At 50.0% G+C, this 443878-nt stretch overlaps 4 protein-coding genes and 1 long non-coding RNA gene across 18 annotated transcripts; 2 read left to right on the forward strand and 3 right to left on the reverse strand.

The window, feature by feature from the left end:
• Positions 1–7804: 7804 nt before the first annotated feature.
• DLGAP4 (DLG associated protein 4) lies at positions 7805–323986 on the forward strand. Of its 10 annotated transcripts, XM_025186419.2 has the most exons (14): positions 7805–7934; positions 167021–167105; positions 211101–212134; positions 227426–227643; positions 235660–235774; positions 241015–241065; positions 242586–242832; positions 310313–310381; positions 310768–311129; positions 315018–315109; positions 315533–315942; positions 318446–318537; positions 320773–320925; positions 322141–323986. In XM_025186419.2, exons 3-14 carry the CDS (start codon positions 211184–211186, stop codon positions 322357–322359), a joined length of 2979 nt encoding a protein of 992 aa, XP_025042204.2. In that variant the 5' UTR covers positions 7805–7934; positions 167021–167105; positions 211101–211183; the 3' UTR covers positions 322360–323986. The 10 variants fall into 10 exon arrangements, with proteins under 10 accessions (XP_025042204.2, XP_075757512.1, XP_075757513.1 ...); XM_075901397.1 differs by lacking the exons at positions 7805–7934; positions 167021–167105; positions 310313–310381 and having other exon boundaries at positions 211128–212134; XM_075901399.1 differs by lacking the exons at positions 7805–7934; positions 167021–167105; positions 211101–212134; ... (2 more) ...; positions 241015–241065; positions 242586–242832 and adding an exon at positions 262369–262599 and having other exon boundaries at positions 322141–323828.
• LOC112546364 (uncharacterized) lies at positions 33970–39233 on the reverse strand. Its single transcript, XR_003090049.2, has 3 exons — positions 38621–39233; positions 36201–36359; positions 33970–35543 (listed from the first exon to the last, which is right to left on the reverse strand). It is a non-coding gene; the product is annotated as an uncharacterized LOC112546364 (long non-coding RNA).
• A 19083-nt stretch (positions 323987–343069) lies between the features above and the next one.
• On the reverse strand, positions 343070–358696 carry TGIF2 (TGFB induced factor homeobox 2). 5 transcript variants are annotated; one of them, XM_014575288.3, is made up of 3 exons: positions 358564–358696; positions 355542–355780; positions 343070–346233 (listed from the first exon to the last, which is right to left on the reverse strand). In XM_014575288.3, exons 1-3 carry the CDS (start codon positions 358580–358582, stop codon positions 345637–345639), a joined length of 855 nt encoding a protein of 284 aa, XP_014430774.2. In that variant the 5' UTR covers positions 358583–358696; the 3' UTR covers positions 343070–345636. The 5 variants fall into 5 exon arrangements, with proteins under 5 accessions (XP_014430774.2, XP_006126736.2, XP_014430773.2 ...); XM_006126674.4 differs by lacking the exon at positions 358564–358696 and adding an exon at positions 357770–358006; XM_014575287.3 differs by lacking the exon at positions 358564–358696 and adding an exon at positions 357423–357570.
• A 26090-nt stretch (positions 358697–384786) lies between these two features.
• Positions 384787–408675, reverse strand: MYL9 (myosin light chain 9). The gene is made up of 4 exons (XM_006126676.4): positions 408530–408675; positions 392931–393137; positions 388194–388355; positions 384787–386878 (listed from the first exon to the last, which is right to left on the reverse strand). The coding sequence occupies exons 2-4, from the start codon at positions 393112–393114 to the stop codon at positions 386706–386708; spliced, it is 519 nt and encodes a 172-aa protein (XP_006126738.1). The 5' UTR covers positions 393115–393137; positions 408530–408675; the 3' UTR covers positions 384787–386705.
• Positions 408676–422446: 13771 nt separating this feature from the next.
• On the forward strand, positions 422447–431564 carry RAB5IF (RAB5 interacting factor). Its single transcript, XM_075901405.1, has 4 exons — positions 422447–422692; positions 425410–425513; positions 428894–429023; positions 430988–431564. The coding sequence occupies exons 1-4, from the start codon at positions 422558–422560 to the stop codon at positions 431027–431029; spliced, it is 411 nt and encodes a 136-aa protein (XP_075757520.1). The 5' UTR covers positions 422447–422557; the 3' UTR covers positions 431030–431564.
• The last annotated feature ends 12314 nt before the right edge of the window (positions 431565–443878 follow it).

Below are 443878 nucleotides of genomic sequence, written 5' to 3' on the forward strand. Positions count from 1 at the left end.
GCCCAGCAGCCAGGGGTTAAATTCTGCTCTGTCACACTGGCACAACCAGGAGTGTTTCCATTGACTTCAGTAGGGCTGCTCTGGATTGCTGCTAGTGGGGGTGAAAGCAGGATCTGGCCTGACCGGCCATACTGTTATTTGATCCTTTGATTGCCGCATTCCTCTCTGGCCCTGCCCGTGTTGCCGTCCTCCTCCTCATGTCCTGTCCTGCGGCGAGTGTCTGCTGCTGCTCGGCGCAGGGCTGCAGCAGGCACGCTCGGGCGCTGCAGCTGGCTGGGTGAGCAGCGAGCGGCCTGGGGGAAGGCACAATCACACCTGGGCTGCACTACAGCAAGGAGCAGCAGCTGCTCGGACAGCACACGCCGTCTCTTCTGCAGTAGGAGGCTGGCTGGCGGCTGAATCCCCGCATACCACCCCCTGGGTGGATCACACTGTACCGAGACGGGGGCCTGCTCCTGGCTGCCTTACAGGCCAAATGCCACTTGCCACCAATGGGAGATCTGCCTGAGTAAGGAGCGCAGGTTATAGAGTCCTGGCACAAGTGTTCCAGTGGGTGGGTCATGCAGCACTTGGAGGCTAGGATCCTGGCACAAGTGCTGTGGCGTGAAGCCGGACTCCTGGCACTAGTGATCCAACGTGCATCAGAGCTCAGAGAGTCCTGGGTCTGGGATGCCATAGAGCTGGATGCTAAACAGCAGCGCTGTCCTGCCCACATCCATGAGTCTGCAACTGCTGGCACCTAGTTACACCCATACCCAGGGAACCTTCCTAGTTCGCTTCTGGGGCGATAGAGGACCTTTGGGGAGCAGAGTGGGGGAGTTCAGGGGTGGAGCCAGTGCAGAGCCGCCCTCTGGAGGTGCCATTGGTGAGACCTGGGGAAGATGAGGCAGTGTCAGCGACGGCTGGGTCGTTTGGGGGCTTGTGGCAGACTTCTGCCCGGGCTGGGGGGTGGCGAGTGTGAGGCATGAGTGTCAGTTGGAAGCCTTGTGTGGAGCAGGCGTGTGAAGCAGAGATGGCTTCATAGGGTATGTCTACACTACCCCGCTAGTTCGAACTAGCGGGGTAATGTAGGCATACCGCACTTGCAAATGAAGCCCGGGATTTGAATTTCCCGGGCTTCATTTGCATAAGCGGGGAGCCGCCATTTTTAAAACCCCGCTGGTTCGAACCCCGTGCAGCGCGGCTACATGGGGCTCGAACTAGGTAGTTCGGACTAGGCTTCCTATTCCGAACTACCGGTACCCCTCGTTCCACTAGGAAGCCTAGTCCGAACTACCTAGTTCGAGCCCCGTGTAGCCGCGCTGCACGGGGTTCGAACCAGCGGGGTTTTAAAAATGGCGGCTCCCCGCTTATGCAAATGAAGCCCGGGAAATTCAAATCCCGGGCTTCATTTGCAAGTGCGGTATGCCTACATTACCCTCCTAGTTCGAACTAGCGGGGTAGTGTAGACATACCCATAGAGAGGTGGCTGGCTGCATTGTCTCATCGCGGGCTGGGGGTCCACGTGCCCATGGTGACGAGATGGGGTGAACTCTACAGAGCATCGATCTCCCCTGTGTGAGCTGGTCTCACAGGGGTTTGGAGTGGACGTCTGTTTCCTGAAGCAGAGGACAAAAAGCTAGGAGGGAAGGGGATCATGTGGGACTGGGTTTGGTGTGAGACTGGACTGAGCCTTGGTCTAAGGGTAGGTCAGTGCTTGTTTCAGCCAACCTCTCCCTCCAATCCTCAACGTTGTGGGGCCTGTCCTGAGACACAAAGTTTACAGTGGGCCATGCAGAACACTGTGGGTTAGTGGTTTAAAGAGGACCCTGAGACTTAGGATCCTGGGTTTTATTTCCCAGATCTCCTACTGGTTCACTGAGAGACCCTAGGTAAATCATGGTGCCTAACTGTGCCTCAGTTTCCCCAGCTATAAAATGGAGATGGCACTTCCCTACCCTACAGGGGCAGTTGTCAGACTTGACCTTTACAAGGTGCTTTGAGTGCCTTAGATGGCAAGCGTGACACAACTGCAGCCTGCTATTGCAAATACTAACAACACACAATCTGTAGCACAGGTCGGGCCCTTGCTCAGCCACGTGCATTGTGACAACACAGCCATGTGTGGTGACAGGCCGTGCTGAATTCCCCATGTTGGGCTAGAGCCCCAGTGCCGCCTCAGGCAGCCACCGGGCAAAGCCATTCCCTGGGATACCAAGGCTGTGCTCCCACCGGACAGCTGCCTCAAGCTGGGACTCCTTGTGGGCTGACACCAGGTTGGGTTGGAAATGACTCTCTCCCTGGGGGACGATAACCATCACGCGGATTTTTGACAGGAAATTTTGAAAAATTACAAGATGGGAAAAGGGAAAAAGCAAAAGAAACCCTCTTTGGGGGCCGCTGGTTGTCTGGCACATCGGTGAAAGGGAGAGGGGCACAAAAACTCAAATGTTTGGCACTTCTTGAGCAACAGTTTGAGGGAGGGGAAATATAGAAAAAACAGAGGCAGAATTGTTGCACTATTGTGAAACAGAAACTACTTGGGTTGTAAAAAAAAATAGGAAACAATTGGGTGACACATTCCGCACCGGAGAGGCAGGTTGGAGGTGAGGGATGCCAGAGCTGTGCCGGAGAGTCAGGGTGAGGTGAGGGGTGCCAGAGCTGTGCCGGAGAGGCAGGGTAAGGTGAGGGGTGCCAGAGCTGTGCCGGAGAGGCAGGCTGAGGTGAGGGGTGCCAGAGCTGTGCCGGAGAGGCAGGCTGAGGTGAGGGGTGCCAGAGCTGTGCCGGAGAGGCAGGCTGAAGTGAGGGGTGCCAGAGCTGTGCCGGAGAGGCAGGGTGAGGTGAGGGGTGCCAGAGCTGTGCCGGAGAGGCAGGGTGAGGTGAGGGGTGCCAGAGCTGTGCCGGAGAGGCAAGGTGAGGTGAGGGGTGCCAGAGCTGTGCCGGAGAGGCAGGCTGAGGTGAGGGGTGCCAGAGCTGTGCCGGAGAGGCAGGCTGAGGTGAGGGGTGCCAGAGCTGTGCCGGAGAGGCAGGCTGAGGTGAGGGGTGCCAGAGCTGTGCCGGAGAGGCAGGGTGAGGTGAGGGGTGCCAGAGCTGTGCCGGAGAGGCAGGGTGAGGTGAGGGGTGCCAGAGCTGTGCCGGAGAGGCAGGGTGAGGTGAGGGGTGCCAGAGCTGTGCCGGAGAGGCAGGGTGAGGTGAGGGGTGCCGGAGCTGTGCCGGAGAGGCAGGGTGAGGTGAGGGGTGCCGGAGCTGTGCCGGAGAGGCAGGGTGAGGTGAGGGGTGCCAGAGCTGTGCCGGAGAGGCAGGCTGAGGTGAGGGGTGCCGGAGCTGTGCCGGAGAGGCAGGGTGAGGTGAGGGGTGCCGGAGCTGTGCCGGAGAGGCAGGGTGAGGTGAGGGGTGCCGGAGCTGTGCCGGAGAGGCAGGGTGAGGTGAGGGGTGCCGGAGCTGTGCCGGAGAGGCAGGCTGAGGTGAGGGGTGCCGGAGCTGTGCCGGAGAGGCAGGGTGAGGTGAGGGGTGCCCGAGCTGTGCCGGAGAGGCAGGGTGAGGTGAGGGGTGCCGGAGCTGTGCCGGAGAGGCAGGCTGAGGTGAGGGGTGCCGGAGCTGTGCCGGAGAGGCAGGCTGAGGTGAGGGGTGCCGGAGCTGTGCCGGAGAGGCAGGCTGAGGTGAGGGGTGCCGGAGCTGTGCCGGAGAGGCAGGCTGAGGTGAGGGGTGCCGGAGCTGTGCCGGAGAGGCAGGCTGAGGTGAGGGGTGCCGGAGCTGTGCCGGAGAGGCAGGGTGAGGTGAGGGGTGCCGGAGCTGTGCCGGAGAGGCAGGGTGAGGTGAGGGGTGCCGGAGCTGTGCCAGAGAGGCAGGGTGAGGTGAGGGGTGCCGGAGCTGTGCCGGAGAGGCAGGCTGAGGTGAGGGGTGCCGGAGCTGTGCCGGAGAGGCAGGCTGAGGTGAGGGGTGCCGGAGCTGTGCCGGAGAGGCAGGGTGAGGTGAGGGGTGCCGGAGCTGTGCCGGAGAGGCAGGGTGAGGTGAGGGGTGCCGGAGCTGTGCCGGAGAGGCAGGGTGGGGTGAGGGGTGCCGGAGCTGTGCCGGAGAGGCAGGGTGAGGTGAGGGGTGCCGGAGCTGTGCCGGAGAGGCAGGGTGAGGTGAGGGGTGCCGGAGCTGTGCCGGAGAGGCAGGGTGAGGTGAGGGGTGCCGGAGCTGTGCCGGAGAGGCAGGGTGGGGTGAGGGGTGCCGGAGCTGTGCCGGAGAGGCAGGGTGAGGTGAGGGGTGCCGGAGCTGTGCCAGAGAGGCAGGGTGAGGTGAGGGGTGCCGGAGCTGTGCCGGAGAGGCAGGGTGGGGTGAGGGGTGCCGGAGCTGTGCCGGAGAGGCAGGGTGGGGTGAGGGGTGCCGGAGCTGTGCCAGAGAGGCAGGGTGAGGTGAGGGGTGCCGGAGCTGTGCCGGAGAGGCAGGGTGGAGGTGAGGGGTGCCGGAGCTGTGTCGGAGAGGCAGGGTGGAGGTGAGGGGTGCCTGGAGCACCACCAGGTGGCAGGTGTAGGTGTGAGGGGGTGGACAGAGCCTTTACATGCAGGTGACCCGGAGTCAGTCTGCCCCTCAAGGCCTAGTCTACGATCCTTCGACTCACGGGGGGGCTAGTGTCCTGCAGGATGAGCCGCTAAGGGACAGCTGCTGAGTGTGCATTGCTGACTCAGGGTGCAGGCCTGTTCCCATGGAAGTGTGGACGCGTGTCACTGACTTTGGGGGGGAGCGCTGGGGCCTGTGGTGGGGAAACGGCAGTATAACAGCTCCATTATCCTGGGAGGAGACGTGCTGGGTGCGGTGGAGGCAGGGCTGACGAGCAGGGCATCCCCCGTGGAATAAAAGCGGGGCTCAGAAAGGCCTCTCTCACCCACCGCTCTTTCTTCCAAGGAGGGGCTGTGACAGAAAGACCCCCCCCCCCCCGCCTGTTGCCATGCCGATGGTGCACAGAACACGCTGAATGAGGATCTGGCCTCTTCATCTTCCCAGCCTCCCATTCCCAGGCTCACCAGAGGCTCCAGGTGCAGGCTGGGTACATGAAAAGAGGCAGCTTGGTGCCCCAAGAGCTGCTGGTGCTCATGCACCTGAGAGCCCAAGTCTCCCCCAGCCAGCTCTCCTGCTCTGTCCTCCAGCACGGCGTGAGGCGGGCCTAGATTAGCTGTGATTAGCCGCTCCCATCCCGTTCAACCTCTGAGCCTGAAAACTCCACACAGATTGAATTGCAGCCAGGCAGGCCTGTGCCCAGGCAGTTGCCTTTGTGAAACCTGATTGTGCTGTCAGATGCTCTTTGAGAGCCCAGAGAAGAAGCACACGAGTGATCCTAGCGTGGGCCGGGATTTCCAGAGAAGCAGAAGGAGGCTGATAGATTTTTTGTGTCCCTCTCTCTGAGGTGGGAGCATATTCAGATCCTTTCTGAACCTCTCCCACTGCTTCCAGGGCCGGTTCTCCTCGTCAGCCATCTCCTCCCTCTAACTAGCAGTTTGGGCCTGGTGTCTTCACGGGCAAATTAGGGGTCCATTCTGGCCAAGGGGCAAGAGGGAGTCACCCCACTGAACCAGAGCTGGCTGTGGCCCTTAGAATCATAGAACCATAGAGCTGGAAGAGACCTCAGAAGGCCATCAAGTCCAGGCCTGTGCCCAAGGCAGGACCAATCCCAACTGGATCAACCCAGCCAGGGCTGTGTCAAGCCGAGACTTGGGCATGAGGGATTAGGACTTGTCCAGAGAACTAGATCTCGTTTGTTTTTTAGAGCTCCTGGCCGAGCTGGAGCCCTGTAGATGACAGTCCAAGGAGAGGGAGGCCTGAGGCTGAGGGAGCAGATGGGATTCGAGGCAGTAGGGTGGTCTGTTCAGCCTATAAGCTCTGTGGGGCAGGGACTGTCTCTCAGTGGGTGAATTGTAGGGCTCCCCACTCATGCTTGAGACCGTGGGATTGTGCCTCGCTATGGACAGAACCTACTGCGGAGGGGGCAAGCACAGCCTTTGCGGGGAGGTGGCAGAGTGCTGACAAGATGGAGGTTTGCTGCTATGGGGCAGTGTGATTCCTCCTCAGAGAAGCTGGGGTTGGAACCAGATTCAGGCTGAGTGTGTTGCTCCTCGCCTTGTCCTCAGGCGGTGCCTGTGCACTGGGGTGCTTAAAGCACCCGTCCCTGCCCCAGGGCCGTTGTTGTGGGGATCTAGCTGCAAGCGCATGGCAGGTAAGAAACACCAGGCACCTGCTGGCCAGGAGAGCCTGGGCCGGGCCCTGGAGAACTAAGGAGCTGCTGTGTCAACTCGTCCCATCACTGCCAGCTACCTAGCAAGGGAGGGGTGGTGAAGAAGGCAGTGTGAATTCTAGAGCAAGGACTAGAGCTGTGGGGCTTGGCACCAGCTGGGAGGCAACCTGAGGTGTCAGAAGATGACTGGCCCCTGCCCCCCTGAGGCTCAGTTGCTAGCCTCTCTAAGGCTATGTCTACATGACAAGGTTTTTGCGCAAAAGCCAGTGGAGCGTCCACACCTCAAGCACGTTTTTGCCCAAGAAAACCTACAGTCAATCGACAGGACAGAGGGCTTTTTGCGGTGTAGGTAAACCTCCTTCTACGAGGCGTAACTCCGTTTTGCACTACAGCTCTTGTGCCAAAAGGCACGCGTGGATGCTCCGCAGGGGTTTCTTGCACAAAAAGAGCCTATCGGAAAAAGCACAGGTGCTCTGAGGACCGTTCTGTGAATGCCCATCAGAGCTTTCTTATGCAGTGTGGACGCTTTCTTGCGCAAAAGCACATCACAAAAGTGATGCCCTTCGAGGTGTGGCCGCGCTTTTGCACAAGATGTTTTTACACAAGATCTCTTCTGAAAAAGACGTCTTGCACAAAGCCCTGCCGTGTAGATGTAGCCTAACTGAGGACAATCAGTGCTCCCAGGGCTCTATAGATCAGCCCGGGCCTGGAGATTACAGAGAAGCCTCCCCCTGAGAGGTGCAGGAGGAGAGAGTGTGGGGGCAGACAGCTTGCAGTGGGGAATGGCTGAGTGCAAAGGGGCAGCCCAGAATGAGCATCACAGTTAGCTGGAATTCCCCAGCCACCTCCTGAGAAGGGCTCTGGGAAGCCTATGCCGGTCTAGAGAGACTCCTTGGTATGTTGTCAGACTCAGTCCATGAATCTCAGTGTAAGGAATTCTGCTTGGGAAGGGCAAGAGCCAAACTGGGGGCAAAGGGCAGCGCCCCAGCCGGGCCAGGCCCTGCCATAGGGATATCCTGGGGTGTTGTCTGTCACAGCTCCCCAGGGCAGGTAAACCAGATGCTTGTCCCTTCGTTCTCCCTAGATGTGAGCATGTTGGCAGCTCCAGGCGCCTGTGCAGACGGGTGGGAAGGGAAGATGGCGGGGAAGGACCATGTGAGATTCCCGGAGGGGGTAGGGTTGCCAGGTGTCCGGTGTTGAACCAGACAGTCCAGTGTTTGAGCAAATAGAAATGAGACAATAGAACTGTCCGGTGTGTTCTAAATCAGATGGGATGTCGATTGTGATGTCATGCCAAGTGTGTCCGGTATTTTTGTTGAAACCATCTGGCAACCCTATTGGGGGCTGGTCACACGGGGACCCAGTGTGGGTCAGGTTATAACAATGAATTTTCTGCCTTAAGAAATGGTGCAAGTTCTGGGGGTGAGAGGAGGGTGAAACAGACACTGGGGGGCAGAAGAGATGGGGCAGGGTGTCTGAGAGAGGGTGGAGACCACCCTTCCCCCAGGAGGGAATGTGATGGGGGCAGAGAGGGCCCCAAGGAAGCTACAGCTCCCACACTGGGTTTGCCTTGTGTTCCCTTTGACTCTTGTTTTCCATTCTCCTCCCCAGGTTGAGGAGAGCAGCTGGCTTGTTGTGGCAGCCAGTGCAAAGCTCCCACCCCTGGAGGGGACCCCACGCAGTGCTCACATGGACACGCAGCACCAGCAGGCTACGGAGGGGAGCGGGACCCTGCAGTGAGGTAGGCACCCCGGCGGTATTGCTCAGCCCATAAGCAGCGCTCGGGATCCCTGTGAGCCGGGGGCACGGCATGCGCGGCCGGCTGGGGAGAGTGATCCCCAGCAGCACGAACCAGATGGACACGCAGTGCCATTGCCACAGGCATTCCCTGCACCTGGACCGCTTCTCTTCCGGGAAGAGTTAAAGTGATTGTTGGTTGTTGGCTTATTCCCCCTTCCCCCGGAGGGAACCAGATGCAGCCCCACATGCCATCGCCCTGCCGTCGCTTGTCCCTAGCGCAGCACAGAGCGGTGACAGGCGGGCCGCACACAGCCCGACCAGCTCCCTCAGGGTGCCTAGGAACCTGGCAGGCTGAGCACTGGGTTTGGATGCAGGAGATGCCAGTGGAAGGGCTGCTCTGGAGGTGAGGGGCCTGTGTAAATAGCTGCTGCATTGGCGGGGGGTGTGGCTCGGAGGGGAGGCGAGTGTGTGGATCATCAGGGAAAGAGGAGGTCACGGATAAGCTGACTGGTGTGTCCGGTGGGAAGGGATCTGTTATGGGGTGTGCGACTCCAGGACGGCTCAGTACCCGAGCGCGTTGGGGCCTGTCTCGGCTCTGTACACGGTGGCTGGCATGAACCAGAAGGCTTGTTGGCCGTGCTGGTACCAGGCCTTGAAAGCTGCCGAGTGAGAGTTCAGATTCTACCCCTTGGCACACAGTGTTGGTTATTGCCACGGTGCCTGTCTGGGGCCCACCTGGGGCTGTGTGCAATCCCAGGTGCAGGATATGTTGGCTTCTCTATACTCACAGGCTACTCTGCTCTGGCAGGTGGGGCACTCTGCCTCTCCCATGGTGCTAAATGGGGTGAGGGTCCTGGTATGGAGCAGTTGTGAACCACTGTGGTGCCGCTGTCCATCAGCAGATGCACCCTGAGATTACAAGATGTGTGCTTCAGTGTCTGTCTGTGGGGCTGAGATGGCAGCAGGGCGTGAGAGGCCGTGGGTCACAGCAGTTTCCATTGGGGTTAGTATGAAAGGCCTCGCGAGCCCATCTTTCTAATGTTGCCACCAGCTGAGCCTTGTAGCTTGTTTTTCTTCATTCCCCGAGGCTCAGTGCAGTCACTCCTATAATGTAGAACAAGCCTGGGGAAGCGTGCAAGGCAGCCCAGAAACCTAGGAGTCTATGAGATCCATACAGAGAGGCAGTGTTACATTATGGGTTCATTAGGCCTTATGGATCCTGATAAGGACCATGCACTATTGGTTCTTCTCCAAGAGCCAGTAAAGAGGGAAATGCATCTATAAACTCAAACCTCCAAATCTGCCATGTGGCAAAACCAGCTCCAGCAGCATTGTCAACACCAAGTATTCATAGAATCATAGAGCTGGAAGAGACCTCAGAAGGTCATCAAGTCCAGCCCCCTGCCCAAGGCAGGACTAATCCCAACTCAATCATCCCAGCCAGGGCTTTGTCAAGCCGAGACTTAAAAATCTCTAGGGATGGAGATTCCATCACCTCCCTAGGGAACCCATCCCAGTGCTTCACCACCCTCCTAGTGAAATAGTTTTTCCTAATATCCAACGTGGACCTCTCCCACCACAACTTGAGACCATTGCTCCTTGTTCTGCCATCTGTCACTACTGAGAACAGCCTCTCTCCATCATCTTTGGAACCTCCCTTCAGGAAGTTGAAGGCTGCTCTCAAATCCCCCCTCACTCTTCGCTTCTGCAGACTAAACAGACCCAGCTCCCTCAGCCTCTACTCATAGGTCATATGCTCCAGCCCCCTAATCATTTTGGTTGCCCTCCGCTGGACCCTCTCCAATGTGTCCACATCCTTTTTGTAGTGGGGGGCCCAGAACTGGACACAATACTCGAGATGTGGCCTCACAAGAGTCGAAGAAAGGAGAATAATGACATCTCTGGATCTGCTGGCAATGCTCCTCCTAATGCAACCTAATATGTCATTAGCCTTCTTGGCTACAAGGACACACTGTTGACTCATATCCAGCTTCTCATCCACTGTAACCCCCAGGTCCTTTTCTGCAGAACTATTACTTAGCTGTAACAATGCTTGGGATTCTTCCAACCCAGGTGCAAGACTCTGCACTTGTCCTTGTTGAACTTCATCAGATTTCTTGTGGCCCAATCCTCCAATTTGTCTAAGTCACTCTGGACCCAATCTCTGCCCTAGAGTGTATTGACCTCTCCCCCTAGCTTAGTGTCATCTGCAAACTTGCTGAGGGTGCAATCCATCCCCTCTGCCAGGTCATTAATAAAGATATTGAACAAAACCGGTCCTAGAACCGAACCTTGGGGCACTCTGCTAGAAACTGACCGCTATCCTGACAGCGAGCCATTGATCACTACCCGCTGGGCCCGGCCTTCTAGCCAGCTTTCTGTCCATCTTACCGTCCATTTATCCAATCCACAATCCCTTAACTTGCCGGCAAGAATATTGTGGGAGACCGTATCAAAAGCTTTGCTAAAGTCAAGGTATATCACATCCACTGACTTTCCCATGTTTACAGAGCCAGTTACCTCATCATAGAAGCCTAATCAGATTGGTCAGGCACAACTTGCCCTTCGTGAATCCATGCTGACTATTCCTGATCATTTTCCTCTCTTCCAAGTGCTTCAAAATAGATTCCTTAAGGATCCCTTCCATGATTTTTCCAGGGACCGAGGTAAGACTGACTGACCTATAGTTCCCTGGATCGTCCTTCTTCCTTTTTTTGAAGATGGGCACTACATTTGCCTTTTTCCAATCATACGGGATCTCTCCGGATCTCCATGACTTTTCAAAGCTAATGGCCAAAGGCTCCTCAATGACATTTGTCAATTCCCTCAGTACCCTCGGATGCATTAAGTCCGGACCCATGGATTTGTGTATGTTTAGCTTTTCTAAATAGTTCCTAACGTGTTCTTTACCCACCACGAGCTGTCCATCTTCATCCCATCTTGCATCACTTAGCACATTAGTCTGGGAGCTGACCTTGTCCATGAAGACAGAGGCAAAGAAAGCATTGAGTACTTCAGCTTTCCCTACATCATCTGTCACTAGGTTACCTCCTTCATCCAGTAGGGGCCCCACACCCTTTCTGATCACCTTCTTGTTAAGATGCCTGTAAAAACCGTTCTTGTTATCCTTCACATCCTTTGCCAGTCGCAATTCCAATTGCTCTTTTGCCTTCCTGATAACCCCCTGGCATTCTCGAGCTTTACATTTATATCCCTCCCTAGTCATCTGTCCAAGTTTCCACTTTTTGTAAGCTCCCTTTTTGTGCTTAAGTTCACTAAGGATTTCCCCTGTAAGCCAATCCGGTCTCCTACCATGTTTGCTTCTCTTGCTACGCGTCGGGATGGTTTCTTTCTATGCCTTCAATAAGGCTTCTTTAAAATACTGCCAGCTGTCCTGGACTCCTTTCCGCTTCATGTTAGCGTCCCAGGGGATGTTGCCCATCAGGTCTCTGAGGGAGTCAAAGTCTGCTTTTCTGAAGTCCAAGGTGTGTATTTTACTATTCTCTTTTCTTCCTTTGCTCAGGACCCTGAAATCTACCCTCCCCGGGGGCAGTCTACCTTCCGAGGTTGTCACCCACCTCTACTTCCCCTATTATTCAGGCCTCCAAAAATCATGAGATTTTAAAAAACAATACATGATGGGGCTTTTCTTTGCCTTCATGGCTGCTGCACTGTTATTGTGTATGTGAATCACGTTTTCAGGTTTTTCTCTGCAAATATGTGGGCTAGAAACTTACTCGTCAATAAAAGCAGAAATTCTCATCTCCACAGACTTGGGCTTTAAAAAGAGCAGTAAAAATTGGAAGACTCGTGATAAAATCGCGAGACTTGGCAGCACTGAACAAGACTCTGCCATGTATGTAGGTAAGATGCCCAATTACTTCATCCCAAAAAGCGTAGAACACTTTAGATCTGCATCCTTGACAGCAAATTGCTTTTTCAGCAGTTATAACCTCCCATCACATTTTCCTGAGCTATCACTGCAGGAGAATCTGTGGCATTTTGGACAGAATTACTTTTTTGCCCACCGCCTGTGCTAATAAAAGGACTTATTTGTAGTCCCACAGTGTCATTTAAAATGATTAACGGGGTGTGTGTCTGTTTCTTTTATAGCAAGTGTAGAGTTAATGTAGTAGATGGTTCCTTTTTCTTTATTTTCCTGCCAACTGTGACATTGAAAGCACGGGAAGGTCCTTCAGGAAGATTCCTGTATGTGGATGAGCCCTGAAGAAGCAAGGAGTTTGGGGTGTTTGTGACTAAGCGCCATGCCTAAGCACCATCACAAATCTGGGTACGCTCTGATTTCCAGGCCTGCTTCTTGGACTCAGCTACTCTGACATAAATCCAGACTCAGGGAGACATAAACCCCAAACATCCTGCCAAGCCAGGTCTTGTTTGAACCTCCTTCCTGTTGGATTCTGCGTCATGCCTTCTGTCATGCCTTTTGGAAGAAGCTTTTCTGGAAGAGATCTTCCGAAAAAACTTCTTCCGAAAGAGAGCATCCACACTGCCAAAGGGCATTGAAAACGCCATCTGCTTTTTTGAAAGATAGCATCCACTATGGATGGAGTGGCCATCACTGCACCTGTACTTTTTCCTCTTTCTTCTTCTTCCAAAAGAACTCCCTCTTTCCTGTCCACACACGCCTTTTCTGAAAGAGCTCTTTTGGCAAAAGGCTTCTTCCTCATAGAAAGAGGTTTGCCAGTGCTGGAAAACCCCTCTGTTCTTTCGATTTTCTTTCAAAAGAATGTGATTGCAGTGTGGACATAACTGGAGGTTTTCCGAAAAAACTCTGTAATGTAGACATACCCTGACTGTTGTATTAAACAAAGGGAAACCCACATGGAAGAACAAAAGCAACACCTCCCCAAGGAAGAGCCTGGTGTGTGTTCTCCTTTGTCCCTACACTGCAGGGCAGAGAAAGGGGCTGGGAGGGAAACACTCGTGACTGCAATGTGGGGGAAAGGATATTACGTGGGACTATGCCCTTGCTGACTGGGAGGCTGCAGGTTGGTGTCTGTCATGATACAAGGGCTTGTCTGGAGACAAGAGTGGGGGAGAGAAAATCTGAGTGGAGGGGGGCAGGGAGGAGAACAGCCAGATTTCCCTCCCAGGAATTTAATTCTACCCAACGGCTTGGAATTGGTTCCGTTGCTCCCGCTGGTCCCTTTATGGATGGGAGCAAATGGCTTAATGGCTGGGGAGGGAGTACACAGGCTCCGCGGGAGGCGTCTCTCCCCTCCCCCGGAATCACACATACGGCTCTTCCCCTTAATTGCAGTTGCTCTGATTTGTGTCTGGCTTTTTTCTATTTAGTTGACACATGTTTGGTTCAAAGCGCTTAATTATCCTCTTGGGACATGTTTCATTTATTCATTAATGCAGAAATTGGAGCTGTCGCTTTCACTTTATTTTACTCTATTTTCTCTATTTTAAATAAAACGTAAGCAAATAAATCTGTGGGACCAGCTCCTCCCCCACCCTCTCCCAGCCTCCCCCAGTCCTTTGTGGTCTGGCTGCCCTAGCGCCCCGGGAGAGGAAATCTTACTGGGGGAGGGGGGTGCCATGTGGGGGTGGGGCAGGCAGAGGCCCTTGCAAATGGGAAGGTGAATCGCGTCACTGGTTTATGCCAAGTCCCCCTGCTGCTGGCTCCAGAGCTGCGAGCTGCAGCCAGCCCAGTGCCAAAGGTCCTGGCTTGAGGCTCCAAGCCCTGGGAGAGAGCCAGAGCCAGCGCCCCCCCTCCATCCTGATGTGCCACACGACAGCAGGTAGCCAATGGGAGCGGGGGAGGGGATAAAGCCACCTTTCGGGTCACCTGTTCTGGTGTGACTCACTGGACTGCTGCGAGCAGCTCAGGGACACGGCTGGCAGGCTGGAATCAGAGAGAAAGGCAACTCCTCCCCCGACTCTGGGCCGCCACCCAAACCGCAACTCTGCTGCCTTCCCCCGACTCTGAGCTGCACCCTCGCAGGCTTCGGTGGGGCTGCTCCTCGCAGAGGGGAGAGCAGGGGTAGCGGAGAAAGGCAGAGAGACCTTCCTCCCAGGCAGTGACCAGCCAGCACCCTGCCCCTTCCCAGCGGGGCTGAGCCTCGAGGAGGCCTCCCCTGCAGAGTTAGGGCGCAGGAGCAGAATTCAGCTAGAGATCCCCAGGCCTGCTCCTGAAAGTGGCTCCCCATGGATGGCTCTTTCTCTGCAGCAGCTCCTGACCGGGCAGCCCTCTCCCCGGAGCTCCACACGCGCCTGCTGGCATCAGAGCTGCCGGTGCGCCGAAGGAAAGAAAACCCCAGGAGCTCCCCTGGGCGCTCAGACGGGGCTGACACGAGAACACGGCCTTGTGGTCAGCATTAGGAAATAGAGCCCTGCAGCCCCGTTCCCAGCCCTGTCTTCTCATGGAAGAATGGTCACCTGGGACCAGAGGTGACTATTTCAATATGGGGCTTAATAGCAGAGCCAAGAGGGAAAGTCGACTTCCAAGCCCCTGAAGTTCACAGGACTAGTTCTGGATGTCCTGTGGGCAGCAGGAGAGATGCCGGAGCTGGGGAGGTGTGATGAAGTGGTCTGGAGTGGACTTTCCTAGCCCCAGACCTTCATACCACTGCCCTGGCAGCTTAAGGGGGCCTTGTAATGGGCAGCAGTGGGCGCCTAGGATAACGCCTGTGCAGCCAGCCCTGCTATGAGCCTAAACAAGAGGGGGGTTAGAGGCATGTAATACACTGAACTGCAGCTCTCTTCTGCTCCTCGGGGCCCACGGGGCCAGGCGAAGCAACATGCAGCTCACAGCCTGGGCCAGGATGGCTTTACTCAGACCAGGGCATGGCAGGTCTCCAACGCCCCTCCTGGCTGGTCCGAGGCTCGAACCAGGCTCCTTGGTCTGGATCCTCAGAGGTGTTGCCGGGGCTGACTCCTCTGGATTTCAAGGGGAGAGCGGCACCTAAGACAGGTGGGGCCACCTCAGCCGGACGCTGTGGCGAGTGAGGGCCAGTCGCACACTCGCTGGGTTGATAATGAAGAAGAGCAGAGAGAGGCTCGGAGTCGCAGGCTGAGCCAAGGCCATGAGAGGTCTGTTCAGCCAGTCGGAAGTGCAGAGGGGTGAGTCAGAGAAGTGTTTGCAGAGGGATAGGGGCTGCCAGAGCTAGGCAATGAGGCAGGAGTCGGGCTGGAACGAGCTAGAGGTCCCTTTTCTGCTGCTTGGTGTCTCTGCTGTGGGCGCCTGCAGGGTGCTCCAGAGAGAAAGGGCCTGGAAGGGGCCCTCCAGCCCTGGCATTGTGCTACAGCAGCCCCAGGTCTCTCTCCCCTGAGCAAGGGTAGCCAGTTACACACCGAAAATCTGGGGCCTTGGGTTGGGGGCCAGGCGAAGGCCTTAGTGTGTAGGTACCAAGCGCCGGTCACCACAAGGGCTGAAAGCATGTTACAAGGGTGGGCAAATTCTGTCAGTCCCTGGAGAAACTGAGGCCCCGTTAGCCCCACACCACCAGCTGAATGTGCAGTCGCGCAGTGCCTGGATTAATCCCCAGGCTTTTCCTGCTGCCCAGCCAGGTGCTGTCACCATCAGACCATGCTGCTGCCCCTTGCCAAATCCACGTGAATGAGAGTCCCAGGCTGGCTCCCTGTGGGATGCAGCGGGATTCGGACGAGCCTGTAGGAAAAGCTGCTGGATTAGCCCGGTGCCTCATCACGCTTCCCGCGTCCAGCTGCAACAAGAGCCTTGCGTTGGGCCCGGAGACACATCGAGCTTTTAAGGAAGACCCTGGAGAAATCCACTGGCGCTGTGAGCTGGGGAAGAGTGCACTGCCAGCCAGCAGGGGCCACACGCTGCCACAGGTTTGGCTGTGGGGCTCGGTAGTTTTGGTCTAGGAATGCTGCTGGCTACGCAAGCTAGGCTGGAGGGCTGCCTCGAGCTGAGTCAGTGACGTGCCCTGGCTGGTTCCGAAGCTGCTCCCACTCAGGTCCCAAAGCTGTGCTGTGAAATTAGGGGGGGTCTCCTGGGACTCAGGTGGAGGCAGCCACTGACCACCCACCTGCAAAGCCCCCGGCGTCTCTCCAGCTCCAGACGGCATCCCGCTCACAGGCCGGGCCTAGTTCCTTGGTCCTTTACCTGCATCCAGACCAAGCATCCCAGAAGGCTGATGATGTGTCAGGGGAGTGCACTGGCCAATAAAGGCTGGCCACATTGAAGAGAGGCTTGGAGGAGTTTCCCTCCCTCTGCTGCAGGGAGCTCCTGAAAATCCTGCTGGTTTCTAGTACTGTGGTGCATCATGGACCCCTCTGTGGGAGGCGCTATACAAATAAAGACCCTGCCTCAAAGAGCTTAGGGTATGTCTACACTACCACCCTGGTTCGAAGTAGGGTGGTTAATGTAGTCATACGAACTTGCAAATGAAGCCCGGGATTTGAATTTCCCGGGCTTCATTTGCATGTTGCCGAGCGCCGCCATTTTTAAATGTCCGCTAGTGCGGACTCCGTGCCCGCGGCTACACGCGGCACAAACTAGGTAGTTCGGACTAGGCTTCCTATTCTGAACTACCGTTACTCCTGGAACGAGGAGTAGCCACGGGCACGGAGTCCGAACTAGCCGGCATTTAAAAATGGCGGCGCCCGGCAACATGCAAACGAAGCCTGGGAAATTCAAATCCCGGGCTTCATTTGCAAGTTCGTATGACTACATTAACCACCCTACTTCGAACTAGGGTGGTAGTGTAGACATACCCTTACAGACTAAGTAACAGTGGGCTGTCCCTGCCCATGGGCCCATCCATATGGGAATTCACTCACACTCCTGTTCTGTTTCAGCGGGGATGTGAAGGCCTGGAACTCCTCAATCTCTGCTCGCACACAGGCCAAGAGGAACTTGGCTGGATACGTCGGCAGTGACGGAGCCAGCCTGCTACAAGTAGCCCTGCAGGCGCAGTGGCTGAGGAAGCTAGCACCTGAGCACATACTCAAGGTCCTGGTGGGGTTTGTCCTCAGGCTGAGAAGCTCCAGCCGACACTCAGGATGTTACGACTACACCGGTTTCAGCATGCTAGCTCGATCAGAACTAGTGGAGGCAGGTTCTTCCTTCAGTGCTAGTGTGGACTACCCTTAATGGGCGGAGCAGAGAATGTCCCAGGCCTTTCTCCTGGTGATGGTGGCCACACTCTGCCCTCCTATGTGGTGAAAATGCAGCCCAACACTTCTGGCAACCTAAATAAGGACTTAGGAGCCTAACTCGAGGGCTGAAAATCTCAACATGCTTTATCAGCGACTCCCAGAAAGGGCGTGCTGGATCTTCAGGTCTCTGCATGGCGGGGTCTCAGTTTTACCTCTCTTGCTAAAGATGCTGACTCAAGGCCTAGCTTTTCTCTTTCTCCTGCAGATTCCAACACGGCCATAGTCCCAGGCTCCATTTGGCTTCTGCCTAGGCAATTTCGGACTGAGACCGGACTTGCTGCCCCATAGCGAGCAATGTTTCTAGGGCTGCATAATGGCGATGCTTTCTCTCCCTGCTTGCGGGCTGAACGAAACCTCTCGCTGACGTGAACTGAAAGGATGGCAGCAATCATCCAGCCAGAGAAACCGCTATCCCTCTCAACACGTGGCTGCCCCCTGCGGCTGGGGCAGTGCTTAGGGACAGTTGCTTTCTGTTCTGGGCAGTGGAATATGCTGCTCTCTGCTCTCAGTGGCTCTGGAGGTAAACATGGAGGGTGCGTCTATAGACTAGCAAGATTTTGCAGCCGCTTTGGTGCAAAAACTTGCCAGCTGTCTACACTGGCCGCTTGAATTTGCGCAAGAACACTGACGTTCGCATGTAAGAATTCAGTGCTTCTTGCGCAAATACTCAAGAAAGCCCAATGGCTAAAATGGCCATCAGAGCTTTCCTGCGCAAAAGCACATCTATTCTGGGCACGGATGATTTTGCGCAAAAGCACTTTCTGAACAAAAGCATCCGTGCCAATCTAGACGCTCTTTTGCGGAAATACTTTTAACGGAAAAACTTTTCCGTTAAAAGTATTTCCGCAAAATCATGCCAGTCTAGACGCAGCGGGAGAGTCTGGTGCCTGCACTGCAACAGGAGTGGAGAGAAAGAAGAGACTCTTTGCAAGATTTGCAGAGGTACCTCGGCCTTGCTGGAGGAGACAGGAGCTGCCCAGTTCAAGGAGAATAGGAAAGCTTTTGTAACTCAATGAAACAAACCAGGCTGATTTAAGATCCTACGTCGTCAAAAAGATCCAGTTGAGGACTTGGGCACGACTAGAGCTTTTCTTCAATTTCCCTGGGACGGGGATTTGGTTTGGCTTTTTTCTATGTATATTTGTGCCATTTCCGGTAGACGCGTGCTCCATGAACACTGATGATGGAACCGGTTCCCATTGGGAAGCACCAAATCATCCAAACGACAATTTCAGCAGAAACATGTCAGTTTCAACCAGTTTCCCTTTGAAATTTGCCTGGTTTCCTGCCAGCTTGTCCACCTGGCGGGCTGCCATCGAGCCAGGTGTCCTGGGGCCCAGGCATCTGCTGCCTGGGCTGTCTGACTCCTGAGAAACAGGCCACAGCTGTCCTGTCAGTCAGGGAGCTGGGAGACCCAGTTCTCCAGCTCCTGGCTCCACAGTGGCTCATCAGTCTCCACTCAGCCTGTCCAGTGACATTTGATTATGCAGTTTTCACAAGGGAACAGGGTGGTGGTCTGCAGCGAGGTGTTTTGGAATCAGGACGGTGTTCTGCAGTGAGGTGTTTCGGAATCAGGACGGTGTTCTGCAGCGAGGTGTTTTGGAATCAGGACGGTGTTCTGCAGTGAGGTGTTTCGGAATCAAGGGGGTGTTCTGCAGCGAGGTGTTTCGGAATCAGGACGGTGTTCTGCAGTGAGGTGTTTTGGAATCAGGACGGTGTTCTGCAGCGAGGTGTTTTGGAATCAGGACGGTGTTCTGCAGCGAGGTGTTTTGGAATCAGGACGGTGTTCTGCAGTGAGGTGTTTCGGAATCAAGGGGGTGTTCTGCAGCGAGGTGTTTCGGAATCAGGACGGTGTTCTGCAGTGAGGTGTTTCGGAATCAAGGGGGTGTTCTGCGGTGAAGTATTTCGGAATCGAGGGGGTGTTCTGCAGCGAGGTGTTTCGGAATCAGGACGGTGTTCTGCAGTGAGGTGTTTCGGAATCAAGGGGGTGTTCTGCGGTGAAGTATTTCGGAATCGAGGGGGTGTTCTGTAGAGAGGTGTTTCGGAATCAGGACATTGTGAACTTTCTGCCTTTTGTTCCAAAACAACTTTTTTTTAATTTTAATATTTCCTGAAGAAGGGAAGTTCCGAGGTTCGGCCAGCACTTGTCTGTCTGCTGTAACTGCCTGTGAGGGGCTGTGGATTGCGGTGCCTCACCCCAAACAGTTGGTGTTCAGATAAACCAGGCAAAGGAGAAAAATATGTAATGGCAGTAGCATGATTGCATAGTCCAGCCCGGGACTTTCTGCGGGCAGAGGGAAGAGGAGCTGTCTGTTACCAGCTCCAAGCCTCGCCCCTTCCCATCATCGCCCTGCTCTCTCCCCTATGGCCCCCCGCTCCTCCCAGCATTGGGGATCACTGGGGTGCCTGGTGCTGTACACTGGCAGTGGTTGCTTCCCCATACACTAGGGAATCTCTGGGGGTGCCCCCCTCCAGTCCACCAGGAGTCCTGGGCCAATTGTGCAATCGCTCTGGCCAGGACTTGGCTGTGGGGCAGGAGTTTGAGACCCTATTATAAACCCTCATGCATCGCGACATGAGCCAGTGGCTCATGGAGAAGGGAGGGTGGTGGCTGTGCTATCATTGGCTCATTACGAGTGGTGTTTTGCAACGTCCTCTGGAGTGCCTTGTACTGTACACACAATGTTGGGGGCAGGACAGCGGAGTAAGGCTGCTGGTGTGATTGTGTGTGGCACATCCTTTGAGCCTTGCGCGTGTTTGCCTGAGTGCAAGCACAGTAAAAGGTAAGTAAAGACTCCGGAGTATAGACGCTTCGTTGCCCTCCACTGCTCGTTCCCAGCGCTATATTAATCATCTTCCCAGATCAATGACCCGCACTCACTGCAACAGCATCTTGTGTTGGGATCTAATACCAGAGCACATTTTTTTCCCTGTCTAGAAGTCTAACACCCAGCAAAGCTTTCCCAGCCTGATGGATGGGGATACTGATAGTTGTCTGGCTGTGATGTGTGATAAATGACAATCTAGACGGGTGGGGGGACTTGGATTGCATATGAAGAACTTGATGGATGGCTGGCTGGCTGGATTTTTTTCTAACGAGATGGGCAGAATAGAGTCTGATAAGTGAAAGTGATGGCAGAGGTTGAAATGATGGTGTGGGATGGATGGAGAGACAGATTTGCATGGCTAGATTTAATAGGAAGGATGAGCCGGATGGATAGATTAGATACAATAAAATAGATGCGTTAGATTCTCCAGTCTCCTCAAGACCAGGTCATGCTATTGTTGAGAGCATCTCTGGAGACGGGCGCACTAAATCCCGGGCCAGCCCGTCGCTGCCCCCTTCTGACTGACAGTGAAGGAATGTGCCATTACAGGAAGGCTGAAGAAAGCAGCCGCCTTTCAATCACTGCGTTTGTGTTCTACACCGTGACCGTGGTGTCCTCAGTGCTGTCGGTCTCTGCTGGCAGAGACCCAGGTGCAGTCCCGCCGCGCAGAACTCAGCCTGCACATGGAGAGAGAGGATCAAAACCAGCGCTGGACTCACCGGGCCCATATTGCTCAGTCCCCACCAGTGAAGGATTCGCCTGCTGCTGGGGCTTGCTGGCCCGTGCTCTCCTGCTCCATCTTCCAGCAGTGCCTGTTTCATGGGCGGTGGGTGAAGGTAGGGCTGGGGGATGCAAGCCCCCAGCCCAGTCCCCACCCCGCTTCTTCTACCCAGACCCTGCCCCCCAGCACCACCGGGAGGGAGGAGGGTGCACGGCCCCACAGCACCACTGGGAGGGAGGAGGGTGCACGGCCCCCCAGCACCACCGGGAAGGAAGAGGGTGCACGGCCCCCCAGCACCACCGGGAGGGAAGAGGGTGCACGGCCCCCCAGCACCACCGGGAGGGAAGAGGGTGCACGGCCCCCCAGCACCACCGGGAGGGAGGAGGGTGCACGGCCCCCCAGCACCACCGGGAGGGAAGAGGGTGCACGGCCCCCCAGCACCACCGGGAGGGAAGAGGGTGCATGGCCCCCCAGCACCACCGGGAGGGAAGAGGCTGCACGGCCCCCCAGCACCACCGGGAGGGAGGAGGCTGCACGGCCCCCCAGCACCACCGGGAGGGAGGAGGGTGCACGGCTCCGGAGCACACAGGACAGGCGCTGGAGGCAGCAACGCTCGGCCCCCAGTACGTCTACGGTAGGTGTTCCGGGGGTGGCGTGTGGGTGCTTTGGGAGGACAGTGCCCATGATACCCCTGCCCCAGGCCCATTTCATGCTGGCTTTCTGGTCTCCTCTCTTTTGAGAACTGCTTCACCTTGCGCTCCCATTAGCACAAACGGGCCCCTTCTGCACAGCCAACTTGCATCCTAGGGCCGGGAGGAGGCTCCCAGAGCACTGGCCCACTTCTGTGTCCCAGTTCTATTTGCAGCTGCTCAGGACAGAATTCAGGATGGCGCCTTCGGGGGCAGCGCTGTTGGTCTAGGCTGGATCTCTGTATATAACCCACCTTGGGCTTCCAGGACAGAGCTGGGCCCAGATTTCACATCGTTAGTCACCGGGGGGAGGGGACAGACATTTCCAAAGGGCTCAGTATCCAGTTAGACCCCAAAACAAGTGGCCAGATGTTCGGAGTTTGTGGGTGCACCGGGGACAGCTCAGCTTCTGGACTTACAAGAACCCGACCCCGGGGCTGAAGGCTGGACGGTTTGGCTCTCGGCTCTTTTGACCATTCGGCCCTTCCTGTGTGCTGGGCTTGAATGTTTCAGAGACTCTGCAAGGACATGACAGACGTTATTCCTCTGTGCACACGCCTGTTAACCACTGTCTCTGGGTAACCGTCGCGGCTTTGCTCCCTGTGCCAGAGTAGACTGACCCTCCTAGCTGCTGCGGCTTTCAGAGCAGTGCTGGGTTCAGTCGGCCATGCCCGGTGCCCCTGTGCTGAGCGTTAGATTTCCCTGCGGGGGAAGTCAGCAGACAGGCTGCTTCTGTGTGAGGCCAGGAGCCTGGCTCAGACCCAGATGCAGGAGGAGCCTGAGCTGCTGGAGCCTGGGGACGAGGCTAGGCCGATCCCAGAGCATTAACTAGAGAAAAGCCACAAAGCCACTTGCTAAGACAGGCTGTTGTCACTGGGCCCTGTCTGCTGGGAAGTGGATAAAGACTGAACTTGGGGCGTCTTTTGTTTGTACGTCTATTGGATTCAGGGACTCCGCTACCCTGGAAGGGGCTGAACTGGACTTGGGTCACTGTGGGCAACGTGAAGCAGAGTTTTGGCTTTGCCACGCCTGGCTACAAGGGCGCACGCTGGGAGGGAGGCTCTGGGAAAGCCTGTCCCTTCCCAGGATTACTGCTGGAGACAGTTGCCGTTGTGTGTTCAATACATAAGGACATAAGAGCGGCCACACGGGTCAGACCAACAGCCCATCTAGCCCAGTATCCTGCCTGCCGACAGTGGCCAATGCCAGGTGCCCCAGAGGGAGGAAACACAACAGGTAATAAAAGTTTATTAACCTGGTATTGGCTCAGTTCGGTGTCCTTTTAAAAATCCTGGGGTCTCAAAATAACCCCACCACTCTGCCACCATGTCGAGGCTAATTCCCCGCTCTGACATGATAAATGCAGAAGTGGGGGCCCACAAAATACCCCAAAACTGTATGTTTCCAGCCTTTGGTATAAAACTTCCCCCCCAAAATCTTAAAAACCTAGATGTTGGGGATAAAAATCCACTGGCACCATCAAGTGCTTTTGAACCCACAAACAGGGGTGGACACTTGAAACCAACCCCAAGGCACCCCAAGCTCTTTTCTCCAAAGAGCTTGAAAAAGAAAGAGAAAATACAAGCTGCAGTGTGTGGCTGCTGTCCCCTAGGCAGAGGCCTGCATCTCCCACAGACAGATTGTCCAGGACACAGAACTGAACCGATACCAGGTTACTAAAAAAGAAAGAACTTTTATTATCAAAACAATACTCCTGTTGCAAGCAGAGTTGGTTTGCCTAGATGCTAAGAGCCACCAATTAATAAACTCATGGGGAATTTTCCCGTGGGCTCAAAACTTAGTTACAAAAGAGAGGGAAGCCTATTTCTAACAGCACAGACAGCAGATCCAAAGTCCCACAACAGAAAACAATAAAACCTAATGGATTTATCTAAACTTTACCCTACTTACACATTTTCTTGGAGACAGACCTGGCTTCAGGCTCCCTCAGTATCTAGAGCAAACTGGCTCAAGACAAAGGAGGGAAAACCCCCAAATTCCTTTGTCTCAGTTTGAAATCCCTATTTGCATTTCTATTGGCTGACTGCTACCTGGCAAGGTACAGTTAATCCCTTAGTCCCCAGGCTGCTGGCCATCCCTCATGACCATGACAGGCCCCTACAGCACACGTGGGGCCAGAGCCTCTGGTGGGCCTCTGCTACATAGATCCAGTTGTATAATCAAGGCCTTGCACACACTGAACCCGACCCTGCCACCTGCACTTACTATGAGACGTCCCTGACTCTGCAAGTCGGCCCCCAGATTTTGAGAATTGAGCAGGGTGGAGCCCAGCAGCAGGGAGCTGGTGATGTGGGCACAATGTGTGTCTGTGGTACTTAACCCCTTCCCACCCAGCCCCCCAGCAGTGCTTTGCCCCCACCTGTTAGAGGAACATCCACTGCTGTGCCCCTCATGAGGCCATCCACTTGGTTCACACTGTGTCTGGAATCCTTTGCATCAGTGTGGCTGGGCCTCAGGCTGCCCCTCTCGCCTTCCCCAGCAGTGCCCGAGTAACCTGGCGAATGCCCAGTTCCTCGCCATGTCTCTCGGCCCTTCTCGTGCCATCTGCTCCGCACGCCAAACGCTGGCACAAGCCAGCTTCAGGCTGTGTGCGTGGAGGACGAGGAGGGGGAGAGAAGCTGAAGGCAACATTTCTGTAACCCTCCCTCCACTCGCACTATCCCCCTCTCTGGAGTTCTGGTTTCTCTTCTCTCAGGGTATGTCTACACTAGCCCCCTAGTTCAAACTAGGGAGGCTAATGTAGGCATTCGAAGTTACAAATCAAGCCCGGGATTGAAATATTTTGATTTTTAAATATCTTGATTTAAATAGCTTGATTTGCAACTTCCCGGCCAGTCGCCATTTTTGAAATGTACAAGTCCGAACTAACTGCCCACATCTACGTGCGGCGGGGGCCCGGTAGTTCGAATTAAAGCCCTAGTTCGAACTACCTGTTAAACCTCATTCCAGGAGGAATAAGAGGTAGTTCGAACTCGGGCTTTCATTCGAACTACCGGGTCCCTGCCGCGTGTAGACGTGGACAGTTAGTCCGGACTTGTAAATTTCAAAAAATGGTGACCGGCCGGCAAGATGCAAATCAAGAGCGGGATATTTAATCCCGATAGTGATAGAAATGTAGCCGTGTTAGTCTGGGGTAGTTGAAGCAAAATGCAGGACAATGTAGCACTTTAAAGACTAACAAGATGGTTTATTAGATGATGAGCTTTCGTGGGCCAGACCCACTTCCTCAGATCAAATAGTGGAAGAAAGTAGTCACAACCATATATACCAAAGGATACAATTAAAAAAATGAACAAATATGAAAAGGACAAATCACATTGCAGAACAGAAGGAGGATGCGGGGGGGTGGGAAGGGGGAGGAAGGAAGGTAAGTGTCTGTGAATTGCTGATATTAAAGGTAGGGAGAGTGGGATGTTTGTGAGTTAATGGTATTACAGGTGATAATTGGGGAAACTGTCTTGATAATGGGTGAGAAAGTTCAAAGACTTGTTAAGTCCTTGTATCCTTTGATATATATGGTTGTGACTACTTTCTTCCACTATTTGATCTGAGGAAGTGGGTCTGGCCCACGAAAGCTCATCATCTAATAAACCATCTTGTTAGTCTTTAAAGTGCTACATTGTCCTGCATTTTGCTTCATATTTAATCCCGGGCTTGATTTGCAACTTTGAATGCCTACATTAGCCTCCCTAGTTCGAACTAGAGGGCTGGTGTAGACAGACCCTCACAGAGTACTGCAGTCTAGTGCTCTCAGAGCAAATCCCAGATTTGCAGCTCCTAGCGAAGCAGCCCACACGCTCAGGACTGGCTGGTGGGAGGAGAGAGGAGCTGGAGCACAGCTGCTCTGCTTGGCCCCCCCTCACCAGACCTGCTGGGAAAAGACTGGTTTTGCTGCGCTGGGGTTTAGCATGGCCGTCTTCTGGTCCCTTGGTGCAGCCCGGGCAAGCAGGACTCAGACCCACTGCAGTGGGGTCAGTTCCTAGGGCCAAATGCCAGGTTAGCCAAGTAAGTGGGTGTATGTGTCTGTTTCCTTGCAGCCTTTGAAGAGGTAGTGTTACCTAATGGCTAGAACACTGGTCTAGGATTTGGCAGACCTGGTCTAGGACTTGCCTAGCTTCTGTTCTCAGTTTTTCCACTGGCCTACTGGGTGACTCTGGGCAAGTCACACCCACCGTCACTGCTCTGTGCCTCAGTTTCCCCATCTATCATATAACACTTTTGGAGAACAATGGGTGAAAAGTTAGGTATTATGGTAGTCCACTCCTCCAGACCACAGCCTCCTGGAAGGTTGGTGTCACGATGGTTAGTGCTTGGAGCAGTAAAATGATGGATTGTGTGGACAGGAGCCACCGATTACAATTTCCATCGCTGTATTGAAGATAGTCTTCAAGGCAAAAAAATAGCTAGAAAAAGGACAGGGGTCCTGCAAGGAACAGCCAGCTCAGGAGAGTGCTTGGGCTAACATCTGACTTTGGTTATGTATTGCTTAAGCGAGGAACAAAGATGAACTCCAGACGCGGCTGGGTGTCTGCCGGTGCGGGGGCTGTGAGTCCCAACACATACACCTTCACAGAGTGTGTGATGTGTATTCTGGAATCCCTTCCCGCAGCACTGAAACGCAGCTGTCTCTGAAGGCAAAGGGGCAAGCTGCTGAAGAGCAAACAGCAAACAGCAACTCACCATTACTGAGCAGGGGAATGAAAAATGGTTCCTCTAGTTCAGGCATGTCCAAAGTCCGGCCCGCGGGCCAATTGCGGCCCGTGTTCCGGTTTAATACGGCCCCCCAGGTAATTTGGCAATATCTATCTTTTATGGCCCCCAACGAATCCATATGTATTGAGATGAATACATTGTAAAATCTCAGTTAATGTCAGTTGGTCTAAATCAGTTATAAATATATTTGGACACAACATGTATACTTGGTGTTATGTTCCTGTTCATATTTTTTGAACTTAAAAGTTGACAGACAACCTTTATTACCAATAATATGTAATGTACTTTACAATGTTCCTGACATATATTTCAGCTTCCTGGATTTTTTTTTTTCATCTGGCCTTCAGATATGAAAGGCAGAGTGATTTAACACTTGTTTAGATTTGTCATCCATGTGACGAAATGAAAAGTATGCTGTTTGCAATAAACTTTGCATAAAATAGTTAATTTGCATTTAATTTTAATGGTTCAAAGAATGTCAGGCAAAATGGTCGGCCCTCACGCATGTTCACTTCATCAAATCTGGCCCTCTTTGAAAAAAGTTTGGACACCCCTGCTCTAGTTCCATGGTGTCCACATGTGGCTATTTGGCCAGTTGAGTGTGGCTAGTTCACTATAGCGGTAGCCACTATAGGGGCTACTGCTTCAGAACTGGCTGGACACCACGGCTCTAGGGGGGAAAGAGCTGGCCTGAAATCCCAAGCTGACATTTGGCCAAGACCCCCAGAACTAACACCCCTGCTCCTGTAGCAAGTGCCAGGGAACTGTAAGGGCCAGGAGTGGGCGGGGCTTCTCTCCCCCAGCACCATGCACCGCACTGGGTTGGTTCTGAGGCGAAGGGAAAGCGCCATCTCCTGGCCCCGCAGGGTCTTGCAGGCAGCTGGGGAAGACCCCGTGGACGCCAGGTGCCTGCCTTTGTTTGTCCCTTTGGGGCTTGTGTACATTTCACTGCAGAATTCACAGGCAGCAGCTGCCAATGGTGAGTGCAGCTAGCTTTCGCTGCCCCAGCCAGCCTCCCCACTGCGAGGCTGCAGCCATGAGATGACCTGGGCCGGAGAAGGGACATGGCCGGGTTAGCGGGCAAGGTGGAAAGAGACTGCTGAGGCGCCGTACTCTGCTCTGTGGTCTCGCCTCCGGCAGGACTGAGCAGAGGTGACCCCCCTTGCAAGGGAGCTGGTCTCGGGGAGGCTCAGGCGGGGAGCCGTCAGCCCAGCGTTAATACCCAGCCCTTGGGGAGCCTGCGACTCCAGCACACGCCTCACCCCAAGCATCCCGGCCAGCGGGCTCCTGGGGCTTGTCTGCCACGGAGAGGCAGAAGAAAGGAGCCTCCAGCACAGATCAGGCTCCTGCTGGTCTTTGCAGTGCACAAGGACCAGGAATAGGAAAAGGGCAGGATCTAGCAGGGCATGTTCCCACCCAAACCAAAATGCTTTCCCTGAAGCGGCCCCTCCACGGGTGAAGCAGTGCAGTCCAATGGTCAGGGCTGGGAGTCGGGAGCCCTGGCTCTGCCACTGCTTGCTGGGTCACTTTGCCTCCCTGTACTTCAGGTGTGTAAATGGGGGTGGGAGAACGCTCCGCCCCTTGCGGTGCTGAGCCCTGGGAGACCTGGCTGGGAAGTGGGCCGGGAGCCGCCCTGGCGCACTGGGGCTGGGCAGTGTCCTGCTGGAATATCCCAGTGTTCCGGGAGCAGGGATGCAGGCTAACAGAGATCACGCAGAAAATCCCCAAGCCGATGCATTGCAAAGGCAACGCATTTCCTGGTCAGAAATATGCTCCATGTAGTCTCCCTCCACATGCCCAGCCAGGAATAGCCACAGAGGGCAAGCGGCTGAATTCACCCCATCCCCTCCATGGCTGAACCAGGAGCACCCCTCCAGCCTTTTTGCTGTGGCTGTGCTGAGGGGATCCCCTGCAGCAAAGGAAGGCGTCAGAGTCTGCACCGGCTGCTCTGCCTCTTGCAGCGTGCGGCAAGTTGATCCATTCCCAACTGTGCTTTCCCAGCCCGGAGAAACCAGGCTCAGTTGCTGGGGGGAAGGCAGCAGGGATCTTCCATTGCCTTTTGGAGGCTGCCACAGACCATCTCACACCAGGTTAAACGCCTTGTTTGCTTGGCCACGGTCCCGAGGAGACCCAGACAAGGCAGAACAGGAATCTGATGGGAGCTAATGAGGTCAGCCCAGGGGAATGGCCCGAGCCCTTCCACCAACCCCCTTACCATCCTAATAATGACACAAGCTTAGAACCCAACAGAAAGACAAGAACTCCTTCCCTGGTGATGTTGTGAAGACCAAGACTATCACAGGATTCCAAGAGACCTAGATAAGTCCCTGGAGCACAGGTCCATCAGTGGCTATTAGCCAGGTTGGGCAGGGATGGTGTCCCTACGCTCTGTTTGCCAGAATCTCGGAATGGGCGACGGGGGGGAGGGGGGATCACTTGATAAATCCCTGTTCCGTTCAATCCCTCTGGGGCCCCTGGCGTTGGCCACTGTTGGCAGACAGGACACAGGACACCTTTGGTCTGAGCCAGTCTGGCCAGTCTTACGTGCTTGACTGCAGAAGTCACTATGTTAAATGAGACCAGACAGAAATACCTGGGTGTTGTCACTTCTCACAACTAAGTAATAACTGTGCTTTTAATAACCCAGTTTTATAACATCCGATCCCTGGCAGATTGCGTCGCAGCTAAGTAAACTTAGGAGGTAAAGTCAGATGGTTGTGGGAGCTGATAATAGTTCACATATTTAAGTCCTAACGATTGCAGAGCACTTTGCAAGCTCTCGCAACATTACAGACCTAGAGAGACGCACCCCTCAGGGATCCCCGTCTCCATCGCACAACAGCAATGTCACATGTTTGGGGGGGCAGGAGCACTGGTGTATCCAGTTAAATTGCAGGGGGGGCGGGACCTCGTGGATGCAGGATGCTGATACCATGACTCAGTGGGGTTCACAGTCATTTGAGAAGTGCCAGGAGACCCTCCATGGACTCGCGGGGTTAGATGATGAGTGACGGGGAATGAGAACCCCTGGAACCTGCCGCAGCCGTGCACCTCCTCGCGCCCAACTAGAGCACGGCTCAGGGACACACGTGCCGCTTACTAACAACACCCCCATGGGTTCCTGCAGCGCAGCACCGAAGTTGAGTGATCCCTAAACTGGGGGTCAGTTTGCCCAGATACAAGGGCTGTTCCAACTTATGGCAGCCTCCCCACAGCACCTCTGGGCTGCTCTGCCTTCTGGTATCCCTTTAGCACTAACCACTCCACCACACTCCTCTCCCCAGCATGCTCCCATGCCAGAGGCACCTTGTGCTGCTCCTGTGTCCCTTGGGGAATTCTCACGCAGTGTAAGGCAGCCCCTGCATGTCTGTGGAGTGATATGGGAGGGAGGGGGGGTGTGTTTGATGGTACAATGCACCATTCTATTGGATTCTTATGGCCTACACGTAGTTTAAATTAGTCGTCTCAGATGAAAAGTTATCCCAGCCAGCAAAGGGAATCACTCAGCCATTGCCACCCTCTCAGAACCGGAGCCCCCTAGGATGTGGCTGGAGAAAGAGATTTTTTGCACATGCAGTAGATCTGCTAATTTAAAATTCTCAGCGCCAGCATCACCGCTCAGGAACACTGTGGGCTGGGACACGTTGGGGAAGATTTTAGCTCTGTAAAAGACATTTGGCAGCTTGGGACAGATATAATCATCCTCCTCCCATATGCTTGATTCTATTTAAAAGGAAATTGTACCCAACTTCTTCCGACCAGCGCACTGACATTTCCAAAGGGAAGCTTAAATACGCTCCCAAGCGGCGCTGGAAATAAACTTGGCAGCGGCTGTTGAAACTTCAGCTCAAGAGTGATGTGGGTGATTTTTTGCTTAATGAGCATGTGGATGAATTGTGGTTGAGGAGCATCTTTCACACAGAAGGATCCCAAAAGCTGCATCTACAAGGCTGGTTCCCCAGTTGCTGTAATGCAGCTGCCTCTGGGGTGGAATGCAACATTTGGGTGGTGAGCTCAGCAGCGCTTTGCATGAGCTAATGGAATGGACTCTCCAGCTGACACCGCGAGGCAAATGTGGGAAATGGGGAAATACTGCCCTGCATCGGGGTTTGGCTGGGACCCCGGGTCTAAAAGCCTTCCTTGCGACAATCAGTTGTGATAAAAGGGCAGGGCTGTCTGCAGCACAGCACCCCGCTGGGGCATTGGGGCAGGATGGCTTCCGCCGCCATATTACCATCACAAACCCCACGTCCTCCAGCATCCCGGCTCTGCCGTGGGCAGCTCCCCTGAAAACGCTGAGCCAGGCCAAGCTGGGGAGATCCCAGGCAGACCCAGACACGGGACTATGGTTTATGTGCTGTATTTTCAAAGAAGTCTCTACTTTGGTTGCCAGCTCATGTTTGAGGGCCTGAGCTGCCTCTCACGGAGCCCAAAAGCTTGTCAGCCAATGGGCCTTGGATCTGGGCCTCCCTGGGTATGGCCCTTTCCTGACCTTCTTCCTCTTTTCCTTGCTGTCCTCTTCCTCCAGGGCTTAGGACCAGCCGCAGGCTGAATTAAAGCAGTGTGGGGTGCTGCGATGGAAGGAGCAGTCCACTGCCCTAGCATATGATCATACACATTTTATGGAAAGAACTGGAACTGTCTCCTCCTTCTCATACAGAAAACTCTCCCCCCCCCCCCCGCCATACACACATACACCGTCTCTTCCAGTCCCCACCCTCCTGCAGCCTTTCCAGTAAGGGTCCCTGCAAGATTCCTGCACCCCAGACCCCAAACATGCTACACTTCTGCAATGCTGGGTTCTTAGCTGTCTAGCGAGCAACCCAGGAGCAAACTACAGTGAAGGCCAGGAGGATGCATGTGCCTTGTGCTTCCAGAGGTGTGTTTGGGGACTCATCCAAAGCCGGCCGATGTCTATAGAATACGTCTCCGTGGCCGGCGGGGTTTGGCTCTGATGCGTACCAACTCTGGAAGAGCAACATGGCCTCCTTGCTCCAAATCATTGGCAGGCAGCGCTGGTGTGAGCCAGACACAGAGCCCTCAGCACACTCCTGGTGGTGTGTGCCCAATATCTGATCATCTGAGCTGGTGGCTAAATAACTCAGCACCCAGGAACCCCAACCAGGTATACACGGTGCTAGGTGCTGTACAGAGAGTCCCTGCCCCAAATTACCCACAGTTAGCTCTGGGACACGTTAGATGGACAAAACGGACACAGGGAGGAGATGGGTAGATAGGCTGACGTCCCACGAAAACAAGCAGAAAGCACGGCTCCCTCCCCCTTGCCTAGCCAGCGCCCCAACTCCTCTCTGAGTTACCCAAACATGTTCAGCCTTAGGCTGCAGTCCTGGGAACTGAACGTTCCTTGATTTAAGATGAATGCTGCCCCCCTGGTTGTTTCTCCACCCGGGTTTCTGAGACACTAGCTGGGCCCTTTGCAAGCAGCTCATGAGAACAGCATGAGGGCTCTCCTCTCCAGCCGCAAAGCTAATGCCGCGGCATCTTTAGCCAGCTCCACCTTCTGGTTTGAATTAAACAAACAATCTCCCCCCAAGGAAGCCTCTGCATGTGCATCTCCTTGCAGCCCCCTCTTGGCTGGGCATCTTTGCATAACAAGGCCTCCCCTGGCGATTGGGGCTGGGGGCAAGGGCTAGAGGGCAATGGGGGAGGATTCAAAAGGCAAAGTTGCTCCCCACCTGGAGGGTGGTTTCTGACATTTCAGGAGTTGGCAGCTTCACCTCCCATCCTAAACTGTGTGTGTGTATGTGTGTGCATCTCCAGCCCCCCTCTCTCCCCCGCCCGCAGCCAGACCCATTCATCACTTTAAGAAGCCAGGCTGAGTCATCTCCCTGCCACAGATTCCAGATCCCTGAGTTCTTAGTGAGACGGGGAAGAGCAGCCAATGTCGGGAAAGGCTGAGGGCCGTTGCCTATAGGCGATAGGGTTCTCTGCCCCAGGAGGGGAGAGACGCACACACTGCAGCTGCTTGATCCAGCGGTGACTATTTGTAGTTGTGTTATTAGACAAACGGATCGGGGGGGAGACAGTTCTCACCCCTCTGGCTGTGAAGCGCGCACTAGAGGGCTGCTGGGATCCAGGAGGACTCCACCTCTGCTGTCCCCATTGTCCAGGTTACACAAGAGGGCAGCTGCAGGCCTAGGTGTCCGGAGAGCTGGGTTCTGGTCCAAGTTCTGTCACAGACTCACTCAGTGACCCTGGGCAAGTCACCTTGGCATCCTCATTGTGTTAAATGGGGAGCAAAGTCACCGGCCTCAAAGGGGCGCTGAGACTCAGTGAATAGAGGCTGACAGGGCTCTTTGAGGTCTGCATATGAAAGATCCTATAAATGGGCCAAGCCCCCCTGGCTGGATGTCTGCACAGGGGAACACTGAAGCAGGGAACATGAACTAGCACAGCTTAGGTGGACAAACGCAGTCATGTTAAGGGTGTGTGAGCTTGCTGTGGCTAGCCCTGTGGAGCAGCTGCTGGGTTTCTGGGGACCCCAAACCAGCCAAGAGCACCCCTCCATTCAGGTAAAGTTGCAGCTTCACATGGAGCTACTTGGATGTCCTCACCCATTTAGTGGATGGACCCTCCCTCACTGTCTCTGTCCACCATGCTGGACAGGCCACAGGGTCCATTGCTGCTACCCTACCCCTGGAAAACAGCATGTTGATGTGACCCAACAAACATACATCGCTGTGCAGGAACGGTTCTGGTTCCAGAGCTGTAGGCTGATCATATGCACACATGGAGGAATCTGCCTTGATTTCATGGCCTCTCCCTCTTTCCCTGTGCTCTTGAGAGACATCGGGGTGAGAGTGGAAGAAGAAAGCAGGTTGAACGCATATGGTAGGATTAGCACTTTATCTCTGCCTCCTAGCTATACATGTGTTCCGGCGCTGTCTATGCTATTAGCTTCGTTAGAGCCGCCAGAGTGGGGGATTAAATCCAGTGAGCCGTGCAATGAACCTCATTGCTCGAGTCAGTTCTAAGGATTATTGCGAATTATGTAGATCAGAATCAAGCTGCAATCTTGACAGGGCCCGATGTCTCCAGGGAAAAACGCTGTAACTTTGCCATTCCGGAGGTTTACTCTGATCGAATTAGATGCTTAAACAGAGTCTTGTTAGCCCTCCCCTCTCTCTCCCCCACCCCACCCAAGCCATCAGACTGCAATCACCCAGAGCCTTGTGTTGAGTCAGCTTTGTAGAGAACCAGTCACAATCAAAGTGGGGAAGAAAGGGCGTTCTGAGGGGGCCTTTCCACTGCTGGGCTATCCAAGGCTAGTAGCAGGGGGTGGCTAGAGGAACAGGGGCACAAGGCATCACTCGCGGTGGTCTCACCAGCAGGAGTTTCTGGGCTTGCAGCCGATTAGACTCACATTCAGCAAGAGCCAAAAGCCCCTCAGTAAGATACATGGAGACTGTGGCGACTTGGCGCGTAGGGATCCCCTTGGGGCTGTCACCCAGAGTGCTGGTCATGCCACTGAGCCCACCAGCCTGCCCTCTGGGATTCAGTCCCACCCCGTCCTGCTGGACCAGGAGCCCTGGTCTCCCCCAGCCAAGGCACAGATTTGGGGTAACCCCCCCCCCCCCAGCAGACCAACACAGATGCTGAACCAGCACAGCTATGGGAGGGCTGAGCTATAAGACTGTCGACAGCCCCCAGGAACACAGCTCCCTGATAGGACCAACACCCCAAATAAATCCATCTTACTCTGGATGAAAGTTCTACACAAAGAAAGCTGATAAGGTCACCTCCCTTTATCAGAGAAAGAGAGAGATGCACAGTGGTTGCTCCTCCCTCTCCTCCCAGTAACAGTAATTTACGCTGAGCTTGATAATAACCAACAGTGTTGTTAGTAAGTATAAAAAGCAGGATGTTAGTGGCTGCAAGTGAAAACAGGCAAATCAAAGACATTTATTAAGCCAAAATAAACAAAACACACCAGGTAATTGTAATACAAAAAGAAACTGGTTACAAGCAAATTCTTACCCGACCAGTTGTCCTAATCATCTCTTTCACAAGCTAAGCAGCCTCCTTGCTTGGGCCCGATCCTTCCCCCTGTTCAGCAGGCATCTTCATGGTAAGGGGAGGGTCTCTTGGCGTTTGGCCACTACCTAATGCAGTTTGGTCCCCTCCCCCCTTTACACCTCTTTTCCCCAAGGAGGGAGTTTTTTGTGATCAGTTCAAATTTTTCTCACTTTGGGTGAAAAAGTACTGGATCCAAAATGGGTTCCAGCATCAGGTGGCCAGGCCACATGCCTGGCATGACCAACCAGAATCCAGGCTTACAGGAAAAACAAAACCATTTACAGAACGTTATCTTGAGTACTGAGCCATGATGTTTCCAGAGTATCGGGAATGGCCTCATTAGCGCATGTACAATGATAAATGGATCCACACTTCGTATTTCTAATTTCACATACAAGAATGATACGTGCACAGCAATAGAATATACACAGCCTGCAGATTGTATCTTTGAAATGGTATGTGACATGATGCATTTTGCCTAAAGCATCTTTGAGTTATGCATATTCATAAGCTGATTTTCATAAAGCATGGGAGGGGCTGACAAGAACAACTTGTCCAGTTGGGACTGCAGGAGTTCTGGGGAGAGGGCGGATTCGTGGAGTCAGAAAGCTAGAGCTTGGGCAGGAAATCACGATTAACTTCCTGCCCTCTTGTAGGTAAGTGGCGTGGCAGCATTAGTGATCACCAGAGATCCATCCCCGGATTATGTCTCTCTGTAAAAGGCTACAGAGGGGTCGCCCTGTTAGTCTGTAATTAAAAAAAACGTAAGTAACGACAAATGGCCCTGTAGCACCTTAGAAACTAACCAAAACGTATATAGATACTATCATAAGCTTTCCTGGGCACAGCCGTCGTCTGTAAGGTGCTACAGGACCATTTGTTGTTTTGTAAAATGCTATTGTGTGTAACTGTAAGTTCTTATATCGTGCCCATCGCCATGGACTCTGGCCACCTAGCTGCAGAGCACCCATAGCAGGGGCAGCATGGGAGGATCCCTCCCTTTGAAAAACCCCAAAGGCACCTGCCTGCCCCTGTGTTGTCTTCTGAGCTCTCCTTTCCCTCTATTGACCTACCCTAACACCGCTTAGCTCGCGGTTCCTCAAGGGGTCACTGCGCTAACAGGGCTAACTGATACAAAGCAGACCGGCAAGCCAGTGTGGGGTGCAGAAACGGGAGGAAAAACCTGCTAGCTCCCTGTCCTGTCCATTCCAGCAGCAGCCTGGCGCATGAGTCGGACCGTCTGGCCCCATCCAGACTGAGGAATCCTGCGGCGCCGGTGCTGGGACTCCAGGGGCTGCAGCCTTGGCTTTCAGCACGTGTAAGTGCTGGATTGTACCTTGCGCACATCTCCCAGGCCGATTCCCTGAGGAGCCCTGTCCGGTGGGCGGCCGTCCTCCATTCTGTCACTCCCGCCGCTCGCTGGCACTTGACTCCACCCTCACTCTCTTGTGCTTGAAAAAAAAAAAAAAGAGGGGGGGAGGGAATTTTCCTGAGCTTCGTTTCCAAACATGTGGACAGGATCATGAGCTTTTGTGGGCACAGCCCACTTCTTCCGATGAAAGCTCAGGATCCCATCTGCATGGTTTGTTAGTCTGTAAAGTGCTACCAGACCATTTGGGGGTTTTTAAGTTTCTCCTGTCCAGACTAACTCAGCCACCCCTCCGAAGCTTTTATTTCCAAAGGCATTTGATGAGAGTGTCTCACATTTCATTCTGCAGCCCCAGCTGCATGTTCTGGGGCAGGCTGTGTCCTCGTGTCCTTCTGCGTGCTGACCCGGGCCAGGCGCATGCTGGTGGGACTTGTCCCTGAGTGCGAGAGTGGGACACAATGGTTCCATCCCCCAGCTGGCCTTTGGCTTTGCCGGGTCGTGCGCACGGGTAGAAGTGCATCAGCAAGTCGCAAAGCAGCCTGTCTACCCCAGCTGGGAAGCCCAGCCCCGTAGCAGTGCAGAGGCACCCGGGCACAGAGGCGGAGAGGGAGTGGTGGGGTAGACACATACAGCAAAGTCACAGAGGGGCCAGGCTCTAAGAAAGACAGACCCCTCCCCAAAGATCCAGCACACTCCTCCCTGACGCAGCCAGGGCGGAAGGCGCATCAAAACCTCTCACCTTCATGACGCGGTTGGTCTGAGTCCAGAGAGTTCTGCTCTGTCTCTCTAGGCCTGGTGGCTTCTGCAGAGCACCCCTCTGGAGCTGGGCGAGGCAAAGGCCATCGAAGCCAATGGAAGGACGGACTCTGGATCTGGTCTCAGGGCTTCCCCCCAGCATCTGAGCAGATGAGATTTCGGTCTCCTTTACGTTGGTGTAAATCCAGCCACCATGAGGAGCTACAAATGTCCCATTCCCATCCCTGGCAGTACCCCACCACGTCCCAGCAAACCTATGTCCAGGGACCAGTCATTTTGTCCCCATCAGAGAAGGACACCAACCCACTTAGTGCATCATTAAAAAAGCAGCAACTCCCGCTGGGTTATTTCTGATAACTGGAGTCTGACATGTTTGCTGACTGCATTTCGGCCCCACCTCCACCATCTACAAACCCCACTTTGTTATGGATGCTGAGCTGTGTGTGCTGTTCTCTTATTGTCAGGCTGCTTGTGAAAGCTGGATGGGAACCCTGGTGTCATACACCACGAGTTCGGGGCTGTACATCCTGCTGCTTTACCAGACAGTTGCTCAGGAGGGCTTGGCAGCATGTACAAGTTTATTGTAAGATCGTTCAAGGTCACTGGCCTGCACATGCAGGTTTATTATGGGAGGGTTGTCGGTAAGCTGTGAAATGTGTGCATGGCTTTGTTATTGCAGGGTTGCAATTGCACACTGGACTGTGCACACTGCTTTGTTATTGTAGGGTTGCCCAGGAGAGCTGGGCTGGGCTGGAGATGCTGGTGAGTTAAGTATTGAACTTGTCATCATAGAGTGGCTCAGAAGTGCTAGGCTGCCAGCATTTACTGACTTTTTAATGAAATCTGGTTTGGTAAAACAGCCACCCCCAGAGATGAAAAATGGCAAAGACTTTCCTAACCCAGAGCGGAGGATGGTGGGGGCGGGGGGGTAAGGGATAGTCCTGGCTCAGCACCCTTGGTGATATCCTGTTGAGAATGTAATTCCCATTGTACCTGGGAATCCCCAAGCCGTATGGAGAGCCCTGCCAACTAATTACGCTCTCATGTAACTGCCTTCATTCCCTCTAGTTTGGAGGGACTGAGACTGGCCTGGAGGAAATGCTCAGAACGGGTCCAATTTGAATTTGGTGCTAACAAGAGAGAGGGCGGCGAGTGGCACCGTGCCTGTGGTTTCCTCTCCCCGCCAGGTCCTGACTGAAAACAGAAGGGTGTGAGCGGGGCCTTGTGCCACTTGCAGCACAAGGAGTTAAAGTCTCCTGCAGGAACCCATCCTTGCAAGTGGTGCTGGGCCGAGATGCAGCCAGTGCGCCGACTTCCCCGCAGAGAGAGCTGCTGCTGGCTTCGCAATAAGAGCTGTAAGTGGCAAGAGCTGCTGAATCATAAACCAAAGGTGTCTCAGTATTGCCCAGAGACACCCAAACACGTTTGTGACCCTTCGTATTTATTGCTTTGCTGCAACAGACCCATCCGGGTTAAACGAAGAGCGAAGCTTTCCCTGGTATTGCTTGTTGCCAATGTTCTTTTTAGTATCCGGCTATAAACTGCCCGCGGTAGCTAAGAGTGCAAGCTCTTTTATTCCGGATCCCCCCAGTGCTGCCAGAAGGCAGCCATTTGGAAATATGCACTCTACTTGGTACGTCTGTGGCATCTTCCAACTAGGGATTTCAGAGAGCTTTACAGATAGCGGTGAATTCAGCTTCCTGGCCCCCTGGCCCTAGCTCAGTGGTCTCATCCCCATTCTGCAGATGGGGAAACCAAGGCACAGCACGGGGGAGTGAGTTGCCCAAGGTCACCCAGCAAGACCATGGCACACCCAAGAATAAAACACAGGCCCCCTGCCTCTCCTCCATCTGTGCTAGCCACAAAGCTTCCGTGTGCACCTGGCTGTCCCTAGTGTGTGTACCATCAGAGGGAGCAATGAGGCTCTCTATGGACCCAGGGCATCCCCACCCTCAGAATAAGCATTCCTGCGCCATCCATGGAAATTTGTCAAGGTGCCTTGCTAAGGTGAGAATGAGATCCCGTCGCTCCCGATGCCGCTGCGAGCCCTGGATTCCAGGATCCCGCCCTTAGTATGCATAGTTTCCCATAATATAAGAACTTCCCATAATATAAGAACTTCCCATAATATAAGAACTAGGGGCTACCAAATGAAATTAATGGACAGCAGGCTTAAAACAAATAAAAGGAAGTTCTTCTTCACACAGCGCACTGTCAATCTGTGGAACTCCTTGCCTGGGGAGGTTGTGAAGGCTAGGACTATAACAGGGTTTAAAAAAGAGCTAGATAAATTCATGGAGGTTAAGTCCTCTAATGGCTATTAGCCAGGCTGGGTAAGGAACGGTGTCCCTAGTGTCTGTTTGTCAGAGGGTGGAGATGGATGGCAGATCGCTTGATCATTACCTGTTCGGTTCACTCCCTCTGGGGCACCTGGTATTGGCCACTGTCGGCAGCCAGGACACTGGGCTAGATGGACCTTTGCTCTGACCTGCTACGGCCGTTCTTATGTGAACATCCGGTCTCTGACACACTGCGGGAGGCAACAGCACGAAATCCCAAGCTGAGGATGAGCATTGCCGGTTCGGAATGGTTCCTTTGGCGTCAGACACTGCGACACGGGGCTGCCTCTGTGCCGTTACGCTGATGTCCCTGCAGAGCAGCATTCCGAATGAGGGCCGTAGCCGTGTTTCTGGGCAGGGCAAGGCTGCCCCAAAGAGGATGAGACTGAGCCACCTTCCTGTTGAAAGCACCGACGCCTGTCCATAGATTCTCCCAGGCCTCACCCAGGCCAGGTGTTGTGATGGGACCGATGCCTCATTCCAGGCTCAGATATTGTTTCAAGCAAAGGCAATATCTGCAGTGACTGTGTCCACGTGCAGGCTGGACCTGCCTTCCTCAGTGTGCCAGTAGGATCAGTTCATCCTGGGAATTAACAACTTCTTACATGAGAGAGACAGGGGGAAACAAAACCCAGAACAGGTGTGCCTGGGGAGGGAGAGGAGGAGAAAGCCTCTGGTCTTGGTTCATTTGAAAAAGCCATGAACAATGGGTGACAGATGTAGTGTCGCCATGACAACCCTCACAGCTGGCTAGAAAGAAATTAAAGGGCAACCCATTTCACTGAAGTGTCAGCACACTTGCTTTCATCTAGTGCTGGTAACTCGGTAATTACAGATGCACATGAAAACCTTCAGATCCAAATGTGTTCTCCTTTTGGGCCCTTTGGAGATAAACTACTGCAGGAATAAAAACCAAAAAGCTTTTCTTCCACTGGCTTCCTTCAGTTTGCTGCCTTATGGTCATTTTTCTTCCTTTAGGGTCATGAATTTTCATGGTGAAATCCCATCTGTATGTTCTTCAAAGGATGCAGTCTGTCAAATTGGCACATGGGGCTTTTGTATCTATGTATTTGGTAAACTGGTGGTTTGCAAAAAAAATGTTCTGAGCATTGATCCAAGTAAATTAACTACAGTAGGTGTGAAACAATGGCAGGTTTGAGTGAGCTCCGTCTTGGAAAGACTGTCTCAAATTAAGGAGCAGTTGGACCACAGGTACACTGGTATAAATCCAGACTTGCTCCTCCACTTAAACAGGTCTACTGTAGATTTGCACCAGAGTTATTGAGACCAGAATATGGCCCATAATTATTGGACCTTAATTGTTAAAGGGACATTGTCAGTGTAAAAATAATCACCCTTTTGTCTAAAAATCTTTCATCTGTTGTTCTTATTATTGTTAAAAGAAAACTCAAGAGTGTCATGTACCTAAAAGGGCTTAAAGGAAAATCTATTCTTTTTCTCTCTCTCTTTGTTCAGTGTGCTTCCTTTGTGCATTTGACAACACTTTGTGTCCTGCCAATAGTCACTGTTGTTTGTGTGGGTTTTTCACAGAACAGCAGGGAATAGAAATTGATATATATACGTATATATATTTAGGCCCAACATGGCCGGGGGACTCAGGTGTGGAACTGGAAATTTTAATTCCTTTTTTTTTGTCTGAATTTTTTTTGCTGATGTCCCTTCCAACCCTTCCAGGTTGCTCCAAGGACATCCTAAAAGAGGCCTTGGTGTTTGGTGAGCTACAAGAGCTGCCCAAGGATTCTTAATACTGGCTGAGCCTGGGTTCTCTGCACATGAGCCTGGTGGTTCCTTCAGGCTGGAATCCTCAAGGGAGGGCTAGGGAGTTGAATACTCAGGTTGTGTTGAAATCCAGTTTGAGATCCCAGCTTTGGTAGCTACCTTCAGCCAATGCAATTAGAAGGCTCCAGGCTAAGATGGCTTTTGAGATGAACTTGTAGTTGGACACTGGGAAAGTTCCTATTCAGCAGCCCTGTCTCTGTCCAGTAGTCATTGTCAACGTCTGACTTCACCAACCGAAAAGTGGGGAACATTGGCCAGGCCGGTCACACCTTACCCTGGTACGTCTGCAGAGTAGCTGGCCCCAGGGCCTGACACAATTCCTTCTCGCCGATCAGGCGGTGGAGTCCTCTGAAAACGGTGCCACGATTCTTAGGCAAACAGCTCTGCTGCCTCTGCATCCCTATAGCAAAAGACTCTCCTGATATCGCAGCTAATCTCTTCCCTCTCTGTGCTTCAGCATCATTGCTCCTGGCCTTGCTGCCGGTGCCTAAGGAACTCTTTCCCCTTCTTCATGTGATTGCCCTTTAGATATTTATATAGTGTTATCTGGTGCCCCTTTGGCATATTTTTCTCAGCTACCCAATTTAAATTCCCTTAGTCTCTCCTCAGAAGTCATCCTCTCTGGTCCCTGCATCATTTAAGTTGCTCTGCTTTTTTCTGTCTGTGTGATGGCTATTTATTCTGTAAGGTATCACGCTGAAGACCACATTGAGCATTCTAGGTGCATGCCTACGGTCACACTGTAAAATGGCACTATAACCTGCCTTGGCCGCCTGTGTACATGCCACTAGCTCAGCCTTGAAGGGGCCAGCATCAGACAACAAAACCGTAGCTGCTCTATCGTCCATATGTGCGGCTGCTTTGTAAAGAAAGGTCCGTTCCCTCCCTCCCTCCCTCTGCCTGCCCCCACGCTGTCCTATGGGAGCCCAGCGTCGGTCCTTTGCTGGGTAAGGTGATGATGCAATCAGTCGTTTATGGCTATGGGAGTTTTTCATTTCTTGGAGCTTGCATTTGCTTTTCTATGGCAGATGTTTGTGTATGAGAAACCCTGCTGCCATGTGTGGCTGGGGAGTGCGACCATCCTGGGGCACGCAGACAGCTATTGGACTGATCGCTGCTCTTAGGAGGAAATCCTCCCTTGTGTTGCCTGGGTCCACGGGTGGGTGGAAGGCACCGAGAGCGTCTGCCCCTGCCACCCCCCAACCCAGCACACTCCGATGAGAACAGGGCAGAGCACAGCACAGAACTAGCTCCCATTGACAGCTAAGCAGAGGCCTAGCTCACTTGTCCCCATGGTGCTCCACAGCCATGACCCTCTTGGGTGTATGGTACCATCAGCAGCAGACATTGTGGGGCAAGTGCATGGTAGAAGTAAAAACTCACAGGGAGCATGTCGACCCCCAAGCCCGTCGAGCGTGGGCAAACAGAGCAGCTCCGGGATAGCTGTAGCAATCGCTCTGAGGACTGGCTGAGGAATGCTGTGGGTGAGGCACTGCCGCCAGGTGCCAGGGATTATTATTAGAACGAAGCCATCTGTCTTCTCGCGCCTTGTTTTTTGGTCACATCAGCTAGTCTGTAGCTGAGACAGTTGCCAAGCAAACCTTCAGAACCTGATCCAAATGCAACCCATTTAGCAACATCTGCCCGAGTTTGCAGAGAGCCTGAAGCAATAGCTCTGTGGTCTCCATTCATGCCCAGGAGCACTAATGCTGATGTCAATGGTGGCTCATTCAATGTCAGCCTTGTTCAGCAGAGCACATAAGAAAAGGAGGGGATGATCATATTCAAAGGATGGGACCACGGAAAGTGTTTAAATTAGGATGTCTGTCATACCATGTGGCATGGCTGTGGGGTGAAGGGTGAGTGTGGGTGATTGGTTTCTGGAGGGGGAGGGTCTGCTAAGCATTTGGGAGAGAACTCTCATGGGTGAAATTATAGAGCAAGAGGCCAGTGGAAACTGATTTGTCTGGAGCTTGTAAATGAATCGGTTAGTAAAAATGCCTGTAATTAAAATACGTGTTCTATCTGCCTTAGATATCTGTAAGCCGCCCACCACTGTAGTAGGAGCAATGAGGCTGGTTGTGCGAGTGAGCTAGGAACATAAAGGAAGGAAAGTTTGTTAACAATGAATCTTAATCTCGGTGATGTTATGTGGCAGGAGTGAAGGGACTGTCACTGTTGGTTGCATTATTAGCTTGGGCAGTGAAGAGCATCTAACACAGACAAGAGAGATGCACCGAGCAACCATGTTTTATTATATTTTACCCCTACACTTAAATCCCAGTGTAATAATGTCTGTGATCCTATTGACCCTCCTATCCTATAGAACTCTCAAATGCACTGATGTATCTGCCAGTCTCACTGTGTGTCCCAGGGCCCAAAGAATGTGCTATTATTGATGGAGGTTTGGTCCAGACTTTGGGCTTCTCTCATGCAGAATGTGTTCTGTAATCCAGCCTGTGGCATTGTAAACTATTGGGAATCTCGCCACTCTAGGGTCTTTCATCAATACAGCTCTCTTGTCCATGGACTCATGCGGGCGTAGACACACACTCATGCACGCACCCTATGGTAGGTGAAGTATGGCTTTTTTTTTAAAGCTTGCAAATATGCTGCACAGGGAATTCTGGATGGACCTGTCCAAAGTGCTGAAACAGTTTCTGGTGATGAGAGGAGCTGTCTGTGGTCCTGCAAAGCTGAGGTAGGGGCTGCTCTGCTGCTCCGGCATCGCACAGGAACAAATACGCTTAATCGCAGACTGTTGGATTTGAAACCCTCATTGGGATGCTGAGTCATACGACTGACAGTTTTCATTCTGTGGGTGTTTTGGGTTGTGATGGGATCAAAGAACTTCATTATTGACCTCCCGGTCTGTTGTTGTTCAGTAGCTCCTAGGAACTCCAGTCATGCAGCAGGACCCCGTTGTGAACAAAATGACCAGCCCTGCCACTCAAAGCTTATGAATTTGTGTAAACAAACAGAGATTTCCCTGTTACATGGAATAATTAAGGCCTCTGACGCCACTGCCCCCTCCTGTCTCCTAAATTCATGTTACTTTTGAACGTCTCTGATAAAGGCAGCCCAATGGGTATTATCTTCTGCTTGCATCAGGGGACTAGTTTAAGGACTCCTGTGTTATCAGCCCCTGCCACTGATTCACCATTGTGACCTCCATCAGGTCACTTAACATCTCTCGTACCTTAGTTTGCTCCTCTTTGATACCGGGATAACAACAGTCCCTGGCATCACAAGAGGTGGGCCTGGGGGTAATGAATTTGTGCCTGTAACATGCTTTGCATTCCTGGAGTAGGTTAGTCAGATTTGTGCTGATGGCCTTTCTAATGTTAATGATGAGGTCAAGGTTTTAAAAAACAGGAGCCTAAGGTTAGGTTCTAAACTCATCATTGGCCCCTGGCTGCTTTCCCAAGATGCAGAGCTCCTACAAAGCTCAAGAAGCCTCACCCGCTTCATGCTTTCCCATCATCCTCTCTGCTTGCACTCTGATCCTTCTCAGTGGTTTGCACGGCAAGTAATAAGCAATCCGTACTACAGCGCACGCACCCCCAGTGCATGTGGGAAGAGCAGATGGTTTAGAGGAGGAACAATTGGAAGGGACCTTGAGAGATCATCAAGTCCAGTCCCCTGCACTCATAGCAGGACCAAGCACCAGCTAGACCATAGAGGTTTATCTAGCCTGCTCTTAAATATCTCCAGTGATGGAGATTCCTCAACCTCCCTCGGCAATTTATTCCAGGGCTTAACTACCCTGACAGTTAGGAAATTTTTTCCTAATGTCCAACTTAAACCTCCCTTGCTGCAGTTTAAGCCCATTGCTTCTTGTCCTATCTTCAGAGGTTAAGGAGAATAATTTTCTCTGTCCTCTTTGTAACACCCTTTTAGATACTTGAAAGCTGCTATCATGTCCCTTCTCAGTCTTCTCTTTTCCAAACTAAACAAACCCAATTCTTTCAGTCTTCCCTCATAGCTCATGTTTTCTAGACCTTTAATCATTTTTGTTGCTTTTCTCTGGACCATCTCCAATGTATCCACTTTTTTCCTGAATTTTGACCCTATCATCCAAAGCACTTGCAACTCCTCTCAGCTTGGTATCATCTGCAAACTTAATAATCATACTCTCCATGCCTTCATCTAAAGATATTGACCAGACCAGTCCCAAAACTGACCCCTGTAGAACCCCACGTTATGTCTATCCAGCACGACTGTAAACCATGAATAATTACTCTCTGAATGACCTTGAGCAAGTCATCTGTGCCTAGTGCTCCTAATCTACACAACTTTGGCCTAACTCCAGGAGCAAGTGGGAAGGCTTGTTGGGCCGTAAAGAGGTTTGAGCTCCTCAGATGGACAGTACAAGAGATGGGACATATTCATGAGCTTAGACTGTAAATGCCCCATGGCCAAGACTGTCTCTTTGTTATGTTCATACAGGCCCTGCCAAAATGGGCTGTGGTGTGTTACCATAATACATTAATACTAATAATCTATTGATTTCCTCACACTTTTATTTTTCCTGCCTGGTATTCATGCTTTTAAAAAAATATAGTGATGGATTGTCTCCTTTTATGTCACACCAGGAAAAATACCCTTAATGCTTATCTGACATCTACTAGTTATTTGGTCACATTTTATTTGACATGTTCTCTCAATGGCTCTTTTTAAAATGCAGTTCTGTGAAGGGAGGATTTTGACTGGTGGGAAGCGAAGAATTACCTCTCTGAGCAAACCTTCTTCGGAAGTGTGGGGAAGAAGAGAAAGATTAATCTGGAAGCAAAAAAAAAAAAAAAAAATTGTGTTTGCTGTTTACATTGACAAGGTTGGCTGAAAAAGGAAATCGGTAAAATACTGGAAACCCAGCTCCTCAGGGGAAGACTGAGTATCAAAGTAGCACATGTAGGCTTTGGAATGCAAGGGCTCTGGGAAGATTAGACTATGAAATATGAACCAGAGTAGAAGATACATTTTAAAACTCATTGGGCTGCCTCTGATTTCTTTTACACTGGGAATTCTGCTGCTTTCAGTGGAGCTACTGCTGATTTCCAAACAGTGAGACCTGCCCTGGTGCGTTGGCTTCGGAGCTGACTGAGCAGGGGGAAGGGGTTGCAGTACACCCTGCCTAGGTATTTATTTGGCACTTGTAAGTTTCTGCTCGGCATACAGGAGCGGAGGGATTTTTGTAAAGCTCTTTCAAAGCCCAAGGCATCAACAGGAAATGTACATTTGGAGAGCCGCTGGGTTGAAGGTCAAGAGAGCTCAGTTCCTCCCTGTGCTGATGCAGCTGAGACACGCTGAGAATAATCGGCCAGCCTGGGCTCTCTGCAGAGCACAGTTGGACAAGTACAACATCAGCAGAAACTCTGCCTGAAGGGAAAAATCCCAGAGCAGGACAGTTGGGCTCCAGTACTTGGACTAGCATGATTTCCCTTTCCCTCGCCTTTGCTCAGATACCAGGGTTTCAGAAAAGGAGGGGAGAGCACATTGCTAGGCGAGAGTGAGCGAGCAAGTGAGCAGATTTTCTGCAAGACTGGCAAAGGATAATTAGGAGTTTAGTTCCTATGATCTGATATCCTTCCTCTCCCCTCCCCGCAGTCTGTGCAATCAAGCTCTGGATATTCCAACTCTCTGGGGGCATTGGGTCTCTCAGACCTCTGTGCTGTGGTCTCTAGCCCCTTGCACAGAAGGGGGGGGCAGATCACAGGGATTGGAGTGGGAGGACAGAGATGGTAGGAATGGAGGAGGTTAGAGACGATGTGACCAGACCAGGGATGCTAAGGGGGCTGGGAATAAATACATTTTACTGCCTCCAGCTACACACAAGGGCTTGAATTATCCTTCCCACTGCAATGGAGATTTGCTTTTAGAGAGAGGCTCTACTACCAGTAACCAGAGGGTGCTGCCCAGAGCTGCTCTGAGGTCCTGCAGCCTGTCCCAGCCTCTCCCAAACCGAATAAGCCAAGAGGCTACCCTAATTTCTAGAGTTCAAGGCCAGCTAGGAGCACTGTGATTTAGGCAGGCCCTGTATAGCACCGGCCAGAAGAGAAAATTCCTGCTGCTTGAATGAAAGCACCTCTCAAGAAAACATCCATCCTTGATTTAAACATTGCCAGGGATGGTGAATCTACACCAATGCTTGGCAATTTGTTCCAATGGTTAATTACATTCAGTGTTAAAACTCACACCTTATTTCCCCCCTGAATTTGTCTAGCTTCATCTTCCACCCATTGGACGGGGTTGGAACTTGCTAGAGTGAAGAGACAGTTACCAAATAGCTGCTCCCCATGTAGGTATTTACAGACTGTGGCTGCATCACTCCAAAGCTAACTTCTCCGAGTTGCTTGAATCATGGTTGGAATTGCTTTGAGATCCTCCTGGGAAAGGTGCGGTAGCAGAATGGATTGTAACAACACTGAACCCTTGGTACAGCCCAGTGCCATTGGGCCGATCAAGCCAGGCCCTGGGAATTCCTCAGCACCTTCTTTGCTCTCCTGCTTTCTCTTTGGTCTCAGCAGGCACCAGCACGTGGTCTTAGGATCACATAGACAGGGCTTTGCCAGGCAATAGACAGCTGCCCCAGGCCACCTGCACAAACAGCTTTTGCTTTGCAGTTGTTGGTTTGTCTGTTATTAACCCGTTTAGCTGGCTCGCTCATTTTTGGGTGCTGTTTGCTGTGCTAAAACCAAGCCTATAACAGCACAGATGCATTTACATTCAAAGATAGAAAGCTCAATTATTTAAAAGGTTGGGGATGAATTAATTCATGAGCTAGATTAAAGGCGAGAGAGGTTAATTTGTGAGAGAGGCTAACGGCGTCTTTAAGAAAGCCAGGAATGAAAGCGCACAAGGAATCATTTTCTCTGCACTAAATGGTTTAATGGTGGTGTATGGTGTTTGTTTATTTACTTAGCTTCACTTTGTAAAAGTTCACCTGCCAGGCCTACAGGCACATGCTCTGTAATTTCAATTACATGCAAATTTCCAGTGACACGTGTGCATAGTCTGATCCTTTTCATCCCTGCCACCCTGAAACTTTCCCATTTGGCATCTCCCACCCGCCCACGCACCTGCCACACCAGAAAGGCTCAGAAGATAGGTAAGGCTCTGCAGCAGTTGCCTCAGTCCTGCTCTGATCCCCGCGTATAGACCTTGAAGATCCTGCAGGAGGCCAGCAAAGCATTTAACTATATCAATAGTCCCCTGGCATCAGAGTCCCAGTGTTTTTGCTAAATTCTGGCCAGAGGTCTCAGACTGAGCTCATCCTGGGCCCGCTTCACCTCCACTGGGTTCTGCGAGTGGCTGCCCATGTAGACCAGATTGCAGGAGCAGAGCCAGAGAAAGGCTTTGCCCATAGGCCCCATTCCTAGCCCCACTGAAGTCAATCGCTCACCTCTCCATTGACTTCAGCTGGGATTGTAGCTGCTTCAGCTGTTGCGCAGTGAAGGCTGTTACTGCTGACAAAAGCAGGCGTGTAGTAAATCAGTCATCTAGCATAGCAACCACATGATCAATTCAGAAAACTCCTATTCCAACACTCCCCGGGAGGCTTAGTGTGTGATGACATACTCTAATAGCAAATGTCGATCATAATCTTTTATGAGATAAAAGGCCCTCCTGTCACCCTAGATCATCTCTTCCATATTCAACGATGCTTTGGTCTGTGATTGCAGCACCTTTCTGGATGGGTGGATGTGCCAAGGGGTGGATATGAGAGACAGTAACTGATCAAAAAGGAGGAATCATTGGCAACTTTAAGGACACATGCAGGTCGTCCAAGAGGAGGTTAATGCTGATGGCATTGGCCAGGAAAGTATTGTCGTCTTCAGAGATACAAACTATCATACATTGAAGCCAATTAAATTTTACAGGCATCAAAAATTTAATCTTTAATGTCCTTTGCAAAAACCATGAGTCTCTGATAAATATTTTATTTCCCTCCAAGCAAAGATGGTGTGGAATATTTAAAGAGAATGCTGGCTCCTTCGTTCTGTTGGGGCATCTTCTTTCAACACAGGGCGCGCACACACACACACACACACACACACGCGCGCGCGCGCACACACACACACACACGCCTGTTTTGGTCAGTGTGCCTTACTGGACAATTTGTAGAAAATGCCTCTGTGGTTTCACTGGCTGCAGTAACATTTGCAGGGGGAGGAGAAAAAGGCGGATGAGGAGGTCACTGCTCTTTGCAGAGTCTTAGTTTCTATCTAGATGAAAGCAGCTGCTAGTCCCTTGGTCATTTGGAGGAGATGTTTGCCCCATTGATGCCTGCTGTGCTCAGTGCACTTGGCTGATTCTTTCTGCTCCACTCAGCCTCTTTTGGAAGCTTCCACTCTTTCGCAAACCCCATGTGGTTGCTATTTATGGAAAACCTGTGGAAGTTTAGACAGGGGAGAACACTTCTCTGCTTGCTGAGGCAGGGGGAAAAGCCCTCACTGGTTCCATAGCCCGGACCATCCTTACCCAGACACACAACACACAGCTGTGTAGGGCACCTGAACACCTGGAGCACCACTGGGTCTTCATGTCCATCCAGCTGCCTCTTCCTCCCCCTCCTCTGTGGCTCTGCTTCCTCCGGAGGGGATCTAGTTAACTTACGAGTGACACAGCCGGCCCGAGCTATTGGCAGATCTTGACCCTGGGAAAGAGCCGTTCAGGCGGTAAGGAAGCCATTTAACTGGCATTTGCCAAGCCCAGGTCTATACTGTCAGTGGCTGAATTTACTGTGTGAGTAGACAGGATCTTAAGTTAAAATTGGCTTTAAAACTATTTCATTGGTGAGTGGCTGAAGGTTATAAACTCACATCTCTAAAAAATTGTCATCCCGCCACTCTGGGGCTGTCTTTGGGCGGGGCCCCATCAATTCTCGGGATGGGCCTGTTCATAGCTCTCTGCTTCTTCTCTGGGAAATGGTAGCTCTGGAAAGATAAATGAGGAGGAAGTGGGCTTCAGGAAGCAGGACACAGTGTGCAGGAGAACGGCTTTGCCAGGAAGCAAAGGGCTGGGCAGCAGACTGGCACTGCTGTGAAGTCACTGCAGACACACCGGGCATGTGACAATTCAAACAGAAGGAAGCTGTCTCTGCAGCCAGTCAAACAGGCAGGCCCACAACGTCTGCATTGGCTGAGAATCCACCAGAAGGAGGCTTCTCAGTATGTTTCATGTAGAGCAATTCAAAGTCCAAGTGCTTTTGGGTTTCCATGGTTTTGGGGAGTCAGGGAGGGCCAGTTTCTCCAGCTAGCACCTCCCTGCAGGATGACAGTGGAGTAAGGGACTATTAACCAGAGCACAGATATTTGCATCCAGCCCATAAGAACAGCCATTCTGGCTATGTCTACACTATAGAGATTTTTTGGAAAAAGCTGGCATTTTTCCAAAAAAACTTCACTTACGTCCACACTCCAATTGCGTTCTTTTGAGAGAAAAAATGGAAAAAACTGAGGGGTTTTTCGGACATTGGTAAACCTCTTTCTACAAGCAGCAGCCTTTTTCGGAAAGAGCTCTTTTGGGAAAAGGCGTGTGTGGACAGGGAAGAGGGAGTTCTTTCAGAAGAAGAGGAAAGAGGAAAAAGCACAGGTGCCCTGGTGGCCACTCCGCCCACAGTAATCACAGCTTCCACGCGAGAGAGCGTCAGTTCAGTGTGGACTCTGTTGAAAAAGCAGTTGGCGTTTGATGCACTTTGGCAGTGTGGACGCTCTCTTTCGGAAGACAGTTTTTGGAAGATCTCGTCCAGAAAAGCTTCTTCCGAAAAGCCTTCAGTCTAGATGTAGCCTTCGGGTCAGACCAGAGGTCCATCTAGCCCAGTGCCCTGTCTTCCCACGGTGGCCAAGGCCAGGTGCCCCAGAGGGAATGAATAGAGCAAGTGCTCAGTCCCCTGTTGTTGATTCCCAGCTTGTGGCAAACAGACTAGGGGCGCTTGAAGAACCAGCTAGAAATGAATGTCTTGAAAGTCATTGGCTGACAGCCCTGGAGAGAGGTCAGCCTGGATGCAGGCCAGGTAAGATGCATGGGTAGAAGCAGAGCAAGTTTCCGCCACACCATTAGCATCACCCTGGAGGGGGTGAAGAGACCGGAGCTCAGTTTCTATCATCCAGGGCGTGTTTGCTGAGACTCCCAACAAGGGGGCTCATCGGAGCCAGTGGGTGACGCTGGGGCTTTGTCCCCTTAGAGCTGGACACCAAAGGCATTTCACGCAGGCAGCTGGTATCCAAAGCCAGGCCCACCTTTGGCTGGATTTCAGGGGGCAAACGAGTCCATGGCTGGCCATCTCCACACAGGCCCAAATCCCTCCTGTAAGGAAGAGCACAAGGGTGTCCCAGCCCAAGAGATCCCGGAATCTGCACAGGAATTCCACAGCTCCTAAGACCAGATTTCTGTTCTGCCCGGGCCCCAGGCCCTCTGGAGCTCCTCTCCGCTCAGCTCCGTCACGCCGCTGCTTTCCCAGCTGAGTGACGTCGCTCTGTGAGTCCGAGCTCCGCCCCTTGGCAGACAGCCCTCCATCCGGGAAGGGCAGGTGGGGGGTCTGCTCCTGCTGCCAGTGGCCAGGTGCTCTCAGCAGAGTCCCTTCATTCTGGCATCCATCCACCCCCGGCCTCAGCTCCAGCTGAGTCAACAAAGCCGGCGAGGATCATGTGAGGCTGAGCTGTGCCCTGCAGCTTTCGTATGGGCAGGATGGAGCCTGCTGAGACTAAGCTGGAGCCTCCCCTCCCATTGTCAATGTTGCATCGGAAGCGGGAGAGGCTCCCAGAGGTTGAACTGGGTGCCCTGTAACAAGCAAGGAGCGGCAGGACTAATGAATCAGCTAATGCCGAGGAGGTAGCACAAGGCAGTGCAAGAGGAATGGCCGCGAGTTGTGTAGAGTGGGCAGTTGCGGGTCACTTGCTGATTGTTAGATTGCTGCGCCTGGGCTCGGCCCCAAGGGAGCGTCCGCAGCGGGACATTCATTCTGCTGCCGCATCGCATGAAGCTTTGTGCGTTGTTCACGATTTGTTTTCTAGGAACTTCTTTTTTGGCACTCCAGGAAGGTGCTTGTGAAACAACAGTACTGGTGTGGCAGCATCATTCAATCTCCCTCTTAAAGAGTTGAGGAACCAGAGCAATAATGATGCTTGGTGCATGGAGAGTCCCTTTCATCTCCCAAGTGCCTCAGTTTGCAAGCGCTAATGAATTATGCCTCCCAACTGCCCTGTGCGCAGAGCCGAGCCAGCGTTAGTCACCCGCTCCCTCCCGCAGTACAGATGTTAGCCAGTAATAACCATCGGGTTCATTTTGCTCTTGCTTCTGGTCAGAGAATACCTGTGAGCTGATTGCAGTTTCCTTTGGTTTATGCAGTGCTGGAGGTCAATACTTTTCAGGCAGGAGGGGTGGCGCACCGCTCCCTGCAAGCATCCGATACTCAAGCTGCGTTTGGGTCGGAGACGCCACGGGGCCTTGTTTCATTTCCCTGGCAGGGGCTGAGTCAGCAAAGCCCTTAGACTCAGATCCTGCACAGTGCGGAGCACTTTGGCCCCCGCTCTGCAAACCACCTAAGCAGGTGAGTAGTGCCAGTGCTGCCAATGGGACTAGTCACCAAAATGCAGGTGCTGAAGAGCATGGCTGGGTCTGGGCTGGAGGGTGCGTTGCTGCTTCCGCCCTGATGCACGGGATTAGCTTGAACGCTGCGAGCAATCCCCATGGATGCCAATGGGACCGGGCACAGGCCTCTCGTGTCAATTCTTTGTGAAGTCAGAGTCTGACTGAGTCCGCCGTTGCTTCTGCTGTCAGCTCTCGCAGAGGGAGGGGATTTGCTTCCAAGGAAGCTTGGCACGTGCTTGTGAAATTTACTCTTCGGGATCACTCATGCTGCGACTGAAAGCCTGTGGCACAAATGTCTCTGCAAAGCAAACAGCAAAAGGGGCACCAGGACCAACATTCCCTCTAGTCTTTTCCATCCATGTGCAGATTTTGCCCATCCACATGTGGAATAATGTCAGATGCACTGAGGCGTGTGCAAATGTGCACCACCCATAGAAACGAAGCCTACCTGGGGATACTCTGTTAATCAGCTGGGCAGCATCTGAATCTCTTCTGAGTGGACGCACAAGTGCACTGCTTGCAGGGAATACTGACCAGAACCATGACAGCAAAATGGCCAATTTTGTACAGTACAAAGGAGCATGGGAATTGCCAGCCTCTCTGGGACTGGCCATTTATCTGGCTCAGTACACTGGCTCAGGTAATGCCCAGTACAGATGATTCAGAAGAAAGTGCAAGAACCCTACTGTAGAGCGGAGACCTGGGAAAATCTGCCATCACGAAGTTCTCATCCGAGTCCCTAACAGCTGGAGATCAGCTTTAACCCTGATGTGGGAGGGGCTTTTCCTTCCAAAAACTCTGTTTTTGCATTAAACATGACAGCTGTGGATATTAAGGACGTAAGAGCGGCCAGACTGGGTCAGACCAAAGGTCCATCTAGCTCTGTGTCCTGTCTGCTGATACCGGCCAATATTCTAGTATTTCCTCTTGTGTTCTTATAAATATCATTGTTGGAGCTGTTCAAAACACCGGGAACTAATTTTGCCAAAAATTTTCAAAATGGTTTCCATTTCACCGTACTTGAACCCATTTTATACTTCTGACAATGTTGGTGACATTTCTTATCAAAATTGTTTCTGACATTATTTTCTAAAGCTTTCATTTACCAGAAAGCCAGTTTTCAGTTCAAAAATTCAGTTTTCATTTTTTTTTTAAATGACATTTTTGGTAATGATTTTGGTTTAGAAAAAAACCCTACCCTACCCTACCGTTTTGTGAAAAAACAGATGTCAAACATTTTTGCCAAAAATATTTTTGCTTGCGGTTTTGATATGGTGAAAGCACTTTCCAGGTAAAAATTTTTGAACTCGAACATTTAACCCTATTTTACGGGGAAACTGAGGCATGGATCAGACATACAATCTGTGATCATTCATATCATAAAACAGGAACCAGCTTGTGTAGCGTTTTTCATCAGCAGTTGGCTTCTAGCCCTGCATGTCAAAATGCACAGGGAATAACCATCATCAACAGCCGTAGAGGACTTCAATCCCTAGACGGTCACCTGGAGTCATGAGCAGGAGTAACAAATATGGGACTGTCAAAAATTCACCCTGCTCTGCCGGGCCTTAGGGCCAGGTCTCTAAGGACTCAGTGTCAAGAGAGCTGTGTTCTCATCCTGCTCTGCCAGTGGCTGAAAGCAAGTCAACGAACTGTAAGTTCTTCATCTCCAAATAGGGATGATGGGCCAGCTTTGTTTCTGGTGGAAGTCTGTCTTTGCTAATGGCATCGTCCTCCTTGGCAGTGAGGTGGGAAGAGTTATTCATTAATGTCTGGAAAGGGCATGAAGATCAGTACTTGGGAGGCTCTACCCATGGGCTAGGGTGGCCCTGGCCTTTGTGTGTATGGGAAGTAAAGGCAGAACAAGGAACCCTCCTTGTCCTAAGCCAGGCATGCTCCCTGCTCCACCGCACATAAGCACTGCATCTTCCCAGGATCCTCAGGGGCACAACAGGAGGGCACCGGCCACCTGGGGAGAACTTGCAGCGTGCTTTGGAGCTTTGTGCCTGCTTGAGGCGCACTCCCCCTGGAGCTTCTGGCAGGGCCGAGCGCCCCTAATGGACAGACACCCGGAGCATCCCGGCACAACCTGGTTCTGTGCATTGATAGTTTAGCTCCTCGTCCTGTACAAAGAGGTGCTGGAGGGAGAAGCAGCAGGGCTGGCTCCCGAGAAAGCAAAGGACAGCTCCCAGGGGAGAACGTGGGGACATGTCCCACCAGTGCAATGTCCACCCACTGCACTAAGGATTCCATCTCTTGGCCTCCTCCAGTCTTCCCAGGCAATTGCACTTGCTCTTCATTTCAAGCCTTCCCGACCAGTTTGCTGGTCTCCTGGGTGATCACTTTATGCAGGCTTCCCTGCAGCCACGTGGCTGAAATAGCGCTGGCCTTACAGCCACAGAGACCCAGTGATAGCCCCAGCTTCTGGTAAGGAGAATACGTCCCCACACTTCACCAATCTCCAGCAGCCAGGGGGAAATGATCAGAGCAGCAAGACCTGTGCAGTTCTCAAATGCTGCAGCCTTCCTTCCCCTCTGGTGTTGCTCTCACAGCAGAGGGGCTGCTACCAGAAGATGTGCCTTAGAAGCCGTGGTGGGGACTGTGGGGATGAACATAGCAGTATCTTCCATCCATATCTCCTCTGGAAATCCCTGGGGGTTTAGGAGGACGTGCCAGACAGAGCAGCCAATCCTGATATTGTTTCCTCCTACCACCCCCCAGAGGTGGGAAGGCTGGAGGGAGGGAAGGGAACCTTCTCCCTGTAGTGTTCGTATGCTTTGTCTCCTAACTCCTGCTTCCTGTTTCCCCTTCAGGCAGCAGTATGGACCGGCGCAGGGGCCCACAGATTGTGCTCTGCATTGTGTGTTGTCCTTAGTGCCAAGATCTTCAAAATACGCCTGGTCCCCTTTGCTCTCCCCCTAAAACAGACATATTGCACTGGGAGTTCCCCTTCCTGCTGGTTTCCATGGTGCGCATTTGGATAATAATTATAAGGATGCTGCAGATAAGTACACTGCTGCACTGTACGTCTGAATGGGGAGGTCAGTGTGCTCAGCGCTACCCACAGTCACAGCAACAAATGCATAAAAATAAATCTTCTGCTGCAGCATGAATCTAAGGAAACAAAATCACAGGCGCCGCCATTTCTGCTTACAAAAGAGGAAATACACACAGCTGCCCATGCATGGCAGCTGCCGTTTTCTCCCCATGATCTTTCAAATGCAGGCACCACTGGAAAGATCGCAGCATGGATTGCAGTCTCAGAAAGGCTCCCAGGGAAATTGCTTGCACACATCTCCTCTGAAGAGTACTCCCAGAATGATACTGTCTTGCACTGCACAGAGAACTGTCCAGTACATGCCCATGAAGTTCTCCCCCTCCCTCAATGTGGAGAGGAATAGGCACAGCTTTCCGCCCCGGATTATGATTTTAGACAAAACATAAGCAAGAGTATTAACTAGAAAAGACAGGTTTTAAGTGATTATGAGGAATAACAAACTGATCAACGCAGATTATCTAGCAAATAAACAAAACAGGCAAACGACACTTAATATCTCCTAATGAGATTGGACATGAGTAGCACAATCTCACCCTAACGGTTAATTTGCAGAGATTCTTGGGGGGCAAGCTGAACGGGCTTGCAGCTTAGACACCCCAGGTTTTCCTTTCACAGGCTGAACGTCCCCTTAGCTTGGGACAGCACTTCTCCCTTGTTCGGTCCTTATTCCTCCAGTGTTTCCAGGAGTCTCTCTGGCCAGGGAGCCAGTGAAGAGCCGTGATGATGTCACTCCCTTGCCTTCAATAGCATGTGGTGGGATCCCTTTGTCTCCCCTCTGGGTTCCCATTCCTGATCAGTGGGAAAGTACTTGTATTCCAAGAAGGAGTCCAGTGCCAGGTGTCTTGGTCACATGCTTCTGTAGGGTCACAGTAGCCATAACTGGGAGGCTATTCATAGTGTCCTCATGAAGGCTCCTCAGTGGTAGATTAGTGGCCCTTCCCACCAGGCCATCTAGATTGATTGCATTCCACTTAGTGGGATTCCCCAAGTGTAAACACCTTTGTAATAGATGCAAAGACAATATTTCTGGCTTCAGATACAAAAATGACACGTATACAAGTAGGAGAATCATATGTAGTAAATTATAATGATTTCAGTGATATCTGAGATGCCTTATTTTGCACAGAATGCATCACAACTCTACCAAAATCATATCATAATAATATTATTATGAAGAATGTGGGGCATTAGCAAGGGTGTCACTATGGTCAACAGTATAAGGTAGGGAGTGAGGGGAGTTGGAGTGTGTGTCGGTGCAAAGGGTGGTGTAAGGCAGGATGTGAGGGGAGTTGGTGACTGTGTCTGTGGGATGGGTGGTGGGGTACGTCTAGACTACATGCCTCTGTCGCCAGAGGCATGTAGATTAGGCTACCCGACAGAGTAAAATGAAGCGGCGATTTAAATAATCGCCGCTTCATTTAAATTTACATGGCTGCCGCTTTGAGCCGACAAACAGCTGATCAGCTGTTTGTCGGCTCAGCGCGATAGTCTGGACGCTCCCCTGCCGACATCAAAGGGAGCTGTCGACAACCCAGGTATGCCTCATCCCAGGAGGCATACCTGGGTTGTCGACAGCTCCCTTTGATGTCGGCAGGGGAGCGTCCAGACTATCGCGCTGAGCCGACAAACAGCTGATCAGCTGTTTGTCGGCTCAAAGCGGCAGCCATGTAAATTTAAATGAAGCGGCGATTATTTAAATCGCCGCTTCATTTTACTCTGTCGGGTAGCCTAATCTACATGCCTCTGGCGACAGAGGCATGTAGTCTAGACGTACCCAGTGTGTAATGCAAAGAATTCTGCAGAGGAGATAAAGATGTGCTGCTTCCTGCTTGCACCAATGAGGCAGGAAGTTGTACAAGAGTGATTAGCAGGCGATTAAGATAAGAACTTTCTTAAAGTGAATCTAGGGGGCAGTGCCCCCTGCCGCGCTATGCTCACCAACCCCCTTTCTCTCTGGGGGTAGGCAGACCCCGGACTCTGGGGAGGGCCAGGCCGAGGCATGTCAGTCCTGGTCTGCCCTGGTTCTCTTCCCCCAGCCACCAGGCCCCCCTGAATCCAAGCCAGCCCTGGCTCTTCTCTCCGCACACACACACACACACACACCCCGGCCACCAAAGATTGGGCCAGGCTAAGGCTGGCCCAGCTCTCTCCCTCCAGTCTTTGGGGGGTTGTGTGGCCGAAGCGCTCCCTTCCCCCACTGCCAGGGAGGGTCCACGGCTGGCTTGCACAAGACCACCCCGGTTCTTGCCCCTATGCCTCTGCTAGCCCCTTTTCCCCCTACTGGCCCTGGATTTTTCCTCTCCCCAGCCTCCATGGAGTGAGGCCTGGGCCAAATTGTGCCTGGCTCTTCTCCGTGGCTGCCAGAGGAGGAGGGGTGCTCTCCGGGGCTTCCCCTGCCGTTGGGGAGGAAGGAGGCTGCCACACTGGAGAAAGAAAACTGGAGAAAGTGAGGGGGAGAGGGACTGCAGGATGCAGAGTGACATGATGCTCAGGAAAATCTTTTTTTAGAGAGAGAGAGAGAGAGAGAGAGAAATGATCTCTTCCAAGCTTGGAGAGCAGATAGAAAGGAACTGGAGATTTTTTAACAATTGTTGGATGCAAGAGATGGTAACAAAGTTACTAATATATTTCTTTGAGAAGATAACTGATTTTGTAGACAAAGGAAATGCAGTAGATTTAATCTACCTGGATGCCAGTACAGCCTCTCCCCGAGTTACGAATGAGTTACGGACCAAACACTTGGCCGTAACTCGATCCATTCGTAATTCGGACCCCATGGAGTTACACACGACCGCGCTGTTCATAAGCGCGGGTGTCGTTCGTAACTCGGGGACTGCCTTTGGGAGCTTTGGTCGTAAGTGCGAATGGTCGCAACTCAACCGTTCGCAACTCAGGGCGCAGCTGTAATGCATTTCATACCTTTCCACATGAGAAATCATTAGTTAAACTGGAGAAGAGGGAACTGTGGAATTGGTCAATGCTACGCTCGACTAATGCAGCGACTCATGTTGTCAGACACTGTCCAGTGGTCATGGGATATCTGCCTGGAACACATCACCAGACATAAGCAATGCCAGGAGAGATGAGCTGGAGTGCCAAAGAGAAGTGCAGTTGGGAAAGTAACAACTACTTTCCCAATGGACTGTATTTTCTAAGGGACAACCTGCCCTAAATTCTCATGCTCTGAGGGACGATCTTCATTCATTGATGTATTTGTTTTCCACAACCAACTTTCTATGTAACTCTACGTGAGTGATGTACTGAGTACTTGAACCTGAGTACTTGTATTTATTCTACTCTGTATTGTTTAATCTAGTTCCCTAAATTTGGGGAATTGGTGATTTTGTACTTCATGAATCTTGGATTTTTTGAAAACAAACTTTGGATTTGTGGCTAATTTAAGTACTATACCTCGATGTACAGACACCATTTTCTTAACCTGTCGTGACAAAGCTGCTCCTTAACCTTGGTGGGTCCCATGCTTTCAGACAGATGACTTGCCTCGGTGGCTCACAGCAGCCCTCAATTTAGACCCCAGCTTGCTGTTTGTTGAGCTGCTCTCATCACGGGCCTCCATGGGGACAAGAGGGGAAACCAAACCTCAGTCTTTGTGGCCCCTCCCAGTGGTACAGGGTAGGACAAACTCTTGTACAGGGATGGTCAATATTTTTGGTTGGGGGGGGGGGCACTCCAAGTTTTTGGAAAGTGCTTGAGAGCTGTGCTCTTCCATGGTATTAGTGGAGGAGGTGTGGGGTCTGGGATGGAGCTTGGGTGCAGAAGAGAGCTTGAAGTAAGGGATTGGGGTGCATGAGGGCCTGTGAGGTCGGGGGGGGAGTTTGGGTGAAGGAGGCAGTTGTGACCTGGGGCACAAGATTGGGGTTCAGGAGTTTGCCTTATGACCAAGGGCAGGAGGGGGTTGTGACCTGGGGCAGAGTACTGGGGTTCAGGAGGGGGTGTCAAGGTTTGAATTGTGACCTAGGGCAGGGGATTGGGGTGCTGGATCTGGGAAGGGGTATGGGCTCATGAGACGGTGGAGGGTTTGGATTATGTGGAGTGGGGGAAGCGAGGAACTGGGATGCAAGAGGCAGGCTCTGGCCAGGAGACTTACTTGTTTGACTCCCAGCCTGCAGCCCAGCACACTTCTCAGTCAGTCTCCCTGACTGCCCCGACCCCACACAGGCTGCAGGGCCATGTGTGTCTCTGAATAAGAGCCCGAGCGGAGGGGGAGTGGGGTTTCACATGCTGCCCATTCTTCAAAAGGGCAGCTCCATTGGCCAGAAACTGGGCAATGGGATTTTGCTGGGGGTGGGGACAGCTCCTGAAGCCTCTTCTCCCTCCCCCCCCCCCCCCCAGGTTCACAACTGAGAAACGCAAGCAACCTGTCAGCTGTTTTTCTGAGCAGCATGCAGGGGCTGGGGCAAGCAGAGAGTTTGCCTGAGGCTCCTTCTTGTGTCCACGGGCTGGATACAGTGGCTTGGTGGGCCAAATCCAGCCCACATGCCCTATTTTGCCCAGCCCTGCTCTTGTACCAAAACCAGTATCTTTCTAGTAGTGAAATAGGGAGCTGGTAGGGAGCTCCACTCCAGGTTCCAGCCCAGGGACCCTGTAATAACAGCTGTCTACAATGGTTCTGGGAACAGCTGTGTGATTGCTATGAATCATAGACTTTAAGGTCAGAAGGGACTATTATGATCATCTAGTCTGACCCCCTGCACAGTGCAGGCCACAAAATCTCACCCACCCCTCCTAGAATAATCCTCTCACCTATCTCTCAGATATTGAAGCCTTCAAATACTTTGAAGACCCCAAGATGCAGAGAATCCTCCAGCTGTGATCTGTGCCCCATGCTACTGAGGAAGGCGAAAAACCTCCAGGGCCTCTGCCAATCTACCCTGGAGGAAAATTCCTTCCCGACCCCAAATATGACGATCAGCTAAACCCTGAGCATGTGAGCAAGACTCACCAGCCAGACACCCAGAAAGTTCTCTACAGTAACTCCTATCATCCCTCCATTGACCTATTTCCCACTGATAATGAATGGTCAATTAGTTACCAAGATCATGTTATCTCATCAAACCATCCCCTTCATAAACCCATCTAGTTTAATCTTGAAGCCAGATAGGTCTTTTGCCCCCACTACTTCCCTTGGAAGGCCATTCCAGAACCTCACTCCTCTAATGGTTAGAAACCTTTGTCTAATCTCAAGTCTAAACTTCCTACTAGCCAGCTTATATCCATTTGTTCTTGTGTCCACATTGGTATTAAGCTTAAATAATTCCTCTCCCTCCCTGGTATTTATCCCTCTAATATATTTAAAGAGAGCAATCATGTCCCCCCTCAGCCTTCTTTTGGTTAAGGTAAACAAGCCAAGCTCCCTGAGTCTCCTTTCATAAGACAGGTTTTCCATTCCTCAGGTCATCCTAGTGGCCCTTCTTTGTACCTGTGAATCCCTGGATCACTTCCCTGCAGCCTTCCCCAGCACCTTCCTTACTAGTCATTCTTCCTCCTGCTACCTGCTTGCACTTTCTTCTCTCAGATTCTCCACCATACTGTCTCTCATAAGCTCCTTCCTCACACATTGAACAACTAGAAGGGAAGCCTTTTAAAACCAGTCTCAACTGGCTTTTAATTGTCCCCCAGGTGTTCTGATTGGTCTGGTTCCCTGGAGTCTGGATGCTTCCTAATTGATACCAGGTGTTTTAACTGGCCTGATTGCTCTGACTTACTTTAGCAGGTTCCTGCTGGTTCTGGATCAGCCCTTGTGAGTCTACGCTGGGCTAGAAACCCATTTAATCTGGGGCTCATATTTCCCCTCCCCCACTCTCCTGTAGCCCTCTGGCCTGACCCTGTCACACTGTGTTTTAACATTAGCTTTAATAATTTTTTTTTAAACTGAGAACTGAAAGGTAGAGCTGGTTAAAGGGAAGACTTCAACAGATGAATTCCCAGGCTGGAGGCAGATTGCTAGTGGAATTCCTCAGGGATCAGTCTGGGCCCAACCTATTTTAACATTTTTATTACTGACATTGGCACCAAAAGTGGGTGAGTGCTTCTAAAATGTGCAGGTAACACATGGTTGGGAGGTATTGCCAATCCTGAGGAGGGCTGGAATATCGTACAAGAGCTGGATGACCTTGTAATCAAAATGAAAAGAAATGTAATAGTGCAAAGGTCAAGGACATGCATAGGGGCTAACTGCAAGAATTTCTGCTATAAGCTGGGGACTTACAAATTGCAAGTCAGAGGAGGAGAAAGAGCTGAGGGCATTGGCCGATCACAGGAAGATGACGAGCAATGTATCAATGCGATAAGACTGTGAAAAGCCTAACGTGGCCCTCCTGGGATGCATCAGGCAAGGTATTTCCAGGAGAGACAGGGACATGGTAGTGCTATTACACAAGGCACTGGTGAGACCTCACCTGCAGTTCTGGTCTGCCATGGTTAAGGAAGATGAATTCAGAGAGGAACAGATGCAGAGGGCTGCTAGGATGATCTGAGGGATGGAAAACCTTCCTTATGAGAGGAGACTCAGGGTATGTCTGCACAGTATGGCTATTTTGGAATCCCGGAGTTATCCTGAAATAGATACCCCACATCTTAACAAGCCGGCCCTTATTTCGAAATATTTTTGAAATAAAAGGTGTGATGTTTTGGCATCTCTGTAACTCTCATTCCATGAGGGTTAAGGGATATCTCAAAATAGGACATTATTTCAAAATTTGGCATGTTTATCAGGGTATTAGGCGAAGGTTCTAACCAATGCTTTTTTTGTTTTTTAAAAAAAAAGGTGCCAGTACTCCAGGGGAAAGTTGATGAGCAAAAAAAAAAAAAAAATGGTGGGGCCAGCATTGCCTTTTTAAGAGATGCAGCCCCTTTAAGAAGTGGACATTTTTCATTACAGAGGTGCTGGTATGCTCTATTCTTTCCAGGTAAGCTGTGACTGGAGGTGCTGGTACTGTGTACCGGGCAATACTGTCACAAAAAAAGCACTGGTTCTAACCATCAGAGGAATCAAGTTCTGGAGCAGTCTCTGAAGCAGAGCAGTGGGGCAAAAAACCTAACTGGTTTCAAGACTGAACTTGTTAGGTTTATGGAGAAAATGGTCTGTCAGGGCTGCCTACCACGGCATGTGGTCTATCAGCGACTGCTTGGAGCAAAAATCCCCAGTAGCTGGAGACAGGACACTACATGGGGAGGGCTCTGAGTTACTACAGAGAATTATTTCCCAGGTTTCTGGCTGGTGGGTCTTGCCCACTTGCCCAGGGTCTAACTCTATGGTGTCCAACACGCTAGCCACTAGCCACATGTGGCTATTTAGCCAGTTGAGTGTGGCTAGTTGGCTTGAACAATGTGGCTATTTGGCCAGTTGAGTGTAACTAGTTCACTATAGCAGTTGGACACCGTGAGTCTAACTGATCATATTTGGGATTGGGAAGGAATTTTCCCCCCAGGTCAGATTGGCAGAGACCTAGGGGTTTTCCATCATCTTCTGCAATATGAGAAATGGGTCACTTGTTGGTTTAAACTAGTGTAAATAGTGAAGTCTTTGTAATTTGAAGATAATCACAATGGTCCCTTCTGACTTTAGGAAGGGGATCTACATAAGAATATGTTACAATTTTAACCTAGACCTGCATCCCTGAAGTGATTTGCCACAAGATGTCAGAACATGTTAGTATTTGAGCTGAGTGGGTCTGATATTTATTTAATTTTCTTTCTTGATATAGGAATTAGATACAGTGCTCCCATCAGACATTTCTATGTTATAATCTGCAAAAACACAAGCGTTTTCAGCTGCCTAAGTAGCCTCTGGAATCTATTTTAAAATTGTGTTCCCCCCTCTCCACCAACCTGAAATGGAATCCATGGCTTGACTGGAGCTGTCCCCCCAAGCCATGCCGATGGTGCTGAGGCCAGATGATGTCTGCGTGAAGCCTGAAATTCTTTGTTGTACTTTTATTTGCTTAACAATGTTACAAATAAGAATATACCAGGCGCTGTGACACTGTACAGGGTTTTCTTTTACATTTCCGTACCTTTGGGACAGCTGCTGCTCTGACTGTCTCTCCTACCTGCCAGCAGAGAGCAGGGTCTGAGGTGGACTAACCCTGTGGTACTCATGACTCCCAGCACTGGACACTGCAGCCGTAGCACTAAGAGCAGGTAATCATCTCTCCTCCCCTGCCCCTCCTGTGGGTGCCCAGCCTGGGTGGAGACTTTGGGGAAGGAGGAGCAGCAGCCAGGGGTCAAAGAGAAGGGGATAGAATGGGGGAGGAAATCCAGAGGGAGACAATCGGAGCAGTGACAGGGGCAGGTTCTATTAAGCGCCTGCCTCTCTCACTCGTTCTGCCCCTCCCAGGGAGTCCTCATGCACTAGGGAATTTCACAACCTACTCTCCAGTTCCAGCCTGGGCCCGTCAGCAAGCACTGCACACAAACGCCCCTTCCTACTCAGACACGCCCCAGTGACGTCTACACTAGGCCCTGCTGCAGGAATGGCTGGGCTATAAGAATATTGGGACAGAGCTTCAGGTCCATGTTCATCAGTGGAGTGATGCTACCTTACACCAGGTGATGATCCGGCCCGGTGCCATCAGCTCACAGGAGAGTGGAGCTTGAGGCCATTTGCTCTGAGAGAAATGGGCCCTGATGATAGAAGGGTTGAGGCCAACTGGTGTATGAATGAGCTGAGTGTTAGGATCACATTTTCTGGGGTCACTTTAACTGATTTAACCAAGGGTTCTGAGGAAGTTGGCAGATGTCATTGCAGAGCCTTTGGCCGTTATATTTGAAAACTTGTGGAGATCAGGAGAGATCCTGGATGATTGGGAAAAGGCAAATGTAGTGCCCTTCTTCAAAAAAAGGGAAAGAAGACAATCCAGGGAACCACAGACTTGTCAGCCTTACCTCAGCCCTGGAAAAATCATGGAGGGGATTCTCAAGGAATCCATTTTGAAGCACTTGGAAGAGGGGAAAGTGATCAGGAATAGTCAGCAGGGATTCACCAAGGGCAAGTCCTGCCTGACCAATCTGATTAGCTTCTATGATGAGGCAACTGGCTCTGTCAACATGGGGAAGTCAGTGGATGCAATATATCTTGATTTAGCAAAGCTTTTGATACGGTCTCCCACAGTATTCTTGCCAGCAAGTTAAGGAAGTACGAATTGGATAAATGCATTGTAAGATGGATAGAAAGAAGGCTAGACTGTCGGGCCCAGCGGGTAGTCGTCAACGTCTCGGTGTCTGATTGGCAATCAGTTTCAAGTGGAGTGCCCCAAGGATCAGTTCTAGGGCTGGTTTCGTTCAACATCTTTATTAATGACCTGAATGAGGGGATGGGTTGCACCCTCAGCAAGTTTGTGGATGACACTAAGATAGGGGGAGAGACAGATAAGTTGGAAGGTAGGGATGTGGGCCAGAGTGACTTAGACAAATTGGAGGATTGGGCCAAATGAAATCTGATGAGGTTCAACAAGGACAAGTGTAGAGTCCTGCACTTTGGATGGAAGAATCCCAAGCATTGTTATGGGCTGGGAACCGAATGAGTAAGCAGCAGTTCTGCAGAAAAGGACCTGGGGATAAGAGTGGATGAGAAGCTGGATGCCCTTGTAGCCAAGAAGGCTAATGGCACATTAGGGTGCATTAGGAGGAGCATTGCTAGCAGATCCAGAGAAGTAATTATTCCCCTTTATTCAGCACTGGTGAGGCCACATCTAGAGTATTGCATCCTGTTCTGGGGCCCCCACTACAGAAAGGATGTGGATGTATTGGACAAGGTCCTATGGAAAGCAACAAAAATGATTAGGGGGTTGGAGCATATGACCTATGAGGAGAGGCTGAGGATTTGGGCTTATTTAGTCTGCAGAAGAGAAGAGTGAGGGGGGATTTGAGAGCAGCCTTCAACTCCCTGAAGGGAGGTTCCAAAGAGGATGGAGAGAGGCTGTTCTCAGTGGTGACAGATGGCAGAACAAGGAGCAATGGTCTCAAGTTATGATGGGGGAGGTCCAGGTTGGATATTAGGAAAAACTGTTTCCCTAGGAGGGTAGTGAGGCACTGGGATGGGTTCCCTAGGGAGGGGGTGGAATGTCCATCCCTAGGGGTTTTTAAGTCTCAGCTTGACCACGCCCTGGCTGGGTTGATTTAGTTGGGGTTGGTCCTGCTTTGGGCAGGAGACTGGACTCAGTGATTCCTGAGGTCTCTTCCAGCCCTAGGATTGTATGATTCAGCAATTCAGAAATTGGAACTGCATGTTAACTTGGGGGGAAGGGTGCATGCATGTGTGTGCGTGAGATAAGATGCCTAAGAACATAAAAACAGCCACACTGGGTCAGACCAATGGTTCATCTAGCCCAGCGTCCTATCTGCCGATAGTGGCCAATATCAGATGCCCCAGAGGGAGAGAACCCAACAGGTAATCCTCACATGATCCCTTCCCTGTCACCCATTTCCAGATAAAGGCATGATAGAAGAAAATACTTCTGAGGTTGATAGATCCACTCCAAGTCCTTGGTGCTGTAAACAGCAACCATGCTCAAGCTCAGGTGAATGAATGAATGAATGAATGAATGAATGAATGTTTCTGGGGTTGAAGAGCAATTGTCAGGGAGCAGCACATTGCCTGAAATTCATGAGGTCAGTGCTTGCAGGACCATTCTAAATATTTATAACATGTAGTTGGATGCTTTCCACTCAGGCTCAGTGTCAATGGAAGGAGATCTAGAGGAGTGTTGTTTTTGTTAATGTATGAAGAAGGAAAGAGACCAGGTAGTGTTTTGTTCCTGATGGGAAAAGACTTGGCAAAGGGGATCATTTCCCTTGTTAATGCACTTTGGAAATGAGTCATGTGTATAGTGACATAGTTTCCAAAAACTTAATTGAAAGTTCTGGGATGTGTTGTTGTAAGAAGAGAACCATATGCTATGGAAAGACATGAGTTGTTTTTTATAGTCCAAAAAGATTATAGCAGCATCAAACTCCAACTGTTCGGGTGCTGCCTTCAGACAGCATAAATAAATCTATGTGTTCCTACAGTAAGAAGCAAAAAAGGGCTGCTTATAAAAATAAAACGTCAGTCTATGGCTTGACATCATGGCACCCGATAATCATTGCCTACTAATCTATTTAACATGCAGGTGTCTGCAGGAATCTTTCCCACTCTTGTGTTGTCTTTTGTAATCGAATTTGTGTTAAAAGTAGCTGCTATTTCTGACATGCCAATGGCCCTCGCAACCCAGATCACTGCTCTGAAAATCCTATTTATTCATTATACTCCATTCATCAGCTTGTATGGTTATTTGCAAAGCTGTTCCTGTGCTGGAGAATGAAGCCTATGAATAACACGCTGGGAAACAAATAAGCATAGAGATGCCAACCTAAGCCTGCTCTGTGAGCATAGCAAAGACTCAGAGGAGCCAGGTGTATGCAAACAGGGCTCCTGGGTTTCTCATCAAAGAGGTTTTCTAGGAGCTGCATTTCCTCCATTGGACTCTGTTCTAGGATCATGCCTACTTGTGCTAAAGACGACTTGTCAGGATATCATCTGGACCTGGTCAATATGAGGCAAAATACAAGATGAGACTAGTGGGAAGTAACTCTAGTTGTCTAAGGAGAACAGTTTGACTTGTCAGGAGTTACTTGTGCAAGCCTTTAGAAGTAGTCTTGTTTCATTCACTCAAGGTGCCCCAAGGACAATATTTTCAGGGAGCACATTCATGCTGCTATGAAATATTAGCCAATGTTATATTGGGAGGGTTGGTACTGGTCATATACTTTTAGAAATGAAATAGTATTACTGTAATCACACCTTGACCCCGAAGCAGCAATCCAAGTTCCTGTTTGACAAAGCACTTAAGCGCATGCCTAAAGTTAAGCATGTACTTAAATGTCACTGGCTTCCATGGCACTTGAGAATGTGCTTCTTCAAGTTGAGTATGCTGTGCTAAATAGGGATGAACACAGTGTGAAATACTTTCTTGTGTTGTGTATTTTCTAAATCCAGGGTGCAGGGTCTGTCTCTGTGTTGTTTGCTCAGTTTGGGTATGCCTACACTACAGAGTTAGTTTGAACTAACGGACGTTAGTTCGAACTAACTTTGATAGGCGCTACACTAGCGCTCCGCTAGTTCGAATTTAATTCGAATTAACGGAGTGCTTAGTTCAAACTAGGTAAACCTCATTCCACGAGGATTAAGCCTAGTTCGAACTTACTAGTTCGAATTAAGGGGTGTGTAGCCCCTTAATTTGAACTAGTGGGAGGCTAGCCCTCCCCAGGTTTCCCTGGTGGCCACTCTGGCCAACACCAGGGAAACTCGTCAGCCCCCCTCCCGGACCCGGACCCCTTAAAGGGGCACAGGCTGGCTACGGTGCCCGTGCCAGGTGCAAGCCTGCCAGCACCCAGCCAGCAGACCCTGCACCTGGCACGGATCGAGCCACCCACCCCATGCCCCTCACCCCTCCCCCTCTTCCCGGGACCAGGCTGGCGGCTCCCGGGAGCTTGCCCGGGACCGCAAGAGGCGGGCACCCGCCTGGGCTAGTGCGGACATCGTGGACCTCGTCCACGATCTCCGCACTAGGCACAGGAAAGTGGCCAGCTAGGGCAGGAGAGCTGCCAGCCTGGCCACCCAGGAGCAGGTGTGCAAGAGAATCAAGGGGGTCCACTGAGACCCCCGACCCTGAGCCCTGAGCTTACAATGGCCGTCCTGGGTCAGACCAAAGGTCCATCTAGCCCAGTAGCCTGTCTGCCGACAGTGGCCAACCCTAGAGACCCTGGAGGGGATGGACCGAAGACAGTGACCAAGCCATTTGTCTCGTACCATCCCTCTCCAGCCTTCCACAAACCTTGGGCAGGGACACCACTCCTAACCCCTGGCTAATAGCACTCCATGGACCCAACCTCCATGACTTGATCTCACTTCCCTTTAAACTCTGTTCTAGTTGTAGCCTTCACATCCTCCTGCAGCAAGGAGTTCCACAGGTTGACTCTTTGCTTTGTGAAGAACAACTTTCTGTTACTAGTTTGAAGCCTGCTACCCATTCCTTTCCTTTGGTGTCCTCTAGTACTTCTTTATGGGAACTAATGAAGAACTTTTCTTGATGCACCCTCTCCACCCAACTCCTGCTTTTAGAGACCTCTATCCTGTCCCCCCTCCGTCTTATCTTTTCTAAGCTGAAAAGTCCCAGTCTCTTTAGCCTCTCTTCATATGGGACCTGTTCCCAACCCCTCATCATTGTAGTTGCCCTCCCCTCTCCCAGCCTCTCTTCCCCTCTCCCACCTCTTTTTCCCAGTCTCCCCCAGTTTTGTTCAATAAAGACAGATTCCATTTTGGAAGACACGTTATCTTTATTTTGTACATCAAGAAGAGGGGCTAGAGAAGGGTAAGTGGAAGGAGGTGAGGGAGGAATGGGGTACGAGCCCCCGATGGGGAGGACTGGGCTGGCTCTGTGGGCTTCTGGGGGTGGAAGCTCTCCTGCAGCCCCCCAATTGCTCCCTCTCCCCAGATGGCAGCCTGCGGCAAGTGCAGACGGTCTGATGGCCGAGTGCTGTGATGTGCCCAGTGTGGGTAGTCCAGGCAGTCCAAGCCAGGACTGCTTTGCAAGCGGGGCACCCCTGAGAACTGTCTGTCCGGGGTGGGGGTCGGGACCCTTTAAGCACAGCCCTCAGCTAGCCTGAGGCAGCATCTCTACGCTCTAAGTCCTTCTCTGATGCCCTGCCGGCACTGCTTCTGGCCATCCTTAACCCCGGCAAAATGCTAATTCGAACTAGTTTTTTAGTCTGGATCCATTAGTTCGAATTAGCTTAGTTCGAATTAACTAATTCGAACTAAGTTAGTTTGAATTAACGTTGTAGTGTAGACATACCCTCTGCTACTAAAATAGAGTCTGTTTGGCACTTTGGTGCTAGTGCAAAAGAAATAATGGTGAAGTAATAGCCCATTTGAAGACTGATTTCTTCCAGAAACTCAACCTTTCTGTAATTCTGCATTTTCATCATTTCCATGTGCAACATATGTTACAGAGGCACGTGTCAAAATGTGTATGGTGGGATACTGTATTCTGTATTCTTGGACACTGGCTTCCTATCAGCAGTTTATATATTTTATTTTCCTTTGTATTGTTAATCATTTAAGAAAAAAAGTCAGCTCCAAGAAGATGGCTGAGAAGTTCAGAGAACATAAATCAGCCGTTCGCCAACAGAAAGAAAATCAAAGGTTCAAATGGGAGTCTAAGTGAAGTGTATCAAATTCCAAATGATGTGACAGAATGAACATGAGTTGCTGCTTTCGCCTCAGCATAGATGTTACCCTGCAGACATAAACCAGGAGAAGAAGATATACAAATTTGCAGCAGCAACACGGAAATACTTTACATTGAAATAATGTTTCAAATGGCCAGAGGGCTACACTGCTAAGGCAGGGGCACTGGGGTCATTTGAGAAGCTGTTTGCTACTGTCCTATGAGAATTTCTGTGAAATGTGGTGGGATCAAACATGCGCTGTCATTTCCTTCTGTCACTACAGTGGAGGGAACTGACTTGCAGAAAAAAAGTGCTGATTTTGCCTTTAGTCTTTACAAAGCAAAATCACGGGGCTAAAAGTTCCTCTCAACAGCACTGACTTTGCGAGATGCTGAGTTACTTCAATGCCCAGGGAACTCAATGGGAGTTGAGGGAACTCAGCTCTTGACAGGATGTGCTCAGAAGCTTGTCAGACCTAATACCAGGATGTGACCTGCGTCAATTAAAGATTTGTGTAAGCAACTGAATCCTTTTCTTATCATAGTGCAGTCACTGCTGCGATTCAGGGAGCTGTTTATCAAGAGCTCAGAAATTTAGCTTTCTATTTAAACCTGCAATTATAGTGACTTCTACAGAAAGGGTCTTGCTCTATCGATAAAGCATGACTATCTGTCTCTGTTCACTGCCCAGAATCGGGAAAGGCGTCTTTTATATCATTAACTGACCAGAAAGGAGCCCCATGTTGTGCATTAAATCACATTCACGTAACATTGCAGCTGTGACATAGCTACAGAAGCAAGACAGTTCAGAACTGAGGCTGGCACTACAGGCTACTGTTCCACCCTTGAAATGTACCCATTATGCCTAGGTCTCACCTCAGCCATGGTAGTGAAGGTGGCATGTTTCTTCTTTCAAGTAGGAATAAAAGATCCTCCGGAAAAGGGCTTTATTCCGGAGGATCACGCCAGTCTAGAAGCTCTTTTCCGGCTTTTCCCCAAGCCGGAAAAAAAGCGGCAGCCATGTTTATTTAAATCCCGTGGGGGGTATTTAAATCCCCTGCGGATTTCCTTATTCCAAAGTTAGAAATTAGCATGCCTCTTCCGGAGAAGGGGCCAGTGTAGACGTAGCCCCAGTGTTTAGACTCAGCTAACAATGAAATACTTAGAGCAGCCTTTCCTAGAAGTGCCAGCGGGAGAGGGGAGAAGAGATCTGAGTGACCTTCATCCTACTAGAATACTTCACATATTTTTTCCATCTTGAAAGTTGAAACCTTTTAATCTCATCTGTTGTGCTGGCAACATTTGAACAGTCAAAATTAGGCTGAAAAATCAATACGATGCATGGGGACGTGTCACAATGTTGCTGATTGAGAGCATGGATTCATCGTTGTACCCTGAACAACTGGAGAAGCAATAACACCTTAAGGACCACATGGAAAATGCTGGCTCTTTGTTCCCAGACTGAATATTGTAAATCTCTTGATGGGTTTGTGTATATATATTCCTTATCTATGTTAGGGTATGTCTACACTACCACCCTAGTTCGAACTAGGGTGGTAATGTAGGCAACCGGAGTTGCAAATGAAGCCCGGTATTTGAATTTCCCGGGCTTCATTTGCAACTCCGGTTGCCTACATTACCACCCTAGTTCGAACTAGGGTGGTAGTGTAGACATACCCTTAGGGACTAAAGATTGACATATTATCTTCAATTTCAATATGCAAAATCAATTAGAAATTGCTGATATGCAAAATGGCTTGTGAAATGAAGCAGCCCCTTTAATCTTTCTCCCTCTGGGTAAAAGTCAAGGGCTCGTACCAGTGCTATCATAAATTTTAAGCCTGCTGCCTCCCCACGTCTCTGACAGGACAGAGCAGTGAAAAGTACCCTAGCAATCTTTATTGTGGGACCCACCTAAACAGACATACACACTGCACTGCCACTTCTGGCTAGGCACCAAAGTTGAAGACAAAGTTCCAGATCTTTATTCCAGACCCAGGCGTATTGGAGAAGACATGAACTACACATAAGTTAAAGGAAACAAACAGAAAGAAACCAGCATGGAAGCAAGATGGAAGTGGTGCATGGCCCTTGTGGGAAACGTCAGTAAAACTAAGAACAAAAACTTTTTTGTGCTTTTTTTGTTTCTAAAATAATTGTAATGGTGACTAAAAAATTCACCGTGGTCCTGAGGCTTGCACCAAATTCTACTCTGTTGTACACATGTAAAACTGAAGTAACTCTGACTCTTACACCAAATTTAAACCTGAAGGCAGAATACTTCCCTCATGTGCTGCATTTCAGTGCTTGTTATTCCATGAAGTTACGAAGGCCGGGTGCATGTTTCAAAGGGTGTTGTGATGATGTGAATGGGAGGCTTAGAATTCTAAATTCTGAACCTAGTCCCCTCTCTTCTGTCAGAAACTGGAAAGACTCAGCTGAAATTATTAACCTAACATTTCGGGAGGGAAAGAAATAATTTGCATTCATTATGGAGACATAAACGGAGAGTTTACCCCAGCTTGCTTTTTTGAAAGGAGAGTTTGCAGGGCTGTGTTATAGCAGTGTTTCTCAACCAGTGGTAACGAGTACTCTTAGCAGTACTCGAGAGAAGTCTGGGGGTGGGGTACGTCAACACAACTGAAATTTGGAGAAAACTGAATTTTTGTTTTATGTTTTACAGCGTTTTATTATTTTTGTACTTTTTACGCCCTAAAATGTCATCGCCCGCCCAGCTACAATTAAGTTGTTTAAACAAATGTGTTGCAATGGTAGAAAAAAATTGGGTGTCTGAAAACTGTAGGTACTGGGGGTACTTATTAAAAAAGGTTGTGAAACACTGTTTTACAAGTTAGTGCTACGTTGAGAGCTGTCTAAGGTGCTGACGGGCGGCTGGCTGACTGATGCAAGAGAAAATAGGTGACTTGAACACGCATTCAGTGTGTTAAGGGGCTACTGCGAGGCTCTACTACAGTTTTAAACTCGACCATTAAAAAGTTTACGAGAAAATAATAATTTCCCAGTTTTATCTTGTGTCATTCTGCCTCTGCTTGGTTAGCACTTACACTTTAGTGAGTGCCCAAATGAATCATGACTTCAGACACTGGAAGTAGTATCTGATTAAAAGGGTACTGTCAAGTCCATATTTTATAGTTTCTAGTGCCATGTGTGAGAGCTTCAAAATAAATATTACAAATACATTTCTGTCCTTACCACTTTTTCTATCCTTCTACCTGTATTGCTTTCTGTTTTCTTACTAGTTTCCCTACCAGTGTGTTTGCAGTCAGCAAGAATATCTGTGGCTATAGGACAAAAGTCTGTTGTTTAACTTCCACTTCCTAGATAATAGAGGAGGGTATGATTGTGGATGCAACAGAACTTTTAATTTATTTTGTCTCTGCTCTGTAGAAAACATGAGGAGTTCATCTAACCAGTGCCAGTGAAAACCATTTAGAAAATCTGACAAATTCCAAACATTGATCAGATCGATAGCAGGGTATGTAGAGGTTCCACAGATAGAGAGATAAGCACAGGAATTTTCTAAATTGCTGAGCTAGGAGTTGATTACCTGTGTAATATCATGCTATTGGGTAATTTACAGCAAGATCACATCCTTTCTGTAATGAGAGGTTCAGAATTGGATGCAATATACCAGAATGATCATTTCTCTAGTTCTGCTAGCAATGTTCTTCCTAATGCACCCCAATATGCCATTAGCTTTCTTGGCTACAAGGGTGCACTCTTGATTCATATCCAGCTTCTCATCTACTGTCATCCCCAGGTGATTTTCTGCTGAACTGCTGCTTAGGCAGTCAGTCCCCAGCCTGTAACAATGCTTGGGATTCTTCCATTCCAAGTGCAGGACTCTACACTTGTCCTTGTTGAACCTCATCAGATTTCTTTTGGCCCAATCCTCCAATTTGCCTAGGTCACTCTGGACCCTATCCCTGCCCTCCAGCATATCTACCTCTCCCCCTAGCTTAGTGTCACCTGTGAACTTGCTGAGGGTGCAACCCATCCCCTCATCCAGGTCATTAACAAAGATGTTGAACAAAACCAGCCCCAGAACTGACTGTCAGGGCACTCCACTTGATACTGACCACCAACCAGACATCAAGCCATTGATCACTACCTGGTAAGTCCAGTGATCTAGCCAGCTCTTTATCCACCTTACAGTGCATTTATCCTATGCGTGCCTCCTTAACTTGCTGGCAAGAATACTGTGGGAGACCATATCGAAAGCTTTGCTAAATCAAAGTGTATCACATCCACTGACTTCCCCATGTCCACAGAGCCAGTTACCTCATCATAGAAGCTAATCAGATTGGTCAGGCAGGACTTGCCCTTGGTGAATCCATGTTGGCGGTTCCTGATCACCTTCGCCTCTTCCAAGAGCTTCAAAATGGATTCCTTGAGGATCCCCTCCATGATTTTTCTGGGGACTGAGATGAGGCTCACTGGTCTGTGGTGCCCTGGATCATTCTTCTTCCCTTTTTTAAAGATGGGCAGTACACTTTTTTCCAATCATCCGGGAACTCCCCTGATCTCCACGAGTTTTCAGAGAAAATGATCAATGGCTCTGCAATCACCTCAGCCAACTCCCTCTGCACCCTTGGGCTATGTCTACACTCACGGCTTCTTGCGTGAGAAATATGCAAGTGAGGCTAAGCGTGGAATATTGCCGAGCCTCATTTGCATACCTAATGAGCTGCCATTTTTGCAGAAGAGGCTCTTGCACCAGAAGGAGCTGTCTACATTGCCCCTTCTTGCACAAGAAAAACCCTCTTGCACAATGCCGTTATTCCTGAAAATAATCAGTGTAGCGGCATTGCGCAAGAGAGTTTTTCTGGTGCAAGAGCTTCTTCAGCAAAAATGGCGGCTCATTAGGTATGCAAATGAGGCTTGGCAATATTCCATGCTTGGCCTCATTTGCATATTTCTCACACAAGAAGCTGTGAGTGTAGACATAGCCTTGGATACATTAGAAGCAGCCCCAAAGTCAGCTCCCCAAAGGGAGCTGCAGTGGTCAGGGCCAGGGTCAGAAACCAAGCAGGAGACAGGGCTGGAGTGGAACGAAAAAATGGAGGGTCAGGGCTGGATCAAGTCTGGGGCCATGGCAGGCACAGGAGCAATCACAGCGATGGGTTCAGCATGAGTGACTGACAAGCTGCAGATGGGCTTAGCAGCAAGCCTGCTGGCTCCCTTCCCTCAATCAAGTGGGTTGGCTAATCCGGCCATTCTGCTGGAGCCCATCTGGATTCATCAGTCTGCCTGGAAGTGAAAGCTAGTCCCGGGCTGGGTTGCAGGCCCTCGTTCCTAACCCCTGGGATGGAAAGCACTAGAGGACGCCTGCAGTGGCCAGTCCTCTGTCCCCCTGGTGCTGCCACGCGGGAACCATCTGCTCTGTGCAGCTTCAGTTCAGTCTTCCCCTGACACCATGACTCTGCCCCATTTCTGTGGCCATGGGAGCTGAGGGGGTGCAGCGGAAGGGGTTGGATTTGCCCCATAATGCTTAGCCTTGGTGAGGAACAGGTGGGGCTGAACTTGCACAAGGAAAGACTCATCTGTAGGCCAGCTGGGAGAGCATTGGAGACAGAAGGGCAGAAGAACCATTTGCGAGGAAGAGTCCAAGTCCACCCTAGTGAATTCTTTGTGTGCAGAGAGCTGCCTGAAGTCCCACTGTCCGTTACACCCAGGCTACCCCCGTGCAGGACAAACGCCCAAATGGCTCTTCCCTTCAGCCTTTTGATATATTCGTTTCTGTTCATGACCAGTGTGTGTGTGCGTGGGGGGGAGGGTGGACTCCTTGTGTGGCTCTAAAGCCCATAAAGCAGGGGTAGGAGGGAGCTGTTGGCTAAGAATGTGATCCTCTACCTGCTTCCAACTTGGCAGAGAAGTAGAAGACCAGCGCTGCAAGTCAGGATGGATAAGAATAAAAGAGGGCTACAAGCAAATGGAAGGAATGCGAGAAACAAACTGGATGGGAAGTGATACTAAGCGACTAAATCCATAAATTCAGGGCAAAGAGGTGAAATTTAAGGGGGTGACTCTCAGCAAGCACCTGCTTAATTGCAAGCACATGAGCAATCCCATCCCAGCTCAGCAACGCACCATCGCACATGCTCACGTTTGAAAATGTGACCAGACCATGTTGATTCCAATGGGATTTAAGCAGGAGGGATGTAAACGTACACTTAACTGCTTTGCTGAATTGGCCTTTGCTGAATGGGCTTGTCAAGAGAGTTATTAACAGATCATCTGGGCACTGTTGTGAGGAAGCTCACAGCGGAGTCCCATGGTGAAGAGAAAAGAAAAGTAGAGGCAGAAAAGAGGATACATGAAGGGGGAGGAGAAATCTGAGCTTCGTTTTAAACAGAGCCCCAGAAGTCAAAAAGGGATTTTAATTAAGCAGTTTATCTTTCTCAACAATCATCCCAATCACATCTGCAAGCCAGCTCCTCTCCAGAGACATCTGTCTTGGTTCTCACCGTGTTTGCTCGCTTGTTTGTTTGTTTTTCTTGCATCATTAAATCAGTTGCTCAGACAGAAAAAATTCAGTGGAACTGAGCGTGGCTGGAGACTTGACAGCAGTTGTTCTCGGCTGTATGTTCAACAACAGCTCCAGCTCCTAGTGACTCACAGACAGTGAGCAAAGAGGCCAGGGCTGCAGGGGTGCCATTGAGGCCAAGTTTTGTACCAGAGGTCTGCCCGGATGGAGTTCTTAATTGCAACACACAGACTGAGTATGGAATGTGATGGGTTCTATGCTGCTCCCAGAGTTCTCCCTTGGGGCCAGGAGGCTGTTTATTAACAAAGACAGGGTGATTAAGATAACAAAAGATTTGTTGTTAAACACACTAAATTAAGAATTATTAGATGATCGTGAAAGCATTGCCAGGCACGCCAGTTAAAAGACAGGAAACAAACAGTAGGACTAAATGGTCAGTTTTCAGACTAGAGAGAGATAAATAGTCGTGCCCACAGGGTTTGTTCTGGGACTGGGGCTGTTCAACATATTGATAAATGATTTAGAAAAAGGGGTAAACCTTGAGGTAGCAAAATTTGGAGATGATACAATATTACTCCAGATAGTTAATTCCAAAGCTGACTGCAAAGAGATACAAATGGAGCTCACTAAACTGGGCGACTGAGCAACAAAATAGCAGATGGAATTCAATGTTGATAAATGCAAAGTAATGCACATGGCAAATTATAATTCCAACTGTACACAAAATGAAAGGGTCTAAATTAGCTGCTTCCACTTCAGAAAGGGGTTTTGGAGTCATTGTAGATAGTTCTCTGAAAGCATCTGTTCAATGTGCAGTGACAATCAAAAAAGCTAACAGAACATTTGGGAATAATTAGGAAAGGGATAGATAATAAAACAGAAAATACCACATTGCCTCTTTATAAATCCCTGGTACAGCCACATCTTGAATACTGCATGTAGCTCTGTTCAGCCATGTCAAAAATATATATTGGATTTGAAAAGGGTACAAAGAAGGCCAACAGAAATTATTAGGGGTATGGAACAGTTTCCATATGAGGAGAGATTAAAAAGACTGAGACTTTTCAGCTTTGAAAAGAGATAACTAAGGGAGATAAATGGAGGTTTATAAAATCATAAATGATGTGGAAAAAAATAATAAGGAAATGTTTACTTCTTCACATAACACAAGGGCTGTGTCTACACTGGCATGAATTTCCGGAACTGCTTAAAATGGAATACTATTCCATTTTCAGTTTTTCCAGAAAAGGAGCGTCTACATTGGCAGGCTGCTTTTCCGGAAAAGCCCTTTTTCCGGAAAAGCGTCTGTGGCCAATGTAGATGCGCTTTTCCGGAAAAGAGCCCCGATCGCCATTTTCGCGATCGGGGCTTTTTTCTGGAAAATACTACTGGGCTGTCTACACTGGCCCTTTTCCAGAACAGTGTTTCGGAATAAGGACTTATGCCCGAGCGGGAGCAGAATAGTTTTTCCGGAATAGCGGCTGATTTTGTACAATAGAGCATCGTTGCTTTTCCGGAAATTCAAGGGCCAGTGTAGACAGCTCGCAGCTTATTCCAGAAAAGCGGCTGATTTTCCGGAATAAGTGGCCCAGTGTAGACACAGCCACTGACTAGGGCTCACCCTGTGAAATTAATAGGCCACAGATTTAAAACAAAATAAATTATTTTTCACATCACATATAGTTAACCTGTGGAACTCTTTGCCGTGGGATGTTGTGAAGGCCAAAACTATAACAGGGTTCAAAAAAGAACTAGATAAATTCATGGAGGACAGGTCTAGGCTATTAGCCAGGGTGGTCAGGAACAGTGTCCCTAGTCTCTGTTTACCAGAAGCTGGGAATAGGAGACAGAGGATGGATCATTTGATGATTCCTTGTTCTGTTAATTCTTTCTGGGCCATCTGGCATTGGCCAGTGTTGGAAGACAGGATACTGGGCTAGATGGGCCATTAGTCTCACCCAGTATGACCATTCTTAGGTTCTTATCTAGAACCCAGATGTATCTACTGCTGCTGTTACCTACTAGACCCCATTTTCCCTAGAGCTCAATCCTGGAGGCTGGATAGCATCTCTCTCTGCAGTTAGTAATACAGTATGACTATACTTTACAATTTTAAACCTAACCAGGGTTCCTTAAGTAGCTGGCCACAAGGTGTGAGATCATGTCAGTATTAGAGCAGAGTGGCTCTAATATTGATTTAATTTTCTTTCTTTTATCTAGAAAAATAAAGGCTCCTGTCAGCTAATTGCTAAGTTACCTGCCAAAAAACTAGAGTTTTCAGATATCCACGTCACCCCTGGAATCACAGCTGAAGTTTTCCTCGTCACTAAAATCTGCAATGTCGCCCCTGCTGGGGTGAGGGAGAATGTGTGTGTTGGAGGGAGGGGCCCATGAGGAGGAGGCTGGAGCTGCCAATCCTCTGGAGCATCAATCAGCTGAACACGCTATTGTGTTGGCTCAGCTCTGAGCCCTCCAGATCTTAGCCAGGACATTCTCCATTGACTGGTGCGGAAGGAGTCCTCATTACCTGTGGGCCCTTAGTGTCCATGTCATGGTCCAAGTGTTTATGTGGAATTCGGTTGGAAAACTCTGGAAGAACATGGGACACTCTGAGAGTCTGCGGACGCTGCGGTCAGAGGTGGGACTGCAGAACGAGTCGAAATACCTGAGCTTGCCTCCTTCTACTCAGCTCCCATAACTCCAGCCGTGGAGCTGCGGCACCATGGGCTGCACGTCCCACCTGGGGCCCTGCGTGGGTACTCACACAGCTGGCCCACGCTCTGTTGTGCTGCAGTCACCCCTCTGCTTTCAGTGGAGACTGACCCTAGGGTGTGCGGCCAAGAGACACAAAGAAGAAAGAGCCTGACATTGCAGCAGCGCCTGCCCCAGTGTGCGATACTGAAGCTGGGATAGGGATCCGTCAAGGGGGCATGAGCTAAAACGTAAGGCGCATCACAGGTGAAAGTGAGCCAGTGTGCTCAGAGCAGCGCTCTGGCAAGAAGCTGGCTGATTGGGGCACTCAGGTACAGGGGAGGGGCGGAGTGCTCTGTGCTCTGCAGGGGCCGGTCTGGGACGGCCACAGCCCCATGATACTCCCCTCCCCCCACAATTTTGGGGGTGGAGGGTCTGCAGCTGGTCACTGTAGGGTTTTGTTCCAGTTTGCTGTGACTAGGGAGTCAGGGGAAAGTGCAGAGCCTGATGCATCCCTCTTGCTCCCAGCTGCCCAGGGAGGGGCAGAGGGACACAGCAGGGTCTGCAACACTTTGCCCTTGCTCCCTAGTCACAGCAAACAGGAAGACCCACACAGCAACTGGTACGCGCAGCTGCAGCCCTCCCCACCCTCTGAAATATCTCTCTTGGCCCCCCATTCTTACCCCTACACTCCCCACATCTCCTCTGTTCTGAGCCCCCCAGCCTCTCTATTCTGAGCCCCTCCTCATACCCCTACCCTGAGCCCCTCATACACCCCAACCCTGACTCCTACAGCCCCAGCCCCAGCCCCCTGCCCTAATTCTTTCATCCCCCACCCCAACCTTCTGCCCTGAGCCCCCCACACTCCACCCCACATTCAAATTTATTATAGGTACTGTTAATATCACCAAACGACCCTCCTCATCCTAAGGCCCCCTCCAAGGGGGGGCAGATTGTGATAGGACAATACTTACAAGAAATGTAAGTTACTTTCATCCCTGCGGCACAGTAGGGAGTGTGACTTCTAGGCAAAGCTCTATACTGCAAACAGAACCAATTGTGACGTGTGCAGTCTCAGAAGTCTTCTTGAGATTGTTCCCTGTCTGCCGATCATGCCACTGACACCTGCTCTCTGCAACTCCCCACTACTCTGTCCCGGTAGGCCAGATTCTCTGCTCTCCCCGCAGAGTTTGGGTAACTGCCCCACACAGAGCAATGCGGACACTGAAGAACTTTGGCTCTGGGAGGATGCAGTTCTGGGGCATAGCACCCAGGAAACCAACCCTCCAAAGGGACCAAAACCCCAAATAAATCCGTCTTTCTCTGTGTAAAAGTTTTACACAGGAAAACCTCATGAGGGTATTTGCCCTCTTTATCAGTGAAAGAGAGATATTCACATTTATTCTCCCCAGGTAACAATTATTTACACTGGGCCTGTTAGGGAATGTCTAGACAGTGGGGCTCTTTCGGGATACTAGAGGTATCCCAAAATAGCTACCCTGCATCTTCTAAACGCACCCAATATTTTGAAATATTTTTTGAAATAAAAGACGTGCTATTCCAGCATCCCTGTGGCCCTTGTTCCATGAGGGTTAAGAGATTTCTCAAAATCGTGCATTATTTCAAAATTTGGTGCTGTGTAGATGTGCTCTATTTCAAAATAAGCTATTTTGAAGTACAATCAACATAAGATATGCAATTTGTGTAGCACAAATTGCGTATCTTATTTCAAGTTTAGGGTGCTGTGCAGATGTGCCCTTAGTAAACAAAAGTGTTTTTATTAAACACAAACAATAGGATTTAAGTGATTACAAGTGAAAACAGACAAAATAAGTTACTACATTAAAATGAAAAGAAAACACATAGCTAGTTCTAATTCACTAAAAAACGTATTGCAAGCAAATTCTTACCCCAAAGAGCTGTTCTTATTTCAGGCATAGTCTTCAAGTCAGAGACAAACAAACCCTTTTACTCTCACTTGCATCTCCCACCTTCTTTGTATCTTTTTGGAGTGTGCCAGGCCAGCTGAAGACAAAGGGCTGATCACTTTCCATTGCTTCGTTTTTCCCTCCGGGCAGGAACCCTTGTTCTACTTCCCCCTCTTCCATGGAAATTTACCAGGATCAAGATAGAATTCCATTATGGCCACATGTTTTCCTAGGACCAACCACTGCTTAGACTTATAGGACAAACAAGGTTGTTTACATGTCACCAGATCAGTCGGGCTTCAAGGGGGGACATTAGTAATTGCTCTCATTAGCACATTTAAAACTATAAACAGTCTCATACTTCATATTTCTGACTTTACATACAAAAATGATACCTGCACCAAAAGAGCATATACAGATCCAGCTGATTGTAACATTAAGATTTGTAGGTTACATGGGGTGTTTTGTCTAAAGCATCTTCCAGTTATGAGTATTTATATCCATATGCCAATTTTCCTAAAGCATTGACAGGTGGTGAAATGAGCGGGTGTTGCTGCTACATGGCTCCCTGTAGAATCAGGCTCCATGTGCACAGCTAAGCAGGACAGAGTGAATCCCCATCGCTGGAGAAAGACTGTGCCCAGGATAACTTGGGTACAGTGTGATCAGGCTTTATACGGGTGGGGAGAGGACATGGGGAGCTATTCCCATTCGGGTGACCACAATCCAGGTCCTGTGAGGTGCTGAGCGCCTTCCCAGTCCAGCCAAAGTGAAATGGAGGCGCTAAGCACTTTACAGGATCAGAAGCAGACTCTGTCTAAATGGCAAATGATTATGACTTCCCAGAATGCTCATTGCAAATCGTCAAGTGGCATCCTAATGGAAAGGGGGAAAGATCCTTTGGCACTAGTGACTTCACAAGCTACCAAGGCCACGCTCTGCTCTCCGTCCACTGGGGCCTGTCTGGAGTAATTCCATTGACTTGGCTGGAATTACCCGTCATCAGCTGTGGGTGCTTGTTTTTAATTTCACGGTCCATGTGTTTATGTGGGATTATGTTGGAATACCTATGGATGAGCATATGATTTTCCCAATAAGGCCAAACAAATTCATTAGGCTCAGTGGTACCACAACACACAGAGAACACATTGATAATGATGAGGCTCTTAAAATAAAGTGCTACCAAGCAAATCCCCTGCACAGAGGGGAGTTCATTGACTTGGTGATCCCGTAGCATTGCCACGCAAGCAGCGAACCTTTCGAAGCACTTGTGTTCTCGCTCGCTCTCTCGCTCTCTCCACCTTGGTTTCTATGTTTTTATGAACGGTAATTGAAATATATTGAATGGAGGCTGCATGGTCTGAACTCCTCACTGGAGGCCAAAATTGCCCCTTTTCTCTATTACCAAGCAGATGGGGAAATATATTCTGGAGGGCATGTTGCAAAACGATAGTTATTATGATTTTTCGCTCTCCCAAGCTATAGATTAAATCTGTGGTGTCTAACCAGTTCTGAAGTTATAGCCACTAGAGTGGCTACTGCTATAATGAACTAGCCACACTCAACTGGCTAAACAGCCACATTATTCAAGCCAGCTAACCACACTCAACTAGCCAAATAGCCACATGTGACTAGTGGCTAGCGTGCTGGACACCACAGGATTAAATGATGGTGCGAGAAAGTAATATAACTTCTTCCAAGCAATCCTTTTCTGCTTGAGATCTCTTGTCCATGGTCCTTTCTTCCCAGGGACTGTGACAGTTTGCAGGTGTCTTGTGTATGAGATTCTCCTTTCACTTTGTGGGTTATGGGTTGCCTAGGAAGTCTGACTTTCCTGCTCTGCCTCTCATGCTCCAGACTTTAGGGGACCTAGCAGGATCGAGCTAAGGGGCACGTGGATTTATGCTTCTGGAGAAATACTTGCCTCTCTGCCAATATGAGGAAACTTTTTAAACACATTTGGGACCAAAGAGCTGCTGTTACTCAGTGTTTGCAACACAAGCCCAGCGCTGAAAGCAGGGCAGGTTTACCCTGGGAGGAGCATTGCAATGACCTCAGTCAAGTTAGCTGAGGCAGGAATTTGGTGCCTTAGCTTTTCACCTTCTGTGGCATTGCAAAGCAGAGTTGGATCCGTGCCTCCTTTGTGACTCCGTCCTGTATGCTGGCTGGAGCACAGACCATTGTAGAGATAGAAGCAGACCTAAAAGGCCATGAGGCTCAAACCTGGAACTGGGCTCATTCCGAACTTTGAAGCAAGTTGGAAGTCAGAACCCAAATCCAGATCCAGATCCAAATCCAAATCCAGATCTGCCACCACTGTCCCCTCATTTCTGCAACAAGATGAATCAAAATCCCAGATCTGAGCACCTTGAGAATTTGAAATCCACATCCCAAGTTGAATCTGGCTATTGTCTCTTCAGCCCATCGTCATCTTGGCCTGCCTAACTCAAGCCCAAGTCCTTCCTACAGCCATAGCCCTTGTGCATGAGGGGTCCCGACGTGGGGCTTTTGGGACAGCAGGCTTTGGGAACCTCTCCGATTCCAGATGTTCAGCTCCCAGCTGTAGGAGCACACTCACAGAAGGATCTGTCTCGCTCCACTGTGCCTCCTAGCTGCTCTGACTCCCCAGAGACAAGTCTGAGGCTCCCCTGCCAGATGAGCGCCCCAGCGGCTGCTGCGCAGTCCTTTATATGAGCAGCTGCTGAGCTACAGAGCGAGAGTGAGCTGCACCGGCCGAGCTGAGGGAAGGGAGCTCGGAGAGTCTCTCTCAAACTCTGGCTCCGGCCAGTGCTAATTGTCCTGCACATCCATGGAGAAGCAGGCACATGGTTGCAACCAGGCTCGGCATCTTGCTCATGGCACTGCCTGACGGATGGACTGACGGCAAGGTGCTGGGTGGAATGTGGGGCCAGCCTTGCCCCTTCTCTTCCCCCTTGTGGGGCGAGAGCCTTTCAGTGCCAGTGGCATCGTGCCACAGGCCAGGCCGGGAGGGGGCAGCTTGCTTCTTGCTGCTTGTGATGGAGATAAATGAGCTGGTTATTTCAGCACTAGAAAAGCAACATATGCACCAGAGCCTGCATCAGGAGGCAGGCAGTGTAATTACTGTCTGCATTTGTCAATGGCAAATTAAAACATGGCCAGGCCGGGTGCTCTCTGTCTCATCCTCTTTTTTCCCATGGCTAAGAAGGCAGCTGGGCTCCTCCAGGCACGGGGCGTGGCTGTCACATAGGTAACTCCTCACAACCGGAAGGATGAATTAGGTGCAGATTAAGGCCATGTCTACACTGCCGAGTTACGACAACTCCAGTTACACTGATGACCACGAGATGCTTTAATTACATTGGTCGTGCCCACAAAGCTCCTTGTGTTGGCAGAAGGTGCCTCCAATCAGTGCTCTTGCCCCACCAGAGAGAGCCTTGCCACCCTGTGCCGGGGTGCGAGCTTAAGAAATGAGACATTATCGGGGCTTTTCCCGGATTTCTGTCCTCGTAGCTTCTATTCTACTGGCTGCAAGGCTGCCCCAACATCTCTAGCATTGAAAGAGCAAACAGACCCATAGTCCCAAGTGGGCTAATACCACCATATGCCCTCTGGCCTTGTTGAGCCATAGCACTGTCCTCCGGGGTGGTGTCTCGTTGTGAGATGAGGCACTTGGCAGCCTGTGGAAGATGCCACGAGCACAGACACCGAGAACCCTGAGGCATGACAGGTGCTCAGAGCCTGTCTCACCTTCTCCAGTTCAGCCTCACTCCGTGTTTCACTCCTGTCTGAATCCCAAACCTCGGCCCTTTGAAGGCTTCCTCTTAGCTGCTTCCACTGTTTGTCCTTTAGAAGCGCGTGTATTGATCCCATTGACTGAGCGAGACATCTCTCCCTCCCCCCAGCCTGTGTGCTGTTCTCTGCTGTCGCCCTTCCCCTCGTCAGCTGGGCAATGGGTGGCCAGGCTGAAAGGAAGGTGATTGGAGGGGCGTGACGTTCGATCCTCTTCCTCTCACATGCGCACACTCACTGGCTTTTTCATTCTGCTCCCTTGTCTCTGAGTGCCTTGCTCCAGAGCCATGCATGAAATTAACAGATGTTCTTAGATAAGCACAGATGCACAGAAACTGAAGCCAGCTTGTGTGTGTGTGTGTGTGTGTGTGTGTGTGTGTGTGTGTGTGTGTGTGTGTGTGACCTTTTCCTCCTCTTTCCAAATTGTACATGTAATTACAGACAGAAATACAGGAACTGAGCAGTTGCTCATGTTCAAGGTCAGATAACAAGGATACAGGGCGGTGAGTTTTTGTGGTTTCATTTTTCCTAAAGTCCCAGCTCCTGGAGTCATGTGGCTAGGTGAGAACCTTTAACTTTCATTCTTGTTTTTAAAAAAGAAGTTTCTAGCTCTTCTGGTGGCAGAGAAAAGTGTGGAAACATGACCCGAGTCCCTCCGAAAGTGTGAAAATGTGGACCCAATTGTGTAATTGCAAGAAGGGAAATGAAACTAACTCCATTTTCATTAATGTTTACAATCTCCTGATAGTTAAGCCAATCTTACAATTGTTGGAAGAGGCATGTCACAGTTCCAGAGCACCTGCACCTCAGAGCCCTGTGTGGGCACCTTGAGGGCACTCCAACTCAGGTCTCATGCCTCAGGTTGGGAGCTCATGTTCCTCTCTCCCTTCATGCCAGGGATTAGGCTGCATTTCCCTTTTTAATTCACTGCCTTAGTCCAGCCCCTGCCCTTCTGCTCTTTTCCAGGGGCTAGAAGAGTGTTTGCCACTGACCACCATAGCATCAGAGAGCACTATCTGTACTGAGTTCAAGGTGTTAGAGAACCCATCCTGTAAAACAATAGGCAGTCTTGATGCACACCTAGCTTACTGGGTGTCACCCGCCTTCCGCCTGGGGACCATGCCAAGTCCCCAAAGTCCTTCAGACCCCTCTGGGAGAGTTTTGCACTGCTAGTTAAAGCCTCATATCAGTTTGTGGATCAAGTGAGGGCCTCCTGAGTCAGAGCTGGCTGACACAATCTACCATCCTTCCTTGGACCATGTCTATGCAAGTCTCCCCAGTGGGTGGTGCTTCTCCCAAACTGTTTACCTGACCTACATTTTGCATTAATTATCCCCCAACTGATTTTAGTTTCTGGGGCAAGCCAGTAACCCTCCCTGTGGAACTAGAATACCATCCCTAGCTCCCAAAGAGACACAACTTTTATAGCGCTCATGGCCGGTGGATATTCTATGGGCTCATAGCAGCTCACATCTCTCTGTGGTAGTCCTTGAGGAAAGCTCTGTCGGATCTGCCCCACTGGAAACAAAAGAGATTAACTCCTTCACTCCTGATGGTTAGCAATGCAATGTAAGCAGGGAAACTGAGTCATGTGCCTTCTTTCCTAAAAATGAATTACACGTGTCCCAGTTCTACTGGGGCCTGACTCCTGCTTTTGGAACACTTGGGCTACGTCTACATTGGCAAGATTTTGCGCAAATAGCTTTAACGCAAGAGTTTTTGCGTTAAAGTATTTGCACAAGAGAGCGTCTACACTGGCATGTGCTTCTGCGCAAGAGATGTGCTTTTGTGCAAAAGCATCTGTGCCAGTATAGATGCTCTCTTGCACAAGAAAGCTCCGATGGCCATTTTAGCCATTGGGCTTTCTTGCGCAAGAAATTCATGTTGCCTGTCTACACTGGCTTCTTGCGCAAGAACAGTTGCACAAGAAGGCTTTTTCCTGAGCGGGAGCATCAGAGTTCTTGCACAAGAAGCCCTGATTTCACACATTAGAACGTCAGTGTTCTTGTGCAAGAACTCCCCGCCAGTGTAGACAGACGGCAAGTTTTTGCGCAAAAGTGGCTGCTTTTGTGCAAAATCTTGACAGTGTAGACAGAGCCTCGGGGTTGATGCAGCGCTGTCACCTTGTGTGGCACAGCTGCTTGGCTGAGCTGTGAGTGCTGCTTTGAAGATGTTGTGGTTCAACAGGGATGTGCTTTGGCATGTTTCTGTTGATTTCGAAGGGGTATATTTATGTGGGCATGCCGTGACAAGCAGAGGTGGCGAGTGAAATTTCACCAAAATGCAGTTGGCGCAGGAGGCTCTGAAACAATTTGTGAATTCAGGGTGCATTTGGCAAATAATTTCAGACAAAAATAAAAAACTGTGGGGGGGGGGGAGATCAGAACTGTCACAAGGGTTTGCTTTGACCTTTCTGGGACATATTATTTCAGCGTTTTAGTTTTGAAACAATATTTTCAAATTGAAAGGCCAGTTCATATTGACATTTTGTTTAGAAAATGTTGCTTCAAGTTGACATTTGAAATGTTTTGTTCACTCCGAGTGGATTTTTCGTTTGTTCCATCAAGGAAAAAATGAAAAAAAATCTGTTTTGGTTTTACCATGAAACACCTTTTGGGGGGAGTTTTTTGCTTTGGCTGCTGAACCAGGCAAGTTGATTCTTTGCTCAGCTCTGGCAGGCAGGGTCCCCAATCTGACGCCAGGAACCTCCACTGCTCATGCTGGCTGTGGGGAGGAAGCTCATGGCAATCAGGAGGGTGGAGGGAGGGATGGGGTGGAATGAATGGAAGTACTGAGTATCGGGGCAGGGGTTCCAGGCTGGGATGGAGGGTCCCCAGGATTTCTATTGACTCACAGGCTGGTTTCAAACCTTCTGGAGCCTTCTCTTGTCCCTGCCTCCTCAAGTAAGCCTGGAGCCCCATATTTCCACAGTGCGGTGCTCTCCACACCTCACATGTTCACATCACCCCAGGTTTAAGGTAAAGGAATGAACCATAGAGATGAGAATTATAACAGACTCATCTCGCGACTGGCCATGCTAGGGACATGAGACACTCTCTGCCCAGTGTGTTACACACATGTGCATCTCTCTGCGTACGTGAGAGTGTGTCTGTTCCCACTGGCCTGAGAATGAGCACACAGGTTTCCAGAGCTGGCGTACTAAGGTGTGGAATAGCTGGAATCAAATGCAACTTAACTTCTGCCTTCCCCATTCCCTGAATGCAATGCCAGAGCTTTGCATGTAAATGAAAGGTCCCCTGAGCCCGAATGCCAGGATCAGGGTAGTTGCTGAGAGCCCTGGTCCTCACTGAACCCAGATGTAAGTAATTATCCATTGGCTTGGCCATGGAGCAGAAGCAGGAAGTGATGCTGGTGTTGCCTGCGCTGATGGTGCATGTCCCTTTCTTTCCTTGGGGAGTCAAGGGCCCATCTTGAGGGGGGGCCCAGTGCTGTGCTGCTGGATGGAAGAGCTGAAAAACCAAGCTGCTGGCCGCTCGTGGCCTTAAAAACCCCATGGTGCTTTTCACAAAGAGAAACAATTGACCCCAGTGCCCTGGTAAATTCCACTGCCCACATGAAATTCCTCCTGGAGGTCACCTGACTGAATCCTGCTTTGCTTTCTGATACTTCAGAGTCTGTAGCCTCCCACTCCAGGGCTGGCTGCGTATCGCCGAAAGGGGGACTGATGCATCCCTGTATCATTTGTAGTTAGTCTGAGCAGTATTTGGGGATCAAACAGTGCAACAATATTTTAAATGACTTTGTTTTGTATGGTTATATTTATTTTATGACCGAGTTCCTCACAGCCACTTTTACCACCCCCCTCAGACAACGGGGCAAGCCGGGGACCTAGGTGAGAGCCGGGGGGCCAAAACAGCTCTGAGAAATGTAGAAGCACCATATTCTCATTTCTCCCCAGGTTCTGCATTTCTTATTCAGGCAAATCTTCCACTGCTGTCAAAGCTCGTGTGAACATCGCTGGGACTTTTGTTTTGTTCAGTCCCTGGTTCAGCAAAGCACAGGTGCACGTTTAAACCCTTTGCTCAATCAGTTTCTATGTCAGAAATGCAGAATTGAGCCCAAAATGACTATATGCCTTCTAAATTCCTCCAAGTCCTTTCCATGTATTTATGTATGTGCATGCACTCTGTCTGCCTGTCACACACATGCACCCTCCAGTCAACACTGACATTCACCCATCTCTTAATTTGAGCCTCCCTGGAAACATCTGCATCCACCCGCCACCCTTCGTGCCCTTTGTACAAACATCTGTTTGGATGTCAGCTTTAAATCACACAGTCGGAACCACTGGCAGATGGAGGCCGGTGGGCACAAATGCCCAGGACACAGCCAAGGAGGCGGGAACTGAGGCAGCAGATCATTTCAAAACCATGTGCCAGCCAATCCCATCTGCCCCTTTTAGCCTCCCTAATCAGCATGGAGCAGGGCAGACTGGCTGTGTAACCAGGCCCTGATGGGACTCCCCAGCGTAAGCATGACTCTGTGGCTACTCCAGGGCTGGGGCACCCATGGAAAAAAATTAGTGGGTGCTTAGAACCTACTGGCAGTCAGCTCCCCCTCTTTCCCAGCCTTCTCCCCACTGCCTTTCACTTGCCCCAGGTCCAGCTGATTAGCTTCTCCCCCTTCATTCCAGCCCCTCCCACCTGGTGCAATCAGCTGTTTTGCAAATCCAGAAAGCTCTGGGGGATGGTGGGGGAAGCAGGGATGGGCACACTCTGAGACCAGCATGGAACTGGGTGGGAACAGGTGGGTCAAGGCTGGGCACTTGGGAGAAAGGGTGAGATGGGAGCAGGGCCTGGGGTGGGGCAAGGCAGGATGGGTGGGGTGGGCTATGGTCAGGGCCTGGCAGGAGGATGCCAGCACCTTTGCTCACTGGTGTTGGGGTGAGGAATGCTAGGGCACCAGCGCTCTGAGGGCAATAGTGCAATGGCATTACTCTGAGTGACACCGAGCCCTGTGTTTCTGCTCAGGGCTAAATGTACAACCAGCGTCCCCAGGCTCAGCCCTGGAGTGGGAGCAAGGATGAGCTAGTGAATCACATTCTGGTACCCAGGGGGCTGAAGTTTAATTCCTAGTTCAGCTGCAAGCTTCCTGTGTGACCCTGTGTAGGTCACTTCACAGCCACTGGCCCCCTTTCACTGCCTGTAAAATGGGGGCAGCACTTCCTACCGCCTGGGGTTTTGGAGGGTAAAATCCACCAGGGAGTGTGAAGCTCTCAGCTACTCTGTGGAGGAGAGCCAGATGGATTCCCAGACAGATGGAGCTGGGCCCAGAGGTGTTTGAATTGGGAACAGGCCTATCAGGGTGCGTCTACACAGTGGTGTGTAACTTGAAATAAGCAACGCAATTTGAGCGACACTAATTGCAGAGTTTATTTGCAGAGAGCCTATTTCGAAATTTGGTGCTTTCTACACAGCACCAAATTTCAAAATGGAGCACTATTCTAGCGTCTTCCTTATTCCTCGTGCAACGTGGTTTACAGGAAGCTGGAATAAGACACTCGTTATTTCAAACATATTTTGAAATAACAGGCATGCTGGTAAGATGCACACAGCGCTATTTCGGGATAATGGACGTTATCCCAAAATAGTGTCACAGTGTAGACATACCCTAAGGCTGGCCATGATGGGTCAGACCAATCACCCATCTAGCTCAGTATCCACTTTCTGGCAGTGGCCAGTGCAAGGTGCTTCTGAGGGAAGGAACAGGATAGGGCAAAAAGGTGGAGTGATCTAGTCCCTGGCATCCAGTCTCTGCTTCTGGCATTTGGAGACTTAGAGGCACCTGAACCATGGTGTTTTTCCCTGACAACCTTAGCTAATACCTATTGATGGACCTGCTCTCAGTGAACTTAGCAAGTTCTTTTTTGAGCCCAGTTATACTTTTGGCCTTCACAACATCCACTGACAATGAGTTCCACAGGTTAACAGACTGAGGAAAAGTTCTTCCTTGTGTGTGTTTGGAACCTGCTGTCCATGTCAGGTATGCAGTCAGCAGGCTCACCATGCAGCTTATCTTCAGAGGCCCCAGTGTGCGTCTGATAATACGTCCTCAGCCCATCCGGCTCAGCTGAGGATATTTGACACTGTACTGTGTGCAGCGCAAAATGCCCCGGGGATGTGCAATCTCACAGACAGGGCTGAGGAGGGATAGATTTCTTGTCTGACAACATGTAAGCCCACGAATAAATAACAGCAAGTGCCAAAATCAACTTCTCTGGCAGTTTTCAGGCCGGCTAGGCCAGTTCTGCCACCTGACTTTCAACTTTTACTGAAAAGTGCTAGTGTTGTACACACACACACACACACACACACACACACACACACACACTGTATTCACACTCACATACATGCACACACATTGCATTCACACACACATGCACACACATTCACACATACAGTATTCACACACACACTGTATTCACACACATGCACACGCACATATGCATATACACACTGTATTCACACTCATACATGCACGCACACTGTATTCACACATACACACACGCATGCGCACACACATACACACTGTATTCACACTCACATACATGCACGCACACTGTATTCACACATACACACACGCATGCGCACACACACATACACACTGTATTCACACTCACATACATGCACACACACTGCATTCTCACACACATGCACACACGCACATATGCATACACACACTGTATTCACACACATACACACACGCACGCGCACACACTCAGCCAATAGCTGCTCGTGGAGCCAGCACCGGTTAGCAGCAGAGCCGCGCGTGGATGAGCGTCCATGTAAATGGAAGGTGACAGTGGCAGAGTTGACTCCACGGTTAGGAACATAGGTTACAATCTAGCACTAAAGAGGCTTTTTAATGCATCTCCAGGAGCAAGCCTTGGGTTCCTTTTGAAGCGAACGAGGCTGGCTCTAAATGCTGACAAGAGGTTTTTTGTTATCAGGCACCTTGGAGCATTCCCTTCAGAGGAAGAGAAATCTCACTCCTGCAGTCTGCCTCCTTCGCTCTCTGTGCTCGCTCCTTCTCCACTGCCCTCCCTCTCCGTTTCCTCTCCAGGAGACTGCCAGCTGCCTCAGCATCTCTTCCTGTAGCCATGAGGGGCCGAGCTGATAGAATGTCTTGTGGAGTGTTTTGGATGGGCTGTGCCTAGCACTAGGGGCCTCTGGAGTCTATGGAAAGACTTTGAACCCGGCTCTAGTTGAACAGAGTAGGCGCGACTGTGTCCTAGAAGATGCTGAGGGAAGACTCCGGGGGGAAGAGGACAGGAGAATGACACACCAGGGGCACTGTGAATGAGCATAGGGGTTATGATCTCCAGCCAGAAAAAGCAGCTGTGTAAGTCTGGATCCACAAACATGCCAAGAGTCATGTGGCACCTTAAAGACAATGGGTATGTCTGCGCTGCCACCCTAGTTCGAACTAGGGTGGCTAATGTAGGCATTTGAACTTGCAAATGAAGCCCGGGATTTAAATATCCTGAGCTTTATTTGCATGTTCCCGGGCACTGCCATTTTTAAATGCCCGGTAGTTCCAACTCCCTGCCCGCGGCTACATGTGGCACGGGCTAGGTAGTTCAAACTAAAGCCCCTAATTTGGACTACCGTTACTCCTCATTGCAGGAGGAGTAACGTCATTCTGAATTAGGGGCTTTAGTTTGAACTACCTAGCCCGTGCCACATGTAGCCGCAGGCAGGGAGTTCGAACTACGGGCATTTAAAAATGGTGCCTGCCCAGGAACATGCAAATGAAGCCCAGGATATTTAAATCCCGGGCTTCATTTGCAAGTTCAAATGCCTACATTAGCCACCCTAGTTTGAACTAGGGTGGCAGTGTAGACATACCCTTAGTCTTTAAGATGCCACCAGACTCCTTGTTGTTTTTGCTGACACAAACTAGCACGGCTCCCTCAGAAACCAAATACAGGTGCCCCAGGATTCCCCATTGAAAAAGCAGCTAGATGCTTTCAGTGCTGACAGCCTTTCTTGGATGAAGGGAAAACAGCAAAACAAGACAGGCCAAATGTCTAGTGCACATGCGGTGTTCCAAACCCACAAGTCACGTCTCCACACGTAATGAGATTCGCTTCAAAATGATAATATTTTTAAATGAATAAATGATGGGTTCTTTGTCTCTGCCTTCAGCCACGGGAGCCTTTCAGAGACACACTTTCCAGTTTTACTTTCAGCCAGGAGCCCTGACTGGAAGCGTAGTATATTTCTAATGCAGCTACAATTCTTGTGTAGCTGTCTGACCCAGGATGTCCAAAAACCACCAGCTACTAAGAGATGATGAAGCTGCGAGAACTGGCAGTGTTCATGCATCTCCTCTGATGTACTGCACTGAGTTCTGAGAACAAAATGGCTGCTGACCTCTGCATGCAGAGAAGTGGCTTGGGAATTTCTTGGGGAAGGTCACAGAAAGCAAGAGACCCCACAACTGCCTAGCAACGCTGCAAGCATGACGAGTGAGCTTTGTGCGACCCTCTGAGCACCTCCTGACTACAGCCAAAGGCAAGAGATAGCCACGCGTTACACCTAGCTGGTCACAATCTGCGATTACTGAAGTGTGGCTTGTTACCCAGTGAAACATCACTTGGTGGTAACCCAATTGGTAGGGTGACTAGTATGAGACAGGAGGAGGAGTCCATCTTGGTCATGAAACCTGTATTAGCTCATCCAGCATGTTTAAAAGGCCCTTTTGCCCCGATCCTTAAGGGTGTTCTGGAGTGTTAAGTCCCCTTCTGATTTCGTGGGACTTCCCCCTTCCCCGGCTGTGCAAGGTACATGCCAGCTCCATGACTCGAGCCCAGTGAGAAACTCCAGACACGTTACATCAGCCGAGGGGCCAGTGCATTGATTTGCACAAGTATTTGTGAATGCAGTTATTGTTATTTTCCTTTTAAACGGTATTCCAAGGGCATTGCCTGCAGTCGTGTTAGCACAGTGTGTGGTGTCCTAGGAATCTTTTGTAAGGGCCCTGAGGCAAGCGGGGATATTTGAACTGGGTGACAAGGGGCACGAGAGAGCAAGAGAGAGAGAGAGAGAGAGAGAGAGAGCTGCTTCTCTGGGCCGATGTCTAGACTGCAGGCTTCTTTCAGAAGAAGCTTTTCCAGAAGAGATCTTCTGAAAAAACTGCTTCCAAAAGAGAGCGTCCACACTGCCAAAGGGCATCGGAAAAGCAGATCGCTTTTTTGAAGGGTAGCGCTCACACTGAATGGACGCTCTCTCACATGGACGCTGTGATTGCGATGGGCGCAGTGGCCACCAGGGTACCTGTGCTTTTTCCTCTTCCCTCTTCTTCCGAAAGAACTCTCTCTTCCCCGTCCACACGCGCCTTTTTCTGAAAGAGCTCTTTCCGAGAGAGGCTTCTTCCTCGTGGAAAGAGCGTTACCAATGTCGGAAAAACCCTCCGTTCTTTCCAAGCCAGCAGGAAATGGGCCTCAGAGGAGGGAGAGTGGTTCTTAGTCAGCTGTGAGCACCACCCACCTGCCCACACATGAACAGCTCGTTGCATAAGCTCCACAGACCTTTGCACTGGTGCCCACTGCCCTTGCGATTCTCCATAGCACTTGGATTGCTAGGAGCTAAGAGTCCCAGTCACACAACAGGGCCCGGTTGTGCTAGACGCTGGACAAACACGGGGGGAGGGGAGAAGGAAAGCTCCTGCCTAAAGAATTCCAATTTTTCGCAGGGCAGAGATGGCAGGACTGGGCACAGGTGGCTGGGGGCACTCCTGGTTAGTGTGGAAACCCTAACTCCACATCAGCAGGCAATGTGGCCTTGGCACTTCTGCACCCTTAGCCGAGATGAGTCCCCACTCAGTGAAGACTGTGACAGTGGACCAAATTGCTTAAACTTACCAGGGAAGGAGAAGATTGGTACCTCTAGCCTCCAGCTTTCCAGTGCCACAGGGAAAGCTTGAGAAGTCGTGTGTCTATTTAAAATGAAAGTTGGGTTTTTCTTACTTTCCTTTTAGAAATAGCAGGAATGTCAAGTCTGATCTTCCCTGGTTTTTTGGAGGGATTCCTTGGAGGCCCAGAAAACTGGAGACTTATCAGCCATTAACTGAAAGATCAGAGACGCTGAATCTTTCCCAAAGAGAATTTTCTCCAGAGAGTTTGCCAGGAGTTTGAGTTAAGTGGCTATTGACAAAAACACACAAAAGAGCCTTTTAAATGAGTTGACTCAAAATTCCTCCCCTTCTCAATAGCTCGGATTGCCTCTTGATGTCATAATCCCACTAATTCTCCAGTCACCCACAGAGCGTTTCGGCAAAACAGCCCAGATGAGCCCTGATATTCTTAATGCTTTACATATAGACGAGTAAACAAAGCCCTCGTGCAATGTAAACTCGTTGTGGTCACTAGGGGCATGTCTACACTGGGGAGTTATTTCGAAATAACAAGGCAAGTGTCCATACTACCAAGCCCGTTATTTCAAAATAAAGGGCTTGTTATTTCGAAATAATAACTCCTGCTTGTGAAGAGGAATAGCTTATTCTGAAATAGTTATTGTGGGATTTAGGATTTCAGAATAACTTACTTTGAAATAACTCCCTAAATACAGATGTAGTCTATGGGGAAAAATAGAAATCCCAAGAACAGGTATTTTGCAGTTGTTTATATATAACAATAATGAATGATTAAGGAACAGCAGCACACTTCCCGTTTGAGAGTCCAGTGTGGGATTTGCCATTCAGAGGCAACAGGAAGTCAAAACTGCTGTAACCTAAGATCTTTCACCAAAGATCCATTAATGCGGCAATGGGTTTAACCACAGCTGAGTTAGAAAACACTTCTTTAGAGTATTTCCTTACAGCTTGGAAAGTGTCTTGTTTCCCACTGCTGTTTGTAGTTTGGTTGTAGCCATGTTGGTCCCAAAATATTAGAGAAACAAGGTGGGTGAAGTAATAACTCGTATTGGACCAACTTCTGTTGGCGAATGAGACATGTTTCTAAGCTTGTGCAGAGCTCTTCCTCAGGCCCTCCACAGCCTTTTGTCACTCAATGCTTGTCTCTCTTCCCAACAGAAGTTGGACCCTTAAAAGACGTTACCCTGCCCACTGATTTCCCAATGCGGAGCTGCATTCCCTGAGTCCTGCTCTCTGGGGGTATGTCTCCACTACCACCCTGGTTCGAACGAGGGTGGTAATGTAGTCATACGAACTTGCAAATGAAGCCCGGGATTTGAATTTCCCGGGCTTCATTTGCATGTTGCCGGGCGCCGCCATTTTTAAATGTCCGCTAGTGCGGACTCCGTGCCCGCGGCTACACGCGGCACAAACTAGATAGTTCGGTCTAGGCTTCCTATTCTGAACTATCTGTACGCCTTGTTCCACGAGCGGACATTTAAAAATGGCGGCGCCCGGCAACATGCAAATGAAGCCCGGGAAATTCAAATCCCGGGCTTCATTTGCAAGTTCGTATGACTACATTAACCACCCTAGTTCAAACTAGGGAGGTAGTGTAGGCATACCCTGGGTGTCCCTTGGGGAGCTTTTATAATAGCAGCCCGCACTGAGAGAGACCATTGGCCAAGCCACTGATGGAGCTAGTGACACAGGGTAGGCGTTTCTGGAGCTGGCTTTGAAACCCCTCACTGTGATTCCATGTGTTCGTAGTTAGGCCCGATCCTGTGACATTTGTGAGGGGGAAGCATCACGTACTCAGTGACTATTCACAGCAGTGAAGAATTGGTCCCTTTGGTAACGAGGTGAGCACCAAATCACATACATCCTCCCACTGGCAAGCTCCCTCCGACTTTGGAGTGGTCTCGCAGAATCCAGCTTTGGCTCCAGGAGCCTTGGAGCTGATCACTGCATTTCCCCAAACCCACTGGCTGTTTGTGGGGTTTGTTTCTCTATTTCTCAATGGGTGGCCCTGAGTGGCTGCATTTCCTGATGAACAGGATGAAACAGAAAGGACCATCTGCAGCCCCGGAGCTTGGTATATGTTTGCTCCCGCAAGAACTATGGGTTTTTTCTGCTCAAGCATCTCTCAGACTCCGGTCCCAGAGGCTGGCATTCTGTACTGGGGTGGGGGCCTGGACAGACCCCTTAAGCATTTTCAAAAGCTCTGGGTTCTGTATTTGCACATGCTGGATCCAGCATCTCATCACCTGGCAACGGTCCTTTCCTAGCAACAGAGGAAAGAAGCAAGGGGGTGAGAAAGAAGGAGAGAGAGAGGGTTGCAGCTGAGGAACAGAAAGAGTAGGCGGCTCTCACTGCACAGGCATCAGTATGGACCCAAAGGTATGTGTGACTCGTGGACAAAGCGGTGTGCATTTTTCTGTATGCTCTTCAGGGGAAACGCAGCTTAATTGTATTTATTGCAGGAAAACACCCGTGCCCGAGACCCGATGGCCATGTCCCATGGCAGTAAAGGGACACACATGAGCATGGAGAAGCAGCATCCCTAAGCATGTGCCTGTCCGTGCGGAAGCTACCCATAGCCTGACACCTGTGTGCACAGTGCTGGCTCAGGGTATGTCTAGACTACATGGCTCCGTCGACAGAGCCGTGTAAATGAGTTTACTAGACATAGGAAAATGAAGCGATGATTTAAATAATCGCCGCTTCATTTACATCAAAATGGCCGCCGCGCTGTGCCAAGCAGCTGTTTGGTGGCACAGCACGGGAGTCTGGACGCTCCACGGTTGACAACAGAAGCCTTTGTCGACCGCTCCGTTATCCCGTGTGAAATGAGGTTACCGGAGCGGTCGACAAAGGCTTCCATTGTCGATCGCAGAGCGTCCAGACTGCCCTGTTGTGCCGCCAAACAGCTGATCGGCACAGCGCAGCGGCCATTTTGATGTAAATCAATTGATGAACAATCAATTTCACACATACGGAATGGGAAGTGACTGTCTAGGAAGGAGTACGGCAGAAAGGGATCTAGGGGTTATGAATATGAGTCAGCAGTGTGATGCTGTTGCAAACAAAAGCAAACATGATTCTGGAATGCATTAACAGGTGTGTTGTGAGCAAGACTCGAGAAGTCATTCTTCCGCTCTACTCTGCACTGATTAGGCCTCAGTTGGAGTATTGTGTCCAGTTCTGGGCACTGCATTTCAAGAAAGATGTGGAGAAATTGGAGAGGGTCCAGAGAAGAGCAACAAGAATGATTAAAGGTCTAGAGAACATGACCTATGAGGGAAGGCTGAAAGAAATGGGTTTGTTTAGTTTAGAAAAGAGAAGACTGAGGGGGGACCTGATAGCAGTTTTCAGGTATCTAAAAGGGTGTCGTAAGGAGGAGGGAGAAAACTTGTTCATCTTGGCCTCTGAGGATAGAACAAGAAGCAATGGGCTTAAACTGCAGCAGGGGAGGTTTAGGTTGGACATTAGGAAAAAGTTCCTAACTGTCAGGGTGGTCAAATACTGGAATAAATTGCCCAGGGTGGCTGTGGAATGCCCATCTCTGGAGATATTTAAGAGTAGGTTAGATAAATGTCTATCAGGGATGGTCTAGACAATATTTGGTCCTGCCATGAGGGCAGGGGACTGAACTCGATGACCTCTCGAGGTACCGTCCAGTCCTAGTATTCTATGATTCTATGATTCATTGTCCTACGTCTAGTCAACTCATCTACATGGCTCCATCAATGGAGCCATGTAGTCTAGACATACCCCTAGTGTGCTCTCAGCATTGTGCATCCTGGCTCTTAGGGAACCTTCCAGCCAGTCAGCCAGAGGCAAGGGTGAGGTGGGAGGAAGCCAGCGAGCAAAGGAGTGCTCATGTCTAAAGCACCCACTCTACAGGGTGGAGTGGCAGAAGCCCCTGAGTTGGAGGGCTCCTGGAGGGATATGACGTGGGAGGGGGAGGGAAGCCAGGTAGCAGCTGGAGACGGGGGAGATGCAGCCCTGGGCAGGAGAGGTGGGCCGATGGAGAGTCCTCTACAAAACCCAGCAGTGAGAGAGGGGGCTGAAACACTGGCTGCAGCTCACTCACTGATCCTGGTTGCCTGGCAGGGAGGGAGGGGCCATGCCTGTGGGTTCAGCCCGCACTGAAGTTCACAGCGATGAAGGGCAGGGACTGTGCAGACAATGGCATCAGATAACCTGGTGGGCCTGGCTACTTTCACCAGCCGGCTGTGCCAGCCAGCCCCGGCCGGGCCGGACCGGACATCCTGCTTTGAGGGGAAGGGCCCAAAAGGAAACAGAACATTTTTGGAGCAAAGTTTAAAGCCAACGTTTGTGTTGCCCCAGCCTGGAAAGTGCAGGGACTTGCCACCTGGAAGGCAGCATGGCTGGGATGCACCTCCTGCCCAGGTGGGATCTCCAACCCGAGAACCCGTAGGCATGAGACGCCAAGCCGAGGGCTGCACCTGCTGGCCTGAGACTCCATTGCACGCCGTTTGGTTCAGCGGCTCTCAGCACCCCCACTACACAAACTGCTCCAGCCCCTGCAGCCCAGGCGTGAGGACGCATGATCAGGATGGCCCCATCCGACTCTCCTCCTTGCCACCTCTCTTCAAGGGAGGCTGGTGCCCACTTGTCTGTCTCTCCCTGTGGGCAGCGAAGCACGAAGACCCCAGCAGGTTCAGTGAGTCGCAGCTCCCCTGACACCGGTGTCCCTCGATGTTTGTCCTGTAATGTCCGATGGGCCGGGGCTGGTTACTGTGGGCGTTGGCCGGCTGAAGTGTGAGTGAGTCTCACTGAGCATCCCCTTGGCTCGTCTCTGCCCTTGTTCTGACTGAAGCTGCTTTGCTTTGTGCTTCCAGCTCCATTTTCCTTCTTTCAGGGATGGTTGAACCTGGGGAATGCAGGCTCCGGGGCTAGGCCACATTATTTTAAGCTGGGAGCCTTTAGCTGAGAGTTAGATGTCTCCCGAGTCTCTTCAACCCCCCTCACAAGCACGTTTCCCACCCTGCCTGGAGGAGACCTGTTGAGCTAGCCCAGGTAATAAGGCCTTCGTTGGAGCAGAGGGCTGGATTCCCTGTGTGAGGACGCCGTGAGGGCCGGGCCGGGACCCAGGTAACATACGTCTCCTAATCCCTAGCAGACGATTGGTGCCCGTGGGAGATCAAGGGAGAGCCAGGGCCTTTGTGGAGCAACTAAGCTTTTTCTTCTGGATTATTTGCCCCACCCCCCACATTAGGCAACTGCTCCTTCTGCCCTGTGTTTCTCTCCCTTCCCCCAACTTCCTTTCTGTCTCCTGGCCCCTGGCCCCCTATGCCCCCATTTCCCCTCTCCCCCTGCGTCTGTCTCATCTACGTAGAGAGCCTGCTCTTTGGGCAGCAGCTGAGTCTTATTTGTGTCTAAGCACATCCAGGACAAGGGGCCCCCATTTGGGGCTCTTCTGAAATCAGGCCCTTGCAGGCGAGTGTCTCCATCGCAAGACCCACTGGGTCAATTGATGGCAGTGGCCCCTTTAAGCAGGGAGGGTCTGGACCAAAGGGGCCTGGAGGAGAAACCACTGTACACCCTTGGCAGTGGGTCTGATGCGTGTCATCAGGGCAACGTATGGGAAGCTGGCATCTCCTGCCACCCCCCTTGCTGTATGGCTGCACAAAGGGCTTCTGTCAGCAGCACCAGCAAGCTGGCATGTTCCCTCACCATGAAAATCACCAAAAAACCCCAAACACCCTAACCAGTGCAGACTGTCCAAGAGGAGACCCGGTGAGTGGCTCTGGGGCCTCTGGGGTCCAAGAGGAGACCCGGTGAGTGGCTCTGGGGCCTTTAGGATCCAAGAGGAGACCTGGTGAGTGGCTCTGGGGCCTCTGGGGTCCAAGAGGAGACCCAGTGAGTGGCTCTGGGGTCCAAGAGGAGACCCGGTGAGTGGCTCTGGGGCCTCTGGGGTCCAAGAGGAGACCCGGTGAGTGGCTCTGGGGTCCAAGAGGAGACCTGGTGAGTGGCTCTGGGGCCTCTGGGGTCCAAGAGGAGACCCAGTGAGTGGCTCTGGGGCCTCTGGGGTCCAAGAGGAGACCCGGTGAGTGGCTCTGGGGTCCAAGAGGAGACCTGGTGAGTGGCTCTGGGGCCTCTGGGGTCCAAGAGGAGACCCGGTGAGTGGCTCTGGGGCCTCTGGGGTCCAAGAGGAGACCCGGTGAGTGGCTCTGGGGCCTCTGGGGTCCAAGAGGAGACCCGGTGAGTGGCTCTGGGGCCTTTAGGGTCCAAGAGAAGACCTGGTGAGTGGCTCTGGGGCCTCTGGGGTCCAAGAGGAGACCCAGTGAGTGGCTCTGGGGCCTTTAGGGTCCAAGAGAAGACCTGGTGAGTGGCTCTGGGGCCTCTGGGGTCCAAGAGGAGACCCGGTGAGTGGCTCTGGGGTCCAAGAGGAGACCCAGTGAGTGGCTCTGGGGCCTCTGGGGTCCAAGAGGAGACCCGGTGAGTGGCTCTGGGGCCTCTGGGGTCCAAGAGGAGACCCGGTGAGTGGCTCTGGGGCCTCTGGGGTCCAAGAGGAGACCCGGTGAGTGGCTCTGGGGCCTCTGGGGTCCAAGAGGAGACCCGGTGAGTGGCTCTGGAGACTCTGGGGTCCAAGAGGAGACCCGGTGAGTGGCTCTAAGGTAGGACACACAAGGAGTTGCCCCCTCACATTTCTGTGCCTCACTGCTCCTGAGGCGTGCAGACGTCTGGGGCATGCCCAGGGCTGGCCCACAACGTAGAATCATAGAACTGTAGAGCTAGAAGAGATCTCAGAAGGTCATCAAGTCCAGCCCCCTACACTAGGCAGGACCAATCCCAACTAAATCAACCCGGCCAGGGCCTTGTCAAGCCGAGACTTAAACACCTCTAGGGATGGAGACTCCACTACTTCCCTAGGGAACCCATTCCAGTGCTTCACCACCCTCCTAGGGAAATAGTTTTTCCTAATATCCTAACATTTTGGCACCTGAAGCGGGGAGCTCAAATGATGCCCGCCCTGCCCCCTCGCTTGGGCCAAAACTTTGAAAGGTCTCAATTCTGCCCCTTCCTGTTCTACTCCTCTCATGGCTCTCCTCATGGTAAGGCCAGCCCTGGGCATGCCTGGAAATGGGGGACTCCTGGGCTGGGCAAGAGGTGCAGTTGTGAGGGAAAGTCACAGAGTCTCGTGTTTGAGCCCAGATCGCCTTGTCTGTGTGCGGGTCTGTGTGCGGGTCTGTGTGTGGTTCTGTGTGCGGGTCTGTGTGCGGGTTTCAGTGCAGAGGTTCTAGCGTGATCCCAGCATTGACGCTCGCCTGGCTCAAGTGTCCGCCTGCATTTCCTACGGTGCAAGCTCAAAAACTAGCTGCCATGGGGACCCTGCAGAAGCACTGAGATTCCCCAGAGCTCTCGGGCCCCTCCTGCCTAGCACGGCCTGTCTCCCTGGTAGTCCACCCCTTGCACGGGTACTGTGTGTCGCTCACTTCCTTGCCGTAGGACCCAAGATGTGCAGAGGGTTTCTGCTGGCCCCTCCCCAAGGGGCATTCCACCCTCAGCAGAGAGATGTGGGGCTGGCCCTCTAACGCAGTCCATCACCCTGGCTTAAAATGGGTACTGCTGCACTTGGCTCCCAGCTGGCACTGCCACCTGACTCCACACTCTGGCTAGGAATTAACACCTGAAACCACAGGGAACTGGCTGGCTCAGGGGGCCTGGTATAGGACAAAGCCAAGACAGAGTGTACCAGGGCTACAGCGTCGCATCCAGGGGATACCAGCCGGTCTGTACCTCTCATCAGGACCCTAGGCACATAGGGTGACTGCCCGCACGTGCACTGATACGGGACAGAACAAACTCATGGGCTGATGGGGCACCACTGGTGCTGTGCGTCCAGTTAGTGGTCTCATGGCAGCTGCGTAGTCAGAGCAGGGCAAGGCCATGGAACCATGTGGCCTTTTACCGAAAGGCTCTGGGCTTGGCGTGGATCCTGGAAGTGGCTCACCTAAGTCCTGGAGCTGATAAAAGATACACGTGGCTCTGTTCAGGGGGACTGACCGCTCCCCACCTGTGCCTGTGCAGGGTGAGGGCTACAGTTATGCCAATGCTTTGTCTGCTGTATGCAAGGGGTCTCTGCAGGCTGCTACATGTGCACCCAGTCACAGACCCGTGGAGCGCTGGTAGGAAATTGTGTCCAGTGGAAATCAATATGAAGATTATAAGATCCTGTGCACAAGGACTATGCTTCTATCAACTTTTTACAGCACCTGATCCCTCACTTGGATCTCTGGGCTTTCCTACAGTACAGATACTCAGCAGTAAAAATGACGGGTACGCAGGGCTACCATCCATGAAGTAATAAAAAGACTAGAGTGAAATCCTGACCCCACTGAGGTCAATGAGTCCTTTAGCATCAACTTCAGTCAGGCCAGAGTTCCACCACAAGAGTATTTTGCTTAGAAAAAGAAGAGCAGGGTTAGAGGAATACAGTAATTCCTCATGTAACACGTGCCCGCTTAACACATTTTCACGATAGCACAATTTTTTTTTTAGGGAACGTTTTTTTAATTACACGACCGTCCCCAGAATAACACGATTTCCCCAGCCAGCCCATTGCCGGCGCCTATGCAGGGCTTCCTCCGCCTCCCTGCAAAGCGGCGGACGGTTCGCCGCTCGCTGCGCCGTTCCCCGCTGACTCCCCCAAGCCGGACGCAGTGCGGGTCCCGGCAGACCTGTCACAGGGGCATACTCCCAATCCAATCCCCCCCTCTTTCTCTTTCTCTTTCTCTTCCCTTCCCTTCCCTTCCCTTCCCCAGACCCAAACACTGTAGCCCAGTCCCCTTTCTCCTCCAACCTTATGTCCCAGTCCCAACGGACACCACCTTTTCCATTATTTTCAATGGGAACATTGACCCAGCATAACACGTTTTCACTTAACACGATCATTTTCTGAAACATAGCTATAGTGTTAAATGAGGAATTCCTGTATGAAATATCGGATGGTGCTGAGAAAGGTACTTTCCCTGGGTATGGTTGATACAATTTGCACCAATGAGAATAATTAGAAAACTGGAGAATATGCCTTTGGTAGAATTCTATTCTTCTTTATAATTTTGACAAATAGTATCAATGATTATTTTAAGCATTTTTTTCTATTTTCAGCTATTTAAATGTTCAGAGGTGTGGTAAGTTGCAGGGGGCACACAGTGGGGTTAATTATTTAAAAGCTTCAGAGGGGGAGCCAACTTAGTCTGTAACAGGAAAAACTTAAAATGCAACAAATAGTCTAGTGGCACCTTAAAGACTAACAAAACATGTAGATGGAATCATGAGCTTTCATGGGCAAAACCCACTTCTTCAGATGACTGGAGTATAAGAAGTCCAGATCCAAGAATAAATAAGGGAAGGAGGAAGGGGGAGGGAGAAGGAGAGAGGAGGAAGAAAAAGAGACAGTGAGTAGATAGTTCAAATAGTTACAAGAGGCTGTTAAGAAACATTAGCACCTCCATTGTTTGGTTAAGTCATTAAAAGGTGGAAGACAGTGTGTGAGCCATCCTATATCCCGGTTCAGACCATTTTCATAAGAATTAAATGTGTGAATGAAGTTAAGTTCCAATCCTTCTCTGTGTATTTGGCTTGTGGAATTTGTCTGAAACAAAATGGCAACTTGGAGATCCATTGATGAGTGCCCAGGAAGATTAAAGTATTCTCCAGCGGGTTTTGTGTGTTCCCTTTTCGGATATCGATTTGTGTCCATTAATTCTTTCCCGTAGAGACTGTCCAGTTTGGCCAATGGGCATTGCTGGCATTTAATGGCCTAGATCACATTAGCAGCTGTGCAGATAAATGAGCCTTTTATTTGGTGGCTGATATCATTGGGTCCAGTGATGAAATCGCTAGTGTAGATATGTCACAAAGTTGGCACCGGGGCTGATTGCAGGGGTGAGTTCCTGGATGAGTATGATGCAGGTGTGTTGCGTGGTTACTGGAAAGAATTTGTTTGAGGCTAAGAGGTTGTCTGTAGGTAAGAACTGGCCTTTGCCCCAAGGCCTGTGAGAGTGAGGGGTCATTTTCCAGGATAGGTTGTAGATTGTGGATAATGCATTGGAGGGGTTTACGTTGTGGACTGTAGGTGATAACAGGTGGAATTCTGTTGTTTTCTCTTCTGGGCCTGTCTTGAAGTAATTCTTGTCTGGGTACTTTTTTGGCTCTGTCGATCTGTTTTTTCACTTCTCCGGGTGAGTATTTCAGTTTTAAGAATGCTCTATATAGATCCTGTAGGTGTTTGTCTCTGTCTATGGGACTGGAGCAAATACTTGACTGTACACAATAGATTGAGAAATGTGTCTGGGATGGAAGCTAGAGGCATGGCCCACGAAAGCTCATCATCTAATAAACCATCTTGCTAGTCTTTAAAGTGCTACATAGTCCTGCATTTTGCTTCAGAGGCATGAAGGTAAGAGTAGCAGCCGGTAGGTTTCTGGTATAGGGTGGTGGAAATTTATGCATCACTTTAATAGTACTGTAGTGTTAAAGACTGATCCAGGCTGAGGTTGATGGTGGGGTGAAAGTTGTTGAAATCCTTGTAAAATTCTTCAAGGGTTTCTTTCCTGTGGGTCCATATGATGAAGATGTCATCGATGTAGTGTAAGTAGAGTAAGGTTGTTAGGGAGCAAGAGCTTTTCAAGGTCAGCCATAAAGACGTTGCCGCTGACTTGAAGATAGAAATTGTCTCTGAATTGGAAGTAGTTGTGGGTGAGCACAAAATCGCAGAGCTCTCTAATCAGGTGTGTAGTGCTGCCATCGGGGATAATTATTTAATGATAGCAGACAGAAAGTTTCTAAACGTTAAAGAAAGTTTCTGAAAGTTAAAGCTTTGTAAATTGTTAAAACACAAATTGTCAACATCACGTGTCAACAAAGTAAATATCCTTCCATCAAATGCTAGTAAGTTCTTAAGCATCATTTTTCTTACTTTGCTTATCTGTAAATTTCAATTATCACTGGAAACGCTATTTGTTGGTTTGTGTGCATGCAGTGAAATTGACATTTACTGACATTAAACGACAAAAATCTAATCTTTCCAAACCTTGTTATAGAGAAAGACTTAAGACGTTCCATTATTTACTTTAGGCAAGAGAAGGTTAAAAAGTGTCTTCATCTCAGTCTTCAAGTACCTAATGGGGGAAGAGATCTCTGAGAGTAGATGACTCTCTAATCTAACGAAAAAGACAGTGTTTGGAGTCTGAAGCTAGATGTGTTCAGAGGAGAAATAAGATGCATTTTAATAGGGAAGGTAATTAACCATTGGAGCAGCTTCCTGAAGGATGTGATCGAGTCTCCTGCATTCACAGCCTTTAAATGAAATCTGGATGTCTTTCTAAAGGAGTTGATTCAGCTCAGTCATTATGGGCTGAATACAGAAATTACTGCGTGGGTTTTCTGGCCTGGGTTCATTAGGTAGGAGTTTCCGATTAGATGATCATGATGGAAGCGTCTCACCTTACAATCTGTGACTCTATGGAAAACCTGTGGAACTCACCACCACAGTGTATTCTGGAAAACAATGATGATTAGACAGTCATACAACTAGCAGCAGCTGCTGCAGTTGCTGGAATAAAATTACAAGGGCTATTAATCCTCATGCTTCAGGACATAAGATGATCCCCAGCTGAGTCAGGAAGAAATCCCTTCACATACTCAGCATGGCATTGCACAATTAGATGATTATGGGAGCTTTATGTCTTTGGTGGCAGCATCTGGCATTGATCTCAGTCAGGGATAGGGAACAGAACACTGAGCTAGATGGCCCATTGCTCTGTTCGGGTACAGCAAAGCATGGGCTGAAGGGATTCTCGGTGATTAGAGTGACCTTTGAAAGGCTCACAGGCCATGTTATGTTATTGCTGCATGAATCTTACAGTTACATTATGATTGTGGAGAGTAATAATAAATTGTAGAACTAATGAGTTGTAATTACAATTATGATTATTATGTTCTAATTAGGATGTTTGTTATAAAATGGCAGGGAAGACAGGGCAGTAATAGCATTGGTGGATTTATTTCCAGGGCCTCTGTGCATTCTGCAGACATAAGGAAGCAAAAGGACCAAGACAGAACCCCCTTTGTTACATTTGTTAAGCATGAAAGGGCGGTATCCATGTTATATCTGTAATCATCCCTAGAGGGTCATAGGGGACCGAGGAGGGGAGGGGCAGTTTTCTGCTTGGCAGATTCATCACACACCTCCAGTGCCCGCCCACTGGATGGGATCAGGCAAGAGCGAGACACTACACGGTCAGACTGTTCCAGGCTTGCTCCTGTTGTGTATCCTTTCACACACTAGAAAAACCAGTGAACATATGACAGATTTTATACACACAAGACATTATTCTTTCACACCCTGAACAGTTACCCTGTGGAACTCATTGCCATGGGATGCTCTGATGGCAAAAACTATAACTGGGTTCAAAGAAGAACTGCATATGTTCCTGGAGGATTGGTCCATCGAGAGCTCTGGCCCAAGATGGTCATGCTTGGGGGGCCTGCCACAAGCTTGGAGTGGAAGATGGATGGATCGTTCCAAAATTACCTGGTTCCAGACACTCCCTCTGAATTTCTGGCATGGGCCACTGTCGGAAAACAGGATGCTGGACAAGCTGGCCCATGTATTGAGGCAGTTTGTCAGCTCTTACATTCTTAGCAGGGATATTAGAGGCATACCCATGTCTGGACTGGAGCAGTGTGCACTTTTATCTAGTCTGGGCTCATAAGAGATGGTGCAGCCCCAGCATGGGGTCTGGTTTCCATGATCCCTGTAGAACTTTGCCAGATCTGGCCTGGCCATGCAACCTGTCCTTCCTCTGGCCCACCCCCAGGATTGGGCCCGTCCTTGTCCGACCTGCCCCCAGAACAGCCTAGCTCAGCACTTCAGTGGAGAGAACCCCTGTGCCACCTTATTCCCAGAGGATGTGATTTACAGCTGCCCTATGGTCCATAGCTGGTGTAAAGGAGCCATAATCAACAATTAATAGGCCCTATGTCTGTGTGATGGGGCACATCACCCTGCAATGGTACTGAGAGGGTTAATCCTGCTCTTTGGATGGAGCAGGCCACGCCCCCCAAGGCCGTGCTGGGCATGCTCCAGCTGGAGAGCAGGTATGAAAATCAGTAACCCAGCTCAAGTCCTGCTGGTCCATGGGGCTCAGCACCCAGAGAGCCCAGAGGGTCCACTTGGTGGAAGAGTCCAACAACCTCAGCAGCCCACGGTTTGCAGCCCCAGGACGCTGGTTAGGAAGTGCCCCAGAGAGGGCAAGTGAGTGGTACCTCCCACCTGCCTGAGTCAGTTGCTCTGCTCCAGCCTCTGGGGCAGGTATTGCGGGGGGAGAGGAGGGAGAACAAAGGTGGATTTAAAGCATGCTAATGCTGCCTGGCCTCGATTCACTGCTGCCCTGCACCTTGAGGAGTCAGCTGCACCATGCAAAGCGGGTGTAAAACACTCTGGTGTGAATGGCTCCAATCGGGCTGGGTTAGAGTTAGGGAGAATCTGGCCCCTTGCATTCTGGGACCATGCAGGACCTGCCCATCCCCAGTGTCAGAGCAGCCTCAGGGCTACACTGCTCTACACTCCGCTTCCCCTGACCCCCTGCAGCCCTGGAAAGCAGAGCAAGCAGAGAGCAGCTATTGCTCAGTGCACCCAGCCATGCCTCTCATCTGCCCCTTACAGCAGAAACTGGCTGTGGGGCTGGCATACAGCCCTCCCAGCAGCTCCCCACTGGCCAGGGAGACCCGTGTTCCAGGGGATGTTCTCAGATCTTGGTTTGGTCCCTTTGTGTTGCCAGAGCAGCGCAATGGGGCCTATGTGCAACTGAGGATCCAGGCCTAGGCGCCGAGATGCTCAGAGGCGATAATGAAACAGTTTCTCTGACCTTGCCTTGCCGTGGTCAGCCCCTGTTGGGAGGGTGTCTGAGTGCTGCCATCGGGGATAATTATTTAATGATAGCAGACAGAAAGTGGCGAGCAGCGTCAGGGCCCTGCAGACACAGCCGGCAGGGTTGGGCGGCAGAGCGACTGGCTGAGGGCATGCAGAGCCCATGCCCAGCTAGACCAAAGCCCCCAAGGAGGTAGGATACACACCCAATGCTTGATCTCGGCTGTGCAGCCTTCAGTCCATTGTGTGACTGCTAAATCCAGGCCAGGATTTGCAAAAGGCACCGGGCAGCGCAGTCCCTGCGCCAGAGAGCCCAGAGCAGAGGCTGTGTCCAGCAACCTCCCCGGCACATCCCCTTGATAGGCCTGATCCAAAGACCAGTGCCATTAGTCTTTCTCTTGGGTTCAGTGGGTGCCGGATCAGAGACCGCTCTCTTCTCCTGCAGGCTGCTCAGGGCCCACGGGTTTTGTGGGCCGTGTTTGGCTGGGGTGCCCGTCAGCACGGAACACTCGCCTGTAAGGATTTGGGAGACAAGCCCATTGGTGAAGTCCCTGTGACTCTTGGATCACACTAGTTGCCTCCCCCTGCTTGCCAGTCTGTCTTTGCATCACAAACACTGCACTGCTAGCAGGCAGCAGGGGCGCAGGGCGGTGACCTCGGGTGCCAGCATCCAGGAGACACAGAACTGGTTTTGTTTTTCTCCTTGCTCTGATTGGCTAGCTGGTTTTGCTCAGCTGACTGATTGGGGAGGGAGTTGATTGGGGTTTTGGTTCAGATGGTGGGGAGGTGGTGGCACTGAAAACATTGTTTGCCCTCCCCAGCAAAATGACCGGAGCGGTTCCTGCTGGCACATAAATTCTGCTGATTAAAACCTAACGGATGCCATGAAACAGCAGCTGTGTTCTCACAGCTCTCTCCTCCCTCCTCTGCACACAGCAGGCATGTCCACTCTGAAATCAGCGCTCTTCTGGCACCTTTGGGATGGGGGCCGACTTTTGCCCTGTCTGTCTGTCTGTCTGTGCTGATCTGGCTTTCTAACCGACCCCCACCCCATGCCTCTGTCCTGTCTACACATCATACCCAGCCTAGCCATTTCATCTACGTATTCTGTCTGCTCTGTTTTCCCATCCAACCTATCTGCTTTAGCTGTTCATCCCGTCTATCTACTCCCTCCAGCCTGGTTCATTTCATTTCAAGTATATGGGTAATTGTCCGAGGCACTTTTACAATATTTAAAAACCCGCAGTCTGAGGCACAGAACTAGCATAAAGATCTCACCTTGGTGGATGTATCTATCAAACTATCCATCATTCATATTTGTTCCCAACATGGGAGTTGTAATTCTTCTTTTCCTCCCAGGGGGCTTTGGGAGGATTCATTAGTTAATTTTTGTACAGTGCTTTGAAGATAAGTGCTAAGTATAATTATTATAGTAGTGGGAATGGATTCTTTCATCTCATCACCATTCTTTTTGCGCAGCCTAATGCTAGCAATGTACCCCGCTACCGTCACGGGGTCACACGTGTGATGTAGGGGGGAGGGCGCTGGGCACCTGGGGAGAGTACAGTGTGCCAGGCTGAAGAGAGTGCTGCAGAGATGATACTAGAGCTCTGTTGGCCAGGCTCAGTGTGAATAAGACAAGGAGGCCGGCTTCTGCCTCTCTAGACCCTGACACACTTGCTGCCAGAGTGACACGGCCAGCAAGGCACAGCCAGATGGATTGGGGGCTGAAAGGAGCAACTGAGTCAGCCCTCACATTGAGTCTTTGAGTAGGGAATAAAACTTGACCGGGTGCGAGGCTGCGCTGAGGCTGTAGTGAGACGTGTTCGCTCCTTGGCGCATGCCCAGCACCAAGCCCTCGCAAGAATGTGCACCATGTTAACAGCCTTTGTAAACAAACTCCGAGTGGACTGGTGGTTACTGGTCTGATGTAACCCCACGCTATGGGGGGAGAGAGAAAGAGAGAGGTACTGGACAGGGATATTCCGGGTGCAGTTATCTTCCTGGCTAGCACCTCTCTATCTAAACTGTGTCTTGTGCAATATTCCTTAACTGTCTCTCTTTCTTTCCCAGTCCCATTTATGCCCCTCAATACAAGCTGTGCTCAGGAAATGCGTGAATGGCATAGACGATCCAGCTATTTGCTATGTGCAAGGTGCATTATGGTTAATGAATCAGCTGTGAACTGATCCCAGTTTCCTTTCAGCTGATCAAGGCAGGGGTAGGGTCACCTGTCACTGTGGGGGGTGATGCCGCCAGACCAGGTGCCCGCCCATGCCAAGTCCCAGACATTTGGCGCTGTGATCTCAAGAAAGCAGCTCAGGAGTTTCACTGTCTTTGGATCCTTGGCCAAACCCTGCTTCATTCCCACACCTACATAGCCAGGGTCTGCACCTTGTACAGATCGGAATTTAAATAATGGCCCCTCGATCCATCTGTGCCGAGAATGGAGGTTTCCCACCACTGAGCCACCTGCGGGGTATTGGGGGCTCCATTGTGTTTGGTTTTAGTGCATTGTCTTTGAAGGGGTCTTCACCTACAAGTTATATGTCTAAGCCATCAAGCCCAGCCATCACTACAGTGGATCAATTTTTGTCACACAAAGTGTTTGTGATGAAAAATGGCACTTTTTTTTTTCAAACAATTGAAAGATTATCAGCGTTTTCAGGTTTTTTTGCAATGTTTTCTACAATCTTACCATTGTATTTATCAGTCATTGTCCACATAATCTTAATTATTTATTTGCTGAAAACTGTATTTCCAAATAGAAAACTGAGCTCTGTTGTTAGAAAGCCAGTGAACAACAGGTTTAAAAAAAATCAATAAAAATATTGTTCAAAATGTAGTGAAATTTTTCACATCTACCCCAGAAACCAGGTCCACTTCAAATCCTGTGCAATGGCAACACCGGTCAAATTCCAAAATCCTTCACAAAACCAATTTCTGACTGATTCTCCCCACCAATGGAATGCAGCTCTCTCTGGGGTGGAGCATGACAACTGTTTATATTTCCAACTGAAAATGAAAGACCCATTTATGAAGTATCATAGAATCATAGAACCATAGAGCTGGAAGAGACCTCAGAAGGTCATTAAGTCCAGCCCCCTGCTCTAGGCAGGACCAATCCCAACTAAATCAACCCAGCCAGGGCTTTGTCAAGCTGAGACTTAAACACCTCTAGGGATGGAGACTCCACTACTTCCCTAGGTAACCCATTCCAGTGCTTCACCACCCTCCTAGTGAGACCATTGCTCCTTGTCCTGCCATCTGTCACTACAGAGAACAACCTTTCTCCATCCTCTTTGGAACCTTCCTTCAGGAAACCAACCACCATCCTGACATCGAGCCATTGATCACTACCTGCTGGGTCCAGCCTTCTAGTCAGCTTTCTATCCATCTCACCATCCATTTATCCAATCCACATTCCCTTAACTTGCTGGTAAGTATATTGTGGGAGACCGTATCAAAAGCCTTGCTAAAGTCAAGGAATATCACATCCACTAACTTCCCCTTGTCAACAGAGCCAGTTACCTCATCATAGAAGCTAATCAGATTGGTCAGGCACAACTTTCTCTTTGTGAATCCATACTGACTATTCCTAATCACTTTCCTCTCTTCCAAGTGCCTCAAAATAGATTCCTTAAGGATCCCTTCCATGATTTTCCAGGAACCAAGGTAAGACTGACTGGCCTATAGTTCCCTGGATCATCCTTCTTCCCTTTTTTGAAGATGGGCACTACATTAGCCTTTTTCCAATCATCTGGGATCTCTCCCGATCTCCACGACTTTTCAAAGATAATGGCCAAAGGCTCCTCAATTACATTTGCCAACTCCCTCAGTATCCTCGGATGCATTAAGTCCAGTCCCATGGATTTGTGTACGTTTAGCTTTTCTAAATAGCTCCTAACCTGTTCTTTACCCACCAAGGGCTGTCCATCTTCATCTCGTCTTGCATCACTTAGCGCATTAGTCTGTGAGCCCACCTTGTCCGTGAATACAGAGGCAAAGAAAGCATTGAGTACTTCAGCTTTCCCCACATCCTCTGTCACTAGGTTACCTCCTTCATCCAGTAGGGGCCACTCACCCTCTCTGATCACCTTCTTCTCATTAACATGCCTGTAGAAACCTTTCTTGTTATCCTTCACATCCTTAGCCAGTCGCAATTTCAATTGCGCTTTGGCCCTACTGATACCCCCCCCTGGAATTCTCAAGCTGTACACTTAAACCCCTCCCTGGAATTTGCCTGGGCTCTGAGAGGGCATGCGATCCCGGCTTGGGGCAAGAGACAGTGTTCTCCAAGGTGACTGGCTGGGAAGACAGCAACAGATGAGCCCCAGCCTTGTGAATGCCAAGAAATATTTCTTGTAGCTAGTAATATTAATTAAGGAGTAATCAGGCTGACGGGTTTATTCACAGGCTGTTAGCTGGACACAGCTGGGAAATTGAAAACTGGCCTCCTTGGTCATTTTCTCTCAGCTCCAAAGGGATTGATAATTATTGCACTAACCTGCCTGAACTATGAGGCGAACTGTCCCCTAAGTGAGCACCCCAACCCCAGCCCAGCCCTCCCTGCCAAGACAGGGCCTGGGCCTGGTCAGAGTCCTGATCCTCCGCTCCCCTGCCTGGGCCTGTCAGGAGAGACACTCGTGACTGAGCTTACACCCCGTGTGAGGGGGAATCCCGACTGAAGAGGCTCCTTAGACCATCTGGTCTTTCCCCAGGCGAGTGCAGGCTGCTCCCCACAGTCCACGTCCCTGTGCCCGGGCCCGCCGAGGTGTAATTGCCCTCACAAAGAGGACACCCTGCCCTTCGCTCGGGCAAGGGCTCCATAGCTGGAGCCGCCTCACTGCCTGGAAATTTCCTTTGCTGTTCTGGCTGTTTGTGCTCGTTCTTGCTTACCCCCCTTTGCCTCATCTCGCCCCTGGCAGAGTTAATTCCCCTCCATGCCAGACCCTTTGCTCTGCACCTCAGTCCTCCCCCGCCTTTGGGCAGCAGCTTCTTCTTCCTCCTCCCCACCAGCCAGCCTGCCTCGGAGCTTCCCGCTCTCCTTTGCTGACCACAGCCCATCCGTTCAACTTGCACCACACCTCTGAGTCCCTGTCCTGCCCTTGGTCAGTGCCTACGAATTGCCCTGGCTCCTAGCCCCACCCTTGTGTCTCCTCGTGACTCTCAAAAGGCTGCTGCTCCCTTTCCCGCTTCCAATGCATCATTAGCTGTCTCTCCCTGCAGCTTCTTGCCCTGGTCTCCCAGCTCTGCCCAGTCCCCGCCCCACTTCTGTCTGTGCTCTCCCCCCTTCGGCTTCCCCAGAACACAAGAGAAGGCCAGATTTCCCGCTGCCTCCACTGCACCCGAGTGCCCCCTCTCCTCATCCCTTGCTGTGCTGCTCCGCCATTTCCTTGTGGTGCCACCTTCCATGCCGCCATTTCGCTCCCATCAGAGTCCAGGCAGTCACTCGCCCCTCAGCTAGGAGAGGGTGTGGCAGGACAGGGTGGGATGGGAGGGCAACAACTTGGACTCATGTGGGAGTGAGCCAGTGGGGGGGTGAGATGCAGGGGCAGGAGGAGGGAGTCAGCTTCAGGGACTGAAAGGAAGGGAAGGCTCTTGGGTTAGGAAGGCGTCAGCAGCAGGACTCGGTGCAGTCTGGCTGTGCAGAGCATGTGAAGCCCACCCCTGGCAGTGGCACGTTAACAGTGAGGTCGGCCAGGCTGTGGAGAAGTGCCCCGGGGAGGTGCAGGAGGAGTTAGGATCCAAGCACCATCGCAGAAGCCCTCCAAGATGTGCTGTGAGGCTCTGGACCGGACAGTGCTACTGTGCTGCTAAATTACATCGCTGCTCTGGGCCTCAGTTTCCCAGCCTGTATGCGTGGGCAGGCTGGGGATCTGGGGAGAGCCGAGCCAGATGAGAGCTGAGTGTTGTTATTGGCTCCAGAATGTGCAGTGCAAAGTGCTGTTGTGTCCCAGCGCTGTACATATATTAACCCCCCACTGGCGTATTGTCTTCATTCTGGATTCCCGAAAAGTCCCTGTCCCTCTCCCTCTCTTCCCGCCACACCTCACCCAGCTACTCTAGAACTGGAGCTGCTAGAGGCTCTCAGCACTCCTCTGTAGCCGAACGACCAGAGGGGTATCCCAGGTGGGTGTCCCTATCATCCTCCCCAGCAGCCCCTTTCCCTCGCCTCGTCCCTCTCTGTTCAGAAGCACTGCAGAGGCCGGAAGACAGGCCATGCAAAAGTTTAGGCTCTGGAAGCAGCAGCTGTTTGAAACAGAACCAGGGGGATCACATGATATCTGGCCTAATGGTGGCAGCAGCCTGATCCATTGTTCCCTGTAAGCTGAGTGCCTGGGCGGCCGCCCAGAAGAGATTCAGGTGCCGCCCAGGTGATTAGCAGAGCGCCCACAGTTGATCACAGACAGCAGCATGTGTTTCTAATGGTGGTGCACATTTGCACATGCTTTGGTGCACATAAAATTTATTCCACACATCAATGGGAACATTGGCCTGCTCCAACTGCTCCACAAATCAGGAAGCTGATTGGATGGCAACAGAGGAACAGCATCGCTGCTGCTGCAGCAGTGGGAGGAGGAGGGATGCAAGGGCATGCTGGATTTTGGGGGGGGCTATTATGTCTTTAAGTGCAAGGGGCCTACAAACTGACTCCATGGTGCAGTGCATGAAAATCCTCTGCCTAATGCCGGAGCAGGATGCCTTCTTTCTTTAGAAGACTACTCCTATTAGAAAGGGGCACGGGGCATGGCTAATTTGCATGAGTGTTATAATTAAGAGACTCAGAGGGGTGGCCTTTGTAACTTTAAAAACAATGAAAACAGTGAGTAGTCCTGTGGCACCTTAGAGACTAACAAATATACATATCTAGTATCATGAGCCTTCGTGGGCACAACCCACTTCCTTGGACGTCCACTCCCACCCAGCTGACTGTGCTTTCACCCATAGTCTTTCACAGAATCTTAGAACTGGAAGGGACCTCGAGAGTCATCAAGTCCAGTCCCCTCCTCTCATGGCAGGACCCAGTACTGTCTAGATCATTGGTTCCCAAACTGGGGGGCATGAAGGAATTCCTGCCCCCGTCAATCCCCTTGCTATTTTTGTTTTTCAGCCCCAATTAGTTCCTTTTTTTTTTTTGCTCAACAAGTTTTGTTGCTGGGGAGAGGGGGGGCATGAGGGTTTCTCAAAAATCAAAAGGGGGTGTGATGCTGAAAAGTTTGGGAACCACTGGTCTAGATCATCCCTGACAGATGTCTGTCTAACCTGCTCTTCAATACCACAACCTCCCTAGGCAACGTATTCCAGTGTTTGACCACCCTGACAATTAGGAAGTTTTTCCTAATGTCCAACCTAAGCCTCCCTTGCTGCAGTTTAAGCCCCTTGCTTCTTGTCCTATCCTCAGAGACCAAGAAGAACAATTTCCCCCCTCCCCTCCTTGTGACACTCTTTTAGATACCTGAAAGCTGCTATCATGTCCCCTCTCGGGTATGTCTACACTACAGAGAGTTTTTTTTCAGAAAAAAGGCCGTTTTTCCGGAAAAACCTTCAATTACGTCCACACTGCAATCGTGTTCTTTCAAAAAAAAATTGAAAGAACAGATGTTTTTTTCCAGCATTGGTAAACCTCTTTCTACAAGGAAGAAGCCTTTTTCTGAAAGAGCTCTTTTGGAAAAAGGCATGTGTGGATGGGGAAGAGGGAGTTCTTTCACAAGAGGAAGAAAGAGGAAAAAGCACAGGTGCCCTGGTGGTCATTCTGCCCATAGTAATCACAGCTTACATGTGAGATAGAGTCCAAACTGAATGGACACTAAATGTCAAAAAAGCAGATCGCTTTTTCGATGTGATGTGCTTTTGCTGTGTACACACTCTCTTTCAGAAGAAGTTTTTTTGGAAGATCTCCTCCGGAAAAGCTTCTTCCGAAAGAAGCCTGCAGTCTAGACATAGCCTCAGTCTTCTCTTTTCTAAACTAAACAAGCCCAATTCCTTCAGCCTTCTCTCATAGCTCATGTTTTCTAGACCGTCAGTCATTTTCGTTGCTCTTCTCTGGACCTTCTCCAGCTTCACCACATCTTTCTTGAAAAGTGGTGCCCAGAACTGGACACAAGACTCCAGTTAAGACCTAGTCTTTGCCAGATATCCTCTATCAGATGCTTGGAGTCTGCTGGAATGAGGAAGGTATCGAGTCAAAGAGCCTCCATTGAGAACTCCCTGGCCGTCGCTCATGAGAATCCAGCTCCCAGCTATTGCTTAAGCACCTCGGTGGCTGAATGAGCCAAACCACAAAGGTCGGCTCCCCCTGGAACAGCAGAACACTCGCCTGTGCTATGCTCACAGAAAGATGCATTTGCACACAGCATAGGAATTTGCATAGACAAGACTTTGACTGGCAGGGCGATTGTCCAGGAACGTTCCGGTACAAACCAGGACTGGCAAGTCCAGCAGCTGCAGGTGCCAGTGTTGCAGGTGCAGGTTAGCTGCTTGCCTTTGAAAATGTGGCTTTGAAGAACTGATGGCCTGATTTTTCTCTCTCGCCCATTTTTGTGGGCCTAACTCCATGTATTTCTCGGCGTTACTCCTGATTCACACCACCCTGAGCCAAATCAGTTTGAGGCCCCCTGGCCACAGGGCTAAGAGGAGCACAGAGGTTGATGCCATCTGAATATAAAAGCCCTGTCTCTCCAAGAACTCTCCTCTGACTCTGTGCTGGTGGAAAGCCCCAGCTTTGACTGTGACTAGAGCTTTGATCTGAAAATGGTTTTGTGCATCACTCCTCTCTGCAACTAATCTAATAGCTGAGCAAAGAGGAATGTGACCAGCACACCCCAGTGAGCACTTATCTATTACTCGTTTAACAAAGGCCTGTCAACGCACCCTGCTGTGCTGCGTGAGTGCTCTGCGGGAGGCACATTCACTACAAAGTGGCTGATTGCTGAGAGGTCACTAACATATCACCCACATGGGAAAAAATATCATGACAGACGACCTGATTGCTTTCCATACATTTGCTTTTCAGAGCTTGTCACATACATAATAGTTTGCAGGAAGGGTCTGATCTTGTGCACCCCAAAACCCACGCTGCCTTTGGGGTGTTTGGATCCAGGCCCTTGCTGGAGACAGGCGTCAGATTGCCTTGTGTATATCCAGAAATAAAGAAGCATTGTATGAAAGAAATGGGACCCAGCTCGAGCCCCTGTCTTCTGTGCAGATGGGTACAAGAGAGACTATGCAGAGCCACTGCCCAGTAAGGTTTTGCTCAGAATCCTCCATTCATCTTCCCGACGTGGCATTACTTCTTGGAGATGTGCTTTGTACCTGATCACATGCTTCCTCGGGCAGGAGCTCCTTCCTGGTTCCAGATCACAGAAAATTCACCACTAAATCAGGGCCTTCTCTCCAAAGGACAGAGAGGAGCCAATGGCAGGATTCGGAGCCAGCTCCAGATCTGCCTCTGGTTTCACCGAGCAGCTCACTGACAAGCATCACCCAGCGTGCAGGACAGTCCAGCAGCACAGGCGGGAGCAGAAGGAACGCAATGGCGAACGTTCCGCAAAAGACGAGAATGGCCTTGTGGCTCGAGGGCGGGCCCCCACCTGAAATACGGCCTGCAGCTCCGGTCACATGTCTCCAAAAGGAGGGGGCAGGAATGGGGCGGGGCTCGGAGCTGAGCGATGGAGGTGACTGGCCCATGGGAAGATTCCCACATAAGGGCTGGGACTGGGGGGACATGGGAGAGTCTGTGGAACAACGACTGGCCCAGAGGAGTAAATCAGGCTCCTGGGGTTTACTCTGCCTCGAGGTGCAAGAACAGGGGGTGCTGGGTACATGGAAAGAGGAAGAAAGTCAAACGGATACAGGGAAATCCTGGGGGCCACGCACAGCAGGGAGGGTGTAGTTGCTGGAAGGGCAGGTGCTGTGGACCATGGAGAGGGATGCAGTGAGGAGGGATGCAGTGAGGAGGGATGCAGTGCAGGAGGGATGGACACTGTATGTGATGGAGATGCTGTGGGCACTGATACCATGGAGAGCAGGCGGGCTGTTGCAGGGAAGAGGGTGCTGAACACTGCAGGCAGTAGGGATGGACAGTGGGACTGGGCTTACATCCAGTGGGGATGGATGCTATGCATGCCCCCGTGTGTGCACCACAGAGCCCCAGCATCCCTAATCAACACATGGATTTGTGCTGGAGAGCACATATGGATCCTTCCTCCCTTGTGTATGGGCCAAGGCCAGTGCCCAGCACCCCCAGGAGCACATGCCACCCCAAAGCTGGGAGGGAGGGGCATGGCCAGGACCCCAACCACCACGCATGCTGCACAGTTGCTGGATGGCTGAGTGAGGGCAGCGCGATGTGGACTCTGCACCAGCACTACCAGAGCCGAGGCCGCCTGTCAGGGACACAGCCCATGCACCAAGCACCCAAAACCTCTGAAGCTGGGCCTGGATGACACATCATCTCTCTCAGGAGCTGGCCCTTTCCTAGGAGCTCCAGGATGCAGGTGGACTGGATACAGCCAGGAGACAGTCTCTCGTGCTGCGTTTTGGCCCTTCCCCTCCTGAGAGCCCAGTGAAGTCAATGGGGTGGCCGGATCAAACACCCAGCCAGAATGACGGGGCTCTTCCAAGCATACCTTGTAGGGCCTCCCTCCCAGAGAGACTAGAGCAGAAAGCCTGGTTCCCTTGAGGTGTCTCCTTTGCTTATTGTCTTTGCAGACATTGGGGTCTCAGGTCCAGGCAACTGGCCTAAGTCCCAAAAAACAGCTTCCTGGCATCTTCAGCATATTAGGACGGCCCCAGAGTCCACTCACTAAATTCCTGCTAAAGACCGAAGTGACAACCCCTCTGAGCACTAGTTTCATACCAAATGGCAAGTGCAGCAAAAAGCCCTTCTCAAAAGAGTTGTTCACCAAAGAAAACAATTGTTCCGCTAATTAAAAGCAGCTGATTAAAGGAGTGAAAGGGAATTACTCATCTTGTTAAAGGCAGACACCTGCAGAGCTGCTGTTGCTATCAGAGGCCTGGCGACCCGTACAACAGAATGAAAATTGCACCTGCTCATCAAAGGAATAGAAGCAAATACCCTACGAGGCACTGCAATGCAATGCTAATCCCTGCCACACAATGCACCGTTAAACAATGGACAACAATGCAAGGGCAGTCAATATAACACAGCACGGCACAAATCAATGAACTACAATACAACACCAGACAGTACGTCACAACACAAAGCAGCGCAGCGCAACACAACACAGCTGCCAAACAATGAACTACTAAGGACCAGCCCATTGACTGCAAACTAAATCAGATGCAGCAGAGTGCTGTTGAGAACCAGACCCGAGTGTTTTGTCAGTGAGTGAGGGCAGCGCGATGTGGACTCTGCACCAGCACTACCAGAGCCAAGGCCACCTGTCAGGGACACAGCCCATGCACCAAGCACCCAAAACCTCTGAAGCTGGGCCTGGATGACACATCATCTCTCTCAGGAGCTGGCCCTTTCCTAGGAGCTCCAGGATGCAGATGGACTGGATACATCTGACACAAAAGATCCTGCAAACGCGCACATGGATGTGTGTGTGCTTGCTCGTGTGTGTGTGTGCACACTTGTAGATTCTGCATTCACTCCCCCACCACATTATCTAGGGTTGCCAACCCTCCACCGTTGGCCTGGAGTCTCCAGGAATTAAAGATTACTCTTTAATGAAAGATTAAGTCGTGATGAAATCTCCACGAATACCTGCAGCCAGAATTGCTCACCCTGGTTATCATGGCTGGCCTCTCCACACTGTCAGCCTCTAGCCTCCTTGCATCCTTGTGAAAAAGCAGCTGGGAACCTCCTGAGATCAAAGACTGGGCTGGGTGCACAGAGGAGGAGGTTGGGCCAAGTGTCTGCAGGGCTGTCTGGCTCCACAGGTCTCCCTCCAGGGAGGAGGAAGGGATTATCCATGTGTCTCAGGGCACTTTGCTGTCTCCAAGGCTCCCTGTTTCACTGCAAGGTTACTGTGCCTCTGACGGTGCAGTGGGTCCTGGGGGAGGAAGGCAGCAGGCGAGGAAAGGCCAGGAAACGGCAGTTTTGAGCTGGGGCAGCGAGCCGCTTCCCGACAGGCTGCACCCCTCAGGGGCTGCTGTGAGCAGAGGGAGGGAAACCCTGCCGCCTCTTCGCTTGGGGGTGACCTGTGCATTGAATGGTCCCATCTATTTCCTACCGCAGTCCAGCTCCAGAGAGGGAGGCCTGCCACTTGCCCATTTCTAGCGTGTGGGTGGCAGAGCCGCGGGGAAACAAGGAAGGCCCTAGAGCTGAGAAGCAAGAGGAAGGGGAGAGACACACACAAAGGGAAGAGCACCCCTGCTGAGGGATGCCTCCGCACTGGCTCCCAGTCCCAACGGCAGCACTCGTGCAGACAGGACTGTGCCATGAATACCTGCGTGGAGTCACTGCACTGCTGCTGAAAGGCGGTGCTAATTGCCTTAGTGCCGATGCACTGAGGAAGGGGTCAGCAGCGGTGGGAAGGCAGGCTCTGTGAAGCAGAGCTAGGGCTGGACAGAGACAGGAGAAGAGAGCGGAGACTCTTCCTCAGGAGAAGGTTCCCATTCAAACCTCCTCCCGCCCTCCCCCTGGAGTGTGGCTACATGTGACTTTGCAGTCACCTTGCAGCAAATATCATGTCCAGTTCTGGGCCCCTCACTACAGAAAGGATGTGGGCGCATTGTAGAGAGTCCAGCAGAGAGCAACCAAAATGAGAGGGCTGAAGCATATGACCCACGAGGAGCGGCTGAGGGATTTGGGCTTATTTAGTCTGCAGAAGAGAAGAGTGAGGGGGGATTTGAGAGCAGCCTTCAACTTCCTGAAGGGGGTTCCAAAGAGGATGCAGAGAGGCTGTTCTCAGTAGTGATGGATGGCAGAACAAGGAGCAATGGTCTCAAGTTACAGTGGGGGAGGTCTAGGTTGGATATTAGGAAAAACTGTTTCCCTAGGAGGGTGGTGAAGCACTGGGCTGGGTTACGTAGGGAGGGGGCAGAATCTCCATCCTTAGAAGTTTTTAAGTCCTGGCTTGACCAAGCCCTGGCTGGGTTGATTGAGTTGGGGTTGGTCCTGCCTTGGGCAGGGGGCTGGACTCAATGACTCCTGAGGTCTCTGCCCACCCTGGGATTCTATGATTCTAAATGCTAATTCATCCCACTGTAAATTCTAACCTGGACAGGACATGGGTGTTCGATCCTGGTGAGCCTAAACCTGTCAGGAACAAAGACCGGTGACGGGCACGTCCCTGTCCTGTAAAGCGCTTCCTTGTGCAAAGAGCAAAAAGGGAAGTGCGGGTGTCTTACAAGAATCTCCGGGAAAGCGTAGACCCAGAGACATTCCAAACAGGCATTCCCAGGCATGGCCCAATTGCTGTCCCCTGGAGAGAGTCAACATCCACTTGCTTGAGTCCCCAGGCGAGTGGAAGGGAGTGTTTGAGCAGGAGGACATGACAGCATTACTGATAATGCTTTGGCACCCACACATCATGGAGGGATCTCAGTGGTCTCTCCCTGCAGCAGTGCAACCGAGTTAGAAGGAAGGTGGGTCCTGCCCTGGCAGCTGGATGCTGAAAGTGACAGCCATCAGCTTCCAGACTGTGCCAGGCAACTGTGGTCTCAGAGCAGATGTGCACATCCAGTGCTCACTGTTGTAACATGCAGGTCTCAGCTTGGGGCGCCGAACGCCGGGTGATGCCACAAACAAGTCAGAAGGCATGACTCCCCTGCCCGTCCTATAGGGCTGAAGGGCAGGGGCCTGGCCCGACGGTAGCAGGGTTCTGCAAAGGAAAAGGAGTCACAGAATGGAAAAAGCTGAGAACCACGGAAAGCTCCCTGGTCATGCTTACCTGTTGCAAGATGGGCATCCACACAGAGCGCGCACCCCTCTACCCCCTGGCCAGAGGTGCTCACACTGTTTGTGTCATAAACTTGATTCTTGCTGGGTGAGTCTGGGATCTAGATTTTTTAAAAATAACAACCTTCCCCACACACACCACTCCCACACCATTCCCTGTGCTGACACCAACAGGAATTGGTGTAATTGTGAGCTCCCTGCAGCTCCCCAATCGCCTGTGCGCCAACAGCATTTCCTACAGGCATATTGGCATGCTGCAGTGGAGAACTAACTACCCACAATGCCCCCAGAGCCAATGCCCCTGCAACCATCCCCCACCCCTACCCCCAGGAGTGCTGCTGGGATTAGCTAGGGCAGGGGAGTTCTCAGCTTGTTCTTTAGAGAACTTTGTTTCTTGGCACCAAGTTACTGACTTTCTTTTCTCTTCTGCCCCTGAGGCCGGGCTGTGCAGGGGCTGGGGGTGCCGCTTTGTATTGCGCTTTATTTGTGACACACTGGATGCTATTTTAAGAAAATGAATCATGGCTTTATGATGCCATAAATCTGGACTGTCTCCTGGAAGACGTAGCCAAGAAATCAAAGGACCTGCATTTCGGCCTCGTTGTGCAACTCTGGTGCTTTACTATCCCAGAGAAGAGACAGGAATTGGTTTCAGGATCCCAGCAGGCCTTGGCTGCCCCAGCCTTCCCTGCAGGCAGTGTTGGAGAGACAGCCAGCTGCACTACTCCCACTTCTTTCTCAGGGGCATCATGTTCCAGGCTCTGGTCAGGTCCCCTGACAGTGGCCTGAGCTGGGATTTCATCGAGACTGTCACCAGCCAGCTCAAAGCCGGTCTCCAGAGGCCTCCCCCTGTGACACAGACTTCAGACGGAAGCACAGCAGAAAGCAAATACCGTTTTGAGCACTCAGGCATAAAAATGCTACCCCCTTTCTCTGCCCTAGTCTTTGGTCTTATAAGCCACAGCAGAGTCACTCAGAGGGGACAATATTTGCTTTATGGGAGCCTTAGTAAATAGCTTTACCCTTTACAGCTATAATGATTCCCATGGGGAGAGGCAGGGACAGGATTAGCTGAGACCTCTCTGGGGTGAATGTTCTACCAGCAGCGATTTCTCCTATGGAAGGCTGGCACCAGAGATACCTGTGGGCCCCTCCACAACCTATCTTAACTCTCTCCCTGCAGTGAGAGTCCACCTGCCTCACAGCCAGCAATCCTATTCCATTTGCAGGATGCCTCCAGCAGCCAGCATTCCTGCCCTGCTTCATACAGCCACACCGCCAGGAGAGGCTGGCACTGGATTAGCCATGAGCTGCTTCCCAGCCAGTGCTCCTGCACTGTTACCCGCAGTCAGGGAATCATGTAAGAACTGTCGAGTGCGAGCATGGGTGCTCCCCCGTTGCTGCTCTTCAGGGATTGCTATCCCGCAGTACCACCTACCCTAAGTAAAACAATTTTGTAAAAGGTGCTGGCAAACTGGAAAGATTGCAACAAAGAATTGCAAGAGTGAGTTGTGAGTGTGGTCAGGAATGCTGCTTTACATGGAGAGACTAAAGAAACTCAATCTATGTAGTTTCTCTGGAAGAAAGTTAAAAGGTGACTTGATTACAGTCTATAATTACTTATGTGGGATGCATTTCTTTGAGATTAGGAGACTGCTTAATAGAGCTTCTCAGGAAATGGTTTTCCTGTGCCCCAAAATGTTTGAGATTTTGGAAAAATTTCCTGTCCTGAATTTGGTTGAAAGTTCAAAAGCGTTCATGAACTAAAAAGTCTAAAAAAGTTGTCCCAGGACAATCAAAATGTTTTGTTTTGATGATTTCAGAATGTTTCATTTCAGTGTTGACCCATTTTCATTTTAAAATGTACTATAATTAGCTTAAGCTTTCAACCAAAAGTTATTTTAAACATTTTTCATTTTGAAAATATCGCAACAGGTCACATCAACAATTCTGAAACATTTTAACCCAAATATTTTTAAGCCCAGAAATTCACCAAAATTGACTTTTTCCAGAACAAAGTTTTGGATATTAGACAAATCTCTATTTTCCCACTAGCAATCATTTAACTGTGAAATTCTACATCAACTCTACTATTTAATTTAATTGAATAAACAACGGTTATGGTTTGTGTGGTGGCACGTCGGGGTTTCCCCAACTCCTGCACCCCCGTAGTGGCACGAACAGACTCCACCAGCCAGTAGAATAGAGGGAGTTTATTGCTTCTCCAGGATACAGCACAGCACAGATGTAATCTGGTTCCAGGGCAGGCCTAGGATGTCTCAGCCCCCCTTGAGATGGAGGAGACTGGGCCCCTAAATCCCAGACCCTTTCCTAGGCTGCTTCCTCCATGATACCACACAGAGACTAAAAACTCTTCCAGCCCTGCCCCCCAGCCAGGGGCTGGCCTCCCCTCCTTCCTTTGTTTCTCTCCCTGGGAGGTAACTGGTCAGACAGGTTGGGAGACCCTTGCCTAGTGACTGATCCCCTGTGCTGCTGGGCCGCGCTACAGACAACAGCCAGTGGGGGTCACCCACAGCCCCAGCCTAGCAACCAGCAAGGTACCAACATTATGTCACAGTTTGATACTGGAATTAATAGGTGAAAATAACTAATCTGTGTTACACGGGGATCAGACTAGATGATCACAACAGTTCCTTCCAGCCTTAACATTGTACGAATCTGTGAATCTAGTCAGTGGTGAACAATCTGTGGCCTGAGGGCTGCAAGGAGCCCATCAGGGTTCTATATGTGGCCCCTGAGACATTTTGTTTACCGTTTCCCACAGTTAAATATGAAAAACCCCTTAAGAATGGCCATACTGAGTCAGACCAAAGGTCCATCTAGCCTAGTATCCTGTCTGGCCTAGTATCCTGTCTGCCAACAGTGGCCAATGCCAGATGCCCCAGAGGGAGTGAACAGAACAAATAATTATCAAGTGATCAATGTAATCCATTACCAACCTCTGGCAAACAGAGGCTAGGGACACCATTCCTACGCATCCTGGATAATAGCCATTGATGGACCGAACCTCGTGAATTTATGTAGTTCTTTTTTGAACCCTGTTGAAGTCCTGGTCTTCACAACATCTTCTGGCAAGGAGTTCCACAGGTTGACTGTGCTCGGTGTGAAGAAAAACTTACTTTTGTTTGTTTTAAACCTGCTACCTATTCATTTCATTTGGTGACCCCTAGTTCTTATGTTATGGGAACAAATAAATAACTTTTCCTTATTCACTTTTTCCACACCACTCATGATTTTATAGACCTCGATCATATCCTCCCTTAGGGTATGTCTACACTACAGAGTTTTGTCGGAAAAAAGGCTGTTTTTCCAAAAAAACTTCAATTAAGTCCACACTGCAATCACATTCTTCCCAAAGGAAATCGAAAGGACAGAGGGGTTTTTCCAGCATTGGTAATCCTCTTTCTATGAGGAAGGAGCGTTTTTCTGAAAGAGCTATTTCGGAAAACGGCGTGTGTGGACAGAGAAGAGGGAGTTCTTTCAAAAGAAGAGGAAAGAGGAAAAAGCACAGGTGCCCTGGTGGTCATTCCACCCATAGTAATCACAGCTTAAATGCGAGATAGCATCCATTCAGTGTGGATGCTAGCTTTTGAAAGAATTTTTTCGGAAAATCTCTTCGGAAAAAAGGTTCTTCCGAAAGAAGCCTGCAGTCTAGACATAGTCACGGTCTCCTCTTTTCTAAACTGAAAACTCCTAATCTTTTTAATCTCTCTTCATATGGCACCCATTCCAAACCCCTCCTCATTTTTGTTGCCCTTTTCTGAACCTTTTCCAGTGCCAATAGATCTTTTTTGAGATGAGGCGACCACATCTGTATACAGTATTCAACATGTGGGCATAACATGGTTTTATACAGCGGCAATAAGATGTTCTCTGGCTTATTCTCTACCCTTTTTTTAATGGTTCCTAACATTCTATTTGCTTTTTTGACTGACGCTGCACACTGAGTGGATGTTTTCAGAGAACTATCCACAAGGACTCCAAGATCTCTCTCTTGAGTAGTTGTTGCTAAATTAGTCCCCATGATATTTTATGTATAGTTGGGATTATTTTTCCAATGTGCATTACTTTACATTTATCAACATTAAATATCATTTGTCATTTTGTTGCCCAATCACTTAGTTTGGTGAGATCTTTTTGAAGCTCTTCAGTCTGCTTTGGTCTTAACTATCTGGAGCAGTTTGGTATCATCTGCAAAATTTGCCCCCATTTTGCTATTTATAAATACATTGAATAGGATTGGTCCCAGTACGGACCCTTGGGGGACACCACTAGTTACTTCTTTCCATTCTGAAAACTTACCATTTATTCCTACTTTTTGTTTCTGTTTTTTAATCCATGAGAGGACCTTCCCTCTTATCCCATGACAACTTACTTAAGAGCCTTTGGTGAGGGACCTTCTCAAAGACTTTCTGGAAATCTAAGTACACTATATCTACTGGATCCCCCTTGTCCACATGCATGTGGACCCCCTCAAAGAACTCTAGTAGATTAGTAAGGCATGAGTTCCCTTTACAAGACCATGTTGACTTTCCCCCCAAATAATTATGTTCATCTTGGTGTCAGACAATTTTATTCTTTACAATGGTTTCAACTAATTTGCCCAGTACTGACATTAGACTCATCAGTATATAATTGCCAGGATTGCCTCTAGAGCCCTTTTTAAAATATTGGTGTCATGTCAGCTATCTTCCAATTAGTAGGTACAGAAGCTGATTTAAAGGATAGGTTACAAACCACAGTTAATAGTTCTGCAATTTCACATTTGAGTTCTTTCAGAACTCTTGGGTGAATGCCGTGTGAGCCTGGTGACTTGTTACTGTTAAGTTTATCGATTTGTTCCAAAACCTCAGTCTGGGACAATTCTTCAGATTTGTCACCTGAAAAGAATGGCTCGGGTTTGGGAATCTCCCTAACATCCTCAGGTGTGAAGACTGAAGCAAAGAATTCATTTAGTTTCTCTGCAACGACCTTATCGTCTTTTAGTGTTCCTTTAGCATCTCAATCGTCCAGAGTCCCACTGGTTGTTTAGCTGGCTTCCTGCTTTTGATGTACTTAAAAACATTTTGCTATTACTTTTTGAGTTTTTTACTAGCTGTTCTTCAAATTCCTTTTTGGCTTTTCTTATTATAGTTTTACTCTTAATTTGACAGAGTTTATACTCCTTTTTATTTTTCTCACTAGGATTTAACTTCCACTTTTTAAACAATGCCTTTTTATCTCTCACTACTTCTTTTACTTGGTTGTTAAGCCATAGTGGCACTTTTTTGGTTCTCTTCCTGTTTTTTAACTCAGGGTATACATTTAAGTTGGGTCTCTATTATGGTATCTTTGAAAAGTTTCCATGCAACTTGCAGGGATTTTACTTTTGTCACTGTACCTTTTTGTTTCTGTTTAACTAACCTCCTCATTTTTGTGTAGTTCCCCTTTCTGAAATTAAATGCCACAGTGTTGGGCTGCTGAGGTGTTTTTCCCTCCACGGAGATGTTACATTTTATTACATTATTTATTACTTTATTACTATTTCCAAACCGTCCAATTATATTTACCTCTGGGACCAGATCCTGCGCTCCACTTAGGACTAAATAAAAAACTGCCTCTCCCCATGTGGGTTCCAGAACCAGTTGCTCCAAGAAGCATTCATTTAAGGTATCAAGAAATGTTATCTCTGCATCACATTCTGAGCATGGAATTACTACCCATAGAGATTCTGTGGAACATTTTGGTTCTTTTAAGATTTTTACTTCATTTGATTCTACATTTTCTTTCATGTATGGTGCTACTCCCCCACCAGCACGACCTGTTCTGTCCTTCCAATATATTTTGAACCCTGGTATGACTATGTCCAGTTGATTGCCCTCACTCCACCAAGTTTGTGTGATGCCTATTATATCAATATCCTTCTTTAATATGAGGCACTCTAGTTCACCCCTCTTATTATTTAAACTTCCAGCATTTGCATATAAGCACTTGGAAATTTTTTCACTATTTATCTGTCTGCCATTTCCTGATGTGTTAGACTCTTTTTCATTTGACTGTTTCTCATCTGATCTCACCCATACTTTATCATCTTCCATCCTCTCCTCTTTACTAGAACATAGAGAATTTCTATTAATAGACCCTCCCCTAAGAGATGTATCTGTCTGATACATGTGCTCCTCCGCACTCGTCAGCTTTCCCCCAGCCTTTAGTTTAAAAACTGTTGTACAACCTTTTTAATGTTAAGTGCCAACAGTCTGGTTCCCTTTTGGCTTAGGTGGAGCCCATCCTTCCAGCATTGGCTCCCCCTTTCCCAAAAGTTTCCCCAGTTTCTAATAAATCTAAACCCCTCCTCTCTACACCATTGTTTCATCCACGCATTGTGACTTTGAAGCTCTGCCTGCCTACCTGGCCCTGCGTGTGGAACTGGAAACATTTCTGAGAACACTACCATAGAGGTCCTGGATTTCAATCTCTTTCCTAGCAGCCTAAATTTGGCCTCTAGAACCTCTCTTCTACCCTAGCCTATGTCATTGGTATCTACATGTGCCACGACCAACAGCTCCTCCCCACGCAAGTCTATCTAGATGTCTTGAGGCATCCACAACCTTTGCACCAGGCAGGCAAGTCACTACACAGTTCTCCCAGAGCACAAACCCAGTTGTCTATATTCCTAACGATTGAATCCCCTGTTACTAACACCTGCCTTTTCCTAATGACTGGAGTTTCCAGGAAACTACAGACCAACCAAGAACAACCCAGGAAACTACAGACCAGTCAGTTTAACTTCTGTGCCAGGGAAGATAATGAAGCAGGTAATTAAGGAATTCATCTGCAAACTTCTGGAAGATAATAAGGTGATAGGTGACTTGCCTGCCTGGTGCAAAAGTTGTGGATCTCTCAAGACATCTAGTAAAGAACAAATCATGTCAAACCAATCTGATAGCTTTCTCTGATAGGATAACAAGCCTTGTGGATAATGGAGAAGTGGTGGATATGGTATGCCTAGATTTTAGTAAGGCATTTGACATAGTCTTGCATGACCTTCTTGTCAATAAACTAGGGAAATACAATCTTGATGGGGATATTATAAGGTGGGTGCATAACTGTCTGGATAACCATTCTCAAACAGTAGTTATTAATGGTTTCCAATCATCCTGGAAGGGCATAACAAGTGGGGTTCCACAGGGGTCTGTTTTGGGACCAGTTCTTCAATAATGATATAGATGATGGCATAGATAGTATGCTTATTAAGTTTGCAGATGATACCAAGCTGGGAGGGGTTGTAAGTGCTTTGAATGATAGGATCAAAATTGAAAATGATCTGGACAAACTAGAGAAATGGTCTGAGGTAAATAGGGTGAAATTTAATAAGGACAAATGCAAAATGCTCCACTTCGGAGGGAACAATCAGTTTCACACATACAGAATGGGAAACGCCTGTCTAGGGAGGAGTACTGCAGAAAGAAAGGAATTTAGGGGTCATAATGGACCAAAAGGTAAATATGAGTCAGCGTGACACCGTGGCAAAAAAAGCAAAACGTGATTCTGAGATGCATTAACAGGTGTGTTGTGGGCAAGACATGAGAAGTCATTCTTCAGCTCCACTCTGCGCTGATTTGGCCTCAAATGGAGTATTGTGTCTAGTTCTGGGCACCACATTTCAAGAAAGATGTGGAGAAACTGGAGAAGGTGTAGAGAAGAGCAACAAAAATGATTAAAGGTCTGGAGAACATGAGCTGTGAGGGAGGAATTGGGCTTGTGTAGTTTAGACAAGAGAAAACTGACAGGGGACATGATAGTCATTTTCAAGTATCTAAAAGGGTGTTACAAGGAGGAGAGAGAAAAATTGTTCTCCTTGGCCTCTGAGGATAGGACAAGAAGCAATGGGAAAAACTTCCTTCCTGTCAGGGTGCTTAAACACTGGAATAAATTGCCTAGGGAGGTTGTGGAATATCCATCTCTGGAGATATTTAAGAACAGGTTGGATAGACATCTATCAGAGATAGGTGCTTCATCCTGCCATGAGGGCAGGGGGCTGGACTCAATGATCTCTCGAGGTCCCTTCCAGTCCTAGTGTTCTATGATTCTGAGAGGTATCCTCAGTGCAAGAGGATACTAAAACATCATCTGGGAGGAGGGTCCCAACTACTGGATGGTTTCTCTCTGTACCAGTTGTATGTTCTCCGTCTCTGAGTCTTTCACCCTCCTCAGCAGCACAGGGGCTGTCTGAGTGGTGGTGGGACAGTTCTACTGTGTCCCAGAAAGCCTCATCTACATACCTCTCTGCCTCCCTTAGCCCTGCCCATTAAGCCACCTTGGGCAGTTTATGGTACATGCTCCATTGGGTGCAATAAATAGAATAGCCCCCACTCTGCTGCTGGGCTTCTGCCTGCATTCTCTCCTACGGAGAATTAGATTATTAATAGGGTTTTTATTGAAATCAGGTAGCTTTGGTTTTAGTTTTGTTTAAAAGTTTGAAAGAATGGCAAGTGTACCTCGCCCCCTTCCAACTCCCCTTCTAAACTCTCTCACAAAACTTCCTGTTAGCTGCTTCTGTTCATTAAGCTCCCTGGTTGCTTACTAGCGGGCTTTATATATCCCTGGGCTTCCCTCCTTGATAGCCCCACCCCCTGGTTAAAGCTTGACTAATGAACAGAGGATTCTAGATTTCAAATCCTTGTTAAGAAGCTCACAGCTTCCAACTGCCAGTCTCAGCACACAGTCCTTCAAACAAACAGCTCAGCACATGGATTTCCAAACAAACAGACAAGCACGAGCTCCCCACACAGTATCTTTCAGGCAACCAGCAAGTAACCCCCAAACACAAACACCCACTCTACAGACAGCCACTTACCCCAAGGGTCCCGTAATCGCTCTTTCTTCTTCTGGAGAACTCTCTCACAAAACTCCCTGTTAGCTGCTCCTGTTCGCTAAGCTGGTTTCTAGCCGCCTCGGTTTTTTCCTACCAATATTACTCTAGAGACATGCATGTAAAGCAAGGCCATGTGAAATGAGGTGCGTGCTGATTGCACACAACACTGACCGTGAGAGCCAGGAGCGCCCTCTGCATCCAAAGTGCACCTACGGGTCAACTGGCGCACCTCCCACAAATTCTAAGTATTCAAGCGCAGTGAGCAAAACGACCCTATCCCGAGAGATCCTCATGGTTATAACAATCTTGTGGCCCACTGAGATGATGAAAGGCCAATCATGTGGCCCCTCATCAGCCTTGGTTGCCCATCGCTGATCCAAGTGTTAGAAGCTGCTTTCATTATTGCCACAAAGTCAAGCTGGATGGCTTCAGGAGGATGATCCTATTGGGTTCCAGGAAGTGGGAAGGCACAAGCTTGTCCATGGCTAAAGGGCCCCCTCCCAGAATATGGGCAAGTCCACTGGGCCTAGGACCAGGGGTGAAAGTAACTTCAATTTCTTACAGGTACTGACCTATCATAGCCTGCCTGTCCCCCTTGGGGGAGCCTTAGAGCAGGGGGGAGGGAGGACTGGTGATACAACAGTACCTAAATGAAATGTAAGTGTGGGAGGTGCGACCAGGAACAGCTAACAGGAGAGTTTGGAGAGGGAGTTCTCCAGGTAAAAGAGGAGTAAAAACGGGACCCTTGTGGTAAGTGGCTGTCTGAAGTGTGTGTTTGTGTGTGGGGGGGGGGGGGAGTTATTTGCTGTGTGCTGAGCTTGTGTTTGTCTGTTTGGTTTGTTTGATTGTTTGTTTGTTTGTTTGTTTGTTTGTTTGAAGGAGCTTCTAAAAGGTTTGAAACCTAGAAGCCTCTGTTAATTGGCTGAGCCTCAGTCAGGGGGGGTATGTCTACACTACCCCGCTAGTTCGAACTAGCGGGGTAATGTATGCATACCGCACTTGCTAATGAAGCCCGGGATTTGAATTTCCCGGGCTTCATTAGCATAAGCGGGGAGCCGCCATTTTTAAATCCCCGCTGCTTCGAACCCCGTGTAGCGCGGCTACACGGGGCTCGAACTAGGTAGTTCGGACTAGGGTCCTATTCCGAACTACCGTTACTCCTCGTGAAACGAGGTGTACCGGTAGTTCGGAATAGGCACCCTAGTCCGAACTACCTAGTTCGAGCCCCGTGTAGCCGCGCTACACGGGGTTCGAAGCAGCGGGGATTTAAAAATGGCGGCTCCCCGCTTATGCTAATGAAGCCCGGGAAATTCAAATCCCGGGCTTCATTAGCAAGTGCGGTATGCATACATTACCCTCCTAGTTCGAACTAGGAGGGTAGTGTAGACATACCCGGGGAGGGGCTACCAGAGCTATATAAGCCGGTGACTCAGTGACCAGGGAGCTTGCAAACAGGAACAGCTAACAGGAGAGTTTGGAGAGGGAGTTTAGAGGGGGAGGTTAGAGGGCACTACTGACTTCAGACCTTTTTAAAAACATAACTCTTAAAATCTATATTCCAGAGGTTTAAAGGGAATCCCAGTTTACACTGAAACTTATTCATTAGAAAAATGCAGACAGAAGCCCAGCAGCAGAGTGGGGGCTATCTTGTTTGTTGCGTCGAGTGTAATATGTATGATTACCTGCCCTGTGGGTGGGTGGCGTATGTGTGCTGGTTGCAAGGAGCTCCTGACCCTCAGAGACCGAGTTCGGGCTTTGGAGGCCAGGGTGGCTGAACTGGAGGAGCTAAGGGAGGTAGAGAGCTATGTTGATGAGACTTTCCGGGACACTGTAGTACTGTCCCACCTCCAGTCTGAGAGCCCCAGTGCTCTTAAGGAGGATGAAAGTCTGAAGGGAACAGAGCATTCAATGGGAGCAGAGGGGAAATAATCCTGTAGTTGGGACCCTCCTCCCAGAGGATGTTGCGGTATCCTCTCGCACTGAGGATACCTCTGAGGGGGAGGGAGTCCCAGTTAGGAAGAGGCAGGTGTTAGTAGTGGGTGATTCGATCGTTAGAAACATAGATAGTTGGGTTTGATGACCGGGAGAACCGTATGGTCACTTGCCTGCCTGGTGCGAAGGTTGCGGATCTCTCGAGGTATCTAGATAGACTTATGTGTAGTGCTGGGGAGGAGCTGGTGGTCGTGGTACATGTTGGTACCAATGACATAGGGAAGGGTAGAAGGGATGTCCTGGAGGCTAAATTTAGGCTGCTAGGAAAGAGACTGAAATCCAGGACCTCTATGGTGGCATTCTCGGAAATGCTTCCAGTTCCACGCACAGGGCCAGGTAGGCAGGCAGAGCTTCAGAGTCTCAATGCGTGAATGAGATGATGGTGTAGGGAAGAAGGGTTTGGATTTATTAGGAACTGGGGACACTTCTGGGAGAGAGGGAGCCTATACAGGAAGGATGGGCTCCACCTAAACCAGGGTGGAACCAGACTGCTGGCACTAAACATTAAAAAGGCCGTAGAGCCGTTTTTAAACTAAGAGATGGGGGAAAGCCAATTGGTGCGGAGATCCACCTAAATCAGAAGGAGACTTCTCTTAGAGGAGAATCCATTGATAGAGATTCTCTAAGCTGTAGTCAGAAAGAGAGGAGGGGATAGGGCAAACCATGGGCCAGAGCAGACAAACAACCGCATTCAAAGGAATCCAATGCATCAGGGAAGGGCAGACAAATAAGCAGTGGCAAATTTTTAAAGTGCTTGTACACAAATGCTAGGAGTCTGACTAATAAGATGGGTGAACTGGAGTACCTCGTATTAAATGAGGAGATTGACATAATAGGCATCACTGAAACCTGGTGGAATGAGGAAAATCTGTGGGACACAATCATACCAGCATGTAAAATATATCGAAAGGATAGAGCAGGCCGGGTGGGTGGCGGAGTGGCACTGTATGTGAAAGATAATGTAGAATTAAGTGAAATAAAAATATTAAATGAATCAATACGTTCCATAGAATTGCTATGGATAGTAATTCCATGCTCCAATAATAAGAAATTAGCAGTAGGGATATATTACCGACCACCTGACCAGGACAGCGATACTGACATTGAAATGCTGAGGGAGATTAGAGAGGCTACCAAAATAGAGAACTCTATAATAATGGGGGATTTTAATTACCCCCATATTGACTGGATACATGTCACCTCAGGAAGAGAAGAGGAGATAAAATTTCTCAATGGCTTAACTGACTGCTTCTTCGAGCAGCTGATGCATGAACCCACAAGGGGAGAGGCAATTCTCGATTTAGTCCTGAGTGGAGTGCAGGATCAGGTCCAGGAAATAACCGTTACAGGACCGCTTGGGAATAGTGACCATAATATAATAACATTCAACATTCCTGTGGTGGGAAGAACACCTCAGCAGTCCAGCACCCTGGCATTTAATTTCAAAAAGGGGAATTACACAAAAATGAGGTTAGTTAAACAGAAATTAAAAGTCACAGTGACTCGAGCCAAATCCCTGAAAGCTGCATGGAAACTTTTTAAAGACACCATAATAGAGGTCCAACTTAAATGTATACCCCAAATTAAAAAACATAGCAAGAGACCTAAAACAGTGTCACCGTGGCTTAACCGCCATGTAAAAGAAGCAGTGAGGGACAAAAAGGTATCTTTTAAGAAGTGGAAGTCCAATCCTAGTGAGATAAATAGAAAGGAACATAAACACTGTCAAATCAAGTGTAAACATGTAATAAGAAAAGCAAAAAAAGATTTTGAGGAACAGGTAGCCAAAAACTCAAAGAAATAACAAAATGTTTTTTAAGTACATTAGAAGCAGGAAGCCTGCTAAAAAACCTGTGGGTCCCCTAGATGATCAAGCTATAAAAGGAGAAATCAAGGACGATAAAGCCATTGCAGAGAAACTAAATGATTTCTTTGCTTCAGTCTTCACAGCTGAGGACGTTGGGGAGATTCCTGAATCTTCACCGTCCTTTGTGGGTGATGAATCTGAGGAACTGTCCCGGATTGAAGTGTCATTAGAGCAGGTTTTGGAACAAATAGAAAAACTTAATGTTAACAAATCTCCGGGACTGGATGGCATTCATCCAAGGGTTCTAAAAGAACTCAAATGGGAAATTGCTGAGCTATTATCTGTGGTTTGTAACCTATCCTTTAAATCGGCTTCCGTACCTAATGACTGGAAGGTAGCCAACATGACACCAATATTTAAAAAGGGCTCTAGAGGCGATCCTGGCAATTACAGACCGGTAAGTCTAACTTCAGTACTGGGCAAATTAGTCGAAACAATAGTAAAGAATAAAATTGTGAAGCATGTAGAAGAACATAATTTGTTGGACAAAAGTCAACATGGTTTCTGTAAAGGGAAATCCTGTCTTACTAATCTATTAGTTCTTTGAAGGGGTTAACAAGCATGCGGATAAGGGGGATCCAGTAGATATAGTATACTTGGATTTTCAGAAAGCCTTTGACAAGGTCCCTCACCAAAGGCTCTTGTGTAAATTACATGGCCATGGGATAAGAGGGAAGGTCCTTTCTTGGATTGCAAACTGGTTAAAAGACAGGAAACAAAGGGTAGGAATAAATGGTAAATTTTCAGATTGGAGAGGGTAACTAGTGGTGTACCCCAAGGGTCAGTCCTGGGACCAATCCTTTTCAACTTATTCATAAATGATCTGGAGAAAGGGGTAAGCAGTGAGGTAGTAAAGTTTGCGGATGATACCAAACTGTTTAGGATAGTCAAGACAGAAGCAGACTGAGAGGGACTCCAAGAAGATCTCACCAAACTCAGTGATTGGGCAGCAAAATGGCAAATGAAATTTAATGTGGATAAGTGTAAAGTAATGCACATTGGGAAAAATAACCCCAACTATACGTACAGTATGATGGGGGCTAATTTGGCGACGACAAATCAGGAAAGGGATCTTGGAGTTATCGTGGACAGTTCTCTGAAAACTTCCACACAGAGTGCAGCGGCGGTCAAAAAGGCAAATAGGTTGCTAGGAATTATTAGGAAAGGGATAGAAAATAAGACACAGTTTTATACAGGGGCAGTAAGATATTCTATGGTACGCCCATATCTTGAATACTGTGTACAGATGTGGTCTCCTCACCTCAAAAAAGATATTTTGGCCTTGGAAAGGGTTCAGAAAAGGGCAACTAAAATGATTAGGGGTTTGGAACGGGTCCCATATGAGGAGAGGTTCAAGCGACTGGGACTTTTCAGTTTAGAAAAGAGGAGACTGAGAGGGGATATGATAGAGGTCTATAAAATCATGAGTGGTGTGGAGAGGGCCGATAAAGAAAAGTTATTTATTAGTTCCCTAAATAGAAGAACTAGAGGTCACCAAATGAAATTAATGGGTAGCAGGTTTAAAACAAATAAAAGAAAGTTCTTCTTCACACAGCGTGTAGTCAACCTGTGGAACTCCTTGCCAGAGGAGGCTGTGAAGGCTAGGACTATAGAGTTTAAAGAGAAGCTAGATAATTTCATGGAGGTTAAGTCCATAAAAGGCTATTAGCCAGGGGATAAAATGGTGTCCTTGGCCTCTGTTTTTCCAGAGGCTGGAGAGAGATGGCAGGAGACAAATCGCTCGATCATTGTCTTCGGTCCACCCTGTCTGGGGCACCTGGTGCTGGCCACTGTCGGTAGACAGGATACTGGGCTAGAAGGACCCAGTACGGCCGTTCTTATGTTCTTATGTGGGGGTGGCAGGGGAGGCTCAGGGCAGATGGTTGGGGGGGGGGGCTGCAGAACTTAGAGCGGGGGGAATACAGGAGTCAGGATGAGAAGCTCAGGGCAGAGGGTTGGGGGATATGAGGAAGAGCTCAGGGCAGGGTTGGGGAGTATGAGGAGGGGCTTAGGACAAGAGGATGGGGGCTCAGAGCAGGGGAGATGTGGGGGTGCAGGATTCAGGGCAGGGGGCTGGGAGCATAGCGGTGAGTACTGGGGGGGAAGAGGGCCATTTTGGCGGGGGCTGCAGCAATACTTACCCCATAGCTGTGAGGGGTTTTTTCCTGTTTGTTGTGACTAGGGAGCAAGGGGAAAGTGCAGAGCTTGCTGCATTCCCCTGGGCATCTAGGAGCAAGAGGGATGCATCAGGCTCTGCTCTTTCCCCTCACTCCCTAGTCACAGCAAACAGGAAAAAACACACAGTGACGGGGTAAGTGCGGCTGCAGCCTCACCACCCTCCAAAATGGTGGGGCGGGTGGCAGGGCTGGGGCTGTGGCAGACTGGGGCAGGGGGCTCCAGCCAGCCCCTTTATCCTACACGGCTGCCTGCTGCTGAGTGAAGCATCCTGAGGGAAGCTGGGGAGTAGGGCGTGGGAGCGCCCTGTCCTTACCCCTGCAGCCGAGTGCCCCAGCCGGTCACCTTCTTGCCAGAGCACCACTCTGAGCACACAGGCTCTGCTTAAGACTCAGATGAGTGGTGATCACAACAAGAACAGGGTGTGAGGGTCAAAGGCAGGGACCCTGAGAGGGGCACCAAGCAGAGAACCCTGGACAGTGCCTACTGCTTCTTGAAGGTGTCAGGGGAGCCAGCGGATGCCACCCAGAGGAATTGTGCCTGATTCGTGAATGGTGCAGAAGGGAGGTGGAGGGCTGGTACGTTAGCCCTGGCGTGTTAAAGGTTCTTTTCCTACAAGCTGAGAATGAGTGACCTCAGGTCAGCTAGGGACACTGGCCAAAGCCCCACTTCTGGAGAGAGAAAAGAGGGAGAGAAAGAGAAGCTGCTGCCCGGCTAGAGGCAGCAGGGTAATAGGCTGCCCCAGGGTGAGAGGCTGTGCTCATTCCTACAAGGGAAACAGCTAAACCCTAGGGGAAGGGCTGACACCCTGGAACAAACGGGCCGAAGCCCTGCCCTAGTGTTTTTGCGTTTGTGAGGATCATCCCTCAGGCCGACCACGAGGCCTACCCTGAAAATATGGCAAAGGAGCACAGAGGGGAAAACAAGCACTGGCCAGAGTGGGGCTCATGTATCCCAGGCCTGCCACTGCCAGAGGGGAAGCACTAAGTCTGGTGAGACGAAGGAGGTGCCTGGCCACATTGTGTGGGGAGAGGGGAGAGGTGCATGTTGTATTTTGAATTAAACCCACTGCAGGTCTAAGCTGCCCCTTCCCCCGGTGTTCGTCCCTACCCCATTTCATACTGACTACATGCATAGCCTCTTGGCTTCTCTTTGCACTGGGAACTCCCAGTGTTCCAACGCACACTCAGACTTTTTTCACATATTGAAATGGCTTGATGACTTAGTTCAGCTGCTTGCTTTCATTTCTTCCCATTACAGCCGTAGCTAGCATGGGTCTGGTTGTGAAATATTAATGAACGGCAGGTTGCTTTGCTTGATGCTCCAGCATGAGGAACTCTGTTTTCCTTTCACGTTTAATGAGAGGCAGAGATAGGGCGTTTGCCGAGGCTCTTTTGAAGTTTGCAGAAGAAACGCAGAAGTCTTGAGCTGCTCCTGAGCTGGTTGTTTTTCTCTTCCTCTGCGGCTCGCTGGACTGAAATCTGCCTCTCAAGCCATTAAAATTTCATGATACTTTCACCAGCCCACTTGTTTCATACAGCACAGCAGCGTTCATGGTTCTCCGTAAGCAGCCTGCTTCCTGTGGGGCCTTGCCTCCCAAAAGATCCCGAAGTACTTGGCAAACTTTGGGATAAGTTGTGGCCTAAAGCCAGAGCCAAGCAGGAAAGGGCAGCAGATGACTGGACACAACTGAAACCTTTGATTATGCAGAAATCCCTTCACCTTCCACTTAGGTGCAGCCCCCTCTGAGGCAGAACCCCTAGGGAGGTAATGCCTAATGGGGGAATGGTGATTGTCTTCCACGGGTTAGTCCCTCCCCATAGAGCCTAGGAGATGGTGCTTCATTTCCATTGGGAACATTAAGGTTAGATGACGACAGTGGGATACAAAGAGCTAGGGACTGGCCTTTCCCCCTCTCTTAGGGGTGGCAGCTGGAGACACATTAGTAACAGGTTATTGTGTTATTTGTTTGTTCAGTAACAGTTATAGCCGCACCCATCTGACATCCGTTAAAACAATCTGAGAGTCCTTTGGAATACAAGACTCCTGCTTCCTCTGACATCCCAGCCAAAACTCCCCTTGGCTGCAGCTGGGCCAGGTTTGGGAAGTCACAGTGGCTACGTCTACACTGGCCCCTTTTCCGGAAGGGGCATGTAAATTTCACGAGTCGTCGTAGGGAAATCCGCGGGGGATTTAAATATCCCCCGCGGCATTTAAATAAAAACGTCCGCCGCTTTTTTCCGGCTTTTAAAAAAGCCGGAAAAGAGCATCTAGACTGGCCCCGATCCTCCGGAAAAAGTGCCCTTTTCCGGAGGCTCTTATTCTTACTTCAAAGTAAGAATAAGAGCCTCCGGAAAAGGGCACTTTTTCCGGAGGATCGGGGCCAGTCTAGATGCTCTTTTCCGGCTTTTTTAAAAGCCGGAAAAAAGCGGCGGACGTTTTTATTTAAATGCCGCGGGGGATATTTAAATCCCCCGCGGATTTCCCTACGACGACTCGTGAAATTTACATGCCCCTTCCGGAAGAGGGGCCAGTGTAGACGTAGCCTATAAGAACCTCTGGTTTATTAAAAACAGTCTGTGAGCTGACTGGAAGCTCACCAAACCCGGACAGCAGCTTGCCAGACTGGGATAGTGGGGGGTACTAGTAACACTGGTGTCTGGAGGAGCGAACCCCCTCAGCTCTTAATGCAGAGAGGTGATCTGCCATGTCACTGGATCTTAATCCTTTATCTTGAACTACTCATGGATGAGGAGTGGGGCCGAGCACAGATGACATGTGCTCCTCACCCCAGGGACATGCCCTTTAAAAGGGGGTGGCTCATCCAGGTAGTTCTTTGTCAAACTGGAACAAGCAGAGCTGTCAGGCAGGGCATGCCCCCGTGGTCACCTGGAAATCCAGGAGCAATGGAGGGCTCAGTAGGAAACCCAAGGCTACAAACTTTTTTCCGTAGCACATATATTGACTGTCCCCACTCCCGCCCCCTCAGCCCAACAGCTGTTGGGTGAGCAGGCAGATTTGGAGAGCAGGAAAGAGGGGGTTTGATGGAAGTAGTACAGTTGGTAGCTAATATAACTCAGGCACTGTTGTTAATTTGCATTTCCTTGGGGCGGTGATGCTGAAATTAATTAAAGGTAATTATAGCACTGGTATGCTTGTGCAACTGCAGCAAGCAAAGACAAAGGCAACCTTACAAACAATAGGCTCCTTTCTTCAGCGTCTCAATGGAGCATTTATTTTAAGAAAACTCCAAGGTGAGTGGAAAGATGGGGTCCCCTCCCCTGTCACAGCTGTGCTAAGCTCTGCTGGAGCCATGGCTGAGGGATGCTGTTGCTAATGGATGCTGGAGAACAGCAGTGGCAGATTCTCAGCATATTGGCAAGGGATGCCGGTGGCATTGTCGCTGGGTGTGAGTGGGGCTGGGTGTTGGTGGCATTTGTGATGGATGCTCATGGCTGCTGTGACCAATGGTAGCGGTGCTGGTTGCATTGCTAATAGCTGCTGACAGCCCCCAGGGATGCTGGTGACGAGGAAGGGTGCTGGTGGTGTTGTGACTGGAGGCTGGTGTCAGCGAGGATAAGGGAGGCTGCTAGCATTAGAGATTGATGCTAATGGTGTTTGAGCTGAGTGCCAGCACCATGGCTCCTGGTAGCATTAGGGGGAGATACTGGCACCGTTAATGGATGCTGCTACCCTTCCACTTCTAGGTCACCTGTTCAAATCTAACTGAAGCCTCTAGCAGCTAAACTGAGCTGCGGCCGCTCAGTGCCATTTATGAAATGAATACATGATGCCAGCACAGCTCCTGCTGGATAGACACAGGCATCGTTTCTGTTGTTGCTATGCGAAAGATGTCGCCTCTACCTCTGCTTGTTGTACTGCTGCCTCTTCTCATGCAGTGGAATCAGTGAAGGGACAAAACCTGGCTTGTTAACTTGGGAAGGGGCTGGGGGCCATCTTTCCACTTGAGTATTATAAGTGTAAACGTGCACACAGTCACCCGGGCTCCCTTCCCTTTCATCAGTGTCATCCGCACTCAACTGGCATGACTGGAAATGGGACTACAATCGGAAATGACTCTGTACACACACCCCAGCTCTGTCTCAGGCTTCTCTAAGGCCAGGACTACACTAGACCTGGAAGGTCAGCTTAAGGCACACAGCTCCGGCTACGTAGAATGTGTAGCTCACCTTACACTGAGCTTGGCAGCATACCCACACCGGCAGCCAGACAGACGCAAATGCTCCCATTGGCTTCCTTTACTCCTCATGACTGTGAAGAGTACAGGCACTGGCTGGATCTGCCCTCAGCATTCAATTTACAGGTCTTAACTAGACCCTCTAAATCGAATGCCAGAAGGTCAATCTCTAGTGTGGTGAGGGACGACATGTCCTAAGGTAGCCCCTGAGGCCTACAGGATGCTGGTGGAGTCTTCATCGTGTAAGGAATGCACAGTGCCATCAGCTGTATTGGGTGCCGCAGGCTGTATTGGGTTTCTGGTGTCCCTGACAACGTTTCCTGGCTTTGGTGCTGATCCCTGTTGTACTCCTTTGCCTATTCCCCCTCCCCCCCATGCAGCCTACTAGTAGATGTTCATGTTTCTGCAACTGGTACATAGCAGTACTTGCACAGCTTCTTCTCCCCACAAACCCAGGAGATCCGATACCTCCTAGCTCCACCAGACAGGACTGTGTTTAATGCATGGAGTTTAGTGCATGGTTGCTTGGACAGTTGTGTCCAGTTTAAACTTTTCACACTGACAGTGGAAAAGTACAGCATCCAAAATGGGTTCCAGCTTCAGGTAACCTCGCTACATGTATTGGCAGCACCAACCATAGTCCAGGCTTATAGGAACAGCAAGACTTCGTAGACCATTGTCCTGAGTAGGGGCCAATAGCAGTACTCAAGAAATGGAATGGCCCTGACTTAGCACGTGTAGACTAGAAAACAGGTTTATACTTCATATTTCTAACTTCAAATTTACACACAAATAGAATATACCCATGCAGTAGTTTATAACTTTTCTAATTGTATGTTACAAGGTGTATTTTGCACAAAGCATCTTCCAGTTGTGCATACTCACAGAATATGAATTCAAAGGGTTCATAGAATCCTAGGGCTGGAAGTGGCCCCAAGGGGTCATCAAGTCCAGCCCCTTGCCCAAAGCAGGACTAACCCAAGTGAATCATCCCAGCCAGGGATTTGGCAAGCCAGGACTTAAAAACCTCTAGACATGGAGATTCCACCCCCGGGAACCCATTCCTGTGCTTCATCACCACCCTCCTAAGGATATTTCCTAACCTCCAGCCTAGACCTCCCCCACTGCAACTTGAGACCATTGCTCCTCATTCTGCCATCACTGAGAACAGCCTCTCTCCAGCCTTTTTGGAAAACCCCCTCTAGGTATTTGAAGGCTGCTATCAAATCTCACTTCCTCCCCACCCACTCGCCGCCCCCTCCCCCTCCTACACACACACCTTTCTCTTCTGTAGACTAAATAAGACCAAATCTCAACCTTTCCTCATAAATCATGTGTTCCAGCCCCCTAATCATTTTTGTTGCCCTCCTCTGGACTCTCTCCTTTCTGTAATGGGGGGAGGGAGGCAGAACTGGACACAATACTCCAGATGTAACCTCACCAGTGTTGAATAAAGAGGAATCGTCCTTTCCCTAGATCTGCTGGCAATTCGCCTACTAATGCACCTCAATATGCCATTAGCCTGCTTGGCTACAAGGGCCCACTGTTGACTCATATCCAGCTTCTCAGCCACTGTCATCCCCAGGGCCTTTTCTTCAGAACTGCTGCTTAGCCAGTCAGTCCCCAGCCTGTAGCAGTGCCTGGGATTCTTTCATCCCAAGAGAAGGACTCAACAAAGAATATTCTACAAAATTCATGGGCAGAATTCATAGAGGTTAAAATTATGACCAGAATGGTCACTGTCACTGGAAACAAGGCATCAGGGAACAGCTGGAGGACTTCTAGGGTTGAGACTGGTCATGCAGTGTCTACATTCACAGTGTTAACTTTAGTGGCTTGACCATGTCTCTCCACCAGTTCAGAGAGATGCTTTTACTGTGTCACTGAAATGGGGTGTTTATATCCACAGGAGAAAAAGTGAAAACTAGAGACATGCACAAATAGGTTGACACAAGGTGACTCATGTAGTGTAGCCCAAGCCAATCCTGTGGATCTTCCACTCCTTGGGCCAGAAGTCCTGCCTATACGCTATACTTATGGTTGGTTCAGTAGACAGTTCCCCCTCTCGAGGGTGTTTATAAGGCATCCATGGCTGCCCAGCGCTCACACTGATGGTAAAATGCCATTGTCTTCTCCTCGAAAGCATCTTTACTCTTCCTCTGCTTGCCAGAGATTGAGCTGAACCACCAAGTGTGTGGAGTTAATACTCGGATTGAGCCTTTCCACTTTGTCCTTCACTACTGGAACAGCTCCTGGGCTCTTTTAAAAACCTGGGGTTATGGGGACATTCTGTTACAGATCCCACTTGCTTCTTGGCCCCATCGGTGTAGTAGACAAGAAGCATGATGCCACGTTGAGATTTCTGTTGTCTGGTTCTCAATAGCTGAGCACTGGCTAGCTTGTATTTCACTAGTACCACTTCTACATACGCCTAGTTCGACAAGAACATTGGAAAGACTTCAGTGTCTTCCTGGGAACTGAAAGCCGTAGTGTTTAATCTGAGTGCAACCCCCCCTCCCCCCCGAAAAAACGATACTACTTTGTTTCTTCTCTGTTTCAACGTTTAGGTTTTGAATGATCTTATCAAACATTTGCTGTTTTTAACATATTCATTTGCTTGTTGTTTGTGTAGGGACTACTTTTTTCTTCAGCTGCAAGCGGCTGTTGCCGCTACATTATAGTGGAGAACCACAAAGCTAGATTGTGTTCTAGTAGCATATAGTAACATCAAAGAAATAGACTTTAGTTGTGTTAGGAGCCATGTACACACTTAGTAAGAGATAAGCCCTACCCTTATATAGTCATAATCTATGTAGACAAGGCAGATTAAAGGTGGGAAGGGACACAAAGGCGACTTGCTCCTGGTCAAACACAATCAGTGGCAGAGCCAGGGAAGGAATCCTGATCTCCTGAGTCCCAAAATAGGGCTTTACCTATAAGACCATCCTCCCTTCCTGTCAGGGCTGTTCCCCACTCTGGCACAAAGTAGAGAGGGTGAGGGCCTGCAAGAGAGCTTCAAAACCTTGCCTCTACAGGCGCTGGTTACAAAAAACTTCCCCCCAGAATCATAATACCCAGATTTTGGGGAATTGCTGCCACCATCAAGTGCTTTTTGATTCTTAAAAACCTGAAGTGAACACTTGAAATCACCCTAAGGGTACCCCAAGCTCTTTTGCCCCAAAAGAGCTTGAAAAAATAAAAAAAGAGGAAAAACACGCTGCAGTCTCTGGTAGCTGACTCCTCAGTCAGAGGCCTGCGGATACCCACAGACAGACCTTCCAGGACACAAGAATCAATTCATCACCTTAAAGTGATTTTTATTACAAAATAAAAGATAAACTTGATAAAACATCTTTGTTTGCTAGATGTTACAGAGCAACTAAGGAAAACAAATTAATACAAACCCAGAAAAAAGTCTCTGGGCATAATGCAATGTAGAAAATGGGAAGGGGAGGCATAGATTCACTCAGAACAGTTCAAACCAAACCACAAAATAAGAAAATTACTCTGAACACGTCTGGATTCACTTTTCCTTTTCACTTACTTCTAATTTTCTCTTTGTTCAGTCTGCTCCTATGTCCTGAATTCCTTGGAGACATGGCAGTCCTACCTGAGTTTAAATCATTTTGTGTCTCTCAACTCCTGGTTTCTCTCTCCCACATAAAGAAAGCAAGCAAGGAACCTATATCCAATTCAAATTTCAACCCTCTATCTTGATTGCTTCTCCCAACCCCCTGGCCAACACCTGAGCTTAACCCCTTAGTCACTGGGTGCTGGTCAGTATTCCTCCTGTCCATGACATTTCCCAACAATTTAGGAACAAAAATACTATTTCCAGGCAAATTGTCCCAATTATCAGAAATAAGCAACAGCAGTGACTAGGTGACAGGACAAGGCAAAAGTCAACCAAATTCACCTTCTTTCTCTTCCAAGCAGCCAGTGTACACTCTGAGCCATGGGATAGGGCATATGGAGTGTAGCTGATTAGAAACAATTTGAGTAAACTCCCCCACCCCCATCACAAACTGTTGATTCATCAAAACCCAAGCTTCTCTCAGGAACATATCTGTTTTGATTACATTTTTCCAGAAAGGTCTCTCTGGTGTAGGGTAGAATTTCTGCTCAGAGAGGGCATGTCTACACAGCAGGGCTAAAGCCAAAATAAGCTATACTACTTGAGCTACATCAATTGCGTAGCTTAAGTCCAAATAGCTTATTTTGGCTTTTGACATTGTCTACACAGCAGGGAGGCTTCCTCCAACTTCCCTTACTCCTCATAAAATGAGGGTTGCAGGAGTCGGAGTAAGAAGTCTTCCAGCTCAACCTTATGTTGAAATAACTGCTTGTCGTGTAGATGCAGACTATATAACACTGCTGTGTAGACATACCCAGCAGGACCCACCCTGGAGCAGCCAAAAGCCAGGGGTGGTGGTGGGGAGTGAGTACACAACCGGTGATCTCAGGCACAGACCCGGTTATGGCTCTGCCCAATGAATATTTAATATGCCCTTGCTCTGAATCAGGCAGAGCAGGGCCTGGAATTTGTCTTGCACACTCTAAGAAAGTGCCCTAATCCCCAGGCTATTGACTACTCCACACTGAGTTTCTCTCTCAGATCTTTTTTAATGAAAAATTTAGAGGGGTCATAGTTTCACTCCAATGAGGAAGAAAACTAAATCTTGAAAAACTGCAAGCCAGAATTTATGTTTCCACCTAGCCCTAATTCTGAGATGAATTAACCCTGGTGTAGCAAGCTCCAGGCATTGCTTCTGCATCTTTTTTTGAACTTTATTTAAACACATAACTAAACAAAACCTATAAAAATACATTCACAAGGTGGGAAATACCATATAAATTGCCAAACTCAATGTTCATTGTTTGTAAAACCTAGGGAAAGAAACAAACGGGCAAACAAAACCCTGAACCTGTCGAATTCATGCAGGGTTGTTGAAGTGAATAGATTAAACAAGTGAGAGGATCTGTGAGTATTAGCAACTAGTATCTATTAACCTTCAAAAGTTACACATGTGATCAGCTATCCTCATGGTTTTTTTCCAAACATCTGTGTGACGGACTGGATCACAGACATCCCCTTTAGGCTGCCCCCACATGTGCTGATCATGCCACTAATCCCACCTACCTGCCCTCTGGAGCACCCCATCATGCTTCCCAGAAGCTCCCCCAGTAAGGCTGGGGTAACAACCCCCAAGCAGAATATCACAGATGCTGAAACAGCTCAGCTCCAGGAGGGTTCAGTTTAGGGACTTGACCATACACAATCCTCAAAAGGAGTCAAATCCCCAAATAAATCCTTTTTACTCTATAAAAGGTTTACATAGAGAAAGCCCTTAAAGATGTTCACCCCCTTTAGTAATGAAAGAGAGAGATGCGCGGCTGTGGCTCAGCACTTTCACTGGGCTTGATACTAAACAAAAGTGTTTTACTGAGCATAAAAGGTAGGATTTAAGTGATTACAAGTGATAACAAACCGATCAAAGTAAGTTACTAAGCAAAATGTAAAACAAAACTTGACAACTAAGCCTAATACACTTAGGGTATGTCTACACTACAGCGCTAATTCGAACTAACTTAATTCGAATTAGTTAATTCGAACTAAGCTAATTCGAACTAGTGCATCTAGACTAAAAAATTAGTTCGAATTAGCATTTTGCTAATTCGAACTAGCATGTCCACACAGAGTGGACCCTGAACTGGGGTTAAGGATGGCCGGAAGCAGTGCCGGCAGGGCATCAGATGAGGACTTAGAGAGTGGAGCTGCTGTCTCAGGCTAGCCGAGGGCTTTGCTTAAAGGGTCCCGACCCCCACCCCGGACAGACAGTTCTCAGGGGGTTTCCCGCTTGCAAACCAGTCCTGGCTTGGAGTGCCCTGAGTGCCCACACTCGGCACATCACAGCACTCGGCCATCAGCCTGGGTGTACTTGCCGCAGGCTGCCATCCGGAGGGGGGGTCAATCAAGGGGCTTCAGGAGAGCTTCCACCCCGAGGAGCCCGCAGAGCCAGCCCAGTCCTCCCCATCGGGGGCTCGTACCCCATTCCTCCCTCACCTCCTTCCACTTACCCCCCCAGCCTTCCTTCCTGATGTACAAAATAAAGGACATGTGTGTTCAAAAATAGAAACTCTCTTTATTGAACAAAACTTGGGGAGACTGGGAAAAGGAGGTGGGAGAGGGGAAGAGAGAGGGTGGGACAGGGGAGGGCAACTAAAATGATCAGGGGCTTGGAACAGGTCCCATATGAAGAGAGGCTAAAGAGACTGAAACTTTTCAGCTTAGAAAAGAGGAGACTGAGGGGGGATATGATAGAGGTCTATAAAAGCATGAGTGGTGTGGAGAGGGTGCATAAAGAAAAGTTCTCCATTAGTTCCCATAATAGAAGGACTAAAGGACACTAAATGAAATGAATGGGTAGCAAGCTTCAAACTAACAACAGAAAGTTCTTCTTCAGAAAGCAAATAGTCAAAAACCTGTGGAACTCCTTGCTGCAGGAGGCTGTGAAGGCTAGAACTAGAAGTGAGATAAAGTCATGGAGGTTGGATCCATGGAGTGCTATTAGCCAGGGGGTAGGAATGGTGTCCCTGCCTCTGTTTGTGAAAGGCTGGAGATGGATGGCACGAGACAAATGGCTTGGTCATTGTCTTCGGTCCATCCCCTCCAGGGTACCTAGTGTTGGCCGCTGTTGGCAGACAGGCCACTGGGCTAGATGGACCTTTGGTCTGACCCAGTACGGCCATTCTAAGCTCAGGGCTCAGGGCCGGGGGTCTCACTGGACCACCCTGATTTTCATGCAAACCTGCTCCTGGGTGGCCAGGCTGGCAGCTATCCTGCTCTAGACGGCCACTTTCCTGTGCCTAGTGCAGAGGTCGTGGACAAGGTCCACGATGTCTGCACTAGACCAGGTGGGCGCCCACCTCTTGCAGTCCCGGGCAGGCTCCCGGGAGCCGCCAGCCTGATCCCGGGAAGAGGGGGAGGGCTGGGTGGCAGCAGGGTCTGCTGGCTGAGTGCTGGCAGGCTTGCACCTGGCACGGGCACTGTAGCCAGCCCGTGTCCCTTTAAGGGCTCCGGGGCCGGGAGGGGGGCAGTAGAGTTTGCCTGGTTTTGGCCAGAGTGGCCACCAGGGAAAGCTGGGGAGGGCTAGCCTCCCACTAGTTCGAATTAAGCGGCTACACACCCTTTAATTCGAACTAGCTAGTTCGAACTAGGCTTAATCCTCGTAAAATGAGGATTACCTAGTTCGAACTAAGCGCTCCGCTAGTTCAAATTAAGTTCGAACTAGCCGAGCGCTAGTGTAGCGCCTATCAAAGTTAATTCGAACTAACGTCTGTTAGTTCGAATTAACTTTGTAGTATAGACATACCCTAAGAAACTTTGTCACGTGCAAATTCTTACCTTACCAGTTGTTCTAATCATCTCTTTCAGAAGGGATGACTCCTAGCCTGGACCCAATCCTTCCCCCATTCAGTCTTAGATATTTCCAGCAGGCACCTTTTGTGGTAAGTGGGGGAGGGGTCTCTTGGCATCTGGCAATGGCCCCTATTTTTTCATTTCCCACCTTTATTTTCCCTTTACCAAAGGCAGGAACTCTTTGTACTCAGTTCACACTTTTCTGACCTCTAGAATGTATTCCAGAATCAGTTGGCCTGGCCCCATATCCTGGCAGGACCAACCCACAATCCAGGCTTATTGGAAAACAAGACTATTCAAAGGGAGTTGGTTTGAGTACTGAGCTATTATGTCTCCAGAGTATCACTAATGGCCCTCATTAGCACATCTTGATTTATAAACAGATTCCCATTTCATATTTCTAACGTCACAAACAAGGATAATGCATGCACAGAAATAGAATATATGCGTTCAGCAGATCATAACTTTAAAAATGTCACATGATACATCTTGCCTAAAGCACCTTCAAGATATGCATATTCATAAGCTAATTTTCATAAAGCAGGGGGGAGCCGTGACAGTCTGTATTTGACAGTCATTTTTTCCCCATTAATGCAATAGCAGAGAAATCAGTCTGTTTGAGAGAGGAATTGCAGATTTTCATGTTCTCAGATTAACTCTTTTGGCCACTGTTGTACGGTAGGAACACTCCGTCATGGGCTGTCGGGTAAGTATGATAAGAAAGATAAGAGGCTATACCATAGCTAATTAGGGCCCATGCTAATGAACATTGCTATAAAATGTGGTAGTAGGTCCTAGTGGATGTAGTCAATAAAGTTGCCCTTCTACTCTGAGCAGCATGACCTAATCATTGGAGTCAGTAGAACAATGAGAAGTCCTGTTGTTGCAGGAAGTTAAAAAAAAAAACTTTTAAAACAGACTTCAAAGAGAAACTGCAGAGCTACAATTCATCTGCAAATTTCACACTATCATTTTAGGATTAAACAAATACTGCGAATGGCTGGCCAACTACAAAAGCAGTTTCTCAACTCTTGGTGTTCACACCTCCACATCAGCTGCTAGAAGTGGGCCCCATCCTCCCTGACTGAATTGACCTCATTATCTCTAACCTTACTCTTCAATGGAACTCTTTTCTTATGCCTGTATATTTATACCTGCCTCTGGAATTTCCACTACATGCATCTGACTAAGTGGGTCTTTGCCCATGAAAGCTCACGCTCCAATAAATCCAATAAACTTCTCATTGTTCTTGCAGATTCAGACGAACACGGCTACCCCTCTGATACCTGGAGTCAGCAGAGAGGCCCTTCCACTGAGGTGGCCAGAGTAGAGGGACTTGGGGGGCCCTTGCTCCTCAGAGCCCCAGCACCAGCCCCTGGGATACTTCCTACCCTTTGTTTGCCAGCAATGGTCCACAGTGCCCACAGATTTCCAGGGTCCTCAGGCAGTATAGCTCCTGACCAAGAGGCCTCCTCTCTGGGTTCATCAGGCAACCTGGAATCTGTGCAGGGCTCTGTGAGCCTTGGCTTGGAGAGGAGGGTCTGTAGCAGCTCCCCAGAGAGAGCCAACAGTCTGCTTACTCTACCTTCAGCAGCCTGCCCGGACTGAGCTGGGCTGCTTCCTTTCGTATCTTGCCTCCGGGCTGAGCATTAGAGCCCTGCATGGATACAAAATGCTGTAGTCACAGATATCCGCAGTCACGTCCATGGGTGCGGATATAAAGCAGATATCTGCAGATCTGAAGGGCTCTACTTAACTTTCCTTCCTCAGCTTGCAATGCACAGTTAACCCTTGCAGGGACAAGGTGAGGCTAGAAACACGGTGTCACAGCTACTAAAACAATTACTGCAATATGTTTCTTAATGTTAACTGGTAATACCAGCTCATCAAGAGTGCCATTTATGGGAGTTAGGGGAGCAGTGAGCCCCTCTGAAATTCAAACCCCTGGATTTTATATGTGAGATCTGCTTAAAACCCATACCCTGACTCCAGAGGCAGTTCCTAAATGCAACAGACTTTGAGGGAGTTTTGTTATAGAAAGAGGGAGTCAGGTGATTAAGAATAACAAAAGGCTGAGCATTCCAGTAATTGAAGGGCTGTTAGATCATCATGAAAGCATTGCTGGGTACTCCACTTAAAAGATAGGGTTTGGGAAAGAGTAGGAATGAGTGTTGTGCTGCTGGGATTTGCATTTGAATCACTGTATTAAACCTATAAATGTACTTGGAAAAGGGGAGAACAGGGACTAATCCAAAGCTGCCTGCAAAGAGTTACAAAGGGATTTCACAAAACCGGGCAACACAAGGGCAAATGGAATTCAGTGTTCGTAAATGCAAAGTAATGCCCATGAGAAGTATAATCCCAACTACAGATATACAGTAAAACTCCAATAGTCCGGCACCCAACTGTCCGGCACTCCCAATAGTCCGGCATCAAAACGGCGAGCGCTCCTGACAGAACCAGGACAGAAATCGGAACCGCTCAGGTCAGCCGCTCTCACGTGGGTTACAGCAGGGAGGGGCAGGGATTGGGTTGCGCACGGTGTCCCAGCCAGCTCATTGAAAAGCCGGCTGCTCGGTGCACATGCCCCAGTGCCTGGAGGGAGATGTGCAGCAGTACTGGCTGCTCTGGGACCCGAGCATAAGATTGAGGGGGAGTGGGATTGGGTTACAGCAGGGAGGGGAGGTGTTTGGCTCCGGGAAAGGGGACGGGGATTGGGTTACAGCAGGGAGGGGAGGTGTTTGGCTCTGGGAAAGGGGACAGGGATTGGGTTACAGCAGGGAGGAGAGGTGTTTGGCTCTGGGAAAGGGGACAGGGATTGAGTTACAGCAGGGAGGAGAGGTGTTTGGCTCCGGGAAAGGGGACAGGGATTGGGTTACAGCAGGGAGGGGAGGTGTTTGGCTCCGGGAAAGGGGACGGGGATTGGGTTACAGCAGGGAGGAGAGGTGTTTGGCTCCGGAGAAGGGGACGGGGATTGGGTTACAGCAGGGAGGGGAGGTGTTTGGCTCCGGAGAAGGGGACGGGGATTGGGTTACAGCAGGGAGGGGAGGTGTTTGGCTCTGGGAAAGGGGACGGGGATTGAGTTACAGCAGGGAGGGGAGGTGTTTGGCTCCGGAGAAGGAGACGGGGATTGGGTTACAGCAGGGAGGGGAGGTGTTTGGCTCTGGGAAAGGGGACGGGGATTGAGTTACAGCAGGGAGGGGAGGTGTTTGGCTCCAGGAAAGGGGACGGGGATTGGGTTACATCAGGGAGGGGAGGTGTTTGGCTCCGGAGAAGGGGAAGGGGAAGGGGGATTGGGTTACAGCAGGGAGGGGAGGTGTTTGGCTCCGGAGAAGGGGAAGGGGAAGGGGGATTGGGTTGCGCACGGTGTCCCCACCAGCTCATTGACAAGCTGGCCGCTCAGCACACATGCCCCAGTGCCAGAAGGGAGATGCGTGGCTGTACCGGCAGCTCCGGGACCTGATGATAAGGTTGGGGAGGAGGGAGGAGGATTGGGTTGGGAGTATGCAGAACCTCCTGATACTCCGGCATATCCAATAACCCAGCACCACCTAGATCACAAAGGTGCCGGATTATCGGAAGTCTACTGTAGATAAGAAGACAAAATACCATATTTTCCCACATTGTATGCCCACATCTTGAATACTGCATGCAGATCTGGTCACCCCAACTAAAAAAAGATGTATTGAGTTTGGAAAAGGTACAGAAAGGGCAACAGCTTCCATATGAGGAGAGATTAACAAGATGGAGACTTTTCATCTTGGAAAAGAAATGACTAAAGGGGTGTTAAAGGTCTAGAAAATCAGAATGGTATGGAAAAATAGACTAAGGAAGTGTTATTCGTTCCTTCACTAACGTAAAGCAAAAAGCTGACTCAATTAGATTTATAGGGAGCAAATTTAAAACAAAATACATTATTTTTTCAGTTAGCTTGTGGAACTCTTTGCCAGGAGATGGTGGAAAGGCCAAACTGTAACAGGGTTCCAATAAGAACAAAATAATTTCAAGGAGGTTGGGTCCATCAATGGCTACCAGCCAGAATGGGCGGGATGATGTCTCTAGCCTCTGTTTGCCAGAAGCTGGGAATGGGTGACGGGATGGGTCATGATGCTGCCTCTTCTGTTTATTCCTTCTGAAGCACCTGGCATTGGCCACTGTCAGCAGACAGGATCCTGGGCTAGAAGGACCTTTGGTCTGACCCAGTCTGGCCATTCTGATGTTCTTATATAGAGCTGAAATGGATCTGCCCTCCCTACTGTAAGCCACTAGACCCCATTCCTCTTCCAGAGCTGAGGCTATGGCTACACTGACGGGGTGGGAGGGGAAAGGAGGGCGTGTTTCGGAAGAAGATATGCAAATCATGCTCGCATTTGTGTATCTTCTTCCAATTTTTTTTGCAGAAGAGGTTTTGCTGCTATTTGGCCCCATGTAGACAGGGCCAAATGTCAGGAAAAAACCCTCTTTCACAAGACCCCTTATTTCTCGTAAATCGAGGTTTACTGGGTCTTGCAAAAGAGGGTGGTTTTCCGACATTTGGCCTCATTTACATGAAGCCAAATAGCGGCAAAACCTCTTCTGCAAGAAGAATCGGAATTAAATATGCAAATGTGAGCGCAACTTGCATATCTTCTTCTGAAAAAAACCCAGCAGTGTAGCCGTAGCCTGAGATAGAGCCCATGAGTCCTGTGGGGTCTGTCTCTCTCCACAGAGTTAGTAACAAAGTAAGAATAGACATTAACATTTTAAGGCTGGTTGGTGTCCCTTAAGTGACTTGGCACAAGATGTCAGATTATGTGAGTGTTAGAGCTGAGTGGGTCTAATATGTATTTAATTTTCTTTCTTTTATGTAGGAATTAGATACAGAGCTCCTGTCAGCTAACTGCTAAGTTATCTGCCAAAAAATAGAGTTGTCCAGTGCCTTGATAGCCCGTGGATAGAGATGATGTGGAGAGGAGGGCGGATGGGGTTGCCTTTCCCCCCCCCTCCCGATCTGGTGTTTGGCTTGTACTTGCCATGCTCAATATCACTGCTGAAGCTACTGTCCTCAGTCCACTCTGTCCCCCCCATGTTCTCACTCTCTTCCCCCACCACAACAGCATGCATGGGTCACCCCCCATCCAGCACCCTTCCAATACACAGGATTGAAAAAGAAAAAAAAATGCAACACCTAAGTTTTGGAAAGAAGATGATGTTCTAGAACACATGCAATTTTGGTCAGGTAGAGACGACGTGTTCCCATTCTAATCTTAAACTGGTATTCTGGAGTCCAATAATCAGGGGCACTGACAGTTTTGCGGGGCCCCAGGCAGTGTAATTCCGCGGGGCTTTCTGAAGCGCGGGGCCCGGGGCGGCCGCCCCGTTCGCCCTGCCCTATATCCGCCCCTGCCAATAATACCGCTTTAACATCTTGTCCTGGAAGGAGAGCTAGGATGAGGAACCTGACGTACCTTTCACATTAAGCCAGATATGCTCTCGGTTGTAATGGTAAAGCTAAAATCTTTTCTCTCTTTGAGACTGATATAAAGAGGGTAATGCAAAACATTAAACCCCCTATAAGTAATTCCTACAAAGTGACTTCAGTTTCCATATTTCTTAACAGCTGTAAGCGGAGAGAGCTGAAACAGACCAGTTGTCCCTAGCCCTGTGTGAATCCTTGAGCAAAGCTCTCCCATCCATTGGGGGGTTCAGGAAAGCCACCTCAGGCCACACACTTTGGGAGCCACAAGACCCAGGGTATTCTGGGGGATTACCGGGGAAGGGGCTGGCACCGGCAGCAGGAGCAGAGCCCTGCCCCCTCACTCAACCAGTAGCCTTAGGAGCTGTGGAAGCAGACCAACCCTGCCTCCGCCTGCTACACTCTACCATCTCCCAGCCAGGTTGCTCCACTTCACTTCAGTGACAGTGAGTGCGGAGAGGGCAACCCTTACTGCCGGCACCAGGCCCCTCCAGTAATCCCCTGGGACACATCACTCAGGGCAGAGGGTGGGGGAAGGGGTTCAATGGAGACAGGAGGGGGCACAGCAGGGGCAGAGCAGAGACATGGCATGGGAAAGGGGTGCGAAGAAGCAGGACAGGGCCGAAAGCAGAGTGGGGATCGTTCCAGGGCCCCTCCACCCCAAGAATGGCATTGTCTTGAGCACAGGCATTGAAAGAAGGAAGGAGAGACAGAGAGAGTGGATTTTTGTCGTATATGTAATCGAAGGAGGCCAGTCTATCAGCTTCTATTATATTTTTGCAAATCGTTTTTCTATCCAAAATTATCTTAAGTGCACAGTTGGCCTGAATCCCCCGGAATGTGTTATTCCATAGTGGTATAAGAAAAGAATTAGTAGTATTAGGAAGTGGGTATCATTTTAATGTGTTTCAGGGTGCCCTATGTAGATGCAAAGACTGAATTTTTCCTTAAAGGTGTGGTAGTTTCTTAAGATATATAAAAGAAAGGAGGGAACCAAATGGCATAGCTAAATCTTTTCCAGCTGGTTTGTACGCAGAGCAACGGGAGGGGAACCACCTTATATTGGGACTCTTTTGGAATTCTAGGTAATGTAGATACTAATCTGGCAACCCTGTAATTGCTCAGGATTTTGTAATGGTCTGGGGTAGCAAGTGAGGTTGCTTTTATCCCATATGAATTGTATGATATACCTATTTAATCAAGAAAAGAGCAAGGGAGAGACCTTGAAAGGCAATAAGCTAATGATATAAATAATCTGGGGGCAGCTCTTCATTTTGCTTCTACTCTCCCCAATAAGGGTAGAAAGGAAGAGATGCCATTTCACTACCTGTTCGGAAATTTCTTTTATTATATAGTCCCCATATATAGAACAATTTTGGGAAGATTAAGACAAATTTTAACACCTACATTTGAAAAGGAAAATGCTGAACCTGAGAAGGATCTGGTCATTTGGATATATCCATTGTTTCATTTATTCTGCTATTATGAAATCCAGAGCTCTTACCAGTAATAACAACTGCAGTCAGTAATGATGATAGATTCTTCAAAGGTACAAAAATATCATCAGCATATAAACTGATTTGATATTTTCTTGTTTATAGTCCCACCTTCCATGGCTGAGGGCTGGCATATGTACATTGCCAGTGATTCAAAGGGGACATTAAAAGGAGTGTGGGGAGTAGAGGGGACAGTTCAGTTGAAATGTGGGAGAAATAATTCCATTAGTTAATCCTGAAGTGAAGGGAGAGTATATATTACACTGACCCAATACAGGAATATTAGTCCAAATCCAAAGTTTTTTAGTACATCTACTAGATAAAGCCATTCAACCCTATCAAAGGCTTTCTCTGCATGATAATGCTATGGAGGGCATATCTGACAGCTGAGTTTGCTGGATCAAGTCAGAATTTTTTCTTGTATTGGCCACAGCAGCCAATCCGTTTTTAATTACACCAGTCCAACTTGTGCCTGTAATTGAAAGAATGATGGTGGTCAGGCTCATGTCTAACATTTTTGCAATTATTTTGCAATCTGTTTTCAACAAAGATATGGGCAATAGTCACCATGTTTGCAACCTCCTTTGTTCTTCTTCAGCATTAAAGTAAATCAAGCAGTTATCACGTCATAAGACATGGTTGCTTTTTGCAATGTTTCAGGTAAGATCTTTGAAAGACTAGAAGATATTTGAATATGAAATATTTTGTAGAAATATGCCTGAAAGCTATTCATCATAGTGGGCCTGGCTGGAATTCGTATTTTTATAGTCTGTTTGAACTCTTGTTGTGATAGCTTTGTCCATAAACAACACTTGTTGTGAAGCTAAAAGTATTTAAAGGCAGACCTTCCATGAAATCAATATTATTAGTCAAATTGGTTGTCTGATTAACATCAAGATTTATAGAATTGCCTAACTCAGTTATTTATAGCTATTGGTTTAAGGATGGTACTCCCACTTTCATGTAATAAGGAAGAGATATTTATAGTTCCATTTTAAGTCTTCTGGCAAATAGTTTATCTGCTTTCTTACCCCATTTATAATGTCTTTGTTTGACCATGTTGAGAGCAAATTCAACTTGGATGGGGATAAGCCTTCATTATATGTATATTTGGCATCTACTGGAGAAGGGTGGTTTTCATTATTTGGGTCAGTCTTACACTGTCTCTGCAACTCATCTATTTCTGTGTCCAGACAGTCTAATAATTTGAGTCTCTCTTCTTTTGGGAGGCATTCTTTAAGCATTCACCCCTTACAGTAGCTTTCAGAGCTTCCCAAAAGATGGGAGTGTGTGCTGATACTGGCAGCTGGAAACTGTTGGCTTCTAATTACAAGTTTGAAATCTAGAGGCCTCTGCTGATTGGCTGAGCCTTGGTAAGGGTAGGGGTTATCAGGCAGTCGTCTATAAAGGAGTGAGTCAGCGACCAGGGAGCTTGCGACCAGGTGATTGCAAACAGGGATTTTAGAGTGGGAGTTTGGAAGGGGGCGAGGTACTTTAAACCCTTTTTTAGTGCAGCAGGTATGGATGGTGATAGGTCTGCTGCTGTTACCGGCACAGCATGTGCCATGTTTGTCTCCCTCCTGGAAGAAAGAAGGGATTTCATTTGCACTAAGTGCAAGCTGGTTGCCATTTTGGAGGAAAAAATTAGAGGACTGGAAGCCCAAGTGTTGACTCTATGCTCAGAGAGGATGAAGACTTCCTCGATAGAAGACAGCGTTTAATCCTGCAAACAAGGCAGGCAGAAGAGCCAGAGAAGGCAGTACAGGATGAGGAAGAGAATTGGCAGCATGTAACTTCTAGAAGGAAAAGAAGGCCTGCACGGGAATCCCCCATTCCTATAGAGGTGTCGGGGACTCGAACCCGGACGGCCTCTGTTCGTTGTCTGACCGCAAAGAGACAGGCAACACCAGCAAGATCCAATCACAAGCTCTTTATTGAATAGTGCGCACAACAATAGAGAGCGGCCAGTCTCCAAAGAGAACCAGCCCCGATTTCATTTACAGGTATGCTTATATAGACAGTTCCGTCGCGTCATAGACTATTTGCCCAAGCAACCCACCCCCTTTATCAGTTAGAAACTTTTAGTATCCATGCACACCTGGCCAACTATACATCATGGCCTTAAGCAATTCATAATGCATCAGCAATTTCTTATCAGCCCAAAAGACAGGTACTGGGCAACAAGGAGACAGTTTGTAATGGCCAAAGGAGAACATAAACAGGGAGTTTGGAACAAACAGGGGGAGAGCAGAAACAGGGAGCCCCCTTATCAGTTCTCAAAACAAACTGTTCCTCTTCACAGCAGGTACAAAAATGCAGCTTCTTACTTATCTCATTTTGCAACTTGAGCAAGCGTGTAGGGTGCGTCCCTGCTTGAACCTATCTCCAGTTCTGCCCAGGAACTACCCAGAAACCTTTGTTACATTTGCTTTAGCATAACTGCACTAGGCTTATTTTTCTAGAGCCTAACTGAGGTAAGTAATCACTTTCAGGCTTTCTCCACAGGCTCTGCAATGGAGAATGCTTTGGAAGGGACCTCATAAGGAAGAAATCAGAAGGGAACCACTTCAACTGGAAGGCATGGAATGCATTGTCCTAGGGATGGGGTGGGTGGTGGGTGGTCAGGGACTCCCTCCTAAGAGGGACTGAGCCATTCCTCTGCTGTCCAGACCTGGAATCTCGAGAGCTTACCAGGAGCTCAAATTCAGGATGTGGCTGAGAGGCTTACAAAACTAATCAAACCTTCGGATTGCTACCCCTTCCTGCTTCTCCATGTGGGAACTAACGATACGGCCAAGAATGACCTTAAGCGGGCTACTGCGGATTACGTAGAGTTGGGAAGAAAGATCAAAAACTTTGGCACACAAGTGGTGTTCTCGTCTATCCTCCCTGTTGAAGGGAAAGGACTGGGCAGGGATCATCAAATTGAGAAAGTAAATGCGTGGTTGCACAGGTGGTGTCGCAGAGAGGGCTTTGGTTTCTTCGACCATGGGACTCTGTTTCAGGCACAAGGATTGTTAGGAAGAGATGGGATCCACCTAACCAAGAGAGGAAGGAGCATCTTCGCGGGCAAACCGAGTGAGGAGGGCTTTAAACTAGGTTCGTTGGGGAACGGTGGCAAAAACCCTGAGTGGAGTGGGAAAGTTGGATACCGGGAAGAAATGCAAAGAGGAACGAGCAACAAAGGAGGACACATGATTCAAATGCAGAGGGTGATCAACTGGTTATCTAAGGTGTTTGTACACCAATGTGAGAAGCCTGGGTAACAAAGAGGAAGAATTGGAGGCCCTGGCCCAGTCCAAGAACTATGATTTGATTGGGATAACAGAGCCTTGGTGGGATGACTCACATAACTGGAGCACTGTCATGGAAGGGTATAAACTCTTCAGGAAGAACAGGCAGGGGAGAAAAGGAGGAGGAATTGCACTGTATGTAAGAGAGCACTATGATTGCTCAGAACTCCAGTATATAGAGGGAGAAAAGCCTGTTGAGAGTCTATGGGTCAAGTTCAGAGGTTCAAACAACAGCAGTGATGTTGTGGTTGGTGTCTGCTACAGGCTGCCAAATCAGGTGGATGAGGTAGATGAGGCTTTCTTCGGACAACTGAGAGAAGCTTCCAGATCACAGGCCCTGGTTCTCCTGGGGGACTTTAATCACCCTGACATCTGTTGGGAGACCAAGACGCGAGTACACAGACAATCCAGGAAGTTTTTGGAGAATGCTGGAGATAACTTCTTGGTACAAGTGCTGCAGGATCCGACCAGGGGCCCTGCGCAGCTTCACCTGCTGCTCACAAACAGGGAGGAGCTAATAGGGGAAGTAGAGGTGGGTGACAACCTGGGAAGCGGTGATCACGAGATGGTAGATTTCAGGATTCTGACCAAAGGAAGAAAAGAGAGTAGTAAAATACACACCCTGAACTTCAGAAAAGCAGACTTTGACTCCCTCAGAGTCTGGATGGGCAGAATCCCCTGGGATGCTAACATGAAGGATCTCAGGAGAGCTGGCAGTATTTTAAAGAAGCCTTATTGAAACCAAGAAAGAAACCATCCCGAAGTGTAGCAAGAGAAGCAAATATGATAGGAGATCAGATTGGCTCACCAGGGAAATCCTTGGTGAACTTAAGCAGAAAAAGGGAGCTTACAAAAAGTGGCAACTTTGACAGATGACTAGGGAGGGGTATAAATGTAAAGCTCAAGAATGCAGGGGAGTTATCAAGAAGGCGAAAGGGCAATTGGAATTGCGACTGGCAAGGGATGTGAAGGATAACAAGAAAGCTTTCCACAGGCATGTTAGCAAGAAGAAGGTGATCAGAGAGGGTGTGGGGCCCCTACTGGATGAGGGCGGTAACCTAGTGACAGATGATGCGGGGAAAGCTGAAGTACTCAATGCTTTCTTTACCTCTGTCTTCACAGACAAGGTCAGTTCCCAGACTAATGTGCTAAGTTACGCAATATGGGATGAAGGTGGGCAGCCCTTGGTGGGGAAAGAACAGGTTAGGAACTATTTAGAAAAGCTAGACATACACAAATCCATGGGTCCGGACTTAATGCATCTGAGGGTACTGAGGGAGTAGGCAAGTGTCATTGAGGAGCCTTTGGCCATTATCTTTGAAAAGTCGTGGAGATCAGGAGAGATCCCAAATGATTGGAAAAAGGCAAATGTAGCACCCATCTTTAAGAAACGGAAGAAAGATGATCCAGGGAACTATAGGCCAATCAGTCTTACCTCAGGCCCTGGAAAAATCATGGAGGGGATCTTCAAGGAATCCATTTTGAAGCACTTGGAAGAGGGGATGGTGATCAGGAATAGTCAGCATGGATTCATGAAGGGCAATTCATGCCTGACCAATCTGATTAGCTTCTATGATGAGGTAATTGGATCTGTGGATATGGGGAAGTCAGAGGATGTGATATACCTTGAATTTAGCAAGGCTTTTGATACTGTCTCCCACAACATTCTTGCCAGCAAGTTAAGGGACTGTGGATTGGATAAATGGACAGTAAGATGGATAGAAAGCTGGCTGGAAGGTCGGGCCCAGAGGGTAATGATCAACGGCTCGATGTCAGGATGGCGGTCTGTTTCTAGCGGAGTGCCCCAAGGTTCGGTTCTAGGACCGGTTTTGTTCAACATCTTTGCTAATGACCTGGATGAGGGGATGGGTTGCACCCTCAGCAAGTTTGCAGATGACTCTAAGCTAGGGGGAGAGATAAACACACTGGAGGGAAGGGATAGAGTCCAAAGTGACTTAGACAAATTGGAGGATTGGGCCACAAGAAATCTGATGAGGTTCAACAAGGACAAGTGTAGAGTCCTGCACTTTGGATGGAAGAATCCCAAGCATTGTTACAGGCTGGGTACCAACTGGCTAAGTAGCATTTCTGTAGAAAAAAAACTGGGCATTACAGTGGATGAGAAGCTGGACATAAGTCAACAGTGTGCCCTTGTAGCCAAGAAGGCTAATGGCATACTAGGTTGCATTAAGAGGAGCATTGTCAGTCAATCCATAGGTGTGATTATTCCTCTTTCCTCAGCTCTGGTAAGGCCACATCTGGAGTATTGTGTCCAGTTCTGGGCCCCCAATTACAGGAAGGTTGTGGATGCATTGGACGGCAACCAAAATGATTAGGGGCCTGGAGCACATGACCTATGAGGAGAGGCTGAGGGAGTTGGGTCTATTTAGTCTGCAGAAGAGAAGAATGAGGGGGGATTTGAGAGCAGCCTTCAACTTCCTGAAGGGAGGTTCCAAAGAGGATGGAGAAAGGCTGTTCTCAGTAGTGACAGATGGCAGAACAAGGAGCAATGGGCTCAAGTTACAGTGGGGGAGGTCTAGGTTGGATATTAGGAAAAACTATTTCACTAGGAGGGTGGTTTAGCACTGGGATGGATTTCTTAGGGAGGTGGTGGAGTCTCCATCCCTAAAGGTGTTTAAGTCCTGGCTTGACAGAGTCCTGGCTGGGTTGATTTAATTGGGATTGGTCCTTCCTTGGGCAGGGGGCTGGACTTGATGGTCTTCTAAGGAAGTGGTCCCCAACCTTTTGGGGCTACCAGGTGCCCAGGGGTGGGGCCATTCACATGTCGAGCACACAGGGGCAGGGCCGCACACACGCCCGGGGGCGGAGCCGCACCCATGCTCGGGGGCGGGGCCACCCATATGCCGCGTGCCCACTGCGGGCGCCACCCATGCACCACACTCCCAGGGTCAGTGCCGCTCCTGTGCTGCACGCCTAGGGGTGGGGCTGCCCATACGCCACGCGCCCGGGGCCGGCACCGCTCCTGGGCCGCGTGCCCAGGGGTGGGGACGCCCATACTCCGCGCGCCTGGGGCCAGGACAGCCCTTGCGCCATGTACCCGGGGGCGGGCCACCCATACGCTGCATGCCCAGGGTCCAGCACTGCCCATGCGCCACATGCCTGGGGGCGGGGTCGGCCCCTATCACTCGGTGGGCGCACAGAAATGGCCCAGTGGGCACCATGGCACCCACGGACACCACGTTGGGGACCACCTGGGGGAAGGTCTCTTCCAGCTCTATGATTCTTTGGTATCATGTTATCTTGTATGAAGATAGAGATGACCACATCAACTATGGAACAAAACTTTGCATCTTTTTAGTAGCACAGTGTATAGTTTCTACCTGGAAGATATTAATGTGGTATAACCATTACAGGTACAATTGTAGCATGATCTAAAATTAATATATGATCAATAGATGCTTCTAGGCATGCTGGAATCACTTCTGAAGGGACATCAAAAATCAGTTCTGGAATAAGATGAATGAATAGTAGAGAAACATGTATAGTCTTGCTCTTTGGGAGGTCTCAGCTTCCATGTCTGCTAGGAGCTAGAAAATGACATAAGTGAATATTGCCATATCTACGAAAAAAACCAATTGTCTGCCAGGGTGCCATTTCAGATTTTGGTGTGTGTGTGTGGGAGGTGTATGGGGGGGGGAGAGGCAGTTTTTAACCATGATTCCATTCCAGAGACTACTTAAACACCTGAAAACTCCTGGTTTTTGTTTGTTTGGGGTTGTTGTTGTTGGGATGGTTTTTTTGCAGGTGATAACTTAGACATTAACTGAGAGGAACAGAGTTCCTAATTCTTAAATAAAGAATAAAATATAAGAAATACCAATTAAAGCCATAATTTAAGTGTATTTGTAGATTTATAATAATCAACAAGAAGGTATTTCCAATCCCAAAAGTTGAGGTGTCAGTTTGGGAGCATTTACACAAGTTTGATATTTTGTACACTATCTTTAGCAGCGATAAATAAAATCTGCTTAAAAACTGCTTAGCCTTGCAATTATTGTTGTTATTTTTTAAAAGTTTTTTTAAATTGTGAAGAGGTGAATGAGAGCATTAATTTCTTCCAGGAATGCTTACAAGTAAATAAATTGCTGAAAAACAAATGACACTCCAGAGCAGAAGGAGGTTCCTGGTGTGTTGCTCTAAGAAGGATTTGAGAGTATAAACAGCACCTCCATGACATTCAGTAAAGGGATTCAAGTTTGTGAGACACTACCACCCTCAGACACATTACACAGTAAGCAAACAGGAGCTCAAATGACTGAGCAGTTGAGAGAGAAGGACACACAGCACAGCAGACACACAGCTATAACATGGATGGCGGCTTAGGGCAGCATTTATTTGCATTCGCACATGTTAAAAAAAAAACCCCAGTAGCTCTTTAGAAGATGTTCTGGGAGAAAGTCCTAGAATTAAAGAGTGTAATCACCTTGCTGAGGGATCAGCATTTGTGTAACTGTCTAGTCTGTAAGGCTATGTCTACACTACAGAGCTTTTTTGGAAAAGCAGTCTTTTTTCCGAAAAAACTTCAATTAAGTCCACAGTGCAATTGCGTTCTTTTGAAAAAAACTGAAAGAACAGAGGGTTTCTTCCAACATTGGTAAACCTCTTTCTATGAGGAAGAAGCCTTTTTCCAAAAGCGCTCTTTCTGTAAAAGGTGTGTGTGGACAGGGATGAGGAAATTCTTTCGAAAGAAGAGGAAAAAGCACAGGTGCCCTGGTGGCCACTATGTCCATAGTAATCACAGCTTCCATGTGAGAGAGCATCCACATTGAATGGACGCTATCTTTCAAAAAAGCAGATCGTTTTTTCAATGTACTTTGGCAGTGTGGACGCTCTCTTTCAGAAGACTTTTCAGAAGATCTCTTCCAAAAAAGCTTCTTCCGAATGAAGCCTGCAGTCTAGGCATAGCCTAACTGAAAAAACAGCGAATAGTCCTGTAGCACCTTAGGATACGTCAAGACTACAGGCTTTTGTCGACAGAAGTTTTGTCGACAGATAGTGTCGACAAAGAGCATCTAGACTACATCCAGTTCTGTTGACAAAGCAAGCTGCTTTGTCAACACGACAGTGTAGACGCAATAATGCCTGTTGAGAGAACTCTGTCGACAAAAGGCGTTATTCCTCGTAGAACGAGGTTTACAGCTGTCGACAAAACTGCTGAGTTCTGTCAACGTTATGTCAACAGAACTCAGCAGCAGTGTAGACGCAGGTATAGTTTTGTCGACAGAAGTCCACTTTGTCAACAAAGCTCTGTATCTAGACACACCCTCAGGGTATGTCTACACTACCCCGCTAGTTCGAACTAGCGGGGTAATGTATGCATACCGCACTTGCTAATGAAGCCCGGGATTTGAATTTCCCGGGCTTCATTAGCATAAGCGGGGAGCCGCCATTTTTAAATCCCCGCTGCTTCGAACCCCGTGTAGCGCGGCTACACGGGGCTCGAACTAGGTAGTTCGGACTAGGGTCCTATTCCGAACTACCGTTACTCCTCGTGAAACGAGGTGTACCGGTAGTTCGGAATAGGCACCCTAGTCCGAACTACCTAGTTCGAGCCCCGTGTAGCCACGCTACACGGGGTTCGAAGCAGCGGGGATTTAAAAATGGCGGCTCCCCGCTTATGCTAATGAAGCCCGGGAAATTCAAATCCCGGGCTTCATTAGCAAGTGCGGTATGCATACATTACCCTCCTAGTTCGAACTAGGAGGGTAGTGTAGACATACCCTCAGAAACTAACAAACAATGTAGATGGGATCATGAGCTCTTGTGGGCACAACCCACTTCAAGTTCAAGACAAGTGGAACTAAATGGACGAATTGAGGTCCACCACGGGGTGTTCAAGTACCAGAGGGGTGGCCGTGTTAGTCTGAATCTGCCATTCCCCCCAAACTTGGAGAGACCAGAAGAAATGGGAAAGTTGCCAATGTAATTGGAGCAGTGTTTGTGGGGTGATTGCTCATGTTTGTTCTGTGAGAGAAGGGAGAGATCCCGGGGGCCATTCCTTAGCTCTGCTGCTCCTGCCGTGAAGCACCGAATTTCCAAAGCTGAGCTAACTTGATTGTGCCTGGGGCAGCAGCCCCACTCTGCCTGAGCAGCCTCGTGGCTGCTGGTGTCACAAGGGGCTTGCTCCTCCCAGCCTTCGGCACAGAGCAGCCTGTGAGGCTGGGGGCCGCTCATGATGAAATCTGCAGCTTCCTTCCCCACCCACCATCCCCTCAGCCTGCTTGTCTCAATGAATTTGAAAAAAAGGGCTGCAGAGGTGCCCAGCTCTGCTGTTGGCTCTGCCAGACATAGCCCTGTGGGCAGAGCAAAGAAAAGCCAGCGGGGGTGGGGGGAAGCTGATTTTTCAGCCAGTGTGACTGAGGGGGGGGAGGGTGTCTAGCCGGGGGAGGGGCAGCAGCGCAGGTAGCTTCTGTCTGGACGGCTGAGAAGCCCAGGGAGGCCACCGAGCACCCTGACTGCTCCCCTGTGTGCGCTGCATTTGCTGCTGCCCTTCTGTTCTTGCCAAGATGGAACCAATATCTCAGGAGCTGTGAATCCAGCCCAGCTGCTCCTGATTTCAGCCAGGAGCCAGGCAGCCGTGTGCCTGGGCTGAGCCTTTTCTTGTGCTCTGTGAGCCTACAGTCCTCCCACCTTGGAGAGCAAAGGGGAGGGGGAGAGGAGTGAACAAAGCACGTGGCCTGCATTGCTCGTTCCTGGGTAGAGGGGAGGCAGGAGACAGTGTCCTGCTAGGGACTTGCACCCCCTAACTCCCTAAATGGCGCCCTTGCTGCCAAGCTGCCGAAGGGGTTTTGCAGCCTTATGGTGCCTGCTAACTGCATGGTGAGGGTGGGAGGGGACTTGCTGCTGTATCTGACATTGGTTCCCCTCAGGAGCTGCTTTCTGCCACTGAACGCAGCCCTCAGCTGAGAAGTTAGGACACAGCCACGTTCTGGCCTATCTGTACAGGGATTCCCGCTTTTACAGCAGCATTCCTTGCCATTACCTTAGCACTGCACATCTGCAGCTTGACCGTGATGGGCTGGCCAGACTCCTGCCTTCTAGCACATGGGTGGGAGGGCCACTAACCCACAGAAAAATCAGCCACGGCCACACACAAGTGAGAGGCTGTGGCTCCCAAAAAACCCAAACAAACCCATAAAACAAAACAAAAACTGACTGACCTGGCTTCCTACAAGCTCAGAGTGTTCCCCGGCCATGGGGCAAGCTGACTCTTGCACTCCAGCCCCACAGCAGGGCAAGGGCACTGAGGCTCAGAGACTTTCCGTGGGGCTGGACCCGTAGGTTCCCCAACCCTGTCTAGTACCAGGCATAACATGAGCCTGTCAGTATCCAACAGGGGCTGAGTGTGTGTCAGGGAGCAGCTTTTGAAGAAGCTACTACAGTGAAATGTTTGTTATCTGGCACTCTGTGAAACAGAAAACTTTGTTAACCGGCATTGCCCCCAGCCACAATACTGGCACATCTTCAGGCGCACAGGCCTGGCTTGGTTTACCATGATTGGCTTAATTTTTTATTTAAGAAGTACTAATCATCTTTAACTCAAAATAGAAATGTGAGACCAACTGCCTCACACTACAAAACTACCAATATTAAAAACCTGAGTTTTACTATTATTGTCCATTGGTTTTTCCTAGGTTGATCGGACCCTCAGATAACCAGAATTTTTAGATAACCAGAACACCCTAATCCCCGAGCGTGATGGATAACACAGGTTTTACTGTAATACCCTTCCCCTCCAGACCCTCAGCAATGCGCAAGATGTGGAGGTTGCTCCTTCAAGATCTGATTTCTGAGTCCTGGTTTTGTCTAGTCTAAGCTTTAAGGAAGCAGCTTCCTCTTTGATTTCCCTGGTTTCAGTAGCTGCCTTTTGTTGCTCCATTTTCGAAGCGAGCCATTCACGATTCTCTATCACACACATCTTTAGACAGGCTACAGATATCTTTGGAGATTGAATCCAGCTGGTTGGTGAGGAACTTTTTCAGTGCTGCAATATCCTGGGCTTGGTTGTGCTCTTGTCTTGCGGTACATCTGCTTCTGTGATGCGGGCTCAGGTCTTTTGTTGCCTCATTTTTATATTGGCATCCAGAGTCAACAGCTTGAGGTTTATCCAGGGGATTCATTTAAACTTTGATCATAGAGGCTTATTGCCAGTTTGCTAGGAGCATAATTATTAGAGATGAAGCGATACCTGAGGCGGCCTGGGGCTTGGCAGTCATCTTCCTTGTGGACTCCAGAGTTTTCTAGGTCGGTTTGGTTGGGCAGTAAATAAAGAGGGACAGATCCTCAGCCCAGTGTCAGTCAGTACAATGCCACTGACACCAATAGAGAGACACTGCCTGGCATCAGCAGGTGGGCAGGCCTGGGTGGTCCAGAGAGGATGCCACCGTGTTCTCTTCCAAGTAATGACATTTCCCCCTTTTTTTTCCAAATCCCAGATCTTCATGAAGGGCGTCTCCAGGAGCTGGAGGAGTGCTGGCCGCTGAGTCAGATCTGTCCCTGAAGCCCAGTGAGACGTCAGAGGTACAGTATGGCCCAGGTCTGAGTTTTGAGCTATTCCTTCCAAAACATCAGAAGGGTGGGGGAGAGGGAACAGTTGCAACCTGCCTGGTCTGGTGCTGGTGCCAGGAAAGGCAGGACTGGAGCTATGCCAGGAGCTGCAGAAATGGGAGGTTGAAATGTGTTTGTAATGGGGCAGCGCTCACCTCTTAGGAGTGTCCCCTCTCGGGCCAAGTGTGAGTGCCTGGACTCTCCCATTTAGAGCCTTCTGGGCAACTCAACACAAGCTAGATAGGAGTCAGCAGTGTGACCCTGTTGCAACATGGATTCACCAAGGGCAAGTCCTGCCTGACCAACCTGGTTGCCTTCTATGACGAGGTAACTGGCTCTGTGGATGTGGGAAAGTCAGTGGATGAGATACACCTTGACTTTAGCAAAGCTTTTGCTACGGTCTCCCACAATATTCTTGCCAGCAAGTGAAGGAAGTCTGGATTGGATACATGGACTGTAAGGTGGATACAAAGCTGGCTAGACTGTCGGGCTTAGCAGGCAGTGATCAATAGCTCGATGGCTGGTTGGCGGTCGGTATCAATCGGAGTGCCCCAAGGGCCTGCTCTGGGGCTGATTTTGTTCGACATCTTTATTACTGATGTGGCTGAAGGGATGGATTGCACCCTCAGCGAGTTTGCAGATGACACTAACAGGCCGGTAGCAGGAATTTCTGGGGTCGGGGGGGGGGTGCTGTTTTTGTAAATGTGGACCGCAGAGGTGGGAGCGCACCCCCCATGGCTCCCAAAGTAAGCATGCTCCAGCCAGCTGTGGGGAGGCAGGAGCGGCGAGCCTCCCTCCCCCATGCGCCGGCATATTTTGTAGCCTCTAGCAAAGATGTAAATTTAAGTTCCCAGGCTCATTTTTTCAGCTGTTGTGCAGGTTTCCTCTGAGGGTGGGGCCCGGGGCACCCAATACAAGTAATGGCTTGGTGAGGTGCAGGAGCTTCAGAGCATTTCCAAACTTGCTTGTCCCTTCTCGCCCCCCTCTGAGCAAACTGCAACAGAATCAGACGCCACCACCCAGAGGGATGGTCCCCTCACTCCCTGTGAGACTAGAATGTGGGGCTGAGGTGACAGCAGTGAAGCAGGGAATCACCCCTCAGAAGTGGGGGGGGGGGACAGAGGCTGACATTACAAAGCTGTGACTGACCAACAGCTCCCGCTAGAGAAGCCATGGCCCCTCCTCTATACCCAGACAGCAAAGGGCAAGGACTGAGGCACTCACCTTAGCTGGGGGGGCCCTTTCTGATACAGTCAGCGGCCCCCCCAGCCAGTCCCACCACCCATCCTGAGGCGCAGCCTGTCTGCCTGGTGGACCAGGGGCTCTCACACTATTGCTGCGATTAGGAGGACACTAAGCAGAGCAGCAGCCCCCCACTCTGCTCGCTATGAGACCTTTGAGACCCGGACTTGGAATGAAAGTCTCAGAGGCCTCCCACTTTTGCGGTGTGCAGAGTTAGCCTGTACCAGTGGCGGGCAATAATTTTTGATGGGGGGGGGGGAGCACTTTAAGAATTTGGAAAGAGATCGAGGGCTGCGCTCTTTCATATTAATGGAGGAGGAGCAGGGCCTGGGACGGAGATTGGTGCAGAAGGGAGCCTGCAGTGCAGGAGAAGGGGTGGGGTCTAGGAGGGAGTTTGGGTGAAGGAGGCAGTCGTGTTAGGGTACGAGGATGCAGGGGTTTGGATTTGAGTTGTGACTTAGGCAAGGCAACTGGGGTACAGGAGGGGGTGGAGGAGTTTGGGATGTGACCTGAAGCAGGGGATTGGGGTGCAGGAAGAAGGCAGAGGGGTTGAGTTATGACCCGGGGCAGGGGATTGGGGTGCAGGATCTGGGAGAAGATATGCTGCAGGAGGAGGAGCAGAGAGTTTGGGTTGTGACCTGAAGCAGGGAATTGAGGTGCAGGATCTGGGAGGCAATATAGGGGTAGAGGGTTTGGGGTGCCAAAGGCAGGCTCTGGCTGGGAGACTTACCTGCTTGACTCCAAGCCAGCAGCCTTCTAAAGCAGATGTCCTGACCCACCACCACAACTGACTGCAGGGACCACGTGGTTTTTGAACAGCTAGGAGCCTGAGGGGAGGGGGGAGGGTGCTTTGCAAGCTGCTTGTTGACAACAGGTAGCTCCCATTAGCTGGAAACCAGCCAATGGGATTGTGCTGAGTGCAGGCTCAGTACATGAAAGCTCACAGCTGTTCAAATAAAGCTCTGCAGCAGTTTTTCTCAGCAGTGTGCTGGGGGGTGGGAGCAAGCAGGGAACCTGCCTGAGGCTCCCTGCTGCCAGCCTGGAGGATGTTTTGCTGAGGCCTGGTCCATACTCTGCCCCCACCCCACCCAACCCACCGGGCTGGCTTGTCATAAGCACCACAGGAGAGTTGCATCGCATGCTGGGAGTTGTAGTCCTTTTTTGCCTCCCCTGTTTCACTCCCCATGTCGGGCAGTGTGGAGGGATGGGGGTGGGACTACATCTCCCATAGGGCCGGGGCCCTTCCCTTCAATGCCAGCCAGGCATTGGCAGCAGGTGCCTTTCTCTGTAATCTCTGATTGGACCGGTGGCTGGCAGCCAGCAAAGGGGGTGGCTGCCACTTGAATCTGACTGGAGACACTGTAGGCTGCTGGGTATCAGTGTTGAGGAGTGCACTGGGAGCTGCAGATGGAGCTGGCAGGATAAAGTGAGGGGTGTGCAGGGCCCAGTCCCACTCCCGGCAGGGGGAGGAATCAGCCCCAGCCTTTCCCCAGCCAGCCAGAGCAAGGAGGAGAGAAGCTGGGGCAACATGCTGCCCCAGACTTTCACAGCCTGGCCGGGATCAGCCCCATGGGAGACCATGAGGGGGTTCGTTCATACCCTTCAGCCACCTCCCTTCCCCACGTATGGGTCTGGCTAAGCTAGGGGGAGAGGTAGATACACTGGAGGGCTGGGATAGGTTCCAGAGTGATTGAGACAAATTGGAGGTTTGGGCCAAAATAACTCTGAGGTTCAACAAGGAGAAATGTAGAGTCCTGCACTCAGGATGGAAGAATCCCAAGCATTGTTACAGGCTGGGACCGCCTGGCTAAGCAGCAGTTCTGCAGAAAAGGCCCTGGGGATTCCAGTGGATGAGAAGCTGGGTAGGAGTCAACAGGGTGCCCTTGTAGCCAAGAATCCTGTCAGGGCTGTTCCTCACTCTGTCACAGAGCAGAGAAGCTGAGGGCCCACAAGAGAGCTTCAAAACCTTGTCTCTACAGGTGCTGGTCACAAAAAATTTTCCCCCAGAATCATAATACCCAGATTTTGGGGAATTGCTGACACCATCAATTGCTTTTTGATCCTTAAAAACCCGAGGGGAATACTTGAAATCACCCCAAGGGCACCCCAAGGTCTTTTGCCCCAAAAGAGCTTGATAAAAGAAAAGAGAAAAACAAGCTGCAGTCTCTGGCAGCTGACCCCTGAGTCAGAGACTTGCAGATACCCACAGACAGACCTTCCAGGACCCAAGAATCTGTTACCCCAAAAAATTCCCACTGGAGACCTCCCAGGGTGACACTAGCGTGGGTTCATTGATAAACTGGGTTCATTGATAAACTAAAGAAGACAGAGCTGCCACCAAAGGTTTAAACTGAAGAGGGAACCAGCTATCTCTCACACACACAAACAAGCACACACACCCCTCCAGTCATTCACTCATTCACACACATTCATTCCTGCCGGCGGGCACTCATCTTACACAGGCCTACGGGTTGCAGAAGGAGCCAAACCATGTTGGAAACTGGCTGTAGGAAGAGGAGCTTCTCAGGAAGAGGGTAAAAAGGGGCCTTCTGCCATGTGCGCTCTCCTTTTATTGTCTCTGTATAGCTCCTGTGACTCATCCACCTTTGCCACCAGAGAGCATGCCCAGACTTCCCTTGGTCCAGCAAAGCAGCTGTCTGATGACTCATCACCATGTGCCCAGCCTTGCAACTTCAAAACCACACACACACACCCCTCTTCATTCACTCAGGAGAATGCAGTTAGAGCAAGTTACTGTACAAGCAAAGTGGCTGAGAGTTACAAAGTTGCAGCTTACAGTAAGTGTCTGAACTTATAAAGCAAAGTTGCAGAGAGTTACAAGTTTCCAGGTTTTACAAAGATTACAGCAAGTTGCAAGGTTTAACAAAGATTACAAAGAGTTGCAGAGTGTAAAATGCAATGCAGACAAACCATCAGCAACGAAGTGACTTAGAAGACAATTGCCCCCACCCCAGCAATGCAGGCAGCAGGTTTTTTCATGTGTTGGCAGGACCTTACAGTTTAGTGTATTTCCAGAAAATGCACGTGTAAAATCAAGTAATAGCTCAGGCGGAGGCTTTTTATGCAACAGAATCAACTCATCACCTTAAAAACAAGTGATTTTAATTACAAAACAAATGATAAACTTGCAAAAGCATACTTAGTTGCTAGATGTTACAGAGCAGCTAAGGAAAACAAATTAAAACACAGAACAATCTAGGAACAATGCTTAGATGGTAATTGGGGAGGGGAGGCATAGAATCACACAGAGCAGTTCAAACCAAACTATGACATAAAGAAAAATTACTCTGAATGTGACTGAATTCACTTTTCTCTTTTACGTATTTCTATTTTTCTCTTCGTTCAGTCCACTCCCTTGCCCTGAATTCCTTGGAGGCATGGTCGTCCTGCCTGGCTTTAAATCATTCTGTGTGTCTCAACTCCTGGCTTCTCTCTCCCACACAAAGAAAGCAGGCAGGGAACCTATATCCAATTCAAATTTCAACCCTCTATCTCGACTGGTTCTCTCGGCCCCCTGGCCAACACCTTTGCTAGCTATCTGAGTTTACCTCTTAGTCACCGGGCGCTGGTTAGTAGGGTTGCCAGGTGTCTGGTATTCACCCAGACAGTCCGGTATTTTCAACTCCTGTTCGGTAAAAAAATTCAGAGAATACTGGACACCTAAAATGCCCAGTATTTTCTGAATTTTTCCCCAGTCAGGAGGCAAAAATGCCGAGCACCTGGCAACCCTATAAACACTCAGTGCCCAACCTACCCCCAGCCCCCATGCTTGCCTGGTTCCCCCAGGCTGCTGGCACAAAATGGCTGCCTGCCAAAAGACCTAGGGGAAACAATGCTTCCCCTGGGTCTTGGTGCTCAACCGCTCCCCTGTTCCTATCCCTGCACTCACTCTTAAAGGGGACATGTTGTTTTAATGCTGTTTTATTTTAATTTGTTTTGGCTTAATTGGAGTCCCTTTTTTTTTGGCTTAACAACTTTGGACTCCCCCTTCCCTTTCCCCCCCCCCCTCAACAGAATTTTTTCCTGTTTTTTGGGGGGGGAGTGTTTGGTATTTTTGTTTCAACCATCTGGCAACCCTGCTGGTCAGCATTCCCCCTGTCCTTTACAACAGCTAATGACATATTAGGCTGCAATAGAAGGAGCATTGCCAGCAGATCTAGAGAAGTGATTGTTCCCCTTTATTTGGTACTTGTGAGGCCACATCTGGAGTGTTGTGTCCAATTCTGGGCTCCCCACTACAGAAAGGATGTGGACGCATTGGAGAAAGTCCAGTGAGGGGCAACAAAAATGAGACGGGGCTGGAGCACATGACCTATGAGGAGAGGCTGAGGATTTGGGGTTATTTAGTCTACAGAAGAGAAGAGTGACTAAATAACCCCTTTAACTACTTTTAGTTAGCAGCATTTAACTACCTGAAGTGAAGTTCCAAAAGGATGGAGAGAGGCCGTTCTCAGTAGTGACAGATGGCAGAATGAAGAGCAATGGTCTCAAGTTGCAGTGCAGGAGGTGTAGGTTGGATATTAGGAAAAACAGAAGGGCAGAGTCTCCATCCCTAGAGGTTTTCAAATCCCAGCTTGACAAAGCCCTGGCTGGGATGATTTAGTTGGGGTTGGTCCTGCTTTGGGCAGGGGGTTGGACTTGATGACCTTGTGAGGTCTCTTCCATCCCCATGATTCTATTATTCTTTAAAAAAAAAAAAAAAAGCAAACATGATTCTGGGATGCATTAGTTAGCAGGATTGTTATGAGCAAGAGAAGAGAAGTCATTCTTCCACTCTACTCTGTGCTAATTAGGCCTCAATTGGAGTATTTCATCCAGTTCTGGGCACCACATTTCAAGAAAGATGTGGAGAAATTGGAGAGGGTCCAAAGAATAGCAAAAAAAAATGATTAAAGGCCTAGAAAACATGACCTATGAGGGAAGACTGAAAGAACTGGGTTTGTTTAGTTTGGAAAAGAGAGGACTGAGAGGGGACATGAGAGTGGTTTTTAGGTACCTAATGGGTATTACAAGGGGGAGGGAGAAAAATTGTTCTCCTTGGCCTCCGAGGATAGAACAAGAAGCAATGGGCTTAAACTGCAGCAACAGAGGTTTAGGCTGGACATTAGGAAAAAGTTCCTAATTGTCAGGGTAGTTCATTGCTGGAATAAATTGCTTAGAGAGACTGTGGAATCTCCATTACTGGAGATATTTAAGAGCAGGTTAGACAGGCATCTATCAGGGCTGGGCAAAATATGGCGTGGTGGCCAGATCCAGCCCATCATGCCACCGGATCTGGCCCACGGACCACTCTGCCGGGATCCTCAGGCACACGCAGCTGCTGCAGTTTAAAACACAGTCCCTGTGTCTCTCTGCTCTGCAGGGACGGGGGAAGCTTTGTGTGATCTCCCTGCCCCCAGCCCAATTCTCTGCTCCTATTGGCTTGAAACAGCCAGCAAATCAGAGCTGCCTCCTGCACACCAGGCCCTTCCCCTTCTCCATCCTAGACCCCACTTTCACAGAAAAGTGCGGCCCTTGACCACTTGCCAAAATCTTGGAGTGGCCCCCGACCAAAAATTATTGCCCACCCCTGATCTAGATGGTGCTTGGTCCTGCCGTGAGGGCAGCGGACTGGACTTGATGATCTCTCGAGATCCCTTCTAGTTCTATGATTCCCTGATTCTCCTGTCCTAGCTCCATAGTTCCTTCTCCCCTGAGCCCCACTCCCTCCTTTTATAGCACAGGTCTTTATAACAAGCCTCACCTGCCACAATGAGTCAATAGGTATGAGCCAGAAGTTTCATGCAGGATTCTAAGTGAGTGGGTCTACAATCCCTGCCATCCCATTTCAGAAAATCCAGCCAATCAGCCGATCAAATCCAGCCAGGCAAGCCACCCCAGTTTGAAATCTGACATTCACAATGCACCACCACCAAGCTGCCTTAGGCTGTGTCTACACTGGGCCACTTATTCCGGAAAATCAGCCGCTTTTCCGGACTAAGCTGCGAGCTGTCTACACTGGCCCTTGAATTTCCGGAAAAGCAACGACGCTCTACTGTACAAAATCAGCCGCTATTCTGGAAAAGCTACGCTGCTCCCGCTCGGGCTTAAGTCCTTATTCCGGAACACTGTTCTGGAAAAGGGCCAGTGTAGACAGCCCAGTAGTCTTTTCCGGAAAAGCAGCCTGCCAATGTAGACGCTCTTTTTCTGGAAATACTTATAACGAAAACTATTCTGTTTTAAACATTTCCGGAAATTCATGCTAGTGTAGACACAGCCCTAGTGTTTTCCAGGGCATCCCAAGAGGGCAAAACAAATTCTCAACTCCATGAATATTCTCCGGAGGCAATAACCCATCCTTCAAACATACCACCTGGTTGTGGAGGCCCCGCACACTCAGAAGTGCTCTGGGGCTTCGGTTTGTTCTGGGCCAGAGGTCCAGGTGGGGCTGCGGAGTGTGGGCCAGCCATTTGAACACTCTGCCTCAAGGCTATGGAATGACACCGGCCAGTTTAAATCAGTCCCAGCCCCCTGACTCTCTCATTACTAACTCTTCTGAGTAATTTAATACGCTGGAGTTTGTAGCTGACCTGCTGTTGGTGCATCTGAGAGCCTTGTAACAGCAATGGAGGTCTCACACAACCCTTCCTCTCCAAATTACCCTTTCATTTTCAAATCTCTTTTTTGATACTCCTTCCCCCTCCCCCTCTGCTTCTGTTCTCCTCTGACCTACTTAACATGTTCCCCCTCCAGAAGAGATGACATCTCCTGGGGAACTATGAAAAACATGCTATTTAGGGACAATCACATAGATAGGATCATTTCTGCCTTTTTGTTCCCTCAGATTTGATTTTATTATCAGGGACATTTGCATGAAAATAGGTTGCCTCTTTCTTATAAGAGTTCATCTGCTCCTGTAGCTTTCTCAACACCTGAAGTCACAATCCTGTGTCAGACTGAAACTACATATTTCCACAGCAACCAGCGGTGGTGACCCAGAAAGCAGATATAAGGGCATCTCAAGCACCTAAGCTCCTAAAGATCCAAGACTATTTTTTCCTTCCTCAGAGGAAGTCCCCACACCTTGGTTGAATGTAGTTGACAATCCAGGCTTGAATGGCCTCTGGGCACAACGGCACCCTGTCAGAAATGATGAAATGCAATGGGGGGGGGGGGGGCAGGCAGTTCATCACTTAAGTTCCAGGTAGGCCCTGTTGTGGGGGCTTGACTGGTGTTTAGGCCTCAGCATGGGAGATCATTTCACTGAGGTGTTTTAAAACCCTAGTGGAGACAGGGCGAGTTGCTCCTTTGAATGCTGCCGTTGTGGGTGCTCCACTTTGGATGTCAATGCATCCTACTGCCGGCGATCAGAGAGTTTTGGTAGCAGTGCCCAGCGGTAGCATGTTGTGCACGCACAGAAGCAGAGTCGTGGTGTTGTTGGCATGACATGGCCCCTTCAGTTCCTTCTCTACCATCCTTGGCAGCAGGCAGAGCCTCCGGGCAGTCCTGACTGCTTCCCCCTAACATGTCAAAAGAGATGTTAAAAAGTTGTTATTCTCCTCACCTCTATCCCTAATTCTCCAGTTTAAAACAAATATTACTTTCTTTTCCCCCTCCCAACCCACCGGCCTCTTCGGATAACACGCCGTTTCTGCAATGGACATTATGCTGGTTTTAAAAAATGCGACTACTGCCGAGAGGCCATGTCAGTCTCTGATGGCCACGCTGCATGTGTTCAGTGCCATGGGGAAGCCCATATTCCCCAGAAATGCCCACATTGCAACAACCTTAAGGCCAGGGTGATACAGGATAGGGAATTCCACTTGGAGATGATTCTGCTGGAGAAATCCCTACAGCCCAATAAAGGAACACCTTCCGCAGGGTCTCACAAAACCACAAGCAGAGGCAAGGTTCAAGATTCCAATAGTTCCAAGAAGTCAGCTTCAGTCCTCCTACCCAGGACTCTCAAAACAGGAGAGCTTCCCTGCAAGATCTCTGTCCTCAGTGCCAAGCTCTTCAAGAGTCAGTACCGCGGAGGTACCGGGCACAGCCAGCACTGCCAAGACAGACATCTGCTTATGCCTCGTGCAATGAGGTTTACAGGATTGGTCGGCAAAGGCTTTCCTTGCCGACTGATCCCTGTCTTGACTGCTGCTTTGTGCTGACAAACAGCTGAGCCGGCACAACGTGGCGGCCATTTTTATTCTAATGAAGTGAGGGATATTTAAATCCCCGCTTCATTGACTATGTCGGTATGTCTAATTTACATGCCTCAGTTGGCAGAGGCATGTAGTCTAGACATACCCTAAATGTCGAGACCTCTTTGGGCACAAAATAGATTCACCAACCACCTTCCAGTTCTGTGTTAAAATTATTCGGCTCTCCTGGCCAACTACAACTACTCTGATTATACCAAACTTACAGAGCTGCTCAATGATTTGCCAGAACACAAGCGTCCTCAATTGCAATCCATCATTAAAGAGTTCCAGACAGTATCCCAAAGTGCCCTACAGGCGACCATGGACATCACTGACAGAGGGGCCCCAACCACCACCACAGCTGTTGTGATGTGCCATGAAATGGTAACCATGGTGTGTGCAACCATGGACCTCTTTCAATGTCTTGGCCTCCAGATCAACACACAGAAATTGACCCTGGAGCCCACACAAACTCTAGAGTTCATAGGAGCACTCCTGGACTCCACACAAGACAGGGCAATATTGCTTTAACACTGATTCACCATGCCTGCAACACTCATAACCACAGTCGCTCACAGCCCCTGCGACATGGGGAATACCTTGCCAGAGGATGTGGTGAAGGCTAGGACTTTAACAGGGTTGAAAAAAAGAGCTAGATAGATTCATGGAGGTTAGGTCCATCAATGGCTATTAGCCAGGATGGGTGGGAATGGTCCCTAGCCTCTGTTTGTCTGGAAATGGGTGACAGGGGAGGGATCACGTGAGGATTCCCTGTTGTGTTCCCCCCCTCTGGGACATCGGGTATTGGCCACTGTGGGCAGACAGGATACTGGGCTGGATGGATCGTTGTTCTGACCCAGTATGGCCATTTGTATGTTCTTATGTTCCACTCTTAGGGTACGTCTAGACTACATGCCTCTGTCGCCAGAAGCACGTAAATGAGGCTACCAGGCATAGGAAAATGAAGCAGCGATTTAAATAATCGCCGCTTCATTTAAATTTACATGGCTGCTGCGCTGAGCCGACAAACAGCTGATCAGCTGTTTGTCGGCTCAGCGCAGTAGTCTGGACGCACGGGTGTCGACCACCCAGGTATGCCTCCTGGGATGAGGTTTACCTGGGTGGTCGACAAATGCCTTTGATGTCAACACCCGTGCGTCCAGACTACTGCGCTGAGCCGACAAACAGCTGATGGGCTGTTTGTCGGCTCAGCGCGGCAGCCATGTAAATTTAAATGAAGCGGCGATTATTTAAATCGCTGCTTCATTTTCCTATGCCTGGTAGCCTAATCTACATGCCTCTGGCAACAGAAGCATGTAGTCTAGACGTTCCCTTAGGCAGGTTGAATTTTCTTTTGGGCGGGTTGAAATTTCTTATGTGCAACACCAATATTGAGGTAGTGCACCCACAAGTACAAACAAAAACCCCAGATATAAATATATATTTTAAATAGTCCATAGGTGTGGAAGAACGTATATTAAAACAAAAGATAACTAACAAGGCACAATGCTTATGATTATTTAATATGAAATCAAATAAAAAGAAAATTAACACTACCTTTGGCTGAAGAAGTGGGGTTGTGCCCACGAAAGCCCATGATGCTATTTATATATTTTTGTTAGTCTAAGGTGCTACAGAACCACTGTTATTTTTTTAGTTACAGACTCACATGGCTACCCCTCTGAGACATGCAGTACATTTACCATCAGCCTTTCTAACACAGAGATGCATGTTTCAAAGATCTTGCAAACAAGGTTTCATCCTACAAAACATCCAGCTTCATACCCAGTACTTGATAAGAGCCAGAACTCTATCAGATAGCAAAGATCTGGCCTTAATGCAATACATTTTACCATGTATTAATTAGTACCACAAGATTTTAAAAAAATAATTAAGATCAGAGTTTTAGGTTATCTGCAACACTCAAAAAAATTCTGTTAAAAGAATCTTTTTCTTTCTTATCTTAAACCATTAACACAGGGATGGGAAATAATTTTTGATTGGGGGGGCACTCCAAGAATTTGGTAAGTGATTGAGGGCTGCACTCTTCCATGATACTAATGGAGGGGAGGTGCAGAGGTCTGGGATGGAGGGAAGGGAGCTTGGGGTAAGGGATTGGGGTGTGGGATCTGGGAGGGAATTTGGCTTAAGAGGGGATCATGACCTGGGGCAATGGACTGGGGTGAGGAGGGGGTGTAGGGTCTGGGAGGGGGTTGTGACCTGGGTCAGGAGTGCAGGAGGGGGTGCAGGGATTGGGGCTGTGACCAGGGATAGCAGATTGGAGTGTAAGGTCTGAGAGGGGGTTATGACCTGAGGAGGGGTATAGGAGGGGATGCAGTGTCTGGGAAGCTGCATGGGGGCTGGAGGAGGGGTGCAGAAGGTTTGGGTTACATGGGGTAGGAGGGCAGAAGGGGGGCAAAGGGTTTGGAAGAGAGAGAGAGGCTGGGGTGCCAGAGAGAGGCTCTGGCTGGGAGATCTTACCTGACTCTAAGTCAGCAGCCAAGCAGGTTCCTTAGCCAGGGTCCCTGCCTTCCAGTCCCTGTACATGCTCAGGGGAGCTGCAGGAGCCATGTTTATTGCTCTAAACTGAATGCTGTGAGCCGGGGGATGAGGGAAGAAGGGCACTTTACATGCTGCCTCTCCTGAAAACAGGCAGCTGCTATCGGTCGAAACCGGCCAATGGGAGCTACAGGGGGTGGAGGCAGCATGGGAAGCCTGTCTCCCCTCCCTCCAGGCTCTCAGTGTTCAGAAACACACACGTGGCCCTGCACCCAGCTTTCCGGAGTGCCGAGTGGGTGCGGGGCAGGCAGGGAGCCGGCTGAGGCTCTGGTGGCTGGATCCAGCCCACAGATCATCTTTTGCTGGAGCCAGCTTTTCCATTTATAGCAGGCATGCTTCTGCTCCTCCGAGAGGGTGAGTGCTCTGCTCCTCCTCCCCCAGCCGATCAGCTGAGCTCCCTGCCTGCATGGGGAGCTCTGAACCTTTGCACAGGGCTCAGGAAAGGGCTGCACGCTCATGCAGGTACACAGCTTGCAGGGAACCTTGCTGCTCACCACAAATTAGGCAGGCAGGTCATGCTTCCACCACAGGGACTTATCTCCCTACATGACTCCAAACCTTCTGACAGGCATCTCTTTTCAACAAGACCCTCCATCACTCATCACTGCAGACGCATCACTCAGAGGATGGGGTGCTCACCTAGATCACCCGGTATCCAGGGCAACTGGTCGCTATCTGAATCCCACCTGCACATCAATCTTCTGGAACTCCAGGCAGTATTCAATGCTTGTCATCACTTCCTACTACTAATCTGAAACAAGACCATGCACATTCTCACTGGCCATGCCACATGCATGTTTTATACAATTCGGCCAGGAGGAGCCCAATTTCACACTCTTGAGCTATGGAATTGGTGCATTCACAACAACAAGACTTTGACCATATCCTACCTACTTAACAAAGCACGAATGCCCACACGTCTACTCCAGAGAGGTTTTCAAACCAGGGTCACAGGGAGAAGTTTTCCTTACCACATGGAGCACATCACTCCTGTATGTGTTCCCGCCTATAAGCTGATCACAGCTCCAGACCCACATGCTGCACCCAAACCCCAGTACTCTTTGGCTCAAAGGTGGGGCTCCTCCATGGTTCCACCATGGGGAAGAAACCTGCTCAGATAAGCTCAAACACATAAATAGCCATCATCCCACAGCCAGAAATACTTCCCTGCACAGGTGGAAAAGATCCTCCCTATGGTGTCAACACAAACAGCTGTCTCCTATCAGGGCACCCCAATCTACAATACTAAATTACATATTGGACCTTAAAGAATCAGGAATAGCCATGATCTCCCTTAAAGTTCATCTGGCAGCCATCATAACCTTTCATGAACCAGTGAACGGCTCATCCATCTTTGCTCTTCCTACTACCAAATGCTTCTCATAAGCATCCAGAACATATACCCAGAAGTGCAGTGACCTACACTATTATGGGACCTTAATCATGTCCACAAATGCCTTACCCGACCCCTATTTGAACCCTTGGCCACCTGCTCCCTTCCCCACCTGTTGATGAAGGTTGCATTCCTGATGGTAATCACATCAGCCAAACATATTGAAGAAATAGGAACCCTTATGGTAGAACCTCCCTACTCTATTTTCACGTAAGATACATTTATATTATTACCATGCCCTAAATTTTTGCCAGAAGTTGCCACCACGTTCCACATTAACGATCCCATCCACTCCCCTGCGTTCTTTCCTAAAACACACAAGGATGCACTCAAAACAACTCTCCATACACTCCACGTAAGACAAGTTGTCGCCTTCTACTTTGGCAGGACCAAGCCATTCCGCAGCTCCACAAGACTGTTCATCTCCATAGCAGAATGGGCCAGAGGTTTTGCGATTTCCACTCAACAGCTCTCCAAACAGATCTCTGCCTATGTATACGCTTGCTGCATAAGACACAAGAAGCACCTCCCTAAGGGAGTCCCAGCACACTCCGCTTGAGCTGTGGCAGCTTTGGCAGCATTCCTTAAAAATGTCCCACTAAGAGACATTCGCAGAGCTGCAACCTGGGCTCTGGAGCACGTCTTCGTGAAACACCACGTCGTCACAGGTGGCCCTGTTGCTACCACTGCCGTCGGCCTTGCTGTGCTTTCCTCCATGTCCAACACAGGACTCGAAAGCCCACAGCCTCATTGGGACACTGCTCTACAGACACCTAAAGTGAAGCACTCACAGGCATGGCACTCAAAGAAGAAGTTTCTTACCTTGGGCAGTAATGATAGTTCTTCAAGATGTGTGTCCCTGTGGGTGCTCCACTCCCCACCCTCCCCCTCCCCCTCTCCTCCAGTTCACCTGATGGATTCTCAGGTAGAGAAGCAATGGAGGGGGCTGTGTCCACGGACACTAATGACACCACGAGACAGCTACTGCTAGCAAAAATCTCTCATCGCCGGCGCAAGGCTGCTCTGACACCTCAAGTGGAGTCCTCCAGGGGCGCACATCTCGCAGCACCATCATTACCGCACAAAGCGAGGAACTTCTTCATCTTCACCTGTGTGAGCAGGGGCAGGGGAACCTGGGGCTCTCCTCAGGATGATCTCTGCTGGGCTGGCAGCGAAGCACATTGGAGGGGCGGGAGCATAAGAGAAGCTGGCCCTCCTGCGGGACTTACCTTTCAAATTGTGTGGGCAGAGATCTTCATCTTCCCAGACTCAATGCAGCATCTTTTGTAAGCACTACAAGGTCATAGGACACGAAACCTCTAGGGCATTTAACTCATCAGCACAATCTGCCTTTCCCCACCAAGGAGCATGGGCAAGGAAGATCTCCCCTTTATATCCCTCTGCTCACTGCTTTAGGTCCGAGCTTGCCAGGATCAGCTGGTGCTGGCATAGCCACTCCCTGCCTCGGAGCAAGCGGGCGGGGAGGGGGGAGGAGGCAGAGTTTGTCTCTTCCCCCCAGGCCTCCTTAGCACAGGTAGCAGTGCATCAGTCTTGTACGTCCAAGGACCTGAGCCTCAGAGGGCCTGAGGCATGTTCTCCAGCCTTTGCTGCAGAGAGTCAGATTTTGATGATCATAATGATCATCTGGCCTTCAAGCCCAGGAATCTGTGTCCCAACCAGCTGACGTGTGTTACCCTGCCGGGGACCGTAACGTCCTGCTGTGTCTTCATCCCTCACAGGTGTGACTGTGCCTCCCCCGCAGGGCTGGAAAGGTGCTAACAACAGCCTGGGGCCTCTTGTCTGCCTGCAGAGCCCCCGTCTCAGCCTCCCCCGAGCACAGCTGTCTGGTTTATTTGTAGCTGCTCCTGTTGCTCCCCACTATGAAGCAAACACCACATCTTGCTTCTTAAACCCATGACGTCACGCCTAGAAGAGTTTGGAAAAGGACCAAAGTGAAGGCGTTTCACAAGCACTGAAGAGCTTCCACCCTGGGCTGTAGAGAGCAGGCTGTAGCGTTGCTCTGAGCATGGGATAGGGTCCTGACTGTCTTGGCTAATAGCCATCGATGGAGCCATCCTCCAGGAATTCAACCAGTTCTTTTTCTGGACCCAGTTATATTTTTACCCATCACAACATCACACACACACCAAAAAGAGAGAGAGAGAGAGAAAGAACGCCCCGGATGCTAGGGGGAACTGTATAGCAAGATAATGAGCGGCTGGCGGAAAACCTGTTGTATAATGAATTGTTATAAGTAGACATTTTCTATTTTTATCCCTGTGATTAGACTTCGAACCCTTTGACTCATCATTAATGTATTGCCGTGGAAGCAGGCTGCAGCCTCAGCTGAATTCTACGCAGTGTTCTAGGCTAATTTGGGGAGTCTTGAAATCATGCGTGTAGGCAGACCTACGTCACCCATGCCACGGCATACAGGCTTTTCATTTCGGTGGGTGGCGGTAACATTCCTTATGCCAACTGGCAGGTTGTTTGTTCCTCCGTTGGCTATTTATTAACACACTGCAAGGCTGCTATCGACAAAAGCCCCTCTCCCCTGGTGGCACAGCCCAAGAGGAGGATGTGGGCATGGCTACTTCTGGGCAATTATGGGCATTGGAGACCAAGCGGGTAATGGCGCGGCCTGGGCTGTGTGCACACAGATCCACGCTGTGGACTGCCCCTCTGCTAACGAGTCAAGTTGTCTATGGATTTAGATTACGTTCATCGTTCCTCATTGTCTTTATGAGAACCCAATGGCGCCGTGGTGTGTTACTGTATTTATGTGGCACCAGGCATAGTACCCGGGCACCCTACCTGACTTCACATGAGACACTGAAGAACTCCAGAGACACCAAAGGCCGGGTCCCTCCTGCTGCCCAGCGCTACGCTTTGGGAAAGCCAAGGCAAAGGGGATCTTTCAAAACATGTCCATGCCTGTGCTTATTGGCATTTCTGCAAGGAACAAAACCCAAAGAAAGCTCAGCCACCAGCGGTCAGGAGCCCCATCAAAGCAAAGAGCTGGAGAGAGGGAAAATAGGCCAATGGAGGGATGATAGGAGTTACTATAGAGAACTTTCCAGGTGTCTGGCCGGTGAGTCTTGCCCACATGCTCAGGGTTTAGCTGATCGCCATATCTGGGGTCGGGAAGGAATTTTCCTCCAGGGTAGATTGGCAGAGGCCCTGGAGGTTTTTTGCCTTCCTCTGTAGCATGGGGCACAGATCACATCTGGAGGATTCTATGCATCTTGGGGCCTTCAAAGTATTTGAAGGCTTCAGTATCTGAGATATAGGTGAGAGGATTATTCTAGGAGGGGGTGGGTGAGATTCTGTGGCCTGCAGTGTGCAGGGGGTCAGACTAGATGATCATAATGGTCCCTTCTGACCTTAAAGTCTATGAGTCTATGAGAGGCAGGCGCTGAGAAAAGGGTGTACAGAGGGAGGGAGTGTCGCACAGACAGCTGGCGAAGGGGCGGGCAGGGAGGGACGGAGAGAGGCACAGGCAGACATGGAGAGTAACAGTGATAGAGATGCAGCCGTGTGAGGGTGTATCTAGACTACAGGGTTTTGTAGACAAAAGTGGACTTTTGTCGACAAAACTATACCTGCGTCCACACTACCGCTGAGTTCTGTCGACATAACGTCGACAGAACTCAGCAGTTTTATCGACGCTGGTGAACCTCATTTCACGAGGCATAACGCTTTCTGTCGACAGAGTTCTGACGACAGAAAGCGTTATTGCATGTAAACTGTCCTTGCGTCTACACTGCCATGTCGACAAAGCAGCTTGCTTTGTCGACAGAACTGAATGTAGTGTAGACGCTCTTTGTCGACAGAAGCTTTGTCGACAGTATTTGTCGACAAAACTTCTGTCGACAAAACCCTGTAGTCTAGACGTACCCTTAGTCTGGTCTAGCTGAAAGAAAAGAAGAACTATGCAGCACTTTAAAGACTAACAAGATGGCTCACAATGGGATCCGCTCCGGAAGTCCGCGTCAGGATTTGCCTGACAGAGGCAGGACTCGCTCAGCTCTCGGTCCCGGTGCATCCTGCTTGTGCACACCACAAGGCTGCTCCCCAGGTATTGGCTCAGGCAGTCGGAAGCCCACGATTAACCTCTGGCAAACAGCAGGGGTGGAAAGCAAAGGGCTGGGATACGATCTCCTGACCGAGTTATTCCAGTAAAACCTTTGCACTAAACCATCCCCACTGCCCTGCAGAGCTGCTCCCCAGACTGCAGCTAGCCAAGAGCAGAGTCCACCCCCCAAAGCCACAGAGCCACCGGACATTGCAGGACTGGGCCGCCTGCCCAGGCACCATCTCCCAGGCACCAGGCACACGTGGTTGGTGGTGCAGTTGGGACCCACCCACCCCCCTGGCAGTCTGCCCTGACAGCACTGATACTAGCAGCAATCCTGACAGCGCTAGTCATCCATCCAGCTCAAGCCACGTTACAGTGGAAGCCGGGAAAACGGAGGAATGGACGGCAAAGTGACTCCCACTGGCACTTACAGACTCATAGACAGTCTGACCCGAACCATAGCCCCTACACAGAGCCCTGCAAATGCACACATAGATATATACAGACCACAGCATCCCACAGCCCTCTACACCTCACCCACACAACTACACACACACAACTACAAAACTACACATCCAGCCACAGAGTCTGTTACAGTTAGACACCTTCAAAACCTCAGGTACACCTCTGCTCCCCTACCCCAGCCTCCAGCCACACTAGGGATGTTACATTTACTTTAATCCACTAGTTGATGAGATTTCCGTCAATTAGTCAATAAGCGGGGAAGCTACAGTCGATAAGCGGGGAGCTAATCCTACTGTGGCGCTGCCTTTTAAATGTATTTAATACATTTAAAAAGCAGAAGCACAGAGGGGTGGGCCTGGTGCAAGCGGGGAATCAGCTGTCCCGGCTCGCTCCGGGTCCCCCAGCACACTCTTAATACATGTAAAAAGCAGAGATGCAGTATCTGGGACTGGGTGCAAGCTGGGAATCAGCTGATTCCTGGCTCACGCCTGGCCCCCGCTACTCCCCTGTCTCCCCTGCACCCCACGAAGACGGTGCTCAGGGGTGCCAGATTTAAGCCAGATCCCCTCAACACCGGCTTCTGTAAAACCAGAATCTTTTTAGCATTAAACTAATCTCAAAAAGGGAAGGGGAAGTGACTAGTCGAGGGACTGTCCGATAAGACAGGGTGGGCAAAAGGGCCTCCATGGGCCGGATCTGGCCTGCAAAGTGGGTGGATCCGGCCCCCGGAGGCCCTGCTGCTCCCCCGCGTTGGGGTGGGGGAGCGTGCGAAGCTTCCTTCCGCCCTGCCAGGAGCACCTGGCGCTTGGAAGCACCAAGCACTGCTCGCAGGGTGGGGGGAGGGCTTCCAGGTGTCCCGTTTTGAACGGTATTTGAGCTTTCTGTTCGGGAAACAAACTGAGAAAACGGAACTGTCCGGTGTGTTCTAAACCAGATGGGATGTCGATTGTGATGTCATGTCAAGCGGGTCCGGTATTTTTGTTGAAACCATCTGGCAACCCTAGCGGGGGGAGAGCAGAGGAGGCTTCACACGCTGCTCCGCCCCCAGGCCACTCACAGCCTGGGGAGGGGGAGCTGCGCGAAGCTTCCTTCTCCCTGTCCCAGCCCTGCGAGGAGCCCGCAGCACCTCCAAGTGCCACGTGCTTCTCGCAGGGCAGGAGAAGGCTTCCCCCGCTCCCCCAGACCCCAGGCCCTGAGTGGGGTGGAGGTGGGGGAGTGTGCCAAGCCTCTTCTAGGTCATGGGTGCCTAACGGGAAGGGGGGGGGGCAAAGGGGTTTCCTAATCATGGTCTGGGGATGGGGGGTAGCCCCACCCTTTTCCTTTTAGGCCCCGCCCCTTCCGGGGTGGCCCGGGGCCACTTCAACAATTTTTGAAATGGCCCCAGAGCAGAAATTATTGCTCACCCCTGCGATCAGACACCCCTACCCCACTCCTCACTGCGCACACACAGACACGTCCCTTGCCGAGCATCCTCCCTCTTGGCTGAACGCTGCTGTGCCCACGTGAAAGGCTCAGCTCTCTGCATGCCCTCACAAGCCCAATCTAAAAAACAAAGTCTGACCAGCTGTCTGACCCCTGCTGCTGGATTACATTGCACAGCACTTTAAAAATAAGCACCAGATGATTTCAAAGTGGTGTAATTACTACGGGATTGGACGGGGCTGACAAGCTCTTCCACGTGCCAGGGGCATGTCTTTAGACTCTTTATTCATTTTCACTCAGTCCTTACTGAGCAAGAGCCTCTGTATTTGCCTCTGCCTCGTGTACAGGCAGAAAGGTCTCCAGGTGTGTGTTGTGCAGCCTCTAATCCAGCAGCTAAGGAGTTGTGGTTTTAGACTTCATGATCGTGGGTTACACAGCAGTCCTCCCTGTCAGCTGGAAGAGTCCCTGAACGGCGAAGGCGGGTACATCGTAGGGGCTTCTGCTTACTTGCAACGGCCTGTTTAATTAGCCCCAGTCCGTTATTGTCAAGAGACACAGCAGAGAGCTTGGGACGCAGCGAGCGAGACGTGTGCTGGCTTCTAAACAACTGGTTAAGTTGCTGCCTCCGGGGATCGCTGCTTCATAAAAATGAGTCACTGTGCCGAGGGAATGCGGGAGGGTGTGCGGATCCTCCCGAGTGGAGCCGGCCCCGCTTTCCACATGCCAGGAGCATCTTCATTCAGGATGAGCGGCCGTGGCTGGGCGGCTCCGTGGGCCATCAGAGGCATTGTAGCTCACGGGGCCTTTTTTCAATGACAAATCCCATTTTCCTGCTGGAGAGCGCTGGCCAAGGCGGGCAGGGAATTCTAGCCAGGTCAGAGGGCCTGCTGGAGGGAAGGAGGAAGGGAGGAGGGAAAAGCTGCCAAAGCTTTGCATCCCGAAGACCCAGCAGGGCCCACTGACCACCAGATGGCCCTGACAGCGGGGCCCCTTCCCCCACCGCACGAAATTGAGTTGGCGAGAGCTGCAGCGCATGCGGCAGAAATAACCCTTCTGCCTCCCCATAGGCCCTGCTTTGCTTCCTGTGTTTACATTACGTGCACGCATCCCATTTTGCCCTTCCTTCTGCCAGGCTCCCAGCCACTGCTGCTCATCCCAGCACTTGTGCCCACACTGGGGCGATGGGCTGGGAAGGAAGAGAAATGTCACAGGATGAGACTGAGCCAGTGGCAGGTCACCCAGGCACTTTGCTGTGGGCAGCCGCAGTCTGCAGAACTTACGGTTGCCTTCCGGGATATTCCAGATGCATATACACACACACATATCTACTTAGGGGCCAGTCCTGCAAAGTGCTGCAGGCTCAACTCCCTCTGAAGTCACTGCACGGTGCAAATTGCAGAGATTCCAAATTGCTAGCCCGTAACTGGGCCCAAATTTTCTAGCAATAGCACTCAGAAAAGTCTGAGCCACTCCAGCCATTTCAGCGTATGTTGACTCTGAACCCTAATGATAGCTGATTACATGCCAGCATTGGTGACTATTTGCTAGGAAGAAGGAGTTATTTTGGGATTGGGAGTGGAGCCTGGGTATCGCCAATTTCTTTTCCACCTGCCTTCAGTGGGGGTGGGGAGGTATACGAGTATAGACATGTGAATGCCCTGCACCAATGGTGTTACCTACTTGGATGCTCAGGGATTTGGCTGAATATTCTCTTAGAACAGGGGTGGGGAGCCTCTTTTGGGCTGGGGGCTGCAGACGCACAGAAAAATCAGCCGGGGGCTGCACACAAGTGAGAAGCCAAAAAAATCCCCAAACCCTCACTGACAGCTGCTTTTGCGGAAAAACTTCCCAGCTGTCTACACTGGCCACTTGAATTTCCACAAGAACATTGACAATCTCATGTAAGAAATCAGTGCTTCTTGCGGAAATACTATGCTGCTCCCGTTTGAGCAAAAGTCCTTTTGCACAAAGCTTTTGCGCAAAAGGGCCAGTGTAGACAGCTCAGATTTGTTTTGCGCAAAAAAGCCCTGATTGCGAAAATGGCGATTGGGGCTTTTTTGCGGAAAAGCGCGTCTAGATTGGCACGGACGCTTTTCTGCAAAAAGTGCTTTTGCGGAAAGCGTCCGTGCCAATCTAGACGCTCTTTTCCGCAAATGCTTTTAATGGAAAACTTTTCCATTAAAAGCATTTGCGGAAAATCATGGCAGTCTAGACGTAGCCAGTGTGAACACACAAACCCCTCCTGTGAGCTTGTGGGAGAGACAATGCGCAGGGGGTGAAAAGACCATTCAGTCAGACAGGTTCCTCCACCTAAGTGCTGTCCTTGAAAGGGGTTAGTGAACCAAGAAGTGCTCATTGGCCTTCCCAGCACCTCTCCTTCTCCATACCTTCTCCAAGTGCAAAGTCGCTGCTCTTGTATCTCCTGAGCACAGGGTGGCCTTCGCTACTCAGTCGTGCTTTGCTAATCCACTCTGCACCCCTGGCAGGCAAATCCAATTCAGGGATGCCATTTGGGGAGGCTGGGAGAACTAGAGGCCCCCCTCAATTTTCTCACCCTAGCCCTAATAAAACTCTTAACTGCCTGAGTGTGCTACTGATGAATTCAGGGACAGGGAGCAGCAGGGAGTTTGTTTATAAACAAAGAGTGGTTAAGATAACAAAAGGCTCATCATTAAAGTCAACTGGGGATCATTAGATGTTCGTGAAAGCATTGCCAGGTACTCCAGTTAAAAGATAGCAAAACAAAGGGTGTGAATAACGAGTGAGAACAGAGAGAAGTAAATAGTGGTGTCCCCAGGGGTCTGTACTGGGACCAGGGCTGTTCAACACATTCATAAATTATCTGAGAAAAAAGGGAAAACAGTGAGCTGGCAAAATTTGTAGATGATACAAAACCTGTTCAAGACAGGTAAGTCCCAAGCAGACTGCAGAGAATTACAGAGATTTCACAAAACTGGCTGACTCAACAACACAGTGGCAGATCAATTTCAAAGTTGATAAACAGAGTAATTCACATGGCAAAATAAAGTTCCAAACATACATGCAAAATGATGGGATCTAAATTAGCTGAATCCATCAATAAAGAGATCTTAGAGGCATTATGGACGATAAAACAGAAAATATCATAGGGTATGTCTACACTAGCCCCCTACTTCGAACTAGGGACGCTAATGTAGGCATTCGAAGTTGCAAATGAAGCCCGGGATTTAAATATCCCGGGCTTTATTTGCATCTTCCCGTCTGGGCGCCATTTTTAAATCCCCCTAGTCTGAACTAACTGCCCGCGGCTACATGCAGCAGTCAAACGTTAACTCCAACTAAGTCCTTAGTTCAAGTTAACTGTTACACCTCCTGTGTCTACACTGGCATGAATTTCCAGAAATGCTTAAAACGGAATACTATTCCGTTTTCAGTTTTTCCGGAAAAGGAGCGTCTACATTGGCAGGCTGCTTTTCCGGAAAAGCCCTTTTTCCGGAAAAGCGTCTGTGGCCAATGTAGACACGCTTTTCCGGAAAAGAGCCCCGATCGCCATTTTCGCGATCGGGGCTTTTTTCCAGAAAAGACTACTGGGCTGTCTACACTGGCCCTTTTCCAGAACAGTGTTCCGGAATAAGGCCTGGGTTGGCTGGGCGAGTGCAGCCTGACACTTCCACCCCCAACCCCAAAGCTCCTTCCACAGGCTGGGCAGGACCCTGTCCGGGGAAGTGGCTGTCAGCTGGTTCGGGGTGGGGGATGGGCTTCCTGCCGAAGGAGACAGCAAAACTGTGGCACAAGGGTGGAGAATCTACGGAGCTAGCCCATGGTAATGTGGGCAAGAGAAGGCAATGCCTTCCCAAAACTGCCAACACTGCCCAGCTGCTGGGGAGGCCCCAGCCCTCCGGGTAGCCAGGAAGGATCGGGCTTGAGGACTGGGGCTGGGGTAGGAGGTTGCTGAAGAGGTACAGTCTCTGGAGGAAGGGGCGTGGCTTTGGGCAGAAGGGGTGGGGCTTGGCCTTGACTTCCCCAGCTGAGCCTTCACCCACTGCCCATGCCCCCAATTTACTTGGATCCAGCCCAGGCGGAGCTCGGGGCTTCCCCTGCAGTGGAGCGAGCAGGCGCTCACACTCCAGCCCCATGGCAAGTCTCCAAGCCTTGGCACCCCCAGAGCACTAAGCTTGCTGGGAGTCCAGTCAGTGAGTCGTGGTTTGGATATTTTTCTTTTGCTGCTCACTTGCGTGTGGCCCCCGAGTGAACGTGCTGAACGAGTTTTATTATGTGCACCAATATGGAGGTGACAGGTCACACATCGCCTCCACAGTGGTGCACATCACAAAATTCATTCTACACATGGATCTAAAACTAGAGGGCACACTGATCGGAAGACTTAGATGTTTGCCAGTAAATGTCAGTGAGCATCAAAAGCACTATGTGTGCACACACACACAGAAAAATATTTCCATTCATGATCATTGATAGGTAAAGTAAGAAAAATGCAGCTTGATTTGAGGGTTCTTCCTTTTGTGTATTTTTGTGTTTTCGTGGTTATGAAGCTTTAACTTTCTGAATCACGACATGACCCCAATTGTCTGGCGCTCATCATTTCCTGTTAACATTTTAATTGATAAATAAAAGCTTAGTTCTAACCCTCCAGCCCACTGCACCAGCCTCAGGTTCCTTCTGCTCCCCTCACCTGGCCTCCCTTCCCATACCTGCATCCCTTTACAGCATGGCTAGTGGAAGTTCCCTCTTCTCCTCCGCTTCTGCCAGCTGAACATCAGCCCTGTGCCTCTCCATTCCTTTCCGTACCACAGCTCCGCCTGTCTCCCTTTCCCATCCTTCTCCACCTCTCATTCCTGCTACCGCTGTGTGTTTAATTTAAGGCTGTTATTGTTTTATTTAACTCAAAGGCACAGTGCCTGTGGTAGACAGACAATAGCAAACGGAGCTGATACCCTGCTTTACGGCTCGCGGATTGGCTAACCTGAAGTTTCTCACAATACTAATTGAGATTTCTGCCTGAAACATTGATTCCCTTTCGCTGAATCATAAAAAGTACATTTACTGTCAATATCCAGAGAAATCCCATTAGAGGTAAATCACCATCTGCATTTAGTTTCCCTTAGGAAATATACTCCGGGAAAAATTATGGAAGATGCTCAATAGCAATCAAGCCGTTACAGCCAATAAATATATAGATCTGGCTAGCACTTTCGATCATGTTCCTCTTGCTTGTCTGATTGTAGTGGCAGCAGGACAGACCATTCTGCATTTTGGACTCAGTGTGAACCCTTCTTGAGCCACTGGTTGCTTTGAGGGACTGTGGGGGTGAGCAGAGCTGTAGGGCCAGACCGCAGAAGGAACCCTGTTGGGGGACTGCAGCCAGTTGAGTGCCACCAAGCAGAGCTCTAGGGTGGATCTCTCCATAGGAGGGGGGGGGGGGCTGGCTGAGGTGGACTCACTGGGCGTTGCTAGGCAGCCCATGGGGCCTGGTGTACATACTCCATAGCCATGGCCAAGGGATGAAACTGCTGTCTCCAAATTAGAATTGGGCAGATTTTGGGGGCAAAACTTTATACATTGAAAAATGCAGCTTTGGTGCCACCCAAACGTTTCCTGATTTTGTGTCCATTTCACCATGTTGCTTGTTTTAAAAACAAAGTCCAAAAAAGTCAGAATATTTAGATTTGTTTTGGTTCAAAATAACTTTTTGTTTTGAAATTTCCCAGCAGTTTGGTTTTTAAATGTTTTTAAATCCTCGGTATAAAAAAACCAAACATTTCATTGGATCCAAGGCCATTTTTAAAACTTAATTCACTGGAAAAATTGATCCTTTTTGTTCTTGTTTGTGAACAAAAATAACTTTTTTAATAGTATTTTCTTGCCAGCAAACTTTATTTTCCCTGTTCTACTGCAAGCTCTGCATGCGTCTCTGTGCCTGTGGGAACAAAATTTCACCCTGAAAGGAATTGATACATTTATATAAACTAGACTCTGAGGAGTGAATTTTTTGCCACTTTGAAGCCACTAATGCAATTTTCAGAGTCTCTGTGTGTTTCTTGGTCACAACCCTTTAGCTGGTTGTTCAACATGATAATAACTTTGGAGCAGGAGCAAAATATGGATGATCTGGTACTTGCATGCCCCAGTGTCCAGGATTCTGCAGAGCCAAAATAATCAGCATTCAAAATTTTAGCCTGGCTCTTCTGAGTCCATCTCATTTTGTAGCTAAGATCTCAAGATCTGAGCCAGGCAGCACCTAGGAGACATTCTGGGGGAATTCTGTGTAAACAATTAAAAATTCTGCACACAATATTTTAAAAGTTTGCAAGTTTTATTTGTCAAAATAGCACAATATAATCATACCAATTTCAATTATTTTGGTAATGTATTTCAAAATACCTCTCAACAATTATGAAACAAAAGACAGGACTATGAAGCACTTTAAAGACTAACAAGATGGTTTATTAGGAAGAAAATTGGCACAACCATACATACCAAAGGGATACAATCAAAAAAAAAGTGAACACATATTATTATCTCATAGACACTAACCTCCCCCCCTCACTCCTCCTCTGTTCTAAAATCTGATTTGTCAATTTTATGTATGTTCATTTTGTTTTTTATTGTATCCCTTTGGTATATATGGTTGTGACTATTTTCTTCCACAATTTGATCTGAGGAAGTGGGTCTGGCCCACGAAAGCTCATCACCTAATAAACCATCTTGTTAGTCTTTAAAGTGCTGCATAGTCCTGTCTTTTGTTTCAGCTACACCAGACTAACATGGCTACATCTCTATGGGTGTGTCTAGACTACATGCCTCCTTCGACGGAGGCATGTAGATTAGCCAGATCGGAAGAGGGAAATGAAGCCGCGATTAAAATAATCGCGGCTTCATTTAAATTTAAATGGCTGCCCCGATCTGCCGATCAGCTGTTTGTCGGCAGATCGGGGGAGTCTGGACGCGATGCCCCGACAAAGAAGCCTTTCTTCATCGACACAGGTAAGCCTCGTGAAACCAGGCTTACCTGTGTCGATGAAGAAAGGCTTCTTTGTCGGGGCATCGCGTCCAGACTCCCCCGATCTGCCGACAAACAGCTGATCGGCAGATCGGGGCAGCCATTTAAATTTAAATGAAGCCGCGATTATTTTAATCGCGGCTTCATTTCCCTCTTCCGATCTGGCTAATCTACATGCCTCCGTCGAAGGAGGCATGTAGTCTAGACACACCCTATTACTTCTCAACAAGTATGTCTGTAACAATCCAGACATCAAAAAAAGATTAGGGACATGTTTTTGACAAATTGATTCCATCTTCCCCTGTCCCATGTGTCCTTGAACTCCCTCCCGCACCCTCATGCACCCACCTTCCCCTGACCCTTGTGTCCCTGCATCCCCACTTGTCCATCTGCGACATCCCCTACCCCCTGTTTCCATGTGGCCCTGTGCACTCCTCCCCAGATGTCCCTGCACCCCCATTCCCATTCAGCCTCCTTGCTAGTGTGTCGCCCCGCACTAGCCCTTCTGAAGCCCAATCTACATGACACCCCAACAGCCCCATGTGCTCCCTTCTGTCCATCTCCCCTGATATCCCAGGCCTCCTCACCTAGCTCTATGGGCAGGGCAGAGGAATACAGGGGCTCCTCTATCCTAGCACTGCTACCCCTCCTCCCCCCCCTCCCCCGCCCCCCCCCCCCCCCCCCCGTGAGACAGCTGACCTCTGTTCTGGTGCCACAGCAGCCCCTAGTGGGAGACAGTCATAGCTGCAGCACCTCTCCAGCAGAATTTTTTTTCTCTGCAGAAAATACAATCTGGGGGACATGAATTTTGTGCATGTGTAGGGTGCAAAATTCCCCAAGGAGTAATGAGAATGCAGAAGGGAGATGCTATGTGTACTTTGGAGTGTGACTCTGCATATGAAAGACAAGCGTGTGTGAGAGAGAGAGAGGAGATAGGTGGGTCTGAATGTGGCTGTGAGTACATCCCAGAGCCTCATCAAGTGGGAAAAAGCCCCCAAACTCTGCCTCCTCAACCCCAGGGGGCTGCTCGGTGCTTGCTCTGTATCTTGGCTGGACCCCACCACCACCTCCTGCCCAGCTGGGTAACATTATCAAGTCAATCTTTTTACAGAGGCTACGTAGATTAGTTGGACTTGGTATCACATGACATTTTGACTAAAATCCTAGAACAACACAAAATGATCCATGTTGAATGGATTAAAGGCTGGCTAACTGATAGGTCTCAAAACGCAACAGTAAATGGAGACTTCCTGAAAAAATGAGGAAGGACGGCTCTTGCACAAGAGGGGGGGGTTGCGCAAAAAGGAGCTGTCTACACAGCTCCTTTTTGTGCAAAAGCCTCTTGTGCAAAAGCGGCTGCAAATTAATTATGCAAATGAAGCACCATGATATTTCATGCTGCACTTCATTTGCATAAGAGGCTACAGTGTAGCCATAGCCTGAGTGTGCTCCCACTGAGGTCATGGGGATGGGCTCTTGGTGCAACACTAGTTAATGTTTTTTATTGATGACCTGGAAGAAAACATAAGATCATCATTTGCAGATGGTACAAACATTTCAGGGAAGGGGGTAAATAATGAAGAGGACTGGTCACTGAAACAGAGCGACCTGGATCTGTTGTATGCTGGGTGCAAGCCAACAATACGGGTGTTATTGGGGCTAAATATCTACACATCTAAGAAGAAGCAATGTAGGCCAGACCTATGTAGGCAGATCTGGGGGGAGGGGAGTTGTGATGGGTTACCAGCTGAACAGTGCAACACTGTGACCAGAAGGGCTATTACTCAGGGGCGGATATAGGGCAGGGCAAGAGGGGCGGCCACCCCGGGCCCTGCGCTTCAAGAAATTGCGCTGCCCTAGGCCCAGCGAAATGGTCACCTGCCCCTGCTATTACTAGTCAGGGCTGCATAAAGAAGGAATCATGAGTAGAAACAGAGAAATTGTTGTGGTCCTGGAGCAGTGGCTGCTGGAATCCTGTGCCCAGTTCTGGTGCCCACGATTTGAAAAGGGTGTTGATTAATTGGGGGGAGGGTTTTCAAGCGAGGACTCCGAGGAGCCACAATAAGGCTTAAAGGGTTTGAAAACAGATCTTCTAGTGACAGCTCCAGGAGCTCAGTCTAATTAGCTTCACAAAGGCTGATCACAGACTATGAGTATCACGTGGGGAGCACCTTTACTAATGGGCTCTCCGACCTAGCAGAGAAAGATATAAATGATCCAATGGCCGGAAGTGAAGCCAGACCAATTCAAACTGAAATAAGGGGGAACTTTTTAACAGGGAGGGTAATTAACTTTTGGCGCAGCTTACCCCAGAGTGCGGTGGAATCTTGATCCCTGGCCATTTGTAAATCAGGACTGGTGGTGTTTCTCAGATCTCTGCTCTGGGCTCATTTGGGGGCAGCTCTCTGGCCTGGATTGTCGGATGATCTCAGTGGTGATCCGGCCTTGGAAGAGCTGAATCTATGGAAGAGGTGGCTGAGACAAGCCAGCCCCTGCAGCAGCTCTGAGCAGCCCTCCGTGGGGACGGAATAGCCAGGCCAGGCTCCTGCGAGGCACTTGGGGGTGTGGGACGTGCTCCAGAGGAAGCTCAGGACAGGCTGTTGGCGTAGGGTTGCCAGGTGTCCGGTTTTTGCCCAGACAGTCCAGTATTTGTGACCCCTGTCTGGTTAAAAAAAACAGAAAATACCGGAGATGTAAAATGTCCAATATGTTCTATATTTCTCGGACGGAAGGCAGGCGGGGACATTCTTCCCCTGCCATGTCTGGTGGGAGCGGGGGGAGCGTGAAGTGAGGAGATTTAAAGGCGCATTGATTTTTTTTAATTTTTTTTGCTCAACAACTTTGGTCCCCCGTTTTTTGGTTTTGTTTTTTTTTTTTTTTTTTGCTCAACTAATTTTTTTCCCTGCCATGTTCGGGATTTTTTGTGAAAGTATCTGGCAACCCTAGCTGTCGGTGAGGGCAGCGTCGGAGAATTGCTCCAAGACTTTCCCATGTATCATCCCTGCCTTTGCCCCGCGGCTTCAAATACCTCCTGCCTCTTTGCTGGGCGAGCAGGCCCCTCAGAAGGCTTCCGTGCATGAGAAGGGTGCAGACCCGGGAATGTCTGGGACCTGGCTGTGAGCAGAGAGAAACGAAAGGAATCAAAATTCAGCTTAGGTATGGAGCTGTGGTTGTGAGTGATGGGGAGGGGCTGAGCTGCCAGTGGGGGATGGTGGTTGTGACTGACAGCAAGAGGCTGTGACCAACAAGAGGGGCTAGGCTGTGACTGACTGCGAGGATGGGGCTGTGACCGGCAGCGAGGGCTGTGACTGACTGCAAGGATGGAGCTGTGACTGGCAGTGAGGGCTGTGACTGACTGTGAGAATGGGGCTGTGACTGGCAGTGAGGGCTGTGACTGACTGTGAGAATGGGGCTGTGACCGGCAGTGAGGGCTGTGACTGACTGCGAGGATGGGGCTGTGACCGGCAGTGAGGGCTGTGACTGACGGTGAGGATGGGGCTGTGACCGGCAGTGAGGGCTGTGACTGACTGTGAGAATGGGGCTGTGACTGGCAGTGAGGGCTGTGACTGACTGTGAGGATGGGGCTGTGACTGACTGTGAGGATGGGGCTGTGACTGGCAGCGAGGACTATGACTGATGGCGAGGATGGGGCTGTGACTGGCAGCGAGGGCTGTGACTGACTGTGAGGATGGGGCTGTGACTGACTGTGAGGATGGGGCTGTGACTGGCAGCGAGGACTATGACTGACGGCGAGGATGGGGCTGTGACTGGCAGCGAGGGCTGTGACTGACTGCGAGGATGGGGCTGTGACTGGCAGCAAGGGCTGTGACTGACTGTGAGGCTGGGGCTGTGACTGACTGTGAGGTTGGAGCTGTGACCGGCAGCGAGGGCTGTGACTGACTGTGAGGATGGGGCTGTGACCGGCAGCGAGGGCTGTGACTGACTTGGATCTGAACTTTTATCTGCTCTCCTGGAGCTGGTGCGCTCACAGGAATACATGCTTCTGACCCTCACCTGGCACAAAGCTCTCCCTTCGCTGTGGGCTGGGGAAGTGCTCACGTGCCATACCTGCTCTGGGGGTGTACATAGGCCATGGGATGGCAGTAGAAAGGAAGGGAGGGCAGTACCCAGGGTCACCACCCCAGAGAGGCACCTCACTACCATCTGCCCTCAGTGTGAGGAAGCCGGTCCAGGGGTCAGTTCCCTGACACCACCAGCCTCACACAGCACAAGCTTCCCCGCTAGGCCTCACCGGCCCTGCTGTCACTCTGCAGATCAGCAGCTGGGCCCCTCCGACCCTCAAGGCTGCCAAGCATCCGCTGGAGTGCCAGTGCCCGCTCGCTGGACACGCACAGTGTTCATTGATCGGCTCCACCAATGACGCAGCTCAGCACAGCTTCCCAGGCACCCCCGTGTCACTGCTCCATAGGACACACAGTGCTTGGATTTGTTTAGCGTGAAATCAACTTGAGGCACATTTAAGAAAACTGAGAGATTTGAGTAATGGTAGATAGGAGCACTGCAAACAAATGGTTCTGTATAAAATCAAATCATCGCCTGCATTCTAGAGCCTGGACTTAATTCACGAGATAGTCCCAAAAAACTTTGCTCACCACAAATCACTGCACTGCTTTACAGCTGGGCTGGCTGTGACCTTCCCTTCGCACCCCAAGCATGCTGTCTGTTTGCTGCAAGGTGAAAGACTCCATGTGTCTCTTTGCATTGCAAGATATATTAGATCAATCCTTTGTCTTTCTTCATAACCAGGCCACCACCCTCACCCCTACCACTTTGGTGTTCCCTTCTGCCTGTATGATTCCTCTCTTGTAGATTCTGTAATCTCTGTTAGCCCCAGTCTCAGTATGCAAAAGGCAAACAGCGTGAAGCAGACAATATGCAGACAGCCAGACACGGAGATCAATGTCAGTTACCTCCTGCCTCAAAGGAAGAACTCTGATGTATGTTACTTCCTGCAGACCTGCCTTAACACCAAGACCTCCAGGAGATAATTTCCAGTGTAGATACATAGCTCCTGAAATATTACTAGGGCTATTGATTAATTGCAGTTAACTCACATGATTAACTCAAACAAATAATCACTGTTTAAAAAATTAATAGCATTTAGTTGCAGTTTTAATCACATTGTTAAACAATAGAATAACAGTTGGAATTCATTAAATGTTTTTTGATGTTGTTCTACATTTCCAAAAAAAAATTTCAATTAAAACACACAGAATATAAAGTGTAGGATGCTCACATTATATTATTATTTTAATACAAGTATTTACACTGTAAAAGTAAAAAAAATAGTATTTTTCAATTCATTTCTTACAAATACTGTAGTGCAATCTCTTTAATGTGAAAGTGACATTTGCAAACTTAGATTTTTGGGGGTTTACATAATTCCATTTAAAAACAAAACAAGGTGAAACTTTAGAGCCTACCCATCCACTCAGTCCCACTTCTTGTTCAGCCAATCACTAAGACAAACAAGTTTGCTTACATTTACAGGAGATAATGCTGTCCAATCTTATTTACAATGGTATCTGAAAGCAAGGTATTTACGTGCCAGATATGCAAAAAATTCCTGTGCCCCTTTGTGTATTGGCCACCATTCCACAATACATGCCTCCATGCTGATGATGCTCGTTAAAAAACAATATGTTAAATTTGTGAGTGAATTCCTTGGGGGAGAACTGTATGTTGCCTGCTATGTTTTGCCTACATAGGCCGTATATTTCATGTCATAATGCTCTTGGAAGATGATCCAGCATAGGTTGTTTGTTTTAAGAACACATCTGCTGCAGGTTTGACAAAATGCAAAGGTACCAACATGAGATTTCTAAGGATAACTACAGCTCTCTGCCCAAGAGTTAAGGACCTAAAGTGCTTTCCAAACTCTGAGAGGGACAAAGCATGGACAAAGCTGTCAGAAGTCTTAAAAGAGCAACACTCTGATGCAGAAACTACCGAACCCAAAGCACCAAAAAAAACCAACCTTCTGCTGATAACTGCCTGCTCAGAGGATGAAGATGAACACGCGTCAGTGCGCACGCACTGCTTTGGATTGTTATCATGTAGAGCCCGTCATCAGCATGGGCACATGTCCTCTGGAATGGTGCTTCAGGCACGCATGGACATGCTTCAGGCAACACTGTAAACAAGAAGCAGGCAGCATTATCTCCTGTACATGTCTGAGCGATTGGCTGAACAAGTAGACTGAGTGGACGTGTAGGCTCTAAAGTTTTACACTGGTTTGGTTTTGAATGCAGTTATTTTTGTACGAAATTCTACATTTGTAAGTTCAGCTTTCAGGCTAGCAAGACCACATTGCAGTATTTGTGATGCAGGAATTGAAACCCATGATTTCTTTACAAATATTTGCATTGTAAAATAGAAATCAGAAATAAGCATAAAGTGAGCCTGGTACACTTTGTATTGTATGGTGTAACTGAAATCGGTATATTTGAAAATGGAGAAAATAGCTAAGGATATTTAAATAAATGCCATTCTATTAATAACAACATGATTAATTGCACGGTTAATCACCATTAATTTTTTTAAATCATGATTAATTTTTTGTAATTGCTTGCAAGCCCTAAATAGTTCTCATACCTGCCTCACAATGATTCTGATGACCAGTGGGTGCTGTCTCTCATTAGAGGCCTCAGCTGCCACCTTTTGCTCATCTATGATGCAGCTGTCTGACCCAGGAGATCCCTGTAAAACCATATGTGCAAACAAGCACCTCTGCAGCTCAGGGGGCTGCAGGTCAGGAGGGAGGTGCACTGGCAAAGCTGGGGGAGGGGGCTGTAGGTCTGGGGGAGATGCACTGGCAGAGCTGTGGGGAGGAGATATGGGTCCAGAAGGAGGTGCCCTGGCAGAGTTGGAGGTTGTGGGTCCTGAGGGAGGTGCACTGGTAGAGCTGGGGGAGGGGGCTGTGGGTCCAGAGGGAGGTGCACTAACAGCTGGGGGAGGGGCTGTGGGTCTGGAGGGAGGTGCACAGGCAGAGCTGGGGGCTGTGGGTCCGGAGGGAGGTACATTAGCAGAGCTGGGGGAGGGGGCTGTGGGTCCGGAGGCAGGTGCACTGGCACAGCTGGGGGAGGGGGCTGTGGGTCCGGAGGGAGGTGCACTGGCACAGCTGGGGGAGGGGGCTGTGGGTCCGGAGGGAGGTGCACAGGCAGAGCTGGGGGAGGGGGCTGTGGGTCCGGAGGGAGGTGCACTGGCACAGCTGGGGGAGGGGGCTGTGGGTCCGGAGGGAGGTGCATTGGCACAGCTGGGGGAGGGGGCTGTGGGTCCGGAGGGAGGTGCACTGGCACAGCTGGGGGAGGGGGCTGTGGGTCCGGAGGGAGGTGCACTGGCACAGCTGGGGGAGGGGGCTGTGGGTCCGGAGGGAGGTGCACAGGCAGAGCTGGGGAGAGGGCTATGGGTCCGGAGGGAAGTGCACTAGCAGAGCTGGGGAAGGAGGCTGTGGGTCTGGAGGGAGGTGCACGGGCAGAGCTGTGGGTTGTGGGTCCGGAGGGAGGTACATTAGCAGAGCTGGGGGAGGGGGCTGTGGGTCTGGAGGGAGGTGCACAGGCAGAGCTGGGAGTTGTGGGTCTGGAGGGAGGTGCACTAGCAGAGCTGGGGGAGGGGGCTGTGGGTCCGGAGGGAGGTGCACAGGCAGAGCTGGGGGTTGTGGGTCCGGAGGGAGGTGCACTAGCAGAGCTGGGGGAGGGGGCTGTGGGTCTGGAGGGAGGTGCACAGGCAGAGCTGGGAGTTGTGGGTCTGGAGGGAGGTGCACTAGCAGAGCTGGGGGAGGGGGCTGTGGGTCCGGAGGGAGGTGCACTGGTAGAGCTGGGGGGAGGGGGCTGTGGGTCCGGAGGGAGGTGCACAGGCAGAGCTGGGGGTTGTGGGTCCGGAGGGAGGTGCACTGGCACAGCTGGGGGAGGGGGCTGTGGGTCTGGAGGGAGGTGCACTGGCAGAGCTGGGGGGAGGGGGCTGCAGGTCAGGACCGAGGGAGGTGCATTGGCACAGCTGGGGGAGGGGGCTGTGGGTCCGGGGGGAGGGGGCTGTGGGTCCGGAGGGAGGTGCATTGGCACAGCTGGGGGAGGGGGCTGTGGGTCCGGAGGGAGGTGCATTGGCACAGCTGGGGGAGGGGGCTGTGGGTCCGGAGGGAGGTGCACTGGCACAGCTGGGGGAGGGGGCTGTGGGTCCGGAGGGAGGTGCATTGGCACAGCTGGGGGAGGGGGCTGTGGGTCCGGAGGGAGGTGCACTGGCACAGCTGGGGGAGGGGGCTGTGGGTCCGGAGGGAGGTGCATTGGCACAGCTGGGGGAGGGGGCTGTGGGTCCGGAGGGAGGTGCATTGGCACAGCTGGGGGAGGGGGCTGTGGGTCCGGAGGGAGGTGCATTGGCACAGCTGGGGGAGGGGGCTGTGGGTCCGGAGGGAGGTGCACTGGCAGAGCTGGGGGAGGGGGCTGTGGGTCCGGAGGGAGGTGCATTGGCACAGCCGGGGGAGGGGGCTGTGGGTCCGGAGGGAGGTGCACTGGCAGAGCTGGGGGAGGGGGCTGTGGGTCCGGAGGGAGGTGCACTGGCACAGCTGGGGGAGGGGGCTGTGGGTCCGGAGGGAGGTGCACTGGCAGAGCTGGGGGGAGGGGGCTGTGGGTCAGGACCGAGGGAGGTGCACTAACAGAGCTGGGGGAGGGGGCTGTGGGTCCGGAGGGAGGTGCATTGGCAGAGCCGGGGGAAAGGGGGTTGGGGTTGCAGGTCAGGATTGAGGCCATTGGCCGAGCTGGGGGAGGCAGTGGACAATCACTGTTAGCAGTTAATTTACTCCACGGTTCCAGGCACAGTTGCTGGTCATTTCCCTGCGGCGCCAGAAAAGTGTCGTCCTGCTGAGGCTGGGGCCCAACACAGGCCGTAGCAGCCTCTTTTCCCCAGCCCTGGTGCTGAACAGCCCTCCCCACAGGAACCAGTCAGGCTGCCCAGACACAAGCACCTGCTGTCACTCGACTTGTCCCTCTCTGCCCTGCTGAATAGGCAGCTTCAGTTGTCCCCCCCCTTGGCCAGGTGCTGCTGTGTCCTGCAGAGGAGCTGACTGCTCCAGACTGCAGCTGGAAGCGGCCCAGGTGGAGATGGGGCCAAGTGAAAGGCGACAGACCCACCATCCCACCCCTTCTCCCCAGCGGGAAGTGTCTGCGGCTCAGCGCGGTGGTGGGGAAGGACGTGAACCATTTGCTCTACAGCAGTTCCCATCCCCGGCCAGAGTTTGCTGTGCTCAGAGGGCAGGGAGGGGCTTTCCAAAGCTCTGTCCCTCTAAAAATAAGTGCTTGGGTGGCCGGCTGGCTCCAGACACTGGTATTGGAACAGACAGGCCTGCCCAGCTGCGCCGAGCGAGCAGCAGAGATGAAGGAAACGTCTCTGCAGCTTTTAGCCACAAGGCTGCGCTGACACAGCCGGCGGGCGCACGCGAATGCTGTGTGTTGGCACTCTGGCTGAGAAAATACGCTCACTTCCCACCAGCGCATTTCGCTTTGTGGGCGGGAGATTGCTGCAGCCGACAAAGCCGCATTCACACGTGCACCTGCCACTGCAAAGCCTTGTTGTTCGGGGGGAAAAGCTTTGTCGCTCAAGGACAAGTGCCTTCCCCGAAGCCCAGCTCTGCCCTCACCTCTCCTCCGCCCTCTCCCCCCATTGCACCCCTTCTCCCAACCTTCCTCCCCCATGGGAGCCCTTGCAAAGGGGGGCCCTGCTGGCCCGCTGGATTTGAGGACAGGCCCTAAGGGAAATTGAGTTTGAGACCCCTGAGTTAGCCTCTACCCACCAGAGGGGATCTCTCCAGGTCAGAGCTGAGGCACGGTGGCAGGACCACCTGCAGGAAGCTGCCCGCAGTGTTGGCCTGGGTCTGCCCTCTCCAGAGCAGGCCGTCCAGCAAACATCACCGGCACTAACAGGAACAATGTGAGAGTAAAGGCTCAGAGCGGGGACTCTCACGGTGACTGGCCCCTTGAAAGGGGGTCAGGTCCCAAGCCCATGACAGGTTCTTTAAGAATGAGCCTGCCTTGGCCCACCTGCAAGCAGCCAACTGCCGGGGTGGCTGGTGGGCAGCCAACTGAGCCTGATAAAGGCCACAAGGGGCACATGAGAGGTGCTCCTAGAGCCTGGCAGGATACGGCTGGTTGCTGACCGCCATGGGTAGGCGGGTGGAACACTGGAGTAGGTGGGGCCTGTGTGGGCGAAGCTGTGGCCATGGGGAAGTCAGTGGATGTGATATACTTTGACTTTAGCAAAGTTTTTGCTGCGGTCTCCCACAATATTCTTGCCAGCAAGTTAAGGGAGTATGGATTGGATAAATGGACTGTAAGATGGATAGAAAGCTGGCTAGACTGTCAGGCCCAACAGGTCAATGGCTCGATGTCAGGCTGGTGGTCGGTTTCTAGCGGAGTGCCCCAAGAATCGGTTCTAGGGCTGGTTTTGTTCAACATCTTTATTAATGACCTGGATGAGGGGATGGGTTGCACCCTCAGCAAGTTTGCGGATGATACTAAGTTAGGGGGAGAGGTAGATATGCTGGAGGGCAGGGATAGGGCCAGAGTGACCTAAACAAATTAGAGGATTGGGCCAAAATAAATCTGATGAGGTTCAACAAGGACAAGTGCACAGTCCTGCACTTGGGATGGAAGAATCCCAGGCATTGTTACAGGCTGGGGACCAACTGGCTAAGCAGCAGTTCTGCAGAAAAGGACCTGGGGGTTACAGTGGATGAGAAGCTGGATACGAGTCAACAGGGCGCCCTTGTAGCCAAGAAGACTAATGGCATATTAGGGTGCATTAGGAGGAGCATTGCCAGCAGATCTAGAGATGTCATTATTCCCCTTTATTTGGCTCTGGTGAGGCCACATCTGGAGTATTGCATCCTATTCTGAGCCCCCCACTACAAAAAGGATGTGGACGCATTGGAGAGGGTCCAGTGGAGGGCAACCAAAATGATTAGGGGCCTGGAGCATATGACCTATGAGTAGAGACTGAGGGATTTGGGCTTATTTAGTCTACAGAAGTGAAGAGTGAGGGGGGATTTGATAGCAGCCTTCAACTTCCTGAAGGGAGGTTCCAGATGGAGAGAGGCTGTTCTCAGTAGTGACAGATGGCAGAACAAGGAGCAATGGGCTCAGGTTACAGTGGGGGAGGTCTGGGTTGGATATTAGGAAAAACTATTTCACTAGGAGGGTGGGGAAGCACTGGGCTGGGTTCCCTAGGGAGGGGGTGGAATCTCCATCCCTAGAGCTTTTTAAGTCCCATCTTGACAAAGCCCTGGCTGGGATAATTGCATTGTGGTTGGTCCTATTTTGGGCAGCGGGCTGGACTCAATGGCTCCTGAGGTCTCTTCCAGCCCTGGGATTCTCTGATTCTAAGCTGACTGGGGGCTGTGACTGGCCGGAATTGCAGACCAGCCCAAAGCACAGGACTCCTCATCTGGGAGCGTATTTTGGATACAGCTCTCTGTCCTCTTTTGGGGAGCCTAAAGGACAGGACCCCTGTCTGGAGGAGGAACTGCTAAAGGCAGCAAGTCCCTTCTGCCCCCGCCCTGTGCAGTTCTACCCTCCTGGACGGCCTGCAGCCCATCCGTACCTGACTCTTTGGGACCCTTGGGGGCAGCTGGGAGTCAGGCTGGAGGCTGCACTAACATCAGGAGAAATGTGCAAACTCCTCTCAGCTCCTCAAGCTCCTGCAGCTCAGACGGGCAGGGCCTTGAGCTAGAGAGGGAGAACTCAGCCACATGCAGGGCACCGAAATCCCCTTGAGGAGCTGGAAACCAAGGGCACTGGGCTTTGATTCTGCCAGGGACCCTGTGGCCTAGCCTGTCTCTTGCCCTGGGTCCAGGTGCTGGTGGTTCTGGAGCAGGGGCATTACGAGCAGCTACAGCCATTGCACGCAGACAGCCAAGCATGAAATACTCCAGTTCAGGTTCTCTCTGTGCCCATCGCAGGAACCGTGTTAGCTAAGGAGAACCTCTGCATTCTTCGGAGGCCTTTCGAAGGGGGTGACTCCTATAAGGGTTGGCTCCAGGTGGCAGGTCCCTGCTGGACTCACCCAGGCCCGCCAATAGGGTGGGTACAGTGGGACTGAGCCCTGGGGCCCAGCAATTCAAAAGAGACCAGGACTCCAGTAGCTGCCGCTGTTGCAGTAGTAGCCAGAGTCCCAGGCCTTTAAATTGCCACTGGAGCCCTGAGCGGTGGGCTCCGGGAGGCTCTGAGGCCTGGCGAGGGCAAGGTGCGGAGGGGTGGCTTCCCCGGCCCCACCCCTTCCAGGAGCACGGAGTTGAGCTCACCCCCACTTTACCCAGGGGCCCAGCGAGTCTGTCAGCCCCCTGGATCCACCTGAAGATGCAGAGTTTGGGGAGTGGCTGTTTTAAGGATGAAATCTCCCGAAACACTGGACTGGGCTCGCGCTTTAAAGGAGCAACGCAAAGGCCGTTTCTGGCCTGCTTGGTGGCCAGAAGAACCTTCCCCAGAATGCCTTGCAGGTAGCAGCAGCCCCAGTGCACAGGTGATGGGCGAGATCATGAGTCCCTTCCCTTCCTTTTCAGCCTTCTCCACACCTGGTTGTTGGTGCAGGCCTCTGAGCTGATGGAGGCCCATGCTGAGGAGCCAGGACAAGGTGTAAATGGAAACAGGGCGAGGGGTCCTTTCCCTGCCACCGATCCCAGCACATCTCTCTTTAACCCCTCTAGCAACCCCTGCGCTCATTAGACTCAGGCAGTGGGTGGGGAGCGTCCATTTCAGGCCTGCCCCAGATACTGTAACGGACCCACAAGGAGGCTGGAAGAAGGTTAAAGTGACAGCCGCTTAGTCCCACTTGCACACGCTCTCTACTCAGCCTTGTGTGTCGAATTACCTGCTGTAAAATGGCTGTGTGAGCATAGCATGTGCATTACCCGACGCCGTGCGCGCCATCCGGCAGCGATGCAGGGTCTGTGTGCTGTGTGACGTGGGTGCACGTTCGCTGAGCCTGCGCTGGGAAGGGCAAGATTTGTATCAGTCAATGCTGAGCTCAGCGTCCGCACACAAGGCAACACAAACATTGCCACTGATCATGGAAACATGTAGCTAGGCAGGTAAGAAAATGCTGCTCAAGAATTTCTCAGCATTTGAGTCAAGGCTATTTCCTCTGTATAGTCTGACATGGGATGTCGAGCATGGGTGTTTGTCATAAAACTAACATTCTGAATCTGTCTCCTGGCACTAAATGACAGTCTGATGTCTTGCAAGTGGGAACATTTACATTGATTAAAATTGAAAAAAAAAATCACCCATCAATTATTTTAAAAAGCCTAATTCTGCCATGTCCGGGCGCACTCTGTGTGGCTATAGCGTATGCAAGCCCCGTGCAGTACACTATGCACAGCGTGTACCCACTGTGCACGATAGGAGGCGGGTAGAGCATGTCTACTACCTTGTATAGCCCTGGGCTCAGGTTTATTCTCAGGTACATGGTGGCGGGGGGGGAGGGACTCTGGAGTAACACCACTGAAGTGCAGGATGAGAGAATCCATTTACGATGCAGCTCACTCTCTCTGTTATGGAGGCCCTGTGAGCGCATGGAGAGTGACTAGCCCTGGCGTCAGCGACCGTGTGGTAAGATTTAAGACCTTTCTTCCATGAGCAATGGTGGGCGACTGGGTTAAAAGGGTACCATGGCTCTACCCCTCGTGCTATCCAGCCCTCTCTGGCTGGCGGACAGTGTCAGAAAGCCAGGGCAGTGTGTTCACCCCATTCGCTCAGAGTTTCTGCTTCAGTGCACCATGGATTGCTGCTGCTCCTCCCCCTCCTCTCCTGCCAGGGAGTTATTCCCTCAGGAAAGTGCTGTGCTGAGGCAGCAGCTGCCTGTCAGTGGGGTTCCTGCTCTGACCCAGCCGTACAGCTGGCTTCGACGGAGGCCAAGGAGCTTAAGTGACTGACCGAAGGTCACCCACAGCGCCAGGGACTCAGGATGGGATTAGACCCAACAGACCCGCCCAGGCCCTCGCTGCTAACCATTAGGCTGCCCTGCTTTGTGACAGGGTGGTTGCTTGCTTGCTGCATGGGAGATGCCCAGGTTCAGGTTCCCAGTCCCTGGAGCGGGAGGGGAGTGGCCCTCCTGCTGGCTCGGCAGTGCCCGGGCAGGTGGCTTGGAAGGCAGAGCTGGGCCCATTGTTCTGCCAGAACCTTCATGGAACCCTGCAGGCCAGGAAAGTGCTTTTGATGGGGACCCAGACTAGCTGGAGGTCTTCCCGGCAGAGGGGGCGGGGCCCTTCATGGCTTGGGAATGGAGCGTGAGCAGAGGGGAGGTGGCTGAGATGTTCCATAAAGCCCCAGAAGCGCTATTCTGTACCAGAGCCTGGGGGCAGATCCTGGAGCCCCATGGCAGACAGGGCGATACATCCCTGTGGACTCCCCGGGGGCCATTTGTAGCCTTGTCCTACAAGGTCAAGCGCAGCCCTGGTCCCCGGGGGCCTGGGTTCGAGGCCTGGCTTGCCGGTGGCCTGGGGAAGGAGCGGGGCTTGGATTGGAAGGGTGGCCCATCAGGCTCGGTGCCCTGGCTGTGGACAATCCCTGCTGCCTCCGAAGAGGGCAGGTGTCTATTGCCCAGAATGCACCTGGCCCATCGGGGGGAATGAATTCTTCTCAGATTGCCTCAGGCAATTAGCTTTTGCTGGGAGCCGCGGAGAGTTGATTGCTAGTGTCTTAGCATGAATAGCTGAAAAGGGTCTTGCGAGTGTGGGATCCTGTCTTCCGTTCTCTCTGTTCTGTGCACGGCATTGGCACAGCCATACATCTGCAAAGCACAGTGACAGGGAAGGAAAAGGCGCCAGAGGAAGGCTGGCAGGAGCCCAGGGGGATAGGCTGGCTCCAGGCTTGCCAAATAGACAGGGAATGGTGCCTGCCATTTGTGACAAACAGCTCCTTACAGGTGCCGGGTGGAAGCACCATTGACTCCTGGACATTCATCGACTATTTTCCTTAAGGTCGTCCCATGCTCCCATCAGCCCAAGAAGCCGAACATCCGTCTCCCTCCCATGAAGGTTCAAGAGAACTCCCCCAGCAATGCCAGACCCCCGTGTTTTACGGGGCTGGTCTAAAGTGACTGTCCCTGTAGGGACACATCTTAACTTGCCATTTGCTTTAATCTATGGCTCTAAACAAGACCAATATATACACCTGCCTGCCCACTCAAACTGGCTGGCTGGCTTTGCCACAAGGATAGGCTTCGCCAGCTTTGCTATGGGGCGAGGCCATCTGCTTTTATGGGCGGGTCAGTGAACTTCACTGTGGAGTGTGAGAGGCTGGATTTACAGTAGGCGGGGTCAAGTGGCTGTGCCCAGGGGTCTTCGGAAGTTGCCAAGGGGCGGGATCAATCCAAGTCACACTTGGGATCATCAGCAGAATTCCCTCTGCGGAGGAATCAGCTGGGCTGACCCGGGGGGGGGGGTCATGGGTTCAGTGGAGAGCAGAGATCAGTTGGCTCTCAGGTGGTGAATGAGGGACGGTGCTTTCTCTCCAGCTGAAGCCCTTTTGGAGATCCATGGCTGGGTTAAAGGAGGCTGTTTTAACAGTGGGATCATTGGAAGTGACGGTATCACAAGTGTCCTGGGGCATATTCCAAATCCCATCTTTGAGTTTTAGCACTGAAACAATTATTACAAATCTCACTTGCTCTTCAGCATTCATGCGTTTTTTTCTCAGCATGGCAATGAAAACAGGCTAGTCAGTTGCTCTGTTTATTTCATAACGTGTGGAGGGGGATGCCCACTGAATCCATGCCAATTTTAGTCCGTTTTTCATTAAAGATCCCATGCATGACGATAGGCAAGAGGCAGGCAAAATACAGCCCATGGATCAGATCCAGCCCACCAGGATGCTATGGGCTGCCAATGTCCTGTGGCGTAGTGGGGCCGTCGGGCAGCCTCCCTGCTTGCCACTCCCCCACACGCTGCTCAAAACCGCTGGCTGCAGGGGCCATATGCATCTCTGCGCAGTGCCCCAGAGGGAAGGCTCCATGCGCTGCCTCCACTGCCAGAACATCTTTGCAGCTCCCATTGGCCAGAAACCAGCCAATGGGAGCTGCCTGGGCAGTGCTTTGGCAGTGTGCAAGGCCCCTCTCCCCCATGGGACATGCTGCGCAGAGATGCGCACACAGCATGAGTGGCATGTGGGGCCATGGCAGGCAGGAAGCCTGTGCAAGAGTCCTTCTGGGATGCTCTCCAGGAGCCACCTACTATGGTCAGATCCTGCACCTGGAACCCCACCCCCGAACTCCCTGTCCCAGTCACAACCCAGTTCCTCTGACACACACATACCCAGTTCCTGGTCACAATTTCCTCCCAGATCCTGCACCCCCTCCTACCTCCATACCCCCTCCTACACCCCCATCCCCTGCACCAAGTCACAACCCCTCCTTCACCCAAACTCCCTCCCAAACACCATACCCCCTCTTGCACTCTGATCCCCTCCCCTGAGCTCCCTTCTGCATCCAGCCTCCATCCCGAACCCCACACCTCCTCCATTCATATCCTAGAAGAGCGCGGCCCTTGAACACTTACAAATTCTTGGAGCGGCCTCCCATTACAAATGACCACCCCAGGGATAGATAGTTCAAGGCGCACAGCAGTTGTGCTGCAGAGCTGAGAGCAGTGCTCTGGAGTCTTGCTAACCAGGCCTGTGCGTCAGCTCCTAGCACAATATCACCTGCTGGGACTTTGATTCTGTGCGCCAGTGTAAAGGCCTAGTTTGCAGGAAGCCCTGTCCCAGAAGCCAAGCAGCCCACACCGCGGTGAGATAACCAGGCAGGGGGGGACAGAGCTGTGACTGAGCAACCGCAGACTTCTCAGGCCAGGCCCTGGAGTGTCTCGTAACACCATTGCTCTGGGCATCTGTCTGAAGCATTTTCCTCGGGGATCCAGGATTACACGAACATAAAGCCAGGCACTTGTCTGAGCAGAGATGTTTGCCATCCCATCACATTACCATAACTCCGTGCAAAACACACATCCGGTCCATCATCCCCATTAAGAGATCTGGTAACCAGGGAAACCTGAATGGCACATGATGGAGAGCCAATCTGATCCCCGGGTCCTCATTTCCCTCGACTCTGGCAAGGCCCAGGCACAGTATTTGACAGCAGGTTGTATTCAGTTCCCTGAGATAATGGGGCAGACTCCTGTGAGTCTTTGGCAGTTCAACTGCGAGCCCTTGCTATGCTGGCTGGGGACTGAGCGCCATTAAATCAACCCACGCAGAGGCCAAAGAATAGCAGCCCGCTTGTGCTAAGTGGTTTGGATTGAGCTCTGGGGTCTGCACAATTCTTAAGCAAGGCTAGGGATGTTAACTGGTCCTTTTTCCTGTTGTTCTAACACCTCATCCTGATTGTTCTTCCAGGTCTCAGCCTTCTCTGCTCCCATCTCCTTGTGCCCTATCTCCCATCCCTTTCTCCTCCTCCTCTCCCTCCTCAGGCAGCTCTGCCATACCCTGAATTGTCTTTACTTTTAGAGCTTGCCAGGCGCTCGCTGGGATGCATTGAGGGGAGCAGGGTGGAATCGAGAGAGCTCAGGGAGAGCTTTCCTTTCAGTGATGTGCGTCTCTTTTGTCTGTGGCTGCAGGACCGGCTCCAGTGGGAGAGGGACCAAAGGAAGAACTAGCAAGAAGGCTCCCGTGAAGTGATGCTGTAGGAAACCCCAGGGCCATGAAGGGGTTAGGAGATAACAGAAGCCGCCACCTCTCAGACAACCTGGACTCCCCTCAGGACTCTCTTTATGCTTCCCAAGACAGGAACCCTTATCTCCTTAGTCCCACAGACCCCTACCCCATGGACCCCCGGTTTCCAGCCCAGAATTCCCTCCACAGTGACTGTCTCCTCCCACTCAACAACCAGATTTCCAACAGCAGCACTTTCCCCCGCATCCATTACAACTCCCACTTCGAGGTCCCGGACGAGAGCCCCTTCCCGAGCCATGCCCAAGCCACTAAGATCAACCGCCTCCCTGCAAACCTCTTGGACCAATTTGAGAAGCAGCTGCCCATCCACCGGGATGGCTTCAGTACCCTCCAGTTCCAGAGGAGCGATTCCAAGCACCGGAGCGAGAGCCCCGGGCGCATCCGACATCTGGTCCACTCGGTCCAAAAACTCTTTGCCAAGTCACAGTCCCTGGAGGGCCCCACCAAAGGCAGTGTGAATGGCAAGAAAGGCACAGAGGACCCCAAGCAGAACCGGAGGAGCAAGAGCAAAGACCGGGCAAAGACCACCGAGACCAAACGCAGGCCTAGGTCCAACATATCAGGCTGGTGGAGCTCGGATGACAACCTAGACAGTGACACCTGCAGCTATCGTAACCCAATGGGCCTCATGACTCTGGGAAGGCAACCTGACCACAGCCAGCCTAGGTACTTCATGCACGCGTACAACACCATCAGTGAGCACATGCTGAAATCCTCCAAGAGCAATAACGACCTCAAGGTCACCCCTTGCACCAATATCCCCATCAACAATGAGTCCAACTACATCAAACGGGGCTCCTGGTCCACACTCACCCTTAGCCATGCCCGGGAAGTATGCCAAAAGGCCTCCGCCACCATCGACAAAGCCCTGCTGAAATCCAAGTCCTGCCAGCAAGACTTAGCCTATCAGTACTTGCAGGTGGGTGCCGCGCTGGGGTTTATTCTGGTCTCTGATGGGGGGTGATGTTCTGCTGGGTAAGGAGGGATCTGGCGCAGGGAGCCCTGGGGTGTTGCTTTGGTCTGACTGAAACCTGAATCTGCTCCTGCTTCTTCTTCCATCAGCTCATGCCACCCTGACTCCTCCCCTCCCCGTTTACAGAGCGGCCCACTGGGCTGTTACCGGGGGGTAAACAGCAAGTGCAGGTGAAGTCGTAATCGAATACTCAACCAGCCTTTCAGAGCAGACCCGCCAAAGGCATTGGAGCAGCCATGGTGCCCCAAGATTGCTTGGCCGGAAGGGGAGCTTCTAGCCCATTTCAGGGGCACCTGCCCAAGTTCTTGTTCCTGCCCAAGGCCCATTGCAAATATGACTCTTCAGAGCAAAGCTCTTGTTGCCATGAACATGGCCCAGTTCTAGGCACTAACTCGATGTGTTTTGTGTCTGTCCAGCATCTAGTCTAGTGGGCTCTGGGCCCAGGCGTGGGACCGCTTGGTCCTACGAAAGACAGTGACAATCATTTACTAGGAGCCAAAAGTTCCACAAAGGGGTATCTGAGTTGTGCCCACAATGACACACGTGTTCAGGACCAGCGGTGCACGAGGGGCAGTGTGCTCCCCTCGATGGCTAATCCACGTACCATTACCACCTCCAGTCAGTCGGTCCTCTAGCTCACCTGGTAGCAGCTGACCATCTAATGTTAACGTGTCCCAGGTTCCGCTTGTGCTCGATCACCGCACAGGCGTGTTTAGATACATCAGTAGTTCAGCAAGCCCCAGAGGGGGAGCTGTCTTAGTCTCTTTCAGCAAAAACAACAGGGAGCCCTGCGGCACCTTAACGTCAAACAAATGTACTTGGGCAGAAGCTTCCATGAGCGGGAGCCCACTTCATCAGATGCATGAAGTGGAAACTTCACTTTGGCAGGGATATAGACCCATGCAAAGATGGGTGAGTTACATTACTGTGTGGAGGACCAATTCAATCAAGGGGGATGTGGCCCACTCCCAACAGTTGAGGAGAAGGTGAGAATGTCCAAAGGGGGAATTACTTTCTGCCGTGAGCCTGCCACTCCCTATCTCTATTCAGTGGCCAGTGGCGTTCTGTTGCTTTCTTTGCTGGCTTTGTCCTGTAGTAGATGACTTCTGGGTACCTGCCTGTCTCTGTCAATCTGTTTCTTCACTTCCCCAGGTGGGTTCTGTAGTTTTAAGAATGCTTGATAGAGATCCTGTAGGTGTTTGTTTCTGTCTGCGGGACTGAAGCAAAACAATTGTATCTTAGGGCTTGACTGTAGACAATAGATGAAAGCTGGAGACCTAGTATCTATGTAAGTATGTAAGTATAGCAGTCTATATAAATAGCGATCTATGTAAGTATAGCAGTCTATATAAATAGCCATCTATGTAAGTATAGCAGTCTATGTAAGTATGTAAGTACTGTATAGCGGTCTATGTAAGTATAGCAATCTGTGTAAGTATAGCGGTCTATGTGAGTATGTAAGTACAGTAAAACCTGTGTTATCCGGCACACCCGAGGCTTAGGGTGTGCCAGTAACCTAAAAATTCTGATTAGCAGAGGGGGACGGCAGGAGCCATGTGGGGCCTATGGAGGGGGGGGCACAGGAGCCGTGCCCACGCCAGGATGTGGCCTGCTAGGTGGGGCCACGAGCTGTGGAGGGGGCGGGATGCGGCCTGGTGTGAGGGTTGGAAGCCAGGAGGTAGAGATGGCGGCCTGCCGGGGGGCGGGGTGGGAGCCGCGGTGGGGCTGGCCTGCCAGGGGTGCCAGAAGCCGCGGGGGGAGCTAAGAAGTTTGCTGCTTGCTGCTTGCTTCTGGCTGCCGTTCACTCCTCCCCCAGGTACGTGCTGCACACTCGTCTGAGGAGCAGCCCAGCACTTAAAGGGCCAGTTTCCTTTTTTCTTTTTCTTTTTTGCTTTACCAGCATCAGAAATTTGCCGGTTTCTACAGTTTTCCAGATGCTTACGTTCCAGATAGTGCAGGTTTTACTGTACTATACAGCGGTCTATGTAAGTACAGCAGTCAATAGATTTTCAGTATAGGTTGGTGTTTATGTGATTATCACTTATTTGCATCATAGTGCCCAGGAAATGGATCTCAACAGGTGCTACTTAAGAACACAGAACGTAACACATTTTTAGATGGGAGGATAAAATAAAAATAAAACGCTGGGTCCAGGGCACAATCAGCTGGGCTGTGTTTGTAAATCATACCAGTGCAGTGTTAATACAGAAGCATCAGTTGCTCTTCTGGCAGTAGGTTTGTGCCATTTGAGACGTGATTAATTATTGAAAATCAGCCTGCTCTTCAGCCTGGCTTTTCACTTCCCACAAATCAAATTACTGAGGAATTTATTGGATCAGGAATGTCGTTAGTTGTTTTCCTTTGTGTTCAAGTGTTGCCAGGTTAAATAAGAAGCCACAAAATACTCCTGGCCTCCCAGCACTAACTACACAACATGGGGAAAGCCAGAGGGCAAGTGAGAACAGAATGAAATAACAAAGAGGAATGGAAATCACTCCAACACACAGTGGCTCCCAGCCACCAGCCCTCCTGAAGTCGGCTGTTCAGATCTTCCGGGCCTTGCCTAAGTTGTCACCTCTCCCCAGAGGTTTGTCCTGCCAAAGGAGCTCAAGGTCACAGAGCACTTTACCCTGTGAAACATCTAACGAACCACTCACAAACTGCTTGAGAATCTGACCAGAGTCGTGGCCACAACCGTGTCCCCAGCTCAGAGAGGAGACGGGCAGCCCAGAACCTCCGCTGGTAGAAATCAGTGCAGCTCCACTGACGCAGACAGTGGCAGCAGCAGAGACATGGTTCCTTAGTCCCATCCAATCTACGTAGCCAGCCAGCCAGGGCACAGAATCGGGAGAGCGATACACCTAGCAAGACAGGTTCAGGGCATTACCCTTACAGGGACATGGCTTTCCCCATGTTGTGTAGTTAGTGCTGGGAGGCCAGGAGTATTTTGCAGCTGCCTATTTAACCTGGCAACTCTTGAACACAAGGAAAACAACTAAGGACATTCCTGATCCAATGAGCAGCAGCAGCCAGGGCCACGTACCACCAGCCATGGTGCACCGAAGGGCTGCTCCTTGCACTGCTGGATGGTATCAGCCTAGGACCTGGGGTTTGGTCCCCACACTTCCCTGCAAACGATGCTTCTGGGCAAATCTGACTGCCACAAGTGATAGCTAGGACCTCCACCAGGCGGGGCTGGGAGCAGGGCTGTGGATGGGTGCAAAAGCTGTTACCAGCCCTGTGAGTTCACAAGGCTGAGCATGGAGTAGCCTTGGGCCACCTCTGTGGGTTCGGGTGGCAGTGGGTGAGACTTGGGGGATAACCAAGGCTATGCCTAGACTACATGGCTCCGTCGACGGAGCCACATAGATAAGTTTACTAGACATAGGAAAATGAAGTGGCAATTAAAATAATCGCTGCTTCATTTACATCAAAATGGCCGCCGCGCTGTGCCGATCAGCTGTTTGGCGGCACAGCGGGGCAGTCTGGACGCTCCATGGTCGACAATGGAAGCCTTTGTCAACCACTCCAGTAAACCTCATTTCACGAGGCATAACGGGGTGGTCGACAAAGGCTTCCGTTGTCGACCGCCGAGCGTCCAGACTGCCCCGCTGTGCCGCCAAACAGCTGATCGGCACAGCGCGGCGGCCATTTTGATGTAAATGAAGCGGCGATTATTTAAAGCCGTGTTCATTTTCCTATGTCTAGTAAACTCATCTACATGGCTCCGTCGATGGAGCCACGTAGTCTAGACATACCCCAAGTGTTTTGTCACCTCTCCTCCCCAAAGCAGGCGAAGCTTAGTGGTTTGCCTGAGTTTCCTTTTGGGCTTTCCGGATCCAAGCATGACCCTCTTCAAAGTCAACCAGGGGGAAGAGTCCGCTGCAAGCCCTTGTGCTCAACCAGCCAATTCCTGCATACCTTTCAGGGTGGTCTGGTGGGTGGGAGAGGAGAGTGTGAATGGCTATGGAAGCCGCAGACCCCGTCTAGTCTCAGCCACAGACGGTCATACATGGGACACCAAAGGGCAGGCAGGAGCGTCCTGTCAAGGGCGTGTGCAAAATCCATACAGACCCTGCTGTCCAGTTGCTTCGCTACCAGGTGCCCTGCCCTCGTGTGCCTCTCGGGAGCTGGGGAGCAGTGCAGTGACTGAGGTGACCTCTTGCTGGCTCCCTAGGAGCCCAGGCTGGAAGACAGCCATTCCCTGCAGGAGTTGTGGTCAAAAGTGGAGATGGCCAGAGGAACGAAGCCAGGCTCCAGAGGCCTGATCTTCCCCACAGCTGGAGGGTTCCAGGGTAGCAAAGTGGACATGAAGGGTCACTGGGGTGACTTAGATGCCCTGCCCCATCTTACTTCCTGTAGAGGTGGGGGGAGCTTCCCCTGCTGTGACATGGGTGCATGCAGCAGCAAGTTCCTCCCTGCCACACTATAAGCTGAAGGTATGTCTTGTGCCCCTGGCTGACCTGTTACGGGAGGGGCTCTGCGGGGCGGGGCAGGGGCAGGAACTGAACTGCCAGGAGAGGCATCTGAAGCCATTAAGTGGCCAAGCAGTCGCTGAACATTGCCTACAAGTGTCCAAAGCAAGGGGCTGCGGGTTGCTGCTGTTCCGGGTTTGGTGGCGCGCAATGGCGGGTCGATTAGCAGCTTCAGGCTCTCACCTCTCGGGGTTGCGATAACACACACAGGCCCAGCTGAAGCAGGGTGCTCCCAAGCCGATCAGCCAGCATTTCTCCAGCCTGTGTTATTTAGGAGTGCTCCGTGGCTGGGACTGAGCAGAAGAGAGATGCCACCCACTGGCGTTTTTTCTTGTCGGCAGACGTGCAGGCAGGGCTGCTCTGAGCTGATACCTGAGCCAGCAGGGACACAGCTGGTGGCGTCATCTTCCCCTGCCCCCACTGAGCTTGCTTCATGCCCTTGTGAAACGCGGAGGAGCACTGGGGCTGGCTCTTTCAGAATAACCAGCCCGACCATCAGAACGATTCCTGCAGCACTCAGACGTCCAGCAGCCCAGACAACTGTGTGCATGGCCCATGGCTAGAGTAGGGATGGGGAACCTAAGGCCTGGGGACCAGATACAGCCCCTGGCTTGCCTGGACCCAGCCCCTGAGGCTCATGGCCTGCCCCCGGCATTGGAGAGCCCATGCTGGCACTCCAAGCCCCAGCTGTCCCACCGCAGGGCTGCAGCACACAAACTCTACTAGGGGAAATGTGGGGAGAGTTGGGGGCCATGTCAGTGAGGTTGGTTTGGGCTAGAGCACTGCCCGGGAGCCAGAAGAACTCTGCAGACTGGCTCTGTGGCCCTGGGCCAGCCCCTCCCCCTGCCTGGCCATGGTGTAAAGCGTGCAGTGACTGGGGGGGGGGGGTATGTCTACACTACAAAGTTAGTTCGAACTAACGGACGTTAGGCGCTACACTAGCGCTCCGTTAGTTTGAACTTAATTTGAACTAGCGGAGCACTTAGTTCGAACTAGGTAAACCTCATTCCACGAGGATTAAGCCTAGTTCGAACTAGCTAGTTCGAATTAAGGGGTGTGTAGCCCCTTAATTCGAACTAGTGGGAGGCTAGCCCTCCCCAGCTTTCCCTGGTGGCCACTCTGGCCAACACCAGGGAAACTCTACTGCCCCCCTCCCGGCCCCCTTGAAGGGGCACGGGCTGGCTATGGTGCCCGTGCCAGGTGCAAGCCTGCCAGCACCCAGCCAGCAGACCCTGCACCTGGCACGGATCGAGCCAACCACCCGATACCCCGCAGCCCTCCCCCTCTTCCCAGGACCAGGCTGGCGGCTCCCGGGAGCTTGCCCGGGACCGCAAGAGGCAGGCACCCGCCTGGGCTAGTGCGGACATCGTGGACCTTGTCCACGATCTCCGCACTAGGCACAGGAAAGTGGCTGGCTTGGGCAGGAGAGCTGCCAGCCTGGCCACCCAGGAGCAAGTGTGCAAGAGAATCAAGGGGGTCCACTGAGACCCCCGACCCTGAGCCCTGAGCTTACAATGGCCGTCCTGGGTCAGACCAAAGGTCCATCTAGCCCAGTAGCCTGTCTGCCGACAGCGGCCAACCCTAGGGACCCTGGAGGGGATGGACCGAAGATAGTGACCAAGCCATTTGTCTCATGCCATCCCTCTCCAGCCTTCCACAAACCTTGGGCAGGGACACCACTCCTACCCCCTGGCTAATACCACTCCATGGACCCAACCTCCATGACTTGATCTCACTTCCCTTTAAACTCTGTTCCAGTTCTAGCCTTCACAGCCTCCTGCAGCAAGGAGTTCCACAGGTTGACTCTTTGCTTTGTGAAGAAGAACTTTCTGTTACTAGTTTGAAGCCTGCTACCCATTCCTTTCCTTTGGTGTCCTCTAGTCCTTCTTTATGGGAACTAATGATGAACTTTTCTATATGCACCGTCTCCACCCAACTCCTGCTTTTAGAGACCTCTATCCTGTCCCCCCTCCGTCTCCTCTTTTCTAAGCTGAAAAGTCCCAGTCTCTTTAGCCTCTCTTCATATGGGACCTGTTCCCAACCCCTGATCATTTTAGTTGCCCTCCCCTGTCCCAGCCTCTCTCTTCCCCTCTCCCACCTCCTTTTCCCAGTCTCCCCCAGTTTTGTTCAATAAAGACAGATTCCATTTTGGAAGACACGTTATCTTTATTTTGTACATCAAGAAGTGGGGCTAGGGAAGGGTAAGTGGAAGGAGGTGAGGGAGGAATGGGGTACGAGCCCCCGATGGGGAGGACTGGGCTGGCTCTGCGGGCTTCTGGGGGTGGAAGCTCTCCTGCAGCCCCTCAATTGCCCCCCTCTCCCCAGATGGCAGCCTGCGGCAAGTGCAGCCGGTCTGATGGCCGAGTGCTGTGATGTGCCGAGTGTGGGCACTCAGGGCACTCCAAGCCAGGACTACTTTGCAAGCGGGGCACCCCTGAGAACTGTCTGTCCGGGGTGGGGGTCGGGACCCTTTAAGCACAGCCCTCGGCTAGCCTGAGACAGCATCTCCACGCTCTAAGTCCTCCTCTGATGCCCTGCCGGCACTGCTTCCGGCCAGCCTTAACCCCGCTTCAGGGTCCACTTAATGTGGACATGCTAGTTCGAATTAGCAAAACGCTAATTCGAACTAGTTTTTAGTTCTAGCTGCGTTAGTTCGAATTAGCGCTGTAGTGTAGACATACCCTGGGCTAGCACTGCTGAGGGTCCCAAAGGGGCAGATGGACTCTGGCCAGGGATGGACTCTGTTCTCAGCTGAGCCAGGGACTGCATTACCCCCCAAGCCTGGAGAGGGGCTGTGCCCTGGGGAAGGTGGGACCTGACAAAACAAGTCAGCTTCCCCTGGGCAGAGAGCTGCCTGTGGGTGGAAGGAGGCCTCCCCGAGACTGAGGGTGGGATGGGAGCATGGGGCTGGGAGCAGGCCACTTCCTTCCCTCCCAACAGAGGGAAGAGCTGGGGCTCTGGGGCTGCCCTTGTGAGGTGGTAGAAAGCTGTGGGGACCAATCCGGCTTTGTGAGTGGGGTGGTCAGGCAGCCTGGCTAAAGGGGTGGGGGGCTTCTGACTCTTGCTGAGAACAGCCCATTTAGAGACCACTGGACTGATACTTTATTGCCATGGCTCCCTTCGGTAGGGAAGCACTAGCGTCATCTCAGGGGAGTTTATATCTTTGGGGCACATTAGACCTTGTTTTATGACCCCCAGTTCCACGCCAGCAGGTGAGTCCCTAGCCCTGCTCTCTGCACCTGCGCCGCACCCGCTTTGGCCCTGCCCCTGGTGTCTTCCTGCTTAATCCCCACAGGAAGCCTTAGGCATTCTGTCTGCCTGTGTGTGTTCATGTACACGTATGTGCTCAAATGCTTGTGTGTGCATGCTTTTATATACATGCATGTGCATGGGCGGAGGACGTGCTCCTTTGAGTTTGTAGGTGTCTGCTATTGTATGTATTTTGCATCCCTATGTCCATGTGCATGTTTGCAGCTGTACGTGTATTTGTGTGAATGTTTCCAGGTGTGTACGCACGGTGTGGGTGCATGCGTGTTGGTGCGTGTGATGGACGTGAACTTTCAGAATTTCTAGTTGTCTCTAAAACTCCCCCAACAAGCCAGCTACAGCAGAATCAATGGTAATGGAGAGTCTCCTCTGTGCACGCCCACAGCCCGGCAGGGGATTTTCCACCTCACTGCCTTTCCTTTATGTTAACGCTCGGTTTGTTTGGGTGATCAGGGAGTGCTCTTGGCAGATGTATGGCAGGGAGCCGTCTGCAGCATTCAAAGCCCCCTCCCACCGCACACAGCCTCCTTTAGCTAAGAAGGAGGGACTATTAGCTTCGCTAATTCTACACTGAAACCTCTCTACAAACTTTTTCACACTTACCCTAAACCCTCTTTTCCAGCTTCCCCTCCAAACTAGGGATGTTAAATATCAAGTAATTGACTAATCAAATAGTCGATGCATTTTGTATCGACTATTCGATTAGTCAATAGGGAACCTCCACCTTTGAAGTGAAGCAACAGCACTAGGGCTGTTCCTATACTTCAAAGGCAAAAATGCCACGTGGAGCCTGGGGTCAGCACTGACCCTGGGCTCCACACAGTGCTGCCACTTTGAAACGCCACAGGGAGCCCGGCATCAGGCACCTGAGGGAAGGAGATGAAGACCCAGGGTGGGGAGACAGCCCTGGTTTGGAGTAGGGATGTGAACGACTAGTCGACTATCTGATAAGCAAATGCTTATCGGATAGTCAACAGGGTAGTTGACTAATCAATTCCCGCCCCCCCCTTGCTGCCTCTATCAGAAAGAGGCAGGAGGGGGAAAGTGGAGGGGATACTTCAAAGCAGCAGCACTGCATGGAGCCTGGGGACAGACGACGGGCTCCATGCAGCACTGCCTCTTTGAAACGCCACATGAAGCCCCGTGAAGCCCAGAGTCAGGCTTCATGTGGCGTTTCAAAGCAGCAGCACCACACGGAGCCCGGGGTCAGTGGGGAGTCCCCAGATGATCCTGGGCTCCATGTGGCACTGCTGCTTTGAAATGCCACGTGCAGCCTGGGGACACCCCAGCTAGCACCAGGCTGCATGCGGCGTTTCAAAGAAGCACTGCCTCCTGGAACCCAGCATCTGGCCCCAGGCTCCATGCAGCACTGCTGCTTTGAAGAACTCCCTCTCGTTTTCCCTCCTGCCTCTTTCTGATAGAGGAAGCAAGGGGGGCAGAACTGATTAGTCGACTAGCCTGTCGACTATCCGATAAGCATTTGCTTATCAGATAGTCGACTTGTCGACTAGTCGTTCACATCTCTACTCCAAACCAGGGCTGTCTCCCCATCCTGGATCTTTGGCTCCTTCCCTCAGGTGCAGCTCAGCCAAAAGACCAAGGCCCCTGCTTTCCTATTCTTTTTTAAAGACTTGAGGCCATTCTCTATCAACCACTGCTTAGACTTAAAGACAAAAACGATTGTTTAACAGTTACTCATCAAGACATTGAGAATAACAGTACTTCCTGGTAAACTTATTGGCTACATCTACACTGGCATCCCTTCCGAAAAAGGAAGTAGGAATAAGAAATCCTCCGGAAAAGGCTTTATTTTCCGGAGAATAACGTCTAGACTGGCGTTTTTCTCCGGCTTTTCCCCAAGCCGGAAAAAAGCGGTAGCCATGTTAATGCAAATGCCGCGGGGGATATTTAAATCCCCTGCGGATTTGCCTATTCCAAAGTCTACATTAGCATCCCTTTTCCGGAAAGGGGTGCCAATGTAGACACAGCCCCATTGTGTCAGTGTTAGGGCGCTAATGCCTTTTCATGTGGCTTTGTCAAAAGACTGCCCGAGCAAAAAGCTATTGGGCAGTAGAATTCAAGGTAATTACTCAGTGGGCATCTCGGAATATCCAGTGCCTTGCTGCATAGGGGGCTGTGTTTGGCCTACTCTGCACTACACACACCACACCCATACAACTTCAGCTACACAAATAGTCTAGCTGAAGTCAACATACTTACCGCAGTGTCTTCAATGCAGTAAGGCTGGCAGGAGCTGCTGTCCCATCTGATACTCTTCTCGTCCTGGTGGCATACCGAAGTTGAAGGGAGAGGGCTCGAAGATTGATTTATCACATCTCAGCAGACGTGATAAATCAGCTGCCGGTGGATCAATTGTGGCAGCGTTGATCCGCTGTCCCACTGTGTAGTGAAGACAAGCCCTTAGCTTGTACTGCACTAGCCTAGCCAGCAGCAGATCCTCACACAGCATGATGTTGTGCTTAGGGCAGGGAGCTGGGCATAGGCAGACTTAGAATCATAGAACCACAGAGCTGTAAGAGACCTCAGGAGTCATCAAGTCCAGCCCCCTGCTCTAGGCAGGACCAATCCCAACTAAATCAACCCAGCCAGGGCTTTGTCAAGCCGAGACTTAAACACCTTTAGGGATGGAGACTCCGCTACTTCCCTAGGTAACCCATTCCAGTGCTTCACCACCCTCCTAGTGAAATAGCTTTTCCTAATATCCAACCTGGACCTCTCCCACCACAACTTGAGACCATTGCTCCTTGTTCTGCCATCTGTCACTACTGGGAACAGCCTCTCTCCATCCTCTTTGGAACCTCCCTTCAGGAAGTTGAAGGCTGCTCTCAAATCCCCCCTCACTCTTCGCTCCTGCAGACTAAACAGACCCAGCTCCCTCAGCCTCTCCTCATAGGTCATGTGCTTCAGCCCCCTAATGATTTTGGTTGCCCTCCACTAGACCCTCTTCAATGCGTCCTCATGTTTTTTTTATTGGGGGGCCCAGAACTGGACACAATACTCCAGATGTGGCCTCACCAAAGCCGAATAAAGGGGAATAATGTCATCTCTGGATCTGCTGGCAATGCTCCTCTTAATGCACCCTAATATGCCATTAACCTTGTTGGCTACAAGGGCACACTGTTGACTCATATCCAGCTTCTCTTCCACTGTAACCCCCAGGACTTGAGTTCTTATGGACTGTAAGCTGTGTGGGTGTGTCACTTAGGTCACGATTTTCCAGTGGCTTGGGATGGTGCAAGCCCAACATATCTTAGAGGGGGTCCAGAAAGTGCTGAGCAGCTGCCCTTGGGAATTCAGGCCCCTCCAGTTGGACTCTCAAAATCAAAAGTCAGTTTGGCAAATCAAGGCTTTAACCTCTCTGGGCTGCACCTCCCCGCCTGGAAAGGGGGGCCGGCAATCCTTCCTTTCTCCCATCCTTTGTCTTTCCCAGTGGAGAAGCTCTCTGGGGCAGGGACCGTCTCTCACAGTGTGTATGTAACTGTGGAGCTGTATCAGCTGCCTCTTTGTATTCCCATGCTGGGTCCAGGGCAGGTAGCATGCCGAGAAAGGAACATTTCTATTTCCCCAGCTGGGTTCTGGACTCCTGCTCCCGACCTGCCAGCCCTGCGATGGGCACACAGCTATGCAGGCTGGTGCCATGAGGGCTGTCAGTGCCAGGCGGGTGAGTGCGCTGACGTGCAATTAACAAGGGAAGGACAAGGCAGGCGGAAAAATCCAATCCCCAGTCAGACGTGACTTGGAGGTGGCAAAGTATTTCCAGAAGCCTCTTGTCACCTTCATTAGGAAAGGTCAAAGCCAATCCCCCCAGGTGATTTGAGGAGAACAAGGTGGTTATTAGTGTGATCCATCACCATCGCCAGGGAGAATAGTGGGACACACTGCAGGTAGCAGCAGCATGTTCCGGAGCCAGGGGTGACTGCTCTCTGCCCTGTGATCTGTGTGGACGGCCATCCTGCCCTGGGGCGCACTCCCTGCGCCACAGCTCAGAGCTGGGTGGAGATCACAGAGGCAAAGCACCCCCTGAGGCTGAGCTAAGCACTGGGACTGGAGCAGCGACACACAAACCTCTCCCCACTGGAGGTTTGCACTGAATGTGTCGCAAGTGTCAGGAGTTTAGTAGCCTCAGCCTGGGCTCCAGCACAGCGCCCTCGGCTGTGCGGCAGCTGATCACCTCCCGTTCAGGAGGCGCCCTACCCGGGTCAGCAAGCAGCAAGTGGCTTTGGGGGGACTGACAGAGAGAGGGCCCAGCAGTCTGGGGAAGGCCAAGAATCCTGGAACCAAACCTAGGGCTGCCAGGTGTCCAGTATTGACCCGGACAGTCCGGTATTTTCTGCTCCTGTCCAGTAAAAAAAATCAGAAAATACCGGACACCTGAAATGACTGGCACTTTCTGATTTCTTCCCGGCCAGGGGGTGAAAATACCGGACCGGCCGGGTCAATACCGGACACCTGGACACACCCAGGAACTGGGACCAGACCCGCCCCCGGCTGCGTAACTGGCTCTGCGGGGGAGCTGTCTGGCCGGGAGCAGGGAGGCACAGGATGGTCGCCAGTCGATGGCAGCCTCTTAGATACAAAAAGCTTCTTAAAGGGGCCATGCTGTTTTTATTTTATTTTATTTTATTTTATTTTATTTTATTTTATTTTATTTTATTGCTCAACAACTTTGGTCTCCTTTTTTTCCCTCAACAAAATGTTTTCCCCGGTGGGGTTTTTTGGTGGGGGGGGGTTGGTATTTTTGGTTAAACCATCTGGCAATCCTAACCAAACCCCAGCCCAAAAAGAGGGCCTGGAGAGGCCTGTACTGCCCAGTGGTGTTTGTCTCCATTGTAAAGCCCACAGACTGGGCTCATCTGGCACAAATGGTGCCATCTTCCTGGTCCTGAGCCTCTCTGAAGGGAGGAGACCCAGCGCAGAATAACCACCAGGGCCTGCTCACCCCCTCAGTCTGGCTTTCATGGGAGTTTGGCCAGATTTCAGCCAGAGCCACCAGTAAGAGCTGCAGGGGCACCTCAGGGGCTTTATCCAGCCGAGCCCTCCTGGGCTACTTCTACGCTGCACAGAGATTTCAGAACAAGCTATTCTGGAATAGTTATTCCGAAACAGCTTATTTCGAAATAGCACGTCTACACTGAGGGAAGCCTCAAAATTAGTCCGAGGCAGGCTTCTCGCATAGTTATTTCAGAAAAATGGCCATTATTCCGAAATAACTGTACTGTGTAGACATCCCCCAATGATTTCGATCTAACACAGTCTTCAGCACCCAACATGTTGTGCTGGAACTTTGCCCAGCTGTCAAGACACAAATTCCCCATAACATCTGCCCCATAAGAATCTCCACTCTCCTGTGCAGGGCGTAGGCCACTTGCTAACTGCCAGGGCAGGGGTGGGACACAGGGAGCAGAGGCCCAAGGGCAGCTTAGTACATGCTTGGCCAGATGGAGCTTTCCTGCATTTTCCTTTTTCTTGGAAGCAGCTGGCCCTTGAATACCAGAGCCAGATGAGACGGGCCATCGGTCTGGCCTGCTCTGACCATTCCTGTGTCCCTGCTTTGGTTCTCTTACCTCTTAAGCATCCAGCTCTGCATAAGGCGCCTGGCTTCCCAAGGCGGCCACTTCAAGACTCAGTCTGGTTGGCTCTTTTTTCAGTGAAAACACAGTGAGCCTGGCCAGCCGGACTAGGGACCTGGCTGCTTGTGGTCACAAAATGCCGACAGAGTAGCAATGTGGCACGAGCAAACAACCTCCACGCTTGGCTATAGCAGGAGCTCTCAAGCCTTCCCATGCTCAGACCGCCTGCCCTGGGTCCCCCCCCCCCAACCTCCTCCCGCCTCGATATGTGTTCATGGCCCTGTTGTTACAGGTATCGATCAGGGCACAAAAACATTCCTAGGGGACTTTGTGAGAAAAGTTCATTCTCCTGCAAGGAGGCTTTGGGGCTGGGGGATGCAAACAAGAAAAGGAGCATTGTCTCAGATTAACCTCCTGTCTGACAGCACTTACCCTGAGACTGCACTCAGCATTTCCAGTCACCTTCTCCATCCCCCAGCAGCCCGGGAGGGAGGGAGGGAGGGAACTAGGACTTGCTCTGCTGCAGAGGCATTGCCAGCTCAGGTGATGTGACTTGCACACGGCCAGTGGCCACACTTCACTCCTCTCTAGGACGGGTGCAGGGCAGCAGCAAGGCGTAGGGGTCGCAGTTACAGCCAGGCACAGTGTGAGGAAGAGATGGGTCCAAACTCAGGAGTCCCTGGCTCCTTGGCCAGGTCTATTTTTATTTACATTATGGTAGCACGTAGCAGCCCCCCGTATCACCAGAGCCCCATGCGTGCTGTATGGACACACAGTAAGGGACAGTCCCTCCCCCCGTCCAATGGGACGACATAGGTAGAGAATAGGGGAAACATTACAGGCGAGGAATTGAGACACAAAGTCACTTGCACAAGGCAATGCAGACGTTCTGGAGAACAGGAGGGAGCCAAAGCCAGTGCCTCATCCACAGAACCACCATTCTCTGCCTGCTAGCTTTCCTTAGTGAAAAGCCACTAGGAACGCTCAGGCCCAGTTCACCCTCCCTTACCCACACTGATTTCAGTGAGACCGTTTATGTAGTAAGGGATTAATCAACCTAAGGGTGGCAGAACTGAGCCTTTCAGCTGGAAGTCTGTGAGCTTGTTTGAGGATACTAGAAAGTGAGATCCGCCTAAGTCAATGGCCTTTATTCTCCTTGCATCTGTCTCATGGCAGGTTTTAGTCCACTGACAGCTCTATGAATCAAGCATTAGCTGACAATTCATGGTGGCTGGTGAAGATAAAAATCATCATCTCTGCAACCCTGTATCCAGTCCCATAGCAAGAACGAGAGAGCGTCACGCCATGAAATCAGAGGCCTGGAAAAGCAGTGTTCATAAAAGCAAACTATTGCTTCAGCCCCAGTGCAATGCACACCATGCTAGCCCACTCAAGCCTGCTGGGAGTGAGCAAGGGCCGGCCTGTTGCACAAAGATGAATCTTCTCTGCAGTGCAGAGCCAGCCTGCAGCACTTTTTGCCTTGGGAATTCAGAGTCAGAAATGCTACAGGTAGCTGGGCGTAAGGAAGGGCTGGACACCTAGGCCACGTCTAGACTGCATGGCTCTGTCGACGGAGCCGTGTAGTCTAGATGTAGCCCTAGAATAATCGACATGCTAAGGTAGGGGTAATCAAGCTTCATGCTTCGTGGCATATAGCAATGACTCGGAGCCAGGAAGGAATTGTTTTGAGCACGGACAGCACAGCGCAGCTGGCCAGATGCATATTAGCATGAGGGGTTTTCTCCATTTTTCTGATGTGTCAGGTATTAGCCACGTCTGAAGCCAGGATACCAGACTTGAGGGACCTGCTATGGTTCCTCCAACTCCCGCATTCCAATTCCTTCCAGAGCTTCCTTCCTTCCTTCCTAGACATGGACCATCAGGGTGCTGCATTGTTCTTCCAGGTGCCTCAGGGAGAGTGGAACAATACGCTGTCTCGGGACAAAGACAACGAGATCCCATGCCGGCGCATGCGGAGTGGGAGCTACATCAAAGCCATGGGGGATGATGACAGTGAAGACTCGGAAACCAGCCCCAAACCGTCTCCGAAAACAGCAGCTCGGAGGCAGAGTTACCTCAAGGCCACCCAACAGTCCCTGAGTGAGCAGAGCACCACACACAGGTAACTGGCTTAGGGATCCTTTGCATGCCAGGGCTTTAGCGTCAAACCCAGGAGTGGGCCCGGGAGTTCTACTGAGGGCATCCACATCTAACCTGGAGCATTCCATGCTGGGCCTTCCAGCATCCAGATTAAAGATGGTGTGGGGTGCCATCGCCTTCATTTTCTCCATCTGAGTGGGACGTTTGGCCTCATGGGAAGTTATCAATGCTGCCCTCATGTGGGTAGAGTTTGGGCACCCTGGGAGAGGGAGCTGGGAAGCGGGGAGTAAGAGGAGGAGACAAATGGAGAGATGAAGATAAGGTGGAGGAATGAAGCAGTTGCTTGTTCCCTAGTGATTCTAAAATAACCCTAGGGCTACGTCTACATTGGCATCCCTTTCCGGAAAAGGGATGCTAATGTAGACTTCGGAATTGCAAATTCCGTGGGGGATTTAAATATCCCCCGCGGCATTTGCATTTACATGGCTGCCGCTTTTTTCCGGATTGGGGATAAGCCGGAGAAAAGCGCCAGTCTAGACGTGATTCTCCGGAAAATAAGCCCTTTTCCGGAGGATTTCTTATTTATTCTTGAAAGTAGGAATAAGAGATCCTCTGGAAAAGGGCTTATTTTCTGGAGAATCACGTCTAGACTGGCGCTTTTCTCCAGCTTATCCCCAAGCCGGAAAAAACGGCAGCCATGTAAATACAAATGCCGCGGAGGATATGCAATTCCGAAGTCTACATTAGCATCCCTTTTCCGGAAAGGGGTGCCAATGTAGACACAGCCAAGGGGTTTGAATTGCACAGGATCTCTGTCTCCAGTAGGAAAAAGACATAAGGACAAGTATTTTGATGATGTATGTTGCCTTCAATGCACTTACACTGGTTTACATCTAAAAGGATTTGGCTCTTACTGAGGAGTGAAGCTTACACAAGTAGCTGCTGAAACATGGAAGACAGCTTTTAGCACAGTGTCTCCCAGCATGGCCACATATTCACATTCATATGCTGGCCTTTGGATCCCTGAATCCTTTTTCTGATGTGCTATGGCGGCTAATCCAAAAGATTCTGGGGAGCATCTGTAAGTGAAAGGCACATGGAGCATGGAGCGTGGAGTGGGCTAGGGGATTGGGTGTGTTGCCAAGCTATGTGGAGGATGACACCCGGAAAAGATGAGATGAGGAGGGGAGAACCAAAGCCAAGCATTGGGTTCCAGGGCTGTGTCTACACTGGGCCACTTATTCCGGAAAAGCAGCCGCTTTTCCTGAATAACTTGAAAGCTGTCTACACTGGCCGCTTGATTTTCCGGAAAAGCAATGACAATCTACTGTAAAATTGTCAGTGTTTTTCCGGAAAAACTATGCTGCTCCCGTTCGGGCAAAAGTCCTTTTCCGGAAAAACTATTCCGGAAAAGGGCCAGTGTAGACAGCACAGTAGTCTTTTCCGCAAAGAAGCCCCGATCGCGAAAATGATTATCGGGGCTTTTTTCCAGAAAAGCGCGTCTACATTGGCCACAGACACTTTTCTGGAAAAAGTGCTTTTCCAGAAAAGCATCCTGCCAATGTAGACGCTCTTTTTCCGGAAATACTTATAACGGAAAACTGTTCCATTTTAAGCATTTCCGGAAATTCATGCCACACTCTGTAAACAGTTGCTCCCTGGGCTTTCCCATCACTACCTGTCCTGGTGCTGAGTCCCTCAGCCCCTTAACAGCACTGGATTGAAATTCACAGAAGAGACAAAAAATGGGAGATGCTACCAACTCAGAGAAGACAAAGAGCTAGCACAAAGGGACCAGGAGGAGGTAAATGTGGAGACAGAAAATTAACCAAATGCTATTCAGTTTGGAATAATACAAGTGAATATATCTGGGGAAGTAATCAGAGACACCTAGGCTGTGTCTACACTGGCATGAATTTCCGGAACTGCTTAAAACGGAATACTATTCCGTTTTCAGTTTTTCCGGAAAAGGAGAGTCTACATTGGCAGGCTGCTTTTCCGGAAAAGCCCTTTTTCCGGAAAAGCGTCTGTGGCCAATGTAGACGCGCTTTTCCGGAAAAGAGCCCCGATTGCCATTTTCGCGATCGGGGCTTTTTTTCCGGAAAAGACTACTGGGCTGTCTACACTGGCCCTTTTCCGGAACAGTGTTCCAGAATAAGGACTTATGCCCGAGCAGGAGCAGAATAGTTTTTCAGGAATAGCGGCTGATTTTGTACAGTAGAGTGTCGTTGCTTTTCCGGAAATTCAAGGGCCAGTGTAGACAGCTCGCAGCTTATTCCGGAAAAGCGGCTGATTTTCCGGAATAAGTGGCCCAGTGTAGACACAGCCCAACAGGGTGGGGAGCAGCAATGTGCAGAGACCTCAGAGCAGTAGTTGACTGCAGAGGAGATGTGACTTTATCGTGTGATCTGGTGGGAACAAGAACAGAGTTTAAAGGGTGGCATTGTGAGAGCATCTGGTCCCCAAACAAGGAACTAGCCCCTGTCCCGAGGCTTGGCTCTCCTCTCACAACACTACCGTGAACCCAGTGACTTCCCTACGGGTTCTCCTGACTTACAGCCACATAGGAGAGGAGAACTGGGCCCTCAGGTATCACATTCAGCTCTGCATGCCTCAGCCCTGAGAAAATGTTGCATGTGGCCACACACGAGTGGGGAGGAGCTATTTGGAGGCACAGTATGAAACTGAGCCCAAGAAAGTTTTGTCTGGCTCTCAGGCAGTGAACTCCGTCCAGCTGCGAACTAGTGTCCAAGAGGTCATTAGAGAAACCAGGTGGGGGAGATGATGTCTTTTGTTAGACCAGCTTCTGCTGGGGGCAGAGACAAGCTTTTGAGCCACACAGAACCCTTCTTCAGGGCTGGAAAAGGTCCCCTGACTTCATAGGGACCAGCATGGCTGGACTACATTGCCCTGTAGACACCATGTGCACTGGCCCTAGGGACAGGGGTGGCCCTAGACTAGCTGCCAGCAACTGGCGAGCCATGCAATCGGCCCCCCACCTCCAAACCCCTCAATGATATTGCACCACCATTTGGCACCCCATTTAACTTGGCGCCCTAGGCGACCACCTAGTTTGCCTATATGGACGGGCTGCCCCTGCCTAGGGACTGGGCTTGAGGGGAGTGAATGTCTAACTACAAGGTTACGTCAGTGTAATTTGTGTCGCACAGGGGTGTGAATAAGCCACCCTGCAAGGGACGTAAGTCATGCTGAGCTGAGCGCCGGCATGGACAGTGCTTCCCCCCCACCCCCCGCCCCGGCGAAGGTGGAGTTCTTATGCCAGCAGAAGAGCGCTCTCCTGGCAGCGCAGAGCCTCCTGTGCCCAGCCTGCTCTCTCGTTCCCATGTGGGCAAGAGGAATGGGAAGATTTGGGCACAAACTGAACGTATCCAGACTACACAAAACCCCCGAGCCAGGCCAGAGGCTGCCCCAGGCCTAACTGGTACCAGACTAGAGCATCCTCTCTCCTAGCAACAGTGTGAGGCCTAGCGCCACCTGCTGGCCTCCCTGCCTTGCTTTTTCATCAGCTCCACTTACTAGTAGGTGCCGCTTGCTTGGAGTCCCCTCCCTGATCAGGAGCGGGCAGTTCAGATCCAGACTGGCCAACAAGCATCAAGAGCACCTGCTGCTGCTCCTGCCCTTTCAGGGCTTCTCGCCAGATGTGGGAAACCTTCCCTCAGTTGCCCATTAAAACCGGCCTGTGCTTCGTGAAAAGGCCAATGAATTAGACTGTTTATCTGCAGTGAGACCAGCAGGTTGAGTCTCTGGTCTTGGCCAAGATAAATGGGGATATGACATGTCATATGGGGGTGCCTGGAGTCCACATAGAAACAGGGAGATGAGGAACCTCAAGATCTTGATAGAGTGAACAGAGGTGCAGAACAGTGAGTCAGGACTCCTGAGTTCGATTCTCAGCTCTGCTACAGACTCACAGTGTGACCCTGGGCACAGCACTTTTGCCTCAGTTCCCCTAATGTCAAAAATAGTCTTAATAGTATTGACCCTCCTCATAGGGGGCAGAGAATGTGGCTAAATCGCATGGGATTGGGAAGTGGAAGGCCCTATGCACATGCAAAATGATATCGCTAATTCTCCTGCCCCACTCCTCCCCATCCTCCTGCTCCAGCAAAGAGGGGTATCCAGGTTCCCCAAACAGCCAAAAAGAGCCCTTTTGTGCAGAGTCAGCTTGATGAAAGTGATGCATTGAATGCCAAAGACTGCAGTGAGGAGGGTATGGGACACCACCTGAGGTCAGCCGATGGGCTTCCACCATCTGGGCAAGGCCCCAGACTGGTGCTTGCCTCTGTTGGTCCAACAGGAGCCCTAGGCTGTTAACATCCAGGGTGCAGTATGAAGTCAAACTCTGCCGTCCACATTCAGGCAAGCCCCTCCAGGGGAGATTTGCTCAAGAACCCCTGAGTAAGCCCCCCCCGAGTTTTGGGCCCAGCTCTCTCCTTGTAGCTGAGCAATGTTGTGGGACAACCATGAGGGGGGTGACGTTGCTGTTACTTTTTATTGGTGAGTCTGACAGTGTAAGGGGACAACATTAAACCCTTAGGACTAAAGCAAACCCTGTGGCCTCCATTCCCAGCGCATTTCCCTGGCAATCTGCTTGGAAGCAGGATGAGTGGGGAGCAATGGATAAACAGCCACAGGATTCTTCCTTTCCTTACTCTCCCATCAGCATCTCCACAGATGGTTAGACACAAACATTTGCCAAATTATCCTGCAGGGAGGGCTGAGCTACTCCTCACAGCCCTGCAGGGCAGAGAAGGGATTATGCAGACCTCCACCACAGGCGATCACAGCAGGACCACAGACATCAAAGCTCATTGGAGTCAATGAGAAGAGTCCTGTTGCTGTCAGAGGGCTTTGGACCGGGTCCTCGCTGTCAAGGCTGAACTGGACTCCAGCAGGAGCCAGTCCAGGCCCAGTTTGTTTACTGAGTCCTTGGAAACAGCCCTGAGTTATGTGCTGGTGGCTGCACAGAGGCTGGCAGAGTGAGCCCTGCTGCCTGCTTTCCAAGGCCTCCCTGGAGGTCACTGTGTGGCACTGCCCACAGCCATCCAGAAGTATCACTAGGCTTTACCATACAGCCTCCGAGAGTCTCAGAGCTCTGCTTAGCAGGAGTTTGGGGCGGGAAGGGCTTACAGGGCTTCAGCATGTCCAGCAAGGCTCAGTGCCTGAGATGTAGTTCTGTGGAACAGAATCGCCATCTAGTGGCAATTCCGGGTTATCCTGCCAGGTGTATATGTCTGTATAAACTCATGTCCCAAGAGATAGTCCGGTATTCCTGGATCATCCTAGGGGCTGCCCCGGTTAGGCACGGATTCTGCCCAACACTGTTTCCTGTCTATGGGGTATGCTGGGGGGGTTATCCATCATAGGTCAGTGGCTCAGAGTACTCAGAACTGATTTGAAGGGTAAACTTAAAAAACAACAGTCTGGTAGCACTTTATAGACTAACAAAACATGTAGATGGGATCATGAACTTTCATGGGCACAGCCCACTTCTTCAGATGTGATTTGAAGGGGATAGCTACTAGCGCCTGAACTAGCCTTGCACGCCTGTGATGTGGCCTTGAATTACTGGGATGTTGCCTAGACTCTGCCTAGCACAGATGTGGCACAAGTAGAGATGCTGCTGAACCTGCTGTTTTCCCTGTCTCCTGCATAAATGAGTCTCCCTTCCCTCACCACACCCCATCATCCTTCCATCTCGTACCTGGAAAGCAGAGAGGAGGACACCCACCTTGCTCCTTTCCGGGAACTGAGAGGAATACTGAGCGGAGCTGCTCCCCTGTTACATGATTGTTCCTTCCTAGCTTCAGCTGTCATGCTGGAAGGGTGTACTCCTTGTGAGGAAAGAAGGCGCGTGTCCAGTGATGCCGACCTTAAACTGTCACAAATCATGAATCAGTCCTCCAGAATCTTGAGGGCGGGTCTTTAGAATTTGCCTCATGGTATTGGAGCCTAAAAGGGGCTTTTCTCTATGGGTACAGAAAACTGATGAAAACTGGAAGCTGAGATTGGTAGCTCATACCCTGGGGCTTTAAAACCCCCCACAAATGTTGCAAGTCTGGCAACCAAAAGAGTCAGCAACACTGGGTGTCCCATTGCAATGATCATGAGAGCCAGTCTAATGACATCGGGAGATAGACCAGAGTATGCACATGACACCCCTACCCCATCAAAGCAAGAGCATATAATTTCATGTCGACAAACGCTCCCTTTCCCTCCGCTATCTGAATGGGGATAGCGCTGGGCAGGACACACGTTGCAAGAAGACTGTGATGAAAGAGCAGTGATAAGCCATGTGTGTGGCATTGGGTAACCAGAATGCCACAGAGACCAATGTTTGGGCCAACTTTATTCTTTGTCTTTCAGCAGCCCCTTGCAGCTGAGCTGAGGGCCCCCTTGTGCTGAGGGCTGCAAACCCATACAGTGAAGGACAGACCTTGCCCAGAAGAGTTTCTAATTAGAACAGCTCAGGAATTTCATAAAAAAAAGCCACTTTCCATTAAAGCCCTTCTTCGACCGGCCCCAGTTGCAGGCTGGGGGCAGAGCAAAGCCTCACAGTTGGGAAGTGACTTGCCTAGGTCAGCACAGCTAGGAAGAGAGCCCAGGTTTGCTGACTCCCTGTCTCATGAATCACACCCTCGCTACTGGCCCACACCGCCTGTGTTTGATGCTTGCTGTTCATGCAGTGACCTAGAGGAGTGGAGTGTAATCCAGTGTGGCAGGCAGCTCCTCGGCTATTCCCCTTCTCTGTGATGGTCTAATTTGGGGGACAGGGATGGGGGGAATCTAGCATCTCTAAGCGTCTCTAAAAAGCGATCTACTTTTTCAACAGATAGCATCCACACTGAATGGACACTCTCTCGCATGTAATCTGTGATTACTATGGACGGAATGGCCAGCAGGGCACCTGTGCTTTTTCCTCTTTCCTCTTCTTCCGAAAGAACTCCCTCTTCCCCATCCACACGTGCCTTTTTCTGAAAGAGCTCTTTCGGAAAAAGTCTTCTTCCTTGTAGAAAGAGGTTTATCGATTTCGGAAAAACCCCTCAGTTCTTTCGATTTTTTTTCGTAAGAATGCGATTGCAGTGTGGATGTAATTGAAGTTTTTACAGAAAAACAGACGTTTTTCCAAAAAAACTCTGTAGTGTAGACATAGCAGCTATATCTAAACTACACCCCTCTGGCAGCAGAGGGATGTAAATTAGACGTATCGAAAGTGCAAATGAAGCCGGGATTTAAATATCCCATGATTCATTTGCATAATGGCAGCCACTGCTTTTTTTTTTAAATGGGGCTTTTTTGGGAAAAAACAGCAGTTTAGACGGGGCATTTTCGACAGAAGTGCCCCCATTTCTAAAGATCCTGTACTCCTCATTTTGGAGTACAGGATCTTTCGAAACGGGGCATTTCTGTCAAAAATGTCCCATCTAAACTGCCAGGTTTTTTTCGAAAAGCCCCATGTTGAAAAAAAGCGACGGCTGCCATTATGCAAATGAAGCGTGGGATATTTAAATCCCGGCTTCATTTGCACTTTTGATACGCCTGATTTACATCCCTCTGCCAACAGAGGGGAACAAAATACAGGACTATGTAGCACTTTAAAGACAAGATGGTTTATTAGATGATGAGCTTTCGTGGGCCAGCCCCACTTCCTCAGAATAAACCATCTTGTTAGTCTTTAAAGGGCTACATAGTCCTGTATTTTGTTTCAGCTACACCAGACTAACACGGCTACATTTCTATCACTTTCCGACAGAGGGGTGTAGTTTAGAAGTAGCCAGCCTGACTGGCTTCTGGACTTCCTTGCACTGCACAGATCAGCCCGTGGAGGGTGCCAGAGGGCAGCATTTCCCTCCGTACCTGCCCTTTCCTACAGGAGGAAGATTTGGCTGGTTGCACTGGGGGTTATTGGTGGTACTGCCTAGATATCACCAATCCTCACAGGAGGCTCAATCCTCTCCTCTCCTGCCACTGCTAGACTGTGGCTTCCTCTGAGTCTCTCTCTTCCTTTGCTCCACAGGAGCCTGGACCGCCTAGACTCCGTCGAGATCCTCTTACCTCCCAAGTTCCCAAGCTGGGAGGAAGAATACAACCAGCTCCCTGACAACATCAATGAGTCCAGCTGCATCAGCCAGGTGAGCGTGAGCAGCGTCAGTTCCATGCAGAGCCGGCCACAGCAGGGCAGGCAAGATGCAGGTAGGGTCTTCCCAGAGATAGAGGAAGGGGACTGGTAAGACTAGGCAGAAGGAGATGTGGGGGTGGGTTGAATTTTTCCTCACCCCCACAAAGTGAAGCCCATGTGAAGCTACTCTATTGCAGCATTGCCAGCACACCCGAAGTCAGCCATGTAATCCCTGCTGTTAGTCCAGCAAACAGCTCTGCTAATGACTTTCATCCTGACTGGTAACATTTCCCCTGTGAAAATGTTATCTGTATCTTTGGGAGGTAGCTTTTGGATTCTAGCCCAGCTGGGGAGGGTTACCAAACATCCTCCAGGAACCAAATCAGTGGCAGGTAAATTACTGCAAATCTCTGGAGCGCTTACCACTCCTGGGAAGTACTATTGGCTGGGGGAACTGCAGAGACTGGTTCAGACTAGGTTCAAGAGACCCAGGAGACAAGGAAAAAGCTTGTGATGGGAAAAGGCCAGCCTGAACTGCGGGGTGGGAGGCTCTCTGTGATCCCTAAACTAATCTGAGATTGTAACCAAGAGGGCAAACCTCTGCTGGGCGGGTTTGAGAGCCTGGGACAGTGCTGGGGTCTCTATGGGGAAAATAGGTAACCCCTGGTAAGCACAGCCTGCATGTCACCTGTCTGTTGGTTTATTCTCCACTTTCTCTGTGATGCTTGTGTCCTAAAATAAATGTGCTGCGCTTTGTGAGAGCTGGGACCCACTGTCATCATTCCTGGGGGAGAGTGAGCAGCACCCCCTGGACTCAGGTTAGACCAAGCACAGAGAATTGCAGGGGCATTGCAAGCCTAAAGCCTGAAGGGAGAGGGCCGTGGGTCACTCACTGCCCATAGAGAGGTGATGGCTGGAGATCTAATGACCTTGAACAGACCTCAGAACCCTGGAGCTGGTGCAAATTTGTGTGCAATCCAGGTCTAATCTGGTGCAACCCTGTCCACATGGAGAGTTAAGGTCAGTAACTGTGTTGTTCAGGGGGTTGGATTTTTCACTCTCCTGAGCAATGTAGCTATTGCCAAGTAAGTCTATTGGGTAGATCTGGAATGAGTCTGTTTCAGGCCCTTGCCTCATTATCTCAGCCCGTAGAAAGAAAATTCGCCCTTCCCCTAAATCCCTTGCTGGAGATTAGACAGGCAGGTAGCCCTAAAGCCTTCTCAGGCTGTTTCACCCAATCACACCAAGCCTCCATCAATATCAACAGACCATATTAATGCTATGCGTGTGTGCACACAGATACACACACACCCCATGCTGCTCCTGAGCCGGCCCTCCCTACACACTGCCAAGTTTGCCATAGCCCGTGCTAGGTGAAGGCAGCCCTGTGTGGTGGTTTGAGTGGGGCTGGACATCAGGAAATCAGAGTTCTGTTCCCATCCACTAGAGGGCGATGGAGAGCAAGACAGGCCAACTGGAACCTTCCAGTCCAGATGTTTGGATTCTGGGTTGTAGCTCCTTTACCTCTCAGTTTCTCCATCTGTAAAATGGGGCTAGATCTTTGTAAAGTACTCTGAGATCCTCAAGAGAAGATGCTAAACAGATGCCAAATAATATCCACCAGGAAGTATTTATTACATTTAACACGCTGGATATTTTACTATCCAGAGACATAGCTAGAGACCAGCATACTCGTTTCACACATGACCTAGTCACTGGGGGTGTCTGAATTGCAGGCTGGGCAGACATACAACACATCAGTGTTACTGCTGATTGAGTTTGTGCCTTAAACAGAGAAGTGCCAGCATGGTGAGGTGAGGGGCGGGTAGGTGGGAGAGGCTAGCCACTCTGAGCATGTACCTAGTGACTTGGACAGGGCTGCACTTGTGGCAGCTACTTTCTCCTGTGACTTATGCTGCGGCAGCTATATTGCTATTTTTATTGGCCTAACTTAATCAGAACTAGCCAGGATATATCTGTTCAGTATCAATGATTTTGATAATGGCACTGAGAGAACACGCCTAAAGATTGCAGCCAATATCAAGCTGAGTCGGGTAGCAAAGGCTTTGGAAGAAAATTCAAAATTATCTGGACAACTGGACAAATACTCTGAAATAAATGGAATGAAAAGGACAAATGCAAAGCACTGCACTTAGGAAGAACAACCAATTGCACACACAGAAAATCAGAAATGACTGCCTAGGATGAACTACTGCAGAAAGGGATCTGAGGGTCATAGCGAAGTTCAAGCTAAATATAAGTCAGCAATGTAACACTGTTGCAAAAAAATACTCATCATTCTGGGGTGTTTTAGCAGGAGTATTGTAAGCAAGACACAAAAATTAATTCTTAAGCTCTACTTCATGCTGATACCTGGAGTATTGTACCCAATTCTGGATGCCACATTTCAGGAAAGATGTGGACAAACTGGAGAAAGTCCAGAGAAGAGCAACAAAAATTATTAAAGGTTTAGAAAACAGGACCTAGGAGGGAAGATTGAAAAATGAATTTGTTTTTAGTCTAGAGGAGAAAAGCCCGGGAAAAGGAATTCATATACATCTAGGCTGTTTTTGCAGAAAAACTTGCCAGCTGTCTACACTGGCCTCTTTGAATTTGTGCAAGAACACTGACGATCTAATGTAAGATTGTCAGTGTTCTTCCGCAAATACAATGACTCTCCCGTTCGGGAAAAAGCCCTCTTGCGCTAATACTTTTGCGCAAAAGGGCCAGTATAGACAGCTGAGAACCGTTTTGCACAAAAAAGCCCCGATGGCGAAAATGACGATCGGGGCTTTCTTGCGCAAAACCGTGTCTAGATTGGCACGGACACTTTTCCGCAAAAAGTGCTTTTGTGCAAAAACGTCCGTGCCAGTCTAGACGTTCTTTTCTACAAATGCTTTTAACGGAAAAACTTTTCCGTTAAAAGCATTTGCAGAAAATCATGCCAGTCTAGACATAGCCCTACGGTTATGGTGAGGAGGGAGAAAAAACATGTTCTCGTTAACTTCTGAGGATCAGAAGCAAGGAGCAAGAAACGTTTAGATTGGACAGTAGAAAAAACTTCAGTTAAGCTCCAGAAGAAATTGCCAAGGGAGGCTATGGAATCTCATTCATTGGAGGTTTTTAAGAACAGGTTAGACAGATATATGTCAGAATGGTCTAGCTATTACATAGTCCGGCCTTGAGTGCAGGGGACTGGACTAGATGATTTCTCAAGGTCCCATCCGGTCCTACAATTCTATGGTTCCAAGTTGGAGATTGCACCTTCTAGCTCCAGTGTAGCCAGACCCTGTGTCTGAGCCCAGATCTGTACTGGGAACAGCTGGGTGCATTATTCCCTCTGAGCCCTGGGCAGAAGGAATCCTTAGCTTGTACTTAACCCTGACTAAGGTTACTACTTAAAATTCCATCCAGCTCCCAATTAAATCTGTCCCTAGTCGTCACTAGGAGTTGATCCAGACACCAAGTATGAATGATCTCTTGATCATTGCTGTGGGATCCCAGTATACAACATTTACTTCCATTTCAATAACTTTATTAACATTACAAAGGTCACCAGTGTTACCCAGGGGAATGCACCAAGTGTCTGGATCAAACTCAGCCCTGGTGTAACTATGCTTCACTGGAGTTCCTAACAGCTGACCTTGGCCCTCTGAACTTGAGATGTGTTTTGCAGCACTATTGGGGTTCTATAAAGCATTGAAACTCCCCCGCCCCCATCTCCAAGTCACAGCCAGTACTGATGCTAATCCAGGATTTATGCCAGCGTGTCCATCTCATGTGTCTGTCCATGTGTGATTAGCTGGCAGATTGTGAGGCTGTTTGTGATGTCACCCTTTGTCCTCCCAACGTTGGGCACTGTTTTTCTTCCTCGCTTTGGCCATTTCTAAGAGCTTCCCAGAGTATCTTTCATACTTTGTCCAGGGAAGCAGACTACAGTTACTCTCTCTTTCAGTGTCCCTTGTGTCATGTCAATCTGCAAGGTTGCCTTATAGCCAAGAGATAAGCCCACGTCACCACATTTTATACAGATTTGGATCTATATCCAAACTTCCCTAAAGTCTGGGGCTCTTCAGATTTTGATTTCTTGTCCAGCCATTTATAGCTCTAGGTACCAACAGCCAAGTTCCAATCTGAAACTGATCCAAGCCTGAATCTTTCCAAATTTTGAAGATCTGCATTTTTTAGCTGACCATGTCTAAGTAATGGGCCAAACCAAAACCCCGGATCTACCCCCTTAACTTTGGGGAGATTCTGAATCCAGAGTCCTGGGCCCATGTAAGGTATCAACTAGAGACCATATCCTGGGCTGACTCTCAGAACCTGTGATGATGGGCATTGCATACAACTAGATGAGACTAGAGGAGCCAGCGTTTTCTGTCTCTGCCGCACTCACTCCAGCAGGCAGTGTGTTGTTTTTTTAAGGTAAAGCTAATACTGTTTGGCTTTGAATAGGACTGGTTGTGTCACAGCCCTGATGGTGAGATATGAGGGTTACTGCAGCATGGCCCTTGCTTGCACTCCCACTGGATCAATGGTGGCAGCACAGGCATAGACGAGGCTCAGGTGGTTTTACCACCCTGTTGTCTAGCCGTTTGATGGTGTGCTGATTAAAATAGCCTCTCTCCGTCTACGCCAGTGCTCCTGCACTCACTCCACCTATGGACCGGAGCTGCTCCAGAACAAAGGCGGGAGGTGGGCTGTGAATGCTTGGGGCAGAAGCCGCCTGGTGAGAACAGTCTCCCGAGCCAGGTGCTGGTTTGTCTCTGGCAGGGCTTTGGGATGGAGGGAGAATAAGATGCTTTGGCTGAGCTGATGCCAGAAGCTGAGCCTTCACGGGAGTGTTGCAATCAGTAGCAGGAATGGTCCTGATCTACCCTTGTGCGCAGAGAGTTCCTCTCCATGCAGGGCGTCCACTGGGGTTTTGTCCCGTTCGCCGCAGTCAGTGGCAGTTGTTGGGTCTTCAGCATCTGTACCCGTGTTTTATAGACTAGCCGTGTCCAGCAGCGTCTCTGTGGCCTGGGAGAGTCTGTGGCGTTTTGTCGTCTTGCATTGGGCAGCCATCTTAGCAGCCAGCCGTGAAGAGGCAGCTTCTGCTATTCTGACGCTTCCAGGGATGTTCCGCTAGATGGCAGCAGAGAGGGAAGCAGCTGCAGCTCTGAGGGGAACATCTGTTTGTCCCCCACTGTCTGTGACTGTGTCTAACAGAGCCCCGGGTCTTGTGCTTTAACCTTCTCCAACTCTTTCTTCCAGATATTTGGACAACCCTCATTTATCCCACAGATATTTACACACGGAGAGCAGGTACCGTCCCTCGGACATTTTCCTGTGGCCCCTTGGGGATGTTTTCCTGTTGCCTTCTATGGATGTCTCCCCCTTGACCAGAGTACTGAAAGCCATGTGTCTGAGGTGCAGCACCCTGAGAAACCGTATCGGGGTGTGGCCTGTAGGGAGAGGCCGAGAAATAGTGGGAGGGGAGAGACGAAATAAGTGTCCCACAGAAGCCTCTGGTGTCAGGACAGGGAGTGAATTCTTTCCTACATTGAAGCCACTAATCATGCATCTTCCGTGAAAGTCTCCGTGTTTCTTGGTCGTTGCCCATTAGCCAGTCATTTGACATGATAATAACGTCAGAAAACGCACAGGACATAAACTGCCTGGTGCTTGCATGGTCCCCCTGTCCTGGGTTTGGCTGAGCCACAATGATCAGCATTCAGAACGCCAGCCTGGATCCTCCCAGCCCGGCTCGCTTTGGAGCTAAGACCCTCGGGTGGGAGCGAAGCAGCCAGGAGAGCACCCCAGGGAGCTGGCATGTGCACTTCAGAGAGCGTGCCCCTTGCACGCGAAAGATGAGAGGAGTGTGTGTGAGGGAGGGAACTGGGGTGTCTGAGTCTGAGAGCACCCAGAGCCTCTTCTCCCACTCAGCCTTTCTGCTCCAGCACCCACTCAGGTCAGTGGGGCACCAAGCAGCGTGGAAAAGACCCTTGGAGATGAGGGAAGGGGGCACTTTGTATAACTCCCCCCCCTCCCCATCCCAGGGAACACTGGTAAAAGGGTGAGACAGACTAGACAGTTGGGCGTGGAGGTAAATTACAGAGGCGAGGCCAGGAGAGAGAGCATTATTATTCTTCCAGTTCGACCAGAATACCCAGTTGACTGATCACTTAGCCATAGTTATTGCTGTGTTTATGAATTTCAGCTCTTAGCTCATCAGGACCTGTCCTTACATAACCCTGACACAATTCTCTGCTTCAAGAGCCAGATAATGCCAGCCTAGGATGGGCCCCGGGCATACAGAAAAGCAGGGGCCTCTCAGACGGTGGTGGGTGGTGAAATGGGAAGCAGAGACTGCAGCAGCAATCAGAGAGGTTGCACAGTGTGGTCTGTGGGTCTCACCATCTACCTGATTATTCACAGCCATTCATTTAGCCATGGAGGGCCCCGCTGGGCTGAGTTCTTCACTTCAGCAGTACTCAGGGTACTTCCTTGCGACCTTCCACTGAGGATCTCAAAGCACTTTGCAGATGCCAGTGAGTTAAGTCTCACAGTACCCCAGCAAGACAGACAAATCGTTGATTTGTGTCAGGCCAAAAACGCCAGTGAATGGAAGATTTTGGCATAGAGGCTGCTCCCCACTGGCTCTGACCACTGCACCATGCTGCCTTGCTCCAATAAGATCAAATCCATGTCTAAACACAACACCTGGACAAACGCTGCCCTGATAAAACCATGCACTCGGCAAGCCTTGGTTTTCACAAGTAGTGGAGGGGAGGAGGCAGGTTCTGAATAGGAGGACAACTGACCCTGCCTCTCCTCCTCTGCAGACAAGGGAGGCAGAGCTATGCGACCAGTACGAGGCGGTGTGTGAATCCGCCTACAGCGAAGCAGAATCAGCAGCTGTGGAGGTGCTGGATCTGCCTCTGCCCAGCTACTTCCGCTCCCGGAGCCACAGCTACCTCCGAGCCATCCAGGCAGGCTGCTCCCAGGAAGAAGACACAGCCTCCGTCCGATCCATCTCACCACCTCCCGCCAGCAGCATCGGTGGCAGCAGGACGCTCCCCAGCAACAGCAGTAAGTGCTACGAGGTGTGCATGCTGGGGAGGCCTGGGGAAGTAGGGGCCTTGGGGGCGGGAAGCAGACTCGGAAAGAGATGGGAGCTCTGGGCAGCAAGGCCATGAACAGCTAGTGTCTGAAATGTTGACCCTTTTGACAGCACTAAGGGTACGTCTACGCAGCAGGGCCAAAGTCAAATTCAGATACGCACCTTCCACTTTGTCAACTGTGTAGCTGTAGTTGAAATAGCTCAATTTGGTTTCCTTCGACTTCCCTTACTCCTCATGAAAGGAGAGTTACAGGAGTCGGAGTAAGAAGTCCGCCAGCTCACCATGATTTCAAAATAATGACGTGCAGTGTAGACGTGCACTGTGTTACTCTGGAATAATGTCAGATATTCAGAAATAGTGCTGCTATGCAGAAGTACCCTAAGTCAGCTACCTGGGGCTGCATTAAAATGGATACAGAATGGTCGGGTCCAGGGTCAGCTTCTTTAACGCTGCTGGGTGTACTAGATGCAAGCCAGATGTCCTTGTCTGGTGTCCGGACACCTGTTGATTTAGCTGCACCAATGTGGTGGTAACCACCTAACAGAGCCTTTGCCATGACAGTCCGACTTGTACATCAGCTTGGGACTGAACCGGGGCCATAGGGAGCAGCTATCCTGGGCGGACCTGCTGCAGCTCTGCTATGTCTGGGGCTGTCAGGAAATGGCCTGCCATTGACAGAGGTTGTGGAGCCCACTCCTACAGGAGCTGACGTTAGAGATGGGTGTCACCCAGGCTCTCTGCGCTGCTGCTAATTGGGGATGCTTGTATTCGAGCTTCACAGATGACCCCTAGTTTGTGCACCCAAAAGTGGGGTCTGTGTTTTGCCAAGCAAAACTCCAGATCTGCACTCACATTCCTTCTGAATCTTGGCTCTAGACCTGAGCTTAGTGGTTGTGAGAGGGTCCTTCAGTCCCTCACTCCACACTCCTGCCTCATCCCTGCCTGGCAGCAAGGGCACTTTGACAAAGGCTAGACCTGTGGGACTGAAAGTCCCAGGTCCCAAATTCCCTCAAACCTAGGGCTTGGCAAAAAGAGCGAGAGTCTAAGCCCCAGGGCCTCAAATCCTTAGTATATGGACCAAGTAGGGATACACTAGCCAACCCTTCATATCTTCCTATCTTCCCCTATCTGCCTCCTTCTCTCTCCCATGCCCTGCCTGTCACTCTTGGAGCCTGCAATTTCCCCAAGCAGCTTGGTGCAGCAGGCAGGGCGAAGCCTTGCATAGAGCATCCCCCTGGGACCCAAGAGTGTAGGGTGATTCTGTCCCAGGCGTCAGCTTTCCCCAGGGGCTGAGATTTCAGCCCTCTCATGGCTACGTGGAGCTGAAACAGGCTGCGATTGCATGTGAATACCAGAGGGGTGGAGGTTAGGAGGTCTGGCCCCCATTTCCTTAGTGATAAAGAACAGAGAGGGCATCTGTAATTAGCATAGTGACCCCTGTGGGGTCTCCCCATAGCCCTGAGTGAGCCTCTGTTATCCAATCCTTCTAAGTGTGTTTCCCATGAATGTGGGGCTAGTGAAAGGTGAGACTGACACCCCTGCAGACCAGCCCTGTATTCATCCATCCACAGACAAGGCAGGAGCAGTGAAAGCATCTCTCAAGTGACCCCACCCCACCAATGGGCTCCAGCACTGATCCTGAGGGTTGATCTATTTATGGCAATGCCCTTTGTGGGAATCATGCCCGGGCCGGGTCCATGAAGGTAGACTCCCGGCTGGTGGGAAACCCTGGCGTCATTGACTTTTCCAGCACCGCCCATGCTGGTGTCTGAAAATCGTCCTCTGTGGGCCACAGCACCTGTGGAATAACGGAGCAGCACCCTTTGTGGTGTTCCTGCTCCTTGAGAAGGCAAACAATGGGCACCTGCGTGTCATGGCCCTGACGCAGCCTGGAAACCCCGTTCTCTCAAAACCGGCCAGTGTGGCAGGGATACTGATTATGCCAGTCACCTTGGGGTAGAGCACATGCCTGAGCACCTCGGAAACTGCCGCTGCCATCACTTTACCACAGCTGACTTTCCAGCACCCCACTGGTTAGCAATGCGTCGGTAGCAGGCTGGGGTAATCAGCTTCCAGCGATGTTTATAACAACCCACTTCTGGAGCAGAGACCATAGCAGCCTCGTCACTACTCAGATCAACCAGAGCCGACCCACCCCAGCCTCCCAAGGGAGACATTTTTCCCTTCAGATTTTCTCTTTCTTGTTGACCTAGATTTCACGTTCCAGAAATAGCTTTCTCTGGCACACCCGCACAAAGGGATTAGATATTGTGTGTGTGAGCCAGAGAGAGAGAGAAATTTCTGTTCCATTAGGAACACAGAGATATGTGTGTTCCATGCTGGGTGTGTAGGAGAATGAGCTCTCTGATTATTTCTAGGTATATTTTTCTCTCTCAGGCTTTTTCCCTACTATGGTGAAAACTATGCTAGCAATCACTGTGTCCTTTCCCCAGGAAGTCAACAGCATACACAGTTCCAATGGTGTTTTCTGCCGTCAGCAAAAGAACCTCTACCCACCTGGGTCAGCAGCCCAGCTTGCTATAGCGGTGTCAGCTTCAGGGTGGACAGGATCTGTATTTGGGAATGTTCCCTCCTTGGTGCTCAGTGTATGTGTGGGTGTCTCTGCGACCCCAACATCCTGGCTAGTACATGGCCTGGAGCGGGGGGAGGAGTGGAGGGAGGGAATGTGTAGCTTGCACAGAATCCCCTGCAAATGGTAACAAGTTGCAGACAACAGGAAGAGGACGCTGCATTGTACCCCCCAGGCACAGACAGTCGCAGGGCAGCTTCCACAGTAGCTGCCCATAGAAGAGGCACATGCATGGAAAAGTGGCTGTGGCCATAGGATCCTGGCCAGCTCTGCATGTTTGCCCCAGCAGCGTGTGCTCTGCAGCCAGGATGGAAATGAAAGCAACTGGCAGCATTTTATGTCAGATGCTCTAGCTATGGGAGCCCAGTGCCCCAGGACAGTGGCAGGGGTCGGAGGCCCAGGCAGTAGATGTAAGATAGCAATGCTTTCTATAGGAGGGATTTAAAAGGCTGGGACTGTTCTGCTTAGAAAAGAGATGTCTCAGGGGGTGAAGATATAGATTTATTAATCCTCCTCCCAGTCTCTTCCTGCCGGCTGCCACCAGGCCATGCTGCCTCCCCACCAGCGCAGTTGTCAGCAGAGATGGATTCTTGGTCTGCTCGTCACTGCTCCCTACTGCCAATCCCCGGCTGGCCTGGTTCCAGCTTGGTATGTCCCAGCTTGCGGCTCTGCCCCTGGAACCATCTCTTAGATGGTGGTGTGAGCGGCCTCCCCTTTCACCTCCTAACAGCAGTGGCCACTGGGTTGCTTGTGCATGCCCCGTTCTGCACCATCTGGGGTGGCGGGTCTGAGGTGCCGTGTGCACTATTTATGGGCATGTCTGTGGTTTCTGCACTTACCTCATGTAATCCTGCCTCTGCTCTTAGCAAGCGTGTATCTCCCCCGTCTCTGTGTGTCCCTTTCTGCTCTGGCTGGAGGGATCTTTCTCTCGGATCCCTGGGCCAGATTCTATCTTGTAACCTGGCCTCATTGCACTGCCTTAGAGACACATGGAGCTGGAAAGCAACTGGATCTCCCCAGCGGCTATGGGGCCCGTACTACCAGGTCCTATGCCACCCCCTCCTGCTGGGGTCAGGCGGAAAGGGATCTGACCTCAGTGTAATTGTACCCTGCCTGTTCTCAACAGGGTAGAGGCCCGTAAGGGCCATGGCCTGCTGGTATTGTGTAAAACAGCCCCACCGCTGCTCTGCTGTATATTGGGGCCAACAGAAAACTGGGCCCAGTATCAGGGAGCCACAACTGGCTTCTTTGCAGCCCTACTCTGACCTGAGCCCAACTTCTATCTCAGTGTCTCTGCCTTGGGGCCTCTCTGCTACGGGCATGTGTTATTATTGGACAGAACCACAACTGACATTTCCACTTACAGCCACATATGCCTACTGTGAAATGCTAAAATTCACAGAGTCTGATCGTATTGGGAGATTCACACAAGAACCTCCCAGTTCATTCAGCAGGAACATACGGCTGAATAGGGATTACTCTGTGTATGTCTGTCCTGTGCATGCACATGTTGTCGTTGGTTTTATTTTTTCTCTCTCTCTCTTCCTTACTTTGTTTTCTCTCTCCTGCTAGATTCTGTCTCTCTTGCCTCTGTGCCTTCCTTGTGCTTTTTTCCCATCTGATGAGTCACTATCTGAGTTTCAATAAGGACTCAGAAGTTGCATTTTTAAAAAGCTGGACAAAGCTCTCTGTGGCTACATCTAGACTGCATTGCTTTCTTGGGATACCAGTGATATCCCGAAAAAGCAATGCTGCATCCGAGGAACGCGTCTGCTTTTACGAATATTTTTTCGAAAGAACGGACACGCATCTTTCACCATTTCATTCTACGAGGAATAAGAGATGGTTCGAAAGAGCACTTTCTTTCTCAATTTGGCTCCATGTAGATGCGCCAAATTTCGAAAGAGCCTCTTTCTAAGGTAAATTGAAAAAATCTGTTTCCGATTTAACAATGCAGTCTAGACGTAGCCTGTGTGTAACAATCCCTCCACCTGGGGTTACTCTGCATTTCCAGGAGCTGCACCTGCCTCATAGGCAGGAAACAGTTGAATCAATGTGTTTTGTTTTCATTGGCAAGCACGAGTGAGGTGCTGGAACAGCTAGGATCAGATCCAAAGCTGTATGGTTCAAGTCTGGATCCAAGTCTCTGCAGAGCTCAAAAAAGGGTGGCTCTTCCTCTTTGGCTTTTGAGACTAGCTCAGATACATCGATAATGATTCCATTGCTGGAAATCAGAAAGCACTCCAAAGTACAAATCCCATCCCCCGATTCCTGCCCCGAATCTGAATCGAATGGGGGCAGTTACCCATGTACCCTCTGATTTCTCGTAACTTTAAAAGCCAATCCTGCAGAGCGTAGTGCAATCAGAGCCATAAATCAATTACAGCTCCCAAGGCCTTCTTGTAACAGCAGGTGATTCAAGCAGCGCATGTGCTCCCTGCAGGGGCAGCACAAGGAACCGGACTACCTGCAGAGCCAGAATCCCATGGCAGGCCAGGCCTCCCGTAGAAAACTAGTCAAGACAGAGCTGCTGCTCATACAACCGTGGACCCTGGAGGGCAGCTGAGGAACACAGGTGTGGGCATCCCGGTCATACCATGGTACGATGTAGTCAGACAATCGCCGGGGCTTGCAAGGGCATTACCATGATGATCTAACCAACAGACCTTCTCTGGCTGCTAGCACCCTGCCAGCCTCAGATGCGTTTTTTTCATTTCTCAGGAGCAGCTGCAGCAGAGCCAAGACAGGAGCAGACATGGGCCCCCCTGGGCAGTTGGGGGGACTCTCCATTTGGGGTCCCAGGCTCCAGTGGTTCGTTAGTCTGTTCCTGAGGGGCTGTTTGGGTTGTTCATGGTACAGTTCTGCTCCTGGGTGGGCTAGGCTTATGTGTGGGTTGGTTCTGATAAGCCATCGTGTTCCTGGCAGAGCTGGAAGCTTGTTTTACAGGTTCCTTTCCTCCCACTCCAACAGTCTTAATGGTAACCCCGTGTTTCTGGGCTGCATTTTAGGGGGTTAACAGAAAGCATAAAACCAGGTCCACACATGACTGCAGATGGCATCAAGTCAAATCAGAATTAAGCTGAATTCCCTCTCCCTCACATGCTGGAGGCCTTCTTGGGCAGATGTGAGCACAAAACCCAGGCACTGCCATTCTCCTTTCCATCTGTCTGTCTGTCTCTCCTCTAGAGAAAGACTTTCCTCTGTGCCAGAAATTGAGAGGCCAGACCCTGCTCTCAGTTACACCACTATGAACCAGGAGTAACCCTATTCTTCTTACTGGAGTTGCTCTAGATTTACAGCACGGCCACTGAGCTCAGGATCCAGACCACAGGGTGAGCACAAAGTCCAGCACCAAGTATCACCTGAATGGAAACACGGGGCTGAGCAAGTCTCAAAAGTCTTGGGATACTCAGTAGGGTGGGGGTAGGGACAGATCACCGCAAAGAGGAGAGCAATGAGGAAATCGTGTCCTTCCCCTCCCTGCCTTTACTGTTCTCGACTGGCAGGGAGCTAGGCCATCCCCAGCAGAACGCAGCCCACTCTTCCCGCCAAGAGAGCCTGGGATTATATAAAAAAAAACTAGGGGAAAGGAGCAGCTTGAGGAGAAGGGGGGCTTGGAAGAGGCCCCTCAGCCAAAAAGCCTTTTGTGTGTGTGAGAGATACTCTGGGAGGAGAGTCGTGCTGAGGAAGTTGTCACCATGGCACCCGGCTCTTTGTCACTCACTGGAGCTGTCAGCTCTGTGTGGCTGAGCCCGGCTGGCAGTTCCGTGACAATTAGTCTTGGCTGTGGAGCTGGGGTGTGAAAGGCAGGTTTTGTTTGGTAGATTTTCACTTCCAAACTCCCCCGTTTGTTTGCCGTGATCTGTCCCAACCCCCACCCTACTGAGTATCCCGAGGAAGGGCTGTTTTCGGAAGCCATCTTTGCACACTTTTCCATCCCAAATGTGATGCAGAACCCCTTGGATGTCAAGCAGGGGTTGCGTGTCATGACGACAGTTCTGCACCCCGGCACGTTACACCATTCCACTGCCCTCCCCAGACTGCACAGAGCCTCCTTTCAAGTGCCTCTGTTCTCATAAGAGTGGGCTCTGTCCTGTCCTCACTTCCAGCTGCCATCCCTTCCTCATACTCTCTCTCCTTCTTACGAGGGTATTTGCCTGCACCACAGACCATGCCCCGCCAAGCCGTGGAGTGAGGTGTGTGGAACAAGGTGCTGTGGGCTCTAGTGGATGAGATCTGGGGTCAACTGTAAGTTATTTTAGGCCAGAGGTTCCCAATTTGGAGCTCATGGAGCACTTGTCGGTGTCCCAAGGGAACTGGCTGGTGACATGTTGCTGGGTATCCTCCTTGTTTCCAGGTGAGAGAAACAGAATATACAGGAGGGGAAGCAAAACCATTAAGAACAAGACTTACTGCCCTGAAGAGTTAAACAGTCAGTTAACACTGCCCTGATCTTGCTACTCTATGTAAGAAAATGTTGGGGTTGTCATGGGGATGATCTGAGGGACATGTGAACAGCCGTGAAAGTAACTTAAAATGTCTTCCAGGTACTGTCCTACTGCAGCCTGGGTCCCTGCCAGCTCTTTGCATAGCTTCCTGCTGGCTTTTACTGCAGCTCTTGCTGGAGCTGCACACCAGGGTGCACCTGCTTACTTTCACCTCTGCCTGTGAATGTAAGGGTTGGGTCCACAAGACAGTCTCAGGTAGGAAGGGGCCTGTATGGGCAAAGGTTAGGAGCTGGACGGGATATCCTAGAGGTTAATAGGATAATTAAATGGAATTGTTTCTCACCCTTTTGCCCATTTCCTTTCTGTGTTTACCTCCACTTTGGTCCAGATCCTGAAACGATATGTAGGCCCCTCACTGCCATTGAAATAAGTAGAAGTCAGGACCCATACCTTTGATAATCTGGGCCTTAGACTGCAAGCTACTCAGGCAGGGATCTGGTTGGTGATGTCCTTGAATGATGGAGGATGATCAAGGGTCCATGTTGTCTGCTCCAGAACTGTCCACTGCCTTTGATACCACTACTCATGAGGTTATACTGACATAGCTGCAATACGTGGGGTCTCCAGCAGGCATAGATGGAGCTACTTGAGTAACTGCGTTCTTTCCCATTTTGAGGTAGTGTTGGGAAGCCTGAAGGGTCAGTTTTGTCATTCTTCCTCTTCAACACCCGCACTAGGACACTGGAAGAGTTAGCGAGCAGACAGACGCAGGCAGAGAGTACTCAGTGTGCTGACGACATCCCGCTCTGTGTTCCCATCACTCCAGTCCCAGCCAGTGCAGTGGAACAAATAAGCCAGTGTCTGTGAGCTTGGGCTGGCTACAGTTCAGTCTGGATAAAATGGAGATAATGCATGGTGTAGGCGTGGGGAAGCAGCTGAAGACTCTGGCAGCTCTATTGACTGAAGGCATGTGTCTGCCATTTGCATCCTTTGTTCAAACCCTGGGTTAGTTCTGGACAAGTAAGGGTTATCTGGAGACAGGAGCCCTCTTTGCCATATGCATCTTCTTGCCAATGAAGGGACCTTATCACAGTCACCCATCCTTTGTTACTTCAAGGCTGGATTACTCTAGTATTCTCTCTTGATGCACCTTATCATCAGCCAGAATGTGTATCTTATGCAAAAAGCAACTGCCGTCTATTTAAAAGGCAATTTTAAACCTGACACATATGACACCAGTGCTGGGGGAGCTGACAGTGTTTCCAGGTAGTGCTAGTTTTAACATACAAAACCCCACATGGTTTAATCGTGGGAGATCAATTCTCTCTCCATGCTGTAAAGTGCAGCTGAGATTAGCAAACATTTTGAGTCAGGCTCCTGTTATAAATGCGAAGGAAGAGAGGTGCTATAAAGGCCCCTTTGACTTTGCTCCCACAGAGTCCAGGATGGCTAACTTTCTGGGCATGTGTCTGCAGAGCCCATTTATTTCCCCCCGTTTGGGAAGCAGCTGGAGGATGAGCTGCTATTGGGTAGGTAACAATACTTAGCTCTTACCTAAGACAGCTCTCAGAGCACTTCACAGTGGTCCTGTGTGAGGCAGAGCAGTGCTTTTACAGAGGAGAACTGATGAACCTTCGAGGCTAAGTGCCTTGCCCAAGGTTGCACAGGAAGTCAGTGCTGGAACAGTGAGCTGAACATAAATCTCTGGGGTCCTAGGTTTGGGCCCTACCTCTGGATTACTCCGCTCTTGATGAAAATGTTGTACAGGCAGTCCCCGGGTTACGTACAAGATAGGGACTGTAGGTTTGTTCTTAAGTTGAATTTGTATGTAAGTCGGAACTGGTACATATTGTAGGGGAAACTCAGCCAAACATTTCTCCAGAGCTCAGTTTTATTCTCCCACACCTCACTTCCCTCAGTCCTTTATTCTCAAGCTGAGGTGTCTGCTGAGAGAAGCCGCTCCGCGTCTCCCTGGTCTGCTGGGGGGAAGCAGCTAGTGCGGGGTTGCCTCACCCCGTTTGTAAGTAGGGATTCGATGTAAGTCGGATCCATGTAACCCGGGGACTGTCTGTACTGGTGATTTACTAACGACTGCATCTCAGCTATTTACGTGTAATATTGCGGGCCTCCCTTTTGTTAATATAACAGAGGTACCTAGGGCAGGGATGCATGGAATAAATAGAGATGAAGGGGAAGTGATATAATCCCCAGTTTCCCCTGCCAGCAGTCAGTGCTGAATGTGGCTTGAATAAAGGAGAGGAGGCTCTATCATAAATGGGATCAGCCATTTTGGTAAGACAAAGCTTACCATGTGCCCCATGACTCCATGTTTACTACTGGCTTTGCCAGATCTCTGACACCCCTTTTCCCACACACAAATTAAGGGCTGCTGGCAGCAAGACCATGGGGCAGCGATGGGGAACCTAGGCTAGTGAGTGGGCTGCACGACTGGCCCGCCTTCATCTTAGTGCACCATGAGATTGGTGTAACCAAGGCAGTCGCCTGGGTTAGGGTAGTGTTGCTCACTGCGCTTGGTACCTAGAATTTGTGGGGAGCTCTGACTGAAAGATAGCAGCACTTTGATTCCATGCAGAGGGAGTGCAGGGCTCCCACCCTTGTGTGCAATCAGCAGGCACCTCAATTCACAGGCCCTTGTGTAATAGGGGTAGGAAAAAAGCTTTGGGCATCAGCAAACAAAATGTCTCCGGGGCCATAGAGAAAGCCCTGATGCATGTTACCATCCACTGCCATGGGGGGACCCAAGTCATAGAATCCTAGGGCTGCAAGAGACCGTCATGGAGTCCAGCTCCCTGTCTAGCAGCAAGATTGCAGGGGTCCCCCCCGCAGCAAGAACGCCAGGGCCTGTGCTTGGGGGGCTCTTTGTGCTCCAGCAGCCCAGGGCTTTGCATAGACCAGCACCCTGGACCGGCTCCCCGAACCGCCCCGGGACCTCAAGCAGAGCGATGGGGTGGGCTCAGGCCGGGCTGCCGCGCGGTCCGGGAGACCAGCGGGATCCGCGCGAATACTCCGCCCCCGCCCGCATCCTCGGGCGTGGGGGCGTGGCCCGGCCGGCTCCCCGAGCCCCGCCCCGGGGCGGCGCACAGCTGCGGCGGGGCGCGGCGCGGCAAGCTGCGGGAGCAAGCGAGGCCCGTGCGGCTCTGCCCTTGTCGTGCCGCCCGCCGCATCCCCCTGCCCGGACCCGCGAGTCCCCCACCCCCGGCTGCTGGGGCCCGTCCTCCGCCCGAGGGAAGAGCCGCCGCCCTTCCTTTGTGTCTCCCATGGCTTTGTGTCTGGAGCTGTGCAAGCGATGTGAGTGCGGGGCGCGGCGGGACCCGCGGGGAGGCCTGGGGAGCGGGCGCGGGGTCCCCATCTTGCTGCGCGGCTCGGCCGGGCTGGTGCTTTCCCGGCCGCGGTCCGACCCGAGCCGGAGCCCGGCAGGATGTGAGCTCATGTGCCTATATTTGTCCCGGGCCGGCCGCGGCTGCATTTTTCCCTGTCTGAGTAATGACACGCGGAGCCGCTCGCGAGCTGTGACCCCCGGGGCAGCTCGGGGGGCGGGTGGTTCCGAAGCACTCAGATGCTAAGAAATTAAGCCTCTCAACAGGCAGGCGCGGGCGGCCGCGGTCCCGGCGGATCCTTTTCAAGGTGCCTCCTGCAGGTTCACCTGGAATTAATAAGGGTTTTCGCTGTAATGGGAAAGCTGTGAAAGGGGATTCGGTCCCTTGACACGGGAGGTAAGTTGTAACGGGGGTGCTTTCACATACACGCAGGATACAGCAGTTCCTTGGTTCCCTTGTGGAAAACTGGCCGGAGAGACTAAGAGAATGAGCAAACTGCCCCTATAAAATCCCCTAACTGAAGTTTATGGGGCTATTGTAGGGTTGCAATCTGCAGATTTCTTTCAGCATGATTATTGCTCTGGCTCGGCACATCCAATTAATGTTTTGCATTATAAGGAAGGCATGGAATGTCTGTAGGCACAAAGGGGCTGTGGTGAGTGAGGCTTGGCCGGCTGGCAGGCAAAGTACATCCCATCTAGGTCTTCCTTTCCTCTGATTCTGATTTAGTTTTTCCTCTTTTCCCCTGCAGCTATGTATCTCCCTGAACAGTCTTGCTTGCAGGGATAGATGTTGTGGCTGGGCAAGTGAGCCTAAAGCTTAGTCTTTGGCCCTCCTACCCTTTGATCTGGGTGAGGTGTTATGAAAATGTCTCACGCCGTTTGTTACCCCCTCCCCCTGGTCCGTGGACAGAAGATACTTTGTCTTTTAGGTTGGAATCCTGCTGTGTTTTCCTCTGAACTGACACATTCCTCCCCAAACTGGGAAAGACCAAGAAACAAATTGTCTACAGTGCCCAGGGTAGGAAGCCAGGCTGCCTGCCGGGGAGACTTGCCAGATCCTATACAAAAAGATTCCCTCGTCCGCTATTGTCAGCTCAAGGCTTTGTGGCTACCACATGGCCTTACTGGCACATTGTTGGAATACAGTGAACCCTCGCTACTTCGCGGTTCGACCATCGCGGATTCACGACTTCGCGGACTTTTTTCATTACATTATGTATATACGTGAATCCGCGATGGTCGAACCGCGAAGTAGCGAGGGCTCGCTGTATACATGTTAAATATACATGTCCCTACTTCGCGGATTTTCAACTATCGCGGTCGGGTTTGGAACCTATCTACCGCGATAAACGAGGGTTCACTGTAACCAGGGCAGCAGGCTAATGGTGGATCCTCCTGTTTCTCCTCAGATCATCAGTTCAGCCTGTGCATTGGGATGCAGACCCTTCTGCCTCTGGGTTCAGGATGCCCTGTATGGAATTCTATAATGCTGCTGCTGTAAGGGGTGGGTGACAGTACTTCTCCAGGGAAAGGAAATGAGAAACTGTGTGCTTTGTGATGCTATAGAGTCTGTTAATTGAGCATGCATACCTGTACTCCCCTTGTATTTTTAGACTCTTCAAGAGCATGAAGAAGAAATGTACTGGCATACTACATCTGCTATAGATAGAGGACAAGTTCAGAAGTGGGGGAGCCTGAAGCTAGGTTAAAGCTTTCCCATCAGTGTGTTCTTATTTCCTTGCCCCTCATAAACTAAGGAGGGTCATGCCAGGTTAGTACCTCAGGGTTCTGGCTTAACACTGAAGATTTCTAAGGGGTACGTAGCTGTTGCAGAAGGAATATTGCTATTTCATTAGGTTGCATCCTCCCGTGAAGAATACTGGCTGCTGTCAGTGGTGTATGCTGTTATAGGTTTGTTTTGTTTGGGACATGATGGATGGTGGATGAAACATGAAAGGTGAGGCCTTGAGTGCTTGTTAAGGCCCTGTGACTGTTAGCAGTGTGCTGGCCAAAAGGGGCTAGATTTACCAGTTGCAAATTCTGCCTTCAGAGTCACTTGGATATAGTGATCTTTATTCCTTTCTTAAACTGTTTGGTGTTGCTGTCCTCTGTCACGCAGGAGCTGTGGTTCAAAGAGGTGGCAGTTCTTGAGAGGTTTGTGGGGTCAGTGAGGGAATTATTCCTTGCTCAGTCTGTCCTTCTGCTTGAAGAGCACTGTGGAAATGTACCGATTGTTTGCATCTCAATACCTGTTTCCATTACAGAATTCCAAAGCACTCAGATGCTAAGAAATTAAGCCTCTCAGACCTTCAAGCAGAGGGAGTGTCATTCTCCTTATTTTACAAGTTGGAGAAATGGACCATAAGTAGTTTGCTCAAGGTCACACAGGAAATCTATCGCTGAGACAGGAATGGAACTCAGAGTCCAAAATCTGCCCACAAAGAGGTGACATGCAATTTTGGGTCCTTGAAAATGCACCAGTCCTTTAAAAGGGAATGGGCCAGATTTTTCAGCTGGTATAAACTCTACTAATAGTAGTAGACAGGTGTGTTCCCATCCATATGCCAAAAATTCACTACATCTCTGACTAGATTAGAAGCAGATTTCCACTCCATCATCTGACCCCAGTGCAGTCCCACTCATTTCAGTTGGACTAGTGGCAGAATAAGTGCTAAATGTAAGTGAAGGTGGCAGAATCTAGCCCATATAAATCCCTGCCATATGGGAAACATGTCGCAATATTTGCCCAACTATGGACAACACAGCCTGTCCCTATTGAGATGGCTTCAGTATTCTCCTGATTTGGGATTTTGAAGCCACAATTTCTGGCTATGAAAGGGAAAAATTTCACCTGTCCACAAACTGGCAGGTATCATTTTAATTTCCGACCACATTTCACATTAGCTTGTGTGACCAGGTGCATGTCAGGTGCACAGTTGCCCAATTTTTGCATGCATTTTTGCTAGATTTTTAAAGCCATTTCTGACAGTTTCGCCCAAGTTTATTTACTGCTTCAATCCTGTGTGCATAGTGCATATAAGATCTGCAGGCTGGTGGTGCTTGCTGCTGGCTTGTTCATAGAGCAAGAGCACTATCTTTTAAAACTGTTTTTAACATAGAATAAATAACCATTGTGAGGCACTTCCAAACTGCAGTTACATATCAACTTGGCTTCCATAGCTTTTTCTGTTGCCCACACTTTGCTCAAATGTGTGTCACCCAGGCAGTTAATGTGATGGTGAATGGTGTATTTTCTTCATGACAGAACACACTTACCTGTCTGCAGAGGTGAGATTTCACAGCCAAATTGCAATAGGGCTTTTCTACACTCCATATTTCATTTGATGTTTCCTGCTCTTAAATGACTGCAGATTGTTCCTGGGTTGAGGCTGTGTAATTGGATTCAGTGCAGTGCAAGTTATAGAAACATATGTGAGCTGGGAGGATTAGGGTTTTGTGGACGGGTGGCCTTCTTTAAGAAAAATCCACTTTAATTTCTGCCAGGAAAAGTTGTCAGTACACTCTCCTGTCAAAGTAGATTTTACAACATTACCAGTAAGTGTAATTGCAGTTCCTTTGAAAGCAGATTAGAGTCCATGCTGTCAGGATCAAGTTCCACAATGGTGGTAATCAGGACAGAGTGATGAACTCTGGTTTGTGCTTCAGAAAGATACTAAAAAAAATGGGCTCCTTTCTGCACCCTAAACCCTGGCCCACATCACTTTGTTAATTAGCTCACACAGAGTGAGAATTCTGTCATGGAGTGCGGGCGAAGAGGTGAGCCAAAGAAATGACTTGTAGACACTTTGTTCCCAATGATTGTCTCTCCAGTGCCCCCTGAAATGTGCCAATAAGGAAGGGAATGGTGGTCCCCTTTTTGCCACAGATTTCCTTGGTGATCTTGAGCAAGTCACTCCCTTTCTGTGCCTCAGGTCTCCGTTTCATAGAGAGGGATAATAGCACTGCCCTGTCTCATGGGGTGATGCAGGGACAAATGGGTTAACAATGGGGAAGTGTGTGAATACTCTATAAGGGTAGCTGTATGGAAATAACAGGACCCCTAGGGTCACTTCCCCTCCCACCTAGAAACAGAGCCTGCTGTGCAGTCTGCAGTGCCAGGACAGACAGGGAGCTGCCTTAGCACCCCCTTTGGTTACCTGATCCCTCTGCAGCAACGAGACCCAGCACTTGACATTCCACGACCCATAGTTGAAAACCACTGATCTAAGCTATGATCTATAGAACAGTGACCCTTGTAGCCTTTGATACACATAGCGCAGACTCCACTTCAGGCTAGGAAAAGACTGGGGGTTGTTTAGGTCTGAATGACTCACTCAGGAGGAGAGGCGATTTGACTCCAATTCTTTTCTTAATCCTTCTTTATAAAGCATTTAAATAAAACAGAAGCAGTTATCAGCGGGAAATAGCAGTGAGTTTTGCTGCTTCTTTCCCTCCCCTTGCATTCATGCTTTTAGGCTATTAACTGTAATGCAGGACAAAGGGCAATGAAGTAGCAGTGGCTTTGCAGAATCATTGGTGCCTGTGCTATCATGCAGAAGGAAGAATTGTCCAAGAACAGCATCAGCCAGAATACCACTGCCTGCCCTGCTGCTTTTTCCTCTTACCAGCCAGTGTGCACAGGAACTTAGTTATTCTCATTACCCTGTTGGCACTTTCTGGGAGAAGCCTGTCAGTTCTCTTTACATCACCAATGGGCTGGTGAAAAATCTCCGACTAGACTGACCTTCACAGCCTGAGGAAGTTACAGCCATTTTCAAAATATCAAACAGCAGAGTTAGGATGTCTAAAGAATGGGATCTAGAAATAATTAGTGTTGTAAGGCCATGATATCAATTGATGGTGTGCACATTCAACGGGAACTTAAGTTTTTAAGAATACCTACATGCTTAAATCATGTAATCCCCATTTTTCATTGACTGTCAATAGGATTTCGCCACTTAGGTGGTTGACTCTCTTATTAAACTACCCCAGTCTTCAATCCCATTGCCCTGTCTCAATGAATGTAGAAAAAATAAATTTGAGAAGGGCAAAAGCCTTCTGTTTGAGGAGAGTTGGGAGACTGGGTCTCTTGGTTTAGAGAGGGGATGGAGACACGTAGGAGATATACAAAATGAAGGTTATAGAGAGGATAAATTAGACATTCCTTTTTACCCTCTGTCACATGAGAAAAAGGGGATGTTAATGAAACTGGAAGGCAACATATTTAATATTAATGAAAGAAATAATTTTGCACAACATTGCAAGATATCCGTGAGGCCAAGAATTGAGTCAAAAAGGTATTAGACATTTATATGCCTATTTATAGGGTAGCATCTAAGGATTCCAGTTGTGGATTGGAGCCCCATTGTGCTAGCCACGTACACACTTAGAAGGCGTGTAAACCCCCATGCTTCAGGGTATAAAGCCACCACTTCTTGACTGGGATTGGGAAGAGACTTTCCCCACTAGACTGGTTATTCCATAGTTGTCCCATATGAAGATTCTTGTAACAGAAGCTTCAGGGGAAGGTACAAGTCACTGTCAGAGACAAGATGCTGGTCTAGAGGGAGCCCTGATACAGAATGCCAATGGCTATGTTCATGTCTCCGTATGCAGTATGCTACTGTGTGACTCTTCTTGGAGATAGTCCCCTGTATGAAAAGAATTGGGCTTTTTTAGGGAAACATATAACAGAGTAGCTGCAATTTCCTGTGCATCCCCCTGCCTGTTTTCCCCGCTTCCCCTCTTCACTGGGCACTGAGATCCATCTTGCCCTCTCCTTGTGCCCACATTCTGCACTATGTGTGTCTTTGTACAGTGTTTCTCCCCAGCTTAACAGTGCTCACTGCCAGGTCTGGACTCTTAAGTAGGTTTATTTGTCCAGATATAAGCCCATAATAGACTAAAACAGTCTTTCATCTACCCTTCTCCTGGGATATCACAGCCTCCTTTCCAAAGGGTCTAGAAATCCTGCTTGCAGCTTCCCAACCAGCTCCCTTCTCACAGCTAGCTCTCATTCAGCCAGCTCTGCTGCCCTTCTGGAGCCAGGGCTACAACCCTGAGCATCTGGCCTCTTGTTCCCAGGATCCATCATCCCTGTTAATGTTACTCCTCTATGGTTTCTCGTCCAAGGTACAACCTGCCACAATCATTCCTCCTCTTGTCCTGTGACAGGCCTGTATCGCCCCCTGAGGTAGCCCTGCCTCCTTTAATTGACTAGCTCCACCTGCTCAGACAGAGGCCCTGGCCTACTGACAGGGATCAGCTACCCTGTGGCAGGACCCCCTAACTTTTCCATGTTGGAAATGTCTTTCCAGCTTGCCACCTCTGCCCAAACACAAGACCCTGAGTCAGTCATGTCCTCCTTATTCATGAAGCCTGTAAGGAGCCCGTCAGTGCTGCTGCTTTACTGATTGGACTGATGAAACATTCCAGTCCCCTGATCTCTGATACTCCTGGGCTGCATTTTGCCCCTTTATGCTGCTACTCTGAGCAGTGTAGCTCCTTGAGTAACAACACAGAGCTGACATTAGAGCCCAATAACAACCCCTTACAGCCCCTAGTTTAAGTGTGCCAGGGACAAAAAGGGAGATTCTGGGGAGGGGTGAGAGCATGACTAGAGCACTCTGGGCTCTAGCTCTTCTAAACTGGTAGAATATCCAGTAGAGACTATGGAAAGCTTTGAGAGCAACCCCAGGGATTGCTGTAACGTTATTCTGGGGGCTGAGCAGTCCCAGAATTCAGGAGACACAGGGTTTAAAGCCACATCTACCGTAGACTGCACTTTCTGAGCTCCCGCTCTACAGCAGTCTCAGCTCCTTTCATCTGTGGGCTTAATTCTGAAAGGTTCTTGGCTTTTGTAGCTCTTAATTGAAGGTATTCAGGACTTCTTGGGAACAAAAGCCTGGGCACAAGGAAACTGGCTGGGGTCTGACAAATGGCAGCACATTGTGTTGGCTCCCAGCATATTGCTGCTTGAACAGCAAGCCCTGCCATTGCATGGTCATGCACACTAGCAGGCTCAGCCTTACACTTAACAAGCTCTGATGTTGGTCATGAAGTATAGTTGCAGAATTACAGTAAAATCTCTTTGTGTATTATGGAGATTTCCATAGCTAATTGTGGGCATGACATGATATTACACTGCATGTTAACATTTATTGGTCTTGTGCCAATATGCTTAGCAGAGGTGCCAATGCCAGAAAACACTGCTGATTACTAAGTGGAGACTGCCCAAGTTCACTCTATCTAGAGTAGGTGGCCTGCTGGCTCTCCAGTGTAGTAATGGCTTGTACAAGTGAGATCCCTGTAAAAAGTTGCACATATAAGCTGCTCAGTCCTCTAGATACAGGACAGGTACAGCAATGGGAGCAGTGCAAATTTCCCCTCTCCTGCCCTGTCCATCTACCTCAGTCCCAGAGCTGCCTTTAAGTGTAAGGCAGTGGTCACCAACCAGTAGATCGGGATCTACTGGTGATCCTGACTGGTTTAGCCAGGAAGCTATCAAGCGCTGGCCCTCCACCTGCTGTCATGCTGCTCCTGCCCTCTGCCTTGGAGCTGCTTCCGGGGAGCCTCCTGCTTGCTGTGCAGAGTGTGGTAAGGAGAAGAGGAGGGTGCTGATGTCAGTGTATCCCTCCTCCCCCCGCTTCTGTACCCGATCTCCACACAGAGAGAAGGGGATGGAGGGAGCTTGGCAATGAAAATCTGTCATTCGCACAAACTCTGTGTGTGTCTGCCATTCTCACAAACACACATTGTCCTTCACTCATCTCCCAACCCAACACACATGTGGGGGGTTGTTGTTATTTCTTTTACTGCTTGCAAAGTGGGTTACTTTTGGTTTTTGACTGGTCTGTACATTTCATAATTGTCATTTCTCCCTTATGCTTAAATATAATTCTCTGAGTAGTGAGTTCTAAAATGTCTAACCTGTCATGACTGGAGTAATTATCCCTATGGTAATTGCTGCTCCTGGAAATGGCTGGCATGTCCCTTCAGTCCCTGAGAGAGGCAAAGCAGGAGTGTTTTCACATGCTGTCTTTGCCTGAAGACACCACTCCTGCAGCTCCATTGATCAGTAATGGGGAACTGGGGCCAGTAGAAGCTGTGGGTTCAGTGCCTGTAGATGAAGGGCAGCCCATGGAGCCACTGCTGTACATGCCAGCTGCTTTCAGGAGTGGTGCAGGGCCAGGGCAGGAGTAAGACTGCCTTAACTCCACCGCTCCACCACCCAGAAGCCATCTCTGTTAAACAGTGTCCAGCCAGAACCCCTGCTTCCTGAACCCCTTTCCCAGCCCTGAACCTCCTACACTGATGTGAGTCCACCTGCACCCAAACTCCTTCACAGAGCTTGCACCCTCAAACTCCTGTTAGACCCCAATCCCATCACTCTGCACTAAGCCCAGAGCCCCTCCCAAACTCCTTGGCCCAAGACCTGAGCCTGCACCCCAACCCATATCCCAGCCTGGTGAGAGTGAGTGAGGATGGAGGAGGAAGGGGGATAGAGTGAGCAGGGTGAGGCCTCAGAAGGGATGAAGCAGGGGCAGAAGGAAGTGGGACAAGGGTATTTGGGTTTGAGGTAAATCTTACATTGCGCTTAAACTGAAAAAGTGAGCTTGTGGTGAGAAAGGTTGGAGCCCCCTGGCGTAAGGAATAGTCGCTTCATCGCCGTGCCCCTCAATCCTGGCGGCTAAAACTGCGACGCGTGACACACAATGCGCGCGTGCCCTGGGTGGCATGGACGCCTGAGACTAAAAGCTGAAGTCCTAAGCCAGGCCCAAATGGCAACGAGAGCGTGCGAGAGTCAGACACTCGCCTGTAGCTGTTGACGTGCCTTGTGCTGGGGGGTTCCCTTTTAAATGTGCGATTTACTGGAGGAGTGTCCCGGTTTGCATCAAACCCAGCCTGCCCGGGGCGGGTCTCTTACCGCACAGCCTACGGGCCAGGAACGCGACACGCCGGGCCGGGTCCCCTGGTGCTGCTGGAGAATAGCCCCCCCCGGCGAGGCTGTGAGCAGGCCCGCAGTGCGCCCCTCAGGGCGGGCTCCCTGGGCGGACCCCGGCCCCCCTTCCGCGCTTTCCGGCCGGGGGGGGGGGGTTTGCAGCAGGCCGCAAAAGGAGGTGAGCGGCGCCCCGCCCGGCATGGGCCCGCGATCCCGGCAGGCCCGCGGGCGGGGGCGGGCTCGGCAGCCTGCTCGCTGCTCCTCCCGCCCCGCCCGCGCCGGGCCCGAGCGCCGCGGCTCCTCGGGGGAGCGAGCACCCGAGCGGGGAGGGGAGCAGAGGCCGCCCCCGGCTCCGCCTCTCGCTCCTGTTCGCCCGGCGCGGAGCGCAGCCAGCCCCGTTCCGGCCCTGCCCGCGGGTGAGAGCGCGGTGGGTCCGGCCTGGGGGGGAGCGCCCCGTGGGGGGCAGGTGTGTGTGGCGGGGGCACCGCGTGCGCTCTGCCCCCTCTGTGTGGGTGGGTGGGTGTGTGGGTGGGTGTTCTTTCTCTGCCCCCCCCCGTGTGGGGTGGGTGTGTTCTTTCTCTCTCTGCCCCCCCCTCCCGGGGTGGGGTGGGTGTGTTCTTTTTCTCTTTCCCCCCCCGGGTGTGGGGTGGGGTGGCTGTGTTCTTTCTCTCTCTGCCCCCCCCTCCCGGGGTGGGGTGGGTGTGTTCTTTTTCTCTTCCCCCCCCCCGGGTGTGGGGTGGGGTGGCTGTGTTCTTTCTCTCTCTGCCCCCCCCCGGGTGTGGGGTGGGTGTGTTCTTTCTCTCTCTGCCCCCTCTGTGTTTGTGGGGTGGGGTAATCTGGGGGGTATCGTGTGCTCTCTGCTCCCTTTGCGTGGGGGGGGGGTAGGTTTGCTCTCTCTCTCTGCCCCCTTTGTGTGTGGGGGGGAGGCTGTGTGTACTGTCCTCTGGTCTCTCTTTGTGGAGTGGCGGCAGCGTCTATTCTCCCCTTGCCTCTCTGTGTGAGAGCCTACACACACAACTGGGTCCTCTGTGCAGGAGGAATGTTAGTCCACACACTTTCACTCTCCTGGGTGAGGGGGTAGCCTACACCTTCTCTGAATGTGGTGGGGAGCCTATACAGCCAGTGTTTGTATCATGCTCATCATGGAGCATGCTGGTTTTGTGTTGCTGTGCAAAAACTGGGGGAAGAGAGGGCGGTGTTTTTTGTAAAACCAAAGGGTATGCTCTAATAGGTAGTGAGTGTGCTTGAGTTTCAAGAGAGTAGCTTGGGAGGTGTGAAACTCTTATGTTGGCAGCAGCTGAGACAGTGAAAGTTAGTAAATGTTTTATGAGTATCTTTTGTTCTTTTTTAGGGTTAGCCAGGAAAATATTTATTATGATTTCAGGAATACTGAGTTAAGACTCTTCAGAGGGGTGGTCAAGTTAGTCTATAACTGGAAAAACTTAAAACAACTAATAGTCTTGCTCCTTAAAGACTAACAAAACATGTAGATAGTATCATGAGCTTTCGTGGGCCCAACCCACTTCTTCAGATGCAAGTTGTGCCCACGAAAGCTCATGATACCATCTATATGTTTTGTTAGTCTTTAAGGTGCTGCAAAACTATTCCTTGAGTTAATGTTGGAGCTGAGAAGTACTGCTGCTTTATTGCGGACTTCCCCGGGTGTTTTTTTACAAGAACTTATTTAGTGTATCCCATAAGCCAGATATTTCTAAAAACACAATATGCTGCTGTCCCTTTGTGGCAACCTAAATCTGTCATCTTGAGTATCATATTTACAAAAGTCTCCATAGATGCCTGTGGGGTAACCACTTTCAGTTCCTTAAAATGATCTTGTGGCATTTTTTTCTTTTGTACAGTAATGATATATCTTGTTTATATGTAAAATATTCTTCAAATTAAATTGTGAGCTATGTTTTCGATCTGTCAAATGCTTCCTTATTTGACTAGAAGGGAAAAGAGTTGAAATGCCAATCAAGGTTAATTAGCAAACTAATGAAAGTAAAAGGGAAACCAATAGTATCACTAAACTGCTGGAGGACTTCTTTCTTTGTTCCTGGATTCTCCTAAAAGATTGAGAATGTGTAGTGTTTACTCAGCCTTTTAAGTTGTGTCACTTGCAGATTACACATAGCACTAATGGTGGTAGAGAAAATGTTTAAAGTGTAATTACATAGTCTATTCTCAGCTCAAGAAGCAAAGTTAATAATTGGAGTCAATCAAAGCAGTTTTTAATTCTATGTCCATTTACAGATTATCAAATGTACCATAATCCATTTTTAATCTTATATACTGTTCAGTGTGATGTGACTACTAAGATCCTCATAAATATGTGATTAAATGATGCATTGGTTCAAACACTACTTAATTTTTTACAATAAAAGTAGAAATTTGGGTGAGAGAGATTTAAGGTCGTTGTCCTTATGTTGCCCTACTATTTTTTTTCTCTGAACTCTGGTAGCTTAAAGGAATGCTGTCACCTCAACTGGTTTTTCCAATTTACTAGAAGTGGTTTTGGATATTAAACCTTTCCCTGTATCCTCCTGCCAAGTTATGTAGTCTCATATTTTTTGGTTCATTTTTTTTTCTATTGTTGTAAAGAGATCCAAGAACTGTATTTATACTAGCAAGATTGAAACCCATAACTTTGTTGCAGTGGTGAAAGCTACACTACAGGAAGGCCTCAGACATTCTACTGCCTATTCTTAGGGCCTGCATATATTGGGGATACAGGCAACAATGCAAATCCCAAGCATAGATATTTCAAACCAGGGTAAGCCTACCTGTGCAAGTAGCTTATTATGCTGATGCAATTCATCTGCTCTGAGAGCTTGAGTTGGACTAGATTGCATGGTTACAAACCCTAGAGACCTGACGATGGCTATAGTTTCTACTGTTGCTACCAACAATGTAGTCATACAAGTGGTGAATGATGTATCTGGTACTTTTCTGACATGTATTGATGAGCTCAGACAAACACAGGAAATGGTGACATTCAAAGGACTGTCAGATATGCAAAGTAATTAAGCTTTGAAATTTTAAGCATATTTTTCTCTGTCTCAACTGTTGTCATCTCAGCATTAGTTGCTGTAAGGTAACACAATCCTCAGTAGAAATGATTGTTTGATGTTGTTAAATTGATGGAGTTTCTTTAAAGCACTAAGGCTGATTCTGCTCACATACACACTTGTGTCCCATTGAAGTGAAAACAAAATTCTGTGTTTCGGTTACTTGGGTGTAAATACAGTATGACTTCATTGAAGTTAGCAAAGTTGTTGCATATTTACAGGTGTTTAGCTCAAGTTCTGCTTGGTTAATGAGTTGCATTCTTGAGTTATAGGACAGAATTGGGCCAATTGTATGTGAAGGCTGATGGCATGACAACTGTAAGCTTTAAAGTAATCTTTATATTGAGATTGCTTTCTTCTGACACTTCAGTTTGTCTGCGTTCCCACTTTGAGTCTGAGACTATGAATGTCTCATGAAATGAGTGGGGGGAGCATACAGCTTCCGTGTCCCTTCTGACACTATAGAACAAACTTTGGGGGCTAATTTAGAGACATAAACACCCTGACTTCTGTTTTTCTACCTGTTTACCTTTAATTTGCATATGAGCTTTTCTTGATTCCTGAATATTAAATTGCATCCAGCTCAGTGCTGAGAGACACTAGTTCCCAACTGTTGCTTTAGTATTCTGAAACTTGTTTTGTGTATAAACATAGGCCATGGAGAATTACAGTGGTGCAGCTTATTCTCTCTGGTGGAATTGCTGTATGCCAATGGAGAGAGCTTTCCCATTGACATGATTAACCCATGCTTGAGGAGGGGTGATAAGCTATAATGGTGGGAGAACTCTCCTGTTAACATAGTGTTGAGCACACTGCCATTTATGCCAGCATAATTTATGTTGCGGGGGAGAGTGGACTATTAACACCCCTGAGTGACACGCACTTTGCCAGCATATAGGCTGTCTTACACCACCACTTACGTCCCTCTTCAGCAGAGTAAAGAATAGGTCAAATGGTGGTTGTGATAGCTCTTTGTATTGCTAAAAATCCATATGTACATGTATTAGAATACATAACTCATCATATTGCTGGTTTGTGTTCACTGCAAAGTTAACTTGAGTTGCCTCTGACTGAAGTCCTGTTCTCTCTCTCAAACCCTTAACTTGAATGTGGTGGTGTTTTTAACTCTAATTGACTGACTTGAGTGGGGTTTGCAAGATAAAACTCAAGTTAACAGCTGCCAGATTGTGCTGACAGCTGCTCTGAAGCGTGCATGCAGGCGACCACCACTTGAATGCCACTGGTCCTTCAGTGCCTTCCAACATGACATCTCCTCACACGTGCCCAGAAACGGCAGTCAAATTATTCCACATTTCCCAGGGAAAGAGCTCAGCTTATTACAAGGATGAAGACTCATGGCATATGCCCTTGAACATGTTAGTTTGTGTGTGTGTGGTTGCTCTCACTTGAGCTGAACTAACTAATCCAAGTTCACTGCACAGGGAAAACATAGTCTGGAGCTTACACAACTGTTTCTGCAGTACTTTAGCAATTTGTAAAATTTCTTTGCAATGCAAAAAATTTTAAAAAACCTTCTGAATGTAATTGGTGCTGCTTTGCTGAATCTATGAAGGAGGGCCCATTCATAGCCACTTCCTATTTTTGGTTGCCCATTGCTGAGTTAAGGAGAGCCTCAGCTGCTCTCAGGTGAGTTCTGAATGGGTGGGAAAAGATAGGTAATAAGCCCAAATCAGCATGAAGCAAGCTTTACAGGTAGTGCCCTGAGCTGGCAAAACTGGTATTGAAGAGGGGGAAGGAGTATTTTACTTTGCACTGGTGCAGTTGTTCCTCCAGGGACTAACCCATCAATAAACGTGAAGTACTGTTTTTACGACAAAACCTGAGTAATATCCGCGCTGCAATCGTGTTCTTTCAAAAGTAAATCGGAAGAACAGAGGGAGTTTTCCGGTGTTGGTAATCCTCTTTCTACAAAGAAGAAGCCTTTTTGCGAAAGAACTCTTTTGGAAAAGGGCATGTGTGGATGGGGAAGACGGAGTTCTTTCTCAAGAAGAGGAAAAAGCACAAGTGCCCTGGTGGCCATTCTGCCCATAGTAATCACAGCTTACATGCGAGAGAGCATCCACACTGTCAAAAAAGCAGATGGCTTTTTCAATGCACTTTCACAGTGTGGATGTTCTCTTTTGGAAGAAGATTTTTCAGAAGATGTCTTCCAGAAAAGCTTCTTCCGAAAGAAGCCTGCAGTCTAGACAGCCTAAAAGTGCGGGGAAGGAGTAGGAAGTTCAGGGTGAGAGAGGGAGGTAGACAGGTATCTGTGGGCTGCAGGTGGAGGCCCAGTAGGCTGTATGTGGCTGCAGGCTGCAGGTTACCCACAACTGCCTTAACTTTTTTCAGCTTGGTCTGGTCTCCTCACTTCTGAAGTCCTTACCCACAGAATAACAGTGAAGGAACTAGGGATGTTAATGGTTAACCAGTTAATTAGTAAGCCTTATCCTTAATGGGTGAGGCTTACCAGTTATGGTTAACCTGTGGGGACTGGAGCAGCTCCCTGTCTGCCCCTGTGTAATTGGGGATAACCAGTTGAACTTAATGTTTAGCCAGTTAACTAATTAAATGGGATTTTACATCCCTAGAAGGAACATGGTGGTGGAAAACATTCTGTCTTTCTCTCTCCAATCCACAAGCCCACTAATGCTTGCAGGGAGCGCTAAGTATGGATGTGGTACGTTATGTATAAAATGCTTCCAGCTAGGGATGTAGGTGAGTAGTCAAGTTGAGTACTTGACTACTTTCTTCCTCCGCCCTTGCTGCCTCTGTATGAGAGGAAAGCTGGTTTCCCTCCATACTATCTCCCCAGTGCTGCCTCTCCCTCGCCCGCTCCATGCTGCTGCCTCTATTAGTCCCAGCTTGCACCAGTCCAGGACTGCTCTGGTTCTGCATTTTAAGAGCTGGGTGACTAACTACTTTTTCAATGCAGAGCTGCAACTGTCCCAGTTCTGTCCTGTCTTGCACCTGGCTCCTACTACATTTAACCTGCAGAGCCACAGTTGGGGTAACTCCTGGACCAGCGTGAGCTGCGACAGAGCACCTTCCCATATTGACTGATCATGTAGTTGATGCAAATTGTATTGACTATATGATTAGTCAGTTACCTGGCTCTTAACATCCTTACTTCCACAGTGTAGAAGCAGCCAGATTCTCTAGTCATAAATTGGCATAACTCTGAATTCATGCCAGTTTATACCAGCTGAGAATCTGTCCAATATGCCTATTTTAGCTTTCCCCTCAAAACTTTTATACACAAGGAACTTCTGAGAGACATCAACTGTCTCCCTGTCAGGTACCACAAAAGGACTTTTTTTTACAAGTAATTTCTTATGTGCTTTCTTTATGCTGGAAAGAGGAGCCCTGGTTTGAGCTAAGAGAAAACAATGACTACTTCCTGGTTCTGGACACTTGCTCTATATGGAGTCAGACTGAAGCTAATGGTGTAATTAAATAGCTAGCTTCCATTATAAGGTATTCTGTTTTTGTTGAGCCAAGGTTTGATTTTTTTTTGAGAAGACAACTGGACAAACTAGAAATATAATGTATTTATTGCAGAAACCATTAAACTAATCATGTACTCTCTGTAATATATTCTCTCACTGCTGTCAATTACCAAGGTCTTTGTACCATAATAAATCTTTTTTTTTCTAATTTACCTATTCTTGTTTGATTCAGTCCTTCTGTCAGTTGTCATGGAAACAGGTGTGATGTCACACTTGTGGCACTTGTTAATGAATCAGACAAGAGTCTAGTCAGGCAGTAAAGGCAGGTAGCACTCCTGGTAATGGATGGATGAAGAGAAAGTACAAAATGGAGTTTGAATTAGGGATGTTAAAATGTGTTTAATTGATTAACTATGTAACCGCTGAAAATTTCAGTGGTTACATGGTTACACACAGGCAGTAACTAAAAGCTGGCTCCCAGCATGAACTGGTTTCCTCCTGCCACCCTGCTCCTGGGAAGTCAGCTGCTGCCCTGCACACTGCTGCCTCCGTATCAGAGGCTGCAATAAGGCAGCAGGCACTTTCCCAGCAGGCGCATGAAGCAGTTTGAGTAATGGATAAGCATGAAGTTATCAGTTATCCATTTACACGGCTATACTCTTATATTCCTAGTTTGAATAAAATGTGAAATTTTTAAATTTGAGTTATTGCTATAATTGTAAGGCCTTCTGTGGAAGGGGAGAAGGTTTGAAATATTTCTGTTGCACCTACTTTAGAAAAGGTGTTCACTGCCCTTTAAATTTATGTTGAGACCACATTTAAATAATATGGCAAGAAGCCCAAAATCTTTAACTACTATAATACTGATCCACTCAACCCCTGTAATATTTGTTCATTAACAAATATTTGTTAGACTACATTCCAGCTACAGCAGTGTGATCTGTGATTGACTGTAGCTTTTTTAGAGACAAGCAGCTGATCTTTGATGCTTCTTGAAGGACATAGGACACCACAGTTGTTAAGTAGTCTGCAGAGTGGCTTTTTTGCTATCTTCTGCACACTGGAGGGATTTCCAGCTCCCTGTGATAATGCTTATGCACACAGGGTAGAAGCCATGCCATCAAGGTATCTGTGATGTGATAGAGGGTGACAGGTGCTAACTTGAGTTAACTTGTTGCATGTCATGGTGGATGAGCTGAATAGAGATGGGTAGCTGTGAACTGGATACACTGCTATACACTTTTGCAATTTGTGGATTGTTTAGAGATTGGGGAAATGTTTTATAAAAACATTTTCTTACCACTTTCTGAGCTGTCACAATTTATGGCCAAGACATGATCTAGATGTGTTCTGTTTACATTAACTGTCAGTGATTAGTATTGCCAATGTGTTAGGGAAGTGAACGACTAGCTTATCGGGTAGTTGACACGCTAGTAGATTAGTTGCTCCCTGTCCTGGGACTGTTGCTACAGTTCAAAGGTGGAGGCACCCATAATGACTAATCCAAAGCTGAAACTGGGATGGGTTGGACTCCAGAAGCAGTTATGCTCAGTAATAGCGAAGACAACTGAGTGACTGCAGAACAGGAAATAACTGTCCTGCCAAAAGGTAGACAAATAGAAAACACTACAGCTCGCTCTATGTATTTCTTCATTGAGAGTTGGTATAAGGCTGTGATGCTGCTTAGAATAACTTGACACACAAACTGACAAGTACTTAGGCTTCTAGTGTTGCAAGGTCAGTCTCATGTGAAAATCGGCCCTTTTTCTGTCCGCCTTTCACTACGCTTTGTCGTAAAGATTCTGCAAATAAAGATGCCTGACGCTGCTGTGCTAATAACATTGTACACTTGTTTGAATGTAAGCACATAGTTCTTTAGCACGAAACATATGTGGTGTAACAAGGTTGTTTTTTTTACGTTCTTAAGTGAACAGTTGTAGGTGAATGTTGTAGATCAAAGCTAAAATTTTCCAAAGCAAGCGTGTTTGAAAATGTTACCCTAATCTGCCTTTTAGTTATGTTGCAAAAGGACTTCCTAATGAAAGGCAAGCAAATGAGCTAGAACAGTGGTCCCCAGCGTGGTGCCTGCGGGCGCCATGGCACCCACCAGGCCATTTCTGTGCGCCCGCCAAGAGATCGGGGCTGGCCCCGCCCCCAGGCACGCAGCACATGGGCGGAGCCAGCCCCTGGGCGCATTGGCGGCACCGGCCCTGGGCACGCAGCACATGGTCAGTGCCAGCCCGGGTGCGCAGCGGTTAGGTGGCCTGCCCCCGGGTGAGCGACGCGAGGGCTGTGTCGGCCCCGGGCTTGCAGTGTATGTGCGGCGCCAACCCAGGAGCAGCACATGGGCAGCCCTGCCACTGGGCGCTCGATGCATGGGCAGTGCTGGCTCCTGGGTGCATGGCACAGGTGCAGGCTCCAGGCATGCAGCGTGTAGGCGGTGGCGGCCCCCCCCCCCCCCCCCCCCCCCCCCCCCCCGTGGCGCGCGGGACATGGGCTGTTCTGGCCCTGGGCATGTGGCGTATGGGCGGCCCCACCCCTGGGTGTGCAGCACAGTTGCAGCGCCAGCCCCGGGAGTGTGGCGCATGGGTGGCACCAGCTCCAGGCATGCAGTATATGGGTGGCTCCGCCCCTGTGTGCCCGGCGTGTGAGCAGCCTCGTTCCCGGGCGCCAGGCAGCCCCCAAAGGTTGGGGACCACTGAGTTAGAAACTAGATTCCAGTGGAATGTTTAACCTCCACTCAGTAACTATGGGTCAGTGAAGGGCAAAGGGAATAACCTAAAATGAAACTGAGCACACTTCTTAGGGGGTAACGCATGTTGTCCTAGAACAGTGGTCTCCAACCTTTTTACACCCAAGATCACTTTTTAAGTCTCAGAACAGGCGAAGATCTACTGCCCCGCCCCTTCCTTGAAGCCCCGCCTACATTACATGAGGAAATCTAATGTAAATGTACTGCGCAGGTGCGCAGTTCAGAGAGGGCTCAAGAGCTACTCTTGGAGCCCCTGAGATCTACCGGTAAATCGCGATCTACTGGTTGGGGACCACGGTCCTAGAAGGACAATATCTCAGTTAGCATTACAGATATCAGGGGAGGTCTGCACTTGTCCAGTTTTTACAGTTCATGTTGAGGACAATTTCTTAAAACTCTGCAAATCTACTAAACAGAGGGACAAATTGAAGGGGAAAAGTCAAAACTAGTAGGGGAGACACCAGATTGTCTTCATTTTTGTTCACATTTTCTTGGCTTATTACCACTGATGCAGCTTGAACAGTGGGGGCACTAGTTGACAAATGGTACATGTGGTGGACTTTTTTTTTTTTGCGCTATTGCAACTATGACACCACATCAAAAAAACACAACAATAGGTGTTTTAAAAAAAGGCACGGGAATGTTATGGACAAAGCCTAAGAATATTACCAGTTGAATTTCTGTTTTTACACTAAAAGAAAAACACTTGCAGTTGGTTGTGTAAGGAGTTCTTGGTAGACCCTATAGATTCCCCATGTGTATTGGGTGCTCATCCCCTTGATGTTTCAATACAACTTCTAGTCTTTGAGGAATACGATTTTGTAAAAATTGACATTAAAAAAAGTGCACACTTTAAACTAGGAATGTTAAGAAGTGGGTATTTTGCTAATCTTGTAGTCAATAGAATTTTTATTGGCTACACAATTAAAAGGTAAGGGGAGGTAATTTAAGTGCTCAGTCCTAGCTCATGGTAAGTCCAGGAGCCATCCCTGCTATGGCTTTGTATTTAAAATGTAGTAGGGCCTGGGCGGCCAGGTAGGCAGCCTGGCTCCTACTACATTTTAAATGCAGAATTGCAGCTGGGCTAGTTCCTGGACCTGGCGTAAGCTGGGCTGCCTGCCCTCTCAGCTCCTACTAAACTTTTGCTCGTAAGTTAATTGACTATACTGTTACATTCCTACTTTAAACCCTCATTATCAATAGCTATAGGCTTTTCAAATATTTATTGGAAATCCAAATATTTATTGGAAATCCAAATATTTAATGATAGCCTCCTAAATCCTCCATCTAGTTTCCTTCTATCATTCTGGGTGATTAGAAGCAGGCTGCTTTCTTCCCTTCCCCCAAATATGCTACAAATGTGCATAAGGCGGAGGCAGGCTTGAGTCCTTGAACTTTCTTGCCAAAGAAGGCAGCTATTGTCTCAACCTTGGGGAAGGGGCTTTCTGTATCTCCTACCCAACTTCTGTTAGTTTTAGGTGGCCTTGCATCCTCTGAGATTCAGGGTCAAGAACATGAGAGTAACTGGATAGTGGGGAGAGGAAGATAATTTCTGTGACTCCTTGCCAGGAAAAGCAGTTGGTTTCACAGAAGAATCTGAAAAATTACTCTAGGATCTTAGAGCACATGCGATCATAGTGTGGTATCCATGGTTTCTGTTTGAAAGAGGATACTGATAATACTGTTCTTATATTGGTGTATTTCTATGGCAATCCACAGCTTTCTCAGATATTGGGCAGCAGCTCATTCTTTGAAACTGTATTTATGGCTCAACACACTAAAGAATTCCAAAGGTTATCCATGTTCATGTTCATATGGAAAGTATGTTCTTTTGTATATTGTACATCTAGACAAGCCATTGTAGTGGTTTTGAAGGAAACTGTTGCCGGAACCAGTAGAATATTGATGAAAATGTGTAAAAATAAAGTTGTCTGCACATCTGTCCACAGTGTGAATGTTGTTCATAGTCCTTGTCCTATTACATTGTGTCCTTTAAGGCAGTGAAGAGCTGCAGCTAGGGGTCTCTGTAGCTATATCATTATTAGGCTGCAAAGTGAGACCCAAGTTTAAATTTGAACTCGGTCTTGAATATCATATATCCATTGAGTATCTGCTTACAGGGAGCTAATAATGTAAAGTAATGCACATTGGAAAAAAAAAATCCCAACTAATGATGGGGACTAATTTAGCTATAACCACTCAAGAAAAGGTCTTGAAATTGTGGATAGTTCTCTGAAAATATCCACTCAATGCTCAGTGGCAGTCAAAAAAGCAAATAATGATAGGAATAATTAAAAAAGACTAGAGAATAAGAAGAACATCTTATTGCCTCTATAAATCCATGATACACCCGCATCTTGAATACTGTGTACAGATGTGGTCACCTCATCACAAAAAAGATATATTGGCACTAGAAAGGGGCAATAAAAATGATTAGGGGGTTGGAACGGGTGCCGTATGCAAGAGAGGTTAAAAAGACTCAAGTCCTATACCTCTTCTGTGGCAATGAGCACTTCTCAGAGTAACAATGGGAATGATAGTGTGAAGCTCGACTGTCACAAGGGATAAGTCAGAGTGGAGGCCAGCTTTAAAATTGCTGATATTTCTTACTTCCTGGGGCTAGCAGCCGGCTCCTGGTCCTCACCCTGGGGCTGGCTGCTGGCCATGCAGGTCTGGCTGCTGGGGCTGGAGCAGCCCTCCGCGCCAAGCGGCTGTAGGTGGGGGCTGCTTCTAGGTAACCGGTTACCTGTTCACATCCTTAGTGTGGGGCATGGGCATCTCTGAAAACTTTTTAATAGTTCTAGTAGCCCTATCTTTCTTCTACTTTAGTTTTAGCTGTCTTGCTGCAGAAATGAGTATACAGGCAGTCCCCGGGTTACATGGATCCGACTTACATCAGATCCCTACTTACAAACGGGGTGAGACAACCCCGCACTAGCTGCTTTTCCCCCTAGCAGACCAGGGAGACGCGAAGCTAGCGCCCCACCCAGCAGACCAGGAAGACGCGGAGTGGCTTTTCTCAGCAGACACCTCAGCTTGAGAATAAAGGACTGAGGGAAGTGAGGTGTGAGAGAATAAAACTGAGCTCTGGAGAAATGTTTGGCTAGAGTTTCCCCTACAATATGTACCAGTTCCGACTTACATACAAATTCAACTTAAGAACAAACCTACAGTCCCTATCTTGTACGTAACCCGGGGACTGCCTGTAATAGAAACTTGCTCATAGAATAGAGTGCATAGGAACAGTTGTGATGGGTCAAGGACCCCCCCACCCCAAACGGTTACCTAAGACCTCTCCAAGCCTGTGTTCCCTGCCAACTTGATCGTCTAGTATCCTGTCTTGTCCGTGTTGCAGCAAGCAACTCAACACAGAGTCTGAGTCACATCCCTAAAGCTTCAGACCTTAACCATTAGACAGCAAGTTACTCAACTCCAGCATTCAGATACTCAGCTCCTCTAGAGTCCAGAGCCCCAGATGAATCTGTCTTATGCTGTATAGAGATCTGTATGTATAAGCTCATGAAATTAACCCTCTTTCTCAATGTAAAGAGAGAGATGTGCAGATTCCTTGCACCCTCCCTGGTAACTTATTTTTACTGGCTTTATAAATAAACAGAAGGGATGTTAAGAATAAAAGGCAGGAATTAAGTGGTCATAAGAGAGAGTGCACAGAACAAAGTAGGCTCTTAAGCAAAATAAAACCGAACACGCAAACTAAGCTTAATACACCAAGGAACTGATCTTTCATAATATCTTGCCTTCAGAGTTGTTCTAATAAGCATCTGTCACAGGCTGGAAAGCCTTCCAGCCTTGGCCCAACCTTTCTTCCAAGTTTAGTCTTAGATGATTCCAGCAGTCATCTTACCTGGGGTAGCCAGGAAGAACTGATGACCCAGATTACCTCACTCCCGTTCTTAAATATGTTTTGCAAAAGGCAGGAATCCTTTGCATTCAGTCTAAACATTCCTTCTGCTCTTGTGCAAAAAATACAGCATCTAAGATAGATTCCATCATCAGGTGACATGGCCATATGTCTTGGAAGGACCCACGATAGCCCCTTTTACCAGGCTTACTAGAAAAACAAGTTAATTCACAGATCACTGTTCTTAGACTTGATCTATTAAGTTCCTTTGAGTATGACTAAGGGGCTTCACTTAGCATGACTGCGTTAATAACACAATTTCCTACTTGATATTTCTAATGTCAATTAGAGAAATGACACATGCATGCAAATAGGATATACACATTCAGCACATTGTAACCTTTCCAGTGATGTCACATGAAGTATTTTGCATAAAGTTATGCAATATTCATATAAACATATTTTCATAAAGCCTATGAGCATAACTATACAGATCTTTATATTGTAATTCTGTTCCCTGCCCCCTAAAAGAAACCCTCTGTAACAAGAATAGGAAATATTTATTTGGCTACACTATCTTGTGTAGCTTAATACTTTCCTTACCTCTCATCTCACTAAACGATCAGCACAAAGACCCGTATCTTCAGTGTCCCCTAAATTTTTGTCTGTTTGTATATGTCTTCCTTCTTTGTTTCCAGATCATTTATACCCAGTTCTCTAAAGTATTCCCAGTAGTCACCTCTATACATGAAAGATGAATAGTACTGGATTCAGTAGGGTTTTTTTATGTGGAATGAGTCTCATTTATTTTTGAGATAGTGACACGTTGCATTGCAGCATCCCATTAGCTCTGTGATGTGATAGGAAAGAGTACTCTGGGCCAAATATTTTGGGGGACATTTGGCTCTACGTGGAGCTCTTCTGAGAGAGTAGCCTAAGAGGACATGTAAATTTCCCAGTTGAAGGAAAGGTGGCCAAGGTGGAGAGGTGGAGCTGCCTTTGGGTGGTATGGTAAGAAGGGGCAATAGAACATGCTGGTACTTTAGTAGAGGGAGGTAGCATACCAAAAATTCCTCTAGCTATCTTGTTGTAAGATGTTGACCCATCAGACTAACGGAAATGTACAAACTGTAATGATGCAAGCTGATGAAAACTTATAATTGTATAACTCTGGGAGTGCTCTGTCTTTACTTTTCAGGAATCTTAACATTCCCAGGAGTTGATGATTTGTAAATTGATGCTTATCTAATTAATAACTCTAGCTAGTGCAAAATACTTGAATACGAAATATGTTGTTTTAACAAAATAGGAACAGCACATCTTGGCTATGGCTAAGCTAATTCTCAGAAGAAATTAAAAATATTGTGGTCTTTACTGGACTGTAGTAAGTCAGTGTGTACTTGGGCACAGCATTAGTGTGACACAAACTTTTAAAATACAAATTAATTTCAAGAAGTAATAAATCATATAATGTTTTTTGACCAATGGAGAAAACACTGCCCCAATTCAGTATCCAAAAAGTGGATTAATTCTCAGTCTGTCACGAGAGCCTTACCTTTAGCTATATGTATATAAACATAGTTCTATAAAAATGCTTCTGGAAGCAGGCACTAATGAATGACACTGTCTTTAAGATCTCAAGATCCTCTCATCTGAACAAGTGGGTTTTTCTCACAAAAGCTCAAGATATTGCATATATATTTTTGTTAGTCTTCAGTAGGGATGTAAGTGACTAGTTGACTACCCGATAAGTCTAAGCTTATCAGGTAGTTGAGTCGCTACTTAACTAGTCACTTCCCTCCTCCTTGCTGCCTCTCAGGAGGCAGAGGCACAGTGGGGGGAAATTGTGTGAGTGGGAACTGCTTCAGTCCCCGCTTGCACCGGGTCCCGACTGCTGTGCTCCGCGTTCCCTGCTGTGCCTCTGTCTTTTAAATGCCTCTAATTTCAAAGGCAGTGGCGCAGCAGTTGGGATCTAGCGCAAGTGGGGACTGCTTGAGTCCCTGCTCGCCCCAGGTTCCCCCCTGCGCCTTTGCCTTTTATATGTAGTAAGGGTCATGGGATTTTCCATTGACTACTCGATTAGTCGATAAGGAGGTGTGGGGCATTTGCTGTCTCCACTGCACCTGGGCCCAAAGCTCTTACTACATTCAAAAGGCCCAGGCATGGTGGGGATAGCGAGTGCCTCACCTCCCACCCCCTCATCAACTAATCAAATAGTCAATGGAAATTCCATCGACTACTGAATTATCTGAGTAATTAAATTTTAACATCCCTAATCTCTAAAATGCTGCCGGACTACTCATTGTTTTTACTGTCTTTAAGGGGCACTCTGCTTCAGTTTAGCTGCTGGCTGGCCACATCTCTATTCAGTGACACGCTGACTGAAATTCCTGCTTCAGCTTGTAGCTGAGTGAGTAATCTTCCCAGATGGGAGTAACAGTTCCAGCAGACAGCTGTGTAATGAGAATGTGAGGAACCTGTTCCCTAAGTAACCAAGTATGTGCGCTGCTGCTAGGCAACCAGCCATCTGGAGCCCAGTTTGTGTTTCCTGGAATGTACCAGCCCATTTGCCTAGCTAGGAATTAACATACAGTTGTGGGAGTGGAAGGAAGAAAAGACAGCTTCAGCATTTTACCAGGTTCATGCGATTCTCTAAGGCAACAGAAAGTAGACAAAGGGATTGTCTTTGCAGGGTTTTTTTCCTCATGGTTTATTCATTTCTCCACAATGACTTTTTTGGTGGTAAATGCACTCTGCTACTAATATTACAAAGGGTTTTCCAGTTGGAGATTCAGTGGCTGGATAGGAGATTTTTTTTCTCCTCTTAATTTCTTCTCTTAGGAAAATGAAGTTCCCTTGTATACGCTCCAGTCTTGCATTTTACCTGAGATAGTCTAGGAATAATTCAAATGGATTCCTCTTTTTAGCCCGCATTAGAAATATTGATCTCTTCTCTATCTGCTTTAGCAATAAAGTTTAAACCACATCTCCTAGTTGGTTGGCGCAAGTGATTCCTGTCCCTCTGGGTTTCTACCTTAATTTTGGCTGAGATTTAAGAATGCCTTTTCCCTTTGGAGGAGAGATGCTGTTCTGAAATGTTAACCATTGGTTATGGTATATCTTTGTTCAGTCAGAGATTGGTTACTAATATTTTTCTTTTTAATTATTTGTTAACTCTAACTATGACAGCTAGATTCTGAGGATTTCTATGTGGTAGGTCTTTTTTTCTATGAAAGTCTGTTAGTTTAAGTGGGTTTACTTACATCAAGTTTCTTATATATCTCATAGTAAGGATGGTCCAATAGCTAGGGCAGTAGCTTAGGACTCAGGAGATCGAGCTCAAATTCCCTACTCCTCCAGACTTCCTATGTGACCTTCCAAGTCACTTAAGCCATGTTGACCATATCGCTTATTCCAGCAACAATGACGTCACTTGAGGGTGTGAAACACTCCTCGGAATGCCATAAATTCTGCTGGCAGAAGTGTTCATGTGCAGAGCACTAAGTCATCAGGAAAACTCGTTCTCATGAGCATGGAGCGGCTATACCAGCGTTCTTTCATCAGCACAGCTGTGCCACTGTAAGCTTGCTAGTATACACATAGCCTTAGTGTGTCTTTGGTTCTATTTCCCCTTTATTTCCACTTAAACCGTTGCACAGCGCAGAGGATAAATACATTAAAGATTCAGTTTCTCAAATAGTTCAGGGCTTGTTAGTATGTAAGTACTCTACATTGATGAGAAACAAGAAGTTAAATCCTAAATCAGAGGACAGTGAAACCTTCATTTCCCCCTCTGTACACATCTCTCAAACAGACTGATTCCTTTGAGGTACCTCAGGTGAATGCTGTGAGACTTCACAGTAACTCTGGATGTCTTGCAACAGATGATTGCAGCCTGTCTGCCAGAATAAATTGCTGTGACTTTGAATTTTCATCCTAAAACCAGCCTGGCTGTTGAACAACAGTTGGTGTGATCTAGAGATGTGAAAGGATAACTGGTAAGCATCACCTTAAGTTGGTGATGCTTATCGATTCTGAGTAGTTGGTGGAGACTGGAGCAGCTCTCCATCTGCTGTGGGTAGGGGGCTGCTCCAGCTCTGCAGGGGTCCCACTGCAGACAGTGACTGCTCTCACCCAGAGCCCCAGGCAGGCAGAGGCTGCTCCGACAGGAGCGGAGAGCCAGCGGCAGCCCCAGCCCTTGCACTGGCACTGGGAGCCAGGAGAGCCAACCCTAGCCCCAGCATGGGAATTGGGGGCAGGAGCCCTGCAGGCTGCAGCAGACCCCAACCCGGATCCTGCTTTAGTCGGTTAAACGTAGAGCAACCGGGATTTAACATCCCTAGCAGAACTGTCTGCTTTTTCTTTATTCCTCCAATCTCCTAAAGTATTCAAAATGTCTGGCATGGCTGGCACTTAGGGTGGAATTTTTGAAAGCACTTAGGGTGGAATTTTTCAGTGTTGGTCTGTTTGTTCACATTGAAGTCAATGGAAGCTTATCACAACTTCAGTGGAAGCAGGGGTAGGGTATCACTCAATGGTTTTGAAAATGCAACACTAGGGGAGTCCAGTTTTGTTCCTGATGTTGGGGACTCGAACCCGCAAAGAGACAGGCAACACCAGCAAGATCTAATCACAAGCTCTTTATTGAATAGTGCGCACTTACAATAGAGAGCGGCCCGTCTCCAAAGTGAACCAGCCACAATTTCATTAACAGGTAGGCTTATATAGACAGTTCCGTCGCGTCAGACTATTTGCCCAAGCAACCCACCCTCCTTTATCGGTTAGAAACTTTTAGTATCCATGGACACCTGGCCAACTATACATCATGGCCCTAAGCAATTCATAATGCATCAGCCATTTCTTATCAGCCCAAAAGACAGGTACTGGGCAATAAGGAGACAGTTTGTTATGGCCAAAGGAGAACATAAACAGGGAGTTTGGAACAAATGGGGAGAGCAGAAACAGGGAGGCTCCTTATCTGTTCTCAAAACAAACTGTTCCTCATCACAGCAGGTACAAAAATGCAGCTTCTTGCTTATCTCATTTTGCCAACTTGAGCAAGCGTATAAGGTGTGTCCCTGCTTGAACTTATCTCCAGTTCTGTCCAGGGACTACCCAGAAACCTTTGTTACATTTGCTTTAGCATAACTGCACTAGGCCTATTTTTTCTAGGGCCTAACAGTCCCCCCTTTGTCCCTAGAGTACCATGAAGGGACTCTTGGGACACAATGTAACAACTTACTACTTGGTGGAACACACTTTAGTGCCTATCTAACATCCACAACGAATTAGGACATAGAGAACTACCAAACCACAAATAATAATGACAGCGCTACGAAGTAAGTTATGGAGCCAACCACCGACATTTGGAAACCAGCTAAACAGGTCGCTCCACCAAGAATCTCCTTTCTTTCCTCCATGATCTTTTGCTACCTGCATAAGATGATGCACTCTGTCCTAAGTGGCATTATAAACATCAGGAATATACACACAACACTCTTGTCCAATTAAGGCACATGTTCCTCCTTGAGAGGCTAACAGAATATCTAGTGCTAAGCGATTCTGGAGAACCATCTGCCGGATCTTTCTCTGCTCGATAGCCAGATCAGTTAAAGCATCAGCAGTGGTATTAGCCATTATTTCCAAAATTCCTTGAAGCCTCAGTACTCCTTCTCCTATTCGATAAAAGGCCCCTCCACAAGCATTGGGAAATGCCGCACAAACACCTGTCCAATCATTCACAGCCCACCAGGTAGGAGGGCGAGATTCTTTAGCATCTGTCTCAGCGTCCCTCATATTTCTAATCTTTCCAGTGGGGAGATGAGGGCGGTAAACAACAGGTGGCTCCAACCAGGCCAAGTAGCAGGATCCACTTCATGAAGGAGGAAGGGTCAAATATGCTTTGTTACTGCACACTCAGTACACTCTAAATAAGGGTTGGTTCCATGGACTCCATCCTACCGGTCCGATGGGTAGGGTTGGACCATTCGGATAAGAGCATAAACAGAGAGACTTGTTGCTAGGTCTAGGAGAGCGCTGAGTACAATTTAGAGAGGAGCAGTTATAATGGGTGTGTGTGAAGGAAGGTACGCAGGACGATATATTTACTTTCATCCACCTAGGGATCAGAAAGTCAGCTGTACCATTGATAATTTGGTATTTATCCTCAGTTAGAGTATAAGCAGACCCGACATGGGAAATGTCAAGTGCACTGACTGATTCCAACAAGCATACCAGAATCAGTAGATGACCTTTTTAATAGGCACCAATGTCCGGGTTTTTCCATACATTCAGGAATCCTCTATTTTTAATCTCAGTCTTTTCCCAAGCAATGTTTAGATTTCCTGAGGAATCCTTCTAAGATGGGGTCCATGTCATGTTCATTGCACAAAGGGAAATGAGAACTATAAGCAACCTTCTTTGACTATCCACTGGGACTAGGGAACACACCCAACATGATGTATTATGTAATTCTGGCATTCGAGCTTTCAGCTCATATGCAAGATGAACAAAGGTGTTAGAGCTGTTAGTTTCTACAGCCTTTACATCCCATACCACCAAAAGAGAAAGATAACAAATAATAAAAGTAAAAACATAAGAACCCAGGCCAGAAAACGAGGCCTTCCTTTCGGGAAAGGACACCACCAGTCTAAGGTTTCCTCAGTCGAAGTTGAAGCTTCAGGTCGCCCAAAGGGGTAGTAGTCCATTTGCCCTGGGCACAGATGTCGTCTGCTTCTGGTTCACCCGGTTCGCGGTGGGGTGAACGTGTGTGGCTCCCTTGAAGTCCGATGTCGTCTGCTTCTGGGCCTGGATTGACGGTACCAGGCCTGCGCTGATCCCCATCTACTTCTGGACCTGGGTTTCTGGTACCAGGTCTGCAGTGCTCTTTGTTGGGGCCAACTTGTGTAGGCACTGGAACCGGTTAGCGGTGGGAGGCGTGAATCCAGGCGGACAATTCCTCACACTTTACAGCAGTATGGGTGGTCAGAAGGACTTGGTAGGGACCCTTTCACCTGGGTTCCAGGGCAGTCTTCCACTGGTGAACCTTCATGCAAACCTAATCTTCTGGTTGTAGTTTATGGCACGGCACAGTCAGGACCTCCTGGAAGGCGTCCTTAACCTGAGAATGATAAGACTGTACACACCTCATAAGTTCCTGACAATACTTGACTATGCTTTCTTTAATAAGTGTTGCATCAGCCAGGTCAATTTTTTTGGCTGCTTAACAATTTCATAGGTCGGCCACATGCAATTTCATGTGGACTGAGTCCAGTTTTCCGATTAGGAGTCACTCTCATGCTCGTTAGGGCAATCGGGAGTGCTTCTACCCATGTTAAGCCAGAGTTCTTACATATTTTTGCAAGTTTGTTCTTTAAAATCCCGTTTCATTTCTCTCCTGCTCCTGCGCTCTCCAGGTGTCATGCGCAGTGCGGTGCTTGTCTGATAGAGTAGTACTTTGCCAGTTTTTAAACAATTTGTCCAGTAAAGTGGGTACCTTTATCACTGGAAATCACAAAATGTATTCCTCATGATGGGATGTAATGATTTAGAAGTTTCTTTGCCACTGTGATGGCATCAGCTTTCCTGCAGGGAATAAGCTTTTACCCATCTTAAAAACAAGCAAACAATAACCAACACATATTCAAAAGATTGACATTTAGGCAATTGAATAAAGTCCATTTGTAAATTCAGCCATGGTCCCAAAGGCGGAGGTCTGGTTGCCGGAACTGTCTTTACAGGTTTACCCACATTGTGGGCTTGGCAGACAGGGCAAGCCAGACCGTAATCTTTGGCTGCCTGGGAGAATTTGGGAGCAAACCAATTTTGTTTTACCTTTGCCAATGTGCGACAATCTATGGAGCACGGAGGCAAGGTGAGGTAGCAAGACCACTGGGGCAACAATGTGGCCATCAGAGCTGCACCAGTAGTGGTCTGGGTGCAAGGTGCACCCTGCCAGTCTCCACTCCTGCTTTCCCGATTCTGGGGCTTGGTCTTTCAGGAGGGCCAGTTCCGAAAGAGATGACAAAGGAGCTGGTGATCATAGGAGAGAAGGGAAAAAACAGCAGGTAGAGGAGCAGATTCCTCTACATTCCATACAGTACAAACTGCATAGTCTGATACTAAACCTCCACTAGAATTATAAAAGCAAAAACCATCTGTGTAAAGCACAAAGTTACAATTATTTAAGGGATTTAAATTATTCTTTCATTAAAACAACAATATTGTACACACAACAATGTTTGAAATACATATATCACAATTAGGACACACAAGACAAATTTGGATAGAACACAGAACACAAACTTATGTCATGACACAGAACCATGGCTTTTTTTTTTTTCAGTTACTTTTCAGCTAATATTAGTGCTTTTTGATAATTTGAAAGACAAAGAAAACATTTCTACCCACATTGGGGTTGTGCATTATATTTTAGAATACTTTTTCTTTACCAATGTTCTTTGCTAATTTTTGATTAGCCTGCTGTTACTTAACGGTATGCTTTTGTTTTGCACAGTAGCTTCAGAGGGTTTGAGTAAATTACTTCATTGTTCAATTATTAATTTAAAGATGACATGCCTTAGTTTCCTTCTTGTACTACAGACCAGGCTTTTTTTTTTCTTTAATGTGTGAAGCTTCAAATAATTTACTGCCACAGAAACTTTTTCTTAGAACAAGACCTTTGCTAGTTAATATTTAAGCAAGCAAAAAGGTTTTCTTTTCCTGAAAAGAATTATATACAATGTTACAGGCTTACTTATGGGGGACATGCTCCCCCTTTCCAGAACAGACAGGCAGTTTGCAGACACACACAACCTTGGATCTGAAAGCAAGCCAAAAGTGCTATCAACTCAGCTTTGAACAGAAAAACAGTGAAGTTTCTGGGCTTGGATTTCTTTAAAACAATAATTAGTTTTCTTGGAAGACACATTTAACCCTTAGGGTGCAGGTTTTACAAATTTACAATGTATAGATTTTATTCTTTTATGCAGTTAACCAATTAAGTTTCAGTAGAATTCCTTATTTCTCTTTAATAAATTTAACAAAGTGTCTGTAGCCAAATGTTTAAACTTAATTGTTTCTTTGCCTAGATAATTAAAAGAGGCTGCAAGAAACAAGGAGTCATTTTTAAAGCAGGTTTCCCTTCATATATAACAACAATCGCTTAATTCCTTCTTCCTCTCTCTCTCTTCTCTTTCTCATTGTACATCTGTGTCACAATGCTAACCACTTTAGGTAAACTTTTCCCTTGCATCCTGTCTGAATTTGGATCTCAGTTAGGCTCAGCGGTGGGCATACCTCTCCAAGCTTGATTCTGGTGATATGCTACAGCCTTTTCTTTAACCTTTTGATGCTCATTTTCCGTGAGGAGGGTATTTAACAATTGAATCACATCAGCCCAGGTTGGCAGATGGATAGAGAAAATGGTACGGATATTCTTTTTACCACCTCCGGGGCATAGGGTGGGGGAAGTTTAACAGATTTTTCTACACACACAGCCTGCAGAGCCTTTTTAAATTCCTTTGGTTTGTAATTATACTATACAATAAATATTCCATTTGTCCGGGTCTAAGATTGACCAGTATGTCCTTTAGGGCATTCATTCTTTCTACGGAAAACATCCCGCAGTCTGGCCAATCATTATCCGGGGACAAATTAGCAGTGAGTGAAGGCCATTGTGTTTGACACAAATCCTTCATTTTAGATTTTGCTAGACCGGCCATTCCAGAAATGTCCTTCCAATCCCTTAGGATCAGGGTCAACGGGGCGTCCCCCGGGCACTTACTGCCGCCCTGTCCCATCTTTACCAGCCAAAGGATCCTTAACCCAATTTTTCAATACCGAGCGCTCGCTTACCTCTTCAGGGACTTTAACCCCGAACACTCCAGGGACTTTAACCCCGAGGACTCCAGGGACTTTAACCCCGAGGTCCTGGATCCTACACAATGGGTAGGTGATGTTGCTGGATTTCTGCGGGCCTCAGCTGGTTCACAGGACACGCTTTATCGCCGGAGCAGGGATCTGGCCACCTGGCAAGGCTCCTCAAAACCGGAGGATGCGCGCTGCGTTGCTTCGGAGTCCGATCCTCTGCACCGGAGAGTCAGACGGGTCCCATCTGGGGTGCCAAATTTGTTGGGGACTCGAACCCGGACGGCCTCTGTTCGTTGTCTGACCGCAAAGAGACAGGCAACACCAGCAAGATCTAATCACAAGCTCTTTATTGAATAGTGCGCACTTACAATAGAGAGCGGCCCGTCTCCAAAGTGAACCAGCCACAATTTCATTAACAGGTAGGCTTATATAGACAGTTCCGTCGCGTCAGACTATTTGCCCAAGCAACCCACCCTCCTTTATCGGTTAGAAACTTTTAGTATCCATGGACACCTGGCCAACTATACATCATGGCCCTAAGCAATTCATAATGCATCAGCCATTTCTTATCAGCCCAAAAGACAGGTACTGGGCAATAAGGAGACAGTTTGTTATGGCCAAAGGAGAACATAAACAGGGAGTTTGGAACAAATGGGGAGAGCAGAAACAGGGAGGCTCCTTATCAGTTCTCAAAACAAACTGTTCCTCATCACAGCAGGTACAAAAATGCAGCTTCTTGCTTATCTCATTTTGCCAACTTGAGCAAGCGTATAAGGTGTGTCCCTGCTTGAACTTATCTCCAGTTCTGTCCAGGGACTACCCAGAAACCTTTGTTACATTTGCTTTAGCATAACTGCACTAGGCCTATTTTTTCTAGGGCCTAACACTGATCTACAAGATGCTGTTTATTTTTTCTCTTAGTGAGGGGTGAGTGATGGGAGACTAACTTGACTGAGCTGTATTTTGAAGTCTGCTTCTCAGTACTTCAATAGCAGCATGGTTGTGGGGAGAAAGAACGGTAAAACGCAGTTTCATATAATGAGCATTAGTCCTAACAGTTGATCACAGGGAGTGTGTGATTATGTTGAAGGTCTCCATGGAAACAAAACCACGGCTGTTTGTAGGACTGGACTTCTGCTTTCTTCATGTGATACATTTGCCTTCAGAATTTCAAGCTAGTTCCTCAATCTGAGTGGACTCCAGCTGTTTGGATCTCAGCTGTTTCATTAGCTTCAGCATTCATCTTGTGTCCTGTGTGGCAGAATGAGCTGTGGAGTTGTCATGGCATTGCTTGCCACTGGGTTTAGGCTTACTTGATAATCAGTAGTTTGTTGGGTTGGTCTAGAACAGGGGCTTGTAGAGCCAAAACCCACTAACTTTGTGTACTGCTTCATCCCTATTGAAGCAGATGGGTTAGACCAGTGGTTCCCAACCTTTTTTATACTGGGGGACCTGCAAACCCATTCACAAACTTGTGGTGGGCTGGTAACATTTTATTTGCATATTCATTATGCAAATAAATGTTACCAGTCCACCAAAAGCGCCAGCCCACAGAGCCCCCAAGTGCCAGTCTTAACCCCTAGAGCCTCCCACCTCTGCACTACTCCCCAGCACCAGCCACTGACTCTAGAGTCCTCTGTACCCATCCCAAATGCCTCAGTGGCAGCTCCTGCCCCTTAGAGTCCCCCACCACCAGACCCCCCCCCCAGTGCCAGTTTCCTGTTTCCAGAGCTCCACTGCACCTACACATACCCCTGGGCCCTCCCCAGTGCCAGCCCTCAGTCCCCAATATTAGCCCCGCCCCCAGAGTCCCCTATGCCAGATCTCCACCCCAGATACCCCAGTTGTCAGCCCCTTAGAGTCCCCACCCCTTAGAGCTCCCTCGTACTAGCCCTGCCCACAGAGCCAGCCCCCTGCCTCTTAGAGCCCCCCACCTAGCCCAGCACTGCCTCCCAGCTGCTGCCCAGGTAGTGGCTGCTCTAAGGCTGCAGTGCTGGACTCTGCACGCAACTCCCACCACGCAGCAAAGTGTTCTTCCATTTCAGGGAAGAAACCCTGCCTCTGCCTGCCACTGGTCGGCTGAGAGGTGGGGCAGGACACACCTCTCCCAACAGCCACAGCTGGAGTGACGTGCCTCAGCCCTCAAAGCCACCTCGGCCCAGAAGCCAGAGGTCCATGGCCCAGACCAGCAGCTGGGAACTGCTGAGTTAGACAGCACTTGGATGCTATGGGAATGGTGTACAGGGAAAACTAAAGATCAACAGAATGGGTTAAAAAGTACTTAGAAGTTTTCTCAGATCTGGCACCCCACAACTGTTACTTTCCAGACTGCTAGCCATACGAGCATTTGGGCTGTGTGCATATTGCATATTCAATGTTCATAGCTTCCAAAGAGCTGTTTTGCTTCAGTATTGTTTCACCAGGGTTTGTCCCTCTCTGGGACAACCCAGTGAACAGCTTTCTTCAGAGATGCTTCATAGTTGTGCTGGAGCAGGGAGTGGCTCAGTTCTGAAAACCTGGGCAGTGAACAGTCTTCTTTCCGGAGTCGCTTCATAATTATCTCCACATCCAGAATTCTCTCCTTCAACACCTTCCTCCTCATCCCCTTCCTTCTCACCCCACTGTAAATAAGTCCTGGCACTTTCCCGTCCCATCACCCAGTCTCAGTCCTAGTAACCTATTGCCTTAATGTTGTGAGTCAGATCAAGAAAAATTAAGGCAGTAACATTGCTGGTAGTGGAAATCTGTGCTTCCTGGCAGTCTTTGCTTTTGTTCCCCAACTGCTTTTGTTTACAGTTTTGGGCAAAAAGCTTCCACAGTCCTCTGCAGAATAACTGTGGGGTTCCATTGGCTTTGCTTTGGAAACAGCTGTTTTCTGTTGGAGTTAAAAGATTCGGGGGAAGGGAATGAGAGGGAATATTGAGGGAAGGGAATAACACAGCAGTTGGAGTAAGTGTGGGGAAGGCTGGAAGTCTTTTGTTACATTTCTTTGAAGCCATGAAAGGGGCAAACTGCCCTGTGGGAATATGCAAGGCACCAAAAGGAGAATGTGCACAGGTTTGCAGTGATTTCAGTTTTTAGTGGTAAATGTCTATTTCACTATACGCATAGAGGAAAAACATCTTTCAACCAATAATGGTTAGAATTTACAGATAGGCAGAGTAAAAAATAATGCTGCTTGAGAACTTATTAGACCTTGAATATTTGGATATTTGAAGCTGACAATGTATGCTTTAATGGTTTGAAGCGTTAACTTTTTGATCTCAGCATCTATATTTAAATAATTACCAGACCCCTCATAAGTTACTACAATTTGGAAAATAGATCGTACTAAAAAAAAACCCTTAAATCCCATAATTTCAGTGGTAAACATTTAAACGTATAAATATAAAATGCTTTAGAAACAAGTACTGTATCTGTATTATCTGCAAATTATTAAAATAACAAATTCTGCCATATATATATATATGCACAGTGCTGTAGATGCATTGATATTTTGGGTATGGTCCTTCTTTATGGCTTATTGTTAATTGTGCTGGGAGGCCAAATGGTCAGCAAGTCAAGCAGAAGACACTGAATCCATAATGGCAGAAAGGAGGAAGTCCTACAAAGAACTCAGAATGCCAGCAGATACAAAACAGCACTGCAAGTGGTCAGGGAAACTCTTCTTTCAATCTGATTCCCTGTTAAATTTCCTAAATTAAGGAAAGGGGTGAAAACGTATTAGCCTTCTAAAACCTTCCCTCTGTTAGAAAGGTTTGCACTAAAGCAGATGCACCCAGTCTCATGTCAGCTGCAAGTGCACTTTGATATTGGTGTGGATGGAAGTGTAGTACTGTGTGCATTTGTGATGCCAGACATTCATTAGCTGCTTCCGCTTGCTGTGAAATGTGGTGTATGGATGTGAACAACTAGTCACTTCCCATCCCCAACCCCTTGCTGCCTCTATCAGAAAGAGGCAGAAATGAGGGGGTACTTCAAAGTGGCAGCACCGCTTGAAGCCTGGGGCAAGACCACGTGGCACTGCCACTTTGAAACACCAAGTGCAGCTTGGGGCCAGCAGGAGTGTCCCCAGGCTGCATGTGGCTTTTCAGAGAGGCAGCACCAGGTGGAGCCCGGGATCAGCTGGGGAATCCCCTGCTGACTTCGGGCTCCATACAGCGCTGCCACTTTGAAACGCTGTGGGGAGTCTGATGGTAGGCACCCCGTCGCATTTCAAAGCAGCTGCGCTGGACGGAGCCCAAGGTCAGCGAGGGAGTGGCGCTGCTGCTTTGAAACACCAAGGGGAACATGGGGCCAGCAGAGGACTGCCTTGCTGGCCCCGTGCTCCTCGCAGCGCTTTCGCCTTTGAAGTGTAGCAACAGTTCTGGGGCTGTTGCTACACTTCAAAGGCGGAGGCGCCCTATTGACTAATCGAAATTTAACATTCCTCATGTGGTGGTCTAGGTCCTTAGCTAAAACGTTTTAGGGAGTCTTTAAAGTGTGATCAAATAGTTTGGCACTTGTGGAGGCTTTATGCTGAATGAAGAATCAAGTTGTAAACATGAAAAACTTGTTTTTTGTGTAGGGCCATTTGGGTCACAGATAACTATGCTGCTAATGTTAGGAGAATTCCAATTAATGCTTGGGGGTTTGTTCTCTAAGCTCTGTAAGCTGCAGCATGCACAGTGGCTCCTTTGTAAAATGAAATTGCCACCTCATGTCCAGAAAGAGCCTTGTATACTTTGGGTGCTACCTCACTCTAAAGAAGGAGCCATTCTTTTTTTAAATGTTTGCGATGTTTAAAATTCTGAGACAAAATACAGGACTATGTAGCACTTTAAAGACTAACAAGATGGTTTATTAAGTGATGAGCTTTCATGGGCCAGACCCACTTCCTCAGATCAAATAGTGGAAGAAAATAGTCACAACCATATGACTATTTCTTCCACTCTTTGATCTGAGGAAGTGGGTCTGGCCCACGAAAGCTCATCACTTAATAAACCATCTTGTTAGTCTTTAAAGTGCTACATAGTCCTGTATTTTGTTTCAGCTACACCAGACTAACACGGCTACATTTCTATTAAAATTCTGAGGACATTGAAATTAAGGAACACAAAAAAGATTCAGCAGATTTATCAGTGTATAGTTTTCTCTGTGTTACTACTTTACCTTGCTACTAAGAAAGAAGGGACATTCCAAGTTAATCAAGGTGTGCTCTGTGTAGATATTCGAGGTAGCTACATTTTTCTTGTCTTTCAAAGCATTTGCCATTTTTTTTTTGCGGGGGGGGGGGAGAGAAGGGAGGGACAAGGTAGTTGGTCAGTTTCCTGTTACAATAAGGGGCTGCATTGCTAAAAAACTTCCATATTGTTTGAAAATGTGATTCTTGTCCTTTTCTATACTGTGGTACAGTGTGCCAGTCTCAAGGCTTAAAAACTGTCAGAATTGGTGTGCCCAGCAAGTTGGGAAATCTGTGCATTTTAGTTCCCACTAGGTTTCTACAGTCTAGTGAGCAATTGTCCCATAGGATAACAATCCTTTGTAACTTAACATGCTAGCTTGTTAAAATGTTTTAATTAGTTTTCTTTCGTACTAATTTGAATTGCTTTTCTACTCATTTTACTACTCTCAGCTTTGGGCAAAATTGTCCTAGTCAAGCTCTTTCTGCTTCATCTGCACTAGCATAGTACCGCTGTCTCTTGGGTCCTAAATGCATAGTGGGGGAAATGGCTTAAATATAAACACACAACCTTTGTGAATGGTGAAAGCCTTACAGAACCTAAATTTGGAGCATTTGTTGCCTGATAGCAGCAGACTAACGTGACTAATGTCTGGGTTTTTTAATTGTGTGGATGAGGGTAGGGGGAATACGATTTCCCGTTTTGTTTGTGGAGAGACTTTATTGCATTGTTTTCCTTCATCTTGTCTGTGCGCGCGCGCGCACACACACACTCTCTCTGCTGTTGACCCTCTGGGTACAGGGTGTGGTTTATGATGACAGTTAAAGTCATATGGGTGTGGAGAGCTATTTGCACAGTTTTCTGGCAGTAGTGCTGGCATACCTATTGGTAGCTGATGTATCACCTTGATGCAGCAGCTGCAGTTGCAACCTGTCAGCAAATGATAATGGCAGAGCCGCGGAGAGGGTTACCCCATGAAGGTGGTACTGGGAAATACACGTGGAACAGTGTGTTGGGAGCTTGGATGCTGAATAAGTAAGGAGACATTTCTTCATCTTTTCTCCTGATACGCCTCTTTCCAGCAAGCTTAACAGAAACTTAGGTGGATCACTTATTTAAAAGTGGCTTGGAGAATTATAGGCTCTACCAAAATATTTTCTGTTCTCTCAGCATATGGGAACAATCCCACAAAGCGTTCCGTGTTCTAGGGGCAGGATGAGCAAACTGCGGCCTGTGGGATACATCACTGTTTTAATCTGGCTCTGAGTTCCTGCTGGGGTGTGAGGTCAGGGGCTTACCTGCTCTGTGAGTGCCATGGTTCCACATGGCTGGAGCCATAGCAGGCAGGCTGCCTGAGTGCCCTGGTGGGCTGTGGGATGCTTTCCTCTGGCCCCAGCCTGGAAGGTCCTGGCGAGCAGAAGGAAAATGTTTGGCAGGCTACATATTGCCCATACCTGTGCTACAGGATATATAATTGTGAAGTCTTTTATTCCTTATTTAGAGCTCTGTGTCTCAACCTTTCCAGATCCCTGTACCCCTTTCAGGAGTGTGATTAGTCTTGTGTACCTCAAATTTCACTTCACTTAAAATCTTGGCTTTTGTTTTCAGCCATTCATGGCAAGGCTTGGACTTTGGCTTTGTTCCCTAGGCCCCAACAAGTCTAACACTGGCTCTGGTGGCCCCATAAAACAAATCACATTTGAAAACCACTGAATAGTATACAATGAATAGTCATTGTATGAAATCTTAGTTTGTACTGACTTGCTAAAGCTTTTGATGTAGCCTATTGTACAACTAGGCAAGTATCTGGATGAGTTGATCTACTCCTGGTAAGTACACGTGTTCCTGGTCAGTGTTCCCTGTAAGCTGAGCACTTGGGCAACCACCCAAGAGAGATTCCTGTGATTACCAGAGCACCTACAGCCGCTTGCATGTGTTTCTATTTGTAGTGCACATTTGCACTTGCCTTGATGCACATAACAAAATTTATTCTTCTTATGGATGGAAAAAAATGGAGGGAAAAATGCGGTTGAGAGCCACTGACTAAAGCACCAGCAAGGGTCAGGAAGAAATGTATCTTGTGACATAATTCTGCCCAGCTACTTCATCTGTGGGTGGGTGGTGGCGTGGGTGGTATTTTTTTAAGTGGATGGTTTGATTTTGTGAGGGGACCGGGGGGGGAGGGGCTAGAGAGGGATGGGAGTTACAGGGGGATAGTATTTTCCTTAACTTTTTTACTGACCAAAGCAAGATTATGTGATCATTTGCCTAATAGTATTTAGGAATGTGAACAGGTAACCAGTTACCTGGTAAGCATCACCTTACTGTGTGATGCTTACTGGATAACCACTTCAGAGGGGTAGCTGAATTAGTCTGTACGGGATAAACTTAAAAAACAACGAATAGTCTAGTAGCACTTGTTGGGGAAATCTCGCTCCCCGGGGGTACAGAGTCCCCAGAAGGGTCCGAGGCTGGAGGTCAAAGCAGTGAGGCAGGAGAGAAGGAAAACTTGATTATGCATGCATGCAGGCTGACAGCTACCAGAGTGAGAGCAGCAGCAGCCCTGAGAGAGAGAGTTTCAGGGATTCTTTATACAGTATGTTCAGACAGTTTAGTTGTTGATTGTTTTCTTTAACATATCAAAGTCTCAGTAGAAGTAATAGAAATGTAGCCGTGTTAGTCTGGTGTAGCTGAAGCAAAATAGTACTACATAGTCCTGTATTTTGCTTCCATAGAAGTACTCTGAGATGTTTCTGTTCACACCAGAAGTGAGTTTCACAGTACAAAGGCACATGAGAACTTGAGTGAGGAGTCTACAAGGCAAACTGACAAAGATTAGGGTTTACATGACAAATTGTGACAGACAAGGAGTCTTCATGAAGTTGAGATAGGAGGCATTGTAAGGGTCTTGATTAGAGTTAAGATGATTTCTCTCTATTACAGGGAGAGAGGCCTGGAAAACTTTTAACCCTTACAGCAGTTTTCTTTTAGAGAGTTTTGATTTCCTGCAGTCCCCCCTTAGACACAATTGGAGTTATTTTATTTTTCTCCCACACACTTTAAAGTCTAACAAAACATGTAGATGGTATCATGAGCTTTCGTGGGCATAGCCCACTTCAGATGACCGGAGTGTTGTATGTCCAGAATCAAAGTAAGTTTATCCTGTACAGACTACAGTAGACTTCCGATAATCCGGAACCTATGGGACCTAGGTGGTGCCAGATTCAGATATGCCGGACTATCAGGAGGTACTATAAGATGGTTTTTTTATATATATATATATATATATATATATATATATATATATATATATATATATATATATATATATATACACACACTGTATACATTATATACTGTATATAAAGTGTTCTTAACCCTTTTTATTGTACATACTGTATACAGTATACTGTAATGTTTTAGGTTTTTTAAGCCTTTTTTACCCTTTTTGCTCAGTTCAGCTGCTGCCGCTGTTACCTTGAGACTCATTTTTTGCTGAAGCTCACTCACTAGGCTCTTGCCATTTTGATGCCGGACTATCAGGAGTGCCGGACTATTGGATGCCGGACGATTGGAGTTTTACTGTAACTTGGCAACCCTCTGAAGCTTTTGAACATGCAAGGCACTGCATTCAGCCGTATGGAAATCATCAGCTACACAAAGAAACTCGCACTGATCCAAACAGACATCATCTTCCTTTGTTCTCCCCCTTCCCAATTTTTTTCCTCCTCCCTCCTCTCCCTTCTCCCCTATTTATTTTGGTTCTGGACATACAACACTCTGGTCAGCTGAAGAAGTGGGCTGTGCCCTTGAAAGCTTATGATACATGTTTTGTTAGTCTTTAAAGTGCTACTCGACTATTTGTTGTTTTTTAAGTTTGTAATGGATAATAGTTAACCTGCGCCTAAAAGCAGCCCCTTGCCCATGGCCTGCCACAGATAGATGTCTGCACCAGCACTGGGGCCAGGAGCCCGGTAGACTGGGGGCTGCTCCAGTCAGGCTGGAGTGGTCCCTCACCCAGAATCCCGCTTAAGTAGTTAAATGTTAGGTTAACTGACTTCACTGGTTAATCAGGATTTTACATTCTTAAGCTAGAAGTAAAGCAAAAGACCAGTTCTGGACAGTAGCAGGGAAACTCACAAGTCCTGCTGCTCTCTGGGGAAGATTGTCTGCAAGCTTAAGATGACAGTGCATCAGTTTACACTTGGACTATAAAGTAACCTTGCAAATTTGTTTAAAAGATTTCACACCCAAAAAAGGCTTCAAAGCTTCAGTTCCACAGAAGCTGAATGCTAGCATTGATCGAGCTCACGGCCTTTTGCCTTTTGCTTGTCATTTAACATTACTCTGAGCACATCTGATGACATGACAGTAAAAAATTCTGTCAAGACACTTGAAAACTAGTGTTCCCATCAATGGTGTTACAATACTGGGAACTCATAACAATCCTCACAAGGGACAAGTTTTTTGTGGTTGTGAAAGACTCTTGCTGTCTGCCAGTGGACCACAGAGCAGCCCAGGTGGAATGTTTTGGAGAGGTTTCCTTTGTTGCGGAACCCCTGTATATTTAGGGAAGAAGTATTTTTAAATTGCTGTGAAGTATATTTGAAAGTGAGGGGAAAGCAGTGGTATGAGCAGGGATGGAACGAACATAGTCATTGTAAACTAGTGGGCTACAAAATGGAGTTGTTCTGTAATACCTGTGGCTGTGTCAACATGGTATTGACGCAATGTGCCCAACTTGTGGCACGATGGTAGGAACACTGTCAGCCAGTCACTGGTTTCTCTTGAGTGTGTGTATGTGTAGCACAGCAGTATCCATCCTGGAAACTTCTTGAGACCTACATTGTTGTACTTTCCCCAGGACAATAGCCAACATGAATGTCTGCTCTGCGCTGTAGCTCTACTGATGTAGTGCTCTAATGCTGATTCAGCTACCTACATCAGCCAAGGGAGTTTTCCATCCATGTTGTCAGTCTACATCTTGGTATGCAGTAGCGTCTGTTTACCTAGCTTTGTCTACACAGATGGTTGGGTCAAACTCAGTATGGTGCTCAGGGCACAGACTTTTTCCCATCTATGAGCGATGTGGTTTAATTGATCCAATTTTATAAGTTAGAACTGGCCATGCCCAAAGTTTGGCTCCTCCATTCCAGTCTAGTGGCTAGTCCTGTTACTTGCCAGCTCTGTGTTCTTGGAGAGCCAGGGCATAGTACTTCTGAGAGGACACACACACACACACACACACACACACACACACACACACACACACACACACACACACACACACACACACACACACACACACACACACACACACACACACACACACACACACACACACACACACACACACACACACACACACACACACACACACACACACACACTTCTGCTTGAGCTATAGCAATGAAAAGTCAGAGGAAGACTCACATAAAACCCGGACAGGGGGATAGGATTAAGAAGACACCCAAGCCTCATCTGCATCAAAGATGGGACAGAAACACATCTCCATTAGCATACAGCATGGAAAACAGAGATTCCAAGGCAAGAACAGCACTGAACTCTGGGATCCAGAAAGCAGGAAAGCACTGCCTGGTGGGAAATCTCTGCTCTCAGTGCTAGTGAGCCCAGGCCTGCCCACTCCTAGATCAGTAATTATCAGACCAGTTTTAGTACGAAAGCCTCATTGGTATCCAAAATACTGAAACTGCCTAATTGCATTACGAGCTCCCTGGAAGGTCTCCAACCCACAGCCAGGCATAATCAGTCTCTGTTGTGTAACCTAAACAAAACGACAGGAGAATACTCCCTTGAACCATCCGTTTACCCAGAAACAAATCTAGTGTCCCCCTTGAACCATTGTGTCGTGTCGTCGTCCCCCCCACTCCTTTCCCAAGTAAAGTGCTCTGATGCCTGGATCTAAACTCTGTATCAGCTCCACTAGGACTTCATCTGCTCCTGACTGTGCTGGGGACTCTGCTCTGCCTGTCTCCAACACTCTGGATCCCCAGGTGCCATCACCACCTGGGAAGCCCAGTCAGTTCTAGCTTCATGGAGTGGTGAGATCTCTCTGCTCATCCCCTCCCCAGACTGGCCTCCTGATCCTGCCTTGTGAGATCAGTTCTGTTTTACTAGCTGAACGGTTGTGACAGAGTTAGGTTAGATTTAACATTGTAGCTATGGTGTTTGTTTGCCACCCCCTTGTATGGGCACTGCCTAGAAATAAATAGCTTTCATTGTTGTGCTCGTTGCTTTTCTCTCTTTCCCCCCCCCCCCCCAAGGGCAAAGTGAGGAGTGGGGTCCCAGAAATGTCAGTCCCTCCCTGGCTAGTCCCTAGATAACCCTTTATATTCCTAATCAGAAGATAATTTATCAAGCTACCTGGTAAGCATGCCCCTTACCAGCATGCTTACCAGGGTAACTGGTTAAACAGCAGCAGGCTGCTCCAGCCCGGCCCAGCCTCAACACAACAGTCCCCCTACCCTCCACCCACAGTGTGACAGATTTGACTGGACTGGAGCGACCCCCACCGGCTGCCCCGAGGGTGCGGGGCTGCTCTGAACTGGGCCAACTGTGTGTAGAGTGTGGCAGGCCTTGCTCAGCCTGGCTGGAGAGCCCAGTGCCTGCAGCACAGTGTGGGTAGGCCCAGCTAGGCTGGAGCAGCCCCTCATCACAGGATTATAGTTAATGGTTAAACGTTACATTTAACCCCTTAACGTTTACTAGGATTTTGCATCCCTATTTCTGATGACAGGTAATAGTTACTCCTTTTAGATCCTGTGTACAGTGCAAACTTGTACTGGCATTCCTGTGTTGTTCAAAGGCATGAAAGGTGTGATCCCTGACCAACATAGGTGTACTGGCAAAAGCCCGTATAGCCCCACTAATAATACAGCATTTTTTCCATTATATCTTATTTTGCTTGCAGGGAAGTACAGTGTTGCTGCTATAAGATGTCATACATACATTCTTTGCTGGAATAGCACATGGAGTGCTTTGTCTGTTCAGATATACCAAGTGTAACTACGGCTTTATTTCTGGTTTAGTGGTCTGTGACTTCAGTGCTAAAAGTCACCAGGTTCATTCTTGGCTAATGACTTGTAATGAGGTCACTGGAGCTGCAACAAGAGATTTTTTTTTCTAAAAAAAAGTATAGACAAGTGAGCTTGCAAATATTGAAGAGTGAAACGACAGTGAAATGTGAAATGTCTGTGTAACACTCAAGGGAGTTGCATGGTTCCCCGTGAGTGCTTATAGCCTTGAGCTAAATCAGGGGTGGGGAACCTCAGGTCAGGGGCCAGATGTGGCCCCCGGCTTTCCTGGATCCTGCCACTGAGGCTCAGTGCCTCTCTGAGCATTGGGGGGGGGGGTCTGTGCTGGTGTTCTAGGCCCCCACCCTGGGCTCTGGTGTGTGAGGAGAACATGAGGAGTGTCTTTTTCCTTGTCCAGGCGCAGCATCAGTGAGGGTTTTTGTTGTTGGGGGTTTTGGTTTTTGTTTCTCACTTGTGTGCAGCCCCTGACTGAATTTTTTTTTCTGTGGTTCAGTGACCCCCAACCCAAATCCCCTATAAATGGTCCCTGGGTTTAAATGGTCTGTACTCCTTATTCCCTTTGTCAGCATCCTTCCTCTCTCAAGGCAGCCAGATGAGTCGCTTCCTCTTTCTGCGACGGGTGGCTCATCCCTGGGACAGAGCCAGCTCATCACTGCTCTGAATGAAAGGATTGTGTGTGTGTGTGTGTGTGTGTGTGTGTGTGTGTGTGTGTAAGGGTGAGGGGCATTAGATATTAGCATGAACACTCAGCAGAAACGGGCGTAGTAAACATACTGTGCATGGACTTTGAATGAGGGGATTAATTCTGTCACGTCAGTGGTGCTGTGTTTAAAGGATGGCTGCCATCCTTTTTTAATTGGTTCCCTCAGCTCTCATTTTCTTGCTTCTTCTTCTCTCTCTTTTTCCTGCAAACAAAAGCAAACTACGGGGTTGTTGGCACACTTCAGTTTAGCTTTAGGGGCAAGCTGAACTCTTGACAGTGCAAACCTTCCACAGTTTGGAAAACCTATTGAGGGCTGAGGAATGTGCCAGCATTTTTCTGGCAGTGGTTGCTGTGTGTCTGGTACAGTTATTGATCATAGCTCCAGGGAATTCTGGTCTATGGCACATTTTTTTTGCATGCAGGGGTCACGTTGGGAGCAGCAGTTCCACTCATGTGAGTTCTCAAATAGTCCAAGTGTTTAAAATAAGAGCATGCAGCTCTATCTTTCCCTCCAGTATAGCTTCAGTGTGTGTATAGGTGCTGTTTGGCTACTTGAGCCTGGCTCTGTCTTTTTTTTTTTTTTTAAACCAAGGGGATGCTAGTGATGTAATCTCCAAAATGCCCTGATTCCAGTATGAGTCATTCACAGTACAGTGTGCAGATTTGTAATTCACCCTCCTGCATGAGGAAAGAAATGAACAATGTTGATACTTGAATCAGATCCGATTTAATAAATGTGTTACAGTTCGTTGAGCTGAGAGGCAGTTCTATCCATTTCAGGTGACTCCATTATCACAGCATCTGAGCACGTCGCAATCTTTACGATATTAAATCACATCTCTGAGAGATTGTTCTAGGCTTTTTGCAGATTTCTGTGTGTAGGCCTCTCTGAATCAGTTGTTTGGTTCACAGTTGAGATTTTCTTCAACTATAATGTCTAGACACACAATTGGGTTGTTTGAAATGAAAACTAAGATTCTGAAGAATAAGAGAGCAGCTTGAGAGAGGTACGATGCCATACTGCCACATGCCAGCTGAATTAGAGCCATGTCTTCTTCCCAAAACCAAGATACATGTCCAGAAAGAGATCTTTCAGTAGGCTTTAAAAACAGTCTGTAACTTTACCACTCAACACGGCTATCTCTCTGAGATTTAGGTAGGCTTGAAAGGATTAGATTTTTAGCAGTAAATGTTTAAGCATGGACATGCAAACAGATTTTTTAAAAATTATGACCATTGAAATATAGATAGGCAAAGTAAGAAAAAGACTGCTTACAAAGTTTTTTAGTTTGATTTAATTTTGACATGTGATGCTGATAGTTTGTTTTAACAGTTATAAAGCTTTTAACATTTTTAAATCAGTGCCTGTTGTCATTAAATTGTCTCAAAACCCCCATAATTTCCTATCACTAAAAATGTAAATATCTGAAAATAGGGAAAAAGCCTGAAATAAACATCAATATTATCTACCAAAATATTTTTAAAAATCAAATTCTTCTAAGCCTATTTGCAGGATAGAGAGTTGTTACATTCCATTACCCCAAGATTCTTTAAAATCTGCATTGAAAACTACTTTTGAAAGGTTGAGGAGGAAATGAAAGTCTCAGGCTTAAAATGCCACTAAAAGTTTCCATAGTAGTTACTGCAGATGGACCTGGGAGTGGCAGTGGCTAGCTAACTTGCCATTTAAGTATATATCTCACTGAGTTAGAAACTTTCTGCTAAGATTTCACATATGGGTGAGCCTGGGGAAGGGCTGCTGCTGCAGAGCAGCCTCTGTCTGCGGCAGTGCCGATACTGGCTGGTGGCAGGGGCTGCTGCCGTGGAGCAGCCTCCCCTCTCCTCCCCCCCCAGCAGCCTCTGTCTGTGGGGAGCTCAGACCCCCCCACGGACAGGGGCTGCTGTCACCCCATGCTACTGCCTCTGTATCAGAAGCAGGGGCAGCTCTGGGTTTTTTACTGCCCCAAGCAAAAAAATCTCCTCCCTCTCCCCTCCCCGCAGGACAGGCACTGAGGAGGAAAGTGCCCCTTTCACCTTGCGGCTCTTTGAGTCCCTCCGTGCCCTCCAGCCAAACCCAGCCTACGTCCTGTCTCCCCTCCACAGGCATCCCCGTCCACACACATCCCAATCCACCCCGCCCACCCACTCACCGAACCCAGTTTCCACCTTCTCTCCCCTCCCAGGCAAACTTGACCCCTCAGTGACCGGACCCAGTCTGCCCCCTTTCTGTCCCCCACCTAATCCAACCTGCGCCTTCTCTTCCCTCTCAGCCAAATCCGATCCCCCTCCCCCACCGGACCCAGTCCACTCCCCTCTCCCACCTCCCCCACTGACCGAACTCCATCTCGTCTCCTTTCCCTCTCCCCGCCAAACCCTCGTGTTCCTTCCCCACAGCATGTGCGGAAACGTCGGAGCACCCTGGGGGAGGGGTGAAAGTGGCAGGGGTCCCCCGACTTCCCTTTCTCTGTAGCTGTAAACACTTTCCCCGGTGTAAAGCAGGGTGCCACGGGCTTCCCTCCCCTGCAAGAGGAGAGAGAGGAGCCTGCAGGCCAGGGCTCGCCTGCAGCTGCCGTGAGGGTCTCTGTGGCCAGGGGCTCCCTGGGGTGCTGCGGATGTGCTGACGGGCTGGCGCGGTAGTGCAGCCGGCTGGCTGCCCCGGGCAAACACCTGGGAGCAGGAGAGAGGCAGAGCACTGGGTGGGGCACGCAGAAGAGCAGGAAGGTGGCGTGGAAGCAGAAGAGGACAGCCAGGAAGGCAAGCACCTTGCAGATGAGTGGCCCGTGGAGCCAGGCTCCCACCCTGCTGCACATCGACAGCATGAGGAAGGGGAAGCAGGCCAGCGAGTGCAGCAAGTCGACCAGGCACAGGTCCAGCACATAGTAGGGGGCGTGGTGCAAGTGCTGGTCCTTCAGGATGAGCCAGGCAAAGAGCACATTGCCGGCCAGACTGACGCACAGGATCAAGCCCAGCGTGGTCAGCTTGAGGCCGGAGGCGCGGAGCAGGCCCCCGGGGCTGGGCAGGTGTGGGCTGCTGTTGCTGAGCTCGCTGGCATTCGCCATCACAGGGGTACGTGCGGGGAGCGCCCGCTCCTCCCGCAGGCTCGGCTCTCAAACGGCGGGGCTCAGCGCTTGCCCGCCTCTCAGCCGGGCTGCCCATCACGACGCCCCCCCTAGGGCACCAGTGGCGGCTAGCGGAGTGTGTTGTGTCTGCCTCCATGCCAGCCCCAGCCACCCGGTCGCCTCTCCCTGCCGGCTGCTGCTCCGCAGTCGCTTGGCTGCTTCATGCCCAAGTGGGCTGAGCGTGTGCGGAGCATGGTGGTGGCGCCCTGCCCGCGCCGCCTCCCCTGCCCGCCACTGGAACCACACTGCCCAGGGCGGTGGCAGCTGTATCAGCCACCCCGCGAACTTCAGTCATTGCCTAGCTCAGCCTCTGGGGGGAGGCTGCAGGGGGCGGCTGGGCTCTGACATCCTGCTGCCTTCCCTGCTGCGCTCCCCTGGCTCCGCCGCCCTGCCCATTGCCTTGGGCGGCCAGAGGCAGGCCCACGTCTGGCGGTAAGGCTGGCCGGAATGCCGCCCCTGGACATGTGCTGCCCCAAGCATGCGCTTGGTTTGCTGGTGCCTAGAGCCGGCCCTGATCAGAGGCAGCAGTATGGGGCAGCAGGCAGCCAGTGTGTGCAGGGAGCACGCTGTGCTGCTGCCTTTGATATAGACATGACTGCTGGCTGTGCCCCCAGGGACTATGGAATAGTCAAGTAACAGCTAAAATGTCATGTGGTTACTCAACTATTCAATTAACCGATAGCTCACATCTCTAATACTGACACACAACTGGTGCAGACAGAGTGGAAGACCAATATTACACGTACCTCTATTGTGTCATGAGCTTAACACCATGCTTTGGAGAGCAGTTGCCCATCTGGGAAGCTGAGATTTGCATATGTATGAGAGCTCTTGTCTTAGAAAAAATTTGTGTTATTCATATATGCAAAGTGCTTATACTTAAATTATTGAAAGGGAATGACAGAGCTCTGATATTCAGATTAGGCTAGCTTCTTGGCCTGTCCTCCCTGGGCTCCCTTCATGATGTAGTGTATGAGGCCCCATATACGGCAATCACTCTTCTTTTTCTTCCGTTTTAAAGCTGAGGAAAGTGAAGTCTTTGCAGAGAAAAGCAAGGTAGTTTCACAGAGTCAAATCATAATACAGGCCTTGGCAACAGGGACACAGAATGTAGGTCAAGACATTATAGGCTGATGTAATTGTTGTGGGTGTACCCAGAGGAAACTAAACCTGCTCTGTGCCTGACAGGAGAGTGCAAATAAATGACAGCTGGGGGCCACTCCCTTTTTAGTGCACCCATCTTCAGAGAAGGGATAATGTTGCTGATTTTGTTAAGGTGCAAATAGCCAGTATCCATAGTTATTGAATTCAAGGAAATGGATAAATGGGATTTGAAGTAGTGGACTTTGAAAAAGTCTTACTTTTAGTATCATCTGACACTTGAAATTGTGTTATTGACTTTTGTGTGAAGAGAGGGGATGGGAGGAGGAGGAGGAGGAATAATGCTTCTCTGATCTGTTTGGTTCAACCTCTGGCCTTGTTTTTTGTTTGGCTTTTCGCCCCTCTGCTTGCTGACTTTAGCTACACTTTCTTTTATTGTTATCATGTTGCTCTTTGGAATTACTGTCACCTCTAATTGGGAGTCACTGTGCCTAGGGTGACATGCTGATTAATATTCCATCTTTGATGTTAGCTAGGCTTGTAAGAACATTAACAGTCTCAGTTTTGCCCATAGAAAGACAAATCACACCAGCTCCATCTCATTTGCATCTGTTTTGGAGTTTAGCATCCTCCTTAGTAGAGGCTGTATGAGAGGGGAGGAAACAAATATACAGTGCACATCACAGAGAATTGGTGGGGCACTGGTCTCCTGGCCGTTGATCACTTTATACAAAAGTGTAAGTTACGGTTTTGCTGCCCTAACCCTTAGTCATGCCCAGAGTGTAGTCAAACCAGGGAATCCCAAGTACCTTGTTGACATCTATATGTCATAAGAATGAGGTGATAGATGGAGACTTGGCTAATAAATAAATCCTATCTGACATGTGAAAGGTCTGTGAATTTCCAAATTGTTCAGTCACTGGTCCCTTTTGCCCCTCCCATTTAATGTCAAAGACACTGTGTTGAAGATCAATAAATGGTTAGAACAGATGTAAGTAGGAAGAGGGAGAATTAAAAACTCATTTTACACAACAGTTTAGCAAGTGTGACTGAAGAGTTTTTATGGTGGAAACCAGAAGATTAAGAGTGCCTCTACTCTCTGTGTTTTCACACTATAGTAGGATGCTAGACTTTCTAGAAGGCTGCAGCTATGTACATATTTTCCCCTTCTTTTCAGCTCCCTGTGAGGTAGATTGTTAATAAGCAGCACCCGAAGTGTACTCTGTAATTTGACTTGCAAGCAAGGCCAGATCTGTGAATCATCTGCATGTAATTAACAGGAAACAAGCAGATACAGCAAGTAAAAGCTGAGACAGCTGCAGGGAAGCAGGTTACATGCATGTTGCAACTACTATGGGTATCCATACATACTCAAAAACATTTTTTGCAATGCTTCTCTTGGTGGCAGACTTATGATGATATATTTCTAAGGCTATATTCCATTCACAACTACAGGTATGTTAAACTTACTCCCAGACGGTTAAAAAAAAAAAAAAGCCCCCAGTCTGCTAGTGGAAGAGATACGTAGATGCCTCTTCATACCTACTGAGAATATATGTGGTACAGTGACTGTCATTGGACTGGGAGCTATAAAACTGGGTCTGTTCTTAGCTTTGGCACTGGCCTGCTGGGTAGCTTTGGACAAATCACTTAATCTTCCTGAGTTTCTTTCTCTGTAAAATGAGGTTAATGATTAAAGCTATGTGCAGACACAAAATTGGTATCCGCATTTGCATCTGTACTTGCAAAAATGGTCCAGAGAAAGGGGTTCAGTGCTCTGAGAAGAATCAAATAATAAAAATTAAAATCAGAATAATGGCCATTGTCCCATGATGTCACTGAGAAATAGGCAGGTGATTCACTGTGACAGTGCTGGCTCTATCAGCAGCAACATTCTTTGCAGTAGCATCACTTTAGATGTATCTGTTATATATTTGAGAGAGTTTGTCTGTGTGTCCAAGAACTCCTCCTAAACAGTAAGAGCTAGGACCACTAAATTCGGTACGCAGCTTCCTCCCATCATAACGTAAAGCAGGGGCAGGGTTGGTTGTGCCAGGGCAATGGGATGTGCATGGAAACAGGATTGCTTGCTGGGGCACCTCCTCCCACCATATCTGGAACTGCCCCAGCCCTGAACCTTACACCTCCCCAGGGCTTCAGCCCCACTCTCTTCCCCACCCCCCAGTTTATACAGGAACATTGCAGTCTATTCCCCTTCATCATGGAGCGAGGTGAAAGTGCAGAGTTTGCTGCATTCCTCACTCTGGCTGGCAGACAAACCTGGACCTGCCTCTGGCAAGGGACATGGACCCTAAAGATGTTAAATTTAGATTAATCAACTAATTGAATAGTCGATGTAATTTGCTTCTACTGTTCGATTAGTTAAGGGCACCTCTGCCTTTGAAATGTAGCAAGAGCCCTGCCGACTCTTGCTACATTTCAAAGGCAGAAGCATGGCCAGTTCCCAGCTGTGCCCTGCCCCTTCTTCCCACAGATATGGTGCTGGGGAGAACTGGCTTTTAAGCTGGCTCTCCCGAGCACCGGATCCTGCTGCCTCCTTGCTGTCTCTCTGACGGAGGCAGCCCGGGGGAGGGGAGACTAGTTGACTAGCCACTTACATCCATATTGCACCCCTCACCTGTCTGTGTCTGCTGCAGTGACCACAGAGAGGTGCTTCTCACCTGTCCCCATCTTGTTGCAGTAAGAGGACTGAGGTAGTCCTCTCTCTCTGGTCCTCTCTCTCTGGGGCAACCTGCATATTGAACCCCCTCATGCCCAGGCTCATGTGAGAGCAAGCATTTAAATGAAGCGTGTACATTTTCATTTTATATTCTAAAAAACAAATTAATTGAGTTAAGGACCCCAGCAATGCAGGTAACTCTTCCAAAATAAAATCCTGGCAGCTCAGCCTCCCTTGAACAAAGGCATGCTGCAGCCAAGCAGTGGGATGTGGCTGTGAAGGATAAGGCCCTCTAAAAGCACAGGTTAGATGATGATGGATTTTTTTAAAAGGCTTGTGTACTTTCGCCCTTAACAAGCAATCAGCATACTGTCCCATAAGGAGGGAGGAGAGTATAAATGTTCAGCATAGATACTGTTCTGAATTTGAAAGGCAAAAACTAAAATTGGCTGAGAATTAAACCAGTGGATATTGGCCAAGACTGGCTGGAAGCAGCAGATGAAGTCAGAGAAAGATGCCAGCTTCTGAGTGTGTTTCATTCTAAAGATAGCTCTGCCAGGAAGGGTATAAAAGTCTCCCCAAATGCTCCCTACCCCAGTTGGGTTAGTTAAATACAACGTATAGATGTCCAGCACTGCAGCAGCACAGTCTAGTGAAGGCTTTGTGTCATTGGGAAGAGCTCTCCCACTGACACAGCACTGTGCATGCAAGGGTGTATGTCAGTGTAACTTCTGTCATTCGTCATTCGCAGTGGCTAATTCACAGCTCTGGAGTAGATAAATTATGCCAGTGTAGTGTAGGCATAAGTGAGGAATTTTACTAGCTTGTTTAGATAGGACTCAAAAGCAAAACACACCAAAAAAAACCCCAAAATCTTTGAATAGAAAGATTCAGATATTGTAAACCAGAGATCTGGTATTAGAAACATTTTATTACCATTCTTGCTCTTTGCCTGAAACTGTTCTTAGTTTCTTTAATGAATAAATTGTGCCAGCAGAGCAGAGAGCTTACGAGATCCCTCTGTATGTATCATAATTCCCAGTCCTGCACTTTCCTAGCCTGCAGGTGGTCCCAAGCTCCACACCTCTCTGACCAAAATTATCACGGCCTGTAAACGGTTCCACAATGTTATGTCTCATCCCTTCAAAACGATCTGCACTTTAAAATTAATTTGTTGTTTGTAGCATGAAGAGGTTCCTGCCAGAGAGCGTCCTCGCTAGGCACTATACACATGTAGCCTAAGGGTCCTCTGCCTTTCTAAATGTTCCACTGTAGCTAGCTGAAGATGATACCACAGCAGTGAGCTCAGTTTTGGGTGGAGTGCTGGCAACAGCTGAAACGTTTGTTTGAATGTGGGTGTGCAGGGACTGGAGAGGAGGGAGGAGAGGACTGTCCACAGTGGGGTGGGGATCCCACTGGCATTCTCTTGATCACAAATGAGCTGCCGTTTCTGGGATGGGCCCATTAACCAGTCGACATGGAATGCTGCCAGAAGCATGATGGAAGTGGGCGTGTTTCTACAAGTGACCAAGCACATTCTGGGTTATCACTTGTGGAATTACTTAACTGTTCCCAAAAATGCTACCCAATGTCTTCTCAAAAGTAGCTGAATATCAGAGCTGTGCCACTTACTTGACTAAAATTGCTGTACAGTGAGCCCTCGCTACTTCGCGGTTCGACCATCGCGGATTCACGACTTCGCGGACTTTTTTCATTACATTATGTATATACGTGAATCCGCGATGGTCGAACCGCGAAGTAGCGAGGGCTCGCTGTATACATGTTAAATATACATGTCCCTACTTCGCGGATTTTCAACTATCGCGGTCGGGTTTGGAACCTATCTACCGCGATAAACGAGGGTTCACTGTAGTTAATTTAGCATAGATTGAGAGAGGGAAAGACGCTGGCCCAGAGACCAGGATCTAGCTGTTTACTTGGTTTTAGTCTCTGTTTGACAACAAAGATTTGGATCCGTTTGCAGCAGGGTTCTGATGTGCTTGTGTTAAGGTTCTGAAAGCGCTTGAGTAGGTTTAATTTTTAGTTGTGTTGTTTTTCTGAATATCCTCCATTGTCGTGGACTTCCTGATTTGTTTCCAATTGTTTCTTCGGTTTTTACTGTTGGGTTTGCAACCTCTTTCTAGCATTACTTATTCTTCATTAATGTCAGCGTTCTGAGTGTCTCATTGCTCATGTTTTGTGCACTTCCTTTTCCTGTGAAGTCTTGCATTCAACCTCACATATCAAGACCAATTCCTTTGGTGATCATGGGGAATAAGAAGGAATACCAATCTTCAGAATGAATCTACAAGCACCCAAAACCATGTACATCAGCCTGTGGAAGCTGGCCTACTGGGCCTGGTGTTTGTCTCACTCAAACTGTGGGCAGGACCCCAAAGTAGGTTGCAGCCCCATTGTAATAGGGTCACAGAGGCAGGTGTTGGCCTTGGGCCACAGCAAGTCAGAAGCCCAAGCCCCACTGCCCAGGACTGAAGCCCAAATTCCACTTGGCCTTCAGGTTTGCCCCCCCTTGATGGGGCTTTGGTGGGCTCAGTCTTCAGTCCCTCCTGGGGTCATGCAGTAATTTTTGTTGTCAGAAGTTTGAGAGAGGCTCAGTCATCCCAAATAAAATGTTTTCCAGTGAGGGCTCCCCTCCCTTGCTTGTTCCTGTTCATAAATGACTGGTTTGACAGAAGTCTTTTGTTGTGCTTGCATGTAATGATTTTCAGTAGGATAGTACATGATTGACTGTCCCAGTCAGACTGTGCTATGGTAGGTTGAAACAGCAACCAGAAAACTCTCTGTACTCTTTGTACATATTTGCAGCCCAGCAGTGAAACCAGAGCTACATCCCATTGTAATGTGACTGTAATCTAGGCTGTGTCATAAGATATCTCATTGTTGCGATGGCAGATGACCTCACCTAAGTCAAAGTACCTGGTTAAACTTAAACAGCCTCTTTAATGGTGTTACTAGTGTTGTGTTACTGGCTGCAGAGGGATGGAGAAGCTGCAGAAGGTCCACGGAAGGGACCCAGGTATTTAGCGAGGGTGTTATAGCAGCACTACTGGCAGGCTGGGTGGGAAAAGCCAGGTGGGATGGCTTTTGCTCGTCCCAGATATAGGCCAGGTCTACTTCAGAAACTTTTGCTAATGTAGCAATATTTGTTAGGAGTACAACTTCCCTTACGGTATTTCTGTACCCAAAGTCCTAACACATGCACATCTTATAGCAGCATAAAAGAACTTCTGGGGATATAGCTTAGCTTATTTTGCTGGGGAAACTGAGCTGTCGAGGCAAAAGTACTACTTTGCCAGCATAAGCGGCATCTGTGCAGGAACTTGTGCCCATTTTATGGAAACATTGGCAAAACTTTTCTAACGTAAGCCTGGCCATGGTAAAAATAATCATCTGTAGAAACTGCAAGGAATTTAAAGGGGTTGACTAGAGAAAATCTGTGTTTCCAGCAGGGTATCTAAAAGCACTTGAAGCAAAGCATGCAGGTTCTCCTATCCTACATTGACTGCAGGCTGCTTCAGTTTCCATGCAGAGACCTAAGTGGTGATTTAGACTGTTGCTCCCGTCCCACCGGCTGATTATCCAATAGTGTCTAGTGGCTATTTTTCAGTGATATGAAGCACTTAGTTTGGGTGACTTAATGGAATAAACTGGTCCAAGGATGGGCATGTGGTTACTTTTCATTTGCATGAGTCAGAAGCTGGACCTCTTGTAGTTGACTTTAGGAAATGTTTCTTGGTGATTGTTAAATTCCCTTACATCAGTGGTGGGCAGCCTACAAACCCCCTGTCAGCCCCACTCCTCCATGTGCCTCTTGTACACTGGAGAGCCAGAGCCCTGCACTTCCTACTCCTCCCCTCCCAGAACTTTCAGATACCACAAATCACCTGATGCATGCTCCATCCCTGCTCCTTCCCCTAGCTCCAAGAGCTGGAGTGCCACACATCAGCTGTTCAAGCTCTGGGAGGAAAAGAAGGAGCAGGGATGGATGGAGTGCAAACCAGAAGATTTGTGGTGGTCCAAAAGTGTTGGGAGGGCGCGGGAGGAATAGAAAGTGTTGGGAGGGCAGGGTCCCAGTGCACAAGAGATGTATGGGGTAGGTGAGAGACAATGGGGCAGCAGGTGGAACCCCAGTAGGCGACAGATTGCTGCATCTCTCTGAGGTGAAGGAGGACCATTCATGTGGCCCACTCCGTATTTTTGGTTGCCCGTCACTGCCTTACGTACTACTGCTAGTGGACTTTCAGTGTCGCATCCAAGGTAAGTGCATGAGTAATGCTATTGAGAAAATTAACATGAAGGTCTTGTCCTGGTTTCAGTGTGGATATAACTGTGTGCCTTTAACACATTAAAACGGCCAATTTAAAACCTTGGGGTAGTCCTGAAGGGACACTGCTATGTCTATACTAGGTTAGCAGCACCTTCAGAATCCTAATCTAAACTCCTAAATGGTTAGCGCTTCAAAGTAGTCATGTCTGTTGTGTGAGCTTCTGTGAGGTCTCTGCTTCAGCTCTCTTCTAGAGGTGGCAGTGTTCACCTATGTCTCTTGTGTGGAAATACCAAACTCTCAGTGGTACACATGATACAGGTTGAACCTCTCTAGTCCAGCACCCTCAGGATCTGACCTGTGCCAAACCACAAGAGGTCAGTATTGTCCAGCAACGTTCCCAACACTGCCACTGCTTGGTGGGCTCCTAGAAGACATTTAGGGGTAACTTAGAGTTAAATAGCAGCACAGAACGCAGAGAGCCATAACAAGCTTTATGGGACCACAGGACACTTGGCCACGCCTATTATAAGTGGACATCCTTCTAACTCAAATCATGCCAGACCACAGATGATGTCCGACTGGAGAGGTTCAACCTGCACTTCCTAGTTGCTTATGTTTTAAGTGCTGGCATGTGATGGCTACTGACTGATTTATTGCTAAGACTGTTCTATATGCAGAACCTCTGTACTGATGGTAGTGGTGTGTTTATTCCCATGAATCCAACCTGACTTGCAGTTCCCTAAACTGAGCTGTGTGCATGTGGGAAGATGCTAGATATCTGTTTCCAGTTCTCAAATTAATATTGGCAAATCATGTACTTTGCACTAAGAGCCAGTCTTTTAAATGTATTTAGGGTTCTAAATATGTAGATAGGTCCTTCTGAAAATCCTGGCATTTGATTGGTATTTCTGCATTTCTTTAGGCAACTAAACACCTTTGAAGAAATTAAAACAATGCTTTGTGAGCATTATAGCTACTATGTGCTGGAAGAAACCCTTATGGACTCTTTCCCTTTTGTAGGAACAAACACCAGCCTGGTCCGGATATCAACTGATGGGAACAAAGACCTGAGAGTTTGGCTTTACCAAGGCACTAAATATAATTAACAAAAAAATCGGGGTTCCACAGAACAACTGTGTGGTGGCTTTTTCCTATCAAACACTCTAGCAGTTTGGCAGGATCTTCTTTACCCCTTTTCCACCTTCAAACCTCTCTCACTTCATGTGGTTTCTCTTGCACTTCATTGCAAGATAGTGCTGGCTCCCTCCTCCCCTCCCACCCTCCTTTTAATGCTTTGGTGTGGGTCAGTCGGTGCAGGCTGCTGGCATTTGATTGGTATTTCTGCATTTCTTCAGATTTCTACTTGGAGATTTCTCCTGAATGTTATTGATTGACCTGCTTTTCTTTCTCTTATTGTATCTCTATTGCATTCTCTTCAATTCCTCTCTTGCTCCTTCCCACCTCTGCTATTGCAGGTTCATCATGCCTAGTGGCATATAAAAAGACACCGCCCCCAGTCCCACCTCGGACCACCTCGAAGCCGTTCATCTCTGTCACCGTGCAGAGCAGCACTGAATCAGCCCAGGATACCTATTTGGATAGCCAGGACCACAAGAGTGAAGTCAACAGCCAGTCAGGACTGAGTAATTCTTCAGACAGCTTAGACAGCACCAGAACCCCCAGTGTGACCAGAGGCAGCCTTGTGACTCAAGCCAGAGATGCTCCAGAGTTACCCCAGAAAAATGCAACTTTGAAAAGTGACAAAGGAACTCTGACTAGTGAAGAGCCTAAGGTGGAGAATATCCCCAAAAGGAAGCTGTCATCTATAGGAATACAAGTATGGAATAGTTTGTTCTCCTTTGTGTAAGAGAGAATGTTCTTAACTTGTCCAGTTAGCATGTGTGTTACAGGAGACCCTCCTGATCTGCAGACTCGCTATTTGCAGTCCTGCTTATTCATGGGGGGGGCTCCTGTCCCAGCTTGTGGGGAGTGTTGGGGGCCTATGGTGAGTTCTCTGCAGCTCCCAGCCCCTGCAAGGGAAGCTCACTGTGGGAGCCAGAAATCATGGCTGGCCAGTATTTACAAATTTTGCCATTCACAGGGGTGCCAGGAATGCATCCACTGCGAAAGACAAGGGTTTCTTGTATAACCAAAAAGTGCTGCTGAACCCACCCAAACAACTAAAGATACTGTTTTACAAAGTGGTTAACCATCCAGTGCCCTCAGAAGTGAAATACAACAAGTTACTCCCAATAACTGGAGTGTGTTCATTCCAGAGTTGCAGCGCGTCAAAATAACGCAGCTCTGTTTAAATGGGTAATTCTCATTAAAGAGGCTTCTTGTCAAAAGTACCTGTGCACAAATGCTAGAGTTTGTGAGCCATATACTTATTTTAAGGTCAGCCTGCAGTGCGCAATACCTGAGTTCAAGGCATAGCTTCATATAAGGTTCAAAGTCTTCTCTTACAGAACACGGAAGCGTGTTTGGGGCTGTGTCGTTTGTAATCATTCTAGCACCAGGTCTCTGATGCAGTCTGTATGTGGGAGCGCCCCCTTTTCACCTATATTGGTTCTCTGTATTAGAAGCCAACAGAATATGCAAACTAATGAAAATTAGTTGCTAGCTTTATAGCTCACTGAAAACTGCTCAGGAAGAAGAGCGTACCCAAGCTTTGTCCTGCAAAGGCTACTTTAGAGTTTATTTTAAAAAATTCTCGAAATCTATTGTCCATTTACTTATGGACAGAATTTCAGATGCTGGTGCCTACATTTATGTTCATCTGTTGTATCCTCAAGCACCTGGTTTTGTCACCTTCTGAAATGCTAAAGTAGTAACCTTTGCACTTCAAGTTTAAATGCAAAGCATGTGGATTCAGCAGATGTGAGATGGGTCTGAAAGTGCAGTTTAATATGCATCTTCTACAGCTTCAGAATTTCCAGTTTTGTGCATCGCATTGAACCAGCCCTTTATCCAGCATAATAGGCATCTCTGTATAACCAAGTTAAACTCTTCTATGTTGAAGCGAAACCCAAACCAGGCAGGTTAGTCCTTGCTTGACATCTTGTCCACAAGTTTCAGAGGGGGAGCCATGTTAACGTGTAACTGGAAAAACTTAGAACAACAAATAGTTCTGCAGCACCTTAGAGACAAACAAAAAACATAGAAGGGGATCATGAGCTTTCATGGGCACAACCCACTGAAGAAGTTGTTGTACCCACGAAAGCTCATGATAACCGTCTATGTTTTTTGTTAGTCTTGCAGCACCTTAAAGACTATTTGTTGTTTTTTAAGTGTGTCTTGTTTACAGTTAATCATTCTGAATTTCCTCAAAGTTTGGCAGTGCAGACGGTACATTCAACGTCAGGCTTTAAATTGGGTTGTGTATTGTTCTGGTGCTGGAGTGTAGCTGGCATAGTAGATTCCATTGTCACCTTGTTTGATTCTTCCCCACAGAAACAGTGGGAGTTGGAGCAAAAGAGGTGAGGTACAAGTGGAGGGGAAAGATTCCTTTTTAAAGAGTCCATCTGTTTCAGTCCGCTCCTCCCTAACAGAGTTGCCTGTAAGGTGTGTACTTGCTCAAGCCCACACCAAGTATTTCAGTCCCGCCCATCCCTCAGCACAGCCACAGCCCCAGCTGCTCCCGGGGCTGGACCATGTGGTGGGTGGCTACACTGCCCCAGGAGCAATTGGGCAGCCACCACGTAGCTCACGCGGCAGCTGCCATATCTGGAGCCTGGACCAGATATGTCCTAAAAATAGCTCTATGGCCCCAGCTTGAGTCCCGGCACACCTGCACCTCTCAACCCCCCTCTAGCTCCCTGGTTCCAGGACTGGCCACGGTGCTATTTTTGCTGTCATGGTCCCGATCCCAGCTGCCACTCAGCCCTAGCTGCATCTGGGGTTGGGGCCACATAGCGGGCAGCTGCCCTGTGTACCTGGACTGGAGCCAGGATGCAGTGAAACTGCTCCTGGGCAAGGGCAGGGGTACTAAAAATAGCACCACGGCCCTGGCTCCAGGGAGCTATAGGCAGTTGAGGGGTGTACATATCAGGAAGGCAGAAGGTTAGGGAAGGAGCAGAGGGAGAACTAAGAGGAAGGTGGGTGAGGAGAAGGGGCTTATGCTGAGGGTAGAGAAGGGGGCAAGGGCAGAAGAAGAAAGGGGAAGAGGCACCAAGGGACACGGTAGGGGAGAGAGAAATGCCAGGGTGGGGGGGAGGCAAGAGGAGACAATGCAGGGGAAAGGCAGGGGCGGGGATGGGAAGGTGTCAGTGGGTCTGGGAGAGGGGAGGGGACAAGGTGATGCTGGGAGAGACAGGGGGAGGGCCAAAGAAGGCAAGAGGGAGGAAGAGGAGAGGGGAGGAGTGGGTACTGGGAGAAGAGGGGTTGAAAAGAGGGTGGGCATGAGAGAGGCAGGGGCTGGAACAAGCCATATGTGAGGGCGCAGAGGGGCATGAGGAGAACTGGTGAAGGGATGGGCACCAGGGAGGAAGAGGTTAAGGGGGGGCAGAGGTTGGAGGGGAAGGAGGAGGCACTAAGAGGATGCAGGGGGTAAGGGAAGGTGCAGGTGTCGGGGATTGTGGGGGTCAAGCAGAAGGGCAGACATGGGGAGTGGAGAGGGATGGGCACCAGAGGGCAGAGCAGAGAAGCAGGACAGATGGGCAGAGGAAGGTGTGAGGAGGGGTGGGCACCGGAGAAGGGAAGGGCAGGTGCATGGGTAAGAGGAGGTGGGGAAGGGGGCAGGTTCCAGGAGGACTGAGGAGAGTGAGAAGGGCAGGAGCCAGCACAGCAGAGGAGGGTGAGGGGTGGAGGGCAGTAGCAGGCACCAGGGGAGAAGATGGGGCGAGGGGAGGGTGGGAGATGTGGCAGTGGAGGGGAAAAGGGAGAGGTTTATAACTTGGGTGCCACAGTGGCACCCGTCCGAACAATTGCACATGACCTCAATATTGGTGCACAAGACACAACTCACTCTTCTCATGGATGGAAAATCTTAGAGGGAACACTGCTTCCTAACTCTATTCTGTGGTCAGGGTGCTCATAGGTGACCCAAGCCTCCCTATCTCCAGGACCTGGAGTTCACCTACAGCTACAACTAACTCCTCAGGACTTCCACATTGTTCTTGGTTGGGGAGTTAGGAGGGTGCTAGACTTCAGGAAGTTTGAGAATCTCTGTACTACAGATGCCCCTTACGTAGCAGGTAGGCCTCAGAATGGGTCTCGGAAGCAGCAGCATAAGGTGACAGGCAGCTGATCCACAAGGGGAGCTAGTTTTTAAACTGGCTCCCCTTGTGGACCAGCTCCCACCTGGCACCCCGTGCTGCTGCCTCTGATACACTGGCTGCCAGCCCTGCCTTCGGGGACTATAGAATAGTCGACTAACCGATAAAATGTCATGAGGTTACTCGACTATTCAATTAACCGATATTTAACATCCCTACTCTGAGGCACCAAAGCCTTCCCCTACCTGCTGTTTCTATCGTGGCAGTCAATAGTCAGCTCTAGAATGCCTGTCTGATTACCACAGGGCCAGGAATAAAATCTGACCGCCTCAACTGATTGGGGCACTGGTGACTTCTTAGGCTAGCACTATTGTGCCGTCCATCCTAGAACAGTCTTCAAACTGGTTTACAGCATCTGTCTGCTTTGTGTGTGCATGCAGCTCTCCTGCTCTTCTGATGCAAATTCCAGCAGCACATTTTTGTTCCTTGTTTGTATTTTGCTTAATAAGGTTGACTGCCTTCAGCCAGTGGCAAAGGAGGAGCCCCCTACACCTACTACCAAATTCCAGTCCATCGGGGTACAGGTAGAGGACGAGTGGCGGTAAGTGAAAGATACAGGCTTTTAATTTAGCCTCTGAAACTGCGCTTTGCCATTTAGCTTAGTCTCGTGTCTCGCCTCTATTTCATGTTTAAATGCTGTGTTGAGCAGCACATGTTTTTATTTAAAAAAAATCTTGCTCTGTAATGTAAATTGCTTAAATCAATGGGAGCTTGAAATAAAAGGTGAACCCAAGATGTAATTATAGATGCACATCAGTCATTTTGTCTGAATGGCCTGTTGCAGTAAGGAGGCAGCTGTATAATTTTGTCTGGCTGCATGTGTGGTGTGTGTAAGGGGGTGGGGCTGAAGAGAACAAGGCTCAGCTGCAAACACCATAAACAAACCCATTGCATTGTGCACTAGTGTGTGAATCCAGCCAGTCTCAGGCTCCCCTTCATTCTCTTGCTCCTGCTTTTTCTGCAGGAACAACCACTCTCGCAGTATGTCCTCCAAACAGGACACCGATTCCGAGGCACAGGAACCCAATCACTCAAGCAGTAAATCATCTGAGAGAAGTCTTGCTGATTGTCCCCCACGCCACAACTCCGTCAGCGTTGATGCCAGTACCAGGCAACCAGTCAAGCCCTCCCAGTTCAAGAGAAACCTCTCCTATGGAGATAGCAGTGACCCAGCCCTAGAGCCTTCATCTCTCCCTCCTCCAGACCCTTGGCTCGAGACGTCCTCCAACTCACCGTCCGAACCGACACAACCAGGAACCTGCAGGCGGGATGGGTACTGGTTTCTGAAACTGCTGCAGGCAGAAACAGAAAGGTTAGAAGGATGGTGCCGTCAGATGGACCAGGAGACCAAAGAGAACAATCTCTCTGAAGAAGGTGAGTGCTGAGAACTGCATGGCACTGGGGAGAATGGTGGGGTGGAAAGCTGGTTAGTGGCCTGATCCATAAATTTACAGTGGGATAAAATTTAGGAAAAATGAAGCCGAATAACTGAAGACACTTTTATCAGAGGGGTAGCCGTGTTAGTCTGGATCTGCAAAAGCAACAAGGAGTCTGGTGGCACCTTGTAGACTAACCGATGTATTGGAGCAGAAGCTTTCGTGGGCAAAGACCCACTTCGTCAGATGCATGCATATGTTAGTCTGTAAGGTGCCACAGGACTCCTTGTCACTTTTGAAGACTCTTTGACAGTGAGGGTGCGTCTGCACCGGGATAAAAACCAGGGATTGGGCCAGGACAGCTGCCTCAGGCTCTGGGCGGGAAGGGTTCCCTGAGCTCAGATATCCATACAGCAATGTTTAACCCTGCAAGCAATGGGCCAGCTGTGACCATGCTGTGGGTCTTGTATCCCAGTGTAGACATACCCTGGAACAATCTGACACAGGAAAAGGGTGGGGCTGGCTAGGAAGGGGCTGCGTGGGATGACTCTAGAATCATACCAAGCAAACAGAGTGGGGTTACTTAGGAATGTAAATGTGGGTCACATGATTTTTACTGAGGCTGGGGTGTAATGCTGCGTGCTGTGCTGCCCCAGGAGTGACTCAGACACAAATCACTGCTCCCTACTTGGGAAGGGAGGGGGTGGCTTACATCATCCCTTTTGCCTTCATTTCCCCTCCCCCAGCCTCCAGACACCAAGCCAACTAGGCTGGCTAGCAAGTTGGACAAGCAGTGCAGGGCGGGTCCCATTCATGGACCCTCCTCACCCACTTGTTTGCTGGGGCGGTATCAAGGAACCAGCCTTTGCTCTCTCCCTACACAGGCTGAGCAGCCCTTACTCATTTGAGCAAGGGAGTAATAGGGGAACTGGGTCCATCCAGCTCTTACTGGATATTTCCCAGCAAATTCTTTGATGCAGAATTAAGTCTGAAGTTGTGTGTGGAGAGTCCAGCTCGTGCCCAGAAAATGAATAGGCACAGGATCTCTCATCAAGTTCCTTGCTGCCATGTGACTCTGCAGTGTAGTCGAGAGCCCTTGCTTTGTCTTCAGCTAAGCCTTAGACAGTAAAAAGCCCAAACACACCTAAGCGTGCCACTGAGCACTCCGAGGAAGAGGCCGTCAGTTGAAGAACCTCAATACTTTGTCGTCCTAGATATTTATGAACCACTGAGTTTTGAACCTTTGTGTGAAGAGACGTTTGATCTGCCCTCCTTGTGAGCCTCTTATGTTTGGAAGAGTGAGCTGAGGTCTGCCGGTCAGGGGCATTGCACCATCAGTGGGGGCTTGCTGATAGATCGAGCCTTAAAAGGCTTGTCATTCTTCAACCTTGCTGTAGGCTCGACTCTAATGATTTTAGTGCCCTCTGTTCGAGCAAGCACAGCGCTGTCAATATCAATAGTGCTGTGCACAAATTGGACAGTAAGTGAAGTAGTCTATCGCAGCTGGAATACAGCTTCCCTTCTATGTAGAATAAACTCTTGGGCCTCTTGAATTCACTTTCTCTAAATGCATATTGGGGAACGGCTTCGAGCATATCAAACTGGTTTCCAAGGGCATGCCTACATTGCATAACATTAAAAAATCAAAACTTGCAGCAGACTCAGCCTGGGTCAGCAGGTCTCCCACTGAGGGATTGAAGGTAGCCATGTTGATGTTTAGGCTTAGGTGGTTCCCAACCAAACATCCACAATGTCATTTTTAGCCCCATAGCATAGGCCCAAGTCCTCTCTGCTCTGTGAAATATACACAAAAACAAGTCCTCTGCCCTGGAACTTCAGTGAATCTCTACTGCCAACAGAGACTCGCTGTGATTCTGTCTGCCATCCTTGGTTGGAAACAAGGGAGAGCAAAATATACAGTGACCCAGGGGCAATGCATCCATTTGTAACAAACAATCCTTAGGCTATGTCTAGACTGCAAGCCTCTTTCGAAAGAGGCTCTTTCGAAAGAGCCTCTTTTGAAAGAGAGCGTCTAGACTGCACGCGGAATTTCGAAAAATCAAGCCGCTTTTTCGAAAGAAAGCACCCAGTGAGTCTGGATGCTCTCTTTCTAAAAAGCCTGTTTGCTTTCAAGAACGCCTTCTTTCGAAAGAGCACTTTCGAAAGAAGGCGTTCTTCCTCGTGGAATTAGGTTTACCGCTGTCGAAAGAAAAGCCGCGTTCTTTCGATTTAATTTCGAAAGAATGCGGCTGCAGTCTAGACGTAGGGGAAGTTTTTTCGAAAAAAGCCTACTTTTTTCAAAAAAACCCCTGAGTCTGGAAACAGCCTTAGTGACAGGGCTTGCTTAAAACATGAGTAAAAAACCACAGCTTCAGTCATAGAACTAGTATAAGCCAATGTCTATAAATACTAAGAAGCATCTTATTCTTTTGAAACATTCTTTGCTGCATTTAGCTGGGTTTTTTAATTTACAGCTCTTTAATTCCTTTTTCTTTCTGTAGTCTTAGGAAAAGTCCTCAGTGCAGTGGGCAGCGCACAGCTACTAATGTCACAGAAGTTCCAGCAGTTCCGGGGCCTGTGTGAGCAAAACTTGGTAAGTAAAAGTAACTTTGTAAAATGACAGTAACTTTGTAAAATGTAACCACAGCTCTGTACTGCTGAGCTGAAGCAGCTCTTGTGTGTAATAGAGCAAGGCCATTTCCCGGTGCCAGCAATGAATTATGGCTTTTTTTAAATAAAAACTAAACAACCTGTGCTATAACAGGAGACTACCATTCTTAACATTCACTTACTGTCAGTTCAGCAACCAAGGAAGAGTTGCCTGGAGATCTCACATCAGTTCTTGGTGTAGGTATGCGGCATTAAAGCCATGTTCTTCCCTGGGATGCCTGTTCATCAGTCTCACTGACTTCCATGGTAGACAGTCTGTTGGAAGGGATAATTTGGCTGGAAGTATCCGTTTGTATAAACTTGCTCCAGGCTAGAATCCTGGTAGGCAGCAGAGGTGTCTGTTTGAACCACGTATTTTATTACTCTGAACTGCTTTTCAGGGTGAACTGCCAAGGGTTAGCATGGAAGGAAGTGTTTGTGAAAAGCCCCCAAACCTCAGAAAACAGCTTACATTACTGATGGAACCTTACCATGCCCATAGTTCCAGTTCCTTGTAAAATACTGTTTGAATCAGACTTTTTCAAACATGGCAAACTTGCTTGTCCTGGCTGAGGTTTTGACGGGACAGTTGGTAAAACACCATGTCTGGGTTTATCCCAGGATGAAAGCTCTTTAAGGAACACTTCAGCCAGGACTAAGCAGCTTTTGTTAAAACTTTCTGGGGAAAATACTTTAGCCTTCAGGCTGAGAGAGGAGTCAAGCTACAACCCCCATGGACCGCTCTTGGGAAAGTTATGGGCCATGAAAATAGGAGTAGTGTTAAATGACTGCTTTCTGGGTTTGCTGCTGATAGCTGTAATGACATTTGCGCTGGCAGAGAATCCTGGGAGCTCAGCATGTTGGGTGCCTGCTGAGTGCTAAGATCTTTTAAAATCTGACACAAGTGGTGTGTGCTGAGCACTGGGAAAGCCAGATACATGTGCAGAGCTCAGATTTTTCAGGGCCCCAGCACCAGGTTGCTTGGAACCTGTCTAGAGAAATTGCTGTCCTCTACTGAGAATCTCTCAGGTCAGTTTTGAGTTGATGTTAAATTCCCACAGTTCCATTTCTGAGAGAGTTTTCTGCTTCTGACATCAGAACAGCTTGTTTGCATTTCAGTGCATCAAGTGGCACTCCTGTTTTCAGGCTACATCCTATTTGGTCTGCTCACATTTTGTCCAGTCTTTGTTGTTTTAAGTATTACCATAGCATCTGGATGCCTAAAAAGGAAACCACAAATTTTCTGGTCTCTGAATTCAAATTTAGGAATTTTGGCATGGTAGCTCTGTGGGATTAGCACTAAGCTAAGCAGCTGTTTTGCTTCCTGCTACCAACATGTACTTGGATTCTATATTGGGTCTCTCTTATGGTAAATGTTGTCAGGGTTGGCCAGGCAGGGCCAAGATCTCACGAGTGACGTCTGTCTGTCTGTGGGAGACAGAATTTTCTCTGAGGACTGATCAGAGGCTGTGAAATGAACTCCTCCTAGTACAAAGATACAGCACAAATTACCACCATCGCTCCAAGTGCAAGGCACAATTTTTTCACTTCTGTAACATTAACACATAACATGTATATTTTAAAACCCCCTACCCACTGCAAGACACTCCACTATATGCACATCTTGTTTCATTGCTTAATCTGCTGTTGAAATGTGCTCATACTAAGTTGATGAGCAGGGCTCACCGAACCACGGCAAGCCCCGCTCGCCAGCCGTGCTGTCCGGCGATCTGTGCATGCGCAAATCACCCAAATCCGGCTCTTCCGGGTTAAAATCTACTCGCCACGGGCAAGTAGATTGTATTACTTGTTGAGCCCTGTTGATGAGTACAGTATAAGAATGTCTGTAAAAAGAACAGTGATAGAAATGTAGCCGTGTTAGTCTGGGGTAGCTGAAGCAAAATGCAGGACAATGTAGCACTTTAAAGACTAACAAGATGGTTTATTAGATGATGAGCTTTCGTGGGCCGGACCCACTTCCTCAGATCAAATAGTGGAAGAAAATAGTCACAACCATATATACCAAAGGATACAATTTAAAAAAATGAACACATATGAAAAGGACAAATCACATTTCAGAACAGGAGGGGGATGCGGGGGGCACAGACTACCGCAATCTCATGACTTCAGTGACATGCCGTTTCTGATTATTCTCTTGTTGCTATGCTCTCCCTTGCAGAACCCCAATGCCAATCCCAGACCCACAGCCCAGGATCTCGCTGGGTTTTGGGATCTCTTGCAGTTGTCCATTGAAGACATCAGCATGAAATTTGATGAGCTCTACCACCTAAAGGCTAACAGCTGGCAATTGGCAGAAACACCAGAGAAGAAGGTGAGCATGGGGCAGTTAAGAGTGACCAAAATATTGTGTTCTCTGCTGAGTCAGCAACAGCCCTTCTGTTATAGCTCTGTGTTCTTAACCTACAGTCTCATGGATTAGATTTCTGGGACTGCTTCTGTTTTCTGCATACTCTGTACTTCAATGCATGTAATTAAAATAGTGCATGTTCAGAAACAGAAAGAAGTCTCCCCCTACACATACACCTAATCTCCTGTGAATTGGATCAAGAAGATTCCTATAGGATAAAATGAAATGGTGGATTTTTAAACTGCTGAAACCTTCAGGAAAAAACTGTTTGGGGTAAAGGGTGGCTGAGTAAAGGGCGCACATTTACATAGCGGGAGGTGACAAGCTTTTTATTAAATGTGTTGGATAAAGAGGCTAAGTTTATACTGAGCAGGCTGTAATCAGTGCCTGCGAAAACCATGTCACTTTAAACCCAAGCGTGTGCTTTATTTCTATGCATGCATCCTACATCAGTTGTGTGATGTGGGTGTGCATGAGTCACTGCTCGTGTATTATAAAGCTTAAGAACATATAATAACGTAAGAATGGCCGTACTGGGTCAGGCCAAAGGTCCATCCGGCCCAATACCCTGTCTGCCGACAGTGGCCAATGCCAGGTGTCCCAGAGGGACTGAATCGAACAGGTAATGATCAAGTGATCTCTCTCTTGCCATCCATCTCCACCCTCTGACAAAGAGAGGCTAGGGAGACCATTCCTTACCCATCCTGGCTAATAGCCATTAATGGACTTAACCTCCATGAATTTATCTAGTTCTCTTTTAAACCCTGTTATAGTCCTAGCCTTCATAACCTCCTCAGGCAAGGAGTTCCACAGATTGACTATGCCCTGTGTGAAGAAGAACTTCCTTTTATTTGTTTTAAAGCTTGTATTGCACACTGCTGTTCTGCCTCTTTAAGTCTACTCAGCATGCTCTTGACTCATCATTAAGCCCTAAGAACAACCTGCAAACCCAGATCTTCTTCCCAGGGTGGGATTCTGCATCGTCTGTTATGTGGGAAGGCAGGGAGTAATAACAAGAATCTTGGGCCAGAATCCTTTTTCCGCATACACTTGCTGAAAGGTGTATCCCCCTTTGGGCCACAAATCATCCTCTTTCCTTGTTGTCTCAAGAAAGAGAGAACTTTTGTATGTGCATTTCTATTTTATGTTTTGTCTGTCTTCTTACTGTCTTTTTTAAAGGAAGAGAAGAAACCACCCCCTCCAGTGCCAAAGAAGCCAGCCAAGCCCAAAACCCCACTGAACCGGGACAAAGCCTCTGACTCTGTGGATAAGCAACGCCAGGAAGCTCGCAAGCGTCTCATGGCAGCCAAGCGGGCTGCCTCTGTCCGGCAGAATTCTGCCACGGAGAGCGCGGACAGCATTGAAATCTACGTCCCTGAGGCACAAACCCGTCTTTGAGAAAAGGGGAAGAGGAAGGAAACACGTGTTTTTCTAAATCATTAAAAAGGAAAAAAAAATTCTCTAAACTTAGCGTGATTTATTCGGTCTAGAGACATTGAGCCAACCTGACAAAGGGCTCCCAATTTGGCTTTTTTTCTCTCAGCGTTAAGTAATGAAGATTTAAAAAAAACCAAACCCCCATACAACAAAAAAATCCCCCTCATGTTTTCTCTCACTGGCTGTGGTGTTGCTGAACAGACTGATCAGACTCCTAGAAGCCCCAGCCCCTCAGACTTGGAACTTCAATCTTTTTACTTGTTCACTCTAATGAAAATTATTAGCTTGTTTACAAGAAGAGGACGACAAAAAAAATGAAGCCTTGAGCACTTGCCATGCTGCGTTCTTTCTCCCTCTCCTCAGCTCTGTTCTTCCTTATCCCTAGGGTTTTTCTTCTACCTCTTATTCTACCCTATCCACCCTCTCTCTCCACTTTTTGCATGGCTTTGTTTACTGTGTTAGAAATAACCTCTCTTCCACAGAGCTCCCGAAGAGAACATCTGTTCAGTGTGTACTGTTGTTGCACTCTGCTAGCAAGCAGCCTTTCTTTTTTTTCTTTTAGTGGGGGTGGGTGGGAGGGTATAGAGGCAAAGGGCAGGGGTAGGGCAGCAGGGTTCGCATATCTATGTATTTGAAGCGGAAAGAGGAAAAGATCTATGGAATGTAATGCAGAGTTGCAAATGTGTGCAATAAGGTGTGATGGGGGCCCCACTCCATTGGCCAATTCCGAAAGAAAGATGGGCCCCGCTCCAGGCACAGGATGGGAGCTGGAAGGATGATGTGGTGGCACAAGTGACACACCACTGCCACCTCCTGCACGCGCGTGCACGCGCGCACACATGCACACATGCTTATTTTCTCCCTTTCTACAAATTTTATTTTCCTTGAGAATCACTTGTTGAAAAAGCAGCTGCTACGCAGTGGGGGACCTGTTTCAAGGGGACGAAGGGGTGTAATGATATGGTGTGTTAGGGCGGAAGACTGGGATTTCTATAAAAAGAACGGGAGGGTAGTTAATGGCAGGCTGGCAGCCTGCCTACCTGTATGTATGTGTACATATGCACATATACACTTATTAGGATCTGTATATTTAATGCATACACACATATACATACCCATACACACGTGCAAGTGGTGTGTTAAAAGCACCTCAGTGAGAGTGGGTGTATGTATAGCATATATTTTTACATGTACTATATCTAGCTGTGTGTAAAAGTGTGTGTAAAAATATATACCCTGTGTGTAATCAGATTATTTTTCCCTGTATCCCATGCTTTTTTCATTTTTCTTTTTTTGGTGTGGGGGAGGGGTTGCTAAATGTTTTAACTATTTTTTAGCTCCTTCTCCCCCCTCACACCCCTTTTTCAGTTATTTTCTTGGAGTTGGGACTGAATGCCAGCGTTGCGTTCTCTTCCACCCCCCCCCCCCCCCCAAAACAAACACTTGCCCCCAAGTTGAGCAATCATGTTGTTTGAGTGGGGAAATCTTGTGTCAATTTCATGTGGGGGAAATTCCAACGGAATTTAAACCAGGGTATTGGTGATCAAAAAGGCAAATAAAATAAAAACCTAAACCCTATCTAAGTGAATACTGTATACTGTGTTTATGACTATGTAGTATGACAGATTTCTTTTCCTGCCTACTTACCATATAGATCTTGTAGCCTGGAATGAGAATCTATGAATGTTTAACCATAATCAAAGTGGCTCAAATCCAGTATTGGTTTTTAACTTTAGGGGTGGAAGATGTTGACTTGCTGGATTTTGTTTTTAAATCAGGCTTTTTAGAATTTCTTAGCATTGCAAAATTAGAAACATGTAGAATGTGAATTCATCTTCATCTCCTTTCCAAAGGTACCCAGACTACTGGGGTACTCCTAAAAGCAGTCAAACAATTGCTTTCTGGGTTCAGTGTTGTGGACTGTAGCCTACGTTGATGAGCTTCTGAACAGCCTCTGTAAGTCTAGTGGGGACCATTCACGCTTCCTCAGTCACTCACCCCGGGTCAGCTGCACAAAGAATTCTAAGCATGCTCCTTGGGTTTTAGCCAGGCATTGAAACAGGGCGCTCCCACCTGGCTGATGCATATGGAGGGGAGTAAGGGACATTGTCAGAATGTCTCAAGCTGAAGCAAGTGTGTGCTTCTCCATCAGACTTTCATTATATCAGTATCTCCTTACTTTTGTGGAGGAATAAGATTTTAAAAGGCAGGGACAGCTGGCTGAATCACATTCAAAACTAACCTCAGTTTATAGCTTTCATATTTTCCCCTTAGTTTTTAGGTTTAGGTTTTTTAATGGGTGGTTTCTTAACCTCTAGGACAGAGTTGAGAGTTGTTTAAACAACATGAACACAACTTCTCTAATGTCTGAACTGATGCAATAGACTGTGTATGTACAGCTGTACTGTCTGTGGTTGTGTACTAGCGTATTTCAGTGTTCACTTCAGTGGCTTGAATGCAATCTAGTAAGTCTCCCATTTCTCCATCATACCTCGTTAGCCTCCTGAGCACTAGCCTACAGCCGAGAAGATCTCATTTGTATGTTTTTTCCCCAATAGGGTGACAAAGTAGCAACAGAACTACCTCCTGATCCAGAGTTCATAGCACAACCATTGACATTGAAATAGGCTTCTGCCAGTGAAAGGGGATGTTCTCACCACCTCTCCCTAGAGAGGATTATCTTTGAATCCAGGAATGAAATTGTGGTTTAGATGTTATGAAGTCTGAAGAAGGGCATGCAGAATCCAGCTGGCCCCCTAGGCTTAAAGCATTTTGATTTATCCAAAGGACAGCAATACATCAAACCTAATAAATAAACTCTTCCTTGTGCCTCCCACAGGCCTGTGCTGATTATGTCAGTTTGACTATAAAAGCTAGGAGGAAGGAAACCTTTTTTTAATCTTGGGACTCATTTTGGTCCATGCGGTGCAGAAAGAGTTGAGTTTCAGGTGTCATTACTGCTTGAGCGCTCTTATTTTGCCCCAGAATGGAAAGTAGTTCTAATCTCTTCTCAAAGAAGTGGAAAAGGAGGAAAGAACACCCCACCACCACCACCCCCCGAGCTCTGGGCTAGGATCAGTCTAATGATATAGCAATAGTGTTAGTAATTTTAAGAGTGGGAAAAGTAATGCTTGCACAGAGCTCCTAGGAGTCTGAAGAGGTTCTCAGGAAATTGAAGTGATTGGCATTACAGGATAGCTACAGCGATTATAAGAATCCCAAGCCTGAAACCTACTTCCTGAATCTCTGCTTAATATTTTGATCGTTTGAATGATCTAATACTATGTGGATGTGATTTTTTACAATTGTACATAGTGCTACAATTAACATGAGCTTCTTCTTAAATCTTGAATTGTGCAAAACTTCCCTCCATGCCTAAGCCTCCTTTACTTCACGTTAGCTCCAGTGCAGACGTAAGAAACTGTCTAGCCCCATGTTTGTTCTTCCATGACTCAGATTCCACGGGAAGCCTTGAAAGTTGAAACCTTGTACTTAGACTGATGCCCAGCACGTTGTAACGTGAACCTTGCTTCCAGTACAGACTAGTAAAGAGATGGCACCTTGTTGGTGCCTTTCCGCTTTTGTCTCCTATGCTTTGTGACTCCCAACATAGCCATTAGTTTCCTAGGGTGGGCCTGGCCCAGATGCATAGGAAAATCGATGGTGGTGGGGAGATGGTCTAACACAGGAGGATTAACAGTATGGTCCAGTTTGCACAGAGGACCAACCAAGTTGCAAATTGGCCAGAGTTGTTATGTTGGTCGCATGATGCTAGCACTTAAGCCTTAAGCAAGGATCAGGGCCTTAGTTTGCTAGGTGCCATACAAATATAGTCCCTTCCCCAGAGAGCTTGCCCTCTAGGATTATGATATGATATGGTGCAAAGCCGTATCTGACCCAATCTAATGGGAGTAGGTGGCTATGTACGTGGAAGATGCAGTGTATTGTGACCTGTAGTCTACCTGCCGTTGGCCTACACACAGGAGAGTGTTCTAAGCATTGTGGGCAAGGAAAGCCTTTTGGAGGAGGTTGTGATTCTCTACCCTCGTGAACTTGTCAGTGAAAGTGGGCCCTTCTGTTGGCAAAGAAGCCAGCAGCCTGGTTCCTGTGCACTCCTGCTTTGTGTGGATCACTGAAGAACTGGCTTTATAAGAATGCTTTGTTCTAAAGGGTGGGAGTATCCACCTGCCTGTTACGTCCCACTTCCTAAAGGTGATCATGGCAGCGGCATGTAACGTTTGGGTTGAAAACCCCACCCTATGTGTAGTTTGTTGACTTTCTTGTATGTTCTGATATATAATCTCCCTGTCTGCTTGGCTGTAGCATATGGGACTAGCTCAAGGCCACTTCTACAAGTTTCAAGTCATCGAAGTGGGCTTTGGTAGCCCCTCCTGTGCGTCACTACAAAATGGATGCACTCTGAAACAAAAGCAGCAGCAAAACTTCTTTGAAATGCTCCAGCAGATGGCAAAAAGGGTTCCTTGCCTAGAACTCACTTCTCTGCTGCCAGACATGTGCTTGTAAATGCCCCCATGGAGCTACAGAGCCAACTGTGCTGCACCGTTTAAGAAAAGCTCTCCCTGTGTAGAGAAGTGGGACAGTCCATAGGCTGTGACTCAAAGCCTAACACTTCTCATGTGCTTTCATGACATGTCTGCCCAAGTTAGTATCCCAATGGTGAAATTAACCTGGCTGAGCAGCTAGATAGAGGCCTTGCATTTACAGGTTTTTAGACTAGAAAATGCAGGTTCTTCCAGCTCGATCCTGAGCCCTTTCTTGCATTTGAGACTTGGTGTTTTTCCAGTGTGCATGGCCACTCTAAGAGTATTGCATTATTACTTGGGACTTCTTTCAGTTTTATCCATAGATATATCTTGGATCTTGTTCTTTATGTGTGGTCTCTGGTCTTGTGTACTAGCAGAATCACTAGTGTTTAGGGCATGTGGTTGAGTTTTTGTCTCTGCCACATCATGTGCAAGTAGGGCTCAGTGGGTGTCTGATTCCTGATCTGTTCTAGCCATATGATCCTTCTCCCCAGATCCGACTGGAAGTGATCCAGGATCCTACATGTTCTCCAATCTATGGTTTCTTCCAAGGAGACTCTTCCATTAAACGAGTCCATTTTGGAGCCTGCTAAGGGCATGTGGGACCCAGCAGGCACCTGTTCCCTGACCCCTGAGGGCTGAAAAGAAGCATTTGTTTCTTCTTTCTAAGGCTGTGGAATATTAGTTCTCCCATGGTATCCAAATTCTTAGATTGTCTGAGTGGTCACAGAACAAAATAAGCTACACTAGCCCAAGTCTGCTCCTTTGGACAATGATGCCAGGAGATTAGACGTCTTCAGCAGAAAGCACTTTTATCCATCCTGTGAATTACTTGTGTTCAAGTCTGACTAATTACAGTATGCTCTAGGCTCCAGTTCCTGGTGTTGGGAAGCTGGTCACAGATCATCTCTGCAGGTGGTACTTGATGCAGTGGACAGGGCTTCCCGGACCATGGTGTCCTCTGTTTGAGGGAGGAGTTTGAGGCTGTGCCCAGAGGTCCTGGTGACAGTTAGAGCTCCCTTTTGAGCGCAACAGAGTTCTCCCCTTTCAGCAAGGAAACCAAGGAGTTTCTTCTCTCTGGTTATGATGCTGTGGCAACCTCCACTCAGTGGGAATGGAAAGACTCTCCGGAAATGTTCTAAGGTGCTGCCGCATGGATCCCCACCAACCCCTTGGACCTACCGGCATCAGAAGCCCTATAATCCACTGAGAGTGCCCTGGAGGCAGCCAGGCTGGCACACCCACACCACTACTATCCCCTCCTCAGATCCAGCAGCCTCCCAAGAAAATAATTTGGGAAACTCAAAAGTCATCAACCAGTCTATGCACAGCTGGTCTCCTACCTTTTTGGTGCCTGCCTAGCACGTTTCCTTCTCGCGTGGCATCAGACACGTGGGTTTTTAGATGACACTGCATCCTGAACAACAGGATCAAATTCCTTCCCCTGCCACGTTCTTAGACATGTTCTCAGGCCGGACCTGGATTCTCTCATTTGGGCTATGGAGCCAGGACTATCTAGTTATAAGGGGATGGACTTTAATGCCAAATACTTCCTAATCCCCAAAGAGAAGGAGTTGGACACCCATCCTGAACCTCAGGTAGCTGAATGTCGTCTTCTGCAATTCAAGATTCAGGATAATTATCCCAGCTGCCGCCATCTCCTCCCTGAATGAAAGTGACGTGTTTGAAAGATGCCTATTTTCATATGCCTATCTTCCCAGCCAACAGGAGAGTGCTGGGTTTATGGTGGGCCTAGAGCATTTCCAAAACAAGAGGCTCCCCAGGCTCTTACAAACAGCATGCTGTGATGGCAATGCACCTGTGCGTCCCTGTATTTTCCTACCTAGACAGCTGGCTGCTCATAGGATGATATCATCAGGAGATACAAGGGGCAGTCACCTCCTTACTTGGCCTGTGTCACTCCATGGGGCCTCCAGGAAATCTAGGAAAGTCTGCTTCCATGCCCACGTCTACTATTAAATTTATTTCAGCAAATCTAGACTCTCGCCCAGCCTGGAGCTATTTATCACAAGACAGATTCAGTAAAGTTCTTAAAAGGGTTTGTCTCAACATTCCTGCCAGTATCAAGGCTTGCAACTGCCTGGGATCTGAATCTGATGCTGTTGGCCCTTATGAACCTGCCCTTTGAACCCTAGTGCTCTCTTGCTGCCTCTTACACTTGTCACAAAGGTGGCCTTCCTCATGGCTATTCTCCACCAGGAGGGTGAATGAACTTGGGGTCTTTATGGCACACCTGCCTTGTAAAATATTGCACAGAGAAAGTATCCCCAAGTCTTATCCCCACGTTTATCCCCGTTCCTTCTGACGTTCACTTGGACCAGAAGGCTCTGACCAGAAACCTAGTAGCACTGCGGACAGGAAAGTCCACTCTGTAGAAGGATGCGGGGCTCTGGTCTTCCACGTTGGCAGGAGACAGCCCTTCAGATGATCTGAGGCTTTCACTTTCACCACTGGGAGAATGAAAGGAAGTGGCCACATCTTCCCTAGGACTCGAAATGGATTGCCAGCAGCATCCCCCTCATTGTACCAGAGCTCATTTCACCTTGGCTCACCTGCAAGGAACCCCGCTCTTAGTGAGTTGTAAAGTGGCCACCCGGGCACCACTCCATTGTCAGATTTAAGCTTTACTGAGGATGCTTCCTTAACATTCAGCAGCCCTAATAACTGGCGCAGAGCTTCCACACTGAATGCTGCATATAGGAGTCACCCAGGGTGAATTACCCATGGGGACCGGTACATCAAAAAGAAGGGAAGGTTATTTCTCAAGTGGAGTTCAGGATGTGCAGTACCTGTAGATAGTCACATCCTGTCCTTCCTCTGCTTTGATTGTCAGGTTTGCAGCAGAGTAGGAGCTAAAGAGGCGGCCAGTCCTCACTGCTCTAGTGCCCTCTGTTTAGAGTGTAAGGAAGTCTGTGTACCCAGAATGAATACCTACAGGGACCACACATCTTGAAGAACTCCAGGTACTAACGGATAAGTAACATTCCTTTGTTCTTTGAAAACTGATCCCTTCATTGGGGTGGCAAGTTCACTTCCATGAGTTCCACTGAAAATAGGGTCAAGAAAGGGATTTTTTCTTCCACAACACTACAAATTATGGCTTCTTTGAACACCTGCAACATCCTTTACTTTCTGGTCCCCTACCTGTGGCAGGCCAACTCGTAGCTGAGTCATTAATTCACAGAGCCTGCAACCACATCTGTGCTCCCACAGTGAGGGGGATCTTACCAAGCAAGATGGTGAAAGTAAACTGGAAGGTGGATTTTTATTAAATACAGTCAAGTGGTTGAGAGAGAACTCTTAAACTAAAACGTGGGATGTTAAAAGAGGGTGATCAGGGAAGCTGCTTAAAAATAGCACAATCGCCACAAGCTCCAGACAGAATCCTTTTCTCTCTCTGTGTGGCAAAGTAGAAGACTTTCAGGCTAACAAGGTATTGCTTCTAAGAAATGTAGGATTGGAAGGGCCATTAGCATCCTGAGGCAAAACCAAGTAACCCTAGCTAGACCATTCCTCTCAGATGTTTGTCCAACCTGTGGAATCCCTGGCATTGGAGGCTTTTAAAAATAATCTCCCTTGGAAGCCTATTCCAGAGCTTAACTGTCCTTTATAGAAAAGTTTTTCCTAATTTCTAACCTATATCTCCCTCGCTGCAGATTAAATTGATTACTTCTTGCCCTACTTGGTGGACATGGAGAACAGTTGGTCACAGCCCTTTTTGTAACAATTAACATGTTAAGATAGGCCTTGGGTCCCCACTTAGTCTTTGCTGAAGACTAAACATGCCCAGTTTCTTTTAACCTTTTCTCAGAGGTCAGTTTTCTGTCACTTTTTTGTTGCTCTTCTCTCAATCGTCTCCAGTTTGTCGACATCTTTCTTAAAAGTGTGGTGCCCAGAACTCGGCACAGCACTCCAGCTGAGGCCTCACCAGCAATGAGCAGAGAAGGACAACTACCTCCTGACTCTTCCAAACAATGCTCCTCTTACTACACCCTAGAATGACATTAGCCTTTTTCCCCCAAAATGTATCACAATGTGGCTCTCATTCAGTTTGCAATCCCCTGTAGCTCCTGGATGCTCTTCAGCAGTACTACTGCCTAGCTGGTTTTTCCTGATTTTGTAGTTGTGCATTTGTTTCTTTTCCTCCTGAAGTTTTGCACTGGGCTTTACTAAATTTCATCCTCTTGATTTCAGACAAATTCTATACCTTATGCTAAATGTATTCCCAATACTGGGAGCCACATTTTTCAAAGAATTCAATGCCCATTGTCACCAAATCTTCTGAGCTCTTCTTCTGAAAACTGGCCCTTAGTAATTGGGTTCCCTGTTAGAAGAGACAAGCCACCTCAGAAAGTAGCTGGTCAGGCCTAGCTTATAACCATGGGGAAAGGCTGAAGAAATCTGGTCCCATGGGTCTCACCCTACCCTGCCTGCACTGATAGGTTGGTTTTTTGCCTCTCAGCTAGCACTGTGCTCTTGCTTGGTCTCTCATCTTCATCTGCTGCTGTGATGGAGGATCCAGAGATGCTTAGGGTCTGTCTACAGTTATGCTATCCTGCAACCGCTGTACCATGGGCTCCCATTCGATTAGTTCCAGGTGGTTCTGCAGGAAGAACGTGGCAGGGTTTGCCGTTCATCTCTGCAAGGGAAGAGGATGGGTAGCTTCACTCGCCCTGTCCTGGAGGCCACTTTGTCTTCCTTCTTATCGCCGTCCTTCTGCACTGCCAAAGAGCAGCAGCCGGGTTCTTCCCTGCCGGGGGAGGAGAAAGTGCAGGGAACTTGCCTCTCCTGTAGAGCTGCTGGTTGTGTCTGGAACTTGGTAGGGAGGCTTGTGGTGCCCAGGCCTGTGTGAAGTGTCATCGGTTTGTTACTCCCTATAGACACCCAAGAACTATGTGCTGCAGGGGAATCGGAGGATGGTTGTCTGAGTGGCAGGCTTGGTAAATTACAGATAGCAGAGTGGGGAATTCTCCCATCCCAGCTGAGAGAAGTCCAGGACACCAAAAACCTGAGTATGGACAAATGCAATTTAACTAGGTCTTGTCTACCAGGACACTGCTAAAACCAGCCTTCCAGCAAGGGAGAGAATGGCTCTACCCACTGAGCAGTAGAAATGGAGCAATTATTTGCCCAGGTATCCACTCTGCTCAGCAGATGTGCCGCAGACCACACAGTAGAGAGGCACCAGGCTACCACTGCCACTTCCCCATGCTTACAAGGTGCAAGTGAGATCAGCAGCATGTCCCAAGGAGTGGGATGTTCCCCCACATCACCATGGTGCTCCACTACGTCTTCTGTCTGGCCTAACCCAAGGTCTACACTCACCATGGATATATAAGATCCCAGGGTCTTTCCTACCCTGCAATCTGGGCCTTCATCCTGTCTTCTCTCATTTCCAACAGATGTGCCAAAGGTGAGGACACAAGTATGTAAGTTAAGAAAATCTGCCTGAGCCTCCCTCCCACCCATGTACAGTGAGTAGGTGACTTCAAATGGATGCTCCTCAAGTCTCTGCAAGAGCCTCCCACGGCATTTCTGGTTCCCCCCCATTAGCTTTCCATTCCTGCTTTGTCCGTGTAGTGAGGTTGTGCTCTGTGCTGAGTGTGTTCCAAGGTGGGAGAGGAGCACCCGCAAAGCCTTAAGCCCCGTGACATCGGTATGAATGAACGGAACTGCCATCAAGGAGCTGCTGTGCATGTGAAGAGCAGCCACGGGTTGGGGATAATCTGCAGGAAGCCGGTGCACACAAATCCTGGTTCCACTTCCAGGCTCCTGTTCCAAGCAGGAAGCATCAGGCTTAGCTCCCAGACTGCATCCTGTATGCCCCATGGATGCTTTGGAAGAGGGAAACCCAGAAGCAGGGGACCCCACAGAGCCAAAGCCCTGGAATGCATTGAAGGTGGTAGGAATGCCCATTGGGCAATCGCTCAACATGGGGGGAGGAGGGGCAACAGGGTTATAGTTGCTTGGCAACAGTCCATCTCTTTATTCACCACCTTCCCCTCTAATATCCAGTGCTTCAGGGATTCGGAGGGCAGGGGGTAATCCCTGGCGGAGAGGGAGGGAGGTTATAGATCAGTATTATTTGGTGATGGTGCCCAGAAGCCTAGGTCAGGATTGGGACCCTTTTGAGCTGCATGCACTGCAAATGCACAGACAGCGTGTGGGCTCTAGTGATGAGCTCTCCCTCTGTGATGGTCTGCCCCAGACAGCCACCAGAGGAAGGCGGAGCCCAAGGAAGAAGAGACTTGGCAGACCAAGGAGCAGGAAGTACAGATGAGCTGCCAGGAAAGAGCAAGAGTGACCTGAGCTGACCACACCGGCAGGAGTTTGCCCTGTAGCTGGTTATGTCCCTCTGAGGTCTCATATTTTAAATTTTTATATATATTTGTATTTTTTTGTTTGTTTGTTCTTGTAAGCCGCCTTGAATATTTTAAATAGAAAGGCAGGGTAAAAATATTTAAATAAATAAAAAGCTGCTGGTAATGCCGCAGCCTCCGCACCAGCAGCGACTGCAGCTCCAGCTAATGCGCATGAGGCACTGTTCTTTCCTGGACCACGTGCTCGGCGTTCCCTGATGTTTCAAGCTTCAAGATTATAGCCAGTTAGCCCCCCAGGTCCTTGCCACAGATTCCAGCCTAACAGGTGGTGAAGCCTACTAGAGCACCTGTTCTGTCACCCAGCAAGAGACACAAGGACTGGCTGAAGGCTGGCAGAAGCGGTAGCAGGGTAAGGACAGCAGGGAACTCTTCAGTTACACATGGGGCCCGTCGCCTACCAGGGAAAGTTCTGTGTGATGCAAATATCCCCAGGCTGCTGCGGGGATGCCATGCTGTGCTTCCCAGTGTTCAGGAGCTCAGTGCTGGAGACACAGGCACTGGGCGGGTGGCAGGACAGGGGTTCTCTATGCTACCCTACTCCCATATCTAACTCTGGAGGCCTGTTCCTGTTTGGGCCTTCAGTTTTATTGCTGCAGGCACATCCTTAAAAACAGCCTTTGTTTCTCTTCCTCCCCCAGCTGCACCCCAAAGAGACACAGCCTTCGCTCCTCTGTGGGACGCTGTCGGTGTCTGCTATGGGGTAGGGACGGGATTGCAACTGCAGGTGGGAAGTCGGCCTTCCAAAGCAGCCTAATTTAAGAACTAAACATCCTGCTTCCATGGAAACACTCTTAGCAATAAGCAAGGTGGGTGGAAAAGCCCTTAAACTTTGGCACTCCCTGGCGTACTCCCAGGCTGTTATGTACAGTTGAAGCTAGTGGGATGGGCACTGCGGGAACACAGGTTGTCCGTAACTCTGAATAAAGTGCAGTCAGTCTCTAGATCCGGCTGCTGCCTCTCCATGCCAGGTTGCAGCAGCAGCTGAGACTGGGTCAGAGGGGGAGAGAGAGCCTGCCCCTCGCCAGCCGAGAAGTGGGGGGAAAGTGAAAATAGCACATCCCCCTCCTTGCCAGGCTGTCAGCCCCAGCATCTTCACCTCGGTGGTCGCCCCATGAGTGGGGAGGGGCAGGGTGGGGTGGAGACAGGCAGTCCAGATTTGCCTACCCTTAGGATGCAATAGAGGCGCCATGTAAGGATGTTAAATTGCAGTTAATTTACTAGTCGAGTAGATGATGGAATTTTCATTGACTACTCAACTAGTCGATAGGCATTTCCGCCTTCCTCCTTGAAATGTACAAGAGCCCCCGCTGGGACTCTTGTACATTTCAAAGGAGGAATGCAGAACACCTGTGCAGCCTGGGGCCAGCAGGAAGTCCAGCTTTGAAATGTACAAGAGTCCGGCGTGCCAGCTTTGAAATGTGCAAGAGTCCCCAGTGGGGGCTCTTGTGCATTTCAAATCGGCAGCGCATTCATGAATCCCGGGGTCAGCTGGGCTCCTGAGCTCCATGCGGCATTTCAGCAGAACCAGCTGATCCTGGGTTCTGCAGAAATGCCCTGTGGAGTCTGGGATCAGCTGGGGAGTCCCTAGCTGATCCCAGGCTCTAGGAGGCACTGCCCCTTTGAAATGCTGAGGCTCTGCGGTGCTGCCCTTTGAAGTACCCTCTCTTCTCCTCCCCCACTCCCCTCCCCCCCATCTGATAGAGGCAGCAAGAGGGTGGGGAGGGGAATTGATTAGTCATCTGACTATCCAATAAGCAAATGCTTATCAATTAGTCAACTAGTCTTTAACATCCTTAGCCCAGTCCAGTATTTTCTGGTGTCTCAGCTGTTGTGTGCTTGGTTACTTCCCGTGTCACATGGTGTCCAACTGAGCAATTGGTCTGTAACTCGAGTTTGTAGAGTTGAGGTTCTGCGGTAGCAAAGCCAGGGGGTGGGGCCTGCTGTTCTCAAACCCTGGCTGCCCTTCCTCAGTTTCTCACTGCCCAAGCAAGGAGCTAAGCATCGCCCAGCCTCATGATTTGGCTTCACAACATCTGCCATTTAATGAAATGCCTTGTACCACCTGCTGCAGTTGGCAGGGCTGGACGTCAGCCTTCCGCGGAGGGGCCCGTAACACTGAGCCGTCTCGCCAATGCTATGCGTGAGCTTCTTGCCCCTCTGCTTGGAGCACGCCAAGCTAACCAGCCACCATCACCTTATCATTGGCAGGGCTTTGTTTGGAAGGGACGCGGGAGCCATCCCCTGAGAGGTGGTGACGCTCTACGCCTGGGCTGCCCTGCTCCTGTGGCAGAGGCCAGCCCGCTCATGTGGCGCACCTCCTTACTGGTCTGCGCTGGGCCTCTCCCTGCTCTTCACGGCCTGTGGAGGGCACAGAGCTTTGCCCGCTGGCTTTAAATCTCTTGAGGAAGGAGTTAGTAAGGTCCCAGTTCTGCCCTGTGTGGTTACTTCTGCTAGTGCTTAGCCCTTGTCACCTGCCTGCCTCAGTGCTGGGGGTGGAGAGTCCACTTGCTTCCCACAGCTCCTGCCTCACCAAAGCGCTGTGCCTCACCCCAGGGTCTGTGCCAGAAGGCAGCAGGTGCCAGCTTCTGCGTAGTAGCCTGGGCTCCTTGGAAACAAGGGAGCTGGGCCAACGCTGGTCTAATTCCAGCAGCCTGGACCTTGCTCTCTCCTGCTGGCCTGCATGCTGACTTGTGTTCTCGGAAGGCGTGGGAGCCGGAACTCACTGGGCCAGAGGGGAACTATGGGCCAGGTGGCAAAGGGTCCAGATTGTGCCAACAGGAAGACATCCAGACTGGAGCTGGGAGCAGGAGCAAAGCGGGGTGGGCAGGCCGGGCAGTGTAGGAGGAGATAGAAGGTGCAGGGGAGTGGTAAGCAGAGGGCGGGGGACAGGCAGGTAGGGAGCAGCAACAGAGGACAATGTTAGGAGCTGGGGCGGGGATAATAGAAGAAAAGGGTCAGTAACTCCTACAGAACCTGCAATGAAACGTGATTCTGGCATCTCCTCTCCCCTCTGTGGCCAAGCACTAGCTATGAAAGTGCCTGCCAGGAGTCTGCCTCCATCACTTTCGGCCAAAACAGCTACATGGGGGAATGTTAAATGGCAAGTGTTTCCCACATTGAATTCCTCTTATTCACGCACTTTAGGGCAGGGGTGGGCAAAAGGCACTCGGGTTCCGGCCCACCAAGCAAGTTGATCTGGCCCGTGGAGGCCCTGCTGCTCCCCCCCACCCCCGTGCCCACCCTCAGGCCAATCAGGGGCAAGTACGTGAACTCTCCCACCCTGCAAGGAGTGGGTGGTGCTTCTAAGCACTGCATGCCCCTGGCAGGGCGGGAAAGACTTTGCATGCTCCCTCCACCCCCAGCCCTGACTGGCCTCAGCACTTAGTCAACCAGCAGCTACTGCTCAGGGCGGGGTGGAGAGTGAGACACTTCCTGTGCTCCCCCTCCCCACGCCCTGATTGACCTGGGGGCACCAGGGGGGAGCGTATGAAGTCTCCTCCCCCTGCCAGGGACACGGGTACCTAGAGGGAACGGCCAGCTCTTCAGACTTTGCGTGCTCCCCCATTGCCAGACCACTCAGGCTCTGTGGGTGGGGAAGCACTGAAGTGACCCCGGTCAAATTATTGCCCACCCCTGATCTAGGGGCACCCACTCTTACCCATTCCTAGGGCTCGGGCATAACCTTCTCCCACCCTCACCTTGTGTGGGCTCTACTGTAACCACCTCACGCTCAACCAGCTTGAGGTCTGTTTCTTTAGCTGGTGATAGTGGGTGCCATTAGGCTAAGGTCTCCTTAACAGCCTGATGTGACACTGTTGTAGTGCGATTTAGAGGGGAGGAGAGTTGTGACTTGCTGCTCGTGGCTCTTTCCGTGTGGCTGCAGATGAAGGCCTTAGGCTTTAGGCCTTCCAGTATGGCTGCAGTAACAGGCCTTGTCCTTACACAAGGTCAAGCACACGTAACCCGTCTGCCAGTCAGAGTTGGCAGCCACAACGGGCAAGTGCCAGTATCTAGAGATTCCTTCTCAACAACACAAAACCGGCTCAAGCCACCCCACGATGACATGGGCCAATTACACACTACCCCTCATACACACCAATGCTGCCCCTCTGGTAAGCACAGTCTGAGAGTAGCAACAGCTTTTATTGGAAGGAGAGAAGTAACTCGACATTACCGTGGGGAAACACTGCACCCAGGCTTCATAAACACAAGCCACGAGCAAAGCAAGGCTGGGCAGTGGCCTTTTACCCTCAGATTCTTAAGTTCAGGAACCTAAAAGTTCTTCAATTGCACGCTCACGTCCATTCCACCACCACGTGCACTGGTGGTGGAAGTTTTTCCCTCTGCTGTTCCCATGCACCATCATGGTGGCAAGCAGGAACTGGGGGGGGGGGGAGGAAGCATTCAGCTCCCCTTATGCCATTCCAAGGAGGCACCGCTCCAGGGGGCGCTAGCGCCACTTCCATATGGATACTGCTGAGGGGAAAACTTCCAGCACCAGTGCATGTGGTGAGCTAATTCTGTGTTTAGGGCAAGGTTTGGATGGCATGTGATAGGTAAGCCCTGGGGCCACACATTGAATACAGAGAACTATGGACACACTCCATTCTGTGCACTGAAGGAAACAGTCCTGTGGGGGAAAAAGTATGTGTCCATGTAATTAAAGACTGTGGCATAAGGCCTACTCACAAGGGAGCCGAGTTAAGGTTGCTCAGGCATCCTTAATCCTGGCCTTTCCCAATTTTTTCAGTGCTTGACTTTGCAACTTTAAGGTTCTTTTAACTTTTTTTGGAACTTATTTAATAACCTTAACATTGTAGTGAGGGGGAGAGCGTCTAGCTGAACAAATAGTCTCAAGTGTAATTTATAAAGCTTAGGGTGATATATTTTAATACCTTTTCTGAGCAGGTGCTAATAAGGGTTTGTTTGTTAATAAGAGGTCACAGCCTCGTGGGGAAGTTCCCCTCCTGACAGGGCGTGTGCACAGTTGAATCCCTTCAGCCCTATTCTGAGGTGTTAAGCAGGCTCTTAAGTGGTGCGTAGGCCTCAGGCAGACCCTCTCCAAAAGGCTGCCTTGTGCCGTGCGGAGGTGTCCTTACGTGGGTTTCTCAGTGGAAGAGCACGGCACCCCACTGGCGCCAAACTCCCTGCAAGGGTGATGCAGCTGTCATGTCTTCCAGGCCACGCAATTGTAACGCTTTGCTACTCGCATGTCTTTGTGTCACGGCAGGTGGGCTAAGGCGTTAGATGCAGGCATGCACAGGGCTTACTCAGGGCCCTGGGACTCTCCTTAAGGCTTCGCCTGAGTGCCTAGTTTCCATGCCTGGTGGATGAGGCTTGCTGCGTGACCATGGTGCCTAGGCTGCGCACATCCTTTGTCAGAAACGGCTCCCTGGAAATCTGCATCTTAAAAGGGCCCCTCACACTTTGAAGTAGCAGGTGAGGCTGTGCTGAGTCAGTCAGTGGAGACACTGCTCCCCCCTTCCTGATGTCACCTCCCTCAGCTGTCCCCAGGGGTGAAAGCAATTGCCTGAATCCTTTGGGTGCTGCTGGCATGAACATCACCTTGTGCTCTGAGCATAGCTGGCGTGTGGTGCATCAGCAGGACTGTCCTGAGAGCAGTTCTGCTGCAGCAATGGGAGGATCAAGTCGATTATCCGATAAGCAAATGCTGATTGGATAGTCAGTTGACTAGTCGATTCCCCGCCCAGTCCTTGCTGCCTCCCTCAGATAGAGGCAGCAAAGGGGAGAAAAGGGGGTACTTCAAAGCAGCAGTGCTGCATAGCTGAGCCGTCTAGCGCTGCCGCTTTGAAACACCGAGGCAGTGTTCAAAGGAGCAGCACTGCACAGCTGATCCTGGCCTCAGCTGTGCAGCGCTGCCGTTTTGAAAAACGCCTTCCCCCACCTCCTTTGCTGCCTCTCTCTGCCCCAGTGGGGGCTCTTGTACATTTCAAAGGAGGAATGTGGAAGTGCCTATCGGACTAGTCGATGGATATTCCATCGACTAGTAAATTAATCGATATTTCACATCCTTAGTGCAGAGCCATGCAAGCTAGGGTCACTGCTGCTAGCACAGGGGGAGGAGCAGCCTCCAGGTAAAGCCTCAGCAGCGGGGGGGGGCTGAACCCCTTTTGCTACATGACCTGATGTTTGCCTCTGGCTTTGGCCACGCTAGGATTTCAGCAGGCAGAGCAGGCGGGGCGGCCAGAGCCATAGGGCGGAGCCAAAGGCACCTGTACAACCCAGTTTCAGACTGCAAGAGGAAAAGGGCGTAAGGTCACCATTGATTTGAAAGCCAGAGCACCCCCCAACTTCCCCAAACCACAGCACAAGGGGCCAGTGGTTAGAGCCCCCTCCTGGGCTGCAGGAGGCCTAGGATCAATTTTTCCATCTTTTTAAAAAAAAAATCCAATATTGATCTGTGTGACCCTGCACGAGTCCCATAGCTGCTCTGCACCTTAGATTCCTCCACAAGGGGGATATTAGCCCTGCCCTTCCCCCGCGGGGGGGGGGGGGGGGAAGGTAAATGTAGTAAGGACTGGGAGGGGGCTCAGTCCATACGGCATATAAGTACCAGAGCGAGCTTGTCCCCATATCGCACTGGTGCGTTAAAGCACCTCGTATTGGTGGGACAGAGTGGTCCAGGATTGGCAGCTATAGATGGCCACACACCTTAGCTGGGGCGATTCTCATGTGAGCCCCAGAGCTGGAGCAGATGGAGGTACACTCTGGGTGTGCCCCACATCTGAGCCTGGCCGGCAGCTGGGCCATCCTTGGGCTCTGCTGCGGGTATAGCTAAGTGCTGAGTAGTTTTGCTCCAGTTCTCACTTGATATTCACACCCTGTCCTAGGCCCCATGCTGACCATGGCGCAACAGGCATGGTGGGGAGGGTGGCATGCAAACGGTCCCCCTCCTGCCTCGGGCTTGCCCCTGCATTAGTATCCCACTCTGGCTGCCTTTTCTGGAAGGATGTGCCGTGCACAGGCCATGCTCCTTGGCTTTCACACAGCTGCTGAGGCACAGCCTTCCTTCTGCAAGGGTCCCTCAGATCTGAGTCAGCAGAACCAACCATGGTTCCCTGCAAGCCCCAAATTGGCCTCAATTGGCTGCACCGATGGGTTCGTTTGTGCCGACTCCCATGCCACTGACACAAGTGGCAAGAATCCCAATCCCACACTGGAGCTGACTGGGAAATCAAAGGCCTCTAGGGTTACATCTAGACTGTGGGGGTTTCTGGGATACCAGAGGTATCCTCAAAAAACTCAGCTGTGTCCAGGGAACACGTTTGCTTTTTTTTTTTTTTTTTTTTTTTTGCTCCTTTAGAAGCCCTGGTCTTGCGCGTTCCATGAGGAAGAAGGGATCTGTCAAAAGAGGGTGTTTTCCCAAAATTTGGCTCAGTGTAGAGGGGCCAAATTTCAGACAAGCCTCTTCTGAAAAAAAAAAGGGGGGGCAGAAAAAGGTACACAAATTGCAGAGCGCATTTTGCATACCTATTTCTGAAAAAAGTTGTAATATAGACATAGCCTAGGACTTTGGGGCCAAGACTCCCTGGCTATGTCTACACTGGCAGCTTCTTGCGCAAGAACTTGCCTGCTGTCTACACTGCACGCACATTCTTGCGCAAGTAAATCTACAGAGTAGCGTTGTAAAACAGGGCTTCTTGCGGAAGAGTTATTCCTCTCCCCAAGAGGAATAAGCCCTCTTGCGCAAGAGCTCTTCCAGAAGAGGCCAGTGTAGACAGGCAACATGAATTTCTTGTGCAAGAGGCCCCTATGGTTCAAATGGCCATCAGAGCTTTCTTGTGCAAGAGAGCATCTACACTGGCATGGATGCTCTTGCGCAAAAGCACATGCCAGTGTAGACGCTCTCTTCTGGAAGAGTTTTTGCATGAGAACGCACCAGTGTAGCTGTAGCCCCAAGAGATTTTTTCAGCCAAGACTCTAGAGCCCTGCAAATCCACAAGTATCCTTTGTATCAGCCGGTGTTTGGGGGCATCCGCTTTGCATCTGCAGGGATGCACTTTTGTATCTATGGGTATCCACTTTATATTGGCAGGTATCTACAGCTGCAGATGTGGCAGCGGACATGCGTGGCTCATTTTGGAGGATATGAATACAAATTCGTTGTACCTAGAGCTCTGCAGATTTGCAGATCTCCACTTTATATCCGTGGGTATCTGCATCCATGGACGTGGCTGTGAACAGCCATGACTCATTTTTGCAACCACAGGAGCAGATGCAGAGACCAATCTTGTATCTACACAGGGTTGTAGTATCCCAACAAGCAGCACAGCTTGCCTCACGCTTCGGGGAAAAGTCACCGCTAGGGAAGTGGGGTAGGAACAAGTGAGGTAGGCAGCTGGTTGTAGGTGAGGCTCTGGGGCTGGACAGAGCAAGGTGTAATAAGCAGGTAGAAAGCAGCCCCCATAGGCCTAGGAACACCCCCACTGGAAAGATTATCCCAACTAGCACATCTGCAGAGGTTGGGAAAAGATTAGAGGGCACAATGCTGCCAGGCTCTTTCACGGCCATCTCATTAGCTGAGCCCAGGGCCTGCCATTCTGGCTTCATTCCTGATAAGCTCATTGTTTTCCTCCTGCTATCACTGCCTAGGGAGTGGGCCCCTCTCCTGCACTCACCTCTCACCACCATGCCATCCCATCCCATCTTTCCTGCCTCCCCCTTTCTCCAGGGCCTGCTCAGCTCCTGCCCTGGTAACCTCCTCCAGTGCAGTCCAGCATCTCAAAGACACTGCTCCTGGGGGCCCTGAGCCACTGGGGGGAGCCTCCTGGCCCATCGGCTCCACAGAACCCTGCCCCCCAAATGCCTGCATTGCCTCTGCCCCACAAGTCTCCTGGAATGCCCCCTTCCATGCACCCCCAGGAACTTAGTAATTTTTCAGACTTTTTAAGGTCAACTGAATTAAGGAGTGCAATTCCGAATTGGAGCACCCTTCGCGCAGAGATTTAACCAAACCCCTTTAATGTCACCCATCTCATAATGGGGGGGTTACCCCCCCAAAGCTCATGCCATAATGAAAGTGCTTGTCTCCAAGGTGCCACTGGCACCCTACCCCCCAGTATCTCCATGTGCCAATCAGAGCCACGGCAGAGAGAGACAAACATTATACTACTTTGACCCCCCTGCTGCCAGGAGCGTGGGGAGGGCGATCTACTGGCCATAGGTGGACACACTGATCACAATGGAGGCAACAGGTTTCTACCAGGCTCACCAAAAGCAAAACTAGCCCCCTGCCCGACAGCGTTCCCGGTGAGCTGCACACTTATGCGGCCGCTCGAGAAATTCACATGCCCACCTCTGGGTTTTGTGTTTGTTTGGTGGTGCACATACAAAAATGTATTCCGCACACAGATGGGAAAGATTAGTGGGCACATTGCTGCCAGGCGCTCTCACCACAGCAACCAGGCAAGGAAAGAAACCAGCTTGCTTCCCAGCTCCCAGGAGGAGCATGCAGGCCTGGCATTTAGAATGGCCTTTTAGGTGCAAACTCAGGACCGCTCATATGGACTGATGCCCAGTTTGTTAAATCACTTTTCAGACTGGAGCTGAATTTTAAACGCTGAATCCTGCTGGTTAAATTTGCAGCAGAATGAGGTTTTGGATCACCTGGCCTACCCCAACCAATACATATTTATATACATTATGAATACCAGAGTGAAGAAACATCTAGAAACCTAGGGATCACAGCACATCCACTACCATGTATTTTTTTTTTTAAAAAAAAACACCTTTATTTGACAAAAAAAAGTTATTTACAGTAGTTTTTTTGCTCCATAAATTTCATTCAAAGGATTCTCCCCTCCCTTTCGTTGCTTCCTTCCCCACGGCATCCAAGCCCAACCCGGAGGTGCTTTACCATCAACATGCCAAACAGGATACAGCTGTGTGCAGCCCATGCTGACTAGAGCACTGTGGGAATCGCAGTTCTCCCCCTCCTTTCCCATCTCCACCAGTCCCCGCTGCTCAGCCCAGTCCCAGGAAACTTCCTTCCTTTTTGCCAAGAAGAAAACCAAGAAGGCGGGAACTCTCTCCCTCCAGAAGCCCCGTCTGGGATGTCCAGGAGGTTGCAAGCAAAGCATTGGGACCGGGAGACAAAAACTAAATTGATCACTCTTGTCCCTTTCTCCACACCACACAGTTCTGCAGGGAACACCACGACAAATACAAACCCAGGCCAGGTAGCTGCACTGCAGTGAAAACAGACAGGCAACGTTTCAGGGTGTTCGCCCTGCCCTGCACCACACGGCATCCTTTGTACCAGCACAAAGTGGGAGAGAGACACCAAACAAAGTGCATTTTATACCCACTATGCACTGGGGTTAAGGATCTCACATAGCGCATGGCAACAGGATGTCAGGTGGCCTGACTCGCCTGCAAGACATGGAAAGGATTCTCTTTTTCACTGGCTTCAGCCCCTTCTCCTGGCCTCATTTTACCCCGAGCAAAAGGTTATTTAAAAAGGAGGGGTGGGGGAATTTCCCTGATAAGCAACTTTTCCTTTCACTGCCCCAAATCCCACAATGCATTGCTCTCCATCCACATGAGCCTCAGGCACGGATGCCAATCATATCCTGCAGACTTTAATATCACTATTCATGCAACATAATAATTAGGCTAACAACCTAGGATTAGTGTTTCTCAAGATAGATACAGAAGTACATATATATCGCTATTTAACTTACATTTACAGTGAAACAGCAAAATTCAACGCAGGGAGGTTCATGTGACCCATGGTATTCCCATTTCTGCAGCCTCCAAAAGTTACAATTCAAATGAAAGGTGTATGGTCTGAAACTCACAGCTATTTGGATTCAAAACTGCTTGGCATGGTTTGTGGTCTAAGCCACCTGCCTCCTAACCCTACACCCTTACTGGCCATTACAACTATTCACAGGGCGACAGAGTTTTGTTTGTTTGTTTTGCTTTTTGGTGTTGTGGCCACAGATTTTGCAGGCTCAAAGTGCATGAGACCCTGCTCTGCGCAATAAGCCAGCTGGCCACGAGATGTCACCATTGCTCCATCAGCATGGCAGGAACTACATTCAGCATGATAAAAGCAAAGGTTTGCAAATTCCAACTGAGCATGTGTTTCATTAGGCAGTCTGTTAGGACATCATTAGCTTAACCAAGACTCTGCTTTCCAAGCGATGCCTAAATGTCTGATGCAGGCTGCAAACATTACATCAGCAACAGAACAAACAGGCAGCCCATGCCTACAAAGATGTGCTCTTTCCAACAAAGAGAGGGAATTACAAAACCAAAAAGCACAAATTATTTCACAGTCAAGACTTATCTCCATTTCCCCTCCTACCCCACCCCCTCCCGCCACTAAAATGCCCTTTCATCTGCTCTTGGTCGGTATCCTCCCAGGGCATCAGAACACTCCCCTCTCCCTTCCATGACATGAGGTGCGCATCCTCAGCAGGAATGCAAGAGAAACAGGGAAACGGTGGAAGCATTTGTCAAAGGAAAAAGTCACAAACAAGAAATGTTCTCAGCATCTAAGACGGCTGAACAGCACCTCGGAGATTTTACTGGCAATAACAACGTTAAGGGGTTTTCTTTCCTTCAATGGAAAAAAATGCCACAGATTTAAGATTTCCAGTTAGTTTGATCTTTGCCCTTCCACAGGCTCTCCAGGGCCATTCAAGGCAGACCCTTCCATCCACAAAATATATACAAGGCAGAAACAAAGAGGTGGCCCAGGGAAGTTCAGGGGAAAGTCTTTTCCTCCTGGAGTGCTCAACATCTGGAAGGTGTCCCCGCCCCACACCTTCCCCCCCTTGGTTGTTGCTGGCCTCTTCATTTGTTTTTGTCTCACAAAGTCAGCAGGTTTTCAGAGTCTTAGGCAGCAACACTCAGCCAGCCACAAAACTCTCGTCACATCAGCCAATCAGATCCTTCCAAGGAGCCAGGCTACCTCCCTTGGGCCCTGCCACAGAGGTGGTGTCACCAGCATGATGTCAGAAACCCAGGGTGGAACCAGAGGCGTGGGGCACATTTGACAGCTTCCGAAGGTGGGGACAATGAGAAGGTGAAGATGCTCCAGTCCACCAGGGCTGCTCTGTGGAGGCCCGAAAGGGGTCAGGCTCTTGCGGGGAGCAGGCTGCATCTCTGGAGAACGCCTGGGGAGAGGGTCTTACTGCTGAGGAAGAAAAAATAAAACCAAAACCAAACCAACCCAACCCTTTGGCTGGCAGAGGCCAAACCCGACAAGAGCCCTGGGAGATGGGAAGGGCAAGCAGACCCAGCTGGAACTGGCACAGGGCAGGTTACTTGGAGCCTGGGGCCGCCTGGGGCTCTGGGTGCCATAAGGGGGGTAGCTGCCCATTCTGCCGCTGCGATTCCAGTTCGGCCGCCTTCTGCAGTGCCACTTCTACCAGCAGCTGGAAGCTGCTGAAGTCCTCGCCGAAGAGCTCGGGCGGCGTGGGGGGTGGGGTGTTAAAGAGTCCGTTGGTGGGGCTGGCTGCGTCCGTCCTGGCCAGTAGCGCCATGGTGCTGCTCGTTGTGCTCAGTGGAGGCTTGGGGTGGGGGTCTGGCTCCATCCGGGGAACAGGGGGCTTCTCCTGCTGGGTCCCGGGGGTGCTCCCCGCTGTCAGGCTGCTGGCCAGTGGCTGCGCAGGGTGACAGATCACCTGGGGGCTCACAGGCACTGACAGCACTTTGGGGGGGGTGCTGCCAGCAGCCGTCGCGGAAGCCACAGGAGGCATCACCAGCACCCCAGCGCCCATGGCAGCCCCCCGAGGCAGGGCCACGTCTGTGGTCTTGCCCCCTCGGCGGGAGATGGTGAACTGGTTGGGGTCCTTGCCGTCCTTGCGCAGCATGTCGGGGAGGAGCCGCCGGCGGGCGTTGATGAACCAGTTACAGATCTGCGGGGACAAACACAGCTCGGTCAGTCCGGCGGCCAACGCAGCCCCGCAGGAAAGAGGCCCAGGCACCACCGAGCCAGGGGCCTCATCGGGCCCCCTGCAGCAAGAACGGCTCCCTGGGGACGGAAAGAGCAGCCGAGTCGTCAGCCATGATGACCCTCCGGCCAGAGCCATGCCCCCCCCCTCACCCCACGCACAGAGAGCGCGAGCTTCCTCTCAGAACCGCCTGAGGGAGGGCAGGAGCGGCTGCCATCTGCCCTTCCAGCTGCGGCCGGCCCAGGCAGGTCTCAGTTGCAGCCAGTGCTCCAGAGGGCCCAGGCAAGTTACACGTTCAGCTGTGTAGGCCACCTTGGGGCAGGGCCAACGCCATGCAGAGCTGGCCTGGCAGAGGGGAGGCTGTGGCCCTCTGTGCTGGGACTCAGGGGCCTCATGGGTGGGGATGTAGCCCCCCCCCCCCCCCCGCACCATGTTACTCTCTGGCTCGCGGGAAAGCTTTGGTGCAGGCCACAGACTAGCCCCCCAAGCCGTGACTTGGTGCGGCTGGAACACCTGTAGCTCTGGCCACCAACGCTGCGTCAGTGGGCTCAGAGCCGTTAGCTGCAGCCTCGGTCCTGCTCCCAAAGCTTCGCAGAGAGGCCAACAGCCCCTTAGCAAGCCCTGTGGTTCAGACCTCTGCAAGAGCAGGGCCATTTGAACTAGGGGCTGTTGGGAGATGGAGCAGAGCCCCCTGCCCAGGTTGGGTGGGGAGGTCTCAGCCCCAGGGGGCCTGCCACGGCTGCATGGGCCCAGCCTGGCTCCTGCTCCCCGGCCTTCACGACAGGCTCTGCAGTATAAACCTTACTGAGCTTATTTAAGCTTTATACTGCAGAGCCCGTAAGCACCAGGATTTTTAGCAGTCACATTTTTAAACACATTTTTGCGTTCCTAATTTGCACCATTCTGGGAGAACCACACTGAGGGAAGGGAACGGGAGAGACACAAACACTGCAGGCGTCAGAACTCCCAAGTTTTCCTCTGCGCCCCTCTTCGGATTAAGCTGAGGCAGGGCACCGAGTCCGACTGGTTTGGCCCAAGAAAGCAGCTGCTCTCTTATCACCTGAGCACGCCTTCTACTCGGACCCGCTGCCCAGCCAAAGCTCACCGGGAGTCTTCCAAGATTCCTAACATTCCCTTGCGCCAGATCTGATCGGGGGGCGGAGTGGAAGGAGAGGATGCAGCATCGTACAGGGCCAACTCCTGCCATCAGACTCACTGGAGATCAATGGGCCCAAAGAGCCTTGATCTGGAGACAAATTTCCTTCCTTGCTAAACAAACACAGGCAGATTAGTTTAACATTCTTGCCTGCAGGTCAGCCTCACTCAGGCATGGCGGAGACTCCTCCACATGGCTGCTGTTAGGGTAATCACCACCCCAGACTCACTCTGCTAATACGATGTCAACAATGTGGGTTTTAGTTCTAAAGCTTTAACTTTTTCCCATCTCAATGTCTACAGTCAATAATGTCTGGCCCTCCCCCACCCCAGTGTTTCCCATAGTTGTGAAGATTTAAATAGATCAGAGTTCTTAAAAACTGATATTGTCCATAAAAAATGAATTCTGCCAAGTCTATTTATATGGGCCTTTCATCCCAGAACATTTTTCAAAATATATAGTTTGCAGAAATCATTTTACACCATCACAGCTGGGGTGACATGCAGAGGCTGCTAACAATGCATAGCAACTCTATAGCTAAGGAGAAGGAGTACACGTTAGTTTGCTACTGTGTGATTCCATTTCTTTACAGAAAGACAGCCCTTTCCACCCTGGATAGACTGGTAATACTGCAGTGCGTTAGAAAAGCAGTACTAAGAACATATCATTTATTCTCCCAACTAGCAAAACTGTAGTCAAACTCTCAAAAGTGCTCAGATTTCTGAAGGCTCCAACTGAGCATGGCTCTGTGGGTAAATGTTTGCAAGCTCCTTGGAAATGCAGCTGACATTTATTTAATTTGCTCCACAATGTATATCAATATCTAAAACAATGATTAAAATCACTGTGCTCTTCATAGAAAGCAATTAAGTATATGAAGCACACAAACTGACTGATTTCTTACAAATCAACAGCTGTGAAAAATATTCCCTCCCCCAAGGATTGCAAGTTGGATCACTACTACAACCTCCATAGCTTTTTTTGGACTTTCAGGCAATAGTTTGCCTCTGACATCCTTGCAAAACTCACCATCTCACGCCACCTGGGCCCTAATCTTGGAAGCGGGGTGAAAGCTCTAAGTTCTGCTCTTGGAAGATTTCAAGGATCAGACAGAATGTGTCTACAGATTGGACCTCCCTGGCCCTGCAGTCTCGGGACCGGACGGTCCCAAACGAGGGATTTTGATGGACATAGGGAGGTCAATTCAGGCCCCTCTGCTACTGGACTCCTGGCTCTCCTGGGGTCCACCAGCAGATAGTCAGACTCCCAACCCCCACTTGGCTCCTCTGCCAACTGGTCTGGCTCCTGTCCTGGACACCAGGCTCCCTGGGCTGCTGGTCCCAGCCACTGGGCGGATTCCTCACCCCCAGCCGGGCTGTGCTGTAGGCCTTGGCCCTCTGCCCCTGGGCTGGCTCTGCTGTCAGCCCCACCACTGGGGCTCTCTGGTCCTGCAACATCTCTGGTCTGGCCCAGAGAGTCACAGACCGGAGAGGTTCAACCTGTAGTTTGATTTTCTTAATGGGGCACTGCCAGAAAAATGACACGCTCCATTCTATCCCACGCTCCCACTACAGTCAGAATGGTCATTGGATTTCAGTAATAGCAGGACTGCGACCCATCATTTAACACCCTCCCTTCTTAAAACTATAAGCAATGATGTAAACTGTTTACCAGGAAAAAAAGCTTTAAAAGCCTGTTGGACTTTGTGCCATTCATATTGTTTGTTTTCCTTTATACATCTCACTCAGTGCGGCCAGCACAGCTAGAGGGGAGTTTGATGGCTGCTTTACCGGGATAACTGCGGGTAGCACATGAGGGACAGATCCTCAGCCGATGTAAACCGGCACCGCTCTGAGTCACAGCAGGTAAAGGGTCTGTCCCCCCAAGGAGGTAGTCAGATGGGTTAGGCTTGGTTTCTAGTCAGCTACACTCTGTGTTAGACATTAGCACAATTCTGTGCCCGGATCCGTGCCACATAGCACCTGGATTAGACAAACGCCCACTGCTGGGAGGCTTTGTAAGTAACCAGCCAACGCAAGGCCCAACCCTAACTGCCCTCTCCCCCTTTAAAAGTAACCCAGCTTATTTTTAAGCAAGGCAGGCGCTTTCCCTAGCACCAGCTCTTTTGCTATTCCCCATTCCAGCACACACAACTCCGCAATCACGGACCATGGCAGCACTTTGCTTTGGCTTGTCTCAGGCCAGTAATGTACCCGCTCCCACCAAAGCTCCTGGGAGCTACAGGTGCTCAGCATCACTCAGGATCAGGCCCCATGATAGATGGGGGGAGGGGCCTGTGCATACACTCTCCTATAGAGTAGGCCTGTTGGGTTCCTCTACATTTTCTGTTTGCATGGGGGATGGGTAAGAAAAGAAGCAGGGCGGGGGGGTGGGTTAAGTCAATTTCAAACTCACAGGCAACAAAGCTTTTGTTGAATCTGCAGGTTTCCTGGGATCAGGCACAACAGTCTTATCTACTTTGCAAGAAGTGAACAGATACATGGCTTCCTGGTTTCCCTGGAGACTGAGCACTGCTGCTCTCGCCCTCATCTCCCAGCCCCGGCCCCTGCTCTGAGGGATTGTGGACAAATATATAATCACATGCACCGGAGGGGAGGGGGGGGCTGGTATTAAACCTGATTTTTAAGAGACTGAGAGCCTGGGCGACTGGCAGCAGTTCGAATGTAAATGTCAAATCTAAACCTCCCATGCTCTCTATGGGGAGCATTCTGGACTCAGGGCTGATTCGGGTCCTCCCCTGGCCTGAGTCTGCCACCCCACCAGGATATGGCAGGCGGGTTACCCCAGAGCATCCTCCCCCCACCATGCAACGGATCTATGGGGTGGGGGAAGTCCGTGAAAGTCACATTTTGTTAGTACACAAGAAGCTGCTTTAGGGCACTTATACCCTCTTTGATACCCTTACAATGTTTTAAGTTTTTCCTGTTCCAGACTAACTTGGCTACCCTTTTGAAGTCTTTGGATTACTGTTATTCTTACACCCCAAACTTATCAATTTACTGGCCAACCACCCCAAGCCAGCTGCATCTCTCTTAAGCATCCCTGGAGCAGCTCCCGGGTTCCCAGGACGGAAGGGAAGCAAAGTTGAAAGTCACATGCTGAGTGCATGTCTGCCCTGCTGGTAGGGGGGTCAGTCAGCTGTAACAAAAAACGGGGCCAGATTGTCCAAGCGTGTACAGAAGCTGCAGGTCACTGTGCACATCTCGATGTACTGTTAGGACATCCAGTCACATAATCATGACTTGAAATTTGGAGATAACTGGCACCTGGCTTATCTGGAAAATCTGGCCTTAGTCACCTTGAAGGCTTGAGAACCCTGAACTTCTAAGTTCAGTTCCACAGCAAGTTATATACAAGACTATGTAGCACTTTAAAGACTAACAAGATGGTTTATTAGATGATGAGCTTTCGTGGGCCAGACCCACTTCCTTCTATTACTACAGCAAGTTATGTGAGAGACAGAAAACCAGTATTAGCTGAGTCTTCATAGGGACAGCAGCAAGACAGAGCATAATCTTGGCTTCAGATGTCCCCTTTAAACAGGGTGGAATGATTTAAATCACCAAAAATATCATTGATCTAAATCAAGTTACCAAAAAGCTAAAACAGACTGTGCTTAGGGTGCACTTAATTTTGCAGTAAGCCCCATTGAACTCACAACTATAGGACGGGGTCCCCTTGGAAAAGCTGAATTAGGCTGAAGTAAAACAGGGAACAGCATTTATAACATCACCATTATGATCTGTGGCCACAATGTTCCAAAATAAGGGATGACACTCAGTGGCAACTGGCAACTCTAGACATCTCTAGCTGCAGCTTTCTGTGTTGTACACTTACCTGAGCAACAGATTCTAAACCTGGCGAGCTAATTAAACAAGCGCTAAACTCAACTTTTTTTCTAGCAACACCCAATATAGCCAACAGCTTGGGAATTTACTTGTCAAATCACACTTATATTAAAAGGCATGGAGAGGGTCTTGAAGAGGGATGCATTGTGAAGAGAATTATTTACATTTCTAACTAGTCGATCCATTCAGCCATTATCCACTATCCACATCTTCAGCTAAATCATTTTCTCCCAATAAGCAGATTTCTTATAATTTTTCAATCTTGCAACTAAGACCTGCATCTTCTTCTTGCCATTGGTTACATTTGACACCTTTGCCTTTTTTACCCAGGGAACAAATGTCTTCAAAATATTCCCAGAGTCTCTCTTTTACACTCAGAAGCCAGGACAGTTTTTCTGTGGCAAAAATGTAGGGAACTAGAGGGAGCTATGTGAGTGCTGAATAAGGTCTTGCCTTTTTCTTTCCAGTCCACTCCACTGTTCCTTTCTATGCTGCCTTCATCCTTCCCTATATATTCTGTGTATCTTAAGACATTCTTTTACTCACTCTTCTGCTGTGCTTGGCCCAAGTCCACTACCACATAAGCACAGAACAAAAACAATCCTAGCCAGCCTGTGTCTCTTTGCACACATTACTTTTTAGTCTGCTGAGGAACAGAAATTGAAAGCCCAGAACTTTCAAAAAGCAAGAGCTAGTAGTTAGGCTGGACGAACTAGAGCCATTAATTCATTTTTATGAGACTAAGTGTAGGTGTAGCATGTTTGTGATGAGATTTAATTGTAACATTTTTAAGTGAGAAATTTAGTATTTTATTGATGATTTAAAAAAATTAAAATCCAATTTAAGTTTTTTAAAAAAATCTGATTTTTTTTAAATAAAAAATATTTTTTTTAATCCATCTTGAGGGTCAGGCCTGATCTGCAAGTACTTGAGTGCTACAGAAGGAGTGGTGGCTATTTGGTAGGTGGCACTTTTCCTCTAAGCCAGTGGTTCCCTACCTTTTTTTATGTCAGAGACCGGCAAACTCATTCACAAACCTTTGGTGGACCAGTAACATTATAGTTACATGTTTGCAAACTCATTATGCAAATAATGTATATGCAAATACAGTGCTACCTGACCACTTATTCCCAACCCAGTCCCTTGCTCCCCAGTGCCTAACACCCTTTGACCCTTTAACCTCTGACTCCTATAGCCCATGCCAACACCTTCTTGCCCCGTGACTCCACCACACCCTCACCCAACACCCCATTGCCCCCACCCCAAAACTCTCCAGAGCAAGGCTGCCCCCCTAGGGAGCGAGGCTGTTACTGCAGCACAGAAAAGAGGAGTGGTGCACGCGCGCTCCCTCCACCTTCGCGCCCCCTCTCCCCAAGCACGTCTTGCACCCCTACAGGCCGCTATTACTGAGGAGGGGGGTGCCTCCTCCGTCTCCTCCTGATGCCACCTCAGTGCCACCGCTGGCAAAAGTAGAAGAAGGGAGGGAAGTGCCTCTTCTTGCTGCCACCTCGGTCCTAGTGCCACCGCTGGCAAAAGGGGCTGCGCGGGCAGGGAGAATGGCTGTTGGCGGCTCCCGTCTCCTTCACACCCCGCCTTCCCCAAGTGCAGAGGAGGAGAAAGGCACCTCTTGCTCCACCTCTTCCTGACGTTCCTCAGCCACCATGGCTGCCGGGGCTGAAACGCTGTGAACAGCCGGCTTGAGTTCTGGCAGTCGCTGCAGCCTGGCAGCCAGCAGGATCGCAGCCTGGAAGCGGCCTGCAGACCAGCAGTTGGGAACCGCTGCTCTAAGCCTGCACCAGTACACTGGCCCCAAGGTACCCTGTGCGGCTGCAGATGCCATCATTACAGTGTCATCCAAAAATTGAGCTTAATCATCATTTGCTGTCACTGAAGATCCCCAGCGCTTTTCACCAGCGTTGGGATATTGCAGACAGCACCCTGGCCAGATTCCAGCTTGGGGACTTACGCTATGTCCACATGAAAAGAAATAAAAACCCATCATCATCCTTTTGTTTCTTCTTTCTGTCTTACATGGTCACGCAGCATTGTTCTCCTCTGTTAGACAGCAGCTATATTCCACCTTAGAGGTGGCTGCATTTCAGTGGTAGACACAGGAATCCCAACATAAGGCATAATTTTTAAAATGTTTTAGAATCTAGGCTTGGAGAATAGTTATCAGAAAGCACGTACTTGTGTTGCTCTGTTGCATCCATGCATAGACGTGAGTGGCCCCAGAACTCACCCCAAATATCCAGAGCCCCAAAGAATAAGCAGAATAGAGCCCTCCAGCAGTTGGGGCCACAAGATGGAGGCGGGGAGGGAGAAGGCCGGGCACTCAGCTGCAGAGAGGAAGCCTGAAGAGCTTGTGCGTGAGGTTACCGACACGCACTTTTGCAGACCATGTCACTCCTGCGGAGCGTTTACCTCAACGGGAGCACCTGGGTGTATAGGGAGTGGCTGGAGGGAGGATCTAGCAGCACAATTCCTGCTGCGACCAAGAGGGTTTTTTGCATAACCCTAGCTAAGTGCCAGCTCTACAGGGAAGGGTACGACTGGGACTCCACTATTCACAAGGAAAGGGGTGTTCCTAGCAGCAAAAGTAACTTACAATTTTCTTACAGGTAGTGAGTGCCCTATCGCAACCCGGGTCCCTGCTGGCTCTTGCTGGAGCTGCACACCAAGGCACACCTGCTTCCTTTCACCTCAGGGTGTTCCCCACAATACTTATCCCCATCTAAGTGACTTCACATGGCAAAGTGTCCTGTATTCTGCTGCTCATCTTGCAGCACAGCTAAGGAGAGGAGGGTGCCTGCTTCCACCCAACCCAGGCCAGTCTCTCTGGGCCTGCATATGGGAGCTGCAGCCAGGTGGGCGTCTGCTCCAGTACAGAGTTGCCCTTCCCACAGCCCCTCAGCCCCTGCTGAACTGGACACTGTCAGGACATCTTTAGAGGCCAAACCAACAGGGTTTGAGCAGGCACATCCCACAACCTAGCGCTGCTCACAATCCCCCTGCAGAACATCCCCTCCCCAGTGGGCAGGGATATGGTTTGCCACAGAATGAGCACCACACACAAATCAAGCCTGCCAGGGCTCATGAAGAGGGAAACCTCACAGAGTGTCACAACCCAGAGAACTCTCCTGCTGCGGGGACTTGCCTACGCTGGAATTCCACAGCAAGAAAAGAAGGGACATGGAGGGACACATGTCAGCCCTGAATCTGTTAAATGTCACTCAGCAATGGGCTTTAGCTCTGTTGGAGCATCAGACTGGGGGCCCCATCAAAGTCTGGGACCTGGCAGCCACCTCACACAGGGAGACAGGGATCTGGAAGGGACCCTTACCCCGGACTTTGAGTTGTGCCCCAAAATTAATTCTCTGCACTAAGAAACCAGACCTCAGCCCCATTGTGCACTAGCCCACATAGGCCAGCCAATGTGCCTCATGTGGATCATTTACAGTGACTCTGCAGGAGTGACCAAGCCACGTGTCAGCCTGGCATAGCCCCTATTCAGAAGTGGGCATCATAATCTTCCAGCCATGCACAGATGGATGGATGCAGAATTGCTCTGGGATGTTGCTGCTCCCCATGCCAGCTTCCCCAGACTGGGTTACTGGGACAAAACCTCCCCCAATTCATTTGGGCAGATGAAACAGTCTCTGGAACAGCATGCTCCTCACAGCTGTGCTGCATCCACTTCTAATGGCATGGGTTCACATCCAGACCAGGTGTGAGTGGGCATCACTGCACAACATTTCAGCTTCAATTGAAATCTAATCACCTTTCAGCCTTCTCATCTAGCAAATCCACCAATCTGTCAAAGGAACTACTTGTTAGGAGTACGAGAGGCAGCCTCTGCCCTTTAACTCAGCACTCCTGAGAGCAACGGTTCCATAGCTCTGCCTAGAAAGACTTTATGAACATACAGAAATAAAAACCCCAAGGCAATTTTAGTAAGAGCAGTGGTTACACCCAATCCTAAAGGCCAGCGCCTTACAGTTTTGCAATGCGGTTGCACTCAACAGGGTGTTAAGTGTTATCCAGGAGGAAAGGTGCTCTACGTTATAGCATTACAACCTGCAGTGCTCTTGGAGATGTTCACATGCGTTCTCCTTTGCACAATACAAATGCAAAGCAGTTTGCTGCCAAATATTAGGCAGGGTCAGGTCCTACCCCCATATGGCATGCATTTAACTTGTGCCCTGGTGGAGGGAGCCAGAGAAAGTCGAGAGAAGCCATGTTCTTACCTGCAGCACAGAGAGGTTGGTCTGTCCAGACAGACTGAGTTTCTCTTGCTCAGATGGATATGCATTGAACCTATGCTCGTAGAGCCAGTCTCGGAGGATCTTCACTGATTCTTTTGGGAGGTTCCCTCTTCTTTTCCTCTTGTTCGACTGCAACAGTTCCAGAGAGGCAGCCCCATCATCTTCTCCGAGGTCGCTGTCTGACATGGTGGAGCTGCCTGCAGACCGCTCCTGGTTAAAGCCTAGTGGAGTGAAAACAAAGCAAGGTACAGGTTACACTGCATTCCACGCTGTGACTGCCCTGATGCAAAGGGGTTAAATTAACAAACCCGGCTCAGCTGAGGGGCTACTTTGGGCAGAATCCCAGCCCCGAGAGCTGCTCAGGAATGAAGATGAAACGGTCATTCGTCCTAGTCCCATGCAGACCCCCAGCAGTGAGGCAAAAACCCTGCGCCTCCTTCAAGCAGCATGCAGGTCCATTGCCTTTTATTCCCCACCACCACACAACCAACACACACACACTCTCTCTCTCTATGGGTAGCCTGTTCATATTCATCACAGAACCCCTTCATGGGAACTACACAGAAGGTGCAGGGTGCTCTGTGCCTTTGAGCAATGGGCCAGTTGTTCAGACAACTAACTTTGGCCTCCAAGGCCCTAATCCAGCAGATTCCAGTGGGCCTAACACTCCTATTCCCCTGGGACAACTCTCTGTGCGGAGTTCAGTACAAGTGTAAACTTGTGCAGGATCAGAGCCCGGCACTGGCCACTTTCTTAGGGAATACACCCCAAAGCCAACCATGCCTTAGGAATGTGCACCCAGCCCCATGGCATGTACCAGGCTCCTGTCAGGCAGCCTTACAATTCCAAGTTGTGACAGCAAGGAGAAGAAACACCCTTTGACCTTGCAGCGCATCCCAGGTAAGATCCTGAGCACGAATCTAACCCTCTGCCTGCCAAGTATCTCCAGAAGCCCACTGGGCGCGCTAATCCTCCCAACGCGAATACAGGCAGCTCAGAGGGGTGGCCCTGTCAGTCTGTAACTTAAAACAAACTTTGGGAAACTTTGGGTCCTGTATCAGAGGGGGAGCTGTATTAGTCTGAATCTGCAAAAGCGGCGAGGAGTCCTGTGGCACCTTATAGACTAACTGAAGTGCAGGAGCAGAAGCTTTCGTGGGCAAAGACCCACTTCGTCAGATGCATGGTCCTGTGGCGCCCTAGCGAGACACAGAGCCACTCGTGAGCGGTGGGGCACCCTCGGGAGGACACGCACAGTTACTCCTGGGAACACTTTGCACAAGCTCATTTGCGCCTCTCCCGCCCCCTCCCCCACGCAGCTGCAGCCTCTGCACTAATTGATACAACCCTCCCCCCTACACACAACTCAATGGGCGAAATTCAAACTCGCCTGCGGCCGATCCCTGCCGTTCCGGGCGGCTCTCGGCCATGCGGCAGAGCGGGGCTGGAGGTGCCATTCGAGTCCCCGGCGCCGCCCGCCCACAAAGCCCGCCCCAGCCCAGGGAGACGTGAGCCCCCCGCAGCAGCGCGGAGCGAAGCTGCCTCCCTAATTAAGCAAATGGAGCCCTGGCCAGGGGGCTGCTGGGGGCGGTTCTGCGGCTTCCCTTTGGCCCCGCGCTGCCCCCGCCGCCAGCTGCCCGGGGGACGCGCGACCAGCCCCAGGAGAATCCACAACAGGCTGGGGGGGAGATTTAAGACACGTAGGTTGGATCTAAGCCCCCCCGCCCGGGCCAAGCCCCAGCCACCCCGCGAAGCCGGTTCCAAAGTTCCACATCCCTCCAGCGCCGCCGCGAGCCCGCACAAAGGGAGCTCGCGTGTTCGCGGCCGCAGCGCCCACCCCGCGAGCCCCGCCAGGCGGCCACGCACCATCCCCCCCTGCAAGAAACTTCTTTACTCCGCCTGGACTCCACGGAGAGGGACACGGACAAAAAGGAGAAATCACGTGGCCCAAGTAAAGTTCCCCCTCTTGGACAGGGACAAAAAGCAGCCAGAGCAACATCAACCCCCCTTCCCTTTATTTCTGCAAAACCCGAGTTTATAACCGACCCCAGATCCGGTTGGGGGAGGGAGCAGGTTTGTTTGGAAAGTTGCGGATTGAATCCCGATGCAAGGGGGGGTTCCCCCTTTCTTTAAATCCCTGCATCTCACACACACTCCACACACAAAACAAACCGGGACTCCATGTTTTCTGCCTGTTACATCTGCGATCTTACCCCCAGACCTCCTTCTCTTTCTCCTCGGCCCTTCCATGGCATGGGGAGGGGCTCCGCCGGGTCCAGCTGCACTCCTCCCGGGGTGGAAAAACAGGGGATCCCCCCCAACAAGAAATCACGCCTAGAGGGGAGCAGAGCTCGGAGGGCGAGGCAGAGAGACACACAGAGAAAGTTTCTCTGTCTCTTTCCCGGAGTGACAGATGCCTAAACAGAGTTCTCTTTGTTCCAAAAGAAACAGGAACTTGCGCGCCCCCCCCCCACCTAACTTCCACCCCCCCCCGCGCTCCGGTCCCCCCCAGCTGTCACTTTACTAGCTCTGCAAACAAAAATTCCCCGCAAACAAGGATTGCGGGGTAAAGGCGGGGGGGAGGGGCGGGCTGAGATTTGGGGATCCAGAGGGGGTGAAATTAGCGAAGAGGGAACTATCCCCTGGGGATTTTTTTTCCGGCGCGGGGGGGTTGCTGTGCAAGAGGATCACGAGCAAGGCAGGGAGAGGCATGCGGTCGGGTTTGCGGGCCCTCCTGAAACGTTGCAAGAAGTGTGATCAAACAAAAGGTCCCCCTGCCGCCCGCCCCGTCTCTCCATAGCTCAGTGCTTTGAAGGTATTTTCCTCCTCTCCCCCCGGGGCCGTTTCTTTTCAGGGCGACGCAGGAGTTTCTGCAGAGTCTGTCGGATGGGGGGGCGCTGCTTGCCCCCCCTCCCCCGCGCCTTGAAAAACTCCCAGCGCGGCGCGTGGGAGCCGAGAGCAAAGCCGCGCTCTGCCTGGCACAAAGTTTGCAGCTTCCCAGACTTACTTTTCCTCCTGGGTTTCATTCCCCTGCCGGGCTCCGCTCCCCGCCTCACTCCAGCTCCGGGCTGCCCCCTCTCCCTTTGTGTGGTGGGAGGCTTGGGAGAGGAGGGGGCTGGGGCTGTTGGATGGCTCTTTAATACCTAACGCGCTGCCTGACAGCTCCGGCTGGAAACCACCTCTGGGCTTGACGTCAGATCCCTTCCCAGGGCTGGGTCCACTCCACGCACTTGGGCGCACAGTTTAGGGGCAGCAAATCGACCGCAGGCCGTTCCCTGGGCTCCCCCACGCCCCCTCCTGAGGCTCTGAAGTGCGGGGGAGGGGAAGGAGGAAGGGTGGGTGGGTCAGTGCAGCGAGTTGCCTCCTCCCCCCTGCCTGGAGGAGGGCAAATTGTCAGAAAAAACCCAACCCACGCGCGTAGGGGGCCCACGCCTCTGTGCAGATCCGCAGTACTAGCAGTGTGAGTACCTGAGGTCTCATAGTTGGCTGGCCCCTGTGAATCCGGACTAACTCCACTTGCCCCCATGTAAATGAGCTGGCAATGTTGCCACAACGCTACCCTGTGGATTTGGTGCAAAGCATGGGCAGGGCTGGCCTTACCATGAGGCGGCTGCCTCAGGTGCCAGACTGTGGGGAGGCACCGCTAGGACCCAGAGAATTGAACCTTTCAAAGTTTTGGCCCAAGCGAGGGGACAGGGGGGCGTCATTTGAGCTCCCCGCCTCAGGTGCCAAAATGTTGTGGGCCAGCTGTGATCGTGGGGGATTTTCAGGCTGTATACATATGAAAATGTGAATGGAAAACATTTTGTCCCAAAGCATGCTCCAGACTTTCCCGCCCAGAATTCCCTCCCATCACTTCTCCTTTAGGAAGACTCCGTCTTCTTTAGGCCCCAAGTCACTAATGCACATGCCTCATTTTAAGCACCACAGGGGTCCCACTGACTTCAGTCCCATTACCGTGGACTTAAAAGCCTTTGCAGAACTGTTTGCAATGCCCAGACATTTATAGTGGGAGATGTGGACAGCAGCAAAGCCCCATCAGGCCGCTTCCTTCAGCTATAGGCCTTGGAAGGCCCCAGTCCTGCCAGGGAATCCACGCGACCCTTTTGATGTCCTTGAAGGACTGGGAGGCGCAGCGGTTTGCCTTGTGCCAGGAGCCAGGCCTACCTTCTCAACAGCAAATCCAGGGACAGAATCTTGCAGAAAAGTTAAGAGTAAAATCTCTCTATACAAACGGACCATTTTCCTTTTCTGTAAGCAAATAGTAGAAAGCTGGCCTTCAGGTTAGCTTTGTCACTTTGCAATTATTAACATGGGAAATCAGAATCTTTGTGTGCATCACTGGGTTGCTTTACACTGAAGGGTTTCTTTAAAAGAAAGACAGTGGCAGGGTCAGGGTTGGGGAAGAGTTTCTTTTTGTGAAGTGTGAAGAGTAGGCCCTTGTTAGCCATGGAGGTGTGACAGGGTTATAAAAGGCAACCTGGGTCTGAGGCCTCTGGAGCTCTCTTCTCTCCAAGGCCTGTGTCAGCCTTCAGGGGCCTGTAATGTCCCTTCTCTTCCTGGCCCGGGAGGAGGTGGGCAGGACAGCTTTGGGTTGCACTCCAATGGGGATGGTGTGAGGGGACTGATTCACTCTAGTTATGTTGTCCCTGGATAACTGGATTTGTTACTGAGTAAATGATGAGTCTGTTTACTGCAATGTTTTAAAAGATTGTCAGGGCCCGCCAGTGTATTGGATGGACTTTCTCTCATGGCAGCTTAATAGATAAAACGGGAAGGTGCAGAGATCGCTGCATGTTTTGCTGCACCTTGCAACAGCCATCGCATTCAGGCTGCGTCTACACTTAAAAGGCCACCAGGACCCAGCTGTGGCGCTGCAGCTGTGTTGCTTGAAGCATTTCACTGTAGATCGGGGCAGGCAAACTATTTTGCCTGAGGGCCGCATTTGCATATGGAAATTGTATGGCGGAACAAGGTGGGGCAGGAGGACTGATGGGCTGTAGTGGCAGGGGGCTCTATAAGGGATATTACCAAGGTGGGGGGCGGGGGGCTCTAAGGGGGCAGTAGTGGGGATTCTTAGGGGCCCTGCTGACAGTGAAACCACGGTGGCCGTACCAGGCCCCACAAGAGGAAGAGGCACCCTAGCCTAGCTGGGAAGGGTGCAGCCCTTGGGTGGTTTCCAGGCTCTCGAGCGTGGGGCTGTAGGAGACCAGGGGGTGCTTGGGCAAAGGCATGCTGCCACGTGCTCTGCCTCTGCTGGAAGATGGTGGCTGGAGAGTGTGAGGAAGGGGGAGGGGACAAGTTTCTGGGCCTGCTCCTGGGTAGGCGCTTGCGGGCCACCATGGGCCGTCGTCTGCCAACCCCTGGTGTAGACACTTAGGCTTCGTCTTCACTGCCAGTTCTTTTGGCAGAAAATATGCTAATGAGGGACTCATTAGCAGGGCTCGACAAACTGCGGCGAGCGCCAGCCCCGCACCGTGCATGCGCCAGACCTGCACTGAGCATGCACGCTGCACCGGTGAATGGGGCGCACGGAGCGACCGGCTGAAATACTCGCCATGGGCGAGTAGAAACAGCGGTTTGTTGAGCCCTGTTCACTAGCATAAGTCATGATCTCATTAGCATATTTTCTGCCATTTCTTTTTGTGCAAGGGGTTTTTGCGCAAAAACAAGCAGTGTGGACGGTTGGTTTTTTGCGCATAAACCCTATTTTGTGCAAGATACTTATGCCTCTCTGGGACACGCATAAGGATCTTGCGCAAAACGGGGTTTTTGTGCAAAAAAAACCCCCATCCACACTGCTTCTTTTTGCGCAAAACCCCCTTGTGCAAAAACAGCTTGAAAAAATTATGCAAATGAAGTGTGGCAATATGCTAATCTGTGCTTCATTTGCATAGGCTCTTGCGGCAAAAGCCGCAGTGTAGATGTAGCCTTACTGCAGTGATGGGTGGGGTTCTCCAGTCAGTGTAGTTACTTCAACCCCTCAGGCTATTGACTGAAGAATTCTTCCCCTGACCTAGGACTGTCTGCCCCAGTGTTCAGTTGGTGTCACTCCATCTTGCGAGGGTGTGGATTTTCCACCTCTCTGCCAATGTAACGTTCCAGTAGAGCAGCCCAATGGAAGACTTGTGTTTTGACAGCCAAGGTGCAGGGCTATACATGGATCCTCATCATCACCTCATCTACCAAGACACAAGACCATCTGCCCACTGTACTGTTCAGCCGTTAGCTTAGGGCCCAGGTCTTTGAGTCGTGTGCTTAACCCCCATTGTGCTTATGTACCTTGGAGGCTCTGGACCCAAACTGCTCGTGCTCTTTGGTACAGGGGCCTGGGAATGGATTCTCTCCCTGCTGTTGTACTCAGTGCCCAGGGCCCATGGATGGTCAGGCCAGGGGTTGGTTACATCATTTGCTCAGCAAAAGGGAACCAGCGATGGTCGGACTTCCCTGCGTGGGCCCGCCGCTGAGACCTGAGTTTAGACCAAGGAGGCTGAACTCTGTAGCAGCTCAGCAGCTACGTGCTGGTTTAGGGCACCGTGTCGCCTCCCTGCCACCTGCAGTGCCCAGCGCCTGGCAGAACCGGGCTCCCGAGAGAATGAGTCAAAGCGGATGATGTTCCCAAAGGCCTGATTCAAAGTCAGTGCAGGGCAGCAGCACAGGCAGAGCCAGTCTTGCGTTGTGCACTTTCAAAGATGGGGGGGAGGAGGAGGCTGTGCCTTTGGCTTCAGTGGGAACAGGACCAAGGCCCTTCCTCTGGAACGTGGCTGCCTTTGGGTGTCTGACGTGTTGATTGTCCTGAATGTGCTGCTGTCTGGGTGCGGGGCAGGTGCTGGGTGATTCGCTGCGGGACAGGCAGAGAAGGGGACAAGAAGATAGCAAAGGGCTTCCTATGGAGCCCTTGTGAGCAGGGAGGGCTTGAGAGGTGGGGAGTGACTGGCCCCGGGGAGTGAAAGCGATTCCAGCCATGGCGTCTCCTCATAAAAAAGTCACTAGACATGTGAAGGCCTGAAGCGTAAAGCGGCGTTGGTGCTAGTACAGCTTCTGTCTCCCGTGGGCGTGGTGGTACTGCTCTTCGGTTGGCCTGGCTCCTGCCTCTCATGGAGGTGGGTTAACTGCAGTGATGGAAAAACTCCTCAGTCAGTGCAGAAAGCATTTACACACGGGAGCTTACTCTGGACTGCCGTAGCCTTCATGTGCCCTGTGGAGTCCTATAGTGTACTGGGTACTTACGCCGGTAGCATTCCTAGTGGAGACATGGCCACAGTTACACTCAGACAGCCCTAGTGTGGGTGCAGTCATACCAGTGTAAATGTACTGTCACGAATAAGCTTGACTGCTAGAAGCTCATTTATACTGGTATAACTGTGCCCACACTAGGGGTGTGTCTAGACTACATGCCTCCTTCGACGGAGGCATGTAGATTAGCCAGATCGGAAGAGGGAAATGAAGCCGCGATTAAAATAATCGCGGCTTCATTTAAATTTAAATGGCTGCCCCGATCTGCCGATCAGCTGTTTGTCGGCAGATCGGGGCAGTCTGGACGCGACGCGCCGACAAAGAAGCCTTTCTTCATTGGCACAGGTAAACCTGGTTTCACGAGGCTTACCTGTGCCGATGAAGAAAGGCTTCTTTGTCGGCGCGTCGCGTCCAGACTGCCCCGATCTGCCGACAAACAGCTGATCGGCAGATCGGGGCAGCCATTTAAATTTAAATGAAGCCGCGATTATTTTAATCGCGGCTTCATTTCCCTCTTCCGATCTGGCTAATCTACATGCCTCCGTCGAAGGAGGCATGTAGTCTAGACACACCCTAGGTGGTTGTACCATGTGGACAAGGCCATAAATCCCCCATACAGACCCTCCTCTTATAGCAGACACAGCCTAGTTTCTGATCAAGTACTGATTTTCTCTTTAGCTGGCAACTGACCCTCCTCTAGCTGTTTTGTTTTCTAAATTGAGTCAGACCAGGAGCAAAATTGAAGGAAATGGTTTGTGAACTCAGATGCATTTTGTGTCTAGCTGACATGCAGTGGCAAAACGCTTCCTGATGTCCACCTATCCCCTAACACAATTGTGTGAACTTGAAACTAGCAGAGCTTTTGACTGAAGATAGGAAGGGAAAATCTAGGTTGGAAGAAAAAAGGTTTTGAAAATCTCCATGGGAGCCGATCTGCATCTTGAAGTACAAAATACCTCTACAAGTCTGACCCAAGGTGGTTAGGTTGGGAGCTTTTGCTTATGATTAAAGAGCTGTTACATGGACCCTCTAGGCACTCCTATAATTCAGTTCAGGGTAAAAGATACTTTGAGGGAGATGTTCAGCACATGCCCCATTGACTTGCAATGGGATTTAGGGTCCTAAGTCATTTAGAACTGTGGAAGATGTCACCTGGGCACCCAGTTGCCAATTATGCCATTGAAAATGATCAACCCCAAAAGCCGGGGGTGTGCCGTTGGAGCAGGGAGAAAGAAGACGGGAATCTCAGAGGAGAAAACGTAAGGAACACTGCAAATGCAAACTGCAGGTGTGTTACTGAGTGATGGAGTCTATGAGCACAGGGCAGGGCTGGTGCTTGTGTTCACACTCGCTGAGTGTCAGAGTTTCCTTGTCAGAGGAGAGGGAAGCAAGGGGGGGCTTTTCCGGAGCCTTGGCCATTTGGGCTTTTCCTGGGAAAGGTTCCAGGGAGGCACAGAATATCCATCTTCAGTCTGGCTTTGTCTACACTGCAAGTTTTTGTGGCAGAAAATATGCTAATGAGCAACTCATTAGCAGGGCTCACCGAATCGCGGCGAGCCCCGCTTGCCAGCCGTGCTGCCCGGAGATCTGCGCATGCGCAGATCATTCTGCACATGCACAGATCGCCCGAACTCGGCTCTTCCGGGTTGCAATCTACTCACCATGGGCGAGTAGATTGCATTATTTCTCGAGCCCTGCTCATTAGCATGTGTCGCGATGTCATTAGCATATTTTCTACCGATGCTTTTTGCGCAAGGGGTTTTTGCGCAAAAAGAAGCAGTGTAGCCGCTTCCGTTTTGTGCAAAAAAACCCTTTTGTGCAAAATCCTTATGCCTCTCCCCGGGGCTACATCTACATTACGAGGTTTTTGCACAAAAACAGCTGGTTTTGTGCAAACACCGGCGGAGCATCCACACCTCAAGTGCGTTTTTGCACAAGTAAATCAGCAGAACAGAGGGGTTTTGCCGGTAGAGTTAGTCCTCTCCCCATGAGGAATAACTCCTTTTTGTGCTACAGCTCTTGTGCAAAAAGGCAGGTGTGGACGCTCCGGACGGGTTTTTGCACAAGAAATCCCTATCGGCAAAAGCACAGGTGCTCTGATGGCATGCTGTGAATGGCCATCAGAGCTTTCTTGCACAAGTGTGTCCATGCAGTGTGGATGCTCTCTGCACATCACTTTTGCAATGCGCTTTTGAGATCTGGACACGCTTTTGCGCAAGAATTTTTCAGATCTCTTCGGCAAAAGGCTTCTTGCACAAAAATCCTGCCGTATAGATGAAGCCCGGGAGGATCTTGTGCAAAAGCTTTTTTGTGCAAAACTGAAGTGGCTACTGCTTCTTTTTGTGCAAAAACCCCTTGCGCAAAAAGCCTCTGCAGAAAATATGCTAATAACATCGTGACTCATGCTAATGAGTCTCTCATTAGCATATTTTCTGCTGCAAAAACTTGCCCTGAAGAGGATTTTCTTTAAAGGGTTTTGCTGCTTCTTCAGCGCCCTCCTGCTGAAACCAGCAAGCTGCCGGCTGGAGCCCAGCTTTGCAGAAAGCTGTCTCCAGCTTAAACAATGGCACCTCCCACACCCTGCCCACCTCAGTGCGGTGTGAATTGCAAAGCCTACAGGCCCATTGAAATGCGAATGTCCTTAGACCATGCAATTTAGGAAACAATCAACCAGCTGGGTCAGGGGCACCAGAAAACACAGGCAGCCTGGGGGAGGAGACTGGCTGGACTGCAGCATCCGGGCCTTGTCCACTCTGGAGGTATTGGAACCTGTAAACTCCCCACTGGTGATAGCAACAGGGGTGGGGATCTGTCATGGAGGGAGAACTTGGGCATATTTTCTGAGAGCGGGTCTCTGTACAATGTGTAAAAGGTCAGCCATCATGAGAGCCTACAGTGAGCTCAGCCGCTGAGCTACTGAGTGAACTTGGGCGAGGCAGTCACTGGACCTGTGTGCCTCAGTTTCCCCTCTCACCCTTTGTCAGTCTGGTTCGTTTAGGCTGTATCTATACTGCAGCGGCACAACTGAAGCTACTCTGCTGTGCTGAAGACACTTGCTGCAGCAATGGAAGGGTTAATCCACGGCCCTCAGTGGTACCTTGGTTGACCGGATGTATCTTAGGCTGTGTCTACATTGGCATGATTTTGCGCAAAGGTGACCGCTTTTGCGCAAAAACTTGCTGCCTGTCTACACTGGTGGGGAGTTCTTGCGCAAGAACAACTGATGTTCTAATGTGTGAAATCAGGGCTTCTTGTGCAAGAACTATGATGCTCCCGCTCAGGAATAAGCCCTCTTGTGCAACTCTTCTTGCACAAGAGGCCAGCGTAGACAGGCAACATGAATTTCTTGGGCAAGAAAGCCCGATGATTAAAATGGCCATTGGAGCTTTTTTGCGCAAGAGAGAGTCTACACTGGCACGGATGCTCTTGCGCAAAAGCACATGCCAGTGTAGACGCTCTCTTGCGCAAATACTTTAACACAAGAACTCTTGCGTTAAAGAGTATTTGCGCAAGATCATGCCAATGTAGACGTAGCCTTACAGTTTGAAAAGGCAGAAATCTCTGGGGGCACGTGACCCTGTGTGCCCCTCCACTCTATTTCCCAATCCCTACGGTTTTGCCCCCCACGCGGCTGCCCCACTCTCCCCGGCTTGGTTACACTCCTGCCCAGGGCAGTCCCACAAAAGGCTTGTTTTTTGGTTCTGTTCCAGATGTGGCTGAAATCATGCGAGAACGGTCTCAGGCGGCAGAATTCTTGCAGGGAAAACTGACCTTGCAAAATTCAGGGTGGTGGAGACCTTGCTAGAAAGGCTGGACCCAGGAGAGTCCCACCGTCCTGGGGCAAGACCTCTCTTAGAGGCAGCTAGCAGCACTTCAGCACCATTGGATCCAGTTCTAAATCGTAGTCACAATTCCCACTGGAACCGAAATCCTCTCCTCTCCCCCCCAGGTCTGCCTTGCTGCACTGCCGGGGCCCACGCCTATACCCCTCTTCATTCCTTGGCTGCAGCTGCAGCAGGGGCCAGAGGGCCAGAGAGCTCATGTCAAGGCCTGTTCCCAGTGATAAAAGGACCAGGTCTGCAGACCCCTGAGGTGCCTATGGGAATCTGGGACCTGCCCGAGCCTGCGGAGGGGGGAGTGTCAGAGCAATGATTGGATCGATCCAACCTTTTCCAGGGTTCTGTTTGCTCTTTCATTTTGTGTGTACTGTGGAGCAGGAGCTAATGGCCCCCTGAAAGCTCCTTGTTTGCTTTCCGACCTCCTGAAGGCAGGGGGAGATTGGGCGAGGACTCAAGTGACTGAGCAGTTAATGAGTGACTTTCAGCTGAGGTAGAAGGGTGAGAGGCAAAGGGAGTTGAAGGCAAGGAAAGATCCTGGCAGCCTCAGGGCTGCCCATGTGACCATCACAGATACCCACATCGAATGGCAATGAATGGGGAGGAGGGGCACATGGGCACAGATTTAGTTCCCTCTGAAATGGCTTGGGAGCAGCTGGCTTTATTTTAACATAGGACAGAAGAGAAAAGCGTTTAAAAAGTAACAGGTGCCCACTCTATTGAATAGGGCAGGTTGGCACCTGTGTTACACACCTGCTGGCATCTGATCCCTGGGACTAGCTTGCGGGGAGGAACACCAGAGAGATCCTGGGGCGTGTCTGAGATGGCCAACATGGAGCAATGGTAACTAGCTGGAATAAAGAGAGGCAGATGGCACGGGGCATGGGCAGCTTGATTATTGTGTATTTTTGTTATTTAAGTGCAGACAATCTGGTCTGCACCAGTCGGCTATAAAAGGAGCCTGGCCCTGCATCGGCTTGATGACTGGCTCTTAAGAAGCCGGGGTAGCTTAAACTGAGAGTGTCCTGGGCCTTTGAGGAGTGGGTCATGGTTCCATCAGCCAATGAAAATGCTCTGAGGGCTCCCATTGGCTGTTTGCACTAGCAATAGGCAGAGCACTTGGGAGGTGGAAGTGTGGTGTAGTGGGGAGAGCGCTGCTCTGGGTGTCAGGAGACTTGAGTCTGCAGCCCTGTGTGTGATGTGAGTCAAGTGACCCCCTTTGGAAATTTGGTCTTTTGCGATTTGTAAGGGCTTTCGTCAGGACTTTTTCTAGGGGGAAGGTCAGATCCTGTTATCTACTGCTGGTTACAATGGTAGCAAAAGTCATGCTAAAGGGGCTTGGGTGTATTTACAGCTATGTGTATTAGATCCCACAGGGGGAGATGCATGCACCCGGTCTACACTGCCCTCTCCCTGCTATTGGTGAAACGGGAGGGGGAACTTCCTGCCCTAGATACACTTCGCAGATTAATATTTATAAAACCTCTCGGTGTGAGTATGGCACCTTACAGAGAAGGGATACAATCGCCTTGCCTCACAAGTGCACTGTCTAGATGTTGAGAGCCAATCTGTCCACCTAGCTTTTAATTATCTGTCACCATGGGACCTGAGCACCTCTAAAAAAGATGGATGCAAGTTTGGAGGGGGTGCAGAGGGAAGCTAAGGGAAACAGCAATAAGCTCATACAATTGCTTTGATGATTTGCACTCACTCTTGGTGCCCCATTATCAACGTAACTAAGTGACTCTCAATCTACTGTGACAGCACTCTTGGTTTATAGACTCATGGGCTACTTCTAGACTGGCTTGATTTTCCGCAAATGCTTTTAACAGAAAAGTTTTTCCATTAAAAGCATTTGCGGAAAAGAGCATCTAGATTGGCACGGACGCTTTTGCACAAAAGCACTTTTTGCAGAAAAGCATCCGTGCCAATCTAGATGCGGTTTTGCGCAAGAAAGCCCCGATCGCCATTTTCGCCATCGGAGCTTTTTTGCGCAAAACAGTTTTTAGCCGTCTACACTGGCCCTCTTGCGCAAAAGCATTTGCGCAAGAGGGCTTTTTCCCGAGCGGGAGCAGCATAGTATTTGCGCAAGAACACTGACAATCTTACATTACATCGTCAGTGTTCTTGCACAAATTCAAGCTGGGAATTTGCGCATGCTTTTGCAGAAAAACTTGCCAGTCTAGACGCAGCCATAGGGAACTGAGGCATGAACCTGTTTGTGTTCTGCTTTAACTGTATCGGGTAAGGCCTGGTCTGTGCACAGTGTTGCATGGGTAGAGTGGTGTCAGTTAGGGATGTGATATAAAGCCTGTTCCCTGATATGCACAGGAGTTGGCCAGCCTCGTAAAACACCTTTTATTCCAGTGGTCCCCAACCTTTGGAGGTTGCCGGGCGCCAGAAGGTGTGGCCGTTCGCCCGCCGGGTGCCAGGGGACGGGGCCCCCCCATATCAGTGCGCCTGGGGGTGGGGCCACCTCCAAGAGCCACGCGCCCGGGGCCAGTGTCCCCCCCCAAGCGTCGCGCACCCAGGGCCGGCGCGCCCCCCAAGCGTCATGTGCTCGGGGCCAGCCCCCCCCCAAGTGCCGCGCGCCCGGGGCCGGAGCTCCCCCCCCTCCAGGCGCCGCACACCCAGGGCCGGAGCTCCCCCCTCCAAGTGCCGCGCGCCCGGGGCCGGCGCCTCCTCCAAGCGCCGTGTGCCCAGAGCGCAGGCGGCCAATTCGCGGCGCTCCTGGGGCTGGCGCTCACTGTGCGCCATGCACCCGGGGCCGGCTCTGGCACCATGCGTGCGCCACGTGCCCAGGGCCAGGCCTGCCCCAAGCACTTGGCGGGCGCACACGAATGCCCCCGCGGGCGCCGTGTTGGGGACCACTGTTTTATTCTAATGCAGCTAGTGCATTTGGAGTGGTACTGATTTAACAATAACCAGATCTAAATCATGCTCCTATTCAAACAGTGAAATCAATATAGAAACTTGGGCCTAAGTGACTGTGGTAGAGCTGGGAACTAAACCCTATCTACTAAGTCCTAGAGCAGTGTCCTGACCACTGGACCATACAGCCTCACTAGGAAGGTTACAGAGCTAGTGTATTTTTAATGGTACCATTCTTGAGTGGGGTTGGCTCTGGCTTGTAGCACTCCTGGAAGCAATGTGTTTCAGGAGGTGTCTTGGAAGGGCAGAGCTAAGGTGAATCAAGCAGGAAAAGGGATTCCAAGTACCTGGTTGGTGCACGTACAATGGCTCACAGACAGGAGTGGGAGAAGCAAAGGACAGGGTGTGATGTGCTGAGCATGTCCGTACACAGAGCACAGAAAGGAAGCCCTGCTCGGTGACTGTAGTAAACATCTGCAGCTGCGTCACCAACAGGAGACTGTGGGATACAACAGAGCGACGGATGGAGCATCGTCCCTGCTCCCAGTGTTGTGTGGCTTGAGTAACGGGAATCAGTTTCACCGTGAGCTGCTTGGATTGCAGCATCATTCAGACACCGTGTTGGGGGGCAGAACCTTGACTGAGTCCTGTCAATGGGGCATTTCTAACGCACGTTTCTGCACCCTGCCTTGTCTGTGCACCTACATTGCACTTCCGTCTCTATATGTCGCTGGTGTAACTATGTCAGTTAGGGGTGTGAGGTTTTTTAGTCTTAATGGTTATACTGGGAAAAGCCCTTTTGTAAACCCAGTTATAGCAGTACAAAGGTGCCTTATGCCAGGAGAATTTATTTCAATTCCTGCCCATATTAGAGATCTGTCCACCCTGCAGCAGAAGGTGTAATTCCCAGTGTGGATTCACACTGGCTCTGCTCCAGCTAGCATGCTAAAAATAGGAGTGTGGCCATGTTGGTACATGCAGAGGCTTGGGCCAGCCCCCTGGTCTGTGCTACATTTAGGTCGATGAAAGGTAGCTAGTAGTGACCAAATGATGTCACAAAATACAGGACTATGTAGCACTTTAAAGACTAACAAGATGGTTTATTAGGTGATGAGCTTTTGTGGGCCAGATCCACTTCCTCAGATCAAATTGTGGAAGAAAATTGTCACAACCATATGATGTCAGTGTTTATGCTCCAGCCTTGCTCCCACTGATGTAAATGCCTTTCTTATCGGTGTAATAACCCCACCTCTGCGAGAGGCAAAGCACGTAGGCAGGGCAGTGCAGTGTCCCTCTAGATCAGGGGTGGGAAATCATTTTTTGCCAGGGGCCACTTCAAACGTTTTTGAAGTGGTCCCAGGCTGCTCCGGAAGGGGCAGGGCCTCAAACAGAAGGGGCGGGGCTATGATGCTCGAGGGCTTCCCTACCCCCTGACCATGATTGGTCTGGGGGTGGGGAAGCCCCTTTGCCCCCCTTTCCCACTAAGCACCCATGCCCCTGGCGGTGGGAGAAGACTTCTCTGCTCCCCCACCTCCAGGCCAATCAGGCTTCTTGAAAGGCGGAGGTAGGTGGAGGAAACTTCATGCGCTTTCCCCCGCCCCCAGGCCCTAATTGGCCTGGGGATGGGGGAGCGGCAGCACCTCCATAGGCCCAATCAGCCCGCTTGGCGGGTCAGATCCAGCCTATGGAGCCCTTTTGCTCACCCCTGCTCTAGATGCTGCCAGTTACTTATGTAAGCTATTGTCTCTCATTCTTGTCAATTTCATAGCTCTGCTTGGGCTGTCACTCTGGATAGGGGGATGCTGCCCACAGCTTGGGCTCCCTGCTTGGAGCCAGGCTACCTCCAGGGTCCTGGGCTCTCTGCACCCTGCTCCCTGGGGTCCTGGGCTCTCTGCACCCAGCTCCCTGGGGTCCTGGGCTCCCTGCACCCAGCTCCCTGGGGTCCTGGGCTCTCTGCACCCAGCTCTGCACCCAGCTCTCTGCACCCAGCTCCCTGGGGTCCTGGGCTCTCTGGACCGTCCCCAGCAGACCACAGGCACCCAGACTGAAGCCGCAGCCGCGGCGGGGTCCCTCGCCTCTGAGACTTTGCCAGAGCAAAGCCTCAGAGGCGCGGCACCCCGCTGCCACTGCGGCTCTGCTCCCCGTGTCCCTGGTCTGCTGGGGGGGGGGGGCGCAGCTAGTGTGCTCCCCCCCCCCCCCCAGCAGACCAGGCTTTTGTTTTGGACTCTGGGGCAGAGCAGCTGGGGCGCTGCCGATTGGTCCTGCAGCGCCCGCTCTGGGCACTACTGGACCAACCTGGCAGCACCCCAGCTGCTCTGCCCCAGGCGTCCCCAAGTCAGCTTCTGCTGAAACTGACCAGCGCTGACTACAGGAAGCCCCAGGCAGAGTTGCTCTGCCCCGGGCTTCCTGGAATCAGCTGCTGATCAGTTTCAGCAGCAGCTGACTTGGGGACGCCTGGGGTTCTTAAGTTGATTCTGTATGTAAGTCGGAACTGGCGGTCAGTTTCAGCAGTGTCTGAATCTGGACGCCAGTTCCGACTTACATACAGATTCAACTTAAGAACAAACCTACAGTCCCTATCTTGTACGTAACCCGGGGACTGCCTGTACTGGGCTGTCTACACTGGCCCTTTTCCGGAACAGTGTTCCGGAATAAGGACTTATGCCCGAGCGGGAGCAGAATAGTTTTTCCGGAATAGTAGCTGATTTTGTACAGTAGAGCGTCGTTGCTTTTCCGGAAATTCAAGGGCCAGTGTAGACAGCTCGCAGCTTATTCCGGAAAAGCCGCTGATTTTCCGGAATAAGTGGCCCAGTGTGGACACAGCCCCCCTAGTGTGTGTACATCTACCTGAGCTAGGGATTGTGCCTCCCGGCTTAGTGCAGACATACTTTGGGGGGGTTTCGCTGCTTTACTAGACCAGTCCTGTTAAAAAGACTTGTCGTGTAGACAAGCCCTTCCTAAGTCATTGCAGTTTAAATGCTGCAAACGTCTAATACAGCCCAGTTAAATCAATTTGCACCTGGTTTCAATCAGTTTAACTCACTAAATTAAGTATCAGAGGGGTAGCCATGTTTGTCTGGATCTGCAAAAGCGGCCTGTGGCACCTTATAAATGAACAGATTTATTGGAGCATAAGCTTTCGTGGGCAAAGACCCACTTCGTCAGATGCATGACATAGGTGGGGTGGGGGGGGGGTCTCCACATGTCACTCTGCAGCTCTCGTTGGCCACAGCTGAGTTGGGGCAGGGACAGTGCATAGAGACCCACCCGCTTCTGCCCAGGAACCACAAGGACGTGCCAGCTGCCACTTCCGGAGGCGGAAGCGATGTGAAGCGGGTGGGAAGGAAGCCATTCTAGCTCTGCTGGCAGTGATGGTGGGAGCCCCTGGGCCCTTTTAAACCACGTGGAGGTGGCAGGCGGGTCTGGGGGAGAGATCCAGCTGGTGAACCCAAGCCCCCTTGCTCTCATATTGGTGGAGTCTGGGCACCAAGGGCCCATACAACCCCCGGTTTCATCCCTGACCACCTTGGTAAGCGCCAGGGATGTACCTGTCTGCCAGGAACCTGTCTAGTTCATTTGGCCTCCATAGCATCACAGACAAAGCGGGGCACAGACTGACTGGGAGAAGAAGTGTTTCCTTTAGCCTTCGGCTTGTTCATTTCCTTGGGTCATCCCTACTTCTCGTGTCATGTGAAGGGGGAAATAACACTTCCTTGTTCACTGCTCCCCACCAGTCATGCCTCGAGCTATCCCCGGCTCGGCTGTCTCTCTTCTAAACTGAACAGCCCCACTCTGCAATCTCTTGTCATGTGGAAGCTGTTTCAGACTAGGGATGCAAGCGAGTAGTCGAATCAACTACTTGACTACTCCCTCCTGACCCCCACAGCCTCTGTATCAGAGACCGCATGGGGGGGCGGTGCAGGAGCCGGTGCTGGGGGGGGGACAGCTTAAAAGCTAGTTTCCCTCAGCGCTGTCTCCATGATGACCACCTGTGCCCCCCCCCCCCACGCTGCTGCCTCTATCAGAGACAGCAGCGTGGGGGAGGGGGCACGAAGCAGCTTCCCCACAGGGACCCTCCAGGGGCAGGGGCTGCTGGACCCAGTGCGAGCCAATATTGAGCAAGCCCGGTTCAGTCCCAGCTCGCACCTGGTCCAGGACCTGCCCTGCTGCGGCTCTGCAGCTTAAATGTAGCAGGGGCCAGGCAGCCTTCCCACCTGGCTCTTACTACATTTAAACTGCTGAGCTGCAGTGGGGGTAGCTCCTGGACCCGGCGTGCCTGGGACTGAGCTCCTCCCCTTATCGACTAATCCTGTAGTCGATAACATTTTATCGACTTCACGATTAGTTAAATACTCGCTTAACATCCCTATTCCAGACCCCTCAGCATTTCTGTTGGCCTTCTCTGCACCCTTTCCAGATGGAATAGATCCTTTTTGAGCTGGGCGGACCAGAACTGCACACGGTATTCAGGGTGTGGCCAGACCATAGATTTATAGAGTGATGCATTGATATTTCTATTCCATTTATAAAATCTCTCTCTTTCTTAATGGTTCCTAACACCTCGTTAGCGTTTTGGCTGCCACTGCACATTGAGTGGATGTTTTCAGAGAACTACCCACAATGGCTCCAAAGCCTTTCTTGAGTGGTAACAGCTACCGAGGCCCCATCATTTTGCATGAACAGTTGGGTTATTTTTCCAGTGTGCATCACCGTGCTTACCATTGAATTCCACCCGCCACTTTAGTGGGATCCCTTTGTTGACCTTTTTCTGCGTGGAGACGGTCAGTTCACCATTTGCCTAAGGAACGCCACGTGAATGCTTTGTGATTCAAAACAGCGTGTAGAAATGTGAGGACTTCTCTTCACACACCTGGGTGGCCCAACCTGCCCTCGGTTGGCTGTAAAGTATTTGCTCTGGGTCTAGTGTACGTGACAGCTATGCCTGGATTAATCTGATTTCAGAAGTTACTATGGAACATAGTAGTCTTTAGCCACTGGAACTCTGTTCTGAGGACATCACGCTTTGATCTTGTGTTTCATTGGCTGAGAATATTGTCATTCTAGTCTTGGGGCGGAGTTATAAAATGGGAGGAGCTTTCCTGTTTTGGGATGATCCTAGAGTAGAATTAGGCAAATTTATAATCAGCTGTTGCTGGGAGGCAGTGTGGGGGGGGGGGGGGTTAGAAACTGGGAGTGGAGAATGTGTGTTCCGTTGTCAGTTCTGGCACTGACCTAGTGCAAATCCTTTAACTGCTTCATGCCTCAGTTTGCCCTTCATACATCAAGTTGACACATCCCTGCTTCAAGGGTGCCCCAGAACTGAGACCCCCAAAATCAGGCAACACTGCAAAATTTGGGCCTAAATTTCTAGTTTTCTAAGTGCAACCCTGAAGGGAAATAGGACTTTGTTCCAAGTAAACAGTCTAAACACCAGTAGCTCGGAGCTGTGTTACTTACCTCGTTCATATCAACAGGGTGTCCAAGGCACAGCATCAACTTGAAATGGAGTCCGTTTCAATCAGTGAGTTCAGAGCAGTGCCGTACTAAGCCTGCCCCTTGTTCCCCGGCCAGTGGTTGTGGTTTTGCAGTCACAGTCACTTCATTTTTAAACACGTGGTTTTTACTTACCTTACAAGCAGAACAGTGACACTGACTGTAGAGAAGGGATTTGTCTAAAATCGTTGCCGCCTAGACCAGTGTAGTTAAGATACTAAGCAGGCCCGGACAAAGAGCTTGTGGGGCCCAAGGCAGCACGGTGTGGTTGGCTGCACCGCAAGGCAGGGCGGCTTCCGGCCAGGGCAGCGAGCAGGCAGCCGGGCACTATACAGCGCGGGGCCCAAGGCCACTGCCTTGCCCTAAGGCTGGGCCTGATACTAAAAACCCCCATGTGCGAATGCCTTTGCACCATTCTAGAAGTTATATTGCTAGAGTGTATGTCAGTGGAAGACTATGTGGTTAAGTCTACACTGCCCCGGTTTTGCACAAAAAATATGCAAATGAGGCGAAGTGTGGAACATCGCCCGCCTCATTTGCATAATTAACAAGGCTCCGTTTTTGTGCAAGAGGCTTTTGCGCAAGATCCATTTTTCCACATTTTTTTCATGACGAACAGCTCTTGCGCAAGAGGTTTTTGCACAAAAATGGAGCCTCATTAATTATGTAAATGAGGTACGGCAATATTTCACGCTGTGCCTCACTTGCATATTTTTTGCAAAAAGCGGGGTCAGTGTAGACATAGCCCATTAGTTTAACTGTGTCCTGACTAGAGCTTATATCAAGATACCTGTAGCAGTAAAAAAAACACACAGGCTGCGTCTAGACTGGCATGATTTTGCGGAAACACTTTTAATGGAAAAGTTTTTCTGTTAAAAGTATTTCCGCAAAAGAGTGTCTAGATTGGCACAGATGCTTTTGCACAAAAGAATCCGTGCCCAGTATAGACGCGCTTTTGCGCAAGAAAGCTCCGATGGCCATTTTAGCCATCGGGCTTTCTTGCGCAAAAAATTAAGATGCCTGTCTACACTGGTTCTCTTGCGCAAGTATTCTTGCGCAAGAGGGCTTATCCCTGAGTGGGAGCGTCAAAGTATTTGCACAAGAAGCACTGAATTCTTACATTAGAACATCAGTGTTCTTGCGCAAATTCAAGCGGCCAGTGTAGACAGCTGGCAAGTTTTTGCGCAAAAGCGACCACTTTTGCGAAAATCTTGCCAGTCTAGACGCACCCACACTCCTAGCAAATATAGTGGGAAAACTTTTCTAGTGTAGACCAGGTCACAATGCTGTTAAGTGCACCAAATAAAAAATAGGAGGGAAGCTGAGGGGGGAAAGAGATATTCTTCCTCTAGTCCCTTTCAATTCTAAGGGTTTTTCAGGTGGTACTTGTGTCAGTGGGTCGAACGTGATCAGCAGAAGTGCAGTTATTTTCTGTTGACTTAACTATGTCTTCAGCTCTGATGCCTGGTTTTTAAGCGTCAATATTTTTAACTCTGCCACTGTTAATTTTAGCACAAACCTCCAGCTAATGGGCTTGTCTGGAGCCGCTGGGTGCAGCAATGACAACCACAAGTGATCAATGACAACCACAGCGTTAACCAAGCTGGGGACACGGTTACTCACTTTAAAAGCTGTAGACTGGCTGGCCCTAGCTGTGGCCCAGTAAAGCAGCTGTAACTATTCAGGCGCATGTATGCTGGGGAGAGGGACGCAGTATGAGTGGCAGTGGAGTGGTCTGTCTGGGGTTAACTGAGGTCCTGGCAACTCCCAATCTACAGCTACACTCTCCCATTTAACTGTTGCCACCAGGTCCCGTAGGGTTGCCAGGTGTCCGGTATTCACCCGGACAGTCCAGTATTTTCAGCTCCTGCCCGGTAAAAATTTCAGAGAATACCCGACACCTGAGATGTCTGGTATTCTCTGAATATTTCCCCGGCCAGGAGGCAAAAATGCCGAGCACCTGGCAACCCTACAAACACTCAGCGCCCGAATACCCCCAGGCCCCCAACCCCATGCTTACCTGGTTCGCAAGGCTACCTGCCAAAAGACATAGGGGAAGCAATGCTTTCCCCTGGGTCTTAGGGCTCAAATGCTCCCCTGTTCCTATCCCTGCACTTAAAGAGGTCATGCTATTTTAATCCTGTGGGTTTTTTTTTTTTTTTTGCTCAACAGCTTTGGTCTCCCCCCCCTTTTTTTCCCAGTGTTTTTTCTTGGGGGGGGTGTTCGGTATTTTTGTTTCGACCATCTGGCAACCCTACCCGTGACTGGGAGAGTGTGGTAGTGTAGGCAGGGTCTAGCAAGATGCACCGCTGTGAATGGTGGATTCCTTGCGCACCGTGATTCTCAGGCCGCCCCTCGGCTCCAGTTCTGTTCCCTGCTGAGAGGAGAAGGGGGAACAAAGTAAGCGGCTCAGGGACTTGTCTGCCAAGGAAATTGCAGGGTGGGGGAATCAAAAATAAAAGTTCTCCCTGGACAGTTGTTACCTCTCGCCATGGGTGGCTTCTCTTTGGGCAGCTCCTGTTCTCTCACCGCACCCCCTGTACTGCCGAGTGTAGAGCCGGAGGTGCCAGGGAGAGGAGGAGGAGGAGCAGGCGCAGGACTGAGCAGGGAAGAAGAGGATCTTGATTGTTTTTTCTTTGTGGCTGCCTTCAAATGTCCAGTTTTAGATCCCACAACAAGAAGGTGCAGGGCCCGGCCCAGCTGCCCACGCTGCTTCTGGAGGGGGTGACAGTCTGTGCACGTAGGAGCACCGTGGTTATGTTGGCTACCCCTGGTGCAGACAGGATGGCACGCACAGCTCCCATTGAGTGGGAGCCCCTGGGAGAGCAGGATTAACACCCTCAAAGGAAAATCCTTGGCTTTGCGGTAGGAAGCTTCTATACAGCGGTGCTTCAGAGGCAGCAGCAGTGCCACAGCTGTGCTGCAGTAGCACCCGGAGAGCAGGTGCACCGGGCCCTGACTTAGAGGAGTGACCCTGGTGTTCACCTGTTTCTTTGAGGAGAGGACAGAACAAATGTCTTCGTTATGATGTGATATGATATGATAGAGGTCTATATAATCATGACAGGTGTGGCAAAAGTGAATAATGAAAAATTATGTATTTGTTCCCATAACACAAGGGGTCACCAAATGAAATTCATCAGTAGCAGGTTTAAAACAAACCAAAGGATGTTTTTCTTCACGCAACACGTAGCCAACCTGTGGAACTCCTTGCCAGAGGATGTTGTGAAGACCAGGACTTTAACAGGGTTCAAAAAAGAACTAGATACATTCATGGAGATTAGGTCCATCAATACTTATTAGCCAGGATGGGTAGGAATGGTGTTCCTAGCCTGTTTGTCAGAGGCTAGAAATGGATGACAGGGGATGATTACCTGTTCAGTTCACTTCCTCTGGGGCATCTGGCATTGGCCACTGTTGGAAGACAGGATACCGGGCTAGACAGGATAAATGGACCTTTGGTCTGACCCACTATGGCCATTCTTATGCTATTAAGGAGGGCTTCTGGGTGAAATTTGCAGGCTGTGCAATGGAGAAATGTTGAGCTGGAAGTAGATTTGCAAGGTGGTTGGGGATGGAGGTGAGGGAAATGGAGAAGTCTCATGCCCTGGAAATGGCGGGGTGCTGAGAAGGACACACAAGGAGCTGGTGAAGATGCGTGTGAAACATGGTGTAAAAATGTGATTAATTGGAACAGCGTCAAAGTGCCAGGATTGATCAGAATCGACACCAGCCAGGCTAACATCCATCTCAGAGCATCCACCAAGGGCTCTGTGTTTAAGTAAATCAGTGTAAACCAGGAACTGAGCTAACGTGGTGAAACAAGACAGGCCCGAGTCTCTGCACGTGCTCACACACAGAGATACCTGGGGAAGGGGCCTCTCAGAACTAAAGCGTCTGTCCCTCCCCCACACCAGAGCCCCTGCATCAGCAGTGATTCCCCGGCAGGGACATTGTTCTGCAGGGTCCCTCGAGGAGCAGCTCAGGTAGGAAGCGGCGCTTGCTCCGGCTGATGCCTGGGAATTGTCTCTTCTGTGCTTGGGCTAATCTGCATCCCAGCATCTGCTGCTGCAGGCGGGCAACATCCTTCTGCACTCGGGCCCTGCCCGGGGGGTGCTAAACCCTGCAGCGGGGCTCTGGTTGATCTCACGTGGGACACCTGTGCTCTGCCGAAAGGCACCAGGGCCGCTGACAGGGGTGGGGGGCAATTGCCCAGGGGCCTGGGCGACTTAAAAGGGCCTAGAGCTCTCAGCCTCCTCTCCAGTAGTGATGTCAGCAGCTGGAAGCTCCCTACCGCTTTTACATTGTGGTAGCGACAGCAGCTTGTGCGTGCTAGGTGCACCGTCCAGCTGCCACCTGGGGGCCAGCTCTGAGCCCACGTGCAATGACACACTCGGCCAGCACAGTGCTGGGCACCCAGGATTGCAGATGGGGCAAAAGGGACAGCTGCCCTGGGCCCTTTAAATTGCTGCCAGAGCCCTAGGCAGTATGGCCGGGAGCGTGTGCCCCCCAATCTTGCCCAGGGGCCCAGCATTTGTCGGCAGCCCTGAGAGGACACCCACAGGAGCTCCCCTGGCACCCAGGAATGTAAAGTGAACTTTGTTTTGGAAGTTTAGTTCCATCCCTTAGAGCAGGATGGACAAAATATGGCCCATGGGCAAAATACAGCCCCCGAACAATCAGATCCAGCCAGCCATGATCTGGGCTACCAACGTCCTACAACCCAGTGGGACCCTCAGCCAGGCTCCCTGCCTGCTGCAGCCTCACGGGCCGCTCAAAGCATCCACCTGCTGGGGCCAGCGGGAGTGTCTCTCTGCAGTGCCCCCTGGGGCGCCCCTTCCCACGACCCAACTCCCTGGCCAGGTCACAACCCAAACCCTCTGCACCCCCCAATGCTTCCCCGCCCCGGGTCACATGTGATTGGGACCCAGCGCTCTGGACAGAGGCAAGGCTCAGCAGAGATGCTATTCAAACAGCGCTGGCATCTCTCCACTTCCAGTCCTCGAAGCCCCATGGTGATGATGTGTAGTATGGATAGGGACTTACGCCCCAATCTTGCAAGGACATTAACATGTGAGTTATCCCAGAGAAGTGAATGGGACTCCTCGTGTGCCTAACTCATTGAAGGTCAGGGCCTTAATTGCTGGATGGAAGGGAGCTGGAGTATTTTAACAAGTTACTGATGCCACCGCTTTCTTTTCTTCTTACAGTTTGAGCACCAGCTGCTGTTGCAAAGATAGAGAGATGCAAAAGAGCATTTGCCTGCTAAATCAGGAGTGGGGAACCTGTGTCCCCTGGCTTGCCTGGATTTGGCCCCCAAGGCTTGGGGCTCTCCCACCGCAACATTGAAGTGCCTGGGCTGGCACTCCAGCCCCTCTCTCCCCCCTCCCACTATTGCACCATGGGGCTGGCGCACACAAAATCTACTAGCCTGGGGGTCAGCCACCCTGACCCAAAAAAAGTTCCCCACCCCTGTGCTAAATGCTTGCAGGACACACACACCGGTAATTTGCAGCAGAGGTCCAGAGGGGGCCAAATCTAGCGTTCTGTGCCCACAAGCTGCGATGTGTCTAGATCTCAGACAGGCAGCTGCAGATTAGTGAGAGCTTCTCGTGTGGATTCTATCATCACTGTCAGAATTATTGCTTTGGAGTCCTGCGCTGCACCATGCCCCAGAAATAACTTCCCTATTGCTTGCAAGAACCATGAAGGTGTGTTCTTTGTTACCATGGGGAAGTGTCATGCACAAGGCGATAGAATGCATCTTCTGCCTCCGGGGCAAACAGTCAGGGCTAGCCGTGCTCATCCAGTGCTAAATTTCTGCCATGGCTTGCCAGAGCTGTGCGGCAGTTCGTAGCCCCAGGACCTCTGAGTTCACTGCATCAGTTAATCAGTTACTAGCACGCTTACCTGGCGCTGCTCGGGTCCTTAACTCAGTTAAGGGTGGTTTTTTAACATAAAAGTGCTATGTCCATGCTTTATTTAAATGATTGCATTTTTCAAAAATAGAGTATTATTTTATTAAGTTAATTTTTATATCAGATTTCTTAAAAAAGGGATTAAAGTTTTTGCATGTAATTGTTTTTAGTAAATATTTCAAAAAGGGGATTCCATCCACTGTGGTTTTTTCTTCATCCCTGTGACAGGGCAAACCTGCCCCGCACTGAGCAGGAGGAAGGGGAGCCCATTTATTGGGCAGAACACGCCCCTCCCCCACAGCCCTACTGGGCATGCTCGAAGTGCAGCCTCGCTATAAAAGACTGCTGGGCTGCTCAGTTGAGGCAGACCGCTGGGGAGGCAGGAGCTCCGGCCTGAGCTGCAGGCCTGCCACCGGACCTGCCGCCAGATCCAGAACCGGAGGAGGCGCTGCTGCTGCCGCCACCACCAGCCCTGGGGCGAGCACGCCCCCAACACCGACGCCCGGTGGCCGCCCGCCCCGCCGCAGAAGATGCCCCTGTGCAGCTGCCCCAGGGACAAGACCGTCGGACGAGGCCGCTGCCGGCAACCCAGCATCGCCAGGTGGGACCTCCGTCGGCCACCAGATTGGGGGTAGGAAGCAACCCAGGGCAAGGGGCTGGGAAATCCCCCCCCCCAGTGGGCTTAGCATGTTGTGGGGGAGGACCCCCCGCTGAGCCGGTGGTGGGAACCACCCACCACCATTAGGGCCCTGGGTTGGGGTCCGGTGGAGAGGGAGGGCCCGGACCCCCCTACCCCACCCTGCAGGGCTGGACTAGGCCGCTGGGCCTGCTGCGGGTGCTGGACTAGGCCCCCAGGCTGGGGGTTAGCGCTTTGTTCCCCAGGGGAAAGGGGACAGAGGCGGGTGGTACCCCGCCACAATCCCTATAAACTCTCCTCATTTAGGCTATGTCTATACTGCAGCCTTCTTCAGCAAAAGCTGATGCTAATGAAGTGCGGAGTAGAATATCGCAGTACTTCATTTACATAATTAATTAGCAGCTATTTTTGCACAAGAGGCTTTTGTGCAAAAAGGAGCTGTGTAGATGGCTCCTTTTTGCACAAAACCCCCCTCTTGCACAGCAGCTGTTCTTCCTCATTTTTTCAGCCATCTACACAGCTCCTTTTTGCGCAAAAGCCTCTTGCGCAAAAATGACGGCTAATTATGCAAATGAAGCATGGTGATATTCTACTCCGCACTTCATTTGCATAAGCTTTTGCAGCAGAAGGCTGCAGTATAGACGTAGCCTTACTGTTTTTTAACAAAAAAAGGGCCGTAGCCAATGTGTTGTGCAATAGCATTTTCTTCTAGTTTTCAGATCTTAAGCATTGATTTGCTGTGCCAAAATAGAGCACTGCTTCGAATCTCTCCGTTTTCTCTCTTTTCTGTATGGTTTATTGAGAAGCAATCCTATCACAGGTTCATCCTGTTTTTCTGGCTCATCTTGGTTCAATCACTTTCAACCTTCATATGTCAATTTTGAAGACGACTTGATTTGGCGATTGGGTCTCTTTTTCGTTTGGTTCTCTGAGCGCTCCTATCCCAGGCACATCCTGTTTTCCTGGCACAACCAAACCCTAATGTTGCTTTAAGTAATGATCAGAGGAAGCTGTACACAGAATGCGGTGGTCCTGGCTCTTATTGTTTAGAAGGCGTTTTCAAGCCTCAAGCATTGATTTAGCTGTGCCAAAACAGAGCACTACTCCAAATCCCTCCATTTTCTCTTTTCTGCAAGGTTTATTGGGAAGCAGTTCTATTGTGGGTTCATTCTGTTTTTCTGGCTCATCTTAGTTCAGTCCAGGGGCAAAAGTGATTTACATTTCTTACAGGTACTGTCATATTGCAGCCCCCCCAGGGCAGGGCTCAGGGCAGGGGGTTGTGATACAACAGTACCTGTAAGAAATGTAAGTGTGGGGTGGAGTTTGGGAGGGTTCAAGACAGGAGGTTGGGGAATGGTGGGGTGGGGTGGGGCTCAGGGCAGGGGGCTGAAATGTGGAGATGCAGGAATCAGGGCTGGGGAGTGAGACGGGACTCAGTGCAGGTTGTATGTGGGGGTGCGGAAGTCAGAGTTGGAAGGTAATGAGGGACTCAGGGCAGGGTGCTGTGTGTGTGTGTTGGGGGAGGGCAGGGGGTGCAGGAAGCCCCTCCACCCTAACAGGCACCTGGGGGTAGGAGGTTTGGGGATTGGACAGTCCCAGATAGGGGTGTGTATGTGATTCTGTCTCTTCTCTGTTTGGTTCTATGACAAGCAATCCCATTGCAGGCAGATCCCGTTTTCCTGGCACAACTAAATCAGTGTTCCCTGTAAGCTGAGTGCTTGGGTGGCAACCCAGAAGAAATGTCAATGCTTCTCAGCTGATTAGCAGAGTGCCCACAGCTGACAGCATGTTTCTACTGGTGGTGCACATCTGCTTATGCTTCAGTGCACATAACAAAATTTATTCTGCACACAGATGGAAAAAATTGAGGGAACATTGAACTAAACCCTGACCTTGCTTTAAGTTATAAGAGGAAGCTGCATACCAAATTTGGTGAACCTCTCGAACAGAGAGACACAGAAACACACAGACACACACACAAACTCCCTCAGATATATAGTAGACGAATATAAAAAAGTTGCTTGAGCCCCAGAAGCTCTTTCATTACAAATTAAGCACCATCCATCAGGGCTGAGACATTGGTGCCTACCATCTTGCAGCCCAATGTTTGACATTAACGAGTATTTGCTATTGCAAATATTCTACCAGGTCTGGAACCGTGGACACTGAAATAGAGTTTACTGTGGCAATGTCGAATCAGCATGGTGGCAGGTGCAGCACTTTGGACCCTCAGAGCTGTAGAGAAGGGCATGTCTCTCTCAGCAGGTTTTCCCCTCTCTTAGGTGATTTAAATGGACAAACTGGCAGATTTTCAAATCAGCTCCTCATGTTTTCAAACTGCCTCTCATCTTAATGTGCTGTAAAAGGAGTGACCGGCTTCCTCAGCTGGCAAGGGCAGACCATGAAGCTAGGTTGCAGGAGCAAAAATGTGGGGTGAATGCTCAGACCTTCCCAGCTAGCATATAGAAGCAACTCTGCCAGAGAACGTGGTGCCACGAGGGGAGGGGAAGTTGGTGTTGGACACCCACCGGCAGACCCATCTCTCCGGTAGAGACTGGAGGCTGCACATCTGGGCCCATCATTGGGAGGATGAAGTGGAGAGTCCAGCAGAGGGCCCTTCCCACCTCCTGATGTAACAGATGACTGCTTAGGACAAGCGGCGAGGAGTCCTGTGGCACCTTATAGACTAACTGAAGTGTAGGAGCAGAAGCTTTCGTGGGCAAAGACCCACTTCGTCAGATCTGACGAAGTGGGTCTTTGCCCACGAAAGCTTATGCTCCAACACTTCAGTTAGTCTATAAGGTGCCACAGGACTCCTCGCCGCTTTTGCAGATTCAGACTAACACGGCTCCCCCTCTGATGCTTAGGCCAGCGTATCGTTTTAGGAAAAGTACCCCTTTAAAAAAAAAAGTACCTCCAGTACCTACAGTTTTCAGACATAAAATGTTTTTTCTACCATTGCAACACATTTGTTTAAACAACTTAATCGTAGCCAGGCAGGGGAGGTGAAGTGATGACAGTTTTTAGTGTAAAAAGAACAAAAATAATAAAGTGCTATAAAACTTAAAACAAAAATTCCATTTTCTCCAAATTTCAGTTGTGTTGGTGTACCCCCAGACTCCTCTCAAGTACCCATACGGGTATTCGTAACCACTGTTTGAGAAACACTGGCTTAGGACAAAGGCAGAAATCACCATGCGCAGTAACACAAGAAGACCCGGTAAATAAGGGATCAGCACTCATTTGTATTATAGCCTTTGTACTTTATAGATAATTTCAATTTTCTGAATCCCTTACATCACCGATTCTAAAGCCACAAAAACATAATCAAATAGAAAACAAAACAAAAAACAAAAAAGAGGGAGCAGTTGTATATTCCTTTCCTTGTCACTCTTCTTTGTACAGGGTGAACCTCTCTAGCCTGGCACTCTGGTCCAGCAACATCCGTGGTTCGGCATGATTTCAGTTAGCTGGATGTCTACTTATCAGGGGTGTGGCCAAGCTTCCCATGGTCCCATAAAGTTTGTTTACAGCCCCCAGCCCTGGCTCTCTGTGTTCTGTGCTGTTATTTAGCTCTGATTTACCCCTTCATGTCCTCTAACAGCCCAGCAAGCAGGGGAAGCGTTGGGAATGCTGCTAGACAATACTGACCTCCCATGGCCCGGAAAATTCTCTGGTTCGGCACTAGTCAGACTCCAAGGGTGCCAGACTAGAGATATTCAACCTGTGCCGGATAATAACTGCTGGGAAATGAATGGAGAGGGTCTATATGAGTTGATGATTCCCTGCATCTTATGTCATATACTCTGGGAATCACACTGGATAATACACAGTGGGGCAGTGTAAGGAGAGAGAGTGATCAAAGCCTGTGTGTAAGGGTGGGAAATGGCTGTCTCCCGGAATGCAAGAGGTTTTCTACTCTAGGTACCCAGCACTGCACAGCTGGCGAGGTGTGTCTCAGGGAGCTCCTACCTGCCTCTCAAGCCTTGGGTAGGTACCGAGATGGGAGGCAGGACCCGGACGTGGCGAGACCAAGGCTCCTATCCATTCTGGCAGATCCCGTGTTCTGCTCTCTCTCAGCCCAAGCGTAGTGTGCACGTCGGGAGCCTCCATTCATTCATTCCAGTGGGGGACAGGCCCATATTGATGGCAGCAGCTGTGACTGGCTTAACGTCACGGAGGGCTCCTGTCTTAGAGACCGCAACACTGGGGAATGTCAGCCCTGAAATGGCAGGATAACCGCTGGGGATTGTGGGTAAACATTGCCATCAAGGCAAAATGCAGGGCAGGATGTATTGTTCTTCCTGGAGAGGGACTAATTAGAAGCACAAATATGAGTCCCCAGCAGACTGGTTTGACAGCACAAGAACGCGTCCTACAAGATTTGTACATGGCAAAGCCATCCCATGAATACTCCATCCCCCCCCCACTCTGCAGAGAGACCCCGCCCCCTCGTAGCTCACTGGCAGCCCTGCAGGGTCTGTGCCAGACAGCCGGGTCGTGGGGAAACACACCCGGGTGCCTGTGCTCTGCTAGGCTCAGGTGAAAGGTGCTAAGTGCAAGTCAGGAGTGCAGAGCGGGGTGGAGCAGGCAGGCAGGGCCGCAGCGAGGAGGGACTCCCAGTGGATCAGACTCCAGCATGAGCATGCTCTCAACCAGAGGGAGAGGCCTGGGGTGGTCTGGCTGGGAAGAGATTCTGCAGCCAGGGGCTAAGCAGAAATCTCCGCAGGGCCCTCAGGTGCTGCCACTCTGGCCGGCCGTGGCACATTGCCAGATTCTCCAGCACTTGGCGGGCGGCGCCATGGTAACTATCCCCTCCCCTCCGGTCACTGCTCCCACGCAGCGCTCGAATTCGGGAGGCCAGATCTGTGGGGGGACGGGAGCCACCTGGACTGGCCGGCAGCCAACCATGGGAACGAGTCTAGGAATGGCTGATGTGCTCGAAGGGCTGAGGGACGGGAGCATCTTCTCCTGGGAGGGGCATTGGTGAGTGGGCCAGCGCGTCCCTAGGGCAGAGCAGGGGCAAGGCCCCATGGCTTGTGCTTTCAGGCATTTCCCAAGGGATCGGCCTGCTGGGACTCTGGCCCAGAGGCAGCACGGGTGCTCGGGGGGAGGGGCACAGCAGGTGTACACAAGGTGGGGTGGGCGCCTCTCTGCTCTAGTCATCCTTGTCTTTGGCACCGTGCTTCAGGATGCGGGTGAACTCCACGTAGTTGAAGTTGCCCTTCTTATCGATGGGGGCCTCTCGGTACATCTCGTCCACCTCCTCGTCCGTGAACCTGTCCCCCATGGTGGTGAGCAGCTCCCGCAGGTGGTCTTCATGGATGAAACCTGAAAGGGAGGATGCACGGCCGGGAGGAGGCAAGATGAAGGAGGTGGAGTCAATGCAGGGCCTTGGAGCACCCGAGCAAATGCAGCGGAGTTCTGAGCCGGCCCTTTGCAAGGCCTGGCCAGGACGACTCGCAAAGTGGAACAGGGCGTTTCTAGGAATCCAAGATGCAATTGCACTTCCACATGGACCCGGTCAGCTCTAGCTACGTGGTGTGGCGGTTACTGGGGTCCAAGACACCGGGCTGCAGGTGTTACCCATGGCACCCCAATGGAATAAGACCTGTTGCAAACAGGTGGCTGAGGGTTAGATCAGACCCCTTAGTGCCCTCTGCCCCGATCAGCTCAGTGTGAAAGCGAGTGGCCGCACAGGGGGGTCACACTGCCAGGGTGAGCCATGAAAGGGGAATAGGAGGGTCCCAGAAGCAGGGATGTGAATGACTGGTCGCTTCCCTGCCCTTGCTGCCTCTATCAGAAAAAGACAGCAAAGTGTGTGTGTGTGTGGGGGGGGGGGTGGAATGGGAGCAGAGGGGATGTTTCAAAGTGGCAGCGCTGCATGGAGCCCGGGGTCAGCTGGGGACTCCCCCAATGACCCTGGGCTCCCTGCAGCATTTCAAAGCGGCAGCGCTGCATGGAGCCTGGAGTCAGCTGGGCGCCATGCGTCACTGCCACTTTGAAACGCCGTAGGGAGCACAGGGCCAGTGGGGGACTGCTGGAGTCCCTCACTTGCCCTGTGCTCCCCACGGCGCTTTTGCCTTTGAAGCATAGCAACAGTCCTGGGGCTCTTACTACATTTTGAAGGCAGAGGCGCCTTATCGACTAATCGATGCAAATTGCATTGACTATTCGATTAGCCAAATAATTGACATTTTACATCCCTACCCAGAAGGAGCCCAGTCTATCAGCACGCACCCCCCAGCGGCTGCAAGCAAAGGCACCGTCATGTCTTTGCTCTACAGACACACCAAGCAAAGGCAGGGGTGCTGAACGCCACTTTGTGAACTTGCCAGGCTTTTGAACTAGGGTGAAAGGCTCCTCTGTGGGGCTGGGCACTGGATGGACCCCAAACCTGCTCTGAGATCCCAGATGCCTGGCTGAGGCCCAGAAACTCAATGGTACAAAGGAGCCGTTCTCTCTTCTGGACCTTCAGCCCTGGGTTCAAGGCAGCCGCCCTGGATAGCTCCCCACCCCCAACCTGGGAGAGCACTGTTGCTCGTTCCACTGGCTGGCCCAGACCAGACCAGCCCAGAATCCCTGGCTGGCATGGGCTGATGGCCCCGCCAGCCGGGCCCCGCCAGCCGGGCCCCGCCTGCCGTACCTGTGGCGTCCTCGTCGAAGCAGGCGAAGGCATTGCGGATAACGTCTTCTGGGTCGGTGCCATTCAGCTTCTCTCCGAACATGGTGAGGAACATGGTGAAGTTGATGGGACCTGGTGCCTCGCTCATCATGCCCTCCAGGTACTCGTCGGTGGGGTTCTTCCCTGCCATATGGAACCAGCACAGGGTGAGCCTCTGCGCTCTGGGGCTGCCCAGCCAGGGGACTCTGAGTGCTCGAAATATGACTCAAGCCTCATGCTGCATGGGGATAGTTGTTCTCCTGTTTACATGTGGGGAAACTGAGGCACAGAACTGGCACAACTGGCCCATGGTCACCCACCAAGTCAATGAGAGAGCCCAGAATAGAACCCAAGAATCCTGACTCCTGGGGGCCTTTCTGGATTAGACAAGCCCAAGACACCGAACTCAATTGTCAGAGGCAGAAACGAGGCCCGGCGCCCGGCCGTTCATTGGTCTGGGGAGAAGGGACCGGGAGCGAGCTGGATCTTTCTGTGCAGGGAGATAATCTGGGACCTTACGCAGTGCCCCAGTTGGCCCTCAGGAGGATCCCCAATCTGAGTCTTCACCATCCTTCCGTCCTAACTCCCATTTGTCCTGCCTGTACGATAACGGCAGCAGGTAACGTCGGCAAAAGCCCCCAGTCCCTGTCTCCCAGGGAGACGGAGGCACTCAGAAGCCTGGGCCTCACTGGATGTCAGTGGCCCACGTGTTGAAAGGGATTTAGGCACCTCGCTGCCCAATCCCCTTGCTGATCTGAGCCGGAGGCCCCTAGGGATTCACTGGCTCGTCTGCCCTCCCCGAGGAGCGCTGCAGCCAGGCGCACAATGCAAAGTCGTGCTTAGTTGTGAATATTTATTTTCACTGCTCCAGGCGCTCCTGGTGACGGCCCGTGGCACCCACTTGCCACAATCAGGCCAGCCTGCGTGTCCCTGCGGTGACTCTCAGGCTCCTGCCGGCCCACTGGAGGAAACGGCCCGTGAGGCTGCGGAGCCTGCAGCTGGAGCGCTGCCGTTCGCCTTGTGGAGAGGCAAAACTCCTGGCCCGTGTCGCCAAGGAAGTTCAATTAACTAGCAGAGCGGAGGGAATGCCGATGTGCCCCTGGCTGCCGCCCAGAGAGGGGGCGACCCTGTCTGAGCAGCTGTTCTTCCCCCAAGCCCCCTCTTTCAACTCCGCATCCACCCCCTTCCCCCAGCAACTGCCAGCCTGCCCACAGCTCTCTTCCAAAGACAGGCGCCACGCTCAGCCCCTCGTGCCCTGGCTTGTGCGTGCAGTGAGGTGGGGACGGTCTGGGGGAGCTTTGCGCCTGGCTGCACTAGGGCTTCCGAACAGGTTTGGTAGCCAGGTCAATAATTGACAGAGCTCCAGGGCGGCAGGAAGGGAAGAGGAGAGAGGAAGTTGAAACCTACCTGGCCTGCAGCTAGGAAGAGAGAACTTTGCTTGGAATGCTTGGAGGGGAGCCTGCGCTTGGCTTGCATTTGCATCTCCAAGGAGACAGCCCCGAAGCCTCCTTCCTCTCCAGCTCAGGTTGCTGCTCCCTAGAAAATGGCTGCAAGCTCTAGTGCTGGCACAGGGTGGGGGCGGTGGGGCGGTAATAAGAACAAGGCAGCCAGCAGCACCTGTCGGTCTGCGCAACAAGACACCAGCAGCAATAACACTTAGTGCTTCCGCGGACCTTCACCCCTGGTCACAGGTCACCTCACTGAGGAGGCAGGGGAATCATTGTCCTTTTTTTAGATGGAGAAACTGAGGCACAGAAGGGCATGACTCGTCCAAGGTCACACAGCAACGTGTTGGCAGAGCTGGGAATAGAAACCCAGGTCTTGCCACCCAGCTCTCTGGAAATAACCCCATGGTGATTTCTGAGGGTAATTTGGCCTTCCTTGTGGGTCTTGGCATTTCTTTTGAATGCAAGCAATGCGGGGGATGGGTAGTTCTTCCAAAGACCCTTGTCTGCATTAAGTTTTGTCACTTTAATTATAGTTATCCTTCGTGTGGTGCAATTCTATTGTTATAAAACAGCCTCATCCCACTGCAACAGCCTGCGCACTAGGCTTTATGGCTGGACTGTGTTGGTTGATACATGTGTGTATGTGGCGCTGCACACCTGTGTCTGCCATGCTCACGCCAGTGTGCTTTTCAAGTGCCACAGGCAAACAGCTGAGAGGGGGGGGGGCTGCGCCTTGCACATGGAAGAGGTGTTGTGTGTGCGGGAATGTCTAACTGAGAAGTATCAGCATGAACTACTTCACCCCTGGCACTTTAAGGAGCAATCTCCAGTTATTCCCCCCTCCCGCTTCCCGCTCTCCCCATCCCTGCTGGATTGATTTGAATGGCTGGGCCATGGGGGTGGGCCATGGGGGTGGCTGACTGGTTCAGCACATATTTGGGAGGGGTGTGTCGGCCTTCTAGTACAATGGAAGGGGAAGAGATTCAAGGCTGAGACCCAGCCGGAGTGGGACAGGAAGGGAGGTCTGCGCGGCATCTACCACAGTGGGGCCCAAGCTGGAGGCGTCTCAGCTGCAGTGTTAATGTACAATAATGCGCAGCCTTTCTGCACTCCCTCGCCTGCAGCGTGGGCCGCGAGTTCCAGGGCCTGGCTCTGTTGCACAGCCAGGGTCCGTGTACTTAACCCCAGGGGCAGATGAGAGTTTTGCGGGGCCCAGGGTGCGGGGCCTATTGAAACGCGGGGCCCGGGGTAGCACAACTGCGCACATGCGCCACGGCCACAGCCGACAGGTAGTAGCACGTGCGTGGGGCCTATTGAAGCACGGGGCCTGGGGCAGCCGCCCCGCTCGCCCTGTCCTATATCCACCGCTGCTTAACCCTACCTGGCTTCTCTCTGATAACCCAGAGCCCTGAAACAAAGGACAGGACTATGCAGCACTTTAAAGACTAACAAGAATAAAGTGCTGCATAGTCCTGTCTTTTGTTTCAGCAAGACCAGACTAACACGGCTGCATCTCTGTTACTAACCCAGAGCCCTGCCTGCCCTGCAGTTTGACCTGTGCTAGCAACAAAGGGAGTCCAGATCCATAAAGTATTAGTATGGACAGGGGCTGCATTTACACACACCTCTTTGGGGCAGAGATGGGGAACCCAAAGCACACCCCTGTGCTGGGAGGCTCTGCTGTGCTCCAGGGATACTCAACCCCTGCCTCCCCGCCTCTCCCGGCCCCGGCATTCAGCCTGAGAGTTTTAGCAAGGGAAGGCAGGTGATTCGCAGCCCAGACTGCACTGGAGAGGGGCCCCTGCAGGCTGCCTCAGGAAGTGTTCTGAACTGCCGCACCTCCTGAGTTGTGTTCCCTCCATCCCCCCCCCCCTGCTTCAGGAGCTGACTGCGTACCCCCCAGAACTGGCCCCAGTCACCAATGATCCACAGCCAGGGAGCAAACAAAGGACAGATCCTAGAGTAAACCAAGCACAATCACAGTCTTTACAGCCACTGTGGCTCAGACTGTGTTGTAAAAAGTCAGGTCACTGGTCCATAGAACCCCAGGTGGCCGTGGTGAGGGAGGGAGCAGAGTTTTGTGTGACATCCTGGCTGTGTCTACACTGCAAACTTCTATAGAAAAAAGATACGCAAATTGCGAACCGCAATCTGCATCTCTTTTCCCGCTTTTCTTCCAAAAGAGGCTTTTCCGACATTTGGCCAGTCTACACCGGGCCAATTGTTGGGAAAAAAGCCTCTTTCGGAACATCCCTTCTTCCTCATAGAGTGAGGTTTACAGGGATGCCGCAAAACGCATCTGCTTTTCCAAAAAAATTTTCAGAAAAGCAGACACGTTCCTTGGACGTGGCACAGCTTTTCCGGTATACCTCTGGCATCCTGGAAAAACTCTGCCATCTAGATGCACCCGCTGTCTAGCCCAACTGGCAGAAGAGGAAGAGAGAGATCATCCGCGTTAACACTATTGAACGGGTGGTTAAAATCCAGAACTCAGCCCATTTCCTTGCCGAGGTGGGACTGTGGCAGGAACTGGGCTGGCATTTTTTCCTGTTCCTACCCTAATTTGTACATCTATCCCTGAAGAGTGTGGTGGCGAAGGAAGAGAAGTAGCAGAACAAAAGGGTCTGCCTGCATAACCCATAACTAACACTGTAGCTGTCACCCCAGTGGCTAGTGCAGGTGTAGCGGCTTGAGTCTGCCCCTTTAGTTCAAGGTTTGCACTTTCAGATTCAGAGCTCAAATTCTTCCACAAGTTGATCTGAGGAAGTGGGTCTGGCCCACTAAAGCTCATCACCTAATAAACCATCTTGTTAGTCTTTAAAGTTCTGCATAGTCCTGTCTTTTGTTTCAGCAAGACCAGACTAACACGACTACATCTCTATTACTACAGCTCCTGGGTGTGATTCTTAGTGACACACCAGCCAAGGGACAGTGTTACATCTGTAGAGGGGCATTTTGCACAGCACAGCTGTGCTAGTGCAGATTCCCAATGCCGACACATTGCAAAAGTGACTCCCACAGTGGCAAGTCACTTTTTTCACTAGGTTAGCTCACCAACACGAGGGGTTTGCACTGGTGCAGCTGTGTCAAGTTTGCTTTCCCAGTGCAAAAAGTTCCTGGAATAGTTAAGCCCCCAGCCTGTATTCTGCTCTGCTGCCCGTTGCCCTGAGGGTTAATTAGGAGGGAAGGGTTGCTCCCTGTTCCCAGAGCCCAGCTCCGTTAGCCTCCTAGCTGACCACTGCAGGCACCCTGCTGGACTGGCACTTGTTACCTAAGGATGCCAGCATGTCATGCAGGTCCTCCTTGTCGATGAAGCCATCGCGGTTCTGGTCAATCATGTTGAAAGCCTCCTTGAACTCCTGGATTTGCGACTGGTCAAACATGGCAAAGACATTGGAAGTGGCGCGCTGGGGGCGCTTCTTGGTGGTTTTGGCCTTGGCTCTCTTGCTGGACATCTTGGCAGCTGGGGCTTTTCCTCCTGAGCAAGACAGGGGAAGCAGAAAGGAGACTGAGCAACCACAGAAGGAGACAGAATTGACAGGAATGGAGAGGCACCCTGCATCTGAGTGAATGCAGAGCTGGGGGTGAAGCTCTGTGAGTTCTGGTCCTGCCCATGCAGCCAGATCAGTTGTTTAACTGCCCTTCCCCATTGGCAAAATGGGGATAATCGCATTTCCCTAACTTTCTCCAGACAGGAGAGGGTCTGATTTAATTAATTAGCTGGTAAATTATTCTGCAGTCATTGCAAAGGGGTGATGATTGCAGGGGATGCTAGGGGTGACTGCACCCTCTGAATTCAGCTTTGCTGCAACTGGTGCACGGAGCCAAGAGCAAACACCTGGATTTTCTTCCCTCCTTGAGGAAGGCCCTGAATTCCAGTACTGACCCCAGCAGGTAAAACAGTTCCATGTGTATTTCAGCCAATCATGCCCATTTGTGCTGTGATACAGAGCTCCCCTTCCCCACCATGCATCTCCTTATAGCTCTGGGGCGGAGTGAGGCTGTTTTCTCTGGTTCCAGGGGGGCATGGTCTGGAAGGAGACTCTGCTCTTACATGTAGTGGGGCAGGTTAGTTATTGTGATGGAAGGGGTATTGTGATGCTCTGGGTTTCCTGGTACATTCTGCAGAGTCAGCCTGCAGCAAAGCAGGATGCGTGGGGTCCCCTGCCATACGGAGCAGCCCGCTTTGTCCCGTTCTGTTTGGGTCTTGCACCTTAGGGTTCTGAGTTCCAGGAAATGAAGTCACACCCCGGTGCCACCTTCTGACGGAGTGTTCAAGGGTTTTTCCTCCGTGTGAACAGAACTGCCACCGCCTGATGTGAGGTTCCTCTCGGGTAGCACCAGCACCAGGCCTAGCCATGGTGGGAGCACTGCTGTTGGCTTGGCTCCAGGGTCGTCTGAGCTTGCAGGATTAATGGTTAGAGCACCAGCGACCAAATTAACACTCCCACCTCTAGCGCTTACAGCTGCTGAGGTGCAGGCCGAGCTGTTCAGTGCTCCCCTCTCTGTATGTACCCTAGCCTTTTCCTAGACCAGCCGGGGTGGGCAATAATTTTAGCTGGGGGGGGCCACTTCAGAAATTTTTAAAGTGGCCCTGGGCCACCCCGAAAGGGGCGGGGCCCCAAGCAGAAGGGGCGGCGCCAGGACACTTCCGTGCTTCCCTGCCCACAGACCCTAATTGGCCTGGGGGTGGGGGAGCACTGAAGTCTTTGCCTTGACCCCCCAGAGAAAATCGCCAGCTGTTCAGAACAGCTGGCAGTTCCTTCTAGGCACCAGAGCCTCTGCTAGCGGAAGGAGACTGCACGCACCTCCTCCGCCCCCAGGCCAATCAGGGTCTGTGGGCAGGGGACCGTGCAAAGTCCCTTGCTCCCTGCCCTGACGGTTGACTCTAAGCACTGCACATCCCCGGCAGGAGAGGAAACTTTGCGTGCTTCCCTGTGCCCCGATGGGCCTGGGGGTGGGGGAGCGACAGGGTGTGCAGGGGCTGGATCAACCGCTTGGCGGACTGGATTCAGCCTGTGGAGGCCTTTTGCCCACCCCTGTCCTAGACCTTTTCCAGACTCAGGTCTTACTCTGACCCACCCATGCCCCCTGCTGATCCGAGCACCTTTAGAAGGTGAGAAGAGAAAAATACTCCAGGAACCAAGCTGGCAGCCTTCTTGACCTAGGTCTGCCCTTGCAGCCGCTCCTTGTGGGGGGCCCCAGGGCTCTGGCAGTACCTGCCAGTCTCAGACTGGCCCCAGCAGCGCCACCAGGCCGCCCCACCCAGCTACAGGTGCTTGCTAGCGGGCGTGTGGTGTTACATCAGTGTCTTGTGCGACGAGTCCCCCTCGCCCCTCCAGGGAGCTTGCCAGACTGGGCTCCTGTTGCCGCTGGTATGTCCCCCCCACCCTGCGCGTGTGCCTGAATGCAAAATGTGGCCCACTCTTAGCTAGAAGAGCCCTGAGCAATAAAGCCGCGTCTCTCAGGACCCCGGGGAAAGGGGGCTCCGTGGTCGAAGAGGGTCCAGTAGGTGGCATGCTGCACAGATGCCTGGTCCCCCAAGCCAAGGGCAGCCCCCAGGTCAGGCAGGGTGTCCCCACGGTTAGGATCCTTGCCTGGAGAGGGTAGACTCCCCCCTCCCCTCCAGCCGCTCCATCACCCAGCCCCAGGGCACTGTCTTGTCGTGGGCTGGAAGCCCACAAAGAAAGGCGCTCAACCCAGGCCGGGCTCTGGGCCGCGGTCCCCAAGCCTGCTGGGAGCAAGCAGGAAGCTGGTTATCTGCTCCTCGCACATTCCTAGCATTCCTCTCCCCTCCCCCTGCGCTTTGTGTAGCCAGGCGCCAGGCTTGCCGCGCGGGCTCATCCGCGTAGCGCAGGGGTCCCAGCAGAGCCAAGGGCTGAGGGGATCCGGGGAGGGGGGCTTGGAGTTACATTCAGGGGCCCTAATGAGACCCCCAGCCCCCTGCACAACAGCCAGCTGCAGCCACTCTTGCCTTGATGGGCTCTGCCAGGGTTCTCAGCTCGCCCCCGCTGCCCCGTCCATGTCCCTGGGGGGCCACGGGACTCAGAGGGCAGCCCTGCTTCCCCCAGCTCCTGAGCGCCTTCCTGCCAGGACCTCCCCAGCATTTGCCATGGGGCTGTGCTGTTGTGGCGGGCCTGGCCCCCCGTCCAAGCCCCACCAGGTCTCCTGGCAACGGCCCTGGCTGCCCATTGCCAGGGGGTTACCCCCTTTGTTGCTGCCGCTGCCGCTGCCCCATGTCTGCCTGGTCATCGGTCCTGCACTGGCCACCTGACTCTCTGACACAGGGGCACGGAGCCTAAGGCCCCCAGTTGGCCTGGGTCTGAACCCTGAGGCTCAGGGCTCCCCCCCAGCATTGAGAGCCCGCATGGGTCCTCCAGCCCCTCTGCGCCCCAACTGCCAGCATCCCCTGCTTAGTGTGCTCCGCTGATACATGCACCTTGCTCCCGGATGGACTCCCCACCTGCATGGTCCAATCTGGCCACCTAGGGCCTGAGGCCTCAGCCAGTCAAGGTGGGCAGATGGCATCCTTGATTGAGTCCCACATGGCTTCACGCTCCACCTGCCAGCTGAGGCAGTGAGCCAGGCTGGTGCGCAGAGGACAGGACAGGGGACACCTGCCTCCCCAGGGCTCTGTTCCTTACTGCCACGGAGAGCTGTGAGTGGGGCAGGAATCCCGGTCAGGGTGCGTTTGCGCCCCACAGTGGCCGGTAGTGGCCCTTGTATCTGGAGTGCGAGTTTCAGTCACTGCCCAATGAACTCACATAAAACACACCAACACCCTGTCATCTGGCAAACACTTGTCAAGGGCCTCCGCTCTGTCTCTGAGCTAGCAGCTGTCCTCCTCCGGACCTGCACAGCTCCTTCAAACGGGCTTCCACTTGTTACTGTGCCAACACCTAAACCACGGACTGAACAGAGGCTCTGGATTGATGGCTCTGTCCCACCTTCAATTTTCTGTAAGCCAGCACCTTCCCCAGGGCTGGGTGCTCCAAAGCGCCTCGCTCTCCCCAAGAGAAGTTGCTCCAATATAAAGTGCTATCTCACCCACCTTGTCTCCCTTCCATCCTGGCACCTGCGACAGGCAGGGGAGACTCTGGCCCAATTTGCTATTCAAATGTAAAAGGTTAACTGCTTCCCGGTAAGTATTAACCTACCAGCATGTTTACCCAGTAACCGGTTCACCAAAGGGCTGGGTGCGGGGAACAACTCCCAGGCAACCAGAGCAGTTCCCCACCCACAGTGTGACAGGACCCTAGCCAGCTGGAGCAGCCTGTGACAGGACTCCAGCTGTCTGGAGGAGCCTCCCCAATCCCCCCAGCCTGCGACAGGCTGGCTGGACCCCAGCTGCGCGGTTAACCAGTTAAATAATTACAATTGTATTGTTTAACCAGTTAACTGTTTGTAATGGATATTTACATCCCTCTTCGCTATCACCAGGTCCTCCCACTCTTCCTTCCTGCTCCCTACTCCTCCTCCCTGGCACTAGAGGGGTGACCAGAAAATACACATTAATGTAGGGCAGAAAGTCGTGGCTTTGAAACGTACTTTCATAGTGCTGGGAAGCAAGAGCGGGACCTTGGAATTGCTTCGGGAAAGAGCACAAGTAAGCACAAGCCAAGGAGTGAAACCCGGCTCTCCTGGCCATCCCTCAGCGGAGTACTCCAATCGCCACCCCACTGGCTAGCACGGGGGGGGGGGGGCTTTCCCTGGCCAGACCTGCCACCTGGGCCCAAGACACCTGCCTGACAAAGGAGCCTTCAAACCCAAATGGTTCTGTGGAACGTTTTGATTTTCACCAATTGGCATTTTCCAAATAAAAAATGTTTGGTAACAAAATCCTAAGCAGCTCTGCCTCTGTAGCTCCCACCTGACACCTGGGTTCCCCCCAGCTCTCCCTTCTCCTGGCATGCTCCATTCCCTTGCTGCCCCAATCCACCTGCCACCGGGCTAGGGTTGCCAGGTGTCCGGTTTTCTACCGGACAGTCCAGTATTTGTGCCCTCTATCTGGTAGAAAATTCAGAAAATACCAGCCGTGTGCAATGTCCGTTATTTTCTGAATTCCCGGCTGGGCGCCGGACGGAAGCCTGGTGGGGGCGGGGGAGGGACTGGGAGGCAGAGCGCGATTGGTGCTAGGAGCCTGTGGTCATGTGCAAAAGCCGGGGGGGAGGCGGGGGCTGGGACACCCAGCCACTCCCCCCGCCCGGCTTCTACTAGCAACTTGAGGGAGTGCCTGCTGGGGGCGCGGCCCCTTGCACTCCGGCTGCTGTCAGTGTCTGCACCCCGCCTCACCAGCTCTGCTTCCCATCCCCCTTCCTCCAGGCCCCCCCTATCTCCTGTCCAGCCCCGCGGCCCCCGACCCTCCCCAGCTCTGCTTCCCGGCCCCCCTTCCTCCCAGCCCTCCCATTCCTCCAAGCCAATCCCGCAGCTCCCCCCAGCTCTGCTTTCCATCCCCCCTTCCTTCCGACTAGCCCCGCGGCCCCCGGGCCCTCCCCCCCCCCGCCAGCTCTGCTTCCCATCCCCCTTCCTCCGGGCCCCCCCCCATCTCCCGTCCAGCCCCACGGCCCCCAACCCTCCCCAGCTCTACTTCACGTGGGGGTTTCTAAGGTCTCGTCTCCACACAAGCTTGCCACGGCGTGGTTGCGGGCAGGCTTCCAAATGGCGCCGTTCGCCTGAGAAGGGTTTGGTGCTAATTTGAGAGTGTCGTGTAGCAGCTCAGCACAAGGCTCTTCCGTACTGACTTCAGCACCACTGCCTGGAGCCACCGTTAAGCCAGCACGCAGGCACCCACGTGGGGCCTGGCACCAGAGTAACTGACTTGATTGTTAAACTAATTCACCTCCGCCAGGGTGGAGACAAGGCCTCGGTGCAGTTGCTAGGCCTGCTCAGCAGGAGCGAGCACTAGGCCCACAGTGATAGCAAGTTCCAAGCCCAGCTGCCGAGCACAGCAAGGGGGCCACCCCCAGCAGAAGCCCGGGAGCAGCTGGAGGAGTTCAAGGCTGCGACACGCCTCTCCCTCCTTGCGGGTAAGAGCCACGGGACGGTCAGAGCCCTGCCAAGCCACAGATCTCCACGGCTCATTTTTGCAGATACAAATGTTGTATCCGCATAGGGCTCTAGCCACTCTTATGTTTGCCACAGGCTGGTGTCCCTGATGGGTCATAACTGCTTCCTCTGCCCCCTCCAGGGCAGGAGACAATAGTCCAGCAATGTTACCAGCCAGTTAGTTGTAATAATGTGGGGCATTATATGCTGCTTCACACAGGTGAGTCCTCCCAGCTCCCCTGGAGAAGTAGGTCGGGATCATTTCTCAGCTCCCCATGTTTTGTATCAGGTGCATTTCACCCCATTTTGCAGATGGGCAAACCAAGGCACAGTCCCATATTCCAAGCAGCCACTCATTTTAGGTGCCCAAACGGAGATGTCGAGGGCCTGATTTTCAGAGGTGCTGTGACCTCACGCCTGCCAGTGGCGGCAGAGCGCAGCCCCTCGGAAAGCCAGGTCACTTCCCGGCAGGTGTCTCAAGTGGGGCACTCAGGATTAACGCAGACATTGAGCCCCACATTTCCAAGCAACGTGCCTGGCATAACTCAACAACCACTTGGAGAGACAGGATGAGAACTGGGGGGCCTCCTCCCTCCGCGGGCATGGAGCTGGGGCGCAGGCCTGCTGGCTGATCAAGTTCAGCATGGCCTACTGGTTAAAAACACATCAGGAAATCTGGGTGCTGCTCACAGCCTTCCACATCATGACCTTGGGCAAGACACGTCACTGCTTCCTGCCTCAGTTTCCCCATCTGTAAAGCGGGGTTGGGAGCACACACCCGCTGAGCAGAGGCTGCAGCTGAATTCATCCCTGTTTGCAAAGTGCTTTGAGCTCCGGGCAGGGCGTGCAGAGTATTGGTATGATTGGTTCGTGCCCCTTGGCAGGGAGTGGGACGCAAGGCAGTTAAGGCACCATGTCATGTTGCATTAGGCAGCACAATGCCATGATGCCATTCAGTGCTCCCTGCCAGGAAAAAACACCCCGGCTGCTCCGGCCACCTCGTGTGAGATGCTCTGGGAAAGGCGGTCAGCGCGCTGCACCCGGGATACGGCTGTTCACCAACCTGAGGTGGTCTCTGGCATAGCCAGACCCCCTAGGGCTGCGTTCTCCTCAAAGCCTGCAGCTAAAGGGAGACAGGATGCCCCTAAGGCAGGGGAGGCTGGCCCCACGTGATGGACTGGCACATGGGTACTCGTCTCTCGCCTTTCCTGCCACCCTGTGGTACAGCTGCCACTGTCCAGTCCCTCGCTCCTGGTTTTTGTCCTTTCCTTCTGTTTTCTTCCTGCTCCTCTGTGGTGTATTTTCCCCTCCTGCTCCTCTTCCCTTTCCCAGCCGGGCTGCGCTGGCAGGTGGTGCGAGGGCAAACAGGCTGCATGGCTCTGAACTGCCTTGTCATCGGGCACTGCCACCCTGCTGCTGGGCCCTCGTCTCTCCCCAGCATCCTTCGGGAGCAGCCTCTTTGCACGGGAGCTGGGGGATGTGGGGCAGAGCAGGCCTGCGAGCCCCAAGCACAGGTTACCACTGTTACATGCCTGCACCGTGGTGCCGTCCGACATGGCTAAGGAGCACCCACGTATCACACTGGGCAGGGTGGTAGGGGGCCCAGCAGCCTCCTGCTGCTTCCCTGAGCCCCGGTCCGCTCAGCCAGCCTCCTACCATATGTGCTGCCTTCCTGCCCCAGTCCCCAGCCCTGGGCTTTGGCGGATGAGGAAATGCCACCGGCGACCGTGGTGTCTGGGCAGCCCGGGGAGTGGTTCCGACCAGGGAATGGTGCTGCGAGTTAGCCCCTTTCTGAGGAATGACGTGACGTGTTTGTGACCCAATCCCGGGACACAGCTTCCCTCGGAGAGATGCCGGCTCATCTCTGGCCTGGGGGCTGCCCTGAGCCTGCTGGTATGTGGGGGCTTCTCAAGGCACGAAGGCCAAGTGCAGGGGGAAGGCGTGGAGCACATAACGGTGACTTCCCAGAGAGAAGCTCTTTGCCCTCTTGCTGGGACCCTGGCTGTGCAAGGGGTGCACCCTAGTATAGTCACCCCCTGGTGTATTCACCCACAATGCCAAGCAACTTTGGGGGAAGGGCTCCAGAGGGGCAAGCTAGAAGCAGCTCAGCAGAATTCCAGCTCTATGATTCTATGAGGGCCGGGGGCTGGACTCGACCTCTCGAGGTCCCTTCCAGTCCTAGTATTCTATGATTCTATGATTTATGGACCATCCTGTGGCCCTGCAGCCACTGAGCTACTGAGCTGGGCTGACAAACTGGGGTAACCTGTCTTCGCTCCTTGCCCCACCCTCCTCGCTGGTTGCCTTGGGATTGGGTGTCTAATCAGGGCTGAGTTCTGTGCAATGCAGTGCGCTCAAGGGACTAGGTGGGTGAGCAGGGGCTGAGCAGCGGAGGGAAAGGCGTCGGAATAGGGCTGCCTTGCATGGCAAACGCCTTGGCTGTGACTGGCTGTTAGCACCAGGCCCAGCCCAAAATGGATAGGGCAGTCCCAGGACCATGTCTTCCAAGCTGCCCTCTTGGGCCACTCAGATTCCTCCTAGAACACTGGCTCCTTCCCCGAGCCCACAAGAAGACGCTAAAAAACAGTCACTTAAGGAGAGACCATCACCTAAGAACCAAGCCAGGGGGGCGAGTTGTATGGGCCTGTGGTGTCCTGGCTCTACCAAAGTTCGGGGCCAGGTCTCTCCCGGCACCTGCCGCCCCCAGGGCTGTGTCTACATTGGCACCGTTTTCTGGAAAAGGGATGCTAATGAGACCAGTCGGAATTGCAAATGCCGCGGGGGATTTAAATATCCCCCGCAGCATTTGCATGAACATGGCTGCCGCTTTTTTCCGGCTCGGGGTTTTGCCGGAGAAAAGCGCCAGTCTAGACGGGATCTTGCGGAAAATAAACCCTTTTCCGGAACATCCCTTATTCCATAAAAGGGTTTATTTTCCGCAAGATCCCGTTTAGACTGGCGCTTTTCTCCGGCAAAACCCCGCACCGGAAAAAAGCGGCAGCCATGTTCATGCAAATGCCGCGGGGGATTTAAATATCCCCCGCGGCATTTGCAATTCCGACTGGTCTCATTAGCATCCCTTTTCCGGAAAAGGGTGCCAATGTAGACACAGCCCAGGTGATTTAAAAGGGCTCTAGGCCACCACCCTGGCAGCACAGCGGAGCTAAAGCAGCTTCCTGCCCACCCGCTCCACACCACTTCCAAATCTGGGGTCCCAGATGGGGGGAGTTGTCCCTGCCCAGGGCCCCACTGCGGGCAAAGGGAGGCGTGGGGGAGGTGCCTCCAGACAGTGATGCATGGAGATCCCCTGCCCCTCGCCCTCGCTTAGACGCCACTACAAGGAGTTACTCCAGGTAAGTGCCACTCCCTCACCCCCGAGCCAGTCTAGAGCCTGCACCCCAGCTCCCTCCCTCCCCCTTCCTGCACCCTACCTGCCTCCCCAAATCTGTACCCCTCATGCATCCAATCCCCTGCCCCAGCCCAGAAGCTGCCCCCAAACTCCATCCCTGAGTCCTCCCCCCTCCCGCACAGCATCCAAAATGCCTCCCCCTGCCTGCACCCCCATGTCCTGCCCCAGCTCAGATCCCACGCCCAGCAAACTCCATCCCAGAGACTGCAACCCTCCCACTCCCAGGCTCCCTTCCAGCACCTCAGATGCGGGGTGGGAGGCAGGACGTGGCCCCACTCTGGGCACCTCCACAAACTGTACAAACCTGCCACCCCCGGCACGGAGATGTGCACTATCCCGCTCCCTCCTGCTTGCTGCCCCCGCGCCTCATGCCCCCGGGAGATTGTCAGGCTTGTCGTGGCAGAGCCAGTGGCGACCCGCGTGCCTCGGAGGGTGCTCCACACATGCTGGGGCCCTATCCCAGCAACCGGGGGTCCCGGTGGCTGCAGAGACTCCAGTCTGCCAAGGGGGGAGTTCAGCTGAGATGCACAAATCCGAAGCCCCGTGACGACACTGCCTAGGACGGGCATTGGACCAGGCCTGAACAAGGCTTCCAAAGAACGCTGCAAAAGGGAGTCGAAGGCAAGGAAAATGCACCCTGGTTGCTCCCTAACCTTGTGAGTTAACCATGTCCAGATAGCTACCCCGCCCCCGTGGGTCAAGCAGCCTGGCTCGGGTTTCCCTGCTAGACGCAGAGCTTTTGATGTGCTTTTGATGGCGCAGAGCCCTGCTGCTCTGGGCCCTTTGACCAACACGTTCCCTGGCTGAATGCTCAGGACCGGGGCCGGGCTTGGCTTGCTCACAACTTTTGAGCAATTTAAAGCAACAGCCGAAGTCTCCGCCACGCCATGTTCATGGAATTCCTGGAGGGTTTTGGAAACAGACCCGCCCTATAAATGAGTCGCTGAGCCGTGGAAGAGCAAGTAGTTTACCTCAGCTGCACTTCAAAGCATCTACCCGTCACCGTCAAGGGGATGCTGTCATCCGGGCCCCCCGGAAAGCTGAGCCCACTGCTGGCAATGGTCGTTAAGAGTGGGGTCTCGTGAGCAAGGGCTGGAACAGCTTCATGAGTCTGTATTACACTGCTGTGGTGGTTAATGGCTAGTTGCGCGAGGCAGGAGCCCTCAGCCAAGATGGAGGCCCCATGATCTGAGGTGCTGCACAAACACCAGGCCCCAAAGAGCTTGCAGGGCTGTATAATGAAACAGAAAGGAGGGAGGGGAAACAGGCACCAAGCACTCTACAATAGGAGGGAGAGGGCTGACCTGAGTTGCCAAGCCCTTTAGCTGAGTGGGGATCTGCAGTTAAATGGTGAACAATCTCCGCCTTTTAGAGGTAAAGTGAATAAGTGAGCTTCAGTGTTAGCCTGTCATTGAACTGAATGGGGAGTTCACACCTCTGAGAGCCATTGTTTCAAGAGGCCTGTCAATAGACTCTGATGTGGCCTGTTGTCCCCTCCTCTGGGTATATTGTAGCTCCATAGCTGCCACCCCCTGTCATGAAAGCAGTTGGAGATTTGCAGTCAGGTGTAGGGGTCCCCTGGGATCTCAGCTGGAGGTTTTGGGCTCAGACAAATCCACAAAGACAGGAGGGGGAGAAGAAGAAAGTCACCAACAGTAATTAAGCTGCTTCCTGTCCTCTGCCCTGATAAGAGGAGAAGGAAAGGCAGTCGGGGCTGGACTGGACTCCCTCAAGCCTTGTCTCCACTGGAGAAACGTTGCCATCCTTTTCCACTACTTCAGAGGGGAGCCAAGTGAGACTACCAGACTCCCGCGCTGTGCCGCCAAACAGCTGATCGGCACAGCGTGGCAGCCATTTTGATGTAAATGAAGCGGCGATTCTTTACATCGCTGCTTCTTTTCCCTATGTCTAGAAACCTCATCTACATGGCTCCATCGACGGAGCCAGATAGTCTAGACATATCCTTAGAGACTAACGAAACATGTCGATGGGTTCATGAGCTTTCGTGGGCGCAACCCACTTCTTCAGATGACACCTGAGGTGGGTTGTACCCACGAACACTCATGGTACCATCGACATGTTTGGTTAGTCTTTAAGGTGCTGCAGGACTATTTGCTGTTTTTTAAGTTTTCCCACTACTGCCAGCCCTGGCTCAGCTCCAGCAGCGTGGGCAGCATCGAAAGCCCCAGGTAGGTGGCCCAGTGGGTGCCACTGGTGGTTTTAACACCAAGTCGTCTTAACGGCTCAGCGTAGCTCTAGACCACAGGGTTGTCTGTACCCGCAGTGCTTAGCCAGCCACTGCTACCCTGGCGCTGCACTGGTGGCGTTCATTCAAAGCGGGCTACATGGCACCGTGGGAGGAGTACAGGACCAAGCAGCTGGACCCCCAAGTGCTAATCCTCACTCGCTGTGTAGCCCAGGTCAGGGCACGTCCCCTCCCTGGGGCGCAGTAAAACGGGGCCGTGGCAGCCTCCCGCCCAGCGATGGGAGAGGAATTACTCCTGTGAAGGCCGCACTGATGATGTAAAGGGGTATAAGCTGGCTAGTAGGAAGTTTAGACATGAGATTAGACGAAGGTTTCTAACCATTAGAGGAGTGAGGTTCTGGAACGGCCTTCCAAGGGAAGTAGTGGGGGCAAAAGATCTATCTGGTTTCAAGATTAAACTAGATGGGTTTATGAAGGGGATGGTTTGATGAGATAACATGATCTTGGTAACTAATTGACCATTCATTATCAGTGGGAAATAGGTCAATGGAGGGATGATAGGAGTTACTGTAGAGAACTTTCTGGGTGTCTGGCTGGTGAGTCTTGCCCACATGATCAGGGTTTAGCTGATCACCATATTTGGGGTCGGGAAGGAATTTTCCTCCAGGGTAGATTGGCAGAGACCCTGGAGGTTTTTCACCTTCTTCTGTAGCATGGGGCACAGATCACAGCTGGAGGATTTTCTGCATCTTGGGACCTTCAAAGTATTTGAAGGCTTCAATATCTGAGATATAGGTGAGAGGATTATTCTAGGAGGGGTGGGTGAGATTCTGTGGCCTGCACTGTGAAGGGGGTTAGACTAGATGATCATAATGGTCCCTTCTGACCTTAAAGTCTAAGAGTCTATGAGTCTACAAAGGTTGCTAATCCGTGTGCAGGCTGCCAGCACCTCTTGGGGAAAGAGACTCAGGGCAGATTAAGGGGGTTGCTGATACAATAATACGCTTGTCAAAGCTTTCCCGAGTGTGAAGGATCCACACTCACACTGGGCTCTTCTACATTGGCCCCCTTTCCGGAAGGGGCATGTTAATTTCAGAGATCGTAATAGGGAAGTCCGTGGGGGATTTAAATATCCCCCGCGGCATTTAAATAAAAATGTCCGCCGCTTTTTTCCGGCTTTTAGAAAAGCCGGAAAAGAGCGTCTACACTGGCCCCGATCCTCCGGAAAAAGCGCCCTTTTCCGGAGGATCTTCAAAGTAGGAATAAGATCCTCCGGAAAAGGGCGCTTTTTCCGGAGGATCGGGGCCAGTGTAGACGCTCTTTTCAGGCTTTTCTACAAGCCGGAAAAAAGCGGCGGACATTTTTATTTAAATGCCGCGGGGGATTTAAATATCCCCCGCGGATTTCCCTATTACGATCTCTGAAATTAACATGCCCCTTCCGGAAAAGGGGCCAGTGTAGACGTAGCCACTGTGTTCAGAGGGCATGATCGTCCCTGATGCAGGGAGCGTCGCAGGGCAGAAACCATCAGGGACTCATCCCAGGGTAACACAGCCAGCTCCCTCGCTTGGGGATCCTTGGAGAATGGAAGCCCAGCGGTGCCCCTTGCTGTCTGTTATCCTTGAGTGGGATGTCACATGCAGACTCCAGCTGGGCTTTTCCTGGGTTGGCTCCATAACGAGCAGCTCCCCTCCGCCCCTGCGCAGTATCAGCTGTGTAGACGGCATCTGGCTAAGGCTAATTCTTTCTAAATATGGAGGGAAAGGACCCTGTCTTTTCTGTGCCTCCATGGCGCCAACCCTGGGCAAGACCGTTGGGAGCCAAGAACCGGAGCCATATTCCTGTGGCCACCTAGCGAAGGTCTGAGTGCAGCCGGTGGGAGCAATGGGTGGCTGGGGGCTAGTGGCCACTCTGCTCCCAGCAACCGGAAATTGCCTTCCACCTGTGGGTTTTACCTGTTGAAGGGAGGGGCCTTTGGTGCCCTTCTCTTGGCCATGCAGAAGACCCTGAACTGGATTTTTGTTCCTTACGAGAAGGAATTCTGGGCCACGGCCACGAGGGGAACCTGGCCCCGGCACATGGCAGAGGACCATGATGTGGGTCAGTGCTTCATTTGTAATGAAAGAGACGCTGGGGTGCAAGCAACTCTTTTACTTCCATCACTGCTATTGCAAGCCCAGAGGGGCTGGGCTCTGAAGTGCCAAGCTCTGGCACAAATTGAGCACCATAGTGAGGTGTTTAACTCTGCCCACTGGCCACACTGCACGCCAAGAGTGACGGGTAAAGAATGTAAATGCCCCGGGAAACACAGCAATCTGTGGTAACCAGTGACGGTCCTCCAGGGCACCACGCACCGGAGAATGCTGCCCCTGCCACCTCTTGCGCCGAGGGTTACCCGTTTAAGAGCCTTCCCGGCACTATTTTAACACCCTTCCAACACTCCCGCATGCAGACACCCAGCAAGAGGCTCACTGGAGGACTCATCTGGGACTAGGAAGCCAGCCAGATCTCAGGTTCTGCTGGGCACTGTCTGAACAGGACAAAAGTTACCCAGGGCTGTGGACACTACAAGAGCTCCTAGGCGCTTGCTATGGAGATGGAAAGGGGTTGCAGTAAATCTACTCCCTCGAGAGGTGACAGCTCAGTGAATTGATGGAAAAATCCTTCCATTGACCTAACTGTGTCTACACAGGAGGTTAGGTCGACCTAACCAGCAAGCAAAGTTTTTCAGAGCCTTGAGCAATGTCGCTAGGTCGACCTAAGTTTCATGTGTAGACCAGGTATTGGGGCTGAGGGAACAAGAGAGAGGTAAATGAAGGTTTTCTTCCTGAAAAAAATGTATTGCTTCAGGTGGCACAATAGATCACCGAGCACATCGCTGAGGGGACTTTGGGCTTGCCCAAGAGAAGGCAACGTGCATGTTTGTCTTGTCTTGTGCCGGATGCAAGGGGCCATGGGAGAAAACTGCATTCCAGACCAAAACGAATCTCGCCCCAGAAACGCAGAGGCAAGCCCCAACAGTGAGCTCCAAGCAGGCGGAAAGGCCCAGTTCAGTTAAGTGCATTGCCGTGTGCTCCAGACACCGCCCATCCAGGCCCCCTTGGACAGCTCAGTTGACAGCTAGATTAACACTTCCTGGGAGAAGCTCCCTTGACTAACTAAGGGCTCCATGGTCACTAGGAAACCCCACGGGAGAGCACAGCCTGTCAGTGATCTACTGCTCTTCTCTTCCCTGCTATGGCCACGGAGCCCGGCTGTGCAGCCTTCACTCACACACTGGGACTGTCTGGAGGACTCTGCTGCCTGTTACTGCCACTGTCTCCCCTCTGTCACATCCCAGCAGTGACAAGGCTGGGTGGGTTCACCCGGCTGGTCTCGCTCCCTTGGCACGCCTGCCCAGCTTCTTTGCTGCCAGAAGCAGTGTTGGTAGGTGAACACCCCACAGCAGCGCATCACCACACCATACACCTGCCCCCAAGAACACGCCCTGCTCCAGCGTCTTGCCTGAGGAAAGGTGAGAGGTTAAGCAGCTGGAACGTGGATCTAGGCAGTCTCAGACAGGACAGCCTGGAATGCAAATCTCTCTACTGGCAACTGGCATGGTGAGAAGACAACCAGCAAAGTGTATGCACTCCTCAAGCTCCCATCCCCTGATGATGGCTCAGTTCTGGGGTGTGGAGCACGTCCCAGGCCATGCCAGCTGCATAGGAACTCAGACATTGGTTTATTTCATTTCCTTCCATGCACATTTAGCTCCCTAGACTGATAAACAATTAGCCAAGGCACAAACGAATTTCCTCCCATGTAACTCCTGACAGCACAGCCGGCAGCCTTCTTATCTGACTCCAACTTTCTTTCCTTTTCTATAATGAAATGCTAAAAGCACCAGTAACCCTCTGCCAGAAACCCCCTTCCTGTGGTGGAGGAGAAGTACTCACACAACCCATTACAGGAGATCAGAATCTATTTCAGCAGCCAGGGTATTCTTGACTGGTTTGCACTTCTTTCCCTGAGAGTTTCTGATGCTACGGAGCTCTGCTCTTGGTCCACTAACTGAAAACTGCGGGGAGCTTATAACTTGAGACTGAAAAATGTAAGTGATCAGTTTTCTGGGAATCTTCCCACACCCTCTGATTTCATCTGTGACACACTTTGGCTGCCCCCGGAAACCACACCACCTGGAAAGTGAATCAATGGAATAAGCCCTTACCTGTGTCAGAACCAGTTAAAACCCAGAGATCCCAAAGGCGTTTCTGACTCCTGCAAATAGAAGAAATTAACTAGCTGTTTTAATCTCCCTGGCTGGAAGGAGCTGGGTCATATGGCAAAGGCAGCCAATGGAGAATGGAGTTTAACTAAATTGTTCCCACCCACCCCCAAGGATTTGGCCATACAAGGCAAAAGAATGCTGAAGCGTGTGGCAGCAGCCCAGCTGTGGGACACTGGAGTTTGGGATATGAGAACAAAGTGGGGGGGAGGGCTCCAGAGAAGGAGATGATTCTGCCTTATATAGATGAAATGCTGACGGAAAAAGCAGCGGAGGGCCTGCAGCCTGGCGAGCGATGCTCTGCAGTGAAAGCCCAGCTCTGGGGGGAGATGCAGCTTCCTTTATAAGGGACTCGCAAGGAGAACTTCAGGTTGTTTTTTTGGGACGTGACTTTTAAACAAAGGTACAAAAATAAAAGGACGGAGCCTCCCTGCTGGGAGAGGTTTTTCCATTGCACAACTAGCGGGCAGGCGGTTCCAGCTGTTTCCTTGCACTGCAAAGGTGCTGTTTAGAAATGGTCGGGTTTCTGTGAGCCCCACAGCTAGCGCTCCTGCTTCATTACCTGGAGTGACTCCTGCTGTGAAACCTGAACTGGAGTAACTGTGAGCTTCTTCCGGGACAAGGTTCCCAGTGTCTATGGGCAGTTGAAGCACCAAGTCATCTGATGCTAGGGTGGCCACTCACGCATTCCTGGAATCCCAGACGCTCCAGTACTTCCAGGAATGCCGTGGGTCCACCCAGCTCCCCTCAGCAGCATGACCGCACACACAGACACGAGGTCATGCTGGTGGGAGCCACAATGTGGCATGCTCTGCAAGATGGCATCCCCATCCAACGCTGGATAGCATGATGCGATGCCCAGTTTTGTCTGAGTTCTGCATGGGGAGAAACCACCCAAAAAACCCAGATGGGTCACCTGCCTATCTAACCCTGGGGCTTCAAGTGACCTGGGGTGTCTCTTCCTGTCTCTGCCAATGGCTCTCTGGGTGACCTTGGGCATGTCCCCACATTGCTCAATGCTTCAATTTTCCCATCTGTAAAATGATAATAATGATGCTTTGTGACACATTTGGAGACCTGCCGATGTAAAGTGCTATACAAGAGGCAAGTATTCTCTTCATTAAATCGTACTAGAAGACTTACCTGGCATTGCCTAGGTCCTTCAGGGCAGGGGCTGTTGGTGGTGATGGGGATGCAGGAGTCAGGGCAGGGCCTTGGGAATGTGGAGGGGGGGGTGCAAGAGTGAGGTCCCATATGGTGGAGCTTTCTCTCCCCCCGACTGGCGGGGCCTTTTCTTACTTCCAGCCTCCTCAGCCTCCAGGGACCTTCTGTCACCCCTGAACCCCCCGGCCACCTGGGGCCTTTTCAAGATGGCGAAACTCCAGTCCTGCTGGCCACTGGTGATGCGGCTGCCCCCAGTGGTCACTCTGCTCTCCCCTGCCGGCTCACTGCTTTCAGGGTCCATTCTCAGTATCGCACCCCCTCTCTGTGCTTCCTGCCTTTCCATATTAAGGAAAACAGTCCCATTCCCAGCACTTCTCATTTTCGTGTCACAGTCAAAGCCTGACCTTGCTTTAAATTATAGTAAAAGGAAGCTGCCTACCAAATTTGATGGTTCTAGCTCTTCCCATTTAAAGACTCAGGGTGTGTCTACACAGCACCCTAAACTCGAAATAAGAGACACAATTTCCACTACACAAATTGCGGATCTTATTTCCATTGTATTTCAGAATAGCTTATTTTGAAATTTGGCATGTCTACACAGCGCCAGATTTGGAAATAACGTGCTATTTTGAGACATCCCTTCACCCTCGTGGAACAAAGGTTACAGGAATGCCAAAATAGCATGCCCGTTATTTCGAAAAATATTTCAAAATAATGGGCACGTTTAAAAGACGTAAGGTAGCTACTATGGTGTGCCTCTGGTGTCCCGAAATAGCCCTGCTGCTTAGACGTACCCTCACAGATGGACAAACAGATCGATGCACATTTCTAAAATATATAGATACTCAGTGGTCAGAATGCTGGGCGTTATCAGTGCCTTGTCTACACTAGTGCTTGAACTGTTGGGACCTCCAGAAGAGTCGAACCACCATCTCGGCACGGTAATGTCTTCAACAGTCGCATGTTGTTACTGGGTATTTGGGTTTCCAGTAATCCAGGCTCCTAGGGAAGGGTTGTGTTTTCTGCTGTTGTGACTCACAATAGGTGTTGAAGTCAGTTATTTGGGACTGGCCCTGTTCTGGGGGTTGGACTCGATGCCCTCCTGAGGTCTCTTCCAGCCCTAGGATTCTGTGATTTTCTCTCCTTCGTTCAGCTCACTGCCAGCCCGTGCTAGTGTCTCCTCCGGTGTGTTTGTACCATTTTCCAGACTAGGGCTGAGGAGACTACCCTGTCTAGATTGGCATTTTTGGCCATCGCTTGTATTTGTAACACTATGTGCCCTGGTGCTATATATATTCCATGCATTACTGACCCACATCCCCACTGAGTTGTGCTGCGGCACTCAGGCCTTCAAGCCCTAAAGAAGTCCTGCCCCAAGGGAGCTGGATTTTGATGCTTTTTTCCATTGCCTGGCACAGGCTCCATCGCTCCTGTTTACAGCTCTGGGGAACTGGCAGGGTGTGTGAAGCTGGTGGTTAGCTAGCAGACTCAGATCCAGATGTCTGCAGCTTCTCACCCACATTCCCTTCCTGTTGGTTGGCCTGCCCTGCTGCAACTCCAACCGTTCAACCCTAGAGACTGGCTTACACTTTGAAAGTGACGAATGTGGAGCCCCCTCCTGCAAAGGCCCACGACATCGCACCCAGAAGGCTTTCTGGAGGCAGGCCTGTAGTCTGTGATCCTGCCAGCTGCAAAGGTCTCTCAGTTCCCTTTGACTTTAATGGAAGCTCATCGCCTCATAGAAGCAGACCTAGAACTAGTGGAAAAAAGAAGGGATGTGCTAGTGAGATTGGCTTGTTTGGGGAGGGGGGTGGGGGTTAGATTCTTCCTCTCCTCCCCACCCACCAAATGATGCACTTCCTGCGTATGGCAAACCCGCCCACGCACTGTTGGATGGACTCCCTGGGGCCAGGACTGTGTCTCCTGATGTGTCTGTGCAGTGCTAGCACAGCAGAGCGCTCTCACAGCCTCTGCTTCCCGGTGCTGCCTCCATACAAATCAACGTGACTAGTCCTGTGTCTGCCAGGGGAATTTTAGAGAAGCAAAATGCAGTTCCTTAAATAAACAGGGATTTGGATAGAGCACCCTGCTCAGCACTTTTGCTCTTGTAAAAAAACAACAAAACCTTGGTTCTTTCATGAGCAGCGCCAGGGGCCGGCGCATTATGTCTCAGACAAAAGACACCAACTCCAGTGCACAGGGCCAGTGATTCAGGGCTGACTAACTCCCGGCTCACTGACTCACTCCAACCACTTCCTGCCAATTCTGAGTTTTCTTTGGAGGCTTCCTAGCCAAGCCATGACAAAGTCTAATGCTGATTCCCTTGCAAAGCCTGATGGGGCAGCCACCGAGAGGGCAGCCTTTGGATGGCTCATGACCCATATGAGGAAGCTGCTGCTAACGAAAAGCAAACAGATTCTTTTTGGCTTCATTCAAAGTGCAAGGAGCTGTGGAGAGGGAAAGCAGATGACAAATGAAAACCATTCCGTGCTCTGCTCCACAGTATCCTTGCCCGTGAAAGAAGCATGGCTGGAAGATGAGCCAGGCATTGCAGAAGGACGTCCCTATAGAGAAGCATCGATGAAATACTCCAAACCAAAGGAGTTCCAGGAAATGTCAATGGTTCTGCAGTGTGGGGGACTGATGCAGGAAGAGCCAGAGCGTGGTTAGTTATGATGATCCCTCAGCTCAGGCCAGTGTCTCTGCCTTGGTTAAGTTGAGTTCTGTCTGGTGGTTGGGCTAACTATCCCCTTTGGCTTTAAAAACATAGTAGGGAAAATAAAAAACCAATGCTGCCCCCTACTGGTCATTCTGAGAGATCCTATGAGGAGACACCCTCTCCCACACTGGAAAGATTGGCAGCAAGGCCTGGGCCAAAGCCATTACTCCAACAACTCACCCACTGAATTCCCTGGTTGGAGTTTTACAGGAGTATGGTGTTAAGGTCTGGGCCTACAGGACCAATTTTCCTCTCTGGTACGCCAGTGCCCCTTTATCTCACACTGGTGAGGCCACATCTGAAGTATTGCGTCCAGTTCTGGGCCCCCCACTACAGAGAGGATGTGGACGCATTGGAGAGGGTCCAGCAGAGGGTGACCAAAATGATTAGGGCGCTGGAGCACATCACCTACGAGGAGAGGCTGAGGGATTTGGGTTTGTTTAGGCTACAGAAGAGTGAGGGGGGATTTGAGAGCAGCCTGAAGGGGAGTCCCAAAGAGGATGGAGAGAGGCTGTGCTCAGTAGTGACGGATGACAGAACAAGGAGCAATGGTCTCAAGTTGCAGTGGGGGAGGGCTAGGTTGGATATTAGGAAAAACTATTTCACTAGGAGAGTGGTGAAGCACTGGGATGGGTTACCTAGGCGGGGGTGGAATCTCCATCCCTAGAGGTTTTTAAGTCCTGGCTTGACAAAGCCCTGGCTGGGATGATTTAGTTGGGGTTGGTCCTGCTTTGGGCAGGGGGTTGGACTCGATGACCTCTTGCAGTCTCTTCCAGCCCTGGGATTCTATGAGGTATCCTGGTCTCCAGGCTATAAGTTTGACTGCTTTGACTTCAGTTGCAAAATATACACGGTAATGACAGGCCAGAGTCAGGAGGGTGATGGACCAATGTCATAGCGAGGCAGTGTGGCCTAGTGGATAAAGCAATGGTCTGGGACTCAGAAAATAGGGTTGTATTGCTGCTTCTGACAAATCACTTTGCTGCCCTGTGCCTCAGTTTGACCATCTCTAACATGGGAATAATGGGAGTGATCTGCTATGAGATTTACTGATGGACACTGTCCTATCTGTATATCTGCACTTCACTCTGTGGAAAAATCCCCCAGCATTACACTACCACTGGTGCATCTCCACAGGCAGTAGTCCGGGAAATGGGAGCACAAATGTAGAGAAGGTACCAGCGTTTGTATCACCATGTTGTCAAACCCTGCTCAGAGCAGACCCAAATGACAGAAGGTAAAGCTCTTGCAGCCACCTCTGGCCCCTCTGCACTACAGGTGAGAAGCACAATATAAGAGCTAAGGATTATTACTGTTGCTGCTTCTGGTGGCGCTACAGTTCTGTTAATGAACTGAGGGGGTGTATGTGTGTGCATGGTGTCCCCAAACAGACCATTGCACATAAAAACCAAGAAGTCCAATCAGTTACTAACACATGCCTGGCTCAGAGAACTTCAGGCCAGATGTGCAGATGGCTTAGAGGGCCTGTCTGCTGCTAAGACGGAGAGGAACATGAGTCAGATGTGAGCGTAAGAATACCTCCTCTCATGTCAATGGTCCCCCTTTGCTGGGAGGAATCAGGCCCCGGCTTGACGATTTGTATCCTTGTGTGCTCTGGTCTCCTTCCCACTGAACAAGTGGTGGGTGGACAAAAAGAAGCACAGAGAAAGCAAACACATGGCGCAGCATTGATGTTTAGCGTCCCAGCTGGGGGAGTGTGGGTGCTCAGTACTGATGGAGGGCCCCCAATGGAGAATCCAGGCATGGTTCAGATTTGCACAGCTTTCACCACAGAGAGTTCTGCCCTTCACCTCCCGCGTGGATTGGGAGGCTTTGGTTGCCATGTGTCAGGTATGGGGAGTGTTGGAAATGCCTTGTCTTTGCTGGAGTAGGAAGGCTACTGCGGACAGGTGCATTTAACTCAAACCGTTGGCAACCAGGATGAGGCTTGTGCAGGAGCAGAACCAGCCTTCTGCAGCCTCTGGCACTGGCCACTGTCAGAGGCAGGGTACTGGGGCAGATGGCCTGTGGGTCTGACCCAGTCTGACAATTCCTATATTTAACAGCAAGGAGAGATCAATCATGGTTCAGTCTTACCCCTCCCCCCCTCAGGCAGCTTTCTCCACAGCTGGGCACCCAACGCATCACATACTTTAGGGCTGGTGAATTCAAGCACAATGCTCCTTCTGTTCCTCTCTCAAGGAAGCTACAAAGGAAAACAAAAATCTCAGTCATGTGCACCTGTTTAGTATAAAATGTAGGTACGTTGGGCTCCTGGCAAGTGGTCACTGCAGCCCTGGCACACGCTGTCCCTCCCCCTTAAACCGAAGTTGTCAAAGAGCCACTGACATGTTCCAGTTTGTACAGTTCCTTCAGCACAGCCAGGCCTCGCACAGAATGCAGGGGGATGGTTTTAATCCGCCCAGACCTGCAGGAAGATCAGCTTTGCCATTTCTTTTATATTTGGCATTGCAAAGGGACCTGAAAACAGTGTTCTTTTATAGATTCACTGAGTTTAAGGTGGGGAGGGACCATTAGAGAAAGCCGGATTGGATAATCTATAACTATAACACAGTTATCCCAGTCTCACAGTTATCTCTGTATTGAGCCTAATAACTTGTGTTTAGCTAAAGCATGCCTCCAGAAAGGCACTCAGTCTTGATTTGAAGACACCAGGTGTTATATATAGTCCACCACTTCCTTTGGGAGTTTGTCCCTGTGATTAATCAGCCTCACTGTTCAATATATGCTTAATTCTTCATTTGAGTTGTTTATCTGGCATCAGCTTTTTTGATGTGCCTTCCTCTGATGGCTTAAAAGTCCTTTAGTTCCCTGTTGTTTTCTTCTTATCAAGGTACTTCTACAATGTAATCGAGTCCCCTTTCAATCTTCTGTTTGATAAAATAAAGACTGAGCTTGCGATGTCTCTTGCTAGAAGGCATTTTCTCCAACTACTGAATCACCTTTGTGGTTCTTTTCTGCACTCTCTCCAGTTGTTCAACGTCCTTGTAAGAACACAGGCTGCCCATAACGTTGTGAATCAGTCTTGCTGCTGACATCCAAGGATTTCATTAACCCTTTTTGCCTTAGCCTCACCCCAGAGTGTCATGTTGTGTTACTTGCCTTCTGTTGCCTCCTCGTCTTTTCCCGTCTCCACTTTCCAGATGACAGTCTCCCATTCAGTAGGTGTGGTCTGTATTTCTGGGTCCCTGATGGAAAACTCTGCATTTTGGCTACACTGACATGCATTTTGTTTGAATGGGTCCAGTTTACCAAGCGATCCAGATCACTCTGTATGATTGACTGTTCCGCCACGTTATTTACGGCCCCACCAACATTTGTGCCACCCATGAGTTCTTCCAATCGTGACTTTATATCCAGAACATGTTGAATTGCATCAGGCCTGAACTGATCTCTGCAGAGCCTCCTTAGAAGCCCCCCATTTGATGATCACTCCCCATTGACAACTTTTTTGAGATCTGTTAGTTCTTAATCCATTGAATTGATCTGTAGGGCACAGGAATAGCCAGCTTCCTTCTCACTGGGGCTATGTCTAGACTGCAGAGTTTTTCTGGAATATTGGAGGCATCCATCTGCTTTTTCGGAATGAAATGCGTCTGCTCTTGCGGAACAGTTTCTGAAAAAGCGGACATGTTCTTTTGGCATCCCTGTAGCCCTCTTGGTGAGAGGAATAAGGGATGTTCCGAAAAAGGAGGTTTTTTTCCAAAATTTGGCCCTGTGTAGATGGTCCAAATTTCAGAAAAGCCTCTTTCGGAAAAAAAGCAGAAAAAGATATGCAAATTACAGTTCACAATTTGCATACCTTTTTCCGATAAAACTCTGCAGTCTGGACGTAGCCTGGGTGTCCTATAGCTCGAGCAAACACTGCAGACTCCCCAGTATCTATGTACTAAGCACTCCTGTTTGGATCTGGCTGGAAGAAATTCCCAGGATGAGACAGCAGGGCAGTTATCACAGGGGAGGGCAAACTATGCCAGCGGCCATGACCAACCTGGCCCATCGGACCTTTAACTCCATTCCTCAAACTCCCTCCAAGGAGTGGGGTTGGGGGCTTACTGTTTCTCCGTGCGGTTCCTGGAACCCGGGGCAGCCAGGGGCCTCTGCACACTCCCACTCCAAGTGCTGGCTCTGGAGCTCTTGTTGGCTGGAGACCACGGCCAGTGGGAGCTGCAGAAGTGGTTCCTGTGGATGGGCCATGTACAGAGCCACCTGGATGCACCTCCATGTTGTGACTGTGGGGAGCTGCTTGAGGTGCGCACTGCCTGGAGTGTGCATCTCTGAGAGCCTGCACCCCAACCCTCTGTCCCAGCCCAGATCCCCCTGCCCTCTGAGCCCCTTGATCTCAGAACAGAGCACCCTCCTGTACCCCCAAACCCCTCGCCCCCAGCCCAACCCCAGAGCCAGCACGCCCAGATGGAGCCCTCATCCCCTTGCACCTTAACCCCCTGTTTGAGCCTTAACCCCCATCCTGTCTTCTGAACCTCTTGGTTCCAGTCCGGAGCTTCCTCTTGCATCCCAAACCCCTCATCCCTGGCCCTACCCTAGAGCCACATCTCCAGCTAGATTCCTTCCCCCTCCCACATGTTAACCTCCTGCCCGACCCCAGAGCCCCTTCCTGCACCCTGAACTAGAGATGTTAGAGTTTAACCAGCTAACTGTTTACAGAGACGCTGATGCTTACAGGTTAATGGATCGGTTACATTCAGCTGGCTCCTGGGGAAGCAAAGCCTCCTCCCCAGGAGTTGGGCTGGCGGAGGCTGGAGGACCCACTCTCAGGGAGGCTGCGCTGTGGGCTCTGCAGTATAAAGCTAAGCTACTGCAGAGCCCTCAGCATGTGTAAGCATGTAACTGCTAAAAACACTGAAAACAACGGCTAGTCCAGCAGCACCTCAGAGACTAACAAAATTTGCGGCTGGTATCATGAGCTTTCGTGGGCACCCCAGAACCCACACCCCCAGCTGGAGCCCCCCTCCCTCCCACACCCCAGTCCCCCATTCCATGAATTCATGAAATGCCATACCATTTCCATAGCCAGATATGGCACTTTGCCCACCCCGGAGTTAGTGAACAAGAAACTAAAGATGCAAAGGCCCTGCCATCTAGTGGAGACATGGATAATATTAATGCACAGCTCACATCATGGGCCTGATTCCCCTTCAGTGGGCGATACGAGTCATTCCCATTCCCAGTATAATCATCATCCCCCATTCACCAGATCAGGAAATAAAGCAGGGGTGGCCAACCGGTTAGAGACGAAGAGCCAAAATAGCAGTGGATAGAGTGCAAAGAGCCACGTATTGGGGGGAGGGGGGAGAGTTGTTGAGCAAATAAAACCCAACCAACCAACCAAACTGCTGGAGGAAAATAGGTGTCAGTACACCATCCTAGGGCATGCCATCACTAAAAAAGCACTGGGAAGGGGTGAGAGGTGCAAGCTCTGTGAGGGTGCAGGAGGAAGTAGAGAAGAGATGCTGGCTCAGGGAGGGGGCTCCAGGCTGGAGAGTGTTGGGGTCAGGTGGAGGGTTGGGGTGCTGAGAAAGCCTCAGACTTGTGGCTGTGAGGGTGCAGGAGTTTGGGGATGTGAGAGGCTCAGTATAGGGGGTTCCAGTGTATGACAGGCTCAGGTTTGGGGTCTGGAGGTGTGTGTGCAGGAGTGTTATGATGCTGTGGCCAGATGGGGGATTGGCCCCAATTGGGGGATTGTTGGCCAGGCTTCATTTTTAAATAAAATATTATCTCAAACACAAAATGTTTCAGCGTTGTCTTTATTTATGAGAGGGGGAGGGAACCTGTTTTGAGTCGGGGTCACTGACCCACAGAAAAGTCAGTCGGGGCCATGCAAGTGAGATGCAAAAAAACAACCGCTCCAAAACCCCCCAAGCCTCACTAATGTGGGCCTAACTGTGCTGGTGGGGGCAGGGAATAGGGTGCTGGGGCAGGGTGCTGGTGGGTGCTGGGGCGGGGAACTCATGGGCGGGGGTCTGGCCAGGGGGAAGGGACAGAGACAGCTGGGGCCAGTACCTGGGCATCCCGGATCTCCGGAAGCGCGCTGGCTGCTCTTCCCCTCTCCTCCCCCAGGGACCCTCCTCCTGCTCTAACCCAATCCCCCTCCTCTTCCCCAGAGCCAGGCACATCCCCCTCCCCCACCTGCTCTAAGCCAATCCCCCTTCCCCAATCTTATGCTTGGGTCCTGGAGTCAGAGCCGCTGCTGCCGCCACTGCTACATCCGGGACACCATGCGCACACTCCCCCATGTGATTCCCCTCCTCTCCCTTTCCCTTCCCCTCTCCTTCTCCAGAGCCAGGCATCTCCCCCCCACTCTAACCTTATGCCCAGGTCCCAGAGCCCTCGCCGCTGCCTGCGCTCAGCAGCTGGCTGCTAGCACGTGCAGGCTGGGACGCTGTGTGTGACCCAGCCTGCCCGTGCAGGATATGACGTAGTGTGCTGGGGGCCATGAGCAGAACGGCGCAGGCCATGAGCACGCATGTGGCTCACAGTGGCCGGACCATGAGAGCAGCTGACCTAAGCGGTTCTGGGTTCTGTCCCGGTTCCATCAGGATCCACAATTGTTTTGTTGTTTGTGAGCTGGACTCTGTGTGTGTGACCTTGGGCAAGTCATGGCATATTCCATTGCCTAGTTCCCTGCCTATAATAAATGAGGATAATACCATCCTGCCTCCCAGGCGTGCTATAACATGCTCAGACATAATGGTGATGTGTCAGATAAGAAGGTCAATTGGAAGAACCATTTATGTCTTTAGCCATACAGTTTATAACAGGGGTGGATCATGGGCTGGCGCTGGGCTCCATGGATGGGACGGGGCCTCGGGCAAAAGGGGTGGGTATGGGGGCTACAGAGAGATATAAAGAAACTGTGCGAGTGTACAAGAGAGACACTTTGTGAGAGACAGACTTTGTGACACAGAGTCAGTGTGTGCAGAAGTGTGTGTGTGACAGGGACTGTATGTGTGGTGCAGAGACAGTGTGGCACAGACTGGGGGTGTGTGACAGTGACACAGCGTGTGTGTGCTGGCTACTGCTGGGTAAGTTTCTGAGAGGAAGCCACGCTCTGTGTCTCTAAGGGAAATCTGTTCCGTTCTGTTGTCTCCCTCCTACCCCTCTCTGCCCTTCTCTGAGTCACTTGCCATCCACACTTCAGAAAGAAGCAGCTTTGCTGTGTGTCTCCCTCTCCCTGACCTGTGGAATCTGTGGAACTCCTTGCCTGAGGAGGTTGTGAAGGCTAGGACTATAACAAGGTTTAAAAGAGAACTAGATAAATTCATGGAGGTTAAGTCCACTAATGGCTCTTAGTCCATATGGGTAAGGAATGGAATCCCTGGCCTCTTTTTGTCAGAGGATGAAGATGAATGGCAGGAGAGAGATCGCTTGATCATTATCTGTTTGATTCACTCTCTCTGGGGCACCTGGCACTGGCCACTGTCGGCAGACAGGATACTGGGCTGGATGGACCTTTGGTCTGACCCAGTGTGGCCATTCTTACGTTCTCTGCAGAGATGAGGTACAGGGGCAAAGGAACAGCCTAACTTCAGCACTTCTCTCTTCCCTCCATCTTTCCCTCTCCTCCCCACCAAAAACACGCTTCCAGCTGTAAGTATGTGCACTCTGCTAATCAGCTGGGTGGGCCAGAGAAAAATGCTTGCTGGGCCAGATCCAGCCCCCAGGTCTGATTTTGCCCACCCCTGGTTTATAAATACTTTGCTTGCTCTATTATGGGCCAAAAAGCAAGTATGATGGGGCTCCTCTCATCCCCAAACCTAGTATGCCTTAACAAGAGATGTGGTGCATGTTGGGGTCACTGGGCATGATCCTAGGTAACTCGGGGGAGTGGAAGATCACAAGGATCGATGAAGCGCCCCCGCTCTAGGCCCAAGCACCCTAAAAGCCCCCTTCCCCCCCTTCCACCCTTTTCTCCCCCAGGCATAACTTTTCTCTAGCTCGTTAACAGCTGGGAACAGCAAGACCTTGAGGTTGCCTAGTTACTATCAGTGGTATAGAAGAAGAATTCAGATGTGTTTCTGTAGAGGGGAGGAGGAGGAGGAGGATGTCCCAGCGTGGGAACCTTGCTACAGTTCACTATTTTCCTTCAAGTAAACAACCTGGGTATATAAGGAGGGAAAGCTGCTTATGTTGGTGTGCTTGATCTGAGATGTCTAGTCTCCTGGCACCTATTTGAGCATTCAAATAAACTTTTTTTGCTTCTCCACACCGGTGTGTTTATTGGAGCATGCACACCGGGCAACGAACCCAGCTGTTGCTCCCTCGGGCACCCTGTGTCGGCAACAATCTCTCAAAGATATTGCCATATCTGTTGTATTCACATGGGGGCCTGAAACATAAGCCCATGTATCACAAGCCTGGTGTGAGGCCTGAGGCCTAGCCAACAATGGTCGAGATTTTGCTAATATAAACCAACATTAAGCTGTGAGCAAGACGCCAGGCCTGCTCAGAGAACTTGGCATGAACAGGGCTGATGGTGCAGAAATATTAACTGGTATTAGGCACAGGCTGCACACACATTCCAGAGGGATGGTAACAACTAGGGATGTGAATGGGTAACCACTTAACTAGTTACTTGGTAAGCATCATCCTTACTGGGTGGCAGCTGGGGCGGGGAGCAGGCAGCCAGCCCCACGCAACTGACTGTTGGGGCCAAGACCTGGAGCCCTGTGGGCTGGGGGCTGCTCCAGCTGGGTCCACCTAATGTTTAACTGATTAATTGGGATTTTACGTCCCTGTAACAACATCTCGTTAAAAAGCATATTGGTACCAACACACTCCCCACAGATAACAGGGACATACCGACCTAGGTTCTGGACACAGTCTAAAATGATAGCATGATGAATCAAGATGTTTTGACTGAAATACCAGGGGCAAGACAATGAGTGGTATTTAGGTAAGGTGAGAGGGTGGCAACCTGATATGCCAGGAAGTGTTCCCTGTAACAGAATCCAGGAGAGATTCAAATACTGTCCTACTGAGTGGCAGAATGTCCACAGCACCCACATCTAGCAGCATGTGTTTCTATTGGTGATGCACATCTGCACGTGCCTCAGTGCACATAACATTTATTCTGCACACGGATGGAAAAATTAGAGGGAACACTGATCAGGAGTGATGTGTAACCTTTTGGACCTCGCTCAATCAGTGGGATGTTCCCTGTCCCCCGAGTCCATTGTAACGAGCGTACATGTGTTAGCCTAACTGTAGACATCTCATCCAGGGAAATTAGGGCTGTGCTTGGTTTGTAATAATGTGGCCTGGTGCCTTTGATCTTTCTCTGATTTTGTGGTCTGTTGGGACTCTGTTGGAGTCTATTGTTCTGGCTACCTGTGCGGGGCCAGGGAAACATATGGAGGAGCACACGCACACAGCCAAACGGTTATCATCATTGGACAAAGCAAGGCACTTCTCAGGATGTCTGACCCACATGGAACAAATGCTCCCTGCAGGTGCAGAGCTGGTGCTGCCTGCCCTGTGGGCATGTAGGGTTGTCAGATGTTTTCACAAAAAATACCGAACACCCCTCTCCCCCCCAAAAAAAACACCGGGAAAAAAATCTGTTGAGAAAAAAGAAGGGGGAGACCAAAGTTGTTGAGAAATTAAAAACAAAAAAAAAGGCGCTGCACCTTTAAATGGCCCCACACGCCTCCCTCCCCCGCCTATGTCCCTGCAACCTATGTCCCTGCAAAGGCCCCTGCACCTTATGGCAAAGGCCCCGCCCCTTCCATCTGCAAGCCCATCCCCCTCCTTCCCAGAGCCCCGCGCCATTCCGCAGCTCCTCTCTCCCGCTGCCTCAGGCCCCGCCCTCCGAGCGTCCATGGAACCGCAGCAACGCTTTTGCGAATGACCCCTCTCCTCTGCCGTAGGGAGGAAACGGCCTCTCCTCCTCGTGCGATGGGGGGAGGTTCTGCGCTCACCCCTGCCCCTCGCTGGCAGGCAAGGTGTGATTGGCTGAGCCCGGGAGCCGGCGGTCACGTGGCCGCTTCTCTGGCCGTGACCGCGGGCCCTGAGGGCAGCGGGGCGGCCTGTGGTGGGGCCCGGGGACGATGAGCGGCGCCCGGCGGAAGGAGGAGCCGCCACCGCCGCACCCTCAGCTGCACCTGGTGGCCAACGGCGGCGGCGCGCTGCGGGGCTCCGTGTGGGGCAAGGCGCTGCGGAGCGACTCCGCCTGGGAGGACAAGGTGCGGCCCGGCCGGGGCGCGTGTCCCGCGGGCGCGGGGCCGGGCGGGGAGGGGGCTGCGGGCGGGACGGGGAGGGGAGGGGGCTGCGGGCGGGACGGGGCCGGGCGGGGCGGGGGCTGCTGCGGGCGGGGAGGGGAGGGGGCTGCGGGCGGGGGCTGCTGCGGGCGGGGCGGGGAGGGGAGGGGGCTGCGGGAGGGGAGGGGCGGGGGCTGCGGACGGGCGGGGCCGGGCGGGGCGGGGAGGGGGCTGCTGCGGGGAAAGCCCCTTTCCTCCTCCGCCGATTTCCGAGCCGCGGCCCCTCCCCGAGCCCCGCTGAGTCTCTTTCAGAAACCAGACGTGTCCCCGGCCCCTCTCGGGCGCAGTTGCGGTCGCTGCGCTGGAGACCGCGTCCGGGCCGGTTTCATGACTGTCCTAGAGCGGCCCTACACCTGTTCATGTCAGCGGCTGGAGGCACCAAGTCGCCTTCCCACCTGTGCTGCTCTTAGGAGTCCTGTGGCACCTTATAGACTAACTGAAGTGCCACCGGACTCCTCGCCGCTTTTGCAGATTCAGACTAACACGGCGACCCCTCTGATTCTTAGGATATTGTGAATGAATTGATACTGGCTTAGGCCAGATTTACGCTGTGAGATAATATCGGGGGTGACTGGATTTCTCAGGGGTGTGCAGGATGCTGTTATGTCAACCTCACCACTTCTGTTGGTATGGCTACCACCTCTTATGGAGGTGGATGAAGTTTTGCCATTGGTGTTGTAGTGTTTTCACTGAAGCACTATAGTGGCATAGCTGCACCTGTCCAGCTGCACCTCTGCGGCAAGTGTAGACCTGTCCTAACTGTCAGGGAACCACGTCTGATGAATCAGGTTAGCTGTGAGGAAGCTGAGATTTCAGAATGATATAGACATAGGTAGTGGGTTCCTGCTGAGCAGCACACCTAATATCACACGTTTTGCTTGCTGAAGGAAGGAAGGAAATTGTTAAAAGGAGAAAAGTCTCTGTACACATCTCTAGCAAGGAGATGTAGTTGTAACTTTGTTAGTGCCATGATGTTAGAGAGAAAAGGGGGTAAGATAATTTCTTCTATTTTTGAATCAGCCTTTGTTGGTGAGAGACAAGCATTGGAGCTACAAAGACATGAATAAGAGCTTTGTGTGTCTTGAAAGTTTTTCTTTCACCAACAGAAGTTGGTCCAATAAAAGATACTACCTCTCCCACCTTATTTCTTTCACAAATTAGAGGCATAGCAGGGAAAGTGTCAAGTATTGCATGGTGGTCTAAACTGGTTCTGAAGCATGCAATGTTAGTAAAAAAATATCAGTGACTACACTGGCTCCTTTATTGGTGCTAATAATGCTACAGCAGTGATAGAAGAGCAGTAGGTGGATTTCAAATTTTTTTTGGCATAGATGTAACCTCTGGTGCTTCGTGTCTTAAAAATGTTTTTTGGCATAGCTGTATTATATGTATATTACCTAACCCTCATAGGAGATACTTTGTCAGTATAGCTTAAACTGTTTACCTGCCAGCACACTCTGTATAGGCAAAAGGCCTTCTTTGCCGGTATAACTGTGCCTACATTAGGGCTTTTACTAGCATAGCTATGTCAATTGAAATGGGGGTGAAATTGCACTCCTGACTGGCACTCCTGTCCTGGCACACTTTAAAACTGTATACCAGACTTAAGGCTTGGTGAGTTTCAATTGCTCACATGTTTCCAATTTATTGCAGAAATAGACTATTCCCCTGTAATTTATCTAAAACAAGTAATTTAATCTTTCTCTGCCTTAATTCCCTATCTGTAGTAAATGTGAATAATACCTTCCTATCTCATGGAAGTGCTCTGAGGATGAACTGAAATAATGTATGTGAGGTGTTCAGAGACTCAGTCATATAAGTACATGTCCAGCTTCCTTTTCCTTTGCTTGCTGTCTGTACTTCTGGCTATGTTTGTCACCTTGCGAGGGTCCCAAGTGAATACAACTCCACATTCTCGGTGCACTTGCCACTTTTATGTCAGCCACTTTTATGTTCAGTGGTTAAAAGGGTTAGGTGCTCCTATTATTCAGATCTGAAAAAGCATTTCCTCTAATTAGATCTAGAATGTAACTATAAAAATATATGGAGATTTATTGTCAGCTCAGCGTGGTAGTCTGGATGCGCAGGGGTCGACATCAAAGGCATTTGTTGACCACCCAGGTATGCCTCCTGGGATGAGGTTTACCTGGGTGGTCGACAAATGCCTTTGATGTCGACTCCCGCGCGTCCAGACTACCGTGCTGAGCCAACAAACAGCTGATCAGCTCAGCGCGGCAGCCATGTAAATTTAAATGAAGCAGCGATTATTTAAATCGCCGCTTCATTTTCCTATTCCTGGTAGCCTAATCTACATGCCTCTGGCGACAGAGGCATGTAGTCTAGACGTACCCTAATTCTAAAACAACTGGACTAAATGTCTGTTCTCTGTGTTCTCTGTGAGAGACATTTAACTGAAGCCAGAACTCAGAAACTGGAGAAATGGATGGGATCCATTCATTGCCATTAGCTACTTACAAATATTTTATACATAGTTTCTTGAAAAAATGTTTTGAGGAAGCAATGTAGGTGTTCAGAGCCTTGATTTTTTTTCTAAGCTAGTTGCATGAGTTTCTTATACATATTTTATTTAAACTAGGTATTGTATGTGAGATCAAACTTTGCTGTTTTTTTTCTCTCCTCAGGATGAGTTTTTAGATGTGATCTACTGGTTCCGACAGATCATTGCAGTTATTTTGGGAGTCATCTGGGGCATAGTTCCGCTCAAGGGATTTCTGGGAATAGCAATGTAAGGTTTCTGTCCTCTTACCTGATAAGTGTGTCTTTTTTCAGATGTGTATCTCTAGTCTATTTTAAAATAGCAAAGCAGTGTGGTGATGAGAATGCATTAAAGTCTGACATTCATTAAATACTGTATCATGGGCCAATTGGCACCTGTAATTCTCTCCCTCCTCCCCCTTTATGAATAGTCTTTTGTTGTTGTGTTTTCCTTTAACAACATTTTCAGATTTATTGGAGAAGTGTTCCAGTTTCTGTCTTTTAGAGCAGTGATTCTGAATATTTTACATACTGTGGCTTCCTTTCCCCTATACTGAGACTCTGGCCCATGTAACTGGAATCTGTATGGGTGGTTATGACCTCAGTAATTGTTTGCAGCTTCCAAGCTGAGCATCTTTGTTGTAGAATGTGTTCTGAACAGTCCCAGTGGGGGTGTGTTTTCCTTTTGAAATAAAAAAGTGACCCATCTAACAGCAGAGAATGTAAACTATATCAAGGAAAATATCTTCTTGGGGGGACTTCTGCTGTTCTCTCATTCCTTTCACAAGAGATACTATTTTACCAAAAGCTGTACTTTCGGTATCATTGTAAGGGGAAGGGACATCCAAAATAATGTCTTTCATTTATATCTGTGCACATGTATAGTAAAACCTCGGCTCTTTCTAGCTTTATGTGATCCTTGTTTTCTTCTTAGCTAAGACATCACAGTGTTATAGTGAGCACAGTAAATATTAAACATTACACACAGCTTTCCAAACACATGGACTGTGTCTACATTGGCATCCCTTTCCAGAAAAGGGATGCTAATGAGACACATCGCAATTGCAAATCAGCGGGGGATTTAAATATCCCCCGCGGCATTTGCATTTACATGGCTGCCGCTTTTTTCCAGCTTGGGGATAAACCGGAGAAAAGCGCCAGTCTAGACGTGATTCTCCGGAAAATAAGCCCTTGAAAGTAGGAATAAGAGATCCTCCGGAAAAGGGTTTATTTTCTGGAGAATCACGTCTAGACTGGCGCTTTTCTCCAGCTTATCCCCAAGCCGGAAAAAAGCGGCAGCCATGTAAATGCAAATGCCGCGGGGGATATTTAAATCCCCCGCGGATTTGCAATTGCGATGTGTCTCATTAGCATCCCTTTTCCGGAAAGGGATGCCAATGTAGACACAGCCATGGAGTTTGTACAGTTTATCAGCTACCTGTGAGTTAAAGGACAAGCCTACTAGACCAAAGTAAATACAAAAGATGTCGGGGCCCCAGAGGCAGTGCTTCAGGTGTTGAATAGGGGTAGTACTGGGATTTCGTATAGGGTGCTGTCTCATTTCTGATGAACTCCATATACGTATGTGCCTGTGGCTAGTTGAGGTCCTCAAGCTTTACACTTCCCTAAGTGCTGAGAGGGAAATTTTCTTTCTCCTCTCAACATCTTAGCTATGGCAAGGGGAAAGGAAGGAGGCCTCTGGTTCTCTACTCTTCTAGAACAATTTTGACCAAGGAGCTTGTTGTACTCATGTTTTTCCTGGCAGCAGCAGTGTGACATTGATACAGTTCTGGAGAGTTTCATTGTTGCCCATGTGGTTCATAACAGTAGCACTGAACCTAGTCTTGTCAATGCCAATGTAAAACTGGCCGGGAAAGCTCTGAGCAGCAGGCTCTGGAAGAAAATGCTGCATCGTTTTGCATCTTGAAATTATCTTCAACTCTGAGGGCTAGAAATTCTTTGTCTTACTGGAAGCTTAAATTCTGCAGAAATTAGGGGAGAGCCTCAGGGAATGCTTTATATGAACTAGTAGAGATGTGATTTTTTTTGTTTAGTCCCTGTTGTAACTAGTTTTGTTTTAACTATTATAACAGATGAGAAATACACTGTGTTCTTGCTTGTGTTCATTTACTAATTCAGTGGGTTTTTCCGCTAAAAATGCATTTAAAAATGTAACTCTTAAAATCCTCGTGGTTACACACACTATGAGCTCTGCGGTATAAAGCTTATTTAAGCTTTATACTACAGAGCCTGCAGTGCAGCCTCCCTGGGAGCAGTGTGTAACCTGGGGGGTGGGGAGAGAAGCTGGGCTTACCACAGGCAGGGGCTGCTCCAGTGGGCCTCACAGGGCTGGAACAGCCCTCTGCCCGAGGTGGGCGGGGAGCTGCTCCAGCCCCTACTGGTTAACTGGAACTGGTAAGGACGGGGCTTTCTTTTTCAGCTCTTGGTGTAAATAAGTTCCTGTGTGGAAGGTTATAAACGTAACTGAAATTGATATTTTGTAAACAGTGGAATCTTCAACTCTGGGGAGCTTGTATTTAACAGTTTAATGTGCCAGAAACATTAATGCAACTATGACTATTGTGGGTTCTCTGGTCAATATTGTGCATCTTCTGTTTTAAGAGCAACATGAAATCCAAGACTCCTAAGTGTATCTGGCCCAGAATTCCAGTCTTTTCTCACCCTCAGCCTTTCACCCCACACAGCTCTCCTTGCAGGAAGTGCATTGTTTGAAGGCAAGTTTTCACTTCCCAGTTTGTCCCAGCCCTGGCCTCAGACCAGATCTAACTTTGCACTGGAGCTTGTGTGAACTCTGGGGCAGTCTAGGACAGTCCTAATGGCTGCTTAAAATTGCACACTAGTTGTGATGGCCTTTGGGGCTGCAGGAGCACAGAATATCCAGACCTGCCCAGGCTACGTCAGGTACTCCTCCCTCTCTCACCCCCTCTCCCCCCCCCCCCACATTGGCCTGTCTGTGCCTGTCTCTGTGCTGCACCTGGTGTAGAGACCCCTTCCCCAGGGGGACCTTGCAGCCCCTTTACACTAGCCTAGAAGGCAGTAAAAGTGTGGCCACAGGGAAACAGCAGATTGGACGACCCTGGGTGTTTTTGAGTGAGATGACCTCTGTTTGACTTGGGTTTAGTTTACTAAGCTTAACTGGTGCTGAAACCTAAGGATCAAGAAGAGACTGATACTGTACTAGGGCCTGGGGTTTTAGCTTTTATGCTGGTTATCTCCTGAGCACTTAACTACCAATCCCTGCCTATAGGGTCACAAATCTGTGCTCTACTGGCAAAGTATAATGAATGTAATTCTAGGTATGGATAAGAACTCATTCCCTGCTTCAACCATATGAATTGCTACAACCAATCTATTGATGTGCTTGTAGATCTGGCAAATGACAGGTTGGTTTAAAAAAAAAAAAGCGGATAGAGTTAACATTCCCTGCACTGGGGAGAATCTGCTCTCATATGCTTTCTTTCCAGAAGGCAGAAGAGTTTGAACTAGAGCCTCTGGCAAACTATGCACATGGGGAGAACATCCTGCTCCTTGGCTGAAATGTTGATTAGATAATTAGACTGTTTTATCCTGTAACTTGGAAGTGATGGCTCATAATATCTTTGTCCCCAGATTCTGCCTGATCAACGCCGGCGTCCTGTACCTCTATTTCAGCAGCTTTCAGCAGATAGACGAAGAGGAGTATGGAGGCACGTGGGAGCTAACAAAAGAAGGATTCATGACATCGTTTGCACTGTTTTTGGTAATTCCCTCCCCTCTTCCTCACTTCCTTTCCAGTTGCTCCAGTTACTGCCCGTGGAGCAGCAATTGAGAGATGTGAGTAGGAGCATGCCTTGGAATCCAAGCTAAGGAAGGGCCAAGAGGTAGAAACTTTGCAGCTGGGGGAAAGGCTGAACTTTTTCAGTCATAAAGTCTGTTAATTCTTACTGTTCCCCTTCTCTTCAACGTACAGATAACACAAAGGTTGCCAACACCTAGAAGTGTTTAAGTCTTGGCTTGACAAAGCCGTGGCTGTGTTGACTTAATTGGGATTGGTCTTGCCTTGGGCAGGGGGTTGAACTTGATGGCCTTCTGAGGTCTCTTCCAGTTCTATGATTCTATGAACACTTTAGAGCTAAAATTCAGAGAGATCTTGATAAACTGGAGAACTGGGCTACAGAGAAGAAAATTAAATCCAAAAAATATGAGGTGTTATACTGATGGGAGAAAATCCAAATGTGTGCTTACAGAAAGGGGGATAACGGGCTTGGCAGCAGCACTGTGGAAAAGGATCTGGGGATTGTGGTAGATCACAGTCTCAGCACAAGTCAGCAATGCAATGCTATTATAAAAAAATCAGTTTTAGATTTCAAATCACAGGTAAGGTTGCTGCTCTGCTCATTGCTGGTTATGTCTCAGCTGGAATACTGTGTGTAAATTTGGTCATCATTGTATAGAAAGGCTGTAGAGAAACTGGAAGGGATCCAGTGATGAGCAGCAAAGATCAAAGGGATGGAATATGTGCCATATGAGCAAAGGCTTTAAGAACTGGGTATGCTTAGTTTGGAAAAGAGGAGATTAAGAGGAGACATGGTAGCAGTCTTCAAATACTTGAAAGGCTGTCATAAAAAAAAGTTCTTTCTGGTCACAGATGGTAGGACAAGAGGCTGTGGGTTCAAACTACATAGTAGCAGATTTAGAGTAAATCTCAAGAAAAATATTCTAACCATAGGAGAATGGAGCAGACTGCCAAGGGAAGTTGTAGAAGTTCTTTCAAAAGGAGGCTGGATAGTCCTCTGATTGGGATAGTGTAGATACAACACATTCTACTTTTGGCAGGGAGGTTGTCTAGACTCCACGGTTCCTTCCAGACGTATGGTTCTGTGATGGCAGTACAATTTTATTTTTAAAATCTGCTCCTCGTCTCCATCAGGGTTTAATCTACAGCCTTGGCATTTGTCATATTGAATCCATTGCTTCTGTTTTTCAGGGTCTCTGCTGTGACTCAGTAATACAGCACTTTTATAAATATTTTTCTTTTATGCTTTCCCTCCCATATCTGTAATCTCACTGTGGCTATTTTGAAGCTGGCATAGATGTTTTGGTGGCATTATAGGGTGGAGCATGATAGGTAGGGATGCCGACGGGGTACCCAGGGAGCGACCCACTGGAAGCGGCTGGGTTGGAACATCCCCTGCCTACAGCAGGTGTGTGTGGGGCGGTGGGGGGGAGGGTCACTCTAGCCTGCTGTGGTTTAATCAGTTAAATGTTAAGTTTAAGGGCTCTAAGGACTCTAAGCCAATCAGAAGGCAGACTGCATCAGTCTGTGGTACTTGACATTCCTTGTAACCAGTTCTTTTTTTAGTTTAAAAAAAATGGTGCTGGTACTCCAAGGGAAGAGTTGTTGAGCTCTGACTGGAGGTGCTGGTACTGTGTACCAGGCAGTACCATCACAAAAAAGCACTGCTTGTAACTATCCATAGTGGTCCCAAAGTTGAAATTCAGTTTCAAGCAGAATGGCCTCTTACTGAAAACAGTGAGGAGTTTGACCGTTGTTGTACCTTGGACTCTGTTTGTGGTTGTGCTGCTGGCACCACTCGCAACATTAGAATGGCTTATTGAAATATTTGTTCCTTTCATGATAAGGGGAGGGAATTAAATGTTTAAAAATTTTCAAGAGGGGCTCAATTAACCTTCGCTTTTTCTCCTTTTTTGTTTGTTCTTCAGGTGGTTTGGATAATCTTTTACACTGCCATCCACTACGACTGACAGTCTGCAGGCCTTGCCTCCCAATCCTATCTTCAATAAATCCAAGAACATTTTAATAAATCAAAGTATGTAATGGACTGGTGGGAGACTAAAATCAGCCACCGTTTTGTACTTAGTGGTCCGAAGAGCCCGCTGGAGCCCTAGCTCCCCTAATAGAGAAGCTAGTCCATCTTGATTTTATACACGTGTTGCTTAGTGGAACTTCTTAAAAAGCCATCACAATTTTTGAAAGCAGTTCAAGACGGTTCAACTTTTGAACTTTTTCCATGACTTTATTCAATAACTGTAACAATTTCCTGTGCGCTATGGGGTGAATCTGCTACTTTAATTTGTGTAAGTTACCTCACCCTCTGGATGAAAGCTGTCATTAAATTGTGGCCTGTCTTCCATTGTTATCCTTCAGACATACAGTTTTAAAACAGCATTCACTTTGTTACTTTCAGGAGAACACTGCAGCATACAAGTAGTACATGGAGTTCAATGGTTGCCCATGTTTTCTTTGAAGATAATTAAAGATGTGCTTTATTTGAGTAAATTGACTATAGTTACTCAATGTTTTTAAAATTTTGCTCTGCTTTGGCAATGTTTAACTTGTAAGCTGTGGTTCATCATGCTTAGGATCTCCATGTTTCTGCTAGTCCAGAGGGCTACTCCTTCAGTTCCCAGAGCCTACCTCAGAGTTCAGTAGTCTAGTTGGACAGAATAATTCCAGAGGCATACTTTTAAATGTCTGTTTGACTGCTTCACATCTTAATTTTTTTATAATGTTTGTCTATATAAATTAACAAGATTAAAATTATCTTCTTTGACAAATGTAAACGACTAAAGATAATAGAGGCAGCTAATGTCATAGACACAGAATTATTAACTCTTTAAAAGAAGGATTTTCCCAGGAGCAGATAATTTCGAGTTCAGGGTTGGGCTCTTCATAAAATCGAGCAATGCACCATCATTGCTGAGCTATCCTGTCAGTTTAGAGCTACTCCTAGGGGTTACCACCAAGGTAAGCTGGGGCTAGTCTTTAAAATGCTTAATTATATATCTTTTCACAACTTGTATTGACAGCAGGAACATGTACGGTGCTGCCTACACAGTTATCTTCAGGAAGCAGTGCCACTGTGTGATTTGGTTGTAGAAAAGTCCCTGCTGTTCTAACCTATAGTTCAAGTAAATGAGGAGGAGGTGGGGAGGAAGGTTTGTACCAAGATTGCCTTATGAGAACTTGACCCACTTTTAATATTCTCTTGTTGAAATCCCCACATTGTTTCCTTGTTCCTGTCCTCTGAAAGCTCAAGAGCCTGGAATTCATGTTTGCATATAAAGTTAGGCACCTAAGTAATTTTTGCTGGGGGAAAGTTAACATGGTTTCTGTAAAGGGAAATCATGCCTTACTAATTTGCTAGAGTTCTTTGGGGGGGGGGGGGTGGACAAGGGGGATCCAGTGGATATAGTATACTTAGATTTACAGAAAGCTTTTGACAAGGTCTCTCACCAAAGGCTCTTAAGTAAAGTAAGTTGTCATGGGATAAGAGGGAAGGTCCTTTCATGGATTGATAACTGGTTAAAAGACAGGAAACAAAGGGAAGGAATAAATAGTACGTTTTCAGAGGGGAGAGAGGTAACTAGTAGGGTCCCCCAAGGGTCTGTCCTGGGACCCATCCTATTCTACTTATTTATAAATATGATCTAGGGAAAGAGGTAAACAGTGAGGTGGCAATATTTGCAGATGATATCAAACTGCTCAAGATAGTCTTGTCCAAAGCAGACACTGAAGAGCTTTAAAAATGATCTCACCAAACTAAGTGATTGGGCAACAAAATGACAAATGAGATTTAATGTTGATAAATGTAAAGTAATTCACATTGGAAAAAATAATCCTGACTATACATACAATGCAATGGGGACTAATTTGGCTATAACTTCAAGAGAGATCTTGGAGTCATTATGGATAGTTCTCTGAAAACATCCACTCTGTGTGCAGCGGCAGTCAAAAAGCAAATAGAATGTTAGGAATCATTAAAAAAAGGGATAGATAATAAAACAGAAAATATCTTTTTGCCGCTGTATAAAACCATGTTATGCCCACATCTTGAATACTGCGTACAGATGTGGTCGCCTCATCTCAAAAAAGATATATTGGCATTGGAAAAGGCTCAGAAAAGGGCAACAAAAATGATGAGGGGTTTGGAATGGGTCCCGTATGAAGAGAGACTGGACTTTTCAGCTTAGAAAATAAGGGTATGTCTACACTACCCCGCTAGTTCGAACTAGCGGGGTAATGTAGGCATACCGCACTTGCAAATGAAGCCCGGGATTTGAATTTCCCGGGCTTCATTTGCATAAGCGGGGAGCCGCCATTTTTAAATCCCCGCTGGTTCGAACCCCGTGCAGCGCGGCTACACGGGGCTCGAACTAGGTAGTTCGGACTAGGTTCCTATTCCAAACTACCGTTACTCCTCGTGAAACGAGGTGTATCGGTAGTTTGGAATAGGCACCCTAGTCCGAACTACCTAGTTCGAGCCCCGTGTAGCCGCGCTGCACGGGGTTCGAACCAGCGGGGATTTAAAAATGGTGGCTCCCCGCTTATGCAAATGAAGCCCGGGAAATTCAAATCCCGGGCTTCATTTGCAAGTGCGGTATGCCTACATTACCCCGCTAGTTCGAACTAGCGGGGTAGTGTAGACATACCCTAGGAGACTAGGGGGATATGATAGAGGTCTATAAAATCATGATTGGTATGGAAAAAGTAAATAAGGAAAGGTTATTTACTTATTCCCACAATATAAGAACTAGGAGTCACCCAATGAAATTAATAGGCAGCAGGTTTAAAACAAACAAAAAAGTTTTTCTTCACTCAGCACACGGTCAACCTGTGGAACTCCTTGCCAGAGGATGTGGTGAAGGCTAGGACTTTAACAGGGTTCAAAAAATAGCTAGATAAATTCATGGAGGTTTGGTCCATCATGGCTATTAGCTAGGATGGGTAGGAATGGTGTCCCTCACCTCTGTTTGTCTGGAAATGAGTGACAGGTGGGATCACATGAGGATTACCTGTTGTGTTCCTTCTCTCTGGAGCATCTGGCATTGGCCACTGTCAGCAGACAGGACACTGGGCTAGATGGACCGTTTGTCTGACCCAATATGGCCGTTCTTATGTTAATCTTTTCAGTGCTGAAAGTGGGAAAGTTTCCCACATGTTTCTCTCACCTACCCCCATGCTTTTATAGGGAGGATATCTGCTTGGGAAAGAGAGTTAACTACTAGGTCCTGGCAAACTGTGGAAAAAGAGGAGACGAGGCTGGCAGCTGTTATAGTCAGATAGGGATGTTAGTGAGTAGTCAACTAGTTGGCTATCTGATAAACATAAGCTTATCGGGTAGTCCACTGGTGTGTTGACTATCCCCCCCACCCCACCCCACCCCCGTTGCCTCTGAGAGGCAGTGGGAGGAGAGAACAGGAGCTGGTACTGCCGGTCTCCCTCCCCACTCACCCTCTGCCTTTATCGGACAGGGGCTGCTGCTGCTAAGCAGCATTTAAAATGTAAAGTGGCGGTGCAGGTGGCTCCTGGAGCCCGCATGAGCTAGGACTGCCTAGTCCTGGCTTGAGCTGATTCCTGGGGCTACCCGCACTGTGGCTCTGCAGTGCGCTTCTTATCGACAATTAGCCAGATAACTGCATTTTAACACCCTTACAGTTGGAGTTGCCGATGTATAAAGTGAATTAAGTCGTCATGCTTCCTTGTGTGTTATGTTTAAACCCTCCTCGGATTTTCTCTTCCTCTTCAGCAGTAGCGTCAATTACTTTTGTCTAAAAAGTTTATCTCTTTAAGTTATTCTTTGCTGTTAGCATCAGTTTGGGTGTTTCCTTAATTATCCTCACCCATAATAAAAAAACAAACCATTGTATACTTGAAAGCAATCTATTAAATAACATCACCTGAATAACCAACAGTGCGGCTTCTATGCTCTGTCTTCTGAATATTACAGAACATTGGGAGTATGTTAATATCCTTATTTGTGACCACTAACCTTGATCTGCAGTCAGGATGTTGAGTATCAAGTACCTGACTGTGTACTCGATACAATTTGTACTGAGTACACAATTAGTGAATAAGGGGCTTCTGCGACTCTGCAGTTTAAACGTAGTAGGAGCTGGGCATGTAGGCGGCCTGGCTCCGCCGACACTTAAACTGCAGAGCTGCAGCGGGAGTAGGTCCAGGACCTGGCATGAGCCAGGACTATTTCAGTCCCGGCTTGAGCTGAGTCCCTACCACTGCGGTTCTGTCTTTTAAATGTGGTCAGAGCCGCCTGGCTCTTATGACATTTAAAAAGCAGAGCCGTAGTGGTCCAGAACCAGCATGAGCCGGGACTGCAGCAGTCCCAGCTTGTGCTGGGTCCCATGCTGTGCCTCTGCCTTCTAAATGAGTAAGAACTGCCTGGCTCTTAATCTAGTAAGAGGCACAGGTGCAGCGTGGGACCTGGAGCAAGCTGAGACTGTTTCAGCTGGGCAGCTCTTACTACATTTTAAAAGGCTCTGCCTCCATTGCACCTCTGCCTTCCCTGCCCTTACCCCCCACACTGCAGAGATGGTGCTGGGGAAACCAGCTTTTAAGCTGGATCCCCTCCTCCCCCCCTCTTCCCCTGGCTCCTGCTCCCCCCACCTTGCTGCCTCTGATATAGAGGCAGAAAGTGGGGGGGAATGCGACTATTCGACTACTCTATCCCCACTTTGCAGCCCTTCGTATTTAGATTGTCTCTTGGATCCATGACACAGGTTGACCAATACCCTTCAGCGGGGCAGGGTGGCCACTGGGATTTAAAGCCTCCTCTTCACTGGTAATGTGACCGGAGAACTGACCGTTTCCCTCACAGGGAGCCCTGTGTCCTGTAGCACACCCGTTCTCGCCCTCTCGTGGCATGTTGGAGCTGAGCACGACAGTGCTGAGGGAGCCCTGCAGACTGGGTTCTCTCCAAGTTTGCCCCAGGTTTGTGCATTTTGTTTGTGAATCTATGCACCTCCCTAAAACTTGCATAGTGTAAACGAGCGCTTAGCTGTCCTTGACCTCTGAACTGTCCCTTTTTATCATTCGGAGTGGAGAAGATAGGAGCTGGAGAGATTTGGGCAGCTCAGTCTTTAGCTTTGTAGCGTTTCATTTTAATCTCTCTTGGTGGCTAAAATGGGGTTGAATTTCCCTACAGAAGGGCCAGCAGGCCACTGCAGTGCTGGGGTAGGACTTCATGGCAATAATAAAACAAGCTGGTCTTCTATAAAAGACATTTCTGGCTCCTGGCATGGAGGACATCTGAAAATGCAGGTTAAAAAACTCCAGTCACTGAAGCTGTAATTACAGTTGGCCCTTTGTGTGGGATGCCCTAGGAGTTGAGCTAGGAAGAATGTGACTAGCCATCATGGTAACTAAACTTGGAACACCCTAGAATTGGCCAAGGAATGCTCAGGGTAGACGTGAGGTAAATATAGGAAGGGATTTTTATTAATCCTTCTGCTTTGACTTTTCCATGTGAAATAGATACAGAAATGTGATGTGTAGGAAAAACAACCATGATTCAGACAGATCCAGTCCCAAGGGTTCAAACGCCAGTGGACTGAAAAGTTTTGAGGGGGTTATTCCTGTCAGGTGGGGGAGATGCCTGGGGACAGTAGCTGCAATCTGTCTTGGTGTTCTCCAGGGGCTAGTACTAGAAGGCAGACATGCTAGGTCCTATTGCCAACTCTTGATTATTAAAATGTATTTGTGTGTGCAGATCACAGTGTAAAGATGGAGAAGCCTTTCTGGAGAAGCTTCTGAACCGAAAGTTGAAAGATGCATCAGAATGCCCTGAGTAACTCGGAGGACGGGAGGTGGGAGGTCTGTGTGTCTTGGGAATGGAGGAGAGATTTAAAGAAGAAAGGGTGAAGGCCTGGAGCACTGGGTTTAGGGGGTCAGTGTGGGTATAGAGGACAGCCTGGAAGAGAACATAAAGAGCAACGGAAGAGGAAGTGCTCAGTGTTTGGCAGTAGCAGTGAGGCAAGGGCACATGGTGATCGATGAGAGCAATATGAACGCTGGGCAGCGTTGTGCGGGGTCTTAGTTACCATTAAGTGGTGGAAAGCCGCAGGGTCTGAGCAACAAGCAATGAAGCTGCTGCAGTTGGTGTGAGGAGGACAGGTACCCTAGTGTAGGTGGGAAATCACTCAGGTGACTGTTAGTTGAGGGTGAGTGCGGCAGGGATGTGGTGAGGAGGTTTGATAACAGACTGGATCTGTGCAGAGAGAGGAGGAAAAAATGGTCCTCGGAATGGGAACCTGCCAAGCAAGGAGGATGGTGGATTGGAAATGCAGAGGTCGGAGGAGCAATCGGGAGCTCTGTTCTAGTTGTGTGGTGTTAGGGGAAGAGGCCAGACCTCCTGAAGGAGATGTGGGGGAGACAGGGAAGGATGGGAGCATGAGAAGTTGGGGTACAGAAGGAAGCTTGAGAAGGGGAATTGAGGCCAGTTGGGGCACCAAATGGTCAGCACTGAAATAAACAGCACCCAACTCAGAGACAGAGCCCCTGCAGAACCCAGTGAAACTGGGGTATCTTTTAGCTAAATGTCCACCCTTAAGCATCCAAATTTGGAAAACGTTGGCCTTAGCCGCTGTGCCTCTAGAACGGGGCTAAGGCTGTCTCTCCACTACCATTTACATCAACATAATTTGTCACTCGGGGGTGAATAAGCCACCCCCGAGCACTGTAAGTCACACCAACCTAAGCACGGCTGTGCACAGCACCATGCGCATGAGAGAACTTCTCCCACTGACATGGATAATATTGCTTGCTGGGGGTGGATTCATTAAGCTGATGAGAGAGCTCTCTCCTGTCTGAGCAGCCACACTAGTAGTAGCTATAGCCTAATGGTCCTCTTTGTACTGCTGAGGTCCTTCAAGGAAAGGCAACATGCAAAGGGCAGCACTGTTCTTAGTGGTGACACAAAGTGGAGCAGGTCTGAGTGAGGTGGATTTTTACACTCTCTAAAGCAAACAGTAGGTAGCGGAGCAGAATCGGATTCTGTAACGAGGCAATAAGAAGTGGGATGAAGTTTTACCTTTGTTGGTGCCATATTAAGTGCCATGCATCTGCCATTCTACCCCGCAGCTTCTTGATGCAAGACACTTGCAGGCAGGAGCACGCTGCCAATACTGGCCCAGCTCAAAGCCGCGTTAATGGGAGAATGTCCTTTCCAGCTCCTGAGAACCGAGCCTGGGCAGCAGGAATGAGATGCTGAGTTTGTGGAAGTGAGTCTCCCTGGCCTTGACTGGCTTGCCGCATTCCAGCGGCCAGCCAGCTTGTCAACACACCCAGCATCTGGGATGAGTCTGTGGGCCAAAGGAATGAATCACTCTTCCAGCCTCAGGACTTGGGACCATGCTTCTGCAGAAGACAGCAGACAGCTGGGGGAGAGAAGAGGATTGGCGAGACATCTGGGCCCAGCTCAACTTCTGCTGCAAGATGAAAGCAGGTGACTTCCTCCCGCTCAGCCAAGCATGCTGGCTAGGATGCAGAAATCGGCAGGGATGTTAACCTTTACAGGGTGGCATTTTCTAGCCAGCAGCAAAGTGACTAGCCAGGCCTGTGCAAATATACAGTAAGGAGCCATGCAGAGGAGGTGGCATTACCAAGCAGATTGTCAGTGAGCAACAATCGTGCCAACAGGGTGGCAGAGACACGGCTCTGCCTTGGACAATTACCTGATCATAGTAGGTTCACCCCAGTACAATCTAGTGATGTCACTGCTTTTGAGCAGGGATGGATCTGGCCCATTATTTGACAGTGCTGCTATTGTCACTACAATGAGCTGTGTTGGTTCAGCCTGGGAAGTGGGGGTGGGCAGGGAGCCTGGAAAGGCTATAAATTTCCCTTGCTGGCATTTGGCGCTCAGTGCTGGCACCTTTTCCCATTTCTGCCCTTGAACAATGTCACAGCTCAGTTAGAGACGTAGGCCTTAGTGTCTGGAAAGGCCTATCACAGCCTCTGGCTACTAAAGAACACAAACTGATGGAAGATTTGCACCAGGATCCTGAGCACTTCCTATGTGCATCTGTCTGAGCACCGCCCAGCCCTGTATAAAGAAGGGCAAGTAGCAGCAGCGCTTCCTGATCAGGACGGAGAAACCCAAACATGGATAACTTCCAAGACTTCCTGAAGGCCAAACAGCAGGTTGCTAGACCCGGTCTTGTTTCCAAAAGCAGCTGATGCCCTGAATCAGTAAAACTGAGAAATTCAACTAAGGGCCTCCCAGTATTCAAACTCCCTCCCCTTAATAGTCGGTGTCACTCCTGTAATATCAGGAAGGCAGCGTGGCCTAATGGAGTGGGACTCAGGAGCCCCAAAAACCTGATCAGCTAAATCCATGCTTAATTGAGCGAGCCAGTCTCCCAGGGTTGATGACAGAGGCAGGTTAGACCATGGCACTTCTTGCCTTCCAGCCCCATGCTGCTGTGCGACAGCTAAAAACTGCACTAACCATTGACTCAGTGTTGGCAGGAGTTCAGCTTGCACTATAGTTATGGGAGCTGCAGCTGCTTGTGCCACGGCTGAATTGAGCTTGATGTCATACTCAAAATGCACAGCATAAAACTATTCCTGCGACAGAAAACACTGCTCTCTCCACCTCTGTATCGTTTTAGGGGGAGGCGAGCAAGCTGTCCTGTCCAAGTCTGGTAGGAAAGGACAGTCAATGGTCTGGTTGTGATGGTCCCATCTAACCTTTTGTGAATGTCTGGGGCTCCAGCTAAGACCCAAGCAGTGAGAATTACCTTGAGAATTCAAAAGGTCCTTCTGATTGTTAAGCAGAAATTTTACAGCATTGTCTTTGTGTATTTCATAGCTGTAGGGAGTTGCCAGCTTAGCAGGGCTGTAATGCTGCTGTTCTCACATGCGCGCCAACGTGAATGACTAGCTCTGCTGGCATTTCATTGCTGTTTGGTGCCATGGCTGTTCTGTGCTCTATTGCCGGTATTGTACGTAGTCCCATGAAAAAGTCTGGTGGCAGTAAGTGAAAGAAGAGCTTGATTCAGGAGAATTGCTGAACACACAGTGCTCAGAGTGCAGGTGCCAACACAAGGAACATCTCAAATCTCCTTGAAACTCCTCCTGCTGCTTGAGATGCATGTGGCAAGCTCTTTTCTGGAGTCAGGGCCAGGTAATTTCCAGTCTGGGACAGGCCTGTACCAACGGGATGTTGGTTCCCAAAAGGGGGAAACAGGCTGAGCCAACAGGAAGGGGAGCCAACTCAGTGCGAAGGCTGAAAGGCGCTAGTGCCAGCTGGAGAAGCACCCAACTCCAAATGTCACTCCTTAGGAGAGGGGGTGTTTGTGGGAGGGGGATGGGCACATACTATGTACGCAGAGAGCAAGCTGACTTACAGCTGGTATAAAAGTGCTCCGTGTCTGTGTAGAGGTACAGAAGAGTTCATAGGCCAGGTATTCTATACAGATACACATCTGTATAGTCAGTGCTGTATACTGCGCTGCTCCTGGGTTTTGTAGGACCAGTGGAACATGTCCCTGTGCACCACAGCTCTGTGTACCTGCTTCTAACTGCCTCGGTGTTCCAGGGCATCGGCAATGAACAGAGCAATGCATAAATGCCATTACAAATGTGGCTCTAAGTGCATTAGCCAGCAGGAGCAGCAGACTCCAACTTCTGATATGGATCAAAGGGGGATGAAGACGCAGAGAACCTGTGTGTGAATTACACCAGCATGTTCAGCGAAACAGCAAGAACAAATCTCCCACTAACAAATCTGTACTCAATCCTGGGGAATGCAAGCTGGGTAAAAATAGTACCTCTGCTGCCCAGTCTACCACTAAAGCAGAGGGGGGGACCTCAGGCCCTGGGGGATGCTGCCCCTGGCTTGTCTGGATCTGGCCCCCAAGACTCAGGGCTCCTCCCCAGAACTGGGGAGTCCATGCTGGCACTTTAGTCTCTCTCCTCCCACTGCCCCACCTTGGGCCTGGAGCACACAAAATCTACAGGACTGGGCACCCCTAGGTTCTGATATGTGGGGATTGTTATTCTCAGGCAGGGGCCACATCAGTGAGGGGTTTTTTTCTTCTTTTTTGCTTTTCACTTGTGCGTGGCCTCTGCCTGATTTTTTTTTTTTCCCTCCTGCGGGTCAGTGGCCCCTGACCCAAAAAAGGTTCCCCACCCCTACACTAAAGACTAGGTTCCCACCTCTAGAGAAGACAGCAATCCTTGTTTTGAAATCAGCAGCCTTTGTACATAGAGTTGGGTGAAACTTTGATGAACTTTAAGTTGTATTTTGTGACCCATAAAACTCTTCGACAATTTTGAAAATATCCAGCTTGAAATTACGTTTTCAAATCTAAAGGTTCATAGAATCCTAGGGCTGGAAGAGACCTCAGGAGTCATCAAGTCCAGCCCCCTGCCTAAGGCAGGACCAATCCCAACTAAATCAACCTAGGCAGAGTTTTGTCAAACTGAGACTTTAAACACCTCTAGGGATGGAGATTCCGCCCCCTCCCTAGGTAACCCATCCCAGTGCTTCCCCACCCTCCTAGGGAAATAGTTTTACCTAATATCCAACCTAGACCTCTCCCACTGCAACTTGAGACCATTGCTCCTTGTTCTGCCATCGGTCATTTCTGAGAACAGCCTCTCTCCATCCTCCTTGGAACCTCCCTTCCAAGGCTGCTATCAAATCCCCCCTCATTCTTTTCTTTTTTCAGACTAAACAAATCCAAATCCCTCAGTCTCTCCTCGTAGGTCATGCTCTTCAACCCCCTAATCATTTTGGTCACCCTCCATTGGACCCTCTCCAATGCATCCACATCCTTTCTATACTGGAGGGACCAGAACTGGACACAATACTCCAGATGTGGCCTCACCAGAGCCAAATAAAGGGGAATAATCACTTCTCTAGATCTGCTGGCAATGCTCCTCCTACTGCACCCCAATATGCCATTAGCCTTTATGGCTACAAGGGTGCCCTGTTGACTCACATTCAGCTTCTTATCCACTGTAACCCCCAGGTCCTTTTCTGCAGAACTGCTACTTAGCCAGTCGGTCCCCAGCCTGTAACAATGCTTGGGATTCTTCCATCCCGAGTGCAGGACTCTACACTTGTCCTTGTTGAACCTCATCAGATTTCTTTTAGCACAATCCTCTATGACCTAGACAGATTACTCTGGACTCTATCCCTGCCCCCCAGAGTATCTACCTCTCCCCCGAGCTTAGTGTCATCTTTAGACTTGCTGAGGGTCCAATCCATCCCCTCATCCAGGTCATTTCACAAAAAGGTTGAACAAAACCAGTCCTAGAACAGATCCTTGGGGTACTCTGCTAGAAACCGACAGCCAACCTGACATCGAGCCGTTGATCAGTACCCTTTAGGCCCGACAGTCTAGCCAGCTTTCTAGCCATCTTACAGTCCATTTATCCAATCCATACTCCTTTAACTTGCTGGCAAGAATATTGTGGGAGACCGTAGCAAAAGCTTTGCTAAAGTCAAGGTATATCACATCCACTGACTTTCCCATATCCACAGAGTCAGTTGCCTCATCATAGAAGCTAATCGGATTGGTCGGGCAGGACTTGCCCTTGGTGAATCCATGTTGACTATTCCTGATCACTTTCCCCTCTTCCAAGTGCCTCAAAATGGATTCATTGAGGAGTCCCTCCCTGATTTTTTCCAGGGCTGAGGTAAGGCTGACTGGTCTGTAGTTCCCTGGATTGTCCTTCTTCCCTTTTTAAAATATGGGCACTACATTTGCCTTTTTCCAGTCATCCGGGATCTCTCCCAATCGCCAAGAGTTTTCGAAGATAATAGTCAAAGGCTCCGCAATGACATTTGCCAATTCCCTCAGATGCATTAAATCCGGACCCATGGATTTGTGTATGTCTAGCTTTTCTAAATGGTTCCTAACTTGTTCTTTCCCCACCAAGGGCTGTCTACCTCCTTCCCATACTGTGTTGTCTAGTGCATTAGTCTGGGAGCAGACCTTGTCCGTGAAGACAGAGGCAAAGAAAGCATTGAGTACGTCAGCTTTTCCCACATCATCTGTCACTAGGTTACCTCCCTCATCCAGTAAGGGCCCCGCACCCTCTCTGACCACCCTCTTATTGCTAACATGCCTGTAGAAACCTTTGTTACCCTTCACATTCCTTGCTAGCTGCAATTTCAATTGCACTTTCGCCATCCCTGATAACTTCCCTGCATTCTCGCGCAATAGATTTATACTCCTCCCTAGTCATCTGTCCAAGTTTCCACTTCTTGTAAGCTTCCTTTTTGTGTTTAAGTTCGCCAAGGATTTCCCCTGGTAAGCCAATCTGGTTGCCTACCATATGTGCTTTTCTTGCTACGCATCGGGATAGTTTCTTCCTGTGCCTTCACTAAGGCTTCTTTAAAATCCAGCCAGCTCTCCTGGACTCCTTTCCCTTTCATGTAAGCATCCCAGGGAATCCTGCCCATCAGTTCTCTGCGGGAGTCAAAGTCTGCTCTTCTGAAGTCCAGGGTGTGTATTTTACTACTCCCCTTTCTTCCTTTAGTCAGGATCCTGAAATCTACCATCTCATGATCACTGCTTCCCAGGATGTCACCCACCTCTACTTCCCCTACTAGTTCCTCCCTGTTTGTGAGCTGCGCATGGGCCCTGGTCAGATCCTTCAGCACTTGTACCAAGAAGTTATCCCAACATTCTCCAAAAACTCCCTGGATTGTCTGTGTACTGCTATATTGGTATCCCAATAGATGTCACATTGATTAAAGTCCTCCATGAGAACCAGGGCCTGTGATCTGGAAGCTTCTCTCAGTTGTCTGAAGAAAGCCTCGTCTACCTCATCCACCTGAT

The sequence above is a fragment of the Pelodiscus sinensis genome, chromosome 18 (assembly GCF_049634645.1).
Source record: "Pelodiscus sinensis isolate JC-2024 chromosome 18, ASM4963464v1, whole genome shotgun sequence".
Classification (NCBI taxonomy): domain Eukaryota; kingdom Metazoa; phylum Chordata; order Testudines; family Trionychidae; genus Pelodiscus; species Pelodiscus sinensis.

What these genes read in the sequence shown, in the direction of transcription:
- DLGAP4 (XM_025186419.2), top strand. Translation starts at nt 211,184, where the DNA reads ATGAAGGGGTTAGGAGATAACAGAAGCCGCCACCTCTCAGACAACCTG. An exon ending in TAGCCTATCAGTACTTGCAG is followed by an intron (nt 212,135 to 227,425) that starts GTGGGTGCCGCG and finishes TTGTTCTTCCAG; the next exon opens with GTGCCTCAGGGAGAGTGGAA. An exon ending in GCCTGTGTGAGCAAAACTTG is followed by an intron (nt 318,538 to 320,772) that starts GTAAGTAAAAGT and finishes TCTCCCTTGCAG; the next exon opens with AACCCCAATGCCAATCCCAG.
- TGIF2 (XM_014575287.3), bottom strand. Translation starts at nt 357,555, where the DNA reads ATGTTGCTCTGGCTGCTTTTTGTCCCTGTCCAAGAGGGGGAACTTTAC. An exon ending in GTTTCTTGCAGGGGGGGATG is followed by an intron (nt 355,781 to 357,422) that starts GTGCGTGGCCGC and finishes TCACTCCACTAG; the next exon opens with GCTTTAACCAGGAGCGGTCT. An exon ending in CCAACCTCTCTGTGCTGCAG is followed by an intron (nt 346,234 to 355,541) that starts GTAAGAACATGG and finishes TTGTCCCCGCAG; the next exon opens with ATCTGTAACTGGTTCATCAA.
- MYL9 (XM_006126676.4), bottom strand. Translation starts at nt 393,114, where the DNA reads ATGTCCAGCAAGAGAGCCAAGGCCAAAACCACCAAGAAGCGCCCCCAG. An exon ending in TGACATGCTGGCATCCTTAG is followed by an intron (nt 388,356 to 392,930) that starts GTAACAAGTGCC and finishes TCCATATGGCAG; the next exon opens with GGAAGAACCCCACCGACGAG. An exon ending in CTTCGACGAGGACGCCACAG is followed by an intron (nt 386,879 to 388,193) that starts GTACGGCAGGCG and finishes CCTCCCTTTCAG; the next exon opens with GTTTCATCCATGAAGACCAC.
- RAB5IF (XM_075901405.1), top strand. Translation starts at nt 422,558, where the DNA reads ATGAGCGGCGCCCGGCGGAAGGAGGAGCCGCCACCGCCGCACCCTCAG. An exon ending in GGATTTCTGGGAATAGCAAT is followed by an intron (nt 425,514 to 428,893) that starts GTAAGGTTTCTG and finishes CTTTGTCCCCAG; the next exon opens with ATTCTGCCTGATCAACGCCG. An exon ending in CATCGTTTGCACTGTTTTTG is followed by an intron (nt 429,024 to 430,987) that starts GTAATTCCCTCC and finishes TTTGTTCTTCAG; the next exon opens with GTGGTTTGGATAATCTTTTA.